Source organism: Labrus bergylta, chromosome 18 (genome assembly GCF_963930695.1).
Source record: "Labrus bergylta chromosome 18, fLabBer1.1, whole genome shotgun sequence".
In the NCBI taxonomy this organism is placed as follows: Eukaryota; Metazoa; Chordata; class Actinopteri; order Labriformes; family Labridae; genus Labrus; species Labrus bergylta.
Genome location: NC_089212.1, coordinates 13,757,179 through 14,326,918, shown reverse-complemented (window position 1 = coordinate 14,326,918; position 569,740 = coordinate 13,757,179). Strand labels below are relative to the sequence as shown.

The 569,740-nt window shown below is 40.2% G+C and overlaps 35 protein-coding genes across 63 annotated transcripts in view; 17 read left to right on the top strand and 18 right to left on the bottom strand.

The window, feature by feature from the left end:
- ppm1aa (protein phosphatase, Mg2+/Mn2+ dependent, 1Aa) overlaps positions 1-9,819 on the bottom strand; it is a 34,320-nt gene extending 24,501 nt beyond the window's left edge. For 3 of the 4 annotated variants that reach the window (XM_065966124.1, XM_065966122.1, XM_020645212.3), the window contains exons 1-5: positions 9,468-9,819; positions 7,717-8,570; positions 7,494-7,611; positions 4,859-4,970; positions 4,649-4,706 (exon numbers count right to left, since the gene is read on the bottom strand). In XM_065966124.1, coding sequence (XP_065822196.1) covers positions 4,649-4,706; positions 4,859-4,970; positions 7,494-7,611; positions 7,717-8,553 — 1,125 coding nt within the window. In that variant the 5' untranslated portion in view covers positions 8,554-8,570; positions 9,468-9,819. Of the gene's footprint in view, positions 1-4,648; positions 4,707-4,858; positions 4,971-7,493; positions 7,612-7,716; positions 8,571-9,067; positions 9,334-9,467 lie in introns of those variants that run through there. The other variant, XM_065966123.1, reaches the window with a different exon arrangement.
- A 1,844-nt stretch (positions 9,820-11,663) lies between these two features.
- On the top strand, positions 11,664-16,619 carry dhrs7 (dehydrogenase/reductase (SDR family) member 7). Its single transcript, XM_020645236.3, has 7 exons — positions 11,664-11,900; positions 13,546-13,698; positions 13,961-14,067; positions 14,219-14,458; positions 14,722-14,844; positions 14,980-15,195; positions 16,209-16,619. The coding sequence occupies exons 1-7, from the start codon at positions 11,771-11,773 to the stop codon at positions 16,248-16,250; spliced, it is 1,011 nt and encodes a 336-aa protein (XP_020500892.2). The 5' UTR covers positions 11,664-11,770; the 3' UTR covers positions 16,251-16,619.
- pcnx4 (pecanex 4) lies at positions 16,616-26,178 on the bottom strand. Its single transcript, XM_020645235.3, has 11 exons — positions 26,020-26,178; positions 24,470-25,244; positions 24,179-24,358; positions 23,065-23,603; positions 22,861-22,961; positions 22,476-22,598; positions 21,777-22,137; positions 19,592-19,695; positions 18,070-19,175; positions 17,755-17,941; positions 16,616-17,568 (listed from the first exon to the last, which is right to left on the bottom strand). Exons 2-11 carry the CDS (start codon positions 25,165-25,167, stop codon positions 17,317-17,319), a joined length of 3,651 nt encoding a protein of 1,216 aa, XP_020500891.2. The 5' UTR covers positions 25,168-25,244; positions 26,020-26,178; the 3' UTR covers positions 16,616-17,316.
- A 4,118-nt stretch (positions 26,179-30,296) lies between these two features.
- Positions 30,297-45,370, bottom strand: lrrc9 (leucine rich repeat containing 9). Its single transcript, XM_065966558.1, has 32 exons — positions 44,533-45,370; positions 43,951-44,169; positions 43,653-43,793; positions 43,379-43,442; positions 43,203-43,273; positions 42,125-42,307; positions 41,717-41,872; positions 41,393-41,601; positions 41,155-41,286; positions 40,862-41,041; positions 40,614-40,731; positions 40,148-40,283; positions 39,910-40,050; positions 39,692-39,816; positions 39,232-39,417; positions 39,020-39,139; positions 38,665-38,856; positions 38,458-38,583; positions 37,208-37,348; positions 36,855-37,032; positions 36,533-36,753; positions 36,318-36,440; positions 36,088-36,218; positions 35,858-35,966; positions 35,635-35,774; positions 34,970-35,106; positions 34,297-34,514; positions 33,348-33,416; positions 32,328-32,453; positions 31,253-31,442; positions 30,770-30,926; positions 30,297-30,653 (listed from the first exon to the last, which is right to left on the bottom strand). Exons 1-32 carry the CDS (start codon positions 44,587-44,589, stop codon positions 30,620-30,622), a joined length of 4,530 nt encoding a protein of 1,509 aa, XP_065822630.1. The 5' UTR covers positions 44,590-45,370; the 3' UTR covers positions 30,297-30,619.
- Positions 45,371-45,562: 192 nt separating this feature from the next.
- On the top strand, positions 45,563-67,411 carry rtn1a (reticulon 1a). 4 transcript variants are annotated; one of them, XM_065966554.1, is made up of 9 exons: positions 45,563-45,949; positions 55,485-56,213; positions 56,727-57,413; positions 64,765-64,972; positions 65,058-65,196; positions 65,412-65,481; positions 65,812-65,858; positions 65,956-66,014; positions 66,558-67,411. In XM_065966554.1, the coding sequence occupies exons 1-9, from the start codon at positions 45,727-45,729 to the stop codon at positions 66,598-66,600; spliced, it is 2,205 nt and encodes a 734-aa protein (XP_065822626.1). In that variant the 5' UTR covers positions 45,563-45,726; the 3' UTR covers positions 66,601-67,411. The 4 variants fall into 4 exon arrangements, with proteins under 4 accessions (XP_065822626.1, XP_065822628.1, XP_065822627.1 ...); XM_065966556.1 differs by lacking the exons at positions 45,563-45,949; positions 55,485-56,213; positions 56,727-57,413 and adding exons at positions 59,730-60,049; positions 62,798-62,929; XM_065966555.1 differs by lacking the exons at positions 45,563-45,949; positions 55,485-56,213; positions 56,727-57,413 and adding an exon at positions 59,732-60,049.
- Positions 67,412-67,690: 279 nt separating this feature from the next.
- Positions 67,691-91,024, bottom strand: tdrd9 (tudor domain containing 9). The gene is made up of 35 exons (XM_020645232.3): positions 90,828-91,024; positions 85,234-85,316; positions 85,059-85,126; positions 84,445-84,666; positions 82,063-82,185; positions 81,731-81,811; positions 81,479-81,643; positions 81,283-81,386; positions 81,087-81,203; positions 80,803-80,887; positions 80,667-80,724; positions 80,460-80,564; positions 80,273-80,370; positions 80,028-80,159; positions 78,432-78,594; positions 78,221-78,284; positions 77,683-77,746; positions 77,544-77,588; positions 77,103-77,156; positions 76,599-76,715; positions 76,332-76,439; positions 76,046-76,146; positions 75,761-75,931; positions 75,036-75,147; positions 74,725-74,940; positions 73,125-73,214; positions 72,765-73,022; positions 71,981-72,148; positions 71,370-71,440; positions 71,174-71,283; positions 70,102-70,198; positions 69,873-70,011; positions 68,355-68,473; positions 68,195-68,267; positions 67,691-68,072 (listed from the first exon to the last, which is right to left on the bottom strand). Exons 1-35 carry the CDS (start codon positions 90,938-90,940, stop codon positions 67,974-67,976), a joined length of 3,993 nt encoding a protein of 1,330 aa, XP_020500888.2. The 5' UTR covers positions 90,941-91,024; the 3' UTR covers positions 67,691-67,973.
- On the top strand, positions 86,037-88,974 carry rd3l (RD3 like). The gene is made up of 3 exons (XM_020645233.2): positions 86,037-86,438; positions 87,175-87,516; positions 88,069-88,974. The coding sequence occupies exons 2-3, from the start codon at positions 87,203-87,205 to the stop codon at positions 88,433-88,435; spliced, it is 681 nt and encodes a 226-aa protein (XP_020500889.2). The 5' UTR covers positions 86,037-86,438; positions 87,175-87,202; the 3' UTR covers positions 88,436-88,974.
- A 612-nt stretch (positions 91,025-91,636) lies between the features above and the next one.
- Positions 91,637-100,165, bottom strand: kif15 (kinesin family member 15). Its single transcript, XM_065966695.1, has 31 exons — positions 100,135-100,165; positions 99,930-100,027; positions 99,643-99,822; positions 99,197-99,406; positions 98,974-99,099; positions 98,722-98,844; positions 98,455-98,602; positions 98,157-98,248; positions 97,849-98,058; positions 97,506-97,683; positions 97,263-97,392; positions 96,912-97,053; positions 96,601-96,768; positions 96,383-96,511; positions 96,160-96,265; positions 95,595-95,760; positions 95,365-95,515; positions 95,182-95,267; positions 94,977-95,055; positions 94,807-94,893; positions 94,613-94,717; positions 94,335-94,457; positions 94,091-94,237; positions 93,886-93,981; positions 93,617-93,781; positions 93,346-93,440; positions 93,183-93,249; positions 93,071-93,108; positions 92,851-92,983; positions 92,299-92,430; positions 91,637-92,193 (listed from the first exon to the last, which is right to left on the bottom strand). The coding sequence occupies exons 1-31, from the start codon at positions 100,139-100,141 to the stop codon at positions 92,125-92,127; spliced, it is 3,786 nt and encodes a 1,261-aa protein (XP_065822767.1). The 5' UTR covers positions 100,142-100,165; the 3' UTR covers positions 91,637-92,124.
- Positions 100,166-103,068: 2,903 nt separating this feature from the next.
- On the top strand, positions 103,069-109,222 carry tacc3 (transforming, acidic coiled-coil containing protein 3). 2 transcript variants are annotated; one of them, XM_020645265.3, is made up of 17 exons: positions 103,069-103,198; positions 104,375-104,540; positions 104,937-105,064; positions 105,145-105,191; positions 105,277-106,399; positions 106,516-106,558; positions 106,644-106,782; positions 106,941-106,999; positions 107,093-107,223; positions 107,402-107,486; positions 107,620-107,748; positions 108,109-108,176; positions 108,260-108,303; positions 108,382-108,542; positions 108,628-108,734; positions 108,815-108,935; positions 109,035-109,222. In XM_020645265.3, the coding sequence occupies exons 2-17, from the start codon at positions 104,376-104,378 to the stop codon at positions 109,098-109,100; spliced, it is 2,616 nt and encodes an 871-aa protein (XP_020500921.2). In that variant the 5' UTR covers positions 103,069-103,198; position 104,375; the 3' UTR covers positions 109,101-109,222. The 2 variants fall into 2 exon arrangements, with proteins under 2 accessions (XP_020500921.2, XP_065822111.1); XM_065966039.1 differs by lacking the exon at positions 103,069-103,198 and adding an exon at positions 103,278-103,606.
- Positions 109,223-110,089: 867 nt separating this feature from the next.
- On the bottom strand, positions 110,090-137,075 carry fgfrl1a (fibroblast growth factor receptor like 1a). The gene is made up of 7 exons (XM_020645267.3): positions 136,740-137,075; positions 135,997-136,092; positions 119,629-119,901; positions 114,222-114,308; positions 113,378-113,662; positions 112,370-112,723; positions 110,090-111,456 (listed from the first exon to the last, which is right to left on the bottom strand). The coding sequence occupies exons 2-7, from the start codon at positions 136,079-136,081 to the stop codon at positions 111,017-111,019; spliced, it is 1,524 nt and encodes a 507-aa protein (XP_020500923.2). The 5' UTR covers positions 136,082-136,092; positions 136,740-137,075; the 3' UTR covers positions 110,090-111,016.
- Positions 137,076-138,406: 1,331 nt separating this feature from the next.
- zfyve28 (zinc finger, FYVE domain containing 28) lies at positions 138,407-159,615 on the bottom strand. Of its 4 annotated transcripts, none has more exons than XM_020645225.3 (14): positions 159,285-159,615; positions 147,888-148,028; positions 145,495-145,632; positions 145,131-145,333; positions 144,901-144,990; positions 144,679-144,768; positions 144,485-144,586; positions 142,845-144,380; positions 142,520-142,615; positions 141,898-142,061; positions 141,683-141,799; positions 140,728-140,832; positions 140,487-140,590; positions 138,407-140,407 (listed from the first exon to the last, which is right to left on the bottom strand). In XM_020645225.3, the coding sequence occupies exons 1-14, from the start codon at positions 159,318-159,320 to the stop codon at positions 140,276-140,278; spliced, it is 3,054 nt and encodes a 1,017-aa protein (XP_020500881.1). In that variant the 5' UTR covers positions 159,321-159,615; the 3' UTR covers positions 138,407-140,275. The 4 variants fall into 4 exon arrangements, with proteins under 4 accessions (XP_020500881.1, XP_020500882.1, XP_020500885.1 ...); XM_020645226.3 differs by having other exon boundaries at positions 140,728-140,829; XM_020645229.3 differs by lacking the exon at positions 159,285-159,615 and adding an exon at positions 152,080-152,176.
- Positions 156,968-165,656, top strand: cfap99 (cilia and flagella associated protein 99). Of its 2 annotated transcripts, XM_065966041.1 has the most exons (17): positions 156,968-158,043; positions 159,022-159,153; positions 161,557-161,688; positions 161,858-162,002; positions 162,097-162,191; positions 162,290-162,396; positions 162,479-162,656; positions 162,808-162,888; positions 163,090-163,158; positions 163,273-163,359; positions 163,470-163,558; positions 163,791-163,995; positions 164,179-164,320; positions 164,401-164,552; positions 164,626-164,831; positions 164,905-165,091; positions 165,247-165,656. In XM_065966041.1, exons 3-17 carry the CDS (start codon positions 161,575-161,577, stop codon positions 165,322-165,324), a joined length of 1,935 nt encoding a protein of 644 aa, XP_065822113.1. In that variant the 5' UTR covers positions 156,968-158,043; positions 159,022-159,153; positions 161,557-161,574; the 3' UTR covers positions 165,325-165,656. The 2 variants fall into 2 exon arrangements, with proteins under 2 accessions (XP_065822113.1, XP_065822112.1); XM_065966040.1 differs by lacking the exons at positions 156,968-158,043; positions 159,022-159,153 and having other exon boundaries at positions 160,270-161,688.
- A 566-nt stretch (positions 165,657-166,222) lies between these two features.
- Positions 166,223-171,932, top strand: si:dkey-21a6.5 (laminin subunit gamma-3). Of its 2 annotated transcripts, none has more exons than XM_020645238.3 (9): positions 166,223-166,465; positions 168,372-168,545; positions 168,707-168,845; positions 168,932-169,020; positions 169,178-169,241; positions 169,966-170,054; positions 170,140-170,252; positions 170,348-170,504; positions 171,228-171,932. In XM_020645238.3, the coding sequence occupies exons 1-9, from the start codon at positions 166,417-166,419 to the stop codon at positions 171,380-171,382; spliced, it is 1,029 nt and encodes a 342-aa protein (XP_020500894.2). In that variant the 5' UTR covers positions 166,223-166,416; the 3' UTR covers positions 171,383-171,932. The 2 variants fall into 2 exon arrangements, with proteins under 2 accessions (XP_020500894.2, XP_020500893.2); XM_020645237.3 differs by having other exon boundaries at positions 166,227-166,465; positions 171,225-171,932.
- Positions 171,933-172,968: 1,036 nt separating this feature from the next.
- Positions 172,969-175,328, top strand: mrpl35 (mitochondrial ribosomal protein L35). Its single transcript, XM_020645239.3, has 4 exons — positions 172,969-173,078; positions 173,297-173,462; positions 174,807-174,951; positions 175,047-175,328. Exons 1-4 carry the CDS (start codon positions 173,048-173,050, stop codon positions 175,233-175,235), a joined length of 531 nt encoding a protein of 176 aa, XP_020500895.2. The 5' UTR covers positions 172,969-173,047; the 3' UTR covers positions 175,236-175,328.
- A 51-nt stretch (positions 175,329-175,379) lies between these two features.
- reep1 (receptor accessory protein 1) lies at positions 175,380-183,839 on the bottom strand. Its single transcript, XM_065966417.1, has 8 exons — positions 183,689-183,839; positions 182,067-182,139; positions 181,877-181,953; positions 181,582-181,702; positions 181,045-181,158; positions 180,233-180,416; positions 178,483-178,748; positions 175,380-177,544 (listed from the first exon to the last, which is right to left on the bottom strand). Exons 1-8 carry the CDS (start codon positions 183,718-183,720, stop codon positions 177,473-177,475), a joined length of 939 nt encoding a protein of 312 aa, XP_065822489.1. The 5' UTR covers positions 183,721-183,839; the 3' UTR covers positions 175,380-177,472.
- A 2,994-nt stretch (positions 183,840-186,833) lies between these two features.
- Positions 186,834-189,948, bottom strand: chmp3 (charged multivesicular body protein 3). 3 transcript variants are annotated; one of them, XM_020625816.3, is made up of 6 exons: positions 189,791-189,948; positions 189,257-189,317; positions 188,532-188,711; positions 188,244-188,365; positions 187,978-188,092; positions 186,834-187,844 (listed from the first exon to the last, which is right to left on the bottom strand). In XM_020625816.3, the coding sequence occupies exons 1-6, from the start codon at positions 189,833-189,835 to the stop codon at positions 187,705-187,707; spliced, it is 663 nt and encodes a 220-aa protein (XP_020481472.1). In that variant the 5' UTR covers positions 189,836-189,948; the 3' UTR covers positions 186,834-187,704. The 3 variants fall into 3 exon arrangements, with proteins under 3 accessions (XP_020481472.1, XP_065822578.1, XP_020481473.1); XM_065966506.1 differs by lacking the exon at positions 189,791-189,948 and adding an exon at positions 189,627-189,771; XM_020625817.3 differs by lacking the exon at positions 189,791-189,948 and adding an exon at positions 189,440-189,592.
- Positions 189,949-191,435: 1,487 nt separating this feature from the next.
- On the top strand, positions 191,436-199,142 carry hspa4l (heat shock protein 4 like). 2 transcript variants are annotated; one of them, XM_020645204.3, is made up of 20 exons: positions 191,436-191,589; positions 191,698-191,862; positions 192,920-192,977; positions 193,076-193,216; positions 193,435-193,557; positions 193,651-193,750; positions 193,915-194,048; positions 194,140-194,384; positions 194,474-194,550; positions 194,650-194,801; positions 194,914-195,020; positions 195,194-195,327; positions 195,575-195,771; positions 196,359-196,433; positions 196,685-196,828; positions 197,138-197,263; positions 197,361-197,468; positions 197,549-197,668; positions 197,992-198,153; positions 198,233-199,142. In XM_020645204.3, exons 2-20 carry the CDS (start codon positions 191,756-191,758, stop codon positions 198,419-198,421), a joined length of 2,499 nt encoding a protein of 832 aa, XP_020500860.2. In that variant the 5' UTR covers positions 191,436-191,589; positions 191,698-191,755; the 3' UTR covers positions 198,422-199,142. The 2 variants fall into 2 exon arrangements, with proteins under 2 accessions (XP_020500860.2, XP_065822577.1); XM_065966505.1 differs by having other exon boundaries at positions 191,497-191,862.
- Positions 199,143-200,407: 1,265 nt separating this feature from the next.
- Positions 200,408-207,647, top strand: plk4 (polo-like kinase 4 (Drosophila)). The gene is made up of 15 exons (XM_020645214.3): positions 200,408-200,626; positions 201,496-201,591; positions 201,920-202,015; positions 202,389-202,503; positions 202,638-203,616; positions 203,696-203,787; positions 204,086-204,432; positions 204,643-204,747; positions 205,075-205,177; positions 205,268-205,417; positions 205,535-205,763; positions 205,860-205,962; positions 206,071-206,208; positions 206,939-207,045; positions 207,234-207,647. The coding sequence occupies exons 1-15, from the start codon at positions 200,597-200,599 to the stop codon at positions 207,352-207,354; spliced, it is 2,811 nt and encodes a 936-aa protein (XP_020500870.1). The 5' UTR covers positions 200,408-200,596; the 3' UTR covers positions 207,355-207,647.
- A 239-nt stretch (positions 207,648-207,886) lies between these two features.
- itpk1b (inositol-tetrakisphosphate 1-kinase b) lies at positions 207,887-236,903 on the bottom strand. Of its 2 annotated transcripts, none has more exons than XM_065966183.1 (11): positions 236,596-236,903; positions 236,006-236,172; positions 232,581-232,605; positions 223,740-223,865; positions 219,375-219,492; positions 212,993-213,091; positions 212,694-212,734; positions 212,240-212,405; positions 211,067-211,134; positions 210,816-210,978; positions 207,887-210,505 (listed from the first exon to the last, which is right to left on the bottom strand). In XM_065966183.1, the coding sequence occupies exons 2-11, from the start codon at positions 236,098-236,100 to the stop codon at positions 210,183-210,185; spliced, it is 1,224 nt and encodes a 407-aa protein (XP_065822255.1). In that variant the 5' UTR covers positions 236,101-236,172; positions 236,596-236,903; the 3' UTR covers positions 207,887-210,182. The 2 variants fall into 2 exon arrangements, with proteins under 2 accessions (XP_065822255.1, XP_065822256.1); XM_065966184.1 differs by having other exon boundaries at positions 236,690-236,903.
- Positions 236,904-240,638: 3,735 nt separating this feature from the next.
- LOC109992549 (ubiquitin protein ligase E3 component n-recognin 7) lies at positions 240,639-244,469 on the top strand. Its single transcript, XM_029279582.2, has 11 exons — positions 240,639-240,889; positions 241,052-241,185; positions 241,285-241,345; positions 241,442-241,537; positions 241,659-241,712; positions 241,802-241,907; positions 242,024-242,166; positions 243,184-243,372; positions 243,529-243,685; positions 243,774-243,835; positions 244,044-244,469. Exons 1-11 carry the CDS (start codon positions 240,770-240,772, stop codon positions 244,125-244,127), a joined length of 1,206 nt encoding a protein of 401 aa, XP_029135415.1. The 5' UTR covers positions 240,639-240,769; the 3' UTR covers positions 244,128-244,469.
- Positions 244,470-244,661: 192 nt separating this feature from the next.
- On the bottom strand, positions 244,662-265,443 carry btbd7 (BTB (POZ) domain containing 7). 2 transcript variants are annotated; one of them, XM_020645217.3, is made up of 12 exons: positions 265,268-265,443; positions 265,099-265,188; positions 258,625-258,852; positions 255,672-256,814; positions 250,863-251,071; positions 250,356-250,431; positions 249,665-249,825; positions 249,422-249,565; positions 248,801-248,990; positions 248,514-248,692; positions 247,912-248,313; positions 244,662-247,780 (listed from the first exon to the last, which is right to left on the bottom strand). In XM_020645217.3, exons 3-12 carry the CDS (start codon positions 258,704-258,706, stop codon positions 247,013-247,015), a joined length of 3,354 nt encoding a protein of 1,117 aa, XP_020500873.1. In that variant the 5' UTR covers positions 258,707-258,852; positions 265,099-265,188; positions 265,268-265,443; the 3' UTR covers positions 244,662-247,012. The 2 variants fall into 2 exon arrangements, with proteins under 2 accessions (XP_020500873.1, XP_020500874.1); XM_020645218.3 differs by having other exon boundaries at positions 265,099-265,183.
- A 1,724-nt stretch (positions 265,444-267,167) lies between these two features.
- On the top strand, positions 267,168-268,320 carry si:dkey-85n7.8 (COX8 domain-containing protein). Its single transcript, XM_065966235.1, has 2 exons — positions 267,168-267,366; positions 268,072-268,320. Exons 1-2 carry the CDS (start codon positions 267,250-267,252, stop codon positions 268,177-268,179), a joined length of 225 nt encoding a protein of 74 aa, XP_065822307.1. The 5' UTR covers positions 267,168-267,249; the 3' UTR covers positions 268,180-268,320.
- Positions 268,321-269,187: 867 nt separating this feature from the next.
- LOC109992569 (unc-79 homolog, NALCN channel complex subunit) lies at positions 269,188-302,759 on the top strand. 6 transcript variants are annotated; one of them, XM_065966233.1, is made up of 51 exons: positions 269,191-269,333; positions 270,983-271,103; positions 274,385-274,539; positions 275,231-275,401; positions 275,629-275,724; positions 275,820-275,875; positions 277,119-277,248; positions 277,375-277,439; positions 279,254-279,342; positions 279,745-279,785; positions 280,220-280,248; positions 281,309-281,538; positions 281,736-281,907; positions 282,032-282,262; positions 282,414-282,604; positions 283,454-283,577; positions 284,276-284,416; positions 285,043-285,258; positions 285,562-285,789; positions 286,008-286,149; positions 286,729-286,808; positions 286,927-287,075; positions 287,180-287,337; positions 288,556-288,737; positions 289,629-289,830; positions 289,960-290,142; positions 290,696-290,764; positions 291,154-291,455; positions 291,569-291,751; positions 291,944-292,106; positions 292,412-292,561; positions 292,690-293,958; positions 295,200-295,301; positions 295,721-295,837; positions 296,008-296,110; positions 296,199-296,339; positions 296,469-296,507; positions 296,625-296,737; positions 297,200-297,285; positions 297,676-297,849; positions 298,143-298,211; positions 298,296-298,406; positions 299,644-299,748; positions 299,849-299,926; positions 300,049-300,138; positions 300,256-300,431; positions 301,383-301,566; positions 301,663-301,866; positions 302,035-302,112; positions 302,202-302,243; positions 302,361-302,759. In XM_065966233.1, exons 1-51 carry the CDS (start codon positions 269,312-269,314, stop codon positions 302,547-302,549), a joined length of 7,941 nt encoding a protein of 2,646 aa, XP_065822305.1. In that variant the 5' UTR covers positions 269,191-269,311; the 3' UTR covers positions 302,550-302,759. The 6 variants fall into 6 exon arrangements, with proteins under 6 accessions (XP_065822306.1, XP_065822305.1, XP_065822302.1 ...); XM_065966230.1 differs by having other exon boundaries at positions 274,226-274,539; positions 291,166-291,455; XM_020645245.3 differs by having other exon boundaries at positions 274,226-274,539.
- Positions 302,760-305,113: 2,354 nt separating this feature from the next.
- prima1 (proline rich membrane anchor 1) lies at positions 305,114-317,117 on the bottom strand. Its single transcript, XM_020645269.3, has 4 exons — positions 316,326-317,117; positions 315,399-315,540; positions 312,915-313,047; positions 305,114-307,228 (listed from the first exon to the last, which is right to left on the bottom strand). The coding sequence occupies exons 1-4, from the start codon at positions 316,605-316,607 to the stop codon at positions 307,129-307,131; spliced, it is 657 nt and encodes a 218-aa protein (XP_020500925.1). The 5' UTR covers positions 316,608-317,117; the 3' UTR covers positions 305,114-307,128.
- A 4,416-nt stretch (positions 317,118-321,533) lies between these two features.
- Positions 321,534-322,625, top strand: LOC109992585 (protein FAM181A). The gene is made up of 2 exons (XM_020645264.3): positions 321,534-321,672; positions 321,808-322,625. Exon 2 carries the CDS (start codon positions 321,867-321,869, stop codon positions 322,623-322,625), a length of 759 nt encoding a protein of 252 aa, XP_020500920.2. The 5' UTR covers positions 321,534-321,672; positions 321,808-321,866.
- A 386-nt stretch (positions 322,626-323,011) lies between these two features.
- On the bottom strand, positions 323,012-329,669 carry LOC109992582 (ankyrin repeat and SOCS box protein 2). Of its 3 annotated transcripts, none has more exons than XM_065966043.1 (9): positions 329,056-329,669; positions 328,351-328,529; positions 325,859-326,028; positions 325,560-325,715; positions 325,229-325,474; positions 324,973-325,144; positions 323,825-324,416; positions 323,571-323,724; positions 323,012-323,430 (listed from the first exon to the last, which is right to left on the bottom strand). In XM_065966043.1, the coding sequence occupies exons 2-9, from the start codon at positions 328,467-328,469 to the stop codon at positions 323,300-323,302; spliced, it is 1,740 nt and encodes a 579-aa protein (XP_065822115.1). In that variant the 5' UTR covers positions 328,470-328,529; positions 329,056-329,669; the 3' UTR covers positions 323,012-323,299. The 3 variants fall into 3 exon arrangements, with proteins under 3 accessions (XP_065822115.1, XP_029135407.2, XP_065822114.1); XM_029279574.2 differs by having other exon boundaries at positions 328,351-328,526; XM_065966042.1 differs by lacking the exons at positions 328,351-328,529; positions 329,056-329,669 and adding an exon at positions 326,351-326,960.
- Positions 329,670-329,940: 271 nt separating this feature from the next.
- On the top strand, positions 329,941-336,810 carry si:ch1073-416d2.4 (GRIP and coiled-coil domain-containing protein 2). The gene is made up of 13 exons (XM_065966044.1): positions 329,941-330,351; positions 330,470-330,515; positions 330,679-330,855; positions 331,781-331,938; positions 332,021-332,103; positions 332,209-332,381; positions 332,467-332,577; positions 332,674-332,790; positions 334,910-334,990; positions 335,073-335,191; positions 335,275-335,359; positions 336,038-336,229; positions 336,378-336,810. Exons 1-13 carry the CDS (start codon positions 330,245-330,247, stop codon positions 336,582-336,584), a joined length of 1,656 nt encoding a protein of 551 aa, XP_065822116.1. The 5' UTR covers positions 329,941-330,244; the 3' UTR covers positions 336,585-336,810.
- On the bottom strand, positions 336,668-342,021 carry ddx24 (DEAD (Asp-Glu-Ala-Asp) box helicase 24). The gene is made up of 9 exons (XM_020645270.3): positions 341,898-342,021; positions 340,690-341,682; positions 340,141-340,599; positions 339,901-340,054; positions 338,178-338,690; positions 337,686-337,761; positions 337,377-337,565; positions 337,160-337,289; positions 336,668-337,076 (listed from the first exon to the last, which is right to left on the bottom strand). Exons 2-9 carry the CDS (start codon positions 341,675-341,677, stop codon positions 336,808-336,810), a joined length of 2,778 nt encoding a protein of 925 aa, XP_020500926.2. The 5' UTR covers positions 341,678-341,682; positions 341,898-342,021; the 3' UTR covers positions 336,668-336,807.
- A 565-nt stretch (positions 342,022-342,586) lies between these two features.
- serpina10b (serpin peptidase inhibitor, clade A (alpha-1 antiproteinase, antitrypsin), member 10b) lies at positions 342,587-346,219 on the bottom strand. The gene is made up of 5 exons (XM_029279578.2): positions 344,524-346,219; positions 343,689-344,325; positions 343,289-343,562; positions 343,044-343,191; positions 342,587-342,955 (listed from the first exon to the last, which is right to left on the bottom strand). The coding sequence occupies exons 1-5, from the start codon at positions 344,614-344,616 to the stop codon at positions 342,764-342,766; spliced, it is 1,344 nt and encodes a 447-aa protein (XP_029135411.2). The 5' UTR covers positions 344,617-346,219; the 3' UTR covers positions 342,587-342,763.
- On the bottom strand, positions 345,134-349,197 carry atxn3 (ataxin 3). 2 transcript variants are annotated; one of them, XM_020645272.3, is made up of 11 exons: positions 349,084-349,197; positions 348,400-348,564; positions 348,269-348,313; positions 348,083-348,168; positions 347,918-347,984; positions 347,748-347,835; positions 347,536-347,665; positions 347,247-347,410; positions 346,833-346,974; positions 346,430-346,494; positions 345,134-346,309 (listed from the first exon to the last, which is right to left on the bottom strand). In XM_020645272.3, the coding sequence occupies exons 1-11, from the start codon at positions 349,126-349,128 to the stop codon at positions 346,236-346,238; spliced, it is 1,071 nt and encodes a 356-aa protein (XP_020500928.2). In that variant the 5' UTR covers positions 349,129-349,197; the 3' UTR covers positions 345,134-346,235. The 2 variants fall into 2 exon arrangements, with proteins under 2 accessions (XP_020500928.2, XP_020500930.2); XM_020645274.3 differs by having other exon boundaries at positions 346,439-346,494.
- Positions 349,198-350,516: 1,319 nt separating this feature from the next.
- On the top strand, positions 350,517-367,115 carry ubr1 (ubiquitin protein ligase E3 component n-recognin 1). Its single transcript, XM_020645231.3, has 47 exons — positions 350,517-350,676; positions 352,481-352,740; positions 353,335-353,413; positions 353,751-353,861; positions 355,018-355,145; positions 355,225-355,363; positions 355,491-355,553; positions 355,655-355,778; positions 355,929-356,036; positions 356,127-356,215; positions 356,300-356,398; positions 356,512-356,669; positions 357,124-357,223; positions 357,339-357,467; positions 357,574-357,754; positions 357,842-357,894; positions 358,117-358,227; positions 358,335-358,400; positions 358,488-358,589; positions 358,685-358,748; positions 358,829-358,953; positions 359,045-359,097; positions 359,198-359,300; positions 359,393-359,441; positions 359,546-359,700; positions 359,800-359,899; positions 360,013-360,116; positions 360,221-360,301; positions 360,527-360,708; positions 360,813-361,021; positions 361,210-361,303; positions 361,391-361,543; positions 361,628-361,728; positions 362,611-362,710; positions 362,800-362,948; positions 363,038-363,093; positions 363,174-363,270; positions 363,376-363,443; positions 363,698-363,845; positions 363,985-364,072; positions 364,630-364,766; positions 364,852-364,960; positions 365,051-365,107; positions 365,196-365,273; positions 365,354-365,524; positions 365,612-365,713; positions 365,947-367,115. The coding sequence occupies exons 1-47, from the start codon at positions 350,632-350,634 to the stop codon at positions 366,086-366,088; spliced, it is 5,220 nt and encodes a 1,739-aa protein (XP_020500887.1). The 5' UTR covers positions 350,517-350,631; the 3' UTR covers positions 366,089-367,115.
- A 579-nt stretch (positions 367,116-367,694) lies between these two features.
- Positions 367,695-371,955, bottom strand: LOC109992566 (photoreceptor outer segment membrane glycoprotein 2-like). Its single transcript, XM_020645241.3, has 3 exons — positions 370,603-371,955; positions 369,431-369,677; positions 367,695-368,629 (listed from the first exon to the last, which is right to left on the bottom strand). Exons 1-3 carry the CDS (start codon positions 371,181-371,183, stop codon positions 368,357-368,359), a joined length of 1,101 nt encoding a protein of 366 aa, XP_020500897.2. The 5' UTR covers positions 371,184-371,955; the 3' UTR covers positions 367,695-368,356.
- Positions 371,956-380,619: 8,664 nt separating this feature from the next.
- On the top strand, positions 380,620-401,668 carry LOC136183259 (uncharacterized). 2 transcript variants are annotated; one of them, XM_065966242.1, is made up of 18 exons: positions 380,620-380,719; positions 381,007-381,117; positions 381,216-381,305; positions 381,591-381,734; positions 381,819-381,977; positions 382,069-382,150; positions 382,257-382,446; positions 382,591-382,734; positions 383,193-383,383; positions 383,483-383,618; positions 383,709-383,772; positions 383,857-383,989; positions 384,087-384,258; positions 384,343-384,679; positions 385,014-385,111; positions 398,512-398,785; positions 399,520-399,623; positions 401,088-401,668. In XM_065966242.1, exons 2-18 carry the CDS (start codon positions 381,027-381,029, stop codon positions 401,196-401,198), a joined length of 2,520 nt encoding a protein of 839 aa, XP_065822314.1. In that variant the 5' UTR covers positions 380,620-380,719; positions 381,007-381,026; the 3' UTR covers positions 401,199-401,668. The 2 variants fall into 2 exon arrangements, with proteins under 2 accessions (XP_065822314.1, XP_065822312.1); XM_065966240.1 differs by having other exon boundaries at positions 398,464-398,785.
- A 2,263-nt stretch (positions 401,669-403,931) lies between these two features.
- On the top strand, positions 403,932-406,493 carry LOC109992551 (transmembrane protein 179). Its single transcript, XM_020645224.3, has 4 exons — positions 403,932-404,332; positions 404,713-404,850; positions 404,936-405,014; positions 405,112-406,493. The coding sequence occupies exons 1-4, from the start codon at positions 403,947-403,949 to the stop codon at positions 405,283-405,285; spliced, it is 777 nt and encodes a 258-aa protein (XP_020500880.3). The 5' UTR covers positions 403,932-403,946; the 3' UTR covers positions 405,286-406,493.
- Positions 406,170-421,885, bottom strand: c18h14orf180 (chromosome 18 C14orf180 homolog). Of its 3 annotated transcripts, none has more exons than XM_020645222.3 (10): positions 421,407-421,885; positions 420,613-420,643; positions 417,414-417,500; positions 415,862-415,982; positions 413,995-414,025; positions 413,771-413,879; positions 410,118-410,281; positions 409,850-409,982; positions 409,257-409,283; positions 406,170-407,913 (listed from the first exon to the last, which is right to left on the bottom strand). In XM_020645222.3, exons 1-10 carry the CDS (start codon positions 421,557-421,559, stop codon positions 407,708-407,710), a joined length of 1,062 nt encoding a protein of 353 aa, XP_020500878.1. In that variant the 5' UTR covers positions 421,560-421,885; the 3' UTR covers positions 406,170-407,707. The 3 variants fall into 3 exon arrangements, with proteins under 3 accessions (XP_020500878.1, XP_020500877.1, XP_020500879.1); XM_020645221.3 differs by having other exon boundaries at positions 409,850-409,985; positions 421,407-421,884; XM_020645223.3 differs by lacking the exon at positions 409,257-409,283 and having other exon boundaries at positions 409,850-409,985; positions 421,407-421,880.
- Positions 421,886-569,740: the final 147,855 nt, after the last annotated feature.

The window sequence follows — 569,740 nt, the reverse complement described above, 5'->3', positions numbered from 1 at the left end:
AGTGACTATCAGCTGTTTTCAGTTTTCCCAAAGATTGATGGTCTAACCTGCTCAGTTGTCAGCAAACAGAAAGCAAAAAGTGATATATGTTGGTTATTTTTGCAAAGATTCATGCATTTGCATTCATTTGCACAGGAAGAAATCCCAAACGATACCAAGAAGAATGTCATCCCCCCCTCCTCACTTGCTGCTGTATGACATCACTTGTAGTAGATGTCAACATTTTTTGTGCTATATTTCAAAGCCTCCCTTGAATAAGGGCTTTTATATATATATATATATTTTCACACAAATAACTGCCGTATAAATCTGGGCCTGTTTGAATAGTGCAGTAGTTGCTAAATTAAATGTGATGTCCATCCTTACTTTTATGTTTAATTCTTCTCTCTGGTCCAGTTGGGCCCAACATGTTTGTGTCCCATGGTGCAAATGACTCAGATTTTTGAAAATACCTACTTTAGTCAAGCTTCAACATGGATGAATGTGTAACAGGTTTAATTCTTCAACAGAGGCTGTCATTAGAATGATCTGAGTTCAATATTGCCTCATTGCAGGTTGTGAACTGTGTCGTTTAGCTAAGTTTCAGATCCGCCCTGGTTTCTACAGATAGGCAAACATCAAAAGGACTTGGATCAGGGCCAAGAAAACTTGATTGAGACATCCCTGATGTTTATGCTTGTTGATACATTACCTAGCTACAAAAGGTTAACTGTCTGCAACCAGTTCTGGCTGCTTGACAATAGACAGTTTAAGAGACTTGCCAACTCTGAATGTCACTAAAGTCACAGCAACAGTCTACAAATTACACAGTCAAACAGGCCATGAGCATGCTTATCAGCAAACCCAAAAAAATGAAATCAGATTATTTTTAATTTGAAAATGTACTTTCACCGTACACAAAAGTTCATTTTGGTCCATTTAGTATTCTAGATATCAATTTACTAGTACAAAGGATGAACTTTCTGTCTGATCAGTTCCTGCTTTACATTTATTTTATTTTTTAAATCACACTAAATTTGTTTAAGTATTTAGTATATTGCATGGGCATAATAGCTAATATTTTGTAAAGAATAAAGAAAATGGTCTGTTGGAGGACGATATCCTTACAGGCAAAACACATGGACCGCAGAACCAGTAGGGCCGGTGGGACCAGAGCTGATCAACTTTTAAATATGCAAATATTAATAATATAAATCAGTAGGCAGATAATCATACACTGAAGCAGCCTATCAGAGGGCAATAAATTGTGTTTTTTCCAAAGATTAAATCACTTATTGTGTCATGTGATGTAAACACATTTTCTGACATTACACATAGCTTTTACTTACTGAATAATGAAACGCCAGAGTAAAACAATTTTCTGGGCAATGTCAAAAAAAGTTGAGAAGGGGATTGCTCAAACTGGAGCTGATGATGAGCGCCGTTATTTGAAGCGTTGTAGTGAGTTTGAAATGTAACTTCAAATTGTACTATATGCACGTGATGTAAGAGGTGCAGATGGTGCTGCAACACCCCATAGAATAAGAAATTAAGTCAATTATCCTATAAATACGTTCATAACTTATATTTACCCCTTTCTCTGGGATATGTAGATCAAGTTCATCGATATGTGTAACTTGATGTTTCTCTAGAATTACTTTTCATTGATTATACCTTCAATAACTTTAAATCAACTTCTGAGAGAGATGGAGAGAGCGTGCCATTACTCACATGAGTGGAGTGAAAAGAAACCGATCATTCATTTGATCATTGCCCTTATGCAACTCAGTTTACCAGTGAAGTTTGTGAACAACACTGTAGAATACAGTCTTTGTTAACAGACTGATATTGTCTCATAAACAGCACTGATTTCGAGTGTACTATCAATGTCTGGCCATGTGCTTGTCACCTGTATAAAATGAATGGATCCTTTCTGCTCTGATAATTAAAATCTATCTAAGTGGTCATTAGTTATATTTGTGTGAACTTTACTTTTTAAGTTTTATCTAGAACTTAATCAACAGTGTTTCCCACACATAGATGATATTTATGGCCACCCAGGTATGTTTCATGACCGCTTTTGGTTTAACAGCACGGCCGAGAGATAGTACCCGAGAGTGAGAGAAAAAAAGAGAGTGAGATCCCTCCTGTAAATGCAACGATTATGGTGCCATGTCTCATTTTTAAACTTTAGCTTCTTATGCCATTGTTTTAAATTTGTATCTGCAGCTGCAGTGATGCGTGTCATATTCCGATGTGATAACGGAATATCCCAAAAAACATTTCAAAATGCAGGTTACGTACTTGATCGTCTAACATACTGCTGGTGAATTTTGCAAATAAACCAAAATTAACAGAGCCACTACATGAGGCAATGTAAGCCGCAGTGTGTAGGAAGGATGAGAGGATGGGGGCAGGTGTTTGTGTGGTGAGTGTGTAAGCGCATGTATGGATAAAAGAATAGAAGGAGAACAGAGTAAAGATGAGCAGATTAAGTTGTTTGTTAACAAACTAAAATGAATAAGATAATAGAGCACAAATCATATATATACTAACCTAATATTAAAATATAATCAAAGCTAGTTAAAAAAAAAAAGGTTACCCCACCCCGCCTAGTTACAGCGTAATTCTATGGGGGAAATGCTGTTGAACTGAATGAGTTCTGCGGTCCATGGTGATACCAAGGCTAGTCACAGACACTATTCAAAGGGAACATAAGTAGTATTTTAAATACATTTATTTAGGGTCTTTTGATGCATTTATTACCAAGATTGGACAGTGGATAGAGTCGGAAATCAGAAGTTCTAGTGCCAATGTGACACATTGGCTGTTAACTATTAACCCAAAGAATGTTATCTGAATTATATTTAACCTTGTAGCCTCTTCTGTTTTCTGTGGTGCAGCAGGATAAGTTTGTGATGGTCTTTTAGGATCTGTATCTATGTCTTTCAAAAGGTCAAATCTAACACAAAATTTGTATTATACTCAGCAAAATATAACCTACTATTTCAAAGTCATGTCTTCAGAATTAAAGATACTGAATGAGCGGGATAGTTATATTCAGTGAAGGCCAAAAGACTAAATTTAAGGAAGCACTGCCCACTCTGCAAGTAAAAAAATGAAAAAATGTTGTGTCTGTTTTCTTTATTCTATCCAAACCAAGCACCTGGGTGCAGCGCACAGGTAGAACCACAGCGCCAAGCAGCTCAAACAGAGCAAAGAGGAGAGAAGTGATGAGAGGTGTCACATGAGAGACTTGGATGGAAAAGCTTCTTAAGAGAAGACGACAAGAACAAAAGGCTTCTTCACAGACTGTTGTTAGAAATAAGGCAAGTGAAGACTGAGAGCACGCAAAAATAAGTCTGTGGTCTGATAAAAAAGATCAAGGGACCCAGAGCCATGATGTTACATGCTATCAATCCCATCCACCTGACTGTATCACATCAAGTAGTTGTTTATTTGCAGCAGCAACAAGTGGCAAGAAAGAAGGAGCCTAAATATGAAGGACATGTTTGTGCTTTAAAAAAAAGACAACAGTGCAAGGGTGAAAGAGAATTCCCCTCTTACAACAGAGCGATTCAGGTACTTACTCATCAAAGCATACACATTCATCTAATTTAAAGACTTTTTTTGGATTCTTGATGTCATATTGTTCTTTTTTTATTTTTTTATTTAAGTCATCACTTGAGTAGGTCCTTGACCAGGCCTAACCTCACTCACATTAGATTCAGTCAGAACTATTGCAATAATTGTTCAGAAATACTGGAGCAAATCTGTAACACGTGGGTAAGACACTATGACAAAGATGTTTCCTACAAGACCTGAAGTTTGTCAAGGCTGCAAAAGCTGGATCAGTTGACAACTCAGTAAGATGGTTGAATAAGGTAAGTAACTGTCAAGATTTGTACAAGTCAATTTGAATCAATCTTTGAAAACATTTAAGGAATGCTATTTTACTGTGCCAATGGAAAGCTTTGTGAAGAATGGTGGCAAATTTTGTTTTTCTATCTGCACCACATAATACAGAGGAGGTAAAGAACCCAACAGCTTTCTGAAAGTACCCTTATTCAAAATCAAAAAGTCCATCTCTGTACAAAAATGAAATATTGAAACAATGTACCAAATGTCTATGTCAAGGACAAGATGAAACGTGCAAACATTTTAAATGTAGCACACACATTGATCATATCAAAAAGCATGATATCCAACATGACGAGGGCAACAGCTCTGATGTCTGTGTTCAAAGGGAACTAACTTTTGAAATCAGCTCATGTGATACAAAACTCTGCTTTTTGGCACCTGCAATGCAATTCTTGTCTTTTGTTAGAACTAGACCAAAGTAAGGCTGTTGAAGTACTCATGGTCTCGGTCAAACAGATTCTTCTTAGTAAACAAAAAACTATGGCACTTAAAAAAAAAATGTTTCTCTTTTTCTTCAGCTCACATAAAATGAACAGAAGGCAAAGAGATGCCCTACACAGGTCACTTTTTTGGTTGTTGTTGCCCACAACCTTTTGAGTCCATTGTTCAATTTTTGAATCCCCTGTAACATGAAGATTTCATTGTACTACACTGTTGAATACCCCCATGCTTAAAATTGTTAATATTTACTGGTTATACAAAAACACATGCATTTGTTGGGGACACAACGACAAGCTGTAATACTTACTGTGTCATCACTTCGGTAGGGGTTGAGTTTGTTGTAGACTGCTTCAATAACACTTCGTCTGAAGAAGAAAGAGAACAGAAACATTTCATGTCAATTAAAACTGAAAACATAATGGACTAAAGAAACCCAGTGATTAAACTGAAAATAATCTGTCAGAAATTAAATGTATTTTAACTCTTTTCATTAGTTCAAAACAAAAATCTCACTTACTTGCTTGCGAGCTCTCCTCCAGGAGGGAGGTTAGGGATGCTTTCAGATGCTAACGTTCGCATAACATGGACCAGATCTGGGATGCCTTCTTCCCCCTGCTTTTTGATGATCTCTGATGGGAAATAAAAATGAATTTATTTTAAATATTTTAAGGGAGGACATGAGTGGTTATACAAAATATACTAAAAGTATACAACATGTTGATTTGTAAGATTTTTTCTCATAGTCCACTGCACAGCTCCTACATTGCACCTTTTTTACATTTTGTGTTTTTTATTTTTTATATTTTTTTGTTCCATTTTATATATTGTAATAGCTTCTTAGACTGTACTATTTAAGTTGTTGATAGTTCTGCCTTATTTCCTTGTTAATTGTTTAGCACCAATACACCAAGTCAAATTCCTTGTATGTGTAAATGTACTTGGCAATAAACCCCGATTCTGATGTATGTATGTTTACATAAAACATACATATAACAGTGGAGAGAAACTATTTTCAAACTACAGACTAATATCTTGCTTTCCCAATTTCCCCAAAATTAGAGAAACTATTTGCTCAAAAGGCTTTATAATTTCCTAAAAAACACAATTCATCGAGTGACGGCCAGTATGATTTCAGAGTAAGTAGATACTTCAATAAAAATAAATAAGGAATAGAGTGCGGCTTATTAATGAAAATACGGTACTAGAGGTTAAGCATACTCATGGTTAAAAAAATATCTTGATGACAGATATCAATATGTTCATAATAAACATTTTTAAATCAAATTTACTTAAAGTTACTTGTGGTGTCCCGCAAGGGTCTGTGCTTGGCCCTAAACTGTTTATAATCTATATTAATGATATCTGTAATGTGTCTAAACTGTTAAAAATTGCTTTATTTGCAGATGACACAAATCTATACTGCTCTGGTAAAAGTTTGGAACAGCATTTAAATACAGTTGAAAGTAAATTAAATGTATTAAAGAAATGGTAGGATAGTTATGTTATCATTGTATTAACCAACACAAATTCTATACCTTTGTTGCAAAAGAAATGTATACAAATTGTAAATCAATGCCTACATTATGAACCAACCAACTCACTGTTTATCAAATTACATAGATTGCGAATTACGGATTTTGCGTTGATCTGATTCTAATGAAATGTCTCATGAAATGCTGGAACTTCAGTTTTTGTTTATCATTCTATTGTATGATTTGGGTAGTGCAGTGTTTGGTTTGGTAGTGAAGTTAAAGGGTTGCCTATCAGGGTTTGTTCTGTATATTATTTGTAAATTTCATATTTACATGAAAGATCATATAATTATGGGTTTGTTTGTTCTTGATTTTTTAAATGCTGACCGAAATAAACTTCACAATCATTTTTCTGTAAAAGCATTAGAGTTAAGGGGTGATAACTATACTTTTATAGATATTGCTGTTAAATGCTGTGTTTTATGATGTACCGGTAATAGATAGGCTAACTGTTAACGCTAACAAAAAGAAATCTAAATTGTGTCTTCTTTTTTTAATGTTTTTTCTTCAGACATAACATCCAAAGTATTCTTTTGGTCCATGCTGGAGGAGTAATACCTTTACCTGAGTCGTTTTTTTCGCAAGGCTCAAGGTTCAAGGCTCAAGGCTCAAGGCTCTTGGGAAAGGTGGTCTCATACAGATAATAGAGCTCTTTTGAGATTAATTTGAATTTTAACTTTAATATTAATCTTAATTTGATATTGTCTCCTGACAGAATGATAAAAAGGTATGGTAGCTTAACAATCAAAGGAAGTGGTAACAATTTTTGAGACCTATAGTCAGCTACTGGTCCCACAGTGGAAAAATATGAACTACTAAATGGTTCTAAAGACAAGTAGTTTCTTCTGGTTGAAAAGTCAGCATCGATCAATATGCTGAACTATTTCTAGATGAAATAGTCACTGATGTTAAAATATAACTCATTCTCTTAAAAGCTCTTGTACAAAATTGATTTAAAATATAGGTTGCTACGGATTATAAATAGCTGAAAAAGTTTTAATTTATGATCAAACTTACAGCCTTAAGCTTACTTAATTAAATCCCACTACCCTATACATTGCATTGAACAGTGTAAGCCAGTTTTCAACAGTATGGGTGATTACTTACTTTTACATTTAGTCTAAAGCACATTAAAGAAAAAAATCTTTACACATTGGACAAGTGCCAACAAACTTGCTATGTGGCCTTCTTACTGTAGAGACTGAATGTTAGGTCTGTAGGTTAATGTTTCATGCTAAAAACTTCCAGTTTGACAAGAATATCCTTGATACAAACACTATGCTGCTCACATAATGGGCTAAAACATTAAGTTTTAAGTACAGTTAAATAAAAAAATGTATTAGACATACAAGAACATATAAGTTATTTAAAATCAAAAACATTACAATACAATTAGTATGCCTATTTTTTTTAAATCATTGAATCATAGGAAATCAACTAAGTGGTTTCAGACAGCTTTTTGGTGTTTCCCTCTTCATAAAGCTGTGGCATTTGTAAACATTATTTTTCCCCATCAGATCTGATGTGAGCGGGGGGGTCATATGCTCTGGTGTAAAGAGCTCAATGTTTCCATTTCAAACTTTCTATTGTGGTCTATTATCATAAATTATTCTCCCTTACCTTCTACTCTGGACTCCAGGTATTTATCCAACTCAGCCTCCCTTTTCACTGCTTCTGGGGACACCTTTGGGGCTCCAGGAAAGCAGATTAACACAACACTCATATTGTCCCGGCTTCCCTGTGGGGACAAAAAAGAACAAACACAGAGGTCATGCAAATCAAGCATGATATCAAAACCCAATGTAACAAAAATATATATTTAGATTTTCCACGCAATCCATACCTTGTACAAGCAGGTGTCAACAATTTCATTGCTGACTCTCTCAAGATCGTCTGTCACCTCTAGCCTTGACCTTACAAAGTCACACAGTTCCTCATTCGCCATAACATCCCAGATGCCGTCACATGCTAGAATAATGAATTCATCTTCCCCTTCGCATCTCTCTATTGCATAGACTTCAGGCTCAGGAGACACAAGCTGCTCTGTCGGACCTTTTCCATGCACACACTTGTAATCGAAGTCTCCCAAAGCGCGAGACACAGCTAGGGACCCGTTTACTCGCTGGATCATGACAGAGCCACCAGCATTCTGGATCCTTTCCTTCTCCAGAGGATTGCTGGGTTTGTGATCCTGTGTGAAGAAGTGGACAGCTCCGCCCCGGCTAAGAAGACCCCTTGAGTCTCCACAATTGATAAAGTAGATATGACTCGGAGAAATCATCACTCCCACTGCAGTAGAGCCACTGCGATCCACGCCATGCTTCTTCTCTGAGATGGTTCGCATGTGTTCATCAATCTGCAGAAAACCTGTGCGGATTCCATTCCTCACGCTCTCCACAGACTGGTCCTCCTGCAGAGCACTCTGGAAGTCTGAGTTGCTGGTGATGTGCTCCAGCAGGTGCTCACAGCAATACTTGGCCACCTGAGAGCCGGCATGCCCATCATAAACCGCAAAGAATGACCAGGGGTCAAGACCGTGAGGCAGGCCAATAACTGCTGTGTGTGCATCTTCCATCTCTACCCGCCAACCCTGCATGCTGCTCAGGCCATACCTCATGTTGTTACCCTCTCCACAGGAATTATACTTTTCCATCTTTGGTTTGTCCAGAAATGCACCCATTATTTCCCTTGTGAGATCTGCAACACAGATTAAAGGAGAAAAAATCTATTCACAATTGATGGCAGAAATGTGTTAAATGATACTGTATATCCCACATTTCAATAACTTTGTGTCGACATTAACTGTTTAATTATCTGGTTAAAACAGATACCCCCATCCATTTGTGGCAAATGACTAGCATCTTAAGAGTTCACATGCCATGCTCTAATCTAAAAATAGGCAAACTAGGCAAACACCCTTTGCCTAGTTGAGCCTAGTACACAGTTTGTCTACATATTAGGAACAGCGCTGATGTGGATCAAATTGAAACGCCCTTAGCCTGAACAACATTAATGTTAAATAAATAAGGTTAAACAAAGTAAATCGTGTCCACAACACACCGCTGTGCAAGCATCTCCTTTACACTGGCAATGCAACAACACTAAAACACACTATCTTTGTCGATTTAAAACGAGTTAAAGCTATCGTTACATGCCTGCAAAAGCTAACGCCAGCTAACCAATTCACCACTTACTCGACAACCACCACCAGAGGAATTAAAAAAAAAAAAAAAGATCCGTCAGATTACCAGATCAAGCGCTGTGATAAAAAAAACAAAACTATTTACATCCATGATCCTGTTCTGGTTAAAACAACCGTGTGCTGCTGGATACACGTCTAAAGTTAGCAGAGCTGCTAGTGCAGAGACCGCAACCCCCAAATAAACAAACACCCTTTGCCTAGTTGAGGGCCTTGACCCTTGTCCTCAAAGCTAACTTTGACAGGCCTGCCTCCATCGGGGTTTTCGCTAACATTACGTTGACGCCAAGGAGAGCCCTCGGCCTTGCTAATGCTAAAGTAGCAACATGAGCTAACTGCCTATCGTTACTCAACCAGCTGCGGACTTTTAAGAGTGAACATTTTAATAAACTTACCGAATATCAAAAATACCGGATGACAGCGACGGAAGCTGCGACAATGACGAACAACGTGTCGCCGACAAAGTAACACCGACGAAACTAAAAAAAAAAAAAGGAGGGTGTTTGCAGCGGCAGGCTAGCCCCGGAGAGAGTCGTCACTCAAGACTCAAGAAGAAAACGTCCTAAGTGCGAAGGTTCCGTCCGTGATGCATTACATTATCTCAACCGGATATCTAATGTTTATTCTAGAAGGTTTCTCTAGGATTTTGCGGTGTCCGGAGGTTTCTGTCCCAGCCTCTCTCTCTCCACTTCACAGCTTGACAGCTAGCTCCTGTTAGCTTCGGAGGTGCAACACAGAGCGAGGCCCCCCCCCCCCCCTACACCCCCCCCACTTCAGTTGCTGCTGTGAAGCGATGTTGACGTAGTGGACGAACTGGGTCATTACAACTTCCGGGATCATGACGTAACGTACGCAAACACTTTTTTTCCCCGAAAAATCCTCGGTAAATAAAGAAGCAGCTTTTAAAATAGTAATTTAAATTATCTAAGCGGAAAAAACTACGCACAATCGATCCACCAAGCCCGAGAAAGATTGCCTCAGCGTAAGCTACCGTGTGATATAATATTTAATTATATTAGAGACTGGGGGGGGGGGTTAACTAGACGTCTGCCGGCTTGGACCACGGTATGCGCACAGTGAGCAACTTTCATAGAAATGAATGGAGCGCCATCTTTTTTAGACACATCCCAGTGCACAGAGTAACAGAGACGGGGACCCGGATGTTGCTGGTTGCGTACTCGAAATCATGACATCATCCCTGAAGAGAGGTGTCTTTTTCTTGTTCAGGCTGCAACACCCGCAGACTGCAAATATTGCAACACAGACACATTTTTTTCAGAACGCAATGGGGGTTCCCAAATGTGATGTGTAGTCTTCAAATGTGAATTTAAAATTTAATTGCATTCATGATTTCATTGGGCGCTGATTTCATAAGGATAATTCAGAGGTGCAAGTATGTTACATCTTTGCAAATGAGGTGCGCTAAAACCGTATAGTAAATACGTTCATTATTATTCATGTTAATAGAAATTATAAAGAATATAGATTCAGGGTAAAAAAAATAAAAAATGGATGCACATAGGCTACTAATAAAATTTACATATGTCAACATAATACAAAATATACAGGGACGCTACAAAGGATTCAGCACATAGTTTTGTATAAGAATAGTGTAAGCAAACCAAATGAGCAATACCAACGAAATTGATCAGGGTAAACTGAAACAGTTAATAGATGCACTGCCGGCCTATGTCAACCACAAATGCTCAATACAAGAGTCTATATCTTGAAGAAACACCCTCGTCAATTGGCGTTACAAAGAGACAAACTGCAAAGAATATGCTGTTTTTTTCCCCCCTGTCAAAGTATTCCTTGTGTAATCATGGTAAGAACTCGGCTCCAGAACAATCTATACCTCTCTAGTAGAGGTTAGTGTCGTGGCCATTAACAGCTTATTCCCTGTTAACCTGTGTATTATTACCATTCAATAGGCCCTGGAGAATGTTTTAACCCCGCTCCTGGTATTCTGTGTTGTATATATCAGGGGTTCCCAAACTTTTCAGCTTGCGACCCCACATTTGACGCACTAGGTCAAAACACTGGCATTAAAACAGCAAACAATAGTCCAAACACCATCATATTATTTTTGTAATTTATTGTAAGGAACTACTTTTTTTTTTACCTACTGTATTTTCAAATTAATGGGTGAAATATCCAATTTTAAACCATTTTTATATGTTTTTGAAAGGAATCCCCCCCCCCCCTTAACAGTGTTCCGCGACCCCCACTTTGGGAACCACTGGTATATATTATTAACAATTAAACATTCAAAGTGTGAACTTCGTTTTATTTGGGCCTCTGGCTGTTTGAAAGATAATTAGCCTACCGCTTTTTAAAAAAGTAGAAAGCAGCAAGTTCTCTGTAGCTTTCACGGTTGAAGTCTATTATTTGAAAGGCACTTATGCATGACGACAGTTTTCTGTAGGGGTGCAACAAGACTCTCAACTTTGAGTGTTTGTGTAATGAACCATGTAATATATAGCTTAGTAAAAACATTATTTTTTTAAAGGCAATGGAATTACTGGTAGCTTTTTATAAAGTATAGCAACAGTTATCATTGTTATCATACACCCTTACTCGTTTATTTTGAAAATATCAAACGGAAGTGGCTCTGATACCCGGCAGTTGTAGTTTTGTTTTGGTCGGCGCTTGATAGTCTAGCTACTTTAGCAATAATACGTGTATTAATATTCAACAGATGGACTGCTGCATTGTATCTGCTCTGTGGTGTCTAATACCACTTTATTTGTTTCTGCACTTTCTGTGTTTCATTTTCGCGGACGCAGATTTCACTCTGCTGTGGGCAAGTGTGACAGGACATGGGCCAGGTGGGTGAGCTTATTTAATTTAGACGTATCAGTGTATCTATCAGTTTGATTAGGCATATAAACAGTCAATTACGATGGCTGTACACGTCGATTATCAATGGTATCGTCGGACAGTGTAAACTGTCTCTAAACAACTCTTAATAATCAATTAGCTGACGTATGTTTGTATGCCTTTATTCATAATAATGTAACGTGAGGGTCCGATGTGTGGTGGATGGATCACTCTAGTTAAGAGAAACAGAAGGATGGAGACGGATAACTTTCTCAGCAGCACTTTACTGTCACCCACATTGTTCTGCTATACAACAACCAACACTTCCTTGTTACTCATCACAAGTCCCGTCGTTATCCAATCAGAGGTTCGGATGATTAAACTCAAGGCAAACATTATGACAAACACAGAAGTAGATTCAATATAATGTGGTCACAGTTACTAGGTGCTACTGCAAAACATGTAAGTATATCAATATTAACTTTGTAAACTCAAATATGTAAATAGTTAACTGTATAAATGTTAACTTATTTTTAACTTAAACTTAAATACATGGATTAACTCAAATATAAGAATTTACTTCACTTTTAAATCTTACAATAGATAGCCATTACAATATATCTGTATACAAAAATACAATATCCCAGAAAACATGTACACAGCTGAAAAGTTGCCAAATGCATTTGATGTAGGAAAGGTCAAAGGGAACCGTTGACCCTAGGGGGAGGAGGGTTCAAAGTCTTAAAGATTACTACAAGCTGTCACAGTTTTAATTGTTTTCTGTTTTTCAGAATGACGAATTGAATGAATATATTGTTTGAACTCGTGTCTTATTGCAATGAAGCATGTTTTTTTTTTTACCTGTGTGAATTTAGATTTATGTATGTGAAATGTGGCCATTATAATTAAGCGATTGATCAAGTACACGCAAGTGGTTTTCTGTGTACTGATTTCCCAGAGACCAAACAATGCATTCTTCCAAATTAAAACCGAATGTTTAGCAATTTTATGTTTGAAACATGCCTGCATCCATAACTTTAATGCAGAGCCTCAAGTATTTTTTTTTTGTATTTTTGTGGACACTATGTTTTATGTAGCCTACATAAAATAATGTAGGCTACTCAAACATTTGTATATTAATGCATTTATTTTGGATAATATATCATTTCTTATTTATATAAATTTCTTGTTTTTTTAATCAAAAATTTCAATAATCTCACACGTTCCAAAAGTATTACTTAAACCTCCATAATCAAGTATTGGTTGGGCTTTCATACAAACTGATGGAGTACAAGTTTGTATTATAACAAAGCTCTGTTTAGAGAGGGCAAAAAAAACACCAGCAGACAAATAGTGAAACTTAATTGTGAGTAGTTTTTAACACTCATTGAAAATACACAAGGTTGAGAGTTGAACTTTGTCTAAACACACTTGTAAAATTGTTAGTATTTTTGAATTATCTTTGGATTAAAGTGGCTGTTTTAATAAATATTTCATCTACATGTTGTCGTTTACACAGAATCTTTCCTAGCTGCCTCTGAAGGTCCACAACATGTGTTGGTTTGATCCATATTAGGGAACAGACTCAGGCTGCCTTTGCACAGGCTGATATTTGATATGGATTGTTGACACTTGTGTTTCTTTGTAAACCAGAAAAAAAGCTAAAAGGGCTGGTAGTGTGGGTCACTGGAGCTTCCAGTGGCATTGGAGAGGAGCTCGCCTATCAGCTGGCTCGCTGCGGGTCACATCTCATCCTTTCTGCTCGACGTGAGGATGAGCTAAAGAGGGTGAAACGTCGCTGCTTAGGTAAGATATTCAATATTTCTTTTCTCATGTATTTCTTACAAGCTATTGCATGGCTTCCTGGCGCAGACCTCCTCAACCTTCACTAATATATTTTAAACTTTGTAATCCTCTCAGTGCAGTAGCAGCACTGTGGTAAAACACCTAAATAACAATGTGAACATTTGACTGTTTTGTCTTTTTAGCATTTGGTCTTCCTTTAAACCAACAATAAATTGCAAACAGTACTTCACCTAACTTTGAAATATTTTTTTTTTCCCTCAAGAGCACTCTGACCTCAAGGATAAAGACATTCTTGTTCTCCCACTGGATTTGTTGGAGAGGACATCGCATGAATTAAAAACAAAGACTGCAATCCAGTACTTTGGACATGTAAGGACGCTGCTGCTGATAATCTATATTTCTACACTTTCCTGACTTGCATGACTTTGAATGACTTGTTTTCTATGACTCAGCAAAAACAATTCTGTCCAGTTACAAAAAAAAGGTATAATTGAAAGCATGCTTCGATGTGTCTTTTCAGATTGATATCCTCATTAACAATGGCGGCCGAAGCCAGCGTTCTCTGTGCATGGAGACCACTGTTGATGTGTATCAGGCTTTGATGGAGCTCAACTTCCTGGGTACAGTCTCTGTCACTAAGCAGGTGCTGCCCCACATGACTAAGCGAGGCACGGGGAGCATTGTGACTGTCAGCAGTATTGTTGGCATTGCTGGAGCACCCCTGTCAACAGGTTACTCTGCTAGTAAACATGCTCTTCAGGTAAAGGGAATACAGATTAGCACTAACATGCAATAACTACACTAACTAATAATAATAACTAACTTTTCCACATTATTTTCCATTGTCTGACAGTGTTTATGGATAAATTGTTAAGGATTAAATACTTTTAGGTGAATTTATTCATTTAATGCATCCCTAACTTTTCATTAGTTTAATTCTGGAATAAATACTTCTTTTTACAAATGATCAGCGTTCCTGGCTTTTGCAAACACTGATGCTGATTGTGACTTTATTGTCTGTAGGGCTTGTTTAATTCCTTGAGGACCGAGCTGACTGAATTTCCAAACATACTCATCAGCACAGTGTTACCGGGGCCTGTGCGATCACAGATTGTCCAAAATGCCTTCACAGAGGAACTGAACAAGGTAATGCCTGTTATATGTTGTAGAGCTATTAGTTTTGAAAGTTAAAAAAAACATACGGACAATTGTGTGATGTAATTTGACCGGAGCTATATCGGTATTTTTGTGTCAGTAACCATTGTTCCTGTCATCCTTTAGCCTGTGGCCTCAGCTGGTAGTCAGGAACACAAGATGCCAACAAGTCGCTGTGTGCGTTTAATGCTGGTGGGAATTTCCAATGGTGTCAAAGAAATGTGGATTGCACAGCAGCCCTTCCTTCTGTTTTACTATGCCTGGCAGTATGCTCCCACAGTTGCCTGGTTCGCCACAAACCTGATGGGACGAAAAAGGGTGCAGAATTTTAAAGCTGGTCTGGTAGGTATAAAATCAAAGTTTCTTCAGGGCTGAGAAAATAAAATACAGGCGCTTTAACACATTTCTATTACACATCATTTTTGAAGACCTTAACATATTCAGATAAACTTTACTCATAGGTAGAGGTTGGGGAAAAATGTAGATTCTTATCTTCTGAGATTTTAAATAGATTCATAACTTCTAAAAATATATATATTTTTGGTTTATCAGTCAATCCCTGCTATGTGCTCAGGCTGCTGGCTCTTTAACTCAGTAGAGCAGCAAGAAATTCAGCCAGTCCCACACATGACTGGAGTAGATCCTGAAGTATGTACTTATTCAAAAATAGACTTTGAATCATGAATCCAGAATTGTGTTGAATTGAAAATAGATTGTCAATTGAATCGTGACCCAAAGAATCGAATCGAATCGAATTGAATCGAATCGTGAGACACCTAAGTTTCCCTACTCAGAGGTGCTCACTTTTGATGAGATATCTTTTCTGTTAGAGCTCAGACTTGGGGATTCTTACAATGTAAAGGACAGAAAACACTTATATACAGCACAAGCAGAGCAGTCTTTTAACAGCTCTGGGGTTCTCAGCTGTTATTGACCTTGCTATGATCTTGCAAGAAGACAGTAAGCAGGGAATGAAAAGTGAACAGGACTTCTCCCCTGCGGTACAGACTGACTAACACTGTCTGTTGGCCTCTGCTGGACAGTGACAGCTGAGGGCCACAAAGAAAGGTCATGTTCCAACTGACGGGACACTGGAGCGCCTGTTTAGTAAGGTCTGCGAAGTATTCTTTTGAGATGAAAAATAAACTGCCACCTGAAGCCTAAACAGCTTGAGATCTAGTCAGTATCCTTGAACAGTAAAGTCACTCAGGTTAGGCTAATTTCAGGGGAATGCCTTGTGGCCACCAAACGAGTACTATAGCATTAAAACAAATTATATAACATGTAGAGAGCTTGTTTGACTACATGGACAGTAGTCAAAAATCAGTGCTAACAGTACACCTTTTTCTTTCTAGGATGCAGACTCTGCATACTTCACAAAGCCCAAGACTTCCTGAGAGTCACGACCACAGGATGAAACTGGTTTAAAGCAACCCAGCAGTTGGAAGATTAAGCGTGGGATGGGTTATCCTGCTAATGTAGGGGTCTTTACCTTCTAGAAAGAAAACATTAACATCTGCTCTACTTCCAAAGCATGACAGGGTTGGAGGAAAAGCTGTATATTTTCAGTGGTTTCATCACAAATGAAAAATACATCTGTTATTTTTCCTGTTTTGTAATGAACGCATTCAGACTATATAACCTTCATGTTTAGAGCCTACATGAATGTTTAACTAGTGCTATGGGGACTTCACTTCCACAATAAAAATCTGGATATATATATATTTTTTTACGTGGCAAGTTAATAAAATGAAACCTCAAATGAGCTTCTGCCAAGCTGTTTTATTAGAAGTATGTACAGTTCCACATATAAAATCAATGTACAAGAGACTATGGACAAAATCATTGAACTTTTCATATTCAGTTGTAAACAAGTGAATTGTAAACATAAGAGCACTAAACACTTCACACACACAGTAAGACATACGCAAGGCACATCATTGATATCAAAACATTAAAATGATTCTCCTGTGTTTGTGGACGTTGGAGGGATATCACCTGAAAAATTAGAAATCTTAAAAGCACGATAAAACCAGAGGTATACAGCAGGTGCCTTCTTTTTAAAGCACAAACATCAATAAACAAATCATAAAACATGGGTGCTCTTTCAAAATACAAATGGGAATTCTTTTCTTGAATGTGCTGTTCTTGGAGGTAGTCCACATTTCCAGTCGAAGTCTGATAACTTATACAAGAGCGCAGTGGTGATGCCACTGCTTCATCCTCTGCCGTGTAGGAAATTAAGCACCTAAACAAAGTCCAAATTTGAGTGAAAATAAAAAAAGAACAAAGATGTTTCTCATACAGACATTACTCTTCTCGAGTCATGTGACTCAATAGTGTACAAGTAAAAGTTCAAAAATGGTTTTCTCCTGACTTAGATATTGTTTCCAAAATAATCTCCAAAAGAACCATTAACGTTGGAAATTGACATTTTGCCTGGTTGTTGTGGTCAGCCCCCAGTCAGAGGCAGGGGAAGTGAAGCGGGGCTGAGGAGTAAATGGGGTACCCTAGAGGGGGATCTGCTGCCTGAACAGTAAGGTTCCTTAACATGAAGGGATGAGCCTGAATGCTGTAACGCTCCTCGTCATCATTAGTAGCATACAAGAGCTCCCAGGAAAGGTTGGCCCACTGTCCTCGAACCCCCTCCCCGTTCAGACGGCCTAAATGCACCAGCTGCTCCTGCAGGGAGAGGACTCGCCCAGTGTAGGTACCCTGTGGGAAAAAAGTCAAATTCACAACATAAGTTTTACTGGGATTTGCTCTTACAGTAATTGTACTTTTCAAACAACCTCAGATTGAATCCACTGACAACATATCCAGCAGGTAAGGTAAAAATCAGATGTACTTGTATATTATGTAGCTCTGGGAGAATGTAAACAAGGACTGGTGTGTCATTACCATAGCGAGGTCGTGTCCTAGAGAGAATAAGAAGGGTTTCTCCTGAAGGACGCTGTCGTGCCAGCCTTTCTCCGTCACCAAGCCAATGTACCAATCTGTTTCATATTCCTCCAATACGCTAAACAATTCCTCTGGGGACTCCACCGGTCCCAGACTCGCTTGATCAAACAGTAGCTTAAAACTGAACCTAAAGGCAACGGACAAACATTGAGACACAATTTAATGAAATAAACATTTCTTCTGGCATAAACAAGCTCTAGTGATAAGACTTACCAAAACATAAAAAGATGTACGTTTTTAGAAACTAAGTTTTACCTGAAAGCACGGAGAGCAAGCTGGTAAAGTTCTTTACTTGAGGAGAGCCAGTTGAGTCCTTCCGTCCACGGTATGTCTCCACAATAGAGTCTATAAACATAACTGGGACTGGTGAAAGAAGACTCCGCCCCCAGGGAGATGAGACATGATAGTGCAACCTTTGCATGCAGCTCTTTCAAGGTTTCATCCTCCTTCAGGGCCTTGGTCATGTCCTCTGAGGTCTCGCCTTGCACAGTGGGCCCAAAGCGACCCAAAGTGAAGCGAAACCAGTCCTCAGGAAACAAAGGCTTGAGCTGCAGCAAGCGGGACCGGAGTAAGGGTGCTGTCCTCCACCCTGTCGGTAGGTTAAACACCTCCGACTGGGGGCAGCTGAAGTTCAGCTGAGGGAGAGAGGCTGGACTCTCTCTGAAGACCTCTGGGTTCCGGCCTTTGTCCACAGCTGGCAACCCGATGCCCAGACCTAGAGGCTGCAGTGGCTGCAGGGCAGAGAGAGCCATGTTTTCAAAGAGACTGTCCATCTCCACAGACCCTGGCAGAGACGTCCCGGTCTGCAGCGCTGTGTGTCCAGGCTGGACCTCTGCAGTCACTAACGCCACTGTCCGCCTGGCTGGTTGAGGTCCGAATAAGTCATCCTCGTCAGACCAATCTCCGAAGGAGGTCAAACTAGAGCTGTCCTGTCTGAACCTGAGAGACGAAACATTAGATTCCACCATGACAACCTCAGGTGGCTGGTTACAAGTAGTCTGTGCCATCTGGGAGGACTGGGACTTCCTGCCTCCAAGCCCTGGCCCTTCTTCACTGCTCCACAGAAATCCTTTATGTTTCTGCACACAGTGTCGGAGGAGCAACCAGACGAGAGCTTTAAGAAAATCATCCTGAAGTTTCCTCAAGTTGTCATGAGAGTCGATGATACCGGAGAGCACATTTCGAGCATCAGAGTAGACTCGCACTGCAAGAGCAGCACAAGGTGTGAGGGCGTTCCCCCAGTGCAGGTTAAAGCCCTGGGTGAAACCGAGTCGCTCCGGGCGCTCAAAAGCGGCCTCGAATACCTCATCGACTCTTCGGGCTTCCACTGTGTGGCAGGATGTCTCCTGCAGCTCCAGACCCTGAAAGAAAAATAGAGTATTACATCTTGTTGAAAATCAAAGCTGAAAATGATCACCTGAAGAAGACCTCTGGTCAAAACGTTATTAAATAAATACTCTTTATGGCATTTAAGTTTTACCAAACATCAAGTGTATTTATAGAGCTGATCATCTTCTCATTGAGGATACTGAAAACCCAAATTTGAAGAATTCTAGGAGAGATGGAGATAATATATTTTGAAATTTATATTTGTGTGTGTAATAATAATCTCTTCTCTGTTTACTTTTTTGAATGAACAAACATGTTTAATTTTTTCGTTTTATATTTATTCTGTAAAAAGCTTAAAGACATTGGATTGGATTCCAAATAAAGTTGTAAAATAAATTGCTCTCCATCTTAATGAACACACACACACGCACACTGAAACAACCATTACCTTAATGTTGACTGTACAGTAACCGTATCCTCTCTCCAGGATCATTATCCAAACCATTCGGTCCTGAAAGCGGCCAAGAAAATGTGAGCCGGGGGCTATGGAACCTGAAGATGGTGGAAAAAAATCATCAGATGTGATCTGTCAATTGAGGGCAAGAAAAGAAGTTTGAAACACTATATATACATCATGTAACACACATCAGTGCGGGACCTTTTTCATTTTGCATCAGCTGTGTGTCCCTGTGCTGACAATGTGAATAACACAGCCTCTGTATGTTATGCAGGGAGACGTTCACCATCACAGTCATACAGGAAGATCATGATGTGGTTTTAACTGCCTGACTGCACAAAGATGTAAATATTGAATTTCTCTTGACCCCATCATTCCAATTTATCTCTAAAACCTTGTCTTTTAAGAAACTGTGGCCCGGGTTTTTTGATGATTACAACACAGATGGACAGCGACAGCAAGGTGATGGAGGCTTTTGTTTTAAGTTGGCTAGTGCTAGCTTGGCTCAAGATTAATGTCATGTCCCACAACGATGCCTCAGAATAGTCCCTGCCGCTATCTCATGATGGGAAGTGACACGCTGGGCAAACTGCTTTCCTGCTCACCGCTTTCCTAGTGTGAGTCGAGCAGAGCGATGCTACAAACTGCCATCATAAGACTGGGAGCATCAACCTTGCAAGCGCTTATTTGAATTATACATTACAACTAGAGAACAACAACAACAAAAAAATAAAACAAACAAAACAAAGATCAAGTGATGACATCACCTCAGTAGATGTGTACAGTTTTGAATCACCAATCCATAAATAATGATTCACCACTATAGCTTTTTTTTTCTCCCCCCCCCCCCCCCCCCCCCCCCCCCCCCCCCCGATCAAGTGCAGAACAAAAATCCTCGCAGTGGCTCCGTTAGGCCTAAGAGTATTACGCGGTTAATGGTGCGGAAACATTTGGATGTAATGAATACAGATCAGAGCAATTTTTTTTGGGTCACTTCACAGGAAGCTTAACTGGATCATACGAGCTCACATTACTGCCAGCGATTCTGAAGAGCTGCTCACAACAACGCTCCCCTTACAATTAAAGCATATGAGGGGACGGTTCAGTGCTCTTTGGTCTGCATACAGACACTACTTGACCTCCAGGAGAGTTCATGTGTCATGTGTACTTATGTGGCCTGAAAATTACCAGTATAAAACAACAAGGAGAGAAACTGTTTGTTTCCTAAGACAAACAATTTAAACAAATGGAGTGATAATTTAATATTCTAAATGTACAATTCATTTGACATTCAGACGTCAATTTAATAAATTAAAAATTACTGTCTATAAACATTGTAATTTTGATTTAAAGCTACAGTAGGCAACATTATTTCATTGTCATTTTTGTTCAAATCTAAATTTTTGATCATCATATGTGACTAACAGTATTTAATTGAAGTATTCATTTAAATAAATGAGTGGCTGATCTGCATCTGTGAACTCCTGACCATATGTATTTAGGTTTCTTTCTTCTTTTTTGAATCATCCAATCTGAATCAAGACAACTAATCGGGGTTAGCTTGTATATAACGACAAACTTGTATCATCTGGCTTCCATGTGTCTCATGTCGTCAGATCTCTCTTCCTTAGTGGCTGTCTTCTTTTCTCCTCACCTCTGTGGTGCTGAGAACGCAATGGCTCTGCAGCAACCACCTGTTGTTACTTTTTACATTTCTGTTTAATGACCACTTTGTTTATTGATTGGCTCAATGCCTTTATGTCCTCCAAGTTTGACACAACAGCTGAGTGTACAGTTACAGTGACAGCGGTTTCTTGCATGTTTTAGACAGAGTGATAGGAGGTTTTCCATTTAAATTGCTTACTGCAACTATTTTTGTTATTAATAAACAATACTAAACATTTGAAAGTTATTCATTCACTGGTCAAATAAGAACATTCTGATTTCCTTAAAAGTTAATACAGCTCTTTGCAACCTTTATGGTTGCAGCCTTGAATTGGAATGTGCTTTTATACTGACAATGAACATTTTAAGAGCTTACTCAGATATGCAGTTCTAAAATAAAAAGTAACCACTGTTAACTTGTGACATTTAAAAAAGTTTTTAAAAAGGAGAAAGAAAATGTTTCAAACTAAAAAATGTAATAGTTTTTGTAGACTGTGTGTAGACTACTGACCCAGTGACCCTCTTGCAAATGCCATCCTCAGAGCCGAGGCCAGACTCCCGCTCATCTGCTGATAGAAGATTGAGTCCGGGCAGGGACAGGCGGTACCTACGGGACCTGGCCAACTGCGCTGAGGTCTGGGGAACCCAACCAGGAAGATGGGCAGGGTGAAGAGAGGAAGCAGAGGGGCAGAGAGCAGGGCAGAGAGGGCCACCACCGCCAGCAGCAGTGGGCACAGGGAGGCGTTCAGAGCCAAGAGAGTCCCAGCAGACTGACGACGCTGCTTCTTCTCTGTCCATGATGTCACCAACACAGTCAGGCTGAACTTTAGCTTCGCTAGGAACTGGGTCAGTCTGTCAAACAAGAGGCCCACCTGCAAACATGAAGAGCACTGATTTATCTAACCAGCTGATGTCTGTGTAAATTACAGTTGGTTAAAGTCATTGCATGTCTGATTCAATTTTTTACTTTATGGACTTACAGACCAGGTCAACTTCAAGTTGGCCATAATATGGCATATAGATTTCTCTGACATGTATTGCTTAGGTCAGGAGAGTACGTTTCCTATGCAATGTTAATATATCAGTGAGTAGTTCACAACTAGACTGTAAAAGATTAGGTACGATATGGAAACAATATTTGGGTTGTGTTTAAGCCTAACAGATATGACAAATAATCAAACAGATCTAATGGGGGGAAAAAATGAATCACCAGAAGAAGTTGGACTCCAGTGCCAAGGTGGTCCCACCCATGCAACATGTTATTTCCAGCTATAAGCCGCACCAAGATCACCACCACCATTTGCAGCAAAGCATCCTCTGAACTCTGCCACACCTGCACAGACACAAAGAGCAAACAGTGATGAGCACAACAGGACTGAAAATAAAATACTCTTGGGATATTTCCAAGTTAATTCAAACAAAAAAAGAAGACATGCTTTTGTTGTTGTTATAAAGGAGCAATGATATTTGCTGGTTACATTATTAATATGGCAAGAGTTACTTTAAACAAGTCTTCATTCATTGTAAAAATGACTCTCTGAATGTTATGTTCACTTTGATACTTAGATTTGAGATGAGAGTGAGTGCAAGCATACCACTCTAAATGCTCGAGTGAATCCCACACTGAGAGAAACCCTGTGGAGCAGCTGCAGAGATTTGTCCATAGACAGGAAAGCAATCATTGCAAATGGAGACACTGTAAAGAAAAACATTAAACAAAAGGTCCAAAAGTCATTCATGTCAGTGAAAGATGTTGAGAATGAAGAAGATCAGCGTAGAAACACACATAACAAGCTCACCAAGATAAAGAAGGACTCTTCTGATTGCCGCAGCAACATACAGCCCTCTGCTCCTCTGCTTGAAAGTCTGCACACTGGACATGCCTTTAGGGTACAAGGGATTGAGGAACACCCCTCCAAATACATAAGCCCCCTGGATCTCTCTCAGAACCCAACAGAGGCAGAAGAGTACGAGGAGGAGGTAGCTGACAGGAGCCTGGGGTCCTGTACCAAAGCTCTGGGACTGAACTGAGCCGAGGAAGTGATGCAACAGCCCTCCCTCTGCCACAGACACCAGTAGCAGGCTCAAATAGAGCAGCAGCTCCCTGCAGCCCAGTTTCCAGCCAAAGGAACAGGGAGGAGGAGGTGGTGACCCCCCTCTGCGAAATCCACGATCCCCAAAGGCAGCCCTGGGCCCTCTACAGAGAGTGCCAACCTGGCTGAGGTCCAGGCTCAGCAGAAATCCCATAGAGATGCAGAAGAGAACCACACCCAGAGTAGACGGGATGAAGTAATTACACACAGCTACGCCAGAGGATACACCAAACATCAACAGCAGCCTGTGGGACAAAGTGCACACAAAACGTCACAGGCTGCTGTCACACTTGTCATTTCAATAGAACTATCAGTATCTGATGAGGACTGGTTTCCTCATGACATGATCAGGATGTGGATAAATATAAACACTGCATCACTACTTTCAAATCTGATATTAAAGTTCTCAAGCTTAATATTTTGATTTGATTTTCATGTAGTCTTGATAATGTGGGTTAAAACTGTTCTTAATGTATATTTTATCTTTCAAACAAAACCTCAGAAGTCATGGTGACATGATGACCGTAAACTTAAGTGGTTACATGTTACTCAGTTAGGTGTTTTTTTTTACCGAAAAATAAGGATGATTTTTCTTTCAATATATAACTTGTCTAAATGTTTCACTTGCACAGGTATATTCAGTGTACTGCAGATATTAATTGAGAAATAAAAATCAACCCATGCATTCATTAGAACCACCCAGAAAATAATGAATGCTACACAGTATATAGTAGTATAAAATGATATAAGAGAGCTCAGTCAATATCAGTGTAACCCTTTTGGCGAAAGCTAAGTTTGAAGTTCGTGTTTTAATAGTTACCTGAGGTTGCTGGACATGGGTGAGCCTCCTAAGCCGAACACAAGAGCTTGCTCCATTCCCCAGAGGAGCAGGGCATCCAGGGGAGGCAGTATACCAAGCGCCCACAGGAGAGGTAGAAAAAGAAACAGCACATGGAGAATCTGACTTGCCAGCTGGAGTTCAGGGACAGGGCCTGCAAACCTAAAACAGAGCAAGACACTAAGATGAATTACTACAGAAAGTAATTGAACTGACAGAATTGTTCTATATGACACTTTTATTAAATCAGCACACTGTGTTATTGTTACCAACCTTTCAGCCAGGTCCACACAAATGAAGATGAAAATGTAGAGGGGCCGTGTGAGTGGGGTGATCTCATAAGTGTCCTGTGCTTGGAAAGTAGCTGTTTCTGTGGCTGTATTTACAATGAGAGAGTACTCAGCTATACACAGAGTTACCCAACTCAGGACAAAGATGACCAAGGACACAGCAATGCTGTCATAGAGAGCTGTCAGTCTGCCAAGGAACACATACCATGTCCCAAAGCCACAGAGCACCCCTGCAAGTACCGTGTGCAGAACCACATTCAGCCCAAACCTCTTCCCAGGGGCAATGAATCGAACTGTCTCTGGGCTGACACAGTGAGTGAATTCCACTTCCTCTTCATCAACCAGGATGTTGGGGGCACCAAGTCTCTCCACTGTGCCACTCCTTCTGGCAGCATACAATGCCAGGGCCTGGACACCTGCTGCAGCCCCGAACATAAGCAAACCAGAGAGCACTGTGGCATGGAGCTCCTGAAGCAGCTGCAGCTGGCAGAGCAGAGTACCGATGCCCCCAAAAAGCCATGGTGTTAAGAACAAGATGGCCTGATTGACATAAACATAGGGCGGGGCACAGTAGCCCAACTTGAAGCGCGGACCCCCCAACACTGTCTGGGGGAAGCGCTTCCAGAAGAACTCCTGCTTGTACTCATTAAGAAGGGGCACATCTGGCCCCATTCTGACCATTCCCAAAGGACTGGCAGGTCATCTCCACACAGCTGATGGAGGGTGCCCATTCATCGTCCCATATACAGGGCAGCTGTCTGCAAGGATGCACAAAAGTACTGAGTTAATACCAAAACGACAATGCATTTATAAATACAATCTACAACTGTTATTGTCAATTAACAGTTGTCCCAGTCTGAGCTTATTATTTAACATTAATTTTGCACGATTTGAATGAGTTTGGAATCACTGTGAAATTATACAAACTCAGGATGCAATCAAACTTATTTCATAACTTATACATGATACGAGTCCCAATGCATGCACGGGTTAAACTGAATGAAAACTAATTGATAAGATTACAACTATTCATGTGCTAATCTTTATTTAGACATGAATAATACCAACCTCAGGATAGGAATATATGAAACCTCTGACCTCCTCTTATATTAATCAATCTTATTGCAATACATTGTCAGGGCATCCTCGGTGAGTTAACTGTTAACACATTTTACAAAACATCTCGATCAAAAGGGATATTTTAAATTGCACTGACATCACAGATATCCTAACAACAGTAAACTGAGTTGCCATGAAAACACATCACAGAAGCTGTAACATTAGCCAGATGCCCTATCGTGGGCTGACCAGTCTAAGCATGTAATTTACAGACAAAAAAATATACAGAATAAAACAACGTGACTAAAACTGGATTGTTTTCTGCACCTCTCAAAGACCGTCATTTACCTCAGCTAGTTAATGTTATTGTTAGCTAGCGGTGGCAGCAAGTCTTTTCAGCTTGCCTATCCGTTAGCTTGCTATTACTGACAGGTATATAAATGCAGAATGGCAGTGTGGAAAATAAAAACTCACCGTAGACAGCAGGATAGCAAAGTGTAGATATGCTTCGAGAAATACTTGGCGATATAGGCAGTATTATAGGGGGAAATAGGCAGAAATCGCCAGCGTTTACATTAGCTGCGAGCTAACGACTTGAAAACCAAGCAGAATCAGTATGATACACAGGCAGATTGTAACCAATAGGAATGTAGACAATAGATGAGCGCGTACCCTGATTGGCTGGAAACGTATAATCCCGCCCATTACACACCATAACCCGCCCCTCCGAAAGCAACAGAGACGCACACAGACACGAACACAAACACATTTTGTAAGACAAAAGTATATATAAAAAAACAGGGTTTTTGTGTGTCTTTTGGCTGAAAGCATAAGAGCAAATTCTTGTCGGACTATTTCTGTAGTTTATAGCTGATCTAGATGAGATCATCCTTTATTTATAATCCGAGTGGAAATTCAGGTAGTGCAGCAACAGAAAACCAAACATAGCATAATAAAAATAACAATAACATTAAAATACAAATATAATGTTAAATACATAATTTTGCAGACAAGGCTGTTTATGTTATGAAATTTTGCCACCAACATATTGACTTCCACAAAGCTTTCCAGCAGCTAAAGATAATGGGTTATCGGTTATAATCCACAAGTGTATTAGTGATCTTGGCGTAAATTGTAACAGCCTACCATTACATTATTTAAGCAGGTCGGACACTGATGGCCTAGCGGTTGGGTCGGAGGCTATAGTCCTCAAAGGTGAGCGGTTCAAGTCCAATCTGTGGCTCTAACTCTGCATGTTTCTCTCTCTATAAAGACAGTCCAATTGTACGCTTTCTAATTAAGTCAAATGGCATGATCCAGGGATTGTTTACCCTTCTTTTCCTTACATTTTTTTTCATCCTCTCTCTTGCCTGCATCTTTAAATCCTGAATATAATGCGCTTAGTCAACCCCAAAAACTGACATAGGATTAGGAATATTAATATTTCATTCAAAATCCTTGTTGTTCATACATAAAAGAGAAAATCCTAGAGGTATTTTATTATTTCAACATAATGAGAGTGATTGTGTTCAAGTGTCTTCCTCTCCAAAATGTTGATTTATGGTGAATTTAGGAGGGCAAAAAGGAGGATGAACTAAAGTGATCAACTAAAAAGGCTGCAATATAAACACAAATAAAGACAATAATCTGGAGCCAAGGAGATTAAATTGTTGTTGTTGTGATTCTTCAACAGGGTTTGTATTTCCTCATCATCTTGAAAAAGCAATTTCTACTTTGTACAGAGCAGAATAAAGCACAACAATAGAAGAGCCCATCAGTCATGACAACATGTATTGCACCCTCTAATCTTTCCAATAGCACCATTTATTTAAAACCATTTCGTCATTTCTGGTGTGGCCACTGGTTGAAGCATATCAGCTTGAATTAAGACTTAAGAGTCATTAAAGCAGTCACACAAATGCAAATGGCAGATACCAAATTGGCTTCAATCTGCCAACAGCAGACAAGCTGACGATTCTATGAAAATTGATTCATACTGCATTTACAAAATTGGGTATTTGTCTGTTGTTTTGTTATTTGTGCCTTGTTTTTGCCATTTTAAACATGCACCATGCTTTGTTTGATTGAACTAATATGAGAAATGACGCACGGGTTCAATAATGTGAAAAATCACATTCAAGACCAGAAATAAATAGCAGTTAAAATGTAATGTTTTCAGCGAGGTGTGCTCTCATTCAAAATGTCTGTACAAAATAAAAGCATTTACCTATTCACTCTAATTGTCACTCTCAGAACATTCTTTCATCTGTGTTTTCCTATTCCCTTTTTAATCCTGGGAGCCTCAAAGGAAACAATTTAAAGGAAAATGACAGGCGACAACAATAACTGGATGAGATTTCGAGAGAAGCAATATGCCAAGATTGTTTTTCAAGAGGATGTATTTGTGGGGATGAAAAACAAACTCAAAACATAATATGCCCCTTTTAAAAACAAGATAATTTATGTTTCAGTGAGGACCTGCAATTTGTTTGCCAACAGCAGCTAGATGTGGAGAGAACATTTCAGTTTTTCAGGAGCAGTTCCAAGTCAAGTGTTGATGTGTATGTAATTGTAACCTCTTCTGAAGCACTTCTAAAGTTAATACAGCCTGGTAAATGTATAATGCATGTGGAGTTTAATATTGTTCATCCATTACACATACTGCTTTCATAAGCACTGCACAACATGCAGCGTTATCTTCAACATCAAACATCAATCAATGTCCCCATCGCTCTCACTTCACACACAGCAACCGACACTAGAACCTACGTAGACAGCAGAGAAAACATGGTCCATTCAGCAATTATTCACAGAGTCTTGGACTAATGGTGCTCTGAATGCACAGACACAGCAAATGTAGGGAGTTAGTGGACCAGCAGTAATGGCCCCATGCAGAGCATGTGTTTTCCTGTGTGTCTATGTGTGTGTGTGTGTGTGTGTGTGTGTGTGTGTGTGTGTGTGTGTGTGTGTGTGTGTTGTAGGGGATGGGGCAAAGAATATCATCTATAACTGATTCACAACAAGCAAAAAACATGTCTAATTATGAATCCAGGCTACATCTAAAGAAACCAACTCACTTTGCCTCTCCTCTCTCTTGTTCTATCCCTCCTGCCCGAGTGGGGCTCCATATCAGGATGATGAAAACACAACCTGTCACATTCCATCCCATTAAACCAGCTAAGAACCATGTGGTCTGCTCACATGGAGAAGCAAGACGTGGGAGAGATAGGCAGAGATAGTGGTGCATCTGGGTTCACTCAGAACTGATGAATTATTCACAATCTTTATGCTGATGTCATTTAAATGTTAAAAATACTGGCATATATGCAAAGAGAAGCATATTGTGTGAAATGCAAGGCTGGCTAAAAGGTTACACTACACATAAATACAACTGCAATAAAAAAAGTTACAGTAACTGTACACACATATAAAATGTGTAATTATCCTTTGCAATATCTAATGCATTAGAGAGCTCTCACTGAGCCCCCAAATCTGTGCATTAGAGGGTTTTTTATGTGAGTCCATCAGCTGCCTGTTGATGTCAGGCAGAGCAAGGTAATGACAGTGCACTCACTTGCACGGTCATTAGCCCCGCTTAATGCTGGGAATTAACACAAATTAAGTGAAGTTAAGTACATGCATTAGAGGAGCTTGTTTGGGGAGAGCTTTTAACTTTTGCTGCCTGGATCTGGATGCTGCCTCACATGTTCAGCTCAGGCTACACAAGCCAGGGACACTGAACAATAGTATACACATGCATGTATACAACTTCAGAATTACTATCTAAAGGGCATGTGGTAAATTCATTGAGGATTGGTTTTGCAGCATGTAAAGGTAGAGCTAATGGAACTCTAAGGACACCTAGTGATCATGACAATGCCACTGATCAATAGAGTTCAACATCAGGTTGAAGGAATAAACACAACAGAAAATGTTGCTACTTAAAGAAATATTATTTGGAAGGAATTTCATTGAGAAAAAGAAAACTTTTTGCTGATGTGTACAGTCTTACAAAACTGGGTCCCAATTTATTTGTGTATGTTGTGTCATTTATTATGGAGAATGTAATATAAGAGAAGTATACGTCTAATCTTAAAATGAAAAATTACAATACAAATGTAAATATTTATGGATGTACATTTCCTATCTTAACTTGTTCACATGAAGTTTTTTATTGTATAGTAACCAGTTTTAAGTCCTAGAATGAAAACGCTCTGAATCGCATTATACAGGATATCTCCTCCATATTTAAGGCTCAGATTTATGTTTTTATTAACTACAGAACTACTATTTTAAACTGAAAGGAAGACACAGAGGATTATAATCTCATGCTGAGCAGAACTCAGATCATAAATATCAAGTGGAGTAGGTTCATTTCCAGTTACAACACACCAGATCTGCCTATTAGTCAAAAACTGTGCTGGGCTTTTGGAAAAGAGGCTAACATGATGAAACTGACAATCTCTGAAATCCATTTGGACCTCGTTCAGGATTATATCTTTATCTGAGCGACTGCAGATTATTGTCCACAGAGAGGTGTGCTAAAGCTGGATTATCCACTTGTTGGGGATGCATTTGACCCAGTGGATGCAGCATGCCACCCTTACACGCCGTTACATCTGTGAGTGTTTTTTCCACTTGTTTGTGGCCAAGGATGGAATGGCTGTAGGAAATGACACCAAAACCTCTCATCCTCAGATTACCATAGTTAGTGATCCATGTATGTGGATAGAAAACAAGGTCAAAGTCATTATGTAAGCATTTGAAAGGGATGCATTACAATCAACCTAATTTTCTCTATCCCCAAATATTTTTTTTATTTTAAAAAATGTATGTAAGAGATTTGTGGCATGTAACAGCAAAGGAAATGTTTCAAGTTTACAGAGAGTCCTCAATAACCCATGCTCATATACATAAAGATACACTCACAAAAACACCATCATCAATGTATAAAGTGGTATAATTCTATAGAATATAACACAGTGATGGCTGTTGTGTGTGTTAACCTCTTGATTGTGTAATGATTGTCCAGTACTTTTCACTTTGATGTTGAGGGCTCCACTGCTTCTGGATGCTACAGTGGAGGATATTTGCCACCATTTGGAAATCTTAAAGATATAAAGTAAAAGCAAACAGTTAAAATTAATCATATTAGCTTTAAATGGATCGTTCATATTATAAAAGAAACATAGCTAGACCTGTAGATGGTTTTGGATCTACTCACCTGCTGTCTTGCTCTAGGTTGGGATACATGATCATGACTCTGTTCCCATCAGGAAGGAGAGTTGTTGTCGGCAGGTTGCTTCCTGTTCTCCGACCGTGTCTGAAATTAATGTCAGTTTGGATGCTGCGAGGAGCGTTCACATTCTTGTTCCGCTTGTCTGAATTGAGAATTAATACAAGGGTGTGGGTGAGAGAGCCAGAATGAAGAGGGTCAACTTCAGCTCTGTGTGTGTGTGTGTGTGTGTGTGTGTGTGTGTGTGTGTGTATATATATACACACACACACACACACACACACACATATATATATACATACATATACATATATATATATATATACACATATATAGATACATATATATATATATATATATATATATACAAATCGTATGCAGGAAAAAAACGTCTATATGAAGCTTATTGTAATGGATTATATTTAAGAAGAGACTCCTGATCTCCATAAGGAAAAAAAAAGTCACACTCACTTGTGTATGGGTAATGAAATTGAGATTCCTCCACATTAGTTGGTAAGATATCGTGCCTGTGCATAGAGATCTGTTGTGCCCCACTTATACCCACTGCTCTGAGAGGAGGGTTCCGAGGTATAAGAGGTCGCAGTTCAGGCAGGTTGATCTCAGTTGTGGGAAGAGAAGCTCCAGGGCATTGGGAACATGACTTTCAGAGAAATATTAAATAGGTAACTTTTGTGGGCTTGATTACGCTGAAAACCAAAAGCAGAAACTCATATGTTGTCTACAAATGTACAACATATATAATCCACATATACGTATATACAGTATGCATCTTATAGGGAAATGCAATTATCACTCATCAATAACAATGTTCATATTCAAGAAAGAAGTCAAAGGCATAAATTAAGAGTGACAAATGAGCAGTGATGAGGTTTGTGCTTTTCTTAGTCTTAATGAGAAAACCCAGGATCTCTGCTCAGTCGTTTCCATGATTAACAAGCAGAGGGGGTCGTGTTGACTAGGCTAATAGGGGGTAAATCCACTGGTGCATTATCGGCTGGGCACATTTCATCTAATCAGCAGGATGATGCCAGCAAGCTTAGGCTGCTTTTAATTCAGAGCTGCAGGAGAATTACTGCCCTGGTCTCTTGTTACATGAACATCAATTCAGTCGGACTAAAATACTTTGATCCAGGATTTTCCCCCTTATTTCATGGCAGTGGTGTGGTTGTTGGCATTTTATTTATTTCTGTTGCTTTCTATCTTACATGATAAGGCCCATTATGAGGTTTTAGACAAACAAGGTTTTAGTTCATTTGTGGTTCTGCTGTACGCAGGAATACAAAGAGAGTAGGAGCATCTTTTAAATAGCCTTATTCATGTCCCTAAAACATGTTATGAGGAACACTTGCAGAGGCCTCTCTCTACACCAGGAAAAAAATGTATTGGGGATACATATAGAAGTCTTAAATTATTCTTTTTTGTTGTTGTTGAGGAATTTAATTGTTCCAAAAGTCTTAAAATACTGGAAACATCTTATAAGGACCCAACAATGATAAGGCTTTAATCATGGTATTTTTCCACTCACTGATTGCTCAGCACTTAAGAGTTCAGCCCGTGTTCTTTCCTCCAAGGTGACCATCACACCATCCAGTACCCGCAGAGAAGACAGACGAAGCACCACAGCTGGTCTGTGGAGAGAATTTCTGGCCACCTGGAAGAGGGAAAAAAAAAGCCACCTGTTTGTAACAAAAACCCAGCAATAAATGATGCTGATCAGAAGTAGTTTTCAGCATTATTAACATGAAGCCTGAATGATATCTGGAATAACTATGCTGCTGTGTGAATCCCTACAAAGTTAGCATGTTCTCAACAGCGATTCCAGAGACCCAGGTGACAGCATCAGAGACCACCTCACCCAGCTGAGGGGACCCCTCTGGCCTGGATAGAAATTGAGCCAGTTCATTCATAGAACATTACGTTCCTTAAGGACACTGCTGCTGTTTTGAATTTGTGAGTGCATGCCAGTGGATGCCCAGTGGAAAAGAGGAGACCGACTCATGCCAGGGAACATGGGTGAGGTCGGGATTTCATGCTGTCAACAGCAGGAGGTATTGTCTCCGGGGTAGCTGTTGGCCTCTACTCCCTGGCAAGATTAACTCCTCCTATGGGAAAAGAAGGGGGATGGGGTCGAGGACTATCGAGACTTCCACAGCTGAGCAGAGCCCAGCAGACGATAGAGTGGCCATGGGCTGCATCGGGGCCTGATCCATGAGCTTCAGATGGGTGATGTAACTGGGCCAATAGGGCCCTGCCATTTGGTCAACGGATTTGTCTCTGATGCCGGCCAGTTTGAGGCACAGCAGATGGGCCATCATGTAATCGCTTAATTTGGAACCTCAGTGTTACATTGGGATAGTGGTCTGGGTGGTGCAAGGGAGAAATTGAGCCTGTGAGCGTACTTTTGATGATTTGTTTTCGAGTGAAAGAGTTCAAAGTGTCCTGTGGTTGACAGCTAATATGTTTGCATCACTGGTTGACGATTAAACAAACCTTTAAAAAAATAAATCCAAGTTGTGTTCGATGCACAAACACTTGTGATACTCACGGGATTGCCAACAACAGAGAGCTCCGACAGCGAAGGAAGAACATCTAGTTTTTCAAGCTCTGTGATGTCCTTAGAAACAGAAGTAAAGAAACAAAGAAGATTTTGTCTTTAATATAATTATTGTCCACTATCCATTCATTTAACTTTTCTTTCATACTGGGAGTAGCCTGCTGTGTGTTGATAATGGAGACATATGCATCCGGCCTGACCCCCATAATTTTGGTGTTGGGAGGATGGAAGCAGCTGATGGGAGAGATTACATGTGTGAGCTCATATTAATCTCATGGGAGAGTTTGGGCACGCAACAGGGCATTGGAAGTGTTTTACAGTCATTCACAGGTTTATGGCTGTATTTGGCTGTAATTCAAAGACCCCCCCCCACTGTGAGAACTGCTGCGCTGGCTTGATTGCTGTATTTATGTCTTAATTATATGCATGAAAACATTAAGGAAGTGAAGGGAAGAAGAAACTGGCAACAAAAGTGCAAATCACTTGCCCTTGGTGAGAAAGGTACGCAGGCTGAGAAGCTGATTACACATTTCCTGATTGTTCATGTCTGTCTTCATACACACGGCCCTGACCTTCAATCAAACTTGATTCTCCTCAATGCTGCCCTTAACATACCACAGCTGGGGGGGGTAATGACTCATGATTACTATACTTCATGTCTTACTTTGCAAATGTAGGGAAAAGTAATAATCCAGTATGCTGAATAAAATACATTCTTCAACATCTGACAAATTTTACATAAGAACCAATCAGTATGTTGGTAGATCAAAAAAAAACTACACAAAGGCTCACTGTGACCTTGGTGGTCACCTCAGGAAATGTCTCTGTTGAGTTATTATGGCAGCCTAATTGGAATCCGAAAATGTAGTTTAAATGAAAATCTGAATATAAACGTGAAAAAAAATCTGCAGGTGAAGAAATGTCTGCTTCTTGAGCATACCTGCAGCTTGTTCATGCCAAGATCAAGCTTGCGGAGCTCAGTTAAAGGATGCAGATGGTTAAGCTCCCGGATTCGGTTCTCTGCTAGGTGCAGTTCAAGCAGGACGCTCTGCGCATTGAAAGAGTTTTCAGCCAGAGCTTTGATGCGATTCCTGTCCAACACAAGCTCTCTGAGCAGGTGATTCCCCTCCAATCCTTCCACCTGGCTGATCTCATTATCTAAGGAAAGAGAAATCTGAATCAAAACAATGTAAAGAAATCTCAAACAATAGTCTAATACAACTATAAGCAAATAACTGTATATATCTTACACCAAACAGCATTCAGGGAAGTATTTTCAGGCAATGTTGTTTTTTTGGTGGATATTTATTGTCTGCCTCGGGTGTAAAAGGCACTGAAATTACAGAGGCATCTTCGAAAGGATTCCAAGCAAAAAAAAAGGGAGAAAGGACAAGTAATGTCGCCTTTGTGGGACAAATAGCCCTGAAAAAGCAAAACTCAATCAGAAGCCATCAACAGCGATTGAAAAGAAAGTCAGGGTTCTTTTCTTCCAGTCTCATCTCCCACCTGGCCTTAGGTCTATGGGAGACTTGGTTCTCAGTGTTTGCCTTTTCACAGACTCTTTACACGGATCACACTTTGTTAGATCGGGGTTGTACGCCAACCATACATACCTTGGAGAAAGAGTGCTTTAAGATTGGTGAGCCTGCTGAGCTGCAGATTGGCCATATTGGAGATGCCATTGTGACTCAAATGCAGCACTTCCAGGCTGCCCATCAGAGGATCCAGACTGCCAGTAGGCCCAGTTTCCCTTAAACACAATCACAGAATGGCAGTCTGTGGTTAAATGAACATCTCTTTTGTTGCTCCTGCTGTCTCTTTTAACTTCACAGGTGCAGACCACCCAAAGGCAATCACACATATGCCTGTCACAGCACTGCTCATATACTGGTTACCACCAAAGGAAAGTACAAATGTTAGATCATATCATTATTCCTAATATATGCTGACAATGTAGAAACTAGAAATATACTACAAAGATCTAAATACATTTATTGTATATTAGGCGTTACATCTCTAGAAAGAGTGAACATATCTGAATAAATGATTACATAAACTAATTTCTATCAATAACATCATGTACTTAAGGATTTTATAAGGGTTTATATGTGCCTATTATAAAGAGTTAGTTTTTAGAGCAAGAAGCAGGTTCCTCATTGGCTGGTCAGTGCTGCCCCCTTATGGTGACAGTCTACAATTTCATCTCAGGTTAAACATCATGCACATCTAACTTTAAAACAGTGGAAAAACGTGAATCATTCAAATAAAACTCTGTTACACTTTGCCTTTGGATGGGCTCTGTTGGCCATATCCACTGGAGTGAACTTTGCTGTGGAGTATCTGTCTGTTTGTCAGATGGGCCTGGGTCTTTTGTCTGGGGAAGATGGACTCAATGTGGTTGTAGTTCAGACACAAAGCCTGTAAAGAAATATTGTATTGCTCACAACTCAGTTGCACGAAAATCTCGCATTTGAATATCTGACCTCAAGAGTTCTTTTTACTTTGATGTTGGGCAGGTAGATGAGGCCTGAGAAAGAGGTAAGGTTGTTGTGGTCTAAGTTGACACTGCGTACATTACAGAACAGGTCTGCTGGAGTCAGATCCACCATCCTGTGAGGGGTTAATAATGTTTGATTAATAAATATTTTTAAACACAGTAAACCAATATGTTAATGTTCATGCATTACTGGGTGCATGTTGAGTTTATCTATCTGTATAACCTGGCTGTTACCGTATAGAGCAGGACTGCAGGGTAAGGTAGGTTATGTCTTTGTAGTTTGAGTGGCCCAACTTCTCTGCTAGCATGTCAGGTGTTAGTCTTCCTCCAAACATGTCCTTTGCATTTTCACACTCAGTTACCTCCTTGAAAAAACAACAACAACAACAACAAACTGTATGTTATTATGCCACACGAACACAATATCTGAGAGGTTTAACTGGTGTGCTTTTGTCAGTACATACGACAGCAATGCCATCCAGAGCTCTGAGGGAGGGTAGGTGGAAGACAACATAAATGCGATAGTTTTCCAGTCGCTCCAATAAAGGATTTCCATAAAGATCTAGGATGATGAGATTTGACAATCCCTGAAAATAAATTGGAGCGTGTAAGTACAGAAAACACAGTGAAAATTATAGGAAAGTCTGACACTTTCTGTCCTTATTTTCCTCCCATTTGCCTTTAAAAAGTAGATGTCCTGTGACGTTGAAATTCGGTTGTTGCCAATGTAGAGCTCAAGAAGCGAGCGAACTCTCTGTATGCCATGCAGAGAACTGATGGTGTTGTTCTCCACAGACAGAAAGGACAGGTTGGGAAGCTGATCCAGAGTGGAGGCATCCAGGATAGACAGCTGATTCCCATCTAGACTCAGTTTATTGAGGCAACGCAGTTTGGAAAGACCTAAAGAAAAAGGGACAAAGAGGTTATGAGGAAGCTATTTTTTATTTTAAGTTTATCTTTTTATTTCACAACTTCGGTGTCAAAGTAAAAGTTTGTCTAACCAGTGAGTGTGCTGATGTTGTTGTTGTTGAGGGAAAGCTCCTCCAGCTTCAAACAACTCTCAAGACCCTCCACTCTGGAAATGTCATTATCATTAAAGGAGGCCCAGCGCAGGTTGACCAGCTTATTCAGACTGATCAGTTTGGAAATCCTCTGGCTGTCAAGGTTCAGGGCAGTGATCTGCTCAAATGTATGGGCCACAAACACATGAATCAAGTACCGTATGATTAAATGCAGATATTAAACAGTGTATAGCTATTAACTTTAAAAAAAAAAAAAAAAACCTTAAACATTAAAAAATAAAAAACCTTAAACATAACTGCTTGGCAGAGAAACATGCATGCTTGTGGCTTACATTTGCAGTCCAGTCAGGCTCCAGCTCTGTGTTAATGCTCCATTGTGCAGGACTGAGTTGACATAGGAGCTGAGCTGTTGACAGCAGGCTGAGACTGCGAGGCCGTTCATCATTAGTACGTGAGTGAACCAGAAGGGATGCCTGCAACAGAGTTTTAACAGGTCTGAATAAATTACAGTCCATGAGGAAATATACCGGTATACTATTAGGAACCTTTTTATTAAAGTTATATTTTTGACTCTATTGGAGAGGAGAGCTGAAGAGAGACCGAAAATGTTGGGAGGAGAGAGTGAGGGATGACATGAAGTAAAGGTATGAGGTTGGAATTGAACCCGAGGCCACTGTGATGACAGCTAAAGCCTCTACATGGGACGCGTGACATAACCTCGGCTTTCATACGTCCCACCAGTATTTCGCATGAGACACAAAAGCATAACCTCAATAATTCCTAAAGTCTCCAGACACACCGACAGGATCTATGTTAACTAACGTTCTGTGTGCTCACTGCTCAGAATGAAATAAAGGTAGGCTCAAAATATGTATTTATTTGTTTCATTTGTATAACAATTATTGTGAGTGTGTGTGCTTCCATGTTTGTTTCTGTTTGTATTAGACAACATTCGCAGTGGACTGAGTATCTGGATGAGAATATGATGTTAGTAGATGTCCTCCAGTCCCATAAAAAATCTATTTAAATGTGTTAGCAAATGCACTTATATTAAAATGTGGAATAGGTGCGCTGTTGTGCATCCTGTGTGTGTGGAACAAGCTCAGTGGAAGTGCGTAGTGAACTCAGTGTATGCCCATCTTTCTAATCAGCCTCTGAAAAGCAGGGACAACACTGAGCCACGGACTTGAGATCAAGTTTTAGGTGGTCTAGGGCTAAGTCATTTTTTGCATCCTCAAGATAGGAATGCCCCCCTTTGTGCCTGACCATGCCTCATTTTAAGACAAGTTCACCCCTGGGTGCCAACAAGTTGCTATCTAATCAATGAGAGCACTAGACATAAAAAGGGCAACAACAACAGTAAAGACACCTGCACTGCGTGTCAAGACACTGAAGTAGCACCCAAAGTGCTGAAACACTAAGGAGAGTAATCTTGGTATATAGATCAAGAAATAGGCAGTGGACTGACATTGGGTTTTTTTTTCAATTGAATGTAAAATGTTTTCAATAATTGTAGTTATTTGATCTATGTATTGATTTAGTCACACTGTACAGCAACCTACAGTATCTGTAAGAGCTTGACCTGGTTCATTTTGGATCCAGCAGCCATGTGAACAGCCTCAGCAGCCTCCTCCTCTGTCACCAGCACATTGTCCAGGTGTGTGAGGGTCGTCAGACGGCCCAGTACAGTCTTCCTTACTGCTTCAGGCTGAAGAAAAGAAAACAACGTGACTGTATGTCTTTCCATGTGCATTTTACAAAAACTTTTTTAGCAGATAGGAGGCCACACCTTGTTCCAGGGGTTATACCGGGTGTCAAGCCTCAGTAGAGCTGGTGTGTGTTTTCTGAGCACAGCTGTATCCTCTCTGGCTTTGGTCAACTTGTTCCAGCGCACATCAAGTTGTTTAAGCTGCCCCAACCCCCTCAGCCCCTCTAAGGTTGCCAGGCGGTTATAGCTGGTGTCCAGAAACTCAAGGTTGGGCTGAGATTTAGATGACAGCAACAATAGATGTTAAACTTTTTCCCTCCATTGATTCCATTACATTATGACGAAGACTTTACAAATTAAAATGAAACTTTCTTCTGACTTTAGACAAACTGTAAAGTTCAAGCTCAATAACAATCTTTTCAAGCATCAGTTTTACCATGTGAGAAATGTCGTCCAGATGTGTCAACTCATTGAAGCTGATGGTGAGATGCCGCAGAGCTGTGAGATGGGAAATCGCCTTAATTTTACTAAGACTGTTTCCATGAAGGTTCAGCACCTGCCGATTAATACAACAACAAAAAAGGTATTTTGTGAGTGTTTGAAATTTGCTATAGAATAATATGCCATTTGACAAGCTATAATACTTACAGTGATCTGACTGAGGACATTGGCTCTGGCCACATTAAGCAAAACTTTGTCATCCAAACTCAACAGCTTTGGCTGAGGCTTTAACACGGGCTCCATGCTATGGACTTCTTTGTCCAGGATGATATCATTTGAAGGAGTATTATTTGTGCCTGTACCATTGCCTGGCAGTGCAGGACGTTCTCCATCCTAGTAACAACATATTAGAAGTTATCAGCTTGGTACATACAGTAACTATCTACTAATAGTAGGCAGGTTAGGTTGCCTTGCGGCCAAAGTTGTTAATAGATTGTTCAAATACAATCAAAATAAAATCAAAACAAACTTAAAGAGAGAGGACAACAAATCAGATTTTGTCTTTAAAAAAAGAGTCCGATTTAATTCACATATTTAGAATTAGGCCGTATATAGAAAGTTCATTTGCAAAGAACATTCACAACAGTAAAAGCAATTATTTACGTACCCCAGTGGTGTATTCAAAATAAATGATGTACTCCGGCAGGATGAGCTCATGGTCAAACACAAACCACTGTCTTTGTCGGGGACTGCAGTCAGGACCAGCGTGTGTTTTTGAGGAAAGAGGGCTGTCTGAACAAAAAAAAAAAAGGAAAAAGATAAAAATAACATTGTTCAAGAACTGACTTAAAAATATCTTCTTTCACCTGGTAACACACTGCTTACCTTCACTCAAAGCAATTCTGTGCTTAGGGTCCACATTGCGATAAACAGAGTACGCTCTGGGATAGCTGTTTCTGTCTACTGGTTCTCCCTCCCTGAAAGGCGTGCTGTAGCCCACAAACACTTTGGAAACAATAATCTTACCTTAGTGGGAAAAAAACAAAAGCATCAAGCTTCACCAGTTGTCACAATGTAGGCTAATATAAAGACATGATGGTAACAATGATCACATGTAACTCACCATGCCTAAAGGGGATCATATCTGTACTGTGCTTGGGCTCGCCTTGGCTGGCCTGACTCAGTGTGTGTTGGATTCTGGGCTGTTCAGTCACAATCAGGCTGTTGGATAAAGGTATAGCACCCTCTGTCTCCAAGGACTAGATTAGAGTCAACATGGTAAAAGTTAGCATGATCTAACTTTGAATCCAACCAAATCAGTGTCTACAACTCACTATTACAAGTGCTTCAATGGTACAACTTGTGACTGTAACATGTGCCGGTATGTGTATTACAGTGTATGTATCTGTAAGGGAATTATTTCTGTTTGTCACAGTGTGTCACATATACAGGTACAAAAAGGATAACCAAATAATCCTTATCTTACTACTAGCTTTGGTTTTTCTCCCCATGCCCAGTGGAATCAATTCTTGGTGAGTGGACTGACTGTTGTGGAATAAAGGTCTTAACAATAATACAAAGGTGCACACCTTATTGTGTTTGGATGCTTTGAAGCCTTCCTCGAGAATGTGCAAAATGTCGTCCTTTTCATTATTTCCTTCAGGATCAGCTGCGTAGAACAAGTGCTCCAGCCGACGTCTGTAATTCCTTCTTGAACAGTTTAGATTCAACAGAATAGACTTCCCTGTTACTTACAATTGTAAATGTTAACACTTCTGTTAATGATTTCTTAAAACACAATGGTTGTTGTTCGTCATTACAATCTAGTTTAGCTTACTGTGAAAAGTTAGTCGACTCTTTGCTTGTTAGTAGGTTGTGAAATTTGTCCTCAATGCGAAGCCTCAGAGCGCTATTGTGGATGCGTATAACTTTATCGATCTTAAGACCAGTGATGCCATGAACCTTGAAGTCTGAAAGAGAGAAGCGCGAAAGCAGGAGGTCGCAACATGAAGTAAACCTGTTTGGAACACAAAAGAAGAAACTACAAGTTAAAGCTGTGTTTGATATATTCTCTGCAGCTGTCAAATTTACGATGGTTGTATTTTTCATTTTATGAGTCACAGTATGTACCAAGGGTCTGTGGCGCAGCCCTCCTCCAAACGAATATTTCCAACACTTTCTAGCTCCATCAACAGAAACTTCACAGTATATTCCATCATGTTTCTGACTTGGGAAATATCTCGCTGGAACCGGGCCTCGATCCTGAGAAGAGGAAAAGTAACATGCTTGATTGTAGTGGAAGAATAACTTCATAAAAGATAAAAAAAAAAAAAAATGTTCCATCTGTAATGTCTTCAAATATACTGACTCATCTATTCTCCTCGTCCATATCAACAGTCTCTCTCTCAGCGCTTCAATCTTGCTCAATATTTTGCGCTCCATAGTAGGATCATGACTGATGTCGGTGGGTGTGTCACGTCTGTCACCTGGACCTTCAGCTGGTTGTGATGATGTGTCCTCCAACATGCAGGCAGACTTCTTACAACCAGTCGGCAATTTGGAGAGCTCCTTTTCAAGCTAGGTGGGATTCAAAATGTCAATTTAACCTTGTCCAATAACAAACATATGAATGATCATAAACTCTTGTTACTGTTAATCATTTTTTAGAAAGTTTCAAGGACTGTACACATACATTCTTTAGGGTGTGGTTGATTGTTCTGATGCATTCTTCCGGTAACTGTAACATATTTCTCTTCCTCTCCTTTAAACTGAGCCTGGTCTCTGCCAGGTTCCTCTGAGCAGTACGAACGCGCATGTTGTAGTACATCATTTTCTTCATTACTGTGGACTACAAACAAAAAAACGTCACTGGTGCACTGAAACAAATCGCTTCATAATTTCTCAATTATTTATTTTATAATATTGTATACTATCTCTCAAGCAAGCTAAGAATATTCTAAGAGAAATATCTATAAGAACTTAGCAAAACATTGGAAGACAACACAAATCATGAGAATTTGTCTCCTCTTAAGTGCTAAACAGATCCTAGATGTGCTCAGTTAGTGTAACACGTGGTTTCTGATGGTCTCCTCCTCACTACCTCAGCTGCTTCCTTGACTTGCTTGCTCGAAACGTCGTAGGTGTCAAGTCGCTGGAGGCCTGGCATGTGGTATAGAACATGTGTGGCATAGTTACACAGCAGACACACTGGGTTTGGGGTGGACGTGGGGTCTTTCAGTGCCAGTTCTTTCATATGGGGTAAGTGGGCGATCATGGTCAGCTCCTGGTAGAACAGAGCACACATGGCTAATTCATTGAAGTGGTTTTACTTCATTCTATTGGCTTAAGTTGTATCACAAAAGTACTTCTGTCTCCCAAGAATTAAACAAGCCTTTATATCAGTTTTGACAGACATCCAGATCCTTCTTCTGCCTTGATGATTAAACTGTGTTTTTTTTTTTTTTTTTTAAACTATCTAATTTATTTCTTTATCTATCCATAAGAAGCAGGAGGAATAATTAGATAAGCACTTAAAGCTTTGTTTTTCAGCCATGTATGACTTAATGAAAAGATATTGTGATACAATAATATATTGTATTCTATTATATATATATTTTTTAGATGTATTAAGGTAATATAACAAACTTTCTGCTCATGTCATGCTGACTGCATATGATAAGGACGTTTAAACATTGGATGGATGCCATCAAAGGCAGAATACACTTTTTGGTGGCAAAAGGTTTACTGCACAAATATGATCTCTGGTGCTAATCCAATCAATATTGAAGACACAGCACGTTTTTGTGTATTGTTCATAATGACCTTGGACTAAATATGACTTGGATTAAATACTCTGAATGAGTGTCTCAGCTACAGTCTACATCTTGTATGACTGACTAACACAGAGGAAGCCTTTTTTGATCACTTTTTAAATAGATGAAACCATGACTCTATCACTCAATCAAGAATGACAAAAATGTAAAACATGCTACTCAATAACTCAATAAAAGTCTTGTGTAGCTAGCTCATTGTAGACTTGATTGAAAATGTGAACTGGATGAGACCCCGACATTTCACAAGAATGAGATTTGGCCTTTTCTTCAGGTCAAGGATTTTAATAATATTTTAGAAAATAAGTAGAAAACATTAACAAAAGCATATTTCTGTTTTAATGTTACCTTAAAGGAGCTGATCTTGTTCCCGGAGATATTAAGATTCTGAAGGTTGACATTAGGGTCAAGGCCGTGCCCTTTAAATGAGTTATTAGAAACACGTTATTATTCTATTCAAACAGTTGATTGAACCTCAATCAAAACTAGCTCAGTGAACACAGAAAGTTTTAAAAAAAACCTACCGATCTTTTCAATGTTGTTGTCCGCAAGGTTAAGTTCTTTAAGATTGTGAAGCGAGTTCAAGCCCTTTGGGAAAAAAAGACATTTTTCAAAATGAGGAAATATTATAAAATGAGAACATTAGACTGATATGAAAATTAGTGTCAAATTCCTTTTTTGGGGGGCAGGTTTCATTAATCAAATTCACAAGTTAACATAATTTGTAAAACTTCTTTGACAAAACATGCAATCACAGACAAGAAAGCTGGAAGTGAATTCAGAAGTTCAAATTCAAACCTGTATCTGACTTATGCGGTTATTGTTGAGCCACAGGACTTCTAGGTCCCCCTGCATCTGTAAGTTCTTTACTTCACTGATATGATTGTTATAAAGATAGAGTTTCTTTAGTTGCTGACAATTCTGTACCCCTGATATTTCCTGCAAGAAAAGAACATTGAACAAATGACTCTTTAATTAAATGTGACATCTCATGTATAGTTAACTTGTGCAGAACGGAAGAGAAAGATTTAGATAATAAAGTGTAAGGTTAAAACATTGCCCAATAAACGCTTTTATTGAGTGATTGGAAACGTACTGTCAGATTGCACTGGACTACCCAGAGCTCCTGAAGCAGAGTACAGCACTCGAGTCCATCGATGTGATTTATGCTCTGGCCTACTATGGTGAGCTGACAGAGTCTGGGGAATAAGTTAAGACCGACCATCCGGGGGAAACCGGAGAAGAACATCTCCAGGGAGCTGATGTTGCATCCTTCTTGAGCAATCTTTTCATAGGACACACCATTGGCAATACACTATAGAGAAAACACACATACTTAGTATACCACATGACTATGTGACAGAATCACTTGAATGATCATTTGGAATGTAATATTAACAGTAAGATTACAGTTTGGTCTTTTTTTACCTTAATTTGACAAGACAGATACAGTAAATGAGTTTAGAGAGAGTGAGGGATCAAGCACCAAATAACATCTGAATCAGGGGTCGAACCAACGACCACAAGGACTGTGGCCTTGCCTCTCGCCAAAGGGCAACCTGCTCTGCCAACTTGGCTACACCGTTGACCCAAAACAATGCTGATTTATTTGTTGGAAGCAGTAGCATTAAACCCGGCTCTTAACCTATAACCATTTACCATGTAATTCCATACTCACCAGCTCTTTGACCACCTCCTCATCGCCGCGGTGCTTTTGTTTCTCGCTCTGTATCATAGCTCATGAAATGCGCCCTAATGATGCACACATCACGCCTTTAAACAGTGTACTGACAGCACGGGGGAAAAAAACAAAACACCTGAGGTAAGTAAGCAAACAAACCAAAGTTTTCCACACATTTATGCCAACTTAGCTGGCCTTGAAAGTTATGGCACGGGCAAGCTAACGTTAGGTACAGATATTTGGATTGTGCCATAAATGTCAGTAATTGACGGAAGGTAATATATCCGATTGTACGATTCAATCTACCGCGGTAGATAAATGAACGTTATTCTTTACAGCAAATTAAATAATACCGGCGGACCTGTTGAGCTCAAACACACTCTGAAGCCCCTCTGAGTTCAGCAATGTTTGGCATCTGTCTGTGTCCGGATCAGCGTCTGGTTGCTAAGGAGCCATGTTGAAACTTTTGCAGTACTGCTCATACTTAGAGATACCACACGAGGGCGCCACACTACAATTTCATATTTCACAAAACCACAAAAACGCACACTTTTTTGCATTAATGTGTCTAGTACGCCTTAGTTAAAATAAAAAATAAAATAAAAATAAAATAAAAACACTCTCGCAATGGTGTCTTCTTTTTAACACTTCCATGTCAATTATTGACATGTAGGCTAAAAAAATCGCCTCCCGTATGCACATCTGAGCCACCCAATTTCCCCCGACTTATCAGTATGTTAAGTCACACCTGCCTGTGTAACCTCACCAGGCACAATTCCCCTCACATTCGCCCCGGTAATGTCAAAAATACTAGCTTTATTTTGTATGCCGAAAATTGCCATTCACATGAGAATCTGCCCCAAATAAAAAAAAAGTCCCAACCCTGATCCTAGCGGACACCATGACGTCACCGTTGGAGCAGTGAACTAAAACAATCAACCTCACTCCTCTCCTCCTGCTCCCCCCCCCGACCGACCGACCGACCGACCGACAGACTGCACCGCCTCATCTGTGGCGTCCACAAAACCCCTAGACTCAGAAGAAGCCAGAAAAGAAGCTGCATTGTTTGTGTCAATTTCAGTAAACCGCTCATCTTCAGTTAAACCCCGGTGCACGGTAGAGAAGAAGAAGAAGAAGAAGAAGAAGGAGTCTGGTAGCCGTTAAATCGGTCCGATAACTGAAAAAAAAAGCATGTCTGCTAAGCCCGGTGAGGAGCTAGGCTCAGAGGGGAGGTGGTTTGGGGATGACTATGAAAGGAATGGCCTGTTTGAGAACACACCGACTCGGTTCGACGAGCTACGTGAAGAATTTAAGCCGAGAAGCGACGAGGCGGCGGGCGACCTGGATCAACAATTTCATCCTTTCCAGGACGACGGGAAAAGGCCTCCAGTTGCTATGGAAACTGCATCTACAGGTACTGAAGTGGGACACTTATCACACTTTAATCTAGATATTTAACAAGTCGTTGTGTTCCCGTCACGTTTTGGTTTCATTTTTTGGTGTTTATTTTTTGTTTTTTTTTATCAGCACACCGACGTCGCTGTTCAGGTGTAAACACAGCGACAGAGTCACAGCCGGGTCGAATTAGCAACAGACCGATGTGTCCATTTGTCTGTCTGTCTTTTTAAAACTTCTTATCAGAGAAAGAAAGAAAATAGCTTGCTAACTTTTATGGGATGGTAGTAGCCTAAATCAGCTGTCAAAACAGTGAAGGGAACTGAATTGCTGAAAGCTTTTGTCTGTAATGGCTAGGGAACATAAATTATGACACATTGTTTTCTACTGTATTCTTAGGCAGACTCATATTATTAATATTTACAGTTTTTTGGTAGACTACATGATATTCAAGTGTAAAAGGAACCTTCATATGGGATGACAAAAGCATTTAGCAAACAGCCTGTTGATCCTTTAATGGTTTATTAACTTTCATATGTAAAACAGTTGTACTGTACCAGCTCCTTAGTGCAGGTCTATGTTTGTTATACTGTTTGCACTCTTGATATGAAAAGCCACAAAGGGATTATAAATACATACAGGCTGAAGCCTCCTCACTTTCATAAACATATGACTGGCTAAAAAAGTAAATATATGTTACTGTTTATCTGCACCCGAACAAAAAAATAATACTCTGACGTCTGTATGATGGAGGATTTCTGATCATCTTATTTTGTTGATTATATAGTTATGTTACTGGATGCTACAGGCAATGTTTTTGTGGGAACATCATGCAGACCTCAGTCACTCTCTTCAGCAAAGCTCGCTCTTGCTGCTATTTTTAATCCTGAAGGAACCGGGTTCACTATTCGCTTGGTGGGCAAAACTAGAACCCAGCACTTTCATTGAAGAATTCACTGAAAAATTCATGAGAGGATGGTTAAAAAGTACAAGTAAGAAATGTCGCCCAGTTTCCACTCTTTGCTGCTCAGGCTTTTCATGTCATTTTTTTTGTATCTTGAAGTAAGAAATTCTTTCTTTTTTTAATGCGTTTGGATTTTAATCCTTTGAGGCACATACTTTGGCACAGAAGTCTAACTTAAATATCCAACCTAAAAGGATTGCGATGTTTAAATGGGTTGTTCAATATTTATATATTCTTTGGAGCTGCAAAATTATCCTCCGTAAGCAGACAGTGTCAAATATATGGGAACGAGCAAGTCAATATTTGGCTTCAATTTATACAAAAACTGACAAAGCACATGTTCTACTTCTAAAATAGTGTGCCAGACTAGCTAACACTTACGTCACACGAGACACACACACACACACACACACACACACACACACACACACACACACACACACACACACACACACTGTGTTTTGATTTGTAAAAGAGGAAGGAATGACTATCTCTTATTGTTGTGACTACTGCCATGCTATGTCCACACCAGTGAAGTAATCCACTGTGTCCCTTATCTTCTTGGTTGGAGCAGTGCAGATCTCATCATATCTAGCTGAGCAGAGTGGACATTTTCCTCTCGACCAGACATGTTATAGTCCGTTTGGATCTTTGTCAAATACATTCGCTTCAGTCCCCTCTTAAACAAACTCTCCTTCTCTTCTGCTTCACTGGTGGGGAATCACACAATAACATTTAACGTTTTTCAATGATTATTTTTGATGTTACTGAGGCCTCGAAAAAGATTTGGCCTTCAAAGTGTAAGAGCTGGACGAGAAGTGTCGAGATGTCGAGAATTGCCTCGCCAGGAAATCGATCCGTGTCTGTCTTAAATCTTGTTCACAGCAGTGATCTACCCACAAAATTGATAATGCTGATATCAGCTGTGTTAAATTACCACACGCCTTAGATCACTTTATCTTCAAAAGTTTCACATCCTGTCAAGGTTTAAAGAGGCATGAGAAAGAAGTTTGCGGAAGATATTGCTGCATCATGACCAGGTCTGACAGTGCTGCAAAAAAATCCCATAGTCATGTTTGTTTTAGAGCATGGTGTGTGTAATATCCTGGTTTTCTGTCATGCATAGAAAAAAACAACTTAGTGCATATGGTAGACAAACAGGGACACTTGATAATGGCAGCCTTCTAACATGTTTACAACTCCTAATAGTGCATTATAATGGTCACTTCATCATGTCCTTTACAGGTGGATTAGACTGGAGCTTTTCTCATCAGTGACAAGGATGAGACAGCATATGTCTGATTGGGTCTCTCACTATCTTTCAGATAGAAAAAGCACTTAGTGGATTGCACTGGACTGCATAAGCCACTACAGTGCATTTCTGCGTTTAGCTGGTGAGAGCTCTGCTCCTGTTCCCGGGGGGGCAGAGCAGTGCTCCGTCTTTTCAGAGTAGATGATAAAGATGCAAGATAATACAGTGGTCGTGGGGGGGTGGGGGGGTGGGGGGTGGGGGCTTAATGGCAGAAGAGACGAGAGGGCCGACAGTTCAAATAGCCCTGACTGTCAGGGGAAAACATTTGAAATATTAAGTACTGTTCTTCACAGACTTGAATCCAGATTCTTCAAGATGCCTCTGGTCAGCTGTTTGCTTGTGGTTGTCAAGCACCTTTATGTCATTAAAAAAAGGCTTAAGGTTTGTCATATATGTGCTCTCTAAAATGATTTGGCCTAAATGCTCATCCTGCCAGATTTCCAACCTAATTCATCCATCAATTAGCTAATGTTGAGGTATAAAAGTGTGACAGGCTGGGCTGCACTGCAGGGAACAATAACAAAACATTACCGCCATTATGTCAATTAATCATATTTCCTCATGTCTTTTGATCCCATGTGTTTACCCTGAAAACAATTAAAAGCCAGCATGTGAAATATGATGCTTTGATCCTGCCTCGGTCTATCGCAGTTGCCTGTCGGCATCAAGTAATCCCTCAGCAGAGTACTGCAAAAACTGCTCATGGGATTACAGCCACGATCAGCAGACACTTACTAACAGAGTAGTCCATCTCGTTTTTTGTATGTGTAGGTTAATGCATCCCACGTCTTCCGACCTGCATCAGTTCTCCATAACCCCAAATTGTGTCTATACTATGAAAGTGAGATGCCAAATCAAAGTCACACTGAATTGACAGCTTTGGCCCAAAGCAGACAGCTCGCAGACACTAAGTCTGGATCCTCCCACATCATCTCCATTCATCTATAAAGCTCTATCCAGGCAAGAGAAATACGATCAATACAGGGAAAGACAGGTACTGTACATACTACTGCTTCAGAATCCAAATGGGGGCAGATTAGCTTTTATTTATACAGGCCCTACATTGATTTATCTTTGACAAAGGCTGCTTGAACATTTGTCCTGCGTGGCCTTCAGTGTTTTATTTATTTAAAGAATGGCGGTGGGTACACTAAGGTTCTTACAGTAGTTGTACGTCCTCTGTGTATTGGATCAATGCAGTGCAGAGCAGCTGAATCCTTCAGCACATCTGTTCCCCTATCGACCTCTACTAGCAATTGGGTTGTACCTCTGCTCTAAGTATATACTGTACGTAGAATAGAAGAAAAAAATAAGTAAACACATAAAAGCAACAGAAGAGCTTTGTTGTGTGTGTGCTGCACTTGAATATAATGGTATACATATCTTACATTCTTTGCATATGATAGACTGCCTTTGTGAGCTGGATTTTCTTCTTTACCATTAAAGTGAGATAGTTTGAGGCAGGTATCCATGTATTTGTTCAGCTAAGAATAATGTATTAATACATAATGGAAATAAACATTGCAAGTCTTTGAAGGCCGGAGAACATTGAGAGTTAGACTGCCATCTAAGTTCACTGTGAAATATAAGCAAGGGACATATAGGAATCAAATACTCATATCAAATACTCAATCAATATACTGCCCTCAAACCTGTGGATCATACTGGAAATCACGTCTGTGGGCCAAATGAATAACAGGCAAATACTTAAGTTCTTCAAGGAATTAGTTTTACTGTAAGCACCAAGTAGATTATATAGAATGTTAATTTCTTGTATTTTGATATATTCATACCCGGGTGAAAATGCTGTTATATTGTAAAGTCATAATTGTATGTCATTTTATTTGTGTTTGTTTCAATATCAAAATGAGTTTTGATAGTTTTTGAAATGACACTTGTGTTCAGGAGTAGGCATCGGCATATAGAGCAAAAATAGTCTAGTTAAAGTATGTGAGTTAGTTTCATCTTCAAACATTTTGCACACTCCTACAGTGGATTGCAAGACAGGGGTGTTTATCAGTAACACAATAATTGATTGTGTAATTTTTCATGGCCATGTGAGGTTATCTCCCAGCTTTTCCCTTGATATGTAACTGGCTTATTGAAATGTTACATAATGAAAAGTGTCATAGATGATTTTATATGTTTCTTCTTTACCTAAAATTTAACAAAGCTCCAGCATATTATTTAATGTCAACAACACAGATGGCTCTGAAAGAATAGCACAAGTGTCTCATTGGGTTGTTTTCCACAAGGTCATGAATGAAAGAGAACTCCTGAAAGTTAACACGGCACAGTTCAAAGGGTCACTGATGGAGTAATAGAATCCTAACAGAGCAGTAGATTAGCAGATGGTTAAGAGACAAACTGAATTGCTGCTGGGATTAAAGGAGGGGTGTACTTTAAGGGCCAACACTGACTAAGATTGTTATTTGAAAGTGTTGTCTTGAAATGGTTATGTTCCTACATTTGTGTGTTTTGTGTGTGTTTTCAAAACTGGTAAAAATTATCTTTTGCATGAATATGAAAACTGAGTGAAGTCAAAGTACACATTTATAATTTACTGAATAGTTTTTTTATCAAACAAAAAAAAGGACTGATTTTGCAGTAACTGGACAGCCTGACTGATTATACATATGATAGAATAATATGAATATGAATGTATTTATTTCTAGATGTAGATTTTACTGTTCTAGCAGTGGGGTTTAAGCTAATTCAAGTACATTTTGCCATCCTGAAATATTGAAAATGGAAATTTGGAATATTGCTCAACCTGCAGCCACCACATCCTGAACCCAGAGAAATGGAAGAAATTGGATCGATAGATGTAGTGTAGCTTAACACACAGGACTGATCTTGTAATCTTTGTCTTCATTTTTTGAAATGTAATTTGTAATTCTATCATTATAGGTTTTAATAGACCATTATGGATTCAGATCACTATTTGGTACCCAGCCAAATCTATCTCGAAACAAAAAAAACAAGTAAAAAAAACTCCCTGTGACCATGGAAACGACCCAAAGAACCAGGGAGGAGTTTTTAGGTTTAAAATCAGGACTAAACCCTTAAGCAGTCCTTTTCAAGGCACTGTTCTAGCGTTACAGATGGTAAATCTGAACAAATAAACAAAACAAAAATGTGTGTTTTTCTAAGTACCGGCATATGCCCATTTTGTTTCTCTGCACATTTAAATCTAGAACAAAGTATTAGAACATTTTTACTGTATTTAACTTCTTACCTGAACAAGCTTTCAGTCATCTCAGACTCCTGCTTCCTCACTGACTGTTCACATGTCTCGGTTAATCAAAGTGAGCCAGACAGGATTTCTCTATCTTGTCACTTAGGTTTTCTCCTCCTCACCTTTACAGGGACAGAAGCAATCTTTCTCTTTTCTGCTGGATTCATTCATTTGGGCTCAACTTGAACCCTAGGATCTTTACAGTCTTCTCAGCCTCCTTTATTTGTTTCAGAACTGATACCCACATCTTTTGAAGTTTCTTCTGCAGCTTCTGAGCTTGAACCCTCTCAAGTATAAAATCAGTCTCCAGCGACCCCGCCTTTGACTCAAACTCTATTTTGGCGATGATAAAGGGACATTTATCTTCAGCCATTGCCAGCATATGACACGGACCTCAAACTTTATGGCCTCCATTTCATTCTGAATGAAATGGCTTACTCTTTTATGGATGTACTTGAAGGTCCTTAGTGTTAAAGTCTGCTTCTTAGTCAGTCTGAGCTTTATGTGGTCTTTAGCCGAGGGGCTGAAAGAGACAAAGATACCTATGAACAAAATGTGAATAAAAACATAACAAATCAATGGCTGTTTGGAAAAATGGAAGCCTACAAAGAAAACCAGTGCAGATTCCTGCAAGTTCCCGTTTCTATGTCAAATGCACAATGATGTCCATGACAAGGTAAAAGTAACTTATTATGAGTGTATTGCTGTTGCAAAAATATAAATATAGTCTAAGCATAACTGTGTTTCTTCAAGGAAAATCATCAAACTTTCACAGACAAACAAGTAACAGTGTACAACTATCCAGTCTTACCACTGAGTGGACTGAAGAGGGACAAACAAACAAGACATTTTAAGCTCAACACATTAATAACACTGAGACGATTCCAAGTTTTAATTTCTGATTTAATTGAATTGAGCTGTTTTTGCTTTAAACATTTGAATTGTTCTTACTTATTATTCCTACTATTTTCATTGTACTTTATTGTCTTTCAACTGAATGCACTTCCTGTTTTATTCTTGCAGTTCTCTTGTTTTGTTTTATCTGTATCTTGTACCTCGGCACCATTGAAAATGAGGGTTCTCCCTCAATGTGTTTTCCGAGGATTTAAATAAAATAAATGATGATGATGATGATGATATTTTTAAGGTCACTAGATGTTTTTAGACAGGAATACTAATTCAAAATCAGGCTACATCCGGGGGAAATGCTGACAACAGTTTTTTTTCACTGTCATGAATTAATTCAATTCAATTCAATTCAATTTATTTTGTATAGCGTCAACTCATAACAAGTGTTATCTCAAGACACTTTACAAAAAGCAGGTAAAATACCTTACTCTTTGTCTGTTAACATTACAAAAGAGCAGGTAAAAAGACCTTACTCATTGTTATGTTACAAAAAGCAGGTAAAAGACCTTACTTATTGCTATATTACAAAGACCTACAAAGGACCTACAAAGAAAGAATTACTGGGGACATTGACTAAATGAAAGGTTTATCATGGAATTCTTCTTCTCTTTGGATAAAAAACATCTTCATATGAACGCACTGTGTCTTAATTGTATTGTTTTATTTGTATCTTTTAACAGCAGTTATTGAATAAAAAAAACTCAGCAATAGTGTTTATTGATTCCAGAGTTGGAAAACTCAGCTGATGATTGACTCCCACTAAATAATTCAAGTTTGAAGCCAATGGGACTCCTAGCACTTTCTTTGATGGATATTTTTGTACATCCTTGGTTAAGTGTTTTCAAGGCAGTAAACCCTGTTTGCACAAAGTCCCAAATGCAGCTCAATAAACCCCTAATTTCTATGTGGTAATATATTCATTTTGCACAGCGGGCTCTTTGATATTGTCTGTGTTCACATATTTTTGTCCGCAGCCTGATAATTAGGAGCCCATGCCTTGGCGTAGCACAGATTGTCAGGGTGCATTAGCTTCTGAGCTGCACGGGCTGCACACAAAACAACAAAAGGACTGCCCCTTCACAGCACATCTTCCAGGACTTATTTATTTAACTGCACCAGCCTTTCAGTGACATGATTATGTTGTGTGGCTACACTGTGAGCTGAGAATTCCTCTGTTGTCATGTCCAATCCCATCTGGCTGTGGCAAAGCATTTGTTTCAGCCTCATGGGGTTTTCCCAGTGTCTGGCTGCTGCGCCATATCAGCAGACTCAAAATGCCCTCAATATCAACACACCAACTCTGTCAAATTCCTGCTCAGAGTGGCCACACTGTATTGTTGCAGATGTCTTATGCAACTGCTGGAGTTTATCTGAGTTGTTACGTAGAACTGGTTGATAAAGAGGGAAGGGGAGTGTTGCCGACTGTCAACAGGATTACTGGTAGTTCAAAGCCTCAGAGATCACCTCTCCTCACAGTTTGTAGTGGCCCCAAGTGCCTCCCACATCTGCACAGTAGGCATTTGTACAGTGAGTGTAAGATTAGGATGGTGTTGCTAGGGTGATGGCTGTTGGGACCTATACGATGGTAGTACACTAAGAGGATTATACATGGGTTCTCTTTAACAGTACATCAAGGGCATTCATACTGTATTACTGAGCTGAACTTGGCTCAACAGCTGTGCCCATCTATGTGGCATACTTAGATCCATAGGCAGCTCTGATGTTGCACCACAAGACATCTGAGTCTATTAAATGCTAAATAAACCAGAGCTTTAGAACGTCTCGGCTCGCTCAGTTTTCTTCCCCATGTCATGTCCCCCCTCCCCCTGTGTTCCAGTATGGGTGTGTAGTGTTATACCATTGTGCTGAGCTATGATGTATTGTTAATGACTGGTGTAGCAGAAATAGGAGGGACAGCAGAAGGGAAGGGTGGTGGGGCTTTGGAGGAAGTGAAAGGAGGGACAGGACGTCCTGACCTGTTGGCTCTTCTGTCTGTCAGTCTGCATCCTCCAGAGCTGACCCTAAGGCTGCTATTTTAAACCTTCCCCCTTCATCCAGCCCAGCAGCTGGACCTAGGCTATTTATAGCACCACCGCTGCCCTGGGAGAAGCAGGGCTGAAGAGCAGGAGGAGCTCAGTTTGTCAAAGTACACATCTGACTTGTATACAACGTGACAAAAATATTAGCAACCAGATATGTGGGACTTGATAGTCTATGGGGACTGTGTTTATGAATGTTTATCTGTGTATGAACACAAGGCAGTGTGTCTTTGTTGGCTTCGGCCCAAGAATTAGATGAGAGTTTTGACATAAAGTCAACAAATTTGAATTCTTGACTTGACCTTGACCACTGACCAGAGAATTCAAAATAACATCCCTATCAATTCTGTGTCTTCCTGTTTTGCAAGTCATCAGTAATAGGAGCATCCTAACATTTCCCAGCAGCACTGTAACAAATTATTCAGTAAGACGCTGAGTGTTGTTTTACAGCATAGCAGAACAAGTTACAGCCATCACCAACACTGTGCAGAACCCTTAGCGTCACTGATACTATATACAGATACTATATTATTTCAGTTTTGCGTGCGTCAAATAATTAGATGCTGTGCATGTGCATGAAATATTCATTTTGTACATGTATCATTAAACAGTTTTTGTCAACCTAGCCAAGCTCAGGCTATTTAAACTTGTGCTATGCCAGCTTGCGAACACTGTGTTGCTAACATCTTATATGCGTTGTTTTCATGACAGTATGTCAGAGGGGAGATGAAGGAATAGGGATTACAGAGCAGAGTTTCAGACATGATTTAGAACAGACTCTTGTTGTGGCACTGTGGTTTTTTGGGTCCTCAACAATCCCCCTTTGTCCCACGCGGGTACAAGTACCCTCTGTTACTGCTGCCTCACTGATCTTCACAGCCGAGCACCCAGCCTGACTGTGGCGCTCTCACAGTGCCACAGCCCCTCTCTCTGGTAGCTGAAGTGTAGCCTTGTTTTACTGGATGTTTTCATTAATTAAACAGCACATTTGATAGTGTGACACAGACAAGATTGTCAGTCTTCCTTATAAGTTTCACTTTGCAAGTGTAACATAATTGAGTTACAGTTCTCTCTTTCTGTCTCCTTCTGTAGATGACCCCATATCTGGCCTGTTTAGGAAGCCCATGAATGATGATGGTGATGTCTACACTTCCCTGCTCTCAAATCAAAGCTTCACATCTGGTCAAGAAAGCTCTTACTTGTCTGGCGACCTGAAGCCCTCCTCTGGCTCCTCTGGCCTGGATAACTTCTCCAGCAACACCTACAGCTTCAGCTCCAGCACCAAGATGACCTCTGACCTAGCTGATGACATGCCAAAATCTCTTTTGGGCTCAGATAAGACAGAATCATACAACTATATGGATATCAGCCATGGGGACGAGCACCATGACCAGAGCCGTGGGGCTCTGCACAGCCTGATAGACACAGGATCATCTGGTCGTGACTCACTGGGAAGCTACATCGATAAAGACCCTGGAAGAGATGAGGAGGAGGAAGAGGAGGAGGAAGAGGAAAACCTGGGTCCAGCTCTGGGCTCACATTCTTTCCCCTATGTGGAGGAGCCCTCTGATGAAGAGCTATCAGACTACCGCTCCTACAGAAACCTTGGTGGCACCCCGCAGACAGCCAGCCCAGTGAAGATCACCCTGACCGAGTCCAAGCCTCCAGCCACAAAGACAGAGCCGCAGAAAAATCCATCTCCAGTCAATGTGTCTGAGCGTGAAAACATCCTCAGTGTGGGCCAGCAAGGGGTTCCCACAGTGACGCTATCAGAGCCAGAGGACGAAAGCCCCGCTTCCACTCCAAATGCTTCTCCTACACGTATGCACAGCACACACACTTTATTATGCGACTTGACAACTTTACACATGTTAACTCAGTTACACAGTCCATACCAGGATACAGTTCAAACTGGCAGCATTATTAAATAACTTTGTGATAAATGTCAATAATGATAAATATAGAAAAAAAATGAGTGATGTTATTTTTACCATATTGCACTGCTCTACCTTAAATGAGGCTATATAGCATAACAAAAGCAAAATAATAAATGAGTCAGCAAACTGTCTGAGAAAGCTGTATAACAAGTACTCTAATCTTTGTAAACATTAGCTATTACTAATCACTATAAACTTCAGCACATAATGTTCACACAGGAGATCCTTGAGCAGATTAAATAGAGAAAGATGTGTTTTATTGTTTATTTCTTTATTTCTTTCCTAAACCTAAAGTTTTAGGTTAGCCATAAGTTGCATGTGCAGATAAATATGTCTGAATTTACTGTGCGAATGAGGATTATAATGTCTACTTTTCTCTGCATCTTTTTCTGAGCAGAAAAAGAGTTCTCTTCCAGTGACATGTTCAAGGTTGACGAAGTAAAGCCTGCAGCTTCCAAATGCACTCCCAGCACAAAGGCCGGCAGCAGGGAGCATGATGGCAGCAGCGCTGAGTCTGGAGACTCAGAGATCGAGTTGGTTTCAGAGGAGCCTGCTAAGACCAGCAGCAACCCATTTGCCCAGCCGCCTAAAAGCAAAGGCACTTCCATCCAGCCTAACAACCCCTTTGACAATCCCCCAGTTGCCAAGGGTGGTTTCGGCCTGGCTGGGAACCACGCTCCACCCACAGCCTACAGCATTCTGAGGGAGGAGAGAGAAGCAGAGCTTGACAGTGATCTCTTCATTGAGTCTGCATCTGAAGAGAGTCCAAAGAGGGAGCAGGGCTTCGTCGGCCCCAAACAGGGAGTCAGCCCTCCCTCTCCCCTTGTTCCGGGTGCTGTTCCTCCCCGCAGCCATGCTGAGGCTATGCCAGCCGAGCCCCTGATCCCAGAAAAGTTCAAGACCCCAGTTAAGACAGAGGAGGATCGCAACAGCAAGCCCAGGCCTCCAACTGCGGCCGTGCCCCCAGAAGTGCGATTGGAAAGACCCCAACAGGACGACATGCACAAACACACCACTGAGGGCAAAGGAGACCTTGGGAAAGTTGCTGCCTCAATCTTACTTGAAGGCTTTGACAAGCAAAAAGGTCAGTCATTTTCTCTTGGCGTGTTCTGTAGAAAATACACACTGCTACTGCCTCTCTGTGAAAGTCATAGGATTTTACAAACATGTCTACAATTTTCATTGTCGGAGTCGTTTCATCTTGGTTAATAAGCTTCTATCTTGAGTACTGGCTCTCCAGATACAGTGGTGTCAACTTGAACAGGTAGTGTTGTATGCTGATGTGTTTATTGAATGCCCAAATGAAAGTTGTAGCGCATGAGCTTTTAGACATTTATGATATGTAGGTAAAAAAAAATGTTTTAAACCAACTGGCAGCATATTTCTAATGAAATCATCAAAGCAGTACTTGTGTTTGTTAACTTTGTGGTAGCTACCTGCATGGTGTGCTTTGACTTTGTTTTGTTTACAAACTAAAGAGGATTGCAGTGAGGGGAGGGATGTTCCTTTGCTGAGTGTGAGTCTGGGAGGGGTGGGAAGTGCTTGCGTTGTGCTTTCTTGAGGTCTGCTTCCCCCTGGTGGAACTTATGAGAACAAAAGCAGAGTGAGGATCTATGGATTCAAAATAATTGTGTAATATGAAGCCACTGAAACTCAACAGCGACGATGTCTAAACAGGGAAAATGTGTCTGCTTTGAGTGGAAATCATCAAATAATATTAAAACATTACAGATGTGTAGTATAAGGAACTGTCAGTATCCTTGCAGCATCTGTCTTTTGCATCGTTATTTAGCGTCCTTTGATCAGATAAGTAAACATAGTAGTCTCAGGCAGCAGGAGTTATACTGTCTAAGCTGCGCATTTAATGCTGGCAAGGGTATTTTGACTTCTAATGGCTGTTCTCTCTGTCCTTGTAAACATTGGGTTTACATAATCCTATGATGTCAAAACTGGGGCACACTCCTACTCAGGAGCTTTGAAAGGCTTCCTCTTGAATTTTGCATAGTTACAGAGCCAGAAAAGGCACATATAAAAGAGACCTCTGCTTGGTTGCCTGAATCGCTTAGCTTATGTTTCACCCTGGTGTAACAGGATGTGATGATTGACTCTGGTAAATAGATATACTTTTGAAATGTGTATATGGCGCAGATATGATGACAAAGCAGATAAAAGAGGATTCCTTGTTTTGTTTACTCAAATTGGAAGAAGGTTCTGGAATTATAGAAAGCAGGTCACGTGTTTCTGTTTCCCCACCACTAGAGGGAGCAGTGCATCTTTGTCATTGCTGCTCTGATTAGACCAGAAGATATCATTATCATCAGTCCATGCACTTCCATACCAGTTGCCATAGCAACAGTGATAGGGGAGTGTTTTCAGTCTGGTTCAAAGTAACCTGTTTTTGTTTTCCGCTTGGTAGGTTTTGGCTCTGAAGCCTGTCACGGCTGCAGCGAACAGAAGGTGTGAGGTGTGGCCGTCTGCAGGGGGGATGGGGGGGGGGGGGGTCAGGGGGGGCGAGACTATCGACTTTGAGGGGAATGAAAATGCTTTCTACTGAGTGCTGACACCACAGTGACGCTGCTGTTTCTCTCTTAGGCATCCTAATTTGCTCTTTCAGTTTCTTCCCAGCTCTCTTTGCATCACAGGTATATTCTAGACGAAATCCTAAGGCAGAGACAAATCCTGAAGGCACTAAACCAGGAGCATTATGCAGTAATACCCAGTGTCTCTGGCTATGAATTATTTAAGAACAAGCACTTTGCTTTTCAATTATCCGTGAGTCATAGTAAAAACAGTTATTTGAATCTCAGACTAGAGCTTTAAATATTATACTGTGAAAATAAAGGATGTTTGCCACCTCTCTCCTCAGCAGCATGGTCTCAAATCTCGCCATTATTAGCATTACTACACCCTGTAAGGTGTACAACAAAGCATCAGACAATTTGAATCAATTCTGTTTCTTTTATGTTAAACAGAAGAACAAAACATTGCATAATTGTAGCTTGTATTAATAATTTCACCAATGAATATGACAAAAAAAAACCACTAAGCTAAAAGGGAAACCTAAGAGCTGTACTTGAAGATGTATGACAATGCTTTTTGTCACTTAAAAGCGTATGTGGGGCCCTCCCACAGTTTGTTACCCCGCTATCACCTTTAGTTTAGTTTAGTTTAGTTTATTTTGTGGTCTGAACGTCTGGGAATTGTTTTGTGAAAGCTAGTCTTTCTACCCTTTACAAAAAAAAAAAAAAGCTTCCAACAATCCCCATCCACCATCTCACCCCCTTAGGCTTTTAATCATTGCATGGATGGTTTGCTGCAGCAGCAACTGTGGTATGGTGTTTACAATTTGACCCCCCTCCCCCTCTCCCAGCACACGCACACACGCAGACATACACATACGCACTTTCCCCGCTCGTTGTGTTCTAGCCAGTTCTGCTCCACAGCATCAGTCTGTGTGCTCCGCAAGCCGGCAGCACCTTGGAAACCTTCTTCCTCCCTCCCTCCCTTCCTCCCTGTCTGTCATCTCCGCATCCTTTTTTCGACCATTCATGCCTTTCTGGAATGAGTGAGTGAGTCAGTGCGACCACAGAGGGAGACAAAGAAGAAAAAGGAGACCATAAAGAGAAAGAAAGAGAACAGGGACGCAACAGATCACCAGCATGCAGGCCACTGCAGACGTGACCAAGAAGGAAAGCTCCTGGAGCAGCTGGAAGGGCCAGGGTACTGATGTGTTTACTGTGATTTACTCGTCACTGTGTCTGTGCTTTGTGGCTGTGAGAGATGGACTGTTCTCTCCGCATGTTCGAGAAATAGTGATGTCACTGAAGATGCGTATCCTTGAACTGTGTATGTGTGCAATGCATGTGTATTTTCATCATCTTTCTTTCTGTTTGGGGGAATCGAAACAATGCTGTTTGCCTGTGCTTTTCACATGGACACGCCCTGATGTCAGACGCTTTCTACTGCATGTGTCCAAAAAAACAAAAAACAAACAGAGGAGAGGGGGTGACAGACGCTGGTGGTTGTTTTGGAAAATAGGCTTATACACACAGTGTGCATGTTAATATGGATGCCAGTGCTGTTTTGTAGACTAAGGCGTGTCGTAGTTTTGCCCTCCCCATTTTCCAAATGTGTAGGGAGAATTTTTACATGGCGTATGCTCTGTTTTTGTATAGCAAGTTAGTCCAAGCATCTGGAAGACCCTGACAGACTGTCTCCATAGTAACCAGGGCACACCCATCCTGATTACATCAGCCCTATCTCATCGGCTGCCATGGCTCCTTGCAGAGACTGGGCCGGAGGAGAGCATCCCATGTCTTTCTGTTTCCATAGCATGGAGCGATAGCACAGCCGGTCAGGGAAAAAAATGGCATCCCTTCAACAACGTGAGCTCTGCTTTATAACCTCTGATCTCTTAAGGATTGGCCCAGCCATAAAAAATACAATGGAAGAGTCCACCTATTGTATGCCCACAGAGATTTTGACAGTCACTGATTATAAATGTGCAGCTCTGTAAAAAGTAACTGATGTCAGACCTCCATCTTCCATTTTTACAACTGACTCATTATTGATTTAATGAGGCTAAAATGAATGTTGCTTACTGTTACATGATACCAACCAGATGGGATCTGTCCACAACATCAGGAACGCATCAAGTTAAGCTGATACAGCAAAAGATGAAATTGATCAGAGACATTTTTGCAGATAAATATTTGCTATCACCATAAAACCAAGAGCATTTTAATGCTTAGTCATTCTCATTGACTCAATGCCACCAAGCTTTTTTTTCAAACCTATTACATACATTATTAAAAAACTGGGTCATTAAAACTAAGAAGAGTTCAGATGACACACAACAGCCAATAGCTTATTTTTATTTATGCTTTGGGTCAAAACTTATTGCTACACTACTGTACACGTTTGGCTCCTAATCAAGTGAAATCTACATACTATAAGAAATGTGTCACAAGACCCTACAGTTAACATGATGGAGAAGAGAAACAGAACTAGTCTTATCAGATATATTAATTAGCTTATCTTATGTATTGTGGAAACTAGAAGGGCATACAAACTTGTGCACTTAGAAAAAAAAATCACAGTTTAATTTGCTGTGTTGTCAAATCATTATTTGTCAGTTTTTGACTATCAAACTGATAATGTTTAAAAAGAAAGGAGTTCAGGAGGTGTTTGGATGTTACAGATTGTTCACTCACTTTTGAAGCATCAAATAAGTTAAATGGTGTAGAAAGGACTGAGAGGGGAGTCAATGGTTGCATCATTGTTTGTGTTCCAGTCTGAGACGTATGGTCCTGAATCTTGGTTGTTGGCAGCAGAAGTCGCTTTGCCTGTTTCGGCTGATGGCTTGTTTTAGGCCACAAGGATGTCTTCAGTGATTTAATGAGGTCAGGCTAAACTAGTTTCACTACAGAAGAGGGAGAATCATATTATAGTCACACATGTTAATCACTTGCTCTGGTTTTTGCCTGGTATACGGGTTGAATATCAGAAGGAACAGTCATAAAAAAAAACAATCCTGGGCATGGTGCAATTGTACTTCCTGTTGACAGATTCAACATCCTGTGTGTCTTTTGCACTCTCACTAAAGTTTTCAGGTTGTTCTGTTAGCTGGGCACCCCCATATTTTCTGCTTGCCTTAAAATAAATATCAGTTTAAAGTTGAAATCATTTGTTAACTTTTGGCATATCTGTCATTTAATGCAAAAAAAGATGCAACATACAAATGAGCAGTTTGTGTTTTCTCATCAGTTAGAAATCTGGCAATTTGTTTTTTTTTTATTTTCTTGAGAATTGAAAACTAACCGGCCTTGTGTAAAATCACCATTGTCCTTTTGTGCTCCACAATAAAGGGAGAGGCTGTCTTAATAAGTCGAGGAGTGGAGGAGACACATTATGTGTCGCCGATTCCCCAGATTCAGAGCAAATGAATATCTCTCTGTTCCCAAAGGAACACTCTTTCCCCTCCCTCCTTCCCTCTCTCGGCCCCTCCCTTCCTCCCTCGCTCCATCTCTCAGTGAGTGGTGGGGATAAAATGGAGCACGGTTACTATGGTAACTGCATCAGGCAGGTGCTCAGCAGATCCTTTCCTATGAAGCATTCTAATGGAACACAAAGTATGGATTTTCTACCATGCTGTGTTACTGTGGTTGTCACATCTTTAGCCATTGATGTATGTATATGATGCATTCTTTACACATTATTGCTTTTGGTTTTGATAGTGACTTTTTTTAGTTGCTGCTAGGCAGTCTTTGTCACGTGTCAGCAGGGCTGTGCTTAAAAGCCTGAGCATAAAAGAGATCACAGAGAGGGTATGTTTGAATGTGTGTGTGTGTTGGATTGCAATGTGATTCTTTGGCAACCGCACCCCATAGATGTCCCCCCTCCCTCCCTCCCTCCCTCCCTCGCTCCCTCCCTCCATCCCTCGCTCCCTCCCTCCATCCCCCTGCGCAGGCAGATGCTGATTTGCTGGTGTGGCTGTGGCCCCTCCCTTCCTGTGCAGGGGGGGACTCCCCCTTCAGTGCTCTCCTTTTGTCCGTGGATAAAGCAGCTTCCTCTTTCCCTGTTCAGCCATGGGAGCCGCAGGTCAGTACACGCTTCTACTGCACTAGCTTAAGCTTTTCAGTCTGCCTGAAACCTGTGCAGCACATCACAAGGCACGGCCGCTGTTGCCGGTCAACACCTGTCTGTAGCAGACCTGTCTGTTGTTGACGTGTCTGTCACTGTAACAGCTGCTGTATGTGCTACAGTACCTGTTCCTGTGTGTGTGTGTGTGTGTGTTTTTGGTTGTGTGTGAGCATCTTCATTAAAATCAGCAGCTCCATAGACAGTTTGTCATTAGTGACAGTACAGATGGCTTCTGAGGGGAGTGGTGCATGTATAGCAGCTAGGTACATGGATTGTGTTCCCATTGTTCAAAATGAATAGTATCTTTGATTTGACAGTGAGGTGGAAGAGCAGCCACATAGGTACTGTTATGTGTCCCTAAGTTATTGATAAGAAAAGTAAAGATTAAACGTGTTCTTTTTCATTTGGGCAGTGTGTGTGTGTGTGTGTGTGTGTGTGTGGGGGGGGGGAAGCAGAGATTCACTTATCACAATGACTGTTCTTTGGCCACCAAGGTTTAGCCTGCCTTTTTGGCATCCACAGATGTCTTTTAGTGGAGAGTAAAGATGGCCGTCATCACTATGCTGCTCACAGCTCCTCGGCTAAAATTAGAGCAGGCAGGCTTGGCGGACAGCTTGGAGAAGAAGAGTAAAACACCCAAGAGACCCACAGCCGCAATTCTGTATTTTTCACAGGCACAAAACTTTACGTTTATGTACCGGTTCTTGCTTCCCGTACCATGTGATACGAAGGATTTTCCAGGTGCCAGCACCAACAGATGAACCCAATTTGCACTTTTAGACTTGGGGTCGTGGTTGGGGAGGCAGCCAGTTCAGCATAGGTGAAACAAGCAGCCGACAGTTCTCATGGAAACAAGCCCATGTTTCCAGCGGATACAGCCCACTGCCGGAGGAGGACCATGTCGGCCTCTGAAGCTGTAATGGTAGACTGGGCTAATCCTCAGTTATCACTCCTCTCTCATCTTTGCTAGTGGCTTTGAATTACAGGCCCCACCAACCGAAGAAGTGAGAAAGTGTAAGAATAGAAGGAAAATCATGCAGAAATGTACAAGCTCCTGCAGGCAATGTGGGTCTTTTATTACTTCAATGATTTGTTCCCAAGAGCCATGGTGTTTCACTGCATTGAAGCATCGTCATCCTTCTTCTCTGACCACAGAGCTGCCCGTCTGGTCCGGGTCACATTGAACTGTTATCTACAAACTGCTGATAGTGCTACTAATCCTGCGACTGCCTATAGGTCAATCATTAATTCTGTTCTGCGAGCTGCCAATGAGGGTATACCTACGATGTAATACAACTCCCTCTGTCTATTTGTACGGACAATTGTGCACGTATGAGACCATGCCAGGTGACACTTCCGACAAGTCCACGTCAGATGTAAAACAGTTCTGACAGTCAACCGCAGCCCGAGACACTTGTTCAACAAGTTAAGAGTCTGTTGGTATTGTCTGCAAAGGCCGTTCTACATTAAGGAGCAAAGAAACAGAACGTGGACACCTTCATGCTACTTGACAGCTCCACAGCTCACTGTAACCTAATGAAAAGCTAGGTTAGGAAGCTGGGTTAAAACAGAATCACGTGACAACCGGATCTCTCCCAGGACATTGAGTTGTGAACAGCTTCCAGATATTTGACCCAAATGTGTGGTATGTAGCGCGCAGACGCAGGGTTCACTTTGAAAAAGAATACTGTACATGGACTGTGCCAAGGCCTGCATGTCACAGAGTGAGGGGTCAGGTAATGCTGGTCTTGAGTCCTAACCCTGTTTGTCCTTGTGCCGTCTTCCTCCCATAGCGATTGACCTGCTCTACTGGAGGAATGTGAAACAGTCAGGGGCCGTGTTCAGCGGCGTGCTACTGCTTCTCTTCTCCCTGACCCAGTTCAGCGTGGTCAGCGTAGGAGCCTACTTAGCCCTGGCAGCCCTCTCCGCCACCATCAGCTTCAGGATCTACAAGTCTGTGCTGCAGGCTGTGCAGAAGACCGATGAGGGGCATCCTTTCAAGTGAGTTAACTGGTGTATCGTTCAATTAGATCGTCTCATTTAAAGGTGACATTTACTTACCATAGCATCTTGTCTGTGTTACCAGATCTTACCTGGAGATGGAGATTGCTCTATCCCAGGACCAGATTAGTAAATATGCCGACAAAATCCTGCTGTACTCCAATACCTGTATGAAAGAGCTGCGCAGGCTGTTCCTTGTACAAGACTTGGTCGACTCCTTGAAGGTTTGTTTCTGACTTGATAGTTTATAGTCCAGCACTGTTAGCAAGGGGTGCAAATATCTTTCAGTTACTTCAAAGGTACAACCTAGGATTAGCGCTGCTATTTTGGGAAACCAGGAGGGCTTCTTGACATATGACATTCGGATAATGCACTTTTTTATATCGTCAGACATGTAGGTTACAAGGATTCAAATATCTCCTGCCTGTATGTGTTTCAGTTTGCTGTTTTGATGTGGCTTCTGACCTATGTGGGCGCTCTCTTCAACGGCCTTACCCTGCTGATCCTAGGTAAAGTTGACTCAAAGCATTTCACCCTTTTGTCCATTAGTAAAGTAGCTCAGCACAATCCATATAACAACGCTGTATTATCTCATATGGCATATGATATCCTCATGAGAAGCACAACGTGTCCTCATCCCTCCACTGTAACCAAATTAATTCATAGGTCACGTTCACTTGACTGTACAACGTGTGCAGTATCTATTTACTTTTCCAGTTTACTTAAGATAAATGCTGGGGGCCTGCTGACATGCGTGTACCTGTTTGAGAATATTCCCACTGCACAGTAGGTCACAATAACTCTTAACACTGACTGTCACTCTCTCCATGCCTCCACAGCTGTGGTTTCCATGTTCACCATGCCTGTGGTCTATGAGAAGCATCAGGTAGGAATCTGACCTTCACAATAACTCAAGTCTAAACTGCGTTGTGAAATTCAGTCAAGTATTTAACCTGTTGTCTTTACTTTGTTTTTTTTTTCAGGCGCAGATTGATCAATATGTGGGGTTAATACGGACCCAAGTCAACTCTGTGGTGGGAAAGTGAGTGTTTGCCATTCATATATTTTGTTCAAAGTTCTAACTTGTATCTTCAAGTCTGAGGCAAACAATTTGAAAAGAGGAGCACTTCCTTGCTGCTCAGTGACTGATAAGACTGCATTTGTACTGGTAGGCTTCCAAAACACAGTTTAGCTGATCGAGTCTGTTTAAAATATACAAGTCTACAGTTTCTTAATTAGGAGCACAGTTTGGAGACTGGTTTGGCATAATTGGAAAATAGGCACACATTTTTGACAAGTGTCTTGTTTATAGTCACCAGCCCTGTGTTAAATCAGAAAAAATAAAACATTTAATCTGTCTATAGGTGTCCAAAAGATTTGTTGAAGCTAACATGCTTCCTTGCTTCTTTTTTTTTCAGACTAGCCAGCGGCAGTTTTTCCAATTTTAGTCATTTTTGACTTGTTGGTTGTGTAGACTGCCATAAAAAGAAAGAGTAGAAACATAATAAATTAGAACAAGCACTCCTTAATCTAGAATAAATATCTGGTTGGGTATGTGGGATTAAAGTCTGTTTTCTCTGTACAGGATCCAAGCGAAGATCCCCGGGGCAAAGAGGAAGGAGGAGTAATGACTGCCTGTCTTTTGGTGAAGCGGACAGTCGAGTCCAGCTCAGAGTCAGGCAGCTCGTTTACTGTTGAAGAGCCTGGTCGTCATCTGTGGGGCGTAGTGCTATGTCATCTAGGTGTTCTCTAAAAGCATCCACTGGAGAAGCCATCACCCTGTCTATAGCAGTCTAAACACTAACACACACTGTCACATGTTCATAATCCTGTTTCTAAGTAGACAAGACCTCAACTCAAAAAACAAAAGAAACAGACTTTTTTGTGTTGCTTATTATAAAGTGCATGAAGTCAAGCCTTGGGTAAATGATATTTGATATCTTTTTGTGCGGTTTTTAAATCATGCATTTTTGCTTTGCAGTGCTTACCACAAACTGTACAGTTTGGCACAAAAAAGCTAAATGCCCTCAGACGTGCTCTGCTGCCAATGTTAAGTACTGCTTCATGTTTCTGAGTAAGCAGACAGGGCTTCTCTCAGTATACGTCAATATATATAAATATCAAAAATGATTTCCTTTTGGTGTTTCCAAGCACAAATAATTTAACAATATCCGTCTTAGATGTGGTAATTGTAGGGGTTTTGCTTTTGTATAACCATAAGGAACAATACACACGCTCATGTTTTAGGTACTGTTGTACAACTACAATGAAGACAAGGAGTATCTGGTGATATTTAGCTTGTTTGAATAACTGTCCAACTTTGTACTATGTTCAACTATACTCTGTAGTTCTTTAGACCCTGGACTCTTTAACTATTTGCACTCTCACTATGTATTTAATTACAAGAGTAAGAAAAAATAAATGTACCTTGATGTATAACATCTCCTCAGCTACTTTAATGGTGCCTTCACATTCACAAGACATCAGTGAAGAGTTAGTGTGTGACACTGTGGCTAAGTTTGAGGTGATAACACTTTGGATGGGAGACCTGGAATGATGCGCTATAAATACCAGCCAATGAATTCTGGCACAGACCCCCCTCTCATAGTAGGAACACAGTGTGTGTGTGTGTGTGTGTGTGTGTGCTGTGGTGACAATTTTAACTTGACTCCTGGGTCACAATGAGACTATGTTTGAATGAAAACTGATTGACAAGCCTTATCTGTTGCAAACAACTATTTTTAATGGCCCACTGCTCAAGCGCTGAAACTCAGCAGCAAATGATTGAAACAGTAAATAACTTTTGTGATTGTTGCAAATGACAAAGTAAGGATTGAGGATTTTTTTCTGCAGGCCTGAAAACTTCGACCTCATTTGAAATTTAAATAACATTTTCTTTCTGAACAAAATAAAATTGAAATTTCAGGAAACTGCTCATAGTAAAAAAAACATTGAAACCAGTTACACTTAACAAAAATGACATAAAAGAATAGAGCTTTGCTTAGGTGTTGAGGAGAGTGACGGGATGCAGCTGGAAGACAACACTTCTGGTCTTTGCATCTCCAGGTTCAACATTATCCATCTTCAGAGCAGGGTCCACCTGCAAGTTCAACACAAGTACATGTTTAAAACGCAGAATTAAACCTTGCTCATAAACAGCATTAGTCGGGGATAAAGACTTATTAGAATATAAAAGGCACAGGAGCCCTATCAGGTGCATACCTGGTTCCATTTCTCCAGCTTCTCATAGTACATCGGTGTGACAGCTTCTCTTGTTGGGGACTTGATGAAAAGTCTGCATTGCATATTAAAAAATAAATTAAATAATTTTGTTCATATTGTATAAACTTATCAGTGATTTCATTGGACCTGTGCATGTGACCTGGTGAGTCGGTCTCTGCAGTCCTCCTGCAGGTGGGCTAGCCTATCAGGCCCCAGATAATGAGTGCTAGAAGCCCTTCCACACACTAGCCTGTTCACAGCCACTCGCAAAGCATTGATCTGTCAAAGAAAGAGCCAGAGCTAATCAGCAATTAACAGAGAGGGCTCAATTATGTAGGGCAGACATTAGAGAACTGTAGAAACAGATGCAGAGATGTAGATTATTTGCATGCCAGAGCCAATATCACAAGGTACAGCGTGATCTGAATTGTGGGTAAATGTTAGGTTTTTCTTTTTTTTACCAGTTTTAATATAGATTTTAGATTCAGAACAAAATGTAGCAGTTGGTGAAAGATATGAAAATAGTACTTCACGAGAAGTATGTATTTCTATTAAACACTATGATGCAAACAATAAGTAATGAAGAATTTCAGATCTGTATTTCGGACAGCTGTGGCTCAACCGGATGCTCTGGGATTTGATCCCTAGTTCCTGCAGTCACATGTTAAAGTGTTCTTGGGCAAGACACTGAACCCCAAATAGCTCCCGCTGCTGTGTCAACAGCATGTGAATGTGTATGAATGGGATTTACTAATACTGATGGACACTTCAGGGATTAAAGTTCTCCATCGCTACAACGGATTTCCGTCAATTTCAAAATTGTAATATTTTTCGTCAGTGTCGATCAAACAAAAAAAGTAGAGCAGACTTCTGTTTTTTATGTCAGGCATTTATCTGAATACTGTAACTGTGTAGTTTTGCGTTTGTGTGGCATTTCAATGTAGTCAAAACTTTCATCTGCTATGTGAAGTCCGCTCTGTGTAGGAGGCTTTTATTGTGGTAGCGAACATCAGCGTGCACTGCCCGTCATGTCCGGACTTATTTTTTAGGCTCCGGTGCGCAACTTTATTTCCCCGACCAAAGAAAAAAAAACAGAGAAATAACAATCCGTAACATGACGGAGTTTACCGTTAAAGTTGTATTACGTGCAGGCAGAGCAGGCAGAGCAGACAGTCGGCGAGTGCTCTGCTACCGGACACACTCTGTTAGGGACGCGTGTCAAGAGGTGATACAACACATTACCCACACAGAGCACCGCAACATTTACTTTTCATACTTAAACTTATTCAAAGTTTTATATAGATCACCTGCTGCACCTGTGAATTTATATAGGCAAAAAATGTGTTCAAAAGAAGCAAGCTCATATCTGTCAGCCTAGATCTTGAGCTTCAAAAAAGAAAAACATGTCAATTTTATTCCTAAAATACAAAACACTTAATGTTGTTTTATACGTTGAGAATTTTCAGTCAATTTTTTTAAAATTTGGTTTAATCCCTGTGGACACAGGGCACATAGCAGCCTGTCAATGTGGGGGGAATGGTGAATGGGACTTGCAATGTAAAAAGCACTTTGAGTAGTCAGAAGACTAGAAAAGTGCATTACAGACTTGAGTACTTTTACCATTTCTGCCTACACCATCATTTCTAACCAACTCTGCCAGCCTGGTGCCAGCTGTTACCTCAGTGATGTCTTCAACATCAAACTTGACATCAAAGGCAAGTTCGATGTCATGCTCCGGTAGGATGCCCTCCTGTGTTTGACTGTTCCAGCCTAAGCCACAGAGGGCTCCAGTGTAGCAGGTCCTCTCTTCATTAGTGCTATAAAAATGTGGAGGAAACTATCAAAATTACATTTTTGATTATGCCTCCTTTAAGGTGTGCAGTTATAAATCGGTTGGTTTCACTGACCGCAACTCCATAATGGGGGTGAAGAGCATGGTGACAAGTGCAGGCAGTCCGGGGATGTCAGGCATGAAAGAGGTCTCTCTAAGCAGAATCAGTGTCCCTGCGACAAAAAGTAAAAAAAATACTTGGCACAACTGCCATTGAAGAGAATAACTATCTGAAAAATCATGGAGTCCTGATAGACCCTAAAGTTTTTAGTCCTTGTTTGTAAAAAGAAGAAGAAGCATGTTTCAACTATCAGCAGATTCTGAGCAACAATACTGATCAAATAAGTATAGTATAGTAATAATAGTTACTACTAAGATAAATGTATGATAATATGTCACTTTTTATAGCAAGGCACTAACTCTATGTATGAAGCTGAGCAGGTATTCTAAAGTGTGTTAATCAAAGATTTATTTTCTTCTTTTTTTTTTGGGGGGGGGGGGGAGATCCCTTCTACTACTGAAAATGAGATTGTTAAGAGAGAACAGTCTAGGACTGCACGACAGAGGCATTTTATCCAGGGCTGACCTGCCTGAGGTGCTTTAGTGTAGTTTGCATTCATAATAACAAAGACCAGATTGCCAGAGCAGATTGCAGTTTAAAAAAAGGTCATTGTTAATCCCCTAGTGCAGTATTTAAGAACAAAAGTCCCTCAGAGCAAAAATCTAATCAAATAGCAACTACCAACTATCGGTGAAAACAAAACTTGCACTTCAGCAGTCAAAACCTTTGGCCCTTCCTGGATCACACATCTGACCTAGACGAGACATTCTGCAATTTATACTTGAGCTGCGGTTGAACAGAGACACCCACAGTCAATACAAAAAAGTACAATAAATACATATTTTGTCTCTTACAGAGTAAAATTTCCAAACAAAACAATGAGCTAGCACACTGAAAGTCTTTGTGGAAGGAGTGTGAAGTCAGTGTTAAATTACTTGTTCTTATGTTGGTATCCTCAAGCAGTCACATTCACCTTTACATGTATTTATTATTCTATTGTTAATATTAAGGTATTAGTTAGTGCAGATTAAAGCAGTAGACGCATGCCTTTGAGTCTACATTTAAGAGAAGATGTGTTATGTAGTACCTGTAGAGTTGACTGACACAGTCCCAGCCACCAGCATCCTCTGATGTTTGTAGTGAGGGTTTTCATTCAGGGCCAAGGAGTTGATGCTGCTCTTCTCAATACACACTGTCCTGCAAGAAGACACACTCGTAAGCAAGTGGGGTGGGGCATTGGCACCTTGAAAGTTTTATTTGCAAATGAAGATTGTCATGCTTACTTGTAGTAGGTCTTGTGGCTCAGGCTGTGGAAGTTTATCTTATTGGGACTGTTCGGTCCATGCAGATTAACCTGCCATGTTACAAGGAAGAATGCGGTCAGACACAACACATGACGTAATCATGCAGTCACTGGGAGTCAGTCAGCTTCAGTCACCCTGTCGTCATTTTTCTGCTCATCAGACAGAATGGGTGTGTCTTTGAACAAACATAAAGCACACCAAGCGAGCTACTAGATGGCTCCATCTTCTGGACAAACTGAGAGCAACAAACTGCAAACGAGATGAAAATATCCACCTAATATCAAAAAATCTGCAACGCATATATAATCCTTTAGTCCGTTTCCTTTAATAAAAATAAAACCTCCTCAAAACCTGCTTCACTTTCTGTTAAGCTAGTAGTGGCAGATTATTTACACTTATTGCTTTGTTAATTGTCTTGAAATTCTGAGACCTAAATTTAAAATATCTATAAATAATCCTGTATCTGTGGCTGTCAGGCATGTCCAGATGACTGGAATTGTACCTGCCTGTTTGTTCATTTATTAATAATTAATATTAATTTTTATTTAGATTTCAGTGAGAATGTGATATAAAGCTATGGGGTATCTTGCCTTTGCCCTGGAACAGGGCTGACGGCTCTTAGAAAAGTGGTCGAGCAGACTGTCAATGAGTTCCTTCTCCTCTATCTTGCGATCTTTCCAGGAGCTGCTGGTAGAGTTGGGGACGTAAGTACCTGCTTCCATGTCTCTGTAAAGGGATATCAGTGCCTCATGGTTCGTCTGCAAAAGCACATATACACAAGACAACTACACTTAAAAGTGTACATCGCATTTGTATGCATCTCTCTGAAGGCGAAGACATATTTCTTTTATTATCAAATACATTTAAAGTTTTTTTGGGAGAAGATAAGAGTGTACTTAGGCCCCCAATCCCCCCCCCCCCACAATCTTCTTGATTATTGCTCTGCTTAAATTTAGTCCAAAGCAATGCTGGTCACTTTTAACTAACCACACCATCTGCTGGAAAATATCAGCATTGCAAGTACAAAAAGGAACATTGGCAACACAATAAACAAGATAGGCAATTTTACAAGTTCAACAAACAAATTATTTGGAATTAAGTTGTTTGTTCTTTTGGTATTGTTCAAGGACTTTCTACAGATATTGTTGTACTGTTTATTAACAAAACCTTGGAGTGAAGTTTAAGTGATTTGAATTCAAGCTGCTCTCTTTGAGGAAGGGAACTTAATCAAACACCTATCCAGCGTGCACAGGACAAGTTTTGAGACTGAAATGACACATTAAAGTGAGTAATCGTATCAAGTATAAAATGTTATACCTGAACTATTTCTGTTTTCACACTGCCTAAAAAATCAAATATGTGGGCTCTGGTCACCTTGGAGTCAAAGCTTTCTTCGACCTTCACAGCATGTCCTTCTTCCACTAAGATGTCCAACACGCTGGCGTTTGTCATTTCTGTGTTGATGAGCAGCTCCACACGCATGACACCATGGAGGATGGAGTAGAGCGACACAATGAGTGAGCGGCCCTTCACCAGTGTGATAAAACGGTTGCGGGCTCGGCTGCTCCACCTGTTCCCCAGGATGATGGACTGGGCTGAAGGACGCATTTCAATGACTTGGAACTCCTGAGCCTAAGACCATTAGATATAGTGTTGATTTGTTGCAGTGTATTTACAGTTTGAACAGTGAAGCAGATTAGGGCCATCATTTCTCTGAAAAGTCAATCACAGTACCTGAAATGGGTGAGTCAGGAGTTCAGGAGGGATTTCCCTGAGGTTGCTGATGGCAACAACTGCTGTATTGCCAAACTCCAAGAAGAACACCTGAAGACGGGTGCATAAAGCAAATCTCATAACACAATCCTAAAGAATGATTTCTTTAAGTTTTGCTACACTCAGATGCCTCAGTCCGGTCAGTTTTCAAAGTCTTTAGCGTAAATACCTGAACAGAACTACCCATCTTCTATGTCAATGCGTTTAAACACCATCAATTTAGTCTTTGAGATAGTTTTAAATAAAATCTACTTACTGTGAAATCCGAAATATAAGTGGCACCGGTATATAAGATGCACCCTGTTTTGAAGGTCTCTTACAGAGAAAAAAAAGTTTGAACTGTCTTCCTTGCGTGACAATGTCTACAACGTGCAGTTTCTGTCCGGCTGTGTCGCTCTTTAGTTCCGTCCGTTTTCACTTTCGGGAGGTTGCACTCCTACTAGCTACAGTACGGTAGTTGAGCTCTCAGCCTGCTGCAGGGAAAGTTGTGAGGCACAGACTCCGAGCTTGCGACGTTGCGAGTCGCGCTGCCCGACTCCGCTGGTCACTCTTTAACTTTAATAGAGGACTCTTTCATTTAAAAGAGCACTCCACAAGGTTTATTTACGGAACAATATACCAGTTTTCTGTAAATGTATGATTATCACCTCGTTAGGGAGAAAAGATGTGGAAAAAGTCGCACAGCCAGTCTGGTCTGTGTCGCCGTCTTTCCCACCACAGCGTGCACTCGGCTTTCAATACACAATGGGGATGGGTTTTTAATCAGAGTGTTTATACTGGTATATTGGTCGCACCGGTGTATAAGACGCAGCCAACTTTTAAGACGAAAAAATAGGTATTAAAAGTGCGTCTTATACACCGGATTTTATGGTATTTATCTTATATGACTAGACAACTGCCGATTGTCATTTTCTATCTTATCTGTTCCCACAAACACGCATTTCCCCTTTTCTGTCTCCATCACACTACTGTGTTTTTAAAAGTGTTTTTTTTTTTTAGGTTTGTGTTTTTTGCACTGGTCAGATTTCAAAACCCTGTGACAGATTTTGCTCAGGAAATATCAAAAGAATTTGAAATCTTAGTGTAACCATTTGCTGTTATATGTGTTGAAGATATTCATGGATAAATTGTTAATGTCACTTCTCAGTCAGAAATGCCACCATGAGGGGCACTGATGGCCTAGCGGTTATGTCGCACCCCATGGTTACAGTCCTCTAAGCTGGTGGCTTGGGGTAAAGTCCGACCTGTGGCTCCTTTCCTGCATGTCATTCTTCACACTCTCCAGCTTTCCTACTATTTCCACAATCCTATCTAGATAAAGGCAAAAGCCCAAGAATAATCTTTTGGGGAAAAAAATACCATCATGTCTACATTTTATCTCTGAAGATAAATAAGAAATCATTCTCCTACATTAACCTTAATTCATTGTTAGAAATGCTCATTTAAGATTTTTTTTTTTAATTTTGTAGAAGGGTGTGTGCACTGGCTAAAAGAGTAATATATAACACTGAAACTCGTAATTAAGCATGACCAGAAACCTGCAATGTGTGAGCATTTTTACCTCAACTGAATTGCCACGAATGTGCAGGATCTTGGCACGGTAGTACAAGCCCTGCTCATTGACCTCCGAGTAAGGAGCCAGACACAGTAGGTTGGGGTAGAGGGACACTGTTACAGGTTGCAACGTACGCATGTTTATCTCTGCTGTCAGTTTGCGCTGCTTTTCCAAGCTGGCTTCATCTGCCTGGAAGCCCCAGAAATGTCCAACCTCCAACACCTACAGCAGAGTTTTGAGATGGTACATCTGTTACAGAATCAGAAATCAATAAAAAAAAGTTATTCAGCTCTGTGAGTTAGTTGTAAAGGATTCACCTCTGTGATGTTAACTACGAACAAGCGGTGGGGGGGCAACTTGTCTGGGTCAATGCTGCTGCTCAGCACTCCCACTGGGCAGACAGTCTGGCTCTGGAGGTCAACATTCACCCTGCACAGCAACCACACACATTGGACAGGACTTTAACATTATGCACACATTCACTTTCCTTAAACTGCTTTAAAGCTGCTTCGTGGTTAAATGCTGTTGAGTCGCGTTATTACTACGAGTCTACTGAGCTAAAATATCACTGTTACCCAATGTATGGAGGATATAGTTGTGCCATACCATATAATATGATAATGAGACGTATAGATAAATGAAATGAAGAAAGTCATATGTGAGAATAGTCGATGTCTCATTCTCTAACTGTGGGATAGCTAATAATGTGCCAAGTCACCCATGTTCCTGGCTCCCAGACGGAGCAGGAAGAAGCCGGTGTGGTCTCTGACTAAAAGGAAAGACTCATACAGAGTGCTGGGATGTCAGAATTAATTAAGGCTCAGTTCAGGGGCACTGACCAATGCAGCCAGTGAAGCAGGGGATTCTACTTTTCAAAGAGGGAGTCAGGAATGTTTTATTTCAGCCTCTTAAAGCCAAAGAAGAACATTTGTGCTCTGAGGTTTTTCCTGTCATAGTGCACGTGTAAATACTGTCGTAGGAACTGATTTCCCTTAGACAGGGGAGAAATAGTTGTTTTTATAAAGCAGAAAAATAACCGTACCGTGAATATTTCATGTGTGTTACATTTCTGTTCCCAGCATGCGTTTCTATTTCATCAATGGGGTGTACGGTGAGCTCCATGAAAGGATTCTGCTGCCCCATGAGGAGAGCAAGGGACACCTCAGGCAACACCCCTGAGTCTTGAGATGTGCTGTAGAACTCCACATATGCTCTGAGAAAACACACACAAAAACACATTGTAAATGTGCACATGTAAATGTATTAACATAAAATAACAAGAGAAGATTTTAAAACATGTCTGATTTGCCATAGCAGCTTTTGGTACCTGGAGCTCTCAAAGGAAATGGTTTTGACCTGTCCACACAGGCGGAACAGAGACTGCAGCTGCTTGTAATACAGGAAACTGTACGGAGGGAGGTTCCTCATCTGAAAGCAAGTTTAGTGTTATTTCACCACCTTCAACCCAAAAAGTTGTAAAAGACTAGAGCCATATTAGCCGCCCCCTTACGGGTTTTTAATGGTTATTACACATCAGAAAGTGTCAAACTCTGAAAAAATGTCATGAGCTTAAACAATAATCATTTCTTGGCTCGCTTCACAGTTAGTCATACCATCACTGTTGTTCTCGGGTTGAAGCCACTCATCTCTCTGGAGGCCAGGTCTTCGTCTATTTCCCCCTGGACAAAGTAGTTGGGGTAGTAGGCTCCAGCAATGACCACCTGAAACAGATAAGGGTTCTACCTGTAACAAACTGAATATATCTGGTATTTCTTCAGAGTCATAACTGGGTCTGAAGTGTACACAGTACAGCTTCTATTAGACCTGGGTGATTATGTATATATAGTGTACATCTGAGGATGTCAGTAACAGGCTCTAACCTGAAGAATGAACTTCTGTCTGTGTGCATTGGTGTAATCCAAGGGTTGTGGGTTCTCCTGCACAGGCATGTTGAACTGGGACACTCTCTTTTTCAGGTCCTCGTACAGCTCTGCAACCTGAACAGTGAGTTCATTTACAATCTGCTCGACTGGAATTTGGCAAGATTACCAATGGACAAGAAAACACTCAATTGTGAACCAAAAGACTGTAAACATTCATGAAGCTAAAATCTGAAAATCTTAGAATATATAATATATCTAACAATATTGTTTATAAAGTTGATTCTATGTACTCAAACTTCACAGAACATTTTAGCAATTCTCCAGTTAACAGTTAAAACAGTATTATTCAGATTGTAGATTCAAAGTCTGACAGTATAAAACTTCAGAAAAGCCCATGACTATAAAGTGTAAGATGAATGACACTGTTCACTGCCAGACTAGGATGCCTCTGGTTGGGCTTGATGAGCTCCTGTGATCTCGCTCTCTGCATTATCTCTTTACCTCCCTGATCCTCTTGATCTGAATGAAGTTCTCCTTTCCCCAGTCCAACTCATCCTGAGAGGTAAAAGCAGCCAAAGCAAAGACATCTTAACACTTCAACAGAAGAATTCAGAGAATTAAAGACAAAAAGTGCTGTATTTGTAACGTTTAAAATGAATGCAAATGAATGCAATTAACCATCTTAAAATCGACTTCCCCTTTGTGAAGGCTCTGTCAGGTTCACATGTATTAAAAACACTGTTTTCAATGTGGTGTTTTAATTTGTTAATAATAAAACAGGGCAATTATTTCTCCTTCAATGCACACCTTTAAGACGATAAAAACTGATAGAAGATTATATAGATTAATAACTGTATGTCAGAGATGGCTCTGTACTACAACAGTCGCAGAGTATTCTTGTTTTTTTCAAATGAGCTTGTGTTTGGTTGTTGTTATGCTCACCTTGGGGTGTCTCAGCTGTCCTTTCTTTTTGGCAGAGTACCACGCCTAACAGTAAGAGACAACAAGGAAAGCTTTCAGGCCAATATGTAAATCAGTTCTACAACAAAACTTGCTTTTGACTTGGCATCAACCACATTACCTTGAAGGCATTGACAAAAGATATGGAATCACTTGGTATGCCATGGGTAAAGGCCAACTTGCTCCTGAAACACCAGAAATTATTCAGTGCAAAGAAGACATGATGAACACACTGAACCCAGGCTTTATCTGCCCTGCAGTAGTCTGATTTCAACATGAAACCGGTTGACATTTGTACAGGCACTCACAGGAAACCAAATGTGCTTTTTGAAAAACCATTGATATACCTAAATTTAAAGAAAACAGTGAATGGAACACTCAGCATGCAATGACAGACACTTTTGAATGATCACACAGTTTCTGATCACTTTGTTTGCCAGTTTCCACAAGGGAAGGTAATGTGTTTGGACTGTATCTCTGGTCTAGCCCAAAAACGTTGATCTGAACAAAACCTTAATGTTAGTCAGTGGTCAATATAGACATCAAGAGTTCATTTATTTAACATGACAAGTCCCATATTGAGTCACTGTGTCAACAAACTGATCTATACCGACAGCCTGTTAGTCAGTGAATGAGTGTAGCTGCTGGATGTGAGTCACCTGTGGCCGGCAAGCTGCTGCATGGATGGAATAGCAAAGAAACTCTTCAGAGAGTGCGAGGCAGCTGAGGATAAGAGAAGATGTTAGTGTGCTTTGTATAAACAGTTCATAAAAAAACATATTACAGGAACACAAACACACAGTAGTCATGTCAGAAAAGTTGCCAAATTGGAGAAGCTGCAATTTAAGTACAGTATAATAAAAGACTGACCGATGATAAGGCACTCTTCCAGACATCCAAACACGTGGCCCAGGACAATCAGCTTTCCCAGATACAGGTTCACAGGCAGGTGGGCCAGCACATTGCCCAGGAACGTCAGCTCACCATCCTCATTTTGACCCCTGCCATCACTTTTCGCAGATAGTGCACCCATCTACAGATAAAAGATCCAACTAGTGTATACACCCAATCTACTCCGAAAAGCCTATATCAAATCAACAGTTTCCCTTCTGGTACTTCAAGTTCTGAACATGAAATGGCTGATCTTTCTGATGCAACATTAAGTTGATCAACTGAATACTTACTTTTTCACTAGGCTATTTTCCTCATTGTCACAACTTAGTTTTAATCATCAGGGGTTGACATTAAGTGAAATTTGCCAGTGGCCCTCTGGGCCACTAGTTTTCAAGGATCACTGGCCCAACTATTGTAACCGCTGGCCCAGGAACGTTACTTTTGATTTGAAAAATAACTGTCACCAATTTACTCTTGAATCATTCTGATGGAAGATTAAATTACAACTTTTATTTAATTAATTGACCTCTAATTATGTCAAATATTTTGTATTTTTCTTATATTTATGTGCTCATGTTTATTCAACTTCAACAATAACTTTTATCTTTACCAGGATCTAGTCTTTAACTTTAAGGGGAAATTTAGCTGCAGCGTGTTCCAGCTCCAGCTGTCTGTCACTATGGCTGAAACTTTTCTCCCTTCTGTTTTCGTCATGCCCTGCTGTCACTCTCGACTCTTTCGGTGATTTTTTCCCTTTGAATGCTGATTTAAGCTCTGCTTTTGTCGAGATATGATGGTTGAAAACCATTTTACCAAATGTGTTTTTTATTAAAGAAAACCTGCGCAAAAATCTGTGTGCGAGTGTACAATTCGAGAGTAGCGAGCACGCTCGCGGGAGGGTCAGCAGTGAAGCCGGCGGCTGCCTTTCAACTGTGACACACAAGCGCTTGATATGTTGATGCTGTAGCAGTTATTAGCCCTATGTTTCTAAATTAATTACTGACAAAACACCGGTATAACAGGAAAGCGCTGTGAAATTGAGAACGTGTCACAGTCTATTTTATTTTTTCAGGCAGTATTTGAACTGGCCGAGCGGACTCTGTCAATCATTCATCCGGGCCAGCGGGCCAGTTATAATGTCGAGCCCTGAATCATCTATGGGATAGACAGAGATGCTTGGACAGAAATCTCCCAGAAGATTTCATATTTCTACATTTTGATTTTGAGGCTCATCGGCTCTTTAACTCCTTTCCTGAGAATATCAGGCTGGAGTTCTGCTGAACCTGCTTCAAGAGTACAAAATCAAATCTCTAAATACATTTTGTCAGTGATAAAAAGGAACCACAATCAACATACACTTTTCCCCCACACAAATCTATGCTACAGCACTGCCCTTCATTACAGTCACCTAAAAATATTGGCCGATACTAATGCCGTCTGAAATCAAGTTCTTAAGAGAACTCCTGCTCTAACACTCACAGAGCTGAGTGGTCAGCTGCCCGCCCATCACAGCCACACATTCATGAGTGCTTGTCTGAACAGTAAGAAATCCCTCAACCTGAATGTATTTACCTCTTTGAGTTGGAGCACTGTCCTCACTATGTCACCAAGATTGGGGGGAGAGAGGGCTGTGGAAAGGAGGGAGCGGGGATCTCCCATGTCGAGCAACTTCACCTTCAACATAATGGTGCCCAAAGGGGCAAGCTGAGAGGAAGGCAAACAGTATGGCATGGATTGATTGTCAAATTAAGGTCAAAGCAGCTTTGGAAAAAAAAAAAATATATATCCCAGAGTTTATTCTCTGTTTTTTCTCTTACCAGCATCTCAGGGATCATGTACTCTGGGATTTCATTTCTCCAAAACTCTTTGGTGACAAGACGGTAACAGAAGCCCTCAGACATGCGACCAGCTCTGCCTTAGAGATAAAAATAAGGAGAATAAGAAGACAGAAGTAAAGAAACATTTACACTTCAGAGGTTACGTTTTGTGCATTAAGTATTGTACCTTTACGCTGATTGCAGTTAGTTTTGGATGCCCATGTGAGACGCAGAGACTGATAATTGGTGTCTTTTTCACAGACCATTTGACGGGCCAGACAGAAGTCAATAACTATGATGAGAAAAAAAAATAGCTATCAACTAGGATACCTTAATTAAAAACCATTCATTAGGACTGTACTGAGAGCACAGTTGAGGGAAAAAAAGGCCACACCATATTTGACATCTGGAACAGTCACCGAACTCTCAGCGATGTTGGTGGACAGGATGACCTGTTGGGATGGAGATTTTCAGTGTGACTGACAGGCAGTGAGAACACATGAGTGGCCAAACAAGCTGTTGGTTTTTACCTTCCTGTATCCGGGGACAGGGAACAGAAACACACCGTTCTGCTCCTCTAGAGTCACAGTGGAGTGGAGAGGATAAACCTGTAACCTGAACAACAAATAAAAAGATATTGTAAACATTCCTTACAAGTAAAAACTAGCAAAGACAAAGAAGTGCTATGAAGTCTAGAGATTGTAATGCTAATCAGTATTATTAGTAAAAAAAAAAAAAAAAAAATGTTTTAGAGTGAGGTAGCAAAAAAACACAGAAGACCATAGGCAATGGGGAGGTAAACAAACAAGCTCACCTTTTGTGGACCAGCTTGACCAAGGCCTCCTGCATGTAGCTTATTTCATGTAAACCAGGAAGGAAAACAAGCACACTGCCCCGCTCTGAAGAAATGCCAACTCCTTTCTCGGCTTTGCTGCTCACACATAAACACACAACATGATTACTCTATGCAAGTACCTACTTCTCATCATAGTTATTGACAAAGGCCTCACTTGGAATCTTTGCCCTCCATTTCATCAAAACTCTGGATCAGACTGATGGCAAGATTGTACATCTCCACTGAAATGTGAGGGTCTTCTGTGTGAGGTGATTCAGCCTAATTGACATATACCAAAACAATCACACGTTAAAAATGTAGTTTCAATACAGAGTAGCAGCAGCATCAGCTAACACTTAGTATCTTTATACCCTGTTTGGAAACATATTTTTGAGGTCATCAAGATAAAACTCCTCAATTGCATAAGGTGTTCCCTCCACTTCAAACACGTAGGCGGGGTTCATCTTGCCCCGAATAGGGGTACCAAAGTACTCAGCAAACTGTCTGCAGTTAATGGTGGCTGACATGAGGATGATCTAAAAAAGAATAATAATCAGAAGATTGACAGGTAATCGATGCAGGAGATGAACAGAGGAGGGTATTTCAATTGATCTTGAAAATACCTTGACATAGCGAGAGTTGGAATGAAGAAGTTTTCTCAAAACCAACAGGAGAAAGTCCATTTCCTCTGTGCGCTCATGAACCTTAGCAAATGTAGAGAAGGCGAAAGTCATTAATTAGATAATAGGACACATTGTGTCTTCTACAGCAGCATACAACTAACGGAACAATATCAAAATCAGAAAACATTTAACACACAAAATGAATAACTACAACAAAACATAATGATGAACAGGTGAGCATTATGGAACTCCATTGCTACAATTAACCAAAAAGACAACACAACAAGTTCAGTTAAAGATTTCAGTTCTGATCTGTCTTGTAGTTTATTCACCTCATCCACAAATATGTGGGAGTACTCAATGAGGCACTTGGCTGAAACCAGTTTTTGCAGAAGTACTCCTGTAGTCATGTAGATCAGCCGGGTGTGCTCAGTAGCCATCTTCTCCAATCCGACCTGAAATACAGATATCCAAATAAGTATTCATGAATCTGATCACACACATGCTTTTAATGTACCGACTAGAATACATGAATACAAAATGACCTTTGATTCACTAACTGTATGACTTTCTAAACCAAGATAAAACATATCAAAGGGAAAAGGAAAGGACTTCCTACTCGCAGCAAATAGACATATGGACGTTGACATACCCGATACATTGTGCATCACTTGCTCCCTCCATCTGCTTTGTCTCAAGGTCTTATTCACAAAGCATAGGGCTCTAATGATATTCAGGACAGAATACAGCAAAAACTTGCCCTGCTCCATTCGGTTTGCTCATGTTTTGTACTGTTCTTAATGTGCGTCTTTTTAAGGTTTTTTTTTTTATGCCAGACTTGAAGAAAATAAAGAATTGCATCCTCATGCGCAACGTCTCCAGACTGTCTCCACCTTTGTGAATGAAGTGTGCAGCCACCGACAGCCCCGTACTGATTTAACACCTGGTTATTTTAATAATCACAATGCCAAAGTCATATTTAGATACTTAAAACACTGATACTTGTTTTTTTAAGGTCATGAAGAGATTAAATTGATTTTCTTATCATTAGAAAGTTTGCATGTGGCATCTCTTATAAGTACTGCAGCACAGTTACCACATAGTCTCAGCAGATGGTTTTTGCTCCACTCTTACCTGTGTGTGGCTGTTAGCGCCAGTGTTGTGAATTAGACACTTTTTTTTGCATTGAGGCTGATTTGCACAGAAAGGAGATGGTTTTTCCTTAAATTACTTTTTAATAAAACATTTAAATATGCACAAACCAGCATAGGTGCACAGAGACACTGTTTGCTGTGCAGCACATTTCAGGGTGAATTTAACCGCCTGTGTGTTTCGGAATCAGGCCCTAAGAGGGTAGAATAACGTAATAACATAAAACATATTAAAACAAAGGCATAAGAAGATTCTGTTTTAACATGAGACGTTGCACCTCAATTGGTGCACTAACGGTAGGGACGTACCAGCGGACTCTCTCTTTGGTGAATAAAAAAAAGTCGGGAAATATACTTGGGCAGCTGTTTATATACCTCGGCAACCCACCCAAGTCTTGTCCATGTGTGGAAAACACTGGAGGCATCATAATGTTGCTTATTAACTTTCTCTGTTAACTCAAGCTTTCTGCTATAGGCTGTGTGCCCGCTAACAGGAAAGGCGGCGTTTAGTTCATTAGTTGACGCGTCTTCAGCACAAAAATAAAATGGTCACCAAGACAACTGTCAGACTTAAATGATTATAATCGATAACTAATACATAACACTTATTGCAATAGAAAACAACACTGCTGCTGCACTAATGGATAGGGATTCTGCAGAAAGTGGCTGGGTTTATTCGTTTATTAATTAATGAGGTTATTTTGCATTCTGATAAATGGTCAGTGTATTTCTTGATGAACACACAGTAAAGTTCTTAACCCTTAACAATAATACACATGATTAATCAGAGCAAGCATAAGCAGAGTATCTGTTGTGCAAAGTTATCACGTGGTGACTTATACAAAACATACTGCTGATGAAGAAGTCAACAGAGCAGAGGTGTACAAGAAGAGAGAAACACAAAGAGGCGGCTTGGGCCAAGCGGCTGTGTGCAGCAAGAGAGGAGAGGTGTAGGTGTGTGCATGTGAGTGGGTAAAAGAGACCTGAGAAAAGCAACAGGGAAAATTACAAAATATTCCAAACTGTAGATAATCAATCAGAATTACAACTGCAAGAATAAATCAATCCACTAAAAATGGGTCATGAACTTTTGAAACTCTCTTTCATCTTTTCCCCGCCCCCACCACAGATACATTGTAATTCTAACACTGTTTATCTTTGCTCTCACATTAAGTGACATCCCACTTAACTCCAGAGAGCTGCACCAAGCGGAGGAGACAACAGATATTATTAGTCATGTTGTTTTGGAGCTCTGTATAACAAAGCATGACATCCTCACACAAAAAAACACACAAGCTTGACATCGTTCTTTTTTAAGTGTTGAGAGACATGGAAGGCTGCTTTTTGTGTACAGTCTTAACCATTACATTTCAATGCTCATTACAGTGTCACTAATGCTATGTGACTTCAGTATAGGGTGTTACTTCTATCTGTCCTTTTAATTAAAATATTTAGCATTATTTCGATGCAGGAATAAGACAGGAGCTAAGTTGTATGTGCTACCCTTTGTATTTAAATTAAACAGTTTAATTTTGTTTAGTTGCCACTAAATGTTGCACTAACCTGATATCCCACCACACTACCCAGGGTACACTTTCGCTGTGCGGCAACCCATCGTGCAATGCTAGTCGCCCCAATTTTACGCGGCTGGGTGACCACGATGTTGCATAAGGCGTTCTTCTCACTGTAATGGTCCAGAATGTACTGTGGCAGCTGGGTGGTCTTTCCACTGCCTGTGGCTCCTCGAATGATCACTACAGAGTTGTTTTCTACAAGAGAAACCAGCTGGAGGCAAGCACACCGACACACGAACACACAAAGCAGAAACGCAAGCTGAAATGCATGTTCCTGTTTAAGCTTTGTAACATGTGAAATAAAATACAAGGTTAACTTGTGAAATGATAAAACCAAACTGATATGGTAAGCTGATTTGTAACTGCAAGTCAACTCTTCAATCTACATCAAGAATGAGATTTTAGACCAGTGATTTTAAAGTTAGCTTTTGTTCTGCAACATTAGATAACTCTTAAGTGCAAAAGTGTCCTGAGGACATAATGGTAATTTCAGTAATAACTAAAAGAAAAAGTACTTCAGGAGAACAAGAGTGCTTTTTTAAACCATCAGTATGTGTGGTTAGGTGTACGTGTTTTATGTGGTTTTTGGACAGTTCTTTTTACCTCCTGTCTGTTTTTGGTTATAGGCAGGCTGGGGTACTTGTAGCTCGCTAGAGGAGGAGGAGCAGTACCTGAGGAAAAAGAATCAAATGCAAAAAACAGTCGCAGGTAACTATAGGCAGATTCCTGTTAAATAAATCTATGGGTAACAACAAAACAAACACGCTTTAATGCTTACTCTTTGAGGTATCTCCTTTTTGGATCCGCTCTTCATCAGACTTCACATCTTTTAGGCTGCCTTCATTAGGAACCTCAGAAGGGCTGGAACAAAGTCATTTTCAAAGCAGTTTATTATTTTAGATAATTTGCATTATCTACTGTTTCTTATCATTGACAAAAAGCACTTGGAGTAAATGCAGTAGATTGGGATTTGGGGTATACAAATTAAAACCACTTGACAAAAACACCCTGAAAAATGCCCCAAAATCTCAGAAAGCATAACTGCCAAAGTCACAAGACGTTGTAGAAAAATTTTAGATTAACTTTTAGATTGCAGTAAAGTTATGTTTTGTCTCCTACTGTATCATTATCATGAGCCACTATGAATATAATGGAACTTAACAGCTGTCATCTCCTTAGCTTTATCTGTTGAGGCTAAAGATGGCTACTGCAACATTTAATATTATTTGACATTCCAGACATTGAGAATAAATTAGCTCTCTGATTGTCATACGACACATTTTCAGTCCAGAGAGACTAAGATTACCATTTAACACATAATGGCAAAATAAATTCACGTTGGTGATCATCACTACATAACTTGTATGGTCCAAGTGTCTTCCTCCTCTCGTCAGATCCACTAGGCAAAACCTACAGTAGCCTGGAGAGCGTTCTCTGTGTCTCTGCCTCTCTGCCTCTCACTCTCTTTTTGAGGGAAGAATTTTTCCCCAACAGCAAGCACAATCATGACAGTACTAAGCAAAGCTCATGTACAACACACCCACGGCTCGTGCACACACATGCACTCTCATCCTCTTCCTTTCTCTCCAGTGCACACATTTCCTGCAAGCTACGAAGCAGCTGACCTTACACTGAAGCGGCATACTGCACAGAGGAGACTGGGGTGAAGGCAGAGGAGAGGTGACAGCTCTTAGTTAGCAGTGTGACTAACTCTCCTGGAAAAAAGCCTGCTTGACAGGAGCAGTGGGAGGGACAAAAAGGACAAGACAATAACTACAACACAAAGAAGAAAAATCGCTTCCAATAAGCAGGACACTGGAGCACTGCTGCCGACACAAAAGTAATGTACTCCATCAGACACCAAATGAAGAAATGAAGTTCACACGGACTGAGCCACGGAGAAAACTCAGTGAAGGATGTATTCTATGAAGAGCCCAATTTATGAAAAAGGTCACAAAGGTGTCAGTGGAGCAGTTTTCACCTGTAAGTATGGATCCTTCCTTTCAAATTTTCAGCAAGAGCTGTGGCTACTGTTACAAGTATTTGAGATAGAAATTAAGTGTTTCCCAAAATTTGAAGCCAAACAAACAGTTTTTGTGCAGTGTGGCTGACCTCTGATCCTGCAGGCAGTGTAATCCATCTAATCCCAGGTGTTGAATCCATCTGTTTCGGGGGGGGGGGGGGGGGGGAGCCATCTACACACACCTGGGACATCTTATACCACCTAATTTGACTTGAACTAAATGCATAAATGCAATCATAGTATGCATCAAGCATGGACCAGAGGTCAGCCAACAGGGTGATCATCATTTGCTGTCAACCGTTAAAAAAAAAAAAATCTTTAAGAATTATAAAAAGGACTACAATTTTAAACATTTGATAAAAAAACAACACTTCCATGTTTGAAAATCGATGTTTACATTTTTGTGACGCATTCTCATTGTGGTCTTTGAAGCAGAAAATTTGACCCCATTTCAACACAAGCGCATTTTCACTATGGTTCTTCTTTCTTTTCACCATCAGCAGGAATTATACTGATCTTGACTTGTTTAATTTATTTTATTATGTCTGTTAAAAAATAAACTTAGAAAGAGAGTAGCTCTTGATTTAAAGCCACATGTATTCCAGCATATTCATATTCAAGTTATAAGAGTGCAGACGGGAGGTTATTGCTTCATGTTTCAAGGTATTATAAAATCTGTGTTTTCTTTCTTGACAGTTTTTCCAGCCTGTCTGCTCTGAGTGCCATGCCCCTGTTCAGCTGGATGAAATGGTCCAATGAAACAAAAGCCAAGGTTGAGGATGAAGCAGCACCTCTGAAGACATCTGAGGTCGTTCCCAGTCGCATGTTGATCAGAGAGCTCCTGTGGCATGTGGAAGAACGTGAGAGGCTGGCAAGGGAGCTGGAGCGGGAAAACAGGATGGCCCACAGCGCCCTGGGTCTCCGCTGGTTCCAGAAGTACCCCAGGTTACGGACCCTCATCCCCACATCAGAGCTCCACCACCTGGAGTTCTTGTGTGCCCAGATTCCTCCTGCCCATGCAGCCACCGTGCTCTCCAGGTATTTGTTAGCAGCCATGCCATGCTGCTTCCTCATATTAGTACGCTGTCAGCAATGGCTAGCTGCTTCTGCAACACAAAGCCTGACAGCAGGCAAACCAGAGCAGACCCATAAAGAAAGGAGGGCAGGGCTGGCTGCCAAGAGAGCCATTATGTGTTACTGTCACAAAGGCAGGTGTGAAAGGTGTGACTGTGAAAGGTGCTCTGCAGGTCTGAGTCAAGCCAGACTGCATGGGTTTTCATCAACTTTAACCATAATGATATGAAAAAAGGTTATTCTACATGGTTGAGTACAGTGATCTACTTACCATTAAAGTCAGTGATAGGTCACTACTGTGTGGTTACACAACCAAATAACTAAATAACCAAAGTAACATATGTGTTAATGATAAAACATGAATAATTTAGCCTCATAAATTATCTGTATTCTTATAAGAATAAACTGCTCATTGAAATTGTGAGATGCTCACACAGTGTTGATGCAAATCAAGTATCAAGTGTTGCTACTTCAAAAAGTATTTAATTAAAATCTATTGGTTGGATCCTTTCACAGGTTTCGTGAGGTGCTTGCCACTAACAACATTAGGCCCTGGGAGCTGGCATCTGTCTTCAAGCAGGTGCTTAGAGACTTTTTGAGCCAAAAGCAGTATGATGAACAGGACGACATCCAAGCTCAGCCAGCACAGCTCCGACCAATGGCGGCTTGGACCAGCCGATATAAAATGAAACAAGGCTTTATCACACCCATTGTTCCAAATTGTGGTGACAACCAAAGGGAAGAGATTCCAACGATATCGGGTTATGTGGACTGGGCCATGCAGCACTCCAGTTCATACTCAGGGTTCAACAGGGACTGGGACCTTCCATATTTCTACCCAGTTCCTCTCAGTCCCACGGGAGTCTACAGCACTACACTATGAGTGGACATACTGCTTAAAACATCTGTGGTTCTTGTTCTTAACCAGAGGAATAACTGAATCCAAAGCATGAATTTGAGATGCAAGTCATTCACTATTTGTATACATTTTAGGGAAATCAGTTTGTGACTAAGTTGAAGGCAACTTAGGCTATGTGAACTATATATTTGTTGAACTGTAAATTCAATATCTTTTTTCACCTGCTGTTTTTAATCTCTACTTAATGGACCAACTTTTTTTCTGTAGTCCTACTAACAAACCTTGACATGACATTTGGTTATGTATTTCAAAGGTAAATTGTAAGGTAGGTAGTGGGATCGGGTCATACATACCAGTGTGAAATTTATTTTCCCACCCTGGTCCTTAACATGTTGGCTTGTGAGTCTAGTTAAAAGTCTACTTGTAACTGTTTGTCAAATTTTCTCTGCTGAAAATGTCAATGAGTTCTGAGCAGTTTAACCAAAGACTGTTGTTAATTTCTCCAATTGTTGAGACCTTAAGAAGATAGGTATGTTTAAAGAATAAAAAGAAAAAAAGCATGACTGATACAATTTTGTGTGGTACATTTTCCTCGTCTTATTTCTTTACTTGTTTACCATCCTGTGACCCTAGGTTTGTACACAGAGAGAAACTTTGGAAAATGTTCGAGGTTGAGAACATTATTTAGGACCTTGGCGACACTCAGTATTTAATTTCTAGGAAATACAGGACTCACATTATACATAACTTAAAAAATATGTTTAACTGGATTTTATTTTAACAAAGTTTTACATTATTTTTTACTCAACTTATTTAAATGGTTGGACTCATTTTTGCTGGCTGTGTATATAAGCCTATACGCAGGAAATACAACTTAAGTTCACAACAATATTCATTAGTGAAACATTTTTTTCCCCTTTGATCTCCTCTTTCAAAAATTTTGAGGGATCATGATGTCAGTATTTCTAAAATATTGGCTACAGCCCAGAAATTCCTTATTCTTAGTAAGCTTTTTATATTGATGACTCTGCAAACTTCCCCATGAAACTTCTCTCTAGTGGCAGACACAACAACTAACATGAATCATAAGGGAGAAAAATCTCAATTCACACTGTGTAATTTACATGTGCTCAAACGGCGTCAAGCTGAGACAGCTTTCCTTAATACATGAGAAACACAGCTGTGCGGTTTTAAATTGGATATTCGACAGACATTCACGTTGGAGCCAGCTACGTAAACCTCACTCATCTCCACGAGAGATGGTAGGAGGACGGTAACATCTTCTCCCGGAGCCCTAGCCGACGGAGACCGACTTTAGGGACAGTCAACAAATTACTGTTTCATAGGGGCAAAATCCATATTTTAATCAATTTTCTTCAATAACTTCCATGTTTTATGACCAACTGTCCTCCAATAAATATTTATAATTAATATACACTTGGAGGAATATGACACACCACCTGTTCTCCAATTTAAGTGGTTTTATCTTCTTTTATTAATATTTAACTATTAATAAATCAATATTTTCAAATGTTTTCTTCAATAACTTCCATGTTTTATGACCGACTGTCCTCAAATCAATATTTATAACTAAAAGTCACTTGGACGAATATGACACACCAACTGTTCTCCAATTTAAGTGGTTTTATCTTTTTTTTAATTAATATTTAACTATTAATAAATCCAGATTTTCATCATTTTTCTTCAATAACTGCCATGTTTTATGACCGACTATCCTCAAATCAATATTTATAACTAATACTCACTTGGAGGAATAAGATACACCAACTTTTATCCAATTTTAGTGGTTTTATATATATTTTTATTAATATTTAATAAATACAGATTTTCCTCATATTTCAATAAAAAAAGATAAAACCACAAATATTGGACAAAAGTTGATTTGTCTCATTCCTCCAAGTGAGTTTTAATTATAAATATTGATTTGATGATAGTTGGTCATTAAAAATGGAAGTTATTTCAGAAAATTGATTAAAATATGGATTTTACCCCCATGAAACAGTAATTTGTTGATGGTCCCTAGTGAGTGAGTGAGAGGTTTACGTAGCTGGCTCAAACGTGAATGTCTGTCGAATATCCGACTTAAAACCAACTTCACCACAGTTGATAACTGCAAAGCTTTTTGATCCATACACAATGCTGGAGTGTCACAATATAATTCCCATTGTCTATTTAGTGTACTAATGCCCCTTTAGACACTTATAATTAGCATTATGAACACCAATTACATTGAGCTGTTATTTCACAAGGTTTAAGCAAACACGGTTTGACTAGAGAAGACACCTGTAGCCTGACATTATTTGTTTCTACCCTGTACAGGTCAGGTGGGATTCAAGGATGCTAGCTAGCTAGAAATACGAAACCCGACATTAAGCTAGGTTTAAGTTGAACTCACCTGGTTTCTTCACCAAACTTCTTCTCGACTTCTTCAGTGAGTTTAATATTGGCGAACTTCGCCCCCGAGGTGAACCAATCCGAAATTTGCTCTGCTGTAAAGATTTTCTTCATGGTGCCGCTGATCACAACTTTTTTACATTTCAGTCGTATTTTTGTCTCGTGCTCTTAAAAGGTTGTCAAGGTACTGAGAAGCACGTGAAGCGCGCGCAAGTGTATGCCTTCCAAGCGCGTGGAGCAGCTGCTACATCGCCCCCTGGTGGTCAGACTTACATAAGGTCAAACTTCAATATTAGCATTCAAATGATTTCCAAAAGAAACTGAGGCCATACCCTTCTTTAAAATTAACAAAATAAAGCCCATTAATCAAAAATGTTCAAGTAAAGAAGTTACATACAAATCAACAGTTGTGCAGAGTATTATGCAATATGGCTTCATCTGTTTTATATAGTAACATTAAAGGATTATAATCAATGATTGATTGTAAGCAATACTTAAGTGCTGTATTTTTGAGCATGGGCAAACAATACTTACAAAGTATTGCTTTTAAAGTAGCATTATGTAGTATAAATTGGTCACATTTGTAATTTAACCCTACTCCTTTAGATTTTAAACTCAAGCACCATATACCGTAATGGAAAGGTTTTAAGCTTGTGAAAATTGAAGGCTACAGGTTCTCACTTAATTTTTCATTATTGGATATTACAAGTCCTGTAAATGAAGATTTCATTGATCAGGGTCTTCTGACAAGATTTCACGGTAATTTTTACTCAGGAAAATAACACAAAATATAAAATTAAGACATGTAGGTGGCGGAAAAAAAAAAAGTTTTTTAATTACAGTAATAAAAAAAAGAATAGTGATTATGCTGAGATAAACACTGGCCATACAACTCAAGATGATTGAAAAAATACAGGAAACCATCTAGCGTGGAAACAACTCAGACATACACAGACAATCACCAAATTGTGAACAAAATTATGTAGATTTCACATTAAAAGGTGTAGTCCATAAATTTTTCAAATTCACTTGAGTCTAAGAAAAGAAATGACTTGACAAGATATAGCTGGACTACTGTAAAAGCTGCTGGTATCACAGTTCAGTTTAAAAAGGGACAATATTCTCGAGGAAAAACTTTGTGAGTGATGTAATATATAAAAATATGTCATCAACTATCTGAAGTAGACAAGGTAAAAGTCACAATTTCTTTTTTTGCTTTAACTCAGTAAAACGTGGAATTAAAAAGTTACTGACTGAGATGGAGTTCTCTTCACTTCAAACAACTAAAAAACAGCATTTCACGTCATCTCAGAACATCCATCGTTGTCTCGCATAAAACCACTCTCCGTCCTGAGCTTTTTATTTTCCTTTCAAACAAAAGCAGAGCACAGAAGTTATTGACATACTGTGTTAATATTCTTCACGTTACCAAATAAAAACATCCTGTTATGATAGAAAAAAATATTAGTTACCTCTTGAAGTTTGGTGTTCTCTAATTTCAGCTTCACAAGATATTCAATCTTCTGTTTGTGGTTCTTATGGCCTACAAGTTTTCCATTTTCCTCCGACAGCTGCACATTCTGCTTACGGAGAACCTCATTCTCCTAATAAACAGAACATGTATGTTAGTGCTGCAGCTCAAACAAAGTGCATCAATTTTGATCAAGGATCGATTGTTTCACAGAAAGAGATAGATACTGTCTCTGCAACAGAGATCGGCAAGTTTCTGTACTTTTTTAAAACTATTTGTAAGACATTTTGACATGCAACAGAATGAATCACTAATCATTAGCTGCCAATAAATGTAAAATGGGAACTATGGGGGGTGGCCTAGCAGTTTGTGTGTGCACCCCTATGTACAGAGACTGATTTTTGACAGCTCCCATGCAAGTGGCATAAAGATAAATGTCACACTTTGCCAATTAAGAAAATGTCCAAGTTTTGCTCTTGCATCTTTTCTTTAGCAATAATCAACATGTGTACCAAGCAAGGTACAAAGAACAACAAACTTCTTCAACTCTTACCTGAAGTAGCTTCTCCTCGTCGTGTACCCTGTGGTTCAGCTCTCTGAGCTCCAGACAGCGGTTTCTGAGCTCAGCAGTCAGGTCTTGAACGCAGGTCTGAGACTGGGTCAACATGGACTCCTTCGCCTGCAGTCTAATCAAACACAGACAGAGTTTGTAAAATGTCAAGCACTGATGGAGAATCAGAATAATAACAATAGTAAATAAAACAGCCCCTTACTTCGTCAGAGTGTCAGACAGCTTCTGCTCAATTTTGCTCTGTCAAAATGAGAGAACAATGAATTAGAATCCTCCTTTCAATAAAGACAAAAAAGCAGAAGATAAATACAAACCTTCTTTGCTCTCTCCTCCTGCAGCTCTTTACGTATAGACTGCTTGATGGCCTCATTCAACTCTTCGCTGAAAAATTACAAAAAAAAGCATCATCTATACTGCTTATGACATCTATGATCTACATTACTAGATGACCTGATGAGGTGAAATTATAAACTCAACCTATTATTGTTTCCATTCTGGCTCTGCTTTGTGTAAAACTGGTCAAGTAAAGCCTGGATCTCCATCCGGACCATTTCTTTATCTGTCAGCTGTGACTGAGGACAAAAAAAAAACAAGTTTTAAATATAGAACAACATTATAGAAGTGAAATATAAATCTTAAATTAAGAAGACAAAACTATAGTGAACCAGACACAACCCTGCTGAAAGACAATTTCAGTCTAATGATGAATGGCTTAAGATCAATTCAACTTCTGCACAAACACAAATACCTTTAGCCTCTGGATCTCCTCGTTCTTTGCCGTCCTCTCAGCATTGAGCTCAGTTAAAAGAACCTCCATGGTCATCATGGAGGAGCGTCGATTCTCCAGCTCCCGTTCCTGGCTCTCCAGGACCTGGGTCAGGTCCCTGTTGAAGCTTAATGGAGTGCAGGGAGTCTTGAGAAAAAGAGAAGTTCAGGAAAAAGATGAGCACACGTTGCACTTCTGAATGCAGATTAAAGATAACAATAGGCTACATATAAACCACTGACTATTCTTACCCGGGGTAATGATTTAGGTGTGACTGTCGGATCGAACCCTGGTTTGAAACTTCCATTTCTGAGAGTTCTTTCAACGGCTTCTTGCTGTTGTTGCACCTAGTACAAAAGTTTTTTTATAATGAGTATTTCTGATAACCTGTTATCATTTAGAAGATATTTTCCTTATTGATCATTGTCTTGTCTTTATCGAGATACTTAACACTACCTTCTGCTGCAGATTCTGTATCAGGGCGTCCTTGTGGGCGGTTTGCTCTTGAGATGCTTGAAGGAGACTGTTCTGCTCATCCAAAACCTTTGTAAGTCTCTCAACCTCCTCGGTGGCATAAACAACCTCCTCCTGCAAAACCTCCACCTGAGAACACACCATGCATACGACACCATTGTGTCACCTTATGAATTTTTTATAACAAAATTGTGTCAAACAAGGTATTAAATCAGATGAAACTTACCTCAATTTTGTTGGAGGCTAAGCCCCTGTCTAAAGTTTCTTTCAGGTCGCATATTTCTGTCTGCATCTTAGAATTCTGTTCTGTGATATCGTCCCTTTCAAGGCAGGCAGCATTATACTTAGCCTGGACAAACAATAACATCATTATTACAATAATAATCTGACCGATTTAAACATTTCTACAGTATAAGGTGGTAAAGTAAAGGAATAGGAAACTATGATATATATATATATATATATTTACAATATTAAAAAGGAATTAGCAAATGAGGAAAGTACCGTGACTTCTTTGACGTCTTCAGACAGTTGTTCAATGCACTGATCCTTCTGGCTCTGCTCACAGCGGAGGTCTCTGGTTTGGTTCATCAGATCTAAAACAACATCCTGACAAAGGTACACAGTCGGGATTCAGAAGGGTAAAAGACACACAACAATCACATTGGAAGGACTATGAGGAAACCCCTCCGGCTTACTTTTCCCTGTTTGATCTCCTGCTCCAAGCATTTTATCGTTTCATTGGCAGAGTTGAGATATTGTTCAAGTTCGACAACTTTGGATGCCTTGAGAAAAAACAAAATAAGATTGAGCGATTGAGCTGCAATAACTGTTATTCTCAAACATGTACACTGTTCTTAGGACTGACCTGTTGTTGATTTTGTGCCGTCAGGGCTGAGACCTGTGTCTTTAGCTGTGTATTCTGCTGCACAGTTTCAATAAGTTCTCTGAAGGCATAACAAGGTCATCTGTGTTAATATATATTTATTTTTTTTGGGGGGGGGGGGGGGGGATGATTTAAAAAAAGTTTAGTACACTTGCTATTGAAAGCCATGGACCGGCAACAAACTTACTTTGATGTGCTTTCTTTGTTTTCTTTTAACTGGGAGATCAGAGTGCTTGTCTGCTGCTGTTCATTCTGCAGAGAATTATTCAATTCCTAAAAAGGAGACATAAAAAAGAGAGTTAAACAATCCTCATAGTGTACATTTCAGGTAGAAATAAAAGAGATGGTTGCGTTTTATGAGTCCGCTCACAGTGAGCTGTGCGTTCAGCTTGTCAATCTCCTGCTGCCTGTCCTGCAGCTGCTGTCTTGCTAGATCAGCGTCAAACTTCGCCTCGGCCTGCAGCTGGTCAAATGAATCCTGCAGAGTACGATGCTGCTCCAGAAGCTGCTCCCACTCCAGCCTGGAATGAACACAGGGAAGTTGTGAATACATGAGACACATCAAAGCTGACAATGCAGATGTTTAAGAGTCCTGCTTACTGGACTTTGTCAAGTTGGAGCTGTGTGCTGATGAGATTGTTGGAGAGCTGGCTCATCTCTCTCTGCTGCTCACTCTGGCCATCTCTTAGCTCATTCTTCACGAAGGCCAGCTCCTTATCGGAGGACTGCAGCACCAGGCGTAGATCCCCGATCTCACTCCTCAGCACTGGAAGAAAAGGAAAGACAGATGTGTAACATTTGTGTATGGAAGCCCTGAGAGGAATGCAAGGAAAATAAATCCAGATGATGTGCAGCCCGTATATAGGCATAAAGGGAAAAAAGTAATGTCATATAATACTTTTTTTTCCCAAACTCTTTTCAAATATTTAAAAAATCATTTTAAAAGATAACACTGGTAAAAAGAAATAAACATTTCTAATATCATACACACAGGAGAGAAGATAATGTGGATCAAACAGAATTACCAAAAGTTTTTTTTTTACTAACTTCCCTCTCAAGGTTTTTGTAATTGCCCTGTGGCAGAAATGTAAAGTTCTACACCAGCAAAAGTGGAGTCTGGTGTAGAATAGATGATTAAAACACGGGAGAAACATCAGAAGCCTACCCTCTGTGGCCTGCTGTTCAGACTGAAGCTTTTGCTGCAGCTCACTGACAGTTTCTTGCAGGTTGAGCTGATCTCTTTCCTTGTTAGCTCGCTCAGTAGAAAGAAGCTGAATCAGGTGTAAAGAACAATGTATTATTTTTTATTTAATGACACCAGGTTATTCATAACGTAACATTGAGTTTTTAAAAGACAAAACTGTCAGTAAGGAACACGAGGACACTACCTCGTCTTTGCGGGCGAACTCTTGTGACATCACAGCTATTTGCTCCTCAAGTTTTGCAATTTGTTGCAGCAGCTTGTGGTTCTTCATCTCCTCATCATTCAGCTGTAACTGCACATGACTCGTTTGTTCCTAATAAGAGAATTAAAAAGAATAAGAGCCAATAAAAGTACTACATGTTTTATGTGCAGACATGTAAGGGATAATGGATGTTGCTGTACATGCACTTGGCGCAGTTCCTCTGTCAGAGCCATCTCTGCCATGTCTGAAGGAGGCTGCTCAGACCAAATATCATCTCCTTCATCATGTGTCCCGTTCAGGTGTTCTGGGCTAGACAGAGGCATGAAGCGGGACCGCAAGTTGTATGCTTTGGTGGGCGTGGTGAGAATCTGGTATAATAGATATTCAGAAGAAAGAAGAGATTTACTTTTTTTTTTATAATAACTGTTTTGAGAATCTGCAATTTGGATAGCATTTGAAGAACAAAAACATTTTTGGCTGTGATCATAAACAAATCTCAAATCGCACTCACCTTTAAAGTTTCGACATGAATTCTGTTCAGCTCAGACACCTCCTTTTTTTTGCAAGCGTTGGTGGCTTCCAAAATGTTTTCTAAATGACTGTTAGACTTCTCGAGGTATCTTTTATCAGACTCCAGCTGAGACAACTGTTTCCTAGAACACAAAGCAAGGGCAACAAATTAATTTAAAAAATGTAAAGAACAGCCTGTTCTTGAAGCAAAAAGAGTCAGAGAGGTGTAGATTGAACACGGTAAGAATTGTTATACTATCAAATCAAAGAGTTAGCATGAGACATTGTTCAACCAAAAAAAAAAAAAATGAAACTTTACTTAAAATGTTTTTGTCAATGAAACACTTCTTACTTGGTGACTTCTTTGTATTCCTCAAAGGCGTTCAGAGCAGATGAGAGGTCAGACTGTTTCTGAAGCAGCTGAGCCTTCAGCTTCTCAGTTGCAGTCTCTGTAGCCACACATGTAGAAGAGGCTGCTGGAGCTGTGCGGAGCAACATCAGTTCATTGAAATGTTTAGATACAAGATATATCGCATTAATCTGTCCTTCTTCTTTTTTTTTTTTTTTTTTACAATGAAGCTGATAATAATCTTACTTTCTGTGTTTTTTTCTGTCTCCATAGCCCTCTGGAAGACTTCTTCCAGTTCAGCTGCAACCTGGCCTATGGCCTCCTCAGCTTTCACCACAGATTCAAGTGAACGGAGCTGCCGGTTCTCCTCCCTGAGACCGAAGTTCTCTGCTGTATATCGAGTCATCTTTGGGTGATGCTCAACCTAAAAATGCAGAATTAATTTTTATTATTATTATTAATTTGACAATACAGTGTTGATCTTGTACAACTTGTTGTAAATGTCTGCCGCTTTAAAAGACTAGTTACTGATACATAAACTCCAATGTAAACCTACTGTCTTTTTTTTCCACACTGAATGGGCTTTTACCTGATCCCTCAAGATCTCGATCTCTTCTTTTAGCTGGCCAATCAGAGCCTGAGACTCCTTGTCTGACAGTGAACCTGGTTCTGCCTTCAATCTTTTTTCAAGGCGAGAGATATGGTCCTCCCGAAACCTGATGATCATTCGGCTGGAATGGATGAACTTGTCCTTCTGGGTCCATGCCTCCTCAAGCCGAGCAACCTTCTCTATTAGCATCTGAGTGTAGTCAGACATTGTGTTAAGTTCCCATGCACAAATATCCTCACATCAGCATTTATTCCAAAATATAAACAATACCAAGAAAAATCCCATACCCTCTTCTCCTGTTCTCGTTTCCTCCACAGACGAACAGCAGCCATAAACTTTGCTTTAAACGAGACATCCTGTTGATTTCCAACGGCTGGACCTGATGAGAAAACTCTGATTTATATTTTTACAACATATCAGAACACATTTCTTTAATAACACAAATACTTCCCATGTAATATAGTTCCCTACATCAGAGTATTATACACAATACTGTGGTGAATTTGAAATGTATGTAAATGTTTTTAAGAGGATGTCAGTGTAAAGGTTTTATGCTTGGTAACAGGTTTATGTGAGTATTGTTACCCATAGGGAGTTCTGGTCCTCCAGGTGCTAAGTCTCTACCATAGTCCACTCCTTGAGACCCGTGTGCCAGTGCAAGCTGCTCCTTCAGCTTCTTGACCTCAGCCTGTAGCTGCCTCACATTTCCCTGTGTGTCTTCATTGATAATGGCCTAACAAGAAATGATAATTGCACAAGGATGAGATTAGAAAATGCTCCAATTCTCAAATAATAAGAGATTAAGTTTTATCTTTTTTTTAACATTATAAAGCAGTGTTTGATGACACATACCTTATTCTTGATCAATTTTGCTCTCTGTGCAAAGTGCAAAGTAGACAATGTTTCTCCAAAACACTTTGAACCGGGGTGTACATTAGCAATGATATAAGTCTTAGCATTGCCTCCAAGAGAATCCTTTTGTGGGGAAAGAAACACATCAAGCTGTCAAAGTGCAGAATACCTTTTTAAATTAGAAGGTGCAGTCACATCTTTCAATTTATAATAAAAATTAAATCCACAAAGGAATGTGAAAGCATCACTTACTCTTAGCAAGAAGGTGAGTTTAGAGTCCCTGTAGCAGATGTGGCGGTTCTTCCCATTGGACACATCAACCAGTGCCATGATCACCTGACCCAAGCACATGAGGGAGCGATTGATACTGCTGGCCTCCTAAAAGAGAATATTTACAGAAAATACCTGTTGGTAAAAGACAAAATAATACAAGAGGGATACTAAAATGCAGAAAAATGTAAGATTGAAGCTTTACCTTGAGTCTGGAGCCTTCTGCGTGTGTGTCTTTCTGCCTCTCAGACCCTGCCAGATCAACCAGGTTCAACTGAGACATTCGAATGTTCACTACTTCATTAATGGACTCTTTGGACTCCAGAGTCATGGTGAACACTGCATGAGATCTGGAAGACTCGCGGTTCATAGAGGTGGAGGCTACTCGTCGATTACGCCAGCCCATAGACAGCACCTTAAGTGGTTTATAAACAGATTATCAGTGCACTTCTATCAATATATATCTCAAGATAGCGCCATATAATCATGGGTTTAATGTAATCTTGGAAATATGAATTTGCATGATCATAATCAAACTGGATACAAGACGTTCAGATTATAGCCTTCCTTACTAGTCAGGCATGAGTGTTACCTTGTATTACAGTAAGCACAATAACCTTTGATGAGTCATAAATCGCAAGGAATTCATACCTGGTAGGCTTCAGCAGCTGAGTTGACGACCTTCTCCACAGCTCCCTCAACAAACATCCCTTTCTTGATGTTTTCCCTGAGGAAAAGGCTCGCTGAGGCTGTGTCCAGAAGGTCGTAAATTTGTTCGTTGTATATTTCAATAAACGAACATTTGCAAAGGAAACTCTTAGACTGAGCAGACTTTAAGGAAAAAGAACAAACAAAGCACAACATTTATTAGAAAACCAGCATAAAAAAAAAAAATTGGGTTTGCAACACTTTCATAGTAATAACATGTCCCAGCTCACCCTTTCCTTTTCTCTGTTGATGAGAAAAAACAAGTATTCAAAACTTCGAGGAATAACACCTCTAAGTTCATCTGTGAAGTTATCCAACTCAGATGGGCCTGGAGGGAGAGCGACAAAAGTCAGAAAGAAGTCCAGTGTAGAATAATTCCAATGCTGGATATGGTATTTCATAGTACACAAAATAATGATCATATTTCAGTCTTACCAAGCATGGTGAATGTTTTCCCTGAGCCTGTTTGTCCACTGTAAATCAAGAGAGGTATCTGATGAGGAACTGTGCTGCTCATGTCACACAACCCAAATCAATAGTGTCAATAATATACATATAATATCTTCTTATTTTACACTATAAATAAAACTTTAAGTCCACTTACTAGGCAAATATTGTACCATTATATCCATTGATGCAAGACTCGACAATATTCTTAGCCACACTGGAGAAGACAGAGTCCTGTGGAAGAAGGTTGGATAACTATCAGGCAAATACTGACCAGGACCAACTAAAGATTTGATTTATCCCAGAAAATCCAATACTTTTATTAACTCAAACTAGTTTTACACATTGTTTTAACATTATATGTTTAAAATAGGATTACAGCGTGCCCCTACCTGAGATGTGTCCATATCAGCAACATGATCATAGGTGAATGTGCGTGGTTCTGGTTTTGAGAGCAGACGGATGGTGTTAGGTGAGGTAACTGTGAGACACAGATTCTGATCTCCATCTGTGGTCAGCCCGGTTCCCTGAGTCAGAGGTCGCACTCGAACAAAAACTTTAATGGAGTCGCTGTCACTGCTGTGGGAACAGAAAACAAAAACAACACACGGTCCCTTATTTAAAAAAAACAAACAAATTAAGTTGTCGATGTTAAAAACAAGCAGGTAGCAGTAATGTTTGTCACTTATGCCACCTTTTTTTTTTAAAGTTTGGAAGACATGAAAATGTTTATTTATTTGCAGGTTTTTGTAATTAAAAAGTACTAAAAAAAAAAAGTAACCACACATGTGTAATGTACGATACATTTGTGGTATTAACCCTGATCCCCCTGTGCTCTATGGGGTATGGGAACTGTCCCATGTAAAGATGAGCTTTGGAGGACTTTGTTAAAGCTGTGATGAAAAGAAAAGTGTGAGTAGTGAGAACAGGTAGCACCTTACCTGGCGACCAGTTGGGATGAATCACCAGATCCTGTCAACAAAATATTAAATAGTTACATTTGAGTAAGAGATTTACTAAACTGTTTGTACACAATGGCTAAAACACAAAGACACTGCCTACTGCGAGTATTTTAACTTTGCCTGACTCCAAACAGATTAAAAGTAACGCTTCACAAAAACGGTGAACATCGGCGTCGACAAGTTTGACGTTTTGTGGCTTTTGTCATCATATTCGTTTGCTAAATAAACAATATTTTGTTGTTACTTTACCTCTTCCACTCGAGTTCATTGTGAAAAAAAAATGATCTTGTTCTTAGTTTTGCTGGAAGATTAACTTTCTACATAACACAGTCAGCGGGAGAGAGCACGACACTGTTTACATCCCTCAAAATTGGCGGGCAGGTCGTCCTCCACTTCTTCTTCTTCTTCGTGGTGTGCTGTGCGCTTCTTCTTCTGCTTCATTCGGGCTTCATCTGGAGTGAATGGCGCCACCTGTTGTGTCGGAGAGCAACAGCATAACTTCGTGAAGAGCCAAAGACCCGGATGTTGATATGAGCACTGTTTCATAGTGATAGTAAAAATAAGCCCTTTGTATTCTTATATTTTACTATCTAACATCTTAGCCAGAAAGCTTTAAGTTTCCCTTTTTAAATTTAGATTAAAACAGTGAATACTCAATGTTATCTTTAAAGCTGAAGTACATTGTTTTCACTTTGTTTATGCTTTAAAGCCTCTACCCTTTCTTCTTTGGTTATTGGACCAAAATAAAAGTGCTTATCTTCATCTGTTGCAGCGAGCATACCACAATTTTTTATTTTATATTCTGTTGACACAGAATTGTGCATGTTTGTCGTTCTTTTATGGCCCTTCCCTACAACCTGTTGATTCCCTTTTTTTTCTATTAATCATTGCCTGTCTCACCCTTCAAAAGATATTAGGTGTCAGAGAAAATGACATCTTGAATAACTTGAGGGATATTTTGTGGAGACTCCAGTTCTCTTATTGAATAGGATTGAGTTTACATAGGCCCTACTAACACATTTTTAAAGCACACAGTGTCTTTAATCCAAGTAATAATTTTAAACAGTATTAGGTTCTGCTAACGCTGTCACCAATAATTATGTCCTTTGTTTTTGTTGTTTTACTGTCTAGTGATGTCTTGGTTTGCAATCAAGCACTAAAATACCTACTGTACTGCACAACAAACCATTTGATTACTTTTAAACAGACAAATAACAGATCATGATATAATACTCATGGTAAAAAGGCGAGTCTCATGTTTACAGTCAGAGCACGGAAAATAAATCTCTGTAAGAGCTTATGTAATGAAGGCACTCAAAAAAACGAAAGGACAATTTGACTTTAAACAAAAAATACTGCACAATTCCTACATTAAATGTGTATGCCTTTTGCATGGAAAGCATTAACATTAAAGATTCATTTTTCTCACTTTTCTCACATGCCTCTCAAACAAACTAATTAACTTTTGAAAGTTAAAGGTCACATATTGCGCAAAATACACTTTACCATGTTGCTTAGTTTTCATTCAAAATTTGAGATTTGATGTTTGTTTGTTTTTCTTAAATTTATTGTTTTTTTTTAATGAATTAAAATTGACAAAATAAAAATAAAAATAAAAATAAAAATAAAAATAAAAATAAAAAATAAAAATAAAAATAAAAATAAAAATAAATAAAAAATAAATAAAAATGAAAATAAAATAAAAAATATGAGATTTTATGTTTGTTTGTTTTTCTTAACTTTATTGATTTTTTTAATGAAATAAAATTGACAAATAAAAATAAAAAATAGTTTTTATGTTGACAGCATTGTCTTGTCATCTGTTATTTCGGAAGTTTGTCCTTGTGGGCTGTCCTCGATTGGGTCATATCCGCTTATCGACGTGATTGGCTGCTGAACCAGGAAGAGGTTTCCTTTGAATGATTCCGGCGATTTTATTGGTCCGTTTCAAGACTTTTAAATTCCAAACGGTTGATTCTCACAGTAGGCGAGGCAGTTTCAAAAGCGCATCATTATAGTTTGAACAGCCTGCAGTTCAAGTCATTGACGAATTACGTTATATTTTCGGACAACTGCATTGGTGTTTTAAGGTAGGTGGAAAATATAGAAAGCAAAAGTAGAGTAACTAAAACCTTGATCGGGTTTCTGTCCATTCAACACAATTCAAAGGTTCATAACTTTGACGCTTTTGGGTCTTACGTTAGATCTTACGTCGCTACGTTAGATGATAACATAGTTACAAAGTCGTGTTGTTATTATACTGTCAAAGTTTATGTCTAGTTTTGTCAAGAGTAGACTAACCAAAGGGTCGAGATGGGACTTCTGTGACAAATGCCTTGCTGACGTTTGTCCTCGATAACCGTAAACTTAAATGCGGATGTTGAGTCCACGTTAATGTGAAACACTGACTTCAGATTGAAAACGTGGCTCGTATTGATCACATGACATCAGTAAGACAAAGGCATCTTTATACTGCTCCAATGGTGAACGAACAAAAGGTGCGTGAAAGAAATGTCTTATGATTCAACAGATGTTTTTTTTTTGTGCATGACAGTGTCTCAGGTTACCAGAGGCTCCTTTTTCAACCAGTTGCACATTTATTTCTCCTGCTCGCAAATGTCAACATAAGGGGGAAAAATGTCCATAGCCTCATCTGAGCCCCAAGTCATTCACCTTTTCATTTTTGCCTTGTATTTTAAATGTACACTTCGATTTTTAATTTTTTTTTTTTAATCACATATTAGTTAGGAATTTTGAGAAAGTGACAACCTAGTTTGACATTTTACAGACGAATACTAAACAAATGAGCGCTCTCTGGTGGACAAATTGTGTAATAGCAGAAACCTTTCTATACTTTTTTTTGTTACTGATCAATTTATTCATTTTGTTTGACACCAGCATATATTTGAAATCAGCATAATTTACTGTGTAGTGCCAGCCTTATTTTTTTTTAGTCCTCAGGGGATCTTTATTCAAAGTTTGAGGCTATTTTTTTATTTTCTATCATGCAAAACATGCTTCTCTAGAAGGAGTGTATTATATCAATACAATTATAGAAATACATAAACCAAGACTTATAAACATGAAGATTGATTTAGTCATGCTTGTCTTATGATTCTGGTAAGTTTATGAACTTTGGGCTCTGCACAGATCAGTAAACCCCATGACCTAAACTTTCTTATCAACCGTGAGCAGCTTTAAAGGGTGATGTCAGGATGTTCGTTCCAACCCCTCTAACTTAGAGTTTGGCTCTCTGCTTTTCACAGGATGAGTTCGGTTGATGTGAATGATGAGAATCGTGCTGTCTGCCTTGGAGGAAAGCATAACAGCTCAATTAATGACATTTTTGCCCTGGATCAGCCGACTGGGAGGCCGTCTATCCTGCGCCAGACAGAGAACCTGCCCAGCAAGACGGTGCCAAAAGCAGCTAAGGTACTAGTCTGTTCACTCGAATGTTGTGTCCCCTATGTCTTTGAATATTTCAATACTCCATCATGATAGAAGGCTGAAGTCAAGTTACACTTAAGTATGACCATTTTGGAATGCTATTAGATTTTGCAAACCACAAGCAGTTCACAAGGAAATACAGTATGTTAGCTTAGCTGCTTCTGTACACCTTTTTTTTTTTTTTGAATATTAGACTTTTTGACCAAAGTCATTTTTACCTATTCAGCTATTTCAATATGTTCACAACAAGAAATAATGCTCATGTTGATGGCTGAAGCCAAAGGGATAGTGTGCTAAGTAAACAAATTTTGTATTTATAGGACGGGAGGGACTTGTCCATTTTTTTTTTTTTACTTTACTAATCAAATTGCTTGTGTACAGGTTTGTTTTCAGACTCCAAGAAGAGACCCCGTGACTAAAAGAATCGTATCTCCATCCAAGTCTGTCAAGATGACAAGCTTGGACGAGTGTACTAAAGCATTGGAGTCCTTAAATTTGGATATGTCAAAGTAAGAAACATTTCACGTACTTCAAAATGCCCTCAGAGACTTAAATAAACAATTATATTAAAGTCTGTTTGTTTTCACAGCGTTTTGCCACAAGATGCCATTGTTCAGTCTGATGAGCCCAAACCTGGTAAATAATAACATTTTACAAACGCCTTATATGTCTATAAATGCTGAACATTTCTGATTTAATTTGTATTTATTTATTTTCACAGAAGAGTCGTCTTATCCTGATGATGACATGCCGATACAAAGCAAAGGAGGCTATCAGTTGGATTTTGACAACCTTGATGCTGTCGACCCATTTCAAGGATCTAACAAGATGGTCCTCTCTCCTGCAAGACCAGTTGTTGAAAACCCACCTACACCTGAAACCGATCCTCAACACACAGAACCAGAAAAGATCTCAGAGGAGCCTACCAAAATAGAATCGGCACTAGATGAAACGCTCCCATTCACCACCTCTGTGGAAAACTCCCTGGTTGACGTCTCTGCAAACATCAGCTCCACAGAGAGCAGCGTTGTCACCGTTGTGAGAGTCCCAGCGGTCGAGGAACAAGATTCATGCACTGCCACACCTGATGAAAAACAACCTGCCGAAACATCGACAAGCTTTAATCAAGACAAAGTGTCAGGCAGTTTCATTGAAGATGCTCCACTGCCAGCGAAAGGTTCATACAGCTTGGATTTTGACAACCTTGATGAAATAAATCCTTTCCAAACCGGTGGCCCTAAAATCCAGAACTCCCCTGTACTTGGGAGAAAAGAGCCAGACAATATCCCACCCGTCGAGGAGATCAATATTAAGCAAGATAAACCCATAAATGTTGAATTGCCTGAGGTGCCTCAGGAGGTGCCTCAGCAGGTGTCTGTTCAGCCTGAAGTGAAGCCCATAGCTGCAGTGGCCCCAATGTCAGCTAATGCTGCTGAGTCTATGTCCCAGCTAGCTGATGCCCCTGTCACAGGAGAACCGGTCAAACTCGAGTTCAGTTTCAATGATGGCAGCAAGGTCAAACAGAAGCCCCCACCCAAGAAACTCGGCGAAAGGCCACCTGGTGTAAAACGTAAAGAGGGAAAGCCAACATCAGATATCAAACCACCAAGAGAAGCTCCAGTGATGCCTGATGCCTCTGACGATGCTGCCGTTCTGGCTCCCAAAGTGTCTTATTCGTTTGACTTTGATAAATTCGACGACCCGAACTTCAATCCCTTTGGCACAAAAGCAAGCATGCAGAACTCTCCGATGTGCAGCAAGAAATCTGTCCCTGTGCTCATGGAGACTTCTGTTACAGAACAAGTGGAGGAGCCTGCAGAGAAGGAAGCTGTTTCAGAACCATGGTATGTTACCTTTTTCTTATCTGAGTCTATCAAGAATTTCACTGCCGTGGACACTTTATGTGCCAGAAGCACTTCATTTCTCGGCATGAGTTTGTATGCCTTTTTGCCCTCTGTAGTGCTGGAGAGAGTGTCCCAGCTGCCGTCCCCAAGCCCGGAGTGGTAAGAGAAGTATTACACTTTGGTACAATACTACTACATTTTTCCTTTTGTGTGTTTCTCACATTTTTTTTTTTTTGAATGACAGGATGTTGAAGCCAAGGTTGCCTCTGACCCTGACAAGACATTTCAACTTGAAGCTGAACAACCTGTGGAGAGTCCTCCTGAGCTCAAGTCAAATGCCATCCTGCCAGAATGCATTGACGAGTTTGTTCCCGGAACTGTTTGTAAGAACCTTTTTTGAGTTAACTCTATTTTATCAAGTTTAACAACACAATTTGAGATATTGTGTAGTGCTAGTGTATAATGCGTCCATTTAAAAAAAGAAAGAGAAAAAAAAAAAAAAGAGCTTATTTTGAAGTGAACCTATCCTCTTTATTTCCAGTCATGGCCAATGATTTTGATGGACAAATCGATTACCTTGAACAGTTTGGATCCAGCAGTGTAAGAACTATCTGCGAGTGAATGACGACATTCTTTCATTGTCAATGCACGACCTGAATTTATTTTGATTACATTTATTTTTTTTGTCTGCAGTTCAAGGAGTCTGCACTGAGGAAACAATCCTTGTACCTTAAATTCGACCCACTCCTGAGAGAGAGCCCGAAAAAGTCTGCAGGCCCGGCTGCTCAGACCCACTTCCCTCGCCCCTCTCCCTTTGTTACACGGTATGACACACTTCTGTTTTCACTTACACTGATTGCTGCTGTTAGCGAACGTTTAAACTGAATTTGTTCTGCTCTGGAAATTCTGTACAAAAAAATGAAATTTGACTGAAATGGAACCACCGTGACTGCTTCTCAAGTGCCGTTTTTTCTTTTCTTTTTTTCTCTCGTCCTGATTCAGACTTGAAAATCCTCAAGAGACAGAAAAGACTGCACATGCAACACAAAAGGATCATTTCAAACTGTTCGATGATGCTACAGCACCTGTAAGTCACTATTAGCATATGTTGTGTCTTAATGTATGTTAAAGTGTGGAAGTGCCTGCCAATTGTTAAAAAAAAAAAACAGTCATTGCATCCTCTCCTAACTTTATGTATTTACTCTGTAACTGTCATCTAGGCTCCTCCAATCCTTGAGGGTCTCATCCCTCTTTTCCCCCAGCAAGCAAACACAGAGGACGCCATTATTGAAGTGCTGAAGTACAGTCAGAAAGATTTGGACGCAGCCATCGCCAGGGTCACAGCAGAAGTATGTCCTGCTAAATATTTTGTGATTTGACAAAAAAAAAAAAAGGTTTGTCATTTAAAGCGAGATTGTTGGGGTGGATGTAAATTCAATGATTTTAATGCCACCACTCCAGATCTTTAATGATAACTTGGCTTTTCAAACCCACTCACATAGTTTCAACCACTATACTGTCTGGATGAACCTCAAGCATACAGGTTTCTTTTGATAATATATGCTTGTGGTTCATCCAGAACGTATGGTGGTTGAACACTTTAGGCTTTAAGACCCAAACAGTAGGTTTTCTGAATGAACAATGATTAAACATATTACGGGTACCTAAAGAAATAGCAATAACTGTGTATATTTTCTATGTTCCATTAGGCAACAGAAAATGAGGAGCAATGGACTGCAAAATATAAAAAGCTACATGGCGATGGTCAGGAGATGAGGTGAGCTCAGAGTGTAATTTGGTTTTGTCATTTCATTTGATTTCAGTGTTGTAGATATTTTACATTTGTTTCTCTCTACCCAGGAAAATTATTGCAGAATTTGAGCTTGTGATTGCAAAAATGATGGGTAAGTTAAACTACATTAAGTGCCGTAAAAAAGATTTTTGATGTACTGTTGTGTAGTTAATCTTCTTGCATCTTTTAGCCGATCAGGAGAAGGAGAGGGAGGTGTCCCAGGCGAAGCTCAAAGAGGTCCTGTTGGAGAAGGATCAGGTGTCCAGTGACCTGAACGCCATGGAGAGATCTTTCTCTGACCTTTTCAAGAGATTGGAGAAGTACAAGGATGTTGTTGAGGGTTACAAAAAGGTAAGAGCCACAAAAGCATGACACATATGGAGGTGTGCACAAAAGCTGTGGAAGTTTGATTGGTTCACTGTTTGATTATCCCCAGAATGAGGAGACGCTGAAAGCTTGTGCTCAAGACTATCTGGCAAGAATCAAAAAGGAGGAGCAGCGCTACCAGACCCTTAAAGCCCACGCTGAGGAGAAAATTACACTGTAAGAAACCTGACTACTGTGTTATGAGTGTCAATTGGAAGACTATGAAGTGTCTAACTGGCTTTTATTCTTGATTTCAGTGCGAATGGAGAAATTGCTGAGGTGAGGTCCAAATACAAGGCGGAGGTATCGGGACTGCAAGCACAGCTGCGCCGGGAGCAGCTGAAGGTGCAGTCACTGGAGAAGAGCCTGGACCAGAAGGTGAGAGAGGAAAAAAAACAAATAGTCGAGAATATTTACAAAGGTTTTGCACTATTGTCAGATTTTTCTAATGTCCCTTTTATATTTTATTATTTTCAGGAGAAGGAGGCAGAGGAGCTGACCAAACTCTGTGATGAGCTGATCGGCAAAGTCCAGAGGGGTTGAGCTTATTTGTAAATACTGTAAAATATTTTCATTTTTCTTTTTGTTGTTGTCCACATCATTTTCTTGTTTGTCTCTTTCAATGTTCTTAAACTGTAAGTAAATAAAGATGATTTAGAAGTTTAGAGCCTGTGTGATAATTAATAGACCTATATTTTATTTCTGTTTGCATGCTGATGAACCACTTGGGGGCAGTAATTGTCTTCATTATTAGAGATTTTTTTTTGTCAACAATTGGTATGTTTGAAGAAAACAAAAAGAAAGATAAAGTATTCACCCACTCCCTAAGAGTGTGGAGCCAAAGCTCATCTCCATCCTCTGATGCTTACAACCAACAAGAAGAGCTCATCTGACACAATGCTCCCCTTCTTTCCTGTGCAATCACAGGCTCCTGTCACATCACTCCCACAGCAGGACAATGCACTTCCTAAATGGTGAAAGAATATCCTACCTAGATTGCAGTTGAATGAGGTGGTAGTGCAGATCAGAGTGAGGGGAGGCAGAGTGGGTTGATTCACTTAAATGGGATGGGGGGGAGAGAGAGATGCTGGTCACTCTGTAGTCTTGCAGGGGCCGTCACTCATCTGAAGAGAGGACCGTGAGACTGCTCTTGTGTCTGTGCTGTATCTATTCAGGCATTCATCCCAAGTATTTCTGCTGGCTGCCCTCTCTGTCACCCTCAGACACTTCAGTTTGCTCAAAGGAAGAAAGCTGACCTGTCTGTACTCTTGACAGGTAACTACGTTTTGTTTTTTTGAATCCAAAAGGGCTTTGACAGGAGACCAGAGGGTTGAACAAATGCATGTAACTTATTCCTTTCAGGTGATTTAATCAAACTACCAAACCATCACACGTTAGATGATGTAGTTTTAGAGCCTTGAACAGAGTACATCATCATACAAGATTGTCAAATATAACAATTACATACAGAAATACCTAAAATATTGGCATGAACTAAAGTGATTACACTAGATGACAGAGAACTCAAAATATACTATACATAACAACAATATACTTTAATAACATTACATAGATATGTAAAAAATGCCTTAATCTGAAAAATAAACCTTTAATACATTTCTTAGCAAAATAAATTAAATATTCATGACTCGTTTGATTATAAATGACTACAGCTTCATAAACTGTGGTTGGATAAGTGGAGGTCTAAAAGAATGCAAGTTTACCTCAACATGCTACTGACTGATGACGGAAATCTACCTTACAAAAGTTCAAATGATAATGAAGACCAAATCAGTTTACACAGAAACACAATTCCTCCATCCCTTGCAGTCTTAGGCAAGGTTTGTATGCCATGCAAAGGCTCGAAAACTTACCGTTTTACTCTATTTCACTTTTAACAGGACAAAGTGAGGGATGGAGGAAGGTAACACGGATAGTGGTCTAAATACCAAACATAATGCATCTTGTACAAACAAAAGGGCTACCTGAGTAGGAGCGTAAAGAACAAGCTCCTTTGTAAATCTAGAGTACCGTTTCCATCTTCACTCAGGCAGACAGTACAGAACCTCTGCACTCCGACAGCTGAAAAAGTGAAAGGTAAACCTTACCTCCATTTTTTTCCGCTACAGTTCAAACAGGAAAATGCAACTGCTGAGGAGGAGCTTTCAGCTGGCCATGATAGCTGCAACTAATTCATGCTTCAAAAAAAGTCCTTGTCCTTTTTCAAAGTGCACAAGGATTCATGGATTTTAGTGGTGTGAGGATCTGAACGGTAAAAAAAAAATGAGCACCAAAAATGGAACTTTGGATGTATCACTGGCCACTGTTCTTCCCAAATGCACTCTCTGGACAATCTCTAGAAGTGTCTGATGAAGCTTTTACAGAGTAATGCCAGGTGAATGTCCCTCAGGAGTTCCATAACACACTGAAACAGTTAGTGAGGGATATATGGCATTAGGCTAACACTGAAAATGAATGTGTTGATGCTGATGTACTTTCCCATCCACGTGGGAGTGAGTGTGCGTGTGAATGTCAGTGTAGATTTTGGGGTAGATTTTAGGGGGAATTGTTGGTCCTCCCTGGCTGAGGAGGAGTTGCTGCTGTGCCAGGTATTCCTCATAGTTTATGGAGCTCATGCAGTCCTTCTCCGGGCTGGAGGAGCTGGAGGACGAAGCCACGCAGCCTCGATCCCGCTCTCGATAGGGCAGCCGGTGGGTGCTCTGCAGTACCTGTGCAGTTGCAGGAGCGCTGGGTGGGGGGCAGTGTTTTCGGCTTTGGCAGAACCACAGCAGTACCGTGCCAAAGATGAACACTATCCCAGCAGGGATGCCGATGATGACTGGCCAGGGGAGGGAGCTGGAGGCCGGAGAGAACATCGGTGTGATGGGAGGCTTTGTGTCTGCAAAGGAAGAAGGCCAAAATAGAACCAAAACATGTTTACAACTTCGAAACAATGCCAAAAGTTTGTTTAATGCTCAGGTGAAGTGCTTGAGGCTGAAATATTTCATCATTTTTGTTGTTAATTTAATCAATTTGGTTTTTTTTTATCAATTAAACTTCTGAACAACAGTTTATGAACAGCAGATGCTTTAAAATTAGACCAGAGAAAAATGTAAATCTCCTTCTCCTATAAGAAGATGGCCCATCTGCTAACACATGAACATCAAATAATCACAAGTTCAATGTCAGCCAGGACATGCCGCTGAAAGCTCTGCAGTGAGCAAGTCAATGGATCTTAACTTAATTTTAATGTCATATCAATTATTATTAATTAAAATAAATCATCAAAGAGAAAAGCCACAAATAATTGAATAAGTGAGGCAAAAACTATCAAGAGGCCTTTCTTGAATTGACTTACATATTCAATTTATAACTTATACTGTTATTAAGATTTGATAAATCAAGTGTTCATTTTACTCTTGAAGGCTTATTGCTTCCAATATCTCCTTTCGTAATGTACAGAAAAAGGCCTTAAACCACTTCTAAAACAAGATAATGTACATGCTCGTCTTGCTTGAATTTGGTTGATTTGTGTTTATTTACTGAAGAATCACACGAGTCCAAAACACACCAAAAACATTTATACACTTTGTTGTCATCTGTCTTTCTTACTTTTAACTGACATGTATGCATTCAGTTTGACATTCCTATAATGTTATAATGTGCACCAGCGCAGATTCCTAAAATAAACAGAATAAAATATACAATCTGAAGGCAAAGCTCCTTGTTGAAGCTACTTATGTGTTTCTCTGTAGTATGTTTGCAGCAAAGCCTGCAGGGTAAACTGTAAACAGACAATTCCCAGTGCTCACCTGGCAGCACAGTGAGAAAGGCGCTGCGGAAACTGTAGCCCATGGTGTTGGCGCCTAAGCAGATGTACATGCCGGCGTCCTCCTCCTTGGCTCGGGTAATGAGCAGCTTGTTGAGGTAGGAGCCGTCGGGTCGTGACCACACCTCCCCTGTGGGCAGCACAACGAATCTATGGTCCCCCACCTCTATGGTGGAGTTGTAGCGGCTTTCCTCATTGGACTCGACGCGTTTGAGCCATTGAATAACTGGCTTAACGTCGCTCCTAACTTTGCACTGGAACGATGTGGTGCCTCCGAAGTCCACTGTCGTGTTCACCGGATGAGTTCCCGTCAAAACTGGCTTGGAGTTTGTCCTCTCTGACACACAAACACACAGAAAAACTGTCAAAGACACATACAGACGTCTTTTGACATGACAGCCCTTCTGCAGTTAGGAAAGGTCTTAGTTGTGCATGGCAGTATTAGCCTCTGGCTTAGAACTAATAATTGAAAGGGAGGGAGGAATACCACATGTAACACAAGAGGTATGTGTGATTAGTTCCCTCTCTGTCTTTGCTCCTGGTTGTACAGGACACATTTCTCATGGGAGAAAGGGGGGGGGGGGGTCTGGCAGACAGCTGGGCTTTAATCAGCTCCAGATTGGGTGGAGGGTCTCTGTGTTAAACAGCTTCTCTCTCTCTCTCTCTCTCCCCCCTGTGCAAACACCAGGGCACAAGCCGCTGCTCTCAAGCCTGCTTCCTCAATATGCTTCTCATATACATGATTACACAAGCACATTGAACCATGCAGTAAGGATATGAATAAGACCTGCTGATCGCAATCAGACGGCAGGGGTTGGTAGATCAGAGAGAAAACTGATTTTTAAAGGTTACAGTTCTACCTAGGCTATTTCCTGCAGCTACAAAAGATCACAAAAATGATCCAAACAAACAGCAGTAATCATTTAGATTAATACTTCCCGGGGAATATGTCTGGTATGTGTACAGCTCAGCCTCTCTGTGGGATACTCACGGATGACCTCAACTTTATACGTGGCATTGATTTCCCCAGCCCGATTGGAAACCCTGCAGGTGTATCTGCCGCTGTGCTCAGGCGTCAGACCCTTCACACTCAGAGTCCACTTATTCTGATGGTCCTTGCCAACCTCCTGCTCCGTAAGGGGTCTGTCGTCCTTAAGCCACACGATGTCTGGTCGAGGATTTCCACTGGCCATGCATTTTAGGCGCACCGAGCTGCCGACAGGACGAGCAATAACCCTTTTTCTCATCTTAGCGGGGTGGGTGAAGCGGGGACGCACTTTATTGAAAAAAAGAGGACAAGTTTTGTAGTTGACACATAAATTAATATGACAGTTTCCATGATAACCGTCATTACAATGAGACATCTATAGAAATTAAAATCAATTTTAATTCACTTGAACGATATACTTATGATATGTTTTTCTGTCTGCTTCAAACACCCAAGGTGTATGATGAGGAAATAATAGCATTGCTTCCTCTCATGTTATGTTGCATGATTGAATGCAGTCTTGATTGATTCAATCTGCACTGAAACTGAATTATGAAATATCAATAATGTCACTAAAATAAAAACAGAAATTCTGTTCACCTGGATTGACTCCACAACAAAAAGACTCAAAGAGTCAGCCAATCAAGTTAATTTAAAACAGACACTACATTCCTGGCCATAAAACATGTCAAAAATCAAACAGAACACTGCAGAATTGTTTTCAAAATGTAAGTGTGATTTAAAGTCTATGTTTCCTGAAGTTAATAGAATAAAACATACAGAGCAACTGGTATGGTCCCTTATTCCGCCACTGCCTTATTGATAAAAAAAGGAACAGAGCCCTTACCAAATTTTTCTATCAAGCCATCAGTGCCCAGGTCAGACTCAGCCCCCACAGCCGTCCCAGGTCCTTTTTTATCAGAGCCTGAATCATCTGTAAACACAAGACAACAGCTGAGTTTGAAATCAATCATCTTTTGTAGGGAAACTTGAAATTGTGTGGCACAGAATTCTGTATGAATAACTGTAGTTAGTAGTTTTCCAAAGATTATTTGGTCAAACCACTATTTCCTCCAATTTTTAAGGATGGACGCATGGAATGCTGCCACATAATTCTGAAGCATAACAGTAACTTAGTATCAACCACGTGCTTCATAAGTTACCAATAAAACATCTTTCAGTTTGTGTGTCCATAATTAAAGCCCTGTGAACAATGAGATATAAGGAAGAAAAAGAAAAGAGAAGAAAATTAGAAATGCTTCACCTCATAATGCACAGACATACAGGCGTCCATCAACAACAAACAACTTCCATTGTCACAAAGGTGTCACCTTTTAAGACTTTCCACTAGACTATAGTTTTCATTTTTTGATAGTTTGACCGCCACAGCTGTTATGGCAGTGGCCCAACACCAAACAGTCCCTGCAAAGCTTTCTTGGCTCTATCTGAGTAAATTTAGCATTTATAGATAGGCTTCTCTAAGTGGGGTGCATGTTAAGGTCAAACTCTGTAATATTTGGCAGTAATATGATCAGTTTTCATAAGCCCAGTTTCAGAAGACAGCTGTGGTGTTTATGTCATCGGCTGACATCATGCAGCGGAGCTAAGACAGGGCTTAGAGAGAATATAATGAGGGAAACTTAACCGAGGGTATGTGATGCATATCAACTTTTTAAGTTGAGCATTGATGATTTAACGCAGCAGATCAGGTTCCTCTCCAATAACTTCCAACCAGTACAAGTGGGGACATTAAGTAGATGATTACTGAAGAAAAGCTGGTGTTAAATAAATTTAAGTAATACTATTGAGGTGTTACTTTATGATGATATATTAGCATCGCCAATTTATTAACCATTAATCAAGGGAAAAAGAGACCCAATTTCCCAATCTAAAGGCCAAATTAACTGTTTGTTTTTACACTGTTTGTTTTAAGAACTTGCAACCAATTCTGTACTTTATACATTTATTTTATTCTCGAGCTCAGTGTAGCCCCAAGTTGGATTTTTCTAGATGCAATTAGGCACACTTGATTCCCTCTCAGGGTTTGATTGGTCCAGGTAAAGAGACCAGATGTGACTTCTAACCTTCTCGCTCTGCCTCCCTCCGAGTCCCCCGAAACCCTCAAAGCTCTCCAGGGTTCTCTGGGTACAAACCCTCCTTTGTTTGTCCCCTGCAGCACTGAGTCCAGCCATGATGTCATGGCTATTTGAAGGGGTTTAACTGGCCAACTATAATAACCCATTCCTTTAAAAAACAGCCTCCTCTGGAAGAAATATTTCTCTGTTGCTCACTTGGGCTCTCCACATTCCTCTCAGTTCCTGAACCTCCCAATCCAAACAGAACAAGCTCCCACACTGCCGGGGTTTTCTTTTTGAGTTTTTTTCCCCCTGAATCTATTTCCTCTTTACTTTTCTGCGTTTCTAGGGAACAATGGCGCCCTTCATACGTCTGTCCTGTTAAAGTTATCCTTAACCACTATTGTCTTTACACAATGTTGGCTCACTAGATTGCAGACATGGGTGAGGTAGGAAATCTTATTGCTGCCATATGGTTGTTATTTCTGGAAAACGTAAAACTAAACAATCGATAAATGAGGGGTGAAGGTGGGGCCAGTTGTGTGTGCTGGAAAGTAAGTAAAAGCTGCATCTTATTATGCAATCAGTGATCAAAGAAAAGCTCTTATACTTTATGTACCAGATTCAATCAAAAGAGTCATGATTTTACTGCATGCGAGTAAATGTTAAAGTATCAGGTTGATTAAAATGCATTCAGCCTCCTTGCATACAACTTTAAATCCATTCATGGTCTAGCTACAGTATTTAGGGTCTGACACCATCCCCTTCCACTTCATTCACAAATCCAGCCACAGGAAGCAGGTCACTACACACTCGCTCTGCTGGCCTCCTATGCCAGCTGAATCACAGGAAGAGGCTAAATGATTTGAGGTCAGAATGAGCTCCAGATGTTGATGGGGACATTGTAATGTCCAGGGAAAGTTATGCTCAGTGGCCTCACATTGTACTCTGGAAATCTCAAAACAGCTACCACATGTGATCAGTCACATACAGGTCAATTTATCTAACAGTCGGCCTGACGAAATCTGTGCGCCCGGAGCCAAAATCTCCATGTAGAAATATTGAGTGCTGCCAGCCCTGTCATTTTTTCATCTGAGTGGACATAAAAATTAAAATCCAATCTTGTAAATGCTAATATGACAATCCCATCTTAATGCTAATATGCGGCTCGCTGTAGTCTGAGCAGCTGAAGACTGGTCCAGCATGCATAATTTTGTCCTGGTGGGGTTACTAGCAGGGGATCGGTCCAGTTGTCAGGAGACCACCCCAAACAAGGCCCAAACAGCCAGCTGGAGGGATTGAGGAGGCGCCATGTTGCACTGACTGACCAGATTCTTTAGATAGCTCAGGGGAGGACAGGCTGTCCACTGGCAAATGGGAGGAGGGAGATCTCTAGCTACAGTCAAACCCCCTTTTTCTTTACATCCCCCTGCATCCCACCTGCTGCAAAACCCCTCACACTTAATATTTCACCCCATGTCTTCGTTGTCTCTTTATCTTACTGTCTGTCTTCTGATTGGCTTCTCTGCAGGGTCCCAGGGGAGGTTTAAAACATTATGTGCTCCACATATGGCCTTGAACTTGGGCTGCAGCCAGGATTTTGTTGACCCCTCTCTCCTGACCAGCAGTATAACTGACTACAGTTGTCTCTCAACTTTTCTTCATTCTGTGATCCAGTAAAAATAGTAAACTGACATGATGGATACTGTGTGTGGAGCTTTGCTGGGAGCAAATAAGCGCAGTCCTCTGATCTTTTTGAGCAACATAGTAGTCCTCCCAGCAGGTCACTGCATTTAACTGCACGCAGCTAAATTAAAATAGCTGACAATTAGGTTATTCAACGTTAATGGAAAGTGTTACTCATGATAATTGCCGACTATTTGGCTGCATTTAGCTGACTGCAATCCTGAAAGTATTTTGACAATGAGGCCATTTAATCTTTGTGGCAAAAAAATAAACAACCAAGAGCGAAGCGCAGCTCCAATGGAACAATTATCTATAAAAACAAACACTTGTGCCTAATGGGATAAAGGACAAGATGGAATAAATAGAGGGGTGGTGGTGTCATGTTTAGTACCTCGAGTCGGCCTCTCACACAATCAACCCCACTAGAGGAGGAGTAGGAAATGGAACAAGCCAGATCAGGATTAAGAGTCAGGCCAGAAAGTCTTTAGGTATCTCCATAAAGGGCAAAAACACCCCTGATAAAAATCTCATGGAAATATGCTTCCAAGAAAGACTTGTGATTGAACTTCAAATGGTGTTTTTCTCCAAACGATATCACAGAGTGGGAGTAGAGCAAAGCATGCAGTCAGGTTGAACTGATCCCTGCCAGCTTCATCACATCGGTCTTAAACTGTTTCACTGACATCTTCATCCTCACACTGAGCAGAAGCCAAAGCATACAAATGAACTGTCACGTAAACACATCGCAGAGTAAAATGAATCTATCACAGATATTAATCTGTTCTCTGTGTCTGCTCATGTGGCTTAGTGGGCTTCAATTGATCAAAATCAAAATTCTGTAGTATCCAGATTTAAATCAATATCAAAATAGAGAAAATAATTTGGCATGGATTTTGTGTATTTGGCTCTTCTGCAGGAAAAAAATATTTATTCCAAAAAATCAGTCTGTCTCTCATTATTTAAGAGATTTTATTTCAGTGTCTGAAAAATAACAATCTCTAAAAGGTGAGAGAGGGGCCAAGCACCTGGAATAGAAATATCATCTAAGTACTTCTTGTGAAAATTGAAAATGATGTTGGTCATTTTTTTATGCCTTATTGTTTTTTTTTTTGTTTGCTCTTTTGTTCCTTTTCATCATATAATATCTTTAGATGACATATTCTCTCTTGTGTCTTGTCTGTTATACCTTGATTACAACTCCATTGAACCATAACTATATCTTCCAAGTTCTTTTAGCATTTCGAACTAACACTTGAATATATTTTCACACCAACCTCAACTTTTTTTTCAAAATGTTTCAGCTGTGGATTTTGTATTGTAATAATGAAAAATATAAAAAATCTAATCTAATGGTTTCATGGTTGTTGTTAGCAATCATATGAATGATCCACAGAGAATTGTTCAACGTAAAACTTAAGAGTGCCCTTTAAGCGCACTGCAGACACAGACATACCCATGTCTGACTTTGATACTATATAAGACAACTATAGTCTGAACCTTGACATTATATCTGGCTATGTGCCTGGATCGCCAACCTTTCGTTTGATCACAATCAGCAGGCACCCTCTCTTTGAACTCACCGACAGCTTCCTATTGAGGGGGACCTTCAAATAAACTTCAGTCTATTCCCAACTCGCGAGCGTTATTTGCAATGAAATGAAGCATTTTATAAAGTGCTGTGTTTTCCACATCTGCCTGAGTATGGATCATCTTCTGGAGCCAGTTTGTCACAAGACCAAGCTGCAGCTCCTTTTCAGAAAGCGAGAGAGATCGCAGACTCTAGCCCTAATTAGGCATCTTAGAGTAATTAGGCTAAACACAGCCTTCACGCTCCACTCCGCTCATTCATCATGCTCCGCTCTAGCACAGAGGAAATGCACTGTATGCACATGCACAAATGTGTAACACACGTAGTCAGATGGTGCCTAATCTTCCAGGCCCCATTCAAGAGCTGTGTGAGAGTCTGACGACAAACCACCAGTATTACACTGAATGTGGTTCTTATTGTGGAACTGCGGACCTTCTGCCTCCACAGAGTTTAGCCTTAGGAAAAGGAAGAGCTTGAGATCCATTTGAGTAACAAAGGATGAAGTGGTATGAAACAATATCCTGTGCCGATGTTGACTTTGGGCTGGAAGAGGTAGGGGCTGTAACAAATACTATAGATCAGAGGATCAACAACTAAACCTACATAAATCCACTCGTTTTAGACCTCAACCTCTGTGAGTGATGCTGTCTTTAATCATTTGAACTGGATTTTTGGCACAAGGAAAGCATTAAAAATACAGTTTCAAAACACCACATTGGATGATGATGCGCTCTGATTGTATAAATCAGGGGGCTGACTAAATGCCAGTCACTGGTTTTAGTTACCAGACAGGTGACTTCATGTTTTATAAGTGCTGGATTAAGACTTTAACAAGAGGGACCCTTCAGAGAAACAGGTTATATAAACTTTCCAATGTGCTACATACAAACTCCCAATTTACTCACTGATGACGATGAGAGTGTAGTTGATGTTAACGCTACCAAAGCCATTAGTTGCTTTGCAGATGTAAGTCCCTGTGTCATCTGCCTCCACCTCCTTGATCTTCAGGACCATACGGATGAGTCGGAAACGGATCCAGCCGTTGTGGATGTTGCGCCCATCCTTGGTCCACATTATGAGGGGCGGGGGGTCTCCTTCTACTGGGCACAGCAGCTTAATGGCGCTCCCAAGCCGAGCTGTCTGCCTTTGAGCAACTTTCTCTGACACCCGTGGAGGTCCTGAGGACACAAAAATGTTAAAATAGTGAATTTATTTATCAATTTTTTGTTGTTTTTGTGCCCTTGTTTTTTTCCTGTCATGGTGAAATACAAATGAAACAATATCAAGGCAGTAAATCACAGATTTTGACCAATAGATTTATAGAGACAACATAGTTAACTAGTCATTACAAATGCTGTTAGTAAAAAAATAATAAATCCGGAACAGCTACTAAATAGACCTTACAGTTTCCCAGGTGTAGGAAAAATATTTTTGATCTCTTCTCCATTCTTTAAATCATCTCCCAACCTCTACAAGAAGTCCTGAATTAGAAAATAACACCATGACACATAAATGCTATAGATGAAAATTCCAAGACACTTTCTTCACCTATTAAGACATTTCTAGGACCTTCAAGGTCATTAACATAAACATGATTTTAAAACAATCACACTGAGTTTAGTCTTCAGGTGTAGTCAGAGGAGCCTCTCTCAACAAGGCAACATAAATGTTAGCAAAACCACTACTTGACATTTAGATTATGTATAAAAGGAGTCTGAAATAAGAAAATAAAATATAAAATATAAGTACTGTATGTATCTTGATTTCACTAACTAAAAATAGCTCTATATTGAGTTTTTGAACACCTCAGATGTGGGCAAATGGAATAGGATAAAGGTAATTTGTCATCTTTATGGCTGATTACCCAGAAATGTCGAAACCAGATTGTAATAATTGGACAGGCCCTGTCATCCGCTGCCTCTGCAGAGAGGGTAAAGTGTTCTGGCTCTGGTTTTTTTGTAGCGTGCAAAGGATCAAAGCGATGAGGGGGGCGGGTTGTGGAGAGATGGACAGCAGCCTGTTCTCCCAGCTCTTAATTGGCTCAGGTCTGCTCCATCAGATCTGATGAAGTGGAGCGGACCGAAACACCCTGTGATGGTGTTAGGAGGCCTGCACTACTGCTGCTTGAACAGCACCAGGCGTTCCACTAACCCCCCACTAAAAGCTAAACAAAACCCTGAATCCCTGAACAGACAAGACTGAGGAGAAACAGGAGATCAGGGAAGAGGACGAGGGGGAGGGAATGCAACCAAACCCTATTGCTTCAACAGCCCTCAAAAGTACACAGAGCGCAGACTGTGCCCGAGAACAAATGGCAGTCTGGTAGCAGTAAAAACAATGGGGAGGGTAAGTACACATGGCCTCTCCTAATGCATACACACACACACGCTCACACGCTCACACACACACACACACACACACACACACGCACTCACACGCACATTCACAAGTGACACAAGTCACATTCCTTGGGTGTATTTCACACATATGGTAAACAAAAAGCTCATTAGACTGATGGGGCTGCAGTAGGGAGGTGAAACAGGTAACTCCATCTGGCTGTTTTAATTCTTTGCGTTATATATCAACCAACAGATGTGTCTCAGCTGCAGGTAAAACATCTGGACTGCTAACATTGACCTCTTATTCTATTTAGGCATCCTATGAAGGCAAAAACAGTTAAACCTATTATATGAAACATCAAAAATCGTATTCACGGAAACACAGACACTAGAGTTTTCCTTCCTCTCCGTGGATGGCCTTTTCTGGTCCAAAGCATGGACAGGAAATTGTAAGTGTCATTGTTTATGTCTGTGGAGAAAGCGCGACCGCAAATTTTTTGGCTGTTGTCAGCTGGCCCATATCTCACTCCACTGCTACCAGGAAGCAGAACAGAGGCGCTCACTGTTCACTTTCTAACCCTGCTTGAAGACCACAAACAGGTCACAGCGTTGGCTCGCTGCAGCTGGAGCTCACATGGGCTGAGTTGATCCCAATACTCTGAACCACCTTGTAAATACATCAACATATTTTTGCCAAATCTGAAACAAATAAGCTTCATTTATTTCCTCTACCAAACAGTCATGGAAGCCAGTCAGTCGTGTGTTTCTTTTGGAATAATGGAAAGGGCTGACAAAGAAAACCAACAGTCAATTCATGGCAAAGGTTAAACAGAGGTGTCAAAACACATTGACTCTGCACATGGTAATGCTTCTGTAAAGAGAGATTTTTTTTTAGCGCTGGAAGGGTATTGCTTCAGTGTTATATTCACCCAGGTAAATAAAAAGAGTCAGGGGAATGTCAGTATTCTTTTCCATTCATAAAAAAAAAAGATAATGTTACATGGCAAAAGCTCTCTGTGTTGTTGTTGTTGTTGTACCAATCTAAACATTTCATATCACCTTATAGTCAACATTCCTTCTTTTTTTATTAAAGGAGCAATATGTAAGAGCTTAGCAGACAGGAAACATGTAGTCAGTAAGTCCTCCTTCCAAGTTTCAATTCTGGTCCAGAATGGTCTGTATTTGTTTTGACCAGAGAAGGTAGGTGGTTCTAAGGCACCCCCCATAGGACTGTGTTGGATGCCCCTCAGTTTGCCAGATATGAGACCAGTTATCACAACAAACCAACAAGTCTTGCAACTTAGGAAGCAGGCAAACAAACTAGTTCAGATAACTAATTCTAGTCAACCTAAAAAGCCTCTGCACTTCTAATAAATTTAACGACCAGAAATTTGGTAAAAGTAGGATGAATATCGGAGGTGCTTTTGAAAAATGGAGAGAGGTTAAAATGCAGAAAGGTTTCAAGACCGTTGCAAAGCTGGCTGAACACTGAAGCTTCTGTGTCTGCAACATGGACACACGAGTGCGTATGGACTAAGGGAGGAGGGGTCGGGGGGGGGGACACAGCTCTCGCCAATGATTAGAATTTAGACAGCAGTATGAATTTTTCAACACTACGTGACAGGGTCACACATTGCATATTTTTTTCATCTGTTAGATTGAAACGTTTACTTTGAAAGGGCAGAGAAAAATTGGATAGACTTAGTTGTCATGGCTCTTAAGATTTAAGACTCAGAGAGTAAATTTGAATATTGATACCGCATTTATCTTTGTTAACTATATCTAAGACTACATCCAGCAGCTGGTAAACTTAGCGTAGCACAAAGAGTAGGAACAGGGGGAAACAGCAAGAATTAAATCCAAAGTTAACAAAATCTAGCACCTCGAAAGTCACAAATGAATAGGTTAATATCTTTTTTTTTAAATCCAAACAAATAAACAACTAAATGTCTAACCAGTCCGTTGACTGCCATAGGTCTATGTAGTCTAGAACTTGGGCTATTCAAGACAACTCCACCTCTTGATTTATTTGGCTAGATAAACTAAAAAGCTTTGGCTGGTGCTTCAAGTAAAAGGAATGTGCAGCACACGATTTCCTCCCTTCACCTCCGCTCTTTGAACCTTTGAAGTCTTTTCGAAAAACAAGGCATGAGGAGGTGCTGAAATCAAGGACATCATCTGAGGTACTTAATAAGTATTTGTGCTGTGTGCATGACCACCATCCTTTCTTCTATTGGGACTCTCCTCCTCTTTCTCTGCCTCCCCCATCTCAAGGACAGGTTTTTCTTAACCTTGAAGTTGAAAGCTCTGACAAACAGAGGCCCTCTGTAAATTAAAAAAAAGTGAACTGAGGGAAATTGTTGCCTGCTTGACTGTGAGATAAATGTTCATGTTCAATGTAAAATGTAGCATAGAGTCACTTTTTTGTTTCAGCTTCAGTCTTATTCATCCTCTACAGATCCTGTGATGAATAGGATTCTGCCAGCTTCATGACAAACTGCTGAGTGTTTCAGAGTGTTTACTCAAATTGTTAGAATTGTTAGCTTCTCTGTTAATGGAAATTGATGCACATGACCATATGGGCTTTCCTCCGTATCGCAGTGTTGGTTCCTTATTAAAGCCCAGCCCCGTCTGTGAATGGAATCTTTCATTGCACAGGAAGAGGAGGAGGAGGAGGAGGAGGCCTGGCGACTCTCAGAATTAGCTCTGTTTTTCTTTGCTGAATTTGGTGATAGATTATTTTAAGAGAAAGGGGCACATTCAATGGGAGGCATTCTTGTAATCCAGACTAAATATAGCCAATTTAAAGAGAACCTTGTGAGCCGGTTAATGAACTGTTGATCTGACGTCCAGGCATCTGTGGAGGGGAATATGTTACATTGAGAGAGGAGCACAGAAAAATCTAATTGCAGACTACAAAGGCTGCCAGATTTAAGCAATGATCAGATGTGCCCGTACCTCTACTATTTATTTTCTCTTTTACAAAACACCTGTGGAATTATAATGATGTGTACATGCATTTTTTTCTCCCATACAAAGTGCCTTGGTCTTTCATAGTCATTGAAAGTCAATAAAAGGCTGGCCTGGCTGCTGACAAACCCTCCAATAGTGAACACCTGGATCTTAATCAACCGCAATGAGAACGACCCGGTAATGCACGCAACACCGTCTGCTCAATACAGGATATAGTTATTCAAACAACATTGTAAACATCTTCTAATAAAAAGGATTTGGTCCTTAATCTCCAGCCAACTAAAGGAATTTCTCATGCATCAAAAGGCTTTTGCACACAGTCAGACTTTGATGATTCATTACTTGGATAAACACTGATCTGAGTGAATGTGTCTCCACTATGCGGTATATACATGAAGGATAAGAGGAAGAGAGACAGAAAGAAGATGGAGAATGCCTCCTACTATTCAGCAGCACTGTGTAAGCTCAGCAGACCGTGCAATAGGAGACAGACCTCGAATATAACAGGGGAAGTTTAATGGAGCCTGTGCTTCCAGCAAAATATTCTATCATGCATCTCTTAAAGCCTCAGGAGCACTTGTGTAACATAAATCAACAAAATGGATGTACAAAAAGTAAATTCAAGAAGCATTAAAGGGAAGAGGGGAAAATGCACAAAACATGAAAGCTAGAAACCAAATCCAGAGCTGGTGACTTTACTTGAGACTGGAGGGGCTGGGTGAAGGCAAAAGGTTAGGTAGACACTGCAGCTCAGGGAGTGTGTGAAAGGCCAGAGCTGCTGTTCAGAACCTGCTTCTGCTTTGCTCAGCTATACATTTCACAGGCAGAGATAAAATCAGCAGAAAACAGAAAGAGAGAAAAAAGAAGGGGAGAGGGACCTTGGCAATTCAAAAAAAAGGTGAGGTGAGAGGGTGAAAGTGGATGGGATACAAGGAGTGGCGGCGAAGGTTGTTCTGACAGCAGTGTGGCAGCCGAGGGTGAAGAATGCCGTCTATTCTTACCCTTCGAGACGTCCTGCCCGGCAACTTCACCCAGTATGGTAATCAATACCTGTTATTTTCTCCTCTCAGTTTTCCAATCACTAGATAAGAGCAGGGTAAAACCAATGAGGACAATGGCTCTTTCTTAGGCACCATCTGATGTGGGCTGAATAGCAACTGGTTCTGTGGTGGGAATGGTGTAAGAGGAGCTATTAGATGACACGAGGGACGAGAGAAACAGCAGGAAGGGGTGGAATGAGAAGAAAGAGGTAAAGGGAATTAGATGCTCCCGTCAATCTGTGTGATTGAAGCAGTATCACTGGAGTAAGATCGCCGCTGCTTGTTAGCAATTCATCTGCATCCTCCACTAATGGCTCCAGAGCAACAGGCTGCTACAGACCCCCTCATCAAAAGAACAGGAAAGAAACAGAAAAATTACTCCAGCGTCATAAAGCTTCTGGAAACATCTACATCACGTGGCCAACCCTTAGCAGGCCCTACTGTGGAGCCTTTGAACTCTAAGCTGCTATATTTCATTATACTTGACTGCTTTCTCCCAGCCCCAGTTGCCCTTGTTGGAGAAAAAGACCATGTGTGTGTTTTTGTAGACTCCAGCGCTACCGAAATCCTGGCTCCACCCAGAATAGAAAATACTCAGACATTAGTTTTTGTTTGTTCCTTTGTATATAAACTGGATGATTATAGTTGTTTTTTTAATTATCAGTCCTCATTTGCAGAGGTAAGCCAACTCAGACTTTCACTTTAAATTACTTTGTCTACAATAGTCCTACTGTATACTCTGCAATAGAAATGTATGAAATATAAAAATTTATTTACAAGGGGAAAAAATGCAACACTAAGGTGGGGTTTTTGATTAAGCCACCATCTGCATACTATATTGATAAAACAACATCAGGATTTAGGTGGCTAACTGGTTCAGCGAATAGTGTATAAGATAAAGCTTCTGTTGTCCTTTTATTGATATTTTGATTACATGAAAAACCCCTTTTAATTCAGTTCAGGGATTTTCCATGAGGACTGGATACAGTTTGAATACTTCCACAAGCCTGGAAAAGTACGACGTCCTTATGGAAAGACCATACCTGTATTAAAAGAAGCCTTTCATTTAATGTTTTTGGACCGGCCATTTGAATTATTACTGGAAAGTTCATGCAAGTTGCAGTGGAACAGTTTATAGAGTTTTTTCAAGTTGTAGGTATTTTTGTTTTAAAATACCATATCATATCAAATATCAACTTTTTTTCCCTTCTTTTTTGTTTATTTGTGTTCGTTTCCTTGTGGTTTTTGAAGAATATGGTAAAATTGTACATTTAAAGATTTATTTTTGGGCTTTTTGTGCCTTTAATGGAGAGACAGGACAGTGGATAGAGTCAGAAATCAGGGAGAGAGAGCAGGGAATGGCATGCAGGAAAGAGGCCACAGGTGGGATGTGAACCCGGGCCGCCCGCTTGAGACGACAGCCTCCATACGTGGGGCGCGCGCACTAACCACTGCTCCACCAGCGCCCCAAAATTGTACATTTAAGAACTACAATGTGTTCTGGTTTTACATCACACACATAAAGACACATTTTCTATAACATTGTTAGGAAATAGACAACAAAAAACACACTAATTCAATGGCATAACATTTCATGCAAAAGTGAGTCTGTCATAAAGAGCGCACAGTGAGTGTCTAGTCGCTTTATCTCACTCCATTAAGCTAAGGCCCGGTGCACACACAGGGGCTGAGTGTGTGCTTAGGGCCACTTATCAGGGACAAGGCAGTAGGAGGGAGGCTGGGAGGGGAGAGAAAAAAGGCGAGATAGGGTGACAGACAGAGAAAGAGGGGTCAGGGGAGGGGAGAGAAATTTAAAAAAAAAGAAAGAAAAGAAAAGCAAGCCAAGTAGAGGAGCTGGGTAAGAGTTAAAGAAAGTGGGGTTGATTTAAAGAGTAGCAGGGTGCAGAGGCTAAGATGGCAGAGAGGCCTCCTTTAACACACAGCTCATAAGGCGAAGAGGGTTGCATGGGGGAGTGAAGGGGGATTAGGTGGGCCCAGGCGGCAGCAAACAGGAATCCCAACAATCTCACACCCCACTCCCTGGTGTGGGCTCAGCCTCGGCCACATGACACACACTTATACATACTCATACAGACCTCTCTCTCTGCAACACAGAGCAGGGCACCAATGAGCACCTGTTTATTACTGTCTGTCTGATATGTTTGGAGATAATGCAACCACTTGGCACTGAAAGGGACATTGTGTGAATGGTAACACATGTTTTGCTGCTCTGGACTGCCTGCCTGTGTATTGTCACTTATTCTCTTTCACAAATACCTTAAAATTAAAGGAAAAAAGGTAGAAGTGAGTGCTGCACTGGGTCAAATTTTTTTGAGGAATCAGGTACTCTTCAAGGACAGGAGACAGAAGTCAAATAGCTAATAAAAACGTTGACTGTCCAAGGTTATAAGTGTGGAAAAGGCAGACTAAAGTGAAAGTCTGAGGCACTCTGATGACGTATAAAAATCCTTTATCAAACAGGGATGTGTTTACATGTTTCGACTAGTCTTTGTCAGGATAACTGTCATATTCAACTGACAAAATGTGAGTCGACTCAGGTTCTACAATGATGATTTGAAGGAGCAATATGTAAGATATCTACTGAATTAAATCTTAAAATGACCATACTATATCATCAGATATTAATGAAATATGCAGTCAGTAAGTCCTCCTTCTAAGTGTCGATTATTGCCTGGAATAGTACAGTATGTGTTTTAACCAGAGAAGTTAGGTTTAGTTTAAGGTACCGCCACATGGCCGTTTTGGACACCCCTGCATTTTCCAGATATGAGACCAGTTATCACGGCAAACTAACAGGTGTTGAAGCTATAGAAGTAGGCAAGCAAACTGATTCAGGTATAACTGATTCTACCCGACCTATAAATCCTCAAAATGTTCCTAATAAGCTCAATGACCGGAAACGTGGTAAAACCAGGATCAATATTGGAGATGCTTTTGAAAAATGGAGAGAGGTAAGAACACAGAAAGGGTTCCAGACCGATGCAGAACTGGCTAAACACTGAAGTTTCCGTGTCAGTGACATGGCAACCTGTGTGTGCATCGACTCTGGGAGGAGGGGGAGGGGGGAGACAGCCCTTTTAAATGTTTTTAATTTGGACTGCAGTACCAATTTTAAACACTATGTGTCAGAGTTACATATTTCTCCTTTAAATCATACACTTATGGGTCCAGGCCAAATGTATTCCAATTATTATTTTAAAGAAATTGAGGAAATTGGTCAACAGTGAGTTGCATCCTGTCATTCCCGGCACAGCCCTTCTCCTTCGACGTTACTGCATTCCACTGCAGGTAAAAACTAACTATCCTACCTGCGTTTGGTACATTTCCTACTTTTGATTCAGCCTGAGTCATGTCTGGAGGTGCTGAATAAGATACAGATGTCTTGTTAAGTTGAGCCACAGTCATTCTGTATTGGTATGAGTTTTTACAGACTGGCAGAGAAGCACAAAAACAAGCCCATTTTAAGCCAGACATCTGTCACCATTGCACCACTGTATGTTTCTTTTAGTGTCGCTGTCACATCTGTGTGGTGATGAAGATAATAATGGCCAAGCTTGGCACTGATTGGCCCTTGTTTTTCCATATCAAGTAACCCAACACCAGCTGAAGATCAGACAATCTCCATGACACTGGGAAGCGCTTTACACCAGGGCCTTCATCAACAAGGTCCTTTCAGGAGAGGGCCAGCGACAGACTGTGATGTAGCAGGAGCGTTTGGGCAGAATGGGGCAATTCAGGCAGGAACAGGAGGGAGGGAGAAAATAGAGGAGGAGTGGGTGAGGGAAATATAAAGGCGAGTGAGACAGAGACGAGACAGAGAGGGGAGACGCAAGGCAATACCAACAGAGGGGGTGGAGGAACAGGCAAAGCTCTCACTGACAGCAATGGGGCCTCCTGACAATCCAGGAATATTGTCTAAAATCAATCTGTCATCGTGCAGCTGTTTAGCCTGTCATTACGATGTGGTACTCAGCCTTTCACAGTGACAATTTGTTCAGTGCTTTCCCAGTTCACCTTACGACTTGGTTGTAAAAAGGTCACTGCCCTCTATCCATCTCTGTCCGCCAGTCTGGCTGTCTCTTTCTATGTTAATCAACTGTCCATGCTGAGCTGTACACTTCTTGTACAGGAACAAGGGACTAATGACCTCATTAAATAATGCCCTTAATTCCTACCGCTAATCATTTCAACATTTATACATTGTCTAATTAGCAATGAACAGCAAATATATAAACCAAAGTATTGGCGTCTCCCTGCATTGACTGTGTGCATTTTGCAAGTATGTGTGTGTAATTACTTATCAGAGTTATGGGAAGATATTATTCAAACTACATTTCTGATCAGAATACAGAACTAGACAAAAGGTAAGTGCATGCAATGTTCTCCTCAGGGGAATATGAATGTGTATTACAAAATTCATGACAAACACTTGCAGTTGTTCATTTCAAAATGAAATTGTGGATCTTGAGAAAAAACACATACATTGGCCAGTGTTTGTACAGATAAGGTTCACATGTCAGATAGCAATACAACAAAACTTCTTAACCACCTCAAGAGACAGCAACCTAAACACTATGCTGACCACCAAACAGTGAGGAGTTCAGCCACATCGCAGTCAGCAGTTTTAATTGATGGTGCAAATTCTGATCTGTCTTAATTCAGCTACACCATTAACAAGTCGCTCCCCATGAGGTTCAGCTGTTGTAATAATGTAATGTTTAAATGGACGTGACTTGTAAATACAGAATTTGAGCATTTAAAAAATGAAATGTGTAAATAAGGTTGGTTGTTCTGGTCAGTAATTTGCAAACTAACCTCAAAAACCAACATGAAAATTAATGATGAAAAAAATTATGATCATGATCCTGCCAGAGAAGAATAATGATGATATATTTATTCCAAACTGCACACCTCTTCTGGTGTGCAAGATGTAAAGATATTTTCCTGTAAATCAGAGATGTCAACAAAACCATTTCAATAAACTAATAGTCCAACCAAAAGTAGTCATTGCTTCCTAATGATGTAAAATGGCTAAAAAAAGAACAGTCTGTTTAGCTAATATTCATTCTTGAATGATCGTATGAATGGAGCAGTGCCCACATCTGCCAAGCATCTAACTCCAAGAACATCCAGCCTAGGGGCTGATCCAAAGACCAAACTCACATCACTGTGCATGAGGAAATCAAATCAGTCTCACTGCATGGTGCAGAGTTCCAGTGTAGCAGTAGTCCCGCTATAAAATATGACCGGTTATATTCTTTGCTCCTGAAATGATTTTTCCTTCCTTGTCCTGTTCAATTCTTCCTCCCAAAGTGGGGAAAAGTGGGGTGGATTTTTTTTTTTTAATTCATTACAGTTACAGAGGTATCCTGAATGAAAAGATAGTTGAAACAGATTGCTGCTGCAGAGAATGGGTCCAAACAATTTCATCATGACAGCTTATACGCTACTGATGAAACTTCCATGTTTGACGTACTGTGACAAGGAATCGCACCAACCAGACTCTTTATAAGCTCAATCAATGGGGACAAAGCACAAAGGATTTCTGAGGTCACTAAAAAGAATCACTAATGAAAAACAAAGTGGAAGTCTAAAAGCCACAAAGCCATGTGGGGTCTTATTGAAGCCCAACGGAGGTGAACCGAAAGAGATGGGGGCCTGAGGAGGGGAGGGAAGGAGAAACTGGAAGGAGGGTCCGGGGTTGTGTGTGGAAGGCAGCAGAGGCCTCATTCAGAGCTTGTTATCCCAGCCGTCGCCTAGCTCTGCTTTCTTTGGATTCAGCCAGCCATCACTATTGCCACCACCATAACTTTCAATCAACCTATTTAACCGCAGAAAGGCAGGGTTGGATTGTGTTGTTGTGTTTCTGTGTGTAAACAGTGTTTGCCAGGACAGCAGGATGTTGGAGAAAAAAAGGCAGAGAAAGCTTCAAAAACAAAATGTCAAATGGTGTTTGATATCAGGATAAAAAATCATAAACATAAAGAAAACAAAGTAAGACTTATCAGCAAGGGAGTAGAAAAAATAAGAGAGAAAGCATTTCATCCATGTCAGGATGCCTGATTAGGTATTCTGATAAGTCAGTACGCTACTACAGCAGTACAGATTCAAGCGGGCTGTGGCAAGCACATCCAGTAAGATGATCCAGATTATATTTCTACAGCTAAACAAGCCTTTTATTCACTAACATCACAATGACAACTGTACAACTTGTCCAAACCTGCTCAGTCCAAGCCTCATCCTGAAGGCCACCATGGCCTTCTGCTGTCTCGTTTTTTGAGACAACAGAAGGTTTTCATGGTAGATGTTTTGTAGGCTTTTCACATGGTGGCTCTACTCCAAGAAAAAGGGCTACAAAGAGCCATTTGTGGAGGAACGAAAAAAGGGAGACGAAGGAAAATTGAAAAGGGAGTTTCTGCATCCTCTGCCTGCAGCTGGATGCAGACTCCAAATCATAAATATAAAAGATCAAATCTACAGGAAAACAAAACTGACTTTCCATCCTTGTGGTCAAAAGAGGCGGGCAATCAGAATCTCATCATTTCATTAATAAAATGTGTGGGTAAACATCTGTGCAGCATGAGACTGATGGTAAGGGGGAGATGGAAGAGGAGGAGGGGGCATCTCTCTCCATGATTTGGCTCCTCAAAGAAAAGAGAAAACAGAGGGAGACTGGAGAAATGAAGGAGCCTTAGAAAGAGGGGTTGCGCAAGACAAACACCTCCCACTGTGGAGCTCAAATGTTATGGTAAGGTCACTTGTAAGGATCCGGCGAGGCGGACCCTCACTCACCCCCCCCAACCTTATAGGTTTGCTGCCAGTCAATCAGCTCACTCTCCCCTTGGCCAAGGGTGTGACACATCAGCTTGGATCGAGGAGTCTAAGTATCATCAGATGCTTATTTAACATCCAAAAAATGTGAAATTAAAAAAAAATGTGGTATTCATGTGTCGGGTAAATCCTGTAAGTGATGCCAGGAAAGCGCTTGAAGATGATTATCATCTGAATGTGACAGTCTGGCACCTCCATGAGCAGTAGCTCCATGGGGTTTGTGAAGGTTAACAGCAGCAAAAAGAAATTGTATTTAACTGAACCCAAATCCATTCAGCCAACAGGAAGAGCGTGTGTGGTCTGAAAACACTAGCGGAGCCAACTGCCCAAACAAAACTAATGAGCATTGTTCACACGCAGACCTTGGTATAATTACATTTTCTAAAATGAATTCATAAAAAAACAAGAAAATTCTCCTCATGTCCATCTGAGCATTAGCATACAGCTGAGAGGGACAAACACAGAGAGCAGACAATGCCTTGTTGAAATTCCACATGAATGCTAATTGAAGAGACCATTAAAGTCAGTCAATTAAAGGAGTGTTGCTCACAAGGATTATATGACCCTGCTAAAGTAAACACCAGATGACCTCCATTATGACTACTTATCACAGCTACAGCCCTTTCCTTTCTTTCCCCATGGAGGGGTGAAGTCTGACACATTCCTACCTCGGAGTGTTTCCTCCGGAGCTCACAGGGTCAGCAATGTGTGCTGAATGATGAGAAACACGGCTTGTTACACTGCTGCTAACATTATTTCCGTGATAGAAACTAAAGGGTTTAGCGAGAGGAATATTATTTCCACCTGGCTTAGAAGAAGAGGTGGAGCGGGAAAAGTTGTTGGTGCACCTCTGAGGTTTTCCAAATTGCTCTGCACTCCTTGGATGTCTCATTATCATGACTTTTCTCAGGGTAATTTCAGCCTGCTTAATAAAACACACATATATTCAGACACACAAAAGTGGTGCTCATACATCCTCGTAACTTCTTCTCACGCACGTCTAAACAGCAGCACCTTTTCTATAAAGATTTCCCCCATCCACGTTCTCAGACATCAAATAGGTCTATTCTACAGGCATGAGGAGTGTTTAAAGTTAACTACTGTTGCACTGTCCAACCTGAAGGGACTATCACTGCAGTTCTTATTAATCCATTCATTGTTCTTGGCAAATGGGCCCAGACCTAGAACATAGGGGCTGCATAGTTCATGGCTTGTTTTAATGACATCACATTAACCTAACTCACTTCCTTAAACTTCACACTGGTAATTAATGGGAGGAAAGTAGGGAGAAAGAAGCCGAGCATGTATGTTAAGGGTTGCACTGGCAGGCAGTGTTAGTTGTCTGGTTTGGAAACAGAAAACTGGAGCTGATTTAACAGTCACACACAGTTATAACAAATTAACTTGAACTAACTTGAGTTTCCAAGTTCTTTGTGGGGTGAAAAACAAAAAGTAAATTTATGTTGCTTTAATTTCTGATCCTGAAATGGTGCATTAAAATGGGATTTGGACCTGGATTTGAAAAAAAAAAAAAAAAAACATGCTACTCAGCAGCTTTAGGCATAATTCTCTCTTCTCTTGTCTCACCAGCTAGGCCCCACCACTTACACCTTCTTATTATTCAGCAGCTATTTAAAAATAAGAGGACTTTGGGGCATTTGGTTACTGAGAAACTAGCCTCATTATGGTTGGAGGAAATGGAAAACTGTTTAGTAGCCAAATGGCCTTGTGATTTTAAAAGCCCTTGGCATACATTGCATCTCATAGTACCTTCTTGTTATGGAACCATGATGTAACTCGGCTATAAAATGTAAATTTTCCAAAAGGGTTGCAGAGCAGTTTTTGCATGCTTTAAAAATCACCAGATTGTCCCAAAGGAGAAACAAATGTGTATTGAATAAAAAAAAATCCCAACAGGATTAAAGTACAATCACAAACATTCACAAAGAAACACAACTGTATGTGAAACCTGTTTCTAATTAGAATGCATCCGAACGGTACTGTTCAGTGTGTGTGTGTGTGTGTGTGTGTGTGTGTGTGTGTGTGTGTGTGTGTGTGTGTGTGTGCATCTGTGTGTGTGTGTGTGTGTGTGTGTGTTCATTGAGAGCTAAGTCCTGGTTAAAAACAGAGACACCTGGTGCCTCTCTGTTTCTCCCAGGGTGCATTTCTGCAGATCCATATGTCCAGGCGGCTGCATTCCTCTGTTAGTGGAGCCCAGTGGTCCCTGGGTCTGTCACCACATTAGAGGCTCTGCTGGGACACATCACTGAGCACCTCCTCCAGCTGCTGGGGGTGGCGGAGCACCAGAGGAAGAAGGAGTGGCTTGGATGGAGGAAGTGCTGGGGTCTCTCAGGGGGGGTCTTAAGAAGTAATTCTTGCATGGCCGGTCGCAAAGTTATAGCAGCAGAAAGAGGAGGGGTCGATCTGCCCCTGTCTGTGTGTATATGTGTGTAAGTCTGTGTGTGAGGGTGTGTGGCACACGGAAAGGGGTCCAGGGTTGGATAGTGCCTGATGACTGACAGCAACAGGCTTTAAATCATTCACCAAAATGTCTTCCAAGGTCCATTGTTTGAAATAGTCAGTCAAAAGTAACACTTGCAATGTGTTTTTTTTTTTTACAGTTTCACACTTAGTCAGAGGAAATCTGTCGTTTATTATTTATTTTACATTTATCAAATATGTCATTGTACTATGTTAAATTTAACTGGGACAGTTTTACAACTTTTCTGGCCTTGGCTCCACCACAGAAGCACATGCTCCAAATCAAAACCTCCAGTCAGTATTTCACAGGATGTCAGAATCAAGATGTTACATTTAGAGCATAACACACACCACTGTGTATCCCTGCTTCTGCTGAAATAAAAATGTGATATTCACACTTCACAGATTGTACATCATTCAAAATCCTATCACTCAGCCTGCCTGAGTGAGCCCCCTGATCTTTCTTTATCTCTGTGCGTCTGAAACCACTCTCAGACACATTTTAAAGGCTGTGAATTCATCTTATTGTCAGACTTTAAAACAATTCACACTGCCACTCTCCATCATCACATCAGATTCCCATTTGGGTTCTCCTCCACTGACATCTGTTAATATGTAAACACACAAAATTGCCCGTCTTATTTGGCCAAAGGTCTTGTTTACTTATGCTGAAGTCGTGCCATAAAGACACAACCGCCACATTCTGAATGAAGCATTGTCTGTAGACCCACAGATCTAATCTCACCCTCTAAACTGCCGCCAGCTTGCCCAATCCACCCACAGCCCTGTAGCCACATGCAGGTATTGTACCTATCAGACGCCTCTTGAATTTACATCCATGCTGAGCTTGAGGATAAAGAGAGACTTTCAGATTTGTCTCATTTAACCCAGAGACAGTTTTACAGTTTTTCCTCGGTCTTTGACTCATGGCCCCCCCTGGATTTCATCAGACACACTTAAGCAGTCGGTTATGGTGGATGAAATCATAGAAATTGCTTTGACAAGTTTTCCACAACCTCTTGACAAGCTTACAGTACGACATCTTTATAAAGCAAAGTATTGATGCTGGCACAACAAATGGTACAGTAAATTGTGCACAGACTGAGGGATTCCAACTTCCACTCAGTGTTCGGACATAATCACAAACACACACACTGAAGTGAGTTAGTCCCTTGGTCTGCCGCAGGAGAGCTGGACTCTTGCACTGTTCTTTCACTCTGGGAAGATGGATGATGTTTGTTTGGTTTAGCTGGAGTGAATGTGAGCACCAACACACACACACAGACACACACACGCATACATACATTGCCATGACTGAAACACACACAAACTGGGGCTAGGGGTTGGACTCTAATTCCCCTGACCCATGTTGACTTTGGGCCCTGTTTAGAGATTTTTTTAGTTCTCAATTTTCCGTCTCTTATTTTCTCAGTGTGAAAAAATTGCAAAGAGCCAACTGAGACTTTCTTCATGCTCACAAGAAACCAACCAGTCAAGCTGAGTTATAATGAGCTGCGAGACTGGGGTTACATCCAGGTATAAAATGTGCAATATAGGAAATAAAGAAAGTTTATGAAGCAGCTCTCACCTCGTGCACAGTCGGTCAGCATAACAGCCTCAAAGAACAACAGCGCAATCTTCAGGATGCCCATACTGTCTAAAGACAACTTCATGTTCCCTCAATCTGAAAGACACATGGTCATACTTACACAGAGTATATCTGCCAACATATTGAATATACACAACGAGGGGCATATCCACTGAGACAAATGATGCTATTAAAGGATTTAGAAGAAATACCTTGTTATTCTGACCAATCACACATGCTTTAATAAAAGAAAAACAATACTTAAATGCAATACTATATTTTATACATTTATATATTATATATATGTACACAACGATTGTAACTTAGTTATCACTTCACTTACTTGTTGTGGACGTTTGTTTCGTTTAATTCACCTCAGGGGTTTCTTTACATAACTTCAGGGGCATTTTAGCCCACAATGAGGTCCAATAAAATAAAACACTTCAGTTTTGGGATGTGTTAGTCTTTTGACTTTTCTTTTGGTATTGCACTTTAGGGTGTTTTAAAAATTGAACAAACGCTCGTTTATGTAAAAGAGTTGTTCATATGTCTTCTATATATTGCTGCAGCCAAAATTAGCCAATGGTCCATAAAAAGGTCTGTTTCAGTATACTTTATCTTAGCTACACTTTACAGTATTTATCAATGATGCTGCTCACTTGATGGTCGGAGACGCATGCACAAAAAGGTTAAAATTTACACAAAATATAAAAGAGTTCAAGAAAAATACTTGAACAACATACCTTTTTATTCAACGAAAGTCAACCTTGTAGGAGCCTCTTGACATGAATGCTTGAAGCTACAGTCCGTGTTGAGTCCATGAATCAAAAGTGACGCGGTCGACTTTTAACCGACCTCTAACGGAGCAGCGGGCGCTCGACTCAGAGAGAAAATAACGGTAATACTACTGCTGAGGAGCCGGACTCATCCATTTATAATAATAAAAGTCCCATATACTCATTTGTCAAAAAGTCAGTCCAGTCTGTATACTCCGCTTCGTCCACCCATTGACTTTTCCAGAGCGCACAGAGCAGAGACTTGTTGTCTGTCCCAGCGCTGCAGCTGTGGACCAATCACAGGCAGCAGAGTCCGGACACATTTAACTCTTTTAACTCTCAGCCACACACACACACACACACACACACACACACACACCTCTTCATCACACAGCTATTATATCACCGCTGTCAGCTTAATGTATGAGAAAAGAGATAACAGCTGTCGCGATTATAGCAGGAGGCTGAACAAAAATCACTGCAACATTAACTCCATATGACTGAATTGATCAAAAATAAAAAGTTGCTGCTTGGTTTTGCAGGAAAAAACGTATCAATGGAAAATGTAATTTTGGATTTAGGCGTCACAAAGGGTTAGGGTTACTACTTTTAATTATACATTACTTTTAAAAAGTTACAATCTGGCACTAGAGTCACGTTGGGAAAACATCAACTCAAAATTGAGTTAAAAATGTATGGTTCGGTTCATTAGTGCATTACATTATAAAGAAATGCTGCCATCCAGTGGTTACTTTTATGCCTAGATCAGGCCCTATGACAGCGCTCCCAACGATCAAAACTGTTTCACTCATGCAGCAAGAATAGTTGTTTCTACTGTATGTTTGTTTTTGTTTTTGCATCTAATCCAATACTGACAGCTAAACCTGTGATATAAAGAGGTATGAGGACAAGAGTTATCCTGTGCTCGTCGAGTATGTAGAAGTGGTGGTTAGTTACCCTTATACATTTCTAAGAGGATTACTCAAGCAATTTTTATTGCCTTCCCATTACATTGTGGGATTTCTAAGAGATGGAAAAAAAACCCCCTCATAATCAAAGTAACAGAGGCTGAGACATGCTGACTGTAGTGTCTTGTTTGGCTCGTGCTTAGAAAAGCTGGGTCCTACACTTCCCATAATGCAACCATTTGCATAGTTTTGTTAGACCATTGATGTCTGGCAAAGACCCCGATCTATTTCATCCTAAAGTCCCAATTTTTGATACATTTTCTTTTAAACTGTAGTAGGATTAGACAACTTCTTCAAATAAAACTCAATGAAGACACAGAATACATCTAACATGCATACAAACTGATATTTCAGTTAAAAAAAAAACAGTGCATCTACTATATAACTGTGGGACAATTTGAATAAATTATAACATGTCACTCCAACTCAATAAAAATATAAGAAAATCAGCAAAGCAGGGTATTGCTCTTCTGATGAGTAGACTAAAATAGCCTACTCGAGTAGCAGTAAAAGCTGACAAATAGTAAGTGCTATTGGACTTTTTAAAAACATCAGTGTTTAATAAAAATGATATCCAACAACAGACATGTTTTTCTATTGAGCTATAATAGAAGTAGTTTGATCAATCAACATCCAATTTAAATAAAGAGAAGTTTTCAGTCATCATTTTAAACAGGAAAAAGTAATTTATTTCAATATACATTGCATTTAAAACTATAGAACATTATTTGTTTGTTGAATATTTCACACAGCTCTTATCATGGAAATGTCCATAATTTCTTTTTTTTTTTTTTTTTACAAAATAAGACCAAGCTTTTAAACAATAAAAGGATATCCCGCCCTTTAATTACTACATGTTTCCTTGTAATTTACATAAAGGTATTTATAGCTTCATACATATTTTTTTTCTTTATAAAAGAAAAACACAAACCTTCTCAAAGTAAGTTATACGTCATTTGACGAAGTAGTGCTGATCAGACAAGAGTAAATGACTCTGATTATGTTATGCCTGAGGAAACTGCTTTAGAGTCAGAGCAGAATGGACATAATGGGATATCTTGGGGCTATAATTTTAGATTAGTCAATTTTGACCATTCAGATGTACCTACTTACTGAGCATGGAAGAAACATTATATGCTGTAATTGCAGTGGAAGCAGATTCAACAGCAGAAAAAGGAAGCCATGAGCAAAATATCTGCTCCTGTACCATAAGACCCAAAGAAATAATTTAGTGTAAACCCGAATTAAACATTTTCGAAGAGAAATGGCTTTCTATTTCAAAAGGCTGTTTAGAAAATGTGCGGTATCATTGATAATTATGTCATAATATTGCACTATATCTAGTGTTTGTAAGAGAACTCATTGGGCATTAACCTCCCTGTAGTCTGCAGGCCAGCACCTGAAGAAGCCTCTGGTTCAGAACAAATTGCACACAACATGGTGATGGGTGCACTGAGTAAAAAGAGGTCAACCAGGTCTTCAAGTCCTGACAGTTGGACGGTGTACATGAAAATTGATCTGAACAACAATCTGCATAAACCACCCCTCTCGTTCTGAATGAAATGTATTTCCTAAAAGGCCAGATCGGATCAGTCTCTTCTGATTGACGTGTGTATATGAAGCATTTTACTCTGATCATGCTTTCCAATTATCTGTGTTCATGTAAACAAAGCAAGTGATGACTAAGGAATCCCTTTTATCTATCTCAGAGTGCAGCTAAGTCCCCAGAGAAAACTAAACATGCCGTTGTATCACTCTAAAAGCAAAAGGCACTGCCTGCTGCCATCAAGAGGTAAACGTGTTGGAACGCGTTAGACCCCATCCTGCCAAGTGATACAGAATTACACATTCATTGCCAGTAAGAGCATGGAGAAATCTCATTATAAAAGCTGTCAGTTGTTCATTTTTGCTTTGCTGGGACTGGAAGCCTGGTGATGATTGCTCTCCAGTTCCCATATAAGTAGTAGCTGTGTACTGGAGACATTGTAGTGTAGCTTTGACCAGATTTATCCTTATTTACATAGTTATCATGACTTACATTCTTTAGTGTAATCTGAGTCCTGCTGGAGCTCTGGCACAAAAGTAGGAAGCTCACTAAAGCAATGATTTAAAAAATTGTCACATTTCCTTTCAATTATACCAAAAGCAACGGATCAAACCAGGTAGCCAGCTTTGATTTTGTGCTGCTAAATGGTACAGAGGACTGTTGCACATTGCCAGTTCAAAATCTGTTACTGCCTGTTCATGCACTCTCCCTTTTGCACCTCTACAGTCTGTCAGGCATTTGTGAATCATTTGTGTGTCGACTTTGCGCTGAAATCAAACCCTTTGGTTTGCAGTGATGCACCGATCCCTGTGAAGCAACAGGAACAGGGTGGCTCGCGGCTGTGCGTCTCCTGTCTCTGTTCTGTCATCTGTATGGTCTTACCCTGAAGCCTTGCTGAGCTGTTACAATGAGCAGTCTGCTTTGTACACAGCCTTGGACATGTCTGTTGCATTTTCTCTCTACTTTGTGCTTTTGGTGATCATCAGCGGTTAGATGCCGGACTTGTCGCTGTAGAAGGGAGTGACGTGAAACATGTAGCAGTGTGTGCAAACCCTGACAGGCTTCACCTGGCCATACCGGGGCAAAGGAGCAGAATGGGAGGAGCAGCGAGAGCAGAAGATCTGAAATGACATGTCATTTATCAGTTACTGTCCATATGATGGAAACACACATGTATGAGTCATTAGTTTGTCATTTTACCTTTCCACAGCTTCTACAGTGATGCTTTCTGCGGATGACGGTAAAGGGAGCCTTGCAAGCAACGCAGGAGTTACAGGCTTCATCAGGGACCCAGTCCGGGGGGTCTACACAGTTCCAACAAAATACAGTAAATGCAAAGTAGGCCTGTCACCAAAAGTACATGTACTGCATTGAAAATGGCAAACAGAATCAGGCTGACATGTCAACTAAACTGTGTGGGTTTGTTTGTGGATTTGCTGACCTTCGAACTGGCCATCCCGGGCCTTTGCTGCCAATTCTGATGAGGAAATGGTCTCCTGACAAAGAGCACAGTCCTCGAGGACGGCACTACGCAGGACGGGACCTGCTGGGAACCACAGAAGAAGACAAAAAAAAACTGTGTTTAGTGTGATAGATTGATGCATGATGCATACTTCACAAGCTAGAGACTACTGAGTGCGGACTAGCCAAAGCAGGATGAGGCATGATATGATAAAAGTATGGTGGACTTCTGAATAAATTTAGGTTGGGGGTCATACGAAACCAACAAGTTAAATTAAGTCTCTAATTTATATTGTTTTATCAAATAGTTAGGATTGCAAAAACTGATATTTTCCCCCTTTGAGGTTAGATGAAACAAGTTGTTGACACATCACTGACATTTGATCAACTTTTGAGTTGATATTGTAAACAGCTGCTTACTAACACATCCAGCAGGCCTCACATTTCTGGTCACCTGATGAATTAAGGCCTGATATTCATTCTCTTTAAGCAATGTTTACATTCCTACCAACATCGGGGGGAAGTTTCAGTCTGTTTAGATAATGTTCCACTAGATTCACCAGCTAGTTACACATTGTTTCTCTGAAGTTTAGGGGTTGAACAGCGGATGAACAAAGGACTTTTGGGTTGCTGTGGTTAAAAAAGCACCGCCAAGAGAAAAGTAATGGTAACCATAACATTAAAGTCACAAGTCTGAATAGCTAAACATGTTCTGTAAAGCCAAGTAAAACTGCCGATGTTCATCATAGACAGCGTCCTTTTTGGCTAAGTCGTTTAATACAATTTAGTTTTTACAAGTTTAAAGACAAATATTAAACATTTAAAAGCAATTGTAAGTTTGAGATCACTATCTAGGTCAATGGAAACACTCTGCATACCCAAAGTTTGGTTCACGAAAGTATTTGTTTAAGTAAAATGTCTGTGTTTTTTCACACCTTTCTTTTGATTATCATTGTCTCCCTGCTCACACTTTGTTGCCATGACTTCAAATAGAGTCTTCAGGATGCTGCGAAGGTCACTGGCATAATTGGTCTGCAGCTGATCAGCAACACCTGCATCAAAGAAGAACATATAATGGATATCATAGATATCAGCATAGGGAGAGACAAAGACATCGAGGGGGAGGTGATAATATAGTGAGAGTGTTTACCTGATATACAAACAAAGAGACGGTGGATGAGGTCACTGCTGCTGTGGAAACGGGATCGGATCTTGTTCCTGGCAGCCATCTTAGCCTCTTGCAGGGCCAACTGGATCTCTTGATGGTCTTGGTCTTCAGACGTACCAGAACTGGGTGTCAAACTGCTAACAGGGCTGTAGGGAATGGTAACAGAAACTTTGTATTATGTCCTCTTAAACTCAAATCAGCTCATTTTTCAGTGACTTTAGATGAATATCTTCAAGCTAACAACACTTTAAGCAATTCAAAAGGAAAACATTTCTTTACAGATTACTGATTGCTCAGTTTTTCTGTTATCACTGAAGATACAGTACAACATGTAAATCAGTACAAATCAGTACTCCAACATGTGTCTGATCAAATTTACAGTCTAGGCCAGGAGGCTAATTAATGCTGTCACATGAAGCCCTTTCAGGGAGTGACTGACTCTTCAGTCAATTGCGGAATGTGAACAAAGCCAGCATAAAGACTGGATATGAACAAAGCCGTCGTTTCATCTATCTGGCGAGGACGCTTTTGTTTCTATCAGAGCGAGGGCAGGTAGAAACACGAACAAACATATGAAACACACATTCACGATTAATGAGTTTACCTGGGAGTGTACGCACTGCTTGACAGACTACATGTGGTGACCGACACACTCTCACAGTCACTACCTGACACAGAGCTGAGGGGGGAACTCTGAAAACTAAAAACAACCAAATCAATTGTTTAAAAAGGCAAAAATAAATAAATGAAGGATAAAACAAACACAATTGTAAAAGAAACACAGAGAATGATATAGGTAATGAAAGACATTTTGAAAAATGATTAAAAAAAATGATATGTTATGATACTGTGAAATAGGACAAAACCTCATATATCCCAAAAATAGGTTAACCAACAGAAATCAAAATTATTTAGAAATGGCAGTGCACCTGGAGCTTCTCCTGCTGTCCTCTTTGGTATCCCTCTTCCAGTCTCTAGTTCCCAACCTGTCATTCTCAGTATCTTTGTCCCTTTGTCGGCCTCCACTGGCCTGCTGCCTCTTCTCTGTCTCCAACTGGTGGTTGAAGGGGGAGGCTCCATCCCCTTTGCTGATGCCACAGTCCTGTGCATGGTGCCCTGGCACTTTAGGCTCCAACAGGCACTTCTCACAGAGCTGATAGTTAGAATCCTCGTCCAGTGTTTCTGCAGAAGAGCGAGAGGAAGGGGGAGTAAACTGGGCAAGCCCTCCCTTATTATTAGACTCGTGACCTCGTGGGGGAAGCCGGCAGGCAGAGGACTGGATGACAGTGCTGGGGGCTGCCATCTTACAGTGTTTGTCCAACCCCAGGGCAAGTCCTAACCCGAGTCCAGTGTTCTCAGTGGTGATGGCGTCCTCATGGCCGTCCTCGCAGCTCCCGCAGCAGACACAAGAGTTGAGCAGGCAGTGAGTGGCCACCAGGGGACCGCATGGCTCGACCTCAGAGGGAGCAGGCCGCGGCAGAAGCAGCTTGTCCACGGCCAGCTCTGACAAGCTTGGGGAGTGAGGGTTGAAGATGACCGTGGCGGACAGCTTCATCCCACCCATGCGGTGGGCAATGACCTCAGCTGTTTCAGACGCTGTCCCTTCCAAACCCATGTCCCATCCATTAGTGTAAGGCAGAGGTTCTGAGCCAGGAGCAGAGGTGCAAGGAGGTGGCTTTGCATGAGGACAGTGTCCGTTGAGGCTCCGTGGCTGTGGGCATGGCTGCTCTGACTGGGCCTCAGATAACCAGCCATTCCTGTTAGAGTCTAGCCGTGGGCTTGGTTTACGCTGCACAGGGCGAACTGCAGAAGGTGTTTTGGATGGAGAGGCGACACAACTAAACGCCTCTCTTGAGATGCTGGTGATGTCTCCTGCTGCGTCAAGGTCCTCCATCAGGAAGACCCTGTCCTCCTCCTCTACATAGAAGCCTGTCCTTCCCCGGCTCACCAGGAGCCTTCGAGGTGAGGCCTCTGAGCTGGAAGCCCCGCTGGAGTCTCCTCTGCCTGGTTGGTGTGCCGGGGACTGACCCTGGCTGGGAGGCGAAAGCAGGGTGGACATCTCGTCTCCCACGCGGTACACCATCATGTTGAGTTGCTCCAGCTCCTCCTCATCGTACTGCATGGAGCAGGCCAACTCAGCTTCCTCTGCCTCCTCACACAGCAGGCCCTGCTCCTGTTCTTCCTCCCCCCTCTCTGTTTCCACCTCCTCCCAGGCCTTTTCCACTTCCGTCTGCTCCTCCTCCTGGCTGGGACAGACAAACAGAGCCAGATGCTCCTGCTCCCCCTCACTCTCCCCCTTAGAGGTGTCATTAGAGGGTTTACAAGATGAGTGATTCTCTTGGACTGGAGATTGTGAGCTGTTTGTGGCCAGTGCCTGGCCCGTGGACAACTCCCCATCCTGAGAGATACACAGATTCTTCTCCAGTGTGATCAACTCCTCCTCTGTCAGGGTCTGCAGCAGGTCTCTGGGAAAGCACCATCAGATAATTTTAGCTTTTTGAAAGAGGGACAAAAACAAATGAACAAGCTAAAGACACCATTTATTCTTTTAATTATTTCCAGACTTTACCTGATTTTCTTCAATAAAGTGCGAAACGGTCGGAAGAGCTCGGACATGTCCTCTGGTTTTCGGTCAAGGTTGAGAGGCCCATCTGAATACACAACCAGCCCACTACAAAATAATGTTAAAATTCTGTGAGAGGGCAGGAGGGATTACAAAACAAAGAGCAGGGCAGACAAATGGAGAGGACAGGCAACACATACCACACAATGGCTAGTCTGGGAATTGTAAACATCAGAGCGGGTTCATAGTCATCGATCAAGTCCTGTGTGAGGTAGCCCAGCTTCAGGGCCCTGAGACAGCAACACAGGGGAAAACACAACAAGCAGAAATGAACCACTATATCTTCACACATGATTTAGATACTAGTACATTTCAAACAAAGTCCGCAGTGCTGTGAAGGATGTATTTTTCTGTGAACTCACCTCTCCACAGTCTCACAGAAGAGCACAATCACCTCTTGCTGTACATAATATTCTTTGGGAGACTTCACAGGCACCATGGCTGACACATAACTGGCAATGGAAAAAAAAGACAAATTAAATGACAGCTTTGTTTGGTGTTTCAGAACAACAGTGCACACATTAAGAGGATGATACATGGGATTTACTTTTATAGCAAAAAATTGGCAATCATTTCTGGATCCTTTATTTACCTGAGCTCAAACTCAGCGAAAAGGCTGTCAAAATGTCGCAGAGCGTCCTTCATTCGGTCTGAGTACAAGTTGAGGTCTCTCAGGGCCTGGTCTCTGGTGATGTTACGTACCTCCTCTAAGCTGCGAGTAAGGTCCTTAGCCAGGGGCCTCATCGCTATACTCTCTATCTCCCTGTTCATGATGATAGAGCCGGCAGCCAAACACTGCACAGGAAGATATCAATCATAAATGATCCAGCCTTATGCAGAAGATTAAACTGAAATGCTTTTGTTAAAAATTGTATGATGATAAAGATAAAGTGCACGTGTGTAGGACTTGTGCAAAGTTGTTTTCTTCTACAGCAATACTGAAGGGAATACTCTACCTCGGCCCCAAACCATAGCTGCCCTGCCAGGTTGTCATGACGAATCTCCTCGGGGAACTTGACGCAGAAGTCTCTGTTGGCCCGGTCGTCGGGGATACATTCATCCATGATCTGATTGATAATGTTCAACACATTGTCCTGCAGATAAGCATAAGAGTGACACAAATCTAAATTGAACAAACTAGTAGAAGTCATGAGCAGGAGTGAGGAAAAATCAGTTTCTGAAAAGCAATTTTCCAAGTTGTTTACTTTAACTAATGTGTGTTAATGATCCGAGCTACACCTCTTTCAAAGGGGCCATTGTACTGTAGCGCTTTAACACCATTGATTAGGTAATGAATGAAAACTATCTGACAACACATGGGACCATTAAAGCTCTCGCAGTTACATTCTCCCTCAATAAAAACACTAAACTGAAGTCCACAATTCCAGCAGTGAAAACGCAGTGTCACACTCGTACACAGCAAGAGCTAATCATGAGCTTATGTGCCGCTGGCATGTACAACAGCCATAACAATGACTTACAATGAGCCTTTCACTCAACCGCAGCTGCACTGTGCACTGTAATCTTGTCAGGCACAGCACTGCGTCTTTCTCTGCCTGCCCCGAGGAGAAAGATTAAAAAGCTTTGAGAAGGAGAGCTTAACCACCGATTCCTTTATGGCTGCTTGCTGTGTGCGTGTGTGTGTGTCCTGGACCTGTCTGGGAACAAAACCGGCTGTCAGTGAGCCTCACCCAGCAGGGGACACCCATGATAACCTTCACTTCTATTGTTTCAAATCATTCAAAGGTAGTGACTCTTGTGTGATACCTGAAGCACCAGAGTCACAAAAGGCTGGCTCCGCTCCCTTTTTAAAGTTTATATTTCTCTCTCTCCCTCTCTCTCTCTCTCTCTCTCTCTGTGCATGCCTCAATCTTTGTCCATCTCAAAACACACACTTACTTGCTCGCCCATTCCAGCAGGCCGTGCTGTAAGAACAGCCGTGCCAACATAATATGAGCAGCATGCCAGAAACCCCCACAGAGGGCCGTGAATAAGAGCTGATATCTGCAGTGGCAGGTTTAAGTGCAAAATGTTGGCTTGAGTGCACTCGCCTTCTATTCTTGGGGCCTCTGGGCTGTGGGGTATCATGCTTCTTAATTCTGTGTCCAAACCCTTGAGGAGGTATGCAACTGAAAAGACTCCTCTATGGACACATACAAGGGCTGAGAACTTACTGCTAAACATTTTAACTGCAACTTAAGGTCATCAAATCAGAGACTAAATAAGAACACAGACACAAATTAGTCAGACGAAACTGCTTAAAAGCCTGAAACATTTGAGAGGAATAAACAAAAATTAGGTTTAAAGAAACCTCAGAGGTAAAAACCTCAACAAAAGATGCATCAGAACAATAAACAGAGAAAGAAAAAAAGAAAAACAAGATGACAGATTGGTAGGAGGACGGATTGAAGGGGAAGATGCAGAACAGTCGGGGACCAAGTGATGACCTTATTAAGTGATCCTCCCCCTGTGCTGTGGCGGTGGGGGGAGGCTAAGGCACAACGGGCCAGATGACGACCTCCGTAAACCACCTCCACCTCTCCCAGCATGATTGAGTGCGGCAGCCATCAGTCATGCACAGCTACACGTTCTGAGCTCCTCTCAGCCCTGACATGAAGACCTTAAACAATAACCTGTATCACAATTTACAAAAAGAACTTCCTGTAAACTCTGCACTAAAAACTTATTTTGTGTCTGCTTTATTAGTTGGAGCAAAAAGCCAAAAAAGAGAAAGACCCATTCTGGACAAAGTATGGACGCTCAGAAAGCTTTTTCCTTGTCTCAATCAGAGTTAAATGCCATTTACTAAAGAAGACGCTCTTGTAACCAGATTCACCAGTAAACCAGCATGACATGCATCCTAGTCCCAACAAGGTCTCCTCTTATCAACAAAACTGCTGCTGATAAAAAAAACTTGGCCAAACAATGTTAAGTAGGGCAATAGTCATATAATAACGCATGTGTCTGGAAACAGGGTGATAAAGGTGTTGTCTATTTTTAGTTTTCAGGCCAAACAAGGTCCAACCAGGTGATGATGTATCCCGGGATTCTTCAGCTTTTACAAGTACACTTTTGAATAGAGTAAGAAGAATATCCACCACTTTCACTGGAGGAACATTAAGAAGGGATCAATGACTATTATGAGTAAACAGCAGATTGATAACAGCAAGCAAAATCTATGTTAATCTTCATTCCACAATCTGACTGTTTTTTTAAGCATCCTTTAAATCTACACCAGCTTTATTTGTTTAGTAGTAATGAATGCTCTAAGAACAAAATCGCACTGCTTGTTAAAAAAAATGATGTAATTAAGATGATCAAATGAAAGCTACAGAAGGTCCATGCTGACCTGACAAGAGCGGAATTGGTTGACCAGCAGGGTACATCTCTGAGGGTCCTTCCTGCCATCGAGGCCGTCCAGCTCGGTGGCCACTTGATTCAGTTCTTCATCAGCGTAGTAGAACTGGGCCAGGAGCTGAGGGTCCGTCCTCTGCAAAAGAACACAAAGGAGGGCATGATGCAGAGAATGTTTTCATCACAAGAACAACACAAATCAATCATGAAAAACTAATATGATTCATTATTTGGATTACAAAGGGAATACCTCCTCTTTACGTTTCACAGGACTGAGTCGTAATGTGTGTTTTTCTCATTCTTCGATCTCGTGCATAAACATAATTTACATTATTTATGAGATGTTAAATCCTGGAAAATGGCACAAAGTGATGAACTGACTGATTGACAGCTTACATTTTTGTCTTGTTTGTTAGTTTTTTAGTGCAAAAGCCTGACCCTTCTGTAATGCTACAAACAGCTTTTAAAAATCTAGTCATTACTTCAACAAAGGAAAAAGGTTATTTTGTTAGAACGCTGTCATCTCCAGTGGGTCACAAATACAATTTGGGGATTTTTACTTCTAACTTTACTTTAGCAGAGATTATTGGCCTGAAGTTTTGATTTAGAAAATGTCATCCCTATAACCACTGCAAAACAAAACGCATTCTTTTGTCCATTTCGACTCAAATATTCGATATATCCGCTGAAATACCAGTGATCGATTCATTCTTAGCCTAAAAATTGGCGTTGCTTGTAGTCATAAAAATCCCAAACCAGTTGGACTTACTTGTCACAATTCACAACAACATCTATAGAGGAAATCACTGAATATTAAAGCAGATACAACGTTATTCAGCTTTAACAGCGTGCAGGCCAGGTGAAGCCAGGATAACTTTGAAGTCTAAAGAGAGCACGCTGTGTTTTGCTGTTATCAAGGGATCACTGAGACAGAAAATCAAGTCTTTTTATACTGCAAGACTTATGAATACACTTCTAAACCCTCTGTGTAATCCCGTAATGACTAAATTATTTATGTCATGCATAGAGTAAACAGCAACAATGCAGAGTGAGGACTATCAGTGGTAATATGCTACAGTATATTTGAGCCATTTGGATATGCTCTAGCTGTTGAGTCCATTTATTGCATTAGTGAGTAAATTAAGAAGAAGACTGTTTAAATGTGTACATGAGTGAAACATAGTGTCATGCATTCTAACAGTGGGCTAGTTGGCACATGAATTACATACTATGTTGTTCAGCAGGTGTCCTGTTTACGTGAACACTGTGCTACTACAGCTCATCAGTGTTAACAGAAAAAGTAGATATAATTTACTAAATTTGACACTCTGTTGTTGAGCAGCTACCAGACCAAACTGATTTTTCCTAACTAATGTCTTATTTAAAGACAATAACAGACAGTGTAGTGAAATGACCATTCACTGAAATGTGCAAATAAACCAAATGTGAATGAATGAAAAGTGTCAACATGTATGGGACAGTGAATGATCAAAAAAAATGTCATGAAGTCTGACAAGAGGAGTCATCAAAGGTTAATATAGTGTGACGCTCCCCAGAAGAGGAGGTATATTTAGAGAGCCAGACCTTGGTAGAGGATGTTACACTCTCCTCAGTGTGTGTGTGTGCGTGTGCGTGTGCGTGTGCGTGTGCGTGTGCGTGTGCGTGTGTGTGTGTGTGAGACGGTGCAGCAACTTATTCCTCTGCTGGGTGAGAAGTGCACACAGCGCCTCATCACAGGTTAGGAAGGAATCACTGATACAGCAATAATGTAAACATACTAACTGATTTGTATCACTTACATGAAAAATGAAATTCAAAATTGAGTTTCACAGCATAATCAAGATGCTAATTTCTTAATCATGAGACCAACACACAGACACACAAACACACAAACACACACATCCCAGGGAGGGCTCACGTTGATGGAAAGGTTAATGGTTTGGAAAATGGAGCCCACATGCAGAAATGGATCAACACACACCACATGAACCTGATGACAGTACAGGAGCTGAAGAGGACAGCGTGACTGTGCAGGCTAGAGGAAGCTAGAGCTACCTCATAAACAGACTTGTTTGCCTGCCATGACTATCTAGAAATGTTTTTCATGAAATCAAACTGAATACCGGTATTTCCAGAAAGGCTCTCACAGGACCCTTTTCTCTTAAGTTTGCGGTGCTTCCTGTTGCGTGATGTTCCCCCCCCGTGGGCCCCGAGCTTCTCTCTCTGACTCTGAATATGATACATGGCGCTGTTCCCTCACCCTCTCTCATTAAAAATGAAACAAACAGCAAGGAGAAAACACAGAGATATAACCTAGAGCGAGGGTACTCGGCGCATTATTTCTGTGAGGGGGGGAAAGATTTTGAATGTCTTAAAGGTTATTTAAAAACTGAGATATGTCTCAAGTCAAGTAATCATAACAACATGGGAAGGAAAAAACCTGACAGAAGTATATTTTTTAATCAAAAAATGATCAACTGTTTTACGCAGTTGAAAGAAAGGTAACTGTTATAGTAATTAAATATGTTAAATTTGAGTTTGCAGTTCACTACTTTGTTAGTTTTTTATGGCTGTTGCAAATCAGAGCTGCATTACGGTCAGTTACTGACTTGCAGCCCTCGATTTTAAGCAGATTGGTATTTCAGTCAAATAAATACCTGCCAGCTTTACACCAAGTTTGTCACACATGGGAGAAAATCTATAACATTCACACATTTTTGTTTTTCGGGAATTCCAAAGGCTTTACCCTTTTTCCTACTCTCCTCCAGTATTCCTTCTTAACAAGGTCAGACATGCTGTATGTAAAAATAATCAGTGGAGAACTGGGTTAGACACCCACAGTGTTGTAGCACACAATAGAAAGAGAGAACACTGTAAATAGTATTATTCATCATTGCATTGTTGTCAAAATAATGGGAAAAAAAATGGAGTGGGCTTCTCAGAGTGTGTAGGCTAATGGGAAGAGAGCAAAGAGGAAATCTTAATCAAACATGAGGAAGCAAAAACCCCCTTGACTAATACAAATATAATCTCTGAACGGTGACAAAGGCAATGATATCACCAGTCAACAGACAGAATTACTGAACTTTTACACAACTGCCCAACAATGACTGAGTCTATGTCACAAATGTCATGATGACCAAATGGAAACAGAAGTGGGGCACAGAGAAAGACCTTTTTCTTGGCCCACAGTGGTGGCATTCATTCGGAGCTTTTTGAGGCATATAGACATGCCAACGCTGACAGAAGACGATAAGAAGTATTTGAGACTGACGCCCTCCTTTAGCCTCCTCCTGCTGCATTCCTCACACAGGAGGCAACATTCCTTCAGCATTGCATCATGGGAGAAAAGTCAAAGACACGCTGATACACTTTCTGAGAGGCAGCAATGCTCTGTCTGATAGTTTTTGTGTAAAATGCAGAAATAATTGATCAAATATTAAAAAGGATAAAAGAAAGAAATGACAAGAAAACAAGAGTGAGGTTGTAAACGAGTGTTTTTAAAGTGTATTATATTGCTGTCTACTTTGGCCGCTGTCTTGACACCAGTATGAGCAGAAGCTCTTTGTACCTTTTATAAATTCTTCCTGGGTGCGCAGATGGCCAAGCGGTTATGCTGCACAGGCAACGCCACATACAGAGGTTTTAGTCCTCCAGGCAGGCGTTCTAACCTGCAGCTCTTTTTCTGCATGCCATTCCTTCATCTCTCCCCGATTTCCTACTCTATCCACTGTCCTATCAAATATCGGCAATGAGACCAAAAAGACATCTTTAAAAAAAAAAAGCACCCAAACTAGTTCTCAGTTGTTGCTGTTACGTAACATTTGCACCTTGTGCTTGACACATGTAACTGTCATAAAGCTAAATGAAACATCAGAGAAAGAGAACATTATGGTGCTGACGCATGTCTTAAAGTGTAGAATAAAAAAAAGGAATGGACAAATGTCGACATGGCCCGTGACATATATTGAGTGAGATGTTATTATATAAAACACATGATGCATAATAAAGAATTGACTGACTTTTAGCAGCTGTAAAGTTAGCGTAACCAACGGAGCAAACGTTAATGATACAACTTACTCGGTTGTAACCTTCCCGTTTACATTGAGGGCTGCTTTTGATTGGCATAAAAGACTTTTCCTTGCCACAGATAAACACAATAGAAAGTCTGTATATGCAAAACTTACTTTCGAACAGCTTTTGCAGCCAAATCCTGGTTTTACTGCACAAGTCAAAGTAGTAATTGTACTTACAATCAATGAACATCTCAACTCAGTTCTGCACAGTTAGTGCCTTTGATTCACTGTAGAAGATAGACCAAGCAAGTCGTAAAATACAGACAAATCCTTTGTTTGAAATTCAAATCTGGACTTGGAGCCTTGGACAGTCGTATTTATCTTGTTATATGGACTATGAGTCAGTGATGATGATTTTAGACTGTGAAAGCAAAAAGGCAAGCTGTCTGTTGAAACAAGTGGCTCTTTTCAGATGCTTACATAACACATGTTGGCACAGAGTACTGGCCTTGACTGTATATGTATAGAGTAAATTGTTTAAAAAAGCATGAGGGATTACACTAACCTGTCACTTTTAAATACGTTTTAAAAACTACTTCATACAATACATAAGGCGAGAGATGAAGAAAAAATTATGTAATAATAAAATTAAAAAGCAGAAGTCAATCAACTTCCTGGGAAAAACATACAGTTGTACAAGAGTTGAGTGTGTTATCTTCTTGGGATCTGACTCCTGAACTTGCAGATTTGCGTCATCACCCCCAATGACAGCTCTACCTTGTCTAAGTGAGGAAATGATTCAGCAGATTCTCCTTCTGTCCCCTGTGGCGCGCCTCTCTCCTGTTCTACTCCTGCTGTCAGTTGTCCTGGGCGCCCTCTCTTTAAAATGACTCAAAAACTCTCTCCACCGCGGTCACAAAGCCTTCATTTGAGACGATTAGGCTCCCACAACCTCATCCAAAGTGACAATTACGGTTAAGGCCCTTCAATCTCATCATTCCACAATGACTGTGAAATTTCTGTCACTTTTGTTTAACATGAAATCAATAACAGGCGCTGAGCGCGTGACTCTTATTGAAACGTGTTACTGAGAGATGCTGGCTGCCGTACGGTGCGCATCATCTCAGAAAGCGTTCTCCTTGAGCCACTGTGCGGATGATGGAGACTGTCAGGCTAATGCCCATGAGCATCCATAGCATCGATGCGTGCAGACTGAGCCCACTTAGGGGACTTATGAGAAACCTTGCCTCTGCCCTCCATACTCAACTCCAGGCTCAATTCTCTGCCTTCTGGCCTCCATCCAAGGATCAGAGGCGAATATCGTAGGGGGGAAACCAGTTCACTCTGCTTCATCCAGTCAGTTGGCAGACTGGCTAAAAGCAGCCGGATACAGTTCATCGCCTTATTTATTATTCAGGGCTCAGCATAAAAGCCCTGGCAGGGGCCAGCAAATCATTCTGATAACAAACAAGGAAACTTTCTCTTTTTTCGGCCATTATTTGTATTAAGTTAGAATATAAAGTCATATCATTCTCAAAATGCAGTGTTCTGCTCAGGTAGGGTTCACTTGTGTTGAGTCACTCTGTTATGTTCAGCTTACATCAGGAATTTCTGTCCACACTTTTATGTTGTTTCCTGCAGCTGCTGAGTTACTGATAAAACCTTTTAACTATCTTCAACAAATGTGGGATTAAACTGATGACTCTGATCACAGATTGCTGATAAATACTCCCTGGGTTAACCATCTGGAAACTGGATCCACAACGGCAAACAGACTCAACTCAATCTATTCAGAGTGGTCTGCACATCTGGACTGATGTTATTATCTGTGCGCCTGGCTCCAGTCAGAGGGCAACCCTAATCTGGCTTTTTGGACCGAGCTATGACCTGTGCGTGTGCCGGCACATGTTTTAGCCTGACAGGCTGAGGCATGAGGTAGAGGGGTGCAGAGAATTCGGGTGTCTACGCGCACAGTGTGCCCTGGATCCCCTGATGTCAACACTTGGGGACACCTTGCTCCTCAGAACCAGAGGGAAAGTTCTTATGCAAGAAATAATCTGTTTATACAATCCAGAACTGGCTGATAAATTGTGGTGAAAGAGGGGGAAATGAATTTCAGATCGACAGAGTCAACAACTTTTCAAGGAGTGGACAAGTCTGGTTGGAAATGCACACCCTGTAATTTTATACGATTACATCAGCAACAGAAATGACTAGCATGTCTTAAATTAAAGAATCTTTTAAGCCCAATAATACTTAAACTCATAAATATTGATGATTATATTTTGGCAAATTTATAAATAAAATGAAATTTAAACAACACAAGGTTTTATTTTGTAATCCACTCAGGCATATTAATCCATTAAATATATTTGCTAATTTGTTAAATTACAAATAAAAAGATCATTGCGTGTGAATAATCTCTCAGGATTTCCCATCGTTAGAAACCATTGTATGCAGTAAAAAAGGAACACTACAGCTCCTAAAGAACAGCATCCTTTCATTTATCTCTTGCCAACTGTAACTGAGGCCAAAATCTAATCCCAAAAATACCAGCCCACTGTTCTCCTTCTTTCCCTTCGTCCTACCCTGCTGAGGAGACACAGCAAGGAGCAGGAGGGTTGTTTTTTTCATTTTCTGGCTCTTCTTATGGGCTCATAATACAGATAAACAACGGGCACCTTGAGTGCATGCTTTATGTTTATCATCAGTGACAATGAAAATAGGGAATTGAAAAAGCTCTTGATCAGAAAGGGACAAAAGTATTACTGATAAGAAACCAGCTGTGGAAGATCAGTGCATCGATATCAGTACTCACTGATTATCTGCGTTACCTTTAAATCTCGCTCTGCTACCGAAACATCTTCCCCTCAATCATTGCACTCCGACACCGGGCCCTGATTCCCCAATCCTGCAATGCATTTAAAAAGGCCCTCTATCGCCCGGCATGTCTCGATCTGCACTACAGTCAGCTCTCTAAATCACTGCAACTGACACCAAATCAATGACCGCATGGCTGGTGGGTAAGCAGAATGGGACATCCACAAAGAAGTCCAGAAACGAGGCTAAATATGAAGCTACCCTGGCCGCTGCTCAGCAGTTTTACTGTTCACTCTTCCATCAACTTCCTGCCAACTGCGAAGGACCAAGTCTGCAAAGACCCTAACTGCCTTGTCTGCTCTCGGTTCTTCAGTTTGCATGTTGGCAACATCCTCAAACAAACCAGGGGAGACTGGTAAATGAAAATGGAGGGGTCAAACAAGGTGGTGAGAAATATCATGACAAGCCTATCAGACAAGCCTGCCAAGTACAGAAGAGGAACAATCCTTACAGAGGAAGTCAGCTGCCCTGATTCAACCACTTCTCAGAAGTGAAATATATAAGAAAATATATACATGATAGGTATTTATGTAATACAACATTTTTGTAACATGTTTATAAAAACCTTACACATATTTCTTGCTTAATTTTTCAGGCTTCAATCAATTCAAAGATTAAAAAATGCAGATGATTATTTTCTGATAATTTGTTTTTGGGAAGATTATGAAAAAAAAAAAAAACACAAATTTAAAATTTCTTAAAAAACTTCACAGATGAAAAACAACTGAACTCAAAAGGTGTTGGTCATTTTTCTGGTAGATGAAACAATTCTTTAAATAATTGCAGATCATTTTTCTGTGATGGCTTCACAAGGATTTAAGCCCAAGGAGGATATTAGATAAGACATCAAACTATCTATAAGAAGGCCCAACAACACAAGCTTATCTTACGTGAATACTAGTTGGGTTTTCTTCATGTTTCAATAATAATAATAAAGGAGCTCTTCCACTTGAGTTTACCATGGCATGTCATAATACACATTATAATTTGATACATCTAGAAAACTGTATAATTAAATAATTTATGCACAGAAATTAACCTTGTTTTTTCAAACGCAGATAAATCATAAAGACTGCCAAAAGAAAACATTGCACTGTAAACTGTAGTTGTGTGTGATGAGTCAAAATTGGTATTTTGCTTCATTATAAGAATAATGTTACAAAAAATAAAAAACGGGAACTTTTCTTTGTAACAAGTCTTCTTTGTTGTTGAGATGTCTTACATTTAAAAGATGATTTCTCAACAATCTGTAAACTGTCAAATGTTTGATGACCTTATCAGAGCTGTCAGGCATTAACATTACAAATGTTCTTACAATTGCAAACAACCTACAGAGTTACACAGTGATGTCTGTCTGACATTTCAATAAGGAGGAGAGCCAGAAAGTATCAGCTACCGACGCACCGAACTGTCCAGAGAGGAGAAAGGGGAGAAATGAGAGGCAAATTAGAAGTATCCTGTAGATGGAGGTGAGTGCACCCGGGCCTGGTGCGAGCCGTGAGCCCCGTCAAACTGACAGATGAGGTGGTGTGACGCTGAAGGTCAGCTCCTGAACGCCTGATGGAGTAAACAACCAGGAGGGGGGAAACAGGCTACAGAGGAAGTGTGGAGGGTTTAGCTTCCTGACATCTCTCTCACGCCATCAGTCACTCTGTAAGTCTAGCGCTGATAAATAAGAGGCATGGAGACAGTAGCCATTTTGGCTGGTTGGAACTGAGACATATCTCGTCTTTGTTTTGGACAGCAAAGATGTGTGATGAAGCAGAAAAACCCCACCGGATTATTTTCTTTGCTTCTCACCTTTTGTAAAAAGCTTCTCGGCAGCGTGTACGGTCAAAGTTCGTCACTACACACCTGAAAAATAGCTTAAACAAGTAGGGAAACCTTCTTTGTAGATATTTGGGGGAATTAAAGGCGCACCATTCACATAAAAAAAAAAAACAGCTGAACCGGTTTGAAGGCCTGGAAGGAATGAAAGAAATGTCACTTCACACATGAATGCCTTACTTTTGACAAGTCTCTCTCCCTACAGAAGACAGGGACAATATATTCTTGCACAAGCATCTCCCTCCACAAGTTGGCAACTTTGACGACAGAGTCACACAGGATAGACAGGTACATACCGTCCTGCACGGAGCTGCACACTGCACTCAAACAAACGGGGAAGGGAACTGTGTAGCAGGGGGCGAAAACAAAGTCCTCCTCAGTGGGACTTATCTAGGTAGTTAAAGAGGAGCTCTGGAAATATCAATAGCTCCGCTTCAGTCAAGGGAACATGCTGATTCGACGCTTTTCCGTCTCCAAGAGAACATAGTTCAATAATAAACGACCTGATGCAGAATGACAACGCTGTGCGGTGGACAACTCTAAACGCCAGAATATGCAGGTCGGAAACAGATTTTGATTACCACAGAAATGTTTTCGCTCTGCAAAAGAGACAAACTACTTGCAAGCTAAGCTGCTGATCAGTAGCAGGAGCATAAAGTGATCACCCTCCTTTCATTACTGTTGTCTTTAAAACTGATCTGTATAATTACCAAGGCTTTTTGAACTTTTCCCTTCTCTCCTTCTAGGCAGAACAGGTCATTTCAACCAACAGACTTATGTGTTATTCAGCTAATTCCTACCACGGCTGTGATTTGGCAGAAAAGGCACTGATGTCATAGCTCAGCACTTCAGAGTGAGCGGTCATTCACGAGTGTGACAATGCTCTGGTGAACCCCAACACTTAGGCCTAACCCTGACAATGGACCGCCAAACTGCTGTGACAGCAGACATGGTCAAACAGAGAAGAGGAGTGACGCAGGTGTTTGAATGTGGTTAAGGGCAGGTTGATAATCTATAATCACAGGCTTTTCTTTTCATCCCAGGCTAACATTACTGTTGCAAGAACTCCAATTATTTGACAATGGGGAATATGTGTCTACAAAAACCTTCGAGCAAAGCAAAAATGTTGATTTTGTAGGCCAAGGAACACACTCAACAAACAGCTTTTATGTCAATATACAAAAGGATCAACATGTATTAGAAACACTTAGCCTGTTGACTTTGGACTCCAGTAGGTACAATGAAGAGGACGTTTAACTTTCAGTCACAGATTTTTGATTAAGTACAAACTGTTTGAGGAATTTATTTTCTGTTTTTCTGTTTCACATATCTTTTCTTTTAAAGTAATATGTAACAAACTCATTACAGCCAACATCCTGAAGAGGCTACCTTACAGTACAGTGTTGTACAAGTGGTTGAGCATACAGTGTGAGTAATTAGGGCAAGGTTATGAGTGCATAGCAGCTATAAACCCATGTTAAATATTACAACATCCAAAGCTCACGATTCTCAAGAAATAGATCAGCTTGGAGTTTAATAACTCAACGTTATTAAGATCTCTGCAGTTGTGTGTGAAAAGTTGTTGATTTAGGAGCAGTGGGTTTAAAGTGTCACCCTCTAAACCCTTAGTATATATATCCAGAATCCCCATCCAGGAGAAATGTTCACATGCTGATCCAAAAAGTGCTGCAGTCTGCATTTATTAAGCTGTTCATTTAACAAAACCAGCAAGCCTTCATGTTAACTCTGCTGTGTCAGGCGCGTTTCCACACTCTTGAGTTTTCTTTAAAGCATCACAGCACATCCATTAGCTCACCTCAATAGTGACTATGAATCGTGTCATGATGAGCCTTCCAACATTTCATTCAGTTTCAGATAATGTGTACAAAATAAATCAAAGCCATCCATGTGCTGCAGAGCTGAGAGGACTAGAGATCGGATCACACAACAATTGACTTAATTGGTTGCCAACTATTTAAGAAAACAAATGTGTCGTTGTCATTTTTCAAGCTTAAATGACAAATATGAACCTTTGTTCCTACTTGACAATAGTGACGTTTATCTTACTTTTGTCTCGAGAGATGATAAATAATAAAGGATTTTGATTTTATAGACTGAATAATTTATCAGTTAATTGAAAGTGTAAGCTGATTGGATGGCTGATTGATTGATAAATGAACTAACAACATAATACAATACGTCCTTTTAATTACTTTTCAATAAAAACTATTTTACTCTTTTACTTTAATCATCTTGTTAGCACGATTTGTGGGGATCTATTAATAAAAAATAGTATTTCTTGACAATAACACTAAAAAAAGAATTCCTTCATCAGAACATTGATGACACTGTCAGCTGATTCAGCTCTAAGTTAATCAATACATTTCTGTGTACTTTGCCCGACAGTGATGTTGTTAAACCTGGCAAGCGCCTAAAATCAAAAGCATCATCATCATCAACAACAACAACAACAACAAAGGGAAAGCTGCTGCTTGGTTAATACGGTGAAACATCAGGGCTAACGTTAGCAGATGTGAGGTAAGTGTATGAAGTGTTCATGGTAGCGGCTGTTTTGCTAGCTGGATATCCAAAAGCTGTGCTCTTAAAAAAAAATAAAAAAAATGACTGAATGTGGGGCTGACAGAGCGTGTGGTTCACGGACAACTCACCTTAGGCTTGTACAGCCACTTTCGAAAGCGGTTCATCGTTTCCTCGCCACCTTCCTTTGTCAACCTCCTCTCTCCTCTCCTTGTACCTGTGTTTGTCTGACAGTATTGGCCGCTAAGCTAGCTGGCGCTTGGCTGGTTCCAAAAAAAAAAAAAACGGGGAAAAATGTACAAAACACAATCAAGTCGCCGCGAAGGTTACAACACGGCTGTGAAGGCGCACAAGGGAGATAATCGAAAACAGAGACTTATTTCCATCTTCGCTGAATCCTGAGTTATGCTGCCCGTCTCTCCCGCCGACACAGACAAGCGGAGCACCGACGGCTCTGCTGCTCTCTGCTCCTCTAACGTTACTTGATGACAGTCACGTTGACAACATTCACCTCCCACTTTCCCAGGAAATGATGCCTTCACGGGCCACTCCCAAATACTGTTCTCCTCGTCACCCCTCTTTTGCTGAGTGAATGTAAAAAAAACTGTTGGAAATTCTTTCCTCTCTGTACAGTGTTCCCCTTTGTTATTTATTTTTTTGTATTATATCTTAGCTGTTAATACGACTTATTTATTTTTACTTTTTTGTACTCTTTCTTTTTTTTTTTTTTTTTACAATGCTATTCTATTTTATATATAATTTTAACTTTTTTGTAGAAGCTGACTCAGGGAGAAACGCACAAGAATTCCAGTGTACCTGTACTGTCCTGTACCTGTGCAAATGGCAATAAACATCTAAACTAAACTAAACTAAACTTCTCTCAGTGCTTTACTCTGCACTTTTGGGGTCATGCTAATAGGCATATAGAAACAATAAGATGAGGTGTTAAGTGCAAGGGGACTTTATTTAAAGTTACTCAGAGAACCTGCAATCAGAAATGTCAAGTAATTGTGACAATTCATTTTTTTTGTCAAAACAGGTCCACTCCATTTTTTTCTTGAGCTTCAACCTTACCTAAAGTTGTTCATCAACAGAGGGTTGATGACTGAGTTTGTATGGCCCATTCAAAATAAGACTTCATGTAAATTCCTTCATATGATTCCCACAGCTTATTCTGACAGTTTTAGGACTTATTACGTTGAGATTAAAAATGGTTGATCTACATCAGGGGTGGGCCACATGCGGCCCCCATCAACCCTCAATGTGGCCCTCAGGTCAATTTTGACACATCAATTAATTGGGAACATGAAGAAAACATGACAAAATCTGCCATGAAATAGTGAAAACCAGAAATAGGTCCTTCATAATATTTGATCACTGGTATATGTTGAGATAAATTTGAGACATAATTGACTGTAATCGCTTTTGTATTCTACAATTTGGCCCTCTGGCAGTGAGAACTAAATGAATGTGTCCCTTGTTGTGACCAAAGTTGCCCATCCCTGGTCTACAGCAACACTAACATCAAAAAGTATGTAGGCTATTTAACCAGAGTGACATCACAACGTCTTGGTTGACAAGCTCATAATATCTGCTTGTGTAAATTAGATCATGGCACTGCGTTGTGACTCATATTTCTCTAAAACTCAAGGTTGCATGTTATTTGTTCAGTATAGCTGCTTATAAATCAGTTTTAGGCTACCCCACATACCCCTCAAAACCCTGCACAGACTACCCCTCAAAACCCAGTTAAGAATTTAGTAAATTTCCATGTAATAATTACTTGAATGATTACTTTAGTTCCATTTTTATATTGTATCATTGTTTTCATCTTTCTATGCTGCATTATGCATGAAGATGTTCAAATGCAACTTTTCCAATAGCACGTGAAGGCAGCGCAAGGCTCGCACAGACGTCACAATATGCTACGTCATTATTTTGTTATAGCAGACAACAAAGGATCCGGATGTCACTCTAATAATCTGCATACGATTGATTTAAACCGGTGACTTTTGTTTTATACGTTGAACACAGCAGCCTAATATTATTATTATTTTAAACAAAAACCTGTCTGCAAATAAAATTTCTGTTGATATTTCCTGTTTTTTTATGTGCAGCTCATCAAAATTAGAAGCTCGAGCTGGGACACATTTGTGTTTACGTTTGTTGCTAAGCGACGACTGAACGTGGCAACGGTTCGCGCTGAAAACAAGCAGATTTGTTCATTTCCCTATTTCAATCCTACTTTATGTTAATTTATGTTTTATCTAATACAAAGCAAGCTTTTTTTGGTTTCTCTGAGGATGAATAACGTTTTGTTTTTTTAATCTGTGTGCATAGATGATACATTGTATTTTTGAGGGCTTTTCTGTTTGCAAAGACCTCTTCACCAGTCTCCTCTAGCTTACAGGTCGATATAAAATGGCACCAAGCTATGCTTTGCTTGCCAAGGAGGCCATTGTACTGCTCGATAAGTTCAGTGCAGGCAGACAGTTTTTGGATGACTTCATTGAAGATGCTTCAAAGGATCTGCAGGTATGGCTTCTGTACAGGACGACTCAGATATTGTTTGTATGTATGCTGGCTGCTGGAACACTTACATTTCCCTGCTGGGATGAATAAAGTATATCTTATCTTTATCTTATCTTATATCCCGAGGCTGCTTGAGCTTACTCCTGAATGCCACGTTTGTAATTATTTGCAGAACATGGACACTCTTCAGAAGAAGTTCATACTTGATATCGTTTCTGGATGTGCCGAGCAGAACAAGTTACTGGACGCAGTTATCAATGTATTCTATGGCCATAATGGAAAGTGCATATCCAGAGGTGATCGCAGCCAGTTTGCCAGTAAGTTGAAGAACAAAACATGTTGGCTAGCCTACTCTCTACCAATTTTCTGAAGAATAAAAATTGCCTTTAACAGAATTCTATTTGTCTCTAGTTATCTGTTACCTGGCCATTTTTGCCCTTGATGACATTGGACTACAGCATTTTAGCAAAATTGTCAAATCTCTGGACATCAATAAGATGCACACGGTAAGAAAACTCAATTTCTGCCTATAGTTGTTGCAATGGAAGTTACCAGCCGTTAAAAGCCCATTTACTTTGCCTTCTTTCATTGGGTTTGCGTGTAGTTCCTGGATTTCTTCTTCACAAACCTCACCACATGGATACAAGAAGAATGGAATACAATCTATGATGCTGCCTATGTTGAGAAACACTGGATTGGTCCTCTGCTAAGGTTAGATCAGGAAAGTTATTTTTAAGGCATTGTGTGTTACTCAAAGGCAAGAAAATATAGCATGTGTCTATTTGTCCTTTAGATGGCGCCCTGAGATCAATATTTTCTTGGACCAGCTTTCTCTGAAAATATCTCAAGGGAATCAGACCAAAAAAGCCCCGGCTAAAACCACCGAGCCCAAGGAGTTTTCTCTCACCAAACCTAAACCTTCAGCTCTCCCTCTGCCTGAGCTCATACCACAGCAGGAGAAATGCAAACCAGTCAGTCTCGTTTACAGTCATACACAGTATTTCCTTCAGACATTGCCAGCCATTTGATTGTGTTTATTGCATGGTAAAGTGAAAGTAGACAGCACAGGTAATTAAGATGTATAATTTGTATTGCATGACTTAAATGAATTTTGTTTTATAGGTACCAAGTAGCACTTATAGGCCTCCTAAAGAGATTCAGATGATAGAGGAGATCAAACAGAAGAACCATCAAAAGACTGAGGTACAATGTCTTAACATTAAGTTTTAACAGTTCATTAAAACATGAACATATTTGATATAACAGCAAACCAAAACAGATTTTCTTTTCAAATATATCTGCTAAAGTAGCTACTGACTACTGTCAAAATAATTGTCATGATCAGCGATTATACCAGCTAAATCGCATGCATCTGTAATGACATCTTGTCTGGTTTTTACAAAGGAACTGCTCTATGAAGCAAACATGAAACAGTTCAGATGCGGAAACATGCAGAAGTCCGAACACACCAAGGTATCAGCTTGTTTTCTTTATATTTCTCTTTATAAGAAACATGAACTTTCTACATATTCATAAAAATGGTCAAAGTTTGTTCAAATGTCTGATGAACCATTGGTTGTTTTACAGAAAGTAGTGTCTCAGATTAGGGAGGATTTTGATTCAAAACTAAAGTTCAACTCATTTCAGTCCTCTCGATGTCCTTCCAGAAAAAAGGTGATATTTTAATATTTTACTCCCCTTAGTGGAAAAATATGGTAGTGAAGGCTGTTAATTTATGAAGGTATAAAATCCACTGATATGATGTTTTTTTTTATTCTGTTCAGACTAACAACTGGCCCATCAAGCTTAATAGTGCTGCAATCCTGAGGCAAGGGGCGCTATTTGACCGTCAGGCTGAGGAGGAGCTGCAAAGGTATACAGATCTTGACAAATATTTGATAAATCCTTAATATAAAGGCTAAACAGGATTGTTCCCAAATAGAGCCTTGTGGAACACCAGCTGAGTAGCTGAGGTAAGATGAATTACAATGCTTATCAATCCAACTTTAGAAAATTCACCACACACCCTGAACTCATGTTGGAAATGTGTTCTCAGGTCTCTTCTGAAAAGATAATAAAAGTCTTTCCTTGTATTTGTAATACAGAATGGAGCGTCTTGTGGAGGGAGGCCGTGAGCCATCGTCCTTCCTACACTGGCAGAAGGAGATGCGTGAGAGGGATCTTCAAGAGGAGCTGGCCGCCGTTGAGCGCAGACGTTTGGAGGGACGCATTAGTTATGAAGAGGCAGCCATGGCACGCACACACTTAATGGAACGCAACCAAAAGACTGCTCAGCTGAAGAAGGAAGAGGTGGGTAAAGGTAACTTGACAGCTAATAGAAGAATCAATTTGATGACATAGCGCCGCTCAAAAGTATGTAGCAAGATTAGACAGAATTAGACAAAAGCATGTCTATTTTCTAAAAACCCCTTTAGAGAGGTTCTTCACAGTTACGCATGAATGTTTCTGTAATGGTTGCTCTGTTGCGTCTAGACTGCTGAGCTGATGAGGAAATACGCTGAGAAAAGGCTGCAAGAGGAAAAAGAAATGAGAGGCCTGGTGCAACAAGTAGCAGAAGGACATAAGAACTCAAAGGCAGCTAAAGAGAGGATTCAGAAATTCAAGCAAAGCATAGGTAAGTCCCCGCTTTTTGGCGTCAGGTGGGATGCATCTTTGTTTGCTTCCATTCTCATCATTTCCGTGAACATTTTACAGTGAAAGAAGTCTCGGAGCAAAGTCGAGAGCTCCTCCGCCAGGCGCTAGAGGAGGCACAGGCTGAGCTAAGCAGGAAATTTGAAATCATCTATGAAATCCGCGCCATTGAATCCCTCCCTCATGATAGAGTGAAGAATTTTGATGACACACAGGTGAGTAAATGGAAGCACAGATGCCAAAGGGCATTTGTTTCTGCATTGAGGTGAAATTATTGTCCCTGTTAAGACTGCAGGTCACGACCTGCTGGGAGAGATGTCCCTGTGCGAGCTGAGGGAGCGGCTCACTCTCCTCAAGGATAAGCAGCAGGCGGAGCAGCAGGAGAAACGGGTGCAAATCCTGGAGGAGAAGCAGAACAAGAAGCAGATGCTGTTGGAGCAGTTAGACACCAATGACCTCCACAGCAGAGCATTGGCACAGGCTGCATCCATCAGGTCAGGGACATGTTTGGCTCTGAAGCACATAAATATCGCACATGTATTTATGATGAGTTTTGGCACGTTGCAGGAGAGAGGAGAGGAAAAGCAGACTGGGTATTCGGCAGGTGGTCCCTCAGGATGAGACAGTTTTGGCTTTGCAGAGGAAGCTCGAAGAGAAACAACAAGAGCGCCAAAGACTGAGGCAAATTGAGAGTCAGAGGAGCAAAACATCCGAGCAAGCAGCCTCACAGTCTGTTGCAGACACACGCAACAGAGTGAGTATGATATCCAAAACAAAGAAAAACTGAGCTGACATCGCTGAGCTGTAAATAGGTTGTTAGCTCTGTCTGTTTCTCTTAGTGGAGATATTTTTCATGCCATTGGCAGCAAACAATGTTCTTACGCCTCTCTCCATGTCTTGTTCTGCCAGAAGGAGAAAACCTGGGAGGAAGTGGAGCTGATTTTAGAGCATCATATCCAGATGGAAACTCCTCATGTTGTTCTCTGATGGAAGCATTCAAGACTTAAATATGTTGCAACATCTATCCCATGGCTTGAATGCTTTATTTAGGCCTGAAAGAGTTATGTTTGTTGCAAGACATGTGGCATAATCAGCTTTTCATCTTCGGTTATGTTATTAATTTCACACATTTTCATTAAAATTGCTGGAGAAAGTATTTAAATTCCAAAGTGTTTTATTTCAATGAATAAACTGATTAATTAAACTGATTATCCTGTACTATGACTGTAGTCTAAATTCTACTGTAACTGTCACTCTGAGATTGTTTTTCACATCCCCTCAAAATAAATTCCTCCCACCCGTGTGTCATGAAAAGGGAAGTGAAGCTTTAACTTGTGACTTATTAAGAAATTTCCCTTCCCCAAAGCAACATAGATGTTATTTATGTGGTTTCTTTGTTTTGGTAACAACTTACTGTAAAAAACATGTCACTCATGATCACTCAGAGTCAGGGGTGATGCACCAGTATCATCTGTAAGAACACATCTTACCGCAAAGCAGAACGGCAAGTACAGCACAGATTTATTATGCACCTAAATTAAATATTCTAATGTTGCATTTCTACATTTTAAATGGGAACTTTATGTCCCTATATTAATCACATGAAGTACAAAACAAATAATAAAATGTCACAAGATACATATTATCTCTTTCAAAGCTGAGAATGACTCTGCCAAAGTGTATAACTATTTATTCTTGAAAATAATCATCTTGTAATAATCAAATGTATTAAAATACGGCCATCTTTCCTGTAAGGTGTTATTAATAGACGTATAATATACAGTAAAATCCAATGCATTTGATTTGACCCATACAAGACGCCGTAGCGCCCCTGCAGGTCGCCCCGTGCAACAAGCCTTTTGCCTGAATCCAGCCCATTTTTCTCCGTTTTTCCCTCTAAAGCAAAATCACATGATGTGTATTTTGTCATATGATACTGATGAGAGGACCTGATCCCACTTCGACCGAGCGTCACTGACGTCCTCTGTGAAAAAAAACAAGGACAAGTCGACCACTTGTCAGGGATGAGATGCTGTAGCCGGACACTGTTTGTTGGTAGTACTCGATAATCTGTGGAGGATGGCCCGCCTGGGACTTCTGCCAGCGATATGCACCGCTTATTTACTAGGTAAACTGAGCCTTCACTAACGCTACAATGACTAAAAATGGCACCTCAAGAGCTAAATAGTGATATAACTGAGATATACTTTAATGTTAAGTGTGTTAGAGTTTACAGTAGCTAATTGTTAGAGTAACTATGGATTTCTGTCGACTTCTGTGGAGTTGACAAACTATCACAGTGTCTTACAATTGAATTAAAAAATGGGCATTAGCCTTTCTGTTGCTAATTGTAAAAAAAAAATAATAATCAAATTAATTCCAGCCTTTATTTTCTCCCATAGTCTAATTCATTGCAAACATTTCCTCAATGAAACAGTCTTAGAGTTAATGCAGCATAGGCTACTGTGTTTCCATGTCACTCTATCATTGTTAAGTCAAACTGGAGTTAAGGTTATGGTATGTTGTTGTGGTAGTGCCCTAATCTCTTCATAGGGACTTAATCTGCTGACGACCCTTCCAAACTCTCAGGATTACAGCATTTCTTTTCTGCCACTTTAATACAGACTCGTGTCCATTAAAAAAAAAAAACTTTGAGAGAGAAATGTTGTCCAAGCCAGAGCAGACTGAAGCAGAATAATCACATGACCCATTTTCTGAATTATTGGATCTCACGAGGAGGATGGCTCTTTTTCAAGAAAGCACTTAAGCACATGGCTAATGTGATTACTACCACAATATAGGCTCTGTTTTGCTGTTATGCCTAAACTACCCCCACCCTCTTAGTGGTTGGATAAGTTCAATGGTCACCTACTACACTCAGGATATTGTGGAGATATTTAAGATATCAAGATAACACAGTTGATTGAAGAAGTTCTGCTCTCTTTTGTGAGGTCATACACTTGGCTGAGGTTTGACATACAGCCCTGACAGACAGCTACCCACTAGCATTACTTTTTGTACATGTCTGAGAGGGAGTGAATGAGATCAGAGCGAATCTGCTAAGAAAAGTCATTGACTATTTAGCAACAGCATGGAAATCTAAATATGGTTATAAAAGCAATTTCTACATTTGACTTTGTGACGCTAGTGATCACATTTGACAGCGGTTTCCACGTGAAATCACATCCCGAAAAGATCTACTTTTATATGTATTTTGAGGTGTTGGGGACTATTAAACTACATGAAGTCAAGAGAGGAGTTTGCTAAATTTGCATTAACAGGCTGGTGGTTCAACTGTGTCCACATATGCATATTGATTCAAGTTAATTTTTTACATCTTTCGTTGAGTTAATTACTCAACACAAATAATGGGTCAGTTTCCAATTGTTTAAGTTGTGGTCTGATTGTACAAAGTTCAGATTTGTTTACAACAACAAAAAAATGCAATCTGTGATAGTTACCTTAAGGATGCGTTTTGTTCAAGAAGGGAATATCAGAATCTGTGGGCAACTTTTAAAATTGTTTTTAATCTGAATGTGTACAACCTAACTTGAATTTATGATGCATGATTTTGTCATAGATATGGATCTAATTATAAACTTTTCATTTTTCACTGACATTTTACTTCTCTAATATATTCTATTGCAACATTTGTATCTCATGCACATTGTTTATTTTTACCATTCTTCTTCAGTTTGTTTAACTACTTTCTATAAATACCTTTATTTAACCAAATTTGTTTTCTCCCTTAGTAGCTTGACTGAATTTCAACTTTTTCACTTTTTTCATTTTTTTAAAGTGGCTTTTCCCTACACTGCTATGTTCATGCTAATGTCACAACTACTTCAGTGTGCGGAAATATGAGCAAAAAAATCGAGCCAGAGCCAGTGAACCTGGGAGAGCAGAAGTAAAGCTAAAGGTCATAGTTAAAGCCTTCAATCACCGACACTACCAGTAAAAGCCCGGTCATTTTTCATGGAGAACTAGTTGGGAGTTTCGCACCGAACTCTGTATAAGTCCACTGTCTCTTGCAGGCATGGTGCTGAGCCAGACCACACTCACTCCAGCTGTGATGAACACCACTCTCATCGAGAATGTGACCAGTCTGACTCTAACTCCCGTGATCCTCAGCAGCACAACCCCGGGCTGCTTTGCATTCAACACTTCTTCTTGTGAGCCTTGTCCACCAGGATCGCAGTACGACAACAGTGAGTCCATGACCTTATTACAAATCATTCAGACACTGTTTGACTCTGATTAGATACATGAGCTGTATCTACAATCTCTAAAGGTTTAAACTGCAGTGCATCTAACTATGTGAACAGATAATAAAGTTGACGTTAAGACATGGGTCTTTATTCCATCTCAGACACCCTGATGTGTGTATGCTGTGCTGACCCCGGGCTGTGTCTTTTTCCTGGAGCATGTCTTCCATGTACAACAGGTTTTTATCAACCACTAGCCGGCCAGCAGCAGTGTCTGCCCTGCAACCGCGGCTTTTACACAAAGTAGGAACACAGATGGTGCTGACATATACTTAACTTGCTGTTATTTACTGCTTTTTGATTGGTGGTTATTTTGCAATACTCTACAGTTTCACTGGAAGTCCTTTGTGTCACGCCTGCCCTCCTGGAGCCTTCAACAATCACACTGGTGGAGACAGTTGCACAAGTTGCTCACCAGGTGTGTTTAGTTATTTGCTCTCAGACAGTAACAGAAGGATCCTTGTTGTGAGAAATTTGCATTTGCATGATCAAAATATCTTCACTAGATCAATTATTAAGAAATGTAGGCTTGCAAATGAATATAATTAGTGGAATTTTTTTGTATGCTGCTTCAGGTTTCTTTTCATCGCAGCAGAGCTCCACTTCCTGTACACCATGTGAACTAGGAACTTTTTGCAAGTAAGTCTAATTTGAATGCCAACAGGTTTCTGTTTGTTTTTTTCTTGTTGTCTGAACCTGGGAGCCAGGAATCAAAGTACAACTTTCAACAATTCCTCTCTGTTTGAAATAAATCACTTATCTATTCAGCAGATCAAACATCACATGCTTTCATTTTTGCCAGCACAGACACACATACAAGACCGGTTAAACAGGCAATGCTTTGACAACCAAGCAGACTGACTGTAAAACATTTTTTAGTGGCATGCATGACCATGTTTCAGTGGATATAAATCTGGTTTATAGTACTTGATATATGTAAATATACAAAAATGTAAATCAGAGCGACTTCCACTTATCTGAGCCCTTACATGCTGTTAACATAGATTTGGGCATCTATTTCTGGGGATTGTTTTAAAGGCTCATAACACCAGGTCAAGGTTAGGCATAAATACAGTAGATAGACCAAGATTTTCACATTTAAAATGAGTCTTTAAAGCCACCCTGGCATCTTATTTTGGCTAAAACAATGTAAAAAGTGATGGTTTTCAAAGCTGTGTCAGAGCTTTGCCATACCATTTCAAGCATGTCTGTTGACACTGTGTAAACAAGCTTCAGTAAAATGCTGAGAGCTAAATCGGCTGTGAGATATTCCAGAACTGCCTCAATGTTACTTGTGACAGCCATGAAATCAATAGCAGGTTGTCCATGAACAGACACAAACGCCTGCCTGTCTCTCCGACAGCTCCTCTGGTTGCCCCCTGTGTGAGAAGTGTCCTGGAGGATCAGAAGCTCTACAAACTGCCACTCAAGTTTGCACAGCATGTCGGCCAGGTAATCAAACAAAAATGTTTGCGAGAACAGCAGCCAATAGCAAGAAACATGAATATCTGTCAAGCAGATATTTTCTTTTAAACAGGCATGTACAAGGCCCCACATCAGACTATGTGTCAAATCTGCAACAGCGGCTTCTTCCAGATCCACTGGGGCCAGGAGGGCTGCGATGTGTGTCCAGAGAATCACTACTGCCCTGTGAGCACTGTAGAAACTCACAAGAGAAAAGGAAGCTGTTTTTGTTGAGTAAATACCTTGTGCATTTTTGATGACTGAGTGTGTTTTTCATTCAGAGTCCAGATGTAAACCCCATTCAGTGTCCAAGCGATGCCTTTTGTCCAGCGGGCAGCTTAGCTCCAGGATACTGTATGGAGACTTTCTTTCGCAAAGAGGGGGACACGTGTGAACTTGCTCCTGTCACTATTGCTCTTTTAGTCATAAGCGGAGGAGGTGAGTTACAATACTGGAAGACACAAAAGAGTCCTGTAAGCTTTGAAGAAACTGTCAAATACAATCATGCTTTCCTTTACTCAAGTTTGAAAGTACTGACGTATCCAGCATCTGTCTGAGCGTCGTGGTCGTTGCACCTCGCCTTCATTTAACACCACTTTAAAACCGAAGCTTGTGACTTAAAATTATGCTTTTCAAACTGATTTCCTTTCAAGTGGACAAAAACTTGCAGCGGCAATGTCACTCTTTGATATGATTTAATTACATGCAAAAAAAATGTCTTTACAATTTGTGTTAATAGCTTGTGTTTGATACGGTTATAGCTCCTTAAAGATATTAGACATGCCAGTTAGCTTCATGGGACAGCTTTTTTTTTTTTTTTACAGTCATAAAAAAACATGGCAAATATGAGAACAGATAAATATGCAGTGGAACTTTAGAAAACACAGAGGTGCAGTCATGTAGCAGGGGCAACTACTGAGATGTTTTTTTTTTTATCATTTCTTTAATTGATGATGGGCATTTTAACCACAAATTGGATGTGTCACCTTTTTATCTGTCTATTTTGATTATGCTACATATTGTTCTCAGAATGCAGTTTTAATCCCATGATATATTTTCCTTTATTATTATTTTTTTATTTAATACCTCGTAAATTGGTCTCATTAAAACAGAAAGCCCTTATTTCCTGTCTCACCCTCTCTTCCTCTCTCCCTGCAGTAGCTCTACTCTTCATCATTTTAATGGTAGTACGACGACGGAGAGACACTGACAGAGAGCTGAATGTAGCTCGAGCTCCGTTACTACGCAAGGAGCGACCTCAGGGTCGATACTACGGGATCCCCTGTGATGCAGAGCCTGTGTATGCTGGCTGGTGAACCAAAGGACATTACATGAGCTTTCTTAAGTGTAGGACTAAACCAACTGAGATCTCTAAATGGATTCTAACGAAAGACAAGAGAACTTATAGCAGAAGACTTTTTATGTGGTACGTTTGAATATATTATTGAGAAATGGACATTTACTGCTGTGTGACTTGTTGTTGTTGTTGTTGTTTGACACTGTTACAGTTGTTCCACTCAAAGACAAGCACTCTACTTTTGTAAACTATGCATTATGAGAGGTATGTATGCTGGGATGAGTGCCATAACTGGGTAGGAACTTCTCTCTGATGAAAAGCACTTTTTAAAACCGAAGTAATTGATTTACTTTGCACTCATGTCTCTGTAGACGTTTGGGTGCTTCCATTAACTCCTGAAACTCCACAGTATAAGAGAGTTGTGAAGTGTGTTTATTTAATACGTTGATTAGAGTGCTGTGTCCTTTGTAGTCACATTGGTACATTTGCTTTAATGTTTTTCATCTGCTTTTTTAAAAATTATATTCGTATGTTTTAAAGTGAAATAAATAAAAAATTATTAATTATTACATACTTTGTACTCATTTCAGTCATATTGCAATCATTTAGGTTGTTAAAGTGCATGTCAAATCTCTTTTAATGTGACAATATTTAACTGATCTAGGAAGTCAAAGTGAGCATACATTTATAAAAAACTGTAAATCACTTCATGTCATATCGTGAACATTTAAATTTGTGCCTCTAAGCTTTTATTTCAATTAGTTTAGTTTCCATGTTTCAGGGAATTGTTTCTGCAGATTTAATTATCCCATAATACTTTTTCACATTATTCTAGACGTAGAATCTCTGTGTTAATCTTTCTTGATAAAAGCTGCTCCTATACATTTTCTGCCATGAAAAATTGTCATGTTTACTAGACTAAAGAGAAACCTACTGGCCTGTGGTTCCACAGCAGTAAACCATTATTTTCACTTCATGTAAACATCCATGCGAGACTGTGACTAATGGCAGATCTAAGATCAGAAAAACAAGTTGAAAAGTTTCAACCATGTAGATACAAGACAGCTGAATGAGCTAAGAAACACCGTCTATTAGAGAAAATGATACCACTCTGGAAAGTGGATGTCACCAAGATACCTGACAGCATTACTGGAAGTAGTAAAAAAAAACAGTCAAGTGCTGTGTAAAAATACCCCATGACATACAGTACTTCTGCATTCACTTTTTAGTCAGTGAGTGCAAAATACTCTTAATGCAGAAAGTGAAAGCACTAATCAGCCAGAATATCCCATTAAGATGTTTATGAGGATTTTTGTTCAAAATGTTTGTTGATTGATGCATTGTCACCTCAGGCCTTGGCCTATGCTTAGGCCTACTTATCAAATACATCAAATTGTCTTTCTACAATTTGCTTCGTAAGAGCTAAGACGTCAACTGTATTGGTGAAAAAGAAACACTGAGGTATTGGACAGGTAAAATAAATGTGCTTTCCACATTTTTTTTCCCAAAAAGATATTTAGAACAAACAGAAAAAAGACTTCCGCACGGAGATACAGGTCTAGTTGCGGCTGCTAGGGGGCGCTATTGGACTGTCTAAATTTAGTTTTGGATGGTTGGGTCATGCGAGTAAAACCAAAACTGTCCACGCAGGACTCCGTACTTACGTCAACATTCAGAGGAAAACATGGCGGCCGCCTTGGCAAGGAGAGTGTCCGGTGTGTACCAACACATTTATATTCATATATTTCATCTTAACTTTTTTAATTTATAAGCATTTAATCTATGATTTAATTGTTCTGCTCCAATGTCGGAGAAAGTGTTCGCTCGAGTAAAGTCTAGTCTGTAAATGAGGCACATTAATGTTAAAGTAGTGCTATGTTTCCTCTTCACTGTGTCTCCTAATGCGTTTTCACATTGTTCTTGTGTGTGACAGGGCTGCTGAGGCCGCTGTCTGTCTCTCTATGTGCTAAGACACCACAGGTCTGTCAGCTCTCCAGCCTCCTCCAGCCTCAGCCTCTCTACAGCTCGGTCGCAGCCGCTGTCAGCGCTCCCCTGCGGGCTGCAGTGTGTCAGACACCCCGCTGTAACATTCTTCAAAGGTAAATACACCGATGAGAACTGCTGCTTGTTTTAATGCTGATGCCAGGTGGATATACATTTAACACTAGTCTTTGTAACTATGGGGTGCCGATTGTAAAAATGTTGGTATATATATATATTAGATATATTTTCAATATTTAGTTAATATCCTTCACATTTAGCTTGTTTTACACATAAACAATTGCAAAGTTGCAAACATTTAGATTTAGATTTAACATTTAGATTTGACATTTAGATTTAGATATAACATTTAGATTTAGATTTAGATTTAAGATTTAGATTTAGATTTAGATTTAACATTTAGATTTAGATTTAACATTTAGATTTAGATATTACATTTAGATATAACATTTAGATTTAGATATTACATTTAGATATAACATTTAGATTTAGATTTAACATTTAGATTTAGATTTAGATTTAACATTTAGATTTAGATATTACATTGAGATATAACATTTAGATTTAGATATAACATTTAGATTTAGATTTAGATTTAACATTTAGATTTAGATATAACATTTAGATTTAGATTTAACATTTAGATTTATCATTTAGATTTAGATATAAAATTTATATATAATATTTACATTTAGATTTTACATTTAGATGTATTATTAAATATTTCTTCAACACTTAAACTTTGCAATTGTTTATGTGTAAAACAAGCTAAATGTGAAGGATATTAACTAAATATTGAAAATATATATATAAAACAACGTTTTTACAATCAGCACCCCATATGTAACTACATGTTGTAAAGCTTAATATAAAGACACGTGTCTCATCGTGTGTAATTTAGCTCAAGGGGAAAGAAGCGTCTACATCAGCACAACAATGTCCAGGGTATTGTGAATGTGATGCCATAAACATTCATCCTCCTCTACAGAAAAAAAAAACGTGTTTTTAATATGAAACTTATTTTAAGATAAACACATAACCTCAACCTTTGGAGAGACTTTTAATATTGTAACTGCACTACCAAACTCCTGACAAGAATTAACAATAAAAACTTTGACAAATACATTCTGATAGTACCCCTTTGTGCATCAGGATAAGGGAGGGTAAGGATTACATTTCAATAAAATAATGTGCAATATCTATTTTTTTTAATTAATGATTGGAAATCAAAAAGCTGATGTACGATAAGCACCACAAGTAAGAATTGTATTTGTCTCTTTTGTATCTGAAATGGAGTGAGGCATCTCCAAGAGAGCTGAAACAATCTTCTAAGCTAGTATTTTAAATTTAAAACAAAAAACCTCGTATTGGGAAAAAAAACGTCAATTGAAGCTTTAAATAACTGGTTGTGTCATTTCTCTACTGTATCTGTGTTGTTGCAGGGTATCATCACTTATTCCCAGTCTGACTCAGCAACCAAGCAGAAGTCTCACATACTACAGTGTAAAGAAGGGCAAGAGGAAGTCTGTAAAATCTGTGCCAGATCGGTTTATGAGGCTGCATTGTGGCCTTTGGATCCGACGCAAGGTACGGGTCTTTAAATGTTAACTTCAGTGTGCGTCTCTTCACACCCTTAAAACATTGTGTTAACGATCGGACTTGTTGTTATTGGATGTAAACAGGCTGGATACAAGAAGAAACTGTGGAAGAAGAAACCTGCCAGACGAAAGCGCCTGAGGGAGCATGTGTTCTGTAACAAAACACAGAGCAAGCTTTTGGATAAAATGACAACCTCTTTTTGGAAACGGAGGAACTGGTATGTGGATGATCCTTACCAGAAGTACCAAGACAGGGTTAACCTAAAAGTTTAATTTGCTGTTTCATGGCGTGAGATCTTGTTTTGTGTTTGGCTGTAATGTAATAAAGTTAGAATACATATACATAATAAAGTCTCTTGTCTTAAATATTTTTCATATCTTTTTGATGATCTTTGAAATAATAAGAGAAAAACTGTGAAAGTTTTACTTCATATTTTAATGGCTGTAAATCGATTTGAAACAGAAATATTTAAACAACAAGAAACCTATTGCCATAACTCATGATGTAATCAGTTAATGTTTTTTCTTTTTTTATTCGGCAATCACATTAAAATAGAAGTTATGTGGCATTCTGGCCTGCCAGAACAAAATCTCTATGGATAATTAAGTGACGTTGTGTCTCCTCATGAAAGACTTAAAGTGGTTTATTAATCAGTCAATTAGACATGTTTTTCATATATATGTAAAGCCGACATGTACAGTCTTACCTTTTATATACTTTCTACAAAGCAACCAAAAATGGCAATTGTATCATTTACTGTATGTAGAGACTAACAACCTTTCACAAAATCATTCCAGAAATCTGATATTCATTCAAATAAACAACAAACTTCATGCAATGATTAGTTTATCAGTCTATACACAAGTATACAAATCAGCTACTAAGCAACACTCTGTTTTACTTGACATGTATTTTTTTTTGATAACACTGATACTACTAACGCTGAAATACATCATCTGATTTTGCCTGTGTAGATTTTATTCACCCATAATCCATCAGAGGGACATTTCATGTGCATAACAAGTGTATCTACAACATCAAAGTGAATGACGTGTAAACAAAACAGTTGTACCTGAGAAGCTTTTGTTCCAAACTTCAAGTCACTGCTAATGATGCAGATACAGTGATGAAAGTTACAAATCGACTGCGCAAGTCCACCCATGAACAACCGGCACAGTGATACTTTGTGTAAAAGTGTTGCTTTGATTCAGGCTCAGTGAATAAAGAACAGGATGAGAAAAAAAATACATCACGCAAGCTTAAGTTAAATTTGAGTTTGTTAACCTGCAAACTAATAAAGTAACTTTAATTGATTCCTCAAAAAAAAAAAAGAAAGAAGAAGATACATTAAGATAGATGTGTTGCACAGTAACAGCAGAGCATTACACAGTGACTTCAGACATGGAAGAAAAACCATGTTTACACACAGTAAATATATGCTCATGTTATATTCTCTCTCTGCTACAGCTCAAAGTGACTTTTTTTTTCTAAATTGGCCTTTAAATGCCAGCAAAGTGTCATTAGAATGACAAAGCGTGCGTACAAACTCAACAATAGATTGTCAAAAACAGTCGGCTCCATTGAGAAAACCTCTTGTAGTAGTGACTCTATTTACTGTACCTGTGATAGAGTGCAATTACTTAGCAGTCTCAGAAGTCAATATTCTTTACCACAGAAGAAATCATACATTTTTGATCAAATTCAGCTACTAGTTTTCTATGATTAGTGTTTTATGTGATGTGATTGTTTTGGCCATTTCAGAGTCATGTAACTGAGGGCAGTCATACAGCAAAAGATTCTAAACATAGTGCAAAAATTACTTTGCACTAAGCGGTGTTAGAGATATCTATTTCACACGTGGACACATTTAAACTTTTTTTTAAGGCTTCAATAGAGAGTTAAACAACAGAATCTCTTCCGTCGCTACTGTCTAATGTTTAACCTTTTGTCACAGGTCGTCATATCGCTGAACATGTTTTTGAGCCATTGACTGATTTCTCAATCCCAATAATCAATTAGTGCAGTAATTGGCTTAGCAGCTGTTAAACACAGCCACCTTTTCTTTTGATCCTTGGCATTCAACACATTCTCTAACAGTGACCATGTCACTCTCAATGCCAGCTGTAGTTTTCAGTGACAGTACATTCTGTTTTATAAACAGAGGACTAATGACTGGGAAGACACACATGCAAATGCCTACCCACACCTGATATATAAAAACAATCCAATCAGAAAGATGGAGTACACACAAACTGTACAGAAAGACATACTCATTAACCCACAAACTCAAAATGTCTATCAGCATGGAGCCCATTCACTCATTGTTTTATCTCAGTGTCACAAATCAAATCATGAGAGACAAGCTTTATATTTAATATAGAGGGGTCATGATAGGTCACTTTGGTAATACCTTATCCCAAAGCAAGGCTGCTTCAGTCATGTAGCTTTTGGCCATTCAGTATTTTCATGTCTTGCAGCAAAGGCAGCTGGAGGAGTCTTTAGGACAGTTTCACATGGCTTCATTGTTCGAGGAAAGAGCACTCCAGGATCTCGTGAGAGGCCTTAAGACTCTAAGAGGTGGCTGAAAGGAAGGACAGATGAGGAGAAATTTAAAAAAAGGAAGATGGAGTTTAGTTGTCTTATAGCCACAAGGAGTGGCTGCCATTTTTCTTGATTTTTATATTGTCAACAAATCCTAAGGTAAAACCAGAACGTCTGTCAGAGCCCAAAGCACATTACGTTCCTACTGGGAACATACATCTTTAAATGAAGGAAAGAATATTTACTGTATATATCACTGATTTTTTAAAAGGGAGTCAATCTTTTCCTGAAACAGTTGGGAACTGTAGTATATCTTATTTTAAACATTGCTAATACAGGTGTAAACAGTGTTAATTATGGAACAATTCATTGGCACATTGATACACATTTAGTATACTAGTGATTATTCATAGCAGTGGCATGCTATACCTGGGAAAAGGTTAAATACAGTGCTCATATTCAATTTGATCCAGTTCAACAGTGAATATAAAATATAAAATTATATTTTTTCCCCCTTTGGATTTGTTGACAATGAGAATAACAAAGACACACTGATATTAATGAATTCCCATTCATTCCAGGGGGCGGACAATGCAGAACCATTTCCAAACACATGACATCATAATTAGACGTTATAATCAGGGGTGAAAAAATACTGAAAGGCAATCCAGTACTAAATGTCAACCATTACGGACATTTCCCATGCCACATTTTCAAACACGTGAGCACCTGCAAATACCAAAGCTGCAAAACATATTCAGCTAACAATTAACTACTTAAGTTAATACATGATTCAGCTTAATCAGTGCAGAAATCTTCATGGCAGTCAGAATTTCTACAGTCGCATCACATCTGAACCATGATGATTTGTTTAGGGACATAGTGGTAGATATTAGTAAATGGGTGAGTAGATCACCACTCTCAAGGGGCTTTTAGAGTCAGGCAGCAGCTGAGACAGCCGTGTGTGAGGCGGTGTACCTCTGGAGCCTTCCTCTTAATCTGCCTATGCTGTGGAGAGCTTGACCCCGCCTGCACCCCTCTCCCCACCTCCCAAGGTTGCTCTGGAGTTGAAGAAGGAAAAGGAGGTGGAGAGGGCGTGGAGGGCGGGGAGGACTGGGGTGTCAGTGAGGGCGTAATGGGAGTGTACTCAGACTCAGAAGGTGTAGTGGTCTGTGACAGCGAGCCCTTGGAGTCCCATTGGTCCAGCCCCAGCATCTCATAGTCAGTCATGTCAAAATCCTTTTCTGTACCATGAAAAAGGTCAATGGAGGCGATAAACAATGTGAAAATCTTGTGTCTGGTCTACTGAATTGAAAGCAAAATAATTGACATGTTGATGCTTTGAAGTGGCCACTTCTTGTTTGGCCAACGGTGGATTTTGAAAGTGTTTATCACAACGCATTATAACTCTGCAGACCACACATCAGAGGAGAGATAGGAAGTTATTTTAAGCATGAGCCAAAAAAAAAAAACAGGCTCACAAGCCTTTGCAAATTAAGCCCATCTGTTCTTACGTCAGCTTGTCATGTTATGTAAAATGATGTCAGCAGAAAGCTAAATTATACAGTGTCAACATTGTTCAAACTGGGTTTTTAAAATGTCACTAGAGTAACAAATCATGTGATATGAGTTTATTTTAAATCTTGTCCACTAAGACAAAAATCTGCAATAAACTGATTATGAGACCTCCATTTTTTTTTTGATAAAATATTAAAAACATCAGTGAGCTGCATAGTTGTGCTGCTGAGTATGTTTCTATTTACCATGAACTACCGTGCACTGTAGTTAATCTGGACTCCATCCCACATGAAACAGAAGTGCTAATGTAGAAAATTCCTGCATACTCATAGAAATGTGATTTCTTGTTGTTGTAAAGCAATGGGTTCTGGGTGGAGAGTAACAACATATACTGGGTGTGGAAAGACGCTGACTTAAACATGTGAGTTCATTGGATCTGTTGTCAGGAATAAAAGAGATGAATTATCATGTGTGGTAAATTTTCACTGTTCTATGAAAAAAACAATCTTAAAAAAAAAATATATATATATATATATATATATATATATATATATATATATAATAATGATGATGTAACACTTAACCTTAAATAAGTCAAACCCATTAATTATTGAACCATTAGAGAAGGAATCACAATTCCTTGTTTGATGAAAAAGAAGTGGTACAGATGTTTCAATCCAATTAGCTAGTTGTGTCTAAATTTATCTACCAAGAAATGATCAGCTGAGAAAAAAAAAAAAACACCATACCAAGATAAAAACAAACAACAACTGTTTTCACATGATGTTACATGTGGGGAACAAATCCCCCCCCCAGCTACACGTGAATTATATCACAGGATGGTTTGCCTGGCAGACCTCTGAGGCTCGGCCTGCTCCAAACAGGAAGGCAGGACTAAGGTTAGGGGGCCGCTCAGGAAAGCAGGGGTACGAAACAATATCTGTCAGCTTAAACAAGCTTGAACAGGAAGACAGAAATCTACGTCATGATCAGATTAACACAAACAACCTGGGCACTTCTGTAGCATCACAATGGTTCCATTACAGCTTGTGTTTCCAAACGCTATGTTACACCTTTATTTAGGTTTCATCACAAAATAGATCCATACTTAATAGTTTTCATTCTTGACGTTACTTTAAACTTGCTGGATTATGTCAGTCTCAACAACAACTTTTGAGTTCATGCACAGTACAGAGAGAAATCTGCTCACCCTTGTTGTAGCTCTCTGACTTGCTGCGCATCATAGATCTGGTCCGATGCTGTCCTGCTGCTGCCGCTGCTGCTGCTGCTGCAGGCTGCTTGGTGCCGGGAGCTGTGTTAACAGGCTCTTCCTGATAGGAAGCCAGATCCTGCATGCTGAAACTCCTCAGTCTGTCTGACAGGACCCCTTGGCTCTAGAACGAGGAACAGTGGGCTTCATTTAGACTCAGGAGCAACGTGTGACAGAAAATGGATGAATATACTCCAGAAGTTAGGTCGGAAATTTGAAAGACTGCTTTCATCTGACTCATGAAACACGATACAGCACCACCTAGACTTTTCCAAAATTCATTTTGAAGCCTGCCAACTTCTAATTGTAATAAATAACTATTTTTCCCAAACTGAATTATTGTATCAATCTATTAGATTATTAACCCAAGACGCCAGATTTTATTTTTATATTCTTGTTTTCAAAATAATCTGACATAATCATTTCAAAAAATCCCCCGTACAGAAAATATTCTTGGCATTGAAGTGAGCCCATTGTGTAATTGCCAGTTATCTTTTTCTCTTATAATTCATTGGTTGTTTTTATTTTGTTTGGTTCTTGCCAAACTAAATCCTTTTGTCTTGAGGATTGTCTTAAAGACCTATTCAGTACAAATAAAGGTTGGGTGACTTTATTTTCTCAAATTTAACAATATGCTACTGGATTATTTAAATAAAATTCACAAACAACATAACGGGCTTGGCACCCCTAAACACTGACCCTCTACTGTACCCCCATGTCAATACAAAGCAAATGCCCACAGTCTGCGTTACCTTTGTTGCTGCCATGACTGCAGCTGTGGCTGCAACATTCAGCCCTTTTCTCCCAAAATGCACCAGTGTGTCATAGCTTTTGTCCTTCGCTTGGCAGATATACTCGTCAATATCCTGAAACAAGCACAAAAACATTAGAAACATTGTGTCCATTAATGTCAAATTGTATTTTATTTCTCATTATTTATTTATTTTTCATTTTATGTAACATGTTGACAGGTTGTTCTGATAGTGCTCATGGCTGCAGCTTCATTGAATTGTGTTGTTGTCACTCGTGTGTTTTCTGAGTCAGACAGAGGAAAAAGGAAAGGAGAAATGCAGGAACACCATGACATTTCCTGTCCTCTGTCCTGCAAACACATCTTTAACCCCTAAAGTGGAAAAGTGAATTGGCACAAAGGCCTTTTTGTTCCCAAGATAGCAGTAAATTCTATTAGTCAAGAAACAACTTGACTTAGACTGAATATGTTCACCGGAGCCTCTTCTTGAACTGCGCCGGTGCAAGAAAGGGAGATGCAGCACAGAAAAATGTGTCACCTTTTCTTTTGAGGAAAGCGTGGGATGAACAAACTTCCTGTATAGCACACTGGAGCCTTTGGTGTAAGGGGACAGCAGCCACACCACAAAGGCTATCTTCAGTTCATAGTAGAAAGGAATCCTGCAAAAAAAGATGCAAAAATAATGGAACTGGTACAGCTAAGCATAAAAAAACAGCCTTTACAAATCAGTGACAGTTTGTTATGTCATATAAACAAAATAGAGAAAAAGAGGTCAACTGTTTTACGTCAAGGGTCTGTATAATTATTAACATTGGATATCAGAGGTCTCTTACCAACAAATAAACATATCTGTAAATACTTCCACAGCAGTAAATAGGGCAAATATGATCCAGTACATCATCCATTTCACCTGAAACCAAATGGAACAGAAAGAGTTCAAGTTAACACGCTACAGAATTACATTTGTGAGGAATTAACCGCCTGATATAATTTCACATCTGAAAGTCACAATGATATACTCACATATTCCTTTACATCTTTTGACTTCACGGCTTTATAGGAGGAGTATGCAGGATAGAGTGTACCAAACACAAGTCTACAAGACACAAAATACGATCATGAGCCTCCAAAAACTAAACATGTCTCAAAGCAGTCAAATTGATATTTAAAATGTACAGGGAAGCAGATCAATGAAAAGCATTTTAACAACACTATAGTATGAGTAAAACCTATATTTCTAATTATGGATTCTGAAAATGTAGAACTTTTCTGTCCTCGTAAATCCAATTTTGCTTCAGTTCATAAATTTACACAACGAATTTCTGGCCATGGGCTATCTGTCTGAGCAGCATTCTTTATAAATAAATTGTTAGTGGCAGGTTGTCTTGTGAGATCAAGGTTTAAAAAAAAAGGTGCAACAGCTTTTCCCTTCCAGAAAGAATAAAGTTGGACCTTGCTCTGGCTTTCTTGACAAGACAAGCTGTCCGTTGGGCTAAAAGTCCACAAAAAGAGCTAAACTTAGCATACATGTGTTTTATTTAAACGTGTGTTGTGTAATGTATACACCTGTGCTGCTTGGCTGTGTGTCCGGCCTGAGACAGGGCCCTGTGGAAGAGCCTCAGCCAGGCAACAGCTGTGAGTGCGACCTGATCAAATTACTGAACCCACATCATGTTGCACCTCTGACTGTGCTCTAACACAGTTTGGAGACACAAGGACACTAAAAATACCATCAGTGGGGTAAACGCTAAACCCTTCACTTCAAGATTGGGCGAAAAAATAGCCCGTAGAGCCTACATATTTTACTGCAGAGCTAAAGCTGTAACAGTCCTGCCTTTGCAAACAGACCATGTATCTAATTTTAATTGCCTCAGTATTTAGAGGTTGGGCCTGCTGTGTACACTCCACATGCTCGGCAATGGCGCTGATTCATACTTTGTGCAGGTAAAAAATAGCAATAACTTACAGTAATAAATGCTGTCATATTGTCACATTTTATTTTAATTCCGAGCTGTGAAGGATAAATGCATACATGTCTTAATACATAAGTAGCTCTTGTATTGTAACCGGAGAAGCCTGACCCATCCCTTTTGTTTTGTTTTTTTTACAATCTGGGACATCAACAGAGCATATAGCTGCTCTCACAGATCGCTCCTGTTGTTCTGTTACCTCGCCTCACTGTGACATTTAGCTGTGGGGCAGTAAAAGACGCCCCTGAATCTTGAAAGTGACTCTTTTTGATCATTTCATTGAAGATGAGAGATTATTCAGTCAATCGCGTCAACCTCTTTGTCTGAAATTTAAAGAATAAAAAAATAAAAAAAACACCACTTGAAATACAAAGAGTGCATGGCGCTGTTCAAGAACACAGCAGGTCCACCACAGGCCTTACTCAGCGTTTCTCCTGTTACAGCAAAGTGCAGTTGTAAGGAATGCAGGTTATTTTACAGACAATTATAAACCGACATCTGCTCCGCTTCCACACTGACGTCTGTTTTCGATCCAATATCAGACAAATTGCGGGGGCATGTAAAGCTTGCCGCTCCTCCACCGCCAAGGAGCCGCACAAATACCCGCACTAACCCTCATAAATAACACATCCAATGTAAGGGATCATATGCATAGAAATAATAAAAATGACTTACACCACAAGTCTAGAGATGATCCAGGAGACCATTGCGCTGGAAAGGCGACGGGACGCGCTGTCTGTAGGGAGGAGTTTCCTCCAGTAGATGACAGGCGCGTCCCGGCGGCAGCGTGTGGACGCACACAGGAGGCAACGTGATGCGCGATAAACAGTGAGGGGAGTATGACTCTTATCCATAGATGGCAGTGTTGCATTGCTCAGACAACAAAGATACACAGCATACTGAAGTGGTAAAAGCTGAGTCCATGTTTAGATGTGATAAGTGGACTGGATTCCCTGATTCACATGGTGGACTTGGGAGTGAAATATCTTCTGCGTGAACATTTTAAGGGAGAGTTTGTAAGTTCACATTTAGCTCAAAGTGTAACTCAAAGCATTAATACTTGCCCAGATAACAAGAGACAGCACTGAAATGATCACTTGGTGTTATGTTTTTCTTAGTTGTTTTTTTTAATTAAACACAACTTTAATTAGAAAGTCCAACCTTTTGAGTTTAGGTACTTAGGTACCCCAAACTCTAAAGTTACCGTGGTATAAAGCAGAAAAACAGAACATCCTCACACCAGAGGAGATGAAACTTAAGACTAGGCACTGGTTTTCAGGCAATTACTTGGAGTATTATTAAATAAATTGGCAAATTATTCCAATTATGAGTTGACTTGTCATTGCATCACATCTACTTTGTGAATTTTGTGGCGTTTGAGGCCCCTGGTACATTTGTCTGATTAGCTGAATAAATCTGGATTTTGTTTTGTAATGGGGAAAAGTAAGATGATTCAAGTGTCATGACGACACAGTTGTTTGTTTAACGAGGTCCTAGCTGTCATGTTAAGAAGAAACTACAAGTGCATACCTCTTAAAGACACTCACAGTAAAAATGTGCCACATCTGAGACTAATACCATCTAATGTTTGAATTAAGCTGACCTGAAAAGATGTATTAGCTTCAACAGCTGAGTTAAGTCTCCATTTTCTTTGAGTATTGAAGGAAATACCCACAACAGGATGTTGACAAAAAAGTGGAAAATAATGATTGACTCTAACCTGCTCCATTAGTGCTAGATTACCTTATCTTTGTTTTGAGTCTCCATGGCCTACATACTGAAGCCAGAGAACAAAGGCAAGGTTGAAAAGCTGCAGAGAGGGCTGTGGCTGGTAGAAATCTAATCCTTTTGTCCATTTTGAAGTCAGGGAGAGGCTTTAAAAAAAACACAAGGCCCAACAGGAAAATGTCCAAAATGCAGCCTCAGAAACCTTTACAATTCTTCCTTCTTAAAAAAGAAAAAAAAAACAGACTACAAAAAAAATCCACACAATGTGTTCTACGTCCATCATCACAACTTTAAAAGGCCGGAAATTAATCATTTTGACATACTGTATTAGTCATACACGTGGCACTTGAATATTGGTACATTCAAGTTTCTTGAACTGTAGAATGAAAAAGCCTACTTTCCCATTTATTTAACAATTTGCTGTTCAAACTGTCTGGTTTTGGAGCTGTTGAGCCAGGTGTTTGATCAACCAAGACTCTACAGTGATTCTATTGACTCTGAGTAGTCTCCTTCCTAAAAACCTTCTCCTTATACGAATCTACAGTATCTCACAAAAGTGAGTACACCCCTCACATTTCTGTAAGTATTTCATTATATATTTTCATGGGACAACATTGAAGAAATGACACTTTGCTACAATGTAAAGTAGTCAGTGTACAGCTTGTATAACAGTGTGAATTTACTGTCTCTTCAAAATAACTCAACACACAGCCATTAATGTCTAAAATGCAGGCAACAAAAGTGAGTACACCCCCTAAGTGAAAATGTCCAAATTGGGCCCAAAGTGTCATTATTTTGTGTGGCCACCATTATTTTCCAGCGCTGCCTTCACCCTCTCTTGGGCATGCAGTTCACCAGAGCTTCACAGGTTGCCACTGGAATCCTCTTCCACTCCCCCATGACGACATCACGGAGCTGGTGGATGTTAGAGACCTTGCGCTCCTCCACCTTCCGTTTGAGGATGCGCCACAGATGCTCAATAGGGTTTAGGTCTGGAGACATGCTTGGCCAGTCCATCACCTTTCCCCTCAGCTTCTTTAGCAAGGCAGTGAGTGGTCGTCTTGGAGGTGTGTTTGGGGTCGTTGTCATGTTGGATTACTGCCCTGCGGCCCAGTTTCCGAAGGGAGGGGGATCATGCTCTGCTTCAGTATGTCACAGTACATGTTGGCATTCATGGTTCCCTCAATGAACTGTAGCTCCCCCAGTGCCGGAAGCACTCTTGCAGCCCCAGACCATGATACGCCGACCACCATGCTTGACTGTAGGCAAGACACACTTGGCTTTGTGCTCCTCACCTGGTTGCCGCCAACCCTAACCCTAACCCACATGCTTGACACCATCTGAACCAAATAAGTTTATCTTGGTCTCATCAGACCACAGGACATGGTTCAACCTCTGCAGCAATGCTGGCAGCACTCATACGTCTATTTTCCAAAGACAACCTCTGGATATGACGCTGAGCATGTGCACTCCACATCTGAGGTCCACCATGGCGAGGCCTGTTCTGAATGGAACCTGTCCTGTTAAAACGCTGTATGGTCTTAGCCAGCTCAGTTTCAGGGTGTTGGCAATCTTCTTATAGCCTAGGCCATCTTTATGTAGAGCAACAATTCTTTGCCATGAGGTGCCATGTTGAACTTCCAGTGACGAGTATGAGAGTGAGAGAGTGACAACACCAAATTTAACAGTCCTGCTCCTCATTCACAACTGAGACCTTGTAAAACTAACGAGTCACATGCCACCGGGGAGGGAAAATGGCTTATTGGGCCCAATTTGGAAATTTTCACTTAGGGGGTGTACTCACTTTTGTTGCCTGCGTTTTAGACATTAATGGCTGTGTGTTGAGTTATTTTGAGGGGACAGTAAATTTACACTGTTATACAAGCTGTACACTCACTACTTTACATTGTAGCAAAGTCTAATTTCTTCAATGTTGTCCCATGAAATGATATAATACAATATTTACAGAAATGTGAGGGGTGTACTCACTTTTGTGAGATACTGTACGTAAAAAGAACTGTCTGTTGTTGTGGGGAAGGGATAAATGTTATGAGTGATAACCAGTGTGATGCATTCTTCTGATCGACAACCGTTGTTCTTAAAAGTTTATTTCCATATTTTGTCCTCATTCACACAGAAAATTATACACACAATACTTCCACAATACATAAGTTCTTCACTAACCAACCTTTTTCATTTTCTCTGCATCCTCCTGCTTAGAAGGAACTGAACTGTGACACAAAGTCAAACATTTATCAAGCTAAATGTAGGTGCAAGACAGCGGGGTTGAGTAGTATGCGTGAATTTTTCTGATGAGCGTAAGACCATGTATAGAACAGACACATTGTGACAGTACAAAAAACAAGAACTTTCAAAAGAGAAATCCACACATCAGCTCTAGTGTCTCAGATAATGTGGACTGGTTACCAGTAAACAGAATCGCTGTTGCTTACTTAATGTTTCCAACAGATTAGAACAGTTGCTAACTTGTATTCTAGTATTTGATTTGCATGAAGGGTGGCTTCCTTCAACAGTTTTTTGTATCACTTTTTTGTATCATTAATACCAAAGCAGCTCCACCACCAGTCCATAACTTAGGACAAAAGAATATGATGACGCACTGTAGGCACAGCAGGCTTTTCATACTTACATTATATACACGTTCTTAAACCTTCTATTTGACTTTGGATAATAAAGACTTACCTAGGTTTACCCTAGATAATAAAGACAAAAGCATAAACACCTTTTCTTCAGGCTGAGTGAACCACACAATCTATAGAAGAATAAAAAAACGTTTTAAAGATATTAACTGTCAGAGCACGATGTTAACCCCAAATGATTATGAAATAGTAATTATAATATGAAGCAGAGAGGATGCTCAGTACTGTCAAACCTGCACCAAAAAATGTCTCTGTCCTTCTTGGAGTGACAAACTGACTGGAACAGAACAGTGGCAGTTCACCTTAGCTCCTCAGAGCTGCCAATCTCGACTGCATCGCTTCAATGTCCTCGTCCGGCTCTTCGTCTGAAGCTGCAGTGGCTCCAGGCGGCTCCATATCAGGAAGGGCGTCTGTGACTTTGCTCGGCGCTTTGCCAAGGGCACCTAAATAAGCAAACAGAACAGTTTAACAGAACTTTTGGTTTTAGTCAGTTGTGGTAAAGACCTAAAGACACAAAAACCATCCAACAAATCAGGGACAGGCAGATGTATAACTAAATATAACAATTTGCTTTACCTGCTGTGATTTCAAAAAGGATCTTGTCAACCTCTGCCTCTGCTGCTTCCTCCATGTCCTCTCCATCTTCCATGCTCTCAAATGTGTCCTCCAGCATTTCCTCAATAATGCCCGCCTGAAATATTGATATACATTATGTCCTAATGTATCACCTTTTTCTAGAATAAATAATCTTGGATGGTAACCTGTGTTAAGCACAATGTTGCACTTTTTTTGCATTAGACTGACTCTTAAGAAAATGTGTTTATATGGACACTAGTGCTGACCTTCATCATTTCCTTCGATAGGTCCCTCATGGTGGCCTGGATCTCTGGGATTTTGACGAGGTTCTGCATGGCTTTCATCACCTCTGTGCTCTTCTGCAGCGACCCAGCTACACGTACTACAGCTAGAAAGACACAAACACATTCTCTTTCACTGACAGTCCTAAATAAAAAAAAATAAAGCTCTATTATTAAAACAAATTGTTTAGAGTTAGGTTAGCAAAGAACTAAACATGTTCTATTTTTCATTCCTCGCTTGTTCTGACCCTTCGCCTTTACTGAAAAACTCACCAAGTTGATTGTTCATGCTGAGAACAACGGAGTTCATTTGAGCTTTGGAAGCGTGAAGTTTTGAGATAGCTCGCTTTGACTGAATCATCTCCTTTGCAAGAATCACACACACATCCTTCTGGCCCTTTTTGGCTGCATCTTTTATGGATCTTTTCACTTTCTCTTGTTCTCTTTGAATATCTGAAACAAAGTCACATGCATTTAAAAATAAAACAGGAAAACTAATACAGCAACAATTATGGAATTGGCTCTTGCGTTGATAAAATCAAACAAATCTTTGCATCTTAAAGAGGCATTGTCTTTTGTGTGAAATTTACTTATACGAGAAATCAGTACTTATAAGTCATAGTTTTAAATAAAGATAAAAACTAACCATGAAACTTCATTTACATAAATGACAATGTAAAACTTATCATCGATCAATCAAACTTTATTTATATAGCACCTTTCAGACAAATTAAATTGCAGTTCAAAGTGCTTAACAAGAGTACAGAAAAGTTATTGACGAAAAGCAGTTCATAAAATCATTGATAAAATCATTGAGAGACCAATACACACCAATAAGAATTAAAAATAAAACACATGTATAAAAATAAAATACAATAAAATACGACACATAAAAGCAACATGATATTAAAATAAATACATAAGAAAATAAGGAAAATATTTAAAATTGTAGTAGGATAAAAATAGAATTAGCACCTATTCAGTTTAAGAGATCTTACCTCGAATTTGTCTGTCAATCATTCTCATTTCCTTCTTGATCTTTTTAGACCACTCGCTGATCTGAAAAGATTCATGAGGCTTTTATTACAAACTGCAATGCTGTCATTTGACTTAAAAATTACAGTCCGACAGTAAAGCGGCACAATGTCGCCTGTAAAAATCACAAAAATTATATTTATTACCTTTTTACAACTAACGCTGATCTGGGGAAAGCCAGCGACGCAAACACAATCAGGGTTTGTTTACACTGACAGCTGACTAGTGTTATCTTCTGTGCTAACAAACTAGCTCGTAGTAAACAGAACAAGACAGAGTGGTCTTGAAAGAGCAGAATATATAAACATAGAGCTTTCATTTAACTGGACTTACGTCAGCCTTTAGGTGAACAACAAGTAGCAACAGATTAACCAACTAACGCCTGGCTGAGTTGAAAGCTAGCATTAGCCACGTTAGCTGAAGTCGCGTTCATGTTATTCCTCTTTACGGATAAAAAGCCGCAAAGACATCCTTTAATTGTTACAGTCAGTACTCACTAGCTCTTTTGGGGGTTTATCCGGTGTTCTGCCGAAAAGACCCATTGTATCTGCCGAGTTAAATAACACGCTAACCTATCTGACTACAACTGGCTGGCTAGCTGAGCGAGTACTAGCAGCCACTTCCTGTTTGATCACGCCCAGGGCCTTCGGGCTGAGTTCCAACATGAAGGAACGTTCAGTCCATCTGGTCCTCATCAAGGAAACAACAACAACAAGTGTTGAAGTCAAATCGAAATCGAACCAGCCGCAAGACTAATAAAATGAGGAGTTTATTATTATTATTATTATTATTATTATTATTGTTATCATCAAATGTTAAGGATTTCACATCAGAGATAATGAATTTAAAACCAGCCAAACCATTTTTTTTCACTTACCAATGTTCAATTTCGTTTTAATTTACATACTTTATTCATCCCTGATGGACACTGTGGTTTACACTTTGTTAGTGAGACATGCTTCTCACACACATAGGCCTGAAATACCCAGATGCACATCTAGGCTACAGGACCTGTGGACATGCATTAAAGGAGAGATGTCAGAGTGGGGCTGCTACATACACAGTGAGCACACCAGAGCTGTTCTGTGCCTTGCTCAGGTGCACCTCGGCAGTACTCGGGAGGTGCTCTGCAGCCACCAGACCTACTAGCATATGGGTCTTGATCCGGCGACCCTCTGATTCCCAAACCAAGTCTAAAGACTGATACTGCTGCCCCAATTTTTAAAATGCCTATAAAGATAAAAGTTACGATTTCCCCTTATTAGGCTATACATGCATTATTTTTTATGAATTTCTTTTGACTGCTTGAAATAAGATCAAACTGATTGAAATAAAGAACATTTTTAAGTATTTTTCTTTAGATTCCAGTTTATCAAATTACATTGAATTAATTTTAATACGTGTGTGTATTTTATATATGCAATTACAGCTTCAGAGAATCCGACATCAACAGAAAAAAAGGAAAGAAAAGAAAATGATACATATCAAATATGTAGGCTACATAAATGTGTGGAAATATACAGGGATGCTGGTCACCAGTCCAGAATAATTACATTATTATGTATTTCATTTTTACTTGATTTATTTATTGTAACAAGAATTGCCTAGATACATTTTTTAATTATAGATGTTAAGTCATATGCGTTCATATCATAGACTGTGCATATTGGTTCATGTGAGCAGATCACACCTGACCCCCATGTGACTTTTTCCCCCCCCTTTTTTGAGGCTCAAAGGCGGTTCTTGCTTTCAAGCTGTTCTCCAATCCTTCCTGGCCCCAGATACTAATCAGATATTTGTAAAGCTGATTTCTTAAGATACGTAATTTGCGTGCAAACATCTTTAAGTGCGTAAGACTGGAATGGAGAAACTTAACCTGACAGGCTTTATTTAGGGCAAATGTGTCTGTTGAAGCCATAGACTGTAAATATATTTATCTATTTTTTTCAAGAGGTATGAAAAACAGTCATAAGACAAATCATTCCATAAAACAGACAGTAAATATTAGTACTGCTGTCCCACTCGTGACGTCTTTAACAGTCCCCCTTTCTATGGGTTTCTAGATTGTTCTGTTATCGATTGGTTATCGTACCAATCAGGTTAGGACAATGGGTGTGACGTAGCCAGTCAGAGACGTCAGGGGGCGGGCTTTAGAGCATCCGACGCTCAGAGGCGCTTGGGTGATGCTACGGCTGCCTTGGAGTGGGTGAATCCGCGCTGGACACCATTGCTCCGTGGGATTACTCTGAATGAGTTTGCTATAAACAGCTTGACTTACATAACAGCTCGTAATTCAGTGAGTGCTTCCTCAGCTTGCCGTCTTATTTGTTTCCAGAACAGAGGATTCGCTTTCTTACATTTTATTACGGACCATTGTATATATATATTTTTTTTCTTCTCAGAGGTGCTGTGCGGTCGCTGCGTAGGGCAACTTAGAAGAGGTGACTTTAAGAGCACTCATCATGTCAGTGGTAGGCATTGATGTGGGTTTCCAGAATTGCTACATCGCAGTTGCCAGGAGCGGCGGCATTGAAACCATCACCAATGACTACAGTGACAGATGCACACCGTAAGTAGAAATTTTGACGAGCATCATCCCCGTGAGATGTGGTCAGGCTGCGAGTTTGTTACGCAATGTTTGCAACTGGAGGCGCACTGGCTGAGCTGTGATGGTGTAGACACATCAGTAATGCTGCTGCTGCTGCAGGTTGTGATGAGGCCTGTTACTATTGCTTTATTCAGCGTCACAGCGGGGTAACGTAGGTCAAAATGTCTCATACGAAATGATTGTTCTTATAAACAGACAGCTGACATGCCTCCTGATGACCACCACAGGGCTGCGCAGTGCGCCTTTAACTTGCCTGAGATAAGACATTTAAGAAGACAAGATGGTATTTCCATTTTATAAAAAATAAAAATAAAAAAAATTGTGTGATATTATGCTGTATCTTTTAAAGGAAAATATGTAGATTTTGTCATCACATGGCCATTGTTGTCTTTCATTGTCGGCCGAAACAATCATACTTACAGTACAGGCCAGGTCAGGAGGATTGTAAGGGAATTAAATCCCATTTCCACCATGTATCATTATATTTTTTAGGATATTAAATTACTTATATCTCAATGTTAAGAATTTAACATCAAGCTCTTTTGTGGCACAGGTATATAAAGTAGGTACATCTGCTGCAGCATCCTGCATAAAAGGGAAGTGCTCACGGGAAAGTGAAGAGCATTGCACCTTTAGTGACTGTTTGAGGCAAGGTGAAACTAAGGAGAGATTTATCACTGTGAAATTCATCCCAAAACCCTGTGTGCCAAGAAGCACTGATATTGGGTAGTTAACACAATGAAAGTCTGTGTAATGAGGAGTGTGGGAGATGGAGTTTTTTAAAGAAAAGAAAAAAAAAAGGACATATTTTGATGAAGGTAAACTGTTCCATCTCCCTGCCCTAGTTTGTGCTTCTTTCTCAGACTCCCTTGTGAAATTTCCTTAATCGAAATCTGCCTCCGTGCCCTGGACGTTTGATTCTGTCTGCAGCAGTCAGACAATTACAGTTCTGCTTGTCTGGAAGGATTATTTCTGTTGTAGCCTTCCTAATGTGCTGATGTATTTGTCTTCCAACTAGGGCTTGTGTGTCTTTGGCCTCCAAAAGCCGCATGATTGGAAATGCAGCCAAAAGTCAAGTAAGAGTATACCAAATTGACTTATTTTTGTTATAAGGGCAATATTAAAAAATTCATTTACATGTATAAAAAAGTTTTGTCATGCAATCTTATTTTAGGTCATTACCAACTGCAAAAATACAATTCATGGCTTCAAAAAGTTCCACGGAAGAGCGTTTGATGACCCATTTGTCCAAGCGGAAAAACCCAAACTGCCTTACAGCTTACATAAACTGGCGAATGGAAACACAGGAGTTAAGGTGAAGCACTGTACAAACGTCCAGAACTATCTGTGTTCTCCCCTTTGTCTCTGTCACTGACCATTTTTGCTTGCATTGCACACTTTTGTTATTTTAAGTCAGCCATGTCATTGTTTTTTTTTTCCTGTTTTTGTTCCATACAACCTTTTTCATTTCATGCTCAATATGCAATACATGACATCTTAGCAAGAGATCTCCTCACTGTATCCTGTTTACAGGTGCGTTATTTGGACGAAGACAAAGTGTTCACAGTGGAGCAAATCGCAGGGATGCTGCTCAACAAGCTGAAGGAAACAGCAGAGAGCGCACTGAAGAAGCCTGTGGTGGACTGTGTCATATCTGTGAGTGACAATAAAAAAAAAATCACGGAGGACCATTTAAATAATGTAGAAAGAGGTTAAATGAAACATAATAATTTGTGCTTTCTTTTACAGGTCCCAGGTTTTTTCACTGATGCTGAAAGACGGTCTGTGTTAGATGCAACTCTAATCGCAGGGCTCAACTGTTTACGGCTAATTAATGACACAACTGCAGGTCAGATTTCCTAAGAAAAATACAAATGCTTTTTTGTTTGACACTAACCTTGGGTAAGGGGCTGAAAATGTGGTAAAATGTGATTTTACCCTTTACTTTTATAAGTAGATTAAATAACATATATCTTGTATATGTCTGACTGTAGATGTCTTTCTTCTAAACAGTGGCTTTGGCCTACGGGATCTACAAACAGGACCTCCCCACTCCAGAAGAGAGGCCAAGAAATGTGGTATTTGTGGACATCGGACATTCATCGTTCCAGGTCTCCATCACTGCCTTCAACAAAGGCAAACTCAAGGTTAGCCTTTTTAACCTTTTTACATCGCCACCCACAGCTACACCCTGTGCCTTTGAACCCAAAAGGCTCAATGTCAAATCTGCTCTGTCAGGTCTTGGCCACTGCGTTTGATCCATACCTCGGTGGGCGCAATTTTGATGAAGCGTTGGTCGATTACTTCTGTGAGGAGTTTAAGGTGAAGTACAAGCTCAACGTGAGGGAGAACCCGAGGGCTCTGCTGCGGCTGCACCAGGAGTGCGAGAAACTGAAGAAGCTGATGAGCGCCAACTCCTCTGACCTGCCTCTGAACATAGAGTGCTTCATGAATGACATTGATGTTACAAGCAGGATGAACAGGTACATGTTCTTTTTTCTCATTCATCACTCCTGATTAAAGAGGAAATCCAGCATTATTTACATTTTTCTCCCAATTTTGTAACCCACAGGGGCCAGTTTGAAGACATGTGCTCTCAATACCTGATGAGAATAGAGACGCCGCTGAAAACAGCTCTTGAACAATCAAGTACTTCCCTAAAATCTGGTTAAATTTATGAATGCATATTGTTTGAATGCTACATATTGGAAGAATACACTCGGTTCTGTGTGTGTTTGTCCCGTTCAGAGCTGAGCCGGGATGATATTTATGCAGTGGAGATAGTTGGAGGAGCCACGAGAAGCCCGGCCATCAAAGAGAGAATCTGGAAGTTTTTCGGTAAAGACATCAGTACCACGCTTAACGCAGATGAAGCTGTCGCTAGAGGCTGTGCACTCCAGGTCTCTCTCCTATCTTTAACATTGTTTCAATGTACTTGAAATATTGTGAGGTTGTTCATAGATAAAAACAGACGGTAATTATATACTGTATTTTTTTTGTTTTGGGTTGCAGTGTGCTATTCTGTCTCCAGCCTTTAAGGTGCGTGAATTCTCCATCACTGATGTGGTTCCCTTTCCTATTACTCTTCGCTGGAAAACACCATCAGAGGATGGATTGGGGTGAGGACATCTTAGCTATCTAAATTTGCCAAATGAGACACTAACACTTGATACAACAAGGGAATTACTCCTCTGTAGTCACAAGTGGTCAATCAAGCTAGGTAAGCTAGCTTTAAGATACAGCATTTACTGACTTTACCTTCCTTTTCTCCCTCACGGTATCTTTGTTGCAGAGAGTGTGAGGTGTTCAGTAAGAATCATGCTGCTCCGTTTTCCAAAGTGATCACCTTTCACAAGAAGGAACCCTTTGACCTTGAAGCCTTCTACAACAGCCCTCAAGATCTGCCCTACCCAGACCACAGGATAGGTAATTATACTTACCTTCAATCTGAAAGTCAGACATGCACTCCAAGAATGCAGGATGCAAAACTAAGCAGGAGATCTGTCCTTTGCCAGCTGCAAAAGTCTAGAAGAAGAAGTGATTGATGCACAAAGTAGATTTTTGGGTCACGCATTTGCAGCCGAGTCCCCACAGGGATCTGGATCCCAAGATGGGATTGTGGACTGAGAGAGGAACATGTTGGAATAACTGTTTCCGAATAATCTGTTTGCAGGATGTTTCTCTGTACAGAACGTTGTTCCCCAGCCAGATGGAGACAGCTCTAAAGTGAAGGTCAAAGTGCGAGTGAACGTCCACGGTATCTTCAGCGTGTCCAGTGCCTCCCTGATTGAGAAGCAGAAAGGAGAGGGGGAGGACATGCAAATTGACTCGGAGCCAATGGTGCAAAATGAAGGCAGGCCAGAGGACCAGGTGAGAGGATTGTTTTTTTGTTTTTTTTTGCCACAGTTGCGTTTGTGTTAGCAGTGAAAGTATGTAAATGTCCTCTGGTGAACTCTTTCAACAACTGGGTTTACATGAAACTCAATACAGTCATGATCCCAGGATGATAAATAACGATAATATAGTTGGGCAGCTGTGTTTTTATGATCATGTTTCATAAAATGTTTGTACATGAGAGAAAACAAACACATTTAATCAAGAAGCACTTGAAGGAAGTTCCCCTTAAGAGGCAGAATATCACAACTATGTGACATGTACATATGAAACTCTGACTATTCTTATGTAATGGTCTCATGGATGTTGGAACTAAAATACTGCTTTATTAATAACATGGTTTAAAAGTGTCTATTTCCAGTGAAAGAATGAAGCCCATTGATTAGTTATTGATCATAGAGTTTCTCTGCCACATCATTGTATTGAATCATCCTCGGACTGAATCACTTGCACACTGGTGCAGGATTTCTTTTAGGAGTGGAGTAAAATAAATCTGGTTGAAAAGACATTCACGTTCCTCGAATGTACTGATAACAGTATATATTGTTCTTGTCGTTTATTAGACCAAAATGCAGGTGGACCAGGAAGGCCAAAGCCAGGGGGACCAGCAGAGCGAGGACAACAGTTCCAGCAGTAAGGTCAGTTGGACAAGAAATGTTAGGCAAGGATCTTAATACTTTTAATTCAGAGGGAATTAATTAATGCAGTGGCATCAGTTGACATTATCCATAACATGAATATTAATTGATCTTGAAAAAGATTTGAATTACCCTAAAAGAAGATTGTTTTGTGAACTGCCCCGTCTGTTGTAACGGTGACATTACAAAAGAAGTCGCATTAAAACTACAGCAGAAAAAATGGAACAGTGATTTCATGTCTCTAAATCCAGGAAGAGCTATCTGGGGAGAAGCAGGACCCAGCAGCGGGGGGAAGCAAACCCAAAGTCAAGGCGAAGAGTATTGATCTGCCCATCGTAGCCAACAACATTCGACAGCTCGAGAGCGATGTCCTAAACAACTTTGTCGAGTATGAGGTTGGTACTTCTTCTGGCCTTTAGAAAAGCTGAGTCATTGTCTGTTTGAAATGCTGATTACCTGAGCAAGATTGTGGCTTGCACTTCTAGTCACTTTATTCTGACATTTCCAAAACAATGAACGACCCATGAAGGAGCCCCTGATTGTTCAATGCTTACTTATCAGCAACATCTGCCACAGCATGATTAAAGGGTTATGTTGTATTAATTCAAATTGTCCATTCTTATGTGATTCTGTCATAACTTATCAACTGTTTTTGTTGGCTCTCCTTGTTTGTGACGTCTTTTGGATATGTTTTCCCATTACAGTGTCAGATGGTCATCCAGGACAAACTGGTTAAAGAGCTGAATGATGCTAAAAATGCTGTGGAGGAGTATGTATACGACCTACGGGACAAACTCTGTGGGATCTATGAAAAGTATATCACTGAGGAAGTGAGTGCCGCTCTCTTACATACCTGTGCTACTATTGCAAGGCTGCTATAAATGTGAGAAGCAAATGATCGACACTAACTACAACCATTACTAACAGGACAGTAACCGGCTGACACTGATGCTAGAGGACACAGAGAACTGGCTGTATGAGGAGGGAGAGGACCAACCCAAACCAGTCTATGAGGAGAAACTTCAAGCACTAAAGGTTTGATCTGATTTAAAAACTAACTTGGCTGTACTTGTGCCTAACCCTCACTGATCAACATCAATTCTGCTGATTTCCAGAGGTTTGGTCAGCCCATTCAGGACCGGCACAGAGAGCATGAGGACAGGCCGAGAGCTTTTGAAGAGTTGGGAAAGAAACTGCAGCTCTACATGAAGTTTGTGGATTGTTTTAAACAAAAGGTACATCATTTTGATCTCGAGATGGGATGTCTTATCGTCTTTTTTGTGCCAAAAAATAAAAGTATGGAAACATGCAGATTAAACATTGTGTTTTTTGTTTTTTAAGTACAATTTAGGGGTTTTGTAGAGTTCTTCATAAGCATGTCTATGTCTGTCTATGAACGCTGGTAGTCATCAGGGTACGACAAAGTGCCAGTTATGTGAAAAGGAAAAGCTATTTGAGATTTCTCTACCTGTGTGATTTAACACACTTACGTAACTATTACTACTGTAAACGTCTGTGTCATGTTTGAGTAATTTCCTTGTCACAAACTACTCCCTAGGATGAACGATACCAGCATTTGACTGCAGAGGAAACGAGCACTGTGGAAAAATGTGTGAGTGAAAACATGGGCTGGATGAACAGCAAGATGAACGCGCAGAGCAAACTTGGTATAACTCAGGACCCCATTGTTAAAGTAGCAGACATCATTTCCAAAATACAGGTATGTAGATGACTTACTTCCACTTGTATCATTCTTCTGAATGCCTCTACCAACATACTGTCCACTTCTTACTCACCAGGAACTAGAGGATGTGTGTAATCGAGTGATCAACAGGCCAAAGCCGACAGTGGAGGAGGCCCCTGAGGCGAACGACCAAAACAGTGGTGCTCATAACGGCCCGACAGCGAAGCAGGGAGCAGAAGGGAAGGGAGACGTGAAGGGAAGCCAGCAGACAAAGCCTGGAACGAAAGAGATGGAGGTGGACTGAGATCACTGTGCACTACAACCATCACCGTGTTTACCACAAGCTACCATTTAGACAGTAGAAACATAAATACCTGGAACCATCATTCCTCGACATCACCTCAAGTCACTTTGGTGGATTTGTTTTCTGTGCTGCTTTCCCTTCTTGATTGGACTTAACCTTATGAGGATTCTGTTTTCACCCTTTCCTCCTTGTGTGTGAAAAAGGTGTGCTTTACTCTCTCAAAGGTTTGACATCCTCAATAAAGAAAGAATGATGCAATGGATTCAACTTTGCTTCTAATATATAAAACCTTTTTCTCTGTACCAAACAGGAAGGTTTCTTGGTGATTGCATTCCATGTGTCTTTTATACTCAAGTAAAACTTGTCACTCATAGGCGTCTTGACCGTGCTAAACAATCACTACAGCAGAACTTTTAGTTTGTATGCAATGATTGAAATTATATATAATATAAGTATATATATATTTGTATTTAGCTAAATATGATGTTCATGTTAAGAGACTGTATATATATTTAAGTAAAATAAAAGCAGCCAGCATATATTATAAATGTACATAGAGAGAATATTCCTAGTACAATGGTAATGCTTGATAGACCAAATCTCTCCAGTAAGTGATTGGTCACCTACTTCCTTTATTCTGTTTTCTCGCATTTTTCCATTCTTTAGTCATTGGATTAAAGATGGCAAAAATAAATACACTTGTCTGTAAGACAAAAATGAATGAAGTCTGAAATGGTTATTTTTTACAGCTGAAACAAAAAGAAATTTACTCTAATCAAGAGAATTTGTGTCCATTGAAAATCCTTGAATGAGATTGCTAAAAAAAAAAGGAGGCAAATACTGACGTGGATCTTCTCCTACAATCATTTAAATACTGGGCCCTGATTTCCAATACTGATGATCTTAAAGCATCACTTGTGACAAGAGGATCTGAAGGTTTTCTGATTGCACACAAATGTACTCTTATGTGAACTCATAATAAATAAAGAAAGCCAGCTTTTTATTGAAAAAAATACTTTTTTTAGCTGGTTTTATTTAAATAAGTCAACTGCAAATTGTAAAGTAAATTGGTTCATGAATTAATCAGTAAATTGAAGAAATATTTATGTTAACCTTTTTGAAACGTGGTCATTTTTGGAAGACTGTTGTTCAAACAAAAAAAGGGATTTAAACATGTCACCTTACATTATTTACCATTTCTTCACATATTCAATAAGCCAGATGAATCAATAATGTGACATTTATCATCTAAGACAACAATGAAAATAAAAAGCTGCAGCACTAGAATAAATAATGTATGTTATGTAATGTATCAATTAGTTTATAATTTTAAACACATTTTTTTAGTGATGATATTTAACTGTTTGCCTGATTACACTTGTATGATTTTATGTTTTTAAATTTTATTTTATAAATTGTTTATTAGACTTTTGGATTTCTAAAACTAGACCTGCAAACAGAGGCCTTAATAGATCATGTAAATCAATACAGTACAAACTTAAACTTAACAAATATATAGTTTAATGGACAGGTTCAGACCCTTAAGATGCTCAAATGTTTGTAAACCATACTGACTGTAAGGTGTAAACCCCACTGTGTGACTCATTCTTATGGAGGACTAAGAATAGAATACAAGAAGAAGAATAAATATATGTGTTTTTACATAGAATGAACATTTTAAATAATTATTTAAATATTTATCTAATTACTTATGTATTTCATAAATTATTTATTTATTTATATATTACCAATTTTAAATAATTAATAACACATTTAAAGAATTATTTAATAACACATGCATTTAATTAATTAAATAATTATATATTTATTTATATATTTGTTGATTTATTTCCAATATTAAATAATTGATAACACATTTAATGATTTAATTAATTACATATTTATATATTTCGTTTTGGCACTTTTAGTCCTCCATACTTTCTAGGGGCGTGGAAAACCCTGATTGTTGTCATGTGACGTAGGGTGTGACGTGTGCACGGGACTAACGGGCGGATATTTTCAAAATGGAAGAAATGGCAAAGTTTTGGAGGGCAACACGAGAACAACATCTATTTGCCCTTTAAAAGGCTCAATTAACGAATATCGATGGGCTCAATCGATCGATTTATTTTTTAAACTCACCTTCATGCATCTGCGAGACGCAAAGCGGGCACGATGAGTGTTTCTATCGGCGATAAGATTGAGGTGAGTTAACTTTTGAGGCGCTAACGCCCACAAGCCAGCTAACTTCAAACTAACCCGAGAAAGATCTAAAGTGGGAGATAAATATTTAGTTGGCTGATTAACCATTTGATGAACAGTGTTTGCCGTGACAAAACAATGTTGTAATTGCCGATAAAGCATCAGTCCTTCGATTAATTTAACAACAATAACGTGTTTACCAAGTAAACGCCACAACATGATTCATGCAACTTTAGCTTTTTTCTCGTCACTTCTTGTTCGCTAAATATGTGTTTTAAGTATTCATACTGGAAGTTTCCAACATTGTTATTGTTATTGATATTGTCTGTGTTATCAGCTGCACGGCTGAGTAACCTCACCCTGCGTCTCCCGGGACAAACTGTGTTGTTTCTCCTCTCCGCGTCGCTTCATTCAACAAACGCTGCTTGGAAACGGCGTCTGGTGTTGCTCGTTAGCGGGAAGAGAGCCGGGATGATTGAAGGTTTTTGGTTGGGCCATATGACGGCGTCAGGTGTTAGTGGCAGGTTTGACAGTTAACGTTTTGTTGTGGGAGGATTTCTCCCGTGATCTCGTTAGATTGCTGGACTGTCTTTGTTTTTTTTACTGGACATCCAGCATGTCGCAGCTTGGACGGACGGTGTTTGATCCCCTTATTCACTATTTCCCTCAAAACCCTTCTGCTGACACCCAAGCCAGCAGAGATGAAGAAAATTTTTTATATTATACTCAGGAGCTCAGGATCGAGGTATCAAGCTTTTGAAGATATGTGTGTGTGGTGATTATTTAAAAAAAATCTAGGCTAGTTAGATTTCTCTGCAAAGAACAATCTGTTTTGGGGTCAAAGTTAATTTTTTTTACTTTCCTCCCTGTAGGATTTCAAGGTCCTCACCCTCCTTGGCAAAGGCTCCTTTGCATGTGTTTACCGTGCAAAATCAGTGAACACTGGTCTGGAGGTTGCTATCAAAACGGTAAGACTTCCTCCATCACTTTCTCACGTCCAAGTCAGTAATATCAGGACATTGTGGAACGCTTTACCTGCACTGTAAACATTTTAACGACCAAGCTGTCGCCTAGGACTGACGGTTGAAGTTTAAGCGGTGGATTATTATACCTTAATTGTCTCCCGAGGGCTTCCTAGAGTCCCTCGACTACCCACAAATGAGGTCTGGGGTCTCTCTGAGGGAGACAGATTGACTATTTGCCATGAGACCAAAACAGCTTTGCAACAGCGCTGTGCCACACTGCATGTTGATTGTGTGACAGGTGTGTAATTACCTCTTTTGTTCCCGTTTGCAGATTGACAAAAAAGCAATGCACAAAGCTGGTATGGTCCAGCGTGTGACAAACGAGGTTGAGATTCAGTGCCGATTGAAACATCCTTCAATACTTGAGGTAATATATTCTTTAAAAATGTAATAAGTCTTTACTGCGAAGTCTGTTTCGGTACTCTTTACATGTAAACAGGCTTCAAACTATACAGGCTAATGTGTTGAATGTGAACCATTTGTGTTTGAGGCTGTGAATATCAGCTCTGTTGTATTGTTCTGGTTGTGTAATGAGGTAAACCGACTCCTACCTCCTGTAATGTTCAGATTCTGGTATGAACTTTTAGCAGTCACTCTGCGACACTTCTTTGGACCACAGCATTACAACAGGGTTAGACTTTGATCAAGTGAAATGCATTACAGATTTTGCACTGATATTTTTGAATGTCTTTTCACATTTCCATCTCAATAAATGTTGTCATATTTCATGTCTTTATTAGCTGTACAACTACTTTGAGGACAGCAACTATGTTTACCTGGTGTTGGAGATGTGCCACAACGGAGAGATGAGTCGGTACCTTAAAGAGAGAAAGATGCCTTTCTCTGAGGATGAAGGTCAGGCAGAGCTTTTTTTTTTGTACCGTAAAGAATACAAAAAGACTGTTGTTGTTGTTTACTGTTTTGTGAATACCAATTTTGGGAGCTGCATGAGTGTTTAAAATTGTGTTGTTGTTGTTGTTTTTTCACAGCAAGACATTTTATGCATCAAATAGTGAAAGGAATGCTGTATCTTCACACCCATGGCATCCTGCATCGAGATCTGACCTTGTCCAACCTTTTGCTTACGAGCAACATGAACATAAAGATCGCAGACTTTGGCCTTGCCACTCAGCTCAAACTCCCGACTGAAAAGCACTTCACCATGTGCGGGACGCCCAACTACATCTCCCCAGAGGTGGCCACTCGCAGCGCCCACGGCCTGGAATCGGACGTGTGGTCACTCGGGTGCATGTTCTACGCCTTCCTGATGGGTCGACCCCCTTTTGACACAGACACAGTGAAGCACACCCTGTCTAAAGTGGTTCTTGGGGAATATGACATGCCCAGCCATGTTTCTCTGGAGGCTCAGGATCTGATCCATCAGCTGCTGCAGAAAGACCCTGCACATCGACCCAGCCTCTCTGCGGTGCTGGACCACCCGTTTATGACCCACAGCCTGCTGGTCAGGGCAAAGGAGCTGGGCCACGGGGACGAAGGATCCATGGACAGTGGCATTGCCACCATCTCCACAGCTTGCACCTCCTCCACCTCAGCCAGCAGCAACAGCAGGCTCCAGAGGAGAACCAGGAACGTGATTGGATCTACTCTGCCTAACCGCATGGCACCCATTTCTAGTCTTCCACGGCAACCAATTGGGGACTGTTTTGAGGAAGGGGACCAGTGGCAGCAGCATCCGGCGGACAGATTTCACAGAGACGGCAGGGGCAGAGGAGGTCATGGTGGGGGGACAGGACAACCTCATTCACGCTACCTTAGGAGAGCTCACTCCTCAGACCGCTCCAGTTCTTCTGCTTCTGGCCACATGTTGAGTTACACTGAGCTGGGGAGATGCCACTCAGAGGAGATGCTGAGTAGTTCAGCAGGACCAGTATTCCTCATGTCCTCTGCTCAGCACCCATTATCCGAGCGAGGGAGGCTCCCATCTCCTCCTGTCAAACAGTCAGCAAAGTAAGAAGTCTCTCTTTTTGACATCTTCTGTTCATTTTGAAAATGGAATTTGACTAACAGAGTGCACTTCCTGTTTCAGTTCAGGGTATTCGTTATCCATGCAGGCTGTACATCCACCAAGCCTTCAATTTCAAAATCTGGAGGGCGTTACAAATTGGCTTAATAATGACGGTAATTTATTTTGTATTTTTTTAAAACCTTTTTTTATGCGATAAATTTCAGAAGTTGTATCTCCTTTGTCCCTATATAATGTATTTATGTGCATTAGTTGGCGACTGCTTTTGAATTTTGTTATCCTGTGCTATGATCAGATTTATCCTTAGATTTAGAGTACGCTTCAGTCACCCTCATATCAACCAGAATGAAGACTGTTTACAAAATGATTTTAAAAAAAGGCCTTTAAACCACATCAACACAGTTTAAAACCACCTTGCTTTAGCAACTCTTACAATTGTCTTTTCTGCCTCAGGCTCTGGGCACAGGCCCGCAGACAGCAGCACCCACAGCAGCAGCGGCAGCTTCCACAGCAGCAAAGGACCTGTAGGTGTTCACAACTCTTGGTCAGACAAGCCCACGGGCCGAGGTGCAAACCCTCAGCACAACCAACATCACATGCATCACAACCTCCCTTCCAACTGTGACTCGTACCGAGAAAATGTACCCGGAGCAGAGTTCCAGCCTCCTCACGGCAGAGAGTCAAAGCTCTCCTCGGCCAAGCCAAGCGTGGATAAAGTGACGAAAACGCTGAAAGACATTGTCCTGCCTCTGTGTGCAGCCAGACTCAAGCCTATCAGACAGAAGACAAAGAATGCTGTTGTAAGTAATTGAAAATGACAGAGAGGCAGATTATGTAAGATAATTCTTCCTGCTCCTTTTCATGCCAGATTTCAGATTTAGGTTTTTATTTAATTGTTGTGTTTGCTCGATGAATTCAAAAAAGAATTTCATCAGTGCTGTTTTTTTTTTTTTTTTTTTTTTTACACTGCTTTTATTGAAGCCTAATTTATTTTGCTTGTATGTTTACAGGTTAGCATTCTGGACACTGGTGAAGTCTGTATGGAATTATTAAAATGCCAGAGTGGTCAGGAACGGGTCAAAGAAGTCCTTCGGATTTCCTGTGATGGTTCAATGGTGAGCTCCATGTGTTTATACGTGCACCAGTTATGATGGGTTTCAGTTTGGTTGGTAAGCAGACTAAAATACTGAATATAAATATAATTGCTTAAATATAACCAGCAAAGAGATGATAGGCTATTCCTTAATAGTTATTTTTAGTCTCAGTCACTGCCACCAGGCTGGTCAAAGAAGAAGCAGATTACAGCTTTCAGACCTGAAGTACCTTTGTTTATATTTTCAGTACACAGATTCACAGTGGGAAGATGCATTAGACAGAGAAAACGGTAGCAGGATGGGATATTTCTATTCTTTTACATGTAAGCTTATTATTATCTTTCAAAGGTGACAATATACCAGCCTAACAGTGGAAAGGGGTTTCCGGTCTTGGATTGTCCACCTGCTCCTCCAGAGGATATTCTCATTTGTAGCTACGAGGATCTTCCAGGTAACCTGATGGGTCCGACACACTCACTATCATATCAGTGCTCACGTCGGATTATAAAAAAGTGTGTTGATTCAGTTATTTTTTCCGTAGAAAAATACTGGAAGAAGTACCAATACGCCTCTAAGTTTGTGCAGCTGGTGAAATCCAAGACTCCAAAAGTGACACTTTACACCAAACATGGAAAGGTCATGCTGATGGAGAACTGTCCCAACGCAGACCTGGAGGTTTGCTTCTACGATGGTGAGTCAAACATACCGCTACATGTTTAAGCTGCAGAGGAAGAAGCAGCACTGACCTTTTTTATTCTGTCTGAGGTCTTGTATCGTGTTAGGCTTCATGAACACTCTTGTTGCGCAGGAGCAAAGACCCACAAGACATCGGAGCTGTTGCGAGTGGTGGAGAAGGGCGGGAAGTCGTACACAGTGAAGGGAGAGGTCGGGCTGAGCGGCCTGAGTCCAGAGAGCCGGCTGTACGTGGAGCTGTCTGACCAAGGACACAGCATGTGTCTGTCTCTGGAGGCCGCCATCGCTGCAGAGGAGCAGCGCAGCACCAAGAACGTCCCTTTTTTCCCGATAACAATTGGCAGGTGAGAGGAACAACTGTTATTTTTGTTTATTCTTTGTTTCTGTTATTGTCCTCGCATTGTGTATAATATATTGTTTTTATATCTCACCTCTCAAAGGAGACCTGTCCACTCTGACTCCCCGTGCTCATTATCCCTGCCGACACACCCGCCAACTGCTGATACAGCTTCACCTCCTCAACCTCCACAAATCACTCCTTCAGTGAGTTCACAGCCCTACAAAAGTTAGAATATAGACAAGACAGCGCAGAGGCTTTTACATCTACACTATGCTCTGCTATGTCTATAATCTTATGACCTTTCCTTCCAGATGATCTCTTATGATGGCTCGGATTTTACCACAGCCAGCTTGAGTAAGAAAAGCTCCCCGGTGCGGCAGGAACTGGCTAAGAACACAGGAAAAGTGATCAAGTCGATATTTGTGCCCAATGTCGGGTGGGCATCACAGGTAGGCGGGTGTTCAATGAATCTCATATCCTATAATGACAAAGCAGAAGTTTTAATCATTGTTTCAAAGGCTCAGAGAGAGAAATTGACCCTAAAACTACATAAAATATTACCCAAACCTAAAGCCAAGAAGCATGAAATCTTTGAGGGATCTTTCATTCTGATTTAGATTTTAAGGATGATGTCACTTTTGAGGCCCACATCACAAAGACAACATTTTATCATCTGAAAAAACATTGCCAAAGTAAGGCCATTTCCTGTCTCTGAGCCAATCAGACCGCAGGCTTGTATAACTAACAAGACTACTCAACGCTCTCCTTTCTGGTCTCCCTAACTAAAACTATAAATCAGCTACAGTTAATACACAATTCTACTGCACGAGTGCTGACAAGATCACGAGGAGAGCACACATCTCTCCTACTTTAAAGTCTTTGCCTCTTAGTTATCGTATTGATTTTAAAATGAGTTTACTTTATAAAGCACTACATGGTCTTGTACCAGATTACCTCTCAGAGATGATTTTAGTTTATGAACCAGGACGGCCCCTCAGATTTTTTATTTTCTACCTTTTTGTTATTCACTTTTCCCCCTCCCTTGTAAAGCACTCAAGAGCTGCAATTGAATTTGTCTGAAATGTGCTTTATAAGTATTGTTTGTGGATATTAGCAGAGGAGCTGTCTTTCTGATTATAATCCCAGTTTGTGTGTGTGTGTGTGTGTTTGTGTGTGTAGCTGACGAGTGGAGAGGTGTGGGTGCAGTTCAATGACGGCTCTCAGCTGGTGGTTCAGGCGGGAGTGTCCTGCATCACTTACACATCTCCAGAGGGGAGGATCACCAGGTAAAGACACATGTTGGAATCATATGGACTATCGTCAATATCAGCTGGGGGACAACTGTTTTTAAGTCATGATTCATATCTTTATAAAGAGCAAACTAATGAATTCCATGATGCTCTTGCAAGTGACTCTGAAGGATACCAAACAGTAAGTGCAGCGGTTAATCTCAATGGAATTGTTTTCTTCACAGGTATAAGGAGAATGAAAAGTTGCCAGAACATGTCAAGGAGAAGCTGCACTGTCTGTCCACAATACTCGGACTGTTGGCCAACCCGACAGCACATCAACTACAACCTCATCAACACACTTAATAGATTAAAAAACAACTCGTAGCATTAGAAGTCTTTATAACATGTTTTGTCCGGTGCTCTTGTAAATACATATGTGTTGTGTGTTTTTTTTTTTTTACATGTACAGAAGACTAAGATTATGAAAAGATATATTTTTATGTAAAAAAAAAAAAAAAAACCAAAAACAATTTGTAAAGAGTCTGGCCTTGTTGGAAACATTTGTGTCGTGTGTGTCATTGTAAGTGAGTCTACACTTCCATGAAATGTGTGAAACTGAGACAATAAACATCTGGAGGCCGGATGGAGGAATTCTGCACTTTGTTTTGCAGTGAATCTATTCATGAAAGTATTTTTGTAGAAAGAATTAAAGTATTAAGAGTTTCAATATGGTTTTGGGAATGTAGAATTCATAAAGAAAGCAAGGCTACAGTACTGCAGAATATTCAAAAATAAAGTGAAGTTGTAAATCCATCATGTGCTGTTAGAGACCTTCATAACACCTAAAAAAACCGACAGCATTTTACACATAATGCAATAATCAACTGCAGCCACATGAGGTTTCACATGTTTATTTTGCCCTGTTGTTTTGGCCATTTGATTAAAAAAAGGTCACAAAATTGTGGATCTCTCGATTACAGAACTGATACAAAACAACATACTGTACGGATGTAAGCCTAGGCATATATACATGTACTGTACAAGACAACCAAGACGTAAACATTCAGGTGGAGGCTGGGAGCATGATGAGACTGTCTAGGCTGCAGAAATGACCGAGGGTAGGATTAACCATTTATTTCCCATTTAGAAGTATAATTAGGAGCACAACATAGGACACACAATATAGTGGTACACACGTATCAGCCTGAACTGGGACACTCATTTGTCCCTATTGATGTGGAATCAGTAGGGAAAAGATGCAAGACGTTCCTCTGAACCTGCTGCAACATTCGGAATTCATTCGAGCTCGACAACACCGAAAACTATTTATTTTTTTCAGATTGCTTTTGTCCCAGTGAGATGGCCGCTCTGACACGATTTATGATCATAGTACAAGGTAGAGGACAGTCAGTCCCCTCAGATACTGATGGAGGAAATAAAACAGCAAGGAGGTCTTTGGGACAAAGGAAGAAGAAGCAGCAAGTTCAGAGGAAGGCTAAAGAGAAAATCTGTATTTACTGCAGGTTGTCCCTTTGACCCCACCTGTACAACCACACCCAGCGTTTTACTACTCCTCTAGTAAATATCCACCATTTGTTCCAAAACATCTCGTGCTTTTCTTTCCGTTCATATTAACAACCCCACCCCCCCACCACCACCATAAAATCTCAATAAAATAAAAGTAGCTCTTAGTAGATATCAGGACAAAGATATTAACAAAATCAGAGTTAAAACATTTCTCAGTGAACACTGGGGAAAAAAAAAAAAAAAGAGCTGGACTGTCTCCCCTCCTAATAATTTCAAAGTGGTACAGAAATACAGCAGCTGGAGGAAAATAAACGGGCTAGGCAGAAGGTTTCTTTAACTGCATTTATAAAGAAAAAACAGTTCATATTGCTGAACAAATCCTTCAGTCTAGAGCCTCAGTCAAATCCTTATCTAGATCTGTTCTTGCTTATTTGTATCAAAATAATCAGTAACCAATTGGTGGGTGTCCTGACACAGCTTTTTACCATATTCTTTGCAGGATTGATTTATTTTTTTTCCCCCCCTATGCATCATGACACATGACAAGCTACACAGCAGCCCCAAAGTCTGTTTGATAGATTAAGTTGGCCTCAGGAGAACATTTGCTCACATCACATAGAATCACCAAAGACACTTGAGAAAGTCTGTTTAAGGAGATTACACAACCATAGTTATGATGAGAGAAATCTCACAAAATCCCACTGGAATTCTGAAAGAAAGATCATGGAATTTTCTGGAAAACATCCACAAACACAAAAAGGAATGCAATCCTCATCTTCCTGCACTGGAGTGACTCGAACAAGAACAGTTTGTTTGTTTAACACCTAACATCATTCATACAGTAGCATCCGTAAAGACCTACAAACAGTGATGCAACAACCATCATTTAAAAAAGAAAACTTGGTCACATGGTCATGGAGATAATCTTTCTTCTGTTCAACCTTTAAAGGTGATGGTTTTTTGTTTTTTTTCTCCTTTCAGGCGTTCTTTCTACACTTAAAGTGAATCTGATGGCACTCGGAGCAGTAAACTTCTTTACCTGTTTGTTCAAACTAACAAAACCTCAAACTATCTTGTCATTCATTTTTAGACTCATTGTCCTCTAGCATCAGTTGGCCACTGTCACATAGCAGCCTGGGATCTGTGGAGTAGTGTTCAACTATCAGGCCACCTTTTCCCCTCTTCACTTTGTGCAGAGGAGTCACTGTGACTGACTGATAACAAACACACATCACAGGCAAATCTAAGCCCACCTGTGTGTTCATATGTTTGTTAGAGAAACAATAGATCATACATTGCACATCTAGTGGCACATCTGTCTCCAGTCCTGATTGGCTACCTCATCTGGACCCTTTAATCACAAAGAACTCACATAAGAGAGAAAAATAAAATCAGCTATTAGGCAAAGTTCCCAAAAGTTCACATTACAGTACTGTTAAGTCTCATTAGACTAAACCAATAATACAAAAAGGCAGAGAGAAAAAAGCGTACACCCAATCACCACCATTTTCAATAACTATATAGGAAAAGGTTTGCTTTTTGATTAGATATATTATAATCATTAACATCATAATTATTATGATTATTATTCATTATTATTGTCACCATTGTCATCCGTTTTGTTTGTTCAGGTCAAACGGAGTAGGAGGGGTAGGGGGAGTCAGTCACTGGGAGGAAGCCTTGGTAGCTATTGTGGACAGTGCACAGTGCTGCTGGAAGTTGGGGGACATGGCCGAGTTGCAGCCCAGTCTCTGACGCTGGCCCTTCAGGCCTCCATCTCCCTCTACTATCCATGGGCTGCCACTGGCCTCTTTTCCCAGCATGCTGCAGCAGCCTGGGGCCGGAGGGGCAGCGTTGGGTACCGTGGTGTTTACCGGCAGCGCTTTGGGCTGCTCGCTGGAGGGGGCGAAGTCTGGGTTGTGGCTCTGGAGGACGCTGGTGATGTGGTTCAGGAGGTCATTGAAAAACTCTGGGACGCCCTCATAACCTGAGAATACAGAGGCCCACTCATGAATTAAGACGATTTCATGTACTGCAACTAAAACTGAAATCATTTCACTTCATTTGATGATCTCCAGATGAGCTCCTTTTGCTCTGGATTGGATCATAAAATGGGGTTTGTAGGAAACGATTGTAGTTCATGTGCACATAATGACAGAGTGACATGAGAAAAAAAAAAAAAAAAAAGGGTCACAATAGAGAAAGCTTCTGAAAAAGTCAAGCTTACTGTTAATTTCAATTTAAAAAAAAATAAAAATAAGATGACAAAACAATCCTGCTTGTACACCTGTACCTACCAGGGAATGCATTGACATCGATGACAGCGTGTTGGCCTGTTTGGTTGTTGATGATAACGTCAATACCAAACAGGGACACGCCCAGTGCCTCCCGCAGTGACCTGGACAACTCTCTGATGACATCGTCGCTGGGTGGCTGGGACACTCCCTCCAAGTTCTCTCTCTGGTATAAAATATTAACGTGTACTGGTTAATAAAGAACTAAAAAAATATCATGCACAAGGTGGAAGTCCATGACTCTTTGGACGTACCGTGGTTAAGTCTGAGGACGACTCAGGTTTGGAAACATTGTGGCTGTTGAAAAAAATGGCTTTCCTGTCTGAAAAGGAAAGAGAAAAGGGTTAAAGTGGGATCTGAAAGAGGTTTGACAACACTTTGCTTTCTTTGACTTCAACATTAAACATTTCTTGATTTAGGCACTAGGTGGCAGTAAAGCTCAACAGCACAATGAGATCACCGGGGTTAGTGCTTTCCTTCATTTACAGCTTTCAGCACCTGTTGCAAAAAATAGAAACCTGAAACTAACCCACCTTGGTGTAAAGTATTTTAACATTGAACCCTGAGAGTCATAACAATGTCATGTTGAGTTTTCTTTAAAGATAAAAAAAAATAAAAATGTCCTTTGAAGCATTAACTCAAGTGACATGAGTTGCATAATTTATTGCCTGTTTTTATTTGTTATTACTGTAATGATTAACATTAAGGGAGCACCAGAGGGAAGGAAGAGGGGATAGGAGTGGAGGGAAAAAGATTTCCAACACAGTCCAAAAGATATTCCCCAGAGGGTTGCAGAGGGTTGTTAAAAGTGAAGTGTTGGGCAGATGTCCTCGTTCATTCCCAGACTGGATGAGCAGTCTAAACTCTGCATCAGCTGGGAAGGAAGGCTGGATGGGAAACACATTCTCTTACACTCATCTTTGAAGTTCTGCACAAACATGAACCCTACCTCTCTTAGTCCTCACAACTCAATCTTTCACCCTACTGTGCATCCCCACTTATTGATTACACAATGCATACCTCCTGAGTACACTGATCTGAATGCTATGCAGCTGCAGCACTCTGCAGAGAGAATGGTTGCTTTCATCCTGGAATGCCGTGTTACACAAAGCAGACAGCTACACCAATAGTTTGACGTCAGTTTGCATGATGGCCCTAAACTGTACCTCATGCAAATACTGCAGTCGTTTGCGTAAGGGGACAACCCTGCATTCAAAGTTGCACTATGGGTAATGTTTTTGACAATTTTATGGAGAGGGATGCCAATCCTCTTCTTTATTTTCCAGCCTGTACCTACTATACTGCATCCCTTAAAAGGTCCAATCGCAGAGACTATAAAGCCTTTTTTATGAGCACTTTATGGAGGAATTTAGAAAAGCCTTGCAACTCGTACAGTCTGGCTTGTGTCTGCCCATCCAATTCCTCACCAGCAGGTCCAGCAGGGAAGTTCTTCAGTGAGGGTCTTTCCACCACGGTGTACGAGTCTCCCACCACAAACACCTTGTAGAGTACTGCGTTGTGGTTGATGAAGCTCTGGATCACACAGGGAGGCTTTACGTCCTTCAGGTCCTCTTCGCTGAAGATAATGGCCATCTGTGGACAGATTTACACAGGAAAAGACTGACTTTTTAAACTTTTAAAAAAGAACGCACTGTCAGACCAAGTCCAAGGAAGTTATTCAAAGCAGTGAGTGTGGAGGAATGAGGAATATTTGGCCAGGCTGACAAGTGGTATTGATTTCTGCTGACACACAAAGGTACTGCACTTTATTGGATTTTAAAAAGAAATGTAGTTGGACTTGAGATTAATGACTATCTTGGGGCGGTACAAGTGTTAATGTTTGCACAAAACAAACTGTGGAGGGTGTGAGTGACCTCTCACCTCGTGGGAGTTGGTTCCATGAGCCACTCGTGTTTTGCAAACTGAGGAAGAAATAAAAGGTGGGGAGAACTTAGCAAGGTCAGGAGAACTTTGAACAATACCAACAAGCAGACATTTTACCCAAAGGCTCTGTCTGACTCTGACAGTGAACACAGAAATGTGAATATACACAACACTTTTTTAAAAGAACAAATGGTGTTAAACATTACAGTATTTGGTCAAACTAATGCATTACAAAGTAAAAGGTAAATTCTCTGTATCTGAATTAAAAAAAAAAAAAAAAAAAAAAAAAAACTTACTGAAGGGGAATGTGAGTCCTTGCCTCCTGATCTGCTCCAGCACATCAGGGCTGCAGTCTGTGTTCAGGACCATGAAGGGAGGAGAGCAAATCCTCTCATCTGATCAAAGGAGGAAGACATGGATGGAATTAAGGGAAGGCCTTTAGAGAAAGGATTCCAAAAAAAAATAAAAGTGGAGACTATTTCAAAACAAATGATTATCTTAATTATAAAAAAAATTTAGATCATTTTCAAATTTACTTTCTTGTACATAGACTCAAAATCTTTCCTAAAAACATGAGACATGGTCGATCTATTTTTTTATTTTAATTGACCAACTTACTAAAAGCCAAAAAATGTCATTTCTAAATTACACAAAAAAAAAAAAGAGTGACAATTTGCTAAACTATAAGAAATTGAACCCCATGTATATGAATCAGTTCTTTGTAGTTATCGTCTACGTTTTGAAAACATTCAATCCTGTAACATCACAGACAGGTTCATATTTCAGCCTCTGCTTCCTGGTGAACAGCTTTATGTTCCTGTGTGATTAATGATCCTGCACACTGTCAACTGCCCGCAATAGCTGAAGCATTATGGAGACTTTTTTTTTTTCCCCCTCCAGAAATAGCAGCACTCGCAGCGATGCTACTGTTATCATCCATAGCCCACTGAGGGAGAAAATGAAGGACAGCACAGCCTGTTGGAGTTTGAGCAAAGATACTAAAGACTTGTTCGACACGAGGAGTAGATGAGTGCGTCATAAATGCATAAACACACACCTTATTTTTTTACTGTTTTTATACATGTGTTTGTCCTCTAAATCTGTTACAAATATTTAAAAAACACAACAGAGGTCTTCTGAGGCTGGGGGGAACAAATGACTCCTGTCCAAATAAATAAAGCTGAAAGCTGCCAGGCCCTTCTGCTCCTCCTCACACACAGGAAAATTCTGAAATACAGGAAGACCCACAATCTTGTGAGGAACTAGAGAAGAGTGGAAATACACTGAGGACCTTACAGAGTCATCAGATACATCACCTGACTGACAGATTGAAGTCGGTCACCAGCACACAATACAGGTGCAATTAAACAATAAAACCTGTGCTGACCTTATATATAATGTAAAGATCCAGCCTGTTTCTCACCCACACCCACCCTGTTTTTACATCACATCATGTTTGTTAACCACACATCCTGTAGCAACAGGTTGGTGAGTTCTGATAAGACAGAAAATAACAAACATCCTGCAGCTCCATCGTACTTCTCCATATCAGGGCTCAGAAAGCATCTATATTAACGTTCTGCCTCCTGTAATTTCCCCTCTCCAGTAGGTATGTTTGGCCGATAAGGCAGCTGGATGGAGATATCGCCACAGGAAATCAGCGAGAGGCCCAAACCAAGAGCTGGCAAATTGCTAATGACAAAAACACAATAGGAACATGCCGGCCTTTGTGTGCTGCAGGCCGGAGCCGCGGCAGTGCTCTCAGCACTAGCTATTGCTGAGGTCAGGGGAATCTCATTTGCCTACATTTACTCTAGTGCTGAGTGTTGAACTCGGGCTGTATATCGGGGCCCCACACTCATCTACAGCCAGCACAGCAGCCACAAAGTGCAGAGACACACATCACAACGCCACAATGAAAGCTGATGCACGAAGAGAAAAGAGACTTTAAAAGCCGAAAACTTAAAACACAAAGTTCTTAAGTGACCTTAAGTTGAATTACTGGTCCAAGTTAAAAATCAGCCACACCTGCTGGTGACTGAGGAGATAAGGCTGCAAATACAGCAGTCCTGTTTAAAGATCATGAGTTCCTGTGTCATACGGCTGCATAATGGTCAGGTGAATGGAAACATACATTTTTAATATTTCCAGATAATTGTTATAGTTTCGTCTATCTTTCAGAACTGTCTAATAATGCACAAGAGCAGAAACATGTAGTTGTAGTTTGTTATCCAAATTTTGACAATAGTTTTGTTGTAAAAGTCACTTGTCAGCTTAACAGTTTTGAAATATAGCTGTACAGATCATTTAAAAAAAAGGTAGAGGTATTTATTTGTTGTGTACAAAGAGCACCTCTGTCTTATTTTAAGAATATCATCAAACTATATGTTATAAACATGATCAGAGTTTAACCGCCCATATCCAGGTTTTACCTCTGACCTCTCCCATTTGCTATTCTGATGCAAGAATAGTGTTTATTAAATTAGGACTCATTACTGACATTTCAGGTACAACCTGTTCTTCAGTTCAGATTATCTGGCTCAACTGTGGTTTGTTCACATGTCGAATTGTCTGAATTTGTTGCAGCAATGGTATCGTGTATCAATAACTCTAATAACTAATACAGATGGAAAATACAGTGTTATAAAATCTGACAATAATCACCAGAGCTAGGTCAATATAACCTAAACAAATCACCTGGAATAACACTGCTGACATGCCCACTAGCTAAACAGGTTCTCCACTGCGTTCTCTGAACATGTGCTTTAACCATGATGTACAAAATGCAGTTTACTAAATAAACAAGTTTATTTTCAATTAAAAAAGTATGTCCAGACCTCAAATGTTGGGGGTGCAGATGGCGCCCTATGTACGTAGGCTATAGTCTCTCTGCCGTTACATGACAGACGACCACAGCATAGCCCTATTCTCTCTCACAGGCAGATACTTGTTCTGAGTCCTGTAACCTTTCCCTGCACAGCTGGGTCTGGTCCAGTGTTGGCTCTGCAACCAGTCACTTTAGGGAGCGGGAAGCCAGCAGGGTTACCCATCAGTCATCTCTGCACTGGCTGCAACTACACGCTCGTCATACTGCTGTTATTTTACCAGGACAGGAATAGCAACATAATGTCTTTCAGAAAACAGTGCTGAAGGGAAAATGTCCCTATTACATCACCATGTTCCCAAAGACTGATGGCGCTAAATTTTATCCCCAAAAAAAAAAAAAAAAAAAAAAAAGAAAATCTATCAACAGAACTAAACCTTGTTCAGCAGAAAACATGTCAAGCTCCAAGATAAGGATTTATAATAGAGAGTAGGGAATGGTGGGTAAGAGAGAGTGGCCAAGTTTGTAATAGTGTGCATGCTTGGCTCTGGTGGACATTTTAGGGATAATGGGGTGGAGGGACGGGTGGGGAGGATCAATCTTTGGCTCTGTCTAAACACTGCGTGCTTGCAGCAGACCCAGCGGAGCCCTGGACGACGGTTACAGGACTCTGCGATAAGTTGCTTTAAAAAGTCATTATCCAGTTCCGCAGGGTTTGTTGGTTCATCCTCTTGTCTCATCTTAACGTACACTTGCTGCATTTCCTTATTTGTCTTCTCTGTTACATCATATCTATGCACGCAAAAATCTACAAACGAACAGACAACATATAATTCCTCAACAGGCCTGTAATAAAGCAGTCAATTCAGACCGTCCCCCCCTGCCATGTTATTGAGACATTAGATAAAGAAAACAGCAGAGACCCCTGCTTACATTAAGCGTCATGAAGAGCGCTTCTGTTGAGGTGGAAGGCTGAACTCGCATGTTGCTATTTAGAGCTTGTTTCCTAGAAACCCCAACATCCTCTCCCTCAACTGCTCACAACACGGTCCCCTTCTCAGGAGAGGGAGCAGCAGGATTTTTGATCATTTAAATTGACCTCTCTCTCCACTTAAACTATTTTAAATAATGAACTCTTGTGCTCAAATTACTAGTCTTATTTTAAAAAAGGTTTTTGTTTCCTTACAAGAGGTGAGTCCTATACTGACTGGATAAGTTATTTATCATTTAATGGCTGTTTCATAGAACTTTCATACATGACAGACAGGGGACTCTTTAAGATGGGTGATCATGTCTGCTTACTTGGCTACACGGACTTGGATGAGTGTTTGGGTCCAAAAGGGTCTCAAGGTTTTTTTTCATGCTTAGACTATGATTACATTTTGATGACATGCATAAATGGGACACTGGTTTAGTGAATCTTGCAGAATTGTGGAGCAGTCTTCGTAATAACAGAATAAACCAGGAAGGTTTCAGTTTGATCCCACTTTATTCTGAAATGTTATCCTGAGCTGGGGAGGAATAAGCTTTTACCATCGAGAGGGGCTTTCATTTTAATAGGAGAGCCGACTTGACGACGGTTTCTGTCTATAAAAACAGTCCAACATATCAAAATGAAGCATACACAGGAACAAGGAGATTCAGCTGAGTAACATAAACAGTTACCTTTGCTCTAGCTCACAAAGGAAACAAGTCAGACAACAGAGTGGGGACAAAATTCCAAAGAGTTTAACATTAAATCATCTCCAACATAACATTGGAACAGGCTGTTACTTGTACTTAAGTTAAAATCCATTTAAACAAATTCCCAACAGAGAAGCTCAATGTTCTGACACGAGGGGACATTTACCATTAAGACACCACTCGAGTGATAAAATAAAATTTGCCTTTTTTTTTTTCCCCCCCCAGAAAAAGCACAAGCGCATCTCAAGTGCTTCCTCCCATTGACTTCTATTCAGAGTCACGCAGACTGTGGAGCATGGCAGCCTCTCCACGGCCTCTTAGTAGAGAGGCACTGGGTTGCCTTGGCAGCTGCTCCAGGACTCCTTGGTCTCAGCTGATAAGGAGAAGGAAGTAGCAGTGCCTAAGAAAGCAAGGTAGCCTTTTTCCACACTCTCCAACTACCGTCTAGTTTTACTGCGACCTTAACCCAGTTCTCTTAGTCGATAAGTGCACTTATCCTTTGTCACATGCTTTTTTTTCCCCCTCTACAATCACAGTAGTGTGGTGTAGGATTATAATGTCTTACACTCCATTCTTGTGTCTCAACCAACCACAAGTGTCAGTGAGGTTTGGTATGCAGGCTTACGTGTGCACAAAGAGCCCCACTTGCATTAATGGAGTGGAGAAAGGAAAAAAAGCGTCCTTTAAATGCAGCCAGTGAGCCAAACCCCCCCCCCAAACCGAATACACAGTAAGACAGTAAGTGATGCAGCTTATACTTGGTTACGCAACAGTCATCATGTCTGTTTGGATAAAAAGACGTCTTCTTGCGGTTCTATTTCAGGAAACTAACGACACTGGCGACATGCTGAAACGCCTCTGATCCACTGCTCTGACACCAGACTGCAGCTCCTCGTAGAGTCACTCTGAAGTAATACCTAAAAGGTTTATGTTCCTTGCCATGTACGGGGGTAAAGGAAATGTGGAAACGCGGATGAGTCACAGGTGTGTTTACTGTGTGTGTGGGTAGAGAATGTGTTCCTGCCTGCCATCATTGCGTTTCTTCTCTGCCTCGAGTCAAAAGACAGCGTCTGCTGATTAGTTTATGGGATCAGCCACACAGGAAGGTGTTCCTGGACAGACTCGAAGGCAAGTTCCTGATCTTTCAGCGAGGAAAAATGAAGAGCTGAGTAGATATATTGTTCAGACAGAGAAGGAAATGGATATTCTGTTGCATAAAGAGAGAGGAGAGAAATGATGATATCAGCATAGAGCTCAACCGACAAGATTTTAACATCTGCTCGGAAGCACGGTGTAAAATAACTCAAGTGAGAAACGACAGCGCTGTCATATGTTATGTGTTCGTCCCCTCTGGAGGTGAAGAGGAAAGACAGAATCTGCAGAAGGCAGCGTCCAAGAAATAACAGTTCCTTTATCATTTAAGACAACTTCTGCTTTATGTAATATTGAGGGGAAAAAAAGAGAGGAACCGATAACTTAATTTGAACCCATGACACGCTGTGTACTGACTCTATCCACTGAATGAAAGCCTGGTCATAGGGCCATAAAGATGACAACAAAACACGGGTACAGGTACAACTAAAAAGAAAAGCAGCAAAAAACAAGAGTCCAGCAGTAAACTTCACCTATATCAAACTTAAAACGTGCCATAATTTAAATTGACTAAACTTTTTGGACACTTTGGAGGCTGCAGCACTGATGAATTGTAATACATCGTACTAATTTGTACTACTATTTGATCTGTTTCTTTTTTTTTTTTTTTTTTTTAAACTAAAACATATGTAATTAGGTGAACAAACATCTCTGCTTTAGAAGAAATCCAACATCAATAAAGCTGCTGAGTGATAACAACATTTTATTGTAATCCATGAAGGTACTATTTTTTTGCTGGCCTGTTGTTTGAGACTGTATCAAATAGATGTCCTTTATCCCAAAGCTGCAACTGAGTGAAATTTGCTTGTCCTCTTATATAATTGGTGGGAAGCATTTGGTGATTTAGTGGCTCACTGCACCATAGATTACCAACTGAATGGGAGCAGTAGTCTATAAAATTGGCTGAAGACATGCCAGTTTTATCAAATGCAACACTTTTCTTTTCCTTTTTAGCAACATCTCCTTTCCTTCTCTCCTTTAGATGCTAGTGTGACCTGGCACACATCAAAACATTTTACCTTGCATACAGCTTTCTATCCTGTGGATGAGCTGGTAGGACTTGCAGCGGTCCAGCAGAGTCCGGATAGCTGGAAGGGGGTCCAGGACAATGGTCTCAGGGTGAGCGTCGATGTAGTCCTGAAACACAGAGGGACATTTTTAATATCATTGTGTTTGGATGTATGTTCCTGTTTAACACTCAAGTGAATATGTCCACCCATCTGTGGCCAGGGAGGAGGGAACAGAAGATATATTTACACACATTGAATATATGCATCAGAACAGATTACCTTCAATACATCCATGAGCATAATCAGGCCTACATTTAGGAATAAAGGGTGAATCACAATCATTTATACCAGTCTCTCTCTCGCTCTCTCTCTGTTTCTCTGCAGAGCATTTGATTTTTCAGAAGACCCTCACCCTCCATCGCCAGAAGGATAAGTATTCAAAGGAGATTTTCTTTTTTCCACTGATGGGAAAAAAGTAATAAAATGACCACTAGACTTTTCCAAGATATCAGACTCATGAGACTGGGAGCGAAGTGGGCTCATTGTGACCCTGATCTTGAATCACCAAAGTCGAATGTACTATTCTTTGAGTAAAGGGGACATTTGTGCCATGTTTGAAGACATTTCCTCCAGGCCTTCCTGAGACATCTGTCCATGTTTTAATTACTGCCCCAATTACAAAAAGGTGCATGCAGCAGCATCTCCCCATATTCAATGAATAAGAATGTAAATAAAAACAGATGCTAAAAACACGGTTTGAACAGGACTGTTCATTTTATTGTTTAAGTCATCATGGAAACTGCTCAACATCAAAAAGCAGATTATTTTCCATCAACTATTGAACTCTAGGTTGGACATTTTTGTGGGCGTTGGATGGCATTAATGTTAATTTTCACACCAAAATCATTTAATCAACACTTTGCCATAACACTAATGCATCCATGCAGATTAGAAATGTGAAACAAACCTATAGCAGAAGTAAACTAAAAATACACACAGTAAGTTAAAGGGTCAACAGGCCTCACTCTAAATATAAGTGTGCGCTTGTGTTGATCTGTGTCTGTGTGCTAGAGAGAGCATGAGATGTATGCCAGCGGGTCTGTGTACTGTGTAGGTTACATCACTCCATCTCTGCATGATCGGCTGTTCGGTCAGCGTGAGGTTTGCTGTTTTACATAACTCCTCTCCACTCCTGATGTCCCCACAACACCTCCCCTCCACTCTGCCACTCTCTGTGCTTTCCACATTCCCATCTCTGCTCTGCCGATTTCTCTGCCAACCATTCCTTCAGAGCCATTTCTCAGGTGGAGCTGGCTCGGCCCGCACGTAAAACAAACAGCCTGCCTGCACACACCACAGCGCCACTGTCACACATGTTTGCATGATATTAAACACACGCTGCAGAGTTAGACATCAAGCACAAACATGCTGCCTGGAAATAAAAAGGCCCGATTACTGCCTGTCTGTCTATTATTATACACGCACATGCTGACGCACGCAGCATGTAAACTATGCTTTCGCCTCGACACGGAGGGCCATTGTGTAGGATTTATTGGGATGTAACATGGAACCCTGATCAAAGCCAGTCAGGCGGTTATGCAAGTCAAAGCATGCTGCCGCCAAAAAATATTAATCCAAACAAATCATCCAGGATTTTTAAGGAATACTTAACTGATAAAAGCTGTCATTGCCAACTTATAAATCTCAGAAAAATAAATGCACTTAAACGCAGACAGATGGAGAATAAATGGAGATCAGCGATGTCCAGTCATGATAGAGCATAAGAGACACATGCACGTGTAGGTATTAAAGAAGGGGGGGGAGTAAGGGCTGCACTTTTCCAGCATGTACATATGTCCAGACAGATCTGATTCTATAAAGAGAACCAGAGGATCTTAAGCAGAGGATCAGGTCTAAGTTATTGGTCTTCTCTGTAATGACACAAACATGAAACCTGAAGTTGAGCAGGATTTTTAGCATTTCTAAGACACAGGTTTGCTTCATCACATCAGGAGGATGATTAGCCGTTAATCAAAAAAAAGGAGACCACTAGACTAGGAATTTAATCTACAGCATGAAGTCCATGAAAAGTAATCAAAAAAGAGATAATGAAAGATAAAAACACCTGCCGACTAATTTAGTCCCCGAATACCAATAATAAACAATATCATGGTAACCAATGTACCCATGTTTATGCTGATGATATTTGTCAGAGGTCTGTGCACACGACTCTCTCCACTGAATCACCAAGGAGCATCCCAGCCTGACGTTTTGTTTTAAAGAGGGAGGTATTTATAGAGGAAGACTTTTCCCCTTCACCACAACAAAGGAGTATTTATGATCACAGCTGTGTTATAATAGAAATAAGCCAGTGACTAAATCTAGGCAAAAATGTAATCACAGATGACAGTGGTGTTCAGGTAAATAGCCAGAACTCAAGAAGTACAAACATGTCTGAGCCACAAAGCTGAGCTGTTGATCGAGCAGCTAAAACTTGGCCCAACCTCAGTCTACAGTCGACGCTGTAAGAGAATGACTGTTTTCTACGGAGTGCGTTGTTCCACCCGACTCAGTGAAGCCTGCACAGCTGGTTTGGGGACTTCAGGTAGTTAGGTACACAGCAGACTTGGAGGACAGCATTATAATAATCATGATGAATTATCTTGATGATTTTAATAATGTAATGAATGTTTTGTCTTTTAAATGTAAAAGAAAAAAGAAGAAATGTTTGAAAAAAACAAAAAAAACAAGGCCGTTCTTTAAAAACGTAACTGGAGGTTACTTCATATGGACTTCCTGATCGAGCGGTCGGGAACATGTCGACAGAAACGTACGAGGTTGATCATGAGTGCAGCTCCTCTAAGTCATTCAGAAAGAGAAGAAAGCTTTGAAGCTTTGGTTGACGGCCTGCCAGAACAACAAAATTGAAAAAAAAAAATTGAAGCGTGTTCACAGTGACACAGCAGCTAAAACCTGCTGTTCATGTGAGATGATTATCTGTAAACCTCATGTACCATTTAAGTCCTGACCATACCGTCCTGGGAGCCCCTGAGCGCTATCGTCTCATACAGTAGGTTCCTCTGGATCGTTGGTGCAGATGGCCAACTACTACATCTAATACTATCAGCCTTACATCTATTATCATTTTGATTTATATTAAAGTAAATCTTAGAGCTGTTTAACTTCAACCTCTTTAGTTAACATAATCATTCCTCCCTGTTCACTGTCATTACGGTTGCTAACAGACTCATAAGCTGCTACTACACATACTTTGACCATCATGTATGCATGTGACTTTCTGTGAACATGTGGATGACTTTTCTATTTGTTTTCTTATTGATTCTAGTGGAAGCAGCTGAATGCTTGGCAGCACTTTGAGTCCAAGACAAATTTCCCCATGGGGATAACAAAGTGTATCACGTCATATTGTATCATTATTACCGACATTGTAGTTATAGATCTATCCTATTCATTGTTGTTGCTCTGTTTGTCTCCATCCTTCTATCTCACTTTCCAAACCCAGCACAGTATCAGCAGACAGCTTTTCATCATGTGTCTGGTTCTGCCACTGTGCAGGCCACTCTAACTTTCTTAATTGTTGCCAATTGCTTTGCTTGATTAATCAAGCTATACAAATAAAGACTGATTGATTATGATCAAGAAAAACTCTTGAATGTTTTTTTTCTGTGACAGCATTTGGGGTTAATAAGTCACTGCTTTGCTCAAACAAAGCTGTGTACGTCTTTCATGTTTTTTCACCTACTTTTAAAAAGTCCTTAGTCCCGTCTGATGGATTTCCCTTATTAAAACAGAAAACCATGCCATCAGTAAATGTTTGTGTTGAGCTGCAGACAACACAATCAAGCTTCTCTCCCTTTTTTCCCCCTTACAAAACTAGATCAGAAGAGCTTAGCAACTGTTTCATATCATCTGTGCTGATGGCGGCTGGGCCGTTTGATCATTGGTTCATTTTATGAGATGCGTGACATCAGGGTAATTAAATCATTTGAACAATTCTGTCTGAACACATAGATGACATTGGCCTAAATAACAGTTTGAAATATGCAAAAGCTATTATAACATCAGGAGCTGCCTTGTAGGAGGAAAACCAAACAGTAAACTGTATCATTAAAAAAATAATGTTTTTAACATATTTGTGAATGAAGGTCAAGACAAACTTTAGTACTTAAACACTGTCATAAATGTTAATCAACTGAGGAAAGATATTTCTCAAACATACCAATGTATACATCAATCGTGTAACCTTAAAAATGTTTAGGGGATTGTGTTTCAAAAATTCAAAATGATCATTTGCACTTGCTCTACTTTTCTGCGTAACAATACCGGAGGGCAGACAAAGAGGAAGGAGCGTACCTGTACTCTTTGCACCAGCAGCACAGCTTGGGAATCATTCTGGTCCGCCTCCAGGATGAGGTCGGTCAGTTTGTGGATGATGACGTCCAGGGGTCCCTGCTCCTCCAGAGGCTGGCTGAGGTCCAGCTGAGGAGAAGAGAACAGACTTGGGTCAAAGGTTATGTTGCAGACAGGTTATCTCAGGTATTTATTTATCAGACTTAGAAATGATTGACTTCAGAAATCAGTCACCAAATGTGATAATTTTATTTTTTTTCAAAACAGCCCAGAGTGTCTCATCACTCTTCAATCCGTTAAAAATGAGCACAAAATCTTTCTCTTAATCATCATGTATTTATAGTGGTAAAATTGGGGCAGTGAGTGTGTTTATTTGTTTTGAATTACACCATAAGGTTACAATTCTGATGTCACCTCTTTTACTATGAGCTACAAACTATCTCCTTCTGGCCGAACGTCTAGTCTCGCTTAACTTATTCGACGGCCTCTGAGAAAACACCACAGTAGCATTTGTTTGAAGTTTACAGCAGCCGAAAACGCTGAGTGCAAGAGCCAAGTAGATCATAGCAAGTATCCTAAGCACGTCTCCAGGTTTGATAACACTTATGTGGGTCAGGGCTTGCCCACACAAAAACACACATGAGAGAGATTCTAATCTAGCCCAATTCACAAAAGGTTATGAACAGAAATGTCACTAGTAACTGAATTAGAATCATAAATATAGAAATGTGTATGGCTAAACTTAAACAGTAGCATTAAAAATCATTTACTGAACTCTCTTTATACTTCAACAATAAGTTGATTTTATTCAAACTAAGACACACATCCAGCTAGAAAACTAACTCTTATATGCCAGTCCTCCATCCAGAGCTGTGTTCAACCTGTTTGATAACAGGATATTAAATACATGATTCTGTCTTGGTTTGTGTGACAACACCAAACCCGAGTGATCCGCTCTGGTTTGGCTAATTAATTTAATTTAGAAGTGGTTAATGCGTGGTGGCCGGAAGCCAAGTGGTTAGTGCGCAAATCCCCCTTTCACAGACGCTATAGTCCTCCAAGTAGGGGTTCCAACCCGACCCGTGGCTCCTTTCCAGCATGTCATTCCCTGATCTCTGAATGCAAACCCTATCCACTGTCCTATCTCTATAATAAAAAAGGCAATAAAAGCCCAAAAATAAATCTTAAAAAAAAAAGAGAAGTGGTTGATGTGATAGCCACATTGTTATAAGCAGCCAAACTTTCCACCCAATCTATCAGGTGCTCCAGTGTGGAATATTGCTCGATTCGGATGATTAATGTTTGGCACAGAGGGAAATCATCACTGAAGGCACAGAATCAGCTGCTCTGGTCCAAGACATCGCTAACCTGGGGGAATCTATAAAGTTGACTAAATGAACCCACCCTCTAATACTAAGCTCATTGTCAAGCACCCCAGTGTGATGGTTAAGATGATTTGAATTATGTTGAAACGATTCATTTAGCCATTTTTTGGGGATAAATTAGGTTAACAAAACAAATTCTTAGTATGCGTGTATCTAATGACACAAATAACCTCTACTCTGACAAAAAAGAGAGACGAGTTAGATGTGTTTGTTTACTGTTCTTGTTGCTTCATAATGAAGGGCCTTCATTATGTGAAGTTGTGAGGCAAGGTTGTGTAAAAGGAGAACAGACAGTCAGAGACAGAGATAAAGCAGCCTTCAGTGTGTGGCTAGGCATAATAATTACAGAGAGACACCAGAGGAGTCAAAGCATATTTTCAGATAAACGTACCACCAGAACTTCTTAGCTTGACCTTAGGCTATGATTAAAAAAAAAAAAAAAAAAAAAAAAAAAGTAATACAAGAGTGGTTGTGTTAGACACTATGAAAGATAATTTAACAGCACATGACTCTTAAATGTGTATGATGCAAATATAAGACTCTGAGAGACGGTACAGCTGAAACCAAAATCAACCCAACACCACTTTACTGAGAAGGCTGTTTCACAACATTTCATTTGTAAGCTAATGGGAATCACCTGATCATTACAGACAAAAGACATTCAGCAACACCTGTGCAAATAAGCCAGAACTATGCAGGAGCCGACTATCCTTTGTGTCGATCAGACAGCACGCACACTGGGACAGAACACACCACACAGGTGTGGATCAATGCAGGAACTGTAAAACTGTCAGATATTTCAGTTAGTTCAGGGTTGGCCACAGTCAGAGGTAAGATTACATTGTTAATGATTGTGTGAGAGGTGTGACAGGTGTGATGATGGGTAGGTGACTAATTAGTGTAACCTTGGGTTTGCCATGTAAAGTCAATAACTGCACAGAGTGTAATCTGAAAAATATCAGATGATTTATGTTCTTTACACATGACAAAGAAAAAAAAATGTCAAAAGGTAAGACCTTCCCGTAGCACAAGTATGTGTTGTTATCTTCTGGTGTGGAATATGAGCTTTTCCACGCATACAGTCTGAGCAATGTGCCAACATGCAAAGAAATACCAACACACCCAGTAGTGCTGTATTCCCCAAAGAACTCATTATGCGACATGATGGGCAGAGAAAGAAATGCTGTTAGATCTCTATCTCCTTCACGCTCCATTCCTCCAGCCTGTAGAAACACGCCCTTCAGTCAAAAGAAACTCAAACTCCTGATGCAAAAATGTATAAACCATATGCTGTGATGCAGATTCAAAGCTAACTGGATGAGGGTTAGTGTGGCTCACTGAAAGTTAGCTTTGAGTGTGGCTAAAATAAAAAAAACCTCTTTCAAATTAAATGCCAGGTTACATCTTTATGATATCAATGTATATTTAGATACAAGACATTATCAGGAAAACTAATAAAAATTTTGTAAATGCAAAATAGTCTGGTTAAGGCAAATTCCTCCCATCTCAAAATCTTTTACCACACTCATAAGACAATCCTGTTACATCCAATATTTCCATATCCTTATCACAATGACTTCTTTCAGAAGGTTATTTGTAACGATATAGTGAACAAATATTCAGTCAGATACAGCCAGTTTGATTACATAATCTAGAAAAGGAAGGCCGGGTCTAAAAACAAAGTGAATGACTTCTGATGAGTCAGTCATTACGGCTGGTCCATCAGGAATCATGTGATAGAAATATGAGTATATATAGTCACATAAACATGCTGCTCTGACCTCAATTACACAATGTTGCAAGTCAACACTCACAAAATGCGTTGTCACCTGTGGATTAACTATAACTGGGTCTATGACACTTGCTTCTGCGAGCAATAGTGGCGTGATGAAAATGAAGGTCAGAGGAAGCCAAGACGGTCGCTCTTGTTTTCTGTTTAGCAAATGTCAGTTTGACAGGGTCGAGAGGAAGAGAACTTGTCGTTAATCTCTTGCTTACACAATAACACGGAGTACCCGACCACAGCCTTGCCCCTCCACAAAAAAAAAAAAAAAAAAAAAAAAAAAAAAAAAAAAAACAGAACTGTGTTCATCGTGGGGGTCAACACCCACCAGCGAAGACGCAACGCAGAGGATGAAACTGTCATCTCCCTTTGCGTCGACATGACCCTGCTTTAGAGCCGTTCCAAAAAAAACCCCAGCAGTAAAGTCACTGATGTCCTGCAAAACGCTAAAAGCAAAAATGTCAACTGACGTCTTTGTGAGTCCCTGTGGGGCCGAGCACTAGCAGCGAGCCATGGTGATGATGGACAGCATACAAAACATGAAGGAACCTGGAGGGAGAGGCTGATTAGGGCCAATATATTTCCAGCTTTGATGTAGCGCCACAGTGGGCCCCAGCTTTACTCAGGGGAATCTAAAAACAGATTTTTGAGCAAACGGCAGGGACCAACTCCTATTTGTACTTCACAACATATTTAAATTCAAGAATGGTGAACACAGACTTGAAGACCTATTGTTTATTTCATACTTTTATAGTTATACGTCTCTGTGTATGGTGAGGCTTCTCTCCACTGGACCTCAACTTACTGAGCTTTTGCTGTGTTGCCAGACATGCCCGGAGAGAGGCTCAGTGCAGACAGCCAAGTGATGAATGATTGATATCATATGCTGTGTAGCATTTGACAACCTAGTGTAAGAGAAACATGTGTCTGACACAAACTATGGCCACACCTTACATGAAGGACAAGACTCAACATGAGGAGAGATCAACATGAAAATGAGTCTCTAGAAAAAAAAAAGAAACAACATATGGAGTCTCAAACTGGAAGCTCATTAGGCTAATGGTCTACTCCTCAATCTCCCTGGAGTCTTCAATGCTGATTCCATTGTGCACTGGAAGGTAATAAAGCAACTCCCATTTTGCTTTGTTAGTTGAATACTAAATACATTTACTTTAACCTTTAATACACTTGAGGCTAAAATGACTTGAAAGGTAGATTAAATCATTTCTATGGGGAAATATTCCCTTTAAGTATCATGAGCCATATTTAATAGGTCCGAAGTGTATAAATATATAATGAGATAAAGACGACACTGCAAGTTCATCTCAGTGAAACTGATGAATATCTCTTTACTCATCATCTCCACCCTGACCTCCTAAAACATCAACAGCCTCCACACTTCTTTACAGCTAGCTTACATTTGTGAAATGAATAGAAGTGTAAAAATGACAAAGACGTTTTATTCACAACACAACTGTGCTTGGTTGTAATGACGTGCATGCCAACAGCAAAGCTAATGTCATTTAGAGATGCACAGATACTATTATTTTTTTTCCCCTTTTTAATTCTTATTCTGACACAGACTGCAAACACTCATTGCAGTTATTTGCTAGCTTTGACTAGGGACTAGGGTTGATGTTAATTATCATCATCAAATGATAATTTACCTGAAACTGATTGATTGTATCTGATCACTGCACTGACCTACATACCCACCCATTCTACATTTTGGGCTGTATCAAAGGCCAAACTATTCCAATGTCACTTTATGCTAATTACAAATTCAGCTTTCTTTTCCTCATGGTGAACCAGAGGTCTAATAAATACCCTCTTAAGACAATATCCTGTTTGCCCACCTCCCTAGATCCAATAAGTAGGCAAGATCTAGTGACATGCCGCATACTAACTTTCAATTTTCCAGCATATAATAAAAACAGTATCTCAATAATTTTCACTGGACAGCCCACTCATGCATAGACCAGTCACTGTGATGGGTTCTTTCTCTGAGAGTGAATATTGGCTCTCTCAAGGCAGAGCCCGTCGAGTTAATCTCATCAGCTCTATTACACAGACAGGCTAATGTACGGGGCTGTGACAGGATGAGCTCAGGGCTAAAGGGTCAGTATTGATGAGCTGGTGAAAAGTCATATGGAGAACGGGGTGTGGGTTAGGGGGTGGGAGGGTGAATTTGAATCTTCAATAAAAACAAAGTGATCTTAATAATGGGTTACTACAAAAGAGCAAAAGCAAAGGCAAAGATATTTTTGACTCTAAGGCGAAAACAAACAAACAAACAGTGTTTTCTTTTTCCAGTTATGTTCGTGTTAGTCCTGATGGGCATACATGTTGAGGGGTTTCCCACACCAAAAATGGAAATATAAAATTAAGTCCCTGGGGCTCCCAGATTTAGCTAAACTCTGTTCACACAGGGAGACATAGTAAAGACTGCCAGCCGTCTGGCGGATCAAACTCTTGTGGTAAATATACATCTATAGATGGAAGTGCGCAGTGAAATATATATATATATATATATATATATATATATATAGAGTACAGCTACAACATTAGGTCAGAAAAACTCACAGTTGTTAAGAACGCAAGACAAATATCCTAAAAAACAAACGTGACTTCAGATTATCTTCTGCAAAGAATCCAAACCCAACAACAAATATTCAGGCTAACATAATGTACAACAAAGAAGCAAATTCTCACATTTTAAAAGCCAAAATCAGGGAACAATTCCCATTTTCTTGGACTATTGAACAAATATCAAGAGGATGGCTGATAAACAAACTTTTGTACATAGTACATAGAGTTATTTCCAACAAGTCTGTAGTTTTGACACAAACCAACAAGTGAATAAGCTTGTTGTGCAATGGAAGTTGACCAATAGCTCATGATGTTAACATCATGAGGTTGGTTTATGCTACTCTACCAAAGTGCCAGATTTATTTTTACTTGGACGTCCAAGGTTGAGTCTTTATCATCTGGATCAACAATTCTGTCACACCACAGGGACAAGGTTAGGTGATTCAATAATCTGAAAAAGTCAAATGTGAAGCTATGTTGTGCTTCAGTCTTCTAGAAGACATTAAATCCACACTACCACCCACATGAAGGCTTAAAAAACAAAAATGAATAAGATAAATAAACTCTAGCTCCACACCATCTTCAATGAAACCCAATTTCCATTTTTGAAGCTTTAGCAGTGCCATACCAGCTTTAGGGGTAAAATGTGTCTCTCGTCCCTCTCCTTATTTCTGTCTATTACAATACATTACTCTTCTTTGTAAAGTTGAATTCATTCATTGCCTCAATTGTGTACATTTGACTGGGGCTCCGTTAAGACTGGGCTTAAAATAAGATAAGATAACCACAGGACCTTAAGAACCTAAATAAATAAACCTGACATACAGGAGACAAATAGAGCTAAATAAGCCTACAAATACGTAATATGGACTTACAAATGGCATCATTAATTGCAAAATAGAAGCCTGAGGGCTGCTGGGATGAGCTTGGAATTCCAAAGTGTTATAGGAGAAGACAGTTTTGTACACAGACATTTATATCAAGGCCAAAGCATTACAATGGCAACCATTATCTTCACTTCACTGATGCAGCCATGACAGTACAGGCACAGACTGGCATTGGGTGCATCTCGGGCAGCTGAGTGTGCGGTGTCAGTTCACCGCTGGTATCTGAGTCAACAGAGCTCTCTGAATTGGCAGTGTCATCCCAGATTAAAAAAAAAAAAAAAAAAAACAATGTGGAGAGAGTTTTTTGCTGATTTGTTGGAGCAAAAATAAAACTCAATGGACAACAGGTAGGTCCTTATAGAGACAAATGAGAAAGGCCAAAAGGCTGTTAAATTCTCTTCTCTAGAACCCCCTCGCTGAGGGTCTGTGAGGATCTGCTGTCTCCCAGGAGGGGCTGAATGGCGAGTGGGAAACAAAGCACTGCTTACTTTGGGACTATTCCCAGGACAAGGCTCTTTCTGGGTGTGCTAATGTCGTCAGCACAGTGCAAGAGGAAAAAAAACCTCAAACGAAAGGAAAAAAAAAAAAATAACCCTCCAAGAAGAAAAGAGACAGCATTTTTTTTTTTTAAAGAGTGAGAGACCAAGAGAAAATGCAGGATGATTTCCTCCTCAATTGCAGAAAGCACTTAATCTGACAAGCACTTTTCAGCACTGAGCTCCCAGGACAATTGTTACCATGCTGCTGTATGTGCTGTGTCTAGTTACTTAATGTAGTGTGCAATATCCATTAACAGCAGCATTTATGTTCCTAGGTCATGTCCCGATTAGAAGTCGTCCTTTAAGTAAGCTAGGAATTACTACTTTTTCTTTACACACATTACTAAGGATGTAGCGATATATCGCAGTGCAATTTAAAACAAATCTACAAAAATATTAAAACATTCCTTTTCAGCAGAGGGCGCTATCAGCTTTAGGCTCTTTAATAGTCAGAAGGCATAGAAAATTGGCAAAAGAACAATTGACGATTGTGAGAGACTCTAGTTCCAACGTGGGAGTGTAGCTGTAAAGTGAGCAATAAAATAGTGTGCAATTATTGCACGAGACTAATAAAGTACGCATATAGAATCAACACAATTATGTTAAATGCACCATGCTGTGAAGCTCAAGACGTGGAAAACATTAATAACAAATGCTGGGAAGTCGATTTGAAGTCCCACAGAGCACATGCATCTGCGGTTTTAAGGATTTGGGTTGTTGATTCATGTGTTAGTGCTGGTTGGAATGACACATCTTTTCAGAAACAAGAATGAATACTAATATTCGGGGACACAAAACCAACTGTTGAGAAAATTCTGTGTCTTTATAAAAAGCTTTGTGCTTCAATGCCAGCTGCAACTGATGTATGATTTGTCAAAAATAAAAATGTATCAAAAAATAAAGTCTTAAACGATATTATCAGTGTCCCTTTTTATTAAAAAAAAAAAAGTTGTGCATCATTTCATTCAGATATCAGAAATACTTTATTTTAATCCCCAGGAGGAGACTTGGAAAATATAGTTATTAGTCACTACACACTAAAGTATTAATTATATTTATAAAGAAAAATCAGGAAATGGGATTTTTTCTTAAATTTGTATTGTCACAGAACTTAAATAAAATAATTATATTAATTCATGAATTGACTTCAATCTGATGTTTTCTTTTCTTAAAAATCAACAACATATCTGAAACAAATATCACTCTTTTAATACTTAACTGCTTTTAAATGTTCCAACCACACACACAAACACACAAACACTCTCACTCAATGAGTAGCCAGTGCCCCAATTAGATTTCTGTGACGTGCAACAGATTTACAAAGTTGAGACCAGGTGTTGAAACATTGTGCTTGGATGAGTTGCATCACAGCTTAACAATGAGCACGTCCTAATCCGGAAGACGGCGACTGATTATGCGCACGGACTGAAAATAGAAAGCTCGCGAAGCATCTACATCAGGTATGTAGGCGGTAACAAACACAGTTACATATTCACATTTCTGCGATTAGCTACCGTGTTAAATGTAGTTTCAGCAGGAAGTCATAACAAATAAACAGCAGGTACGTCACTGATGATCTTATCAGATATACAATGAGTGACAGCTTCATTTTTCTGCAGCAAAAGAGACACAACATAAATAAAAACATGTTGTCGACTTACCTGGACAACCTCTATTCCTCTTTTCCTGAAAAAAAAAAAAAAAAAGACAGAAGAGACCGCCAATCAATTACACTGACATCAATGATAAACAGACATTACCATTTAGAGAAGGTAGCTTAACACTGAAAGATGCAAGACATGTTATCTGAAGACTACAAAGTGTTAAAAACTGAGCCAAATCATTCAGTGAAGTAAAGACATTGTGACAAAGAACTTAATAAACCGCGCCCAGAGCTGGAGAATACTCTACTTTCACAAACAGCACAAAAATACTTAGACTTCAGATAAAAATCAATTGCTAGGCAACAAGCAGACCACTACAAGAGTCAAGTTGTTGAAAGCGCAGAACTTCCCACAAGAGGAACCTAGACTTCTCTGTCTTCCTTATCTCTGACAATACACAGCAGTATTTATGCAACTGACAGTTTGTTATTTTCGTTTTAATGTAAGGTGAGGCGACTTCCTCTCTTTCTGGAAGAGAGCTGGTTTTGGGGATCTAGTTTGTCTCATGCAATACCAAAAGTTATCCAAAGAGAACTGAATGACAAGACCAAAACATCTCCCAGTTGTGGGAATTTATGATGAGGAAAAACCCGGTCCAGCTCAGCCTGTGTGTCCCAGTTGTTTTTGAGGTTACAGCCCCATGGTAACAGCCGTGCAGCCATGCACTGCTTCACAACAATGTGGATATTTAATACTGCAGCTGGCGTGTTTCATGTGGTGTGAATAGGGCCTTTAGTTTGGTCCCATCTCCGATACGGAGATCATCTGCACTCCTACAATTGTTACACAGCGAGCAGATTGAATGAGATGAAGGATAAGAAGACCCGATGGAGAAGGAAAACAGGGTCAGAAATTTTGGAAAAGGTTTCAAAACGGAAAAGTGGAGAAAAACTAGATGCTTTTAGGGACGCCAAGCTCAAACTCAGAGGTTTGTTTTGTTGCAGCAACACCACAGATGTGACTGCTAAAAAGCAACACTGTATCAGGATAAGGATATAAATTCACAAAGATATTCTTATTATTATAGCTCGACAACTTGAAATGTATTGTAAGAGTGGCTGATGGGCAGAAAATAATATTTAAAATACCTTGATTATATGACATTATTATGACAACAGAGACAGGCAGAGACAGCTAAAGTAGGCCAACCAGGTAAAGTAGTTTTACCTGTTTGGGCTGTTCAAACTATTCCCTCTGTTCCTCAAATCAATGTCAATCCCTTCTATTCTATACATTTTAAAAAGATTAAAACCTGATACTCGCCACAGCTTTTAAATACTGGCTCTACCTGTCACTGCTGTAAACGGTATAATGTGGGTGAAAAACTACACCCAACAGTGGGTGCAGCTCAATGTAGTCTCATCACACTTGTCCTTGAATGCCATGACCTTGCCTTGACAGGACAAAGTGACAATATTTTCATTTTATCCAATGACACCAAGCTGGCTGTTCTCAAGGGCATCACATTTTTCCAAATCATGTATATCTGAGTCAGTGAGAGGCCTCCAAATTGCCGTGCAAGCTAATGAGGCACAGACGTAAATAAGTGGCTCTGACAAGCAGGAAGTCCTCAAATCCAGCTGCACAAGACAGCACGGACTCCACACTGAAGCACTCACAGTGTCAGCTGCAAGCCACATGGTGAGAGAGGAAACCTGCACACTTTTCATTAGAGCATGACTCTGGCACACCCTGTTAAGGTGAAACCTTTGGTATAGCTTTGATTATTCCTTCTGACAATATAAAAACTGTACCAGCCCATCTGTTGCGTCAAATCAGAAGAGAAACCCCTTCCTTTATAAATTCAGTTTTTCTACCTCAAGCTTTGGTTATAATGTGGCACTAAAGCACAACAGTCGGTCCAGCGACAGACTGAAAATGACACACCCTTTAAGGGTTGGGAATCCCAAAAGGACAAAATGCCTTTTATAAAATAGTTGATCATATAACCCGGAGAGAAGGTTGCCTTAGTTTCATCTTCCTCTTGAAGATGACTTTCGCTTTCAAACATGTTATGTGATAAGCGAGGTCAGGAAAGGGAGAAACAGAAGTTAAGTTCCAACACTTGATACATATATATCATCTTTGCAGGTCATTTCCATTCAATGATGCTGTTATTTGTTGTTGCCTTGAATAACACCTATTATGAATTGATCTTCCATCAAAAGCCCCACCTCTTCCCCCATCATATTTAACAGTTTTTGGTCCTCTAAAGGAATAAGGGTAAAGGCCGAATGCAGGGATGGAGGAATTTAGGGAGGAGGGGGCGTCACTAGGAGCTTTATGAAGAGATTAAAAATGTTTTGTGGATTACTGTGGTAATCTGTACTGGCTCAAGCAGGTCACTTTGAGAGGCACTAGCTCTCTTAAAAAAATAAAAATAAAAAATAAAAAACTTAAAAGGAGTTATAAGTCAGGTTTGAAGTCAGTGTGCAGTATAGTTTTTAAATGTTTCCATTCTCCCTCACTGACTAGCTTCGGTCATTGTTTGTGGTTTAAGGATAAATACAGCCCTCACAATACAGGTATCTGCATCATGAGGCTGCAGACACACCTTCAAAACATTCTCAATCAGATGCCCTGTGTCAATCAGAGGGAGGGAGAGTCAACGTCTACTCAAAGCCATGCCCTACTTTATAACACCTTATATAACATTTTACTTGGCTGGAGATGGATAAGCTAGAACAAGATAACATGCACCGAAGACTCATATAGCTACTCTCGCAAGACTGTAAACTGAAACAACCCCTTACCACTGTGGAGAAACACCCCTTGAGCAAACTCGCGTTATCATCATTTCTGTAGACAGTAAAATCTCTCAACTCGAGACCGAAACCCAAGACTGTCCTCGTTGAAAATCCAATCAATGAAAGATACTGTCAGGGTCAAAGGTTAACGTGGAGTAGAGCTTGTTGACAACACTTTTTTTTTCCTGACCACACACCTGCACGACAGTTTTATGCTTCAGGATGTTGACTCAACAAAAGCACCCGTTTCGGCTGCTTTTCCTGTTGTACACACACACACACACACACACACACACCTTGGGACAATAGAAGTGTCTACACACATTTCCTTATTGCACCTTGTCTCCATAAGCACTTCAAGTTTAACTTCAAATGCTTAAAAAGGGACAAGAGCAGGGAGGTCAGTGATGCCAATTTCAAGTACAAAAGAGAACACAAAATGAAAACTGCCCAGGGGCTATTAGCTGAAAAAAGGAGAAGAGATGATAATCCGTCCCTTTTGTCATTGACTAATTATAAGGAAGTGCCGAGTCTGCATGCCTCCTAACACACTGTGACACAGATAGTTAATGATGCAGGTTTGCTATTAAGAGTGTACTTCAAGCCATGTCTGACAAGTCGGTTTAAAAAAAATCACCTGCCCTGGACTAAGTAATGGACGTTGGAGTAAATTACCTGCACAAGTCAGCAAAGGCCTGAAAATTCAGCTTCTTCATCTTCTTCTCGCTGAGCCAGTAGCCGACTCTCCGGCCTTTTAGGAAGGTCTGCATGTCCACTGTGTGGCTCCGGGGTCCTTTTTGTCGGCAGGTGGTGGTGAACTGTGTGTCTGAAGAAGGCTCAACCTGTGACAGGAGAGAAGAAAGAAAAAAAACCCATAAATCATTAAGTGTCACAACGTGCAATGAAGGGGAATGCTCAAGTTCACGACTCGGTTTAAAAGATACTAAACACAACCAGAAGTGACGCTTCCTACTTATCTTGCCTGGTGCAGCTGACCGCCCTCGTGGGCCACATTATCAAGTTTCCAAACGTTTTTATTTCCGTGAATGAGTGTCAGCATCAGCGAAACACACACACACACACACACATACACACACACTCTCTTTTGGCTAACCCAACTTGCTAACGTTAGCTCGCTAGCTAGGTAGTGACTACCTGCATAGCTAAGCGATGGCATGCAATAACCATCTCAGCTTACCAGCCGGGTTGCCCACGATTTAAATGGCTTAAATGAGTCCATTCCATGTCTAAATTAATTTACTTACTGTGGCTATGAGCCGCTTGTTAACGTCCACTTGAAGATGAAGCAACTGAGTTCAGCACGTCAACGAGAGTAATGGAGCTAGCGTTATAACTAACCTGGCGATTTTTTTTTTTTTTTTAGCACAGCCTCCCTGAATTTGTGTCCTCTTCGCGAACTAGCTCGGATGGTTTCCCATGTTCAGTCTGTCCGGTGGAGAAGAAGGGAGTAAGAGTTTCAAAACGACGTGACAGATGACAGGCACAGGCGGGACCTGGTGTTCCTGGTGTTTTCTCCCTCAGACTGAATTGACCGCACACACCCAGGATCGAGGAGACTGATGCTGCCTTTAAGAGCACCTCGGAAATTACCCACTCCCGCGTCACGAATCACAGCATTGCCCTGATTCCACGTGGTATTTGTGCTCGTATTATCGATTAACGCCACACAGTTTCTCGAAGGAATCTGTCGGTGGCGTTAAATGTGAAAATTCACAAATTACGGAAAGCCCCGTCGTAGCTTCTAAAACGTCTATTTCAGAAGCAGAAACTGAATTTTTCAAAAGAGAAAGGCAGGAAATGAAAATGGAACAGGCAAGAGCAAGATATCCTGCACAAGTAATAACAAACAAAACACATTTTATGTCTCAGGTGGTTCGTTAAACTTTCACTTTATGATTTATGAAGAAGAATGTGTTATCTAACACTTAAGCGAAATTCTGTTTTTGCTACAACAAAAAGACCAAAAAAAAACAATGAAGTACTGGATATTAGTTTATTCAACACTTGAAGGCTAATCATAAATGTTAAGTTGAATAAAATACAAGAGAATAAGCAACTCTGCAGCACTGGAAGCTGATTTGTAGCCTACTCTTTCAATAGAGTGTTATTTGGGCCACTTGTATCAGCAGTTTTTGCTGATCATACTGACAACAACAGTAATATTCATCATAAGATCGGAAGAAAGCAACTGGATGCCCCTAAAAAACATCAGTAAAAATAAGTTACCTTAATATTTTATCTCTGAGCACAGAATTATAAGGAGCTAGAGAAGTCAGTAAAGATTATTATCAATGTTGTTCGCGCAAATAATAACCTTGCAATAAAAGTATTATGTTGTGGACAAAAGTACGAGCACAAGTTATTGATAATGACGTGTTCCTGTAGAGGTTGTGTACTCTCTTTTGCCTTTGTGTAAACATTCACTTTTGGCTCCAGCATGCTTTTTTATTCTGAAAACAACACAGGCACCTTGGTCTCTCGCAGTTATTATATCACAGTAGAAATAAAAGACTCCAGAAATTGTTAAAAGGTAATTGTTTCAGAGTTACCATGGGATACATGATGAAGCTATGATTTATGAGCAAGCAAAGCATGACGTAAACGAAGTGAGTGGAAATTATTGTACTGCAAATTCACATCATCACAGAAGTTTTTGGTACAAAATTAAGAGGTTGTCTCAAACATAGTACATGGATAAGTAGCGCCGTTACCAAGAAAAAGGCACACATTTTTTATTTATGGAGCTGATTCCATATTAGGACTGCAACAAGCGCTCCAGCAGAGGGCGCTCATGTTAGACACTAAATACCAGTCCCAGTGTAGGCCTAAAGTTAAGTGAGAAAGAATCGCAGTCATTCACACAAAATAAAATATTACTGGTAAATACTGTCAAATAATACTCAGGCACACTGCATTTAACAATTAAATAAAAACTGGATTCCCTATCTCGTAATTAGGCTATTAGTTTCTCACTTTTAATTACGGGAAAATATTTCCTTATTCTGATATCCTTATCTCGTAATTACGAAGAAAGGGATCCAATTTTTATTTTCTTTGTTGAATGCAATGTGCTTCCGTAAAAACTATGACAAATAATGGCTGTTTGTGGCAAGTGGAATCACTATTCCCAAAATATAATGACTTGCTCCTACTATTTAAAAATAATCATTTTTTGGGACATCCGGGGCTCCGCAGAAATCTTTCCTCGGTCCCTGCCTGTTTACTGAACTGTTTGGTCGTGTTGATTTCACATTAATCCCGATAGTCGGATGTTGTCATGGAATTCAGTTTTCATGAGCTGTGAAATCCCACTCGTGCAATAAATAACTATTTCATAGATTTTTAGCCAGACGTTGACCATTGGACTTGAATTTTAGTATAAAAAAAAAAAACCACTGCAGTTTGAACTAGACAATTTACATTTACCTGCGGAAAATGCGTGGGCATGCTGACCGCTGAAATGTTTTGCAAAACACTGCTGAATGAAGAAGAATCAGCAGAAACAGCTGAAGGATTAGTAGATGAAGAAAAAGTAGAATATGTAGAAGATTAGTAGTAGAAGAAAAAGTAGTAGAAGCAGAAGAACAAGAAGTAGAAGAAGTAAAAGGCGTAGTAGAAGAAGAAATATTAGCAGAAGATGAAGAAACAGTAGTAGAAGTGGTAGAACAAGTACAAGATACTGCATAAAGACTGCTTAAATGCAGTCAGACAATGAGAAAAAGGTGAAAACGTCTCCCTATTGGGTGCTCATTTCAAGGGCTTAAATTAAGAGTTGGTGGCTAAATGGTGATTTTGTGAGCAAGAGGACAAATGGCCGAACGCGTTGATGTGATTTTCATGTCTGGGATCCAAGAAATGTGGAAACCACAGCGATCTAAAAAGTTAGTCCCAAGAGGTTTGGTCAAGTGAAGTCAGGCTGAAGTTTACCATTACCCCAGATGGAGATTTATCTGGACCACCTGCTGCTTTGAAGCTCACAGTGTAAAACCCTTTGCTCCGTTTGTCCTGAAAACTCAATGTGTGAGAGAGGACAAGTTTTCCTACATTTGGATAACAAAGATTTGGATAATTAATCACCTAATTCATCTTTTTGTAGCCTAGGCCAGGCCTTTGGCAATATGAGTGATGAAAGCACCCTCGTTCATTTTGCGCCCTCACAGAGAAACATGTCACAGTGGCGCCATCTATGGGAAAAGTAGTGAAATATGCTACAGCCTTTTTTTGTGTGTGAGATTTTCAGCGAAAGAAGAAGAAAAAAAAACAATAAGTCCAACAGCATTGGCTATATTTATATATTTACATAACAGACAGATCCACACTTTCTACATTTTCCAATCACAACATAATCCAGCCTTTATTATTATATTAATGAGTAGGATATTCTCTTTGCCCAGTTTGCTTTGAATGAAGTCTTTGACGATCAGGTAATCGAGCACCCTGTGGTGTTCAGCGGGATTCAAAAGACTTCGAAGACATGGTGTGGAAATATCGCCATGGCGTCTCAGAAATAAACAAACACAAGAAAACAAATGCTAATGTTTTAAAAAGACACACATCAGCACAGGCACTAGTGACTTTGAGGGAGGAAGGACCACTGTTTTCAAACTCCTCTACCGACTTCTGGGCTATCTTCCTCCAGCACAGGTAACCCTTAAGTCCTTAAACTTAAGACCCCATTGGAACATAAGTTAATTATTTAAGGGATGATTTTTTGTTTATATGTCGTAGCCTTGATATTTTTCTCCAACTATAAAAACATATTCATATGGTAGACTGTGATTTAAGTTGAAATTCGACTTTATTCTGTTTAGAGAGTATGCTTACTTTTAACTCCATACCAATGTGAGGTCTGCCTAGCCTGAGTCTGTTGAGATGTTTGGGACAAATGCCCCCTGGTTACCATCTGATAACGCAGCCAGTCATTTCTCTATAGGCCTACATTTACATTTTTCTTACTTTATTATGCCAACAATGTATTTAATTGAAGGAAAACTTCAATTACTACGGTTGTGAGGTTAAATATAATCTCTTATCTCTTTGGTTGGTTCTCCCATGAGAGTTTGGCCCGTTATAAATACAAAAGGTAAAAAAACTCATCAAAGAAAAGTTTGGAAACGTTATTTCGGTCAATTATTTGGCCCCTTTAATAATACTAATTGGTGTTGTATTTCATATCGTTGGAAAGCCTGATTAGTCACACACACGCACACACACACACACGCACACATACACACACGCACACGCACGCACACACGCACGCAAGCGAAGAAAGAAACAGCAGCAGGTGCTTACGTCATTTCCTCCACGTGGTTCAGGTCTAAACTCCCGCCCGGAACAGTCGTTTGTCAACACGGTTGAGCTCTATAGACCGGTGTTTTTGTCTGTGTCATTGTGTCCTTATTGTATTCTTTCAGCAGAATGGCAGAAAACACAGATGTTGACGCAGACAGTGACGACATTTTTGTCAACGAAGAGGAGCTGGAGAAGGCTTTGTGCGTGCTTGCTGGAAGCGACCCAGACAACTGCTCTTATTCCCGGGTAAGAAATACTTCCTGCACCGCCTCTCTGCAGCCATTGTCCTTCTACTCTTCGCTACATTTAAAATAGTAAACAGGGAAAAGGAATAATGAAGTGCTCTAGCCTTATATCAAAGGCGCGTCGTCACTTATGTGTGTTAACCTGCTGTGTTTATTGTTCCAGGGCTATGTGAAGAGACAGGCTGTGTTTGCCTGTAACACCTGCACTCCCAGTGCTGCAGAGCCTGCAGGAGTCTGTCTGGCCTGTACCAACAAATGCCACGATGGACACGATATCGTTGAACTGTACACAAAAAGGTAGGTTATTGGTATGTTGTGATCATGTTAAACTGTTTAGTAAAATGTATTTCAACACTTTGGAAGTAACTCGCCCACCATCTCATCTTTGTGATTCAGAAATTTTCGTTGTGATTGTGGAAATAGCAAATTTGGAGAATTCCAGTGTCAACTAATTCCTGTGAGTCCACCAGTTTTAAGTTAAAACTACTTCTAAAAAAAATAAAAATCTATGCCTCCCCAATTGTAATCTTCTTTTTTATTTTTTCTTTCGCAGACCAAAGACGTGCAAAACGTAAGGAATCATTACAACCACAACTTTAATGACCGGTACTGCACGTGTGACCGGCCCTATCCAGACACAGACGATCAGGTTTTCCTTCATTTTAAATCTCTAATCTCATGTTATCCAAAAAATGTTGACAAAAACTACTACATCAAAACTACTACATCATGTCACTACATTGAAATTCTTTTTTAAATTCCCCTGATAGGAAAACGACGAGATGATTCAGTGTGTCGTATGTGAGGACTGGTTTCATACCAGGGTAAGCAGAAGTCATCTCATCACTTCTTTTATTCTAATTTTTAAAAAGTCCTCCTCTCATTTTGCAGTAATTGCATTTGTCGTTGACAGCACCTGGGCTGCACTGTAGTGGACCCGGAGGAGCTGCAGGAGATGGTGTGTGAGGCCTGCATGAATAAGGCTCCTTTCTTGTGGACGTATGCTGCTCACTTTGCAGGTAACCAATAATCCTGACGTACTTCTCAAGGCAAACCTGTGTTTTTCACTTTGCAAACATCTAACAGACAAATCCAGAAGGTAAATATTTATTTCTCCTTTGTCTTTGTCCTTCAGCTCCTCCTGTAGTCACTATCGATCATCCTAAGGAGGAGGTGGAAGTCGATGTCGAGGGAGGAGAAGAAAAGGAGGAAGAGATTGTGTCCAGACAAAGTGTGGAGGACGAACCGTCCACTAGTGCTCGGCACACACGGCAGGAGGTGAGAAACGGTCACAGAGGACCTCTGCTTCTGTTTCAAGGTTTGCATGGAGAGTTTGCCTTTTGAGTTAAAATAGATACAGAGGGGTTAACAAATCTGTACTGATGCTATGTTTATGACTCAGGAGTGCTCTGGTCATCATAAAACATAGGGCAGTTGTCTGACAGGAGAGTTAAAAAGTCTATTATAGTGTTATTAAGTACTATGCTTTGGCAATTTTAGATCAGATATCATAGATCAGCAGCAAGTCAACTACATGTAGACATGCTTTTTTTCCTGGCCCCAATTGCAGCAATTATGTTGAGAAACAAGTCAGGTACTTATAACGACGATAACTCTTATACATAATGTTGCATTATGATACTAAACTAGCCGAACACAGAAAGAAGTGTAGAAAAACGGCAGAAGTATACATAATGGGCTCCTTGTTTCTCTTCCATTCATATTTTTCCTTAAACCGTGTTCATGGTTAATTTAGAAAAACAAATCATGTCACAGGTTGGAATATAAGACTAGCATCCCTAACCTAGAATCTTGAAATTATCTTTTTTTTTTAATGGATTCTAACAGTAGTAATTCCTTTAGAACTGTGTTGCTTTTATATGTAAACTGTATATAATATAACTTGCCTTGCTTTGTAACTCTGGCCTGTTCCACAGAATTTTAGTTTTTCAGTTCAGCTGTTTTGTTTTTTTTGCTGCCACAAGATGGAGCTAGAGTGCAATAAGCAGCTGTAGAGCAGGCTCTGGCTCTGGTTAACTTGCATTGCCCCTCTTCTGGGTAATTAGTGGAGAAATGACCTGTGAGCCACTGCTTCCCCTGCTCTGTAGACAGCTTTGGCCAGGCTTCACAGGACAGCTTACTGTAAACTGGTGATTTTCATCGCCCAATCTTCCCATCATGTCAGCTGCCTCTAGGCCTCCCCAGATGAGTCTGCAGTACTCTTTGTGGAGATATTTGATTAAGTCCTAAGTCTAGGTATTATCATCACCTTGTTTTCTGGTTTTGTTTCTTTAGGATGCCTCAAATAGGATGTCCCCTTGCAAACGGACCCATGAGGAAATGACAAACAACCCTGCTACGACCCAGACGGTAACCTGCAAGCTGAAGGAGCTGCAGGGCCAGGGGCTGGAACGGGCGAAACAGGGAGGGGTGTTCTGGCCTTATAGTTGGCGCTCAAAACTCTGCACCTGCACAGACTGCAAGGTAGACCACGAGTCCTTTCTCTCAGATTATATTATCAGCTTTGGTAAAGGCAAATATCCAGCAGGTGTTGGCTATACAGGTGATTCTGGTTCATGTGAAATGTCTGCAGTATTAAGACTTTTGTTCAAAAATAGATGTATCATATTTGTGTTGCAGAGGGCGTATGTGGCTGCAGATGTGCCGTTTCTGATGGATCAGTCTGATACCATTCTGGCCTACGAGAACAGGGGCCTAGAAAAGCCATTTGGGCAGCACCCGCTGATGGCACTGACAAACTGGATGAACCGTTCGCAGCAGCTAGAGGTCATTTACGGTGAGCAGCGGGAGGATGTGTGCTGTTAAATCACATTTACGGGACAGTTGATTGATGGAGACTAATTAATAATGTGTCCTTTCCTCAGGTTTCAACGAATTGACAACTTCGATCACGGCATTTTTAGATCAGTGTGTTGCTGAAGGGAAGGTGAGAAATGGACGATTAATTACAAGCATAATCTGCAATGTAGGGATAAATACAAGACCAGCTATTTACTTATTTACCTTAATGCTATGATGGTTTAACTTTACATGACAAATGTTAAATTTTGTCCTTAAAACACATTTGTTGGACTTGTGTGCGTTTGTTTTCTCCAAACCTCAAATCTGAACCATTCCTTCTCTTTCTCCATCAGACAGTCACAGTGGAAGCTGTGCAGGAGTTCTTTGAGGAGCTGCGTGCTAGAAAAAGACGCAGAACCAACACAGGATACCAGTAACAAGTGGTCTTGAAAGATGACCCTTTTAGTAGCTGAATAAAAATGGTTTCCTTTTGCAAACAATGTGATTCTAATGCTTGAAAAGTTGTTACAACTACTACTGACCTGCAGTTATTGTTGTGTAGCGTTACTTCTAGGGTGGAGGACTGTGACCACATGATCATAAATATCGATTACAATGAGGCCTTTACTTTAAAGCTTGTAGTTTTAAAGGTGTTACTTGAAACATAAATGGAAAAAAATAATTCTGGGTGCAGCACTTTATTCTTTAACAACTGTTATTGCCTTGCTATGATGTGGTGCCTGTGGTTCTCTTAAACATGATCATTCTTTGTAAACATGTCCAGTGTGTCTTTTTGACTGAGCTACACATTGATGTTTCATTGTTCAGAGGTTTTTGTGGCAATGGCTGGTTTAGAAATGTGCTTGTAAAAATGATGTGAAGAAACGTCAGTTTTTATGTGGATTCAAATGTCAAAATAAAGATCTCATTTTTCTAGTGCAGAAAAACAAACTCAAGTGAGATCAACATAATTCCATAATATCAAAGCAGTTTATTTTGAGGATGCCCAAGTTGACCACTGTTATGCACCTTTTGAGGCGACAGTAGAAAAATAGATTCAGTGAAACTAAATGCAACTTAATATCAATCTACAAACAAGTTTTCTATAATATACAAGTACAATGTACCTGTTGAAATTCAACACAATCACACATTTCAGATGGTTCAGTTTCAAAAGGTGCTAAATAACACTATGTACACAAAAGGGGGCTACATAAGATGTCAAAGAAGTTTTTGATGCAGGCTGGTAAGCTGGTAGAAAAGAGCTTGCATAGACATCAAAGTCATTTCTCCAATAAAGCCCAGCCGCAGGCGGGGGAAGGCACTGACTTCTCTACTGCAAAGAGCAAAACAAGGGCTTTTATTCAATGGAACAGTGTCCTGGAAAATATAACAACTAACCAACATGAACATGGGGAGGAATCTTGAGTTTTGCATTTTTTCCCCATGAAGCAACCTAAATGGAAAAATGATTTTTCTGTTTGGCAACTTCATCACTGCTAGGATGAGAGCTTATGTCTTCAGATCTTCTACATATTCCTGCTACTCAAAAGGAAGAGAGAGGGGAAAACATCTTGACAAACATGGTACTCAACACCACCTACAACATTGAACAGACTGCCCTAATTAATATCACTTAGAAACAAAATAGATTCTGAGACACAATCGTTTTATACCACACATTCTTAGTGCGACCTCATGACAAAGACAAGTACACAGTGTTGTCCACTACAGTTTAAACACAAACCTTCAACATCCACTAAATGTGATAAGAAACCATTAAAAAATTAATGTGGAACTCAATTCATTATATACAATTTCCAATGGAAAAATGAGCCAGTTATCGCCAACTTTTTCTTCAATTAAAAAAATCCGTTTGGTTCGAAATTCATGTTCCTTTTTCCCTTCAGCTTGTAGACCGGTGGCTCTTGCAGTGCAATGATACTCGTGTGTGAGGTTGTGTGCCAACTGTAACAGTAACAGACTTTTTATGTGTACTCTGAAGCTACAGCTGATGCAGTTCTTAACAGTATATTGAACAGTATCAACACTGGATGTGCCTCTCCAGTCTTCCATTGGGTGCAGAGATGTGTGCTCGCATGGTTTCGGCATCTAACATCCACCTCTATCACCCAGAAAAACTGCATGGAAAGAGTCCATCGAGAGCAGAACAGTCAAGCGATTAAGAGGGGTTGCGATATAATGACATCATACTTAATTGAATAAAAGGTAGCTAGAACTGATTATTACAAGCGCTGATTAAGGCTTTAGATTATTTGATGCTACTGGATTAAACAGAAAAAGGAGCTTGAGCACACTGACTGCTGCACTCTGTGCCAAAGACTCACTGATATGTACAAACAGACCTGACTAAAGATGAGAGTGTACAGTACTGAGATTGTCTAAACACCTGTGAAGTTATCCTTGCAAACAGACACACGCACACTCACACACCTGTTCCAGCTGAAAAAAACAATAATCACCTAGCACTTGATCACTGCGTGTCAGTTGCCATGGCACCCTTACATTTTCCACTGTATTGCAGTAATAAACTTGCATGTGATGGTCCTGTTTCCCCCTTTTTTATCTGAAAAAGACAGACTCCTGCCTCTAAGCTAGATTCTCAGAGGCTGTGATGGTTAAAGCCTGACACAATAATCAGACTTGGTAACAGGAGAATGACGAGCACTGATGACCTACTTCCCGTCAGATCCGATTGCTGCTTTGTGTGACCAGACTTGGCCCATTACTCATCAGCACTGCAGATCCACAGCCAAAGGAGGGAAACCAAAATGAGTTGCTTGCTATAGACATGCTACAGGAAGAAACTGAAATGTAAATTAACATCCGTTTTTAACACAACTCTCTTGTTTTGCAGACTAGGTGCCATTGTTGGCTTGTGTAAATTGTGATTCCTAACCTGTCATCTCCCCATTCTATGCTAAGTGTTGTGACCTCTGCATGCAGGATCCACACATCATGGTGCTAACCCTGCTCTTTACAATCAAACCCAGAAAAGCCCGAGTCCTCCTCTGAACCAGCATGACAATGTAGGCCTTGCAGAGATCAATTACAGGCATCAACAATTAACCTACATCTCTCACTCTTTCCTCACCCTGACTGTGTGATGGATAGCACAGTGTGATAGAGGTAGGACAAAAGGACAGAACCTATAAATAGCATCCATCGACCACCCTGTTCCCTGCAGCTCTCAAACACACATACACGCAGGCACACATTTAGTGCTTTTCCATCCACTCTGATGGCAGCCACTCGTCACACTTTCCCTTTTCTTAACTCAACCCCTTGTCCTTGTCTGGGGTTAAAGTGCAGATTTTTTATAAGGGTAGTCAGGCTTGCTGGGTGACCTGCGGTCTCTTGTGATCTCCTCACTGACACTGTTCCTGTGAGGCTGCTGAAGGCCTGATGATTCTCCAGATAGAACCATGTCCTCTGGGGCATCTCTAGATCCTGTGTGCCTCTCTTCATAGCTGTCCATGTTCCCGCTGGGAGACCGTAAGTGGCCTAAACCATGAGTAAGGTCTGTCTCATTTGATCGCCCCCTAGGGATGAGTCCCATCCGAGGCTGGGCTCCAGAAGGGCTAGAAAGGACTCCGTCATGCCTCTGAGAGGTCATACTGAGGACGTCCAGACGTAGTGGGTCTGTAGCAGTCCTCCCCTGTGGGTGTCCCTGGGACTGAGAGTCAGACATGTATGGGGGTGGGTAAGCGCTGGAGGGGGTGCAGCTGTGGCTATAGAGGTCTGGTCCTGCATAAGAGGGCAGAGGGTGAGAGGACGTTGGGGTTGCAGGGCGGCAGGAGAAGTCATACAGGTCAGGGAACTCGGCCTGAGCCTCCAGTTTGGGTTCAGGCGCGTGTCTCTTGCAGGAGTGGCCGTGTCCGGGACCGTGGCCATGGCTGAGGCGGGCAGAAGGGCAGGGGCCGTGGGGCAGATGGTGGCCTGAGGGGCCCATTGGGCTAAGAGGGCTGTCCCTTTCCATCTCCGCCATGTGCTGCTCCCTCAGGGACATGACAGAGACACCCAGTGCAATATCAGGCATGAACTCCCTTATAACAGGCTCCATGGTCATCTGCAATACAAAACAGTTGAATAAGTGTGAGGTTACTATGTAAATCAGCTTCTCATGATCCCAGCCACAAACCATGCAGCCACACCAGAATAAAAAAAAAAATGAATCACAAGGAAGTAACATCCACTCACCGCTTGCCTGTCTGAAAGCAAAGCTCGGCCCATAGGCTGGGGGTTGGTGCAGTCGGGGGGCTGAGGCCGGGGCACAGAGGAGTAGTCTGAACTGCCATGCTTGGACGCATGGCGCTGGATCAGAGTGCGGTTGCAAGGGTAGGAGAAGGATCGGGTGGGGGTGGGCATGGGCACGCGAGGTCGCCATGCACCCTTGAGCTGAGCGTGGCTTGGTGTGGCAGGGGGATGGTAGGGGGGTGGTGGAGGAGGGAGGGGAGGGTGGAAGCCTGCTACTCCTTCCAGCTCTGAGAACATGCTATCCATTGCTGGGCTGCTATTAACCCGACACCGACCCACCTGGCGCAATGCCAAAATCGGACTCTCATCTCCAAAACGTTCATCAGGAAAAAACTTGTATGGGTTCTGTAAAAAGAAAATAGGAGCTAAAGAAATGTATGTTCATTGTAGTATTTACAGAGCAACAACTATTTTAAGGTAATTCATAAGATTTATCCGGGTTTGCTGCATAACTGAGGTCTCAACCTTCCTGTTAGAATCCCAGCCTTAGTCATCCTAGTCATTCCTGCTCTAACCTCGGGGGACAAACTCTGCTTTCTACTAACCTGCAGAAGTTCTGTGGCTCCGTCTGCCAGACCAAACTCCCTCAGCACCCGCAGCTGCAACTCATAGCTGACCGTTGCTCCTTCCCCACAGTTGAGGGCGTAAGCTCTCTGGACCTGCTCTGAGTGTCTTAGCTCCTGCAGCCTGCGAATCATCTCTTTTACCACCGGCAGCTGAGGCACTGTATGTACAAGATGAAGACAATTCATTGTCTAAAAAAAAAAAAAAAAAATGTATTCTCCCAAATGGAGTGACCAAACAGTTGGTCATTTGTCAAAAGTTTTCTTACCTGGAATTTCATTTGCCACCACCGATGGAGCAGTGTTTGCAGTGCTTGCCATTTGCTGGTGGCTGATCATGTGACAGCACTGGGGCACAGCGTTATTCACCATGTAGAGCGTGTCTGGGACATTGGACATGCGCACTAATCTCAAACGCACCAGGTCTGTCTGCTCCACCATCATTTCGTCAAGCACAGACTAAACATAGGTAGAGGAGAGAGGGAATATTAGACCAGAACTTCCAATTAAAAAAAAACTTCCATGTGCAACTCAAACACTGAAAGGATGTGCAAATTAGTACCACTTGATTGACACTTCATCTCATAATGATTCTCTCCGGTCTGGGGATGTATTCATAAATATTCATGGCCCCCGAAGAGGCCTGTAATTTATTAGGAAAAGTGTGCAAATGGATATAAAAATTGAATTTCAGTCAAGATGATGGAAGTAACTATTAAAAATTGTGAGTGTGCCTCAACATCTATGCATGGATATTTTTTGTCATGGCTCAACGATGAACTTGCCCACAAATTTTACACAAGGCTCTGAAAGGTTAGCCTGACCTCTTCAACTTCAACAGCTTCTTTCTTTGTTGTAGACTCCATCAATCAAAAGTGTTTGAGCCTTACCTTAGCCTCCTCCACATAAGGAGAGAAGAGGCGCGGACGCACGTAGATGCCAGCGTTCTTCTGCCGTAACCAGGCATTAGCTTTTCCTCCCTCAGCTGTGGGCAGCATGTCTGAAGGAGGGGTGCTTATTAAACCCCTCTTTAACTGTGGGAAAAGGTAAAGAATGGTGATCAATACTCAGTTTTAAAGATCACACCAGGGGAACACTCATGCAGACACATTAACAGGAAAAAGAATACTGACCGCGTCAGATAGGACGTCGCTGTTTGGAGGTAAGATGTGCTCAGTTCGGATAAAGGGGAGGAGGGGAGACAAGATCTCCTTTAATTCTTCCACATCCAGGTCTCTCCTCTTCACTCCCCTCTTGTTTACGCTGTGGGCTGTGCCGCTCAACAGGTTAGGCTCTGGTTATATAAGGACAAGAACAGCCATCAGCAGACTATTAATGTCATGCATATTTCCATGACGATTTATGATAGCAAGATTATTCTTTTAATACCTTTAATGTGACCCTGCTAGCTATTGTGTGCTTGGATAACCTGCTGCTGTAACGCCAGAATTTCCCAGTTTGGGATCAATAAAGTAATTCTATTCTATATTTCATAATTTGTCTGTCAAGTTACATTTAATAAATTAAAGCTAAGGATTGCATCTCCTGCAGTTAGATTAGGCATCTTAAAGCAAGATGCTTGCCCTTACAATACGATAACTTATAACCTTGACTTTAACCCTACACAAGACTATTGTTTACAAGGCCAGATCACACAATAACACCACCCATCAGTATGAGGTCACTTCCTGCTGACATGGGAAACATTCAGCTCCTTTGTGTCATGTTTTTAGGTGTATTTTGGAAGCTGTGGATAAGTGGGTAATTTCCTCAGGGCCATTAGGGGGGCTGCTCAAAGGGTAATTATAGAGTGTATTATCTTACCCCTGTCTGCCATCCTTTTAATAAGCTGCTGCTCGCCCCACTTCACAACATACTTGAGAATGTCCTGCTCGCTCGCCTGTGAATGAGACCAGGGCAGAGAGAAACAGATATATAGGTTTGCGCAGAAAGAGAGACATTTATTTTTAGAACAAGGATTTACATTGTCAATGACAAAACTAGGAATGTGTTAAATGAGGCTAAGGGGGAAATGCAATGTGTTGAGGAGGTGTCCTATCAAAGCTCAGGCCTGGTTTGTTTGCGAGGTTGAGATACAAACATCATCTCAACTATCTGCTGCATCGCCCGAGTAGACTGGCGGTGCAGATGACAGCTCATCTTTGATCGAAGGCATGTGCCTCCAGGGAACTGAACCCTGGAGACCCTTCAACCAGGGCGAACAAGTCAGACATGCATTACTTAAACATCATCAGGAAAATGTATTATTTTCACAGAGTGAGTTGTAATTCAGAGTGACAAAAGATTGACAGGTGATTTGCATTTCTGTACCTGTAGATAGTCAGACTGGATTGCGTTGAGGAGGTGCTCCTTGCCGAGCTCGTAGAGAACATTTGAGGTGACAACCTGACTGAACTCCTCACAGAGGAAGTGCATGGCTTGTCTGTGGACCCACTTGGAGCCATACGGCTGGGAGCTCCATTTCAGGATGGGGACGAGTGAGTCCAGAGATAAACTTTCCACAATAATGTCCTCACAACCTGCAAAAATGACATGGACAAACAATTTACACATTAAATTGGGTCACATATATATATATATATATCATGTTCCAAAAGCAAGCAGAGATATTGAAGCAACAATACTATAATTAACAAAAACTGAAAGAAATAAAATCGAAAAGAACTACACCGAGTGAACACAAGAGGTAACTCTGCCAGACCATCAGTGGTTTTGACTTGTATTCACTGACCCAGTGAGTCTACCTCACGTAGCCCCCACATCCTCCTTGCTGCATTTCCAAAATCAGAGCACATACCAGAACAGCAGGTAGTGATTTAACTCTGTAAAACAACAACCCACAGAAATGCCTTTGATACCTTGATGTGTTTCCTTCTCAAGCTGCCTCTTCTTGATCGTGATGTGTAAACACAGCAGCCTGAGGAAATGTGTTGCTGGTGCTCAAACAAACACACATTTTCAAAATGTGTACACACTTGTGTGAAAAAATTAAAACAAATATTGAAAAGCCACAGAAAGCTTAAAAAGTATGTATCCTCTAAAGCCATTTTTCAATACGTTCGGAATGTATGAAAAAGATTAGCCCACACTAGCTCTCAAATTTAGATCTATTGAGGCAGAATTAAAGCCTCTAACCACCACTGAGATTACTATTTGATCAACCAGGTTAAGCTTTATATCCCAAACTGCGTGGTAGTTGCTTTTATTTTCAGCCTTGCTATGTTAAATAACAATTAATACAAATTCATCCACATCCATTGTGATAAAGTCAGACTGACCGATGTCCAGTAAGAGCTCTAATCTAAATCACAAGGTTGTCATCTTCCTCATACCAGGACGTCCTGTCCATTAGCTCACACTCCTCTGGGAGATCCTTATCTTAGAACTTGAAAATCTAAGCTTCCTCTCCACCCCTAAACCAACACTTTGAAAGTCTTCTTTGAGACACTGGACACCAGACTTGAGAGGGAAGGCTCCAGTGATACCACAGAGTCTGAAGCTCCATATCCTTCCAAGCACAACTCGCACATTTTCAAGACAATCACATACACACATTTAAGAAATAATGTAAATGCATGTACATACATATGCATATTTGCTCAAATTTATGAATTGTGCACTTTCCCTAAAGGAATCCTAAAAAGCAAGAAGCAGTAATGACTAATAGAAACCCACAGCATTTAAAACTAAAGATGGGAATCCTGCAGCATTAAGAAGACAGCTAAAGTTGAATATTGACCTGGGCACTTTGCCTTTTTTATCTGCAATAAACAGAGTGACAGGGGAATGGATTCTCAACATGTGTGCCTCGGCTTATGCCGCTGGTCCCTGTGCTGTCTGTCTTCTTAGAAAGTGCTTTTGTTCCCGTCAGTCTATCACCTTTGCATCTTTGCCCTCTCTTTAAAAGCATACGCAGAGGCACACATGTGCAACGCCAGACACGTTCCCACTAGGGACCAATGGCACAGGAAAGCAAACAGCTCTGCGTTAGCCCATTAGAATTCACAGCGACAGCCAGGCTTTATTGATGTAGCACTTTTATTGTGAGCTGGAGATTAGGATCAGCTTTTTACTTAATATTAACCCTCCCCTTCTCTCCATGGGAGGTACACTGCATTTACTAGAGCTTAGCCAACTGACAAGAATATCAACACAATAATGGGAGCAGCCAGTGCCAGCTCTACATTAGACTTACTTTTCACAACATTGCATTTGCAAGTGCATTTTGTCCTGCTGTTATTATTTGGATCCCAGTTGTTTATGGAGCACAGTCTCCAAACCCACTTAAAACATCAACTGCACTCAATGGCCTACAAACAAGGCTGTGGATATAAATTATGTCTGATGATCACTCAAGGGCTTCAGTCTACACACTCCAAACACAAAATATGGCACTGAATGCACTGGTCAGTCAGAGAGCATGGAGGTAGAGTAAATACTACAGTGCACATGCTGAAACCACACCAGCTGGTTATCATCTCTGCGGTGTACTTGAAAAATTAATAAGGCTTTTAATATTGGCTGCTGTTTGAGTGAGATGGAGTCATAAAGGGACACATTTTAAGAATTAAGGATTGGGAATGACAGAAAGCTCTAATGCTCCACAAAAACCTCTATCGTCCAAGACTCCACAGACAGAGATGGCAGTCGAAAAGCGCAAGGGGCCGGGGGAGATAGCGTGACAGATGAGGGGGTGATCTCCATATAAAACCTCTAACATAAGCCCCTAAGCTGCCTCCTGAAGAAACATGACAGATTGTTAAGTTTCCAACAGTGGGATGGATTCAAATTTTTTTATTTCATAATCAACTGCTTCTGGTTGGATTTCACACTTTTAAATGTGGAATATTTTGTAATCTAAAACTGAAAAAAAACATCTCCAAAAGAGAAGTAATACAAAGTCAAAAAAATAGACAAAGAGAGGCGACTTGGACGAAATGACATCGGGCCAACCTCAACCATCTCACCACATTCCACAATGAGGTTTCATGGGAACTGATTAGTGCCGTGCAGCACAGTGGGACAGGGAGGAGAGGGGATAAAAATACCCTCGAGTAGGGGCTTGTCGAGAGGGGGGGATGGGAAGGAAGAGGAGGTGATGGTGTGCTGGGATGACACTATTTGCCTGCTTGTCAGTTTAAGCTGCCAGAGTGACCCTGTGAGTGACACTAGAGCCGTAAGGTGGGAGGTGGCATCTAATCAGCTGTGTGTGTGGTGATAGTGTAGGATGCTATTCAGATCACTGGACATCTTAAAACTGTGATTGATACTTTGCCAAGTCAATACAGTCATTTAAGCAGTTGGCCAAACTAATCCTGTGGTTTGGAAGGGTTTTCAACACATGCATGGTTACTATTGCAGGGTGCAATATTTCCAAGAATTGTTTTGCTTCCCCTTTGGACACATGTTGATTTCATTTCCATCTCAAACACTCACATCCCCTCCCATTGAACTAAATTTGTACTGATACTGCAGTTTGAATTTCACCACGGCTGAAATATCTACTTGATAAAGAATCTTTGCATTTGTATCAATAGCAAACCAAGTTTTGCAAGTCTGTTTTTCAGTAGAGTATATGGAGAGGCTAAATATGTTTTGTTTCTGTCGTAGCTTCAGAGTAAAAAGCATTTTAGTCACAAAGAATTTAGCAAAGCAAGGCACAAAGAGAGGCGATGTCCCAGGAGGGCTTTAACTGTAACAGTAACTTTCATAGATTAACTGAAGTGTTGTAGTCAAAATAAACTATAATGAATGCATTTGAATATGAATTATTATCTTCACTGTGTTTTTAGTTGGACAAAATAACTACAGGTTTATTTCATTCCTTGAGGCTGAAAAAAAAGTATGCTTTTAATGCACCAAATATCATCAAATGAATACATAAAAAAAACAATTCCCATCTTCGTGGTCTTACGAAAGACAAGATGGTAATAGGATATGCTAACAATGAGTTTCATTCATCATATCTTAATTCACAGTCAGGGTGATGGGCAGGCCAAATGAGGGACTTGTTTTGTGCATTTGAAATGGTCCGCCTCAAATCCTGCGCATTGCAAAGGTCATTTTATTTGAAGAGGAGTTTTGTTTGGGGGTTTTGGAAGCTGAGGTATGCTGCTCTGGAGGAGGTGAGAGTGACAAAGTGACTGACATGGTCAAACGGTGACTGTCATGTTTGGCATGGTACTAGGGTCACTCTAAAACAGTGGCAAGTCATCAAGACATCTGGGGAAAGATAGGCCAGTAAGTAGATGAGCAGTGATGAGTTGTAAACAGAAGTTCAGATGTGCTGCACATATCAGAAAGGAAGCTGTCTGCCCCTGAAGACACAGACAAGCCCTCCAGCCTTTAACAGTCTGTCACTGGCAGCTGCAGCCCTAACACCATTTACAGTCAGACAATCCTATTTAGCCTGTTCTTAACAGCCATATTGCATATGGACATGTGCACATTTCAGAAATAATGAAAGGGTGGAATATTAATACATGCATATATTAATGTTTGAGTAACATTATATAAGTGAATGGGGAGAGGAGTTAATGCAGGCCTAGGTCTGCTGAGGCACACGTTAATTAAAAAGTCCAGCCAGTTAAGTCAAAATCAGACTGTGTTATTAAATCCATAAACACTGGCCATATAATCACAAGAGTCCAGACTTACAAATTAACTTTTGAATTCATGGTAAAGGCAATTAAAATGCATAATTATGTTTTGAACTATTTGTCCAAGCTGACAACTTAGAAAACATATCGTTTTAATCAAAACAAAGCCACAATGTTAGGCCTCATATATGTCTGATTTACATCTGCAAATTAAGTTTACCAAGCAGCCATACACAAACAAACAGTATGTCTTTAGTCTGCTTACTGTTACTCTGGGCCAGCTGTGGCTCAGTTGGTAGTCATCGCCTTTCAACTAAAAGGTCGAGGGTTCGATCCCCAGCTGAGCAACATGTCCGATGTGTCCTTGGGCAAGACACTTAACCCTGCATTGCTCCCGCTGCTTGGTGGTGTATGACTGGATTAGTGTTGTACTTACTCTCTGATGTACGTCCCTTTGGATAAAAGTGTCTGCTAAGTGAATTGTAACATTGTAAACATGCAAGTTTTACCCATTACCTACCTTGAGCAAGCATACTGAACTCCAAGAACAGAGCAATGTGGAACAGCTCCATGGCCTCCTCTGTGCGTGTGCTAGCTCCACGACCCCCAGACACCAGGGCTTGCACCTCGCCGAGACTACCTGCTGAGGGGCTTCCACGCAGCACCAGCCCGAGCTCGACCACATCGGTGTACATGCAGTGGAGGATAACCTGCACATATTTTCGTGGGATGATGGACTCATCTAAGACTATTCGGGTGGGTGTCTGCAATGTTCGCTCAGTCATTTCCTCTCCTGTGCGGATGCGTCTCTGCAAAAGGTTCCGAAAAAAAGGAGAACGTGCTGAGAGGATAGCTTTATGAGCCCTTAGGTCCTCATCTGGTGTCCCTGGGACTCCACTGCCTCCTGAGCCCCCTGTTGGTGCTGCCGCCACAGCGCCACGCTCATTGCAGCTCTCTATCATCTCAGAGTCCGAGGAGAAGCTAAGCAGTGCATCGTAGTAACACATGTAGTCAAACAGGCCCTTCATATCAGCCTCGAGTGAGTTGGGCGTACCAAACTCCTCACTCAGTTGCACCAATACATCCACATTTTGCAGCCTGCTATCCTCCGCTCCGCTCACCCCAAACTCCCCAGTGTACAGGTAGTGAAGTAGGGCAGAGAACATGGGTACATCAATGCCTGCTGTCTCAATGTCCATAAGAACCTCTGCTCCATAACCAGGCGATGAGGAGAGCAGAGTTTTGAAAAAAGGGCAGCGGGCAGCAAGGATGGCCCGGTGAGCTGGGAAGCAGGTACCTTGAAAGATGAGGTCCACATCGGTGCAGTACTTATGCTGATAGAGTGCAGCCAGATTGCGTGCCAAGCTGGGTGCCTCGGCACGTGCCAGGCTGGCTTGGAAGCTCAGCTCCTTAAGGGCTGCTGTGCCCTCGTATTCCTCCACCAGGGCGTTTGTGTCACGGACATCCCACCCTGATAAAAGCTCCCGCATCTGCCGCGCATGATCTGCTGAGCGGCTGGACTTCCTCCTTTTGATGAATCTCCTTTTGAGGGTCGCCAGTCCAAGACTCTTCTTCTTCCTGTCTGCAGGCCGTTCATGGCCGTGCTCCAGGCTGTACAGCTTAGACTCCCAGCCATATCCCTGCTGAGAGTAGGATGACGTCCCTGAAAGAACACCATTACAGGTTAGCGTCACAAGAATGGTATTTGTATTTTAAGTCTTAAAATACACAGGTTATTAAGTAAAAAAACTTTTTTTTTTACTGACATATCTCAGAAAAAATATCCATCAAGGTGAGATCCTGGGTTAAAGAAAACGCGCCTGTGCCATTTTGAGAATGTTTTGTATAGAATGGCAAAGAAGAAAATCAGGTTTACGTTCTTGCTTCTTACGGACTGTGTAAAAAGGGGTTATTCCTTTCCTCACCCCAAAACCAGTTCACTCTTAATGACTACTAGAAACACAATCTGTCCCTCGCACCCCTGCGATGTGGCCAGCTCCATCATGCCAAGCACAAACTAACCTGAGCCAGCCACCAAAGCATTTGGATCTAGTTCAACAACAGAAAAAAAACAGACAGAAGCCATTCATTTTGTTTTGATTTTCAACAAACTATGGTTCATCCCAGACTATGAACCAATGTTCTTCCTTGTATTTATCAATGAACTCTAATCCATTCGCATACTTGGGCCTCATCAATTAAAGTAAAAAGCAGTTATCATTGGCTTGAGAGACAGGACTCGCACGTCAGAGGAAGCTGTGCCAAGGAGATCCTCTCTGCCTGCCCTTCTCTCAGCATCCATCACTGTGACCCAAATAGTAATCATTCTAACACTGAATCATCAGCAGCCTGAGCCAAGCAACCAAGCAGCTACAGAGGGGAGGGGAAACCTCAGTGGTCTCAGAGAATACATGGATAATTTGTCTTCTTTAACAATACTTTCACTAAAATCAGGTCTACAAAAAGCTCAGAGCCAATATCAATTTGGAAATTAAATGAACAGTGATTTTTTACTGAGGAGCGATTTAGTTAATTTAATGTCTGAGCCAGTCCCCTAAACCCTTTGGAAATGAGGGCTGCTTTAAGAAGCATAAACCAAAAGACCTCAATGGTTGATAATTTAGGAGTACCAAAACAAGATATATATAAACATGAAGTGTGACCTCAAATGGTTCTACCCACACAAATTAACATAACCCATATTTTAGACAGATTTGCAATGCATGCAGGCACCAACTAACATGAAGTCAAAGATAATCTTTAAATGTTACAGAAACATGAACTGAAAGTAACACTGCTGAAATAAGAACCAGAAGCAAAATGGTCCCAATAATAGCATTGAGTAGACAAATGTAACAGTCCAATAAACAGCCTGTAGCAGAAAACAGTGACAAAAATCATGATGCCAGATTAGCTCCCATCTTCTGATAGCCAGCAGCCTTATCCTAAAAACATCACAACACAACAACATGGTAGCAACAAAGCTAAGACATAAACGACTACAGTATTTTGTGGAATAAGTGGATTTTAAATTTTCAAAACTCTGTTTTCTCTGCATATCTGCTTCTCATCATACTTTGTATAGTCCATATGGTAGTAAAGAGTAGTGGTACACCTTTTAAATGCATTTGAGGCCATTGTAGGAGTCAGTGGTGTAGTTCAATAGCTCTTGCACGAACCCAGTTGTTGGGGAAGCAGGTTAATCTAATGTAAAGTTTGAGTATGGCCATGCTAGAGCTACATGGTGGGATTTGTGTCAGGGACACATGTTTGTGTGCCAGTTTGACAGTGCTGTTTTTCACTTTACTTCAGTCAGATGAGAGTGGGAAATCATGACCATCAGCCAACCTCAGACAGAGATGGGCTGTCCTTTGATAATTAAAGATACAAACCATCTAGCAGAGCTGTAACTGAGTTAGCTGTGCAAATGGTCGAAACACCCTTACTCAAACCCAAGACAAAAAAATGCCCACCTATAAAAGTCTGCTGTGCCTGTGCATTTCCCCCTATGCGTGGGGAGCATGAGTGTGGATAGCTGGATCCATTAGCACCCATCCTCACTTCTCTTCACTTGCTATTCGGGGGTCCCCCCTCTTGCTGAGTCATTCTGCTCAGACGACGTATTCTTCTCAATCTTCGTCGTGGGTCAGGTAGAGGATCCACAGAAGCGTCCTCAGAACCTTGGCCCCAGCCTGCTGTGCCTGGAGAAAGGTAGATAAAAGACAGAAGCAGCAGAAAATTAGAGCAATAGATGTTTACCTGTAGGTTGACGCATTAAGTTTATTGAAATATGGCTGACTAATATCTCGCAGGGATTTCAACTTGATGAGCTTGGACTGTTGGAGTCAAAGAAAATAATAATAAAGATAACTGCTTAATAGCGAACAGGCCAACGGAAGCGGCTCATGACTTGAGCTGTGGATGGAAATTCACTGCCTGCCTTTTCTCCTTAACACCATATGTAAAAGTTCCCATTACACAGAATGGCTAATAACTGGATATAATAAGAAGAGTTAGAAGAGTTGCCCAATAAAGGGGACAAGTCTGTCAGTGAAAAGACTTGTGTGAAGGCTGCTCTTGTGTATCCTTGCTTGTAGCTCCTCAGATTTCCCTCCTCTCTCCTCATGCCTCATTTCAGTTATAAGAGCTTTGGAACAATCCTTATAACAAGACAGGGCAAGAACTATTCCAGTTCGGCCGAGCAGCAAGGAACTGTTTTTTAAAAGATGCAGGGACGGTTTCATACAGGTTGATTTCTTAACTTTATATTATTATCCCAAATATAACCTGCTACCAAGCAGGCTAGGTGTTCAGTAGCTATAAGTTACCGTGGTGATCTATCCTGGTAAGAAGTTAACCACCATCATAGTCCTGAAACCCCAGAGTTAACCTTGAAGTTGCCTTGACAATGTAAAGAATTACATTTTGCAGATTATCAGTTATGCCAATGATAAAATAACCTCTGTTAACTCCAAGAGACTGTTTAAAACCTGGAGGTAGTCTCAGTGATGTCACCCATTGGTTTCTGAAGTTGACTTCTGAGCCCACAGTTGGTGGTCGCCATATTGTAAATGCTGCCCTTAACTAACTTTTGGTCAACCTAGCAACATGGAGAGAGCTGGAGCTGAGGTGGGCCTTGAGCCTCCTGAAAAACAGCTACAATACGCCTGCCTGCCAGTCAGCTCATCCAAGCTCGTTTTATGAATAACTAATTTCCTTCATAAATTCATAACAGATGATAATAGAAGAATCAACTTGTGTACAGTGGGTGCCAAAAAAGAAATTAGCTTTTCAGACAAAATGTGTTTATAGAACTAGGCTGTATTCATTCTCATTTCTGCTGTAAAAATTGTGTTTTTTGATTGGGTGTGTATGTGACTTCCGAGGCTTTTGCAGCCAGCCTCGAAAGGACACCTGAGGAATTGCGGCTCCAACTTCAGCATATAATTCATTTTTCAACACTGGATATATTGAGTCAGACTTGTTCACAACATGTTGCGTATGAAGTCATTGTTGTTCTTTTTCATATGCAGGTCAGTTCAGGACCTTGAGCAGTACACACAGAGGTATGATACAGACCACATATGAATAGTAATGTGAACAGCAAAAAAATTATCTGATCTAAGATATTGACAAATATGGCTTGAAGACTTAAAGTAGCCAAATTGTCTTCTATAGAAAATGACACTTTCTGATAAATGTACTCTTATACATGAATTATCCATGTGTCACTCACTTCATTGTGATGCTGCTTTTACAGGACAAGCAATACGATTATTAGGTAGCTGTTGAGTTAAATGGTTCACACACAAACAAACATAAGTCTACAGCAGCAAATGTTGAGAAGGAGGTTAGTCACTGTAAACAAACATTTTTTCTTTGCTATTCTGGCCAGCCACAGCACCAACAAGGCTCTCAGAAACTTTTTTCTCTCTCCTTTGAACCGTCTAAAAACAAAACTATAAAACAAATGGGCAATGGGCACCACATAAATTAAGCATACTCTCTATTCATCAGGCCATAAAATACAATGTGAGTATATTTGGCCTCCAGCAAATAGATTCAAGATCCACATCGTTTGATTCTTTTTCAAAATAGAGGGACAATAATTCAATATACAGTATTCCAAGACACTTACATCTTGGGAAAGCTTGCATACATATACCCTTTTCTTTAATAAAGACTTGAATATGAAATTCTTATTACTCAGGACCTTTAAATAACTCATTACAAAAGAAGTAATATGTATTCTCTCCTGTATGAAAGACTGAACGAAAAACTAGATTGTGATGGTTTATTCGCTTTAACTTGGCCTGCAAGTTATTTCTGCCTACCATGCTAATAAATCACAGCGCCTGCCCCTGTAGAGCCGAACTCCCCAGCCTCCCAGGGGTTCAATGGAAAACCACAGCCTCTTACTCCACTCCATACACACAAATACTTACCAAGCAGTCACAGTGGAGCACTCCACTAAAAATGTTGGCTGATCTTTATTTCATTAGACTGCTTTAAATAAGCCCCATCTTCATAGGGAATTCATTTGGACAAAATTAGAAATTGAATTTGAATATGTAGGAGTGAGGAGGAAGCCCTTGAGATGTATACTGTGTTGTTTACAAAAGAAGGTGTAGGGGGGTGAGAGAGAGAGAGGGGGAGACCTCAAAGGAGCCGAGCAGAGGCAGAATAAAACAAAGCAGGCAACACATCAGTCGAACAGCACCAACTTCCAACTCGGCAGGCAGACTCGCAGCTTTAACTCATTCAAATGAGTGAACCAAATTTAACTTGAGCTGCAGTGCAGAATTCTAAAAGCATAATTTAGGACAGCTATTTCCCTGAGACCTGACTCACACCGTTCAATAAGCGGTATCTCCACCATAATCTCTCTTATGGTGGAAATTAAGACACTTTTCCGCAGTTTAGACTGAAACAGTGAGCTGCTCTGTTGTGCTCAGGCTTGGATCAGAGGGGCAGTGCCACAGACAAGAGGAGAAGGGGGGCCAACGCCGGCCGAGCTGGACTGCATGTCCCTAATGAAAGGTGACAGGAGACACTCCCTGCCCCCCTCCTCTCTCTGCAAACAAACACACACGCATGCAGACATATGCAACCTTTCAAACTGCTCACCTTGCCTCCGTTATTAGGCTCATTTTCTTGTATTGAATAAAATCTATTCCAAACAGCCCCTTGCTGAGGTTTATTAAAACAAAACTACAGCCTCCCCCAGAACATTACCATACAAAAATGCTTGGTGCAAGAGCGGGACCGATGTATTATTCAAATGACAGTCAAGGCACTTTATCAATCATTGATGTGGATTTCCTCATCAGGGCTAGAGAAAAAAAGGAAGCCAGTAGGTATTTGGATTTCCTTTGCTGTTAACAACCCCACATTTCAGCAGCATGTTCTTATCAAATCGATGCAGGTTTTTACAGGTCATCCCACTTAAAACAAAGCTCTGCTAATGAAACGCACTCACAGCAAACACTCTGAATCAAAGTGACAGCGGTAATGAAGCTTCATCAGCGTGACAAGACTTCTACTATCAAAAGTGATGGGAAGAATTTCATGGGTAGTGTAGCAGATGATTGAGAAATGTTTATTTCTTGCCTCTGTTCAAGAGTTTGTATACAAAAACATACATTGCTTGGCCATGATGGCACAAAAGAACCAAGGTGCAACATTCTCCATTGGTCTTTTTTTTCTTCTTTTTTTTTAATCTTGTGATTTAAATGATGAAATCAGCACCTTTTGATAATTACCTTTGTAAGGCTAATTGACATGGCCCCTAATCTTCTGAAGAAGAGTAATCAGTGAGTCAGTCCTGAATGACAGGTCAGCAACTTCCAAACACCTTTTGTCTTAAATTAGTCCAGTCAAAGTTTATTTGAGCTAACTATCAAAAGGTATGTAAAAAAAAGAATTGATGTACAGCTGTACTGATTTGTATGTATAAATCAGGCTAACAACATAAAAAGCAATGTAAAAATCTAATCAAAAAGTGAAGTGAATAAACTTAACAAAAATTAATTTTCAAGGACAACAGTCTTAAATCCGTCACTCTTCAAAATTACTGGCAATTTTTGTAAGTCCATTGCTTGCATGCTATTATCTTAAATACCTTAGCGTATCTTAGATGTATCAGAATATCTCCAGAAAAGGCACAGAGAATGTTTTTTTTCAGTATAAAAAGAAATAAAGACAGATTCAGGCCTGGTCCATTAAAGTCAAATATATATGTATCCAAATCATGTCAACTCAGTCTCTATTATAATAAAAAAAAATTAAGTTAAGGGTAAAAAGTATAACTTGAAAGTATCGCTATAATAAAGGCTTGTAAACAACCTAAGGGCAAAGCTGGCCATAACGTGCTGTGCAATCCAAGCTGGACAAAAATACTGAGTCAGACTATAATTATAGACTGTTTGACTCTTGGATATCTGATACAATCAGAGATGCACTAAAAGGGTCATAACACTTAATGCAAGGGTGAGCAGAAACCAGAACTTTCTAACAGAGTGATCTCAATAACACTGATATATCTGCACAAATCCCATAGAAATGAAGCAAAAGTGGAATATGGACTGCAGGCGATGAGAAAAAACAGAAGATATGACTCCCTTCCTCCTATCAAATAAAAAATGTCATATCTTCACTAAAATGATAGCTGAAGAGACAGAATTCAGAGGCAGAGCAGAGTGCTTACCTCTGCAGTGTTTTGCCAGCCAGGTCAATCAGTGTAACAGTTAATCAGGCCATTGGACTGATTACAGACTCTGCCAGGAGAGCTACAGGAAGCTACAGGAACCAGAACGGGCTGGAAACGACAACACACTAAAATGACAGAGACATACAGAGGAAACAATAGTCCCCACATTGATGACTCATGGTGGGCAGCCTCTGGATTAGCCATGTGTCGACCAACAATAAGAACCATAGTGCTGCATATTTGGCATTTCATGGACTATGTTCTCAGCCGATGGTCATGTTATGCTCTAGAGTTTAAGATAAATATGGTGCATTTTGCACATAATATTTAATCTGCATCACATTATTTTCTTCCTTTCAGACCTTTGTATGACATCATGAGAATGCCTTGTGCAAAGAATGAACGGATTAATGACAAAGCAGCCCTATACCAGCATGCAATACAACACTGAACAGGGACCATCTTTTCAATAAAGAAATGTTAAGTGTGCACACACTGGTGACTATACAAACACAGCCTGCCAGTCCATCTCTAGAGAATGAATGGCAGCCCAGAAAACTGTGCTTATTTTAAGTGAGTTGTCAATGCTCCTTGTTGAGTTATCCTAGCGGCCAGGGTAAACAGAAGTCAGGCCGAAGTCCAGCTCATTCAGGGATTCTGTGACAAGTACTTGCAAGCTTATGGCGGTCATGGACGGCTAGCCATGTATCTCAAATAATTACATGTCATTATACAGACCTGAAGCATTGACAAAAAAAAAAACACAGCACAACAAAGCTTTAAGAATGATAAACCTTAAGCCCAAGAGTGCAATAAATACACCTCTTCCTAATGAAAAGACAGAGAAGCCAAAAGCCCAAATCTAAGCAGAATTTCAGTTAGATTACCACAAGGTTATCACAGCATATGGCTCCTCGGCACTACAAAAAGGATGACAAACTTCATAGACATTAGTGAAGAACCTCCAAGAGATAGAAAAACAAATAAATATCCTTTAGGGTTGGTTTCTAAACAGTAACGTAGACTTTAAAAAGGAAGATGACAACTCAAAATTGAAGAAACAATATCTGCAATATCAGCAGTTATATCAACATGTTTGTATAGCCTATCCTTTGACAAGTGGAAATTATTATATGACTTTGATAACCAATAAACCCATATCAACAAGTAGGTTACAGATTGCAATGGGTTACAGGCCAAATTGTTGCCATAGCCCAACCTATCAACAACTATCTGACACAGTGGCAATAAACAGCAACATGTAGGTTGATCTTCAAAGTGGGGATGCACATTCAGCCTAAACTTTTTCTTCTGATCTTGTCTTACAAAAACGACATCCGTGTTCCCCTCTGTACCCTCTGTGCATAAGGTAATAAATAATTTGCAGTGGCTTTGTTAGCCCTGCGTTAACGCGGAGCTATTGTTGCTCTTTGGGGTACTGGAGGGCTATCGCTGCTCAGCGGAAAAGCCCTGGTTAAAAGTGCATGCAAGAGAAATAACCAAGTGGGTTGTTTGTCTGTGCTGATAAAAATGGGAAGTAGATTCCCAATATTACACGAGTGCCTAGCAAGAGGAGTCATATTCAGCACAGCCCTGTAATTAGTAGCATATACAAAAAAGGGCTAGGGTAAGCTACCTCTGCTGTGTCGCTTTGACTTTACCCCCCCCTCGGAAACATCAATTTACTTCGACATGGATTTAAAGCAACTGTTGAAAGCGAGCGTTCAGAAATATTTACCAGAACACGGAGAGCTTCGTCTGCATTATTTTTTTTCCTCGTATCACATCGTGGTTAAGACAGTACTCCCGACCCAAGTTGTCCCCTGTGCTGAGAGAGAGAAAAAAATGCAGCTCAACACCTTCTTTTTCCAACTCTGCTCATTACGCACGGCTCGACGTCAACGTACACATTTAAACCCCGATATGCAATTACTTCCACTTGCATCGACTTTCCGGTGATTTTCAAGCGTTAACCTCAACTAATAACTAAACTATAGCCGTTTTATCCTCGGTTCGGTTCGGTATTTCCCCATAGTACCACAACGCCTTGTTGGGTGGTTGATATGGCCTATCCCAACGTAACCCGTTTCAAAGCTTCCAAAATAAGTAGTGGCACTTCCGGTTCAACCTTTCAAATTAAAGCACTGGACTAGTACGACGTTGTATTTGTATCGGGAAATTGTGCCATATAAACGCCCTTCAGACCCATTTTCTAAAGGCTATTCTATGTTGAAGACTAATTTCATGCAAACTTTTGGAAAAACATCTACTAACCGATGTTATTAGGCAAGGTGAGCATCCGCTTCTCCATTATCGCGCTTTAACTTAGGAGCAAAATCCATTTGGTTCCTGTGTTTTGGTTGACTTGACAGGTTCTGAATACTGTAAGCCGACTGGTTAAGAGGCCCGTCAGTAGCCGAGTCCAAAAAAGCTTGTGCAACTACAGATTTTCCGGCGCCCTCTATTGGTTTCTTTGTGGAAATTGGTATCATATTGTCGTACCTTTTTCCTCTATAATAAGATTTTTTTTTTCAAATGATACAAATCTGGTCGGAACATTTATTGATCACGCTAACCATAACCTTTTTGGCAGCCTAAAGGTTTATTGAAAATATATTAGAGCATAGGTTGATATAGCGGTAATCCCTCCACCCCATACACACAAAAAAATGTTTTTTTTATTACTTTCTTTTTTTATATCTTTGATCATTTATGTCTATGTGAATTTGCCTTAATCTAGGCTTTAGTATCGGCCATGGGTTTAGGCCATGGAAAATAATATTACAATTTAAAGGCATCTGGGGAAACTCAAGCTGCAGGCCCTACCATTATTTTGAAATGTATTTTATTAGTAAGGCTTCCCCTGATTGAAGTTCATTCAGCCTCCTGTTGAGGGCGACACAATACAGCTAATGTAAGACAAAGCATGTTTAGTACATAATGTAGTCAGGCTTTTTTTTAATTCATCATCTATGGACTCCAAGGTCATTGTTTTGCAATGAAAGAAGCTCCCGAAATTTTGAACGACAATTAGGCTTTTCATTAATAAAATACAAATGAAATGACACTGAATAATAGTAGGAAAAATCAACACAGTTTTACTCCAATGACAGCAGAGAAAAGCCACAGAGGTCTGCTCTTATCTTAATATTAAAGTGCGTAGTTTTAGTATTATTCAGGCAGCCAACACTCTAATCAGTCAGAGTATGAGTGAGTTATCTTGAGTCCTGAGGTTTTGTTTTTAGCTTTGAAAAACATGTATCTCTGCTGGGAGTTGGGTTAATTGTAACAACCTTTAAAAACAAAATTGAAGCTTTGCAAGGTTGTTTATTTTTTTTAAACATAAATCAAATCTAAACATTTTCGTTTATATGCTGTTTATTATAATGTAAGATTTGTCTTAGAATAAATTACAAAAATACTGATAATAAGCTTGTGAATTCAAGGACTAATTTTCTATATTGTTTAGAGAATCATTTGTGCGATCTTGTCTTCTTGTTTCCTCAGGAAATGAGCGCACTGTCAGTTAGACAGTAGCTGAAAGTTGTAACTTTAGAATAAATACTCAAAAGTTTCCATTAATTGTCAGAGAGAACCGCTGCTCTTATGAACATTTTTTTTATTGGGCTGCATTATTCAAAATGAAGTACATTTGCATTATTGAAATTACTTCAGAGAGTTCTTATAATGTATGACCAGGCCAGATTTCTTGTCCGGATGGGAACTTGGTCAGTATGTTTACATAAGTGTATTTGGCCTGTGGAAGTGACTCCTCCCAGGAGCAGTGCTGGGAATTTGATGAAAGTAGTGACTAACTGTATCTCACAGCACAAGGAGAGCATCTCTACAGAAACATTTCCATGACAAGAGTGACTGTTTGAGAAGAAAGATGTTCTCTGTCTTAAAGAGACCAACACTAACCCGGTCAGGGCTGATGGAAGCCGTTCAACAAGGTCAAAGATCAACCATCTACAGCAAGCCAGCAAAGGAAAAGATCGGTCCTGTGGTAGGCGTAAACAACTTTGTTAATATTTGTATCTGACAATAGGGATGTGGTTTTAGAAGAGAAGGTAGTTGTAAGGTTATAAATGTGTTGTTTAACATGTGCTAAAAAACAAATAATCAAACTTTAAAGACTATTTTGACCCACAAATATTAAAAACAGGACAGCAAAGTCAGTCCAGGGAGGTTTGCATCTAGACCCTTCACTGGAGTGTCTCTAACGCGAGGAACTCAAGCGGACTGTGCTCCCCAGCCAGACGAGTGGGAGACATGTTTTATTTATTTCTTATCCTTAAGTTAGTGTGAAGCTCTGGCCTCTGTAAAGAGATCCCATGATGGAACTGCAACGTAGTGGCCAGTGTTTATGCCACTGTGAATCTCTGGATCTGTCCTCAGGGATATGTCAGAGGCTTTTTTTTCCCCCCCGAAGCCTTGCTCTGGTTAGAAATACCAAAGTGCAAAGGGACAGCGGGATATGGTGGTTGATACAGACTGGGGCTGTCTCTGTTTAACTAGATGAGTTATTGAGATTAGGACCTTTTATTGTGGACGCAGGTGTTTGATCCTTTCCACCCAACCTGCAGCTGATGTCAGGAAAGGCACTGGAGCTATAAAACAGAGCATTTATATCATCCCTTCTTGTTCTACACTGTTCCAAAGAATGCAATGTCTAATCCTTATGCATTAATTCTTCTTGACTTTCTTGCAGCAGTCTCTCTTTACCTTGTGTGTGTTTGCTGTGACCCTCTTGGCCCCCGCTGGATGGATCATGCATCACATCCCACAATACCGGCGGAGTTTACCTCCACAACCCTGACCCCTGACTTCTGCTAGGAAACCATGCAGTGTAATTGTGTTAAGAACCCCTTCAATGTGTACAATGTGTAAAATTCCTTTATAAAAGGAATGAAATCTTGAGGTATAAATTGTTGATTATAAAATAAACTTTGAGAAGACATGTGCAGAGTAATGCTTTATTTCAAACCGTTGGAAGCATACAGAACAAGCTGATTTGTTGCTTGATGTGATGACTGAAATCATTGGAAAAAGGTTGTTGATTTTTTTACCCTTGCATTTTGAATTGATAGTAAAAAAAAAAAAAAAAGAAGAAGAAGGGGCCACATATTGTGCTGACTGTTGTTAGAGGACTTGGTCTTGACTTGGTCCCAATCAAATGGATATAACTTAAGAGCTTTTGGCACATACAAACTATATCTGACAAGGTCTGGCAGTCGGGCAGTGCTCTGTATCTTATCTGTTTATCTTACAGTTGCATTTTGGCTCTACGAAAAAGATTCAGAACTTCTTTTTTTTTTTAAAGACGTACTTATCTGGCATAAATATTGAAATAAGTTAAGTAATATATTACTAAAATCTAATAAAAATACAGTTTAATGCCTTCGGGTGAAAGTGGGGTTAAAATAGCACATAAACCTGTTGCATATGTTCAGCCTTTATAGGCACAGATAACACGATACGGGTAGTAATATCTTAACCAACACACTAGGTCTTTCCCTCCTATAATCAGCTCCCAAGACCACTGACGGGGTTGTTGGATTTCTTGAATGACAATTTGTCAAAGCCGGATGAGTCCATTTGGAAAGGTATGCTGTGGCAGATGTTTCTCAAAATTCCTCTCCGCATGGGAAGAATAACACTCTTCAAATCAAGGACTACCTCGCGAAATGTTTCTTGGTTTTAATTCCGCTGAAAGCCCACTCAAAAACGACCGCAGCACCACAATACCCAAAAAAAAAAAAAAGCCACGGCGCATAAATCCATCGCGCAGAGTGGTACAATCAAGCCGCCGAGCCTTGCACGAGCTGCGAAGGGGGTATGTTCACTTTTTCGCCACTGAGGGAAACACACAACGCAGGGGAGGGGAACAAAAAAAAAAACACTAAAACAATTGACAGTCTTGGTTTTATGTTTTCCCAAGTGTCAACGAGATGTCTACGAAGGCAGAGCAGTGTAAGTACGGCTGTGTGAGAGTGTGTTTTTTTTAATATTTGGTCTTGTCATGAGGGGGCTTTTGTAAACTGGGAAATCGGATTTTTTTTTTTTTTTGGTTAAAAGCATAAAGCGAATGGGGGAGCTGTCCTTGGTGATGAAACCGCGGTTGCCATGGCAGGTTGCAACACGTCCTCTCACTGCAGAGGATGGCTGGAGGGCTCAGTGCTCTCGGCAAGCCTCTGTTTATGTCTCTGTATCACTCGGCATGTTAAGGGTGAACAAATTCATGGCTAAAACGCACAGTCGCCACGGTCGCTTGTTGTTATGATTATTTTTGATTGACGTGGCTGGGATGAGGTGCGTGAGGAAGGCGAGGTGTGCTGCTGGTCTCAAGGTCGACCTGACAGATTCTTCACTGAACAATATGGTGGATTTAGATTGATCAATTATGTAGATTGATCTGACCGAAAGCGGCTCTGTTCATTTTCTTCTCTTGCGTCCGGTTTGCGTTTGAACAGGTGGAAGGAAGCCAGGCTATCCTTAAATGTTGTAAATAATGTCTGTACACTTTATTTTAGATATTGCTCAATAATAAAAAAAAATAGGGGCAAACTTGTTTTTTTGGGGGGGGCTTTCTTCTAAATTGGCATACACTGTAGTTGTGTGTTGCTAATGAGAGTAGTAGGCCTATCGGGTTTGGCCATTTGCTCAAATGCAGTAGGCTATTGGATATCGATGAGCAGGCCTATGCCAATCAATGCACCAATAGGATAAGACCCTTAAAACATATTAACTAGTTTTGGTTAAGTTATCATGTGACAATAACAAACACACACAGGGGGTGCTAGCAAAAAGTGCAATAATAGTCAAAGTAATATTTTTCTTTTGTTTTAAAACTCCAGTTGATGCACAATTTGTATACCACACCTACATTATAATTTGCTGCAAAAAAGTCAATTCTAAGTTAGAGACTGTAAGGCATCAAAATATTCAAAAAAGGAATATTTTCTATTTTAGAAGAGAGAAGCCATGTGAATAAGTGTAGCACAGGCTGTGACCACACATGCCCCAAACCCTGCAGCTGTGATTTTTATTTTGGGGTTTGTCATTTACAGGTCAGAGAGGAAGCTAAACACAACAGCCCAAAGTCACAGAAAATGGGTCAGCGATCATCCACTCCGCCCTATTATTACTCTTAAGATCATCAGGAAAATATAACTGTACATTCATACCTAAAACAATGACCTGTGGGGCTAGTTAGTCAGAGTCACCAGCAAGCGGGGGTCTGTACCGTCTGTGAGTAAGTCCTCTCTCATGGTCACCCCTGACCGCATTTTCCAGGGCTTGTCTTGGGACTTGAACCGGCAACCTTTTGTGCATGCGCTTGTTTCTGTAAGCAATAGTTCACCACTTCCTCTAGGGCTTCCTGTGACCTCGTTGATGTACTAAAAAAGGTCACCTGGTGCAGGCCAAGAGGGCCATGGGAACACACACTCTCGTTTGTTTGACATGATAATTGGAGATTCTGAGCTACAAGCTGTCCCTATATTAGCCAAGATGCAACTACAGCTGCATGCATGTTCAACCAATAGCCTTTACTTTGTGCTCAGGACTGTATTCTGCACTGGTCTTGATTTGCTTGTTACTCTTCTCTTTATTTTGTCCAGTTGCCTCTAAGATACGATACTTGCAAGAGTATCACAACCGTGTGCAACACAATATTTACCCTGTGCCCTCCGGAACAGACATTGCAAACACACTGAAATACTTTTCCCAAACCCTGCTCAGGTAAGTACCCTGCTCTGGAGCCAACAGGTGAAGTAACAGACTGTAGAATGTTTCATATTTAGCTTCCTTCGTGATCAGGGACTTCGATTAGTCTTACACATTCTCTTAAGCGTCACAAAAGGAAGTCAGAAAAGTGCCCGTCTCTGTCAAAAGAAGACAGTCGCAGATTTACCGTGAAGGTGTGTTGCTGTTTCAAAGCAGCAGTGATAGACGGCTCAGTGTTGTTCATCAAGTCAGTGGTCGCCTGCTAGATGAACGCTCCCAGGGGCGGTGTATTTTGTCCTTCCCACAGGGGCCCGGCGGAGAAGTCAGCTCCTTCAGCTCTACAATTGTAGGGTCAGCCTGCTCCCATGGGTGCTGTGAGTGCCTAAGGAAGGAACAGCATGTTTAGTCCTCCTCTGACACAGGTCAAGTAGGCAGCCATTTTGGACACATCTTACTTCATCATGGGTCACTTCTCCTTTCTCCCCCCCTAGCTGGAGCTTCAACATGCACTGTATCTATTGGAGGTTTTGTTTATTCTTACTGCTTGAGGCTTCAGATAAATTATTATCGCTGTCATAACTTGTTGGCTAATTTACAAAACGGGTGGGATTACCAGAAGCAGAACTTGTATGCCCCACTTTTATCATTATTATCAGCTTAGGGTGCAATCTATTTGAGATTGGCAGCTGGCCTCAATTCTACACTTTATGCCTCGGCCCCATAAGGATTATTCCTTTTGCTGAGTGATGCTCTCAGAGTATCCAGATGACTTTATGCTTTGCTGAAGGGCTGTCCAGCACAAGCAGCCACTCTGGTCTCCTAAACATGGCCTCTGATATGTCTTTGGCACAGGTGGAGTACAGCATAACTGTTGGAATGTGTTAACTTAAGATTTTTTTGATGCATCATTTCTTGATTTTCTACGAGCATGGCCTCTTAGCTCAGATATGCAGTTCAACTGGTTCTACATCAACCATTAGATGAGTCTGGTTTCCTCAGCAGGGACTCCAGGATAATCACCTTCAAAAAACTGAAGTGAGGCAGAGGAAAGTGAAACAGGAAAAGAGACAAAGTAAGAACAAGTGAAAGAGAAGCCTTGTGCTGTTTTCCTTGAAAGACACCCTGAAAAGGAGGTGGTCGCTGATTCATACTCCAATGTTAGGTTCAGGTCAGCTTCAGAGCAGAAAATAAAAAGAGGGTTATTTTTTTCTTTTCTGACTTACTATTGTCTTCTTAAAGACAGCTTTGTCATATTTCTCCAAGTCGGACTCTCTGTGCTTCAGTAAGACGTGATGACTAACTGTATTCAGAAACAAGTTTAGGTGCAGATATCATATCTTGTACTGTTAAGACATAATTTCAGACGTCAAACAGCGTTACTTCTACCTCTCATACCTGTAATTCTGTAAATGTAAGTTTGCGATGAATAGCTGTTACACACGGAGTTCATTATTATGTAATACAGAAAGTGCAGGGTTTGACAGTCAATGTATGTCATGTGTCTGTATCAGTGCATTTCTACATGTGTTTTATGTGTCGTAAATGTTTGTAATTTTCCGTGTCGTGTGTACGGATGTAAATTATGCACACGTGTGTGTCCTTGTGTGTATATGTTCAGCGTATGCGTGAGTGTGTCTGTTTATGTCTATGTCCATTGTTCAAATAATAATGATGTTTTCTTTATGAGAAATGGGCAGTGAAAAAGTCCTACTCTGAGATACAGTCTGTTGTCTGGAATAAGTCCTACTTGAGTTTATTCTTGGTAAAATCATAGTTATATGAATGAAATTACACTGACTGTCAGATCTTACAGAGTATGACTTTGAGGGGATAAGTCAGAAAATGTGACATTCTTCTGTTTACAGTATAAACTGTTAAGCTAAAGGCTAAAAATGCTGCATAATCTACTGTTATTTTAAAGACTTTTTAAATGAAATCCCCTTTCTCACTTGCCAAAAATGCTGTAACTCTACTTTTTGAGTGACCTTTAAAATCAAAGTACAAAAAAAAAAAAAAAAAACAATACATCAGCATTTATAATCTGGGCTCTGATGATAAATCCCAACCATTTGCCTGATAGAACAGCTTAGCTCTTTAGTAATGTGCAGTAAAAAGAGCAATGCTCTCTGGCCCCCCCTCCCCTCTCCTCTACCCTAGATGCTCCGCACTCAACCCCAACTAATTTCTCCTTTTGTTTTTTTCCTCTCTTAAAATTGAATATGTCCACCACCTTCCCCAGGGGACAGCAAACACAATTGTCCATCCTGCATTAGCTCACAAACATAATGCTGCCAGTCATCTCCCCCCTGATACAACCTATTCCTTTGTCATTATAGTTTCTCCTCTACCGTAGATTAGTTGTTACATTTATTTTAGAAACCTGAATCCATATGCCTGTTGGATCTCATTATTTCTCCTGATGATACTGATACAGTATCATAACGTATGCATACGGACATTATTTCTCTGGTGCAATAAACATGTGCTGTGACCTCGGAGCACTTGATCTTACCTCACACACATGTTTATTACTGGCTGAAGCATGTTTCAAAAGTGTCACCTTTGTATTTTCCCTAAACCAATTTGGTGTCACTCCCATCCTTGACAGCCCCACTAAAGACAAGGAAATTTCTTTTTTTTTTCTTTTTGTAAATTCCACTGCTCATTGGCCTTTTTTGCATGGTAGCCTCTTACCTTGCTGATTGGAAGACGGCAGCCATCGAGGGACAGTCTTTTGCGCTGTGCCTTTTTGGAGAAGTATGGGGTTGCCACTGAAAACATGCCATTTTTTATATTTTTGCTCCTTGTCACCAGATACGCATGAGATGCAGTGATCATTGCAGTTTGTGCTCATGTTTTTTTTGTTTTCCAAGTGCAAAGACAGATCAAATGACAGAAATTGAATCAAAGTCACTCAACAGCAGGGAAAAATTGCCCGTGCCTTTAGTGAAACAGTCAAATAGTGAGACACTGCATCCTATGTGGGGTTTATCTGGGTTTGTTTTTTTCTATTTACGCTGTCTCTGTAGTGCCATTTCAATGTAATGTGCTGTTTTTTTGTGTCTTTGTTGTCTCTTTTTTTCCCTTGTTCCCTTCCCCTACCCTTCCCTCCCCTTCCCCTCCCGCCCCCGGAGCAGCATTCTGTCCCGCACAGGCAGGAAGGAGAACCAGGAAGCTTCCAATTTGGCCGTGCCCATGACCATGTGTCTTTTTCCTGTGCCATTCCCACTCACCCCATCTCTAAGACCACAAGTCAGTTCCATCAACCCTACAGTTACTCGCTCCCTCCTTTACAGCGTTCTGCGCGATGCCCCGTCAGACCGCGGGGGGCAGGGGCAGCAGAGTCGGGACGCTCAGCTCTCAGAGTACCCCTCTCTGGACTATCAGGGCCTCTATGTGACCCTCGTGACCCTGCTTGACCTGGTGCCCCTGCTGCAGCATGGTCAGCATGGTGAGTCAAGGCCCAGTGCACCACTGTTTGTCATCATCATCCCCGAGCCGTCTGGCCTGCATGAAGCCTCTGCTGCTTTTTTGGCCTCTTTTTTGTAACGGGAAGAGAGAAGTCCTGCTGAGGAATCTTGAGGGATGCATGGGGTGATTGCGAGCACGCTGGATCCTGTCAACTTAATCGTTCATAAGCCATTGGATACACAAGACATAGGCCTTCTCTTCTGTGTATCATACCTGACTGCATGTTTGTTATGTAAAGTGGGAGAAATGTTATACCTATGTTGTCAAGTTAAATGGGAAAGACACATAGGCAAATGTAATTTTTAAATATACTTTTTGTATACAACTGAAAATGACTTATTTCAAAGGCTGCATAGAAGTGCTTTGTTTTTCATGAATATTTACCACTTTTGAAATAAGCTCAAAAGCATGAGTCCATCCCTTACTTTTCGTATATTCTGCCTTCTCTGAGGGCACGTTTTACTTCAGTAACTTGTATTGAAAGCTCACTGCCCTCAGTTGAAGCTCATTTTCCAATATTTTTTTTCACTCTGATACTGTTTAAATGACAAACATGTTGTGTTACTTTGTGGCTGCATACAGTATGTGGATACTGTATGTACTGTTCATTGAATGAGTGTCTGTGTATCTCTCTTTGTCTTTTTTTTCCCCCCGTCTCCCTTTCTCATCAGATCTGGGACAGTCCATATTTTACACAACAACATGCCTCCTGCCCTTTCTCAGTGATGATATTCTCAGCACTTTGCCCTATACAATGATCTCCACTTTAGCCACATTTCCCCCTTTCCTCCATAAAGACATCATTGAGTACCTGAGCACCTCTTTCCTCCCCATGGCTATACGTAAGTATCACCTTTCAGAAGATAATTTACAAGTCACTCTCTGTCAAATAAAAATGTTTCCTACACGGTAGTATAATTTGTGTTATGTAAACATTAAAGAAAATCTGATACCTATTAGGCATGACATTTACCAAAAATACAATTTATACTATTGTCGTAAAAAGGTTTTGTAAGGGACCATTGAAATAGTTATTTTCATCTCCTTCTCTTCTTTGCTTGTATGTAAGTGGGCTCCACTCGGAGGGAGGGGGGAGTCCCGGCCTATGTCAATCTGTCCGCCTCGTCTATGCTCATGATTGCAATGCAGTACACCTCAAATCCAGGTAAGCATGTTTTGGCTTCTTCAAAGAATAAATGAAAATATAACCCATGTTGTTATCCTGTGTATAACTGACTCTCTTCTTTTATTTCTTTCCAGTGTATCACTGCCAGTTGTTAGAGTGTCTAATGAAGCACAAACAGGAAGTGTGGAAGGTATTACCCTCTCAATACATAATGCAGATGTAAAGTCATTTGTTTACGGCACAGTGGAAGAGTTTCATTATAAATATGGAGCCAAAGTCATATCATATAATTATTGTTTAGCCTATGTTTCAATGCATCCCACATTCAATGTTTCTTAGACAAAATAGTCCTGGACAAGGGGTTAACTTTCCATATATTTACTTTGAAATCTATTTGCAGGGAATTGAACCCTTTTGTTAGGACAGAGAAAAATATAGCTTCATTAAAACATAGACTATTCATTAAATGCTGCTTGTAAACAGACATATTGGATAGACAGCAATCAATGAATATGTATGATGATGTACTAACTACTGTCTGTGATATCACTCATGTAGTTTTCCCTCTTTCGAAATACCCTAAGAAGTTCTGTTTTTTGTATTAAAAAATCCCACCTTGGAAACATACATTATCTACTCTTACAGAAAAAAACAACCTCTGTACAATAGTGTATTAGTGTCTTAAATCACCTTTCAATACTTTAACATTTTGGGGAATAATCTTTTTTAGAATGATAAGAATCTATGATTAATTTCACCTATTTCCATGCTAAAAATATGGATTTCAGAACATAGCTTATCATAATCACTTAGGGGGAAATAGTTGGCTTGTCTGTGTTAAAAATGATTCAGTCCTTAACTAGTTTCTCGATTCTGAAACACAGTTCTCTTACATGTGTATGCGGTAACAAGCTAGACCAATTTGGCTAATGAAAGATGCTGATGAGACATTGTGGTGCATGGCATTCAACAACAGAAACTTTATTCTCCTCAGCGGCAGTTAACACTAAACATGGAGGTCTTAAAATTATGTGGACCGTAAAACAATAAATGTTGTTTAACACCTGTTGCATACACAAATCCAACCCATTTTCAAAGGGACAAGGTTAGCCTGGTAACGACAGTATATATGTTTTTTTTCTTTTTTTAAATTTAATTTGAGGCGGCTTCCTTCAAATCTTTAGGAAAATCTAGGCTAAAGGTCAGCTAGTACTATATTTAGTGACATGAGGGTGGTTTATATTTCATCATCTAGTAACTCTTGGAAAAGCCTTTATTCCAAAAGGAAAGTCTCCCTATGCCTTTTATTATTTCTTAAAAAGATACAGTTGGAATGAAATCTATTCTTCTAAATGTTTTACATTATTTGTATTCAAATGTCTCCAAATATCCTAGCACTTTGTAATATCTGTTTTTCTTTATACTTTGTACAGGACCTTCTCTATGTAATATCCTATGGCCCCTCCCAAGTAAAGCCTCCAGCTGTGCAGATGCTGTTTCATTACTGGCCCAACCTGAAGCCACCAGGAGCTATCAGTGAATACAGGGGGCTGCAGTACACCGGTCAGGATCTTTTAACGTTGCATCTGCTGCTTGTTCTGTCCTTAAACAAACTGAATATCCAACTTTTATCCATTCTTTCTCCTTTTCCTCTCCCCTACTTCAATCTTCTTACTTCTTCTGGATCAGCCTGGAATCCTATTCACTGTCAACATATCGAGTGCCACAATGCTATCAACAAACCTGCTGTCAAGGTGATTTCAGTATATAAAATAAGCCTTGAACATCCTTGGTTGATGCATAAATAGATCCAACATCGCTTCACTCCTACAATCCCTTATTACTGTAGGAAAATAGATTAGCTGGGTATTCTGTATTTGAAAGCTGTTTCCTTTGAGAGCTTCTTCCCGGATGCATGGGGCACGTGTGAGATTGCCTTGCAGAGTTCAACCGTGTGTTGGTGTATTTGCTTTTGTTTGCCCCTCGGTAAATAAATCAGTGCATGTCTAGGCAGCTGTGGGAGCTGGGTAATGATATCAGCTTCTATGCTACTTTGCACCAGTCTCTGCTGCTGCGGCTTTGCTTTATCAGCTCTGCCTGCCTGTGCTCAACTGTGCTCAAAACTGACAAACAGAGAGAAGAAACAGGGGCATGGACAGGGGCCGGATTTCAATTACCAGGAGCAGGGAGGGGGTACAGGGGGAGGGGGGAGCTTAATTGGAAGCGATGACCCTGTGCAGCCCTGGAGGAGGGGGTGGCATCAAGTGAGCACAGTAAATTACAGTGCACCGTCTGAACACTGAGGCCATGAGCGTTGAGGTTTAGTGCAGGGCTAGGCACAGGTTGTAAGAGGACAGAGTGTAGCATATGCAGGCAGTCATCCACACAGAGGTGTAGAGTGAGGGACCGGTATAAATGTCACATGATTTTGTGGGTGATATCATGATATACTAGCCATAAGAGAGAACTGCAAGAGGAATAGAACATGAATGTGCAGCAACTGTAACACTAAATTGAGACTGTGGTTAAATTTTAAGGGTTCAAAGGCATTTGGATTATATCATCTTTGGTCTCAACTGAGGGGTTTTAAATGTTATCGTTGAGGTGAGGGTTGTGTATCTCATAAAAAAGACTAACGGCAATTATCCTAACAAACGTTAAGGTAAATGTGAACAAATGTAAGGAAATGAACTGTGAGAGCTTTTGGTTTTTTGATATAAAAAAAAGTATGCATAATGTATGATACATTTGACATAAGTTTGACATAAGTGGGAGGCTAAAATGTGATGTTGTACACCCCATGTACAGAGGCTATAGCCCTTCTAATCAGACATGCTGCCCTTTGCTGCATGTCATCCCCTGCTCTCTCCTTCCAGCATAGCATAACATATGATGGAAATTTAAATACTGAAACAGTAAAAATATTGTTATAAGTGCTGTTTCTTGAATATGTATTATTTTTCCCTTTCACAAATCTTTCACATGAATTACCTGACTGATCATGAATTGAAAGACCGTTAATAACAAGAAAAGTTAAGAGACATTGGGTAATATGTTAAAATAAAAGAACACATTTTCTCATTAGTTAGGCTACCATTAGACTACAGCAACTATAGCTAGGAATTGACTTTATGCTAACATTACATTTTTAAAAACTGTTTCAGCATATCAAAGGTAAGGTGTAAATTCCTAGCTTATAGTAATGTTAGCAATGAAGTGGTTGAATGCTAACATTTTATGGTAGACAATTATTAATTGAAAATGCTGTTTTACAACTTTGAGTCTCACAATGGTAAATGCTTATTCAAATTCAATTAGTAATAATAGCCTTTCTACTTATTAAGTTTAAATTTGAATTACATCAAAATGTTTTTATTCACGTTTGAAAATTGATGTCAATATGATTTGTACCCATGCCATAGTGTTTCATACATTTTAAGATAATCTGTGCAAAATGTTTAACTCACCTTGACATTTTTATTTTTTAATAACTAATTATCAATGTATTAATGTAATATTCCCTAGAACACCACATGTATATTCTAACACTTTCTATATCACTTTGCAGATGTGTATAGATCCCACTCTTTCTGTTGCCCTGGGAGACAAGCCCCCTCCTCTTTATATATGTGAGGAGTGCAGCCAGAGGATAGCAGGGTATGCCTATCTTTCACATCTCTTCCTTATCCCCTCGATCCTCCCCCTCCTTAACTAGGATTCCTTTCCAAACATACATCAACTAGTGCCTGCCTCATTATACCCCACCTTTACCCAGGAGAAATACATCACCATGGTTACGTAATTCCCTTGCCCTGATAATGAGATGATCATCACAAAACCACGCAGCCACTTGTTTCTCTTTCCTCCAGCGTGTACATATTATAATTGCATGGCCCTCTGTTTTGTGTTTTTCTTTGATACTGAGGGAGGATACACTGTGGTCAGCTTAGTTGGGAAGTTGAGACTGCTGTGTGTACTGTGGGTGTAGTTGCATTTTGGCTCGGAGCTGCAGTTTGCCTGTAAATCAAGACTTTTTTTTTCTTCCTTTAACCTTCTCAGAGATCATGCTGAATGGCTGGTTGATGTGCTCCTGCCCCAAGGTGAGCGCTCACAGACAAACGGTTGTTGGAGTTTCAGTCAGTCTGTCTGGTCCTTTACGAACCAAGACAAATATACAGCAGAAAGATAGTAAGGGTTTATACGATACAGAGATTATATACACACAACTTTTATTGTGTCTACTTTGACTATGTTAATAGTCATAGCTAGATCTAGAAGACACTCTTGAAATCATAAAAGGAATATACTTTAAAAAGTTTTCCCCCAATTATATACTCATCTTTTTTATTGTTTGTGCCTTAAAATTAATGTTTAATGAATATTTTCAATATTCTACTGTATTTTACCATAAAATAAAGTTCTTTATAATGTCTTTGGAAGAATAATTGTTTTTCAGGCAAAATATATAACTACTGTACAGCAAGCCGCTACTGTTATCTGCTCATAAAACATTTGTGTTTATTTGTCTTTGCAGCAGAGATATCAGCCATTTGTCAAAAGAAGGTAAGGCATTTATAATGAGCATCATATTGTTCATATTTCTTGAGATTTATCCTATTATAGACATCACATCGAAAATTATTCTTTGTATCTTCACAATCAGGGCAAATAAACATTATTCCATCCATTTGTTGTTATAAGTAACCTCAATGCATCTTCAGACTAATGAAGTCCGACGTCCTCACACAAAAAAAGACAACAGAAATGAATTTGGAAGATATTTCATGTTGTCTATTTTTACCTGTTCTCTATTTTTTGCCTGTGATACATAGCAAAGTCATTTATTTATGAAACTGAAATGTTTTCTTTATTGAGAGGTCCATTCACTGGAAGTGACTTAGTAAAGGCCAAATGGTTTCAAAAAAGCTGCTCAGGTCTGATCTTTTTTCACTGTTTTGTACAGCAGAGAGAAAGTGCTCCCTTAATGTGAGATTACCTCAGGTATTCCAATAAGGCTAAACAGGTGCCCAATATATCCTGCTTTGTCCTTTGTTTTATAATCCATTGCTACTCCTTCTGATCAGGCTTTGTCACAATCATTTCAAAAAGTGCTTTTAACTCCGACTGGAATTCACACCAGCTACTTAAGAAAAGATACTTATAAATACACCATGATGCTCAAAAAATATTGTAAACAACACCATTCTTATAGGGTGTACTATAGTTCAAAGCTGGATGATTGAGAGAATTTACCATCAGAGGACAGATATGTTAATTTGATAGGGAGCTCTGCATCCCTCTAATGGCACAGATTAGAGACTGATCCGATTAGGATGCTCCTCTCGTGCCACGCTTTTTATTTTTAGAAACCTGAGACACCGTGGGGACGCATAAAGACTTTTTCAATCACTGCAGATCTCCAAATAAATAAACTCATTTTCAGGACAAACGGTTGCTTTGAATGCCTTGAATAATGTTTATTTTTAGAGGCTTGTCAGAAAGCCTTTTTGGCTGATGTTCTGTGATTGTGTCGTGTTTTATTTTCTTCCCTGCTGACCAGAATAGAAACGAACTAATCTGTCCTCCTCCTCCTCTTCTTCTCTCTGTTTCTTGGCTTTTGTAGAACTGTAGCTCTCACGTCAGGAGAGCTGTGGTCACCTGCTTCTCGGCCGGCTGCTGTGGGCGCCATGGAAACCGGCCTGTCCGCTACTGCAAGCGTTGCCATGTCAACCACCACAGCAGTGAGGTGGGGGCTGCGGCGGAGACCCATCTGTACCAGACCTCGCCCCCTCCCATCAACACCCGGGAGTGTGGAGCGGAGGAGCTGGTGTGCACTGTAGAAGCTGTTATAAGGTGCATTCATAGTGTTTACACTGACTGATTACAGACACAGTTATAGTGAATGTAAATATTGAATACATGTGTATATTTGTATCAATTCTGCATTCAATCGGACTTTATTGGTCTGGTTTTTTTTCTCCTTTTTTGCCTTATTAATATGTCTCTGTGAATCCTCATTTCCCCCCTTTATCCTCCTCGTTCCTATCCAGCCTTCTCAAAGAAGCAGAAATACACGCAGAACAGCGAGAATTCGAGTTGAACAGGCGCCGTCAGATGGGCCTCTCTGCCTCCCACCACTCTCTGGACAACATTGAGTTTGACAACAAGGAGGACGACCAGCACGACCAGCGTCTCCTCAGCCAGTTTGGCATCTGGTTCCTGGTGTGTAATCAAAGGCCGTTGCTGTTCCCGTCAATAACAAGGACTTGATAACGATGTGCACACTACATGGCTTCTTATCACTAATTTCATGGTTACCTAGCTGATTAGTTTACTTGTTCTGCAGGTGAGCCTGTGCACACCCAACGAGAACACACCCACAGAGAGCCTGGCTCGGCTGGTCAGCATGGTGTTCCAGTGGTTCCACTCCACCGCATACATGATGGACGACGAGGTTGGAAGCCTAGTGGAAAAGCTGAAGCCTCAGTTTGTCACCAAGTGGCTGAAGACAGTGTGTGAAGTGCGATTTGACGTCATGGTTATGTGTCTGCTGCCCAAGCCTGTTGAGTTTGCACGGGTAAGACCAAACCCCCGCAATGTGTAAAGATACAGTACGCGGAAGGAGTTGTAGGAAATGCAAAGGGTATTGGGTTATATAAAAGAAAATTATATCAGGCAAGTGTTTCAAATTATTTTTGTTTAGCCTGTCTGTGAACACTTTTCCCCAGGTGGGAGGATACTGGGACAAGTCGTGTAGCACAGTGACCCAGCTAAAGGAAGGCCTCAACAGGATCCTCTGTCTGATACCATACAATGTCATCAGTCAGCCACTGTGGGAGTGTTTCATGCCTGAGTGGTTGGAGGCCATCCGCACCGAGGTGCCCGATAATCAACTAAAAGAGTTCCGGGAAGTTCTAAGGTACATCCACTACCTCAAAGTTTGCATTTAATACTTAATATTCCTGTGATAAAGACATTTGTTAATTTATATAAGCAAGACTGAGGGCATAAAATATGTTATTGTAAATTACTTGTATTTGTGATTTTTCTACTCTGATATTCAAAAGCATATGGGTATTTTTATTTCTCTGAAGATTAAAGTTTTATACTGTAACAGTTTTGTTCTGAACCACTCAGTATTAGTAAAAGAAGACATTGTTCCAGTAATACTTTCAACTCAGATATATTGTAGCGGCCAGGCAGTGTGGGTTTAAAGTGACAGTTTCCATCAATAGTCTACTTGTCACTAGCCTTTGAAGCATGGAATAATAGGAGTTGGAGTCATTTTGAGCTAAGTTGTATCATAAGTTCAAGCTAAGTAAAACTAACTAGTTTGACATTTTGGGAAAAAGCTGATTTTCTTTCTTGCAAAAAGTTACATGAGCGGGAAGGCAGCCATATTTAGCATCTGCACAAATGCCGGTAAACAAACTACATTTTGTTCATGATTAACATTAGGATACATATTTTATTGAAAGCTAGGCTAGCTGATTCCCTCGCTTACAGTTTTTATACTAGGTTAACTGCTTCATGGTTCCAGCTTCATATTTAATGTGATAGTAATCTTTTCCTCTTGGTATACTCGACTTTAGTCAGGTAAAAGCATTTTAATTATTTGAGTAAATTTACCAAATTTAGAAGAAAGTGACAAATTCCAACTCACTAATGTGTTACATACAGGATAGGAAACAACCAGACACATAAAATGAAACTACATCATCAACTAACAGGAGTAAACTGAACATCATGTCTTTCCTTTTGCTTGCAGTAAGATGTTCGATATTGAGCTCTGCCCCCTTCCCTTCTCCATGGAGGAAATGTTCGGCTTCATCAGCTGTAGGTTCTCGGGCTACCCAGCCTCTGTGCAGGAGCAGGCTCTGCTGTGGCTGCATGTAAGCACTCACACATGCACACACACACACACACACACACGCTGTTTTGTTGTTCAGTTGACATCCTGCGGTTCTGTCCACAGTGCGTGTGAATTGAACAGGTTGTCATGCAGTCTGAGTCTGAGCAGGGGCCCTGCTGAATACAGATCTGGGTCACAGAATGAGAGTGAGAGATAGGAGGGATTTAGACTTTCCTTCCATATGCACTCACAGCTTGTGGCCCTGTAACCATGAATTTCAAGTTTTCTGTTTAAAGTGAGATCAAAAGATTGCATTCATTTTACAATCACCAAAAAAGGTCACATTCACATCGGACAGAGAGGAGGTGGTCAGTTTGACTCTGTACATCTTCCTCTTCTTGTTCAAGTTCTCATCACTTTAACAAGCAGTACGTAACTATACTTATAGTATTTATGCTTTTTTCATAACTTTTTTTCTCAGATGATTTGGGATGAAAAAAGGTCCCCTGAAGTATATCTGAATTTCTTTCTAGAAAGTCACGTTGTTATTGACTCTATGAATTGTCCTTTTCAAATGCTTTGAGCAGCTTGAACAAAATGGAATTCCTCCATACTTAATAAAGACAATTTGTAGTCTTTAAGAATTTGAAAGAGAACAAAAACTATCTTAATGGCAAGTAGAGAAATACAGTATAGTTTTGATTATTGTGAAATATCTGATCCTTTGTGTTAACTTAGGTGCTGTCAGAGCTGGACATTGTGGTGCCTCTTCAGCTGCTGATTGGGATGTTCTCTGATGGAGTAAACTCTTTGAAGGAGCTGGCCAATCAGAGGAAGGCACGTGCCTCTGATCTGTCCGGCAACATGGGGACTCGCAGGGTGAGGAACACAGCAGTGCAAAGGCCGCACCGACCCTCAATAATTGAAGATTTTGGGGCGCCGGTAGCCTAGTGGTTAGTGCATGTGCCCATCGTACGGAGGCTGTAGTCTATAGCCAAATAGTTCAAATCCGACCTGTGGCTCCTTTCCTGCATGACCTACCCCATTCTCCCTCTGCCCAATTTATGACTCTATCAACTGTCTTAGCTCTGAATAAAAGCATAAAAATCCCCCAAAATAAACCTAAACAAAAAAAAATAGAAGTTATTGCAAAAATATATATTTTATTTTTATTAAAGTTATCAAAACAGTTATAAGAGAGTTTTTAGTATCAAGATGTCCACATTTCTACTCTTCTTGGTCTGTATTTTCTACAATTCATTGGCATATATTGTATGTTGCTATAGTAACTACCAATCTCTAAACATAGATTAAAAGGTTTAAGGAATTTGACTGTGATGTAGATTTCTCAAAGAATTTAATACCCAGGACGCTCTGGAATAATGTGCCATTAGAACTGGCAGTAACAGGGGAGCATTGGATATTAAAAGACTGCCAGAAGCTTAAACAGTTCGGAGTTTGAAGTGATTTTACTGTATATAATGAAGTCCTTTTTGTTCTTGTAGGTGAGTGTGGTGTCTGATCCAGGTCGCCGCGGGCAGCACAACACCCTCAGTCCATTCCCGAGCCCCTTCAGAAGCCCGTTCCGCAGCCCCCTGCGCTGTAGTCCCTTTAAAAACCTTGGTCATGCTGCTGGACATTGTGCTCTGGATTTGGACTGTGACGATGATGACATGAACCTTGGCTGCTTCATTCTCATGTTTGACCTCGTCCTGAAGCAGGTGACACAGAAATTCATGAAAAATGGCTTAAATGTTCACATTTAAATTCTTACAGGAACTTTTGGATACTCTATGGTTACGATATTGCTGCAATATTCTCTAAGGCCCCTCCCCCTTTTATACAAACCTTATGTCACTAAGGATACAATTAATTTTACACACTATGCAACACAGATTAAAGAAAAGTTTTCTTCTATCTCATTCATGACAAAAGCTCTCAAAGGTGGGCTCTTGAGATTTGTTCCTCGTGCTCCACTTTTTGTTTCCCTGTCTTAACATCCCCCCCCCCCCGTGCTGCCCCAGATGGAGCTCCAGGATGATGGTGTGATGCTGGGTCTAGACAGCAGCCTTGGGAAGGATATCGTGGGCATCATCAACAACGTCTTCCAGGCTCCATGGGGGGGCTCGCACACCTGCCAGAAGGATGAGAAGGCCCTTGAGTGCTGCCTGTGCCAATCCAGCATCCTATGCTACCAGCTGGGCTGTGAGCTCCTGGAGAGGCTCACCCCCCGGGAAGAGATACGCCTCGTGGTAAGACACACAGCATGATTTTTCATACACAAAATACAAAAAAGCAGATGCATGAAGCAGGTAAGCCCAAATAAAAAAAAAGTGTTCCTGGCTTATCTAATGACATATATATAACATAAAATATGTTTATTCTAATCAGAAGTTCTAACATTTCTTGACCAATTAATATTTGAAATATATTGAGAATACATTCTGAGAGGGTTTGATTTCCTCAACAGGAACCTACAGATTGTTTGGAGGAAACCTTGCTCTTCTCTCAGCCTGATTTCTCCCTCGGCACTGAGAATGGAAGTGAAGAGGGAGACAACCCAAGCAGCGCGCCCACTGACAACCCCAACAACCAAACGCCTGATGATGCATGTGTGTATCAGCACTACACCGTTGTGTTAGAAAAAAATATTCATTGTCATTATCAGCCAAAACTGAATATGATTTTCATCCCTAAAGAACTAGATCAACATCTTCGGACACAGGATGTGCAAATGTCTTAGCTAAGCTATGCAATTAGCTCAACATTTATATTTTGGGCTGTGTCTTTTTGTTAAAAGAAATTGGGATTTTTTTAATAGAAAAATGCATTTATACTGAATGAGGAACTGTTTACTAATGTTAGTATGGTAAACATGATGCCACAGCTCGTCAAAAGTTAGCTGAGCTTAACATGATAACTGGCGCTATATAAAACAGCAAGTTAGCTTCCCTCCAATTGTAGAAAACAAACAAAAACATTAAAAAAATATGCCAAAAAAACGATATCTCTCACAAAGGAACATATTATATCTTGTTTGTTTAATCCAATCACCACTTAAGGTAGAAAAACACTGAAATGATGTTGATTTTAGGAATCATGTTTCTTCTCATCCTTAAACCATGTCTGTTCCTTTTATATTGTGGAGTACATTGAGGTTTCTTTTTACACAACGATCTTCTTTATTCCAGCCATGAAGAATAACTCTGATAAAAAGTTCTCCTACCAGCAACTCCCTGTGTCTTTGAAGCTCATTTACACAATTCTACAGGTATGTAGAAGTATGTAGTATGTATGGAACAAGTGAATATTAAAATGTAGCCATTCCAAAATGTTTTATATAGTTTATTTGAGTGGACATGTTAGTCACACATCTTTTCTGTGTCAAGGAAATGTCCAAGTTTGAGGAGCCGGACATCTTATTCAACATGCTGAACTGTCTGAAGATCCTGTGTCTCCATGGAGAGTGTTTGTATCTCGCTCGCAAAGATCACCCACAGTTTCTGGCCTATATCCAGGAAAAGATGCTCATTCCAAGGTATTTGTTAACTGCTCTCTAACACAAAAGGCACAATTGTGATATCCAAAAAAAACAGTTGACAGCCGTATGATTTTATGTCTGATTCTGTGTTTGTGTTTCAGTCTTTGGTCCATGTTGAAGTCAGAGTTTTGTCAGCTGGCCTCTCTGGCTGTGCCTCAGCTTCTACACGCACTCTCTCTGTCACACGGGGCGGACATCTTCTGGAACCTCATCAACACAAACTTCAACAGTAAAGACTGGAAAATACGATTTGAAGCAGGTGAGCGATAGTGAAATAATATAAAGGATTATATACAGTTTACGATCTCATGTGCTACTACAGTCATTTAACCAATCCATCAGTTTATTGTAAAGTGGTTATGACTGTATGAATGACATGTACTGTACAATAGACCTCCAGTCTGCTGATATAATATCCACCTAAACCACTGCTTGCACACATCTCCCTCTTCTGTTGTCATGGTTACCCTTTTGCTCAGACAGGCGGAAAATAGGAACTGTGGGATTAAAAAGGTTTTTCTCGCCTTGTGATTGGCAGAGAGGAGCTGTATGACCTTGAGACAGAGGCAGAGGACAGGGTTCGGACTAGATATATACTGTAGATAATGGAAATTGTGAGGGACAAATAAAATGGCATGATAGACAAAAAAACAGTAAATGTTTCTCTAATGTTTAAAATTATTAGCAGTGCACTGCATAGTGCATACTAATAACCAAGAATATGCTTTTCCACATGGGAAGATCACACATCATAGGTTTCATCATGACTAAGCTCGAATGATGTTGACAACACATTTTACTATACCCTCTTATAATTAGCACTGATACAAAAACATGTATAATTATGGACATGAATCATAAAAACATTTAAAGAATACATATAAATAGAGCCAACATGCAATGTGCTTTTGCTCTTTATAGTCTCTTAACTCCACACTGACACCTAGTGGTGAACACAGGGTGTTAGTCATCAGCCTGGAGTGGATGAGTTTATAGATTTCAGAATAAAATGACTATTTTTAGATTTAAATCTGATTTTCTTTTTTAAAAAGCCGCCAGTTACTTCAAGTAGCTCTATTTCTAAAATGAAAGCATTCTGATTTTGTACACAAAGGGAAATTGGGAAGTTGTGTCTTTGAATATAGACATATTTTTATCTTTATTTATGCAATTGGCCATGTAATATGCATAGAAGAGACAAAATGTAGTTTGAAAAAAAATCAATTATAATTTGTTTGACTTTGACCTTCATCTTTCTCGCCTTTCGTAAGCCTATGTCAATGTCTAAGACAGATCTGATGTCTTAGAAACACTAGCTAAGTAATACACAAACTTATCTTTATTAACAATCACATGGTTTTACAACGTAGCTTTCATATAATTATAGTTTAAACTGGACGTGTGCCAGCTTGGTTTCCCTCTTAAACTGTATTATCAGTCTCACTTTTTCACTCCGTACTTTCATAAAACCTTCCAGTGGAAAAGGTAGCCGTGCTGTGTCGGTTTTTGGACATCGGTGCAGTGACGAAGAACCACCTGCTGAAGTATTCTCTCGCCCACGCTTTCTGCTGCTTCCTGGCCTCCGTGGAGGACGTTAACCCAGCCGTGGCCACCAGGGCCCGACTGCTGCTGGACACCATCAAGAGGCCAGCCCTACAGGTGAGCTCATCCCTGTCACATCTGTCAAACAGAAGGGGGAACATTCTCTTAGACAGGGAATTTTGAGCAGTTTGAGGCAATTTTATGAATCCACTGACAAGCATCAGACTTTTCTTCTGGATCTTAAATCACATGTTTGTGTCTTACTGCACCAACATTTTGGCAGTACTTATCTTTGCCTCTGAGTTCACATCACATTTCTTTAGAGGATGTTATAGGAGTACAAGGATTGTTGAATAGCTTCAGTAAAATATAAATCATGAATCCTGGAATATGACTGAATATTTACTGCAGAGGAGCATGTTGTATTATGAAAGTATTTACATTATATACAATAAGAGCAGCATGCAAACATTTATGACAAATAAGTGAGAATAAAATACTCCACTCCATGTTTTTTTTTCTTGTGGAAGTTAATGTTGGGATTTATTTCTATGGGTTACAACTCACAATAAGGCTACAATTTATGATTATTTCTTACCACTGACCGAAGTTCTAATTATTACATAGAATTACTGATTTATTATTTGGTGGGGAAAAAATGGAAAGTAACAATCACATTTATACTGTACAAAGCCAAAGATGAAAAGTTGAAATTGGCTTTAAATCTGAGCAACAGTCAAATCCCCCAAAACATAAAAAAATAGGTTAAAATATTATTTTCATTTAGTCAATTGATCAATAAATGAAACACTTAAGGTTGAATAATTGTGTCTGGTAAAAAAAATAAGATTTTATTTTATATACACTAATGTGGTCAAGTGTTTGCGTATCCATCTCCTGCTTTGACACTTAACATATCCTTACATATCCACATACTGTATTCTTTTTGTAATAGTATTCACAGAGCCCGACTGACTCTATGTGTTTGTGTGGTTTATTGTTTTCCAGGGGTTGTGCCTTTGCCTGGATTTCCAGTTTGACACTGTAGTGAGGGATCGTCCCATCATCCTCAGCAAACTTCTGCTGCTTCACTTTCTTAAAAAAGACATTCCTGCCCTGAGCTGGGAGTTCTTTGTCAACCGCTTTGAAACGTTATCTCTGGAGGCTCAGCTGCACCTCGACTGCAACAAGGAGTTCCCTTTCCCCACAAGTACTTTACTTCTATCTCTCCATCCACACTCTTTAAAACCTGCATGTTGTTTGACATCATGTTTAATGTAATTGAAATATTCTGGCTTTATAATGCTCCAAATTCAGGTTATGCTCTTTCTTTTGACAGCAATCACAGCCGTACGAACCAACGTAGCAAACCTCAGTGATGCTGCGATGTGGAAGATAAGAAGGGCCCGTTTTGCGAGGAATCGGCAGAAGAGCGTGCGTTCCCTCCGTGACAGTGTGAAGGGAGCCCCGACTGAGTCTAAAAGAGCCTTTTCACTCCCAGAATCACTGAGCAACCGACTTCGTGAGTAGAACAGATCAGCCAGTGTGTCCGCCTATTTATTAAAATCTGGACCTGTGTCTTTTTCACTCATTCTGTACTCTAACAGTGATTGCAAATACCTGCAGAGACTTTGGTTTACCTCCATTCCTATGTGTAACTCATGCCACTGTCAGCATAGTCCTAATGTGGTGACCAATGCTCATTTTCTCTTCCCATCATGAGAAACCAAATGCTCTATTATTTGCAAATACTCTTTAACCCTTGTCCTGTCCTATTTTCCCAATGTTTCTCGCCTTACTTGTTTGTTCTCAACTTTCATCTCACTGTATCGTCTGGGACGTTTTGTTTGAATTTTCTGGGAGATCGAATGTGTTTTTTGTGTTATTTTGATCAAGATGCCCTTATTTCTAAACGCCTATGGATTTCATAGTGTTTTGAGGCCATAACGGTCAGTTCCTTTGTGGTTCAGTGTTTTGTGTTAGCACTTGTTGGATGACAATGAAACTCACACACATGTCCTGGACTATTCCGCCTGTATATTCTCTAAATTGTGTTCTTCATATGTGGTTTTTAGCTTTGAGGCTTACAAGGCAAGAGCACTCTGCCCCGACACTGGGAGATATGATAGAGAAAGTCCTGCCAGGTAAATAACCATTAAATCTGAACCATACAATATTCTTCTTCATAATCTCATCCTATAGGAGAAAAAGTAGATTATCGGTAAGCTAAAGTAAATTTTCCCATCCTACCTCAGGCTTGCCCTTTTTTTTTGACACGAGAGATTGAAATGCAACATTCTTGCTCAGTTAGATACACATGTTTTATGTTTACTCCATTTCCCATACCATATTGCTCTGATGTATTTGTATTGCATGTTGATTCCTCCACCTCTCCTGACAGAGAAGTGGACAAGTTGACTCCCCCTACCTCTGTGCTGTAACCCTCATCCCCCTGTTTCTGCACCCTACCCTCCTCCCATCTCCTCCTCTGTCGCAACACTTTTCCTCCCGCCTTCTAACCCTGACACTTCAGCCCGTCTTTCAGGCCAAACCCCATCTCCTGAGGAAGACACGGTTATCAGAGACCTTCTCCCCGAGGACGCCGGCATTGACCATCAAACTGTGCACCAGCTCATCATGGTGCTGATGAAATTCATGGCCAAAGACAAGAGCAGCGCTGAGGCAGACATCGGCAGCGCCAAAGCTTTCAACACAGTGAAGCGTCATCTGTATGTCCTGCTGGGATACGACCAACAGGAGGGCTGCTTTATGATCGCCCCTCAGAAGATGCGCACCTCCACCTGCTTTAACGGCTTCATCGCTGGCATTGCACAAGTAACGGAAATATAATGTCTTATCTGCTTATTATTTTCAATACTTCCAAGTTGCATGAAGAAAGTAAAAAAACAACAACAAGATAAAATAGCTTTAACTGGCATTTCTTTCAGGTAATGGATTACAATATAGGTTTGGGGAAGCAGCTGCTCCCTCTAGTGGTCCAGGTGTTGAAATACTGCACCTGTCCTCAGCTGAGACATTACTTCCAGCAGCCGCCTCGATGCTCTCTTTGGGCACTGAAGCCGCACATCAGACAGATGTGGCTCAAAGCTCTGCTGGTTATCCTCTATAAGGTACTCATTGTGTCAATAGATTGAAATGAATGGATAAATATTAACACAGTGTCTTGGATCAAATGTTAGTCCACCTCTAATAAAATACATTGTTACACATTTTCTTAATTTTTATGATGTACCAAATAAATTACAAGGCGTCTAAAATGAATAAAACATGCAAGCTTGTTATGTTTTTTCCATGCACCACAGTACCCGTATAGAGACATGGATGGCAGTAAAGTGGTTCTCCATTTGATCCACATCACCATCAACACTTTGAATGCCCAGTATCACAGCTGTCGTCCACACACTACAGCCGGACCACTCTACAGTGACAACTCCAACATGAGCCGCTACAGCGAGAAAGAAAAAGGTAAAGCAAAATAAAGAATCTTGTTCATCTCAACAGTAGCCAGCTAAACAGATGTGTACCAATAATGAGTATTTGTTTGGACATAGCATCTGGCTATAATGGAGCTTAAGACCTTTGCTTAGTGACTTTATGATATATATTTACATTTTTTAATTGAGCTGACAATCCTTTTGTTATTGATGGTAAATTATGAAACCATTAAGATTTGAAAGAAATGAAGCTGTTCCCCGATTAATTTCTCTCCTACAACGCATCTGTTTGCCACTTAAATGCAGTTCTGGTGTCAATTGTTTTCTCTATCTCAGAAGAGGACAGTGTATTTGATGAGTCAGATGTCCATGACACGCCAACTGGAGCTGCTAACAAAGAGTCTCAGACCTTCTTTGCCCGTCTGAAGAGGATCGGGGGCAGCAAGTCTGTGAAGTATCAGCCGGTGGAGCTAAATGCCAAGAAAAGTAAGAAGCAGAGGCTTTCAAATTTAAGTGTAGTATCAATTTGATATATATTTTTTTCTCAGCAGAACATGTTTTTGAGGTTGCAGGAGGCTTGTAGATAAAGAGTTATTTTTCCCTCCCTGTGTCAGGTGAAATTGAGCTTTCAGAGTACCGTGAAGCCAGCGCCCTTCAGGACAGCATCTTGCACTGTGTGAGGGAAGAGAGCACCAGAAAGAAGCGCCTGCAGGCCATGCACAAGCAGAAATCTCTGGACATTTCAAACACTGACTCCATCCTCTTTAATCTGGACGAACATCGACGTAAATCCTGTATCGATCGCTGTGACCTGCAGGCGCCCCCTGTGATTCTACCCCCCTCTTCAGCCATGTCCCACAGCAGGCGTCACGGCAAGGGCTCATCTGGCGGCTCTTCAGTTTGGGTGGAGGGCCTTGATGCTGTAGATCGACGAGGCTCTCGAGGTGGACATTCGGACATCTCCAAACCTGTCATCCCAGAAGTCCGCCTCAGCTGCATGGAAACATTTGAGGACAAGTTGGACCAGGGCTCGCTGGGAGGATCAGGTCAGGGAAAAGAAGATCAGGACCTTATTGATCTCTCCTCCGACTGCACCTCCATCCCAGAAAAACACTCCCTGCTCTCTATGTCCGATAGCGACTCTTTAGTATTTGAACCGCTGCCTCCTCTGAGGATCGTAGAGAGCGACGAGGAGTTTGACCTTAACACCCTCATCGCCTCCAAATTCAACGTTAGTCCAAAGGTCTCTGCTTCTCCTGCAAGCAGCAACACTTTGCGGCTGTCTCCTGTGGTTCAAGTGAGTGTCGAGGACTGTTCCAGTGGCAAAAAGACCCCTGAACTTCCTGGCTCTGAGGAAAAAATGTCAAACCGTGTGACTCCCAGCACCTCTCTGGATCTTCCCGACCGTTTGGAAAATGTCTGTCACGAAAGCCCCATGACCCTGAAGCAGAAAAGAGACCTGCTGAGGAAGACCCCGCATGTCCCTTACTCCTCTCTAGACGATGTGCCCATTACCCTGGAGGATATAAAGACCGGGGTGGGACTTGGAACATCTCCCTCTGGTAGAACCATCTTTTTAGATATCCCAGAGGACAACACAGAGCCTCTCTCCTCACCGGAAAAAAGCAAGAGTGTCAGCAATGATGAAGAAGAAGAGGACGGGGACGATGAGGATGATGACGACATGGGGGATGAAGTGGACAGTGATCTAAAACCTGACAATGATGGAGGGGAGGATAACGATGAGGCAGAGTTTAAAATCCAAATTGTTCCTCGACAGCGGAAGCAGAGAAAGATAGCTGTCAGTGCCATCCAGAGGGAATATCTGGACATCACGTTCAATATGTTCGACAAGCTGGGCGGAGAGCAGACCGCAGAGACAGGTAAGGAGAATAGATCCTGCTGCTAGTTTTTTAAACCTTTTCTACAATTCATTTTTTAATTTCAGATAAGATCAGATCAGATAAGATAGACTTTAATTTGGGTCACGTTCCCCACCTTGCTGGAGTATTTATTCTTGGTTCCAGGCATTCACTGGTTTCCATATATGCGCAATATAAAAATGCAAAGGCAGATGCCAAAAACTAAGCATATCTTTCATGGTGTTCTGCTGACTCTCTCTCTCAGAACCTAAGTCTTGATTATTTCAGTCCATTCACCCCCAGACTCCCTGTAGATTTGAGAATGTTTACTTCACTCATAATTTTTAATACTTAAAAAGAATACTTTCAAACTCGCTTTCAAACTCTTACAATATTTTAACTTTTCAAGAGTAGATGTGTTAATTTCAGAAATCTTTTCTTGATTGGTCCCTTCAGAAAAAAATCGGGCTCTGATTTTTCTGTTCTAATCTTCCTGTGAACCACATGGTTTTACATGTTTTACATGTAACATGGGTTTTATATATAATAGTTTATAGTTAGAATTTCACTCTAAGCAGACATTATTAACATAAGCTGATATAGTGAAAGCAGCCTCTTTTAAGTCACATAGCCACATGTAATATTAGAATATTTTAATAATGAGTTCAAGCTAAATGTTCGCTGTGATGGGTCACAAAACTTAAGAAAGTCACCTTATAGTTTTTCACACCATATTAAAAAAAACTTCAGACCAATAGAAGCACGGCATGCAGGGAAAATGATCTGACTATGTACTAAAGCACTGGGATTTATTTTGAAGGAGATACATCTGTCTAACACACTGTTTGTACAGCCTGGTTTAAGATTCTAAGAGCAAACTCATTCCAGCTACAAGATGTCCTGTGATGTGTTTCTATGATTATGTCCACTCTTTTTTTTTTTTACTTTTGAGATTTTTCTGTTACAACGAGAAGCTGTGAAACTATGTAATTTGACTTGATGTTAAAGAAGTAGAAGTTGAACACAATAAAGTAATTTCATTTTCTTAAAGTGGTGGCCCAAAACAAAAAAAAATCACTTAAAAACTCATAATAAATTAGCATTTAATAATCTGAAATTATCTCTAGATCGTAGCAAAAGAAGTGCTCATTACCTCTAAATCTCTATATCATTTGATATGAATTTATTTTTTACCGGAAAATTTAAGCTTCTATAATCCTGCCCAAATGCCATGCCCATTATTTACCTTTACTGCCTTACAGATCACAAAGTTCTGTCTACATTGGAAATGCCACGAGAATCTGCCTCAGCCCCAACACTCGAAGCTGCTATTCCTGAAACAAGCCACCGCTCTTCAGTGTCAAGTAGGATCCAAATACTTCTCTTTGGTTAATATTAGTACATTTAATTGTTGTGACTCATTTGTGAGGGCCTTATAATAAATAACCTTTTTAAATAATGTATTTGCTGTCCAATACTACCAGTGGAAACTAAATAGAAGACTAATCATGCGATAAAATCACATAATAAAACTTATAATAAAAGAGTTAAATTCATAATAAAATGTAATAAATGGTATGTTTAAAAAAAACATTAAAATTAGTTTTTATTATTGGTCAAAAGACTGAGCTTGATTGAAGTTTCTCTTTCAGGAGAATTTTTTAAAATGACACTCAACATGTCTTTTAATATGTTATTCAACGATTCCCATGGTACCACCACGTTCCCTTTTTGCCGTCTTTGTAGGTATTTGAACCTCTGTGTTGTTTTTGTCTCTCTGTAGCTCAGTACCGTCAGGTGAAGCGAGGCTCTCTGGGAGCTCTGACCATGAGTCAGCTGATGAAGAGACAGCTGGAGCATCAGTCCAGTGCACCACACAACATCAGCACCTGGGACACAGGCCAGTCACTTTACACTTTGCTTCTTTTTAATCCTAGAATATGCCCCCTGAGGAGATTAATAGACACACTGTATTAGCCAAAAATAAAAGATGATTATCAGCATGTAATAGCTGAATCTTTCTGAAAGTATACTCTTGTTTTATCTTATCACTGTTCTGTTCGTCTGCAGGTCCTACAAAAACCAGTCTGCTCTCTGCACCGAGCACAGTCAGTATGTTCGTCCCTGCACCTGAAGAGTTCATTGATGAGCAGCCAACCACAATGTCTGATAGGTAAAGGAATCAGTCTACAACTGTATGTCTTTTAAAGAACCATCTTGATTCCTAAAGTGTCCTGGTTTGCTGTTCTGTGATGTCCCAGGTGTCGTGACTGTGCAGCAGTGTTGGAGGAATACGACGAGGAGACTCTCAGCCTAGCGGTGGTCGTCCTCTCCATGTTCATCCACCTCAGCCCTGATTTGGCCGCTCCAATGCTCCTCGACATCATGCAGTCTGTGGGCAGGTACAGACTCTCCAAGCGGACTACATCCACACAGCACTTCACCGTTAAATGAAGTTTCATAACTCACCCTTAGAGCTCATGCATAATTCATCCCCTCGAGTCCTAATCCACTGCTTTAACTTCTTTCAGGTTGGCATCCAGTGCCAATTTTTCTGGACAAGCTGAGAGGTATGAGACGTTAAAGCCGTCACTGCTCACATATTCACTCTGCTTAAAGATGAGTTTAATATTAGATGTGAAGTGTGGCAGTCTGTCAAACTTCTTTTTCTTTTTCTTTTTTTGCAGTATGTTGATCCCTGGGAATGTGGCAGGTGTAGCCAAGCAGTTCCTCCGCTGTGTGTTTCACCAGCTGGCCCCTAATGGCATCTTACCCCAGCTCTTCCAGAGCAACATCAAAGGTCTGCACACTCTACTCTAGGCCCCAGCGAAAATTATTGAAACCTATAGTACAGTCATATTATTTATCATGTATCATCATATTAGTAACATCTGTTTTTTTTTCTATAATAGTAAAACCCAACTTAATAGATTTTTTAATAAAATGCAAAGAATGGAATACTGCCCAAACTCATAAAAGTGTTAGCTTAAGGGGATTTTTTTTTCCATGAGGAGGCATGAGGACATACATCAAAAGATAATCTCCCAGAACTCTCTTTTAAATATTTCAAATGCCTTTAAAGACACAGCACAGTCCTGTTGATCTTAAAACAAACTCTTACCAGTTTGTTATCAGGTTTTTTTTGTTATCAGAGTAAAATTTTAAAAGAAAGTTCCCTGGAGTTTTTCTTCTGATTTATATTTATGTTGCCACTGGTTATTCTTTTTACTAAGCCTTGTATGTATTTCTCTCTTTCGTACAGATGGAAGTTTTCTGCGAACCCTCGCGTCCTCCCTGATAGATTTTAATGAACTGAGCTCAGTTGCTGCACTCAACATGCTGCTGGAGGTGATATTTTACTTCATATAACTGTGCTGACTCTTTCCACCAGCAGGAGGAGCTCTTGTCAAAGCAACGGCCTTTGTGACTGCAGCTACATGCACAGCATAAGCCTTTTTAAAACAACAAATCACTTGAGCATGGAAGAAAACCTGCATCACTCTGCACCACTGTACCACTTTATTGTTGCTGTTAAGCTAAACAAATGACACAGATAAGACCCCCATGATGCATGAGCTCATTCGAGCAATCATCTGTGCTTCAGTGTCCTAAATCCTCAGCCTTCATCATGAGCATTGTGATTGATCAGGAAGGAATGATCAGTAAAATGGAAAAATCTTCGCTTATAGAATGTCATTATATAACCCTGTTATGGTTATATGCCTCTGTGCCCTCCAGGGCCTGAACAACAAGAAGAGTCTGCCAGCAGGGGGCACAATGCTTCACTGCCTGGAAAACATTGCCACATTCATGGAGGCTCTCCCCATGGACTCTCCTAGTAACCTGTGGACGACAATCTGCAACCAATTCCAGACCTTCCTCACAAAGCTGCCCTCTGTGCTTCCTCTGAAGGTAGATATCGAATCTTCCAGTCACCTAGTCATGCTCTGATGTGGTTTAATGCGATTAAGTCCCGAGGAAAGAGCATCTTGCAGTGTCCTTGTCAGGCTCAATAGGACAAATTAAAAAAATGTAATACATTTGACTCTGACGCATTTTGACCTTGAAGGTCAGATTAATTTACAATAATCTAATTTACCACACCAAGTCCAGGAATAAGGGAATGCACCATGAAATCATTTTAAGCGTTGACATTTTTCAGTTTTTTCAATTTCTCTTGTTTTTAAATCTGTTTGTGTCGTTAGTGCCCCATGGATTCCAGCTTGAGGATTATCATTTGTCTGCTGAAAATCCCAACTACAAATGCAACCCGGGTAAGCTCTGAGCAACTTTTCATGCTTAAAGTTCAAATTCTGTCCTTTGATATCTAACTTTTTCACTACTTTTCCATCCTTCAGAGCCTTCTGGAGCCGTCCTCCAAGCTGCTGAGCTTTGTCATCCAGTATGGCATGTTCAGTCTCTCCTACCTCGTAGAACTATGTGGACTGTGTTACAAAGCCTTCAATAAGGTACAGTTAAGCCTGCTTACATGACTTTTTTCTCGTTTGTGGGAGAAAAACATGTGCTGAAATTCAGTATTTATGCCGTCTCGAAAGAGTTAAACCTTTTAAACTAATCTGCTGCGTTAAAAAGCTCCTGTTCCCAGGCTTCTCGCTCATCACTCTTCTGGTGCTGAACCTACTCCCTGAGTCTCCAGCTGGCCAGAAATGTGGCCACGTGTCACACATGATTAAGTAGGCAATCAGCCAGTATTGATTAACATGATTAGTTGGTGTGCTAGGGGCTGAGGATGTATGGCGTGTTTCTGAGTGGCTGTCTCAGACAGAGATGGAGCCAGGCCTGTCTGCACTGTTGGGCCAGATGGATCCTTGGCCCTCCACCACTGTCAACGCTGCATGCTTTATGTCTCCTGCAGTATTGATTTTCTTCTCCTTCCTTAATTCCTCACCATATAATATCCGCTTTTTCAAAAACCTGGACTCACTATGAGCTATTGCTTTTGGAACCTGTCCTGTGCAGTTGTTTTATGGAGAGGTGAGGGAAGCACAGGGAGCATTTTTTAAATCTTTGGAGGTCACGTTTAAGAACACAAAGTCAGGTTTTCTAGTCTTGCCAAAGTTTGTCACAGCATGCATCATTTGTCATAGCTGCACTTCACTATTAGCTTGGCCCTCTAGCTTAGGGACAGCTTATGATTTGCTATTTACCAAATGGATATGCTCCAATAAGTTTTAATCATGAGAGTGCCACTACAGGTATGCGCATTAACAAGCCACACAGAGTGAAATGTGCAGAAGCAGCTCTGCATTGTACGTGCATGTGCCTAAGCCAAACATAAGCAAACATGACTGCATAGAGAAAAAGAAAGAAGCAAAGTGGAAGCCAGAAGATGACAGTGTGGTTTGTAAACAGGCAGCTGGGCTTTGTGTGGAGGGGATGAACAAAGAGAGCAGCCTGTCCTCAGGGAGGGAGAAGGCAGCCTGACAGCCTCATCTGAGCTGCCTGGGACTCAGGGAGGAGAGATCTGGACTGGCCTAAATCTACTCCTCAGCCTCGCCATTCTCTGTCTATTCTCTGTCTATTCTGTCTCCCTCCCTCCTCTCACTGCCTGTCCTTCCTCTTCTATTCAGACTACAGAGTTTTTGCTCCCCTTGAAGCATGATTAAGGAGGAGTGATAAAAGAAAAAAGCAGCCTTGCTGCATCAGTACATTTACTCCACTCTCTTTTCTCCTTTTTGCATCCAGGAGAGAGATAAGTTCTACATGTCCCGCATTGTGGTGTTAGAGCTTCTGCAAGCTCTCAAGTTCAAGTCCCCTCTGCCTGACACAAACTTGTTACTGCTGGTCCAGGTAAATATACTCTCTTAAATGCACTTCCCGTTACGGGAAAGCAAAAAAAAATCACGGTGCTTCATTCTGAATAAATGTTAAAACCTACGAAATCTCTCAGTTTGTTTGTGCAGATATTGGTACACGTCTAGCAGAATCCACCATCATCCAAAAGCACATGATCGCCACGCCGCCGGGGGTAAGGCTTTAGTTGTTTGTGTTCTTGGCTCTTATTAGAATTAGCCTCATAAAACAGCATGGAGCAAAATGAGACCCCGCTGTGAATCCTCCTAAAGGATAAACTGTTTTTGTTCCCCACAGTGCACAACAGCAGCCATGGAGTGCATGAGACAATACATAAGTGAACTTCTGGACTTTATTGCAGATATGCACACGCTAACCAAACTTAAAGTAAGTCTTGTTCTCTAATCTGAGTGCCAAAACTTGCTTATCTTACCATAAGCAGTCTTCCATATTTTACATTGTTATGCTTCCTCTTTTGTTCCTTACTCTGCATAATTTATGCAGAGCCATATGAAAGCTTGCTGTCAGCCCCTGCATGAGGACACTTTTGGGGGCAACCTGAAAGTGGGCTTGGCACAAGTCGCTGCCATGGAGATCAGCAAAGGCAATCACCGCGATAACAAAGCTGTGGTCCGTTATCTTCCCTGGCTCTATCACCCGCCATCAACCATGCAACAAGGGTAAGAATACAGGTACATATAGACCTGTCACCTTATTTTAGTAATACCTAGGCTTTAATCAACAATAGTTAGACAGCAGCAATTTAACTGTGACGTCAAGCTTGGGACAGGAAGCTGCTATGATGTTTTAATGTCATACCTCTTGATTCCAAGTTGTGAGATGGTAAATTTAGAGTTCGTGACAAATCATCATTTTTGCACCATGGTTCAGCTCCTAAAAAGACAAAGGACAGTGAAACTGAGGGGAGAAATCTGGCCATATTTCAGGTTATAACAAACTCTTAGATAACCAGCTATCTAAAGTCAGACAACAGCTATTGTTAGCATTCAGCCACTGATACTAATATTTCAGTTTGCCTGTAAGTGGTTGAAAGCTAGCATTTGTGTTTTGTAGTGTTAAGTGACATGAAATGTTTGCAATGTTACGCTAGCTAGGAATTTACTTTTAAGTGTTGTTTTAATGGATGTATTTTAATGTTAGCATTAGCATTTGTTTTGTAGCTAATGTTTATTTTTCAAGTGTGATGATTGCCCTTGAATTATGGACAGATCTGCATCTTGATTTTCACTCCCCTTTTACATTTCAGTTGCTCATAAATCATTAAGTAGATCTAGTCAGACATCCTTCAATTAGTCAATCTACTACCTGGAATACGGTAGTACAACACTATGTCAGTGTTTGACCCTGAGCGTGTAATGCAAGGTCAAGATTTGGAAGATAACCATCCAATTCTGCCTTCAGCCAACTTCACTATCGTAAAACAATTTTAAATTCTTGTACTTGAGCAGAAATCTTTAACCAAATGAAGACGTGTAACCTGGTGAACCAAACACACATTAGCAGAATTTCTTGAAAGTTGAATATTCAGTGAAACCCTTTAATGTATGTGAATATAACTGTTGGAAATGAATTGTGGGCTGATTTTATAAACCAGTTATTTTTCTCTACAGGCCAAAAGAATTCATTGAGTGCGTGTCCCACATCCGTCAGCTGTCTTGGCTGCTTTTGGGCTCGCTGACACATTGTGCCCTGCACCAGGGCTCCACCTCCTGTATGCCTATCCCTCTAGATGCTGGCTCCCACATCGCAGATCATCTTATAGTCATTCTCATCGGTTTCCCTGAGCAGTCAAAGGTCTGACAGAAACAAATCCTTCTAAATCACTCAACCCAGGTTTTGTTTCGCTAATATGACATGTAACCACCTGTTCTATTTTTTATGTCCCCCCAGACGTCGGTGCTGCACATGTGCTCTTTGTTCCATGCCTTCATGTTCGCCCAGCTGTGGACCATCTACTGTGAGCAGGCAGCTGCTGCTCCATCCCTGCTTAACCAAAACCAGACTGAGTTTTCTTCCAGTGCCATCCTTACTGGCCTGGAATTCTGGAGTCGGGTTACACCCAGCATCCTTCAGCTCATGGCTCATAATAAAGTGGTGAGTGCTCTGCCTTAGCATTCTCCGCCGGGGGTCTCATTATCATCATCTTTATTGATGGACTCAGGAGTACGTTAAAAATAAAACTAGCTTAGCTATGGACGTAAAAGGGGTTCGGAAGAGTGGAATGCTTGTTAATTTGTGAATTTTTTTTTTTTTTTCTCCCAGATGGTGGAGATGGTGTGTCTTCACGTCATTAGTTTGATGGAAGCCCTGCAGGAGTGCAACTCAACCATCTTTGTCAAGGTTTGCTACATAGTATTTATCTACATGGATTATACAGTATAAGATTCATTTATAGATGGACTTAGACATCTCTGTTTTTTTCCCTATAGCTTATTCCAATGTGGTTACCCATGATTCAGTCAAACCTTAAGGTGAAGCTTTTAAAACCTTTGTCATTATACATTATACATAAAAAAAAATGCTAGTAAATAGAGTCTTTCAATGATTTCAACCTCGATTTTTTCATTACCCTGTCTTTGCTTCTTCAGCATCTGTCTGCAGGGTTGCAGTTGCGTCTCCAGGCCATCCAGAACCGCGTGAACCACCAGTGTCTGCAGGGCCAGACTTCAGGTACCCCTCCGTTTGCTCTGCGCAAATGGCTGCAATGCACCCAGTTCAAGATGGCTCAGGTGGAGATCCAGTCATCTGAGGCCGCCTCGCAGTTCTACCCCATGTGACCTGCTCTGAGGGTCCAGTTGGGTCCTTAGACCTGCATGCATCCTCTCTGTCTGACCAAAAAAAAGAGACTCTTATTTAATCTGATACTGTGTGGAATACAATTTTCGGCACCTTTAGTATATTTATGCTAACTCTGTCACATTCATATTCTATCACTTTTTAAGTTGCTTGGTTGCAAGCTGGATAATAAAAGTACCAGTTTTCCTAAATGTTGAGAGACTCTTTGTCATTTCACATGAATTGCCGCCCCCTTCAAAAATTTAAATGTGACATTTACTACCCTTTGATTTGGAAAATGTCCAGTTTACCATAATGCAGGTGGCAGGAGTGATAAAATCAGCTCTGTTCTTTACCCTTCCAGACGAAAAAGCAAACCTCAGGTGTATCCGGGAAAATTACATGACATGCATTACTCAGCTCCCGTCTGAGATCCTTGTCAGACTGTCAGTCACGCTGCCTCCTGCCATCAGAGCTCCGATCGATCAGAGGCCAATCTGACTTGCAGTAGCAGCTTTATAACTCGATAAGGTGGAGCCAGACATTGGAGGTAAACAAGACTATTTCGGTTGTACACCCCCGCCCCCCAGCCCCAAAGTGGAAAGCCCCCCCATCCATCCCAATCCCCTCGTCATTGGCAGCAGTGAAACAGATTGGCCCATGCATATACCAAGCAAACACAATTACCTTTGGCCTAATGTGGTTTGTTGTGATTAAGCATTGTTGTGAGGTCTAACCGCATTACCACGAAGCTCTTGTCTGAGAATAACAGATGACATGACAGCAGGGCCTGAGAGCCGAACAGCACATTAATCTTTGTTTTGATTCCTCGCTGCTGCAAGGATTTCATTATCAAGCTTTGGGATGAATAAGATATGATATAAATTTATTTAACAGAAATAAGCCCCAATTTTGCAATTTTCATGTTTTTTTCTTTTTACTTGACTTTTAGTCACTGCATGTTGAAGAGCACCCATGTTTGGAGGTGTGTGATAAATGAGTCAGTCGTATAATGATATCACACAATATGACTAATAATGACACACACACACACACACACACTTACGTACACAGTCCCACACACACTCCTGGTTGACCCCGAGCTAGCTGAATCAGGCTGCAGTGCCCCTTCTAATCAACCTCTAGTCCTGGCTCATCAAAGAGCCTATCTCCTGCTGTGTGCCTCTGTGTATTTAAGAGATGCTGGATACAGGTGTGTTTGTGTGTGATTGTGTGATTGTGTGTGTGTGTCCCAGCATGTGCATAGGTGTGTGTGTTTAATCAAGTCCCCCTTGCACTGGGGTTGCATCTGTCAGCCACTGCCACCGTTGTGATCGTTTGAACTTGCAGCCCTTTTTTTTCCGAAGAAGCCCTCTCTCATTAGCAGAAGCTTATGTAATCAGTGTCCCACAGGTATCCAGCACTTTCCCCGCCCTTGCCTGCCCCCCTGCTGCCTCCTGGAGGAACATATGGGAGCACTGACCTGATGAGCAGGCAGCTGGAGGTAGTGAGGGTAATTAAAGCTGACCAAAGGCCTCTCAGGCAGAGAGGGAGTGAGTGGGTCCTCGAAGATTGTGAAGGTCAGCTTTGAAAGGCCTGTGCCAGCTCTCTCTCTTTCACCTGTCATGCACCAGGTGTGTACATCGGTGAAATTTCTTGATTAAAGAGCAGGTCACGAGATGTAGTCCAACACAAGCAGTATTTTTCCTGTTTGTTTCAAAAACCTACATTTTGAAAAATCTGTGAATCAGCGTCTTTGCTCGCTCTATGGAAATACCTTCTGAGAGGCTCATAAAGCCTGTTGACACAGTGACAATCCCTGGTCCCCCCGCCTAGTGCTGTCACATTGCTTTTATTACAGTGGGATCCACAGCGCTCTGGCTGGACAATACATGAATGTTTAAATTGCTCACATTGTCCATCGGCATTACCATCAAGCTGCACATCTAAAGAAGGGAAGGCACAGTCCTCTATGGTCACTCATTCACATTGTAATTCATTGACATTCCTCTTCAGTGCTCCTCTGCATCAGCCTTTACAGCACAGGTCTGTCCCTTTGGTTTGTTACACATCATTAACTGTAGTTGATGCAAATTAAAGAAGAAATGGGAAAATCTCTATACGAGTCAATGTAAGCGTAGCCTCTTTAAAGAGGTGTTTGAACTCATTATCTTGTGTTAAATTTTATTATAGAAACTTGTGTTCTTGCTGCCGCTGCAGAAATCCTTCACACACTTTGGCGATTTGTTACTGACATTATTACAGATGGAGCCCGGAGCTTTCACAATATGCAACCTATAAGTTTTCCTTCTCCTTTCATTACACCCCATGGAGTGCAATACGCTTGATAATCGCACTTCATTAAAGATGCACTGTGTGAGACAGACTGATGAGAACATGTCCTCAGCAGGCAGGGGGGACACGGCCAGCACGGCTCTGCCCAAGACAAGAACTGCACAGTGCAGACACAGGCTAAATATATCAGTCGCACTTTTATAACTTCCCTACATGACAGCAGATTTCTTATTGTACATTTCATCTCTTTAAACACAATAGACTGTAGCTCTGTTGTTCTGTACAGTTTTATTTACAACTGAAAAACTCAGCAATGAAGTCAACTTATGCACATCTTTCTATTTGTTTGGTATAATGCATAAATTGAGTTTTGTACTATCGATTGCCATATATACATTAATGGCTTGCTCCATCAACATGACAACATTGACATTATTCTAAATGGTAGCACATTGTTTAACTATGTATAAACATATGTTCTGTTACACTGTACATTAATTAACAGTCCAGAAGGCAGATCTTTAAATATCAATATTTACATTCATGCATCCTTCTCTCAAATAGGTAAATGGTGGGGTATACTTTTAGCTAATACCTGTGCATGTTTAGATGCAAGCATGTGTTTCCCCCCAAATCGCAGTTTAGCCAATATCTATACTTAACTGACAGCCACAGAGTACAGCCCAATCTCTTCGAGTACACTCATCTGCATGCACGCTCACCTACAGACAAGCAGACACACTCTCACATGCACACACAGACACACACAAAGATTTAATGTAAAAAAAAAAAAAAAGAAGAAGAGGAAAGAAATAAAGAAGAGCAGCTTTGAGTGATGCTCCAGTTCAGCTCAGTTGTGTTTTTTTCCAGAAGGGATGTGGAGGATGCCTGCGACAACACTGAGTCACACACACACACATCCCTGCTGAGGCCTTCCTCTGTGCAACCTGATCTCTGGCTATTGGCTAAGTCTCCCATCTCTCATCAGTCATAAGGTCAGCCCCGGGCTCAGGTCCCCTGTTTCTATAGCAATGGGCTAAGCTTGCCTGACAAACTGAAAGATGAAGATTGTCAAATCCAAACAAAAACATGGCTGAAGGCATCTAGCTGAATCCAAGACTCTGGAATAATCAGACAAAAAAAAAAAAAGAAAAGCTGTTTAACTTCTTTTTGAGGGTGGATCTTGGATTTAGTAGCACAATTAAAACTGGCATATGATGCAGAGCATAGATTATGTCTGGAAAACACACATTAAGATAGAACATCACACACCCAGAGACAAAACATCCGATACCAAAACTCTTTGCAGTTTTCTCAACAGCATCTGGACGAACTGACAGAAGGTTGACATCGGGACATCACAAATGAATTGTATGGTGTATAAATTATTCACTTAAAAAAACAAGAGCTGTGGGGAAATCAGGTGAATTCATAAAAATGTTCAAATGTTTGTAATGATGCATGAAAATTACGAGACAGTTATTTCCTTTTAAGTAGAAAAATAAATTCAAAGGTAGATAACAAAATAAATAGAGAAAAAAATAAGTCGATGAATGACCGGAGTATATTACATTGAGATAAGCCTTGGTTGGCATTTTTGACGTGGTTAAATAACCACAATGCACTGTGTTTATGTTGTTGCTCCTTTCCTCTTGAAATATGGATTTCTTTAAATTGCATAGTCAGATGAATCCACGTGTCAAAGCCTGGAGTGACAGTTAACACCATGCCTCTCACAAAGCATCTGTCTCAGAAAATGGAGAACAAAAGATGGACAGTGTGGGGATTGAAGTATAAAAAAGTTGCATTCTCTGTAAAAACTGCATGCACGTTTATTTGTGTGTGATGGACTGTCCTGTGGGACTGCAGGGCGGCTGCTTTGTTCTGTTGCAGATGTCAACAGTGTGTGTGAGGTCTGGATCTGCGGCAGACTGGCAGACAGTCCCTCTCCAGCCAGCAGCCAACCAGCCTGTCAGCAACACTTGCTGTTACTAAGAGCATAATGTTCAGCCTGCTGGGCCAGTTTCGGCACCATGGGGGCTTTGTGGATCTTTTCTCTCCGTCCGTTCTGCCTTGATTTTTTTATCCGTTCCATCTTTAACAGCTTGTCTGGAGCTGAATGGTGTCTTCATGTCCGGGCAACATGCCAAGAAAAGAGGGACGGTTTACCTATTTGAAAACCTCAAGGATGAAACCCTGTTGCATTCTGGGTGAGATGGGATTGTTGTAATCAGTAGAGGGTGAGAGATGCTATTGGTGATGTCACTTTCTGCTTCTGCCAGGAGACTATACCACAGTGTTGTTTGTACCCATGGCCTTCTTGTTACGGATGCTCATGGCATATTCTCCACGACTTGTCCCATTCTCTTCTTTCCGGAGTGGTTTCCTGCGAATAAACATTTTCAAAATGTGAGGACAGCTTTCTTGAAAACAAAACAAACGAACAACAACAAAAAAACGGGTTTGATGCTAGCTAAAGGCCATGCCATTAAACAGAGTTTCTAGACTGTTAACCTTTAGGGCTGATTTGATTTCTCCTGCTGCTCTGGGTGGATGTGATGGTCTCTGGGATCCTTTCTAATAAGCTCAATGTTCAAAGGTCACTTTTGCAAGAAGACAGGAGGGAAAGATACATTGCAACACAGGGGATAAGGCAATTACCTCTTCTGACTGCTAGATGCAATCTTCCCTCTAAGTAATGAGCCTCTATGTGGCTGTCAAAACAACTTGGGAATAACATCGATACAGCCATCTTCCCTCTCAACACTGGTTGGGTTGTAATGCTCATTTCTAAGAGTTCGTTCTGGTGCAAAATAAAGCTGCAACACATGATCCCCTGCCTGCTCCTGGCCTGTGAAGAGCAGTATCATTCAATGCAGCCCCTTTCATGCACTCCTCTGTGCCTTTGAGGTTATTATATTTGTCCAGTGTACTGTGGCTTCTGCACCGACCCCCTCAGCTGCTCTCTCCTGCTCTGGCTTATGTAACTCAGAGACAGATCTGAATACAGTTAGTACAGTCATTGTCCTACTCAACACTGTATATTGCCTTCATTGCCACAGAGGACCCTTGAGCGACATTTTAGTTCAGTGTCTCTTCTGCTCTCCTTTGAAAGCCCCAACCGGACCATAAAACTTTGACGAACAGTCATTCCAAGTCCAGCCTGACAAAAATCTTTTCACGTTCTCGAGCATTGTGCTGAGAGGGAATCCTTACAGGGTGAAATTAGGTCATATTAATTAAAAGTAAGTACTAATAAATGTATTATGTATGGGTCTGTTGAGACTGTGTCCAAGAGTTGAAGAAAATAAACGTAATTACTATTTTGAAAGACTTTGTTGACTACCGTTTTAAAAGTTTTGAAAAAACTTTCAAACTAATTTCTTTTCAACAAATTGGAAGTTATTCATTAAAAATATAACATGCACTTTTTCATTACACTGGGTGTCTTGCTGTTGACCAGTTGAATATGACAACTAGTGTTTAGTTCATTGACTGACTTCATGACCCTTGTATTTATTTGTTTTGCTTCTACACACTCCATGTACCCACACTACAACACACAACAGGACTGATAAGTGAACAGTATAATGTTATAGTATCTTAAAAGGCCAAATAACACTTAAGTCTGCACTGAATGCTCTTTTCTGAGAGTGTAGTAGTAGTAGTTTATTTCTATACGAGTGCATGTGTGGGTTTGGTTGAGTGGGTGTGTGCTTGTAGCGAATATTATTTAGTTTTACTAGACCCAGAGAAAATGTTGTTAGAGGCATTCTGTTCTATTAAAGCAAATGCCATGATAACATATATTTCTTCACTTTTCACTTGTGGCCACTTTTTAAAATTCAAAGTGTATCATACATTTTTTTTTAATGCTACATTTTTCTTGAATTTAAAGTGATTGAAAGGAATGTGTTGGTGGTGGTTCGGATGTAATTGTTCAATTAGGATGGGTACTTTATGCACCTGCTCATTCCCCCTTGCAGTAAACTCAATCTGTCAGCTGTCTTTTTCCCGTCGCTCCTTTTGCTTAAACCAATCTAATTTCTCCACACCTGTTAAACAAGCATCTTGTTGCTGTCAGTTTTATAAACGTCTCCTGTCTCGCCTGTTTTTCAGCTGTCACTTCAACACTGTGAGCCACCTCTGCCCCTCTGCCTCCTGAATTTATCAGATCTCCACAGAAAACCTGGTCAACTTAACTCCAACCAGTTTTCTGTTGAAAAATACACCAGGAAAGCACTTCCATCTAAGGATTTTTCAAGGTCTGTTAGGAGTTTCCACTCAATAAAAATAGAACTCATAATGGGGTCTAAATATTAAACACTTTCTGTATGCCTTCTCATATTTTTTGAAGTAAATGCTAGCAACACAGTGGTGGTGGCAATTTTATTCTGTTTATTAGCCCCACTTATCTTCATATATGTCCATGATATTGGAGGTCCCCAGAGTAACTTTTAATGGAATATCTAAAACATTCACTAAATGGATAACCACTACATTTGTAAAACACAATTCCTCTTTAAAAAATGAATTTGTATGAAACAAACCATCACTGTGTCATTAGGTGCCAGGACAAAGTAAAATTCTATTTGTGCCACTGAGTCAATGAACAAATAGCTGCAAAGCTAAAGACTAGCTTCCCATAAGTCCTAGCTGTACCTTATTAGCTTAACCTCATTAGCACAGAGAGTACCAATGCTAATCATAACACCAGCTTGTTCTCAGAGTTAGCATAAACAGTACGAGTATTTTAGCATGCAAATGCTAGTATTAAGCTTAAAGCACTTCTAAACACTACTTAAAGTTACAAAGATGCTAGCCTCATATTAATGAAGGTATTCGTATGACATCTTGGGGCTTGATTGTATGCAAAAAATGATCATAAAATAATAATTAATTTTTTTGTAAACATTACATACTGCATTTAATGTATAGGGTTTAAGTCTGTAGTTGGAAGTGATGTACAAGCTAAGTTTCAAACAAAACATATGACTAAGACAATGACTCAGACTTCCTGTGGGACTCTGTCAGCTGGTAGGGCTTGTATGGCGCAGGACACCAGGGATCCATGCTGGCCGTGTAGGACAGATGCTGCTTACTGCGTCCCTGTGGAACCCAGGGGAAACCTAAAAATGGAAACTGTCCAGCCTCAGGATGGGAACACATTCTGCTGCAGGGAGATGATTGGCCAATGCAGCTGCAGTTAGGGGATTTGGGATAGACCAAAGTTTTCTCAGAGGGACAGACAGCATTGTTTATAGCCAGTCTGGGAATTCTTCTACTTGGAATATTGGGTCAGAGGGGGGGTCAGTGGTCATTACACAACATCTGAACAGCTCACTAATGATTTATTTTGAATATATTTGACCAGTCAGTACTTGGTAGGCTATAAAAAGCGATTCGCCGTTGGTCATCTACAGTATATCCTAATGGAAGGGGCTTTGGCCCAGCTTTTTTTCTCCCAGGCTGTAATCTTTCCTCAGACTGACCATGTCGCTTCAGGCCACTACACAGGGCAGAGCACTGGGGCCCCAAACCGACCTCGACCCAGGCCTTCAATAATAGATGCCATGCTGTTGACACATGGCAGGTGGCAACACAACACTTCACAGGTTAGATGAATATTTCATATCAAAGCTGTGCAATCACAGCGCACACTCCTGTTTGAAGTTTGGGGAATGGATCATGGTGAAATTGGGACATGTGTTGAGCTGTTTACAATTACTCCAGCCATCTGTAAATTAGAGTAACATGTTATGGTTAAAAGAAAAAGCATTTAAAAAACAGACTGTAAAAATCTGTCACCAATTTTGATGGTGCTAATACAGTCATTTTAAGATAAAACAGTGGAGATTAATTGTGTACCAGTAAATATTGGATTATAAACCATTTAGCATGACAAAAAGTCCATATTATTGTTGCTCTAGTTTTTTGTTTTTTTTTAATACGGTGTTGCCCTTGGACAGGACAGGACCAGCTGTGATGTATTATCTGTCTTTAGACAAGCCTCCCCAAGCACTAAGTGATTGGGAGAAGCATCTAGCTTCATTAGTCAGTTGGTTAGAGTTTTGTTTGTTTTGGCTCCTTAAATGGCTGACAGCCCGGACTGCAGCATCATGTCTTTTGCTTTAGATGGCACAGCAACACTGAAACACAGCGTGTGTCTGAATCCTCTCCTTACTGCTTGCACACACCAGCCTCCCTGGTGCTGTGGATCCAAATAGAAGTGTATGGAAGTCATTTTTTCTGCTTTCCAGCCCCTTTGCGTCTGACAGATGACTGGCAGACACAGATTATAAAGAATAACAAAAGGCCAGGAGGGCTGGGACCCACAGCGCTAGCTCTTCTGCTGTCTGTGGCGCTCAGGCCTTGGCCTTCGGCCAGCTGATTTTCATTGGGAAAGCCCAGAGCACTGATGGGCTGGAAGGGCTAAATATAACTGGCTGTGTTTTCTCACTGACAAACCCTCTCTCACATTGTTATTGACTAAGAGGCTCAATTACTGCCTTCTCTTGCTTTGCTGGATAACATTTCTTTGTCCCTTTTTAAGCTGCGTTGTTTCCTCTCTTCCTCTCAGGAGCCATGGATGATTAGAGCATAGATGAGAATTGTTAAAGGAATCGCATCTTCCGTCGAACCGCTTTCCTATTGGCTGCTGACAAATGAATGTCTAACGGGGCTGGTCTGGCTGGACCTGTATGTTTGTCCCATCTCATTCGGAGTAGAGGGCAGCTTGGCATGGCACAAAGTCTGCGGTCTAGAGCCCACAGAGCTTCAGGACACGACCCGCTTGCATGTATAAAAGATGTGGCCTGTGACTGAATGACTGCGCAAATTAATTCATAAATAATGACTTGGGTTTGGGGCTAGAGCCCGTATTGCAACAACACTTTCTTACCACTGCTGCATTAAAAAAGGTGCCCCTTGGCTACACAGGGGGCTGGAGAATTGCCATAATGAATTCCTGAGCCAACCACCCATTACTTCCGCTGCCTGACTTTGCCTATTTGTTGTTTAAAGAAAGGAGAAATAGAGTTCTGCTGAGGAGAGCAATAGCAGGCATGCAGGCTCAATATAGTCCCATAAAAATATGAAGGTCTGATACTAAATCATTTTAAATGTAACTAAATAAAATATAGAAATATCTCCCTAATTTATCAAACAATTCTGTGGCTACACTCTCATGGGTGTGTGAGAGTCAATGTTTATGCCATATTTCATAGTCGGTAAATATGCCAGGATGATGTATCCATGTATGTTAAGATGTTGTGTGTTTATGGGTGGGTGCACACCACTATTCTCTGCATGCCTCTCTGTGCGTGTGCTTTGCTTAGAATGATGTGAGAGTGTGTGTGTGTGTGTGTGTGTGTGTGTGTGTGTGTGTGTGTGTGTGTGTGTGTGTGTGTGTGTGTGTGTGTGTGTGTGTGTGTGTGTTTGTTAAATGTCTGCCAACATTAACGGTGATGTCAGAGTGCATGTGTGACACCGTGCTGCTTTAATGTCACACAGAGAATTGGGTCTGGGATATGCTGCAGGCTAAAACCTCACACAGCCTTTTTCTCTAGTAAACCAAATGGGGAGAAACAGTTCACGCTGCAACCGCAGTATCTTGGGATTCCTCTCTGCTCGCCTCTTTTTGCGTTCACTTTTATGCATCCAACTGCTTTATAAACTTGTGCAGATCGAAATCAGCACAGTGTCAAAAAGCAAGGTCAAAACACACCAACGCAGTAGATTAACTGAGATTATAGGATGTTTTTGTGTGACTCAGTGTAGTTGATCTTCCTCTGTGACATCTGCAACCCTTTCCATTACCTAACCTCTGACCTCAGTGTGACCTAGCAGGGTGATGACGGGGTCAAGGCAGCCTCCTGTGCCAATACACACGGGAAACCAGGAGACTTAATTTAATGTCCCATGGGTCAAATTACACATGATAAGTTGAGTAGCCTGTTCCCAACCCAACTGTACCTATTTGAAATATTCACCACTTTACAACATTTCAATACAATAAGCAATAAGTGTAATTCTGCATGGACAGAACGGAGAAGAGAAAAGTGGCTTCCAACCTCTTGATGGCCTTGTAGCAGATGATGATGGCAGAAAGGAGGAAGACCACTGAGGCACAGCCCACCGTTCCGAGCACTACAAAGTCCATCTCCATCCACCAGGGCCTCAACGAGGGCACCATGGGCACTGCCACTTAAAAAGGGAAAAGAAAAGAGGGGGAAGGTAAGGATAGATAAGGATACAGAAAAGAGAATGAAAAGATTGTACTTAATAAATCTGTTCAAAATCAATAACTGTGATTACATTGCTTTGGATACAGCACTGACTGGACTCTTGTTATTAGATCCATAAAGATCATTTAATACAATGAAACAACAAAGCAGCATGGCGGGATTTTCTTCCACGCTCTCTGAGTTGTGAAGATACCGTGTCCTCGCCTGTTCTGTAGGTCTTAGGTTCAACATTCAAAGATATCCAACCCGACACCATGAATCATTTAAGGTCCTGTCAGCCTTCCCTACACCAGCACTCTTGTCGACACCAATTACCTTTGCAGCAACCTCCTGCTCTTTCCACATTAGACCCGTGGAGTAAGACCACTCACCAGGAATGTTGAATTACATTATGTGCATCAGCAACTTCGTGTATGTAATGTAGAACTTTTTCCTCTCTTCTTTCTGCAGCATTCGATGCCCTCCCACCATCTATAAATCAGTTTAGTCATGTGCATATCAATCTATCTATATGTGCTGGTTTGTTCCAGTTTTATGCTCCAGAGACCATGCACTTTATATACAATAACAAACTCGTGGCTCCTACTCTTGCAGTTATGTTGTTATGAATGAGTGGAAGGGTTTACACCATAGCAACAAATACTCCTTAGTAATGCTGTGGACTATTTTCCAATACAGCACATTTTTTTACAGAGGAAAACCACCAGGCACAGCTCTCCCCGGCACTGCACACCACGTCATAAGACACTATGAATCCAAAAGCTCCTCTCGGCAAAACTTCCATTTTAATCCTGCGTTTTGTCAACGGCTGTTGAATTTAATTCATTCAGTGGTAAAGGATCTACTTCCTTATGATAAAGCCACACTCCTTTGAAGGACATGAGACACCGTTTTTAGCACTCTCAGACTTACTTGCTTTGCCAATTTTCCTTCTTTTCTTTAAAGACTTTTAGAAGACGGATATATTCTCATTGTCCCAGTTTTGCATGGTATTTATGCATATTCATTGCATATTTAAAGACTTCAGTTTAAAGCAAACTTTCAGCTGTAATGTTTTGCAAATTGGGCTACTGAGGGGAACATTAAAATAATTATGCGCCTGTATAGATTAAAGTGAGAACTGATGAAAAAAAAGTATTTTTAAGTGAATTATTCATGATGACTCCCCCCTCTGCAAACATTTCCGTGTAAGGCTGAAAGGGACTAAAAATTGCCCCTCTTATCATATTTATCACTGCCGTTTAAGTAGGAATCAAACACTGTAGATTTTGCCTTCAGAGTTCCACACACGCGTCAGCTGTAATTGGGTGTCAAACCCCCCACCTTGGCTTACAGGCAGATGGTTGTGGCAGCAGTGACCAACATTCACAAAGGGGTCTATAACTCTTGATTTATGTGTGTGTGTGTGGGAGGGGGGGGTCGTCTTAATTGACCAGATAGGGGAAAAAAAATCACTGGATCTGATGGATTAAAAAATGCCGTCTATTGAGATTTTAATGATTGAGTGCTCCCCTTTGCTCATAATACAAAGGGGCACAGAGTGAGTGAGTTTTAAGAGTCACAGTAATAGCGCTCAGAGCGGCTGCATCATCAGCAACGCCTGTCCCATATTTCTGTGCGATGTTCATTAAAGTGCTCTAGAGACTACATACAAATCATTCCAACTTTCACGGAGCAGCCGGGGGGGAGAAATGCTTGCCTATCTGTCACAGGACCTAACATCTAAGAGTGGGACAGAACAAGACCCACACAGGTATAAGCGCTTGTTGTGTGCGAGCACAAAAAGACACACACACACTCTCTCTCTCTTTCTGCCTCCAGCTCAACTTCAAAACGAAAAGCTGGAACTACTGTGCTGCTTCATTAGCCCCTTATCTCTATCAAATTAAAGCTAATTTAATTAACTCATCTGTGTTTTAATCAGGGGTCCTCCGGGGGAAACCCTACCACTGAACCACTGAGCTTGGCAGCCCAGCAGGCATGGATTTCACAAGCAGCTGGGTACTCCCCAAGGTCAGACCCGGCATAAATTAGTCCTGTGTTAAGTTGTCAACATCCTGCTGGCTTTAACACATGCACAGAGGACACGCACATGCAAAACTGAGCACATGCGTGGGCACTCGCACAGTAGATGTATGGAACATTTTCCTTTAGAGCTTGAAAGGGAAACACTTCATGTCAAAACGGTTCCTTAAGACAAGCCAGCCGCTTGACACTTGCGTTTGGCCAGGAGGAGACTGAGAGTGAGACAGGTGGACCTGGAGGAAGACAGGTGTGAAACCTGGGAGCAGGAGTCTTGGGGAGTCTTACCTGTGGTGACTAGAAGCCGTGGAGGAGGCGGCGGAGGCGGTGGTGGAGGGAGAGGAGGGTATCTTCTACAGTGGCATGCCAGCTGGCACTGTTCACTAACTTTCTCCGCCACAGTCCGTGAGCATGACCTCTGGAGTTCTCCCTTATGGTGAGGGAGAGAGAAAGAGGGAGACATTGAAATGACTGAGGCTCTGTCCTTCAGCGCATTACTCACAAGTACCATCAGCATCAACACTGTGCAGCAACAAAGGGAGATGCTGGAACACTCAGCAGGCTCTCAGTGTGGATATCCTCTCAGCATTCTTTTCATATTCCTGTGTTGTTGTCACTGAGGCTGCTGTGTATGTAGTACATGCAGAATAGTATCACGTCTATGGCTGCTGCCCGCTCCCTCTAAGAAACCACCCACCAACAGAGTGGGCAGCAGGCTGCCCCGAGGAGTGTGCGTGGGTGGACTTGGAAACTCAAGCAGATCACATTACACATGAACCCTGGCAACACTGTGTGCGTGTGAACAACAGCTAACCACTATCTGTAGGCAGCAGCACGGGGCAGAGGTTAGAACACTCATCACTAACATATGCCTGCTGCAGGGATCCTGGTGGGATAACTGAATATTGTTATCATGAAAACACAGTTGGCTTCTCCATGTTCCCACTACAAGCGAGCTGCGTGTCTGTGTGTGTGCAGAGATACATTTCTAGTGGAAAACCCTGTACATGCATGCCCGTCAGGACTTCTTAAACACAGGTGTGTCCTGGCGTAAACACACATGCAATTTACTTTATTTAAAATGCATTTTCATGAAGACACAAGTAACTTCAAGTTAAATCAGTTCAATAGTTTTTATCCAGTAAATCAAACTCCAATTACATTTCTCTCTTCATGCGTAAATTGACATTTGGCGCGCGTGAACATGCTCCTTACCTGGCATGAGAGTAAAAACAGTGAGAGAAGGCAATGACCGAAGAAAAAAGGCCAAAAACTTAAAGTAAATGGCATTAGATCTTGGACCAGCATTCCTCTAGAGCTGTTCTCGAAGATATTAGGCAGCGTTTCCAACAAATGAATGCAGTATACATAGGCTTGAACAGTTTGGGAAATAACCATCCACCCTGTCCAGTTCGGCGGCGATATCTGTGACAAGCGTCTCCAGAAATAGTTTATGCCACAATCAATTTCCTCTTGAATTCCCGTTGTCGATAGCATAGGACAGGCGAGTCGGCGGAATGAGTTGCAAATCTCAATAATTCACATCTCGAAAGTAGTTTTATCTTGCAGATTGGCACTCAGACAGCGACCTGAATCACGCCGCTACTCCGTGCAATGTGAGGGCGGTGGATGGCCCGTACCTTTACATCCCTCCTCGACTACGAGCATGAGTGCAAATGGGCCACTCAAGCCATCGAAGTTGAAAAAAAAAAAAAAAAAAAAAGGAAAGCGAACAGAGAGAGAGATCCTCAGGAATGATCGTGCGGCAGGATTCCTCGCAAGGGGATATCACACATGCCCCTCTTAACTTATTTGAGGCTGGATTACTGGATGGGCGAGTCCGGAGGGCAGAGCCGAGGGTTAAACTGATGCATCCCCCCTCTGTGCCAAAATACAGCGCGGTGTTTTATACGGGAGCATCACCGTCCGCGCACTTGATGCAGCGCTCACATCAGCTCATCCTGACAGCGTGTGCTCAAACAAATTCTCCCTCCGCTTCTCTCTCTCTCTTTCTCTCTCTCAAAAAAGTCCCCCTCCCTCCTCCTCCTCCTCTCCTCAAAGAAAAAAAAAAAAAAACACTATGTGGCAAGGGGATTTTAAAGGCGCTACTAATGTCAGCTTTTGTTTTAGTTTGCTAGTTTAGATTGTGGTTTTATTTTTTTCTTGTTTGTAAAGAAAAAAAAAAAAAAAAGAAGCAAAATCCCACATTGCGTGGAGGCGAGTCCGTGAGGATGGCGCGTAGGTACTAGACCGAATTAAAGTCAAGTGGAGAGAGAGAGAGAGAGACAGAAAGAGAGAAAAGTACAAGACGCCCACCGACTGAAAACATTGCCATCCCCATGTTTGATGTGCCTGCTAGAACACTCTAAGGCCCAATGGTCCCAAAGTAGGCTGAGATCAACAACACTGATATAACCTGGCATTCAGTGCTAATGCTCCACAACAGAGACACACTTATAAGATATTTATTAGGTGTTTATTTTTAAACCCCAGTTTCAGTCTATTTCCCAACACTAAACTTTTGACACTATTGATATAAAAGGGGGATGCTACGAGGCCAAGGAGCAAAGAATAGGCAGTTGTTTCAAAGGAAGAGTTGCATAATTGTTGGTGGTCTCTAGGCACAGTTATGAAATTACCCCACAGCCCGTGGGCATGTACAGCTACTAGAGAGCTGATGTGACAAGCACAGTTTACTGGGATTTACTAAAACAGTTCACTGACGTGGGGTTCTTATATCAGAAACTCCTTTTACTAAAAACAATAAAAATGCATTATTCTAGATATAATCTAGAATAAGTAGATAAATCAATTAGTGGATTGCAGAGAATACACATTCAATGACAGTATAGCCTATTTGTTTGTAAAGACTTGTCTTTTGTGAGGAAAAGAATGCAATACACCAACTCGCCAGCTTTACATATGTAAAAAATATTTTAGACTTTCATCTACCATGAACATTTTCTGTAGTTGCATCCCTGGAAATATGAAAGGAGATATTTGTGATTGAGCCCAAGCGGAAACCGTTAAATGCTATTTTAAATGCACTCCAACAGAGGTTATGTTCTGAGCAATCGTGTCCGCTTTCAGTACAACACATCTTTTCATGGCTTATTCATGTTTCATAAATTCCCAATCATGTGTTGTGCCGACAGGGCACCTGTTTGAAAGTATTGCTTGTGGTTTAAATAGCAGAAGTGCAGCAAATTGTGTCAGAGCCTGCCTATTCCAAAATCACACAAACAGCATTGAAGCCAACTATTCAAACAACTTTAGAGTAACATCAATGGGATTCAGCATCCAGCAGCCCAACAGCTTTTTGCTGCGGCTGAGCATTTATCACATCTCCTGCCTATCAAAAAGCTCTTCACTGACAGTAATGGGGCTGAGCTCATGCACAAGAGCTGTGGATGACTTTTAGAGTGGAAAATCCACAGCTGCTGGTCCATTTGCATGTACAATGCAGAGGTTTTTCAGAGTTTTTGAGGTACAAAACAAGCCTGGATTTGGCATCCAATGTACCCAGCAGTTAAGCTCATCCATCCTCTCCTCCAGTCTGTCCCAGTATCGATTATCTGACAAGAGAAAAGCACTACATCCTCTTGGTTCCTTCCTGCTGCCTCAACTCATTCCAACAAGCAGCAATCTGCCACAACATACATCATGGCCCCTTTAAAGTCAGATAAGAAAACCTCTTAATAAGATTACTGTGTCTTTCAGCATTATTATCCCTGCCAAGATGCTTAATCAGCACCTACGCGAACAAACAGCCCAAAAATATCTCAGGCCCCCAAACAAAAAGAGACCTAAAAACCCCTCTGTCGTAAAGATTATTCATGTTCAGAGAAAATGGTCTAAATTGCATTCATCTTCAATAACTGAGTATTTCTATTTTAATGTAAATGTCTAAATTGACTGTATCAGAGTGGAGGTAGAGTGCCACCTAGTGAAATAGTCTGGCACTCCATGAAGGGCTCTATGAGAATATATGAACAGATTTGGATGGAGGTGGATAAAGTAAGGATGTTGTACTGTAACTGTTCAGGAGTTGCCCAAAAACGTAACAAATCTATAAAAATGCCTCAAAAGTTAAAAAACGTTTATTTTCAAAAGAATTAAAGGATAGATCTCCATTGTAGTTTGAATATGGGACTTGTTTGCAGTTCTATTTTGCAGTGAAGGTGATTCATTACCCCAAGAGACTTCTCCTCCCTGTTCCCTAATGCCAGTTTTTTCTTAACATATACAGTATATGGTTTTCTCCACCTTGAACATAGCATAATGTATATGACAGTGAGAATCCCTTACATATCATGTTTTAGATGTTGCAGCTAATCAGTAGAATCTTATAGAAATAAAGGCCAACTCCTTACAGGATTTCTCCTGCAATCAAAACTATTTTTGTGTTTTTAGGAATAAATATACATTTTCCACCAGTATTGTATTCTGCTTACATTTCTAGAAGATGTAAGAATGTTTCTATTAGCATCGGCACTGATGTTTAGTACGGGGTTGTTAATCTTTAATATAAGGTGGGATGACGACGCAAATTAAATTCTTCTACCCTAAGGCGTTTAATTTCAAGGGATTTGTGGATGCTGTGTGACGCACACAGAACTCCTCTGATATTTCTACATTTAGCTCAAAATCCCATGACGACACCTATAGAGAGATGTGTTGGATCTGCAATCTCTGATACTGTATATAGTTTTTAGCAACGTACATCTATGGGGTAGATCAATACAGTGTTATCTGACTCGATGTTATATTAAAAAGAAGTAATAGACTGCATAGACATAGTTAGATTTCAGTTCTATCAGAGCTCCAATGGGCTTTCACTGAACAGATATCTGTTACAGAATGTAATCATATTGAGGAATGCTGGTGTGGTATAGTTGGTAACATTTTATCAATTCAGTTTGCATGTGCTCCAAAGATATGCAAATCAGGTGCATATGTTTGGTGCACATAAGTGTTAAAATGACACTTAAAACATATATGTTGGTGTATCTGTTTATTAAATATTTAAACAAGTGAGAGTTATAAGTGCTTTACAGCAGATCAGTTCAGCTCATCCCTCCAAATATCTTTAAATGCTTTAGTTCAGCAACCTTTGAATAAGGAAAGCAACACATTGCAGGATTCATGGATGCCACTTTGCTTCTTCCCCTTAGATTCTGCCTCACTTCAAAAGCACAGGAGTGGGGTGACAGGCCAGGGGAGGGGGAGCCCCATTGTTAATTGGCCTTTTCAGCAGAACAGAGAGGTGAAGAAGAAGAAGAAGAAGAAGAAAAAAAGAAGAAGGAGAGGACAATAGGGTCCTTTTGCCTCTCCAGAACAAGAGGGATGCAACGCCTTGAAAAAGATAGACCAGTCAAAGCATATATAGACCTGCAGGGCTCTCTCCTCAGACAACCCCAAACTGAGTGAAAGAGGCCATCAATCATTTGGCTTGCAGCTCAGACAGAGTAAATGGCCTGTAGTACAGCCTTGATACTGACTGCAAGATGTTGTGTTTTTAAATGATGTGTCCTGTGAGTGGTTCAGGGTGCAAAAGCTTGAGGTGTTACTCAGCAGACAAACAGTTTACTCACATCTCTCTTCTCTGCTGCAGCGCTGCGATGGGACGATAGGTAGTACCCTTTCCCCACTTCAATGAGGGGATGAAGCTCAATTAGCATTTCACAAGTCCCCCTTTTCCTCCTCCATTGCAACCTTCCCCGCTGAGCCCATGCTTTCTCTGGGGGATTGTCCTGTTTTGGACCCTTGTTACCGTTGGCAGGGTGACAGTATTCGAGTGTGCAAACTTGTGCTATTGTCCGCAGGCCAGAGGGAGCCATGGAGACCCCATAATATGACACAGGAAAATGTTTGCTGATGGCAATTCTATGGGCTTTGTCCGACTCTTTCTCCTTCATGACGACTCGATTTAAGTCTCTAAATGTTTGACTACAAATGCAGGAGTGCTATCCAGCTCCTTCCCCTTTGTCCCGCGAGGTTTGAATGAGTAATTCAGCCTTTGTGTCGCTCGATTGAGGGGGCAAACAGAAAGACAAGATTCTTGAGCTTTCAAGCCCCTTTCCATGGTTATGCACTCTTTAGATCCCCCCCCCCCCCTTTAAGCAGATCCTACAGCTGACATCACCCTTGGGGAGGGTATGAGGGGTAGGCTATCTATGTTACAAATTTCACTGCCCCAGAACAAAGTTAAAATGCGTTCACATTACCCCAGATTTGCACTCATTTTTATTCCCACACACTCCAGATTTGAGGAGATTTCTTTGGACAAATCGCCGTGCAGAAATATCGCATCCCCTCAGAGGCTTTCCCCTCTCAGATCTCCATGACAACAATTTGCAATGGTGAAGAATTCGATACCAGGGCGCTTGGAGGCTGATTGGGGTGCATTGTGAGGGGCCTGGGGTCGCTGATTGGTTCAAGGAAAGCACCATAACTACAAGGAGTTTATATTCATTCAACTTGTTGAAGTGCTCCTACTGCAGCCTGGGCAGAAGTGTGAGTTTGGACTGTGGCTTCCAGAGTCTGGATTCATCCAGCAGTGGTAAGTCGAGGGATATTATCCCTGAATTACATTAAGTCAGAAGGAACGCGTTCCATTAGCTTTAATTGCAAGGTGCTATTACAGGAAACACTGCGCAATTATTCCAAACGTAAACGTGATTTCTAATTCCTCTAGATACTGCTGATGGACTACAAATTCTAACATGGACTGATCTAAACAAAAACTGAATAAAGATGGCGAACGCAGACAGTGAGGTCAAGACGTTGCTGAATTTTGTGAACTTGGCATCCAGCGATATCAAAGCGGCCTTGGACAAGTCAGCTCCATGCCGACGCTCCGTGGATCACAGGAAATATCTGCAGAAACAACTGAAGCGTTTCTCCCAGAAGTACTCCAGAGTCCCAAGATGCCACACGCACAGGTCTGCTGGGTACGGGTGCGTAAAACCGGTGGGGACTGCTCATCAGACTGTGAAGGTCGCAGAAAAGGCCAGCAGCTCGGACGCGCAAGGTGTGGAGAGTTCAGGGAGCGCTGTGGAGCAGGTGCCCATGAGGAAACGCCAACTCCCGGCTTCGTTTTGGGAGGAACCCAAGTTGACCCAAAATGAAAAGGAGCACCCACTTTTTAAATTGAAAAAGCACCCTACAGGCACAACTGAGGGTAGCGAAAACGAAAAGAACAAAAGGAGTTATGATGATGGGAAGACTGCTCTGTCGGAGGAAAAGGAGACACTGAAATTGGGCCTGAGCTCTCATCACTGCGTGAGTGTGTGTGGCTGCTGCCCATTCCAGTACCACGGACACCAGGTCCTCCACAGTCACATTGTTGTCCCCCATCCGCCCCTGGGATTGTGGAGTAAGGCAGCAGGGACTGTGACAGAGAGACCTGAGCATCCTTATGGACAGAAAATACACACGCACGTGGTGGTCAAACCTATCCCAACAAAACCAACCGTCCAGTCCCCGATCTTTAGCGTGTTTGGATTCATTTAGGTATTCTACTATTGTGTAAATAAGACTTATCATTTTTGCTCTGTACAGACATTTTTTCCTCTACCATCATTTTTACATGATCCCCAAGCACTTATTGGAATGCGTTTTCTACTTTTTTAAATCTTATGGACCAAGTTGCACTTGCAAAACATCAAGACGCTCACTTTCATGCCAGTCTGATGCCTTCAAGTGTCTGAGATCTGACAGTAAGTTTAAAGGTTTCTACTTTTAGGTTCCTACAGAAAACAACTGCTCTTTTTTTAAGTACCAAAAGTCATGCAAATAAAGAAACACATCCTGTTTTAGTTTCCTCTTCATCTATGAGAATAGAACGTGGGATGTAGATAGTTATTTTCTTTGTCAAAGTAATGTTTGATATAGGCACATTTGAAACAATGACTTTTATTTTTAAATAAATGATTTTACTTCTCTCCGGAACTCCTTTGGGCATTGGATCATATTCACTTCACTAAGAAACTACAAAACATTTCTGACTGACACATTAAAGCCACTCTTTGTCACATTACAAAGTTTATAAATAGATATGTCATACATAAAGAGCTGCTTTGAGACCATTTAAAGATTTCAGGTATTAGATGCAACTAAAAAAAGAAACCCAAAATGATAAATTTAGTCCCATCTCTGATGCATATTGTTTTGACTTCATCTGAGAGTCAGTCAGCATGGCTCAGGTATCTGATCAGTCTGTCTGGCAGAGGTAGACTTGTGAGAGATTTCAGTCTGTGTCTCCCCATTTGACTCCGAATACTAAATCTGCAGAGGTGCAGCAGCGGACGAGGAGACACTGCGGACAAGACAGACAAACAAGAGAAAGGCGATTGTCATGTTCATACTTGTAGACTGGATTTGTGTTGTATGCACATGTGAGGAAGTAAAGGAGATATATTAGCATGTTCATCTGTAAATAATTAATGGGAAACTTACATGACTTCCTCTTTACAGCGAGCCATTCTTTCCGGCTGTCCAGCAGTTCATTGAGCTTGCTGCACAGCTGAACATGAGCAACATGCTCAAACAGCAGGTCTATGATTGGTCCTGCTGATTTACACACCACTGGTGTTGAGATCCACTCACAGAACTGAAGAAAAAGATCATTAAAAAGTTTAGTCATGTTCAGCTTCAGTAACTGGGATATTCTTTTTAATGGTTTTCTTGGGGGGGGGGGGGGGGTTCCACACCTGTGTTGCTCTCTCTGGTGGCTCACTGCAGTCTAAAGGAAGCAGATTGTCATATCCATTGCTGCCAACAGTTCTTATATGTGTTTCTCCCGATGTTGGGTGAGGGACGTTTCCGTATGTGCAGTTAAAACAGGAGAGAGCATCGCAGCCATTTTCCAAAAGGCACTTGAGTAAAGGCAGATTATTCATGCAAAGTGCAACAACAGCAGGAAATGTTGTAGAATAAGACGGGATTTTGGCCGCAATGTCAGCCCCTCTGTCCAGCAGTAGGGACATAGTGTGGACACTGCCTCGCCGCACAGCCATGAGTAGAGGACTGACAGGGTCAAGGTTTAGACTAGCTCCTGCATTCAGCAACACCTCTGCTGTCTGAGTGCTGCCATTGGCGATAGCAATGTAAAGGGCTGTTGCACGTCGGTCAGCATACTGGAGGGAGTGAGTGTGGGAGAGAGTGGCGTTTACATCTGCACCTGTCTTGAGAAGCACAGCTGCCACTGTGTGTCTGTCGTGCTCTGCTGCCAGGTGGAGGGGGCTGACGCAATTGTGACGAAGCAGGGCTCGACTCGTCACTGAGACCAGCATGGACACAATCCTTAACACAAAGCAAGGACGTTAGCAACACAAAAATACAAGACAACAAGAAATTCAAAGCAGTTTCTTTAAGTTTTTGCATATGAAGTAGAATTTCTGGACAACATTGGCATACGGGTACTTATTTAAGTGTTTTGCACAAATAGCAACATCCTTGGACTTTTTTTTTTTTTTTTACACATTTGACAGTGTTAAAACCTGAAATTCAAATCAATGTTTTTTTAGGCAACAGCAAACATAAAATCAAACATCTGAAGGATTCACAAGTATTACATTTAAGGCAATTGGTTTGAAACAGATCTGAGTGAATCAAAGGTTTTACTTGTAAATCAATTAGTAATACCAAGAAATATTTCACATTCCCTTAAAAGTAATGAACTAATCTCTACTTATTGTTTTCAAACAACTCAAATAAAATCCACTTTAATGCAGGTGTAACATGACATCATATAGAAAACTCCAGAGGGGGTGAATACTTCTGTGAGGCACTGTAAGATTTCATGCATGATTTCTGTTCTATTGATATGTTATTAACACAGTACTACATGTAAACTTACGTATGGTGTCCATACTGGGCAGCAACATGCAGGGGCAGCAGTCCTGAGTTTGTTGTTTTGTTTGCATCTGCATTTTTGGTCAACAGCACTGCCACACTTTCATTGTGGCCATTTTTACTTGCTTCATGCAGAGCTGTGACACCATCAAGAGTCTGCATGTTCACATCTGCACCTGAAGAAAATAATATTTCCTTTAAAACGGTAAAAACTGGAAGAGAAACACACAAATGGGGAACAACTTTGTGCCTCAAATTACCTTTCCCAACAAGATAACAGAGTGCCCTTGTCTGTCCTTGCTGAGCAGCTACAATGAGCGGTGTGATGCAGTAGGTGTTGGGTGGATTGATTGTAGCCCCGGCTCTTATTAGGATCTCACAGATCTCTGTGTTGTTCCTTGACACAGCCTCATGGAGGGCTGTCCATCCCTGACAACAGCGCTGGTTCACTGAGGCTCCATATGACAGGATGAGGCTCACCATGTCCATGTTCTCCAGCTCACAGGCTACAGACACAGACAAGATACTGATTCATTTCTGAGCAAACTTTTGAAAAATGTCTGTTGTATTCAGTTGATTTCACAGTTGTACCTTTGTATAAAGGGGTTTCTTTGTTCTTGCTGCTGATGTCAGGGTCAGCACCAGCCTCCAAAAGACACTGCACACATGACAAGTGTTCACATGACACAGCAAGCAGCAACGCTGTCTGCTCCTGCAAGGTACGTTTGTCCACTGAACCTGGATGGGCTGGAGCAGATTTCTTGTATTGATTTCACACATCTTAAGTATTTGTTTGCATAGTTTTTCTTTTTAAAACAAACAGGCTATATAAATTGTCTATATAATATATGCATTGTTGTTCTCCAAAAATGATGCTTTCAATGTCTTACTCCTCAGTAGGGTCATCAAGCATTCTGTCTGTCCACAGAAGGAAGCATCATGCAGAGGTATCCATCCATCTTTGTTCTCCTTCAGCAGGCGCAGGGGAGCGGATGCTGCCAGATCATTAACAGCCTTCACATCCCCTCTTCTGATGGCAGAGACCACAGGGTCAACGTCCCTGTAAAGCAGGAAAAAAAATACCTAGGTAAATGTGATTAAGTGTAAATTTACAGGGAACACTCTACATCAGCACTTTGAGGGCTTTAGTTTTTATACAACAATTAACCTTTAACATTTATATTTGGATGATAATATTATTTTTTCAGCTTTAATATTACCTTGATACAGAATTCTAAATGTTAGGGTATTAAATAGGCTAAATGAAGATTGTACGTGATTTACTTAGCCGATATTCTTCTATGCAGTAGGAGTCTCCACACACACTACCGGACACACACAGACACATGCAGCCTCGGTGTGAAACCCAACAAAAGACTCACTCCGGCTCTGACGTTACGTCGCTCTGACCGTCTCCTCCCCTGTCTCCTCGCCGTCGCATCACAACATTACTACATTTACCTCCGGCATTACGAAACTGAGATAAATATTCAGAATAGCTAAATTTCGTCATGTCTGAGTGTTAATCTTAAAGCAGTGTTCTGTCTATGCAGCGCCGCGCGGGGCTCAGCTGTGCTCTCCCGGATTATTTTGGGACTGTTTTGTCAGGCGGCAGGGTGACGGTTTTCCATATATGCCAAGAGACTCAGACAAGCATAGATAAGGCAAACAGCACAGGAGATAATAGAGTCCAAGCTATGATGTTTCGCTCTGTCTCCGCATAAATTGGCTGAATGGCTTCCGCGTTAACCATCCACATTATTACATTTATGGATGTTAAATAAAGGGCTTCTGTGAAACAATGGGCCTAGTACCAGAGGAGTAACAAGAAACAGGCAATGACTTCTAAATTCCTAAACTGGAAGCTTCATCAATCAGAAGGGGTTTTAAAAGAAATCAGGGCTGTATCCAAGATTTTACACAGGGCTGGGGTCAGTCATGAGTCCCCCCACTGCCACCCGATACCTGAGTTTCAACAGCTACAAAAAAATGTTGGGCTTTTTTGTGACTTTATTTTTTACTAGATTAACAATTGCTATTATTCTTTCAGTAAAATCAATTCCTCCAAATGATTGTTGCAGAGCTGTGTAAATTGTTATTAGCAACTGGTTAAGCTACATACTGCAGCAAGTAGAACCCCTTTTCATATCAAAATGTTAAAATGGCACCGTAATAACATGCAGTAAGTGTAATCAGATACACATAGCCTATATAAGTAATATGTTTATCTGATGAATATATATATAAAAAAACATCTTTAAACTTTTGAATTCCCAAAAAAGAATAGGCTGCCCATTACAGTCCTCTGTGCTCCTGGTGGGCATAATATGATATGAATAACTTTAAGTTAGTGGGATGTTTCATCACCAGAAGAAATGAAGTCATTTTATATCCCTTTTACAAAATTGATTTCCTGTCATGTGCCTCCTAAAAGTGTTCAAATTAAGTGTTACTGGGAGACATAAAGAGCTAATTTTGTCATAGTCTGTCTGTAACAGTGTCTGAAGGGATGCAATAAAGGGGAACGAGTTATGGCTAGTTTTCCAGTCATGTAGGCACAGTGACATATTCATTCAGGTTCATGACCTCTTGGATGAGCTCATGAACATTTATTTTCATTGAGATGTGAATCACCTCATAATAGCTTGTTAATTACACACCAACTCACTCCGTTTTCAGATTTCACAAGATGAAGACATTTTATGATTCACAATCTACAGTGTCTACAGGAAATAAAAGTAATAGCAGCAGCAGTTTAGACCAGCAGATATACTGGTTACATTGTAATGGTCGCTTTTTATGAGGATAAGACTGGCCATCAGCTGACTGGCCATCAGCTGATGAGAAGTATAAGGTCTGTTGTTCCCCGTTATAAAGCTACTCTCTAGATTATATTCACTATGCACTGTAGTACATCCAGTGTGTTACTGTAAATACAACATGTTGAATTACAAGTTTGTTAATGTGATTTCATCATTCATTTCCATTCCCCCTAACCAGATTTTAGTTTTTTTTCAGGAACCACCATTAATGTTTTTGTTGAGTCCAGAGAAAAAGTAAGTTGTACATATCTTAGCAGATTACAATTATTTATTTCACAACCCCCAAGGACCCTTTTCAAAAATAAATATGTCATATTTACTGTGTATACAGTATATGAGGTAATCAACACAGAGAAGGTTTGCTTTTCTCTTTTGAAAGCGAAATATGTTTAACAACTGGTGACACTTTCTAATCCTATAGAATATAAGATAGTGGCATTTTTTTAAACATAAATAATTACCTATTTGGAATTTTCAAAGGGAAACTCACAGGCATGTGATTGATATACTATACCTGTTGTAAAAACATTCCATATCAAAGTAAAACCATGACTCCTCACCTGAGCAAGTTTACTGTTGAGTTGGCTGCATAGAAAGTGAGTGAGCAGACAGCCAGTCTGTCTTTGATGTCCATGTTGAGTCTCTGGTAGAGAGACCTGGATCTGCTGACTGTGATCATCACAGGAGGAGAGGTTTTTCAGTTTAAGGACTCTCACATCCAACAGTGTTCTGCTGTCTTCTCCACAGGTCAGAGATGAAGCCAATGATCCGAGAACAGAAGATCAGAAACAGTCAGTATACATAATGTTTAGAGGAGTATTGAAAATCTCTAAAAACAAATAATAAACCTAAATGCAGGGTAAAACATACACATATACATCCATAGTGTATGAATTATCAGCCAGCCACATTTAACAGAGCTGAAAGCTACACTGACATCAGAGAGCAGCAGCTCAGGCAATGAGCAGAGCTGCCTTTTAAGGGCATGTTCAACAGTGTTTGATTCCCCCTGGTTCTGCTGCTCTAACACTGATGTGAGCATAGTGTAGTACTACAGTAGGTCAAGCAGCATAAAGATTAACATAAACCTCAAGTCAAAGTTTTCTTGCTCAACTTTTACTTTGTTCAATTGGTACTTACAAAGTAAGTTAAGTTTTTCGTTGTACTTTCAAACAAAGATCAAACGCAAAAATATTTAAATGGGGAAATATACACATTTATTTTAAGCTGTGTCATAATAAATCAGAGACCCAGAGTCAACTTACCATATGCCAGTGTTCCTCGTCCACATTCACAGAAGCCGCTTTACATCAAAGATGTGTTGATCCCCCTTATTGCAAGATTAATAGTCCTTCTCACTCTTCTCACTTTCTTCTGTTGTATCTGCTCTTACTGTGACATGTTGACGTATGAAAATGTGCTTTAAACACATGCAACAGTGACCGCTGACTTTCGTTTCACAATCACTTCTTCCTGCACCTACACTGGTGCAGGAAGTTTTTTTTAAGGTTTTTTTTACACAAACAAGTCCTTCAACATGTCTATGCATAGCTGGGGGAATTTGACAGCACAGATGTAGAGCAACTCCCAGAAAAGGTATTTTGAAAAACAATGAAATACTAAATGTTGTCCATTAAACCTTAGGTCTACATATGACCCTTACAGAAGAATGTCGTCATGTCTGATCCTTGCAGTGTTTGCAGTTTATCAACATAAGGCCCATTTCTTAATCATTTGTGAAAGAGGAAGTTTGTTGTCTCTGAGTCAAAAGTGGGTTTCGGACGCTTTGAGAATGAATCTGTGGTTTAGTGCTGTGTGCAACGTTTGCACTGAGAATGACCTTTTCACTGATGAGGACAATAAATGCCAAAATAGTTTATATATTAAACAATTAAACAATTTTGGACGTCTAAGGTGTTTTTTTTTTACAGCTTCTAAAAGGAAACTGGATGAAAAGTTGGGAAGCAGGAGCCCTTATAATTTAATTTTCCTTTATATTCACATTATTTGAAATGGATTTCTGGTCATATGTCAGCGTTAAAGCTTGTAGAGTAAAATAATTTAAGACATGCGCTCTTAACGGAATTGAGTGCACCCCAAATCCTTCCTGGACACTCCAGGTCCAAAGGTTCAACTTGGTTTAGGGTTCGAGGGATTTGGACCCGAGTAAGCGCTCTTAACTTTCTCCCGATATCTGACGATCTCATGCAGACAACAGAACCGCCTCCTTGGCAGTTGCCCTGACAACGGATAAACGATCCCGACAAATTCCCAGCTGTCCTGGCCGCGGTTCCCCAGGAAACAGCTACACAAAATCAAGGACAACATCCGGAAAAGACCCTCCGTCGTCCCTCTTGTCGTCCGAACGTGGAATAACTGCAGAAATAGTAGCCTAAAGTAGAAGCTGTATTTTAAGTTAAGTTCAAAGGTACGCGTATTAAAAGAAAAAAAAACATGACGACCACTTCACTTCCACTTTTAGGAGACAGCGACCCCCGTCTCAGACTGACGGTGGAAAACAAAACAAGAAACATTTTTGTAACACAGTTGGACGACACCAGGTAGGCATGTGTTTAAAACTCACGGCGGAAAACAGTTCAACTTATTTTCTCTTTAATCAACCTACTCTGAATACATTTTTCAAATAAAGAGTGTAACATTTAGTTATTCTCTCCTCAGAGATATGAAAGAGGAAAATGTCAACTACCTACCGGTTGTAACAGAGGTGAGGCAGATAAGTATGTAGTTACAAAAAAAAAAGTGTAATGTCAACTTGTGCATTTATCAGAAATATGTTGCTATTTTAAAAATTACATTTTAGACCATTTTTAGTATATTTTAACTATGGAAAGAGTTTTAAGCAGCTGACATTATTTTCACAAATGCAGACTTCAAGCAGAATTCTTGAGGCAGGAGTAAATACTTTGCAAAAGACCCTGGTCCTGAAGAAACAGGCAGAGTTGGACGAAGTGGACAAGCAGCTGACACTCAAACGCCAAGAGTTTAAGAGAAGTGTGGAGGCTCTGGCTAAGAGAAGATCTGAACTGGAAGTAAAGCAGCAGCAGGTAGTGTAAACTTACTAAAACTACAACCCTGAATTCTGAAGATTCGGGAAGTTGTGTAAAATGTGAATACAAACAGAATGTAAGGATTTTCAAAACATTGAAACCCATATTTCATTCAAATGTTGAAACTGATAAGTGTTGTTGTTTTGAAAAATTATATGCTCTTTTTTTCCCAATTTGACGCCAACACCATGTTGGAGAAGTGGAAAATTGTTAACAAATAAAGGACACCCCATTCTCCAGGCTAAAGAGGAGAGAGACCATCTAGCTTGAAATCAGTGCTCAGTTCAAAAGTCAGCATCCGTGGTATAATGTAACCTGCACTTTTGTGGAAGCTGAACCATATATATATATTCTGCCAAATAAAATACTTTTTTTTTACCATGGGGGTCTTAACTTATTTCAGCATGACAATGCAGAACCACATTCTGGATCTATTACAACAGCATGACTCAGTAATAAAAGAGTCTGGGTGATAGGCTAGCGTTCCTGCAGTCTCAACTTGTCACCCTTTGAAAAAGTTTGGAGTATCATGAAGTTTAAAAAAAGACAAAGGAGACCCTAGCCTGTTGAACAGCTGAAATCATACATTAAGCAAGAATACATTCCACTTAAGAAATGACAGTCAGTGGTAAATATGACCCTGTCCAAACCTTTTTTGAAACATGTTGCTGGCATCAAATTTGAAACAATTTCCCCTAAACAATTACATTTCTCAGTTTTAACATCTGATAGGTTGTCTTTGTGCATTTTCAATTAAATATGGGGTGTCAATCTTTTGAAAATCACAAAATTACGTTTTTATTTACATTTTACACAATGTCCCAACTTTATTGAATTTGTGGTTGTAGTTGAATGTCTGTCTGACATTTACATGACACTGTCATTTTTCAGGAACCTTTTTTTTTTATTTTTTTTTACCCAGACTAAAGACAGGGTGATGAAATTTGAAAAGTTTATGGTGGAAAATGAAGAAAAGCGACGCGGGGCAATGAAGAAGTTTGAGGCTGCACGAGAGCAGAACATTGTGAAACAGAAAGATATTGAAGATCTGACTGAACAGCTGACACAACTCAGAGCCAGGTGAGGACTTTAAACCAAAGCCTTCACAGTAGCATGTTGCTCATTGAGTCATTCCTCACTTTTCCAACATATCAATTCACAGGCATCACATTTTAAAGGGAAGGATTGCAAAATACAAAATCTATGAGGACTACTTGATGAAAACAATAGATAATTTCCCCAGGAGTAAGTTCAAAACTAACTATGTTACCCATTTGCTCTACTTATTCAACTACACAGTAGTCATAAGTGAAATCGTAACCCATATTTTTATTGTTCAACCTTTTCCAGCTTACCTTGACAATGGGTCTGAATCTTTGGTCATGCCCATCATCCGGCGCCATGAAACCCTCTCCATCACCCACCAGCGTCTGCTGCAGCGCCTGGGTCGTCTGGAGGAGGAGGTGGAGCAGAGCCAGCGACAACTTCAGACCATGAAAAAGGAGCAGAGCATCAAAAAACTGGTAAGAAGCACATATTTATCTTGTTAAATGTTTTTCAATTCAAAGTGCTTCTATGAATAAATTGGAGTTTGTATTTGTGTTGCAGAAGGCCAATAAGGAACTGTCTGAACTTCAGAGTGAGTTAGAAACCCTCAAAGAGAAGAACAAGCAGGCAGAGGCTAACCTGCTGATGGAGCAAGGCCTGTCCAGACAGAAAGTATGCCTTCAATATAATGAGTTTGACATTACCCTGAGCCTATTTGCAGAAAGAAAACACAAATAAAATGATATTATATATACCCTCATCACTCAGGTTGAAGGAGTGGGATGCATACTTATGGCAGTTAACAACCTTGCAGAGCAGTGTTATCTTCCTGCATATGGAGCTTTGGAAAACATGAACGTACTTACAAAGATGGACATGGTGAAGGTAATAGCATTAATCAATCACACCAAAATACTAACAATTGTATATTATCGAACCTATTTTAAACTAACCAAAGGTTTCATTTAAGGAGTATGTTCTGGACCTGGCTGACACTGAGAAGAGAGCGAGGAGACTAATGGAGTCTGGATCTGCCATGACGAGCAGAACAGCTCTGACAGACAAAAGAGAGAGGGTGTCCATGAAAAGCATTGGCATTAAAACACTTATCAAAAGTTCAAGTAAAGTCAGCAGAAAGAGTGAGGCAACAAGTTGATGCAACTTTCACAATTCATCTAGGTGTTTCTGCTAACAGTTATCTGTGTGTGTTCACTGTGAACATTCAGTTTGGACCTTTAAAGATTTATTTTTGGGGCTTTTTTTGTCTTTAATTGAGAGATAGGTCAGTGGATAGAGTTGGAAATCAGGGAGAGAGAGAGTGCGGAATGACATGCGGGAAAGGAGCCACAGGCTGGATTTGGACCTGGGCCGCCTGCTTGGAAGACTATAGCCTCCATATATGGGGCGCGCGCACTGGCCACCGCGCCACCCCAGTTTGGACCTTTAAAGCAGTAATGTGACTATCTTTAAAAATGTATCAATCATGGAAAATGAGAAATGCAGTTGAACAGTGTTGAACAAGCTACTAAATGATTGGATAACTTTTGTAAACATGATGTGACAAATGTTGCACTTAAAATTTGTTAAGGGTTTGTAAATAAAGTAATTATGTTTGCGCATCAAGACTTGTCAACATGTGTGCAGGGGGTTGGGGGGGGTCATCATTCATCGTTTTTAAACCAAAAGGTCACAATCAAATGCTATGTGTATGCAAAGTTTGTAATTCTTTCAGATTCAGAGTAGAAATTTAAGAAAAAAAACTTAAATGATGAAGAATTCGGAGTTCATGTTAAAATTCTGCATTTAATTTTTTGAATATAGTTAATATAAAGCAGCAGAGAAAATCTACCTTTTCTATGAATCAATCTAATTTAATTATCAATCAAACAGAACATCAAACATAAGCAACAGACTCAGAGGAAGTTTGTTTTTTTCCCCAATGTTACCAAACACTGCCGTGCAGGGTTTCTACAGCCTTGTAGTTCCCACAGTAATCAACAATTATGCTGCAATGCGGTGGAAGTAGCAAAACATGTTTGTTGATGGGTTTTTTTTGTCTGCAATTTGCATTCCTTAGGATTAAGTGATAATTTGGATGTGAAGCTGTTCACTAGCGTTTTTGTTTTCTGTGAACTCCCTCTGCTATTTTAGTTATGCCCTTAACATTTACAGTCTGTGCTCATGTCTCTATTCAGGAGCAAGACGATCACTCGTGTATTGAACTTCAGGATAGTTATGAAGACTAGTCATAGCCTAAACTTTAAACTATTGAAAAGGGTTTATTTTAAACCCGTTTTTAAAACCACTTTATTGCAGTTAATAATGTAACACTTGTTACTTGTTGTTACTTTGAAGATGATACATTTTGATGATTTTTAGTTGACCAAATAGGCTCAGCCCCTCCTCTAGCAAGCTCATTGAAAATAATAACTTTATATTATCCTAGGTTAATGTTTTAAGTAATGTGAGCCAAGAGGCTTACGTCTTTTCTTCTAAGTAAAATATTAATATTGGTTTTACTATTAACTAGGCTTTAAAGTGGGCTAGATGTATTAATAAATCAATTTAATAGTTTCATTCAATTAATACAAATTAAGTAATAAAAGGAACCTGAGAACAAAAAACACATCTATTGCCCTAACACTAACGTGCTTAATCTTACAGCCTGTTAAACAGTTTCTACTCTATTGAACTTTTAACAACAGTAGCAGACTATGGTGGTCTGACTACAGCACTAAATTAAACCTGTACTGTCTCTTTAACACGAACACGTGGTACGTGCAAACATCCGGTTTTTAGAAAATGGAAATAACATTGCAACAGTATCTGTGACAACCAGCTTTGACGCAGAGTCTTGCCAAACAGTTTTTCTTTCTAACATGGTTTCCATGCTGTTGAAATGTAAAGATATGTCGTGTGGCGACGCGACCATTGAAGATGATGTAATGGCTGTTTTCTTTCTCGCAAATTGAAACGTAGACTATCGTTGTTCGTTTCTCAACAGATGGAGGCTGGCATTCTTGTCTCAAGCAGAGAGGACGTTTCCTCGTTGTTTCCTGAGCAAACGACGGGCCCTAAGTATAAAGTATGCCATTTAGTTGTTGGGGTTATTTACTGCATGTGACCATGTTCATCTCATATTAAACAAGCCTATTGTCCTTTGTTAGGATTTAAGCAGCCAGTTTTCCTCGGTGAGACAAGTGCGTGGGGACGGAAACTGCTTCTATAGAGCCCTCTTCTTTGCACGCTTGGAGTCAGTCCTACACAATGCCAGGGCTCTGCAGAGGTCAGTTATCACTTCAGCCTTCTGTGGAAAAATATTGAATATATCTTCAAATTTAATATGAACTTTACTGGTTTCACTTTCAGATTAAAGGAGAAAATCACTCAAACCTGCCAAGACTTTACTTCTGCGAGATTTGATAAGAGTTCTTTTGAGCACCATCTGGACACAGTAAATAATGCATTTTCTGATACATTCATAACATTTACGTTGTTAGAGAAATAGTGTTTGGACAACCAACAGGAATTGCATTAAGCCTGAGTGATGTTTTTCTTTTGGCCTGCCTAAAGTGCCTGTGATGATTTTTAGGTTTGAGTTGGTTTTGGCGCCCTCTGTGGACAAAGAAGTAGCCCACCTTCTACGTCTTTGCAGATTTTGTCCTGTATTTGCATGATATTGTAACAATTTAGCCCTGCTTTGCATAGAGAGTAAATAAAGACTGTTTCAGTAGCTTGCTGTTAATCACATGGTCTGGCATCTGGAAAACAAATGAAAATTCCCAATTATGATCAATATGGAAATCTGTAAACAGCTGGAATGATCACCATGTAGGAAGTGTTGAACATTTTAAGGAGAAAAGTGAAATAGACTTAAGGCCAAAAAAATCTGGACTGTCGTGAAGGTCCTCAGTTTTTCAGATTGTCCCATTATAAAGGTTTAAGTATCTTAATTGGAGCTGATCACACCAAAAGCCTTCTATATCGACACTTTAGAGTCAGTAATGTGCTTTAAAATCTACAGGTAAAGAAAACCAAACCTTTCAATCACTCTTGTAGAATAACTAAGGATATCTTTTGTTTGTTTTACTTGAGTGTGAAAAATACCTGACTTTTTCCTCTTCTTTTGGAGGTTGTAAATGTTGTCGAGCAGTGCCTGGCAGACATGCAGGAGGACCGGCTGCTCCAGCTCTTTAATGATCAGACGACCTCTGATGGCGTGGTGCAATTTCTCAGGCTGCTCACTTCAGCACACCTCCAAAACCATGCAGACTTCTTCTGTAACTTCGTAGAGGCGCCAAACCTACAAGTCTACTGTCAGCAAGTAAGTCACTAAGTGTTTTGCTGCCATCTAGCGAAAACATTATTATTATTTTTTTTTACTAGACAGTCATCTGTTCAAGTTGTTACAAATAATATTCAGAAAATAGTAAAACTTTGGGTGGGGTAATGAGTTTGTTCCCTTTCTACAGGAGGTGGAGGCCATGGCAATGGAGAGTGATCATGTGGACATCTTAGCTCTTTCACAGGCTCTGGATATCTGCATCCACATCGTCTCTATGGAGGGAGATGAGCATCAGTTGGCTCACCACATCATTCCAGAGGGGGCCGAACCTTCAGTGCACCTCCTCTACCAGACATCACACTACAACATTCTCTACCCAAGGCCGCAACATTGACCAGTGATCCACAAGGACTCTGCATGACTCAGGGACATTCATTTGCAGTGGGGAAAAAAATCAATTAAAAAAAAAAAATCAAGTGAGCTTCCGGACACTCATTTTTTATAAAATCTTGCAGTGTAAACAGTTAGATGGCACAATAATTATTTAAATGAATCAAACTGCCATGTAAAAATAATACATACATTCTGTCAAAGAATTAAATGTTTTCTGTTACATGTCACTGTTGTTCTTTCTTTTGCGTTTTCTGCTTTAATCGGGCACCTCTCTTTAACGCCTGTTTCTTCCCCTGTAAAGAAACGCTGGTGAGGGCACTCTCCTTCCCAGCCAGAGGCAGGTTAGGCAGGGAGAGCTTTCCCATCTGTGTTGGGTACTTGGTCTTAATCGTGTTCTTGAACACTGTCTGGGAGATCAGATGCTTCAGATGCTTTTTCATCCCTTTCACCATCTTCTGCTGCTCTCTGTCTGCGTCCTCATCCTTTGCTCCGCCTGCGGACATTGATAGCATTTGTAGTTGTTTGTATTTGCATTTTTTAAGCAGACTAAATATGCTACAAAAGATTTTGTTTTACCGATTAAAAGATCATCATCCAGGTCCACCTCTAGGGCCTCTGCAGCCTGTCTGAACCAGGAGTTATGATGCTTCTGTCTGCTGTTGTGGAACTCGATCTTCTCTATCTGTCTGGCCAAGTTTACTCGCTCCTGTGGAGGGACGATCTCGACAGTTAACATCAAATATAATCTCTTTAGAGTCACAACAACACAGTAGACCTCAGTACTGGGTCTCACCTTGATTGCTTCCATGCATTTGGTCTCGATGGGGAACATGGGGAGGTCCTCGTCTTTCCCGAGAGTCTTGTAAATCTTTTTGAAGTTCATCATGTCGTCTGGGCCTATCAGTAGCAAACTGAGACCCTCTTTGGTGGCTCTCGCTGTTCTGCCGCTTCGATGTATGTAGGTCTCAGATGTCCTGGGGACCTAGGTCATGTCACATTTGATTAGTTGACTTGTTCGTAGGCCAATGATACTTAAATTAAAACAATGAGTATCAGGATTTAAATGAAAAATAAACGCTATAGACAAGTCCCTAAGGTTTACCTGGTAGTGAATAACATGCTGAACATTGGGAATATCCAGTCCTCTGGCTGCCACATCTGTAGTTAGCAGGATACAGCTGTGAAGGAAGAAAAAATAAATCAATACAACAGAATAATGTAAGTGGTTGAATCTCTGTGAGATCAAAATATAAGATTCCTTATATTTGAATGCACAGGCCAATGCGACCGACCAGTAAATAAAGATTCTTTCTGTCACATTTAACAATTTCAAAATCAGTTAGGGAATTTATTTCGCTTTACAAAACTGCTCATTTACACAATTGTGAATAAAAATGTATCCTTTAAGCATGTGTTTATGTAAAAACTAAATGATAGAATCGAGGCCTTTTCTTGCATATACGTAAATACCCATAAGCTCTTCGCTGTATTTAACATGGTTTTATCTTTCTTTTATAGGGTCATAATAACTAAATAAGTATAAACCTTGACCTAATTCTTTGAGATTGTTTCTGCAGCTGTATACAAAGCTCACCTCTCCCTCTCAGCAAACCTCTCCAGGTTTTTGAGGCGTTGTTTCTGGTGCATGTTAGCATGAAGGGGCAGTGGTGTAATGTCCAAAATAACCAGCAGGGAGTTCAACCTCTTGATACAGTCTATACTGTTAGCGAACACCATGGTGCGGCCTGGATACTGCAGCAGGAAATAGTAAAGGTAGAAGTCCTTCTCCTCCTTCTGGCAGTGGATAGTGGTCTCTATCAGGGTCTCCACAGTTGCCTCCTTCCTGGTGAGGTCAACAATTTTTGGTTTGGACTTGATCCCCACTTTCTCCATGAGTATTTCAAGCCTGCTCCTCTTGTCAAGGTTCTTCTTTTTCTTCTGCAGGAGGCGCGTTGGCAGGCTATGAGCCATCGTCAGCGTGGCCGAGAAGACAAATGTTTGTCTCATGGGATTAAAGTGTACCGTGTTCAACATCTCCAGCAGACTCTCCAGCTCTGCAAAGTGGCCTCGCTCTACCATGCGATCTGCTTCATCAATGACCAAGCACCTGAAGAAAAAAACATGAGCACAGGGAGATATTGAAGGGTAGAATGAAAATCACCAATAATACTACTGATGCTGCTAAGATACACATGCAACTCAGACAAAGTAGAGTTAAGCACAGGGACACCACCTACAAATAGCTATAATGTTTCTACAGTCAATGATAGGACCTTTTGATTAATTCATCCTGATGTTTTATTTAAGGCCCTATCGGACATTTATATTAAACTAAAGTTGTGTCTGTGTTTAAACCCCTTAATGCAGCAGTCGTTACAGAGCTTTTCAAGTAGAGTTTACATTGTTCTTTGGTTGAATCCTGTTTAGTCCCACTTCACAAGAAAACTGGTTGTTGTGCTTCCTCCTGACCAATTTACAAAACTTCAAGAACCCAAACAAATAACACAACAAATGAGACGATGACGAGAATCCAGTGCTACAGTTTACTGACTTTTAGTAATTATATGATCATATATTATTTTTTTCCAAACGGTCACGACTCTAAGTCATTTCATCTTTTGAATAAGATAGATACTCTGTAGTTTTACATCAGCCTAATCTGAAAATGTGACATTTAAGATTGTTGCATTTGATAGGTGTGTATTTTGAACATGCTTTAGGGTAAATTGTTTCAGTCCAGTTGAAACACCTGAAATATCATTCAACTTCATCTTGCTCTTAATCAATTAAATCATTTTTCAAATATGCGTTTGGGTTGACTGGTTTATTATAGTAATTATCCAACAGCCAATGATATTAGCCAAATTCTATTAACCAACAACTTGTTTTCCTCACCAGTTCAAAGTGAAGAAAACACACCATACATGGTCAGTGCTGTTTAATGTTCCCACACAAATGGTAACAAAAATATTTAAATCATTTTTGCCGTTTGCAGTTGATTTCCAATTTCTAGAAATGTCAACTACTGGAAAACTGGCAACAATTTATGTTGATATATAATAAAAAATATATAATTGTCATTATGTAAATAATGTCAAATAACATTACTGCAGTCGTTGTTCTACATGTGTGATGACCTTTATCAGATGATTTATTGAGGTACAATGCGACTTAGTGTAGTGACAAACATTTTTTGTTTAACCGGGTTTTTAAATTTTGCACAAACTAAACCTACAATATATTGATCTCTGAAAACAAAGGATTTAATTTTGCATGTTGCAAAATCCAAACGAGACAGGGTTTGAATTGTGACTCACCTGAGCTGTCTCAAGTTCAGCAGGTGTGGATGCCTCTCTTTGATCAAGTCCCACAGACGTCCTGGAGTGGCAATAATGATCTCTGGTCTTCTCTTCAGCATTCGTCTTTGTTTCTGTTGAGCCATACCACCCACCACGATCGCTGTTGTGATATCTGCAGAAAAACAACAGCTTCATGGTTGACATTCAGAACTTTGTACAACTGATTCAGAAAGACATCACTAAGCTTTAAGAACGTACCTGTGTATTTTGCAACAGCATCAATGTGGTGTTTGACCTGAACAGCCAGCTCTCTGGTCGGAGTGAGCACCAATCCGAGCAGAGGCTGACTCCGCCCACCAGCTGTTTGTTCTTCATCTTCAGCGTCGGGGTTAATGTCAACATCTGTATTTTCGATTTCCTGAACACACCTGAGTTTCACATCATTATCTTTTTCTCCAAGGCCATCATCATCTTCACTTTCATGTTCGCCTGAGTCGCTGTGATCCTGCTTCGTGATACGTTCACTCTCCTCTTCCTCGGCCCCCACTTCTTCTTCCTCCTCCTCCTCTTCTGAGGACTCCTCTACAGATGGTAAATACAAACTCTCAACCTTTGGGGAAGCTTCGATGTTATCATCCAGAGGCTTTTCTGAACCGTTCCTCCACTCCAGGATGGCGTGAATCATAGGAATGCCAAACGCCAACGTTTTCCCACTTCCTGTAATGACAGCGCTCACATTAGGCTCACTTACAGAACTATTAGCACCGATTTTTACTGGACAAAAGAGCAAAGAGTGTTTTATCTTACCTGTCTCAGCCGCCCCCAGTATATCCATCCGATCCCTGATAGCGGAAGGCAAAGTAAGAGCTTGAATAGGGGTTGGTGATCCAAACCCAAGACTGCTCATTGCATTTAGCACAGATGAGGGAACAAACAGATCCTTCCATGCACTCATGTCAACGTTTTTGCCATCAGAGCCAGAGCGAGCTGCATTTGTCCAATTTTTCTGTTGCTTCTTGGCGGGCTTTGCTGCTTTGTCTTGAGTGGATTTTTCTTCTTCCACGGCTTGAAGTTCTGATGGAGACTCCTGGTTTGGCTCGGCGTCTGGGGTTTCATCTTCTTGCTGTTGCTTCTGTTTTTTTCTATTTTTCTTCCTTTTCTTGACATTCTTTTCTTGTTTTGTTTCAGCATCAGGTTCTGAGCGACTTATTGTATCTTTTAAAGTATCCTTTTCTGCTGTTTCCTCTTTCCCTTCAGTCTCGCCTGGAGCTACGACCTCCTGTGTAACATCTGAAGAAATGTCATCTTGTTGCACTGATTCCTCTGCAGCCAGTTTCTTATTTTTCCTCTTCTTGGCTTTTTTCTCGACAGGTTCACCCGTTTCCTCCTCCACTTTGACAGGTTCAGCCTTTTCCTCCTCCACTTTGACAGGTTCTGCCTTTTCCCCCTCCACTTTGCTGTCCACAGCCACACTAAGTCCAGTCTTTTCTCCCTCGCTGGCTTTCCTTTTCTTCGCCGCCTTCTTCTTCTTCACCTCCTCCTTCTTCTTCTTCTTCTTCTCCTCCTTCTTCTTCAGTTCTCTTGCTGCTTTAGCTGCAGCCTTTTCGGAGTCAACCAGACTGTAACTTTCCAGCTCCTCAAAACACACCAGACCCTCCAAGCCCTCCTCAGAAAAGAGACTGGGATCCAGCGCTACAGCTTTCCAGCTCCCTTTCATGTGGACGCTCCGTTTGGCTTTTTTCATCAGCCCGGAGGACACACGCTTGTTTGTCGGCCTCATCTTCTTTGTCTTCATTCTACCTACAATCAAACCGAGTTAGTTCAACTAGTCACACTGCTTCACGTTAACAAAAAAAAACTGGTTAAAGCGTGTGGGTAAAAGTGAGCCAGCTACATCAGCTGTGCAGCGAGGCACTCACACTGTTATCAAAATGCACTCAGTCATATGTCACCACAATGCTACATTAATAACCACACACACTCAGAATTAAAGACAACGTAAAACTGCAGCTCACCTGTCTGTGGTTTTAAGAAATGTCAGTATGCTGTTCCAAACGATACCGTCCACGCACGACACGAGGGCGACGCCATGACAGTGTTGGTCACGTGGTTTGAAAAAACTTTATTTGTCCAACAACACTTGACGTCACACTGGTTTCTTTCCTATAAGGGGAAAAAACATAACTTTCAACTGTCTTCGGAGGTATACCTTATATTTGTTTTATTTTATATCAAAACATATTAATTACCCTCTAAAGCGTTGCTGGTGTTGTCAGACTGTTAATTGAACGCTATTAATAGAAAATGGATCTTAAAACAATGATTGTGTTTTTAATGTTAATGAATATGTTTCATTTCTTTCCCAGAGTCACAGGTTAAATTATGAGCTATTTAAGGACTTTGCTAGACTGTGTAAAACTCAAGATCATCTTTTTTTTTTTTGTCCAGGTGTATAAATCCAAAAAGTAAAATGTGTAATAAATTATCCTTTTTTGGAAGTGTGGATGTATTTGATACCTTATTCATTTTTTCATTATATGGAAAGTGATTAAATTACTTTAATCCAATTTAAATAAATAAAAAGTGATTCAATTACTGTGATGCTTTCATGTGTTTTCCCACCACAGTGCTCATTTAGTATGCATTTGCACACATCGCCATTTGTGAAATCTAATTATTTTTATTAAATACGAAAAAAAAAAGCATTTTTATTTAAATTCTTTATTCATATAGATCTAGGTAATATATTCAGGCTTACTAAACAGACAATTAGAAGCATTTCAAAGCAAAATTTAACATTTAAAATGCATCAAAACAGTTTTTAAAGCCTGAATAAAGAAAATGTGCAAGCACTTCAAAACTCAAACTGCACAGTGTACTGTTAGTTTTTGGTGGGGTCAATCACTCTGCCCATGAACAGCAGACAGTTTGTTTTTTCGTGGTATATGAAGAAGGAAAAGGGTCTGTTGACGGTGAAGGTCCTGGGTAAGGAATATGGAGTAATGCTGATTGTGGTGGCAGCTGCTGCAGTGGTCCCCTTCTCATCCACCTCAATCACTGCCTTGTGCAGCACCTGTGATAATACACTCAAGTTTAAAACCATCATCTTTGACTTATGTAAGATATATGTTGCAATAGCATCTTTAAACTGAAAATGTAACCTCAGACACTTTGAGTCCTTTGTTCTTGCTCAGCTTCGTCAAATTGGCTGAATTACTGAAGATCGTGGCCATGCCCATGTGTGGGAGAAGGTTATGCAGAGAATACGACTCTTCCATCTTAAATTTTGGCATGATCACTTCCAATTTGCTGTAGGAAAAAAAATGGGCAGACATGTTGAGATGAATAACTTGTTATCTGTCTTTGCAGATGTTTAATATTACTAATTTTCCATGCTCATGCTTACATTTTGCGCAGATTTTTGATCCAGCTGAGGAACCTCTCAGCAGTAATCTCTTCATCGATCACAGTGTAGTCCGTGCCTCTGTTGGGGAGCAGGACAAGCATTGAAACACCTTCCTGGTATGGTAGCTTCAGCCCTTTTACACCAAGAGACATGTCTTCCATCATGTAGAACTTATCCTCCATAAACATCATCGGCACTTGCACAACTTTGTAGTTGTCAATGTAGAAGGGAGCGTTGTCAGTGTAGTTTGGGTTGAAAGGCTTCTGCCAGGTCCCTGTCAAAGACATAGTATTTTTAGTTTAAATTTGGCAACAAAGAATCAAATGTCACAACACAAATGAGAGCCAAAACTCTTATTAACACACAAGATAAAGTTCTACATAAGGGTTATTCTCCTTACCTTGGAAGAAAATTGTACTTATTAGCATGAGCTGGGTTGCTGAATCCAGACTGGAAATCATATCAACCACCTTGCCCTCAGTCTTGTTCTGGATATACTCATTGATGATTCTAATGCTCTCTTCTGTGTTGGCAAAGTCTAAACTTTTGATATCAGCGTCAAAAAATGTCTTGATCTGGTGTTCGAATATCTTTTCTACCTCAAACTTTGGCCGCATAAACAGGGCCATGCTCTGGTCCAGTTTCATTGAGCCGTTCTGCGTGATATTCTCATTGAGGAGCTGGAAGAGTTTCGGGATGAGTTCTGGCTGATCAGCCTGATCCAGCTGCTCCAGGTTGAGTCCCTTTAGTATTTCCTGATGTGTGACACCATTCGAGGCCATTGAGAGAGCAGCAAAGCCGTTTGAGATGCTCAGAGGGGAGAAAAAAATGTTCTTGTCGTGGTAGCCTGATATCGTTCTGTAGAGGGTCATGGCACAATCCATATTTTTGAAGGAGAGATCAGAGATTGTGGCATTTAGAAGCGATGCTTTGTGGACAGGAGCAAGGAAGCTCATGTAGGTTACAATAAAAATAAATCTAATCTTCATTTTATGTATCGCCATCTTTTTGATTCTGGTCGGGTTTGGGAGCATAACCTGAAGATGAAGACATGTAGATGTCAAAACACGCGAAGAGTTCCATTAAACCTTTACTAAATACATCTAAAAATATTTACCCCTTATTCTATTCCCGTTACACACAAATCCAAATGAAAAATTCCATTTTGTAATTCAAACAAGAGATAACAGATTGCGATAAATACTCTTTCACAAATAAATAACCGTGATACGTACCATACAGCTTGGGCAGGAATGCGTCTGAAAGCTCCATCTCTTATTTGGTGAAACAAAGTGCAAGTATGCTCTGGTATTACACATTAACCACATGTTGTGTTGTTCCAGATGGCGTCAGCGCTTTTTTTTTTTCTCTCTTTCAGACTGATTTCCCAAGTGTGATAATAACTGCGAACCAACATTTAAATTTAAAATAATAACACGAGAAAATTTAGGAGGAGTGAATGTCACTTTAATCCCGGAACAAGAGCGTTACATTAAATAAAACAATGTGCTATGGTGTCATGTGATATTTAACAAAAGTAATGAATACTTTAAGAATGTAGTGAGTGAAAACAATGTAAAGAGAAAAAGCCAGCTATACTATGTCACAAGTGTATTTAAAATAGAAAATAAAAGCCTAAATGGATCAAAAGGACGGGGGGGGGGGGGGGGGGCTGTGGTTGATGCTGAATACTTATTGTGTCCAAGCCAAAACAGTCCCTTCTGTTTTTTGAACTAAGCTGAAGCTTGAAAACAAGGTGTGTACAACTCATTTGTGCTACATTGCTCTGAGTATAAGCGGAATACAAGATTAGTGAAACGTGTAGAACCCTGAAAGGGAGGAGGATCATTTTTTGTCTTATCTTTATTTAAATGATTCCTTTAATGTTCATGAACAACACTGAGAAAGAGAAACAACAGCTGGAGTCTTGGTACTTGGTATTGCAGACTGGTGGGACTTTTGGTTTTGGTATCAAGGGATCATACTGCTGGAAGAATACAGTGTATTTATCTATATCTGCAGGTTAATGGTTCTTACAGTACGCTTCTTTGTTCCCCATAACATGTCAACTTATTTCAGACAAGATGTGAAAAATATGCATCAATGAAAGCATGTTAGATGTAGGAAATAGCTCTATAGAGGGATTTGTTCACCCTCTGCTGGAGATGGACAAAACATCCTGAAATCAAGAGTGGTACTATTGTACATTATTCATAATGCCTATTTATACACTTATAGGTAATAATAAAGCCACAACACTGGAATTGCATTGTTGCCCCAAAACCTTCAGAGTTCACTCTTGGGCATCCACGAGGAAAACGATTTATGATGTGAGGAATAAATGACCAACGTATGTTGCTAGTGCTAGTGGCTACGAGATATTTCAGAATGTAGCAACACAAATTGATTTTAAACTATAATAGTGTTCTGGAGGGTCAAGCAGTGGAATTATATAGTCCATGTTCTACAAACGCAAGTCAAAAATATCAGATTTTATATATGGCCCTAACATAAGTGTCCTTTCACATAACACCAACTTCTGTATGTATTTACCCTTACACAGGTAATCACCCTTTGTATGTGGATTCCTCTCTATCTCATCAAGGGGGAAAAATAGAGAATAAAAAACAGTATACAATACAAATAGAAGGCGCCATGGTAAAAAGGCAATTGCAAACTTGGTTTAACTGCATCATGAGTTCTGTGGTCACCCTTTTCCCAGTGTCAGTGCCTCAGTTAGTTATATTAAACTAACTCCTGCCTTTTCTTTGTCATTGATCTCTTCTCTAAAGCCACTCAGCGAACTAACCAGGGGAACATGTCAGCCTTCTGACTGTCCATTATGTTCGCATGTGCAAAAGGTTAGAAGAAGGAGCAAAGCCAACCCCTGTGAGGGGGTTGCCAATTCAGGCAGCTGGTAAACAACGCAGGCAAACCTTTCACAGCTTCACTGGCTGGGCTTTTGTTGTTGTTGTTGTTGTTGTTGTTGTTGGTCCTGTTCAGAGACAGTGTTTACAGAGCCTGGAAGAAAAAAAGAGGGGTTTTCTTTATTGACTTTATAATTTTACTATAGCCCTTTTTTGTTAGTAGAGCTAAAGAAATAGTCTGAACTTCATATATACCTAAACGTATTGTACTTACTTGACCCACCTGTTGATATTGCATCTGGTTGTTGAGGAATGTTTGATTGAGCTTGTTGCTGTTGCCTGAGAAGTACATAGACAGATTTTGTATCAAAATACATACATTTTATTTTCTGCTAGCTCAAAGGAAGTGGAGTCAATATAACTAATACTTCAATTAACTATTAACATATATTACATCAAATGCAACAAAATGGCCTAAAGAAATCCCACTGAACTGTTCAAACTAAAATCTCTGATCAAAGCTGTCTTCAAATTTCTACCATAAAATTGAACATCATTAAATTTCAAGAAGTTACAGCATCTGGAAAGACAGTTGAACTGCACTGCATATAAGTGATATACTGTTGTAATTCGACCTCCCTCTCTTCAGTAGTCGCCCAGCAAGCAGTTAAACTTACCGGTCAAAATAGGCTTGTCTTCTCTTCCGCAATTCTTCTGCTGTTAGCGCCTCGTTCTGGCCTTCTCTTTGTGCTCCAGCATTGCTCCCCGATTTCACGTTTCCCATTTCAGACTCCGAGGGCTTGTTGCTCATCACAGCTCCTTTATTATTGAAAAGAAACACAAACCCATTTTCAGTAATGATACTTGTAAGACACAAAATGACGATACAAATTCAATTCAAACCTAGTTCAAATACAGTTTTTGAAAGAAAAAAACTCATTAAGATTATGGTTTCATGGTTTTTAGCTTGATTCATTTTGCTGTGTCTGATATGATGCAAGTTAATCATAAACATTTTTATACTTTTGATTGGAATCTTGACAAGTGTCCAAATAATGATTAATACCTTTGGATGACTCATTGTTCTTTACCTTGCATGCTGAGCTGTATGGCCCTTCGAAGATCAGCTTCTTCATCTTCCACGTCGATGTCCTGTCTGCTGAGTGCCAAAGCTCTCTTCAGCTCATCATCGTCATCCACAACCTCTTCCTCCACACCAAAGCTCATCTCCGTTTGGTTCAGAGCTGCAGACCTGCTGCTCACAGAACAAGGGTTAATCAATTACCAAATATGCATTTGAAGCAATGAAACAAAAAATAAGGTACATGTTTCGGTGTATGTTTAAGTCCTGATTGTACTGACTGCACTTATAATACACACCCTGCACTTGATTGAGCCTCTTCTTCTCCAATAAGCCTTGGTCTCTGCTGCTGCTGCACTCTCATGATCCCTAGGATCTGCTCTGCTTCACACTCAGGGAGGTTTCCTCGGATCACAAATATGGAATAACCTGGAAAAATACAGCATTTATCATTGTATGTCTTAACTGCAACATCCAAACATAACATAAATAACAGTCAAGTTTACAATACCTTCCTGTTGTAACTGTGCAAGGAAGAGGGCTAGATAGGTGTCCGATATCAACTCTGGTCCAGTCAACAGAGAATTCAGGTTAAACCACTGCAATGAAAACAGAAAAAGTGTTTTTTTTTTTAAGTGAATCAACTTAATTAACTTGTTGATGATGACAAATTCCTCATACTTGCTGTCCAAGTTTGCGTATAGTAAACCAGTGCTCCTTGTAGTTGCAAATAAAGGCTTTCTCATTTCTGAAAAACAGCAAGAAGGGCAAGTTTTCATAACTAGCTTGAACTATTAAGCAGTAATAAGATGTATATTATTACAAGTGTTGACAAAGAAACCTTACATTGGATTAATCATCAGGCTCTGATACTCTCTGCTGTTGAAGAGGATTAACTCCAAGCCCCACACTCTCAGAGCATTGCTAATTACCTAAAGGAATAAAACAGCAACAGGAGATTTATTTTGTAAACTTTCAATAGTTACTGAGCTATTATCGATACATTATATGAAGTGAATCGCTTAAACTCACTTGAATTGAAAAGAACCCGCTGTCGTCCATGTTTCCAGATGGTTGCTGACGTAGACAGAAAAATAACCAGCTAAATAATGGCATTAATGGATAAACTGCTTCTTTAACATTACAATTCTTGGTCTCCTCACCTGTAAGAAGGTCCTATACTCCTCACTGCCCATACCTCCCTCAGCCATCCTCATCCTCTCCTCTTCATCAAGCTGATGGGCGATGGAGGACAGATCCACAGGAGTGAAATACTCACCCTGCAGGAGGTTGTTGAGACAGTGTTGGGCACAAAGAGAGCCCTCTTGCTACAAAGACAGAAGTAATTACTGTTACACAACACTTAACATTAGTTAAAAACACTCAACCCCTTGCTCTAAACAGATAAATTAGCCCCATGGCCACGGATGATCTCATAACAAAGTGGTTTGTTTTGGTCTGTGCACACGGTAGCAGTCACACTTCAGTGAAGCTACAAACAGCTAGCTTACGCAAAACTAATCTTTAATACTTCTCATGAAACCAATTTGCTAATTGAAGCTAATTCGTTTGCTTATCTAACAAAAATAACTTGCCTTCAACTGCTTCACTGCTTATTGTTGTTACTCTTAACTGTAAGGTAACTTTTTTTTTTAATAACATCTGACTAGCAGGTGCAGTTAGCATTGTAGCTGTGTGGACAACAATACTCCCAAACACAACCTCAAATCTATTAACTACGGCCAGACAGCGTCGGTCAATAAGCCACTTCCTGGAGGGCAAAGGCTTTCTTAATAAACACCAACAATACCTTACAGCTACTTGTTAACTTTAACGTTTTAACTTACTTTTTCATGAAATATGGAATCCATATTCAGCTCTCTGTCAAACATTCAACTCTGACCTCTAGTCCCGCTGCATTCATCACCACGGAATGACGGGACAATCGTGAGTAGCGCCCCCTAGTGGCCGGCGGCCTTCACAGCATCATCTTTATTTAGGATAGGATAAGGATAATACTTTATTGATCCCCAGAGGGGAAATTCGGGCGTTACAGCAGCACAGACAAGAAAGCTCAAATACACATTAAACAGAATAGATAAGATAAATAAAAATAAAAATAAAAACAGTACAAAATGAATGATGGAGTTAACTGGGGGGAATTGAGAATTGAGACAGTATTTGCAGAGAATGACAAGATAAAGTGACAAGTGATTAAAGTGACTTGGTATTTAACACCGCAGAGTACATTACAAACACTGGTCGCTGGTGACCGCCTAGAGAGCAATTAAACCACTATATATAGCAACTCAAATTGTTTTATTTTGTTAGATTTGTTCCCATACTATGACAATATTAACCAGAAATATAATACATAGAGGCAAAACACTTTTTTTATTTTTTTATTTTTTATTTATTTGTTAGGGACAGTGCATTTTAATGTAACAATTACAGCTGTAAAAATGCCAGATTATAGCAGAAGTGCTAGTTTCATGTGTCATGAGTTCTGTGGTCACCCTTTTCCCAGTGTCAGTGCCTCAGTTAGTTATATTAAACTAACTCCTGCCTTTTCTTTGTCATTGATCTCTTCTCTAAAGCCACTCAGCGAACTAACCAGGGGAACATGTCAGCCTTCTGACTGTCCATTATGTTCGCATGTGCAACATGTAAAATACAAATACAAAGGCACAAGTGCAACAAGACAATAATAGAGGTTAAAGGTTAAAGGTGGTCACAGACTTGGTTTTCTTTTATCCACTGTTTGAGGTGTGTTTTGAAGGTTGCATACATTTGTGAGTCTCTTATTGTGAGTGGGAGAATACTCCAATATTTAGTTCCTTTGACTGACAGAACAGTTTGTCCGAATGTAGTGCGTCTGTGTGGGACCTCACAGTCTCCTCGGGCTGTGGCCCCTGGTGCCGATCCCACTGGCAGACTTCAGCTTTACAAAGTCCATCAAAGGAGGAGGATTAAGTCCGTGCAACAACAACAAAAAATATATAAAACATGCATTTTTAAAATTAACAAAATTATGAAAAATTATCTAAAACAGTGCAGTGGTGAAACGAAAATGGCTTTTTGACCAAATAGTTCCAATAGTTGTCAAATCATGGATGCACAATTTTACATGCGGCCACCAGAGGGCAGGTTCAGCAGAAATATTTGTTTACAAATCTTTTTTTTTTTTTTTTCAGATCCATGATTAGGACCTGAGGCCAAATCTTTAAATTCGTAATCGTTTTAAATTAGCGCTTTCTTCTCTTGTTTTATTAACCAAGATTGTTGTTTACGCTTCCGACATTTCTAAGTTTGTCCTATAGCAGCGTCGCAAAAGGTGCTCGATTACAAGGGGAGCAGTCTCCTGGTGACATCTCCTCCTTTACGGCAAATGGAATATGGCGGAGGGTGAGAAACCCCAAGACGGACTGTGGCTCAGCAAGGTATGAGTTTCTAATAGCCTTTAGAGCTGACAGCAGGTACTGACACTCAGCGACAAACACTAAAGCACAACGCGTTTGTTGTTTTGTATAATACAGCCCGACGTACAGTTAAAGGACATCTACTTACCAAGGCTAACATGCGCTGTTAGCTCCTGTGCTAGCTATTTTAATGGTAGAAGAACTGTCTCTTCAGAGGCTGCAGTTATAATTGAATATCACATCAACAGTAAGTTGATGCAGCTGGACAGCAAATAAAAGTCGTGAACGCTTTGTTTGCATTCGTATTTTGTGAATATATGGCAGTGTTAGTGTGTTAATGTCCATCCTTTTGGTGTTTTTGGTGACCGCGTCCTTTGCGCTAAAACAAGAGAACCAGTCCTGTCTGCTCCTGCAGCTCTAACACTATTATTGTTTACTTTGTGAAAGTGAAACTGGCCTGCTCATAGATACTTATGCTATTAATCGGCATGACTACATTAAATGTAACAAACACAACCAAAAATAATTGTTTGAAGAATATGTGTCCTATTAAACCTGTAAAGTCACTCATATGAAATTGCCATCTTGTGCAACTCCACTTGCAATGTGCATTACAGCATGAGTGAATCAAAAAGGAAATGTATCGGTGTTTTGTTCATTAAACATGGAATAAATGCGTTAGAAATACAAGTATGTGGTAAAACACTGTTTAGGGCTCTAAAGTTATGCACAGCTTTGATGTGAATCAAAGCAGAAGCTTCATGAATATGGATGTTTGTGTTGTTCATTTAAAAACAAATAAATCCTTCAGATTGCACCCTCCTCTGGGTGTGATTAGGAAGACAGTGTTTTCTATCAATCAAGCAATCTTTTCTTTTACATCGTCAGTTCATAACAAATGTTATCGCAGTACACTTTTACAAAAGACCTTACTCTTTGTTTTATTATCTACAAAGAGCCAACATTAACCCGTCACGAGCACAGCACTAATAAACAACATTTAGCAAAGTTACATTTGAAAGGAGAAACAGCAGGCAGAACCAGACTGATGTTGAACAGCCGTCTGCCAAAACTGTGTTGGGCTTGGAAAGAGGGAGACGCAGGAAGAAGAAGGACAGGGACAAACAGAGCATCAGCTACAAGGAATAAGATTAAACATACAGCTTAATGTCAGTAATAATGGTAAAAGTATTTGTAGCAGTAGCAGTAACGTTAGCAACTGTAATCACGATGAAATGGGGAGGACTGATTATGTTAATTATAGAGGTTGAAGTTGATGTTTTCTTGGTCTACTGGTTCTACCTTTTTACATGTAAAGAAGGCAGTACATATTGATGTCATTCATATTGATTAACTTAGAACACTGAAAAAAGATGGATGGTCATTTTGAATTGTGCTTAAACTATAATATATCGACGGTTTCACTATTTAAGCTGGCTGCTCCAGCAGAAAGTAGAAAAGAGGAAGTGTGACCGATTCCTTACTGATAACACAAGTTAATAAAGACCAAGCTCAAGCTTTTTGTTCCTACTACAAACTTATAACGAGAATCAGCATGAAATCTCTATTTAGTGGGAGCATCAGCAGTCAACACATGAAACACATCTCTTCATTCATTACAAAAGTTCTTTCTGCATCATATGCCATTAGACTTTAACTTTGTTGTTTTTAAATGCCAAAATGATGAATGGCAAAGGTTATACTATTTTTGGATTTGTTACTATGACAATAGTGTCTTTGTTACATGTGGTTTTGTATCAAGATGTGGAAACTGATGTGGTGTGTCACTGCAGAATAACTCATTCTTTCCACTGCTCTTTTGCAGAAATGGCTGGAGGCTGCAGACAGCAGAGCGGAGCTTCTCCGCTACCTGAAGGAGCAGGTGCCGCAAATCTTCTGTCTGAAGTCAGAGTCCAGCCCCCAGGAGGAAGAGGAGCTCACACAGAGCCGACTTCTCCATCCGCTAGAGTGTTTCCTGTTTGGAGAAAATCCTCAGGAGGGTCTGGAGAAGCTCAAGCAGGGCAGCAGCTCCTCCCAGCTGTGTGGACGCGTCTTCAAAGAGGGAGAGACTGTCTACTCATGCAGGTCTGAAAAGAGCCTGTGGTCTTTAATATGTTATTAAAGTCAATTAAAGTAGCTATAACAGCATGTCAATATTTAAATATCAATGGAAGTCACAGAGTTCAAGGACAGACAGATATGTACTTGAAGGATATTTCAAGTTTCATTTCCATATTTCCATTTTGAAAGATTAGTTTGGTCACAATAGATTTAAATTCTACAGTGATGTAATTACAAAGTATACAGGTTAAGTGTCAGAAATGAATAATTCAGAATGAGTATTCTTTCTTAGTTTTCAGAATCATTTTGGAAGAAGAAGACATGCAGAAAGTTCAAATTGAACAATAAATCTATTGCAGAGATGCACCGATAGTGAAAATCAGGGCTGATTCCAATGCTTTTTCATGACTTCTTTAAGTGTAGGACTCCCACAACACCAACATTTTCCCTCATGTTTGACCATGAAAACAGATCATCCGTCAAAAATGCAGATATCAGCTGATACAGATATTAAACCGATGCGTCGTGCATCCCTAATCTATTGCATGCTTTTGTCTTATAATGATGCACCTTGTTGACATTTTCTCAATCATGACAAATTGTCCTCTACTTATTCAGGGATTGCGCCATAGATCCCACGTGTGTCCTGTGCATGGACTGCTTCCAGGATAGTGTGCACAAAAGCCATCGTTACAAGGTTGGTGTTGATATAAATGTTCACATATTTAAGAAAATACAACTTAATCTGTATTATTGGACTATATTATAATCGACCACTCAGAAAATACATTGTTATAAAAAACACTACTTATTTCTAGCTGCCTGAGCGCTATGATTGAATACTTTGAAATAATCATAGGAGTTTATTTTGGCCTTTCATGTTTTAGTCCCACTGTTGCATAATTAAGGATTAATTCAAGAAGTAAGAACAGCCATGTCACTATCGTGTGTACATAGTAACTGTACTTTATGTTTCCATTACGATTTGTGAAACTATAAACCCCCTCTCCCCCCTTGTGTGCATTTTTTCCCAGATGCACGCATCTTCAGGCGGGGGCTTCTGTGATTGTGGGGACTTGGAAGCCTGGAAGATTGGCCCCTGTTGCTCCAAACACAACCCAGGGGCAGCCACTGCCATGGTAACGGTGAGTTACATAATAGAGCAGAAGAAGGGATGTGGGAGGGGCATGATTGTCCCATTCTGTGTCAGTGAACCCCAGAATGCTTATTTTCCCATCTTAATTCTGGCTGTGACTTTGTCTCCGGAAACGTGAAAGAAAAGCACTTTGTTGGCCTGAAACATCTTGAGAAAATTTATAACTGGGTTAAAGATCTGGAAGGTGACTGAGTGGAAAACAGTTTGTTAAATCCTGCTTAAGTGTGCAGGGGTGCTGCTGGGAGGCATTTTGCTGATTGAAACTGTTCAGCACTTGTCAGGCCTTTCTTTGCTGATCACAGTGTTTCTCTGATAAGATCCTGCTCTGGAGGTTTTGAACAGACGTACAGCTTGACAGCTTTTGCCTGTTTTCCAAAAACAGCAGGTGCTTTTTATTATCAGAGCCATCAGCTGCCCTGGTCTGTGAGGCTGCTCTATGTTTTCTGCCCCAGTTCTGAGCAAGTGCTTTAAAAAGTGATTTATATCGCCTTGACCATGAATACATCTGAGTTGAACATTAATAACCCAACATCTCCCGTTGTTTAGATTCTGGAAGACTCCAGTCGCTGTTCTCACACAGCAGCGTGACGTAGACGCTGGGGTTAATACACAGACCTGCTGAATATTTAGTTTGCCTTGTGTGTTAAATGTCAGACATTTGTATTAAATAGTTAGCTGCTTTGAGGAATGTTTGCTCTGAGGCAACTGACTCTGTGAAATAAATATCAAATTCCCTGATGAGCTCTTAGAAACAAAATATTTAGATCAGTCCTTTGACATGCTGTAGACACAACTGGCGACACAGGAAATAGAGTTTTAGCAAAGGTTATTACAATAAACTTTGTTCATGTCCGAATAGTTTCGCAAAATTGGATACATCTTACAAAGAACAATCTTGGCGGTATCAATGTTAGAAAAAAGGTTTAAATTTAACTTGCAGCCTCATATTTATTTCAGATTTACATCAGAGAAAATCATAGAAACATATAAATGAGTCTTTAACAGACCATTACTTCACAAAAAAAGCTTGTTGTCACTAAGTGTGTTAAAATGTATCTGATTCTCTGAAGACAGAGATTTACAGGTATGTATTAAGACACTAAATCTAAAACATGAATTCTGTGAAATTCTCCCATTTTGTGCAGGATGAGTGTGTGTTGGAGCCTCAGTTATATGAGCGGGCTGAGAAACTGTTTCGGGTGCTGCTGCAGTACGTTGCAGACTTCCTGGTTTGGGATGAGAACTTGGAGCTGTCAGCGGAACTCCAGCCTCGGTATGGTTCATCTGATAACATGCAAACATGCGTATCCATATGGAAATACCCCACTTAACTTGGACTTCTTTCCTTGCAGAACAAAAGAAAATGCATACTACTGTGTTCTGTACAACGATGAGCACCACTCGTACGACCATGTGATCTACACCCTGCAGCGCTCTGTCCAATGTGATCAGGCCGAAGCTCAGACGCACACGGCTCTTATTGACAAAGAGGTACAATCTTTGTCATGATGTTTTCTTCACAGCATCCTCATGAGAAAGAGATTATCATAGCCTTCCATAATTGCACTCATCATACCAGTTGTTAATTATTCCATCATCACTGTTTACTGTTGCACAGGGTCGGCGGGCTGTGAAGAGAGGAACTCTTCTCTCCTGCCAGCAAGCTAAAGATCTCATTAGGGTAACACCATGCAACCGACTCTGCCCTTGTAAAATTGATACATTTACATTTGTTTAGTCTTGAACCCTGTATGATTATATGTCCGTTTGCTTTTGTTGCAGTCCAACTCAGAGCACATTTCGTTGCAGCCGCTTCGTGTGGAGATCCTTCACTCAGCTGTAATGGCTCATCAAACTTTTGCTATACGTCTCGGCAACTGGTTCCAAAAGATCATCGGTTACTCAGGTGCCACCATATCTGCCCCTCACAAAACTTCACAGTTCTATTTATAGATCCTCCACCTTTCTTTGAAAATATATCTACAACTATGTAAGTGCTCATATGTCCATGCACCTGCACATTGTGTGACAGTGAACCTGTGTGTGTGTTGTGCAGTGGGCTTCAGGCAGGCTTTCAGTCAGGTGGCCCTAGAGCCAAACACAGACGGAGAGCGGCCCTGCCTCATCAGCAGACTCATGCTGCATGATGCCAAGATGTACAAAGGCAAGTAGATCATATATTTTCATTAAGGTTTATCTGTACTGGATTCTGTACAACAAGATCATGAATGAACTTCTTTCTCATGTCCTCCAGGAGCTCGCAAGATCGTACATGAGATGATTTTCTGTAGCATGCTGATGGAGACAGAGTTCAAGAGGCTTTTTGCTATTGAGTTTACAAAGGTAATACAGGGGAATGTTTACTCTTTTTGGGGGGGATTCCTTCACCAGCTTCATTTAATACATGTTCTATATGGATGATTTCAGCACTACAAGCAGCTGCAAAAGGATTTCATAAATGATGACCATGAGAGGAGCATATCCATAACAGCTCTGTCTGTTCAGATATTCACTGTACCCACATTAGTAAGTATTGTTTGTTCTTTGCTGTTCTTTTTTTCACATAGAATGGAATATTTTATGTCTCTTAATATCTGTGCTTCTTTAAGGATGTTTTTTTTGCCTCTCTCCTCTTCTAGGCCCGGCAGCTGATTGAAGAGGGCAATGTCATTAAAGTGATAGTTGACACAGTGATGGAACTGCTGCGTGAACATCTGGATGACAACAATCGCTTCTTCTTCCTCGGCTACAACTCAGACAAGTTCTCCCGCATCCAGGTCATCTTCCACGACCTCAGGTCAGTAAACAGGCAACAGTTTAATACTAATGATACCCATACTAGTACGTTTTGGATTAAGAGGATTGCTGCATCAGAACTAAACATCACATTCCAAACTCATCTGAAAAATGGACCTAAGCTAAAACAACACAGCAATCTAGTTACAGGCCGAACACTTTCATCAAAACATGAGTGAAGTTAGGGTGAGGGATGGCCTAGTAGTTATGTTGTGCGCCCTACAGGCTACAGTCTTTGTCGCAGCGGCCTTGGGTTCAAATCTGACCCCCACCATTTGCTGCTCGTCATCCTCCACTCTCTACTCCCATCATTTCCTGTCTCTCTTCAGCTGTCCTATCCATTAAAGGCAAAGGGCCCATAATAATAACTTTTTTTTTTTAAGTTAGTGAAGTGGAAACAAATTCTGTATTTCTTACTTTTTAATTTTTTTTTTTATATATGTTGTGTCTCTCAGGTACATTCTGATCAGTAAACCCTCGATATGGACTGAAGAGCTGCGGACACAGTTCCTAGAGGGGTTCAAAATCTTCCTTGGGCTCCTCAAATGCATGCAGGTACTAATTATGTTAAATTCTTCTGATACATTTTTGATCGCTTGGAATTGCGGTGTTATTCTACCAGGTTGCTGCAACTTCACAATTCCTGGAACTTCTTCACGTTTCTTATCAGGGCATGGAGGAGGTGAAGCGCCAGTTCGGTCGGCACATTGCGGTGGAGCCAGAATGGGAGGCTGGTTTTTCTCTTCAGATCCAGCTCCGCCATGTTCTTGCAATGTTTCAGGACTGGTGTTCCTCTGATGTGAGTGAGAGATGAATTGTCCCACACTCCCCTTTCATTTGTTTTACAGAAAGAAAAAGGATTGGTGTGAAAATGTTTGTCAACCATTGCTTGCTTCCTCCCTCAGGATGACATCTTGCTGCTTGCATTTAAAGAGTGCCACACAGTCCTGATGCAATGCAACAATCAGCCCTTCCACAGAGAGGCCACAGACTACTACATGTGCAAACACATCCTCCATGTTCACCCATACAAAGTGTCGCAGGAGCCTGTCAGCATACATCTGCCCATCTCCAGGCTACTGGCTGGTAGGACAAATAGTATTTACCTCCTTCATTTATTGTCATTATCGTGGTTAACCCTTAATCCACTACTCTGTTCATTGTGCTCCCCAGGCCTCTTTGTAATGTTGTGCAGAACAGGGGCCATTGACCGGCTGGATAATCTGGTAAGTGACACGACAATAAAGATGATTGAAATGTTTGCAAAACCCTCTTAACAATATTTATTAAGGTCAAATTAAACAAACAAGTGAGAACATTTACATGTTTTCAAAGATAACCGATATTAAAGTGTTGGCAAATTGGAAAAGAAAATACATATTTTTGAAACAGCGTTTTAATTTCTTTGCTGGCATGAGAGCTTGTGCTTTCTCTCTCGTGTGTTGTAGGAGGGCTATGACCTCACTCAGCTCGCGGAGCATCCTCTGCGCTGCGTTGTGCTGGCTGCACAGGTCTCAGCTGAAATGTGGCGGAGAAACGGCCTGTCTTTGGTCAGCCAGGTATAATACTTTCTTTAGATGTTTTAGCCAGTGTTCTTATTCTGTGTGTTCTGTGATATTTTTTTTCTTGAATGAATGAATAAAAAGTAAATCCTGTGCTGTTTCAGGTCTACTACTATCAGGACGTAAAGTGCAGGGACGAGATGTACGATAAGGACATTCTCATGCTTCAGGTCTGTAGAAATTAGACATAGGATTTTTCTCATTCTCTGTCACGTCTAAGGTGGTGATATATGACTCCTCCCACAAATTGTTTACAGATAACTGCTTCCAAAATGGACCCTAACCACTTCCTCATGCTGATCTTGTTGAGATTTGAGCTTTTTGATTACTTTAACGGAAGTTGTACAAGCAAAGACCAGGTAAGCATCGCCTCAATAATGACAACAATTAATCCCAAAGACTTGTTCTGCCACCTTGTGATTTACTTATTGATGAAATGCAAATGAATTTTCAGGATGAACTGACACAGTGGAACCGTTTGACTGAAGAGATGCTGTTCCTCCTTATTGTCATTGCTGGTAAGAGGAACACACATAAATCTTGGTATTTGGTTGGGTGTAAGTCATTTTATAGTGTCTCAATGATGTTGTATTTCCAGGTGAGCGTTATGTTCCGGGTATCAGTCAAGTGACCAAAGAGGACGTGACCATGAGGGAGGTTATCCACCTGCTTTGCATTGAGCCCATGGCTCATAGTAGCCTGGTCAAGGGACTGCCTGAGAATGTAAGCTGAATTTTCCTTCATAGCTTGATTTCTTTCTTTTTTTATGTGTGTGAATAATCATTTAATTAAGATCAAATCATTTTCTTTGTAGGAGAGCCATGAAACAGGCCTGGAGTCTGTGATTACCAAAGTTGCTACTTTCAAGTATGTTAACATTGTGAGAGAAAATTTGACTTTTGTCTTGGAAATCGTTTCTGCGTTGTTGTTTTTAAAAAAAATCTGTCTCCTCTGCTTCTGTTTTTAGAAAACCAGGTGTTTCAGGACATGGATTGTATGAAGTAAAAAAAGAGTGTCTGGCAGAATTCAACCCTTTCTTCTACCACTATTCAAGATCTCAACATAGCAAGGTAGAGCAATGTCCCAGCACGGGTCACATGTTAAACTGACAGAGCTTGTGTTGATGTTTTCCTCATTTCATTTGAACTTTGACTTGTTGTAGGCCGAAGAATCTCAGAAGAAGAGGAGGACTCAAGAGAGCAACGATAAAAGTGACCCACATTTTATATATGCACAAGTTCCCTGTACAGCATCTGTGATGCAGCTGCCAATAAACCAGAGCTACACATGTTGCCTCTTGTTTTTGTTTTCTCAGCTTTGCCACCTCCCATGCCCCCAGCCTTCTGCTCACCTTTCTCCAGTATAGTGCGTCTGCTCTGCTGTGACATCATCATCCATGTCCTGAGACGCGTCCTGCAGAGAGCGGCAGAGGACCGGGCAACTCATTGGACAGAAGCCATGATCCAGAGGGTACACATTACACAGATTGTGTCTTTTTTGTGTGTCTTTTACAGAGTGTACCTTGGTAAGACTTTGCTATTTATCCCTCAAACCCATTGCATTTTCCAGGCCCTGCACCTGATAGGTCAGGCATTGCTAGAAGAGAAATTGCAGCTTGAGGAAAGCTCTATGGAGGAAGTGACCTTTGATTTCAGCCTGAAGGCCCGCAGTGAGTGGAAGTTTTTATCATAGCTGGTTCAACATTTGTCATTGTTCATAAAGCCATAAACTTGTTTGGATTTGTGGATTTTGTGACACAGATGTCCTTTTTTGTTCTGTTAGGAATCGGCTCAGAACACGGCAAGTCAGTGTTCGCCTTGTTGTCAAAGATCAAGACTGTTCCTTCCCTTGAAGCTCAGAAAGACATGGTCAAATGGGTTCTTCAGGTAGGCTGTTCAATTAGATAGTTTCATCATATTAACCATTTCTGTCACTTTGATGATACATTGATTTTCCAATTACCTTCATCATTTGTATAATTTTCTTCTAGATGTTTGAGATCATCAAGTGCCTTAGAGAGAAGTCCAGCCCGTCAGCCTCTATGAGCATGGAAACAAGCAGGCCTGAAGAGGTAAAAGAATACTGCATGGTGCAATTAAATGATAAATGTAACAGTTCAACTGACTTCCATCTTTCATCCGAGTTTAGTCTTAAGATTAAATTCTAAGAGCCAGAAGCAAAACCTAAATCCGAATCTATTTAATTCCTCTTGAATTTTAAGAAATATCAAACACGTATTTATGTTATGTAGCTTCTCAGTAGTCACATGTAACTGTCTGACTTCCTCTTACTCCAGAGTGCTCAGGACAAAGAGAAAGCTGAGCGCAAAAGAAAGGCAGAGGCAGCCAAACTCCATCGACAAAAGATCATGGCTCAGATGTCCGCAATGCAGAAAAACTTTATCGAGTCAAACAAGATGCTCTATGACAACATGCCAGAGAGCGTGACACAAGGAGAGCCTGCTACAACCACTGAGAGGTGATCAGGACAAATCACAACAAAAAAAAAACACTCAGGTGTTTTCAGCTTGATTTAAAGAAAAGGAAAATAATACAACTTGTGTGTTGTGCTTCTTCCTCCAGCTGTGCCATGGAGCAGAGGGAGCTGTGCGTAGCTGTCGGCCCTCATCGAGGGTTCACTCCAGCTGAGAGGGAGGTACTCACCTGCATCCTTTGTCAGGAAGAACAGGAAGTGGCGGCCCAGGCTCAGGCCATGGTGCTGACTGCGTGTGTGCAGAGATCCACAGTGCTGACACAGTGCAGAGGGAAGAAACTGACCTGCATAGGAGATGGTGAGTCTCTCACTTGTTGTTTCCTTTTAAATGTAAGAAACTGCAATTATTACCACAAGAAAAATTGGTCCTTAATGATCATTTTGTATCATGATACCTTTCAAAAAAAAGAAACTGCAATTATTATAGGGGGGAATTCTGGCTCTCACACATTGGATTAATATGTATGTGCATCTTTCCCTTTAAAGGGACAGCATATCCTCTCTTCATGCCTCCTGAGCTGGCGGTTGGGACCCACACTGGAAGCTGTGGACACGTCATGCACTCCACATGTTGGCAAAAGTAAGAAACAAATTCTGATGAGGTTTCAGTTCTTCTCCTGTGAGAGTTTATTTGACTTTGACCTGATGCATTTGTTTTATTTTTTAGATACTTTGAGGCTGTTCAGAATACAACCAGGAACCGGCTCCACGCCGAGCTGATCATCGACCTGGAGAACGGGGAGTACTTGTGTCCCCTCTGCAAGTCTCTGTGCAATACTGTTGTACCCCTCATCCCCCCAGAGCAACTTCTGTTTAACTAGTAAGTCCAGCCTTCTACTTCAGATCAATATGTGATTAATTGTAAAAATGATAAGACGCTAAATATTCTTGTTTCAATATGCAGCGAAAATGCAGAACTAATTGGAAAGCATTTGACCATGCCTCGATGGATCCAGATTCTTTCTGCAAGGATAAAAGGACTCAAGTCACTCACTCAGGAAAATGGTAAGAAGACGCAATGATTTACAGTAATTGCTTTTCTTTGGATGGATCAGTCGGCAAATCCGGTGTTGAAAATGAAGCCAATGCAGAAGTGCAGTATCCTGCGAACAAACACAAAAAGTCACATTAACACCCATTCAAAAAAGACCGTTTTTACAGCCGAAATCAACATGTTTACAGCCTGGTTCAAAAAATGAAAATAGGTCTGATGAGCTCCATCGGCACACACTCTACTCTACAGGTGGAGAATTTTTTGATAACTAATCCATTTTGATTTAATGAAGGATAAGCTAAATTCACAATAAGGTGCATAACTGACCTGATTGACAGGCGGTGCAATGTAACAGTTTGTCAAGAGGCTACAAAAACCTGAACTTAGCTTGTTGTTATGTTGACTGAAAGTTACACTGAGACAGCATTTCCAACATGGTGACCTCCATCGATGGGACTCCAAAGCCCCCCTGCAGTAACAGATGGGTGACATCACTCAGGCTTTGTCCATTAATATTTACCATCTATGGGATGGATGAACAACAATGGCACATGGCATTCTTTTATTTTGAAAGGCTTATGAACATTGTAGGTTTATCCTGGGCAGCTCTTTGTTTAATCCCTGTGAAAAAGGCAAGCTCAGAATGTCCAAACATAGATGAAGAGCATAATCTAACCTGGTAGAGACTAGCATGTAAATGGTGTTTCATATGTTAGTAGATTTATTGTAAACTCAACACTGCAATTACTTTATAATGGAAGCTGTAATTTACTCTATTTGATGGAGGGCTTTTACTGTAAAGCACCTGCTGTGCTAATGAGTGCTATTAAATGTCAATATGTGTGTAATATGATGCATGACATCATTTATAATTGTCTCTATGTTTTTTGCAGATTGCAACACAGAAAGCAGTAGTGTTGATGTTGATACAGGAATGTGTGGAGAGGGTCAGCTGGACCCCAGATCCATTCTCAGCTATGGGCTTCGAGAGCCGTGAGTGAAACTGTCTCTTCTTCAACTCATGGATCTTTGTTTTTCTATAATGCAGCCGTTTTAAATTCACTTCTGTTTTTTTTTTCCAGGAGGAGGCTCTCAGACAGCATAGTAGAGATGCTGGTTGTGTGTGCCACCACAGTCCACAGGGTGGGACTGCAGACGGCACCCAATGAGCTGTGCCCATGTGTGCCCCTCATGGCGTGGAACACATGTGCCTTCACTATCCAGGCCATAGGTACAGCAAGTCTCTGTACATCAGGTCACTCTCTCCTGTTACTTTCATGTTTTTGAAATTTCTTAAAATATGTTTGTATGTCTTCACAGAAAACATCCTGCAAGAGGAGGAAAAGCCGCTCTTTGGGTCCTTACAAAACAGACAGGTTCGATGTGACATGTTGGCACAGGAAGGTGTTTAATGGTTTGGCAGGTATCAGTTTCGTGAAATGCTTCTGTATTTTAGCTTGCAGGTCTGAAGGCAATTGTTCAGTTTTCAGCAGCTCAGAGATTGAAGAGCTCCCAGGCTGTCATTCAGAGGCACTTTGCTGGCATGCTGGGGGGTATGTAGTCATTGAAGAGAACTTTATCATTCTTTTCCCATGGGATATACAACAGTTTAACTTTTAGGAGAATTACCCTGTTGCCTTGTTGTCATCTTTCCCCAGTCTTATTGCCATCCATGAGCAGAAGAAACACCCCTTCTCTGTTGGAGGTGGACTTCTTCCATCTTCTGGTGGGTGCACTGAAACTGATTTATGGACTCTGACTCTTCAACTCCCTACTCTATATAACCTCTGTTGAATTACCATTAATATATTAAACCACTGATATGCATGTAGGCATTCATGCTTTCAAAACATTCTTCAAGAAGATTTTTCTATTTCACTATGATATAAAAAAAAGTTTTCTAATTCAAAGTTTTTTCTTGCACTAATTAAAATGCTTCTATTAATAAAACTGTGTATGTGTTCTTGTGTGGTTTGTCAGGTGGGGATGGTGTTGTCTATCCCCTCACTGTATCAGGAGCAGGCTGTAGACTTACAGCCGTCTGCTATCAGCTCTGCCTACAACCATCTGCACATTCTTCATCTGGTCACCATGGCTCACATAGTGCAGGTCCTCCTGTCTTCTACAGGTAAGAACAGCAACATCATTAACAAAACATTCTTGTTTAATAATTATATTTATAACTAACATTTACCGAACTCCCTCAGAGTGCTTTACAATAACATGGAGGATTGTTACGAGTGAATAATGGTGTCTATTGTGGCCAGATTTCCCTGCAGTAGCAAGCGGAGAAGAGACAGAGGAGACGAGAGCAGCAGCAGAGCTGTACGGTGCAGTGTCACAACACACTGGCCGGTAAGATCATCATAAGTTTTATTATATTTAAGGTAAAGAACAAGCAAGATCTTTTTTTAGTTTGAAATTCATGAATATTTTTTTATTGTTACCCTTTAGGATTTTAAGATACTGTAAAAAAGGTTTAGTGTCCTCTCCTGAATGACAAACACTAGAGGCTCAAACAAGCTGTGCTGATCGACGCTTTCCTGGATGGATAATCAGCCCAAAATAAAACTCTTCTGAGGTCTAACATATGAACAGGTTGTTAGTTAACCTAACGTGTTTGTTCTAACGGATAATGATGTCATTTAAGAGATAAAAGGTCATGTTTTGAAGATAAGTACAGGACAGCATTTGTATTTCTGCAACTATATATGAGCCTGTTATATGATATAGTCATACTTGTAAGGAATCGACCGTGTCTGTAATGGAAGAGAATACCTTTTTCATCGAGGCAAGCTTTGCTCCTTGTCTCCAGTTATCAGGTCTGTTTCCATGCTTCATGCTCAGAGATGTATATGGACTTCGTTCAAGTTGATTGACAGTTCATTTTCTTTCTGTGTTTTTCACTTAAGGCCCATTCCAGATGTGTGCGGCAGCGCTGTGGCCGAAAGAGTGAAAAGAGGAATCGAACCTTTCCTGCGCTGTGCTGCTCTCTTTTTCAATTGCCTTACAGGAGTACATCCACCGGAGGAGCTCTCCAGTACTGCTGGTAGGTCAATCCCAAGTATTATGTCATTATAACATCCTGTACACGATGATTAATGAAGAGGAGCTGACAATTCTGGCACTTTCAGTTACCCCTCAAGGACAGATGGAGGCAGTGTGCAGCTACCTGGCACTTCCCTCAAATGTGTTCCAGCTCTTCCAGGAGCACAGAGAAACTGTTGCTCCATTGCTGCAGAAGTAGGTGTTAGATATTTAGGCAGGATGTAGGTGTTTATTCAGACACTTTCACGTATTCACAGGAAAAGTCATCTTTTGTAACTTTCTCAGGTGGTGTGGAAACCAAGCTGTAACCAAAGCTCTGAAAGGAAAACTTCAGACAGTCAGGTACACTTTGGCATTTGTATTCTTATCTCAAAACTTTGTTTTGTAATTAAACATTTTCTTATGATTATTTGATAAACTCTTTCTCCAGATACCCCAGGAGAAGGAATCGTTTGATTGATCTTCCCGAGGATTACAGCGCTCTCCTCAATCAGGCCAGCCATTTTCAGTAAGTGGGGAATTGAAGTCCTCTCTATTAAAACATCTGTCAGAGATTTACTAACCTTCAAATTTGTACGTTGTCCAAAGATGTCCAAAGTCTATGGATGATGAGAGGAAGCATCCGACCCTGTGCCTGTTCTGTGGGGCCATGCTGTGCTCTCAGAGCTCCTGCTGTCTCAGCCCGCTGGATGGAGAGGATGTGGGGGCTTGCACCGCCCACGCTGCTACCTGTGGTGCTGGAGTGGGCATGTTCCTCAGGTAGGTTGATAGGGATCAAGAGAATTATTTTTTCTGTGTAAATCTTGCATTTTTTTGTTCTTATGAAATTTGATTTCTCTTTGGCAGGATAAGAGAGTGTGAAATAGTACTGATGGCAAGTAAGACTCGAGGAAGCACATATCCTGCTCCTTACCTGGATGATTATGGAGAGACTGATCCTCATCTTGGGTAAGAATGACCTGGTGCTCTTCATCCTTGACAACAGGTCTCTCCATACTAGAATGTAATACCTTGATACCATATTGGTGTAAGAAACAATCCTCAATACGTCTTTGATACCATAGCAAAAAGATAAAATAGTCACGAGAACAAAATGGGCTATACATTTTTTTTGATAACAACTTGCACACAGGGCTGGGGCAGACTAAACTAAATCAGACGTTTTGTCTTTTACTTTCTAGAAGGGGCAACCCTCTACACCTTTGCCCTGAGCGCTACAGGAAGCTGAACCAGCTGTGGCAGCAGCACTGCATCCTGGAGGAGATCGCCCGCAGCCTGGAGGTGGTCAATGTAATGTTTGCCTTTGAGTGGCAGATGTTGTGATGATTGCTTCTGCTGTGGAGGCTGCGGGGAGTTAAGAGCACAGCCATATAGCACCACTGCTCCAGTGCTCATTAACACACATGCAAACACACACACGAACGACGTCAACAATCCTACAATCAAAGGAGACCCGAGTAGCCAATCCCTTCCCGATGAAGCCCCTGCTGGAGTTGAGAGAAGTGGGACAGTCGAGGAGGAGGAATATGGAGAATAATAGAGGGTGGCGGATGATGAGAAAACCCAAGTCGCCTTGTTTTAATTTGATTGTCTGTTATGAGAAAGAGTTTCTCCTAAAGTAATATTATCTGCTAAAAGGCTCATTCAAATAAAGACAAACATCAGATACTCAATAACATATTTTTGTTACCGCTTCATGGTTTTGGTTTTCTCTCCTCGGTGATGCTGTGAATTTTCTGCATTTTCATTTTGTGTGAGAAACTCTGGTGTGTCCTAAGTTAAGATTGATGAACTATACTGTTTGTGAAGGTACTATTATTTTGAAAAGTTGAAGTACAGTTAAGGATTCCTCACATATTTGTTAAGTGGGACAAAAAGATGACCACGCCTAATGTAACCTCTGTAATGGTATATTTAGACACGTATATAATTGAGATAACATTTATGGAATACACTTTATTACAGAGTCAGTGTTCTGAGAGACATATTTACAATCACAAGTTCTACTATTAGGCCAAACTTATTCTGTTATTCTGATATCTGCTGTTTGTTTTAAATCATTAGACTTTAATGAAGGGACCATAGCTACAAAGATTATGCTGACTCACTTGACGCAAATTCAACCGAAGTAAAAAAAAAAAAAATTAAATACTCCTATTAAGAATGAAATGTACTATTTTATTGAGTAAACAAACCAACATTAAAGTTAGAGTCTTATATCTTTTCAATAATCACATCAATCATGCTCATGCTTTACAGGAAGAATGTTTGAAGATAATGTTTCCTCCTTTTTGTGTTGTTTGACAATACTTCATGACTTCCAGGCTGGAAATAAAGAGACTAGCCTCTATCCAGACGACTGTTCATTTGAAGCATTTTCTATTTTCTCATGTCAAACAATTCAATATTTTTTTGTAATACTGGGACAAAATTTACTCATCAACTGAGAACCTAAAATATGATGTTTTTATTTGAATGGTGAATTTGACACATGAATGTCTCAGAGTCAGAATTAAGAATTTACTGAACTACATACTTTACTTTAAAGACAACCCACATATTTTCCCCTACACATGCTGGGATAACTTTTTATTTCTATATTATTTGACCGCTGGGTCAATAAAGGAACTTCTGGTTCTAAAAATAAAGGTAAACAAAGCAGGCGCTCAGACTTCCACTAAGGCTTTTACATGAAAACAAGGAAAGACATTGTAGCATACTTTGCAAAGTACTGGTTTGTAGCCCCTACCAAGTTATCCCCAACAATAAAAACCCAGTCATCACCAGCTCAGAAGGTTTATTGTCTTTTTTTGGTGAGTTTTCTTAAGAGCATGGTGGCATTGCTGAGGCACATACGATCCTTAGTAGGATCTTGATTGATTTTGAGTAATAAATTACTTTACAGTCAGGTTATGTGCTTTAACTGATTTGAGAGCAATCATAGAATATCTGTATCCTGTTATTATGCTACCATAGGTACTTCTGCTAGTCAGGCTGAAAGCAACAGAAAAGTTACAAAAAACACTTTGTGAAACACACAACACTGATGTCAAATTCCTCATCATGATCTGCCAGGGTTTGTACTGCAAGAGTTATTTAAATTATGGCTAAATCACCCTCACATCTATGAACTACTTACTGTTTTTATAATAATTTAAATCTCTTTTTACTGCATTTTCTGTCGAGGTCATTTCGACTCAGGAGCTGGAGCCAAAGTGTGTTTAGAAGATCTTTGTTGGGAAACAACAAGATACTCAGGCAACAAGATATGATTTGTAAACAACGGATTACAGTACAGATTTGTACAATTGTACAAAATAGTTTTGCAGTCATGGTTATTTAGGGTTGATGTCATGCTGATTGTAACAGTTTAAAAAAGTGGTTGTAAACAGAAAAGAATTATCCTTTTTTTGGAAAAGATGTTCACTGTCATTCAAGGAAATAGATCATATATTTGGTTTTATAAAGGTATCTTTCTCGTTTATATTTCATGATTTACACCAAAAAAATCTGTACATTGAAACTGTAAAACTCTAGTAAGAGTTTGGATGAAGGCCTTCAGGGATGTTTTCCACTGAGGCCTGACAACAATCAACTGGCTTCAGGTGCTTCCTTAGGCGGTACATTATCTGGCCCATAGTTTGCTATAGAGGTTGAGGGCACGTTAATGTTGGGGTCTCCATTGTTTCCGTCGTCTATCTGGTTGCTCTTGCCGAGGCTCTTGATGATGTTCAGGTTGGTGCGGGCCGTCTCCATAAAGCTGTTTTCTAGCAGCCAGCCGTCAGATTCAGAGTCGGGGTCCCCCTGTTTCAGCACATTTTCCAGAGAGGTTTGGAGGAAACGAACCCCCGTCAACACTGACAGCTGAGACATAGAGACAGAAGCATGGCAGTTGCATCATAACACACATCATAGTACATCTGATCAAATAAGTAGAGTTTTGTTTGTTTTACTTCATTCATTCTTATGTAATTTTATTTCTGTTTCGTATCTGCAGCTGTGTTACAGGTATGGAATAAACAACAAGGGATTGTGGATGACTCACAGGTACAAAAAGTGAGATTTTAAGCTTACAGCTAGAACTCAAAGTGAGTTTACAGTTTTAAGGTTTTAATGCACAGGTTAGGGTGTCACCTTCCACCTGACAACTCTTTTCATAGAAAGACAAAGCCTATGTTGGTGTTAAATCAGATAGTTCAAATGGAGATTATTTTATTACATATATGAGTAAAAAGACTTCCTCAGTTGATAAAGTTATTGCAACAGTGGTTGCAGAAGCCACTGGCTATATGTATTATAATTTGAGGTATTTCCCTTCCTTGTCAAACCCTTGGGCCTACATTTCCCATAATCCAAAGCGACAACAGCATGTTTTGGTAGGACAGTGAGGTGAGCAATGATAAACTAGCATCTCTCCGACCTCTGCAACTCTTAATACGTAAAAAAAAGTTTCTGTGTGTGTGTGAGACTCAAAGCTTCCTAATTCAGACCCCTAATTCTACTGTGGCGACATTTACGTCACGCCTTTGTCAAACTAGTCCACCAGAAGGCTACAACTTCAACAGCAGGTTTATTTAATGTGTAAATCATGTGTGAGTGATATGACTCTTGAAGCCACCCACTAAAATAGCTGTGTTTTGTGAACTTGTTGCTATGTCTCCTAACCTCAAACAGCCAGATGATGAGGACGGTGAGGCCGATGGACTGCATGATGTGGGTGAAGTAGTCCAGCAGCGCCTGGCGGCAGCCCTTCATCCTCAGGTTGAGCTCCTCCGTCTGGTGCTCGTAGTTAAAATGAGCCGAGTTGTTGGTGATCTGCTGCTGGATGCAGGGCCGGGGGGAGTCAATGTTACAGCAGCTGAAGGGGACTCCATCCATCAGGTACTTTCCCTCCACATTACTTCTTAACCGGCTACAGAGCAGGAAAAACGAGGGAGAAACTCAAGGTGGGTGTGTAGAAGCCAATATTGCCATCAGAAATAATATTAAATAAGATGACAACTTAGCCTTGTCAAGAAAAATAGATGCAACCCCAGAGTAAGACGCTTAATAATCATGAGATTGAAATCCTAACCATGAAATAAAAAGTCATAGTTTTGAGGTATTAAGTCCAAATTCTGAGATAAAGTTATGCATTATGAGACATGGTGCAATTTTACAAGAAACAGAAATCAGAATTGCTAGTTAAAAGGCAATAATATCAGAAATATGTAATAATAATGAGATTCAATGTTGTATCTTGTAATATTTTTTATAATACTTTATTATCTCATAATTATAACTGACAGGCACTCGCAGGCTATGAATGGGATCAAGGCTTATGTCTTATGGGGCAATAATGCTCTTCAGAAGTACATAGACATTAACATAATGTACTTTTACTTATCCACTATTTCTATTTCTTCATAATCCAGCCTTTTTAAACTGCTTTATGTCCTGCAAGTACTTGATACCTACTTCGTTTTCATCTTATTTCAGCTGATACGACAATAATGATTAATGATGATGTTATATTGTTCTACCTACAAGTGTAACCTTTTATTAAGTTAAAAAAACAAGGGGCTGGAATGCTCTACCAAATACTCGTCAGTCATTTGAAAATGTCTATTTTTATTATTTAATTAAAAATATTTGAATAAAAAATAGTTTAGCTCGTTTTTATAACATAACTTGAAGAACATTTCATGTTTTAAATCTTTTAGTTGTAAAGATTTTAATGTGTTGAATCAACACATAATGTGGAATATAATAAGGGGAGGGTCTTGCAGCTTATTGTCTAAAGTATGTTTATTTACCCTTTAATAAAAAATACTTTTCCTCATATAGATTGCACTTACTCCGCCACGTCTTTGTGGGTCATATCCAGGTATCGGTTGCTGATCCACTGGATTTGAAACCAGTCTTTATATCCATTGTTCCCACAGCACTGGAACTCTATCTGCAGTATATCCACCGTACGCTTCAGGAAGCATCGTCCCGGGGTGTCTGTGTCCTTATAGAACTTCATGGCCTGTGTCAGCCCCAGGTTCAATGATTCCTCCAGCTCCCCACGCATGGTGTAACACATCAGAGCCCCCACCAGCACACAGAAAGTGAAGAAGAAGGTGAAGATGATGTAGGGCAACATAATCAGCTTCCAGCGCAGGAACTTGTTGGTGTCCACGCAGTCATAGCAGATCTTCCCTCCCAGAAAGTTTATGGCACAGGCGATGAGGCCCACAGCAATCAGCATGTTGGGCACGTAATGAATGTCCCTATCAGCCATCATCTCTTCTTGCTTGTTGAGCTCCACCTTTAGGAAGATCCCCAAGCTGAAGAGGATTGCCCCCGTTAATACAGAGAACCAGTTCAGGATCCAAAGAACCTGTGCTAGCTTGTCCCTCTTAGTTTTTGTGAACTTCACTCTCCAAACCGCCATCGTTTATATGTCCCAGCTGTACGTTTTCTTTTAAGTCCGGGGTTGGGGGGATTAAGGGTGGAAGACAGGTAGAGCAGGGGAGAGGAACAGGTTATCCTCCAGGGGGTGTGGACAACCAAGGGACGTGGGATTGGTTTTACAATTTTCTGCAGGTCCCCTCATAAGCAGCTTAGCCTCGTAGTCATGACTGATATCTTGTAGATGCTGCATTTTGGTTATACTTTTTTTAATTTTTTTTACCAGCATTGAAGAATCAGAAGATGATTACTAAACAGAATAATGTCCCTTGACATCCGGTGATTTTAGCATTTGTGTCAAGAAAAAAAAAGCAATGAATTAGATTGAATATAATAAATATCTAACCGAATAAAACAGCAGTTAGAAAAGTCCACTGTACCATATCCTGCTCATCGTTCTCCTTCATTCATTTTCCTCTTGTTTTTTTAGCTCTTCTTCTTGCTGTTGTCCTCAGATATAGTCCAAGTGTCCATGTCTGAGTGGTAGTAGTGACACGGATGCTATGAAGGCAGCCACAGCAGCATCAGAGTGGGACTAGCAGCCAAATCCTGACCCTCCTTTTAATCCCTTTTAATCATTAAAGAGGCCCTGCGGGGGATTTGGACCTACCTTCTGCTACCTATGCAAATCCAACTGTCTGAACACAGTGAGACTAATGGCCGGAGCCATTGTTTGCGTGTTTGTGTGTTTTTATTTGTCTCAAAAGTTTTTGTTCTCAAAAAAGTAATAATTTACAACTTTATTAGGGATTTGTTGTTAATCCCAAGTATCTACAACATTACCTGAGCATATTTTAGTCAAGCCGTTATGTCTTAGCATAAAATAAAATTATGAAAAAAACATGATACAATTTTAAATAAATTAAATCAACATTAAAGACTTTAACGTGCTAACATCTGCAGCTTGTTTTGAAGACCACTCTAGAGCTGAAGAAGTAAATAGGCCAAAGGTTCAACTGGAGGTGAACGCACATGAACATGAACAAAGCCAAACAACATGTGCACTGCCCTCTACTGTTGGAAATGTCCATGGTTAATTATAAATAGAACAACAGAACAAATTCGAATATTTATATATTTTCCCATTTATTAAAAAAAAGAGAAAAGGATGCTCTGATTTCAGTAGTTTCTTTAAATCTTAACTTTAGTCTGACGTACCTCTCCAGAATCCCCAGAGTTTTGACATAAATGATGTGACTTTCAATCAAAATATCTTGTCATCGTTTTTAGTCATCGACCAATTGTTGCAGTTCTGTTTCCAAAGCGTGTGGCCAATACTGTTGTAAAAAAACGTGTGACATCACTGGCAGGGTGCAGCCAAACAAACCATATAGAGTTTGGTAGTTTTAATAAACTTCATATTAAGACGGTCATTATCAACTGCTGCTATTCTGTCACCCCTGCTGACCTCACCTGGTTTGTTTCCAATTAAATCAATTTAACACATGTACACACTCACAAACTCACTGCAAGTCAGCCAATGAGATGTTAACTGAGAGGGAGATTAGAGGATTAACATGTACCAAAGTAGCTTGTGTAAGAAGAGCGCGTTACTGTACAAAAGAGCAGGTAAAAACACCTTACTCATTGTTATGTTACAAAAAGCAGGTAAAAGACCTTATTCAGTTGAGTTGTGACTGTTTCCGCAGAGCATTCAAACAGCGGCGCTCCCGACGCTCTGCGCTCTGATTGGCTGGATACCCTTCGAATAGGATTTTATAGGGTGTGTGTTTTGGTTCCCAGTGAAGCCTCGCTGGGCGGGGCGGTCTCTTCTCACAACAGTTTCTGTCAATCGGGTTTGCTGTAAACGTAAACCAAACGCACCGTTAAAATGGAAAACGCACACAGAACTACAACTGTACTACAAACATAACAACAGCAAGCTGATAGTTTGAACCATAGACTGTTAAAAAAATAACGTTGTCGGGATTTTTTATTGCCCCATTTTGGCTCATATGAACTCTAGAAAAACAGGAATAGAATAGTAGTCCTGTAGGCCTTAAAGGTTTTTTTTTTAAGTATGGGGCCAATGTTCATGGACTCTTAGACCAATAAATAAACAGTTGCAATGTGTTGCAATCATAGTCTTTATATTTTAAGGTGGAATATTTTACAAATGTGTTGTTACTCAGTTAATAAAAATAACACTGTTTATTGATCTTTTAATCATTTGTTATAAATAGCTTTTTTTTTGTTTTAAAATGCCATGAAGAGTGACCTCATCTGAAAAAATGTTTTGTTGCATGTAAGAGCTGCACTGTTTATAGGCATATCAGTTTTTTTAGTTGATCCTTTTTATAAAAAGTTTATTGTTTTCCTTCAAGACAAGGATATAACCTGAAGGGCCAAAACAATAAAACACAATAGTCTCATTTATTTCTTATAGGTTACTGTTTACTTCTCTGTTCAACCACTAAGTGGAGACATGTTTAATCTTCATTCATGGTTCAGCAAACTATTGTTCACAGAGGTGCTGACATAAAAGTATGTGATGTTGACATTGACCCAGTAGTCAGTTTTACCCTCAGACTTATGTCCAAGACGTATGGAGGAATGGTGGAAGATATTGTGCTGATTATTATTATTATGCCTTTGGTATGATATAATAAACTATCAAAGTAAAAGCCCTAAAGCAGTAGAATCAAGCAGCTGTTAAATAACTTAACAGACCTAAAGGCCCCTTTACAGGTTTTTAATGGATTTCTACATCTGTTTTGGTGTAAAAAGCTTCTAGAGAAAAGTACATAATAATGTTTAAACTCTCTTTAGGGTCAGAAAACTCCTAACGTCATTAAAGTGTCACACAACAATTCAACACAACAACAACAATTTGTGATTTAGGATAATGTTTTTCCTCTATCACTTGTGACTCCTGATCTCCAACACTCCAACACTCATAACCACATCACACAGCTGGCTTTTTCACCAGAGAGCCAGTACAAGAGCAGACCTGCAGCCAACTGAATGGAAACAAAGTCAAAAGAATAGCTAATTAGAAAAACAATGAAAATCGTCTTCTCCATCACAACCATTTCCTATGTTTCTCTGAGTACACTCACACAACTCATGTCAACTCAACCATTACCTCAAAGAAGAAGGGATACACATATTACACAAAGCAGCATGAATTCAGTATTCACCTTTTTATTTAGAGTTAATCCTATCTTTACTGTTATCAGCTCATCTGCTGCATGTCAGGGAAGATAAGCAATCTTTGGTTATTTGGAGAATTTTGGGTTCAACACAGAGCTAGGATATATTTTAGAATATGATACAAGCAGCGAACAATGTACAGAGAAAAACGAGGCTTTATTGATTGTTTGTTCTACAAACTAACCACGATAATTAGGAGCTTTCACATTTACCATTTGGTGCAATGGTTGGACTGAAAGCAACTTTGAGTTTGAACTGAGAGCTATAAAATTCCCTGCTGTAGACTGAACAGGTTCAGTCATTTATCCTATAGTTTAGAACTTTTAAATAGTGGCAAATAAGAAAGATAGGCTATAGAATATAATCTTTCTTTGTGTGTTTGCACTGGTATTTTAAGAACCTGGTGTTATTTATATGCTTAATTTATTTCTGGAAATGACTAAATATTGTTCATCATTTTATGTTTTAAGTCAATGATGTTGATTGTTATCTTTTTTATGGCTGCAGTACAGGCCTAGAGCCCTTGAACAACTGCTCTAAAATACCAAAGTATAGGAAAAAAAACATGTTTATTCAGTGTAGAGTTCCAAATAAAATCTGAGACTAAATCTGAAGCTTTTCCTCAAACGAAAGATGAACATTTACGCGTATTACGCAGAATCTTTATCGCATTGTAGTCTATTTGTTTCACACACATACTGTAATATGACTGAGAATTGTATTTAGTTAAAGATTAGGCAATTTTGAAGAATATCTATTTAAGACCGACTGAGCTGCTCGTGCAGAGTTAAACTTCATGTAATCTGGTTAACTCTATCAGACAAAACATCCATACTCTATTGACACATCAATTTGGTTCAAATGATTTGAAGATTACACATTTCACTTATATGCCTACATTTGTTAACACCTTACAGTTGAAAGAAATATCAGTAATATTATTATTTATTTATTTATTTATTTATTTATTTATTTATTTATTTATTTATTTTCAATTCAGATTAAAATGGTTGGGGAACCAGAGCACCTGGAGAAAACCCAATGGGGGATGATGGAAAGTCAAAACCGGAAATAAACCCTGACCTTTGCTGTGAAGCCACAGTGTCACCAGTGAGCAGCTGAGTTCAGTGGTAACGTTGTGGATCTTTCTCCTAGCCATCATTTTGAGTTGGTTTCGACTGCATTCAATTTACATGTGGCGTTTACCGCCACACCTAAATGGAAGGCATCGACTGTCAAAATAACAATGAGAAATTTCACAGCAAGGAGCAAGGTTTGGATTCTTGATTTGGTGGTCAGGGGACTGTGGGGTTGAAAAAGGAGGATCATTTTAGTCCTCAGCACTCATGCACATGGTGAAAGGTTTCATGATAGCTGTTCCTATTGCTGCAAAAACCCTGTACACTGCATTCTGCTTTGGGGCAGCATTTAGGGCTTCCAGATGGATTTTCAGATATTTCAGGACAGCATCGTCAAAAGCTGTTTCGTCTGATAATGCTGCCTTCAGTGTCTCTTTTGGAGAGCCAAACTCTTTTTTTAGGTCTTTTAACACAGACTTGTTGAATTGCTTGTTATCCTTGATTTGGCTGATAGCGGAGAAGTCGATCTCGCCACATATTTTGTCAGACAGACGCTTGATGACAGTATCGATATTATCCATCTGAAGGGACGTTCTGGATTTCTTTGGGGCTTTGGACTGGAGCTTCAGCATCAGAGCAGTGGTGAGGCTATTGGTCTTTCTTGTGCATTCAGGAGATGTTGTGACGGATTGCACTGAAAGGACTGCATTTGTCGACTTTTCAGAGCTTTTCGTATAACTGTTGGACGATGATAGACGACCCAAAGATATCTGTGAAGACTCCGAGGATATTTTTGATTTTGAAAACATCAAATTTTTGCGTTTGTTCAAAATTGAACTACCAATATGACACTGGAAATGTGGATAATTAAGGCTCTGGAAAGAGTTCTCTGACGCAATGTTTCCAGAGGACAGCTGACTTGGTACTTTGGTCTGCAAGTAGCTCTCTTCTTCCAGTTGATTCAGCTGTGCTGGGATCAGGTTTTTTATGTCTGTTAGGGTGTCGGACAATGTCTCGTTGTGTTTGGTATGAGCGGTTGGCTTCTTCTCCAACCGAATTGTCGGAGAACTGTTGGACGATGATAGATGACCCAAAGATATCTGTGAAGACTCCGAGGATATTTTTGATTTTGAAAACATCAAATTTTTGCGTTTGTTCAAAATTGAACTACCAATATGACACTGGAAATGTGGATAATTAAGGCTCTGGAAAGAGTTCTCTGACGCAATGTTTCCAGAGGACAGCTGACTTGGTACTTTGGTCTGCAAGTAGCTCTCTTCTTCCAGTTGATTCAGCTGTGCTGGGATCAGGTTTTTTATGTCTGTTAGGGTGTCGGACAATGTCTCGTTGTGTTTGGTATGAGCGGTTGGCTTCTTCTCCAACCGAATTGTCGGAGAACTGTTGGACGATGATAGATGACCCAAAGATATCTGTGAAGACTCCGAGGATATTTTTGATTCTGAAGACACCCGTTTTTTGCTTTTGGTCAAACTGTAACTTTCAATATAACGCTGGAAATGTGGATAATTAAGGCTCTTGAAAGAGTTCTCTGACGCAATGTATCTAGAGGACGGCTGACTTGGTACTTCGGTCTGCAAGTAGCTCTCTTCTTCAGGTTTGTTCAGCAGTACTGGGATCAAGTTTTCTATGTCTGTTAGGGCGCCGGACAATGTCTTGTTGTGTTTGGTATTAGCGGTTGGCTCCTTCTCCAACCAGATTAGGACCTTCTGCAAGAATTTTCTCACTGAATCCTCTGTCATGGCATACAGGACTTCAGGAGAAGTTTGGAAATGATCGCCATCCTTCCGTTTCTTGGAAATGACGGAGTCAGAGAGACATTTTCCCAATTGGGGCAGGGGAAGCAGATATGTGTGGCTGGAAATCATGTGAGCATACATCTTGTCAGTCAGCTCCTTTGAAAATGTCTTGATCTCATTACTGGACATGATGTCTTCCAGTGTTTTGTTTGCCTGTGCTGCAGATATCCGTGGCGAGTTTATCTTTTCAAACAAGCTCTCAACCTCTTCTGTAACGTCCACCTGATCTCGCGGAGAAGAACGATTCTTTCTCACAGGGAACATTGCTGTGTTCTGGGCCCGAACGCGGACTTTAAGCTCAGTAATGCATTCTGGAATAAATCCTGGTAACATGTCACTAGGTTTACAATTCCTCAGGCAATTGGCAGCCCTTTTGGCAGACTCTGCAATCTTTTTAAGACTAACCACAAATTTTCCTTCCTGTTTCTTACATGAGTTCTGAAGTTCTCCCATCATTTGTTCCACCAGGTTTGAGACAACTTTTTGGAATTTTACTTTGCTAACTTCTTCATTCTTATTACTGGTGTCTTCTGTAGGTGTGGCCGTTGGAGAAAAGAAGGTTCTCACTGTGTCGTGTATTGATCCCATATTCACACAACTGTGATCCTGCAAATCACACATTATTTGATCGACAATATCAGACGCTGCAAAATGAGCATCAAGTGAGGGGTCAGGAGGTGATTTAGCATTTTCAACCACTTCAGTGTCTGATGTCTGATCTGACCATTTTTGCAGGATCTCACCCACAGATTGGATCGCTGAGGCTACAGAGATCTTTGATTTTATGCTCTGAGATGATTTACATCTCTCATGTTCCTCGCTTGCCAAAGAATATACTTTTGATTCACAGCATCTGTTGATGAAAATCTCAGCGCTTTTTGACCCCATATGTGTTCCAAGGAGCTTTAGCCTACTTGTGAACTTCTTCAGACAGTCAGTTGCATGAATCAACATGCGTTTAAGAGATGACATGTTGGACATGGAGCAGTTGACATAAACGGCAGGATCATCTGGCCAAACTGGGCTGTTGGCAGCCACAGACAGAAAAGATTTTACCTTCTGTGAAACTTCACTCTCAACCAGTTCGGTCAGTTTTTCTGCACTCTCACACTTGTTGCATGGGACCTTAAGAGCACCAGCGAAGCTGTCTGAGAGGGAGTCTCCTAAGCATGCTTTGACATTGAAGTCAAGAGCTGAGTTATCCCCATACTTGGGCTCGACGATCAGGCGATCCTGAAACTTTGGTATGACAAGCCGCAGGACATCGGCAGACAGTGTCTGTACAATTTCAATTAACATGTCAATCAGTGTATCTTCTGTGGATGAATCCCAAATCCCTGCAGCGAACATGCTCCATTGTGCTGCTGTAATTTTCTTAAAATATTTGTCAACCAGGGGCTGAAGAGATTCTGATGTGATCAGGACGGTGTTTTCCATCTTGATAGTAGATTGGTTGATTTTGCACAAATTCTTCACAAGGATTCTTGGATATCAAACTTTCTGTTGCTTGCTGCTGTGTAGATCCTCACTGCTGCTTCAGACTGCTTTTGAATTCACCAGTCAATCTGAAAGGTAATTTCAATTTCTGTGACGTCATGTGGAATGTTAAAATCAAAGGAATTGAAACCTTTGAAAGTAAACATTCCATCACCCAATCGCAAGCACGCACGCACGTACGCACGAACGAACACAGATGACGTCGCTATAATAAACAACTCTAAATTCGCGCATGCGCACATGCACACGTTTTGTTATACACGAGGGAATCTGATTATTTATTTTGTTGTGTTATGTTTTTGTCCAGAGATTATGCCTGGCCAGAGAGAATAATCAAACCCCACAAAAAGTTTTGTTTGTTTGTTTTTTCGCTATAAAATTAGCTATCATCAGAATAATTGCAATGAATGTTTTTTTTATTCTAATTATTAGATTAAAGAGCTAGATAGCAATGCCCTCACGTAATGTAGTGCGCCGTTTACGATAACCGGATGAAGGGAAGCAGGCGGTCGGAAGATACACTACAAGAGTTGCAGACTTTTATAGGCCTACTGGTACTTCAGACCAGCGAAAAAAACATATTTGTTTTATTTCTACGGTAGAAATATGACGGAAACGCTTTAAGTCTATTGTTCAACTATAGTACACATATTAGGCCTGTCCATGTCTTTGCAGAAAAGTTTAATGTTAGGAATAAGAAAACACGTCAGGATAGGCCTAAAATGTACTAATAATAGGCTATAGTTTACTTTTGTGCAAATAATCGAGACAGGGTCTGACGTAAATAAAAAAAGGGTTTGAATTTTAATCTCTTTTTTAAACCATGTGCATTCCTTAATTATGAAGCTTTAAGCAACTGTGCTTAAAGCTTCATATTCAGTCTTTATGGTCTTTTAACAGAAAATGTTTTGTCTATGCAGGTGTACCTGATAGCATTTTTCAAGGAAATTATTTGCCTCAGTCATCCTTCATCCCAGATGATATCTGATTGGAGTATGAAGAGGAAATCTTTTCAATGTCTTTTCTAAGTTTTTCAAAAAGGACTCGAAAAGACATCATTTAAACTCCACTTCATTGTCATTCATTCACATATAGGTATACAGCTGAACAAGATTATGTTACTCACAGGGGCCAAAGAGTAGTGCAAATAAACAAAAGACTTAGAAAAATAAAATGGAATGGTCCTGCTGTAGGTTGATTATCACGTTTTGAAGACCACTCTAGAGCTGAAGAAGTAAATAGGCCAAAGGTTCAACTGGAGGTGAACGCACATGAACATGAACAAAGCCAAACAACATGTGCACTGCCCTCTACTGTTGGAAATGTCCATGGTTAATTATAAATAGAACAACAGAACAAATTCACATATTTATATATTTTCCCATTTATTAAAAAAAAAGAAAAGGATGCTCTGATTTCAGTAGTTTCTTTAAATCTTAACTTTAGTCTGACGTACCTCTCCAGAATCCCCAGAGTTTTGACATAAATGATGTGACTTTCAATCAAAATATCTTGTCATCGTTTTTAGTCATCGACCAATTGTTGCAGTTCTGTTTCCAAAGCGTGTGGCCAATACTGTTGTAAAAAAACGTGTGACATCACTGGCAGGGTGCAGCCAAACGAACCATATAGAGTTTGGTAGTTTTAATAAACTTCATATTAAGACGGTCATTATCAACTGCTGCTATTCTGTCACCCCTGCTGACCTCACCTGGTTTGTTTCCAATTAAATCAATTTAACACATGTACACACTCACAAACTCACTGCAAGTCAGCCAATGAGATGTTAACTGAGAGGGAGATTAGAGGATTAACATGTACCAAAGTAGCTTGTGTAAGAAGAGCGCGTTACTGTAGCCACCAGGCCAGTCGGCTAATCCACAGGGCAGGACACCGACCCACATGGTGCACAGGGCTGCTAGGACCAAGAGTGAGGTTAATGTAGCTGCAGGACAAATAAACCACGTCTTCAAGTAAGTGTTGAAAAAAAAAACAAGAATATGCTATATGAAGGCTCCTTAAGAAATGACACACATGCTTGGACGTCTTCTTAATCGTTCTAAGTGTGGAAATGTGTCAAAAGAGAGAATTTCCTTTCTTATGTGATCAAGTTATGTGACCTCTTATTGAGACACCCTGAATACCTCTCATAGGCTAGGGTTACCATTGATGTTTTTATAAATCAGCATTTCTGTTTCTAAAGTTAGCCATAGGTGTCGGGATCTATTTCATGAATGGTCCCTTGATTCCATGTAAACAGAGGTTCAGGCTGAGGGCACCATGCTGGATGCAGAGAGCCAGTGGTCAGAGGCGTTTTCCAGCAACAACATCAGAGCCATCATCCGCTGGCTCAGGAAACTTACAGCTGAAGGTAAATCAGGATCATTAAACTGCAATAAAACAGTAATCCTGTCCCCTCCTTCATGAATTCTTTGTTTTATTCACATGTCTCTCTCTAATCACACCCAGGAGAAGCTGACACAGAGGAAACCCTGCAGGCTTTCAGCTGCTGGGTGCAGAGGACGTCTGAGTTTGTCAAAAAGGAGTTATTAACCCTTTGTAAGAACTTGTTAACCTTCACCTTCCTTTCACAAATTATATTTGTTGATTTTTTTCCAACATGGACATCAATCAATTTGGTCTACATTCTTTTGTAAAGTCTTACATAATTACACATTTGGGTTTACCAAACCCACACACTTTTTTTTATATTACTCTCCTTGTGTGTGTGTGTTATACTTTTTAAATTTTGGTTGAAATAAAAAAACTGAACTCAATTGAACTGATAGTAATATTTTAAATGTTCACACTCATGATCTTTGTATCTCTTGTGTCATCTCCCAGGTTTCAGCCGTTGTCATGGCCTGTGGATGTTTCTGGACCGCAGCTCTTTCTCCAGAGTTCACATGCTGCTGCAAAAACTGAGGAACCTGCTCACACTCGCCCAGTGGGCAAGACGGCAGCTCAGCTCTGCACACCTCTGGCATGGTGCACACAATTGTTGTCCTGACCTTTCTGATATTTTAACACAATTTATTAGAATGTAAATGTTTATGATTTTTTTTTTTTTAGGTGTTGGGGTCCCATGTGTAGTCTGCAGGGACACATTCAGCTCCTCAGATGTTAAACAGGGCTGCTGGAACAGAGAGCACAGGGCTCTAAAGCAACACATCTGGCTGGGACGGCTGGTTCAGTGGTGGGGCATCATGGGGCTTCTGCCAAAGTACCCTGGTACATTTTGATCACACAAACATTACATTATATTGCCATGATAAACTGTTATGACACCTCTAAAAGTTCCTCTGTTCTCTGCTGCTGTCAGAGGCTCATGAGGTGAAACGAATCACCCAGATGTGGAGGGAAATGGATCAAAGCCATCGGAAAGCCTGTCTAGAGACACCTGGGTAACTTGGAAAATTTGATTTAATGAAGAAATTCTGAGGTACTTGTGTTTATTTTTCTTCTTAATTTTCCTTCTCTTTGCTCTTCTGTATTCTTAAATTTGTCCAGCTTCAAGGCGGGACAAACGGAAAGATTTGTGTCCTTGATTCAGGGGATGGTGACTCAGCTGGACAGACAACATGGCTGCATGTGGATAACTGAAGATTGCACAGAGCAGTACTATCCTCCTCCTAACCTGCAGGCCCTGCTTAAGCTTGTGATGGTGCCTCAAATTGACAACCTGTCCGTCCAAGCTCTTGTATCCATTCAAACAGAAAATGTAGAGCATGCTACACATCTGTTTGTATTATATCGTGCTCTGTCTTTAAGAAAAATACTGTACATATAAATATATCATCATTCAGGTTATGTATTTGTAGTTCTTAACCTTTGTGTGTCACAGCTCATGTATTTTGTCCTGGACATTGCCAAATTCCTGCAGTGCAAAGACGACCTCCTCCAGTCGTTCTGCAAAGCTTTCACTATTCCCTCCAGTTTTTCCCAACAGATCCAAGCTTTCTGGATGCTAGATCACGGACACATCAAGGTACCCACCAGGAAGCTAAATGGATTTTTTTTAAACGAGTGACTGATTCACATTTTGATTGAAGTCATTGAAAAGAACTTGAGTGCAGTTCCAGAGCCAGTTAACCATCTTGTTGATTACATTAGCGTCCTTGTTTCAGCAGCCATAATGGTCTGCAGGTGACAGTAATGGGCCCGCTTGAGAAGCACATATGATTAATGTGCTACGACTACATTCTGTCCACATTTAAGAAGCTATTTCAGTGTAGCTCGACTACAGTATGATGAAGGACATACTGTCATGGATGATGGGAATTATTTAATCATATAGGTAATTTCATTATATTGACAGTAAAGAGAGTTTCACCAAATGTTTTAGCCTTTGATTTGAAGAGAAAATAATCTCTAGTGTTATACAAAAACTATTTATATTCATATTTTATATATGTATCACATAACAAAATGGTGCTTTTTGGTCAGGCCGCCATGGAGCTGTTACTGAGTCCCAAAGCTGCTGTCCCTGGGTTCCTGTGGCAGCATCGATGCATCATCCGCTCTCTGCTAACTAGGAAGCAGCCTCAGTTAGCATTAAGGTACCTTCACTGGGCCAAACCACCAATACAGAGTGTGGAGGATGCTAAGCTCTGCGCAAGGGTGCTACTTCAAAACAGGTACCTTCTGGCACACTAAAGGGTTAATAATTACATTTCATTAGATAATGACAGACATCAATTTTTTAATCATATTTGGGTCATTGTGTCTCTGTCCAGCTGTGTGTCTGACGCCTGGACTCTGCTGAAGAGAGGCCACACAGAGAGCGACAACATGGTGCTGTACTTTCTCCAGGCTTGTAATGGATTTGGTCTGTGTGCAGAGGCTTTGAAGTACATTCCTGCAGGATACGATGTGAGTACATCTGTTGTAATACAGCAAAACACATGTACTTAAAATATTCAGCCTCAAAATAACATAATTTTCCCTGAATATGTTTATCAGGGTGAAGGAGACAGAGTTGAAGAGACTGAGATTACAGGGTCACAGATGCCACTCAAAGGGAAACGTAAAACAGATTGAATTAAATAAATATGAGATAGAATTATGAAAGATTAACATGTCTGTAATTTAATTGAGGTTAACTTTACAGAAGAAGGGCTTCCCTGCCCGTTGTCTGCCAAACTGTATCAGGCTCAGAGTGTCAACACAGTGTCCTCAGAGGAACTGATCCAACTTCTCAGAGAGGCTGCGATGGAAATGAGAAGGCCACATCCAGGGATGAGGTACTGAGGAAATAGGACAAGAGTAAGATTTTATTGAGATGTCTGCAGGGCCCAAGGTGACTCATGTGTTATCCTCCATGTTCCTGTTTTTTTATAGTGAGTGGCTGTGGCCTGAACACACAGAAGAAAAATCTAACAACAGAGAGCTATTTCTCTCAACCCAGGCTGTCCATCGTCTCACCCCTAGCCCATCCCCCATGGCTGTACTAGAAGAAACAGACCAAGCGGCACATCCAGATGAGCCAGAAGAGAAACTGCCTCTTCATAATGTAATTTTCACTCTCATGGCTAAAGTCTAGCTGACTTGAATTGTATTTGAAATGATTCCCCTTATCTGTATCCCTCTCTCTCAGCAGCAGCCTGATGAGTCACATGTTCACATTTCCTCCTCTCTGGATCTGGACTCAGAGTCTCTCTCATCCTTCACCTCGGCCTCCTCCCTGCCTCTGCTGAGTTGGGGTGCTCCTTATGTGTTTAAAAGCACTTTGACCATGCAGAGGATCTCCTCTCTCCTCGCTGATGGAGAGAACCAAAGTGGGGACGAGGAAGATGTTGAGAGAGACAGTAGAACCCCTTCATCTGCTGAGGCCTTGCCAAGCTGCTCAGAGATGATGGTGACACTAGATGGCGCCACACACCCTGTTTTACTCAGCAGCTTGGACAAAGACGGTCTTTTAATTTCTGCTGAAGGTGAGGTTTGTCTTAGAATATGATTTGCACAGCATTTGTATTAGCAGGCAGAAAATTAACTTCAACCCTGAACTAGAAGTGGATGAAGATGTTGATGAGATTGGTGTCTCACAGTTTCTGGATCTTCATTGATTTAAACTCTTCCTGTTAAGGGGAAGAGTGAAAAACCAGAAAAATAAATGTAAGATGCCCCCCCCCCTATACTCTATAGCAATAGAAATAGCAAATCAGTGCATAATCTGTGAGACCTAGGTGGAGATTAACAGTCTCTCCTCACCTGTTGAAGATGCAAGGGATTTTTGCATGTCTGAAAAAATTATTTCTGGTCCCCCAGATGTCCCTGATCTGTTGGCCTCTGCTGTTGCACTTAAGGAAAAGGACCAATCAGACTGCATCTCTTCTGACCGCTCACTGAATAAGGATGTCAATGAGGTACAAAAAAATCTATTTGAATTTAACAGAACAAGTCAGAGCTTGAACTTATTGTGTCCCTTTAATCATGTATCTAATAATTGATTATGAAAAAATAATTAAAAAAAATCCTAACAAAAGGTTTCTTTCATTAAGAGATGTTGCCTATTAACCTAGTAACACAGTCATGCGATGCAGTCATCAGTTTATTTGTCAGTTCAATGTTTTTTCTTTTACAGATCATTATTTTATTAGTTTCAAGCATTTTAGTTTTTAGTTTTTAGAGTTAAAAAGATGATGTCCCTTAAAACAACAACCTGTTTGTCTTCTATGATTAAAAGGGGAGTTATTGACACATTTAAATGTTAGCTTTAGAGGTCTGCAAGAGCAAATGTTTATATTAACTTTGGGGGGGGGGGTCATATTCTCCCATGCAGCCATGTCTCCGTGAAGCAAAGTAAACTGCACTCCCTGTAGACACTCTGGCTGTTTACTAAAGCTGTAAAGTCATCCGCTTTGTTGGCGAGTGACCTGACATTCCCCATGATGACCGACGTTAGAAAGGGTTTAGATTTCCTGTCTCTCTCGATCCGCTCCCTGACTTTAGCGCTGGCTTTCTTCCCCCGGCGGACACCTCTCCATAACTCCTCAGGGATGCGTGTAGGAGGAACACCGGCTCCATGCCTGAAGCCCAGTAGTAGTTAAAAAAATGCTTTGTCTGTTAACATTACAAAAGAGCAGGTAAAAACACCTTACTCATTGTTATGTTACAAAAAGCAGGTAAAAGACCTTATTCGGTTGAGTTGTGACTGTTTCCGCAGAGCATTCAAACAGCGGCGCTCCCGACGCTCTGCGCTCTGATTGGCTGGATACCCTTCGAATAGGATTTTATAGGGTGTGTGTTTTGGTTCCCAGTGAAGCCTCGCTGGGCGGGGCGGTCTCTTCTCACAACAGTTTCTGTCAATCGGGTTTGCTCTAAACGTAAACCAAACGCACCGTTAAAATGGAAAACGCACACAGAACTACAACTGTACTACAAACATAACAACAGCAAGCTGATAGTTTGAACCATAGACTGTTAAAAAAATAACGTTGTCGGGATTTTTTATTGCCCCATTTTGGCTCATAAGAACTCTAGAAAAACAGGAATAGAATAGTAGTCCTGTAGGCCTTAAAGGTTTTTTTTTTTAAGTATGGGGCCAATGTTCATGGACTCTTAGACCAATAAATAAACAGTTGCAATGTGTTGCAATCATAGTCTTTACATTTTAAGGTGGAATATTTTACAAATGTGTTGTTACTCAGTTAATAAAAATAACACTGTTTATTGATCTTTTAATCATTTGTTATAAATAGCTTTTTTTTTGTTTTAAAATGCCATGAAGAGTGACCTCATCTGAAAAAATGTTTTGTTGCATGTAAGAGCTGCACTGTTTACAGGCATATCAGTTTTTTAGTTGATCCTTTTTATAAAAAGCTTATTGTTTTCCTTCAAGACAAGGATATAACCTGAAGGGCCGAAACAATAAAACACAATAGTCTCATTTATTTCTTATAGGTTACTGTTTACTTCTCTGTTCAACCACTAAGTGGAGACATGTTTAATCTTCATTCATGGTTCAGCAAACTATTGTTCACAGAGGTGCTGACATAAAAGTATGTGATGTTGACATTGACCCAGTAGTCAGTTTTACCCTCAGACTTATGTCCAAGACGTATGGAGGAATGGTGGAAGATATTGTGCTGATTATTATTATTATGCCTTTGGTATGATATAATAAACTATCAAAGTAAAAGCCCTAAAGCAGTAGAATCAAGCAGCTGTTAAATAACTTAACAGACCTAAAGGCCCCTTTACATTTTTTAAATGGATTTCTACATCTGTTTTGGTGTAAAAAGCTTCTAGAGAAAAGTACATAATAATGTTTAAACTCTCTTTAGGGTCAGAAAACTCCTAACGTCATTAAAGTGTCACACAACAATTCAACACAACAACAACAATTTGTGATTTAGGATAATGTTTTTCCTCTATCACTTGTGACTCCTGATCTCCAACACTCCAACACTCATAACCACATCACACAGCTGGCTTTTTCACCAGAGAGCCAGTACAATAGCAGACCTGCAGCCAACTGAACGGAAACAAAGTCAAAAGAATAGCTAATTAGAAAAACAATGAAAATCGTCTTCTCCATCACAACCATTTCCTATGTTTCTCTGAGTACACTCACACAACTCATGTCAACTCAACCATTACCTCAAAGAAGAAGGGATACACATATTACACAAAGCAGCATGAATTCAGTATTCACCTTTTTATTTAGAGTTAATCCTATCTTTACTGTTATCAGCTCATCTGCTGCATGTCAGGGAAGATAAGCAATCTTTGGTTATTTGGAGAATTTTGGGTTCAACACAGAGCTAGGATATATTTTAGAATATGATACAAGCAGCGAACAATGTACAGAGAAAAACAAGGCTTCATTGATTGTTTGTTCTACAAACTAACCACAATAATTAGGAGCTTTCACATTTACCACTTGGTGCAATGGTTGGACTGAAAGCAACTTTGAGTTTGAACTGAGAGCTATAAAATTCCCTGCTGTAGACTGAACAGGTTCAGTCATTTATCCTATAGTTTAGAACTTTTAAATAGTGGCAAATAAGAAAGATAGGCTATAGAATATAATCTTTCTTTGTGTGTTTGCACTGGTATTTTAAGAACCTGGTGTTATTTATATGCTTAATTTATTTCTGGAAATGACTAAATATTGTTCATCATTTTATGTTTTAAGTCAATGATGTTGATTGTTATCTTTTTTATGGCTGCAGTACAGGCCTAGAGCCCTTGAACAACTGCTCTAAAATACCAAAGTATAGGAAAAAAAACATGTTTATTCAGTGTAGAGTTCCAAATAAAATCTGAGACTAAATCTGAAGCTTTTCCTCATACGAAAGATGAACATTTACGCGTATTACGCAGAATCTTTATCGCATTGTAGTCTATTTGTTTCACACACATACTGTAATATGACTGAGAATTGTATTTAGTTAAAGATTAGGCAATTTTGAAGAATATCTATTTAAGACCGACTGAGCTGCTCGTGCAGAGTTAAACTTCATGTAATCTGGTTAACTCTATCAGACAAAACATCCATACTCTATTGACACATCAATTTGGTTCAAATGATTTGAAGATTACGCATTTCACTTATATGCCTACATTTGTTAACACCTTACAGTTGAAAGAAATATCAGTAATATTATTATTATTATTATTATTTATTTATTTATTTATTTATTTATTTATTTTCAATTCAGATTAAAATGGTTGGGGAACCAGAGCACCTGGAGAAAACCCAATGGGGGATGATGGAAAGTCAAAACCGGAAATAAACCCTGACCTTTGCTGTGAAGCCACAGTGTCACCAGTGAGCAGCTGAGTTCAGTGGTAACGTTGTGGATCTTTCTCCTAGCCATCATTTTGAGTTGGTTTCGACTGCATTCAATTTACATGTGGCGTTTACCGCCACACCTAAATGGAAGGCATCGACTGTCAAAATAACGATGAGAAATTTCACAGCAAGGAGCAAGGTTTGGATTCCTGATTTGGTGGTCAGGGGACTGTGGGGTTGAAAAAGGAGGATCATTTTAGTCCTCAGCACTCATGCACATGGTGAAAGGTTTCATGATAGCTGTTCCTATTGCTGCAAAAACCCTGTACACTGCATTCTGCTTTGGGGCAGCATTTAGGGCTTCCAGATGGATTTTCAGATATTTCAGGACAGCATCGTCAAAAGCTGTTTCGTCTGATAATGCTGCCTTCAGTGTCTCTTTTGGAGAGCCAAACTCTTTTTTTAGGTCTTTTAACACAGACTTGTTGAATTGCTTGTTATCCTTGATTTGGCTGATAGCGGAGAAGTCGATCTCGCCACATATTTTGTCAGACAGACGCTTGATGACAGTATCGATATTATCCATCTGAAGGGACGTTCTGGATTTCTTTGGGGCTTTGGACTGGAGCTTCATCATCAGAGCAGTGGTGAGGCTATTGGTCTTTCTTGTGCATTCAGGAGATGTTGTGACGGATTGCACTGAAAGGACTGCATTTGTCGACTTTTCAGAGCTTTTCGTATAACTGTTGGACGATGATAGACGACCCAAAGATATCTGTGAAGACTCCGAGGATATTTTTGATTTTGAAAACATCAAATTTTTGCGTTTGTTCAAAATGTAACTACTAATATGACGCTGGAAATGTGGATAATTAAGGCTCTGGAAAGAGTTCTCTGACGCAATGTTTCCAGAGGACAGCTGACTTGGTAGTTTGGTCTGCAAGTAGCTCTCTTCTTCCAGTTGATTCAGCTGTGCTGGGATCAGGTTTTTTATGTCTGTTAGGGTGTCGGACAATGTCTCGTTGTGTTTGGTATGAGCGGTTGGCTTCTTCTCCAACCGAATTGTCGGAGAACTGTTGGACGATGATAGATGACCCAAAGATATCTGTGAAGACTCCGAGGATATTGTTGATTCTGAAGACACCCGTTTTTTGCTTTTGGTCAAACTGTAACTATCAATATAACGCTGGAAATGTGGATAATTAAGGCTCTGGAAAGTGTTCTCTGACGCAATGTATCTAGAGGACAGCTGACTTGGTACTTCGGTCTGCAAGTAGCTCTCTTCTTCCGGTTTGTTCAGCAGTACTGGGATCAGGTTTTCTATGTCTGTTAGGGCGCCGGACAATGTCTGGTTGTGTTTGGTATTAGCGGTTGGCTCCTTCTCCAACCAGATTAGGACCTTCTGCAAGAATTTTCTCACTGAATCCTCTGTCATGGCATACAGGACTTCAGGAGAAGTTTGGAAATGATCGCCATCCTTCCGTTTCTTGGAAATGACGGAGTCAGAGAGACATTTTCCCAATTGGGGCAGGGGAAGCAGATATGTGTGGCTGGAAATCATGTGAGCATACATCTTGTCAGTCAGCTCCTTTGAAAATGTCTTGATCTCATTACTGGACATGATGTCTTCCAGTGTTTTGTTTGCCTGTGCTGCAGATATCCGTGGCGAGTTTATCTTTTCAAACAAGCTCTCAACCTCTTCTGTAACGTCCACCTGATCTCGCGGAGAAGAACGATTCTTTCTCACAGGGAACATTGCTGTGTTCTGGGCCCGAACGCGGACTTTAAGCTCAGTAATGCATTCTGGAATAAATCCTGGTAACATGTCACTAGGTTTACAATTCCTCAGGCAATTGGCAGCCCTTTTGGCAGACTCTGCAATCTTTTTAAGACTAACCACAAATTTTCCTTCCTGTTTCTTACATGAGTTCTGAAGTTCTCCCATCATTTGTTCCACCAGGTTTGAGACAACTTTTTGGAATTTTACTTTGCTAACTTCTTCATTCTTATTACTGGTGTCTTCTGTAGGTGTGGCCGTTGGAGAAAAGAAGGTTCTCACTGTGTCGTGTATTGATCCCATATTCACACAACTGTGATCCTGCAAATCACACATTATTTGATCGACAATATCAGACGCTGCAAAATGAGCATCAAGTGAGGGGTCAGGAGGTGATTTACCATTTTCAACCACTTCAGTGTCTGATGTCTGATCTGACCATTTTTGCAGGATCTCACCCACAGATTGGATCGCTGAGGCTACAGAGATCTTTGATTTTATGCTCTGAGATGATTCACATCTCTCATGTTCCTCGCTTGCCAAAGAATATACTTTTGATTCACAGCATCTGTTGATGAAAATCTCAGCGCTTTTTGACCCCATACGTGTTCCAAGGAGCTTCAGCCTACTTGTGAACTTCTTTAGACAGTCATTTGCATGAATCAACATGCGTTTAAGAGATGACATGTTGGACATGGAGCAGTTGACATAAACGGCAGGATCATCTGGCCAAACTGGGCTGTTGGCAGCCACAGACAGAAAAGATTTGACCTTCTGTGAAACTTCACTCTCAACCAGTTCGGTCAGTTTTTCTGCACTCTCACACTTGTTGCATGGGACCTTAAGAGCACCAGCGAAGCTGTCTGAGAGGGAGTCTCCTAAGCATGCTTTGACATTGAAGTCAAGAGCTGACTTATCCCCATACTTGGGCTCGACGATCAGGCGATCCTGAAACTTTGGTATGACAAGCCGCAGGACATCGGCAGACAGTGTCTGTACAATTTCAATTAACATGTCAATCAGTGTATCTTCTGTGGATGAATCCCAAATCCCTGCAGCGAACATGCTCCATTGTGCTGCTGTAATTTTCTTAAAATATTTGTCAACCAGGGGCTGAAGAGATTCTGATGTGATCAGGACGGTGTTTTCCATCTTGATAGTAGATTGGTTGATTTTGCACAAATTCTTCACAAGGATTCTTGGATATCAAACTTTCTGTTGCTTGCTGCTGTGTAGATCCTCACTGCTGCTTCAGACTGCTTTTGAATTCACCAGTCAATCTGAAAGGTAATTTCAATTTCTGTGACGTCATGTGGAATGTTAAAATCAAAGGAATTGAAACCTTTGAAAGTAAACATTCCATCACCCAATCGCAAGCACGCACGCACGCACGTACGCACGAACGAACACAGATGACGTCGCTATAATAAACAACTCTAAATTCGCGCATGCGCACATGCACATCCCCGGTGAAGCCTCGCTGGGCGGGGCGGTCTCTTCTCACAACAGTTTCTGTCAATCGGGTTTGCTCTAAACGTAAACCAAACGCACCGTTAAAATGGAAAACGCTCACAGAACTACAACTGTACTACAAACATAACAACAGCAAGCTGATAGTTTGAACCATAGACTGTTAAAAAAATAACGTTGTCGGGATTTTTTATTGCCCCATTTTGGCTCATAAGAACTCTAGAAAAACAGGAATAGAATAGTAGTCCTGTAGGCCTTAAAGGTTTTTTTTTTTAAGTATGGGGCCAATGTTCATGGACTCTTAGACCAATAAATAAACAGTTGCAATGTGTTGCAATCATAGTCTTTACATTTTAAGGTGGAATATTTTACAAATGTGTTGTTACTCAGTTAATAAAAATAACACTGTTTATTGATCTTTTAATCATTTGTTATAAATAGCTTTTTTTTTGTTTTAAAATGCCATGAAGAGTGACCTCATCTGAAAAAATGTTTTGTTGCATGTAAGAGCTGCACTGTTTATAGGCATATCAGTTTTTTTAGTTGATCCTTTTTATAAAAAGTTTATTGTTTTCCTTCAAGACAAGGATATAACCTGAAGGGCCAAAACAATAAAACACAATAGTCTCATTTATTTCTTATAGGTTACTGTTTACTTCTCTGTTCAACCACTAAGTGGAGACATGTTTAATCTTCATTCATGGTTCAGCAAACTATTGTTCACAGAGGTGCTGACATAAAAGTATGTGATGTTGACATTGACCCAGTAGTCAGTTTTACCCTCAGACTTATGTCCAAGACGTATGGAGGAATGGTGGAAGATATTGTGCTGATTATTATTATTATGCCTTTGGTATGATATAATAAACTATCAAAGTAAAAGCCCTAAAGCAGTAGAATCAAGTAGCTGTTAAATAACTTAACAGACCTAAAGGCCCCTTTACATTTTTTAAATGGATTTCTACATCTGTTTTGGTGTAAAAAGCTTCTAGAGAAAAGTACATAATAATGTTTAAACTCTCTTTAGGGTCAGAAAACTCCTAACGTCATTAAAGTGTCACACAACAATTCAACACAACAACAACAATTTGTGATTTAGGATAATGTTTTTCCTCTATCACTTGTGACTCCTGATCTCCAACACTCCAACACTCATAACCACATCACACAGCTGGCTTTTTCACCAGAGAGCCAGTACAATAGCAGACCTGCAGCCAACTGAATGGAAACAAAGTCAAAAGAATAGCTAATTAGAAAAACAATGAAAATCGTCTTCTCCATCACAACCATTTCCTATGTTTCTCTGAGTACACTCACACAACTCATGTCAACTCAACCATTACCTCAAAGAAGAAGGGATACACATATTACACAAAGCAGCATGAATTCAGTATTCACCTTTTTATTTAGAGTTAATCCTATCTTTACTGTTATCAGCTCATCTGCTGCATGTCAGGGAAGATAAGCAATCTTTGGTTATTTGGAGAATTTTGGGTTCAACACAGAGCTAGGATATATTTTAGAATATGATACAAGCAGCGAACAATGTACAAAGAAAAACGAGGCTTCATTGATTGTTTGTTCTACAAACTAACCACGATAATTAGGAGCTTTCACATTTACCATTTGGTGCATTGGTTGGACTGAAAGCAACTTTGAGTTTGAACTGAGAGCTATAAAATTCCCTGCTGTAGACTGAACAGGTTCAGTCATTTATCCTATAGTTTAGAACTTTTAAATAGTGGCAAATAAGAAAGATAGGCTATAGAATATAATCTTTCTTTGTGTGTTTGCACTGGTATTTTAAGAACCTGGTGTTATTTATATGCTTAATTTATTTCTGGAAATGACTAAATATTGTTCATCATTTTATGTTTTAAGTCAATGATGTTGATTGTTATCTTTTTTATGGCTGCAGTACAGGCCTAGAGCCCTTGAACAACTGCTCTAAAATACCAAAGTATAGGAAAAAAAACATGTTTATTCAGTGTAGAGTTCCAAATAAAATCTGAGACTAAATCTGAAGCTTTTCCTCATACGAAAGATGAACATTTACGCGTATTACGCAGAATCTTTATCGCATTGTAGTCTATTTGTTTCACACACATACTGTAATATGACTGAGAATTGTATTTAGTTAAAGATTAGGCAATTTTGAAGAATATCTATTTAAGACCGACTGAGCTGCTCGTGCAGAGTTAAACTTCATGTAATCTGGTTAACTCTATCAGACAAAACATCCATACTCTATTGACACATCAATTTGGTTCAAATGATTTGAAGATTACGCATTTCACTTATATGCCTACATTTGTTAACACCTTACAGTTGAAAGAAATATCAGTAATATTATTATTATTATTATTATTTATTTATTTATTTATTTATTTTCAATTCAGATTAAAATGGTTGGGGAACCAGAGCACCTGGAGAAAACCCAATGGGGGATGATGGAAAGTCAAAACCGGAAATAAACCCTGACCTTTGCTGTGAAGCCACAGTGTCACCAGTGAGCAGCTGAGTTCAGTGGTAACGTTGTGGATCTTTCTCCTAGCCATCATTTTGAGTTGGTTTCGACTTCATTCAATTTACATGTGGCGTTTACCGCCACACCTAAATGGAAGGCATTGACTGTCAAAATAACGATGAGAAATTACACAGCAAGGAGCAAGGTTTGGATTCCTGATTTTGGTCAGGGGACTGTGGGGTTGAAAAAGGAGGATCATTTTAGTCCTCAGCACTCATGCACATGGTGAAAGGTTTCATGATAGCTGTTCCTATTGCTGCAAAAACCCTGTACACTGCATTCTGCTTTGGGGCAGCATTTAGGGCTTCCAGATGGATTTTCAGATATTTCAGGACAGCATCGTCAAAAGCTGTTTCGTCTGATAATGCTGCCTTCAGTGTCTCTTTTGGAGAGCCAAACTCTTTTTTTAGGTCTTTTAACACAGACTTGTTGAATTGCTTGTTATCCTTGATTTGGCTGATAGCGGAGAAGTCGATCTCGCCACATATTTTGTCAGACAGACGCTTGATGACAGTATCGATATTATCCATCTGAAGGGACGTTCTGGATTTCTTTGGGGCTTTGGACTGGAGCTTCAGCATCAGAGCAGTGGTGAGGCTATTGGTCTTTCTTGTGCATTCAGGAGATGTTGTGACAGATAGCACTGAAAGGACTGCATTTGTCGACTTTTCAGAGCTTGTCGTATAACTGTTGGACGATGATAGACGACCCAAAGATATCTGTGAAGACTCCGAGGATATTTTTGATTCTGAAAACATCAAATTTTTGCGTTTGTTCAAAATTGAACTACCAATATGACACTGGAAATGTGGATAATTAAGGCTCTGGAAAGAGTTCTCTGACGCAATGTCTCCAGAGGACGGCTGACTTGGTACTTTGGTCTGCAAGTAGCTCTCTTCCATATGATTCAGCTGTGCTGAGATCAGTTTTTTTATGTCTGTTAGGGTGTCGGGCAATGTCTCGTTGTGTTTGGTATTAGCGGTTGGCTTCTTCTCCAACTGAATTGTCGGATAACTGTTGGACGATGATAGATGACCCAAAGATATCTGTGAAGACTCCGAGGATATTGTTGATTCTGAAGACACCCGTTTTTTGCTTTTGGTCAAACTGTAACTATCAATATAACGCTGGAAATGTGGATAATTAAGGCTCTGGAAAGCGTTCTCTGACGCAATGTATCTAGAGGACAGCTGACTTGGTACTTCGGTCTGCAAGTAGCTCTCTTCTTCCGGTTTGTTCAGCAGTACTGGGATCAGGTTTTCTATGTCTGTTAGGGCGCCAGACAATGTCTGGTTGTGTTTGGTATTAGCGGTTGGCTCCTTCTCCAACCAGATTAGGACCTTCTGCAAGAATTTTCTCACTGAATCCTCTGTCATGGCATACAGGACTTCAGGAGAAGTTTGGAAATGATCGCCATCCTTCCGTTTCTTGGAAATGACGGAGTCAGAGAGACATTTTCCCAATTGGGGCAGGGGAAGCAGATATGTGTGGCTGGAAATCATGTGAGCATACATCTTGTCAGTCAGCTCCTTTGAAAATGTCTTGATCTCATTACTGGACATGATGTCTTCCAGTGTTTTGTTTGCCTGTGCTGCAGATATCCGTGGCGAGTTTATCTTTTCAAACAAGCTCTCAACCTCTTCTGTAACGTCCACCTGATCTCGCGGAGAAGAACGATTCTTTCTCACAGGGAACATTGCTGTGTTCTGGGCCCGAACGCGGACTTTAAGCTCAGTAATGCATTCTGGAATAAATCCTGGTAACATGTCACTAGGTTTACAATTCCTCAGGCAATTGGCAGCCCTTTTGGCAGACTCTGCAATCTTTTTAAGACTAACCACAAATGTTCCTTCCTGTTTCTTACATGAGTTCTGAAGTTCTCCCATCATTTGTTCCACCAGGTTTGAGACAACTTTTTGGAATTTTACTTTGCTAACTTCTTCATTCTTATTACTGGTGTCTTCTGTAGGTGTGGCCGTTGGAGAAAAGAAGGTTCTCACTGTGTCGTGTATTGATCCCATATTCACACAACTGTGATCCTGCAAATCACACATTATTTGATCGACAATATCAGACGCTGCAAAATGAGCATCAAGTGAGGGGTCAGGAGGTGATTTAGCATTTTCAACCACTTCAGTGTCTGATGTCTGATCTGACCATTTTTGCAGGATCTCACCCACAGATTGGATCGCTGAGGCTACAGAGATCTTTGATTTTATGCTCTGAGATGATTCACATCTCTCATGTTCCTCGCTTGCCAAAGAATATACTTTTGATTCACAGCATCTGTTGATGAAAATCTCAGCGCTTTTTGACCCCATACGTGTTCCAAGGAGCTTCAGCCTACTTGTGAACTTCTTTAGACAGTCAGTTGCATGAATCAACATGCGTTTAAGAGATGACATGTTGGACATGGAGCAGTTGACATAAACGGCAGGATCATCTGGCCAAACTGGGCTGTTGGCAGCCACAGACAGAAAAGATTTTACCTTCTGTGAAACTTCACTCTCAACCAGTTCGGTCAGTTTTTCTGCACTCTCACACTTGTTGCATGGGACCTTAAGAGCACCAGCGAAGCTGTCTGAGAGGGAGTCTCCTAAGCATGCTTTGACATTGAAGTCCTCAAGAGCTGACTTATCCCCATACTTGGGCTCGACGATCAGGCGATCCTGAAACTTTGGTATGACAAGCCGCAGGACATCGGCAGACAGTGTCTGTACAATTTCAATTAACATGTCAATCAGTGTATCTTCTGTGGCTGAATCCCAAATCCCTGCAGCTAACATGCTCCATTGTGCTGCTGTAATTTTCTTAAAATATTTGTCAACCAGGGGCTGAAGAGATTCTGATGTGATCAGGACGGTGTTTTCCATCTTGATAGTAGATTGGTTGATTTTGCACAAATTCTTCACAAGGATTCTTGGATATCAAACTTTCTGTTGCTTGCTGCTGTGTAGATCCTCACTGCTGCTTCAGACTGCTTTTGAATTCACCAGTCAATCTGAAAGGTAATTTCAATTTCTGTGACGTCATGTGGAATGTTAAAATCAAAGGAATTGAAACCTTTGAAAGTAAACATTCCATCACCCAATCGCAAGCACGCACGCACGCACGTACGTACGCACGAACGAACACAGATGACGTCGCTATAATAAACGACTCTAAATTCGCGCATGCGCACATGCACACGTTTTGTTATACACGAGGGAATCTGATTATTTATTTTGTTGTGTTATGTTTTTGTCCAGAGATTATGCCTGGCCAGAGAGAATAATCAAACCCCACAAGACGTTTTGTTTGTTTGTTTTTTCGCTATAAAATTAGCTATCATCAGAATAATTGGAATGAATGTTTTTTTTATTCTAATTATTAGATTAAAGAGCTAGATAGCAATGCCCTCACGTAATGTAGTGCGCCGTTTACGATAACCCGCGGATGAAGGGAAGCAGGCGGTCGGAAGATACACTAGAAGAGTTGCAGACTTTTATAGGCCTACTGGTACTTCAGACCAGAGAAAAAAAACATAATTGTTTTATTTCTACGGTAGAAATATGACGGAAACGCTTTAAGTCTATTGTTCAACTATAGTACACATATTAGGCCTGTCCATGTCTTTGCAGAAAAGTTTAATGTTAGGAATAAGAAAACACGTCAGGATAGGCCTAAAATGTACTAATAATAGGCTATAGTTTACTTTTGTGCAAATAATCGAGACAGGGTCTGACGTAAATAAAAAAAGAATTTTAGAATTTTAATCTCTTTTTTAAACCATGTGCATTCCTTAATTATGAAGCTTTAAGCAACTATGTGCTTAAAGCTTCATATTCAGTCTTTACGGTCTTTTAACAGAAAATGTTTTGTCTATGCAGGTGTACCTGATAGCATTTTTCAAGGAAATTATTTGCCTCAGTCATCCTTCATCCCAGATGATATCTGATTGGAGTATGAAGAGGAAATCTTTTCAATGTCTTTTCTAAGTTTTTCAAAAAGGACTCGAAAAGACATCATTTAAACTCCACTTCATTGTCATTCATTCACATATAGGTATACAGCTGAACAAGATTATGTTACTCACAGACCAGGGGCCAAAGAGTAGTGCAAATAAACAAAAGACTTAGAAAAATAAAATGGAATGGTCCTGCTGTAGGTTGATTATCACAGTGTGTTTTTTTCATGTGTGATGTTTTTAACTGTGTGTGTTCAGAGAGAGAATGACCATGACCACGACTGTGCCATGTTTGAAACCACTCAGGACCTGCTGACTGACCTTCATCAGAGTCTGCTGCCAGAGGATCCCCATGTGAGGGGCTCAAGGGCCTCAGCAGTGATGAGTCTGCAGGATATCTCCCTTCAGGTCTCCTGGACCCCCGGCCCAACCTGTGACATACAAACCACCTCTGCTCCATCTGACACCACTAATGAAAGCTCTCCAGGAGCTTACTGTGATGACCGCTGTGTGGATCACAGTGATATGGGGAACTTGTTGAAACAGGAGCAGGAAAAAGGTGGAGCAGCAATTAAGTCAGGTATAGAATTCTACAATTTGCTTTATATTTTTGAGAAAAACAATCGAGTGCTGTGTAATTCTGCAAACATAAGGTGTACAGCAATCATTCTGGATAATAAAGTACATGCCACAAATTGCATTATTTACATTACAGTCCCTAAAACATTGCAAGAGGTGTTCAGCAACATGCTAATTGAAAACTCCACTTGTTTCAACGCTATTATTATTCTAAAGCTAAATAATTTGTGTGTTTGTTTTCTGTCAGACATAAATTCATGTCTGAGGGGCTGCAGCTCACTGTGGGATTCAGCACACAGATTCATGTAGAGAAGGCAGGGGGTCGTGGCTGCTAGGCGGTATGAGGATGGGGGGGGGGAATTTGTGAGGAAGTGAGGTGTCAGAGATTGGTTCCCTTAACCTTGCAGCAGCAGTCAGTCACCCAGAAAACAACTCTCCCTCTCCCTCCCTCCCTCCCTCATCTGTGATTTCTACGGGGGGTGAACTGTCTACCACCACCTCCTTCCATCTGCTGTGCTGATGTAAGGCTGAGCCTCGGGGATACACGGCCTATTGCCCACCGCTGATGCCCCAACCTTGTCATTGTGATGAGGGTTAAAGTGATATAGCAGTGTAATGATGCAAACAATCAAAAGAACAGATTTTCTTCTCCATTTCATTTCAAATGTAAAGAAAAGAACATTTAAGAATTTCTGCACTTTGTCATTTAACATTTTGTTTTCTGTTCATTTACAGATAATAAGACTCCTCTTACACTGTGCCAACCATTCTCCCAAGGTCTGCTTAACTTTATGGACTTCACTGCAAAGCAAAGAGGAGAAAACAAAGAAGGCACACAGGTATTGTATTCTTCTACTCCATGCTGTATAACAACTGTGATGCATTATCATGAGCAGCCAGTCTGAGCTGTAGGGGTCACTGTTGTTCCAGTTAAGACATTTCTGACAGCATCTCTGATTTGGATGATCTCATTTCTGATCCCTGAGGATTTAGCTTCATCACAACCCAGCAGGTGCCCTCTTTACTACCCTTCATCCCTCTTTTCTCCTGTCCTCCAGCATAAACACTTCTGCTTTTAAGAAATCCGCCTACAATGATGTCATTCTCAAAATACAACAGGCCACATTTCAGAGGATATGAATCACTTTTAGGGAGAGACATGTGCGTGGAGTTGACTAACATATTTCCATTTTTGGTCAAGAACATACAAACAGATTGTGATGTAGTTCTTTTTATATTGCATAATTCTACATCGACCTGATCATGACACTGCTAAACGCTGCAGTAATGTTGTTCGGATATGACCAGATAATTGTTTTACTGAGGTTTCATTGGATAACTGTAACATTAGGATGCAGTCACCTAATTGTTATGTTCAGAATTGGGGACCATATGGAGCTTGGCAGGTGAAACATAATTAGGCCATGCTAATGTAGGATAATTAAACATTGACCCTGACTAGCCTCTACTGTACAAACAGAGAGAGAGAGAGAGAGTGTGTGTGTGTGTGTGTGTGTGTGTGTGTGTGTGTGTGTGTGTGTGTGTGTGTGTGTGTGTGTGTGTGTGTGTGTGTGTGTGTGTGTGTCTATCACGGCCCATCCATTTAGGTTGTTAGTGCAAGCCGAGGTTGTAGTAAATGCATTACCTTCATTAGCTCACAGGGAGGTTGTATTTGAAAGAAGTGCTGTTAGTGTTATCTGATTGTGTTCACTAATATCCAGGCCAGAAATGTCACTTAATGACAAAAATTACTAATGTGTGAAAAGTAATGGCATTTAATGCCTTAATCAAGCTGTCATCTATTTATTCTTAGAGTGGCTAAGATTTAAAAAATAATCCTGGTATTAGGCATATTTTAGTGTATACATTTTGATCCCGTCCCTTATGGCTTCACGCATGGCTGTTTATGATGTTTGTTGTGGCACAGTTGTAAATATAGATATTTGCTGTGGTGTAAACAATTTCATCGATCATACCCTAGAATCGCTCAAAGAGATCATGCATGCTCCAAAAGATATCCGTAATGAAATCTAATCAACTTTGCCTTCTTTATGAAAATGCCAATATTTGCATAGACAGAGGAAGGGAGTTTCCATGTTTGGTGATGTTACAGGGTTGAAACATGCAACATTCAAGCAGAGACAAATGGCCTCTATTAGGAGCATTTAATCAGGGCTCTGAGTCTCCTGCCCCCCCTGGGGAAAGATTAATGGGTACAGGATATTTCATCAGGACCTTCCACATCACTGACCAGGATATGAGGCTGTAATTGTTTCTGTTTGTGCCGTTGTTCTGTATTACAGGCAGACAAAGAAGAGCCCGCAGGTTGGAGCACTTCTCGGAGGGGTTCACACGGTGCCATAAGAAGTGGAAGGACGCGATTGAGGAATGGAAAACGAGTGAAGAGAGCATGAACATTGGGTGTCAGTAGAGTCTATGAGAAGACTTGAATTTGACATCTTTCTTTTGCTACATTTTGTTCCCAAATCTGGATCTACGATTAACTAAAAAGATCTTACTTACGACATACGACATATTGACTTTTTCTCCTCATCAATCGACTTGTCCGATCGCTGTGGCAGCAACAGTAGACTCTCCATCCAAGTCATGTTGTCCTGCCACACCCTTTTTCTTTAACTGTAACTCTACATGTCAGAAACACTCACTCAATAATGAATTTCTCAGGAATTATTGATCAACATGAATAATTAAAGACTTTTTTCTAATTAAAAATCCAGTAAAAATGTCTAACATATTGTTTATTTGAAATTATTCTGGTCAACATTACAGAGATGCATGTTGGACCATTTGCAGCATGACTGCACTACATTTAAAACCCAGTGGTGGTGTCCTTGAAAATGATTCTTCCTTTCGGGAAAAAAAAAAGGATGTTTGCTTTGTTGCCATTGCATCTCATGAAAAATGGATGACCTCCCAGTGCTTTCTGCTGCCCATCGCTTCCCATATTTGCACAGAGCCCAGGGATTGCATTTGGGTTAGCATCTTCCTCCCTCTCTCTCTTGGTCTCTCCCTTACTTCCTCTGTGTCTTGTTCTGGGGGTGAATAACTTAACACATATTTCTGCCTGACACACTTCTGCTCTGGGTCTCCCCTGGGTGCCCAGTTCAGGAGCCCACACATGCTGTATTATTTAAAAGTGTGGTTGGATTTGGGTGTGTGGAGGTGAATCCTGCAGGCTTTTTTGGAAACTATACAATTTCAAATCTGAAAGGTCTTTCCTTATGACCTCACAGGTGAGGCAGCACCTCTGATGTGCCTTGATATTACTATCAGAAAAAAATGAAGCTTTACATGCAATACTCACAGCAACAAACATATCTAAACTGCATTATGATTTAGGACAGGAAACTTTTATTTCCACAACTTATCAAACACCAAAGAATAAATAGCTGCCAGAAACCCAAGTAGCATTAAACATAAGTAACAATACCTAATGACGCAAGAACAGCAAACCAGCTCTGAAATTCAAAAAATAATATACTTCCACACCCAAGACCGCAAAAAAACAAACAATAACTCAACCTAATCTGGGAGCTGATAACATCATGGATGCCAGAGCGCTGTGGTGCAGCAAAATGACACATAAATCATGTGCAGGGCAGAGGATGCAAAACGCTGCAGTTTATACACTGGATACAAATAGCCGTCTAATATCTGGAGAGCACTCTTATGAATACTTGTCTTTGTGTTTCATGAGGTGTTTCCCAGGAAGCGGCTGCACAATTTATATTCTCTGACACAAAAATGCCTAAACAATATCCTTAAAAAAAATGGCTCAGTTTGGGGTTTAAATTTTGCCATCTGTTATTTTTTTTTCTCATCATACAGACACTTTGCAACATTATGCATCTGTGGGCCATAAATCAAATGCGGTGATCTCGCTTTACTAAGGGTCTGACTATGTGGGTGCCTCCCCCACTGGAGGGCACTGTGGGTGGCTTTGAGGTTCGATGGGGGCTGAGGAAGTCTGAAAGACACCTTGGCTGGCTCACCAGATGGGCTCAGTGAAGCATGTCAGATGGCTGTGACAGCTACCTGCCCTTCCTTAAGGACTGTCACCATGTATAAACAAACCATTACTCTCATTTGTGAATGCATGGCCTCATGCGTGTACAAAATGTGGATGTGTGTACAAGGGCATGATAGCTTTCAAATCACTGAATGAATGTATTCAAAGAGCTGTATCTACAGAATCCTGGTCCAAAGAAAACATTTTTCTTTTCAGTAGTTTAAATGTAGCCAAATTAACCCTTAAACTCCAGGCAGACAAGAGCATCAGAGTCAATGTTAGTATAGATATATAGAAATGTATTTTATAAGTGGAAATTTGAAAAACTTTCATATCATGTGCAGTACGGCTTTCTATATCATCTGCTATTATTTTCATCTAATGTAGAGTACAACATTTCAATCCTGGGCTATATACTGTTTATTATTATGATTATGGGAATTACACTAGGTATATACTAGGTTTTCAATGCTTGATTATGATGTGCAATATTACTTCTCCATATTGAGCTTCATCATGTTCATTTAAAAATAAAATTTGCAATGTTCCTTCACATCACTTTTTTTCATTTTCATGTAGTGTTATCGGTGTGGGTCACTACCTGACGCTTGCATAAACGCAGCTGGGTCTGTGTCTAAACTGGCAATATGAAGCCATTACTATGCTCATCTTACTCTGTTACATATCAGACTTCTATTTATACTTCATACCTTACAATACTATTTATTTTTTAAGTATTCCCCTTCTAATGGATGTTATCAACTACTCTTTTTGGTACTGTTATGTTTTAGCATTGTTCAAGTTTTATCATATCTTAGTAATAAAAAAAAAAGATTCCCAATTAAGCAAAAAATATAAGGATGGTTTTTCTTTGCTAAAATAAATGATGCATAGAGCAGCAAAAGAAAGGCCAAGATAAGCACATTCTTTAGTTGAATCACCAGTACTGTCAGTATGACGTTGAATTAACAAATGGCAAAGCTGCAGCCACATTAGGGGGGTAACATGTCATAATTAACACTTACACTGTTGGAAATGGTAACCCCAGTGAAGAGGAGAACCTCCACAGTGTGGATGGAGAGCCCTGAAGGCCTCAGCCTGCTCATTAATTTGCAGCAGAGCGTGTCGTCGGATGCTGCGCCTCCGCTCAGAGATGCCTCCACTGCGCAGGCGCAGTTTCTCCAGCAGGCAGCGAGCAAGAGAGGGAAACGGAAAAATGGCCCTCGATAATTTAATTTTCGCCCAGTGCATCCTTTATTTTTTAGCCTTCGTATTCGGTTTCATCGCCGTGGTGCCTCTGTCTGAAAACACAGAAGATTTCGGGGGGAAATGTCTGCTGTTCACTCGGGGCATCTGGCAAAATGAGAACATCACCGTGTCGAAGCAGCGCTTCGTCGTTGAGGAGTGGGGACCCGAGTCCTCCTGCAGCTTCATCACTTTTGTCGGGATAGCGTCCCTCATCCTGTCCGCAGTGCAGGCGTGGAGGCTGCTCTTCTTCCTGTGCAAAGGACACGACGAGTGAGTGACCCTTTACATCTGCACCATTAAATACCAACACCTCAATAAGCTTAGTATGGTTGGCTAAACCACCCAGGCTTCACTGCACAATGTAGCCTATATGTGATTTATCTTTGCATCCCCCACACCCTTTAACGCGCTCTGTTCAGGCAGAAACATGAAGTGTACATGTTAGGTTATAGGCTATTGCCTTTGAAGTTGAATGACAATAATGAGTGCGCAAAAACAGCAATTCACCGTCGTCCTCCGTGATATAATGGAGGAAACACACTTACAACTATACTGGCTCACATACACTGTGTCCAACCTGTTTCATTTTTGAGTCTAGACAAGAGCAACATTTCAGGTTGTTACTTATTCTGTGTCTGTTGTACCTGCAGCTCCATCTTCAACGCTTTCCTCAACCTGCTGATCAGCTCCTTGGTGGTGTTCATAGTCTTCCTGTCCAGCACAATCGTCAGTGTGGGGTTCAACATGTGGTGCGACTCCGTCACTGAGGGTGGGAGCATGCCAAGCAGGTGAGAAAGCAGCACAGAAACGATTTTTTTTTTTTACATAAAACAATTTAGTGGTTCTCCTAAATAACAGTCTATCTCTGTTTAGCTGTGAGGACCTGCAGGACACTGATCTAGAACTGGGACTGAACAACTCAGCTTTCTATGACCAGTTCGCTATAGCACAGGTGAGACTCTTTTTTAATTTTTTTTGATATCATCCAGACTGTTTAACAGAATCCCGACTGTCTGCTGTATTCACATGAATGACCCTTCACCCTGCAGTTTGGCCTGTGGGCGGCCTGGCTCACCTGGCTCGGGATCGCAGTCATGGCCTTCTTGAAGGTCTACCACAACTACAGACAAGAGGACCTGCTGGACAGCCTGATCCATGAGAAGGAGCTGCTGCTAGGTCGCTCCTCACGTCGCAACTCTGACCTCAAGACTGGCCTGATTTAGAAACAAGCTGAAGCACAAACCCACACCCAATCACTCACACTCAACCGTCCAGTCCTCTGCCTGCCGTGAGAAACACCAGTGTTTGCCTGTGTAGACAATCAGAATTGGCTTTTGCTTCCATTGATCATGGATTGATCAAACAGAGGGTTTAGCTTTGTTCTCTAAAGGTAATTGATTTCCCCTTATAAAATATATATCTTAATGGATGTTAATCCTTGAAGAAACCTGCTTAATTGAGATTATTTATTCCTCTTCCAAGGCATCGCTCATCTCTGAAAGTGTTTTACCCATTTAATGGAAGTTTTTCTTGACACTTGAATTTCATTTGAATTACGCAGTATTAGTGGTTCAGACTGAATGGTCGATGGATCATGTTGTCTTTGTGATACTCCTGCATGGACCTAATGCATGGCAAATTAATAAGGTGGTGGTTCTTAGATGTAAAAGGTTGTCCTTTTTGTTTTCTACACCGATAAATGCATAGGCTCCTCTCTTGTAGGATGCACTCTGCATCTTGATGAAGTCATAATTCCTTGCATGCTGCAGCAAAGCAAACACACTCAAGCCTTTGCAGTGTATTCACTTTTATCAGCACTTACAAAAGGTATTTTATTATAAAGACAAATTGTAGTTGAGAGCATTTATGTATGAGGCAGCAAGTCCAAAAATGCTTTTAGCAATCTTTGTGAGCTTGAAGACAAATTCCTATTTGTGCCATATAGCTACTCAGGCTTCTCCTGCACACTTTATAGGCTACAAACCAATATACTGTGTTACTGTGAATAGATGCACAAATGTACCTGCATGCATCTCTCTTCTGTTCCACACGCACAACACACACTCACTCACTATCCAAGATAACAGGAAGAAAGCAAGCCATGTGCTTGACTTTGATAGGCAACGACAGTTTTATTCAAAACAACTGAAATCATAAAACGGTAAGAACTAAGAAAACCCTCCATAAAGGCACTTCTTTCAAAGTGACCATAAATGTTTGGACAGCAGTGAGATGCAGCTTCTAAGCTAAATGTGCATATACACTGGGCATTGTTTTATTGCTAATGACAATTTAGTTTGACAGTACAGAGTCGACTGTGATTCTTTCTTCGATACAGGCGCTGTCAGCCTCATATTGCTTTGACATTTAAATGTGAAAACCATTGAGTTCCCTGAAACCTGTTACATAAAGAACAATGTTTTACTGGAAACTATGCGATGTGTGTTATTGCTCAAAATGAGAGGTCTGTGAGATGTGCATCACCGTGCCCTTCGACTCCTAGAATCCATTTGAGTGGTAGTTTGCTGTTTTCAATGTATCTGCTTCACTTGATAAAGGGACTCATATATTAATATACCATTTTTGATTTCTGTTTGGCCTCATATAAGCAGTAATGAATGACTACAAGTGAAAGCTTAATGAGCATTTGACATCACAATAAAAACCTGAATATTAGTCTCTTAAAATAGAAATATAAGCAGTAAAAAAAAGTTCAAAAAAATCTAAAGAATCTTAAGTTGGATATTGGCTTAGATGCAGATACACAGTATATAAGAATAAATAACATTTAGGACAAAGGTTATTACGTAGGATTCAAGCAGGTAAAAAGAGAAACACTGTCAAAAGTATAAGCATTCATTCACTTTGAGTATATTCCCTTTGATGATAAATAGAAAGAGAGAATTAATTACATTGTGCTGTAGGTTTCCTCCTCGGGGGAGCCAGTAATCAGCTGAAGACAGTCTTAAAAGAAAGAGGCGTTTGTTTTTTTAAAAATCTGTGAGTCATTCGACCTGGTGTTGCTGTGAAGTGAAGCAGCCCTGTATTTCCTTTCTCAAGGATCATCAAACAGTTTGCACATTTCTGAGTCCAACCCTCCCCTGCTTGAATGTGTGCTCTGCCAATCAAAGCTGGTTCCAAACATCTCTACATTCATGTATGTGCAATTTCAAGGCTGAATATTGTGATAGTCCTTAATACATTAAGCAGTATGTACACATTCAGTTCTGTGTCATCTCTGATATACATAACTGGAACAAAATAAATATTTGCATTCCATGGAAACATTCATTCACATTCAACAGTTTGTGACATGAACTGAAAAATTAAATGTTTTGTGGTGCTCAAGTGACAATATATGTGAGCATCAACATGTGCAATTTCATTACAACTTAAATAAGAAGTGGCATTCCCACCACCTTAGTACATATATACATACAAACATGGAAGCTACATATTTCCAGGATTAAACATTTCTCCCTTTTTTATCTGTCAAAGTAGTTTAACACCACCGACAGAGAACAGAGCCGAGACAAATGGCTGAGGTGTTTGCAGGCCTGGGCTCTTTCAAAGATAGGAAAAAAGAGGGGGTTAAAAAAAAAAACCCACAGGAGGCTCTATGTCTCCCCCTGTGGTCAGTCTCAGTCACTGCATGGTAAGCCATATCCAGCAGCCCCACAGCAGCTGTTTCATGTGCAGCAGGTAGACGGCCAAAGCGGCCTCCAGCTCCTCGCACACACGCTGAGGGCGCCGCCGACCTGTGCAGTACATGGCCACGCCCAGGAATGACATCAGCAGGAAGAGGCAGGTGAAGAGAGCGAGGTGGGGGCGAGAGGGCGTCGTGTCATAGGCTGCAAACAAACATCCAGTTTTTACACATCTTTGATTTGTAAATGAGCATTTGCATTTGAATTTGCACACAGGCCTCTTTGTTTTTCATCTTAAACCAAGAGCTCAAAAGGATTATTTCAAGGAGGATTACATAAACAGTGTCAAGTCAAACAAGTCGTGATTCTGTGTTTTTAAAATATTGCTTAAACGTGACAGTGGGGTGACAGTGACAAAAAGATTGAAGTGGCCATTTTCTGACAACAAACAAACGTAGGTTGGGAAAATGAAGTTATGTTAATCAGTGTTTCTGCTGTGCTCCAGGTGTTTTAAATTGTACAAACAAGAAGAATTACAAAACTTTAGCATTTCACTCCTTCTATTGACCACTAACTGGAAAGACTATTTTAGTAAAAATAATCAGGGGTCATCTTTTAAATTAAAGAACATGCAATGGTTTAATGAATACCATCAGACAAAAGCTAAAATTAGCATTCAAACCCCTTCAAAGCTAAAATTCACATTTGAAATCTTAATGAGGCATTTGGTTTTATTACAGGTTGAACAAATATATTAGCTTCTATCAGACAACAGCTAACATTAGCATTCAACCACTTTATAGCTAACATTTGTCTGTTTGATAGTGTAATGTGTGAATTCCTTGATCACGTTGATGTTGCTAGCTAAGGTGAATGTTCAATATGAACTTGCTAAACGCTAAAGTTAGCTGCTATAGCTTAGCTGACGTACAAAATGAGTCACAAGTTAGGCTCCACAGAAAAGCTGGAGGGAAATCTATCCATATTTCAAAGATAAAGTATTTGATAACTCATTAGCTACCATGAGACGTCAACAAATGTCAGCATCCAACGACTTCAACCACTTTCTATTTAAAAGGCTAACTTAAAGAGATTAGGAAAGGTTACAATTACAAGCTAAAAGTCACACTAGCTAGCTACAGAAATATCAGCATGGAATTGTTTATACATTTACGTTAGCTGTTATAACTTGGCTGTCAGTACCTTATAAGAAATCAAATGTGATCTTTTACCTTGAAATAGGGCCCAATGTCCCTCTAGATTTTCACCAGCGTTACATTTTCTTTTCTGTTGGTGGTCAATCAAGGAGGAGATAATGTCCATTTGTCAGAATTTCAACATTTATAAGCAGACTGGAATAGAGCAGTGTAACTTTAAAATCGCCTTTTGGGTGTTGGCGAATTTTCATATTTTATTGATTACAAACCTTAATTCCTGTTTACAGGCTTTTGCCACACATAGTAACATCTAACAAACTCTGTGGTTTAGTGTGGCTATCACATTCTCGTGCACATTCAAATTGTGTTGTTTTTTTCAGACAGACTTACCAACTAAACAGTCACAGTAAGGAATGTCTGTGAAGCCAACAGAGAGGAGGACAGTCAGTCAGCCTCTGTGATGTACAGCAGCTACAAACCAGCTGCTGTGCCCTTATGGACCCCACTATCTCTCTGGAACAGACTCCATGGAGCCTCATTTGCATGCATAATTAATTACCCAGAGTAAATCACTTGCTCTGTTCGGAAGTCTCTTGGCAATACTTTTTCTTTTAATAGTACAGAACCCCCAGAGGACAATGGTTTACGATGTAATATCAGAATGTTTTAATGCATTTTGTTGTTTCTCTATACTGCCAAGTGCTAGGAATACACTGGTGTAACATATGGGTTAAAGGCCTAAACAAAAAGTAGGATGTCACACATTTTGAGAAAAATTGTAAACATAGCCAAATAACTCACATTCCTACTGAATGCATTTATTTGTTTTGCTTCAGTGCACAAAGAGCAATCAAGCTGCAGAAGATGAGTGTTATATAAAGTCGCTGGAGCAGTCTGGTCAAGGAGTTAAAGCAGCAGAGGACAGCATGTTCTCTCTAGTTCTACAAACAGATCTGACCACCAGGCTCAACTTGTTTTCTCACCATGCACTGTGGTCTCTGGCTCCCTGAATCGAACTCTCCGTTCGCCTTTCCGTCGATGGTTGGGCTCTGTGTCGGAACCGTAGTTTGGACTTGGCCTCTTTAGGATGGAGGTGGGGACTCTGCCATTAGTTATCTGCTAAAAATACAAGTATATGGATATACTTTTAACGTTTAAAGCTCAAACAAACAGCTGGAAAGCAAAGATCTTCTACAAATGAACTGCTGATATAACACTGCTTAAGATGCCTTCAGGTGTTTTCCACTCCACCTTGGGCTTCGGCGTGTCCTCCTGTTGGTGGTGGCTGTCCTTTCTGTGGCGGACCTCTGAGTGTTTCTCCCGGTGGGAATGAGGAAGACTGTTGACGGTGTCTCTGATGGACTCTGCAGCAGCGAAGCGTTTGGACAGTGCAGACACACACTGACCCAGGGAGTCTAGAGAGAGAACCATGATCATGCATAAGTAGTGATCGAGTGCTGCTTCACACCGGTCCCTGTAGTCTGCTCTGAAGACAGCCTATGAGGTGAGGCTAAACACACAAAGTGAAACATGCAAATCAAGGTAAACAGAAGACTTTTCTGTTAACTCTATCAGTGCCGGGGAAGAAAACAGCTTAATAGGTCGAAGTAACAAACACTGACCGAAGGATTGTTATTCACATCATACTCAGATATGTTTCAATGTTTCCACTCAAAACTTTGCAATTCCAGGACCCTCATTTATCAACTGTGCGTACACATGGATGTGTACATAATGAGTGTGTATAACATTCCCTCGCATAATGTGGTATTTATCAACTTAAATATAAATATATAACCATGTTTAACCACAGAATCTAGTAGTAGAACATCAAAGCACGTATTCATCAATCACAAAATCCATGCGTGTTCCGATAATATAATTAATAACACTCAATTGGGCTGCTGGATAGCCTAGCTATTATGTCCCACTCCATGTACAGAGGCTATCGTCCCCATCGCAGCGGCCGTAGTTAGGAATCCATCCATGGCCCTTGTCTGCATGTCATCCCCCACTCTCTCCTCCCAACAGTTCCTGTCTCTCGTCAGCTGTCCTTTCTAATATAAGCAACAATTACCCAAACTAAATCTTTAAAAAAAACGTCCTCAATTTGTAATTGTGTCTAGTTTGAAACAGACATGTTGCCTAATTGGTTTCAAAACTCTAAAAAGACAGCTTTGAAAGGCATTTGAAATGTTGTGCCATGTTTAATTTGGCCTTATTTGAACAGGGAGTGTGTTTTAACAGAGCGTGCTGATCTGTTTTGTCCAGCTTGTTCTGTTGGGAGAGTGTCACAGCTTGATTATTAATCCCAGAGAGAGCTGTGTTGCTGATAATGCTGAAAGTGGGGATGTCATAAGATGAAAATTACAAGGTATATGCGATATGATGCTTTTTTTCTTTTGTTGCACTGAGCTAAATATCCAACCTCTTCTTCTTGATTTCTAAAAGTGTTTTCTCCTTTGACCCAACAGAATTTACAGCATGTGGCACCTCTGCTGCGAGATTTTGTAGTTGTTAGTACCGGTAACTGACCAAGTGAACAAACAAATAATTGATTTGGTTCGCTTAGTGCGAGAGTTACAAAACATTTTTGACTGTTTTTGATCAAACTCTTCCTACTTCCATTTCAGTTGCTAACTCCATGTCTCTGCTCTCTTTGTCATTATTCCGGGGGAGGTAGAAATATTCTCTTGGTTTTTAAAGGGTGTGTCGTTACCAAACCTGGTTTATTGGAGGCGTTCTGGATGCAAATGTGTCCAAACATGCACAAGCCATTTTTTTTTTGTACTTAAGCACATTGTTTATCTATTCATCAGACAGAATATAATACATTTTCTAAACACAGTTGACGAATGAGGGCCCGGTGCCTAAAGAAAAAGCTCAACAAATATTTGGATATGATAATCCCATATCTGGTCCTTCCCTCATTTGTATTGAATGAAATAATCCTATCACTCCTTTGAAAACTGTACAAGCTTTATTTATCAACTCTGGCTGATGAATTCGTCTGTGAGCTGACTAACCAGTGAGTCAATCAATTGATAAAGATCAATCCATCACTCGTATAGGTCATTTAGAACTTGAATTGCTAGTATTGAGAACAACTGATTGAAAGAGAGAGAGAGACAGACATGCAGGCAGGCAGATATCAATACTGTGCCCTTTGTGCTATAAACAGCAAGATAACCGTGTTTATTGGACATACTTGTGGCGCTCTATTAAACTGGCAGATCTTTTCTTTTACAATGGTTGGTTAGCCTCTTTTTTTAGCAGACTTGTTTTTGTGGATGTTCGGTAAGTATGCTCCTTAAAGAAGATTGAGGTCAGTGGAATAAAACAATCATTTTTATCTTCCGTTATAAAGAGGCCAAGAATACATCCAGCCATTAAGACTACACTCTCTCTTTGAGGGATGTAAAAATGTAAAAAATATATATAAAGAAATACACATAAATAGATCCTATTCTTCTTTTCTATTGAATGAAAAAATAATGGAACAAGCATGTGCAGAGACAGTTTCTTATATTTTAGGTAGAGGTTAATACAAAGAGGGGCTTTGAATTATTTTGTTTCATTGAGGAATGTGTTTTAAATTTTTTTTAAAGAGCTGAGAAGATCTTTGAGATTTTACTTTATCCCCATATATTTTACATGTAAGAAAATGAAAGTAATCCTTATTATTTTTTAAATAATCGTTCATTTTGTACACAGTTAATGTTTATATTATTGAATAGGATGATCACATCTAAAACCTGAGTTATTCTTAGATTTATACAAATTAAGAATTAAAGAATTAAAAAAAATAATAATTTATAGGAAATTCCTCAGTAGTTGCTCACAGTGTCCACATATCCTGCTTCACAACAGACGACGGATCAGATTCTCCAGTTCTACCTACGAATACACGTGAGGGGTTTGTTGGTTGACAGAGGGGGACTGACCCAGTTCACAGTGTTCAGTATCTAAGGGACACAAGCTGTAAACATTCAAACATGCCTCTGTTGATGAGAAAGAGGATTTCTCTGTGTACAATACAACACAGGGTTACACAAAGTGCACAGAGGCCCGTGTGTTTTCTGATCCACAAAACAAATCTACAACCGCCCTCTGACCCTGCACTGTTTAGACCATTCTACCAAACACTGAAGACATTCTGAGGTAACAACAGGGAATGCTGTAAATCTTTGTGCTTATACGCTGTACACTCCTGTCTCTATGTGCTGCACCACTGCCTCTGTGAGCTGACTCAACAGCAGAGCTGCTCTCTACATTTTGCTTTGAACACCACAGCAGTCTTTGCAAAAATGCAGACTTCAGAATCAGGCAGAGTGTTGTTCCCTCATAATGCAAGCCAAGCATACAAACTGTACTACACAAGCGTGCCCTCAAACTGTCACAAGGATACTTCTCTCTCTAGCTCTGTTTTAAAAAACTCTTGTGTCCAACAGACGGCAAGTGTTTATTCATTTAACATCTTCATTGGGTGACAAAGCTGAGTGAACTTCTTTAAACCACATCTGTGAGCTCTTTAAAGAAGAAAGCTACAACAGTAGACTGAATGCTCATAGTCTTAAAATGATATCATATTGTAGTGTAGATGAAAAAATAGACCTGAAATGATACATTTCATTTGGATGGAATGTTGTGGGAACTTTGGGTTGGTTGGAAGATAAACTGTAAATATTTGAATTTTCATGGCAGTCGTATTATTCTTGGTTTTTAAATACAGATTTATTTTACTCAGCTTCATGTCATTGGATGTTAAACATCTTGAATATTTGAGTAAATTAAAAAACTACTATGACAGAGGTGTGCGCCACATATTGTTCAACTGTATATTAATGTGGATAACATTAGTCCCTGTGTCGTTTGATCTTTCAGGATTCCAGCTGAGCGGTTACCTGAATATTCAGTCTTGCCGATCTCAGCATAGACTGTGGCCATAAGCTCCAGGCTCCTGGCTGTAATGGGGTGGTCATTCCCAAAGGCCCTCTGGTGGATTTTTGTAGCCTGAAAGATTAATAAACAGGCAGAAGGGGGTATGAAGTTGACTCCAGAGTGCCATAAAATGTTTAATTTGTTCATAAATCTAGAGTGGAAGCAGAGAATGATAACATGTACGTACCTTGCCGCTGTATTCCAGAGCAAGATGAGGTCTAAGAGAAAAAGAAAACAATGTCAAATGACAACACTGCTCTGCTTTCATTCATCAAACACTTCGATCCTGCTGGAAACAAAAGCACGGTCTCTTCAAAATGCATGACTATCTGAAAAAATCTCTCAATGCATTCTTCCATTCAAACGCAAAGATGTTTCTGCCGACAACAAACAACGCTTGATCTCAATTGAATGTTTTGACCCAATGCTTCACTGTCAGGCGAGCGTATCCGTTTCAGTGTTTGGAACACAGCAGCATGAGAATTTTAAACATGCACATGCTGTGATTAGACACTGGAGGAAGTGGAAACCTTCTTTTCCTGCCAGCACTCACGGCCCCTTTCTATTCCACAGGGGTGAGTTACAGCGGGTATGGTGCTCTCAGGTTGGTTTACTGACTTGTGCCCTTTTCTGCAGCTCTTCTGTTTGGTGCTAAGCTAGGTGAACGTGATGAGGTATATCAGGGATCTGCCAGCTGTTCCACTCATATCTGCCCCGGAAAGTCAAGCCAAGGGCGGTCGTCACCCTCGCACCCTCACGTGTGTCTATAGATGTAGAGCGAGCTCTGTTTACGGCGACAGATGTTCAAAAGCCACACTTCAATTAGTAATGGACAGGTGTCAGTTTGCGCTGCTTTAAGGGGACATCTGATAGGCAAAGACAGAAAAGTCCTTCACCTACCCAAAGTACTTCCTATGACGTCACTTAAGAAGCAGGAAGTATTACAACTTTCTGTCATTAAGGAAGGAAAACAGAGCTAAGGTTAATGGTGGAAGTCTTTAACAACAGATCAAAGAGCAGAGTCCTATTCGTGCGTAAGCCACAAACACAGAGGTCCAGTCACGCACCATCAGAAACATCTTATCTAAACTGAACTGTAGTCTCTGCGCATTAATGAAGCACCTCAGCCAAACAAACCTTCTGCCCCCCTGTCACCCTCCCTGGCAATCAGGTTAAATGGCCCAATCCCAACAATGACAACAGAGGCACAGAAAATGGGTGCATGCTGTGGCCTAACAAAGTGCCCCTGCAACAGGAGACAGCAGCTCCAGTTAAAGTGTTCCTCCTGTGACATTCAAGGAGAGTGCAGTATCTCTTTTCTCCACATCTTACAAGGAAATTCAACGCTAGCTAAAAACACACACAGAGTTGGAGTTTATTTAGATCAGAACATGTCAACTCCACACAGGTATTAACGAGCATGTGGATTTGATCAGGACAGAATATTTATAATATGACCTATTTCCATAACATTTATGAATCAAATTCAGTATTTGTTTGGTTTTGAAAGAAAATTCTAATTTTTCACATCTAGTGAAAAAACTTATTAAATTATTTCATATAACACATGACTATGAAAGTGTGATAAACTCCAGAGAGAAGGGTTTTCAAATTTCAAACATTTTTACAGGTTATAAGAAATGTTTAATTTTAGACATTTGGATGAAACTATTCATCATAATTAAAACAGTTTCATGTTAGAAACTAAGCTTTATAAACAAATGAGCCTCTTATTGCTTTAAGCTCCTGCTTCTGTAATAAAACAAAAAAAAAGAAACAATTTGTTTTTAGTTTGTAACAACTGAATCAGCTCCATTTTCACTTCAGTTCAAGTGTTGAAGAGTCAAAAACAACATACTTATATACTGTATAGCTATATAACCAAAGAGTATTTTAACTGTTAATGAAACAGGTGAATTACAGCACTAAAAGTGACGTTATGAAACTGTAAATCTAGTCCTGATGAGTCCTCTGAGCCCTTTCATTCATAGAACATGTTACACCCCATTAATCACACAACCACAGAATCGAAAACAGCACACAGTTTTACCTACTGTTTGCTCATGATGCACAGCTGGGCCAGCCGCTCGAGGTGCTGCGCCTGTGAGGCCTGCTCTGAAAGCTCCTCTGGGGTAGTCCATCCTGCGGAGCCCAGCGTGGCCTCCTCCTGAGGCCCTGTTACACAAACACAGGGCATTGAATCACAGTCAGCGATCAATCTTTACTCCTACTTGTCTATTTGTCTCCCTCTGCTCACTGTCCTTGGCTATCTTAGGAGTTTTAAAAAAAAAAGCCCTAAATTTATGTGTTTCTGGCCATCAGCCTGACCAGCCCTGCTGCACTTTAAGCCCGATCAGAAGAGCGGAGCCAACTGAGGACTGGAGACACGACAGCAGAGATAAGGCAGGAGAGAGAGGACAGAGTCAAACAACACTCACCACGCCCACTGGAACAGTGAGGCACACACGCTGACAAACATACAGTGTGTACTGTACTGTTCACACACACACAGACGCACAAACATGACACGTACAAGAGTGGAGGGGAAATTAGATTATCTTGTAATCTTTACAACAGGCAATGCTTATAAATCATTGCAACAGGTGTTTCCATTACAGAAAACAAAATGACAGTCATGCTTGTGTCTGTGGGAGAATACAGAGAAGGGAAGATTGGAAAAAGAAGCTTGGGAGAGAAGTAAGCTGCTACTTTGTGCCAGCTTTGCCTCTTGAGAAGCCCAGCATTCAATCAGCCTGAGTGCTGAATCAGGGGCTTCAGTATTCTGTAGCTACACAAAGCTCCTAATGAGCCAAGTGTGGCCATTTGTCTTCCACTTGGTCTGTCCCCCGTCTCCTGCACTGTGCCCAGCATGCCACACTGCGCTGCTGCCTCAGCAGCAGACAGAGAGGAAGAAGCAGACGTCTGGAGCGGCAGCAGATGATGAATGAACCGCCTCACTGTGAACGTTCGCTTAAAGCTCCACCAGGTTTATCCAACACAAATATGAAATATGACTTCATTCCATACAGGCTTCATGAGTAAAAAGACTGTTTTAAGGTTGTAACAGAAACATATTGTGAGCTAACCTACACACTATATGCAGCTTATTATGTAGATTCAGGTCACACTCAAGCCAATTTGGAGAGCTGCCTACTACAAACACCATCTGCCAAACACTGAACAGCTTTAGTGTATCTGGTGTTTTATTAACAGCCTCCAAATTAAACAACAAATTCAATTAACCTTCCCTTTCCTCCCATCCACCAATGGGATGAGTATTTGCTAATAATACCCAACTTGTTCCTGTACATTTTTCCTGAAGGTTTTTTTTAAAGAGCTAGTTGTTGAATTCCAGAAAAAAAGTCCCTGAAGGAAATGTGTTTTTGAGTCATATCCACAGGATTTTACCTGCTCACAAATTCAACAGTTTACAACTTCTGATTTGACTAAAAGGCTGTATGTTACACTAGCATAACAACAAGACAATTACAAGGGCATCTTTAAAAAACATCAAAGTCAACATCTTAACCAAGGCTTCATACTTTAAAAACAGTACATGTTATTATGAGCGCTTACAGTATCTTTCCTAGTATCAGGAGTACTTGCCTGAGCTCCCCTGAAGAGCGGTGAGCTCGATCAGTGCCACCTCGTAGAACATTTTCTCAGCCTGGATGAACTGGAGAGCCTTCCCATCTGTTTATATGGGTGAAGGATCAGTCTCAGGTTTCAGCAGGATTAGTCAGTTGTTGAAGTTATAAACAGTCTCTCTGCGCAGCTCTTTTTTTATTTATTTTATCATTCACTTCTCCTGGCATGACCCATTCAGGCAAACAGAACCAGTATAATCCAAAGCAAAGTGCTGATCTTGAGGACTGGATTCAAAAGGGTACAGATTTATGTTCTGAGAAGTTTTGTTACTTCTAGTTGTATGATGTTGAGTATTAAACCTCACTGTGTTTTTTAATGCAGGGTTTGTTTTTCAGTGTTGTACAGAGATCTTTTGAAGAGTTTGAATGGCAGCTTTGATTTCAGGACGAGTCTATAAAAAGCAAACTAAAAATAGATCCTTTTCACTTTGTCAAAAGCATTCGGCCAGCTAAGAGTCTGTCCTACTGTTAAATGACACCTTTGATGCTTGTCAGGTGAATTTAAAGACCAATGAGATGGAGAATGCTTAAAATAAACACAGCCCCGCTGCTCTGACCGTCCCACTTAACATCAGGTCTCTCATGTGGAAAAACACATGAAGTCCAATCTATCTTCCAAATTTGCTCGAATATATTCTTTATAAAAATGTATATTATAAGTGGACAGGTGGACATTTGGCTACTAAAACTATAAAGCTTTGATCTTAAAGACAGCTGGCTTCCTTTATGTTTATGACCAGGAGGATAATAAGGCACAATGGCGTCATAATCAAACAGAGAGGACAATTTTTAAAACCAAAGATGAAGAATTCAATGTTTCCATCTGATGATTACTAAAACATACCAACTTTAGGCATGGTGAGGAGCTATAGGTGGGTGTACATCTGAATAGTTTAAAGTACAACACGGTAAACGATGACATGACAACATGTAAGGAAGGAGAGACTGAGTTGAATCATCTGGGAGGGTGGATTATTAAGGGAACAGCCATCACCAAAGGTCACAGCACAACGTCTCCCGGCTATTTTTAGCCTGGCTGGACAACAACAATGCCACAACAGGAACCTCACACTATTCTCTCCGAGGAAAGTGTAGCCATCTACACACAAACACACACACATGAACAGACACACAGACTCAGACAAACTGGTAATTGGACTGCACTCCAAAGCACGACAAGAACTTGCATTAACAGTCGCGCCATCAAAGGGAAACCAGATCACACGTGCCACATAACTCTGCTTCTAAAATAACTTCAGGAAGATTTCTTCTATAATCAGAGGTCATGTGATCACTGGCTAATTCTGACAGTACTATATTGATTAGCATTTGCTTTAAAGCTCCCGCCGGCTCTTTCTGTACCGTATATTGACTCTAAAATGTAAGTACAGGATCTGCCCAGATCTTAATCTGACATTCCTTTATTTGAGTTCAAAGTCAAAATGTCTGTGTCCACATACTTTCCAAGAGCAACAAATCAGTAAACTCTCAGCAGCCAAAAGAGCTTTTGGCTGTGAACCAGAGGTCACTTGTAGATACTGCCAGCTCTGATAACAATACATCAAGCCTTAATTGGTCATGGCACTGCCACTATCACTATCAACTGCATCAATTACAGTATATTTCCTGGAGTGAAGCCAGGGCAGCAGCACAAAATCAAGACACTTTCAACATGTTCATTCAGCTGGGTTTCCTACAGATATTGAGGGGTTTGTCGACTCTGAGGAATACAAACTCTTCTGTAGTAAAAGAAATATATTGTAAAACTCAGAGGTTCCCACATCCTCTCCCAGTTTGAGCACACTGACCCTTCACCCCCCTTCCTGGAGGATGTCAAAGAGCAGAAAAATAACATCTTTAGCTTTGCAGTGCTCTTGAGAACTACTTAAATACAATGACCAATGTAAGCAACTCTGGGATTTCATGGGAACAAATTCATATAATTCATATTATTATCAAAGCAAATAGTTTCAGCTTTTACTGGGCCTGCATGGAACGAGGAAAACTTCAGATGTGCAATAACATTGTTCAATACTGCAATAACGATATGAAGTGCAATAAATCAATGAGTGCATATTAACTATGACTCGATGCTTTTATGGGAATCTGATGTTCTTCCTGTTTTAACATGATTCCTGTGTTTGCAATATGTCCTCCTGAATCCAGAATAAATGCAAAAATAATTTAATCTGGGCAAAAACTGGTGCAAATATATGTCAGGGTAGCTGATTGCTAACATTAGCTTCATGTGAGTGTATCAAAATGGTCTGAAAGCATAGACATTATACCCTGGCATCTGTCTACATGGGTATAATGTAAACATGGTGAGTGAGCAAATATGGCTTGTTTATATAAAATAATTTATCTTATTTATTGTGATTAATTTAGACTATTGTGATGTGTTCATTGGGAATGCTCATACTGTCATCATGCTCAAATTGCAATTATTACACAGCCCTAATTCTTACATTATGTCATTGTTAAAGTCATAACAGAGATGAATATTTTGACTGGTTCCTTTCTGGAAGACAAAATAAAGTGGCTGTCATGGAAGATGACCCTACTGCGTCTATTTACAAACTGAAGATCAGCAAATGTACCTTTTTTTTTTTTGCCAGATAGGAGCAGAGCGTTGCTGAAGTGGAGAACCTGAGCTTGCAACTCCAGTGTTGGAGTGTCTCAGTGACAAGACGAGGAGCCATAGAGGTAATATATCCTGAAATGCAACACCTCTCTATTATCTCTGTGTCCTATGGTGATATATTTTAAAGAAGTGGTGAAGTGTCGATGAACAGTTTAGTCGGTGCAGATACAGGTTAATTAGTGCTCTTCCACTCTGTTGTGCAGAGATAAGAGCCTACAAATCCTCTTAAGAGACTGACACGCAGCCTGAGCTTCACACAATGCATGATGGGTTCAGGGACAGGTATGTTATTATGAACTCACCAAAAGACATCCCCTTCTACAGTGCTTTCTATAATGGGTCTACAGTCTCCATTGTGCTGGAAATTGCATCGCCTTCCACCCGATCTTTAAGATGTTCACCTCACAGAAATAGAATGCAAGCTTATTTCTCAACCTGCTTGTTTACACTCAGTTGGATGCTGAAAAGTGTCAGGAGGAGAGCGTGACTTTTCTCCAGATTTGGTAAAGGATACAATTCTTTTCAGTGATGAAGAGCTCTGCGATCTGTAAAGTGAAGAAAAACAACCAAGACACATGGTCAAGTGTTAAATTATTCATAACCATCATGGTTCCCGGCTGTGTGTATGCATGATGTCATGCGCTGTCAAAACAAGAAACTTCTGCTCTGCAGTCTCGCAGCACCATTAGGCCTGGTCAGCATCATACCATGAGTTCCAAAGTTTGGAGTAAGAGCTATGTTTTGACATTACTAACTACTAAACAGAATCAAACTGAAGCCTTGCCTTTGTAGCAGAGCCTTATAAACTACCCTAGTGTAATCTGCTAAGTCTCTGGTGGGGCTACAAAGTGTCATAACATAATACCTGTGACCTCAAAAAAAGCAAAACATAGTCCACACACAATGGGAGGGATGTAAATCACATCCTCCAGTATTTTTAGCTATATGATCGGTCTATTAACACTGTTAGTGTACAACAGTGTTGCTTCCAATGTCTCATTTAGCAGCGTGCCCATGTGTTAGCCCTGCTGAAATGGTCTTACAGTGTCAACACAGTGAAAACATGATGGAGTGTGCTCTTAGAGCTGACATTGGTGTTGCTGATATCAAGGTTGAACTAGTCCTGTGTGCCGTTCTAACATTTAATTTATGATCCTCTAAAAAGAAGTGGTGTAAATGTGTATATAAAGCTGTGTAAATACACATTAAAGCAGATTTGTGGACGCATGTGTGTGTGTGTAAGACAAAGAAAAGGAGAGAGAAACACGTTCTGAGAGACTGTGTGTCTGTTTCTGGCATCCGGCTCACCTGGTGGAGACAGTTGGGCAGAGAGTTGAAGCTCTGCACATGGGTTAGTCCCAACAGGCAGCTGAGGAAGCAGTGGAGGGCGGCCTGGTACTCCCCCTGCTGCTGGAGCTGCTGTCCCAGCTCAAACAGGCCCTCCCTCCCTCCGTTCAGCATCCCCAGTCCCAGTCCGAGCCAGTACTGCCTCCCATCAGAGCTCCACTGGCTGAGGACGGACACTCCTCTCCTCGCCACTCCGCTGAAGCACCACAGGTAGAAAAAGGAAGCAGGCACACACAGAGGGAAAAAGATGTAAAGATAAAACGCCGCGGCTCACATGAACACTGCAGATGAAAGTGCCGGAGGGAGGAGCGAGCTGGAGCTGCTTCCTCTCAGTCTCGTCTGGGAACAGTAAGTCAAGGACAGGTGGTAAAGGAGCAGGCTGAGGGAGCTCCGGCAGCTCACACAGAAAAGATCCATTCCCCCCTCCCTCCTCCTAGGCTGCACCAGGAAAGGAGGACAGAGGAAGTAGGAGAGTACTTGCTGTTTGAGTGGCAGAGCAGTCGACCAATCCCTGCTCTGCACATGTAGAGAAGCTCCGCCAGACTGTGTGTTTAGCACACTGGGTCCCTCTCGAATCCTTAAAATTAGAGAATGTAATGTTTTAGGTCTTCATTGAGTAAACCCATATATAGGATGCACATGTATTATGTCATTTACTATGAGACCTACATTTCATTCAGTATTTTTCCACATTACTGTCTGCACTAGCACATTCAAAGAGCTGTGCATTATGTATTTCTTAAGAGAGTGAGATTCATTTTAGTTTTACTGCCCTACTTATGATTGAAATGAATTATGGATTAGAGTTATGCACAACAAACACATTAAAATAAATACTGTGCGAGCATTTTTTAACAATACCGAAGAAATAACAAGCGTGTGTAAATTTTTTAAAGTGAAACAGATAGCGGGTGCAAACACAGGGTCATTATGAAGAGCCTCTTTACTGTATGAAAGAGAGGAAGCACTCCTGCCTATGCAAACAAGGATAACAAATATTTATTCACAAGGAATGCCTCCTCTGGATGTTTGCTCACTTCCCTTTACACCCGGCTAATCAACATTAATGTGTGGTCGATCTGCGCTCGGAGGGAGAGAGAGGGAGAAGAAGAAGAAGAAGAGACAGGACCTCAGCATTCGATCCAAAGATGATCAAGAGGATCCTGAATGGTCCTGACTTTTGAAGCGGCACTCTTCTCCTCGCTCCTTTTGGACACAAGACAAGCGTGGTAGCTGGAGGGTATGAATGGGGTAACACAAAGCTAATGGGCAGAGTCAGTGTCGCTAAGTTTCTCATGCACCCAGCTGAGCAAGATGGAATTTAAATGGTTGTGGATGCAAGTGGGCACAGGATCAAAAAGCATTAAACTTGCACGAGCAGGTTACTGTAAACTCAGGGAACTATGAGCAGCCCTCTTTTTGGACTAAGAGTATAAGGAGCAGACATGGAACTTGATTATGCTGATATGAGGGCTTTCACCTCCACAGATACACAGAAAGGTAACTGTGCTCACTTTACCATGGTGTCAAGACTGTTGAGTAAGGATGCAGTGAGAACTCTGGCAAAGCTGCTGATGTGATTGAGCTGGAGAGGGCCACAGGCTTGACTCTCAGTGTTGCAGTCCTAATTGAAAAAGAGTGGGATCCTCGTCTCCTCATTACAGGCCAGTCGAGCTGAACAGACACACATCAGCTGAGAGGAGGCGGCTTGTTGTCTCCATGTTAACAACATTTGACAACTACCATGCAACATGAATCCCACCCAAACAGAAGCGTAACCATTTCAATATGTGTTTATCACACGAGGAGGCAAAATGTGGCAGTGAAGCGATATGCATTTAAGGAATCATCCTGATGGTTATGTTAAGGAGGTCATAGAAAAATATCTGTCACTATGAGTCATTTGCAAACAGCTATTTTCAGCTCATTCTATACTGTCTTTTAATACTGTTATGAAAATCCTAAAAATATGCACTGAATGTAAAACCCCAAGGTGGAAGGACTTCATATAACTCCAACAATCGTTCATATTCCCTTCTCCCTCATGAACAGAACATTACAGGTTCATTACATAGTTACATCTTTAAAAAAAAAAAGCAGGGTGGGCATGTGTAAGAAAACATGTATAAAATATAAATGTATAAAATGTTGACAGTGAAAGCGAAGTTCTCATTGGTATGTAAATGTTAAATGGAGGTGAGCTTGTATAATGCTTTTCTAGTCTGCTGACTACACAAAGTGCTTTTACACCGCAGGGCACACCTACCCACTCACACACTGATGGCAGAGGCTGCTATGTAAAGTGAACATTAGAAGTAACTAATCCCATTCATACACCTTCCCGACCAAGCAGCAGGAGCAACTTGGTGTTTAGTGTCTTGCCCAAGGACACATCGGACATGTTGCTGCAGGAGCTGGGGATTGAACCCCCCGACCTTCCGGTTGAAACAACTGATTCTACCGACTGAGCCACAGCCACCCCCCTTTTTTTCTTCATTTTTAGACAGAAAACCTGCAGAAAAAAATACTCAAATTTCATAAAGTCCAAGTGATAGCCACTGGGCACAAATGAAATTGGACAATGAAATGTACAATTCTTTACAGGTTAAATGTAGTCCATCTATTCTGACAAGCAAGAAGTCTGCACTGGGTAGTTTTCCTTTTAAGCTGACACATGTTGAAGAGTACAAACAGCTGAAACAGTGTACGCACAGTGTATGTCAATCGTGTACTTGTAGGTGTGGTGAATAATCACATGTATGTGTATACTGTATGTGTGTAAAAGGATTATTCTAGATTTTCAGTGACTTTACTGACTCCAAGATTTCTTTCAGGACTGGGAGGTGACACACTGAGGCATGCATATAAAATACAGGAAAAATACATGATGTTAAAATATTCATGGTGCATATTTTACAATGTTGCCTTTTCTAAATAAAAATAAAGTTAAAAACTGTTTCATGCTGCTGGAATACATGAGCTGGCATAGTGACACAGACATTGACTGAACTTCACTATTCTACAGTACAAGAATGGAAATCTACCTGTAATTGGAATATTGATCGTCTGTCTGGCAGAGTTGGTGGACAAATACATCAGGTTGATCAGTAAACACTCTCAGCAGGACGTGTTCAGCTGGAAGCAGATACAGCAGACTAATGTGAATGGATGGAGAGCAGAACCTGCGACAGCATGCCGAGCAGGAGAAAGCAGTGAACAGTACCCACAGATATAAATCTAACACCAGCAGGTCAACCAGTGCAGTGAACCTCAGGATATTCAATTAGTGCTAATGCTTTGTGTAATCTATATTTACACTGTTCTACCAGGTGTACTTCCTGATCTGGGGAAAATTTCAGAGTAAGTAAAAATCTAACAAAGAATCAAATTAATCAGTAGGATTTGATCAAACGTGGCTTTTCGTTTCATCCTGAAAATCTTGGGAGCTCCAGCTTTTGCAGAGTCTGACAATCTGGATGTTTACTATAAGCTCATAAATCTTATAACTTTTCAAAAAGCATTTGTTAGAACAACACATTTTGCATTGTCCAGCGGGTTGCAGGGCTTGTGTCCTCGTGTCATTTCATTGCGCATGGCCCTACATCAGCATATACTATTTATATTCCCTGCATTGTGCACGTACAGCTACTCTTTGCAATTTCGCTGTAGCCTAGAGGCCTCTGCGATGGAATTTTTTATTTAGTGTGAGTGACAGCAGCTACGTCTCTAGCTACATTTTGCCGGCTCCTATGATGCAAGGAGGAGCTAATCTTGAGATCCCTTTTGTAAGAAGGCGACATCGAGATCCTGCAATACTTGATCTAGAGATGGGAAAGTTGCAAAAAGCACCATATGCACTGATACAGACGTAACATAAACATGTTGTGTGCCTGCACTCTGGTACCGGAGTCTATGGTCCTGGCCCACTGTAAAAAAACAAAACAAAAAATAAACTCCACTCTTTGCCCGTGCAGCTGCATCTCTCTAAGATTCAGGCTCTGGCAGTTTAATGGTTTTGGACCTGAAACCCCCAGCTACTGAGCAGCACTTTATGACCTCCATGTAATCAGCAGTAAATGCTGCCACCATCTGTCTCTTTTTACTCAATTATCTGACCCAGTGACTTTTACTGACAAACACTGTCCAGGTAAACACGGTAACGCAAACCCTCTGGCTAGGATTATGACACATCCATACATCATCCTACAGTCTTTATGATTTCTTTTGGTCAGTTCTCATTTCTGAACTGCTTCCATTTTTACTGCCACCCTGCAGTTCTGAGCAGAAAACTACAGTATGAATAAACACAGCTGCTGTACAATTACAGCTGTGGGGCTGTAACATGAATTACTTGAATCCTCGTTACTGTTTTATTGTGAAAGCATCACTTACAGTATATAGTGCACCCTCAGCATGACTAACACTGGGAGGCTAGAGCTTTATTAAAACGTCCTTAATGAAAAGCCACTCAGCTGGGTTTAAAATGATTCATCACAGTATGTTAGAATCAATTCATTAAGAACTGTTGATTAAAGGAAAAGCATACAGCACCTCTGCTGTGCTCGTTATCTTTAGCTCCACTTGTGTGCCCCCTAGTGGACAATATGTAGATGGCACACATCCTGAACTACTTCAGACACTGCAAAAAAAAGAAAGAAGAACAATTTTAATAAAAAAAGTGGACAAATAAAAGCTTGGCAGGAAAGACTGAAGCAATGTGTAATTATGTATTTAGAGAAAGGCCCTGGTGTAATAGGATTTTTGTGACATGGAAAATTACAACTAAAATTTTCTCGTAAAAAAGCTTAGACAGAGGACCAATAGAGAAGTCTAGGTGTGTCTGTGTGTGTGTGTGTGTGTGTGTGTGTGTGTGTGTGTCTATACATTATAAAGTATGATTAATATTGAGATAGATCAATTACCTACTGGGAACAGGGTTATGCATTCTTTCACATATTTTCTACTGAGAGCTTTTTAATTTGGAAGAAACAATTAACCAAGACGTTTATAGTTTATGTGTAATAGAAGTGAAAGGAAAGGAATGCATGTTTATTCCATTATAATTTAAATATTTTAATATTATTCTGTCAATGAAGGAGTTTCTTGAAGACATTAATCAAAAAAAGGTATTGGCCTGTGAGCCCCCCAGTGGTTATCCTGTGTGGTCCTCTTGCTGTTAAAGTAAAAAGCCATTCCTTAATCAATGTAACAACACAAAAATGATTACTAATTGGTCAATGGCAATGATGACCATTCAAATATTAATCTTTTTTACATGTAAATGTTGACTTCAGGTAAATTAAAGTATACCTAACTTCAGTCAGACATGAGCACTTCTCATTGGATATGCAAGTCACTAAACCTGTGTGGGCAGGACATGACGGAAGAAGGAAATTCTATGTTTTGTATGCAACAACAACATCAAAGTAATGAGCACTTGTGCTATTATAATGCAACATAGTAAGATGCTGAACTGTAGTGCAGTAGAGTTATAAACTAACATAATGATGTCAATGAAAGGTACATGTAGCTGATGTGTCTTAAACCACATTTCTTGAGTAAATATGCTCTCTTACTTTATAAAACTAAAACATGTAAGGCAGAGGTAGTGTCCCTTTCAGCATGCACGACAACAACTATCTCTGTCAATTAACCAAAAGAATCTGAGTGACTTAATTTAAGTAAAACACATAATTTGTAATCCCCTAAGAGGACGCATTGATGCTTTGAATCCTTAGAGAGCCCCATGGCCCTCCTCTCTCATTCTGAGAGTCCAGGGCCATCTGTTGGCAGAAAGAGAGTCCGGGTTTGATTTCTCTGTGTGGGATGTTAACAGAGATTACAGCAAGAGTCAGGGTACACAGTCTACCGCTTTCTGTTAAATTGAAATGTCCATGACAATTACATACCTGTAAGTCACTCAGATCACACTGCTGCTGCCAACTACTCCCATGCATCCTCTGATAATTCCAGATCTGTCAGATTTATCTGGATGTTTCTATCTAACACTCTCTTTATTCTTCTTTCTTATAAAACTGCTTTTGTCTCAGGCATTTTAAATGCTCAGACAGAATGTCAGAGAATGAGATGGGAACAGTGATACTCTCAGCAGCTTTCTCATTCTAACACTGATATCAGGATGCCACCAGTGGGGGATGGGGGGCATTTAGGTGGTTGCATATTTGTACTCTGTAATTGACTCAGTCACTCGATTGTTAAGTTTAAAATGAATAAAAACAATGATTCAAAAACAAAACCAGAAGTCATGGAGCATCCAAGCTAAACTATATACAAAAAGACTACAGATCTGACATTTGTATGCATATATGCAAAATGCCAGCAGTTTCCAACAGAACAATCACATTTAATTTCTGGATTTAAATATATATTGTCATCACAGCAAAGCACAGAACAAAAAACGGTTGCCATGCCAACTTGCAACAAGTGTCTCTCTAGTAGTGGACAGGGTCACTGGGTTAATGTCTGCAATGAATTCCAAAACGGCCTCATGACACCTGTCAATTAGGCTCGAGTGTTAACACTGCACCTGCAGCCTCGCGTGCCTTGTTGCAGCTCATCATTCCATCATTTTCAATCTCCCATGATGCTCTTCTTTCTGTGTAGACATGTAGGTGTGTGGGTCACTCCATTACAGTGGATATGGCTGCTTTCTCCCCTTCAGTGTGAGTAAAATAATAAAGACGAGATCTGGGAGGCGTATAGCAGTTAGCGGTTAGTGTTAGAGATTTAGGTGGAGTAGATGCCAGAGAGATAGTTTAAATGAAGAGAAAAACACAAAGACAATGTTCACATTATAGACAAAGGACTAAGCTCAAGGCTCAGCCAGAGTTGGCCACCTTGGTCAAGACCGAAGGATCTTACCTGTTGGCCATGTTATGGCCTCAGGTGGATGATCCTTGCACACTTTGGCGATCCCTGACTCTTCCTCTAGCAACACGAGGAGGGTAACGCTGTTGATGCCCAGAAAAACGAGAACGTCTGAATAGCTATTTTTGTGCTCACATACTTATCCCCCTCTGAATAATTTTTAGTAGCATTTCCCCCGGGGCCATCTTCAGGTCTAGATTTTAATTTGAAAAAACAATTTCCTTTATGACCAAATACCTACAAAATTAATGACATTGCTTCTAGCCTCAGTGTTGTGTTTATAGCTTATTAGCAAGTGTTAAGAGCTGCCACGACCATTACATTTTATTTTTACAGTTATTGTCAGATAACTACTTGCTATTAGTGTTTTGACTTCCTAATCTGTTTATTTCTTGAAACACAGATGCTGCTTTGTTTGCTTTTCAACCTGGCCTTAACCCATGTCGTTCATTTCACCATCATGCAGTCGTTGGCAAATGAGTGGCAGTTATTTGTCATCTAGTTTAGTGGCATTATGAGAATATGTTTTACTTACACTATGCTGGACTTAAAGGACGTATGGACGACGATGTAGACTTATTTTAAATGTCTGATCCTTAAAATTCTGTGTAGTCCTACCTACATGTAATGAAGAAGTGGTTCAGGAAAATGAATGTTGAAGGCCTCTTGATATTTGGTCTCAGGTAACTGGAAAGCAAACAACCATGGCTCAATTGAAGTATTTTTTAGAAATATTATCAAATGAGAAAGCTTAATGGTATCAAGAAAATTCAACAAGAACTCCATCAAACAGTCAAACAATCCCTTAAGGTGTTTCATGATAGGTGATGGAAATGAAATACAATGACTACAGAGACCTGTTCTTCTAACCTCTGGGGTTTTCTTAATATCTTTCTACATGTCTATTCTGGACATTTAAACATTGTACTCAGGTGGACTGTTAGCCTCAATAAATTTATTTCCTGCTATTTTTTTTTGTTGATAACTTGAGGATATAATATGCAGCAAGTATTAACTATATTTAGGGAATAGTCATAAGAAAATGTTAATATACCGTATTAATGTTTTTATCCACTAAGGATATGCAAATCTAAGAAATGAATCACCTTGGGATAAACAGTCCGTAGCTGGGACTCAACAGTCAGAATAGTTTAAAAGTAAAGCTGTAGAGCCTCTGACCTTAAAATGTGAACATCTAGAAGGTACATTTGAAATTACACACTTTTTGTTGGTTCTGATGGGATAACTTTTTTAATCTAATAAAGAGAAGCTCTGTGCAAAAAAACATTCAACCCTGACTTTTATTACACGCTGGTGAAATACAAATTTAGTGAATTTTACTGTTGATCTAACTGTCCGTCCAACCAACCAATACTATCAGGCAAAACAGCACTCTGATAACAACTCTGACATTAATGTCACACTTAAAAAACTTTCATTTGTTGTGTCCCTCCTGCATTACTTCAAATAATAATAAAAAATATCACACGTTTAAAGGAAAGCTTCTGTTGATATCAGAGGTTAAGCTTTGTCTCTCTCTGCGTTCAGTAAACCACAGACTTGACCGTGACTGTGCGATGCTGCTGTTGCCTCAGGAGGAGAGACGGTCAGTGTCACGCTCAATCAACACTGAAGCAGGCCTCAGAGATTCACACACACACACACACATGCACACACACAAACACACACACACACACACACACACACACACACACACACACACACACACACACACACACACACACACACACACACACACACACACACACACTTTATGATAACTCAATAGACAGGAGGGGCTGATTATGGGAGGGCAGAGAAGGCCAGCGACCAGCAGGGACTGGCCGCACACTGTAAATGTTTATGTGACATTATTCACCCTCCAAGAGAACCTCTCCACTTCTACTATTTTTTTTTATTATGGCCCATTCTGAACCGGGAGAAGAGGCTTTTAAATTTAATTGGTTGGAAAATTTGGTCGTTTTGTTTTTTTGGTCCTACTGTACTGTACACACTTAATCCAGAGAATTTCCAGCCATTTTACATGCGAGTGGTTCGGAAAGAGTCAAGGAAAATTGGCTCATCGCTCAATAGAGCTGTGAGAATTCTGCTGATGACATATCCATTAACAACAGGACATAATATGTTTATAGATCCCTGTTTGCTTGGCCCTTTAATTTCTCCTTTTGCAACCCAGTTTGTAACAGCTGCGTGGGCGTGAGGAGGGGAGGGCTTTATAGATTGTCCGTACAGTGGATCTATAGGCAATAAATTCTGCTGACAAAGCATGGTGAAGAAGCTGGGTTAGTAAAAAAAACTACATCATTGGGATTGCTATTCAATAAGACACTTATTTCAAAAAATGTACAGCTCAAGTAGTACACATTGTACACTACTGTACTTTTGAACCCTACATTAGAAAGTTTATTTCAGGTCATATTGTCCTGATGAGGTCATTGAAAAAATTGATTTTCTTAATCTAAGGAGGCATAAGAAGAAAATCACTAATGAATGGTGTTATAGCAATTTCCAGACTTCCTGTTTCTGTACTGTCGTCAGGGTAACAGCTGCTCTGGTGTTAACAGACAGCTCCTGCCACATGATGGCCATTAATTGTCTGTAAATTAGATTCAATTCTGTATGACTAGGTCTGTTTATTGGGTGTAATTGGGTTCACGAACCCTCCAGAGAAGTGAGAGAGGATGTTTGCCTTATAGCAGGTCAGTTTTATGTTACAGATGAATAAGTTAATAAGAACTGCATATATTACCAAAGGAGCAGAATCAAGAACTTCAAGGGAGAAAATTAGCTCAGAGGTTCTGTAAAAGTTGAAATATGAAAGATTATTAATTTTATTTATTCAAATACAATATCCCAATGTTTATGATGTAACGATTCCTCGCAATACGATTAAAAGTCCAAATAAATATGGACAATTTAAGTCGATTTGCCAAAAATGTATATTGCAATACTAACCCTAACCCTTATTTATCAGCAGAGGGATCTATCTACTTTTGGCTTCTCTTGTTTGATGTAGGAAATTGAAGAAGAGAGGCGTACAGACATTGCAGAAGAAGCGAAGATTTGAAGTTAAGAATACTGTTTCTGTTGTTTTAACGTGGGAGTAAAGATACGAGGTGAGCTGAAAATGGACAACAGCAGTGTGCAAATATTACAAGAGACTGATGAACTGCACAAATAGTATAACCAACATGACCGACAGAGAACCAAGGCCTTGGACATGGAGGTGCTGGACCTCATCCCAGCAGCTAGCACTCAGTTGCAAACTGAACTCAATGCCTGCTGGAGGTCCGAGTCTGAGGATGCCAACAAAACCACTTCATCTGCAAAAAGCAGAGATGAGATTTATTGTTGGAAAACACCAACACATGAAGAGGACAAAATAAGCACTTTATCGACACAAACTATTTCTTTTCAGTTTTTGCAGCTGAACTTTACATTATTAAGATATTTTAGTACATGTACGTAAATGGCACAATTAAAGAGGTGGGGTAATGCTCATTTTTTAAATACTGTATCTTTAGAATAAACAGGAAGTGTCTCTTAGGTCAGTGAATGGATGCAGGAGGTGTCTCTAAGTCTCTTTGAATTGTTATAGTCTCAACACTTAAACCACCACGTCTGCCCTGTGATGATTGCACAACAATAATAATGACTTTAGTCTCCAAAGCTGAGACCTATATTGCCTCATGAGCTGTTTATTTACGGAGTCATCAACCTCTGGACAATTTCATCATAGGAAATAAACAACCAGGGTCACGTCCTTCACGAGCGCAACATGTCAACTCGTCTGTGAGGCACTGCCTTAATAAAACATTCTGGCACAGCCACATAAAACTCTAATATTAGGTGCACACTCACACATACTTGCACAAGGTTTAGAATAGATTAAGCTCCATAATTCATCTCCTACACAGAAAGTGCAGAAGACATGCAAGCTTTTGTTGATTTTGTTGCACCTAAGTAATAGAACCAATCATTTCGATTTTCATTTAAGAAACAAAAAACTGGAAATGTCAGAGTGTGCATTCATGTTTTATAATGAGCCGGAGCTTGACAACTCAGAACAAAATGAGATATTCATCAACAATAAAAGCATTAAAGTAAAGTATAAAATCCTTCATTGTAAACATGCAATGTATTTATAATGTAAATGTAATTAATATGGTGTTAAGCAAAAAGGGGAAAATCTGCCTTAGCCACACAATAGGCTGTTTTCAGTCATGACACTTAATAAGCACCATGCTATTACACATGTGACTGTATATGTTGTGTCAAAGTTAGGATAACAGTGAGGAAAAGGTAGCCTGTGTGGTGCAGGTTTCAATGCAAAGATCAGGAGATGGATTGAAATCAAATGGAGCAGAATTGTTTGAATCCATGCGTGTGTTCAAAGATTGTCAGACATGATGGGCATGCTGATTTATGGCACTCCCCTCCTGGTTTTTGTGCTGATTATTGAGCGGAATCTAAGCCTCTCCAAACAAACACACCTTTTTAAAAATGGGGTTTTAACTGTTTTCATCTGGCTGTGACGCCCGTAAAGCATGTCCACCGAGGACGCCGTGTGGGGGCCGCAGGCTCTCATGGGAAATCTAGTAGTTTGTTTGGCGGGAAACAGGGGGCGTAAACAAATGGATTTACAGCTTCCTGATGAATATATCTCTGTGGTGGGACAATCCCACCTGCTCAGCCATGGCTCATTCTGACATGCAGCAAAGAGGCAGTCAGAGAGACTAACTTGCTGCTCCTGTGAGTGTTAGGATGTACGGCTGCTTTTCTGTTACACAATACTGAGGGAAAATGGACTCAAACTGCAGAAATACATGCCCTAAATCAAAGTGAGGCAAAGCATGCGGCTGGATGGAACAACTGGCAGTGGGATTTGTGTCTGCTATTGGGGTTGAAATAATTATCTACAACTGCCCGGTATTTGATTTAACAGGTTATCTTTTGGTAGATTCTTCATTTAAAAAGGTAAGCCATTCCCATGATGCACAGCGTGAGGTTGGCCTGTGGTATATGAGAAAAATATCTGACGTGAGATAACTTGTTCATTATGGTAATAACAGTAGGAAGTGCTGTAAATAAGCAAAGATAAAAGATTATCTTGGCTTTAACTGATAGCTTTTATGTCTATCTGCTTCATGCTTACACATTACCTTTGCTCGTTAAAAGTCGTTTCTCCTGAATCAAAATTAAATCCAAAATGCTCCATCCTTATGCATCAAATGTTGTGAAAGCAAGACAATTATACCCAGGCCTCCGCCAAATCAATAAAATCTCTATAGCCAAGAGTGAGAAAAGCTTTACTTGTTTACATTCAATATTTGTTCTTATTTATTGCGATAAATTCAGACTTTTGCGATGTGTTTAATGTGAATGCTAATATCCTGATAACAATTAAATTGTTATTTAAGAACCAATGAATATACGTTTATTAACTTTGCTGTACTACTGGCAGTACGATTGATGGCTCTCAACTGGAAGAAAACTGTTGTACCTACACTACTCTACGTGCTTGTATTCAGGATTTGGTAACATGTGACACAGAGAGAAAAACATTTACCCTGAAAACATGATGGATGAGGAGAATAGAGAGCATGTTTGTTAATGTAAAACAGAAACCTAAACTTAATGACTATACTGTATTAAGTTACATTGTTGACTTTGTTTTAAAACCAATGGAGACCTTGATTAAAAAAACAACAACATAATGACATCATTATGAAATTGCACAGCCCGAGCAGTAAGTCAGTTCAAATGCAGCACAGGAACCATGTCAATCCCTCCAGCACTCCCATCATCGCCGTCATTCTGAAGTCACAGAACAACAAAACAAACATGTCACCTCCAAGAGTAACAGTTATACATATTTTATAAAGCGATATCAATCAAAAGTCAAAGACCTGCACATTCTGAAGATGAAACTATGAAAAACCTCTTTGTGTGCATCTTTTCTGAAACTAAACACACTGTCAGAAGCTGTCAGAGAAGCTTTACAGTAAAAAATCAGCTTCATGAATAACAAATGTTACTGCAAGAAAATATTCATCTCAATTGTTCTGCTATAAGCAGGAGTCTCTATTTATTTTCACATTTCTGCTCTTTTGGGAATAAAAAACAATGTCAGCATCTACACTGTGTGCCCATCTGGACGTTAGTTATATCTCACATATAACACAGAACATCTAACAGCAAGCAACCTGCTTACATTCTCTATAATGCGCTTGATGTTGTACATGTCATTAGTATGCAGCCAGTGATGCGTTGATTTTTTTTTATAGCAGGTTCCTTTGACTGTAAGCGAGGCTATTGTATAACTAAGACAGTAAGGCAGTGTTTTACTGAGCGCTAATAAAAAGCTAAATTCATCTTCCAACGCCTGACGGCTTCCCCTCCAGGAGAAATGCAGCGCACGTATTGTAAAATCCATGATAATTATCTCACAATATTGGTTTTATTACTGAGGGTTGTATCCCTGCCACATACTGCTTTCTGGTATCATTTCAATGCTTCGCCGACATAAAATGAGGTAAAGATTATACCTATGAAAACAAGTGACAAAAGACAATGACAGTCTTACTTTGTATGAGATTGTTAATTGTGAAGAGAAAAAGAAACTTAGATACAAAATTTAAACATCAACTTCTTTGTCTTTCTAACTTGACAGGATGTATTTTCTTTTTACAAAGGCAGGGCATACTTTCATTTCCTGCTTCCTTTAGCTACATCATGACTGTATATCAGGACATAGCTGAAACTCATTAGTTGTTGTGTTGTTGGAGACCCTGATATACTGAAAGTTTCTTTGGTATATACAGTCATAAAAATATATATATATTTATTGAAGGTAATTCCATTAAAAATTTCTCCCAGGTTCTATTAGGATGTTTTGACATATTAAGTGTATATTGAATTTCACATCTGTTATATGTGGTTTTTTTTAAAGATATGTTTAAAAATCTACTTCATGTTTTATTTTCTTCAGCTGTTCCAGAGGTTAACTCCCTTTGTTATGATACAATGAAGTTTCACATTAGTTCTAACTACGTTTTTAAACACCCACTTATATATTCTTCTTATAAAGTCTGTCTCTTTTGCTAGCCCAGATCCATGGACCGCCCTCCAGCCAACTCTGAAGATTCTTCCTTGTCTTGCAGAGTTTAGGATTTTGATTTCTAGGTACTTTTTTTCGAATTGTAAGTGCTTGAATTGATCTCAATAGAAACCTCAATGTCCTTTCAAGAATAAAAAAGGTTTGAAATATATCCCTCTAAGATTGTGTTTACTTTCCAGCTGTTGCGAAAACTTAGATACTGTTTTATAGTTTGAAGTCAACCAGAACCTTAAATATAAGTGTATTCAGTTGGATGAAGACTGGGATGAAGTTGTTTTAATTATGATTTGTATAGCTCTTCTCAGAATGATGAAGATCGGTGGGCAATGATTCATTTTTGAAACTGGTTCTTCAGAAAGTTCCTAAGAAAAACCTATGCCTTATCTTAACTCAGCACGTCACTATAAACAGTGCAGCTGCACTGGTGCCTGTGTTGTAAGTGTGCGTCATCTGATTGTTAACAGGCCACTACGTGTCAACGTTTTAAAAACACTACGATTCAAGACACCTCCACCTTACACATACCATGATACTATCGAGTAAATATATCCTCAAACATGCCAAACCATCTCTGTCATGGTGTTACACTAATAAAAACTACTAAATCAAATGAATATTCTCTTAGTTTCTTTGGTATTTTTGACATATTTAGATGTAATGATGATTGCTGCAGCTAATGTGTGCATGTTGTTGTCCAATCTCATTTCTCATATGGCATATTAACAATGACATTTAACCCACTGTAAAACCACTAATATCAACCTGTCATGAGAGTAAAACAGAGTATCAACACAATTCATCATCTAAGAAATTCAAGTCCAAAGAAGATGATCAGTCGAACACAGGATAAACTGACATCCATTGAGACATGCACTCTGTCTTGGGTTCAAGAGGCTAATCTTAAATACGAACATAGGAGTAGACATGTGAGGAAAACCCCCTTCAATTGCTTCAAAAGTCTTTCTACTCAAGGCTCTACCAGTACCTTTGAAGATTTCTTGGCAGAGAAACACCTTAAGCACAATTTAAGCTTCCCTCCTCTGATTTATTATTTGTCTGGCTGGGTTGATGCATCACAGGGGGTAAATACTAACCTCACTTCATACTCACTTGCCAGTATATGGCTTTAGCATGCCTTTCGACTGGTTAACTTCTTGTCAGAGGACAATGGGCCTAACAGGAGGGAAACCTATACGACCTGCACTTAATGAAACCTTAGCAGAGAGCAATCTACTGTAAGGCTCTATTTCTGATCCTCAGCTTCCATCCAACAAACAGTCATGTACTGTATGTAGTCTTACAGGGCTTACTATCAGACCTTAGAGGACCCAGATCTAAAGATTGAATGGTTTATGTTGGATACTGAATGCGCCGACTCTGCTTCAAGGCCAGCCAATAAAAGAACAGGTATCTTCTAGTTTTGCTCAATGTGGTTTTGGAAAATCCTAGAGGTATGGTAAGGTTATTTACTTCTTCATTGAGGTTGAATTTCTGATTTGACATTTTTCATTTTTGCCTCCTGGCCTACAATGATGCCATATAAATGTCAATTCTGAAGCCATCAAATAAAGAAAACTCCACATATCGTATTCAGCCCAGTGCAGGGCTCTGTCTGGCTAAAAGCAGTCTGGCAGTGCGGTTCAGTGGGGCATTAGGTTGTCATAATTGCATCCACTGTCTGAGGTCACAGAAGGCCTGTGAGTATGGAGCTGAATGTGTTTTACTGATGGAGCCTGGTGGACTGAGAGGAGCCCATTACTGCAAGTCACAGACAGGAGTGAAAAATGAAATAGCTTTTCAAAAACAGGGCTTCTGTAACATTTGGTGCCATATAGGAAAGGAGTAACTGTGTCAGTGGCAGTAGGGTGCGGGGGTGGGAGGGGGTGGGTGAGAAAGTGGGCAGCTCAACATGCTACAGGAAGATGGAATGATAGGAGAGCAAGGTGTAATTTCCTGGAAGTCCCCCAGAGAATCCTTGACCCAGGATGGGAATTGTTACAAATTGTGGATGCACTGACACACACACACACACACACACACACACACACACACACACACACACACACACACACACACACACACACACACACACACACACACACACACACACACACACACACACACACACTTTGTACTTCTTTTTTTAAACTCAGGGAGTAATTGGCTCCAGCAGCAGCAGCAGCAGCAGCTATGGATGCTGTTGGGGAGAAATGGGGCAAATAAAACAAATCTAATTGCAAATAAGTAACCTGGTGAGTTCAGTTAGTCACTCTCCTTCAGGGCTTCAGAGAAAGTAAAAATAAGACAAGAGGGGGAAAAAAGAACACCTACTGAGTTACACCCAGCGCTGCACCTGCCACACCTGTTGGGTTAATTGGATTTCCTGACATTCACAATCTGATCATTACTGTACAGCACACTGGCAGTTTTACATTTCTAGATTATTTTCCAAGCCTGAAGAGGGCAGACGAGTCTTCTTTGAAACATGGAGGCTGGTAGTCTTCATTACTTCCAAGTACAACCACAGACTTTTCTCTCTTTGTCTAAAATGTATTCAAAGATACTTCATTTTCATCATGAGTTATTTATATATGTTTTGTTTATTTTTATTTGTTATCTACCACTCTTAAATGTAAGTTGCATTTTATTATTGTGATAAAAACTACAGGTATACATGCCAGCAGAATAGCCCCATAAAAAAGCAATCCTGCATTTTCTTGTTATTTGGCTTTTGTCACTTCCTGATTATTTTATAACTTTCTTCTTTCTCTACTCAATTGATGTATAAAAATATGTATGAAACATAATATTTTTGCACAAACAAATCTGAACATATTTGATCTTTCTTTACAAAATACAATCTTTTAATGATAAATTATTATTGAACACAGCCTCTTTACATCAAGACCACATAAAACCATGTGTAATCACATTTTATTCCAATGTATGATTCTTGGTGAACACAATCCTATCAGATACTTCGTTCCACCAATCGAGCAATGACAATAGCACAATAACTGCCCAGCAGCACACAACAGCAATCAGGTGAAATAGAAGTGTATTTCTCTGTGACCATAAAAGGCATCCATCCAATGATGTGTGACTGTGTGTGTGTGTTAGTCTGACAAAAGCTAACACATGGCTGGAGAGCAGAAAAAACACCTGTCCACTTATCTTTATGATGCGGCGAGGATGGCACTTCCTGTGGCTGAGGCTATTACTACAGCGGGCAGGAGTGTGTGCCCCCTCCCCCTCCCCCCCACACTCACATCCTTTTGTTGCACATCATCCACTGTGTAGTTACCTTTTATAGAGACATCAATATGTGAATGCTATAGGTTTGACTTTAAATATGCAGAGAAAGAAATTCTCTTCATATAATCCTCTTAATGGAATAATAAAATCTCATCTGTGCTTTGAATAATGGTCATTTTCACGCTGTGGAGGTAGCAAAAGTCAATTATGCACCAATGGGAGATTGAACTGCAAAGATCTTCTGCTAAAAAAACAGATTTCAATGAAGATACAGCGAAGAGTCGGTTACGGCAGTTGGACATCTCAGTTTTTTTAAATCAAGAAAAGGCTGGAAACAGTAAAACCAGAAAAAGGCAATCAGAAAGTAACCGTCCTTTTAACTGAAGGAGACAAGCTACTTGACGTACATAAAGGTCCTCATATAGATTTTAATGTTACTGTATTATGACAAACTGTTTTGTGTGGTTTCTGTAGAAGTCATAATAAACAGTTTGCCCTCTGTAATCATTTTATGTGTTGTTAAACTCATCTGTGTGGGCGAGATGGATGTCATTACTTTGTGGTCACCACATCCATCGCTCCCACTGTAATAGTCCATAAAACTGTACTGCAATCATCTCTCTTAGTACAGTAAATGTTGCCATGTCTTTGAGAAACAATGGGATGACTCACACAAGATGATATGTCTCTGCGTTCTGCAGCAAGAACTGTTTGTCTCAAACAAAATAATGGCACCGGAAGCCGCTTTGTCCTCCCTTTCATACTGGTATTGAAAATGAATCAGGGCGAAAGATAAAAGCTTGACAGGCAGCACGGTCAATCCTTCAGTTTAACAGCCAGAGAATTCACTGCTAAACAAATGGAAATGGGCTGCTAGGCAGGAGGGGAATTGCATTATTGTGAAAGCTGAGCAGTTTAATGTGTGCGTGCATTTCTTACTTACAGAGAAAAAGAAATAAGACGTTTGTGTTTAGAGGATAGACTTTGAACACAGTCTCTCAGAGGTTAGATTTGACCGGGTAAAGCGCCCCTTGCTCTCTGAAGTCTGTTTGCCTTCTCTCAGAGGGGAAGCCTTTGTGTTATTCACTGCAGCACAGTGATGGGGTGCTGCTCTGCTTGGCAGTGATGCAGTGACTTATAATCACTAAGTAAGTCTAGCATCAGCATTTCGCCAAAGACGTGTTGCTGTCTCTTGGGTTGCTGACCTAATCGCTGGAGCAAGCAATGAGCAGTCTAATCCATCAATGTGACACCACTGCTCCCCACGTGTACCACCTTCACCACCACAGACCTCTACACACACACACACACCTAGCATCACTTAGAGGATGTGAATGGTGAGTAACAAGGACACCAGGATGTGAAATACACCCAGGGTCAGAAATATTTCTGCTGAGGTTGTGTTTTGTTCCAGGGAAAAACCTTCAGTTTGGTGGATTTGGTTGTTGCACAAGTCCAAAGGATTTCTAAAAGGTGGGACAGGTTGCAATTTCAAAAAACACATACCAATGTAAAACATGAACTGAAGAAACAGAAAAGAAAAGAATGCATTTACAGCATACTAGCTGCAAATTTATGAATGATGCAAAGTCTAAACCCTAACAAAATTAGAAAAAGATATGCAAAATGAAAAACAGTGCACATCCAGTCATCACAAACTGAATTGCTCCAGGCCTTTTAGGGGGGGCGCTACTTCAAACTGGAAACATATTTTATTGAGAAAATGATGAACAAAGATGATAGAGATAAACTTTGTCCAATCCCAAACATTATAAACCCTAAACACTGAACCTTTATAGACTTTAATAACAACAGATGTTCAGTGTGTGGGCGTGTGAGTTTGCACCATTAGATAGTAAGAAAATAAGACAAGTATATAGCTGGCTGTATTACATTACAGTGTCAACATATTTAAGCAAATGAAGGATAGTCATAAAGCCATTCATGAAATCCTTTGTGAATATTTAACTAAAAGCAAAAACAACTCTACAAATATGAAAAATAACTAAAACAGTGATTAAATGTATTAAGTTACAGATGAACTAACATGTTTTTACATAGACTCTAAATAATAATGGACGAAGCCTGAGTGGCGACACCCATCTGTTACAAGAGGGGTTCCGGAGGCTCATCGGTGGCAGCTGCCATGCTCGAAATCCTGTCAATCAGGTCAGCTACGCGCCTAACTATGGATTACATATATTGTTCATAAAATCAAAATGGATGCGTTGTAAAAAAAAATCACCCCCCATACAGTGTCTGCCTGTCAGGACAATAACTAATCAGAATAATCTTGTTTTTTGTACTAGACTGTAAACATGTTAATTCACGCTGTAAAAAATGGCTGTGGTGTGTATTTGACTTCCAGAGCTCCTGAAGCCAGCCTCAAGTGGACCGTAGAAAATTTGGGACAGGTATTGGAGAATGAAATTGAGAAAAGTAGTCGCAGCTCTGACTTGAACCCGGGCCACCTGCTTGGCGGTCTACAGCCTACCAGCACCCCATATGTTTCTAGATTTGCAGCTGGTTTCTTTAAAAACATTCTTTTTTGTCTTTTCAAATGAATTTGCACTTGCCGTCAACCATACACATGCCCCCTAAAAGGTGCATCGTCCTTTCCCTCCAAATCAGATAACCAAATCTCCTGCGTGTGGTCCTGCAGGCCCCACTAATCTTATTACAAGCCCCCTATGAGCAGAGCTGCAGAGGAGCCCCTCTGACGCCACACCTGCTCACACAACACAGCTCCAGTGAGTTGATCTAATCAGGTGATGCGGCCATCATTGATTCTGAGCTGTAACATTTTGAATACAAGTGAGGCAGATATAGGCAGAGACAGACAGATTAAATGACATGAAAAAGAATAAGAAACAGGATGGACGGACCGTACGAGGAATTGAGGATGATTTGCGTGACCGTGCAAGATCCACGACTCCCTCTGTCTGCTGCGTCTGCACATCCCTCAGGCTTAGAGCGACAGTGTTGGAAGGTGATTTGCAGAGATGAAAGATGCTTAAATTACTTATCTTTACACATCTTTTAATTTAACGCCAGCTTTAGATTTTTTTTTTCTCACAATGAATGACAAAATCTGCCTTATTGATCTTTTAATTCCATTGCATTATAAAGCAGCTATTCTTCTACCTTTTCTGAAGGGAGAGGAGTGAATTTCTTTTTTCACTTTTAGCTTTTTACTTTGGGTTCACACTGCATTTCTTCTTCTTTCCTTAGTTAAAGTGCAGATCAACCATTTGCACTGAGATTTTAAATATGAAGCCTATTGAGAGAAGATCCATTGTTTTCTGCATCGTTTCGACTTCAGCTCATCCGTGCCCTCTCAGTGTCCCTGCCCTTGTGTTGTGGATTGGAGGGGCAGACACATAGCAGATCTGTGGGACAAAAGGAGGATTAATGGGGAGGCAGCTTGGATGCTGATACCAAGTCCAAACAGGACCTGATCCTCCCCTGAGGGACAGCTTAATGACAGACATTAAAAATAATTAGGAAAGACAAAGCAGTCCTGTTTCTGAAATGAACCTCCTTTGAATCCTCGACATGTCCCTCTGTGAGCACCGTTCAGGCTGTGCAATGATGACGATCAGGGTTAAAACAGTTTTGTTAGAACAAACGTCATTACAAACATGTTGTTATGATGTGCTGTCATCTGGTTATCCAGTACTGACCAGTGGAAATGTAAGATTGAGCTCATCGAGTGGTTCTGCACGAGTTCTGTAACTCTCCTAATTTTGACCCCAAATATCATAAAGTTATAGATTTAAAAACTTAGTGGATTGCTTCTGAACAATAACTGTGATTGGGGTTCATTGTTGTTTAAAAGAAGAGAATTAAAAAGATCAAACCAGTGTAACTTGGAATGTATCTCGCATTAAGAATTCAACTGATTCACTGTGTAAATGTCGCTTTAATTTGCTTTAAGACCTCGATATAAGAAGAGTGAAGTATGGTCGTGTTTTCTATATTTTCCATGTGGTTTTACTCCTGTAGGTATTACATTTAAATGATATATCCTTTACTAGCACAGATGTACATTATGTACTTCCTTCATCGAACTTCATTATACACATCTTGTTAAAGATTTAAAGGTGCTGGTGTTTTTTTTCTGATATATAAACAGAACCCTGTGTTAGATTTACACAACAGTTAAGCAATCAATCATGGGAATGATGTTTGAAATGACTTCATGAGCCACTTGTTGCATTCTTATCCAATTAACTTTCAGAATTAAAGCAGACTAAGGGCTCTAATAGATTTCTGAACTCACTCGGAATGACGACTGAATACTAAATGAGTTGGGAAAATCTGCAGCTTGGTGCTGAAATGAGAGCTGCCCGTTGTAATTTCACAGTGGAGGACTCCATAAAAAAAAAAAAAAGAAGAGAGTAACAAGAGACGACAGGTTAAGGGAAGTGATTTGTGTGGCTCTCAAAAGCCTACAATTTATAGGCGGTTGGGGAGTGTTAGTTAGAGTTACATGTCCAGTGGACAGCAGCTTCATATTTCCATAAAATCTTCTCTCAGATCCCACAGTTGGTATGAATGTCAGAGACATCCGTCTGCCTGGCTCTGGGGAGGACAGGGACTGAGCCAGGAGTGCAGTGGATCACTGTTTAAGTCCCGCACCGCTGACACACAGAGAATGGGTGGCGTGGAAACCAGAGAGGACTTCTTTTCCCTCCTCCTGGTCCCAAAAGAAGGGATGTATTGGCATCAGCAAGCTGCAGACCCCCTCAGATAATTAAAAGTGAGGTATAAATCAGTGTGTAAGCAGTAATCACACAAGCTCCTGCCAACTCCCCGCACCGATCATAAATCTAGAGGAAAACAAAGCTTCAGCACTAACAAAGGCCCTGAAATCCCCACTGATCTGAGGCTGGATATGCATTTCATAGTAACCGCAGTGCCCTTCTATAATAGAAAGAAAACAGCTGTACGATAGAGGCTATGGGGTTATGTTTAAATCCAAATCTACATGGATCAAAGGCTCTGCAAGGGATGACTTCATGCAGGAGGATTTTCATTCCAGAAATGCTCTTCTTCAAGAATATGCACAAAGAGCAGTTTCAAATAAATGTTCCTAATGTAATCTTAATCTCTTCTGCCTGTGTGGAAAATATTTTGTTTGGAAGGAAACCTCCTTAGAAGAAGCAGAAAGGAAGCAAAGATGATAGCATTTATATCTGACATTTTGACAGGAACAAGTAAAAGCTGAATAGAGCTGATGTTGGTCTTGTATTAGCGCGAGATCGAGGAGCTGGTAGCAGAACAACACATCACATATAGTATTGATTTGAGGAAAAACCAATGTGAAAAAGGTGAGACATGAAAAGAAGTTATTGATCCTTTGCTGAAATCATGCTGATTAAAGTCTGGTCAAAAAAGGGAGGTCAATAATGGTTCGCCAATGAATGCATCCTGATGAGGTCACAGTGAGGTATGACGAAAAATGAAGCACTGAAATTGAATTTGCATCGCAGTCAGAGAATCATATGTAAAAACAGAATAGCTGTAAGTTACCTTCCCCTAGACATGATTCTAAAACATGAAAGATGATATCAGCCTGAGCCTACTATTTCTTTGTTCTTTAATTTCACTTTGTTGCTGAAAGAGTCACGGACAATGACCTCCAGGGTCACGATCAAAGCTACTCCTGTGCGCTGAGCATTCAACTGTAAAATGTGATGCCGGAGGACTTATTCAGGCTGATAGTCAAGAGATGACTCCCCCTGCCCTCCGTCATGCAATGAAATCAAGATGAAAAGATGAAAACACCTTTTGAAATGTGATTCAGGGGTTACAGGAAAAACATGTGAGATTTAAAAGCCAAAAAAGGAGAACCGTGAATAACCAAGTGCTGCAAGAATATAAGAACACAGTCCTTTTTAAAGTCTTTGTTTCAATAAGCTTCATGTTATACAGCTAATACTGCACATGAAGACCAGCAACGCAGAGCAGAGACGGATTATAGCATATCAGAGCTATTAGAACAAACATGTTGTGTGTTTATCCGTCAGCTAATCTGCAGGGATCAAAGCTTGTTACTGAGATTACCTGCTAATCAGCACAAAAAGTGAAGTGAACCCACCGGACAGTGATATAGCTGTGTGTGTGTTGGTGTGTGAGTGTGTGTGGTGTGATCAATAAGGTTGTAAGCGTACGTTTAAATCACGCTGCCCTCTGTTCCTGGGTAAACATGCGTGTGAATTGCAAAGACAGCTCTAGTATAGTCAGTGTTTTCTCAGTCAGGGTTCCTGATTTTAAACAATAATGACTTTTTAATGTGGAACTGTGATTACATTGTCACTGTGAAATACGGCTCTTCTTGACTGCTTTGGAAATGAGGGCCTAAACGTGAATTACTACGGCAGCATAGATTACAGCAGCGCACTAGGTGAGGCAATCTTCATAAATTCAAATCTAATCTTAACAGAGGCAGCAGTGTCAGCCTGTGGAGAAAGACTTCAGTGAGGGGCAGCAGGGCCAGAGGAGACAACGGTCAGAGCTCAGGCTACTTTAAACGAGAGCTGAGGTCAAACTAAAGGTCCAAACAGTCAGTACAGATATATAGTGCCACGTTCACTTCGATACTCAGACAAATATTATAAGAAAAATACCTTTACCGTCTGTAAGACAAACATGAAGCTAAAGTTGGGACAACTTGTTAGCCTATAGTTTAGCAATAAGACTTAAAACAGGGCAAATTATTTGCCTCAAAGCTTTTTAATAATCAAGAATTCATTTCAGCCCTATCATCATCAAGAAAAGTTATTGTTTTAATGAGGTGATTAGTACTCTGTATGCTGTTTGATGTAAATGTTTCCAGAATAAAACACCTGTGAAACCTGATGTAAGTTTGGAGTTAGCTCAGACAGATAGCTGATATATAAGAAAAAATAAGAAGAATTATTTAATGGCTAGATAATCATTGAAAATCAAAAAAATATCGTAAAACTTCTATTAATAGCCTGGGCTTCTCTTAACTTCAGTCTATTAAATGACCCTACCTTTATTTGGGACAGGCGTCAATACCAAACAGGCCTTTGATTATTATTTTATTAAATTATTATATTTTAAACCAAACTCATGCACAGCAAAGAAAGAAAAGATTATACAATTGTTACTTACAAAGAAAAGAACATTGAACTGTGTACACAATAGTGATATTGTTTAAAACTTTAATTAGAAATCAGTCATTTGATCTTACTTTGTAAATCAGCCCATCTATGCGATCCTGCTGCAATACATATCCTCTTTATTTTTGATCTGCAATCTAGTTTTACAATAAATAGCCTAAAGTGGCCTTTAATCGAGACCTGCCTTTGTTTGTCAAAACTCACAGCAACACTTGGCTAGTAAGAGGGACAGGGCTTTTATTTGAAGTTTAACAGTAAGTTGATTCTTCTGTTATGAGGGTGAAAGCAGGAGACAAAATGAAGTGAAATCATAAGAAACAGGACAGAGTTATTAAACCCTTAGTGGAGGTCATGACATGATTTCAACATACTCTGTAGTAAGGCTCAACATTAAAGTATAAACATTCAACAATAATATCATCTGTTGTGTTTCTGTCCAGGAGATGTGTCAATCATATCTGTTTGGCTCCTGAAGTGGTGACACAATGGTGTCAGTGAGGGGACAAATCACAGGGCTGTGGTTTGGAGCAGAGAGAGGGGTATCTGTCAGCACTGTGTCAGGAGCTGCTGTCCTGGTTTATCTTTCAAGTGACCACAGTGTGATGGCTCAGGCCTCTATCGTCACAGAGAAATCTCTTATATAAGTAATCAAGCTGTCAGGGACATTTTATAGTCTGTGGGGGGGCTACAGCCATGATAGCACAGTTCCTATTAGCAGCTAGCATTTTGACATGCTGACAGAAGTCTTATCATTGTGTTGACAGCCTCGATATCTCACACCTCCAAGAACAAATCATACGTGAAGAACCTCCTGCACTGAAGTGGGAATATATCAGCTTTCCTGCAATTTCCAACCCCTTCTCCATATTTGACATGGTCAGGAAAGAACAATTGAAGACACCCTGGCTATGTCATCTGAATTTCATTTCTCCAAATTTTGGGGTTTTAGCTTACTGGAGCAAAGTAAACATTAATCATAGCTAGCCTATATGATCAGAAATAGTCTGACATTTTTGAAAAGAGTCATTCGGTTTCCTTACAGAGATTTGGATGAGACGATTCCTAAAGCTTACATAAGGGGAAACCGCAGCAAAACATCTGATTAAACTACATAACATGTTTTAACCTGGATTTCATTTTGTGCATACCCTTATAGCCTGCTGTATATACAGTACATGTGATTTAGTGAGCTTTAGAGGTACTGATAGATTTATCTTTAAACATATAATTCGAAACTGCTCGTCCTCTCCTAACGGAGAATATAATGAAAATGAAACTGATATTTGCCAAACCCCACGCATGCAAAATTCAGAAAACTGTACTGATGATATAAGTGTGTGATTTATTTGCCCTTTAGGATTAGACTAATAACAGGTGACTCATTACATTATTAGACTGTTTCAGTATTTTTAACAACTGTTAGTAAGTATTTTCACATATTGACAAATTTTGATTATTTTATGGATATATAATATTAAATCTGTCTACCATCTAAGGTTTATTCTTCTTTTAGGTCTGTATAGATGTAACAGTATGTTTAAGACTCTCATAGCAGCGGATCTATATTTGGATAGGAGCCAAGGGTATGTTGTGAGCTTAAAAGGAAACAATGTTTGCTAAGACTGAAATGTATGTGTCTGACATTGCCATGTCAAGGTAATGTCACCTTTCTAGCCTTTTGGAAGAGTACCCAAATAGAAAGGAATTTGTAGGCTGTACCTTCTAGCAGAATATAAGCAAGACTTCTAACTTCAGAAAACTCTGTCAGATGTTTGTGTTCTGCTGCTGTTGGCTGACCTCGGCAGAATACATTCTAAGATAATCCATAGTCTGTTTCACGATTTCCTCGTAGGATATTTAGAAATTTAGAAACATCCCCACCTTACAATAATCAAGGACCAGTTTCCCTGACGAGTTTGAAAACAAAGCTACTAAATAAGTGGTTTTACCAGATTATTCAGTGTTTTAGGGATGAAGAAAGTGAGTGAGAATGATGACAGGAGAGATGAGCCGTGGGAAGAAAGACTGAAAAGAAAGGAACAATTTTTTCCCTTTGAAATGTGGACGCAGAACAAAAAAGTTCATTGGAATAGTTTCCACTTGACTGGTGCTGCTAAATTAAAATGAAATATAAGTGTGCATGGCTTTTCCCTAAGAAGGTGTTTCTCTAATAAATGACCCTTTGCTCCATGGATACATCACACACTAACCTTTGCAAGCAGACAAGTCATTAAGTGGCCTTATTAACGGTGATGCATCGATGGTCAGAGGTGCATTTGCCGGCCTTTACATCACAATCCGACTCCACACGTACAGATTGAAAATAGTTTGAGGATTTTTGGCTCTTCTAGTATCCTCCGAGCTAACAGAGGCGTATATTTCTGTGTTCCCTCACTCCAGGACAACGACCCGTTAAAAAGGTCAAAGCCCCTGAGCGTGCCACTGAGCTGGCAGAGGAATTAGAGTCCTGCTGAAAACCTGCACCACCAGCTTTCATGGCTCAGCGCTCTCTTCCCGTGATCTCCCCAAGCAAACACACAGATTTGCATTCCACCCTGCTGATGTGCCAAAGACGGCAAATCACAGAACAAAAGAGATTATTCCGGAAACAGAGTATGAATGAATGTGTGTGTACAGTTTAGACAAAGAGAGATATTGAAGAAAACATCAAAATAAGTGTGTTAATGAGTGAATCTGGGATTTTAACACATAAACAGTGCAGAATTAGTCCTGAAGTGCTCCCTGTTTCCATGTTAAGGTATATTGGAGGAAAGCATTCTGAGGATAGAGAATCGAGCAGTTGAGTGGAAATGCATCTCGTCTGTATCCCTAAAGCCCTCGCGTGCAGTCATTATCCTTCTTGTGTAGGATTCTCTGATGCCTCATATGCTCTGCTAAAGTGCTCCTCTCATTAAAAAACAATGTGATATCTCCAATTTCTAATTAAATAGGGCATTATCTCAAAGACAAGCTGGAGTGGAATGAGGCCCTCAAACGAGTTATGAAAAAGACGAGCTGCTCATAGCCTAATCATGCTTCTGTTGATCTCAACGGTGTCTTTGCACTCAGCTGATACTCTAGGATAAAGCCGGGTTATTACACAGCTAATCAATCCAAGAGAATAGTTATGTTTTTTTCCAAATCTATTGGTAATTTGAGAAGTGCTACTTTGCAGAGGAAAACCCTGGTGATTTGAGGCATGTGATGGAAAAACGGAGGTCTGAATAGGCCTTTGTTTTCTTGCTGCAAATTCCTGTATTCATCTTTGCACGGTCTCATTTTTGAGGCTTCATTGTATTAAAGGTTTCTGCAGCAGAAAAATAAGCCTGTCATCTTTACTCAGGTAAGGATGAGTCGAACAGGAAGGAGAAATAAGACAACAACACCTGCAGGAAAACATATTAGAGCCTAACAACAACCATGTGATTCACACAGTTTAATGTGAATCAAATCTTCCAGATACTTGAACACAGAAAGAACAAAGCAACACTGATCTCTCCTGAAATTTCTCTTCCACATCATTTGAAGTTCTCATTTATTATTGATTCAATCTGCCAAGAGGTGTGTATGTATGTCAGTATGTCCACATAGGGATCTCGATGATGTCATTTTCCCTCCAGCAGCATTTCTTATGCATCTTATGATTATACTCAGGGAGTGAACTGCATTTCCCAGTTCCCCTTTTTTTTCCAGGACAGCGCTCCAACAGAGCGTAGAAGGAGCATCCTGTTGCCGCTGTGACTTGGCCCAGCTGACAGCCAGAGCGCCTTATTGGCCTAAATATTCCTACAAAGACTAAGTGTTTCACTGTCAGCTCAGATCACACGCATCAAACATGATGGCTGCTTCCTGTGTGTGTGTGTGTGTGTGTGTGTGTGTGTGTGTGTGTGTGTGTGTGTGTGTGTGTGTGTGTGTGTGTGTGTGTGTGTGTGTGTGTGTGTGTGTGTGTGTGTGTGTGTGTGTGTAATGTTGATGTCCAAACACAGCTCACAGACAAACTAACTCCTACCGTTCCGATTACTGTAATAAAAGGCTTCTCTTTGGTGTATTTCAACTTTGGTTATAAGTTTTAAAAATAGCATTTATAAAAAAAAAGACCTCCTCTACCAGAAGAAGAAACATTTTTACTTTGAGCTAAGTGACTTCTCTTCTGCACTTGATGGCACATTATGCAATAACAATATGCTCTGATGCATTTCATTTCTGTTAAAGGGCCCATATTATGCTTTTTCTGGTTTTATATGCTCTTTAGTGTGTTTTCCAAGTGTCCTGTGCATGTTTAGGCACATCTATTTGCAAAAATTAAAAGTCCACGTAAACGCGGCTTCTCCTATGTCCTCCTGTTAGCTGCAGCATTAGCTGCATGTAACGCTCGGTTCTAGCCCCCCTCGAAAAAAATGTGCCAGTGTGACGTCTTGTCAGTGTGATGTCACTGATCTAAGCCCATTGGCTCATTGTGGCAAGCCCAGCAGCTCATGTTGCACGCCCGTTAACTTCTGTAGCACGCCCACAATATGCCGTAGCCTGCGGTAGCACAGTAGTGCTAAGGTGCTAATGTTTATGCTCCCATCGGACGGAGCCAGTGGCTGCATTCCCAATATGGTAAAAGGGGCGGGACATTTCCGAGGACCGTGCTGAGTGACTGATCAATTACGGCAGAGCCGACAGGCCGACCAATCAGATCAGACTTGGCACACATGGGGACTCTGAACGTGGGCACTTCAGAGCCTTAGAGAGAGAGTCAGAAGCGAGCCGGTGCATGGAGCGGCAGTACATGAAAACAGACACTTTTTTTGAACTTTAGCTATTGTGAACATACTTTAGTAGGTACATAGATTAAATATATGAACCCCAAAAAGGGCATAATATGGGCTCTTTAAGGAGGCCATAGTAACCTGTAGCAATTTTAAATTACATGATGAGTGATTATATACTTTAAAAAAAGGAGAAGAATTGTACCTTCCTGTTGCAGTTCCCCAGAGCCCTGCTGGCATCCTGCTTCCTGGCCTGCATGCCGTTCTGGAGGAGATGACAAGGACACAGCCCAGATGACTTCTTCCAGCACCGAGGCTGCCTGGACCTGATAAAGAAATATAATTATACACCTCCATTTATCTCTCAAGGTCAAATCCCATCTCTACCTGATGATAGGAGGAACTCTCATGCACCGAACCTGAGTTTAATTTCAGATAGCATTGTCTCTACCATTTCATTGAGCAGCTTGCCTACCGTAGATGTACACAGCAATGAACAGGAAAGATGGTGACCGAGTTTCACACTGTCAGACCCGCTAACCTCTCGAAGAACGATCACAAGAGCACAGCAATTATGTCTGCACCGCTGATAGAATTATAGACTCTGGTTTCTTTTAACCTGTGTAAAATATATGGTTTTAGTTGCATATGCATCACACCAAATTCAAATAAATAACTACTAATTCTTTCTTTTTCAACACTTCATTGACATGTGACTTCCTAGTTAAAGTTGTACTTGGGATAAATTATATATTGTTTGACCATCACAACTCACAGGATGTGCAATATCAGTCTTTGACTTGAAACACATCAAGCTGCCGATTCTTTGTTTCTTAATGTTAAACCAAAACTCACCAGTTCCTCCTTCATAATGACTAATCTAGATTAAAGTCTGTCTGATGTCACTGATGCAGCGCCTCACTTGAACACACACAGAACTGAGCGCTAAGCATTAAGAGCCTGTGTATCACATGAATGTGATGCTGCTGCCAGCACAGACACCATGGCATGATGCTCGAGGCAGACACAGTTACGTGAGACGGCTTCTCAGTGAGTGTGTATTCCCATTACCAGTGACATGTTATCCCAGTCCTGGTTAACGCTGTAGCCACACAACACAGACAGTGTGGATGTGTCCACACCTGTAGCACACATACTATGTGTTGAGTAATGTCATGCAGACTGAGAGGTTATTTGTTTAATAAGACGTTCCTGTCACAGGACTGTCACTATAAGAAGATACATGTTTATTTGCTCTCTATGTGTCAGAGCTGCTGTCAGAGGGCTGAGCCCAGTGTGGTAAAAGCAGGAGAGGATTTTGTGGATATGAAACCAGAAGATAGACTTAAAGAGCCAATTAATGGAAAGCATGATCTGGTATCTAAGTATACCGCACAGCATCTGTTTAAAGTTGTTCTAAACATTAAACACAATCCACTTATAACATTAATCATGCTCCGCTCATATACAGCAATTTTCCCAGTAAGCTAATACAATGATATAAACACCAAAATGAAATGCAGCCTTCACCTGTGCTTTTCTTTTTATGACTAAGCAGATTGATGTTGATGCTGATGATGGTAAAGAGGGCCTGCTGTGTTTTAGTTAAATATTGCATGAACGGACTTGAGCTTCAATAGCACTTCTCTAGTCTTCTGACTACTGAAAGCACTTTAACACCGCTCTACCCCATTCACAGCCTGATGCAATTTAAAGTGACCATCAGACATAACTAATCCCTTTCATACACATTCATCCGCCGACGAAGAAGTGGGAGCAACAGGGTTAAGTGTCTTGCCCAAGGACACATCAGACATGTTGCTGCAGGAGCTGGGGATCGAACCACCTTTTTAAGCAGTTTTCTTTAAATCACACCTCATGTTCTCTCTAAATATGTATGTGGTTGCTTTACTTTCATTTTAAAAGGTGGTTGTTTTTGAGACCACTAAGATTATGCTCCTTAAAAACTACAAAAATCTAAATGAATCAAAACACTTTTTTTCGGAGCAGTTTCCCCGGGAGACCAGTTCATAAGGCCGACAGTGGATTATTGGTCAAATCTAAATTGGTATTGATTGAGCCTGGAGATGAGAAGAATAGGGGTGACACACCATTTACACAACATCATGAGTTTCACAGTGACAGCACGCCCAATGTATTTGCAGTCTTCTTCTATAAAGCATGAACTATCATATTACCTCTCTGTTACCCAAATGTCTTCTGGTGTTTCACTGTATGACTCTGCAGTGGGAGATTTTAAGGAGCTCTGTGGTAAAGTTTTACAGTAGAAGGGACTTGTATATATCCTTTACAATTTGGGTCTCTGAAGGTCAGAAATGGAAAATATACAATGACAATTCAAGAGCTAGCTCTGTAAAGTAAAAATGGTTGACATTTTAAGTGACACATAGGGGATGCTCTTTTACAGCATTAGAAACCATGAATTGGAAGATGGCTATCTTTAAATTTCAGTACAGAGAGGGCGTTGTTTTAGCCATGCTTTCAATGAGCAGTTACCTGTAAGTGTCAGAATCATGATCTGCAATGTGTTCTAAGCTATAATGTATAATCAGAGACCTTGAACAATCCTGATCTTTGTGTTCTGAATTCATGGAGTTCAACATCCCTTTCCCACTTCTAATTTGATAAGGAAAGTATCATAAAAAACATTAAATGGTACATGTCAAATTAATTGTTTTTGTATGTGTGCTAAAAGAAGATTCACGTAGTATTCAGAGCTAACAGGAGGTCCAAAGTCTGAGTGAGATCAGTTGCAGGCCAAAGGTCTCTCTAGTCCTGATGAAAAAATGTATACCTACATTATTAGAGACCTTTTAAACACATCTTTATTTTAAGACCTAAGCTTGGTATACTTAGGGGCGTGGCCACATTTATGGACAGGAGGATATCTGCTACACATCACAGTTACTGAACCTCTTGTCCATATACGTTTTTGTTTTAATGCAAAAAGTTTCAAATAATCTGTTATTATGTGTGGTTTATGACACTAACGGCTGGAAAGAAGTCCGTGCTGAAGTTTCAGTTAGTGAAAATCTAGTTTTGTACTTTTATGTTGTCACCAAATACAAGGTTTCAGTGTCAGTCATTTAGCTTGTTAGCTATAGCTGAATGTTTCTCACACAATGGTTTATGTGTGGCGGTCAGTGCAGTAATAAAGATTGTTTCTGGCTCTCCTGCATACTCCTGTGTATAACAAGCTCTCTTTAATAATTAACTAGCTCCTTTGCAAGCCAATTAACTAGCTGCCAAAATAAAGATCCAAATGAAACTAGCTGGTTCTCTCTGGTACTACCATTTTATCAGAAATGCTCAATCAACATGGAAGTGGCCAATATGCTGAGATCGTGAAGCTTGAAAAGGAAGTCAACAAAACAAGGAAACATCTAGTATGTATACAGCATATGATCAGTCCACAAAAAATCAAAATCTAACATTATAATGGTTACATTGCATTTTCATTGGTTGCTTGCATTCTGTAAAACACAAATCCACAAGATGATTCTCAGAGAACAAGGAAGGAAGTTGGCAAAATTTTAACAATCGTGGATGTTGTCAATCTGTAAATCAGTCTCTTTAAGTGTTAATATTGTTCAGAAAGATAAAGAGATTCTCATCGGAGTTCTCTGAGCCTCTTAGCAAAGTTGCTCTGGGCTGCTTTCTGAACATTTCTCAGGAAGAAACTCTTTGCTCCTTTTATAAAAACCATTTGAGATTACTTTGAATAAACACAGTTTGCTTGCTGACTAAATTACAATGCTTGCTGATGCAGCATCTTTGAAAACAACAACAGGAGGTAAACTCAACACAGAAGTTTCTGTCTCCTAATGTAGCAGGGATTTCCTCCACATAAACAGGAAGCTCGTCCTACTTCTTAAATTATGCAACAAAGTTTTCATGCTGATGCTCACTGAAAACACCGGAATGAGCGCCAAGTGAGCAGAAGTGGGCGTGTGTGAATATTATTATTCAGATCTTCTTTTTTCAGAATGCAGTTAATCAGTACATAGATCATAATCTTAGTAATGATTAAGTGTAAAATTATTCTTCTGTAAAATTCAAAATAGCCAATCTCAATTTTCAATTAGCAGCTGAAGCTCTGAACCTTGTCTAAAAGTTACAGCAATGTAACAAGTATTCAGTGGCCTTCAGCTCATTGTAGAAGTCCTGGAAAGTTTCTGTTTTTTTTAAATCAAGATTAGAATAGTGAAGTCGCTTCTATGTTGTTGTGATTTCTTGTATTTTTTTTTATCAATACACAATTCAGAAAGGTTGTACGTCAGCCTTGTTAAAAACAAAAAGGATTCACCACTAATACTCATATGTAGTCTCTCCTGTTTTCAGACAATTCCAAGAAACACTGATGTCTCAGCAGTTGCAGTGTTGAGTAAGTAGAGTAGGTCACGGATGGATTGGACAGTTTGGACAGACAGTGTGAGGCGTCGCAGTTAATTACGGTTCTGTCTGTGATAGATAAATAGAAAGTGGAGGTAGACTGCAGCACTAGTGTTCAGGTCTGCAACCATCAGGTGTGAAATTAAACAGGAAACAGACACAGAAAAAAAATGTGCAATACAAAAAACCTACAGACCCTGGTACATGTACACTTGATAACATTTCAAATGTGTGGTGCATTCAATTCAAGTGAATAAATCATTGAATTATGAATTGAAGTACTTGATCCAATGGCCAATGTTTGCACTATAATATTGCTGCTTCAAGTCGAAATTCAAGCAAGCATTTCCCTTTTCAAGTAAGCATTTCCCTTTAAATCAAAATTCAAGTCCATTAGATCCACTCTCTGATTCTGCTTTTCATGAAATGGCAGAAATAGGAAAATGGGTTTTATGTAAATGCAGCCACTCATAGCCAACACAACAAGTCAGGGAGAAAGGGGAAGGGAAAAAATGTAGGTATGTCGGAGAAGAAACAAGACAGCTGTCAGAAAGAAAACACTTTCTCCACATACTCATCATTGATGTGAGTGTGTCCTTATTGTATGGGGGTTGGGGTTGAATGGGGGGAATGCAGAGCGTACTGAATTATTGAGTTGAATTTTCACGGGCTGAAGGTCAGCGAGCGAGGGGGGAAATGCATGCCTGATTAAAAATAGATGTTTCTTATTGTCTGCCATGCCGAGTGCTGAAATATCAAACATTGCAGAGATGATTATTCCCGGAGTCAACAAAATCAGCATCATCCACCCCTGAATGGATGACCATGTTCAAATATGAGCAACAGGAATGTAACAAGGAGCAGAAATCAGCTTCAGATTAAAAGGAAGTCCATCTGAATATTATATCCAAGTGGACCGGCTGGTATTACGCACTAAAAACCTATGATTATTAAGTAATAATTATGATTATGGCCTCCATTAGCACATCACTTTAAGGAGCTTCTGAGATTTATACATCCACCGTGCAGTGAAACTTTACTCCAATAACAAAGATTTCTCAAGCAGCAGAAATCCATTGAGGACTAATTGGATTATCAGCGCAGAATTACTAAATGATCTCTCAGCCTCTCCAGCAGTCCTCTTAATGAGCTCTGTCCTCATAAACATTGGCCTTCTCTTATGACCTAATTGATATTTCATTAGAACCTTTCTATTTATGATTTTAAAGGCTTGTCCTATCACAGTACAAGGCAGCGATGACAGCAGGACTAGCCGGAGGTTCCTATTGGATATACTGTCAGCCTCAATGTGGTTAGAACGGGATCTAATAAAACGAGCTGGATTTATGTTTTTGGCCTTTGGGTACTGCTTTACAAGAACAAGGAGTCATTAAAGAGATCCTGACGTCCACGGCCTTCACACACAGACATACATGTACAAGTAAAGGATGAGTTCAACTCTGCACATTTCACATCAGTCAGCCAAAACACAGGAAGTCACTTTCACATACTCATTCTGTTATCTGCTTCTATAGACTGATTCTGTACTCAAACTGTCCTGCTCTCTCAAGTATGGAGGAGATGAGTTCAAATGCTTATGTTGTGACTATATCATGTATACAATAAAAATATTTATTTTAGTTAAAGGCAGAACCTTTAGATGAACCGATGGAACATTACACTGTTATGTTGGTCTCTCATAAGCCACTAGCACCACCAATGTGTCTGCACATCTATAACACATCTAATTTAAGCAATGTACAGCTTTTCAAAAGGACCAACATGAACCTGGTTTGTTTGGAAATGTTTGTCTGTCGGTTTATTTTACATTTCTCAGTCAGGGATTCAAACCTTCCTCTCGAGAGGAGTTAAAAAAAACAACTATTTCTATACTTGACACAGAGGTCAACTCCTCTGCAGTCAACTTACATAAGTAAACAGTAAGCAGTAAACATAGCTATCACTGTCTTTCTCTTTTTGATGTTGAATATATTCTAGTGTATAAAGTCTTCTTTAGGAATAAAAAATAAGTCAAGAGTTAAAGCTGACCTGCTATGCAGAAGATTAGCAGATATGTTTCTCTTTCAGAGTCACTAAATGCGAGGTCTGTGCCATCATTAAGTGACTGCAGGTCACTAGATCATTGAGTTAATATCAGCCTCTGAAAGATGAAGTCATTGTGGACTATAAAGAGCTGGACAGAGAGGAAGCCAGGTTTTGCAGAGCTTAATGTCTCTATATTGAAGAATGAAAGTGCAACAAATGAGACAAAGGCACTGTGCTGTGTTAAAGGTAAACTCCAATTATTATTATTTTTTTTAAGTTTTGGACATTAAAGTGATTCTTTATAGTATAAAACTGCAAGCTGGTGCAGATTTTAAGTGTTTCCTTCTCATGTGGGTTTGTCCTATCAACACTTAATTTCATGTAATGGATCTCCACCCTCATTAGGGGCTTCAACTGGACAAGTAATGACACTCCATGTTAGACTTTGACACTAACTCCAGCTGCAAGACCCCCATCACTTCCTCCTTACAGCTTGATGAATGCTAATGGTGGGTGGAGAGCTTGTACTGTGGAGTGCAGTCCGTTATGGTGGAGGGTGCTGGTGTGCAATGAAGGGTAACTGTTCAACCAGTTAATAGATTTACCCTTCGTACAGGAACATCCTCTCTGCATCTGTCCGGAGCCCCTGGACTGCTTGACAATTTGTCACCCTGCTTGTTCCATTCTCCTCAAGTCTCATTTGCACTGTGGACGACAAGATGGCTGCTGATGGCTCTAAGATGTAGCCGTCTTCTTGATTCTGCAGGTGTCAGGTGACTACTGTAAAGTGAGCTCAAAATTGCACAATAAAATGCTCCAGTTTTTCCCTGTTGCTATTTGTCTTAAGACCTTGTTGCCATGTTGTCATACTTCTGACAAAGCCTGTATGGAGTTGCAGTCCATCATTCAGTAACAAGAAGCATCATTACTAGAAGAGGTCACTCTGTTAATGACTTGTGTATATGGAGTCCTTGTTTTGTTGGAACATGGAGGCTTATGGGGATTGTTTCTCACAGGGAGGATCCGCATGATGTTACAGAAGGGAGCAAGGCATGGCATTGCAGAATTGCTCTGATCAAAGGACTGGGACTTTGATGAATGCTGTTCATTAGGCACAGCAGAGTGGATTACAGGAGAGGACTAAGGGACATGAAGAGACGTCTTGGAAAGAAAAAAAGAGGAAGCAAGAAATAGGGAGAAAATAAGATACGTAACTAAAGGGAAGGATGAGTAATACTATGCAACAATATGGAAATATATCATCTTTACAGTCAATTCTAATACATCTTTTCATTGAGATTTTACTAACTTCCCCAAATGGCCACTAGGTGGAGACAGCTGTATTGTGAGTTAAACCTCTCCCTGCTTGGTGCTTCATTCACAGCTTGAGTCCACACATAACACTGACCTGCAGCATTTTTGGTATTAATTTAAAATAAATGGACTAGTGTGTCAGTGTGGGGAATAATGTGTTAATCTGAGGGAATGAATAATGAGCAGCCATTAAAAAACGCAGACACTCTGTGGGCAAAAACAACTACCCTGTGAGAGTGCCTGACTGATTGTTTCATGGATGGAGGCTGACGTGCACAAAATGGGGAATGACATATGATCTCATCCTCCACTTATTAATAACTACAACTGGATTTCGAGGTTAAACTCTGCTTCCTCTGGCTGCAGACTCTGGTTTGTTCAGCAAACATGCGTCCTTATTGTGCAGGAAACCGAAGGTGTAATGACTCGGGGTAGATATTCTTTGAATGCCAAACAACAACAGCCTGCCACTTCTATTTGCAGCAATTGTGTACAAACTGATTCAGTATGCTGTCCACCTACATCTCCTCTGAAAAAATACAGAGAAAGAACCAGATGTCACAAGAAGTTTTCCGAGACACCTGAGATTCAATTCTGGAGATATGAATGCCATTTTCGAACGCGGTGCTCGGAAATTAAATGGACAGGCAGCAGCAAATGGGAAATTTGTGCTTTTGACTGTTATTTTGAAACTCTCTGCTCCCAGAGGCTTCTGCTATATATTCTATTCAAAGCCACTGCAATTTCATTTCACATGGGCAATCCACTCAGTATCTATAGTGCTTTCTAGAGAGACCTATATGATATATAAACAGAAAACAGAACAGGAATCAAGAGGAAACAGGGTCCAAAACAATGAAAAAAAAAAATGTGTTAACTGCATTTGTGCCTAAAGAAATTACTTGTTAGTTGACTCAAGATTTTGTTGTTAAAAAAAAGATACCTAAAGTTACTTTAAGTACGGAGGCATGATAGGAGAAGGCGTAGGTGTGAAATCTTAATATCATGTTACTGATGTAATGTCATTATGTGACATTTTCATTATGTGTCTCTGCCTCCCTTAATTCAGACCGGAGGACTGTACGCAAACACAATGACAGGCAATTAGCTTCCCATGACTTCATCTAAATTACAAATCAATTAGTGATAATGAGGAGTTAGACTCAGTCACATGTGATGATAGAATTAAAGGAGAGCAAAGAGAGGGAAAGAGATCTCCAAAATGCAGCAAGTGTTGCAAAGTATTAAGCTGCAAATGAATGCAGAGATGCTGAAACATAGTGTTGTTCTAAAATCATGCGATGTCCTGTAATGGTACATATGAACAAAGAACATACTGAAAGCAATATGTTGGATTTTTGTGAAATTACCGTTTAAGGGGTTTTTGTACAAGAGATAAGTACATTAACTGTCAGTCAATAACTGCAGTCTTCTTAGAAGCCCTATCTTTTGCACCACAAAGGCCCTCTGCTTGGCTTTCAAGATGGATCCTTTAAGTGACAATGAGGGAGGGCCTGAGCCACCTTGGAAGGATAACTCTGCACCTCTTCATTATTCCTTCTACGCACAATTAATGAAGGTTTTTTTCCCCTCCTTTTTTTCTAAAAGGGCATCTCACGAGTGATAAACTCCGGATGCAAAATGGTTTTTGAAATCCGCTGAAGTGGTTTGAGGGATGAAGGAGCATGGGGAGGGTGGATCGTAAAATGAGCAGAGAACTAAATTTGGATGCGAGATAAAGCCAGCCAGAGTAAGAAATAGAGACATCAAAGGACAGAGGAAGAAAGAGGAAGAGGCAAGCTTTCTGAAGGTAGTTTGTGTCTCTCGAGATGCACTCTGATAACACTTTCAACCACAGGTCATGCTTTTGATGTGGGATGGTGAGCAAGTGTTCAAACTGTGTTTGACCCACTTCTAGCCGACTGTAGCAGGTTAAGTCCTGGTCAGCACCACTAACATCAGAGCTGGATCTGGAGCTGTAGTCCCACACATATCACTGGTACAACACAGATACACCAAATCTTAAACAAAAGTGCTTCAGCCACAAAGCCATAAGAGCAAGCATTTCCCTTTAAATGAAAACCGTTTAGAACATTTTGCAGAATACCTGTATGTCTGAAGCATCGTTCTGTACAAATTATCATCTGAGACAAGCTTACTAGCCAGACTGGAGGCAGGGAAAACAGTTTGCCAAGTTCCTTCAAGAGTCAAAGAATGACATCCGAGTTCTCAAATTTGCATTTATTTTTTACATGAAACCAGCCTAAATGGTTTAAGTTCCCAACATAACTTCCAAGAACCAGGATGACATATTGACATTTCTTATTTAGCTTGCTCACAGCCCAAAAGCATTCTGTCCATCTCAAAGATGGAACCGAAAAACTGCAACTGCACCACAGAATTACCTGAAAACCACGTGGACAGCAGGGGCCCTGAAAGGTCATTGGATACAAAAGACAGGAATCCAACATTAAGAACAATATTTTGATTTCTTACTTTATAGGAAGGTGATGATGAAACTCATCACATCTGCCAAAGTACTATTTTAAAAAGGAAACTATCGAGTCTCGTTTGCATTTTAAATTCTGTCACAATGATAAGACCAGAAATAAGGTTTTATTATATGAAAGTTGGTGGTAGAAAAGTAGTATTGTCGCAGTTTCCAAAGATTTGTGAGCTCTAACCACTAAGCATTGAGCATGTCAATGAGTCTTACATGTCTTAATTGTCCTGTATAGTTCACTGCACTCATTTTATTCCAGCTGTATATACCTCCCGTTTCATTTATATTTACCTTATCTATTCTGTTTCGATTTCTATTTTTTACTACCTACTTGCTACATGTCTTTGTTCTGCTACAACGCCCAAATGTCCCCTCTGGGGATCAATACAGATCAAGATCTTATTCTAGATCAAGACTCCAGAGAAAGATTGTTTTACGTTTTTTTGTGTGTAAAGAATTCAAAACAAATGTCAAAGTTTCCCCAATCACAAACAAATCCTAAATAACTAAACTCAACTTCAAGAATTCATTAAATAAAAATTCTGTTCATTTATTATTAAAGAAATACTAACATGTAGACTTCACCCATTTATCCCTTGAGAAAAACACATGTTTTATGCATGGTTGTTATGCACCAATCACACATTTTAAAACTGTCATGGCTCCCACCCTTCATTAAGATAGCTTTATGAGACGCCATCGTTCTTTGGCAAATTCACTCAGCTCTGGATGAATTTGGCAATACAGACAACATGAAAACACAGCAGGATGATTCAGAGTACTGGGAGGTGAATGCGACGGCTAGCATAAAAGAAAGACAGGGAGAAACTGATCCATGGTTATGACCCAGACATGAAGTCAAGATTCAATACAAATAATCATGAGAACTTATGAAATCCATACAATAAAAACATGCTTGCATGCATGTTTTCAAAAATAATTAAAGTATCCTTTTTGTAAAATATGTGTCCTGTGACATGTCAAATGAATGAATTATGGATGCTCCATTTATACTGTAGCTTTAACTAACTGGTTTATTTCTGCTTATTCAAAATCAGTTTGTCATTAAAGGTATTTGCACTCTTAAAATGCATGCTGACTGTTGTCCTCTGGTTTGCATTAGGAGCGTTGGAGATGTCGCTTTGATAAAAGAGGTAGAAAGTGTGGAATACAACAGATATGGTATCTCTGATGATGATACATACTGAAACACAACAGAGCACAAAACCTTGGTGGTGCGAGGGAATCATTCCAGTCCAAACACAAGGAAAACAAGAACAAAGGACTCTTGAACCAGATTCTCCAACATTAAGGTCACTCCCTTTTCACTGTGACTGAGAGAGACACTTCAAGCAGACAGACGCACGATTGCATCAGTGACAGAGACAATGAAAAAGAAACTGTCAGTCAGGATTATAAATCTTGGCATTTCATTGAGAATGAATCTTGAGAAACCTCGATTACGGCAAAAAAGACAAGTGTGACTGACAATAAGCAGCGCCAGCCTATGTCAACTGATACCAGATCAGCAGATATTCCATTTCAGCTCTATAGCCAAATCTCTCTTGTATAGCTCTGTGCTGGGCTGCCGGTATTGTGTCTGCACTCATCATTGGAGCGTAATCCCATATTGAGGAGTAATCCACAGCTTGAGCAGTCAAAGAGAGCTCTCCTTTACTCAGCAAAGCCTAACTGAGGTGGCTGAGGGGATTTTTAACAGCGCTCTGTGCTCTGTCTGCAGGGTCAATGAGAGGTGAAAACAGACAGGAGCAATCATGGGGTCTTTAAACTGGTTAAAAATGCAGACAAATGTAGAGCACCATGTCAGAATTCAGAGACATAGTGTTAGAAAAGATGCAGTCTTACGGTGTCGGAATTTCGATTAGTTGGCATTTGTTGTGTGCTCAGCAAAAAAATATTGCAGGGCCACACTGGGTGCACGTATTCCTGATGCATGCAAACTCACACACGTACTCATTGCAGACATATGTTCGACTGATTGACTTGTTCTCACATCATTCATAATTCTCTCTGTCTGCAAGAGATATATTCTTTGGGGGGGAAATTCCCCGATTCAGCACTCTGTGGTAATTTCCTTCAACGCTCGAGACATACCACAGCTGAATGGCAAGCTAAATTGTAGCAGGGAGCATTACCTCTGAAAGGTGCCTCGCTAGCTCTGAGACAGGGCTATTAGCACTGGAGTGAGCCCAATGATGTGGCGGCCCCCCGGGAACAGGCAAAAGGAGAGACTGTAATGATGACAATCACCAGTGCTCCCCGTCTATTTGTGCTTCTGCTCAGCTGAGCTGGGAAATCTAAGACAGCAATCGTATACAATTTACATATCTGAACTCAACTTCAACTGTGCTTTTCTAAATTTACACATGCTATTATATCAGGACACGATTTATCATGAATCGTATACCAAAGTTTCAATGAGAGAATATCACAGGCTATCCATCCATCCGCTATCTTTAACCCTTTTCCCGTTCAGGGTCATGGGGGGCTGGAGCCGATCCCAGCTGTCATTGAGCGAGAGGCAGGGTTACACCCTGGACATTGAACTTGGGCTGAACTAGATACTGTATAAAAAAATGGACGACAGGACAGCTCCCCAAAAGTGAAAAGAAAATTACTTGGAGCCCCCCCTACTGACTGGCTAAAGTTTAGGTTAAAAAGCTTCGCCTCCTCCATGTAAACAGATATGGAAGATGGACCAAAAAATCGATTTATGTGAAAATCAAGATTTTTTTTTTTTTAGGGCAAATCAGTCACTCCCTGCTAAGTGCTAAGGCCTTAACTCAGTAGAATGCCAAATAGAGCAACAAGAAATTCACCCAGTCTTACAGATGACTGGAGCAGATCCTGAAGTATGTGCTAATTCAAAAATAGACTTTGAAAAAATAATCGTTTTGAATTGAAAATCAATTCTAAATTGAATCGTGACTCCAAGAATCAAAATCGAATCGTGAGACACCCAAAGATTCCCAGCCCAAGACCAAACTATAAGATCATAAAACATGACTTTTACAGCAACACAAATGACAAAGTAAATGGAGCCATGATATTTCTATCCAATCTTCCTTCCAAACGGCCTCTTAAGACCTACATTGTCTCCTTTGTCTAATTTTGTTTTGCCGTCCAAACTCAGACAAAAAAAGGAGATGCAACTTAAAAATAATGAATTACTTTTGAAAAAAAATGATAACGGGAAAACAACCTGTGGCACAATCTCCTACTCCTGCTTGTCTCTGGGCGCTGTGCACTGGAAGCCATCTCACCTCTCTGGCAGTGTCTGGTACAACGGCTTGCACTGCCTTATCACAATTAACCAGACCCCAGCCGTTACAAACAACCTGTAATCCTCTTAGAGCTGCTGAAAACACTGGCTGCACAAACTTATTTTAGCATTAACAGAGGGAGACAAGAACTCTCACACTGTTAAAGACTCTACTTATTTCACTCCTCACCTTATTATCCTTTAATTTGTTTTTGTACTGGCTTGTGGAGGCTGGATCAATGAGAATCAGAATCTGTGGACAGTGAGGGATATTTTAAGCTGCTTACCTGTGGCAGAGAAGGGTGATGAATTTTTCAGGACCTGTTTGCTCTGAATTTGGAGTTAATTTCATGGTGTGGAACAATATCTTCACAAAGCTCCCTCAATGACTCGTGGGACAGAGGCTCAGACACAAGATGCGTGTGTTGGCATTCATGGCTGTGTATCTGTGTGTCACTAATGACCTTCAGTGTCTCCTGTATGCCTGCCACTGTCACCAGGCTGGCACAGTCTTTGATTAGGAGTAATTAATGCCCTCACATCTGGCAGGAGCTCCTCCATCCTCGCTTAAATTTTCCCTCATGCTCTCCACACACCCCTCTTTTTAATTTCTCTATCTGTCTCCATTTCTAAAACAAGACAGACAACCATTGATTATCTGACATGCATTTCGCTTCTGGTGTGTTGTAGATATTCTACGTCCCTCGGTTGAACTTACCAGCAGTGGGTGTGTGTCAGTGTTGATACTAGTGAGTCTTTGTCATTGTCACCCTAGCTGTTGCCCAGCTTTTGATCTGCTCTTCATGCTAACCTGCGCTGCTACACCGTGCAGGAGATGAAACGGCTGTTTTTCTGGCAACCTGAGCAAAGCAAACTCCCCCGACAGTCATCCTTAACCAGTTTGGCCTCTCTCAGGAATCGCACATCACATGCTCGCAGAAATAAAGAAAAGGAGGAAAGTAAACAGTTGGCTAGAAAACATCTCCTTCCAATTATCAGCAAGAGATTTAACAGGAGGTTAAAAATGGCAAAGCTTTGCTTGATTATATAAAGAAAAATGTTATGATTTGTGTTAATATATGATATGCTGCAGTTTTTAAGAGGAACAGGCTTTGTTATTTTTAACATATAATCACATAGATTCCTACTGACATACTAAATTAAGACTGGTGTTTCTTCCAATTACCTTCAAAAATCCCTTTATATGCTCACAGTAAGCAAAAATGATATTAACTCCCCTGTAGCGGCAGTAAACAACACACTCCCTTCTGATAATTGTTCTCTATCCAGAGCTTAAAAAGACATTAAAGGCCAACAAAAAAATTCAGTTAATATGCTAAAAGAGGTACCATGATAGGCTACATGGTGGGATTTATCTACAATGTCCCCTTTGTGTCCCCTTGCTGTACCAATGCTGCATGAAATGGATAGTAACCAGTGGCGCTGCAGAAATGCTTCCTAGTGGTGGCCAGATGGAGCAACTGAATAACATGGATTTCCTGACTTTCAACAAACCTTGGACTGGTAAACATTTGCGCCAAGCTCAAACCTATGATCGTCTGGTCTTCCCTGAAGAAGGAAAATCCCTATAATGGTCGTTCAATGTACTAGTTTTCAAGCCATTTTAAATAGAAATATAGATTTTGAATCTAAAAAAGAAGCTGTATATTGTTGGCGGTGTGCAGTGCAAGCGCTGCTTCATTTAATGCTTCTTCCGTTTACAGTGGACAAACCAATTGCATTTATTGACACTTGGATGCTGGAGTATCAATCAATGAATAATCCATTGTGACCCCCTTGATGCTGCCATTGGTAACCGCTAGGCCTCCATTATATGAGAGAAATATGCAATGTGAAAAACAGTATTAATGATAAAGTGTGATACATAAACAAAAATGTAATAGTTCATATTTTTTATCGCCAAAAAAATCAGACTTTTGTGATGTGTTCAATATGAATTGTCATATGCTGAAAACACTATGGTGCTTCTAACATGTCCCTAAACTACATCTTTTGAAAACCCTCATAATTGAATTGTCCTTTCAACATCTACAAGCATACAGTACATATCAGGAAGGGAGAGGTTGACTGAGGTTCTGCAGGGTAACGAGGGAAAGGACTCGTTTGATTCTAATGAAAAGTTGCTTTACTGCTCATAAAACCAATTCAAGCATTTTCCATAATTTTCAAACATGCTTCCCCCCTACCAATGAGAGACTTATCTTAAGTGCTATGGGCTGGGGAAATAGGTCGGGTAATACAAGATAAACCATAAAAGGCGTATCAGGATTTTGTGACCAGCTCAGCTGTCAACACCAGCCCATTGAACCCTGTCCACACAGCAACACACCCCGCCTCAGTCCCTTGGCGCCCTCCATTTCTCTGGCTCAGTACAAAGAGCAGCTGACTGCCAGAGAGAGGGCCTTGTCCAGCAATTATCACTCCCAGCATGGGGCAACATGCAGACAACAAGGGCGGGGGCACTCCAGGCGTGTTGATCTTTTAAAAACACAGTGTCTTCTCTCTGTACTCTCATCCATGTTTTCCTTGGTCAGATAATGAAAAAGGTTCATCTAATATATCTGTGAATTTATAGTTGGCAACAAATCAAAAAAGGATAATAGCATTATTTGTACAATTCCTCCATTCAAAAAACACCAACCTTTAAATCTGATCATATTTCCTGTCAGTTGCAAGATTCCCTGGATTCACTGATAAGCAGTCATTATGTTGTTGAAAGGAGTATAGCTGAAATTTTAGAGTGATTTATGGATTCGGTCTAACAGGGGGTCTAAGCCGAGATTTTCTGTGTATCTAGAGATGGCTGGCATTGGGGGATGTGCAGAGATAAATATTCAGCAGGGACGCACACAGGTGAAAGGCCATCAATGCATGACCGCATGAATAAACATTGTCCCCTGTTTCGCAGCAATTACAGCCCACCAGTAAGTGGTTGAAGTAATTGACGTCCCAAAATGCTGTCAGAGCCGCTGGGCCAATCTGCAAATTGGGTTTCCACCTACATGATAACTAGTGATGACTTGACCACTGAGCAAACTCCCTGTCCTCCTTCTAATGGTTTGTTCTTTTAAGGATATGCGTTATGGTGGCTGTGCTTGTTGTTTTAGTGTGCAGAAGTATTTATGTGTTCACCTTTGAGGAAGTGTTATATAAAATATCTGTCGACTGTGGAGATGTTCTTCTGAAACCATTTATTTACTTTCTGAAAGTGATTCTGTTACCCGAACATGGGAATCCGCCTCTAGGCAAATGCAATACCAGTCTGAGACTTGTATATTTAACATCACACCTTTATCCCTGAATAGAAGTAAAATGGCTGCTGACATTTCTACATTTCATGGTTCAGAATGTAGGCAGAAACGTTTCTTTTATCTGGGGTTTGACGAGCAGTCTAAACTGTGAAAGGAGAAAACAAAATATAGATTCAGTAAGTAAAAGACAAGTTTGACACATGGGAATGCTAACCTTAAATCCTCCAGAGCACTTGGGGTAAATGGGCTATTAAAAGCAAGGTTGTAAGCATTGGACAAACACTGCCTTTGAACTTAAATTGTCTTAAGTTAGTAACTAGGACTCACACTACATTCTTAACTACTGGAAAACAGTTCTTCTCTGCAGGTCTTTCACATTAATTATTAGTGGCCACAAAAACTACCTCCATGTTAACAGAACCGTGCGGCTAGCTGTGAATGCTACTGTTTTGAAGTTTTGAGGTAGAATATGTTTTAGCTAAAATACAGTATCTTGTTCTTATTCCAGGCTAATGTATTACTGTACTTAAGGACTGTACCATAACCAACTCCACATTTTAAGCACTATAAGAGGCATATATAAACTTGGTATAGTTGCCAAAGTAACTAAAACTTCACAGTACTTTATTGGGTAATCATGACTGAAGTTTAGACAGCAGAAGTAAACTTTTCAGTCTTCGTATCCAAATAAGCACCAAAGTGTCTGGGATGTTTTGCCTGTAGTCTAAGGCAGTCAGACAGCGCACCGGCCCCAGCAGGAACAAGGAGCTATCCCAGTATGTGGGCAGCTCCAGGCTCACGGCTACTCTGTGGCCAATGAAGAGGGCTGCTGGAGCTGATAAGACCCAAATCTGTTGGGTTCCCTGCAGCCAGAGCTGGTCCTCTACAGATCAGACCTGCAGTCAAAACATAAAGAAGACTGTGGGGTGCACAGAGGGTCACACTTTAGTCTGTACTGAAGCTTTCCAACAAATTCACAGGATCCGTCAGCGGTAAATCATAGACATCAACCCTGAGGACGTTTGCATTTAATGAAGTGAGTTATTTCAGAAAAGACTGACGGATATTTTTCGCTGTAGCAATAGCATTAATGTTTCAGTGAAAGAAAAGGTGACGATTCAATTTAGAAACCCAGTCTTTTCTCTGCCAGAGAATGAGAGCTAATACATCAATAGCACGGTGAGTAATTAGAGGTTCTAGGCTATCTCTAGATGGATCAAGACATTAGCAGCCACAGGCAAAGGAAATGAGCTGAGTCAAAATCATTTATATTGTTCAAACAAATTGAAGCTGAAAGCAGCCGTCCACAGCATCGCTCTTCATTGTCCTGAATTCACGAAGTGAAACGAGCAAAGAACTGCATTCCTATTCAGGACATTCACCAATTATTGGGATTTCAAGACACATTATAGTAGAATAAATAATAAACCAGGGAAATTTAAAACTTATTAAGCCTGTTGAATTATGCAGTAAGGTGAGCCCTGTGCGCTTGACATGAGCAGCTTTTTTTTTTCTACAGGAGAAAAGACGGGGCTATTTTCCCATTCTACCTGATTTATTTGATTATATAAAATGGAGGACAAAGGAGGAGCGGGCACGGGCAGCTGCTGCATGGTAGCCACATATCGAAAGCCCTGATGATCCCCTATGGAGACAGAGATAAAACCACAGCACACATGAGAATGCAACATTAGTCTTGTGGTCACCAGCTTGCAGGAGCAGTGAAGAGACACAATCTCTTGGCTTGAAGAAGCACCGCTCTGCTTCAGTTCATGAGCACATACAACCAAGAATAGTGTCATGTTCATTGTCGATATTTTTTTACCAATCTTTTTAAGCTCTTTCCTTAATATTTAGTGTGTGTTGTACAACATTCAGTGTGAATTATTTCTCCCTGAACAAAAATGGTTTGAAGTAGTTTTTTCCCCATGTAAAATTCAAGTGCATACTCACATGAGCACACTGCCCACTTTATGTTTCATCTACTTCTACCAGCACGTCCAAAAAATAGAGACGCTAGCAACTGATCAAAAGAGGAATGAGAAGCATATATGTAGCCACTCAGAAATACATCTTAAAAAGTGTACAGGCGTACAAAGCCAATATGTTCATCATCCGACAAAGGAAAGACATCTCTCCGAGAGATTCCGTTTCCAATTCCCGGATTACAGACCCGCTGGTTAAATGCTGATTGAAGATTATTTAATCATTTCCAAGAGAATGTCTGCACATATCTTGGACCATTAAAGATTAGAATAAAATTCTGGTCTGGAATGGAACTCTAATTATGGAAATCCTGAGAAGAAATATTGAACTAATCACTTCAGTCATTTGCATCTTCAAAGGAAATTACAAGTTACTTCCACTGGATTCTATTGGAACCGAATTAGGAATTTATTAACTGCCGTCTATCAAAGCCTATACATTCTTCCACAGGTAGTGAGGAGTATTTTATAAGACAACCAAGGATGAGCTCAACATCTAAGCCTCTCAGTAGGTATGAATCCCAAACTGAGGCATCTTTGCTATAAGAAAAGTCCAGAAGTTGATGATGACTAACCCAGAACTTCCACCAGATATGTGTGCCATATGTGTGCGTGTCACCTCTGCTCTGGTACGGCTCCGTGCTTCCTGGTCCATCAACACAAGGATAAGCACCGTCAGACAAAGTAGCCCCCGTGATGATTACAGATGAACTCACGACAGAGCAAGATAACACAATGTACGTGGTAAAAAACCGCATAAAAACTCTTATAAACACATCAACAAACACACATAAGGTTGTTGTTCTGAACCGTCAAAACTGAGTGTTTTATTCTGAAAATAAACTGGATGTTTTAATGTTGTTATGGTGTGTGACTTCCTGTCCCAGGCTCCAGCATCCAGCAAAAATAGAAGCCTTGCGTATCTGCTGCAGAGGGCTCCCGACTGCCGGAGCTGAGACGCAGCCGAGCCAGTGGAAGCACACACATTGACTAAAGTGAAAAAAAAAATGGAACGGAGACGGACTGAACATGCAACTGCAGGAATTTAGCCTTAACTGAGCAGGTGTAGTGAATCTATGCTTATTAACTTGTTTGTTTGAGATTGGAAGCAGCTCTAATACTTTCTATTACCAAAGGTTAATTTATCAAACTAATATAGTATTGTTTTGCAAAAACGTATGAAAACACATACGTACATGGTTTAACTTTATTTTTTTTTGCCCTATTGCCAATAGTACTGTAGGTTCCAGTCTTCAGGACTTTCTTAACCTGCTATCACATCGACCAGCTCCAATAAGCAGAAGAAAATTGACGGATGGATGGATGGATGAATGAATCCTTGATGAATGAAGTCCTTCAAATTATAGATTTTCGACACAAGTGTTACCTGTTTCCTTAAAATCTCTTGACAATGTATGAACAAAACTATCACCACTTTTATTTTTCAGTCTTTGACAGAATCATTCTTAATCTGCATTCTCCTTGATGTTGTCCTCTTTATAAACTATGACTGATTGAAATTCCAGGAATAAGTATTTTCTTTGACAGGGGGAAACTGATGAATTTGTCTTTCTTGAAAACTCTACGTTTTCTGTTGTACAAGCCACTGCACAACCCTTCAGTTCAGTTCAATTCCAATGCTGTGTCTTGAGGTCACACCTCAAAACTGAATCTCTTCAAGAAAAAGGCATTAGGATTAAAAACCTGAAGCTGGTTTTCTATTTTTTATGTCCACAAGTCAGTCATAAATAGTGAACTGGTCCACCCTCAGGTACCACATGAGGAGTAAAGATTGAGTCATTTCAGGTGAATGTGGTCCATCTCTGAACCCAATCAATGTGTTATATTTGAGAGAGCTCAGGTGAGGAGAGGCGATGAGAGTGCAAACAGATGGACAGACTGACACACGCACGCACGCACGCACACACACACACACACACTATCACAACAAAGTTACTTAAATACACATACACTCACACCAAGTACAACACATTCATTTACACCAGCTTCTAACCATCGCTTGGAAGCAATGAAAGTCACAGTCTGAAGGGAGAGAAAAGTAATAGGATTGCTCAATTAGGTGCCAAATGGCTTTCTGGGGGCCAGTATTTCATCTCCACTGCCACAGCAAGCAAAGTGGAAAGAGAGACATAGGCTTCTGAAAGGTGAGTGCAGACATAAGCTGCATATTGGAGTGACTTTATTGCCTTTAAAACACAGGCCTGATACCTGTTACAGTACTGAGGATCTCAAGGTCTATCACCCAAATTACCTGGATAACACGAATGCTGATGATGTCCTGAATCAACTGAAGCATTCTCTGATGGCATTAAAGTAAGATTACATGTTCATGCAAGGATGCACGTTGCTTATTTATTCATACTAGTGCAGGGAGTTCAATGTGAAAACAACCGACAAATAAGCATGAATGTCGTCTACTTAACGGGTAAAATGTGCCCTCTGTTCTGTAGCCAGAAACTGCTGACAATAATGACCACTCATTGTCTAGCAATAAAAAAAACAAAAAAATAAAAGATCCAACTGCTACTTTTCAATAACAACAACAACAACAGGTGGCCAACAGTAGCAAAGGCAATTTAGAGATTAAAAGATGTCTCCTCTTATAAGACTCTCACCGACTGATGTGTTATTCCCCAGAACTCTTTAGAGTTGTCCAAAACGAAAGATTCAACATTTTACTCCATCCTGTTTTCTGATTTGTCAGCCCACTTCTTTTTATTGTAGTACATGATACTACAAAAAACGAGTTATTTCGTAAAGTAGTATCAACACGTGGTCTTTTGTCATACACATTTAGATACTCTTTTTTTGCTTTCTTGTCATGGATTAGAAGCTACGATTGATAGAATAAAAACAGAGAGATACTGATAGCCAGGATCTCTCCAAATCTAACCAAATCCACCCTCCATTGCACAAGACCAAGAACTAGTCCAGCACACAACCATTGGTAGGAAGATTCCAGGACATGTTGTTTCTGGTCATTTTGCTCAGCTAAGCTAACCTGATGCATAAAGTTGCTGCATAATTCTGTAGAAATATGAGGGGCATCAATAAAAATGGTGTGAAAACATTGCCATCCATCCAGTTGATAAAATGTTAGCATGCTGATTGAGAAAGCATTGCCTGTTTGCAGAAATCTTTTTTTTTATTGTGATGAATTCAGACTTTTGCATTTTGTTTAATGTGAATGCTTGTTTCACGATACCGATAAATGGCGATGAATTGTGCCTTGTAAGGTGGATGCAATCCATTTACCTACCCATAAGCAACAGACGCTGTCTGAACTCCCCGTGCCATCATCATTTCACGTCTGAAACAGGTTTATTTCTAGGGAAAATAAATTCCACACATCCGTCCAAACAAAACAGAGGTCAGGATAATACCTGCGGCCCTTCTGTAACCTAGGCAATCTTAGATCAATAACATTCACAACATGTTTGCCAGACCCCATAGATCCATTAAACCTCAGTTTCTGTGACTCCAGGCCTTGGCATATTGGAATCTCCATCCTACCAGTCTTTTATTTACCATATTACTAATTCAGTATAGCCTTGTTATCCCGGCTCTCTATGTGGCCGGCTCCTCCTGGGAGGAAAGCCGTAATTGTGTTCAGCAGATCTGTGGCGTAGAATAGCTGAAATCCCTGACCGAGGCAGAAATGAGAATATCAATAAAAACAGACCCTGGATGATCTTTGCTTGTGGCAAAACTGCAGAGCTGCACAGCACTGGATGGTGAGGCTTATAATTACATGCCCCTGAATAATTGAAATCACTGTCCTCCGGCTGTAGGTTCATCTAACTGAATGTTCAATATTACATCATTTTATATATCATATATTTTACATGCCGTCTCTCCTGCAGTCGCTCAAGAAGACATTTAAAACGTCGGTGAGAAGGCATGAACAGCACAATGAACAGATGATGATGCTAGGTTGGTCAAATATGAACTTTTTTCAGTGCTCCTGGCTGTCACACAAAATGTCCACAATAAGCTTTCTGATCTCGTGGTAACTGACACTACAGGCGTGATCTGTTCGCTTGTGGTAGTTATCTAGTGGAGGGGGAGGCGCTCTGGTCACTCTGCACTCATAAATTGCTGTTGGGGTTTATGGCAGTGCAGTAGCCGAGCAGGTCTTTCCAGTTCATTATCGCAGTAGTATAGCTTTCTGTTTTTCATGATGTCTGCCCGGTCTGCAGCGATTTATCTCCTGCACTGTGGGTATCTATATGTCATCGCGCCTTTCCTTCTCCAACAGAGAGACAAAGGTGTTGAATCATCAGCTCACACCAAGCAGGAATATTTTCAGACGGATCGGCTTGAATTGTATTTTGTAACTGTTTTGATGACTGAGGAGTGACAAGCTAGCAAAATCCCAGTTTGATGAAGAAATGCTTTTTATCCCCTTCTTTATAGAGTTTTCACTCTGCGGACTCCAGTAGCATCAGATGTTGACCTTTACTGAAAAATAGTGTCTCTTATCTCCTTCTTGCTTAATTAGCTATCCATGTGGTAACACCTTTACACGATCATAAATATGCTGCCATCATTATTGTCTTGTTATCAGACACCGCAGGAGCCTTAATAGCTTCTCAATTCTCATTAGCGTCAAATTGGCGGCATATATGCACTACAGAGATACCGTGAAAGTGACTTTTCCTTTAAAGAAAGACTTAATATAATGCTTCTTGACTGTATTATCTGCACACAGTAAGCTTAAATCAGCTAGATAAGGTAAGGTGATGGTGATTTAAGAAAATAATCTCATTCAAAATTGATACATTTTCCACAATATTGACCTCAAATATTGACTCCAAAGTGCTTCTTATAAACACAGTCTCTCCTGGGTTAGCATCTTGATCAAACTTGATTTAAACCAGACAAAACATTTGGACTCATAGGTGCCTTTAACACATTTTCCTGTGCCAAAAACTTCTCATCCAACCACTCATATCCACATCATGCTGAAATGTGCATGTCTCATTGAAGATATAACATTTATTTCCCAAAGGTCCACTGGACTGAACCAGTAGTCCATTTATAACATAAAAACACATACATGCAATATAAAAATAAATAAAAAAATCGCAACATCCCATAAAACACGACTCGAAGAAACATTTATTAAATTCACCCATCTCAAGGTTCACTGATGCAATTATGAAAGAGCAAAACAGCCAGCGACAATGATTGATAGGGCTCTGTTGGTGAGGTGCTGCCTTCCACATGGAAATATAAAGAGTGACATTGAGAAGCAGCTGAATCATTTATGGCTGTAAATCACATTAAGTATGAGGAAACAGTGATATTGGAGTACGCTGCAGTACAAGCATACATGAGTTTCTCCAGCAGTTAAAAAAGAGGGAGCACCTCTGCTTGAGTGTCATCAAACCATAACTATATCAGTTCAGGCTCTGATAAATAATGTTGATGAGAGAAAAAACAGAATATTTAACGTACATTTTTTCTTTTTTATCCCTAATTCTTGCAAGAGATTTTAAAATAAATTAGCCACTGAAATGTCTCAATCCAGTGTCTTTCTAATTTGTTCATCCTGAAGCAATTACAGACACCGTAGCCTGTATGAAGAGCTAATCTCCAAGCCAAATTATCCAGAATAATACTAATTCAATTGAAAGAAACAGCCCAGAGAAAACCCCCGGTCCCCTTAATGACCTGACGGATGATTTAGAGTGTGAATGTGATTCTTAGCTGAAGATTTAATCGTGCTCAGCGTTTCTATGAGAACATCCATTTTTGCATGCAGACGGCGTGTGCAGCGTGTGTGACCTTGGTTAATATGCTCAGTCTCACACACACATATGGCCTTTTCTTTTCAATCACCTGAAGGATTGATACCACACTGTGACCTACAGTTCAAAGGAGGGGATGATTGCTGTTTTAAATATGTCTCATTATATACAGAGGAGGGTAATGTTCCTTGCTAGCATAGCTCTCATGGCTAACCCTTCCTCCCCCAGTATAATGATTCATTTTTTGAATGTCCCATAAGTCACTGCGCTGAGTGGAGTGCAACATTGTCAAAATGGTTTTGAAATACAACTGCAGAAACAAGTCATGTTTTTTATGTTGGTGTTTAGATAGTTGCCTCAGAGATAGTTCAATTCTGACATATGCTAGTGGGTTGAAATGTTAGTTAGAGTTCAAGAAGTGCACGAGGAAGCTTAAAGGCACAGTACAATCCCCAAACAGCTACAACCCTCCACATACAAAAGCTATATACCCCAGCATGTGGTCTCTCCCTGTGGAGCTCTCCAGCTGTATCCTCCACACACACGTACTGTGGAAATACATGTAAACAAATTATGCCAAGGCATAAATCTACCAGAAAACAGCAGAACATAAATACACCTTCAGATCCCCTGGGTTTTCCTCTCAGAATGCAGCAAGAACACACAGATTCTGCCCCTCGACTGCACACATCACACACACACTCACTCTGAGTCGGGGAGGACCTGCTGGTTATATCCTATAAGTAAGTTTGCACAATGTATTAGAAGGCCCAGCCTCATACATATTTCAAATCTCAGCATCGACATTGCTTTATAGCACAGCACTTATTTTTCTATTCGCACCAGGGGGATAAAAAGGCAGCAATCTGATGCATCGAGCTGTTCCCCTACTCTACCTCTCTGTTTGTGTGCTGGATCCTGCTTCGCCGATCACTGGATGGGCTCCAGTGCTGGCCACAAAGCCCCTCAGATAAAAGAGAGAGAAAACAGAGAGGAATAGGGATTACCTCCTTCAGGTGACCTTCCACAGAGACAGAAAGGGGGAGAGAAAAGCAGAGGCAGGTAGGAGAAAAGGACTCTGAAAGGCTAAGACACATAATCCGGCTTTCTCTTTTTAGTGAGAGCAGGGCTATCCATGCATGGAGGTGGATGCTGAGGGCATCCACTGAATACAGAACCATAGCTACCTGTTATCTGTCTCTCAAAGATACTGTAGGGTTCAGATGGATTCAATCAGAGCACTCCTACAGTAACCCTCCTGGAAGGACACGTCAGTTCTCTGTGATTGATTTTTATCTTGAGGCCATTATTTGACACTAGCAAATGCAACAGTGAGCAAACACACTAAGAGACAACACACGTGCTGAATTTATTCAACACTAAATACAGAGTGCTTTACAGTGGTTTCAACTGGGTTATTTACTGAATCAAGCCATGAGAATGAACAAAACACACACACGTTACTGAACAAGTCCGAGTAATTGCTTATCTGTCAGTCAAGACCTGCAGCCGGTATCAAGTCAGTTTTACAGTTCCTGTGCACGGATCAAACTATAGAAGAATGAGCATCAGTGGGATGTGTTAAACCTCACAGAGGGATTTGAATCGACGCTGAAACATCTTCTTCATTATCCCAGCTCAGGACTCCTAGGGTCCAACTCTCAGCTCAATAAATATGGATATGAGCAGAGATTTATTGATGAAAGTTGGTGAACAGAGCCGAGGTGAAGGAAATTGGCTATGAAATATTGCTATGCAGGACAGCCATGATGCCCTATTGCGAGAGACGTGATGAAATGATTTGTTCTGCCGGAGCAGGTCTGTAGCCTAATTAGCTAGCTAATGCTGCCTTTATTACCTGGCTTTCTCTCTGGCCTGCTCCCGTCAGGAAACACGCAGGCAGCTCCAGTTAAGTCCAAAGTGATCACTTACAACAAGGAGATGATGGCACGGGGAGTCAAAACAAATTTAGAAGTCTGTGACTCGTTCACATGCATTCGGAAGGCTTATTAGTAGAGAGGGACAGGTGATGTAATTGTGCACAGAGGCTGTGATCAGAGCAGGTGGGTAATCTGAGGAGTGGGACAGGAGCCAGCGTCTCATCCATCCAGCCTAGAACTCAGTGGAACAAGTCTTCTCTCTTTGTTTATCAGAATCAGGGATAGCTTTGTTACAGACAGCCTCGTAGGGTTGACGATTAAAGTCTGGTTGCCCCAGCAAGTGACTGGAAGTGGACTTTTAACCTGACTTAAACACATCCATCCATCACGAAGAGCCAGCAAGTGCTCAGAGGTTAGGTTGCAGAAACCGGGCTGGCACACAGACCAAAGACAACTCTGTGCAGCTGCATCCTATAAATCTCCATGCCTGACAGCAGCAGCCCAAAGCTTTTTCTCACTGGTTTCACTTGGCATGTAAACAAACTACCCATGGTTCCACCAGACACATCATATTATTCTTAGATATATAGTGTACTATAAATCTTTACTGAAACTAGATCATCAGCCATTTGAGACTAAACCCACTTCAGCTTATTCTGTTTAACTATACAATGGCTCCCATTAGACAATAGCCTATCTAGTTTCTATGTCAGATATACCCTGACAGTATATAAATCAGCTCTATGCCAACTGTTAGAGAGCCTTGCAATCCCATCATTTTTTTAAAATTTCTACCCATCTCAAATCATCCCCTTCACCATATTTTCATGGACGCTACTTTCCCAGAAACCCATGGGTGGGAGCTAAACTGCTTTTATAATGTTGTTACTGCTGTATTCCAGGTTTGCAAGTCCTATACATGCAGAAATCTGACAAATACCATTAATTCTGTGGCAGCCCGAATGATTATCAACTGTGTAGGCAATGTTTAGTGAAAATCTGGAGGACCACTTTGCTAGTATTAAGATTAAATAATATACTTAGTTGAGTACCCATTTCATATATTCAGCAAACCCAAAAGCTCCCTGTTAACCAATTCCTATCTTACATATTAGCCAAAATTACCATTAGCAAGGAATTCATAACTTTCTTATCCTACCAAGTAACACTATTAAATAGTATGATGACTAGAAAGTTTGGGATGCTTACATTAGCCGTTGTTCAACATTAGCTAATTACTTATCAAACAGGTTTAACTGAAAAGATGCCTGTCAAGGATTTTTCTTAACAGATGCTGATTAATGGCTTAGCAGTGAAATGTTAAGAAATTGTCAAATTCCCTATCTGGTAATAACTTGAACACTTGCGACACAGCAGAAGAGCATGGTGACAATGAAGAAATATGGTGAGTTCTCTGTAACTGTCAGAGTATAAGGTTTGATCTTTGAAGCAGCTTCAGTTGTCCAGAGCTTTAGCACCCCTATATTTGTTGCCTACAGAATCCCATAATGTCCTCCTGCTTCAATGACCATCCGTACCTGTCAGCATGTCATTCATCCAGGCCAGTCCAGTGAAACCACTCGCCCCCTGCTCGCCTGCAGCCTCCAATGAGTCTTTCATTAAGGCTACTGTCAGTTGTGTGGCCCATCTTTTCTCTCAGCCTTCTCAGGCTCCGAGGGCTCTGCCAAATTGTTTAAGGATGGATGATCTGTCAGGAGGGTCTGGAGGAAATAGAAACATCCCTATCCATCACAAGGAGCTTCTGACAACTACATACACACACACAATGGAACACAAATGGAGACATATATCCAAAGAGAACACATACATTCAGGCTCATCCTGTGTACATCTAGCATTGTTGTGCCTGCTGAGTTTCTCAGGCCCCAACCACTCTGCCAGGACCTGGCTCTGAATTCATTGTGTTGACTAACAGAAGCTCAGTCTCATACAGGGTGCTCATGGGTATTTATGCCAAGGAGCTATTGTGCAATCATTAGAAAACTATTCACAGCACTGATCAATGATGTTGACAAAGAAGCAGCTACTACAAAAAAAAAAAAAGAATTGATGGATTTACATAGAGATGTTTCTGTAAAACAAAGATATAAATAATTAAACGGGAGTGCTGCAGAGCATGACAAAATGATGCTTCACACACATTAAGCTGATATGCAGATTTTAGTGTCAAGTTCTCTTTTTTAGCTCTTACATGGCAAGATGGAGCAAATATAGCATTAGCACACCTTCTCCTGTACTTTAGAGTTTATTGAATAACGAGTCAAAATGTCTGTCTCTGCCAAAACTGACCTCCCACAGCAAAAGCAAGGGGAAAAAAGCGTATTGAAGTTGTTATCGAAGTAAAACTGTATTTGTTAACAGATTAACGGTTAAAGACGTTTGATTATTGATTAACTGTGCCCACCAATGGCTCTATCAATGTTTTTTGCAAAGAGAAATGACTAGTACTGACGATCATTTGGGACAGATTACAATAGGATTAAAAAAAACAAAGGTATCATCACATCTGCAGCTCGGCTTTAATGTGTATTTATAGCGATGACTTTATAGTATAATGGTCAACCTTGAAAGGCATGTTAAAGAGGCTACAGAGGGGGATCACTAACCCTTATCTTAGATCTCTGTTTCATTTCCAAAGGCAACATAGCAGGACACAACACCACAGCATGTCTCTAAACTGTAATTGATCTTTTTTTTTTTTTTTTTACATCCCCCATACAGAAAGTTTCCATTATCCACTGGATCTTTTTGTTCTAGTAGAGTCCCTTCAGATTTTGTGAAGAATCAATCAAACTAAAAACATCTGTCTGGGAAGAACCGTCTGGCCTTATAATTTATTGCATTCTTTTCTCAAGTTTAATTAATTTGAATGGAAAACATCCAAAACTTAACTATCAGTTACAAGTTTCATACTCCCTATTTGACATGTAGTTGTTGCTCAATCTTTAAATGGTGAGAAATGACTGACAGGGAGACCGGCACACCCAACTGTGTTCCCCAAAGAGCGCTGCTATGTCTGAGGCCCAACCCACCGTGACAGGTCAGGCATGACCTTTAGACCTACAAGACATTACTGGAGCATCTGAGCATGTCAGCATAGGAGCATGGAAGCTAGAGGGATGTTTAGGGGGAATGGGTGGGTAATACCAGGGGACAGTCAACCTGGTCCTGAGGCTGAGGTGGGGGATGGTTGGAGGAGGTGGTGCCTTTGGGGGACTCACAGAGGTCAAGTGGTACTGGTGGTTATTAAAGAAGCCCCCATAAAACGCTGTCCTGGTCCATGATTACACTGTCAGGGTGTACGAAAGAGGATGCATGGGGGAGGAGATGCAGAGGGACATCTTATAGATAAAAGATGTTTTTTTTCCTCCTTCGAGATCTTTGGAAGGAGTTTAAAGCAATGGTTAAGGCTATAATTCAAACAACTGGCAGATTTTAAGGAAGGGAAACAGTATTTTGCATTTCCAATATCCTGTATGTGAAGACAGTGGATAGATGGATAGGGTAACTATAACAGCAGCCATACCCTGCAGACTTTATTTACTGTAGACTTCCATTTGAAACCTGAAACAACATTCTTTTTGTCCGAGTTGACAGATGAAAGTGTGACATATTCCCTCTCCAACAACATGAAGGACGTTGATAGGCAACCAAACCCTCAGGCTCCAGACTGCTGATTTTTTCCTGTGAAATATAAATACATGCAATCTATTCTCCTGTCAAAGGCCTGTGATCCGAGGAAGGCAGTTTGACACGGTCACTTGGAAAGGGCTCTAGGCAAACAACTGCTAAGAGAAGCCATATGGACATGGAGTTAAAGATTTGTTTTACACTGCTGCAATATGGGACAACGAGGAACACAATGGTAATGAAATTTAAACCCAAATAAGCTGTCAGTTCTCTGAGGGCATGTGTCAAAATGAACAGGAAAAGCAGAAGAGCTTGGTTATTAACCAGAAACTTTAACTGTGACACCACAGAGAGCTAGCTACGTGTTCTAACTTGCTATCCATCTGTTTACCTAAAAAACCTTTTTAAATGCAAATTGTCTGGTCTATGTCTGTGTTTGTTGAAACATAATAAACAGTTGCATGTGCCATGGAAACCTGAAACGTATTTCATACAATGCAATGTTATTAATTAGTTCAACATTTGAGTTAATTTGCTTATTTTCTACATGAAGATGGATCCGGGAAATTGCTTAGTTCAGCATCAATAATAGAACTTGGGATAACAAGTAGAGGCTCTTCCCCAACAAATTAAAACTGACTCTTTGTACACTTTAGTTTTTGTGCGTGGTGAACAAAGAGATATACAATGAAAGAAAGTTGTAGTTGGATTTGTTAGCTTTGGAAAGAGTAATGCTAATCGTTTAGCATATTTCTGCTAGTTAAGCTTGAAACTAGTCATAATTCATATTGGAAATGTTATCCTATTACTTTTACATGGTTCTTGTCGGTAATGTTGAGACAGTTGAGACCCAACTCTATCTTAGAAAGCTGTACATCAGTTCATAGACTAAAGGTCGCTAGCCTTAAGATAGCTGTGTAGGTCTTCCCAATATTTCATTCATATAAAAAGAATAAAATCCAACCCAATCCCTCATTATTGAGCCAGCGAGTGGCAGAAAACATGTACTGGTGTCAGGAATCAGTAAGAAGAAAGCACCAAACTAACGCTGCTGAAAAACGGCGTCTTTTCTGTTATTAGTCCTTCAAAATGTTCTCTGTGGACAATATATATCCTCAGCTGATGAAGTGTCTATAGAAACCTTTGTATTTATAACATTAAAAAAGCCACAGGAGGAAGCGGTGCAGTTAGAGTTGAACATACTGTAAACAATCTGTGTATACATTATATCATGGGGTCTGAAAAAAATCAGTTATTGATCAATATAATCTGAAAGCCCTCAATCTCCCTCCTCTCGTTTTTACCTGTTTGTTTCAGGGAAAATTCAGACCTTAAATATGAGCAGGATTGATTGAGTTTAAAGCATGAGATGAAAAGAAAAGTTTGATACATATATATTTATCACAGATTTAATGAAATCATTAATTTAACTTGGCTTCTATTTGGCCAAATACTGAAGTTATTAGCCAGTATTTTTCTTGAAGTGGAAGTATCCGACCTAATAACCATAATTGTCTATACAACTGAAATAATATAATATTAACATTTTGAGCTGTAATGTGTGTGGTTGTCACATTAAAAATAAAGAAAATTAGAAATTAACGAGGCAGACAGCTAGACAGGTGTTGAAACAGAGCAAACTTACCCTCACAGAAAGCCGTAGTATATTCAGACTGCAGCCCTTCATTGGGCGGTAGACACCGAGCGATCTTTTTACAGACGACTGAAAGCTAAAGAAAAAGAAGTAATGGATCACTGACGTACGGAGAAACAACTGCATCCCTACACTCTGACTACAAAGTTTATTCAGTTTCATATGAATCACTAATCTTACCAGGTTTATGTATGTCTTTGTCATTTTCATAGACAATCTCATATTATTTATTTTTTCACATTACTCCTGAAATGTGATTCCACACTGGGATTTTAAATGCTTATGCAGTTTTTACATTTCTGTCTTTTGAGTGTGATGTGATTTGATTGGGATGCGAGGATTTCTGAGCTTGTAATGCAAGACAAAGTTCTGTGCAAACGGACAATAAAGTGTAATCTTATCTATCTTATCTTTATGCTCGTCTTTGTGTTGACTACTCATGGCTTTAAAAACAGATACATATAAAAGTCAGGAAATCGGTTTTCTGCTCAGATGCAAATGTCCACAGTCCACTGTGTCTAAAGTAAATAATTAAGATCTCTGTCGAGTCAAGTCTTTATGTCCTAAAACTAAGCAGATATTCGTCTATTTTACTCCCGTTTTCGTTGTGTCCCCTCGGAAGGCATTAGTGTCTTTCAATGTCTTGCCACTCCGTCAGACAGAGGGGGGTGTGGTCAGGAGGAAAAGTGATATCGATGCACACCCTCTATGTGTGCAGTGTTCTGTGAGACTCCTGAAAGTCCCAGGGTGTCAGGGAGTTCACAAAAGAGATTATGATACATCAGGGTCTGATTGGTGGTGGCACTGTGGAGCAGGCTGATGTTCTACAGATGTGAAGGGCAGTTTGAGGACAGCTAGTCCTCCTCTGATAGAGAGCAGGCTATAAATACATAGAGAGCAAACAGGAGCCCTGACCAGGTCCAGTGGGAGTTAGACTCAACCTGTATGTGAGCACTTACAGCAGCAAAGATGCTGCTCTCAAGCACTGAGGATAAAAACTGCATTATTGTTTGTTAGCCTCAATAGGTTTGCATCCACCTAAGTGCTTAGGAATCGTACGGTGTAGTCATATCTACTTTTATATTCTTGAAAAGCTCTACTTACTACTACATACTTTAAATATGGCTGTGTTTTCAGGCTGTATTTGTCAGCTTTAACTTTTCTGTGGTACGTATAAAATCAATATAGAATCACCAGAATAAATCATGGAGCATTTAAAAACAAGCATTCACCTTGTAGGCGTAGCCCAGGAAGACAAATGGCAACAGCTTAGGCACAATGAGTTTCAAACGGCACTGCTCCGAAATTACAATGAAGACCAACCACAGGTAGTATTTTAATGATTATACATTTTGAACACCCCAGGGAGAGGTGCATTTAGGCTCGTGGACCAGCATGCCAAGGCTGGGGGGGAGGACTGAAGGGGTTTTGAGTGCTGAATTGACTTTTCACAGCACGCCTTCTGAGGTAATCAGTCATTTTTTGACTGGCAGTGTTTGTGTTAATGTTCACGCTTGTTCAGTGGCCTTCTGCCTCGTGCATGCTCAACCAGCATGTTCCTTCCTGCCTGGAAATAGTGTTTTGATCTCTCACTTTATCGACAGAGTGTGTTTGTCCTCCTTTGCCATGGCAGCAAGAGTAGGACTGTAACCCAATCCTCTGGCCTGTGCGAGGGAACAGTAAACAAGCAGCCATTGTCTCTACCCACACACATATCGGCATGTAATTTTCCCATATCACATCTTCACTGGCTCAAGATAAGCCAGTAACAGTAGAGTGAGCGTCAGCCTTTGGGGTTGAGTGTCTCTGTTGGTGGTTTAGATTTGAATGAATACGTCTCCTTGTGTTCTTGTATAAACATTATTAAAGAGGAAGTGTATCTTGATGGATGATTTGTCACCCCTTCCCAGGTTTCTGTCGCAGGTTATTCTATCTCCAGTGCTGTTGTTCTCTCACTGACTCTAATCACTGCTCACTCATCTCTCAAACAGGACCTGTCAACAAACCATCTCACCAGGAGGAGAGGAGGTCACCTACACCCGCACACTGAAGGCCCCCTCTTCCCTCTGGCCCAGTAATGATATCCTAAAGAGAGAAATGGGAGCATAAAGATGATAAGGCCAACTTATCCGAGGCATGCTCTGCCGTATCTACAGTGCTCTGAAAACAAAACATTATTTACCACAATGCAGGCCTGAGATAGATGGTAAAATGGTCAAATAGGATTATGGCAATAAAACAAAGGAAATGGAGTGATGGAATTCTTCCATGGGATTTTTTTATGATTCAATCATTGTTCCAAACAACCTTTTAACCATTCCTGCTTTGGATGTTGGTGTGCAGGTTGACACAAACACTCAGAATGTCATTAAGATAATAAAATATAATACAAAATAAAAATAAATAAATAAATAAGTGGACAATTCTGAATATCTTAAATATCTTCTCTGCTTGGCATGTTTACATCAATGTGCTTGCATGTTTATAACAGCAGTGCTCGCATGTTGGTAACTACTTCATATTTATTGGCTTGAAATTTCGCAGCGGCCGCCTCAGACAAATTTTGTGCCACGCACTCCTCCTGTCAAAGTTTGGTAGTTGTTTTCATGAAGGAGCACATGTTTTCCAAGGACAACACTTTGCGATTATACCGATAACGGTGGCAGGGCTTCATTGTAAATAAAAGTAAAAAGTGTGAGGTGCTGGTGGCCTAGTGGTTGGTGCGCGTGCCCCATAAGTGGAGGCTTTTGTCCTCCGACCTGTGGCTCCATTCCCGCATGTCTTTCTCCACTCTCCCTCTTTCCGACGTCTGGCTCTGTCCGCTGTCATTTTTTAAAGTAAAGGCATAAAAAGCCCTGTAAGGGTACAAAGTGTTTAGCAGAGGGTAGAAAAGACTCCAGATGAGAGCATCCATGTCTCAAAATTAAACTAAATTGTGCAGATTTCCAAATGCACATTCACCAACATACTTCAGGATTGTAGAAGAATAAAAAACTAATATGAAGTAAAAAGACATTATTGATAGAAATCTTCACTGAGGCAGAGAGAGAGAGAGAATATTGCTTCCAAAATCATAGGCCGACCTATCCAAAACCTCTCACAGCTAAACTACAGAGCCCTGACTCACAGAGCACTCACCATAGCCCAGGACCCCTCTCACCCACTCAATCCACTCTTTTCTTTTCTTGCCGTCAGGTCGGAGATGCAGAACCCTGATCTGGAAGAGGGCACGCTTCAAAAAGAGCTTTGTCCCCTCTGCGATTCAAGCTCTAAACAAGCTTCCATGCTGACTGGCCACTTATGTGTTTTCCACTGTGCTATATGTTTCTACTTAATGTTATATGTTTTCCATGTGTACCAACCATGAAAAGCTATGAAAACAAATTTCCCTGCTGGGGGAAGTATTGTATTGAATTGTTGACAGAGAACAAAAAAAAAAAGGCAGTAAAAAAAACAATGAGCTTTTTTTAAACTCCAGAAACAAAACACACAAAAAATGTGAAAATTCAGAATCATAAACCAATGTAATATTTGAAAGCCTTTTTGTTCAAATATCATCTTTTTTTTTCCATCCAATCACAAACAATCAATTCATCATCAACAGCTGAGCCCTTGCTGGTTTTGAAAACGTGTTCTGTTAACCAGGGTAGGGCTACTTTATGCTCACCGTCTCACAGGCTGATCTACCTCTGTCCTGTGTGGTCAAACCACATGATTGACATGGCCATCACAACGCTGATCTCCAGCACTCCAAGCTGCTCTCCCTCACTGTGTCAAGGACACTGACAAAGCCCCTCAGCTGCCAGGCTGCGAAATGCTTCAGCATATTTAATAAGAAACAGCCATGGATTGACAGAGGACAAACCTCAGGAAAAAACCCAGAAGATACTCCAGCATTTCAGCTTTTATTGCACACAACACATTGCTGTATAAAGTCAAAGTGATTGTTGCGGGAGAAGAGTCTGTGGCAGTGATTGTGAAGGTGGCTCTTGTGTGATATTATTTGGCACATCAGCTAAAAGTAGTAAACATTTTGGGGTAAAAGTACTGTTTTGGAGTAGGAAGTGTGTACAAAAAGCACGTGTTTTTGAATGCGTATAACTTGGGCAACTACTTTCATTATGAGCTCTTTTACTATTACAAATATCTTAGCATCACACTGGAGTCGACTGATTGGACTTCACATAGTGCTTTGAAGTGTTAAATCAAACTAAAGCATGTGTTTAGTGTGTTAACCGTCTGTTATCATTCCATACAGGAAATACACAATATGGTGACCCTTGGAGACTGCATTTTTCCTGGCTCAAGGGCCATTAAACTGAAATTGATTTTCAATTTGTATCGCTTTCTGTATGGTGGCCTCACATTATATGATGTAGTTAGTGACTGCCTTCTCTTTCACCTTCAGTGTGTTCACTCTGCCACGCCAAGTGCCATGCTGAGGATCACATGTTAAGTGGCCATCGCAGTATTTAGCCGTAAGAATAGTTGCACAGAAAAATGAAATACAGGCATTACATTTATGCTTTAAAAAGTGTAAAAATGCAAACATGCTTTTTACTCAGTCATCACAATCCAAAACTTATTTATGGAGCTCCATGGAGGCAGTTATGCAAAACTGTATACATTGTTTAATGCAGTCTCTGCAAAATTTACAGGCAAACAGGAAGATTTTTTTAAAAGCCTGCATCATTCATATACTGGAAAAATACACACATTTCTTACACTATGAAGTGCTTCAGTTTAAGAGATATTCCGTGTAGATGAGACAAAGAATGGATGAACGTTTTGTAGTTAAATATATTGTATGTGGTTTAAATATAACTTTTATTATTCATGATAAAATGTCAACCACTTTATAACTCACAATCACTCCCATTGGCTGACTGGTAAACCTTTTCACTAACTTATTTACATACATTTACATACACTATTTAAACAGAGAACATAGTAGTTACTTTTGTGGTCCCAGATGGTCAACTCCATCCAGGCTTTGAAACTTTAATAAAACAGATTTAATAACTGTATGCGCCGTACTGTATCAAAACACGTAATTAGTTTTACATCTGGGAAATGAATATTGGCTTTCGAAATGTTGTGCTTTAAATTTCCTTCTTAATCTTGTGAAACTGTTTTAATATAAACAAATCAATAATGTTAAATGCTAAGTAAATCCCAGGAAAGATTCAGAACACTAAAATGCTCCAAGCCATAGATTCCTTTTTTTTTATGCTCAATTCCTCTACATATGAGTTCAGCTTCCGGTACAATGCAGAGTCAGACAGTTAACGTGCAGGAATATCTGCAGTACACTTTTCCCTCCGTACCCTGGAGGAACACTTTACAGACTGTAAAACTATGCCATATAAATATACCTGCTGGCTTACAGAAAGTAGTGCCATGGTTTTGATGAAAAGTCAGTTCATGGAATAGATAATGACAGTCATGAGTGATAATTACAATTGTGCCATCTTGTTAAGTTGTCATTGCCTCTGCAGCTTGTAACCTCAGGTCCTGTTCTATCATGCAGCGCCTCTCCCTCCACAGTTAGCAGTGTTGCTACGTGTCTTCTATGAGGGGATGCTTTTCCTGCACTCAACCCAAATCTCTCCACCCAAGGCCCTGTAATCAGAAGGACCCCGCCACGTTTATGACCTAGTGAATCAGGAGCATGGACAGATTTACCAAAGAGCCTCCAAGGGCCTGTTCCCAGCATCATTCTGACAAGATCAGACACAACCCCCTGCTAATGACAGCTGAAGCAAGCCTCAGTGATGGATGGGTTTCCCTCTCAACACCACCTTAGCTAACCTGATGCAGTGTCAGCAAAAACTGAGCTGATATTAAGACTTAAAGGGAAAGGTTTTTCTAGTATTAGCTTTGTTTAAGAAGCCACAGCATCCTCAAGCAACCGGGAGCAGAATTCTTGCCACCTGTTATGAGAGCAGTCCCATATGGCGCGTTTTGGCTACTTGATGTTCACACTATTCACTAGTGAGACTCTCTCCTCAGAAGTAGCGGACACTAACAGACACTTTCCGTGATCGATGCTCACTCTGTGTGTCACCAGGGAGCTGGGAGCACTTTTCCTGCTCTTCCCTTTTCTACATTCTACTTTTTTCTCTTCCTCCTTTCTCTTTATCTCTGCCTTAAGTCTCCACGGGTTCTTTCCATTAGCCACTCTGCCTGCTTTCCACTCTGCAGGAGTCTCCTTTTAAATCAGACGCTGGAGTGACTGTAGCCTGGGGGCCTTGAGGGACCAGATCCTCCCCGTATCCATCTTCCACCTGGAAAACGGCAATCAAATGGCCTTGGAAGAAACTCATTACTGTAGTATTCCTCAGTGGTTCTAAATTGTGATTGGAGGGATTGTGAATTTCTTATCAATTTCTAAGCAGAGCAAAGAAGCATAGAAAGATGCACACCATGTCTTCTAGATTAATCTGGGCCCTGGCTGATCCCAGCAAGTGACAGCGGCGGGCGTCTCCAAGACGTGAAGCACTGCAGCTCAGAGGAGCTGATAGAAAACAACATACTGAGTCTCTCACTGAGCCACAATATGGCAATGTTTACACATGCTCTAAGCAATGTGGAGGAAATCCTGCCCTGCATAATCAGTGCCTATCAGGAAGTTTAATATAATTCCCTGTAGTGTGTATCACCTGAGAAAATTAGGATCCAAACAAGCAGAACAAGCTACTGCAGAATTCCATGCTATCATGAAATGAATGCCAGATGAATTAAATAGCGTCATGAATAATGTAAACACAGCTAACTATCCAAATATTAACATTTTGAGAGGGTAAAGCAAATAAGAGTTTGACTTGACATGTCTGCTTCCTTGAGTATTTGCATGAGATGTTCTCTGAAAGTGCAGCTGCACGAGATGTAGTTAAAAGTGATATACTGTCCTGTTCCATGTCACTGCTACATTGGGGATGACTGTTTAAGTCTTAATAAAATTTCTGATTCCAAAAAGAATCAGAAATCACTGGAAGCTATGATTCCAGCAGAAGAAGGTCACAGAGGTAGCATGTTGTCCACTCAGGAGTCCTAATGAGAACTGTTTCAAACACTTCATTTGTTTTTTGTTAATCATTGTTAAAAAATGAAGTGCTCATTTTCCCATCCACTTTAAGCTTCTGAATCTGTTTTTATGCTCGAGGAAATTTGGTCTTGGATGTTTGTTGTTTTCGTCAGAGTGCAGATTCCTCCTGGAAGACAGCCAGTCCATTTCTCATGTACCTTACATTAATCTACATTTGTATTAACTTCCTCTTCCAGTGACCCTTAGATGTCTTCAACTCTGTGCCATCTGACATCACGACTGCAGATTTTAATTTCCAGACAACAGAGCATTCTGCCAGTGAGGTCATGTAGCTGAGATAATACAATATGCTGTGTAATACAAAGAGACAAATCAAGAGGTCCAGTTACAGTACGTTTCAGACGAACGGGTTACAACTGAAAAATGCAAGATTTTTTAGATTTAGTAATGTAACAATATGAACATAGAAATGGAAGTGCCCTGAATATTTGATATATATTATTACTGATTCTTGCATTAGGTAATACTTCATCTGATTATTTATCTTATGTGGTACCATTCTGTGTTTGGTGGCTGTACATCAGAATACACAGACATGCCCAAACAAATCCTCTGTAAATGCTTCACTAGGGTGAATACATAAAGTTTCAATTTAGTGACATTGAATCACATTGAACAAATGTTACAAGAAAACTCAGAATTCTACCCTTAAGTTCACATTTATAGATTAACTGAAAAGGAATGAGATGAAAGCATGTTTTGGTTTATATGGATCAGTGGAGATCAAATAAATATTAAGTTAAATTAAATAAAAAAACCCAATTTGTTATGGTAATAAGAGAACCAAGAATAATATTTCATTTCAGGAAACAACTGCAAAGGTGATTAGGAAATTACAACTCTGTTTAAATACCATGGCTGACTCATAATTGTGTCAATTTAGCATTAAGTTTGGTGACTAATCACTGAATCACAGAAGGGATTTTGATCTTACTGTGAAAACAATAATTAATAGCTTGGTAGAACTAGCAACAATTTGCATTTAGCAGGTATGGCTTACCGTTTAATCTTTATACACATCACAGCCAGACAGAATACATTTGGGATGACACTCAAAAGGCTGCGTAGCTTTATTATTTCTGTGCAGCCTGTTTAAATCTCAAGGGAAATCAGCTTGGAGAAAACAAGCAGAATAATGTGTCAATAATTGAGGATAATTTACTGCTAAACTATAGACTTTCCCAAACAATAAAACTATTTGCTTCAATGCGTTACAAACTGTTTGTTATGTGGAGGCTATCTTCTTAATTGGACACAGCGTCTAATCGATGTGATCCCCCACCAATGCACCATGACTCATCATACAACAACAGTACAGCCGCTCACAAAATTTACAGGAGTGTCAATACGCTTTGCAGATAATGATATAGTTACTGTATTAGCATACACATCCATTCTGAACCTGTTGTCACAGTGTATTGATCAGTGTAAGTCTTGTGGAATATTAAAAGCATCTTTTAGGTATGTTTGGCAACAATCCCAAACGCTGCATGACATCTGGAAATTGTGGTTTGAGATTCAGGGAAGCGATGCTGCCAACCCATTCATCTGAATCATATTCTGGAAGTGTGTCTTTCCCATGAGAACGTGGTGCATGCTGTCATTCAGGATGTTCAGGTGTTGCTCCACTATCATTAGTGGTCAGTGTTTCTGGGAAGAGCAGCCCGAGCAGCAAGGGGGGAATGTGGGGACGAAGGCGGCGGTGGTGAAGTGAAGGCCTGCAGCTTGGAATAGCTCATGTTTTCTACCTCTTGGGTAATAGCTATGGATCGCTATGTAATCATCGCTCTTTGTTATGTGCTGCGATTTGGCTGCTGTGCTATGATGGGGGAAGGGGGTTGCAGAGAGACGAGACTGCCCGTACAAACCTGGACTATACACATGATGAAAAGGACCCAAAAAGGGGAAGAAAAAACAAGCAGTTCATTTGAAATTCAAAGTCTTGGATGAGCTAGAAAAAAACCCTTCATCTGCATTTGACGAGTTACAGTGCACTTTTTTTGCAGCAGCAGAATCTAAATAGAGTCGCAAATAAGTTGTTTTGTTTTTGCTAGCTTCTTTGAACATCAAGCAAGAACTGAACAGGTGACCCAGAAATCAGAGTAGCATAAATGAATAAAACAGGTCTCTATTTACATTGGAACTGAGAAATCATGTTGAGGCGTCTTGGATTTCTGTGCCAAAATTATTTGATTATCATCAGGAAAGGGAGGGGAAAACCACTGTGAAGGAGCACTGTGTGCACATGGAACTAATTTCCTTTCAACAGATTTATTAGAGGGCACGCACTTGAAACAGTGAAGCGGCTTTCATTTACTTACAATATGATTTACGACTTGGCAACCGTCTTCTCCAAAAACACCTGCAACAATCTTTTTTGTTTACTTTCCCCCTCAGGAATTGCCATTTGATGTCATGATGATTGATAAATTGTTAGGACATTATCAAGATGACAAAAAGGCATTCACACTTTTACTTGAACATGTTGGACATTCCTTTGAGGAATTCTGTTACCACGAAATGTTTGAGGCCAATGACGCCTTGCTGTTGCTGCAGACTTAATGATATGTAGAGGTGCTTTTGTTTGAAGTAAAGCAAGGAAAACCTCAGACATACTGAAACTAATCGTAAAGCCTGAAATGAAGTAATGAAGAGTTCTCTTCTTGAACTAGAAACAAGAATAAAAAATTAATCTTTTGGAAAAAAGAACAGAGAGCTGTGAAGGACTCCAGCCTGTCACTCCGTCACTAATGCAGCATCAGAGGGGAGAAGACTCATACTGTATGAATTTATCTGTTAAATGAACAAACAAATGCTAAATACTGAAACATCCTAAACCAACCTTCTTTTATTGGAAAAGCATAAAAATAAAAAGTAGCAGAATATAGTATTTCTTCTGACTTATGGGAGTAGATATTGTACAGTGGCATGACAGGTTGGCAACATAACATCTTACAAAAGAGCTGAATTCATGCTCACAATGTCTGAACAAAGTGATCGGATCCACATACAACTTTTAAATGTACAGGATTCATCTCTGTCTTCATTTTATTTTATATTTATTTGCTCTTTTTTTTGAGGAACTGCCTGGTTTTTCTTGTAAGATAATTTAGAATGCTGATGGGGTCATCTAAAGGTGGAAAAGTATATTTTATTAGGTCAATGAAAAATAATAATGCAGATGTTGAACTCGGAATAATTTCATAATAAGAAAGTTCCAAAGAAAACAATAGTGTCTGTACGGGTCATTGTGTAGTTCGTGGTGGAATAGGGAGCAGAAGTTCAGTTCAGAGCTCACTGGCTGCACTGAAGTACCAGTAGGTTTTAAACAGTTTGTCCTCTCTCTGACCTTTGAACTCATGGTCATCCTATGTCCACCTCTCTCGTCTGAGAGACTTTGAGGAAATATGAGAAGCCATGAAGTAAGAAATACAGAACCAGATTTTGCTAACGTTTTAGAAACACTACTCTGACCTTTATTATGAATAATTCATAAACTCTGGTGGAGTTGTAGTAGATATTTTACACAGCAAGAAAACGTCCTTATCAGTAGGCGATACAAATTATGCAGAGGAAAATAAAGAGCCATAGTAGAGGCACAGCACGATTATAATCATCAAAGTCTAAACAAGGTGGCAACAGTACACACAGTAATTTAAATATATAACATCTAATCAAATAGAACCTAGTACTATAGCACACTATGCATAAATGTCACACGCCAATAAAAGAGCGTCACCACTTCCCCTCAAGGATTATGGGAAAGCCTGTTCAAATATCTAAATGTCAACTGCGCATAAACACTTTCCAATTACGCCCAATGTGAGCAGCAGCTGGGGGCCGGGTCACACATGCTTTGTCAAGCCTTCAATTCCCATTGGGAGGTTTGATGGCACCACACACACAGAATTCAAACAACCCTTACACAATGGCAACATCTCATCATGCAACAATTAGTGACTGAAATTAGGATTAAACTCAAGGGTCGACTTTGAGGTGTCAGAATTAGATGAAGACAATAAATAAAAACTCACGGGTGGTTAAATGCTTTTCTGTAGATTTAAGAGTAATCCTGAAGATAAAAGCACTTTATTGTGACAGCACCTATGCAGAGATCAACACCCCTGTATTGCTGCAATCTTCTCATGTTTGTTTGTGAAGATGACTGCTGGATGCCTGTCATCACTGCCCCACCAGCACACATCATTATTGTCTCCGAGGATGATGGGTCATTTGTGTCTCACTTATGCAACAGGCGTAGCTGGACCTTTTCTGACCCGTCTCCTAATTACACCCTCAGGACACAGGAAGAGCCAATCGAGAGTCGGGCCCCTTGGATCAGTACTGTCAAACAGGGGATCTCCTGTCAGATATGTTGTCCTCCAGCAGACATTAAAACCTCAGGAAACACATATGAGGCGCTCCTGCAGTTTAGAGACACACTTCTGGCCTTGAGAAAGCTAAAGTAAAGCACTTCCTTCTCACAGGGTCAGCAGAGTGTTTGCAGTTTCATATCTGTGGGGTTAATGTAGATTAGGTCTTTTTAGTTTTGTTTCCACAAGCTAATTGCCCTGGTCATTAGCATAAAGAGCAACCCGTATGCCCTAGACTGGGACAAAGAAATCCCTGCCCAATTATTACAGCCACTGCAACGGTGGCAGCACGTAACCCCAACAGCCTGGTTGATACCAGTGTTAGCCAACAGATTAAGGTAGGCAACAGACGACAGACTGTTCCCCATGCAGACTTGTGAACGTGCAGCATGATGTCTGCAAGTGTCGAGCTTTAATGATGATGAGCTCCTTACAGCTTTAGCCTCCCTCTACCCATTCATTTCATAGAGAAGATGGACAGGACATATGACAAAGAGAAAAGTGGGAATGTCATGCACCAAAGGGCTGAGGGTAAGTGTTGAAATCCTGGTTGGTTGAAGCGGCAAGGACTCAGCTTCTGCACGAGACGTGATCGTTCCACAAACTGAACTACTGAGCAGTGAGTATCCTGTAATTTATTATAATGGAAACCTAGCCTGGCATTATCCTTTCAATAAAATTATAGATATACAAATGTGTTCTGTTCAACAAAATCGTGAAAGTCAGGAAACTATTAATGAATGAGGGAAAATAAGTAATTGGGACCGTATTGAAACATATGAGGCATTATGGTTATACACGGCCGTTGGAAGAATAAACGTATCAGAGTCTGTCCAGTCTTCTTCTGTGTTTTTAGAGTTCACCATGTCGACTTTTCTTTTCTTTCTTTTAAGTCTCCAACCCTATATCAACGAGCATAAGAAATACTCCTCTCCAATGTAGCCATTTAACCATGGCCTGTAGATACTGCAACAGTTGAATACACAAACAAATACTTCACATGCAAACAGTTTGCCTACACTGGGATGAAGTTACTTGCAGAGTCACATTTGCACAAAATTAGGTAATATTACTGTACCTAGTCAGTCGACAAGGTTGTTTAGTTTCTTGGAATGTCTATGCACCATCTGCTTGTAAAAGAATGCATGTTGATTAAGAGGGGGAGGCGTAACAGTACTATGTGTCTTACCAAAGTGCAGTTGCACTCAGAGACCTTTGATGGGTGCCAGAGCTTACAAAGCCGAATTCCTACATTTTGTTGCTTTAAAACTAGCGACTGAGACCATGAAGAAGCAATTGTTTCCTGAGGTGATAAGTCAACTTTGAAGTATGGTTATTTTTCTATCAGGTTCCCTACAATATTGCTACGTCTTGCAACAACTTTAGTTGCCCCCTGAGGTTCGTTGTGTAAATGCATCAGGGCACTTCTCAAACACTTTGGACACTAGGAAAGACTGGATGGCGACCGAGGAAGAACGGTAACAGCTAGAAAAGACTGCTGACATTTGGGAAAGACCGGAACCGGGGTGTAGAGGCTTGGCAGGCTGAAGCACATCCTCTGTGAGGAGGAACCCATCATTAATCGCTATGGAAAGATATATTTCAAGATAGATACCCCCAGAGTCGGGCGAGACTGGGATTTGCAAAAAGGAGAGGGGTCGGAAGATCAGTCAAGGAAGTGCTTGCAACCTAACAGTAATGTGCAACGCGGAGGAGCGGCTGAGGCAGGAGTCAAACCACAGTCCCCAGAATCTCCAGGCACATGACAAAGTGGGGGGCAGGAACTGCATCGCTGATGTATCATTGGAGACAGGGCACCAGAGGGACAGCCGAGACACTCTCCTGTGCAGAGAATGAGTGCAGGAGAAGCCAGGAAAGAGCCAGTAAACTGGCCTGCTGCAGTAGCAAAAAAGGAATGGGAGGTGTGTGATCAAGACGTGGACCTGGTGCTGTAAGCAGTGACTGCAGATGTTGGGAAGAAGCTCAGGGCCATGTCTGCGATCTTCTGGAGCATGGGGGCAGGAAGGAGGTTAAAGCTATATCAAATATCCAGCCAAAGTAAAAAAAAAGACGCTTGAAGGAGATAGCAATCCTGAGAGCCGACCTGCGGAACCTAAAGAAGTCTTTTCGTGAAGCAGCAGAGGACGAAAAACCATCGCTCACGGAAATCCGAGATACCTTAAGGGAAAGAATTAAGATCAAGCTGAGTGCCACAACAGAGCAGTGTTTCCCACAGACTGATAGGATACCTGGGCAGTGGAGTATGCGAAGGGGGGTGCAGAAAATTGTCTTTTTTTCTTCTTCTTACTCTCATCTCATGGTATATTTTAATATTAGGTTTGATATCATGTGTTTTCCCCTCTAAATTGATTTTGTTTAATAAACAACTTTAATCTGTTCAATTTATCCACGCACAGACACAGACACAAACACCAAGAGTATGTCTCACATTTCAAAAAGTTCCACTTCCATTATTTATGAGTTCAGCACAAAATCAGCAGCAAGTAGCTGTACATTAACATTTTTAAAACTAAGAAGTTACGTTGGGGGCAGTGCTGGCAAGTGGCGTCCAACAGGTGCCCATTTTGGCATTCATGGACGACCTCACCATCACAGCAAAATCAGTACCTGAAGGGAGATGGATTTTGGAAGACTTTGTTGAGCTCACCAATTGGGCAAGGATGGAGTTCAAACCTGCAAAATCCTGAAGCCTAGTACTAAGGAAGGGGCGTGTCCAGGACCAGTTTCGCTTTAAGATCTAAGACAACATCATTCCGACGGTGCAGGAGAAACCGGTGAAGAGCTTGGGGAAGTGGTATAGGGCTGACCTCAATGACAAGCAGAGTGTAAAGGAGATGCTCAATCAAGCTGAGACCTGGATGACATTTCTGGAGAAGAGCTGGCTACCCGGTAAGTATAAAGTCTGGGGATACCAACACGGGGTGCTTCCCAGATTGCTCTGGCCACTGCTCGTCTACGAGGTACACAGCTCCACTGTTGAGGGGCTGGGGAAGAAGATGAACACCTACCTGAGGAGATGGCTGGGGGTCCAAAGAAGCTTCTGCTCCATTGAGGGGCTGGAGAGGAAGACGAACACTTACCTAAGGAGATAGCTGGGGGTCCAAAGAAGCTTCAGCTCCATTGCCTGTACAGCACAGGCAGCAAGCTGCAGGCTCCAGTAACATCAATATTGGAGGAGTACAACGCAACAAAAACCCGCCAGGCCATGATGCTGCCAGACATTGAGGTCAGAACAGGTTGCAAGTGGTCAGCCAGCAGAGCACTGAGGGAGGCAGAGGATCGCCTTCACCATGCCGATATGCGAGAGATGCGGGCTGACCTTAAGCAGCAGCTCAAATTCCAAGAGGAGATAATCCTTACCAACCTCAGACCCGACATAGTCCTCTGGTCTAAAGGTACCAAGCAAGTGATCCTGATGGAACTTACAGTACCCTGTGAAGAGAGGATTGTGGAAGCACATGAGCGCAAGCTCAAGAAATATCAAATCCTCATCCTCTACAGCCAGTGTAATGGGTGGAAGGCATGGAACCTGTCGGTGGAGGGCGACTGCAGGGGCTTTGCAGGGCGGTCGCTCTGGAGAGCTCTCAAGACTGTTTGGAATGGATGGCCGGGCTAGGAAGCGGCTGATAGCCAACATCACCAAGCAGGCAGAGGCAACAGCACGGTGGATTTGGATAAAGTGGAATGAGCGGTGGCAGAGCAAACCTGGGGAAGGAAAACCTCAGAGATGAGTGGTGGACTGCGGGGTTAATAACAGGACGCTGGTGCTACTGTTTACAATACTGCTTTCAATGTTTACAGATTATTAACTTGCAGTCTAAGGCCCCTGTTTCCACCTAGCTTTTTTCTGGGCAGAAAAGTGCTGGCTGTGCGCATACATAAAGTGTTTGTGCGCTGAGAAGAAAAGCACTGCACGTCTGTACTGTCTCTATGACAACGGCTGCTGTATGACCAACACCGCTCCTTTGCATTTAACTGCATGATTTTTATTTTCAATCTTTTATTTACCAATTACACAAAAAAGATGTGGGTACAAGACACGATCTGTAGCGGCAAAACTACAGGGAATATCATTCATTTGGGAAAGAGCACCTGTGATCATCAACAGCGCGTTTCTGAAAAGTTGAACAATTTTTAACTTGAGTGCTCAGAGCAGCCACACAAAAAAGGCAGAGCGCTCGTAAAAAAGACGCTGGGCGCTGCACTTTTCTCCGGGCGGCTACCTGCTGGTGCAAACACTCTCTCCTTATTGAAAACAATTGGACTGTTGCTCACTTTTGCTCAGAAGAAAAACTGTAGGACACAGGGCCTAATTTGTAACACCTCCAAAACCTTATTTTAAACAGCTCTACCCTAGGCCAATTCACACTTTATTGCAAATGTTCAGTGACTGTTGTAGTAGTGCTGTATGTTAATATTTACATTTTAAAAGCACTAACAAAGATAAATCAAAGTCAGAGAAGGAATAAGTAAATACTTTAAAATCAGTGCACAGAAAGGTGTCATGCATATATTAGAATCACACTGGTAAACAATGTTTATTTAAATATTTCCCAGATGTCACCCCACACAAACATGTTTATACATGAACTGTTAGGGTGAGAGGTAATAAGAGTAAATCTTGTGGTTACTTGCAGTCTTACTACTCCTGAGTGCTAAAGCCTGCAGCAGCAGAATATTATTTCTTGCTTTAACGACTCAGCAGGGAAAGATATTTCAGAGCTGTGATCCTCAGTATAAACACTTTATTCACTCCTAACTCTGCAGGTTCAGTGGGCTGCACAGAAGGGACGAGGGGGGTGGGGGTGCTCTCTCAAGATGAAGCTCAAAGATATTTCAGTACAGCATCAGCAGCAAGGTTAAATGGAAGGTATAGGCTGTAAATAATTTTTGGGTTAAGTAGAGATATCTGACCTGAGGTTAAGTAATCTGTGCAGGAATGTTTATTCCCTTCATTGTAAAAGAACAACAATGAACTCCTGTCATTCAAACTGGAATGAGTGAAAAGACACCATTTCACACATACTCCGTGCGCGCCGCGGTCCATCAGCGCCACGGTTTTGCTCCGTCGGACGGCTCGTGCCCATTCACACTGATCTGGGTCGTCAGCACAGCGAAGCGCACCCATGACACATCACAGGAGAACTACAAGATCCCGTGGGAATAAAGAGAAAAACATGCAAACAACATTGCAATATCTTTCTGAGAATGAATTGTTGTTCATTCGGTGCCTGTCTTGATGTAATGTTGATAAAGTGATGAAAAATACGATCACAAGTCCGTATATTGTGTTTTGTTTTGAAATTGACCGGATGCTCTGTGCGTTTCCTTGTCTGACTTCCTGTCTGGGCTGTCATATTCTGTCCAGCTTGACGCGTGCCTGCAGCGTACTCCAGCGAAAATAGACTCGCTGTGTATATGAAACGGAGCAGAGGCGTAGTGCCGGAGACGGACCGCAGCGCACGCTGTGTGAACACAATGATTGACTAGAGTGGCAGCTAAGTATGGCGTAGTGCGTGGCGCTGACGGACCGCGGCGCGTGATGTGTGAATTGGGTGTTAGACCTTACTTACATTTTCTCATTCTTTTTTCTTATCACTCAATCCATTTCAATCCATCTCTCCTAAGGCTACTTAAGGATCTGGCCCTGTGCCAGATCAGATGTGCGAGCCTTTCTCATGCTTCACCTGAAGTCATGCTCAACGTACACATTATTCAAAACCCTCGTCCCCAAACCAACCCATCCTGGGACCCTTTATCTGGGGATCATTGAGCTGCAGTCCATTGGTGGGAATAAGAAACAAGAGTAGATTCATGATATCTAATAAAGGACAATGACAACAGAACAGAGCTGACTGCAAGGCTGCTGTCCTGTAAGATACAATTTGCCATTTGATGTTCACAGAGCAAACTCTTTATGTTGTTAGACAACCATTGTGTAATTTTTCACAAGCTTGGATTCTTTAGTAGCTTTGCGGTTGTGTTTGAATGATTAGGAATGCTCCACACACACAAATTAACTCAAAACCCAGGTCCCCACATCGTTCTGACTTGATCTTTCTAAACCCAGGTCCACACATCGTCCTGACTTGATCTTTCTAAACCCAGGTCCACACATCATTCTGACTTGATCTTTCTAAACCAAGGTCCCCACATCGTTCTGACTTGATCTTTCTAAACCCAGGTCCACACATCATTCTGACTTGATCTTTCTAAACCAAGGTCCCCACATCGTTCTGACTCGATCTTTCTAAACCCAGGTCCACACATCGTCCTGACTTGATCTTTCTAGCATTTAGCCGACATCTTGAGATTGTCGATGTGAGATGTGTGAGAAACTAGAGAACTTAAGTAGTAGTAGATTGTAGTTATGTAGCAGTGGTAAGAGCGACTTATTGATTTAACTGATTTTGTTTTATGTGTGTATTATTGAGACCAGAAACCAAATGTAGACAGTGAACAATAATGCTCACAAAACAAACCATTCCGAGGGGCTGGTGCCTGAGAAAAGCTTGCAGTAGAAGAAGGATTATATCCTTATGATTACTGCTTTTGACTGTACACCACTATAATATGTATGATGACGAGTTTTCTGCCATACAATACCACCAGTAGAAAATAGTATACAGATATCTGTGTTGAGATGTAAAGCATTTAAAGCGCCAAACTGGGTGCAATGTGAACGACATCAACAACACACCTGCTCCCTGTGACTGGACCGGACTATTTCCTGCTGCAATCACATACAGGCTCAATCTGATATCAAACAGGGTCTACAGATTCAGACATTAAGATTCTCACATGCAGCACCCTGGGGTGATGTTAGCACATTTTTAGGAGTGCGCTGTAAAAGGGGTCTGTTACTGTATTTCGTGGTTTGTCCTCTTTGTATTCATTAACTGTGACTGGTAAAATGCCTTATATAATACAGCTCTCTTTAGCACTTAATGCAAGAGTGGAGGTGGTTGAACCAAACTAAGCTGGGAATTGCGGCAGTGACCATTTTAAATCAAGTATACACAATTTAATTTAAAACTGTCTCTACTAGTTGTTGCTGTTGAGTGTTTCATAATTCAATTATTGATAAAGATGAAGTTGAATTTAATTGTCATTTCATTGGTTGGCTTCTCATAAATTATTCTATTATTAAATCCTTTTTCTACCCTTTGTTGTTGAGAGCATAAACACTAAACAAATGTTCAGAATAGTATAACAACAAGAGCAGAACTATAATAGCAGTACAAAAAGAGCACACTGATACAGTGCCGTACTCAACAACTTAACATGAGGAAGTATGAAGAGCTTTAAAGTATCCTACAAAATCATACAAAGCAGGCTACCTTAATACAGTGGTGTTAAATAAATCATTTATAACTGTTCTATAAGACAGAATAAAGTCTCCATGTTCAGATATGTCTTAAAAGCAAGCTTTTATCTTCAAAACTATCAAATGTCCATTTTTCTTTGTCTGCAACCCAATTTACTCAACAGCAGATCTTATAAAACTGTAATGTAGCAGAACCAATGTAGCAGATAAGATCATTGTGTAGCTTAAAGCTAGGCGTCCCAATCAGTCAAAGGACAATATATCTCCATGCGTCCTCCTACTGGAATATTGTGTTTTAATGCCTGGACTTTATGTCTACAACAATCTATAGCCCACACATCTCTCTATCCCTCAGCTCTTTTTCATTTATCAGTTTCAATATCCTGTACCCTGATGTGTTTGGTAACGGGGGGGGATGACCTGACGTTTAAATCCAGGGCGAGTCCATTATGGTAAGACAGCAGAAAGTGCTGATAGAGGAGAGAGATAGAGCTTAGAGGACAAAGAACATACATGGCCACCTGGCTTTACGGTCCATATTTGCTCCTGTTCTGGTATACTGTTTGTGTATTGTGTGTTTACCTGCTTGTGTGTGTGTGTGTGTGTGTGTGTGTGTGTGTGTGTGTGTGTGTGTGTGTGTGTGTGTGAGTGCGTGTGTGTTTCTGCGATTGCGCTGTGCTAACTGAGCCATGGGGTCACCAGAATATACCATACAGAGAGTTATGGTCAGCTCCATCGTGCTGTCTCCATTTCCCAGAGCAGCCAAATCTCTCCCAGAGGACCAAATCCTGTCAGATAAGAGCGGACACCTATCGCTCAATTTCATCCGCACAGACACACCAGCTCCACGTGGAGAGATTAGGCCAACAGGGAGGATGACAGCCCTATCTCCAGGCTTTGGGGATCTTTGAGGCAGCGTCTGGCTTATCAGACCTGCACTGATGTCTCTTTACCATTGCATCAGCAACGACAACAACAGACACTTTGAGAAAAATATTAATATATAAAAGAGTCAATTTTCAAAAAACAGATATCTCCTTACTTAATTATTGTCCTTAATATAGTATTTTTTCAATACACGCTCCGGAGAATTAAAGTCCAACTGCTGTCGACTTGTTTGGATCAGGACTAGTTTTTCAGGTTATTGTAAATTTACTCATTATTTGTTTTTTGATGAGTGTAACTGTGGCATCGGGCTGGATTCAGACAAAGCAGAACAAAGAAGGTTATGTCGATTTCATCAAGAAGCGTTTCAGAGTGACCAGGATAAAGATTTTCTTTTAAAGAATATTTTTAACCATGCATTAAATTGTCCGAAGTCCTACAAAGGAAAGTGATCAATCAGAAGCAGAACATTGAGTCAATCTTGGTTGAAAACTGATTCTGAAACTTCCCTCCCTGTGTCTTTATTCATAAAATACACTGCAGGACGAAACGTGTACTCATCTTTATAAGCAAACTACTAAGACACCAGGTCTTCTTTATACAAAGCTATATGTACTAATTTAAATAAAGTTGATTTTGTTTCACCGTCATCATTATAAAATCATTCATCAGTCTCAAAAGTCTAAAAACATACATCCCCTCATCACTATACATCTTGAAAACAAGCTTTTTCAAAGAAAAAAGTTGCATTTAAAAAATGAGCCATTGTTTCATTGTCCTTCAAACAAATGCACATGCTAGCCAAAGATCTTCAGGATGCAAAAACTGACACGAATTAATAGTTACTCATAGAAAAACTTGACTTTCTTGTGACAGTATCAGCTTATTTAAAACATGGACATAGCATCAAGATTACATCCATAACTGCGTCAGTGTCCGCTCTTCTTTATAGAACTCCTTCTAAAGCAGATTCTTCTGGTTGTTTGAAGTAGATTTTGTATCAAAACAATCAGTTTTACCATGGAATAAAAGTTTAATATAGCAAATAAAATATTCTGTAGCAGTCATTATACAGCTAATCTACATGCAGGTTTATATCAATCAAAACACTAAACACTATTATGTGAATGCACTTTATGTATAAGCCAAAAGCTGACTGCAAGGATAGCGGTCCACCTGAAATCATGAATCAAAGCCTTGTATTCACCCTCATTAACTCCAGGGCTGCTGGAGCCCATAAAAGTACATATAGTGCAGAAGCTTTTGCTCTGATTCGCATAATCATTAGTTTCCATTTTCTACAATAAATGTGACCTTGGAGCCACTGACCTATGGGCTTGTAAACATAAAGCAATTTGGAACAAGCTCTTAAAACAAATTGCAAATTAGTAGTAAAAAGCAGCATATGGTAATGAAAAATAACTATTGAATATTTAGCCTAAAGCAGGGCTATTTGAGAAGACAGTTTACGAGGATTCTCACTGTGAAGGTCTGAAAAAAAGAATAAACCGTAGAGCCACACAGGGAGACAAAAATAAGAAACATCTCTCAGAGGGTTTTATACAGTTTACCTCATATTGGATATTATAATACAACAAATTAAATTTGCAGTGAACCAAAACAATACCACATACAAACACATTTTTGGCAGCATGTCAGCTGCACTCCAAGTCAATGCCACAGCTCTTTCTTTTTTTTTCTTTTTTTACAGTTTCTTTAGATTGAGGGATACTGGTTTCTTTGGACTGATCACAGAGATGGTGCTCAGTACCAATGTTCAATTTTTTAAAGGTGTAGTCAGGAGCTGTTAAAGGTGCCACTTTCCAAATCTTTCAAGCCAGCGCTATAGTGTTGTTGGCCTGCAGTACACTCCTGATAAAGGTTTCACAGACTCTCAATCTACTGTATGTCAAATGCAGAAAAGGAAGTTAAAGGAGATTAATAAGAGCATTACATTCAAACATTTCTGCAGCAAATCACTAGCTAAGGAAAGTGGCAGCAGTCAATGCTGTTCTTGTTCTTGTAGCACATTAGTGAGTAAATAAACCAGACTAATACTTAAAATATGTAGGGACATGATTTGGTTGAGAGTTATGCTCACTTAGTACTTAAGTCCAACCACAAAGTCTCTCACAGTAGGAGAAAAACTTTTCTCCAAAGTAGCTTCAAGAAATTAAATGAGCTCAGAAACCCATTTAAAATAACATTCATGTAATGGTTTAACTTTTAGCTTAGTGTTCTTCTTCTTGTCTTTTTCTGGTTTTAATAATTAAGGAAATTCTGTTTCACTCATACTAATTCAGACTCTCTATTGTCCTGGGGTTTAAAGTCAGTCAGGCTGGACTGGGTGTATTAAGAGGCTGTTATAACTTCAGCTCTTGATGCTGCAAATGATAGTCTATTGATTGGTTTTCTCATTGTTCTGCTGGATCCACAAGATGTGACTGACAGTGGCTCAGCAGCTCCTTTTCTCAAGAGTCACAGTCCAATGAGCAGCACCCACTACTATTCCAACATCCCCACACTGGTCTGTATATCAGATCTTTTCTTCCTCCAGTTGCTTTCAGCACAACTTCCTTTTATCTCTATGCTGTTAATTCATAACAAGGAAAAGCAGACAGTTACCATTTGTGTAACATTGCTCTTTCAAAGTACTGGCTGGTCAGAACAGCAGCAATATTCAGGAGAGCCCGAGGGGATTTTATGAAAACACAGATTTCTCCATATCTAGGCTGATGATTGGGATAAATGCACATCTTTCTGTCAATCATTATCTTGCTTTCCCCTGCAAATGTTCCATTTACAGAGATAACGACATCTCACCACCCCCAAAAGCACAGTGAAGTGGGCTTTATGCATGAAATCTCTGCACCACACAGGTATAATTGCAAGCTCTGATCTGACATTAAACCACTCTAAATGAATAATGTCATTTGTCCTTTTCTTTGAGTTCCATTATATGAAAGAGTGCTGTAAAACGCACTCTGCCTCACGGGATGCTGGGATTTTATAATGTGCATGTGGAAAGGCCTTAAAAAATAACAATCCGTTGAGCAGGATAAAAATTCCAACCATTTGCAACCAGAAAACAGGAACATTTTTCCTCCCAAAAAAAAGCAAATAAAAATGTCTTGTTTGGTTTTCTCTCGGAAATAAAAGACACTGCTCACAATTACAGCCTTTGACTTCACTCTGTCAGCTACTTATAGTATTCCTTTAAGTACAAGCAGCCCTGTGTTGATCTTTGGATCGCTTTATACAACATGTATAAATATATATATATATGTGTGTGTGTGTGTGTGTACTAAGAAGGATTCTATCAGATCCTATTAGCCACTGGGGGAACTCTACCTCACAGATGATGTGGTTTTATCACAGGAGAGCCGGGGGAACAGAGGAGAATAATCTCCAGAGTACTGTGGCACGATGTCGTTCTGCAGGAAAACCCAAATAGAGCAGTGATTAGCATTCTCCACTATTAAGGACAAACATAAGGACAAACATAAACTGTTGAGATTGAAAAAATGCATCCAATGTGGCTCTTAACAGTCCGTCTACAGGGAAGGATTCCTACTGCTCATTTACGCAATAATGAAACCTAAACAGACATGACAACGTTCCCTTTATTTTACAACTTCCCAAATGTCCACGTTTTTTTTTTTTTTTCATGATATTTGATGTCCTTATTTTTACATGTTTAATTTTGTTTAATATGTTTCAAAATCTGCACAATGTGTCAGCCAGGGAATTGTTATGAAGTTGTTCTTATGCTTAATTCTGATGCATTCAAATTATTGATACCAGTACTGTAAATGCTTCAGACACCAGATTAAATGCTTCACTGTTCTGCCCTCATGGATATAAAATGGTTACCACTGGCTACTACTTGCGGGTGGATTGGTGGACTAAGTTAAAGAGAAAATTTGATTTTCAGTTTTGAAAATCTTGATTTTCCATAAACATGATTGAATAAAAAAATGTATATATCACCCAGCCCTACCTCTCGTAGGGTCAACTTTGTCATTCTTCTTTCGCTTCCTCCATTTTGTTTGTTTACGCTTGTAACTACTTTGAGTGCAGAGCGCTCTGTACTCTCACTGGTCAACATTACTACTGTGACGGAACACATATAGCAGAATGCAGAAAAAACAATCAAACATGCTAGACTTTCTGTCAAAAGGTTGTGAGGTGTCCCAGATCAGGCCGCCCAAATGTGGCCTTGATTGTCATTCACTATGACACACCACATGAGATAAAACCATCCATTTTTGGGGCCAAGGGGTCCTGAAACACTACACCTGCTGGATCGGGCTTAAAACATGTAGTCTGACCTCGGAATAACAATAGTCTGGGTTCATAAAATGATTGCAATTTAACCAATTTTAAACACTGGAATGTCCCACCTGTAAAACAGAAAATGTGTAGAGATAGCAAGATTAGCAAGTGTAACACAAGTGTTGCCATTAAGTTGAGGAGTATAGGCACAAACACATTTTTTTATATGTTATCTGGAACTGGAAACACTGAAATTCTATGTAACAAGTTCAGTGATCAAATTTGTTAACTAAAAGGAAAAAAAATGGTATCAGAATTTCTCCAAAAAAATCAAACATGGCTTCTTTTGTACATGTTTCTGATTACAATTAACTTTTAATTGTTCTACTAACAAAGAAAAGAACAACCTGACAAGCAACGGAGCCAGTCAATATTTTTGGGTTGTTAAAGCACATCTGCAACAACTCAGGATTTTTCCATACTTCCCTATGATGATGGCAACCTTAAAGATTAAGCAATAAATAAACCAAAGGGGACCAGCTATATTGATCAAAATAAAAGTGTTTACTTCCTGGAAAAAGTAATTGAACACTTTGTATTTGAAAAATCGGAGATAACTGATATGGCTCTAAGGAACCGTCTCTTCCTCTATGGTAAGCCTCCTAAAAGCTGCACACTTCTGTCTCCAGGGCCAAGTCATCACCTCCAGTAAAGGTCACGGGCAACCGTGATGGATGGGCACTGCCATGGATTTAATTTAAAATAAAGAGCAATAAACACAGGGCTCATGCTGGTGGCACAGGGGATGATAAAGGATCCATTAGTTAAGCAAAGGTCGCGGGCTCCTCCAGTGACGGAGGATGTCACCGTGGCATCACAAACTGTGACATGGGACCAGGGGCCAAAGAGGGTCACAGGGCGACATGGGCTCCACACAAGTTCACCTCAATCAGAGCTGTCTGGTTTATCAGCCATGTCGGAAAGGTTCAACAATCTGCAGCGTCCAACAGGAAGCTTCCAAGTTTTTATGAATGTCAGAGACTGTTGTTTAAATTCAGAAGCAGTTCATTAAGGCTTATCTGTTAGCGCTGTACTCAACTAAAGAGGACATCTTCTCACCTTTTTAAAAATAGCACATTTCAGCAGCTTTGTTACTTTAAGTTTAATTTGAGAAGGTATCCGAATTTCTTTACGCACAGCCTGCACAGTCCAGACTGAAGCGGATGTACTGCTAAAAGTTCACAATCCCCGTTAAAGCAAACATTTTGAAAACACTAATGCACAAACCAGTGTAGAACATGGGTAATTTGCTGCCGTCAAAAGCTCATCACTAATGGCATCTAATAGTTTCCGTGGGCCAAAACTGTGACAGCATGATGTATTTGGCCAACCAGCCAAGCTAATGACTGCCATCAAATGTGATTTCACTTTTCAGTCGTGGTTATCTCAGTCGAGCCCAATTTATTTAGTGTCACCTCTTAACGACAGCATTTGGCATAGACGCATGGCCAACCAAAACATGAGTGAAGGCTATTTTCTATTAGCCCTGCTGATTGGCTGGTGATGGAGACAAGTCATGTTTATTTTTCATGTATAATATGAACCCTAATGAAGCTATTTAAAGAATAAGGAGGTGAGACAGCAAAGAGAAAATGTGACTTTGGATGATTGAGAAAGTCTACATGTGATGGAGTAGCTCTGAAATGGGGATTTTAAATTGAATGTTGTCTTGGATTCTCATCTTTTTCATCATTTTCATACTAAAGGTATATTAATATAGAGTTAATCAAAGTTTAACTGTCAAAATTAGAATTCACTGAGCCAGTCCAACAGCACATGTAGGATATAATTAATACCCAACAAAAAAAAGTCAAAACATTAAAATACTCACCTAAATATTTAAAATCGTACACAAATATGTTCCTAATCATTTACATCTGCCTTTGTTTAGTCCACACACTTGCCTTTCACCTTTCCCCACTTATCTTTGCTTTGTAATTTGCACAATCCATATATTAGTTTTTCATGAAATGTGCCAAACCGCTTCTCCTCTCTTTGTAAACACATGCTAACAACGTCTGAGTAAACACACATTATCTTAATGTTCTGACACAATCCCGAACCACGCCTCATTCATTTTGTTTTGTTTTCTATTTGACTTTCACTTATCAGATGGCTTTTTTAAAAGCAAACCCCGTCTTTCTGAGTGCTCACACGCTCACATGCCTTTATCAGCTTACCATTCATTTACATGTATAATTATAACAGGCGCTTCAGGAGCCGTTTGCTAAAAAGCTTTATGCAAATTGTAATTAACAGTAATTAAAAACCAGGCTGCCTTGAATGGGAGCCACGGTACCAGTGCATCATTTACAGATCCAGATTGAATCTTATGACTTCACTGTGTAATCTACAGGGGGTCTGAGACGGAGCCAACTGTGTCCTCTCTGACATTAAGACCAAAGAACACAGCTAGGGATTCACATCGCTGCAAAACTGGACATGAAACAACTGTTGACGCTTATCTTTAAATGCAGCGATTATTCACACAAAACAATTAAAGATCCATAAACGCATTGTGTGAAGATATGAAGCTAAATGCCCTGGATTCCTACTGTAGGATTTATCCTGCCTAGTAAGCCCTTAAACCCCTAATTGATCCTAGTAAATTATCTAAAGAGGCACATGTTTGTCTGACTGTGTTCAGCTGCTGAATGAGAGCTGCTTCAAATAAGACCTTTTCCTCCTTCTTCATTATAAAAGCTCTTACAAGACAAGACTAATGAGTGATCAGTATTCTAATCATGTTTTAAATGGAGAATTGAGTTACAGACATCTGCAACACTTCTGCTTCTTAGCAGAATTTTTAATAATAGTTAAATCCCACCTACAGATAGTTCCCCCTTGTGTTGTACAGCATCCCAAAACATAGGAGCGAACAGTCAACCTTTATAGGCTGCACACATCTGCTATGTTACATCCAAAAAAACAAAAGAAAAAAAAAACAAAAGAAAAATCACCTAATGACCACACAAGCAAATGTATAGATTATGTATCACTCTCTGTTGGTTATTCTGATTTCAGAATACTGAGTGAAATCTTAAACTATGCAAATCCGCTCTAAAAACCCTGGAGTTGCTCTGTGGTTAAACCACATTTGGATTTATACTGTATGGTTGGTCGTCACATCTTTCTTAATATTTCCTCATTAGATACACTGATACAACTGTATGGTCAATATCAATACTGATACAAAGGCTTTTAGAGAAACTGCTGGACATTTGAGGGGATATGTGTACTGGTTTCTTGTTAATGATGAGATGAAAAACTGTAATGTTTGTTTGATGAATATGAAGCTACTCCTGGCAGCGTGTTAGCACCTCATAGCATTAAGACATGAAACTGGACAAAATAGCTGCTATGTCTTTTTATTATGCCAACACAATCTGCAAGAGAAGTTCCAATGCTCACTTATATCACCTAAATGACTTCTATAACCAAAGTCTAAAAATAGTAAATTGCAGTTTTATTGAATTTTCTGTATTATTTCTTTGGTAGCCTCTCACACCTTCCCTTACTCGTATAGTTTGTGAAGGGCTGTAAGCTTGTTTGATATTTCAGGTAAATGTGTATTTTGTTTCCAGCCAACCGTTAGAGAAAAAGGCTGATATCACTCTCCAGCTGAAGTTGTTAACGAGTAAAATGTTGTTTCAATACTGTACTCAATCATTGTGAATCCAACATTTGAAGATTTTGTTCTGTAGTTCAGATAAAACATGCCAGTCATAGGCTTGTCCTTGGTTTTGAAAGCTTAGATTAGCATTATTATTGTCTAACATCTTGTCAAACAGAATTTAAATAATGATGAAAACTAAATTAATGATTTACATTATAAAACTCTTTTAGCTCTAACTGGGTGATAAATATGTAGCAAGTGAGTTTAATTCAGCATAAAGAGTTAGACTACAGTATGAGAATATTGGTTTACTATATGTCCTCCTATTCTCTCGTGTCCTGCTCTGAACTTGGATGCAGGCTTCTAGACCAGAGGGACACACCTCACACATTTCAAACACATCTCCCATTCTTTCTAATCCCTTCTCCATTGCTCATATGTCGGTCAGCTGGGCACATCAAACCTCGCTCTATAGACTCTACACCCGCACGTCTTAGGGCCATTAAACTGTCAGCGAGGATTTACTCAAGATGGGCGGCAAGGAAAGCCAAGAAATTATCTCCTCCTGCACATGTAAGGGGACAAAGAGGAAAGAAAGGGAGGGACACAGAGGCACCATGTGGAGGAAAATGCTTGAAAGTAAATAACGTGTGTGCTCCTCTTGATGGCCAAGCTCACAGCGAGAGATGATGATTACCCAATGGTGCTCAGCTACAAGGAGAATGAGGATTTTTAGAGACCAAATTGAAAAAGAGAGATGATGGCTTGTTATTATGTTCAGCCCACATATCAGTTTCTTTGCGGCATTATTGTGAAGACACCCCCCTCCTTAAAATTTCTATTAACACCTTGTTCATTTTAAATTCTCTTTCATTGAGTCATTTTAATAACAGGCTTTTTTGTTCATTCTAATTAAATCATCATTCTGTAAAATGAAGGTTATTACAGAACATATTCTTGATTTTGTGCAGCTACACTGAGAAAAACAATAATTTTAGACTAATTTGTGGCAAAACCATACACATTGTTGATTTATTCATAAACCTCCCTCATACCAAAAACACACACATACACACAATCATATACACACTTGATGGGACAAGGTGTGACGGACTGAATAAGGCCAAGGATGTGTGAATTGATGACTCTATCAGGATACCACCTCTCATATGGCATGATCTGCTCACTTATGTGTGTAATACTGACAGCTAGACTAATAATGGCTGTCACACATCAGTGAAGGAGCTGCTGGACCTTCACAGCACACAATGTACTGCTCTTGTTTACCTTGCAGAATTTTCCTATAAAAAAAAAACAGAGGGTCAGCAGAGCTTGAGGATGCTCATCAAAACGAAATCTGCTCAGTTGAAGGTGTTACAGGCTGAGTCTGAGGGGATAGATGCTTATGATTACATTTGCACACATTATGCCAGATTTTGGGGTAAGAGCTGACTCAGAACATTGTGATGCCAGAGGAGAAAAAACATCATTTTCTCAAGTAACATGAAAAGAGGTTAAAAACAGAGGTACTACATGCGTTATAAAAGCAGTGTCTGTGTTCAGTCATGAAGGTGACAATTCCAAGATTAAGTGTGCTCAGTGCTTTTTTAAATGTTAAATTCATTAACATTTTTGTAAGACAGGTACAGCTTCTCACAAAATGTTTAAAAAACTTGAGCTATGTTAATGAATCTGACACTTACATTACCATGAATTCAAAGACTTATTTAATATCTTAAAATCATCAGCCTCAGCGTCCTGAACGCAAAAGCGCCTTCAGCCTCAAGTGTTTTTTGTCACAGCGCGCTCAGTTGAAGCAGTTCAACTTTTGGAACAGCGCTGCGCTTGTCAATGTCACGTCTCCCTCACCGACCAATCAAAGTTTAGAAGGGGCGGGGGACCTCTGATATCAGCTTTTTCAAAAACAATGACAGAGGAGAAACAAATCTGACTTTTCTTTTTGGCGGAACAATTTCAAGGTGTAAAGCTAATGCCAGGACAAGATTGCTATACATCGTCTTCATGTTTTCTTGAATAAAGGAAAATATTAAGCACATGGAGCTATTAAATACTAGACATGCACCAATTTAGAAAATGTTTTTTCTCATTTTTCTCTCATGTTTGACAATGAAAACGAGTCAAGAGATTGTTCAACAGGTTACTTCATCTGCCCTACAATAAAACCTCTTCTCTGAATCAGTAGTTAGGTGTACTACTTGCCATCATCAAATTGTCATCAACTAATTATCAGCCGATGTTGATGTTGGCCGATGCATCGGTGCATCCCTATTAAAAACATAACGATCACGACGGAGGGAAGCAGAAATTAACCTGTAGCGATAGTGAGCAGTCCTCTGAAACTGCAGCAAAAAGCGCCGTCTGTGGACACAGGCCCCAAAAAATTCTGGTCTCATGACAACCCTACTTTCAGATGGAAGGCCACAGACTGTAGTGCTGGGTTTGCATAATTCAGAGACTCATAAACTGCTAACTGAGTACAAAGTCATTCAGTTCCTATCAGTTGTTGAAACAATACCAACAGTCTCATGTGGACTTGAGGATGATTTTCTATATACAGTTTTTAATTTTTCTGTTTTTTTAAGTCTTTTATATATTTATGATACAAATACATTCAAACACTGACCATAACTCTTATCGTATACTCTTCCTGCACAATACTCGGGCTCAGTGTGTTTCTGTTGCTTTCAATTGGAAACATCTTCTTGTAAATTCTTTTTTTTAGTAAAACCTTTTCACACGATTTCATTTTGGATAAACATCTGGCGGATAATACAACTTACTCCTCTGCACCTACAGATACGCCTGATTCTATAGCACACACAGACACACCTTCAGACTGATGTATTCTGTGTTCCTGTGCATTGTCAGCTTATCATAGGGAAAAGTAGAAATAGGTAGATTTAAGAAGATCAATCACTGAGGCGGTATATCTTTGCATGAATAGAATTATGAAAGTATGTAATTGTTATCATGAAAAATACAATCTGACAAAGTAGAAGTTTCCTGCCACCAATAGGCTTGCCAAGAGGTGGAGTGAAAGAACATGCTCTGCTTTATTGGCAGCCCAGGGGAACATGATTCCCTTCAATGAATATCATTTGGCATATCCCCATCCCACGCCTTCAATAATTTACAGTATTGATTTGAAACAAGGTCATCCACTGTGAAGTGGATAGAGGAGTACAGTGCTTTCATTTAATGCTTTAGTGATCTGCAGCTCCTGATTTGGAACACAGCAAGCAACAACAAAGACACAGGCGTCTGAATTGAGCCTGTAGGGAGCAGTGACACAGGCGTCTGTCAGTGTGAAATAAGGACTCAGGGAAAAAAAAAAAGATGCTTTTTTTCCCCACTACTGATACTTCACATGTGACATCCTGATACCACCATGCAGCATGATGAAATGCATTATGGGACGAATAAACACAACATCAGAAGAAATCACTTAATCTACATTTTTGAAAACTTCTACAAATTATTAATGGTATTGCCCCATTTCTTTGACATTTCCAATCAATTACAGATTGTATCCAGGTGATTTAATGTGATTTGGAGTTGCAGTGGAGCGTTTTTGGGATGTGTGGCATTAATCAAAGAATTATGCGATGTGAAACACAGGGGAGGCCTGTTGTCACTGTTACAGCCAAATCAATCAGACTCTGGTGGGCCCCCTGTGAGCACACAGGCCATTTTTATTCTCCTAATATCTCCGTATCTGTGCGAGTGTCTATATGCACAAGCATCAAAAGGCTTTTCCTTTGTTTTGCTGCTGTTTTTTCTTACTTTTTCCTCACCTTTTATTTTAAGAATGTAAAGCCTTAGATTCAAAATGAAAATGAAATGTAAAGGATTCAATTTCCCAGGTAAGTCCATAGATCCTTCTTTGACATGCTTCCTACAGCTTGAATGTATGTACTCCTTTGTTAAATACCTCATTCTTTATCAAGCAGCACAGCAGACTTCCTGTATCATATTGGATGAGTTATAGAGCGAGCTGCTTCCTCCATCCCCCCTGGCGCTTCTGAATAAAAGGCTTACAGCATTTCTTAAACTATTATTGGGAATATCAAACATCCTTTTCCACCAGTGAATTAAACCCATCGCTCTCATCTTGATGGCTCTCATTCTTTTATTTCCAGACAGACTGATGCTGCTGCATGCCAGGTGAAAGTTATATTTTACCACCCACTGTGTGTGTTTGTGAGTCTGTCTGTGTGTGTGGTTCTGTATGCAGTAGGCAGGGGTCTGTTTAGCCAAAATATTAAACAGTTATTTCCCAGTTCAGACCTCCGTGTGTTCAAAGTTGCATCAGTGGGTAAGTAGTTAAATGTGAGAGTGCTCATAATTCACAACTGGAGCTTTTCCAAGATTCTTATCTCGCCGCGGAGCAATTAGCACAGACTGTTTTCACTGTACAGCTTATCCCATCAATAATATAACTAACACTTTTAAATAAACACTACAGAAAAAGGTCATCAAAGAGCAATTTTGTTCAGCTACTGCACATGATTATCTAATATATACAGATCTTCAGTTGACTTCCACACAGTAGATCATGTGATACAAATCAGTGGAAGCAGAGTTTTTTTTTCTGCGCTGTCTTCATAATAAGTCGTGTGGAAAGCCTTTTCTTTCTTCTAGTCTACTAGCAGAAATCCAACAGCAATCCCCCTGAGATCTGACTCCATTCACACCTCTGAATGACACACACTTCATCCAGACTGGGATGAGACGTATGAATTATTAAATCCAAGTATCGTCTATCCGCCGCACTTCATGAAACGCCGCACTTCATGAAACGCCGCACTTCATGAAACGCCGCACTTCCTTCATGAGAAAAACCCCCTCCAGTGACAGCCAGACACATTCAGTGCCTCCAAACGATCTTTGAAGAAGCGATAACATTCTGACAAACAGTTAGCTAATAACCCAAAGTGATCCTTTTTTAATTTGACTGAATCGCATGAAGTCCCTCTTATCGACGGTGTCATATGTTCTGTGTGATGCCTCTCCAACAACAAGCTCCCAGCAGGGGAGCTGAGGATTAGGAAAGGATTCTTCTGACATCTCTGGAAACCGCTCTACACAACCAGCTGTCTGCAGTCTGCTGGCAGAGGCTGCAGACCGTTCAGATCCAGGCCTCTGACTGAGGCACATGCAGGCAACCAGGCCAGCTGTCCAGTAATTAACCTATTAAAATGGAGATCCAGGTACAAGTAGAGCAGCAATATGAAGATCAACCACATTTATATCTTAAGCCTTGGGCAATGTCAGAATGGATTCGTAAGGCAGGTCTTTCTTCTGATCAGCTGGAATGTTTTATCACATAGTCCAATCAGATCATAGTGCAGCTGTAGTTAAATTACACCTGACTGTATCATAGCCCTACATATCTAAATGCAGACTAGGGTCAAATAAAGCATCTCTAAATATAAGCTTTGGTGAAAGCATTTAACAGATAAGGTTCTTTTTCTTGTTCTGTTCAGAGGTGCAACATACTCCCATTATAACAACATTATGCTTCTCACTTGTACACTAACTGTGTTTCCCACACACCGACAATATCTGGACGAGCTGCCCAACTATATTTGCAGCTCCCTAAGCGTATTTGTTGACCATTTTTCCCTTTTTAAAAAAAATATCTGTATAAGACAGCCATCTGCAATCAATGAGCTAGCAAGCGAACTCCCCTCGCTCTCTGCCTCACGTATGATAACTTGCATCACCTGACATATGCTCTGCAGGTGATCAGAGAGCTGGAGAGAGAGAGACATCTTCTCGTATGTCCCTTCCGTCAGCGCATTGATTGAGGTGCAATGTCTCCTGTAAAATATGAACTTTCTCAGACCACTGCTTTAATCATCCTTAGCAGTGAGTCGTTTGCTTTCAGTGTAATTCTGCGCTAGCTCTGGATCGTTGGATACACTACATAATTAACAAGCTTCGCTCACACACATATCACCTTTTGTGATAACTGACTATCTAGTTACATTTTTAAAAACTCGAGTTGCATTACTTTGGCCATGAACTGCTCATGAGTAGCATAATATCAGAAAGATCAGACATACCGGCATAAAGAGACGATAGGAAGCGGTCTGTCTGATCAATTAGGAGAGGTTCAAGTGTGTGCAAATAAAAAAGTTGGAAAACAAAATACAATTCATATATAAAATGACCAAATATTGATAGATAACCTAACAAATAAATCTGTGAGTGTATTTCATTGTTTTTAATAGCCACAATGCAATTTAAAGAGCTGAATGAAGCAAATACTTGCCATTTTTGCTCAATAAATTAATGAACTTTTTATCAATTATCAAAATGATAAGACAATGTGTAAATGAATGAATCGACTAAGTTTTGTTTTCACCTGAGCCACTTTAAATTGAGAATATTGCCACGGGTTGTAGAAGAACAGTCTGTTCAACAAGCAGCGTGACACCATTAACTGGAGCAGCAGAGACCATCCCTCTCCTTGAGGAATTGCTGCCCGTCTGCACATCAGTTATAGAAGACACATCAGTCTCTGGTATAACAATGTTGAATCACTGGCTGTATCAACTGCCTGGAACGACAAAATTAAGCTCCTAAATTTTCCTAACAGTGTCTGATGAGTGATGAATCTCTCCAGCTCGCAAGCACTCTCATCCTTCACCGACAATACTATGAATGTCTTTAGATAACTCTACATCTGAAACACAGACGATGTGATGGACCACACAGTATACTTGTATGAAGACAGGGGACAAAACTATTTAAAAAGGTTAGACTGTGTCTGTATTTTCTTACATATTAAGGTGGTCAAAGGTTGGTGACTGTGACCTGAATAAATTCTCTCGCTTTAAATGCGGCAGCTGGACGATTTCTGAGGATGCTAGGTCAGGTAGTTCTCATTAATGAAGAGTGCAAAAGACTGTGAACTGGAAAGTGCAAATGAACAGAACAGATACATTAAGTATTGATTTACACAGAGGTGCATACTAAAAAGCACTTGGGAAATGCTGATTGGACTCAGGAAGGGAACAAACACTTTCATCAAAAAGGATTTAGCATTCTAAAACGCCAAGAACAAGATATTTCTAATGAGCATCACACAAAACCATGGTGATAGTTGTAGGATTTTAACATCAAGGATTGTTCAGGTTAATTTTCTCCTGCACTAATCTACCCCATGCTTCAGTTGGCAGCTGAATAAGGATCTGAGAGTCGAGCTCTAATGATCTACATTTAACACATGACCTGCGCAGACATGCCAGCTTTTCTGTTTGACTTCAGAACATGGGATGAAAAATGTACATTCTAGATCACCTCAATCAATACTCCCATTAAGACAGAATCAATTGACCATTAAAAAGCTGTTTCTCAAAAAAAAAAAAAAAGATGGAACAAAAACCATCTCTGACTGGTAACGTAGAGCAAAGAACACGCAGACTAAAACCACAGAGTCAACAACGGGAGACGAATCTAAGGCCAAGTGTGGCATGGATGTTTTAAAAATTGCATACCTATTTAGTTTGATTGCTAAAGGCCGGCACATTCATTTTCTCTCTCACACATACATGTCAATCTTTACATGAATATTTAATGACCCTGAGAAAAGGTCTGAAACGGGCAGACAGTATTGACATCTTGTTATTACACCTTAAGCTCTGTGAAGAGAACTTAAGTAGCTACAAGACTTTCACAAGGTTTAAGGCAGAGAAGCAAAAGATATCTGTATTATATGAATACCTTATCTTATAGTATATGGTTCCGGATGATTCTTCTTCCAGCAGAGGAAAACTGAAGACAGAAAGTAGTTGAGTTTAAGAACACAACTTTATTCCTATTTTGAAATTCACAGCCAATTAAAGTGTGGGAGATGCTTGACTTTTTTGCTGTCATGTTTCACAACTAGAAACTAGCTCTTCAACCTCAGTCTGCTCAGGGAGAGACTGTTGGGGGGTGCAATAGTTTAATTTCACTGCAATACTACCACATGCAGAGTCCAACAGTTCTGTATGTGCATCAGGGTTTTATCAATCTCCAAACAAATCAGATCAAATCTAAGGAGGATATATGCCTCTGGGGGGAAAAGGTCAATTTTGGGAGCTACAATGTATCCAGGGGTATTAGGCGTCCAGCCAACACTTCCTTGTCTATGCATTGCCATTGTTTACAGTCAGTCTTACGTATGATTCAATACGCTTAATTTTCTGTCCACATGAACTGCTTTCCTGTATACAAAGCCTGCGGAAAAACCATAGAACACTAGGACTACAACCAGAAAACTTCCAAAAATTACAGGTTTAATTGAAAAATTATGATTTGTGTGTGTTTTGTGTTTTTTTATTATTTGTTTAAGGAATGCCAACTTGCATTTTTTCCTAAAATAGAAAGAAATCAATAAGAACCTTTTGTACAAGTTAGTTTTTTTACAAATGAAACAAATCTTCCTCTATCATTACAATAGTGTCAAAACTGAATCTTGTTACACAGACTCTCTAAACAGGATATATAAGTACTGTAGGTACAAGAAGACTCATACCATATCTAATCTCCATATAGAAGACAAGTACACAAATTGAACAGAGAGACGGCTTTATCCACGGACTCAGACTGCCGCTGCCTGTGTGTGAAGATAAACAAGGTAGAAGGGAGATTAAAATGTCCCAAACGTTTGGTGTGTTTAATTGAAACCTCCCCTGGGACGGTGCAGAGGGGACGAGAGGGCGGAAAATGCGTCTGGGGAGCTACTACTGGGCTCCTTGTAGGTGAATCCATTCCCCCTGTTGCCTCTCAGAAGGAGATGATGAATAGTGTGACATCAGAATCCCACAGGGAGAAGGAGCGTGCCACTGTGTTCTTAAACAACCAGGCACCACGTGGCCTTCAAGTGAAGATTTGGGGTGGGGTCCAGATGTAATCAATAATTAATCAAAACATTAAACATTTTTCCTTCACTGTCATGGTTGTGTCACAGATCTTTAAAAGATGGAATTCCTTTACCCATAAAGTTAAATCGTCTAGTTTGCTGATTGGTGAGCCACAGCTCTACTGAGCGTCCCTGTATACTTAACAGTTACAGCGAATAGCTACGTCTATTTGAAATGATGACTCCTGCCTTTTGCACAGCGATATTCAGCTTCTTCCCTTCAGGTGGAGGTGTTTAGTCCAGAGGTGCAGAACAAAGCGGTACACAAATAGCCTTGTTCCTGATGCTATCTGCTGCTAGCTGAAGAAGCTTTTTGGTACCTTAAGTACTATTGATACTTAAAATTAAAAATATTTTTTTACATTGTTTTTTTTGGTTAGGAACATATTTTAAGAAAGCTGGAACTGGGGTTGGGGTTCTATCCAGTTGCATTATTGGGTTGTAGAATCAAGTGCTTATTGAGTTCTAGTAAAATAGAAAATTCTGATAATCTTAAGGTATTTTTTCAAAGACCAATAGTTTCTTGATGAATCTGTCGCATGCAACCACAAAGGTACCAGCTCCAAATGTAATACAAACAAATAAGTTTGAATAAATACAACATTTTTAATGTCTCAGAGGTTTGTTTATTTAACACAAAAATCAAATGTTTTAAAAATAATTTCTGCAGTTTTAAAATTAAATGCACTTTACTGTAAAGTGTTTCGGACTATTTGCCTGGCCGGAAGTATAACATTGGTTTTAGAAGGAAAGGAAAAATAGTATGATGTTCATTCTTTCTCAAGGACCACAATAGTATTAGCTCCTTTGTGGTGCCCATCCTTCCTATCAATGAGCATTGAACCATGTGACTGACACTGCTGACTGATGGCTTTTGTCAAATCAATGAGATGTGAAGAAGGGCTGTGATAATGTTGTTAGCAGCATCGTTTTCTTTTGTTCTTGGTTGAGCTGGTGATTGATGGAAGGGATGACCAATTTTTTTTGTCCAAGGTCAAGAAGAGCTGAGTGCATTAGATATAAACTTACTGTGCAGTAGGTGTCCTTGAAAGTGCAGCAAGAAACGAGCACAACAAAAATCCCTGACACATCAGTTTCAAAAACAATCTTTGAAAGCAGTGGGTTTAATGAGGATCTTCTTAGTAGATATCTCAGGCATTAAGGAATAGATCTACATTTAAGCCAGTGTGCAAGGATGTGACGTATCAAACAGATGCTGTCAGGTAGTTATTCCTGTGAGATGACTATTTTCACTGACATATTTGTGCTGTTTTGGCCCTATGAAGAGCCAGGAGAGGTATTCAGAAATGACTGAAAACAAAGGCATAAATGTTTTTTCAGACCTCATTTCCATTTCAAGCTGAGAAAATGGCACTTTGCTTTGATCACAGTAGTTGCATCGTCCATCAGGGAGCGAGTGACAAAGACATTAAATTGATGAACAGAAGCCTCTTAACACTTTAGTTAATTCTCTTTCATGGTAAGCTTTTATAGTTGTTTTAATTCTAAATTCAGGCATCAGGAGCAGACAGTTAAATGGTTTTATTTACATGACTATAAATAGCCTTACTGGTTATTTTTGCCTTTGTGTGATAACTTTGTAAGAGGAAATTTGGAAAAACTTTTAAAGAGCGGCTTCAAATGACTGAAGATGAATGTTTAAACATTAATGAAATGTTATTGTTACTTTCCACGTGGCTCTGGTTGTTGTGATTACATGGGTGCTAAACTCCTGTCACCCTTACTTCCCACTAAACTCACTGGTGAATTCTCTCGTTTGGATTTTTAATTAGCTAAACTGAGAATATAAATTAGATGAGAAAATACTTTTTCCTTTTTGTTAAACAGATTAGAGATGCTTACTCGATTCTCAATTAGCTGCTTAATTTAAGCTGTGTGTGCTTGTTTGTGTGAAGCCCAGTTTGTTCCAAAGCTAATACCCACTATGCTAATTTGGTTGAGTACAGCGGAGAAGGGTAACGCAACAAGAGACAGAAAACAAATGAACGTGTCTGGGATTAGTTCCCTTTGATCACCAGAAGCACAGCATAGCGGGCATTTTCCCAAAGAAAGTTTGACAAATTGTTGCTGTAGCATCAGGAAATTAAGGATTTTTTTTTTCCACGGGGAAATCTTTAGTAAAGCAGTTATAAAAGCATGATGCTGGGATTTCTAGTCAGGTGCAATGAGTGAAAGGTGGTTAGCACACTATAATTTAAACATGCTTATCTCAAAATTCCCCTATAAAAAATAATTTGTTTACATTTCAAAAATATTTGCTGGCAGGGTGTGTCTACAATTTAAAGTCATCAGCAACATGTGGCCCTTAAGAAAAATCTGGCAACGTTTTTGTTGTTTTATTTAATAATGTGTATGTATTTTCAATATAGACAGATTGTATTGTGCCCAACAGGGATTTTTGTTTTTGCCCTACAGTGTGCATGCCTCCAAAAGATAGACCCTTAACAAAGTATAACAGATATTTGTTCAAAATACATAGAAAATTATAAAGATGTGTAGGCTGTGGAATTTGTCAACACTAAGTCAGAGTATTGTTTCTATTATCCTCCCAAAGAGATATAGTACATTGTAATGGGTCATTAAAAACTGCAGGGTGGAAAATGGCATGTTCACTTCTGCTCTTAACCATCTGGTGGCACTCTTCCAGCTCTCAGAGACCCAGGAGTGTGCTTCATGTACAGTCCAAAAGCTGCTGCGCCCACTGAACAAAGGCTTTTGTGATGGAGATCACTTTCCATTTGATCCTCACAGTAACACTCCTATGATCAGATAAAGCATTTATGTACAGTGCAGTTCCTGTTTACACAGCTTATTTTCCTTTGTTCTGTTATGGTGAAACACCTTCCATTGATTTAATCACAACCCATTCAGAAAGGCTTGATCTGTGACAGCCATAATGTGATTAATGAGATGCATCACTGAACGATTATATCAGTGATGAAGACCAACTCTGTAAATGATTTCCACATTACAATTCATTAGGCTAATTTAGTAAGTGGTTTCATTCTTGACAGATGGACAAAGATGTCACAATCGTTCTGAATATCACTCGGATATTATCTTTTTCTAGGGATAATAAGAAGATGTTCTGTACAGTTTTGCTTTTCTATGTCTCTATATTCAAATGTATTGACGGGACATATTGAACATTTAACTTATTACCACTAAAAGTGTAAAAATGTATTATTTTTTATGTAACTTTAAACAAAACTGAGTAAAATGTTGTCACTAGACACAAAGTCTCTAAATCGATGATGTAATATTTTGGTACTGGAGTTAATGCGCCCCTTATGGCAGCCGTCCTTTGTGTGACATGATGATTTCGCACCATGAGCTAATGTCCACAGAATCAGAAAGGCTCCTTGTGAAAAGAATTATGCCGAGCGTCTCTTCTGCCCAAGTGGCAGCAACCCCCCACGCCCACTGTTTTGACTGTCAGCAGCCCCGCCTCCCCTCCTCGGCCCTAATGAGCCATCTCCTGGGGCAGGGGTTTACCCCTGCTAGGGGTAAAGAGGCCATCATGTTGCTCTTCTAAAGACGACACATAGCCATGACTTCCCCCTAATTGTGCGCCTGTGTTGGCTCATTTGTTTTCCTCTTTAAAAATGTACCCCCATATTTTCCCCTCCCCACTTATACACAAGCTGTAAGCAATTTGGGGGGAGCACATCGTGCTGGCTGGGGAGGGCTTTGAGGCCTCTCTCTCTCTCTGATGTATGGGAACCGCCCGCCCCCCCCCCCACACACACACACACACACACACACACACAGATAGACCCGCAAAGTACAATGAAAATATGAAACACATAAACATTCTTAATTATGCAGACACACACACACACACACACACACACACACACACACACACACACACACACACACACACACACACACACACACACACACACACACACACACACACACACACACACACACACACACACAGAGAGTAGTGAAACCCATTGGGACTGTTTGCGTGTGTGGCGAATTTCAAAGTAGTAAACATCAAAACCAGACTGACTGCGACCTGTAGGAGAGGAGACCTTTAGCAGGCACATTAAATATTGATGTGGTAAACTTATGCAGATTGTTTATTGACTGGTTTCAGAGAAGGAATAGGGGAGGGGGGAAATCATGCTTGTCTAGCTAACTCCCGTTTTTGTTTAATTGGTTTGATTTCTGAATAGTGTTTCAATGCATTTCCTATTCATGACAGTTGGTTGCAATTCCGGAAACAAACAAACAAACAATTGAGAAAATAATTAAAAATACTTACTGCCTTGCTTAAGTGCTCCTCTAGAGTAAGTCTTCATTTTGCACGGGATGACACAGACACAATTAGTCTGTAATACCTCAATCACACACAATTAAGGCTGATTCAATGTAAACACAACCCCCCCCTCATTCACTTGACTTGGCTGTGACATTTGCCAGGTGGTTTTTGCATTCACTCTGTATAGACTATTATTAGTCTCATGCTCTACAAGCACCCTGCTGATCTGAATGAAGGCAATAAGGACATACGAACCCTTCGACTCAGAGACTAGACCTGCACTTTGTGCAGATCTTCATTAAGATAAAGTTAGTTTACTAAAAGGTTTTTTTCTTTTTCTATTTATTCATTTTTAATCTATGGGGTGAAACATGCCCAAATATAAGACTTGGTACATTTTAAGGAAACATATTCAGGTATTTTTTTAAATATGCATTTAAGCAAGACATTCAGAAGACAATTACATCTGGTAAAGGAAAGCTGCACACTTTACAACCAAATATTAGCAAATAGATAAATTATTTTCTGTTAATCAACTAGTTGATTCATTGACCCACTGAAATCACCAATGACAGTCAGCATAAAGAATTAAGGGGTTTGTATAGACATAATGTAACCCTCAATAGAATCCCTCAATGCTGACAAACATCGTCGTAGCATACTGGCTAGTTTAAATTCTACACTGTTCTGCACAGGCTACAAATGCTGCATTCAGCTGCCTTTTTTTGTACTTAATTGACTTCATCTATGGTATATAAAAAAGCACAATGATGACAAATGTAAAATGTTAGATTCATGACACATGGGAAACCTCTATTCTGAGATGTTTTCAGATGTTTTATGGATCATTATGTCTCAATCTACCTGCTTTGAAAAAATGGTTTGACAGCATCATTAACTTCATCCAGTAAGGGCATTAACTTGGCCAGAGATTGTTTCTTTGACTGATTGTCAGAGCTGTATATCTTCTAATGAAGGGGTAATTAATTACAAATTTGTAATTATTAGATTACCAGACAGTTTGAAAGCCATTGAAAAAATGATGTGTGGAGGGAGATGAAGATTACTCTGAGATAAAGAAATGAAACTGTGAAGGTAAAATTGCATTTGGCAACATATGCTGATTGTGTCTTTTCTAACTGATCTACGTAAGCAGCTCAATGACAAATGGGTGTGTTTAGATGCAAGGAGATCCTTAATTGTGAAATAAATGTATCTCATATTCAGTTGTTTCATTTTCTATCCAAGCAGGAAGACATAAATACAAATTAAAAAAGGAGCAGACTGCCGCATTCTGCATGTTTAATGGGGAATTACTTTCTTCAAGTTCATTATCTTGTTCACAAAAGCTGAATTTAACATAAATTTCATTTTAATTACATGATTGTAAGGCTGCAGAAGTCACATATCAATGTCAGCTTCTTATAAAAGACACAGTCTACTGTCAAACTGCACTGAGATGTAAATTAATCTGACAGTGTTTAATTAAGTGAGTGGAGTGATACTGTTTTACAGTCAGACTCTTTGCTTCTGTGAGCAGCCTTGTGGAGGAGGGATGAGAGGGTAGAACGTAAAAGAACAGGCAGACCACATAACATGACTCATACTGTACAGATTTAAATGTAAAGAGAGGAAGGAAGGATGCATTTCTGTCACAATTCTTCAAACTCTTCTCTCTTATAGTCTCATTTTCATGTTAATGTCACTTCCCATAATGCAATGTGCAGTCTCTGTGAACCTCACATCTACCATTAGGGCATTAGGGAAGTGATATCACAGATCAAATCCAATTTGCAATGAAGATTTACACAATGCAGCTTCACTGTGTGAGACCCTGATGGGTGAATTTATGATAAAAACCACTAAACACACTCAGGTGAGTCACCTAGATTAGATACTTTTCAGGCACTGGCTGATATGTTTTCTGATGCCTGGCGCTGCCTGGTTTGGTGTCCCCTGCCCAGCATTACACAGTGTTATGGCTTGTCCTGACCTTCTGTTCATTCAGACAGCACAGCATGGATGCATGGCTGGGAAGGTGTCCAAGCCATGCAGCACCATGTGGTTAATCCCGATGAAACTACAGTTGCAAATATCTATTAGGTTGCAGCAATGGAGGAGCATGACAAAGACAGTGTCTGGGTACCGAATTCACTATGACATTCCTGTGTTATCCCAGAGAGCGGATACCATAGATAAATACAGAGAGATAAAGAGGGAGACAGTGATACAGTGTTTTTGCCTTAGGTGAGACACCTGTTACTGTCTCTACATGACAGAGAAAAGAGAGATCAGAGAAGAAGCTCAGGAGAATGGGCTTTGAGTGTGCATAGCTGAGTTTCTACCTCTGACACAATTGTTCATAGCTGCTTTTGTCAGATTCCTGTTATTTCACATACGCACAAAAAAAAAAAAAAAACAGCCATGCAGATGTAGTGAGCATGCTTGTATGATCACACGTTTGCTCCTCCAGCAAGTACACCCACACACACAGCAGCACATAAGCTTGGGCAAAGGTCCCTTTCACATCTCCTCTTGAGTATATAGATAGCTTAAAAAAAAACTGTGGATAGAAAAATCTAACATTTTCTTTCAATTCCTTTCATTAATACAAGTGTGAAAACACACCCAACATCTTGAGAGTGAGTAAATCAATGCCGGCAGCCATACTGGAGCAGACATTAAATAGCATCGCTGTTACTTTACCTCTACGTTTAACTTAGACAATCCCTATGACAAAACACACCGGCGTCCTCCTCAAACTACTGTACCCACAGAGTAAATCTAATTAGTGCCTGTTTTTCAAGGGTTTTCAGTGCGTGACTGGATGTTGTGATGGGCATATGTGTCCATACCTACAGGGGATGTGCGCAAAGAGAAATACTGGAGGAGCGAGTCAGAGAGCAAACGTTGGTGCGTGAGTGATTGTGTGTGGAAGGGATTAGCCTGACAGCCTGATTGGCATGCAGGTGGAGTACTGCCTGCTCTGAATGCAGCAATATTTTGCAGCAACCCTCTGACAAGCAGGTGCCACTCAATCACGCTACCCCAATTCATACTGTTTCCTTAAAGCACAGATGGTGCAGGACTGAATAATGATTCCACAGCCGAAATTATTTCAAAATCCGCACAAGGATATAGGGTAATAAACAGTATTTCATTTAAAATTAGCAACCTGCACTAGCTGCAGCTGGTAGTGACAGGAAGAAAAGGAAGTAAATGAGTTCATGTGAATTATTTTTGTGAGTCTCATCCTCAATTCATGCTTACATGTCAGCTAACAATGCTTTACACAGTGCACTAGCAGCTGATCTCTAGTCTGCTGTTGCATTGTGCCTTTAGGGGAGGTTTTTTTTCCCCCGAGAGGTAGCTTCCATTCTCGCCCTGCATGCACACTCAATACGGTGACACCAAATGTGTCCGGTCCTGCTATCAAGCACCAGATAATTGTGTGGCCTCATGGAGAGCCAGCACATGGAGTTTAAACTTGCCTCCGGCCATGAGCACCCTGCATCACTGTTAAAACCAAAATGTCAGAAAAAGCAGAGAAAGGGAGTGCAGACACTGAGTTTACTGCCTTGAGGGAATGATATAACCTTGCTTAACGTGTCCCTGGTGGGCAAGAATTTGAGGGATTTTTACAGGTAGTGCAGGTGTTTTATAATGTAGAGTGCAGCAGGAAATCACTTCTGCTTTGTCAATCAAGGATGGATTGTTTTATGGTGTAGAAGTCTTTGAGGGGTTTCAGTAATGGGATAACACAAAAAAAACAATTTTTTTACGGTGATGTGTATTGCAACAATCAAACAGGTACTGGTTCTCTCAACCAAAAACTGTGGTGCTCCATGCAGGGCAAAATCTCATGACCCAGTGGCAATCGCCGGACAACAATGTACATTTTTCTGGTCTTTAGGTTTAGCGAGAGGTTATTCAAGGAAAATACTTTCTTCGTGAAGTAAACTGGTAAAGATTTCAAACGGGGTCTGCAGCGTATCCCAAAGCAGTTGATTTAAGGGGTTCTTTAAACAGTGAATTATTATTAATGCTGGGTTTGATTATAGTACAAGAAATGTGTTTCTCAAAACCAAAACGTGTTAAGTGTGGATGTCGGCTTATTCTTAATTCTATCACATTTGAGTGGAATCCTTTTCCAGTGACAACCTCTCGAGATGATCAAACTGTGCCCTCTTCTTAGATTGTTAACTGACACCTCTTCAGTCGATCTGACAGAATCTAACACCTTAAGGTGTCCTTTAATCCAGTTTATCATTATCACCCTCCTCCCCTCTCTTGTCCTCTCCTTTACTTGTTTTCTTTCTCATCGGCACCCAGACCATGGTGACCCCTGACCCTGCTGGCACTCGAGGTTAACACAAAGCTTGATGACTTACAAAAACTGACAGAAAAAAATTCTAGTCATAAAGCACAGAGAAAGAGCCACAGTAATTGAAATTTTCTAAAAAAAAAAGAACTGGATTAGCCAAAGTCAGGAGAAGAAATCTGACACAGCAGTCCTTTACAATTAGACAGGAAGCTTCTATCAACACCTTTGCAACCTGCTGTAATCCTCATCACCAAAAAATAAAGTGAAATAAGTTGCAGTGGGAGCTGTGATTAAAGCAAGCTTTCTGCTCGGCTGGTGGGTATACCTCACAGAAAAAAACAGAACATAAAACTTAAATTACGTTCTTTTATAAATCTATTCTAGAGTATATATGGGAAGTTAACAAACTCACACTCGGCCTTAATGTTTCATTCTTTTCTTCATTGCAAGTAATCTTTGAAGGGTTCCCAGGAAGTTTTGAACTGTACAGTAAATTGACTTAAAATGCACTTCACTGGTAAATGACAACTCCATCGTGAAATCTATATTTTTCATCTGTATCTTCTGAAAAACCACAATGACTTAAAGTGTTGTATGTCAATTAGGGCTGGGTAGATATGTCTTTGTGCCGATTCGATTTTATCACAACTGTTGGGTGCTGATTCAAATTCTGAAGTATTGTATACAACAAGTATTGCGAACCGATAACATCATCTTTTTCAGCAAAGATTAAGTGAGATTATACAGTAGGAAAGAGAGTAGAAGTAGAGTGACATTTCCAAAAACATGCCCATCACACATCAGCCAATCTAAAAAACTGTTATCTTTTTTTTTTTTTTTTACAAACAAAGACTCAGCTGAGACATCCAGACTAAACGTTTCTTCAAATTCACTTTCTATATAATCATGAGCTGACATGCATCCATTTCCTGTGTTACCTGGGCAGTCCCACCCCTTCTAGTATAGGATTGGCTGCATGGAGCAGCCATATTAGCAATTTGTTGAACAGCACAGGCTGTGTTTCAATAGTAGCGCTCAGAGCAGCTGAAAAAAAAAAACTAAACAAACATTCTGAAGCGGTAAGCTCAATTTAGTATGTGAGCTTACAACGGCTACCGCAAGCGGGTAAGGCTAGCTGGGATAAGGCTAGCAGGGCAAATGCTAATGGGCTAATAAAAAAATTAAAAAATTAGATACTTGAGTGAATTGTTTTTTTATTTCAGGTCTAATGTAAATGCATGTGAGTGCTAAACATTGAAATTGAGTTATCTGGTCAAAGGTATCAAAATAATAGAATACTTTGTCAGCATTTTAAAGCCATTGTTATATTCTGAGGATCTTTTTTTTGTAAATGCTGCAACATTTGAAATAATATCTCTCTTGATTGGAAAGGATTCAGTGTCTTGTCACAGAGTAAGTGCTTTAGTTTATAGACCTGCCAGTATTTAGGATCCTGAGGGGCTCGCAGTAACATGCTGACACCATTTTATCCATTTAGTTGAAAATGAGAGGAGAGTGCCTCGCAGTTTTATGATCTTATCCCACTTGGCGAGATTTCTGTCGCTCCTGTTATGTCTAACGCCCGCGGCATGGAAAATAGAATATATGCTCTTGTTGCTCTCCCTCTCTGTCTGTGAATGTGTTACAAACTCCTACACTCTAAAATATTTGTCTGCACACTAAAATATTTGTGTGTGGGTGTTTGCAACCCCTGAGTGCTTGCCCTTTGCATAAAAAAAAACAGCAGAGCTTGTTTACCTGTCATCTCAGAGCCTCTCAGCTACATTGTTTACCTCTTCCTGGAGTTTCTCCCCGCTGGACAGAAGAGCAGTGTGAGTCAGCAGATCAGAGGAGAAAGCAGACTTCAGGTTGTTTGCAGGCTGTGTTTAGAGACAGTGCCAAACTTTGCCCTGCTGATGAGTGACCTGTAAAGAGGAAATGACAGTCAGACACAGATAACACCTACAGCAGCAAATTACAGAATGTCAGACAATACAGACGGAGGCCTTTTCACCCCCATGAACCTCTACCATTCCAGTTTTGTCAAAACCAGTGGCCTAGTGGTTAGTCTGGTGCCACATGTACAGAGGCTGTAGTCCTGCAGGTGGGCCGCCCAGGTTTGAGTTACATCTGTGGCTCCTTTACCGCATATCATTCCCCACGCTCAGTTACAGCTAACCAGTGTCCTATCGAAATGAAGGCATAAAAGCCCAAAAATAAATCTAAAAAAAAAGGGGGCAAAAATTGTTCTGTCTTTTTTTTCAGGCACCGCTTGTTGTTGACTGTCTGACTAACACCTGAACCTGTGAGATTGAAGTTGGAGTGAAGGGTTGTATTCAGGCCAATGTGTCCTGTCTCTTTTGGTGTCCACACGTACTTATCTCTGTTGTTAGTGTTTCTTAAGTAAGTAACAAAAGAAGTATTACCTGTAAACATTTAAAATGTAGTAGAAGCCATGAACTTGCATAAAGACTAACCAATCATGGACAAGATTGACAACCAAAGACATGACTTCTGCTATGGAATTCACATTAAAGAATATTGTGTTAACAAGGTGAAACCACTACCTTATCCCAATATTTAAACCCATCTATTATGTAGCTTTATAATTCATTCGAGGAATTTGGTTGAAAAAAGAAGCCATTAAAGGTGTACTGTATATTAAGGTATACATAGCATATACAGCTTTGGAGTTTCAAGGTGGGAGAGGGATGTAGTGCTACAAAAAATGTAGAGAGACAAAGAAAGGAGCAACACCAAACGACTGTCTGTGATTACTCATCATAACACACCATGCTGAAGTCTGTGGGTGTCCTGCCTGAGCGTAAATCAATGCCTGTGCTCCCTTGGGCTCTCTCAAAAATAGTGACAGCTCCAGGCCTCACCTACTGTACTCACGACACATCCCCCCTTATACTCAGAAATAGCAAAAAAAAATAAAAACATTTTGCATAATAAAAACAGACAGAGGTTGACAGTTTGTGTAATCGTATGCTTTTGCTGGCAATTTATCAAAACTTGTTGCCTATCATTATTACTTTGGAGAAGAGGAGGGTGATTTAGGTAAAGATATTACATTATCTTCAGAGATTCACACTTACAGAAATGATTAAAAAAAAGCCAAGAGATCAAATAACCCATTCAATATGGGTGTGACACTCGGGTCATGAGACAAGACGATACACTATACTGGTATCACTAGAACAAGACAAGAGACAGATGTACTGATTGACTATGTAACCCACGAGACAGCAGGCTCCGAATCCTTACTTTGCCCCAATAACTAACTGCTATGTGTGACAGTTCTGCTTTGTAACAGAAATGTATGTGCCTGTTTATCCTCCATCTGTGGCGGCATCTGTTTCATATTGTGTTCTCTCTTTGCATGCCAGCATTTGGCAACAACACATTTCAAATGTTATTTTTATCTGAACACACAATGAGCATTAGGGAGGCAGCCTATTTCTGTATGTGTCTGCTTGATTGCATTGACAAATTTAAGATGACAAAATGTAATTATATGTATTAAACTGCGAGACAGAAGGTCTGTCAAAGTTTGAACTCAAAGAATAAATGGCTGCCCTCTTACTCCCATTAATATGTTCTTTCCTCAAAAGAAAAGAAAAGGAAGTTCTTCATTTGTCAGTGTCCTGCAGAAGTGCATATGAAAATCACTTGTGCTAAAAGCCAGGCTAAGTGTGAACCTGATGTCATCGACGTTCCATCTTCCACAAGGTCGGGATCCTGTCAAGTTCAATGACCCCGACCAAGAGTCAAGCTTGTGGTCGCAGGACACTGTGTGTTTTTGATGAATCTCCAGCTGTGAACTGGACATCAAGGTCATGGACAAGATGCTTTAGATTTAATTTGATAGCAGCAGTGTGCTTGACTAAGTGCATCTTTCCAACGACCACCTGCCTTGGATTGCAGTTTGGTGGGCTGTGCAGCAATAAATTTCAATCCAAGACATAAAACTGTCCAATCAAGACCATACAACTATAGCGTGGGATGTCTTTTTTCTCGTCTTGTTATAATTCCATTGTAATAAAATTTTAAATGCGAATCTTATAACAAGCAAAAAAATGTTTAAATCATGGGTCACACATGGTGTACCCATGCATAAAAATAGTAAAAGTATCATTTTCTCAGACATGCTGGCAGCCCCTTGCATGCATTTTGCCTTTAAGCATGGTCCAGATTGGAGAGTAATGGAGCCTATGAAATCAAAAGGGATGCCAGCCATGCTAAAAGAAAAAGAAGTGAGATTCACCACACACCATTTCACACATACAGGACTCAGAGCAGCCACAGAATGAATGTCAGAGGTATGTGCTGTTCATGATACGGGTTTCACCTTCACTGAATACAGCAGGGAGATGGTGCAATGTGCCAACCATGAAATTAACTATTTCTGAGACATGTCAGCTTAAAGAAAACAGTGCAGCTCCACACACCTGTAAGGGTTACAAATACCAGCTGAGTTGAAGCTTATTGTAAACAAACAATACATTGCTACAGTTAAGTGTACACTGTTGAAAAGTGGCTACAGCAAGTAGGGTACTACTAAATTAAATAATATACTTTTTATTCTACACATTGACAATCCATCCTCATTGGGAACTTCCAACATTTAAGGACAGTTTTTTTGCTGTTGATCCAAGAAACAAATCAATGACCATCCCCTTAAACATGCCAACTAGCTTAATATCATATCAGGCTAGAAATCAACAGCTACATGTTAACAGCTGCAAACACACAAAATAACATTCAGCTTTTTAGCAACTGAGCTAAAGGCATTTTATATTCCAATCCTTGCGCTATATTATACTAAGCCAAGCTAAGCTAAGCTAATAAATGTGGCTTCTTAACTATGTACGATGTAATGACTATCATTTTATTCAGACTCCAGACCAGAATGTGGAAAAATATATATATTTTTAAAATGTTTGATTTTTAGTTTAAAAAGCAAAAAAAACAAAAACTTAACAATTATTTTAGATTTTCCTGCAAGAACAGAAACAAGTCTTTTACCCATCATTAACCATCCCTATACTTTTTGGATAGAGTTCATGCTGACTTGCTGGTCAAATGCATTCTGACATGTTGAAAATGAGAGTGTAATTAAAAGATTAGAGTTTTTGAAATCTCTGCTGTGGGTCAAACAAAGGCCATGGTGCCACATCATTGCAAACTCAATAATTAAAGCTCTGATTTAAATAGTCAAAGTGCCAATTAACAAGAAAGTCAGCTCAGGCATATCAGGGAGGCGGAGCTGCTCAGCTTTCCTCTCAAGTGTTTTCATCTAGTCGTGATGTGTGTTGGTATTGTAGCAGTCGATGTCATTACACTGCAGACATAGTAAAGAGATGTGAGGAGGTCAGGTTTACTATGCAAAGCTGTAAACCTATTTTATGGTGACTTTCACGAGGCTCTTACTAGCCTGTCACTCTTTATCTGCTTAGCAGCCGACAGACCACAGCTACACCACGACCTCTGATCTCGCTCCCATTTGCTGTTAGCAACCTCTTTGAATTTTAAGTCCGGCAGCCGATCCAGGACGTTAAAGATTGGCTTTGAAGTTGGGCATGATTAACACATAATAACTCTTTTAAATGATCTTGCTTTAAAAGGCACAATTTTTCAATCCAATAAAAATCTTTAGTCATTTCAACGCAGAATAAACTAGCTTTGTGACACAGCATTCTGGTCTTTATTTATGTGGCTAAATCTCAGTTCATTTACAGACCCAGCTGCTTTAGTGTTATTGCCTACAAAGGTGACTAATGAGCCTGAGGTGAGAAGTGAAACTTGTCATTAGAGTGAAGAGTCTAAAAAGGAGAAAGCTGAGAGGGTCAAGACTTGTGTGAAAGGAAACAGGGATGGTGATTGAAACTGCAGAGTAAAACTTGAGGTAGGGGCTTGTGATTAACTGAAAGGCCAATCATTATGGCCCCCCCTATCATTTAACACCTTGATTGCCTGTCTGCCACGTCCCTGTCAGACTGACTGCTTCATCAAAGCTCTTTGTCTGGTAAGAGCGCCCCATTTGGTCACGGAGTCTTTCCCAGGAGACCGCAGGAGACAGGCAAAAATTGGTCAAGAAAAATGTCCTAAAATATATTACTTCTGTGAGACATTTCAGGCTTTTTCCATAGCTTAGTGAGTAGTAGTGAGTCACAACTCCACATGGATCCTTCATTGCTCCTCAGATTATATACAACCCTATATTCGAAAAAGTTGGAGCGTTGCCTAAAATGTAAAAAAAAAAAAAAAAAAAGATTATAACATGATTTGCAGAACACTAAAACTCTGGAATTGATTGGAGACAGCGCAAAGACAACATATCAAATGTTTACTAAGGAGACCAATTTTTGTCAATTTGAAAGTTTAATGTATAATAATTTGTCAGTTTCCAACAGTTCAAAGTATCTCTAGTCTTATTTATGCTTCATAATGCTAAAACAAAATTAATCGGGTGACAATTCTGGACTGCAGGGAGGCCGGTTTATCACCCTGACCCTTACTTCAACATCCAGATTCATGCTGAGCCCATTTATGGTTTCTTAACAAATATGCATGTTACCCATGCCATGAGCACTATTGCATACCTATACCATCACAGATGCTAGGGAGCAGCTAATTTGGAAATAAGCTATTTTAAAACATTATATTTCTATAATGATTTGTTATTGTTAAAGTCTACCAATTTTTCCCCTGACCATTCGCCACTGGCCATTTCTTTTTTTTAAGATTTCTTTTTGGGCTTTTTGTGCCTTTAATTCAGAGAGAGGACAGTGGATAGAGTTGGAAACCAGGGGGAGAGAGCGGGGAATAACATGTGGAAGGGGGCCACAGGTGGAAGCGAACCCGGGCCAACCGCTCGAGACGAGAGTCTCAACACATGGGACGCACGCCCTGCCACTGCGCCAACCAGCGCGCCCTTTCACTGCCCCATTAAAGGGCAGAAGAGAAAAGTTTCTTCACCAGCACCCGAGACCTGGATAGAACAGGGTGTGAAATATTCCTATAAAATGGAGATTAAATGCCCATTTTGAATTGAGCAAGGGAGCAAATTATGTCCCAATTGCTTCTCTTTTTAGAGCTTTCAATAAAATGCCTCACAAATCGGGAAGGGGTTATGGGTTGCCACATCTAACTGACAGAATAATTGTGGAAAGAGCTATTTCACTGGTGTTAAATAAGGACTGTGAATGATGGAGGTGGACTCTCAGCGTGATGTAGTAGGTATATATTTTATACTGCATTCTCTCAAAATAATAGAGTTGATAACAGCTTGTTTGATCATTTAAAAAGAATAAGGTGAGAATTTATTGTACACTTTTGGCCTACATCTTCATTCTCTTTATCATCTGTATCCCTGAAGCTCAGACACCCCATTCTAGTCCCCGCCCGGGAGGTCTGGCCCTCCCAGTGACCCCAGTGTACCCCTTCAGACTAAACAATGATGCTGGGTCAACTCCTCGTGGCCTAAGACAGATGGCTGGCTCCTCTCTGTGGTCACCACCATGGCCAAGGTCACCTCCCCTGCTGCTTTTGCACCTGCACCCCAACACTCCCATCATCATCATCTTTATTCCTGCTACACCTATAGCACAGGCCACTGCGCAAATCCCCTACTCACCCCCTCCCATGTTAAAAGAGAAAATGAAGCATTTAGATTCTGCTGGTGTGCGCTGCAGCATGCTGAGGACTACATACCACCTGCAAACAAAACCTGTAGTACAACAGTCCAAAAAAAAAAAAAACTATGTGGTCGAAGATAAATTCACCACAAGACATTTTTCATTCATGAAGACCTGATTCTAGTTTGGCGTAGGACAACAAACGATAAAGACTGTGAAATAATGTCATATTAAGACAGATGCATCCCTTGCATTAACACCGAATCAATTGGCACCTGTGTCATGCTAGAAAATGCTCCATGGCAGACCATATATGGAGGAGTAGTATTGACTTCAAGAGGCTGTGATCCATGAGAGAGGCAACTGTCACCATAGCCTGACTCCCTCCCTCACCAATTCAATACAGCAAACCATCAGATCAATGTCCACAGACACAGTCCTCCCCCTGCAAAACTAATTATCTGAGCATTTTATACTGCCAAGTCCCCTCCACGCTTTGTTTATGCAGGCTGCAATTAGTGGAAGAGTCAATAAAAACCTGAGGGAGGTAACCGGTGGAGGAGGAATAATAGTAGAAGGTGAGCGGTGGAGTCTCAAGAAGGCTGTCACTGCAAAGGAAGCAAGAGCAGGTGGGAGGCATGAAGGCAGGACTGAATGTGTGACAGAGCAGACTACATGTTGGTACATTTTCACGACACATGATCTAACACAGACTGTTCCTGCAAGTTTCTCACAAGTCAAGTCCGAGTGCAGTGCCAAAGTACTGTGTTCTCTAGCATCAATTTCCCAGAAGTGTGATGCTGCTGGGTCTTTATATCACTTCAGCAAGCACAATTAAGTTGCTGTGAATATTTATGGTGGTTTTAAAGACATCTTTCTCAGTCCCCCAGGTGTCACAAAGTGACTGTAATCAGAATTCAGAGTAGTGTCCCGCTCTCTGTCGATAGCCTGCTTGTCTACTGAGAGCTGTAAAATTCAGAGGCTCAATCTGCTTTTAAAGGTCTGCTTAACCAGCAGGAAAGCTGCTATGCTACAGTAAGTGACAGCAGCAGCTCGTCCTCTTGTACTTCTATTACCTCAATTAATGCTTGATGTACACATAAAAAGTAGGGCTGTAGAAAAAATCCATAGAATAAAAATATCATTTTATTTTTTCCTTAAAGACCTTTAATAACAACAACCTCCACGTCTGTTGATGTCGCTGTTCAGCTAGATGGCTGGTTTCTGGGCCTAAAGCTGCCACGAGCAAGAGAAACAGCAGCGGAGGTCAAGTGGCATCGAAAGAAAGTGATGCGAGAGCAAAATAAGATGTTCACTTGTGGGTTTTTTTCACAGTGTTTTTGTTTTGAAAACAAGAAAGATTTTGTTTGCATGTTGTTCATTATATTTACACTGTCTACCTCTATTTGTCCCATCAAACCCACAGCGACACAGCCACAACATGGACTGTAAGTGTTCAAATTCACAGGCCAGCAAAAACCAACAAATTGTTACAGACTGACACAAGTGTGCAATCACAATTTCTTTATTTAGTCCCGACCTGCGGAGTATTGGCTGTGAACTTGATGGAAAAAAAAAATGAAAATACAGAGGCCAGGGTTTGTGCAGATACAGACACCACCACACACTTCAGCTAGATTATAGTTGCTAATTGAGATGAAATATTTGAATATGATTGATCTTTAACCTCAGGGAGGTACAGTGAGACTAATATGTTGATGACTCAGTGGGAGTTGGTCATCTCTCAACTGGAAGGTTGGGGGTCAAATACCCAGCTCCTGCAGACACATGTTGAAGTGTCCTTAGGCAAGGGTGTCCTGACAAATATCACCGATTTTTGACCCATCTCGGACTCACACGCGTGCAGTTTCATGCCATGCACACTGCCTCACAGACACTATAAGACAGCCACACATACAACCTGTGTAGAAGAGTAAATGCTCTTGAACAATCAGACAGAGACGTATGGCTTGTGAATCGAGGATCTGTTTATTTCTCTTGGAGCACTTCTTTTATAGCATCCCAATCATCCCGTTATGGGCAATCATCACACTGGGCAATTACAACATGTGTGCTATATAAAGACCATGTCCTAGAAGTTTCTTGGCCGGACAACTGGTGTATTACCAGGAAAGGGTGGGTGGGTATGTGTACGTGAATCAGAACATGACCTTATGACCTGGCTAAATTCAGAGGTTAGATAACTATTAGTTTGTAAATGTTGCTGTCCAGATTGTGTGTTTCTGTTATGATTCAACCTTTCAAACTACAACATAATTCCCCCTTTGGGGGTTAGCAAACCCACAAACAATAACAGATCAACACATCATTACTACAATAGTCATCGATACCCATCAATCAATATAAGTAAGGGCGAAAAACCAGGATCTGCTCCTTCATCAGGAAAATTCCCCTATGACCCCCATAAAAGAAATATGTAACATATCAGCATTGTAGACGTGAGGTGCCCATCAGCAGAGGAGAATAAGGTTTGACTGACATACAGGAGGATAAAAAACAAACCATTTACCTGCACTTCCTCCTCGTGCATTGAAGTACCTCTCTGCAATTGCTACCAAACATACCGTAAAAGATCCTTCCTTCAGGAGTCAGAGAGAATTCAGCTCAAGAGAGTGAGAAAGTAAAATCCACTGTTTCTATCATTTGACTTATTAGTTAAAAAGAGAATGAATGATGGCTCTTCAAATCTTTCAAGGAGAATACAAGAAATAAAGCGTTTGATAATCCAAAAATGTCAAATTCTTGGATGTTTTTAAGCGGAGGTTACTTGAATGAGAGATGGTCATGTAACCTGGGGCAGTTTTTTAATATTATTTATAATAAACAGTTACTTAACAGTCAGTATTATATTATGAACATTTTAGTCAGAAAAGTCACGTTATTATTTGTTAAAAATATTTATTCATTTATTGCTTTATTTATTTATCTGCTCCGAGGCTGTAGTCCTTGTAGTGAGTGGCCCAGGTTCAAATCTCACCTATGACTCCTTTCCATTATGTCATTCCCGACTCTCTCTCACTCCCGGATTTCAGACTCTAACTACTGTCCTGTTTCTCCACTAAAGGCACAACCCCTCCCCAAAGAAAAAACATAAAAATCAGAAATCGGAATCAGCCATAGATGTTAAAATCTGTGCTTTTCTAAACAGTTATACCTTTCCTATTCCTGCTGTACTGCCGGAGTGCCTGTGCATGGTGTATATATTTTGTATTTCATTCATTTCATTTAAAAAAAAACATACCGTATATTTATTATGTTTTTGATGTAGTGGTGTTGAACTCTTGTTGCCAAAAAATAACAACAACACTTAGAAACATGTAGCGCACATGACAAAACCTTTGGAAAAAAATGAGCACAGGCATGCAGGACAGTTTAATTTAATTATCTTGTTTTCATGATTGTGGAAAAAGAAAATCCTAATAGAAATTGAAACTCTTTTAACTGCCCAGCACTACTACATTACAAATACAGAGACTTAGAGTGGAGTATTACCAGTGGTATTTAACAGACAATAGTGGAAATGAAATCAATCCAAATACTTTTTTGTGTGTATCTGAATGTGTTAGTGAGATTGTGTAACACAGCAGGGGGGAGTGAGCAAAAGATTGAAAGCAGACTTTATTCCTCTGGGATATAACGATTGTTTTTGTTTGTGGTGGGTATAACGCCTACCATCTGTCGATTGAGCTATTCTGAGTCCGTCTGAAGCTCGTCTATGTGATAGAAAGGAGATCCGGAGGAAAATTATCACAACTGATACAAATCTGCAGAAATCTCCTAATCCTGAAATCCTGTTCATTTGATAATTTTAAGACAGTTGGTGAACCATTGAATATGCTTGTGAATGGTGACACTTTACATCTTTGGAGCCAATAGATTTCGATGTTAACAGCAAAGCCACCAGTGTTTAATTTTCCTCCAGAGAGCTGCCAAGCCTGAGCCACCAGCTTGTAAAACCTAAAGACCTACACATTGCAGGCCTTCATATGAAGTCTTATCTTTAATTTAATTAAAACCTTGATTTCCCTCAGCTGAGCGCTGATTTCCTCCAGGTATAATTATGCTGGTTTAATGTGTGCACTGGGGTGTTTGGTCACTGGCAGATGATCTATCCAGAGAGCATTGATCCCTGACCAGCACAGCCAGGAGCATTTATTACCTTAGTGTGTATCAGATTAGAGCATACAAAACACTTTGCACACAGATCACTGCAGTGCACAGCAACTACAATGATGCCTAACTTGTATAGCCAAAGAGATGCGTATGTTGTTAATGACCAGGGATTCATCAATTACAGTTTAAGTTTTAGAGCTTTATACAGTTTTAACCTAATCCCATCATCATTTGAGGATTAGGACTGTTGACGGCCAGTTAAAGCCCTAATAAAAAGGCTGACAGGCAGGTTGGGTTAAAGTTTGCAGTTATTATAGTTTAAAAAAAAGACAGAAGTCATGATGGGTGGGCAGATCATGAAAATGCTCGGGCAGGCAGTAGGGACAGGCTTGTAAAGTGAAACAATAGACAACATGGAAGAAAAAGTTATATCATTTGCCATTCTTTGAAGTGATACAACTGTGAGCCTTTCTGTAACAGAGGGAGGTTTGGCATTTGAAATAATAAAAACGCAGTCCAAACTCTGTGATTCACAAGAAAAGGACTTTTAAAATAATTGTTGTGCTATCTACCTAAACAATCAAACCCAACAGCTTGTTGAGGTTTTCCACTGAAGATGAGCAGCTATACTCAATGCTTTAAAGAAACGCTATTTATGTTTATTTTATCAGCATTCAGAATAGTAATGTCATGTGATTACAGCATGTTTTAAAAAATGTGTTTTTGAGCAGGATGAATACAGTTTAATAAAAGCAGCAAATATTTATAATCTTAAATACTTTTTAGTAATTGTTGCACTTTTCTAGACTGATAAGAGGATTTTAGACCAGGGTATTTAACACCCTTGCAGCCATCCTACTCAATTTGAATTCAGAAGCTTGTTTTCTTCTCTTAATAAAACAAACAATACTGGCCAAATGCCCATCTCTTATGCTTAATTAAAATCTATTCTCTGATTTCTTTTCTCTCCTTTTTAATAGTTTCCTTTCAAACATAGTGAGTAAACAGTGTGGCTAGCTGGCTAACTTCCCCTGCCCTACAGGTATGCAGACAATTAGAAAAGCCTCCCTGTTTGTTCTAATTCCCTGCAGCCGTTCTGCTGCAGGCAGCAGAGTGGTGGTGCCTTTTAATCAGCACCGATGTAGGAAGCTCCCATGTGTGACCAAATCCCCCCCAGACAGTCTGAAATGAGTCAAGAAAAAGAGTTTGGTCCCTTACTCTCTCACAATCACTCTGCTTTCCTCCTCTTTTTTTCCTGTGCCTTTCTCCAATTGCTCTGTAGCATTAGGTTGGCGACTCGAGTCTCAGTGTTATCTCCAGACAGCAGCCACGGCAGCCAGAGCCAAAGTGTGGAAACACAAGATCCTGTCTCAAACTCAGCCTTGGAATGGAGCCTTATCAAATGCCAGGTATGTCTCAGATGTCTCAAAAAGGTTCAGAAACATAAAAAAAACTGCCCTACAAGTGCTTCAGACATCAGTGAGCAACTCTCTTTTCATCAAACCGTTTTTTTCCTGCTCATTCACTCACCAGGATCAGTGGGGCTCGAGCATTTCCCAGAAAAATGGTCAAAAAGCTATTATGCAAGAGTTTGTTCTGTCCAAGATAATTTGACATGACACATTTCATGGGAGCAGATATGGAGTACAATTGTACTCTGAGTAAGTATATCACTTAGCCTCAGGAGTACTGTTTTAGTATGATGTGTTCTGTATACTGTTTATTGACGTTAAAAAATGTACATTATATAGGCTAGATGATCACAAGTGCTGTGTAGTCGGAGTAGGAAGAGTGCAGGAATGTGTTGATCTGTCGCTTGGCAACTGTCCCGTTCCAGTCAAATAGGGGAACTAGTTTAGCTGCAGGCAGGGCAAAATGAAGGACTAAATGAAAAAAACAACGAGTTGTTACTGATTACTACAACATAAAGCTTGAATACCAATTGGAATATGAGCATATCACACTCTGGGCCGTGCTGTTGTACTGCATATCAGCACAGCTAGGGCCATGCTGATAGTGTTTAACAGGTGATATTTTTTAAGTTAACAATTGTGACAGGACACTGGTCAGACACATGTTCTAAATTCTTTCCTATTGTATGGAAAACTGCTATGTTTTCAATTTTGGTCAGAATTCCCATCTTTAAACTAGGACCCACAGAACAAATCACAATAACAGTCAGGGTTTTTCTACCCACTAATTTGTTTTGGAGCCGAAACAAAGGATTCCCCAACTCAAACAGTTTCCTGACATCCTCTGCACAGAAGAAGGAAGCGTCCTCCTCCCCTTATCTTAGAGGAAGACGCTCTTTGTTCTGAACACAGTTGAGGGAATCTTTGACAACATCAAAGAGTTGACGAGCGTTTCTCCTACTGCTGTGCTAATGAGAGACGACCATCCTGCACAAGTGTGATTACAGCAGCTTCATTAAGGGGTGAACTGATACGGTGCGCTCCGCTCTAGAAACCACTGCCTCTGGGAGCTTGTCTACTCAGAACTCATATTCAGTGAAGATCAGGTCTGTCAGCAATGAGTGACTGGGTTAAAAGCACCTCTCTGATGACTTTTGATCTTTTGGAAGAAAAAAAACAGTAATGACTGGTTTCTATTGTAAAATCATAAAAAGATATGGCAATCATGTTCAAAGAAGATTACATGTAAAATCAGCATCCTGCTAAGCCTGACAGAAACTCTGGTGCAAATTCACCCCAGGCTCAACAGATCCAGTGTGTGAGCTGAGCTGTTTATCATTGCCTGGAGAGCTGGAGAGCTATTCACTCATAACAGAGAGGGAAGGGAAAAACAAAAGGGACTCAGTTAGCATTATATGTCACAAAACATAAACCCAAGAAATCACCAAAAACCAACCGAGAGTAAGAAAGAGGGGAAACAAGAACAGATTGACCCTGAATTGCATTTCTTCACCAAGGGACGCATCAAGTTTATTTCCAGCACAGTCTTCAGCAATCATGCATCACAACATCGAGCATCTATATTTACAACATGTGCACCATGCACTCATATTGTTATGGATTATTCTGTAAAACTGGTCTTTGTAATTCACCGTGGTTTATGGTGAGATTAATTGATTGACCTTTTTTCGTCGTGTGTCTGTAGGGAGTCTGAGTATGGAAGGGAGAGAAAAGAATAAGTAGATATGTTAGTTTTGCAAATTGAGCCACATTAACAAACCCTAACACTAAAGATAAAGTAGAATCTATACAATACATTCCCACTCACCCACTGACCCATATTATCTTCTTTACGGGCTAAGTTAGCAACGAGTATCTGATGCCACCTTTTGATATACAAACCACAATCTCCTCCCCCCTTTCCTCCATCAAATGGGGATAAAAGATGCCTCCCTCCCTCCTCTTCTCCACCCATCTTGCTATCATTATTTGAGTTGCATGAGATCTCCCATTAAAATTAGCAATGTTTTATGGTAATTCCCTGTTTAAAAACCCTGTTGCTGAGGAAGATAATTATGTCGATTATTCAGGCTCGCGTACCCAAGATGCAAAGGGCACAGCCTCCCGTTTGCTCTGGGCCGTTCTTACCCACAAGTGGAAATAATTGAAATGTGGCAGATGTTTAATTATTGCCATTTTAAACACAGTAGACTGTAATGAAAAATGTAACGTTTGTACATTACAGAGTATGGTAATCACACATTTAATACAGCATGGTAGTAATTATTTTCTTAGTAATAGAAATGTAGAACTAGTGAAATGTTTATCAGGCTCATGGTTCATCATCACTCAAAATAAATAACCCTCAATACATTTATGCTAACAAAAAAATTAAGAATTCTAGTTCCCTTTTTATAAAGACATTTCAGGACAAACTTGGAAAAAGCAATTCAGGACAGCAACATACATTACAGCAGGATAGAAAATGTCAGAGCCAAAATATTACATCTGACAGGAGCAGAAAATTCCCAATATCGTAAATGATGATGTATGATTTTGCAATACCGAGGTAACATGATGGATCAGTGGCCGGTTTTGAAACTGGTGTCCTACTGGAAATTCTAAGGAAACGTGCTGGCCTGATATCATCTGGAATTCTCTTAATAACAAGGGTAGGCACAAGGGCAGTGGTCTCAAAGGACATTGTCATCTATTATTCATCTGAAGATCTCATGAATTAATAACAAGATAATCTCACCATATATGTTTTACATCACAAACAGGAAAATACACTATTATCACTAATATTGTCTTTTTGTATATTGCAAAATTATAATTCTAGGAGGAAAATGCAGCACAAAAAGGACTTGATTGAGATGAAAAAAGAGAAGTAGTGTAAAATCTTGTATAATTCAAATCAATTTGTTCAGCTGATTGTAATGAAACAGGGCCAGTAAGCCTGACACAGGCGTGTGTCAGGCTTACTGGCCTTAAGTGTGTTGTGAGACAGACTGATAGTAATATTGACACTGCTTTATGACCTGAAGAAGAAAATAAGATCATCAGTGTCTAGATTTATCATTTCTATATAAACATTTTTTGTAAAGCCTGTAAACACTGCTGCGGGGTAGGTGTAATAGTGTGGGTTATAACAAGTATCTGAAACAGCCTTTTTTTGTCAGTAACAACCCTGCAACCAAAATCACTAATTATAGAGCCCCAAATGAGTATTAATCTGCTGTTGAAGAAAGTCCCAATAATGCACTTATTACATCCGTACCACTCTAAAAAAAGAAAAGTCAAGAAAACTTTACAAAGTAAAGCAACCAGCTGCAAAGCCTTTTTGATTTTAGTCAACTGTGTTGTGTTGTGTCAACTTAGTTTAAGAAGTTTACTAAAAGTGCAATCTTAAGATTGGCAAACTTAATATTACCATCAAGATCTACTTATTTACTTCAGTTGGAAAAAAATATTTGTTTTTAATTTGTTAAGATGGAAACTTTGTGTTCTTAGATTGAAAACATACAGCAACAGCACTTCATCATTTTAGTTGAAAGACTATTAACTTTAGTTCAACTCAAGAAGGGTTTGCAGCTAGTTTCTTTACTTTTTTAATTTCCTTTTTGGCGTTTCATTAAAAAGATTCGACATGCATATTGTAGAAGTAGTATAGAAGGAAAGATATTGATAATAAACAGATTATTCAAGGGTTTATTTTTATTTAGAGATAGGACAGTGGATAGAGTCAGAATTCAAGAAGAGACAGAGTTGGGAATGACATGCAGGAAAGTAGCCACAGGTGGGTTTTGAACCCGGACTGCCCGCTTGGAGGACTATAGCCTCTGTATATGGGGTGTGTGCACTAACCACTAGGCTACCGGTACCCGGAAACTCATTATTGCCACTTTTAACAGTCTCAGGTACTGAGGTTAAGAGAGTAAAAGAGTTCATGATAACCGTCAGGATTCTGGGCATCATCAGACTACCACGTGAATGATGACGCTTTAATCTGCTAGAATGTGAAATTTGACATTTGACAGTTATTAGATATCCTTAAATGCATTGCTTGTAAAAGGTGTTAGGATGACACAGTATGCACAGTGTATGCACATTAGTGCACATATGGTAAGAGAGGTATTAACTCTGCCTCATTTTTAGCTAGGAAAACCCTTCATTCTCCTGGTCACTTAAACAACATTCCTGTCTTCACATTAATTAGCATTAAAAGACCTCACAAAGGTGTCCATCTGTCTTTGTGCATGTGAGGGCAGATGTCTCTCACCCAATAGTCCACCTCTCACCCTCTGAGCCTCCCTCCTGTGGAGCATGTCTTTTAATTAAAACATAGAAGTCAGACTGTACCATGTCTGTCGCAGCCCCTCCTTCCATGAGAGGAGCAGGTATAGAGCCTTAGTGAATGCACAGGGCCTGCCGGGAGAGAGATGTGATAAGAGTAGACATGATACAACGACTTCACTGCAGGGTGGATTGAGGACATGGAGCTACGGCTGTGGCCCAGCTGTCCCCCCATTAATGCCAAAGAAGACATTCAAACAAATAAACCAACCACCTATTTGACCAATTTACTAAGGCTGAATGATTATTTACTCACAATAGTACATCTTTAAGTACAGAATGTGACCTACAACAAGTCTAGTTTCTATATACTATAAGTATTATTATATATAGTCATATTAAAAATCATCACAGTTTTGTACTAACAGATTTTTTGACATTATCAGTGCTTTTCAATTGTCGGCTGCTAAACAGATAAAACAACTACAATATCCATCATGTTCAAACAGACCGACAGTGTGACTGTCATGCCCTACAGCTCTCTTGTAGAGAGAGAGCACTCTGAATCAGTCATAGGAACTGCTTTAGTGCACATAATACGATTTTTTTTTTTAAAGTTTTTTTTTTATATTTCATTATACAAAGCATAATTATATTAATAAAGACATTTCTCACTGAAATACAATTTGAAAACTGAGCAGAATAGTCAGTAGTACAGCATGAGAAAAAGTAATGACCTTCACAGAGCGAAGCTCATGCACTCCTCCACTCCCCCCCTCCCTCCGACTGTCGTGGCACGTGCGTAATAGCGTCACTCAAAAATAGCCAATCAAATCGTTTGTTTACCGGAAGAGCGATGTGGAATGTGGAATGAGAAAATGGCTTGCTCGAAAATTAGGAAAGTTGACCACGAAAACAGAAGTTTTAAAAATGAATGGACTGACCAATACCTGTTAATTCTCCCGCAAGGCAGTACTAAACCTTTGTGTCTTGTATGTGTTGAAACTGTGGCGCTGATAAAAAGCAGGAATGTTAAGCGGCATTACAAATCCAAACACAGATCCTTTGAGGAAACGTATCCCCAGAAGTCAGAAGTAAGAGCGCGGAAAATATTCGAGCTGAGAGCTCAGTATGAGAGGTCTACGCGACTCTTCACACACTCATTTACAGGCCAGCAACGTGCAAATGAATGCTCACTTAAGATTGCATGGATTTTGGGGCAACATAAAAAAACTTTCAGTTTCACTATTGTGAAGAAGCGCTGGAACGCAGCTGCCGAGACGTTACTTGAAGGTAAACAAAGGGATGAATTGTGTGAAAAAATAAAGCAAATCCCAATGTCAGCTTCAACAACAACCAGAACATCTGAAATATTATCAGATGATGCACTGTCACAGCTTATAGCTTATTTGAAATGCAGGCCTTTGGTACCTGTTTTGTTTACTTGAAATATTATTATTTGTTACTATTTGTCTTACTTCCATGTTTAAAAGTAAGCTATTTGGAAATTGAAAATAAATATTTTTTAAATGATAAGGAAATATGCTGTGTTGATGACAAAGGTAGGCTATTAGGAGGTAGACGTTATGAGGTTCGGACCTTTGTTGGAAGGAATCTTTAGTAACTGGACCTCGTTCAATTTTAGTTGAAGACCCCTGGTATACATCTTTATAAACAAGCTATTTATCTAATTATATCATTCAACAATAATTATAATGGCTGGAAAATGAGCTGTAATCTACATCTTAAAGAAAACTCCAAGTTAATTCTAACTGGATTAATTTTGTTGAGGAGATGTAGTAAATAAAGCCCATTGTTTAAAAAAACGATGATTCAAAAGGTAACTATAGAAACTATAGCATTCATCTGGCCTTGCAATAGTTATAAACTCAAGGGCTATAATAAACAAATGCAGGTTTTCATTTTAAGAGGAAACAAATATATTAACTGAAGGAAAGCAATTCAATGTTCAGTGACATCAGGGTTTTTGCCAAGAAGTCTGGGAACGCTTCAAATGAGTAAGCAAGATGAAATCATCATGACATCATCATGACATCATTTCTGTGTTTGGTGTGGTTCAAGTTTGTTTGACATTCTCACTTAGTGTATCTGAAATCTATGAGTAAGCCATTTTTAGACACATGGGATTTTATTTATGCCAAATTAAACAAAGTTTAGGAGTAGTATTTGTGGCAGGGAAAGATGGATATTTGCATGAAATTCTTCAAATGCAAATTATTACAATGTTAAAATTCACTGAACAGACGCTTTTATCCAAAGCGACGTACATCAGAGAGTAAGTACAACACTAATCCAGTCATACACCGCCACCGAAGCAGCGGGAGCAATGTGGGGTTAAGTGTCTTGCCCAAGGACACATCAGACATGTTGCTCAGCTGGGGATCGAACCCTCGACCTTTCGGTTGAGAGGCGATGACTCCACCAGCCGTGAGCCACAGCCGCCCACGGCTTGTGCATTTGTGCAGATAGATTGCACACAAGACAAGATTTATGCACAGGTTTTTTCCATGGAGAACACAATTATGGACCAATTTACACCCCCTCATTTTTCTATGCTGCATTTATCTCAAGCAAAGAGCACTTGGACTGAAATGAAGCATGGCAATGGTCTCTGTTTATGAACACTATCAAAACACACGGCACAATTCCCAGCCATATGCTCCACCAAACTCAGGTTGCCCATCAAAATGACTTCAAATTAGAAAGAATTCATCCGTCATGTTCCTATTTGATTTGGGCTTTCACTCTAAGTCCACTTAGCTACAACAGTTTACCGCTAATTGGGGGGTGTGTGTGTGTGGGGGGGGGTTGCCAGGATGGTTGCCATATCGCTGGAGCAACTCTGTTTTGCTATTGAATGTCTTCAAAAGTCCTTCTGTTCTTTTAACATACACACAGAGCACTACGTTAATCACTGGGGGCCCTGGAATTGTTTTCCACTAATGCCTCCTTGGGTGAGAAACTGAAGAGCAAATCTTCCAAAGGTAATATGTCTAAGAACACTATTTAACAAAGCCTGATAAATATTCAGAGGGAATGAAACCTCTATCAGACATTGCACAGAGTATAGCACATAATTATGCCACCTCGAAAATGGAGATCTAACGCCCAGTCTTGTCTGATGCCCCCCAGCTTTTAATTAACTAAATTACTGCATACTTCTCCCCCCATTGATTACTGCTATAGGGATTGATTATTCCCACACACATACACACTCACAGAACTGCTGCAGGTGGGGAAACTAGTTATAATGAGAAGAAGTGTTGAAATTGTAGTAAATCATGACAAAATGAAAGTAAAATATAGACATTGTGCAGGCTCCAGTTTTTGTGAAGCTCTTTAACCTCATTTGCAAATGCAATATTACCATATTTGCTGGTCTGGGTATAAATGTCCTCTAAGTACGGACAGAGGACAGATGTCTTGTTATAATTAGTCTTAGCCCTGGATCATTGTGGGGTGATGCAGAACATCCACAACCACAGATGATCTATTCAGCTATTTTCTCAACACATGTTTTAAGATCAGTAGGAGCTACTAAAGCTTCCTCCATTGTATTTGATAAAGATGGACATTTGGTCAATAAAGAATATCTTATCTAATCTTATGCAGTGTGACTGTGATCATTCAGCACTTTCTCCCCGTTTGGAGTCACTGATCAAACTGGTTCCTATTAGGGCCTCACCTTAACATCCTTTACCATTTGAAAAGACATTATTATGAGCTGAGTAATATATCCCGGCCTCCAACCACACCTATCAAAGGTAACAATTATTATTAGTCTCTACTTCCTGGTACTGATTGAGGCTTCAAGGGGAAAACATTTCAGTAAGACAATATAAAAACTACAAATGCAGAAAATAATGCTGAATGGGAATGAGATGGCTGTTATTCCTATCAGTGTTCCTGCCATTTACTGCATGGTTTACAAGAACTCACATCATCATACAATATGAGACTGTGCCTGAGGCTTCCTTTGAGGAAGCTGTGGGGCTCTCGCTCTCTGAATTACTGTAACCTCAACTGCACTGATAGGTGGGTTCCAAGACATATCAACATACAAATTCAAAACTTGTAGGCTTATTTAAACAGACTAAAACGATTTTTGTATGTATCCTGAACCGTTTGACTTTTCTTTTTTGCATCAAAGCTCACATCAGCTGACACATCTGTCCACAAGCTTGCTGACCAGCCTGTGCAGCAGCTGTATGCATATGGCACCTTCCTGTGACATTCAGAATAGATGATTCGCAATCTCTGCACCACACTGACATTCAACAACATGGGCTACATATTATAAGAGAGTCTCTTTCTTTTTTTTTTTTTCTGCCCCCCGTCTTCCCCTCTTGGGCTCTGGGAAGTTGGTACAGGCTTCGGCTGCCACAGCCCTGCTGTCAGACTGCCATAGCAGCATCTCTCTGCCTCCCTCAGCCCATGGGTACAGCTGACAACATATGATCCTCAGAGCCAGACAGTGAGCCCAAGCTCAGCAAGAGAGCCTTCAGCTAGAGCTGACACATTCCAAGGCCCATTTCAACAGATGGAGTTTTTACAGGTACTGTTTGGAGTAAAATACCTCGCTTGAGGGAACAGCATCTGGTCCATCACAAATTGGATGGTGCCCACATCCCCCTCTAACTGCCTCATATCATCCACCCTATCACCCCACCCTTCTTTGCCTTTCTGCTTCTCCATTATGTAGCAGATAGCTACTGTCCATCAGAACAAACACAACACTCTTGTAGATAATAAAAATCCTGCTGTGGAGAGCACACAGACCCAGTAAAGCATTACTGTGTTGATTCATTTTCAGATAAAATTTCAGATCATAATTCCCACCAATCTAACGCAGTAAGATCCTCAGCATTGCGTCAACAAAAACAATTCAGCTCCACTCAGGTTTTTTTCCTCCTCTGCTTGACATGACACAGTGTTAAATCTCATTTCCGCAGCAACTTGAGCCTCGTAGACCACTCCGAGCCTCCATCACTCAGGCGGTGCTCAATAACCTTGGACTCATATTTCTCTGGCAGTGATTTAACGACTTGCAAAATTACATTGCGGTGGGTCGAGCCTGTGTTGATGTTGATATCTCTACTCTTTACTGTCCTGTGTCCTGTCATTCTGCTCCTGTTATTTATCACAACCAATGCCATGACTCATGGGCAACGCCCAACTACACATTCATCTCTCAGTTAAATAATATGTGCCAGGCCAGGCCAGATCCGGAACAGAGGAGCAGGGTGAACTATGAGGCTTTGAATACTGTAGCAGATAAATTACAGCTATCAAGGAGCTCCTCTGAAGTTGTGCTACTGAGGTCTGACATGCTATAAAATGAAATTTACACAGGCAAGGCAGTTACTGTAGTTAGATTAGTGAGCTGCTTAATCCTGCTAGGTGGAAATTATGCATTTTTATCTTTCAGAATGCAACAAAATTACCTTAGTGTTTTGTAGGAAGTGATTCAAATCCTGAGCTTCAGAAATAAGATGGCAAAACGAAAACAGAATAATTATTGAACCTTTACTACCTTTTTACACTCCTTTGTTTTGTGTCACAGATAGGGCTACATTGGAGGCTCCTTGCATTAAAACACAGAGCGAGGGAGAAGATCAATATTTGAGCAGTCTCAGTCTGTGCATTTTAAACAGTCAATGGAAAAAAATCATGCATATTCCACATTGTCTGAATTATTAACTATTATACAATTTCTCTTTGTATTGGGAGAGCATACTATCAGAAATTGTAGTGAATGAAAGCAACATTTACTGTTGATAAAGGAAAAGGTAGTGTTCAAAGTCTCAGTAGATGGCTTTGTTTTGTTTATTATTTATATGTATTTGCTGATCTGTAAACACATTTTATAAAGACTTGTTGCTTTAAATGTACGTACGTATTACCACTTAATACATTTTAGAATAAATTGATAGTCTTGTTTACTTTATATTAAGCCAACACCCCAATTTACTGTAAATGTCAGCTATTTCAGGAGTATAGTTGATAACCTAAGTGAGTCTTTATTTATTTACTCCACGTCACTTTGTGGTTCATTAAAAAAAATACTGCAGAGCTGATAATTACTGAAAATGCAGTTCAGCAACCACAACTCAATAATGTGATGTATACATTACATATATACTGTAAACATGATGCCCGCAAACATCATAACAAAGTGAGTACAGGTGTTTCAATGGGCCCCGCTTGCTGCAAATACTTTTCTTGAGCTAGGTATGTGCCATTGTTGAACAGAAATGTAGTTTATGGAGTATCATAAAAACCAATCAAATACATGACTTTAAACCACACCGAAATAGACAAAAACATGAACTTGAATAGATTATAATTGGGGTTTGTACTGTGGATGTGAATTAAATATTGCTGAATACAAAAATGAATTCAGACAAGCTGAGCAGAGACAATCAAGCTCCTTATCAAAAGTCTGTCTTGGTTGTGAAGGTACAAATTAATCTAAAATGGGAAGAAATGCCGTCCTCACAAATACAATCCTTCTATTACTGCAAAATATTCTACCTTTTTAGTGTCACATCTGATGAAGATGTTATAGACAGCTCCTACAACGAGATTAAAACTGATATGACAGCAAGACAATGATAGCTGACAAATGGCCAGTAATTCAATCACTGGTGCAGGACATGTCATGTCAGCCACTCTATCGACTGTGACAGGCTGTGTGAGGTGCTGGCAGACTTCTATTGACCCAGGGCATACAAAGTGCTGATGCATCATTGTGTGTAAATTTGTATAGGACTGGTCTCCTCCACCTTTGACCGGAGGAGGAGCGGCAGACCTAAACATTCAAAAGAGGAATCTTCTTATACCAGGTGCAATAGTAACATCCACCCGGAGTCAATGGCAGTCACCTATACTATTGGTTGTCAAGGGTAACAACAAAAAATACATTAGCTACAAGAGGGTACGTTAAAGACACAAATACAAGAGCATGTGTCTGATGCCTCTGTGGTTTGATATATCCTAAACAATAACCTACCTTGGACTACCCATCAGACTGTTCATACTGGCATCAAGATTAAGTATAAAAGTAGCATCCTACATTTCCTTAGTCAAGTCAAGCCACATTTATTCATATAGCACATTTCAGCAACAAGGCAATTCAAAGTGTGTCACACATGACATCAAAAGCATCATGACAAAGAAAAAAATAAACATTTAATTCCCCATTCACATCCCAGCTCGGAAGCATGAACAGCAACACAACATCCAGGCGCCATTCATTAAACAATTAACGTCCAGTTGAGAGGAACTTTGATTGAATTGATCCGGCCAAGCCTTGTGTAGAAAGAAAAATGATGGTCCACAATGTTTGTATTGGTTTCCAAACGGCAAGAGAGTCAGTGCATCTGGAGAATTTATTGAGCACATTGCAGCAGGAAGCAGAAACAAGCCCCTCTCAGCAGCATGACTAAAGCCATTACAAACAAAACCAATAGTTTGCATTTAGGTAATTAGTGTTCTGAGACATGGACAGAGAATAAACTGCTGATTCATGCCTAAACACATCTGCCATGAGGAGAAGTATTCAGTATTCAGGCTTATAACCTACCATGTAAGACCTGGTTAATTTTTTTTTACAAGTTTGTATCCTCTTTTGAGGATACAGCTGAGTTTGAAATGTATCTGGCCCAAAAGAGGCCATCTAACATCAGGGTGTGTGTGTGAATGTGTGTGTATGATGGAAAGAGGTTGAAGGGTAGGGCTCAATCATGGAAACCCTCTTTAAAGGCTTTATATGCGATTTTTTGATCCAGCCGATGTCGCCCTTGAACACCAGCATGAAACCAAAACAACTCGAGCTGCATTGTTGTGTTAGCATGCTAATGCTAGCGATTTTTATTACGCTCGTATCTTCGCACTGCATTTAAATTTACCCGAAATGACCGTGATCTAAAAACGCTTATGTGACATTCAGTTAAGCAGTGAGTACAGTATGTTAAGATTCTTCTTTTCTCTAGTCCCTCAATTAAACAACTTTTATACGTGAGGGGAGGAGCCGGCCTGCCGTCCTGACGATGTAAACAAAGTGAAGATAGGACTCGGAAAACTCGGAAAGCATCACAGACAGTTGGACTCGGGTGTTACATATATTTAATGTACCTACTAAAGTATGTTCACAATAGCTAAAGTTCGAAAAAAGTGTCTGTTTTCCTGTCCTGCCGCTCCATGCACCGGCTCGCTTCTGACTCTCTCTCTAAGGCTCTGAAGTGCCCACGTTCAGAGTCCCCACGTGTGCCAAGTCTGATCTGATTGGTCGGCCTGTCAGCTCAGCCGTAATTCGTCAGTCACTCAGCCACTCTGGCTCCGAGGGCCGGGGACCAAAAACATTAGCACCTTAGCACTACTGCGCTACCGCAGGCTACGGCATATCGTGGGCGTGCTACAGAACTTAACGGGCATACAACATGAGCTGCTGGGCTTGCCACAACGAGCCAATAGGCTTAGATCAGTGACATCACACTGACAAAATGTCACACTGACAATTTTTTTCCGAGGGGGGCTAGAACCGAGCGTTACATGCAGCTAATGCTGCAGCTAACAGGAGGATGTAGGAGAAGCCGCGTTTCCGCGGACTTTTAATTTTTGCAAATAGATGTGCCTAAACATACACAGGACACATGGAAAACACACTAAAGAGCATATAAAACCAGAAAAAGCATAATATGGGCCCTTTAAGTGTGAAGGCTTTAAGTCCATTTTCCAACCTTTTTTAAAAGGAACTTACAGAGAAGACAGCATAGAAATCAACAAAGAAGTGACAGACTGCTCAATAAGTGTGTTCACATGAAGACGGGTGGCAGACTGGTGGTGATACCTGCGCCATGACACCTCGGCTGCACAGCTTGTATGAGGCAGGTGTTGCCAGCCTCGGGGGTTGGACCGTCTTTCACCTTACTGTACTTGAAATTATTCCACCGCCCAACGCATGAAGAGCAACACAGACACTGTGCACGCAGACGTGGGCAAACAAGCACACACACAAAGCACAGAGAGGTGGATGGGGGAGAAGGTGCCACGCAAAAATGAAAGCTGCTGCTTGTGTAAATTGGCTGATGCTGCCTCCTCTTTGCCAGATTAACTCCACAGGGCAAGGAAGAGAGGGAGGGAGGGGAAGGGTGCGAGTGGGGGGCTGGGTTCAGTCCCCTCATCAAAGAGCCTTTCTTTCCCCCTTCTCTGTTTTTCTCTGTGTGAGGGAGTGCCAACTCCAGAGTGGGCAATCCATTCTGTGATTGCATGTGAAGAAGTAAAAGCCACATTGTCTATGCTGGAAATCACACCTGGCAGAAATAAAAAGCATTGCTTGAAGACTTGCAGAGCATTATGCATCAATCTCACACTCACTTTGACAATTCAGCTTAAATCCAAAGCAACAAACACAGGCTGCAGAATTTAGATGGAAGTCAAGCCACTGCATCGCTTGAAGCAACAGCAGAGCACCGGAATAACAATGAATTATATGCATCATCCTCATGTCCCATTATTCTAATTCCAGCCCCTGTGTCCTGTGTTTGGGTGTGCTGTTTCCAGGCCCTGCGGCCACAATGTTTTAATCTCTTGTGCCTGGCCCGAGGCCATGAGGCCGACCCTCAACCCTGAGAGACAGGTCTGCTGACACTCCTCTGCTCTCCTTTTGTAGGGCTGTCACATCCCTCTCTCAAATCCCCAGCCCACTTCTGTCTTCTTCTCTCCCCTGAGTGGGTGTAATTACATTAAGGAGTCAATCCCTGCTCAACCCTCCTCTGCACATCTCCATCCCGCTGCATATTTTAGCATTACCTTTTACATAATCCCAACCTTAGATAATGATAATGACCTGTGTCCAAGGGGCCACCTGCCTTTTGGCCGCAAAACAATGCTTAGCTAACCTCTTCTAGAAGTAAAATAGCACACTCCTGAAAAAATGTGCATAAAATATTTAGCATTGTATTAGTCAAATATTATCCAAAATATTTCTCACACAGCTATGGTTCAAAAATGTAATGAATCTGCAGATTCATGGCTGAAAAGGTGAAAGCAACAATTGGATGCAATCTTCTGAGTGATATATGACCTCTAAGGCAAAGTTATGACAAAGGCAGGTTTAAGTGGATGTCAATAAAAGATCTCTGAATATTCATCTCAATGTAAAAGACAAGTCAAAGGCAAAGAGGGTGTAGTCATGCTCTTCATGGATAAATTATGTCTTATTCAATCCAGATAGGTTGAAGTTCACCAAGCTAATCAGATTTGGGAATATTCACTCATCTTGATAATTGCTTTAGAACCAAACCTGCAGTTGTAATTGCATCACTTGGTTAATATCAGCATTCGCCTACTGTTAATCCAATTCTGTGTGAAGTGGGTGAGCATTGCTCTAAAGTTGTGGTAATTGAGTTATAGGCTATCGTTTTCAGCAAATCACCAGGATTTCCACAGGCTCTAAAAGGATGATTTGCTGGTGTGCAGAGTCCCCGAGGAAATCAGAGCCCAATCAGACATGAAACTGAAGTGACAAAGGAATTGCTTGCAACAAAATAAAACATTAATCATTATGGTTTTTCAGATGCTTTACAATATATATTGCATTAATAGGCTTTTCATAACAGCTCCATTACAGTGGAGCGGCTCAACAGAAAATGTAAAGAATAAACTTGATACTAAGGTGCACCAATAGATCGGCATATGACCGGAACGAGTATAGCCGTTTCTAGGGGCGATCACTCAGACTCCAACACACGCCGTTGCCCTGCACTCGCTCCATTCTCACCTTTCTGCCTGTGGCAGATCTGCGCGTCTGCGCTGCCCATATGTACATGTAGTATTAGGCCTATGTGCGTGCTCCCGCGATGTGTCTCTCTCTTTCTCTCGCAGGCTTGGGAAGCGCAGAACGTTCAAATATTTAATTAATATTTCTGTAATATTATTTGGTTACGGAGGGACACCTTAATGATAAAACCTCAGTGTATGAGCACATTTAGAATTATCCCGTAACTTTGCAGGAAATATTATTGATTAATAATTAACGGCTATGAAAATGATTTAAACTCTTTGTAAACGCAAATAGCGATCACGGAGGTGAGAGAGAGAGGCAGACAGGTGAGAGTCTGAAAGTGATTATTTCTTCAGGAGTCAGGGAAAATTCAGCTGAACAGAGTGAAGCAACAAACTTCTGTTTTTATAATTCGATCTATTAATGAGATAGATTCAAAACCTAAAGAGTGTTAAAGGCTGTTTGAATCTCCAGAATGTGAAAATGTAATGCAGAGAATTCCGTTAATGTGTTATTGTAAAAGATCATTGAATACCTTTTGTTTACTTTACATAAAGACTTCCACCATATAAATTATGGCATAAAATCAAGTAGAATACAGGTAACAAAGGGTTTTATTTTCAAAATGTTCAAGTAAGTTAATTTGAGTGAGCAGGAGAGATGGTCATGTGACATGCAGCAGTTTTTAATATTGTTTTGTAACAGTCAGGTTTTATTATAAATAAATACAATTTAAAAAATCAAAGACATTTTCAATTTTTATTTTTTCTTGCAGTCCACAATAGAGCTTTAAAGACAGAAAATCGTTATCGGCCAAAATCAGTATCGGCAAATCAGACCAGGTAAAAATCGGAATCAGCCAGAGAAATTGCATCTCTACTTGATACACTACTGTGATAGGTTGTTATATAAATTGTTGATTCCTTGATTGGATTATCATCAATACTCATTTTACAAGGGTTGTAGGAAAGGCAGGAAATGGAATTCTATTTCCTCTTTCCAGTGTCTTTAAAGCGACTTCGATGTCTGGTGCATAATCTCTGTCTGGCCACAGTTGTCAATGTTCGAGTCATGAAAGTTTTATTATGATGTTTCAGATCTCAAAAAAGGAAATAAGAAAAAGTGTTATATCCAGAAGAGTGGCTTTCTGTTTCAAATATAAAGTAAGTGCAGCTGAGGAAATTCTGCTGTAACTGCTAGCACGTTTATGAATCATCTCTTGAATGATTAAAGTGCTGCAGCCACTTGTTCAATCATGTACAAGCTTTCTGAATAAATCTCACAACTATTTCATTGATCAGGACGAAGAGATCAGTACAGTTGCTACAGTAACATGTATTGCTATTGGAGAGTAGAAAAGAAAAAAGACAAAATATTCCAGCACAAAGCAACAGCGCGGCACCATTTCTCTGTTCTCCTTGTACAAACGCTTCAAAAATATTTATTCATCCTCTGCCTTTGCAGGGTGACAACAATGAATTTTGCATGGCTTCTCTCCAAAGACAAAAGTGCCAGGTTTTGTGAAGGAGGCTGGCATTGTGGTGCCCCCCAGAATCCACTCCAGACCCCCCGCAAGGAACCTCGTCTGAAGTTACCCAGAGAAGAGAGGAGATGTCTGCCTGCCTCATGGAGGCCCTGCTTCTCCATATTCATGCTTGGATTTCAGGGGGAAGACTTATTCATCAAACACGGCAAAAAGGCAAACTCAAAGCACCTCTTTTTTTTGGGGTATGAAGGCATGAGGGGGTGCACTGTCATGTAAAGAAATATGAAATAACAGGCACACCACTGTGCTCTCTTTTGTGGAGCAGAGACTTAGTCCTCCATGTCCATAGAAAAAAACATTCCAGCACAAAGGGGATCAGTGCAAATATTTGATATTTTGGTCACAGTGACATGAAGCATTACTATAACTATCCATTCATTTTGTGAACAATATGTATAATGGTGAGTAAAGATTTGTTTTTGCAGCAGTTGTTATTTCCATGAAATGATTGTCATCGGGTGTAAAGAAGAGGATATAGCCACTGTGACGACCCCCATTGGTTGAAATTAATTTGTAGCCTGCACATAGGTATCTTTTTAGTTGAAAAGTCATTTATAGGGGTGCGCTGGTGGCGCAATGGTTAGGGCGCGCGTCCCATGTATCAAGACTCTCGTCTCGAGCGGTAGGCCTGGGTTCGCTTCCACCCGTGGCCCCTTTCCGCATGTCATTCCCCGCTCTCTCTCCCTGGTTTCCGACTCTATCCACTGTCCTCTCTCTGCATTAAAGACACGAAAAGCCCAAAATAAGTCTTTAAAAAAAAAAAAAGAAAAGTCATTTATAAAAAAAAGACTGAAGATAGAGGGTTTTTTGCAATTCAGCCAACTTGTACATTGTGACCTGATGGGAGACAACAGGTTGATTGTGCATTGCTGTCTTTCTATTCTATCTTACAGACTGCTTTGGTAGCAACTTCATCTTTACATATTTAAGAAGACTAGAATCAAGCAACTGCAGGGCACCATTATATTAGTATGGCAGCCCGCCCCCCTTGATGGTCAAGTTCATTTTCATTTCTACATAGCGCCAGATCACAACAGAAGTCATAAGGATACCTTTTCTATAGAACAGGTCTATACCTCCTCATTTTATTAAACAAACTTAATAGCCTTATGTTATTTATCTTATTTACACGATGGCATGTCATTTCTGTCTCGGTCGCGCGTTTACAATTCTCCTCTGCTCTCAGTGTCGTGCATGGCGGAGTTTCGCCCCGATATACACACACAGACACATTCGCGCACACACGCACACACACAGACACACAGACACTTGTGCACACACAGGTGAGCACACTCTCACCAGCGGAGGCCTGGGTGTGTGTGGTTGAGTCTGACGGACGCACACGCAATAATAAAAAGTCCGCAAGAAGCGTCAGAAAATAAAGTAGTCGGCTTAGTTGACTTCGGACTTTTCTGGGCATCTCTCTCTCTGCCGTTACTCATGGGATGCGCTGTTAGCATGCTGCATTCAGGGGTGGTCAGACAATGAGAGATGCTTTCAGATGCACTCAGAAACGGGAGTTGCAGGAACAACTCGCAGGACCCGCCCCCCCCAGAGCTCGAAACCTAGGGGAAAGACTGAACTGAGAAGAAAAAGTCATATAGACAACCTGTAATGAGTAAATTAAGGGTGTGAATCTCTCTTAACAAGACAATTAGATCTGATTGGATTCTAATCTCTAGAGCTACAATCCGATTCAGGGACGATTAATTCAAATACATTACAATTAGGTTGGATCACATTCTATATTAGGGCGATATGGACCAAAACTCATATCTCGATATTGTTTCGCTGGATGGTGGTACTTGATATATTTCCATCCATCCATCCATTTTCTTCCTCTTATCCGAGGTCAGGTCGCGGTGACAGCAGGCGCAGTAAGTCAACCCAGACTTCCCTCTCCCTTGCAATACTTTCCAGCTCCTCCTGGGGGATTCCTAGGCATTCCCAGGCTAGACGCAGTGTTTCCCACACATAGACGATACTTGGACGAGCCGAAGTGATTTTATGGCCGATGAAGAATATTTCCGACCTGTTTTTATTTAATTTTTCATTTAATCTTAAAATTGCTGCGTGCGCCTGAGAGTGAGCCTGCGAGAGATCGAGCAAGCGTGAGAGTGCTGCTGCTTATTCTGTGCTGAACTCCTGAAATCAACAGAATATCTGGTAATGTACAGCTGCTTGCTGCTAATAGTGTGCTGCTGAACAACAGAATATCGAGTGGAATTTTCGGTGTCTGTGTCTGTGCAAGAGTAGATTAAAGTTGTTTGTTGTAAAAACTAAATTTATTTAGAGGGGAAGACACATTTGATATAAATACAAGCCTAATACTAAAACATACCCTAAGATAAGAGTAAAAAAAAGAAAAAGAAAAAACTATGTTGATAATGGCGAGCAAAAATCATTTCTCAATTTCCTGATCTGAAAGAAATAATCTGTGACTTAAATCCCTGATCTGATCCAAAAGAACATAAAACCTTATTAACTAAATTAAATGCAAATGTAATGTAAACAAAAACACAATTTATTATTTTGGCCAGTCAAATAGTTAATTTTGGTTAATTTCGGTCAGTGAAATTGGTCACTAGGAACATGTTTCCAGTGCAGTGGTCTTCTGAAAGGGAATGGGGTTTTACGCTTTGGACGCATATTGATGCTTTGAACATGGCCTAAGGTAACACATGGGGTACACATGGCAGATCACTTGTATCACAAACCAAAGTCATAAAACTACTTTTCAAGTACACTACAGATGGCTTGGAGGTCTTTTAACAGGCAACAATACACACACAGCATTTGTGTGTGTTTCATGGCTGCATGGATTTGTAAGAAAAGGACTTCAGAGGATGGGGCTAGCTGCCAACAGATTGTCAAAATGCCCTCAGTGCCAAGTCCAGCTGCTGATTGTGGCATTTTAAGTCATTTTACCCTTAAACTGCCTTTCTTTTTACAAAAAGAGACAGGCAGAGGCTTTTTTTTCATTTAAAGATCAAGTTCACTTAATGCTTTAGACTCTAACCATCATTCTCAGGGCGAACCCTGCAATCCACGTCGAACAATTGTTTTGCAAAAGTGGTACTAAGAGTTTAATAAGTGTCCCCATTTTTCTAAGTGAAACAATGTCAGAGATTTTTCCGCCTCATACTGAGTAAGGAGAGTTTTCTAAGGGTTCAAGTCTATTGCAGCTGTGCATGAGTGCCTGTCAACATGAGCCAAGACAAACTGTGTGTACATGTAACTGCATCCAGCCTTGTCACATGAGATGTTTGAGGCTGTTAACACCACTATACAACTGTGGGGAAATATAGGACCCAATCAAATTGCAGTACAAGCAACTAAAACAGAAGCCAGTGTTTCTCTTCTCACAAATTGTTTGTCTTCTTGACTCCTGCCGGTTGTTATCGTGTTACATTCTTTATCAGAGCATTTGGAGGTTTTATGGTGATGTGATTTATATGGGCTTGTGGCACGTTAATGATGCCAGGGAGCCTTGCCTGCCATCCATATTCATGAACAACTGTGTTAGGGGAGCTGTCGAGAGGGAGGGGAGGAGGGGGAGGAGGAGGTGGAAGGACTGCCACACGTCCGCCAAAAGTCTCCAGAGCACAAAGTCTGGATGGTGGTGCTGCTGAGGCCTGAAGTTCATATGCCTGTAGGCAAGGGCCCACCTGTTCATCCAGACTAGTCTCATTCCCAGAGAGAAGATCAATGATTAGGAATGAACAAAGAAACAACATGCTGAGAATTGGATATTGTGCAACCTCCAAACTTCAACCTGATGTAGTGGCTATTTTAACTGAATACAGTTTACAGATTGGAAGACTTGACAATCTCTTTCTCCCATTATATTTGCTCCTAATAAAATACAGAAATGCTGTGATGTTTATGTTTAACAGCTTAATATGGTTGAAATCAGGAAAAGACTAGGGGTAAGAAAACTGTGGCAGGATAGTTTAACCATTAACCGTGTTTAAATTATTATTATTTAGACTTTGGTTGGCACTTAAACCTACTATGGGTGCTTTTCAACATTAGTGTTATGAAACACTCAAAACAATATTAAAATGTTTTCTCTATTAGACATACAAAAGCAAACTAAACCATTAGCAGAGAAATTACTACACTGATGTTGTTATTTTAAGTGTCAATTATTGAGTCATATGGCCACAATGCCATTTGCAGCATGCAGGCAAAAAGAGCTTGCAGTTTACTGAAAAGTATTTCTGCTAGTATTATGTTAAAAAGTATGATATTATTATAGAGACAGAGGGATACTCTCTTTGAATAATTGACACATTTCTGTACAGGACAGGATATGGAAAGAGATGAGACATTCTGCTTTGTACACAAGGTCAACAATGTAGAGATAAAATGAATGAAAATTCCTAGCTGGTTCGAGTAAAGGCTAATCCATGCATTTCCTTGTTTGGGATATAGTACTTTATCCTAAAGGGAATAGTGGTGCATGACAAAAAAATAATGTCCATATAAAATCCATGAAAAGCTCTTCTGCTGTTTTTCAAAGCCGTTTTCTTGCATGAAGTAACAACAAATCACAAGAAATTAGAAAGAAAGTTCAAGACATATGTGCTTCTTTAGGAATATAGCGACAACATATTGCTTCAATACGCAAAGAAACAGACACTACTTTGTTAATGACACAATATGTATTACAATAAACTTAAGTCACCCGTTATAACTCAGACAAGCTGATGAGAAAGGATGTGCACCAAAATGTTTATAATTTTTATGTGACCTTCACAACATTTTGAATTTTGACTACTCAAGTACGTAACTCTAAGGTTAGGCTATTTAAATCCACTATTCACTCTTGTCCATATCATTAAAGAAGGCAGAGGATTTCATGTCCTATTAGCGATCACGACCCAATCAATGAACTGTGCCTTAAAACAGCTGACAGCTAATTACGAGGGCAGCTCTGTGTGAGCCATGCCATTCAGGTAACCAGTGGTAATTAAAGAGGAGGAAGAAATATCTGCTGAAGGATGATCAAAGCGCAAGCGAGGCAGAGCAGAGTGAATAGCACGGATACTCCAGGGTGAGGCCTAATTTGCTCCTCAACCAATCAATAACCATTTCATCTCAGTTGCTATGGAACAACATATACTAAAAACACAATGAACATTACCTCGGGGAAATTGGCACCAGAAATAATCTTGTGAACAATGTCTTGTTGCTTCATTTTGAAATGAAAGGGGCTGAGCCGCATCAAGGACATCATGTTTTGTTCTTTTTCCCAGTGAGGTTTCCATCCGGTTTCATTACTGTAACGAGAGACCAAAGTCAAACCGCTTTTTTCACCATGACAAAAAACATGCTCTCTGTTGTAAAAGGATTCTGTCTACATGGCAGCTAACCAAGCAGAATCATGCATCTTTTGACACCGGTCATAAAAAAGGAGGCTGGTTACAGATCTCTGCTATTTTAGTACCTCTGGGAATCGCATAACTGTACCATATTTCTCCATATGGGGCTCCACAGAGAAATATAATCATAAAAAAATAATTAGGGTCCTCCTGTAGCATAAAACTCATGCATGAATCTTGTGATATCCTGACATCTTCACAACGACACACACTCATAAATCATCACTTTAGAGCGACATTTCAGACAACTTCAGAAAGACAACAAAGGACTTCTACAATCATATAGTTTCGACTTTCGCCCTGGTTCGCCCACATTCTCTGACTCTGTTATCCAAAAGCCCATATAGACTTTCAGCAGTCTTGCTCATTATCGAAGTGGTGAGAGGACATAGAGGGTGTCGCTGACACGTCAGACAGGTCATACTTTAAAGAGAACTAGATGAAAGCTGGAGATGTGAGTTCAGGCGGCCAAGTGACACCATTGTTGACATAGAGCAAGCGATGGTAGCCATGCCTTTCAAACTGTGGATGAGAGTCTTAAGTGACAGCACAGCTGAGGAACACGCTGTAGCTTCTTTAAGCTGTTCTCAGCTTAAGGTTTTTCATTTGATCTAAAACCAAAACTATGTATCTTCATATGTTTCTATTTGCTCTAATGTAGCAAACAACATCTACTGGTCATAATATATGGGCAAAATGTGTAAAATGCAATTTGCCTTTTAAAAGGGTTTGCAAAGTACTTTTATTCCTATGTATTCCTTTTCAGCAATTTCTTAGGCCTGGAAACTAGATACCTTCAGTATTCTGTTGTATTGTTTTACAGAATAGTGGACAAATTTGGGCTATTTTAACATGATTGCCAGCTCTAATGAAGCTTGAATCACACACGAGTAAGAATGATGTAGTCCATCAGTAATTCACAGAGCACATTTATTACCCACCTTCTTTTGGCGATGAATGAATAACAGTAAAAGAAAAGGGGGGGTTGTACCAGCCTGCCAACCAACTCAAATAGGCAAGCAGCAGGACGTGTGCTCCCTGCCAGACGAGCCGCCATCACAGCAACTGTTGCCACGGCGCAGAGCTGCCAGCATACTTTTGATTAGCGGGTGTTTTGGATGTGATTGGCTACAGTATGAATGGCAAGGCAAAGAAAGGTCTTAAATATTGTGTAATTAACCTCTTCACTTTCCAATATTCCACTTCAGACATCACAACTAGTGACAGCCTCCTGTCAGCTACCTGCACCAATCAAGCTCTAATGTAGGAGAATACAAAGACGGCGTTTGGGCTGTCGCCACTGCAGTCTGTCTAAAACTGTCTGGTGAGACAATGTACTGTATCTCAGTGTTGACACTGAACGGGCCCCTAACTGCTGCAATGGAAATGAATGAAAAAAATAATAAGGCCTCACAGCTATAATCATCATCTGCAAGTGTAAATGAAAACAGCTCACATAATCAAAAACTGTGAGTGAAGGGCACAAGAAAGCATGATGGGGAGAACAAGGCTTTGTCTGTTTGTTGGATTAACAGTAGCACGACCATGACAGCCTAGTAATGTTTTTACACACGTGCAAACTAGCAATGCAATTACTGCTGCATCGCAAAATGTACAGCAGAAAAGTACAGGTGTGAGCACCAAAATGTAATCGTGCAATACTTTAGGACACACATTTTACTGAAAGTTGCACATCTATAAGGAACATTTTTTTTAAATTCTGCAGTGCTGCAGATATATTTGTACTGAATTTCCAATTAAGTTGGAAGTGTGTAATTTTTACAATTCATTTTACCTCCTATTTTTAGGCTCCAAGGAGCTTTCGTTTGGATGACACGAGCAGGGGCAATATTATATTATAAAAACAAATGAAAAAAAGGCAAAACTGAAATTCAGAACTTGCACGACTTATTAAAAACACAGAATCCCAGTCACCACAAAAAGCATCTGTTGGTTTAAAAACATAATAATGCATTGAGCAAAAACGACATTGTAAAGCGGATGCCTCTGACGTCACATCTGAAAGTTGTTTTTTTACGTCACTATTGAAACTCGAGCTGGCCGCTGTTGCTAGCTGTAAACCCAACGCATATGGCACACGAAACAAGTACCTTACTAAAAGCCAACAGTGTTCACTTACAGTATCAAGACAGCCCTCTCTCCACGCCGTCCTCGTTGTCGTCCTGTTTGGCGTCACTTGTCCTCCGCCTCGTTAGCTGTTAGCGTTCTCGTTTTAGTAATAGCTAAGTCTTTAGCACCGACGTCGGGACTTTTCCTTCGTCAAATAAAGCTGTCCATAATCACAATAGACCGCGCGAATTCCGTTTAATCTTTTCGAAACTTACTTGTTACTACCGTAGACTGTTAATATTAATGTTACTACTCTTAACTTCTGCCAGACTGGAACACAGAACTAGTGATATTTCTTTATCACGCGTAAAGGTTTACGGTCATCGTCACTGGCGATGACGTCATTACGTACTGTAAAATGTAAGATTTACTTTATTGAATTTCTGTTTTTACACTCTGTGAGTCATGCAACACACACACACACAGGCTGAAATATACACATGCACAGGATCCTATGGACATGCACTAATGGAGAGATGTCACCGGGCGCTCCTGAGCTGATGATGGGGGGGGGGGGGGGGGGTTGGTGCCATGCCCAAGGGAACCTCGGTAGTGCTCAGGAAGTGATCTGGCACCTCTCCAGCTACCAGACCAACTTCCAGATTTGGTCCGCACCGGGACTTGAACCGGTGACCCCTCTGGTTCCCATCCCAAATCCCTACAGACTGAGCTACTGCCGCCCAGCAACTGTTTGTCCGTAGTACATAACAGCATCATCCCATAGATATCCCGTTAGTAGAAGCTAGTTCTATTTCTCATTCTATAAAAAAATCTTTTTTTACATATAAAATATGGATTAACATTTCTTTGTTAATATTTCATTGGGTAGGGGTGGGCGCCTCTTTGAGGGGTTCAAGACCCTGCAGTAGCATGTGACCACCGAGACTTTGATACATAGGCTAGAATAAAATATAGCCTACTGTAGTAGTATATATTTTGTTTTTTGTTTTTAATACATTGATGCCAGATGATCATTCCATGTTCCATGTTCTGTACTTCACACGTTTTATTTCACGGATATTTTACATCACAAAATTACCTTGGGGAGATGGGTTTAGGGTTTGGCTCATTTTTTAAAGAGGGGGAGGGGGGCGTGACTATGCAAAGCCACTTTTGTCGACACATCTTTTACTGGTTTTGAAGCCTGCACACAACCCTGCAATTTGGTGCTGCCAACTCAAAAGCAAACAAACAAATCAGAGGAGGATATTGTGTTAAAATATAACATTGGATGGATTAAAACACTTGAAAGTTGTTTGTGTGCATAATGCCAGTTTTTCAGAAAGGCATACAATCAGGGTTTCTGAGAAAGCAATAAAAGCCCTGTAAAATCAAACACCCTTTTCAAACAGATACAAAACAACTAACGTATTCTTCCTGTCAAAAAAGGGACACATGTTATTCTGCTTTTCAATGGCGAATGAAACCCATTTATCCCATCAGTTGCCAGAACAAAGCCAGAGGGGACTCAAAGTATTAGCCTGCGATTTCAATGAGTCACAGTTCATCTAGGAGGAGATAGGAAGTACAATGCTCCCATTATTTTAAGAGGGACTGATAAATGCAATGACACAAGCAGGATGTAAGATCAATTTAATGCAGAGCTTACGCAACTGAATGTGAATCACTCAAATTAGAAAGCAGAGGCTTTAATAATACACTTTTATGGGTTCCTTCTGATCTGCAACTGTTTCTCTGTCAGCCTTTTAATTTGTTTTTTAAGTGTAAAGTTCTTTCTAATGTACGTAGCTAGATAGCCAATTAGGAAATGTGTGAAGAAGTCCTTCTCACAGGCTTTAAAAATTCATTTTCTTTGTTGTGAAGTTCTACAATTCTACCTTTTAGGTATAAACTATTGCAGTTTATTTCATTTGGCCTTTACCCTTCTTACAAGCATCATATTCTGACTGACTTGCCTCTTCAACATTACATATCTTGGTTAGTAGTTCCCCCACACAGAGTACAATGGTTCAAATTTAAACAGAGTAAAAACTCCATTGCCCCATGTCTTTGGGCTACAAGTGTCGGCTCAATGGAGTGGTGAGCCTTCCTGTAGCCTCACTCTGCTGTCCACCAGATGGCTGCTGCTGCTGGGAGCCAGCTAAGGAGGCTGCCTGGTGGCCGCTGAAACTGAAACGTAGAGGGGGCTGCTGGTTATGAAGAAACGTCTTTAGACAGACTAATTAAAAAGGTCTTTTTCATCACACCGGCCCATCTGTTAGGAGAGCACAACCTGATGGAACGACTTTTAAGGCAATATCTTAGTGAGCACTTTTTCATGATTAAATTATTTATCTTCTCCATGGGAATAATGGATTTATTTAGAGTGATCTCCTGAGTGCAATTTGCAGATCTTTAAAAGACCCGAAACCTTTAAAAGACAAAACAAAGCTCAACATAGGAGAGCTCCAAGTCATTAACCTGACTGTAGTGTACTGCAACACACCTAACAATTCATGTAATCAAGGACTTTACACTGTCTATTTTTTCTGCTCAGTTGAGTAGAACCTCTTGTTTTGTTAACCCATGAATATTCATTGCACATTAACTCCTCACATCAGTATTCTGAAGGCATTTTAAAACAGTGTCTCTAAACAAAGCCTTTATGTAAATCAGTGGTTATCCACAAGCAATCTGCAACAAGGGACAGCAAGAGCACAGATACAACAAGGTCAGTGCTGGAGAAAGTTCTGCTCACCGCTCTTCGACAAGGTCAGTGCAACATGAACAGACTTCACTTGACAAACCAGTGATTGTTGCATTGATTAACTTGCATTTTTAACCAAAGTACTGTAGTAAAGTCCAGTGCACTGACAGAGCAAATGGCATCCTAGCAAGAAGACACAACATCAGACAGCATCAGAGACTGGCTGTATGCATGTGCATGTGGCGGTTTGTGCATCTTCATAACCAATCATTACCTCGCCAGCTTGCAGGTCAACACACAACAGGCTGTTTGAACTCATGACCCACATCCTGCTCCTCATTACTGTCCAAACCACATCAGGAATCCTCGAGTGATCGTAATAAAAGGGAAATTATTCACAATGCATTTTTAACCCGTATGTGAATTATTATTCCGTTATCATCTACAGCACTACAGCCTCTCCTGCCCCTCATGTTTACTAAATTACACAAGTAAACAGGCATAAATCTTTGCTGATTTACAAGTTCAAGCTGTCTCCCAAAGGCTAATTAATTCACCTTTACATTATAGACTGCAGTGCTTTAATTTACAGTCCAAGTGTCATGTTGCTGGACTTGCATGGCCACCCAACCAGAATTTACAGTACATACAGGGAGGAAAAGCCTTCAGGAGTACATCTTTTAAAGGTTTCTGTCCTGGTGCTAAACTCCACACACATGCAATCTGTTTGAGGATGAGGATGTCAATGGTTACGACCCCCCTGAAGCACTACCATGCACATTTAGAGCGAGAGAGAGAGACTGTGAGTGTGTGTAGGCTCTGATAATTTAAGGACTTTTCCTCCACACCAGCTTGTTTTAATTACTGGGAATGAGTGGCTGCATTTGGTCAGGTTTATGGGGATTCTTCAAAGAGAGAGTTTGGTTTAGACAGACAAATCTGTGGGGCTGCAGAGCTGTAAATCCAAAGACTACCACAACCACTAACAAATGCCCAGAGGCGAATGCATGCAGCCTAAAAGGAGTGGAGGAGGAGAGAGGAGGTTCAAAAAGTCTGTTTTACTTTTAGCTTTTATGTGTAGCTAGACATTAGGTCTAAAATAATGAATTACAATAGTAAAGGGATTTTTTTTAAATTTTGACAGACGTTTATTGGAAAGGCCAAAGTCAGAAAGACCTCTGACCCCATTTGACTCACTATACAAAGCACAACAATCAAAATTTGATGAGATAATAACGGAAACAAAGACTTCAAAGGTGGAAAATACATCAAATTGTCTGAGAATTGGATTGGGATAAAACCTCTCACATGGAGCAATGAGGAATACAGGGTCAGTACTGGTTTGGGGCAAAGAGGGTGAGATGGCTGATGACAGGGAACTCTTGACTTTTCAGTGAACTCATTTTTATTCTAATTCAACATTCAAGTCGCTGCTAATGATCTTAGCCCTGAGGCGATGTATGCTGGGATACAGAGGGCTGACTGCTGTCTGCTCCACATAGACAGAATCAGCAGACATCAGACGTCAGGACTGGCCAACTGTTTCCACTGAGACACTGGCTTCCTCACCGCATACATATTTTTACTATCTGTCAAATGTTAACAGACTGCAAATTAACTGCACACTAATTTTAAATGAATACAGTGTTGTAAATCTATTTTTTCATGCAGTGGCAGATTAGTTTGTATATTTTGTAAGTAGCCTGGGTGCTTAAATAACCCCCCAAAATTTGGATTTGAAACACACTGACCAGCTGGGCTTTCCATTCAGCCAAATTAACCTCTAGTGTCTTTGATCTAAACAGAATTAACAGGGAGGAGGACGATGTTATTGCACAGCAGGGTTTGATTTCTAGTCGAACACGTTCACACACCTACAGTCTAACACTCCACAGGACTTCATGTATCACACCGAGCTGAAGGCCCTCCTGATACACCAAGTAATTAATCACTCTGGACTTGTACCATCCCGTTTTATCTCATTTCCTATGTATCAAACGCAACAACTTTGAGCAATTTAATTTTTGAATCCGGTTATCAAAGATAACTTTATCTTCTCCCACAAGAATCACGGCTGGTGTTATGTTAAATGTCAAATCCTTTTCATAAACT

What these genes read in the sequence shown, in the direction of transcription:
- dhrs7 (XM_020645236.3), top strand. Translation starts at nt 11,771, where the DNA reads ATGGACTGCTGCATTGTATCTGCTCTGTGGTGTCTAATACCACTTTAT. An exon ending in TGTGACAGGACATGGGCCAG is followed by an intron (nt 11,901 to 13,545) that starts GTGGGTGAGCTT and finishes TTTGTAAACCAG; the next exon opens with AAAAAAAGCTAAAAGGGCTG. An exon ending in CTAGTAAACATGCTCTTCAG is followed by an intron (nt 14,459 to 14,721) that starts GTAAAGGGAATA and finishes TATTGTCTGTAG; the next exon opens with GGCTTGTTTAATTCCTTGAG.
- pcnx4 (XM_020645235.3), bottom strand. Translation starts at nt 25,167, where the DNA reads ATGGTCAGAATGGGGCCAGATGTGCCCCTTCTTAATGAGTACAAGCAG. An exon ending in CCCATGTCCAGCAACCTCAG is followed by an intron (nt 23,604 to 24,178) that starts GTAACTATTAAA and finishes TTTGTCCCACAG; the next exon opens with GCTGCTGTTGATGTTTGGTG. An exon ending in ATTTGCAAGAGGGTCACTGG is followed by an intron (nt 19,696 to 21,776) that starts GTCAGTAGTCTA and finishes CACCATCTTCAG; the next exon opens with GTTCCATAGCCCCCGGCTCA.
- lrrc9 (XM_065966558.1), bottom strand. Translation starts at nt 44,589, where the DNA reads ATGATACAGAGCGAGAAACAAAAGCACCGCGGCGATGAGGAGGTGGTC. An exon ending in CTGGATCCAAAATGAACCAG is followed by an intron (nt 37,349 to 38,457) that starts GTCAAGCTCTTA and finishes ACTCTGTTGCAG; the next exon opens with GCATCCCTTCTGGTTCACTC. An exon ending in TCTCTGTTGTTGGCAATCCC is followed by an intron (nt 32,454 to 33,347) that starts GTGAGTATCACA and finishes TCCCTCTTCCAG; the next exon opens with GTGGCCAGAAATTCTCTCCA.
- rtn1a (XM_065966554.1), top strand. Translation starts at nt 45,727, where the DNA reads ATGTCTGCTAAGCCCGGTGAGGAGCTAGGCTCAGAGGGGAGGTGGTTT. An exon ending in AGGCTTTGACAAGCAAAAAG is followed by an intron (nt 57,414 to 64,764) that starts GTCAGTCATTTT and finishes TTCCTCCCATAG; the next exon opens with CGATTGACCTGCTCTACTGG. An exon ending in TGGTCTATGAGAAGCATCAG is followed by an intron (nt 65,859 to 65,955) that starts GTAGGAATCTGA and finishes TTTTTTTTTCAG; the next exon opens with GCGCAGATTGATCAATATGT.
- rd3l (XM_020645233.2), top strand. Translation starts at nt 87,203, where the DNA reads ATGCCCCTGTTCAGCTGGATGAAATGGTCCAATGAAACAAAAGCCAAG. An exon ending in GCAGCCACCGTGCTCTCCAG is followed by an intron (nt 87,517 to 88,068) that starts GTATTTGTTAGC and finishes ATCCTTTCACAG; the next exon opens with GTTTCGTGAGGTGCTTGCCA.
- tdrd9 (XM_020645232.3), bottom strand. Translation starts at nt 90,940, where the DNA reads ATGAAGAAAATCTTTACAGCAGAGCAAATTTCGGATTGGTTCACCTCG. An exon ending in TGTTCCAGATGTCAAATATG is followed by an intron (nt 80,565 to 80,666) that starts GTGTGGCCTTTT and finishes TTCTCATCATAG; the next exon opens with TTATTGACTTCTGTCTGGCC. An exon ending in ACCCGAGAACAACAGTGATG is followed by an intron (nt 76,147 to 76,331) that starts GTATGACTAACT and finishes ACTTGCTTTCAG; the next exon opens with ATGAGGAACCTCCCTCCGTA.
- kif15 (XM_065966695.1), bottom strand. An exon ending in AGGAACTGCGCCAAGTGCAT is followed by an intron (nt 96,512 to 96,600) that starts GTACAGCAACAT and finishes TTCTCTTATTAG; the next exon opens with GAACAAACGAGTCATGTGCA. An exon ending in CACCTAAATCATTACCCCGG is followed by an intron (nt 93,782 to 93,885) that starts GTAAGAATAGTC and finishes CTTTTTCTCAAG; the next exon opens with ACTCCCTGCACTCCATTAAG.
- tacc3 (XM_020645265.3), top strand. Translation starts at nt 104,376, where the DNA reads ATGAGTTCGGTTGATGTGAATGATGAGAATCGTGCTGTCTGCCTTGGA. An exon ending in CCGTCCCCAAGCCCGGAGTG is followed by an intron (nt 106,559 to 106,643) that starts GTAAGAGAAGTA and finishes TTTGAATGACAG; the next exon opens with GATGTTGAAGCCAAGGTTGC. An exon ending in TGTGATTGCAAAAATGATGG is followed by an intron (nt 108,304 to 108,381) that starts GTAAGTTAAACT and finishes TGCATCTTTTAG; the next exon opens with CCGATCAGGAGAAGGAGAGG.
- fgfrl1a (XM_020645267.3), bottom strand. Translation starts at nt 136,081, where the DNA reads ATGAAGTTGTCTTTAGACAGTATGGGCATCCTGAAGATTGCGCTGTTG. An exon ending in GCTGACCGACTGTGCACGAG is followed by an intron (nt 119,902 to 135,996) that starts GTGAGAGCTGCT and finishes TTGTGTCCTCAG; the next exon opens with GACCTCCACGGGTGTCAGAG. An exon ending in CTTTCTCACTGTGCTGCCAG is followed by an intron (nt 111,457 to 112,369) that starts GTGAGCACTGGG and finishes CTTCCTTTGCAG; the next exon opens with ACACAAAGCCTCCCATCACA.
- zfyve28 (XM_020645225.3), bottom strand. Translation starts at nt 159,320, where the DNA reads ATGAACCGCTTTCGAAAGTGGCTGTACAAGCCTAAG. An exon ending in GACAGCAGGAGAAGCTCCAG is followed by an intron (nt 142,616 to 142,844) that starts GTGCACTGCCAT and finishes GGTTGTTTTTAG; the next exon opens with TTTTCAGAGTTCCCCCCTCA. An exon ending in AGCAGTGCGTACACTCCCAG is followed by an intron (nt 142,062 to 142,519) that starts GTAAACTCATTA and finishes CATTCCCTACAG; the next exon opens with CCCTGTTAGCAGTTTGACAC.
- cfap99 (XM_065966041.1), top strand. Translation starts at nt 161,575, where the DNA reads ATGGCACCAAGCTATGCTTTGCTTGCCAAGGAGGCCATTGTACTGCTC. An exon ending in GAAATTCAAGCAAAGCATAG is followed by an intron (nt 164,321 to 164,400) that starts GTAAGTCCCCGC and finishes AACATTTTACAG; the next exon opens with TGAAAGAAGTCTCGGAGCAA. An exon ending in TTGCAGACACACGCAACAGA is followed by an intron (nt 165,092 to 165,246) that starts GTGAGTATGATA and finishes TTGTTCTGCCAG; the next exon opens with AAGGAGAAAACCTGGGAGGA.
- si:dkey-21a6.5 (XM_020645237.3), top strand. Translation starts at nt 166,417, where the DNA reads ATGGCCCGCCTGGGACTTCTGCCAGCGATATGCACCGCTTATTTACTA. An exon ending in AACCGCGGCTTTTACACAAA is followed by an intron (nt 168,846 to 168,931) that starts GTAGGAACACAG and finishes AATACTCTACAG; the next exon opens with TTTCACTGGAAGTCCTTTGT. An exon ending in TTTAGTCATAAGCGGAGGAG is followed by an intron (nt 170,505 to 171,224) that starts GTGAGTTACAAT and finishes CTCTCCCTGCAG; the next exon opens with TAGCTCTACTCTTCATCATT.
- mrpl35 (XM_020645239.3), top strand. Translation starts at nt 173,048, where the DNA reads ATGGCGGCCGCCTTGGCAAGGAGAGTGTCCG. An exon ending in CTTGGCAAGGAGAGTGTCCG is followed by an intron (nt 173,079 to 173,296) that starts GTGTGTACCAAC and finishes TGTGTGTGACAG; the next exon opens with GGCTGCTGAGGCCGCTGTCT. An exon ending in GCCTTTGGATCCGACGCAAG is followed by an intron (nt 174,952 to 175,046) that starts GTACGGGTCTTT and finishes GGATGTAAACAG; the next exon opens with GCTGGATACAAGAAGAAACT.
- reep1 (XM_065966417.1), bottom strand. Translation starts at nt 183,720, where the DNA reads ATGGTCTCCTGGATCATCTCTAGACTTGTGGT. An exon ending in ACAGATATGTTTATTTGTTG is followed by an intron (nt 181,703 to 181,876) that starts GTAAGAGACCTC and finishes CTTTTTTTGCAG; the next exon opens with GATTCCTTTCTACTATGAAC. An exon ending in CAGTCATGGCAGCAACAAAG is followed by an intron (nt 180,417 to 181,044) that starts GTAACGCAGACT and finishes TCCTCGTTCTAG; the next exon opens with AGCCAAGGGGTCCTGTCAGA.
- chmp3 (XM_020625816.3), bottom strand. Translation starts at nt 189,835, where the DNA reads ATGGGTCTTTTCGGCAGAACACCGGATAAACCCCCAAAAGAGCTA. An exon ending in GATTGACAGACAAATTCGAG is followed by an intron (nt 188,712 to 189,256) that starts GTAAGATCTCTT and finishes ACTTTGTTTCAG; the next exon opens with ATATTCAAAGAGAACAAGAG. An exon ending in CCTTTTTGAAATCACAGCAG is followed by an intron (nt 187,845 to 187,977) that starts GTAAAGCAAATT and finishes TTGCTTATTTAG; the next exon opens with GTGCCCTTGGCAAAGCGCCG.
- hspa4l (XM_020645204.3), top strand. Translation starts at nt 191,756, where the DNA reads ATGTCAGTGGTAGGCATTGATGTGGGTTTCCAGAATTGCTACATCGCA. An exon ending in GAAATGCAGCCAAAAGTCAA is followed by an intron (nt 192,978 to 193,075) that starts GTAAGAGTATAC and finishes ATCTTATTTTAG; the next exon opens with GTCATTACCAACTGCAAAAA. An exon ending in ACATCATTTCCAAAATACAG is followed by an intron (nt 198,154 to 198,232) that starts GTATGTAGATGA and finishes CTTACTCACCAG; the next exon opens with GAACTAGAGGATGTGTGTAA.
- plk4 (XM_020645214.3), top strand. Translation starts at nt 200,597, where the DNA reads ATGAGTGTTTCTATCGGCGATAAGATTGAG. An exon ending in CCTGTCAAACAGTCAGCAAA is followed by an intron (nt 203,617 to 203,695) that starts GTAAGAAGTCTC and finishes TTCCTGTTTCAG; the next exon opens with TTCAGGGTATTCGTTATCCA. An exon ending in TAGCTACGAGGATCTTCCAG is followed by an intron (nt 205,178 to 205,267) that starts GTAACCTGATGG and finishes TTTTTTCCGTAG; the next exon opens with AAAAATACTGGAAGAAGTAC.
- itpk1b (XM_065966183.1), bottom strand. Translation starts at nt 236,100, where the DNA reads ATGCAGACCTTCCTAAAAGGCCGGAGAGTCGGCTACTGGCTCAGCGAG. An exon ending in GAGGAATAGAGGTTGTCCAG is followed by an intron (nt 223,866 to 232,580) that starts GTAAGTCGACAA and finishes TCTTCTCCTCAG; the next exon opens with CTGGACCTCAGCCAGCCTCT. An exon ending in GATAGAAAGCTGTATGCAAG is followed by an intron (nt 213,092 to 219,374) that starts GTAAAATGTTTT and finishes TCCTTTGATCAG; the next exon opens with ATGAGAGGATTTGCTCTCCT.
- LOC109992549 (XM_029279582.2), top strand. Translation starts at nt 240,770, where the DNA reads ATGGCAGAAAACACAGATGTTGACGCAGACAGTGACGACATTTTTGTC. An exon ending in CTCGGCACACACGGCAGGAG is followed by an intron (nt 242,167 to 243,183) that starts GTGAGAAACGGT and finishes TTGTTTCTTTAG; the next exon opens with GATGCCTCAAATAGGATGTC. An exon ending in GCAGCTAGAGGTCATTTACG is followed by an intron (nt 243,686 to 243,773) that starts GTGAGCAGCGGG and finishes TCCTTTCCTCAG; the next exon opens with GTTTCAACGAATTGACAACT.
- btbd7 (XM_020645217.3), bottom strand. Translation starts at nt 258,706, where the DNA reads ATGGGTGCTAATGGATCCAGCTATCCACACTCATGCTCCCCACGCATA. An exon ending in GCGACGTCCTATCTGACGCG is followed by an intron (nt 249,566 to 249,664) that starts GTCAGTATTCTT and finishes CTTTTCCCACAG; the next exon opens with TTAAAGAGGGGTTTAATAAG. An exon ending in GAGCCACAGAACTTCTGCAG is followed by an intron (nt 248,314 to 248,513) that starts GTTAGTAGAAAG and finishes TTCTTTTTACAG; the next exon opens with AACCCATACAAGTTTTTTCC.
- si:dkey-85n7.8 (XM_065966235.1), top strand. Translation starts at nt 267,250, where the DNA reads ATGTTCTCTGTCTTAAAGAGACCAACACTAACCCGGTCAGGGCTGATG. An exon ending in AGGAAAAGATCGGTCCTGTG is followed by an intron (nt 267,367 to 268,071) that starts GTAGGCGTAAAC and finishes ACTTTCTTGCAG; the next exon opens with CAGTCTCTCTTTACCTTGTG.
- LOC109992569 (XM_020645245.3), top strand. Translation starts at nt 269,312, where the DNA reads ATGTCTACGAAGGCAGAGCAGT. An exon ending in GAAAATACGATTTGAAGCAG is followed by an intron (nt 287,338 to 288,555) that starts GTGAGCGATAGT and finishes AAAACCTTCCAG; the next exon opens with TGGAAAAGGTAGCCGTGCTG. An exon ending in CCATCAACCATGCAACAAGG is followed by an intron (nt 300,432 to 301,382) that starts GTAAGAATACAG and finishes TTTTCTCTACAG; the next exon opens with GCCAAAAGAATTCATTGAGT.
- prima1 (XM_020645269.3), bottom strand. Translation starts at nt 316,607, where the DNA reads ATGCTATCGACAACGGGAATTCAAGAGGAAATTGATTGTGGCATAAAC. An exon ending in TGTTTTTACTCTCATGCCAG is followed by an intron (nt 315,541 to 316,325) that starts GTAAGGAGCATG and finishes CCTCACCATAAG; the next exon opens with GGAGAACTCCAGAGGTCATG. An exon ending in ACGGCTTCTAGTCACCACAG is followed by an intron (nt 313,048 to 315,398) that starts GTAAGACTCCCC and finishes TCCCTTTTTAAG; the next exon opens with TGGCAGTGCCCATGGTGCCC.
- LOC109992585 (XM_020645264.3), top strand. Translation starts at nt 321,867, where the DNA reads ATGGCGAACGCAGACAGTGAGGTCAAGACGTTGCTGAATTTTGTGAAC.
- LOC109992582 (XM_065966042.1), bottom strand. Translation starts at nt 326,481, where the DNA reads ATGACGAAATTTAGCTATTCTGAATATTTATCTCAGTTTCGTAATGCC. An exon ending in GCCCAGTATGGACACCATAC is followed by an intron (nt 324,417 to 324,972) that starts GTAAGTTTACAT and finishes CTTTGTGTTAAG; the next exon opens with GATTGTGTCCATGCTGGTCT. An exon ending in CGCTGTAAAGAGGAAGTCAT is followed by an intron (nt 323,431 to 323,570) that starts GTAAGTTTCCCA and finishes TCTTGTCCGCAG; the next exon opens with TGTCTCCTCGTCCGCTGCTG.
- si:ch1073-416d2.4 (XM_065966044.1), top strand. Translation starts at nt 330,245, where the DNA reads ATGACGACCACTTCACTTCCACTTTTAGGAGACAGCGACCCCCGTCTC. An exon ending in AATAGATAATTTCCCCAGGA is followed by an intron (nt 332,104 to 332,208) that starts GTAAGTTCAAAA and finishes AACCTTTTCCAG; the next exon opens with CTTACCTTGACAATGGGTCT. An exon ending in AATGCCAGGGCTCTGCAGAG is followed by an intron (nt 335,192 to 335,274) that starts GTCAGTTATCAC and finishes TTTCACTTTCAG; the next exon opens with ATTAAAGGAGAAAATCACTC.
- ddx24 (XM_020645270.3), bottom strand. Translation starts at nt 341,677, where the DNA reads ATGAAGACAAAGAAGATGAGGCCGACAAACAAGCGTGTGTCCTCCGGG. An exon ending in ACTGGGGGCGGCTGAGACAG is followed by an intron (nt 340,600 to 340,689) that starts GTAAGATAAAAC and finishes CTGTCATTACAG; the next exon opens with GAAGTGGGAAAACGTTGGCG. An exon ending in AGGTTTGCTGAGAGGGAGAG is followed by an intron (nt 337,762 to 338,177) that starts GTGAGCTTTGTA and finishes CTTCCTTCACAG; the next exon opens with CTGTATCCTGCTAACTACAG.
- serpina10b (XM_029279578.2), bottom strand. Translation starts at nt 344,616, where the DNA reads ATGTGGTTAATGTGTAATACCAGAGCATACTTGCACTTTGTTTCACCA. An exon ending in AAGTACAATTTTCTTCCAAG is followed by an intron (nt 343,563 to 343,688) that starts GTAAGGAGAATA and finishes TGTCTTTGACAG; the next exon opens with GGACCTGGCAGAAGCCTTTC. An exon ending in ATCAAAAATCTGCGCAAAAT is followed by an intron (nt 343,192 to 343,288) that starts GTAAGCATGAGC and finishes TTTTTCCTACAG; the next exon opens with CAAATTGGAAGTGATCATGC.
- atxn3 (XM_020645272.3), bottom strand. Translation starts at nt 349,128, where the DNA reads ATGTTTGACAGAGAGCTGAATATGGATTCCATATTTCATGAAAAA. An exon ending in AGTATAGGACCTTCTTACAG is followed by an intron (nt 348,314 to 348,399) that starts GTGAGGAGACCA and finishes TGTCTACGTCAG; the next exon opens with CAACCATCTGGAAACATGGA. An exon ending in GAGGCTCAATCAAGTGCAGG is followed by an intron (nt 347,411 to 347,535) that starts GTGTGTATTATA and finishes TTCTGTGAGCAG; the next exon opens with CAGGTCTGCAGCTCTGAACC.
- ubr1 (XM_020645231.3), top strand. Translation starts at nt 350,632, where the DNA reads ATGGCGGAGGGTGAGAAACCCCAAGACGGACTGTGGCTCAGCAAG. An exon ending in TCAGCGGAACTCCAGCCTCG is followed by an intron (nt 355,146 to 355,224) that starts GTATGGTTCATC and finishes CTTTCCTTGCAG; the next exon opens with AACAAAAGAAAATGCATACT. An exon ending in TTTCAGCCTGAAGGCCCGCA is followed by an intron (nt 359,900 to 360,012) that starts GTGAGTGGAAGT and finishes TTGTTCTGTTAG; the next exon opens with GAATCGGCTCAGAACACGGC.
- LOC109992566 (XM_020645241.3), bottom strand. Translation starts at nt 371,183, where the DNA reads ATGGCGGTTTGGAGAGTGAAGTTCACAAAAACTAAGAGGGACAAGCTA. An exon ending in ACCCACAAAGACGTGGCGGA is followed by an intron (nt 369,678 to 370,602) that starts GTAAGTGCAATC and finishes CCTGCTCTGTAG; the next exon opens with CCGGTTAAGAAGTAATGTGG. An exon ending in TCATCATCTGGCTGTTTGAG is followed by an intron (nt 368,630 to 369,430) that starts GTTAGGAGACAT and finishes TCTATGTCTCAG; the next exon opens with CTGTCAGTGTTGACGGGGGT.
- LOC136183259 (XM_065966240.1), top strand. Translation starts at nt 381,027, where the DNA reads ATGCTGGATGCAGAGAGCCAGTGGTCAGAGGCGTTTTCCAGCAACAAC. An exon ending in GCCTGTCTAGAGACACCTGG is followed by an intron (nt 382,151 to 382,256) that starts GTAACTTGGAAA and finishes AAATTTGTCCAG; the next exon opens with CTTCAAGGCGGGACAAACGG. An exon ending in ACATTCCTGCAGGATACGAT is followed by an intron (nt 383,619 to 383,708) that starts GTGAGTACATCT and finishes TATGTTTATCAG; the next exon opens with GGTGAAGGAGACAGAGTTGA.
- LOC109992551 (XM_020645224.3), top strand. Translation starts at nt 403,947, where the DNA reads ATGCTGCGCCTCCGCTCAGAGATGCCTCCACTGCGCAGGCGCAGTTTC. An exon ending in GGTGGGAGCATGCCAAGCAG is followed by an intron (nt 404,851 to 404,935) that starts GTGAGAAAGCAG and finishes ATCTCTGTTTAG; the next exon opens with CTGTGAGGACCTGCAGGACA. An exon ending in ACCAGTTCGCTATAGCACAG is followed by an intron (nt 405,015 to 405,111) that starts GTGAGACTCTTT and finishes TTCACCCTGCAG; the next exon opens with TTTGGCCTGTGGGCGGCCTG.
- c18h14orf180 (XM_020645221.3), bottom strand. Translation starts at nt 421,559, where the DNA reads ATGCTGAACGGAGGGAGGGAGGGCCTGTTTGAGCTGGGACAGCAGCTC. An exon ending in TGCCCAACTGTCTCCACCAG is followed by an intron (nt 420,644 to 421,406) that starts GTGAGCCGGATG and finishes TTCACTTTACAG; the next exon opens with ATCGCAGAGCTCTTCATCAC. An exon ending in GCCAGAGACCACAGTGCATG is followed by an intron (nt 409,284 to 409,849) that starts GTGAGAAAACAA and finishes TTGGCTTCACAG; the next exon opens with ACATTCCTTACTGTGACTGT.